General features: G+C 39.4%; 3 protein-coding genes and 2 long non-coding RNA genes across 17 annotated transcripts; 2 read left to right on the top strand and 3 right to left on the bottom strand.

The window, feature by feature from the left end:
* Positions 1-354: 354 nt before the first annotated feature.
* LOC138845255 (uncharacterized) lies at positions 355-3,951 on the top strand. Its single transcript, XR_011382144.2, has 2 exons — positions 355-468; positions 3,581-3,951. It is a non-coding gene; the product is annotated as an uncharacterized LOC138845255 (long non-coding RNA).
* Positions 3,952-18,849: 14,898 nt separating this feature from the next.
* Positions 18,850-22,462, bottom strand: LOC149122373 (uncharacterized). The gene is made up of 2 exons (XR_016220168.1): positions 22,341-22,462; positions 18,850-19,228 (listed from the first exon to the last, which is right to left on the bottom strand). It is a non-coding gene; the product is annotated as an uncharacterized LOC149122373 (long non-coding RNA).
* A 28,450-nt stretch (positions 22,463-50,912) lies between these two features.
* On the top strand, positions 50,913-60,650 carry SELENOP (selenoprotein P). The gene is made up of 5 exons (NM_001199846.1): positions 50,913-50,965; positions 54,313-54,530; positions 55,210-55,422; positions 58,088-58,205; positions 59,176-60,650. Exons 2-5 carry the CDS (start codon positions 54,328-54,330, stop codon positions 59,791-59,793), a joined length of 1,152 nt encoding a protein of 383 aa, NP_001186775.1. The 5' UTR covers positions 50,913-50,965; positions 54,313-54,327; the 3' UTR covers positions 59,794-60,650.
* An 88-nt stretch (positions 60,651-60,738) lies between these two features.
* CCDC152 (coiled-coil domain containing 152) lies at positions 60,739-114,649 on the bottom strand. 2 transcript variants are annotated; one of them, XM_051853508.3, is made up of 9 exons: positions 114,555-114,598; positions 112,010-112,098; positions 108,408-108,513; positions 100,241-100,309; positions 94,595-94,659; positions 78,653-78,755; positions 63,695-63,822; positions 61,514-61,597; positions 60,739-60,878 (listed from the first exon to the last, which is right to left on the bottom strand). In XM_051853508.3, exons 2-9 carry the CDS (start codon positions 112,094-112,096, stop codon positions 60,756-60,758), a joined length of 765 nt encoding a protein of 254 aa, XP_051709468.1. In that variant the 5' UTR covers positions 112,097-112,098; positions 114,555-114,598; the 3' UTR covers positions 60,739-60,755. The 2 variants fall into 2 exon arrangements, with proteins under 2 accessions (XP_051709468.1, XP_051709470.2); XM_051853510.3 differs by lacking the exon at positions 60,739-60,878 and having other exon boundaries at positions 61,288-61,597; positions 114,586-114,649.
* Positions 114,650-138,679: 24,030 nt separating this feature from the next.
* GHR (growth hormone receptor) lies at positions 138,680-442,043 on the bottom strand. Of its 12 annotated transcripts, XM_089312523.1 has the most exons (13): positions 441,516-441,735; positions 420,134-420,186; positions 410,650-410,735; positions 337,359-337,503; positions 317,564-317,644; positions 224,861-224,926; positions 170,723-170,852; positions 164,194-164,366; positions 161,327-161,505; positions 155,774-155,939; positions 152,771-152,861; positions 141,957-142,026; positions 138,680-141,616 (listed from the first exon to the last, which is right to left on the bottom strand). In XM_089312523.1, exons 5-13 carry the CDS (start codon positions 317,631-317,633, stop codon positions 140,645-140,647), a joined length of 1,917 nt encoding a protein of 638 aa, XP_089168649.1. In that variant the 5' UTR covers positions 317,634-317,644; positions 337,359-337,503; positions 410,650-410,735; positions 420,134-420,186; positions 441,516-441,735; the 3' UTR covers positions 138,680-140,644.
* Positions 442,044-576,716: the final 134,673 nt, after the last annotated feature.

Raw genomic sequence — 576,716 nt, 5'->3', positions numbered from 1 at the left:
TTATAGCCTCAAAGCAAAAAAACACACAGTCTTGCAGAGAGTCAGGGATAGAGAGACAATCTATCTTTATAACTGCTATAAACCATGACTGTTAGTATGTAAGCAAACTATTATCACTTTATGGAAATTGCTCGACTGAAAATGATACCCACAGACTGATAAGGGTCAGGAGAGGACTGGAAAGAATGCTGAGAAGACTTTCAGAGAAATCTAAGTGGCAACCACAGAGTAGAACATGTAAGTCTCTGTGGCTGCTGAGACAGCTTTTCATTGCAAATGACCTCTCAGTCTGCTTCACGTGCTCCAAGTTCAGATGCTTTGCTTGGGCATATACTTGCAGAAACAGAAAGAAGCTTATTAGCTACTTCTGCTTCTGCAGGGGGCCACAACCCACTCAGGCAAAATCAAGCTTCCCAGCCTGGCTTCTTTATTTCGTGGAAGTTCAGTGACTGTGCCACATACGATCAGGTAAAGCTCTGCAACCAGAAGCACCATAAATTTACTCTTCTTTTAAAAAAATTAATTGTAAAACAGTTCAAAAAATGTAGAAAATGACTAGATACCTACATTTTTTGAATTAATAATATATAATAATTAATTATAATAATATATAATATATAATATATATTATAGATTATATATAATATATATTATATTATATTATTATATATATTATATTATAATATATATAATATATAATATAATATATAATTAATTATAATAATAAATAATTGAATTAATAATATATAATAATAATAACCGTTTATTTAATGAGTATAAATTTCATAAGTACAGCTTTGGGAATATAGTGATAATAAATATTAACATTTTCCACATTTCCTTTGGATTTCTGTTTTTCTCTGTAGAAATAAATTACACTTGGGGCCTGCATTGTGGCATAACTGGTTAAGCCACCACCTGCAATCCCAGCATCCCATATGGGTGCTGGTTCGAGTCCTGGCTGTTCCACTTCTGATCCAGATCTCTGTTAATGTGCCTGGGAAAGTAGCAGAGGATGGTCCAGGTCCTTGGGTCCCTGCACCCACACGGGAGACTTGGATGAAGCTCCTGGCTCCTGGCTTCGGCCTGGTCCAGACCTGGCCATTGCAACCATTTGCGGAGTGAACCAGAGGATGGAAGATTTTTCTTTCTTTCTCTCTCTCTCCCCCTCTCTTTCTGTAACTCTGTCTTTCAAATAAATAATAAATCTTTTTAAAAAAAGGGAAATTAACGAAATGAATTATACTTACAGTTTAAGTGATACCTATCCCTATATCCATTCCTCTCCACACCAAAAATGTGACGTTGGTAATGGTTTGTGTTATTCCCTTGATTGTTTTTTACACTTCTACATATATTTGTGTCTCCTAAATAATGTATATTATTGTTTTGTGTTACTTCCTGTGAATCAGATCCAAACCAGGTACTAAATCCCCTGAGGCCACTGGATTTCAGGCCAGCTGTAGGGGACAGTTCTGTGAACTCTGCAAGGTTCCCCTCAAGAAATTCCCAGTGACTCCCTGCTTGTCTACATGAGCACTTTTCCTGATCCTGGGAATTCCATGGCTGCCCAGGCACAGGTTGCATGTGTAGAGGAATAGTGCCAAGGGCCACCCTCAGTCACTGAGCAGCAGTCAAGGAGTAAATTTTCCAGACTCTTGTTCTTCTGAGGGAAACTGATGAGGCACAGTCCATGGAATTCCTCAGAGGGTACTAGTACCACAGGGGCCCACAAATGTAAACAGCTCCATAACACACCCTATATTTGCTTTGTTTACTTCCTTGCCTCACTTCCTTTGTCTTCTTGCTCTGGGATCACTTTCTAAACATAATAATAATAATAATAATAAAAACAGCGCATATGCCATTCCATTGCTGACTTCTCTGATCAGTTCAAAATTGTTTGGATACAAATAATTTTGGAGTTAAATTTTTTAGATTTATTCTTATTTTATTTGAAAGGTAGAGAGATGAGGGAGAAGGTGAGGAAATGGGGGGTGGGGAGAGAGAGAAAATGAATCTTTCTTTCACTGTTTCACTTCCCAAATGCCTACGACAGCCAGGATTGGGTCAGGCCAAAGCCAGGAGCCCAGAACTCAACTCAGACCTTTCACGTGGGTGGCTTAAACTCAACTACTTGGTCCACCAGCTGCTTCCTGCAGGATGTGCACTAGCAGGGAGCTGGAATCAAAGGTAGAACCTGGACTGGAACCTTGGCACTTCATTATGGTTTGAGGGCCTCCCAAGCAGTACTTAACTACTGTACCAAATGCCTGCTCCAACAGCTTGGATTTTATAACACGTGGTCCAAAAATGTGGTCTGATTGTTATTAATGCTTTCCATTTGTCAAGACTAGTTTTGTGGTCTGGAACATGGTTAGCTTTTGCAAAATGTTTGAAGTTTGTTTGAAAATAACTTGTATTCCATGATTGTTGAGTGCTGACTTTTATATTAGGCCACTTAGAGAAGTTTATTAATTTTATGTTTGAAATCTTCTATCTAATTATTAGGTTTTCATTTTCATGGATTTTTTAATAGACACGATCTAAGATTATTATCTCATTTTAAATCTACCTGTTTTACTTTATATATTTTGAAATTATGTTTTTTAGTTGATATAGCTTCAATATTAGTATATCTGTATCTCAAATAATTAATGTCTTTATCTTTTACTAATAAAGTTCATTTGGTTTATTTTTTGAGGGGGTTAGTATTTTCCTAATCTATTTTTTCATGTCTCTAGTGATCAACACAAAATTCTATTTTGTTTGTTTTGTCCACTTTAAGAATTATTGTGTTTAACTGGCAAGCTTGATGAAGTTACATTGACTATAATCATACATATATTAAAAATATGTCATTTTATTGTGTTTCTATTTAACAGCACCCCCTCCCCATGCCTTTTTGCTACTTTTCTTTGTGGGGGTCAGAAAACTATTTTATATAAAATAATTTTGTTGGAAAACAGCTGCACTTTCTTGGCTGTGCTTTGTGTATGGTTCCCTTTATGCTACAATGGTATAGTTGCCTTGTTGTCACAGAGGCTCAATGGCCCATCAAGCCTGAGATACTTACTACATGGCTCCTTAGTGTAAGGTTCTGTCCCTGTTTTGTTCACCTTAAATATTCTTTCTCTCTCTCCCTTTGAAATTAGAGATTCCAATTTCTAATTCTAATTTTACAAAGCAAGTAACATATATAACAGGTTAATGCCCAGTGAGGTAAATATTCAATTAAATGGAATAATTACAAACAATTGCCATTATTATCAACTGCTTAAGACAAATTCTCTCACCATGTTTCAATATCTATCTCCTGAAATTTGCAATATTATCTTTATCTTTAGAATATTCAGCTTCTTTACCACTATAAGATCCTATCTCATAGACTATAAAAATATTCAGGCTTTTCTTTGCTTAAAATACAAATTCTGTTTTTACTCTAAAGTCTCCCCTCAGCTACCCCTTTTCTATTTTATTTTCCTTTATCAGCCAAATTCTTTTTTTAAATTTCTACTACATTCTGAAAATTATTGCTCTCGAATCAATTAATCTTTTTTAATTTAATCTTTTTTCACAGGCATGGTGGGCTGTAAAATTCTATAATTGGGGCCCACACTATGGTGTAGCAGGTAAAGCTGCCGCCTGCAGTGCTGGCATCCCACATGGGTGCTGGTTCAAGTCCCAGCTGCTGCACTTACGACCCAGCTCTCTGCTATGGCTTGGGAAAGCAGTGGAAGATGACCCAAGTCCTTGGGCCCCTTTACCCATGTGGGAGACCCAGAGGAAGCTTCTGACTCCTGGCTTCAGATCGGATCAGCCCAGCTCTGGCTATTGTGACCATTTGGGGAGTGAACCAGCGGGTGGAAGACTTTCTCACTCTCTCTCTCTCTCTCCATCTCTCTCTGTAACTCTGCCTTTCAAATAAATAAAATAAATATATTTTAAAAATTCTATAATTAAAAGATTATCATTGGACATAGACATAGTTGATCACTTTATCAAAAATGTGGATAATAATTGCTATTTTGTGCCCTTTTAAATGCTAGGGAACAGACTAAGTACTCTATTACTATCGTCCCAGTTGATCTTCGTAACAACACAATGAGGTAGGAACTATTATTCCTCACATTTTACTCTTGTTGGATTTAAGAACTGAAGAGGCTGAACAATTTCTCCAGGCACATTGCTAGTAATTGCAGGAGTTGGGACTTCCAGCTGAGGATCTTGGAAACCAGTTTATAGTCAGTACAAGTAGCCAGCTGTGAGGTCTCCTTTGCTTTCAGGATTCTAGATCTATCACAAATGAAAGTCCCAGTATTTAAGCGAGTTTGAGTCAGCTTCTCTATTATTTTTATCCTATAGTGTTCTGTGGTTGATCTCAGTTACAGTGCTGTAAACCCCTTAAGGGCTGGGATCCTGACTTGTCAGTCGCATGATGACAGGAACATAGTAAATATTCAATTATGTGTACAGCTGTTACTGTATTGCCACTAAACTAGGGTCTTTAGCTTTTTATTTGTTAAACTTATTTGGTGAAGTAGAAAGTCTTTTACTGTAATATGAATTTAAACTATGTTATCTCAGAAACTTGAAAAAATAAAGGGAGAAAGGAGGAAGATGGGAGGGAGAGAGGGGGAGAGAGGGGGAGGGAGGAAGGGAATATCATTATGTTCTCAGAATTTTATCTACAGATCGCATTGAATCTGATAAATATAAAGTAAAATTAAAATGAAAAATTAAAAAATAAATTTATTTTGAATGAGAGGAGAAAGTTTTTCTTTTTAAAATCATTGTTGCTTCCTAGTTTCCCCTTCCACCCACTTGAGCATTTACTCTAATGATTCTCAGTTGAGGAAAGAGCTGGGCGAGTCATTCTGTAGATGAGGAGCACATGTCTGCCTCATCTCACCCCTGCCAGCATTTTGATACTCGCCCCTCAAGGGCAAGTCAGGTGGACTGACCCTGCCACTGTAGCTGAGGGCAAGGTCCAGGAGGGCAGTAACTCAAGAACCCCGGAAAACCAGGTATTGTGTATTTCTGTTTAAATTTATGGGTGCACAAACTTTGTTACTTCAGATGTATTTTAGGAACTTAGCAAGAGTCCTTTTTTTCATCATGGAGCACACTGAACTCACAGAAAGTGAGCGCTAGAAGGGACTTAGTAGTAGCTGATTCATTTTGTACTTCACTGATGAGGAAGCTGAGGCCTTGAGAACTGTATCAATGTGTCCACGGCTGGACCCTTTGCAATGCCTAGCAAAGTGTTAGACACACGTAGCCGGCGCTGTGGCTCTATAGGCTAATCCTCCACCTTGCGGCGCCGGCACACCGGGTTCTAGTCCCGGTCGGGGCGCCGGATTCTGTCCCGGTTGCCCCTCTTCCAGGCCAGCTCTCTGCTATGGCCAGGGAGTGCAGCGGAGGATGGCCCAGGTGCTTGGGCCCTGCACCCCATGGGAGACCAGGAGAAGCACCTGGCTCCTGGCTCCTGCCATCGGATCAGCGCGGTGCACCGGCTGCAGCGGCGGCCATTGGAGGGTGAACCAACGGCAAAGGAAGACCTTTCTCTCTGTCTCTCTCTCTCACTGTCCACTCTGCCTGTCAAAAAAAAAAAGTGTTAGACACACGAACAGGTGCTCAGTAAATCCTGATGGAATAATTGGACATAAAAATCAGACACCAAGGCTGTTTTGCCTTTCCATTATGCATCAGGGGTCAAACTGTTCAGAACTAACCACCTCCAAGCACAAACCCCAAGTCAGAAACAGTCACTGGGCCAGGCCTATCTCTGATGATGCCTCTCATCTTTGAGTTTTTGTGGGATTTTAGGATTTGCTGCATGACCTAGTGCTTTCTGGTTTATATTCTCTTGAACATAATGTCTTTCTGCATTTCATGCTTCTCCATACTGAATTCTCTGAGAGAACCTTGGCATGTATTGCTTTGCCTCCCTCCACCACACCCAGCCCTGGAACAGTGTTTTGATCCTAATAATGGTGAGCTAAATTCTTCCATTGATTCCTGAAGGATTAGTAGATGCCTAACTCCAGAGAAAATTAGTTGCTGAACAGGTGACATTTATCTTTGACTTGAATATCATCAGGTCATATAGTTTAAAAGCAAACCAATGAATGAAAGTTACACTCTTTTTTAGTGTAATCTAACAAACAATACATTGTGCTGAGTTGTTCTTACAGACTTTAAAGTACAAATTGTGAGCATAGCTTCCTGTTATTTAGAAGCATGTGAATTTAGTCTGCAAACATTAGCAGATTTGAGGCTGTGGTGTTATTTATTTATTGCACAATCACAAATACACAGCCTTGTGAATGTTAGTATTTTCTGGGTATGACAACAGAGTTTGGAAAAGATAAAAGCTGCAAAAATAGTCAGCATTTATCCACAGTTTTGGAACCTGCACAGGAAAAGGCCAAGATTAGGGGTCTAGGGTTGTAACAAATTAGCCTGAGTCAGGAGATTGGAATTCTTGATCTGGCCCTGGTTCTAGCCACTTATGAGACCTTGAATAAGTCTAAAATCTTACTGGGCCTCTTGCTCCTCAAATTTAAAACTGCAAACTTGAATTTCTGAGGATTTATAACATCTATTCTTGTTTATGATTCTATAATTTATTTAAGTTAACAACCACCATGGCAGAAAGAATATGTAATGACAATGGAAAGTATTTTTTAGCACTGGAAAAATGGGCAGTAGAATGGAGGAGCATAAATTAGTGGTCTTTTAATAGAGGAACCACACAAATACTTTAACCTAAAACCTTACATTTCATAGCATCTGTCCTGAATATTATGTGATTATTTCACTGCTTAAAAAGATTTTGAAGGTCATAGAAATGTCCATCCAAATATGAGGTGAGACCAAATTGTAAGTAGATTAATTTCATAGAACTACCAACTCTTCCACAATTTTCAAGTATTCATGAGGATGAAATATTGAAGATTTTCATGACAAAAATTTCCATGAATAATTTCAGATGTATTCTATTGAAGAATTTGTCTTTGGACTTTCTAAACTTTCTAAAGTCAAAAGTAAAAATGTTATGTTAGTTAACAGAAAACTGTTGTGATTTATAAAATAAAAGAATTGAAAGCATTATGTCCAAATAGATTATGCCTCATACAAATGTGGCCAAATATGAGTCCAACATTTGTATGATGAACCCCTCTCATGATCTTGAACTTTGCTTTACATTTGTTTCAATAGTTTTGAAACAAATGCACACCAAGAAATGACATGCAATGGCAGTTGGATTATTATGGTTAACCTGAACACACTGGAAACCAAGGATAGTCTGAATGCAAACAGCCCATGATTTGGAGTGAATGGTAGAATGAGGCTGAACTATGCATTTCAAAATAGGCAGTAAAGTTTGGGCAGAAGAGTAGCCAACAATTTCCAAATATCTAGTAGCTGGTTGGTAGTTCAAACCTGTAGCAACCAAAAACCCATATTTCTCTCTCCCAGAGTTTGAGTTTCAGGGCAGGGGGAAATTGTTCAATTGAAGAATCAATTGAAGAATTTGACTGATGGGGTTAAATTACTCAAGCAATCCAACCTGTCAATCTTTCCTGCACAGGTGCAATCTGGAATGGAAGGCAGCATATTGCTGGGAATGATGGCTGTGGCTTTGTGAAGCCCAGTGTGGGTTATTGACTCAAGCTCCCCTTTTTCTCCTGTTTGAGGCTGCTAGTGGTTGTTCTTTCTCTTCTTATATCGGGGTACTCCCAGATCAGTATTAGGTGAAGAATATCATTTTTTGATTTTTTTTTTAGTTCAAAGGGATAAAAGGTCTAGCTGAGGGATTGGTATTTATCAAGAGGAGAAAATGATTGAGATTTATAAAGAGGATGAAAGTGGCCTAAAGGCACAAGAAAATTAAAAAAAAAAAAAAAAAAAACAAGAAAAAACTTGGGTGATAAGAGTCAGGGCAAGGATGGGCACCCTGTTTGGGAAGCAGAGCTGACAGAGCTCTTAAAGCTGAGTTATCACCGGCGCCGCGGCTCACTAGGCTAATCCTCTGCCTTGCGGCGCCGGCACACCAGGTTCTAGTCCTGGTCGGGGCACCGGATTCTTCCCGGTTGCCCCTCTTCCAGGCCAGCTCTCTGCTGTGGCCAGGGAGTGCAGTGGAGGATGGCCCAAGTGCTTGGGCCCTGTACCCCATGGGAGACCAGGAGAAGTACCTGGCTCCTGCCATCAGATCAGCGCAGTGCACTGGCCGCAGCACGCCAGCCACGGCGGCCATTGGAGGGTGAACTAACGGCTAAAGGAAGACCTTTCTCTCTGTCTCTCTCTCCCACTGTCCACTCTGCCTGTCAAAAAAATAAAAAATAAAATAAAAGCTGAGTTATCGTGTTGAATCTTCTTCCCTGGAGTCTTTTTCTTCCCTGGAGCATTGTCGTTGATGATATTCAGCCATGCTCTTAGCTTTACTTCTCTTTGTGTCTGGTTACTTCTCTCAGGAACAAATGCCTGAAGCTCTCTACAGCTCCCAAGTCAAATCCCCGAGACAGAATTTATCAGTCCATCTGATAATTGCCATCTCTGTTTTGGGAATGTGCAGAAAAGAGCCAACATAGCAGGTTTGTGGTTGTTATCTTTAGAAAAGTCCTGTTTGGGGGCTGGTGCTGTGGCGTAGCAGGTAAAGCCAACACCTGCATTGCTGGCATCCCATATGGAGACCGGTTCAAGACCCAGCTGCTCCACTTCTGATCCAGCTCTCTGCTGTGGCCTGGGAAAGCAGTAGAAGATGGCCCAAGTCCTTGGCCTCTGCATCTGTGTGGGGGACTGGAAGAAGCTTCTGCTCCTGACTTTGGATTGGTGCAGCTTTGGCTGTTGCCAATTGGGGAGTGAACCAGTGGATGGAAGATCTCTCTCTCTTTCTGCCTCTCCTTCTCTCTCTGTGTAACTCTTTCAAATAAATTTTTAGAAAAAAAAAAAGAAAAAAAAAAGAAGAGGTCTGTTTGTAAGACTTGGACCTCTGCTGATGTTGTGGTGTTCCTAACCTTCCCAATACTGATAAGGGTGGTTCACAGTGTCTAGGCTGTTTGTGCAAACAATGTGATTTATGTTGAACAACTGCTTTCTTTCTGGAAGTCAGGAGTTTTGGCACATGCTAGGCGGAGTGGATGTGACCAGCCCCTCTAGAATGTTGACTGCTGGTGGGAATTTCCAGGTAGAAACACTGCACATATGTTACTGCATTTTTTAATAGAGAAAGTATCACACTCAAGTGTAGCCCTCACAGAAGAGAAAGCACAGGGATCTTGTGCATGGATCCTGTCTGTTTTTTTTTTTCCCAGTTTGCCCTGAGTGGATATCTTTACTGTTACATCATTGTAATAAATCTTAATTATGAATCCAATTATATTCTGAGTCCTATAAGTCCTTAGCCATGAGTCCAATATATGCTGAGTCCTGCAAGTCAACCTAGCATATCTCTGAATATGAGGATGGTCTTTTAGATTATGGCACAGGCCACCTTGATTAATTAAAATAATTAACTGTATATGGGGAAAGGAGAGTGACATTGTATACCTGGCCACTTTAGCTTATGGAATGTTCTAGAACAGTGGTTCTCAACTCAGTCTGCAAAACAGAATCTTCTGTGATGCCTTTAAAAATTGGACCCCATCAAGATTTGTTAGATTCTCTGGGTGGTGGGGCCTAGAGAGTGATGTACTTTTAAGTTCTGCTGTGATCATCATGTGCAGTCAGAGCTGGGGTCAATGGTCTGGATTGATTTTCTTCCAGGGCACTGCCTGGAAGTCCCCTTTGGAAGGAGACAGTAGACTTGGAGAGCATGGTGACCTATCTGGTCAGATTAATGCACATTTTCCAAATGAAGAACCTATGTCTCCAGGTATGGTATATTGAAGAGAATCACTGGATTTCTTTGTTGTGAGCAATACTCTGGAGATTGTGCCATTTTAAAAGTTCTACCCTCACAGCACAAAGTTTATATATAAAGACAATGTTCTTTGTCTGCAAACTGATAGAAAAGACGAGCAGGGGGAGTATAGCTCGGTGGTAGAGCATTTGACTTCAGAGAAGACAAGCGGGAAAAAACAACATCAAAATGTGTGTAGCAACTGCCCCAATAGTTTGCGATTGGCTCAGCTTCTGGAACATATTGTTCCACGACATCTATCTCTTATGAAATAAACACTCACATCTGTTTCTTAGGGTTATTCAAAGAGCCATGCTAAATTGTTTATCCTGATCAGAGAGACTTGTATTTTTTTTTTTTTTTAAGAAAAATCTGGTTGCAGGAAAACCCTACTAGGCTGGCTTGTTGGGGTCATGTGCTCCTTCCCTTTGGGTATGGGCAGAGGGTCCCTCTGCAGGTCTTCCTGTCATTGTCATCTTACAGCCCCCAGTACCAAAGCTCTCTGGTAGCTGTTGCACAAAAGAAACTCCTACCTGCCTGCGTCACTTCCATTTGGCAGATGTACCTTAAAGCCAAGCCCTGCCTACAATCGATGCCTGACAAGTATTTGTTGAGTTCCATTATGTGATAATGGAACTCCTCGAAGAAAGTATTGCTGCTCACAGGCAGGAGCTCACCATTCTTGTGTCTCACAAGACCTATGTGGTGTCTTTTGTAGATCGCAATGCTGCTCCATAAAGTGCCACAGATAAAAGCAAATGTTTTCTATATCAAGAAAGCCCTACTCTTCATATACTCAGGAGTTATCCTGATGCCCCTTTAGGATGTAGCTTTCCTCATGATTTGTGGTTATGGAGTATTTGTAAGTGACCGTCACTGGCTGTCATATTACTATATACCCCAGTGCAGCTTCTATTGGCCCTTGCTCAGCTGGGGTAAATACGACTTAACTGTGGGGGTTTAAGGGGTCAGTCTCCAGCCTTCATTTTCTTTGCCTTGCCACTTTGGGGTTGCTGTCTCTATCCACAGGTGTCATGCATTTTCTTTTTCTTTTTTAAAAATATTTATTTATTTGAAAGAGTTACACAGAGAGAGAAGGAGAGGGAGAGAGAGAGTCTTCCATCCGCTGGTTCACTCCTCAATTAGCTGCAACAGCTGGAGCTGGGCCGATCTGAAGCCAGGAGCCAGGAGCTTCCTCTAGGTCTTCCCATGTGGATGCAGGGGACCAAAGACTTGGGACATCTTCCACTGCTTTCCCAAGCCATAGCAGAGAGCCGGATCAGAAGTGGAGTAGCCAGGAATTGAACCAGCACCCATATGGAATGCCGGCACTGCAGGTGGCGGCTTTACGTGCTACTCCACAGCGCCGGCCCCCATGCATTTTCTTAAGCTGTTCCCTGCCTCCCATCAATTTTCCTTTGGGAAAGGACTAAAACTGCATGCTAAAATCTACAGGTTTAAACTCTTTTCAGAATTTTGCATTTTAGGAAATCTCAATGAACAAAACTTAAGGTGAAGGAGTTTGATTTTTCCTCATTTTATTTAAAAAGGAGAAGAAGGAGAAAGAGAGAGAGAGAGAGAGAGAGAGAGAGAGACTGAGACTGTTATCTGCTGGTTCATTTCTCAAATACCTGCAACAGCCAGGGCTAGGTTGAAACCAGGGGCCTGGGACTCCATCCGGGTCTCCAGCGTGCGTGACAGGGACCATGTAGTTGAGCCGTCGTTTGTTGTCCCGGGATGTTCATAAGGAAGAAGCTGGATCAGAAGCAGAGGCAGGACTTGATCCCAGACACTCCAACATGAGATGTGGATTCCCAAGTGATGGCTCAAGCTGCTGCTTCAAAGGCCTATCCTGGTATTGCTTTTTTGACTACAGTGGTGGTATAGGGGGCTTCACTGTGGGGACTTTTTGGTGTCTGACTAGAGTTCCCTCCTATTGGTTTCCAGCAACAGCCTGCCTCTGGTTCAGACTTGGGAGATTGGGGTTTATGTGACCCTTAGAATTTTAATTAAAAGTTAACCAAGGAGAAACCTCAATTCTGGCACTATAATTTGTGGTCTCTAAAGAACTTCATTTCCCAACTCCCTTGTGCTTCCCTTTCAACCAAGGCATCTGGCAGCTGTGGTGCTGAGCCAGCAAGAGCAGTTCTGTTTTCCCAGTATCTTAAGTCTTAGCACTTCTCAACCCCATCTGTGCTTTTGGAAATTTTCCCAAACAAGAGGCTGCTAAAAGACCAAAAGTATTAAAACTACAGGAAATTCTACAGCAAGAGACTTGGATAAAAGCCCACCCACGTGACCTCATTTTACCTTACTTCTGTAAAACGCTATTGCCAAATAGAGTCACATTCTGAGATATGAGGGCTTGAGACTTCAACATATGAATTTTTTAGGAGGATACAATTGAGCCCATAACAATTTCCATTCTGCAAATGTCTGGCTTAAACAACTCCCCACATTAGAAATTGATAATCAGTGGCCAGCGCCATGGCTCACTTGGTTAATCCTCCGCCTGTGGTGCTGGCATCCCATATGGGCGCCGGGTTCTATTCCTGGCTGCTCCTCTTCCAGTCTGGCTCTCTGCTGTGGCCTGGGAGGGCAGTGGAGGATGGCCCAAGTGCTTGGGCCCTGCACCCGCTTGGGAGACCAGGAAGAAGTACCTGGCTCCTGGCTTCAGATTGGCATAGTTCTGGCCTTGGCGGCCATTTGGGGGATGAACCAATGGAAGGAAGACCTTTCTGTCTCTCTCTCTCTCTCACTGTCGAACTCTATCTGTCAAATAAATAATAAAAAAAATTGATAATCAGTGATGAAAACAGCATTAATAAAAATTGGAGGATATCCTAGAGCTTCTCTTCAAATGAAATAAAGAATATTTTCAGGGGCCGGCGCCGTGGCTCAATAGGCTAATCCTCCACCTTGCGGCGCCGGCACACCGGGTTCTAGTCCCGGTCGGGGCGCCGGATTCTGTCCCGGTTGCCCCTCTTCCAGGCCAGCTCTCTGCTATGGCCAGGGAGTGCAGTGGAGGATGGCCCAGGTGCTTGGGCCCTGCACCCCATGGGAGACCAGGAAAAGCACCTGGCTCCTGGCTCCTGCCATCGGATCAGCGCGGTGCGCCGGCTGCAGCGGCGGCCATTGGAGGGTGAACCAACGGCAAAGGAAGACCTTTCTCTCTCTGTCTCTCTCTCTCACTGTCCACTCTGCCTGTCAAAAAAAAAAAAAAAAAAAGAATATTTTCAGAACAAATATAAGACTTTTCCAAAGACTCCAAAAAGAGCCAGGGGAAAGTATGATGCTAACAATATACATGTGCAATTGTGTTATAAAAGGAACTTACAAACCCTAAAGCCATTATCATTCTGTCATGTTCACCAGTGGTGTTTTGCATTTGTGGTTAAAAAATTTCTCTCTTCTGACATTTCATGAGCCATTTCCAACATCATAGTTAAATTTCTAGAGTCCGAATGATAGCTATAAGCCCTAGTATGCTGCTTCCTAAACTACTATTGCTTTGTTTTGTTTAGTCCCCCTGCCCCACCCTTTTTCTTGCAATGAATGATTTACTCAAGCTTAGGATCAAAAATATAGTATAAAATAACCTCGGAAATGATTGAAGAACTGAATGGAAAAATTCCTCCCCGAATCTTTGAGATTAACAAGTTCTATACACAGTGTTAGGGCCATGCAAACAATAGACTCTTTTTAAAATTTTTTATTTAGTTTTATTTATGACAGAGAGAGAGACAGAGAGAGAAGGAGAAGGAGGTATAGAGAGTGACATTTCCCATATGATGATTCATTTTCAAAATACCCACAATAGCTGGGGCTGGACCATGCCAAATCTAGAAGCCCAGAACTCAATCTAGGTCTCCCATGTGGGTGGCAGAGGCTCAGGTTCTTGAACTATACCTGATGTCTCACAGGGTACATATTAATGGAGGCTCAAAGTGGGACCTGAACCCAGGCATACTGATATGGGATACAGGCACTCCAAGTGGCATCTTAATGGCTGTGTCAACCACCTGTCCTTGGCTTCTTTCTCAGCAGAATCCCTGATACTGGTGAGTGGCCAGAAAGGAAACCCTAAATGAACCTTGCATCTCTTCTCTTGTGGTTTTAACACATTCCTTTCTCACCTACTTGTAGACTGTCAGAGATCTGCTTCCCAACTGCCACCATCCTTTTCACCTCCCCATTGTTCTGCCTTTGTTTTGGCCTGCCTGTTGAATACTGTCTATTCCACAAGGTCTGATCAAGAATTCACTTTAGGCGTGAGTGTTGAGGCAGTGGGTTAAGCTCCTGCTTGGGATGCCCACATCCCATATTGAAGTGTCTTGTTCATGTCTCTTCTACTCTGCTTCTTATCAAGCTTCCTGTTAATGTGCATCCTAGAAGGCAACAGAAGATGGCTCAAGTAATTGAATCCTTGCCAATCATGTAGGAGAATTGGATCACGGTCCAACTTCCTGGGTTTTGACAGGCCCAGGCCCAGATGTTGTGGGTATTTGGGGAGTGAACCAGCAAATGGAAGATGCGACTCTCTCTTTGCCTTTCAAAATCGAAATAAACATTTTTTTTTAAAAAGAATTCAGTTTACTTTCTCTGGAATGCCTACCTTGATTGGACTTAATTATTTTTGTCTTTTCTAGATGTTTGTAGACTTGTCTAGAATGGCTCCTAGAAGATAAGGAATACTTATCATCCTTGGGATGCTTTTATCTTACTAATGTTCAGGAAATAAGAGCTAAATGAATGAATAAGTAAACAAGTCTCAGATAATACAGTCCTCACTTTTGGCACAGTTTACTGTTATTGATCGCTACTTAACAAATTACCCCAGAACATAATTGCTTAAAAAAAAGGGAGTGTTAATTTGCCACTTGGACACCCACATCCTATATCAGAGTGCCTGGTTTGAGTCCTGGCTCCTTCACTTCCATTCAAGCTTCCTGCTAAAGCACACCTTGCGAAGAAGTGGGTGATGGCTCAAGTGATCGCACCCTGCCACACACGTGGGAGATCTGGATTGAGTTCTGGGCTCCTGGCTTTGGCCTGGTCCAATCCTAGCTATTGTGGCCAATTGGGGAGTGCATCAGTGGGTGGATGATCTCTCTCTCCTTTCAAAATAAGATGAAAAATAAACAAATAAAATGCAAAAAATATATACCCAACAAGCATTTATTATCTAACAGCTTTTGTGGGCAGGAGTCCGGGAACAGCTTAGCTGAGGTGCATCTGCTTCAGTATCCTTCACAGGCTGGGATCACAATGGCAACTGGGACTGCAGTCTCACCTGAAGATTAGACTTGGGGAAGATCTGGCTCAAATTACCTCATGCGGTTGTTGGTTAAATTCATTTCTTTGCTGGTTATCACTGTCAGTTCTGTGTCACACAGATTTCTCCATAGGGAAGCTGATAGTGTAACAAGGCTTCCTTTATAGTTAATAAGGAAGTGGAAGAAGGAAGAAGGGAGGGAATCTGGGTCTTCAAAGTGATATTCTATTACTGTAGCACATATTTTCCTATAGAGTGAGTCACTATGTCCTCATTACACTCCATGAGGAGTGATTACACCTGGACATGGGTACAGGAGGAAGGGGTGATTGGGGGTCCTTCCTAGAATCTGTCTTCCATTGCTTCCCTCTAAATCTGTTCTTATTCTTTCTGAAATTGGTACTTTTTCCTCCAGGAATTTAGCTATAAACCCATGGAATAAGGTTCCTTGGGCCACAACTCTGGGCTGGATATAAATCCAAATGTATTTGAGTGCATACTTGTTGCTTTAGCTTAAAAAGTTCTCACAGAGGTTCAAACATTTTCTCCTGCTGCTCAGTCATCTTCATTCCATTGATTGGGTTTCCATTTTTGTTTTGAGTGATGGCACTGTATTTCAGCTTACTTTATTCTGTAGACCAAACTATAATTCTAGGGTTCTTATTGATCTGCTACTCTCAAATAGAATTCCTCCCATCATGTCACTACAAAGACCATTCTGGTTTCAAATTAACCAAACTCTTTAAGTGCATCTAGAAAAAAAGGAGACAACTTTATTTTGAAGGATATTACTGTCTGATATTGATTTAGGTTGAGCAAATTTTTAGAATTGGGATAAGAAATGCTTATCATTGAAATATCAAATTTCTGGACTCCAAGATGGCAGATTAAGGAGCAACATGCTGCACTAGGCTAAGAATAAATGGTGAAGACCAAAGTGTAGGAAGTGTATGTTCAGGGGAGGATTGGAGAGAAACTTCCACTGGAAGTCCTATGAGAAGAGCAGGAACTCCGTGGATCTGTGTGGAGCGTGCAGACGTGCAGCCTCAGTATGAGCCCAGTTGCATCAGCCAAAAGCCAGAGCAGGCGGCAGTTTGGAGAGGGAGGTGAGACCACACTGCAGCAACTCATGGGGATATAGCCAGAGGATATAGCCATGGGCCCAGATAGGAGCCTTGGGGGCTGGCAGTTGCTAGCAGTTGCTGGCAAAGATGGGTGCTTTGTAATGATTAAGGGATCAATTCAACAGGAAGATGTGACTATAATAAATGTATACACACCCAATTACAGGATGCCTGGCTATCTAAAAGAAATGTTAATGGATCTAAAGGGAGACACAGACTCCAATATAATAGAAATAGGGGACTTCAATACCCACTTTCAGCAATGCACAGATCAACCAGACAGAAAATCAACAAGGAAACAACAGAGTTAATTGACACTATAGACCAAATGGACCTAACGAATTTCTACAGAACTTTTCATCCCACGGTGGTAGAATACATATTCTTCTCATCAGTGCATGGAACTTTCTCTAGGGTAGATCACATGCTAGGCTATGAAGCAAGTCTCAGCAAATTCCAAAAAAATTGAAATCATACCATGCATCTTCTCTGACCAAATTGGAATGAAACGAAATAAACAACTCAAGATCTCTAGAACACAAGCAAACATATGGATACTGAACAACATAGTCTTAAATGAACAGTGGGTTATAAAAGAAATCAAAACAGAAATAAAAAAAAATTCTGGAAACAAGTGAAGATGACAATATGTCATATCAAAACTTAAGGGATACAGCAAAAACAGTGTTAAGAGGGAGTTTTTTAGTAATTGGTGCCTACATGAAGGAATTGGAAGGGACCAAATAAATGAGCTATCAGTGCATCTCAAAGAACTATAAAAACAACAATGAGCCAAAGAAATAATTAAAATTAGAGAAGAAGTAGACAAAGTGGAAACAATATAAAAAATCATGAAATGAAGGGCTGATTTTTATTTTATTTTATTTATTTATTTATTTTTGACAGGCAGAGTGGACAGTGAGAGAGAGACAGAGAGAAAGGTCTTCCTTTGCCGTTGGTTCACCCTCCAATGGCCGCCGCTGCAGCCGGTGCACCGCGCTGATCCGATGGCAGGAGCCAGGAGCCAGGTGCTTCTCCTGGTCTCCCATGGGGTGCAGGGCCCAAGCACCTGGGCCATCCTCCGCTGCACTCCCTGGCCATAGCAGAGAGCTGGCCTGGAAGAGGGGCAACCGGGACAGAATCCGGCGCCCCGACCGGGACTAGAACCCGGTGTGCCGGCGCCGCAAGGTGGAGGATTAGCCTATAGAGCCACAGCGCCGGCTACGTGTGTCTAACACTTTGCTAGGCATTGCAAAGGGTCCAGCCGTGGACACATTGATACAGTTCTCAAGGCCTCAGCTTCCTCATCAGTGAAGTACAAAATGAATCAGCTACTACTAAGTCCCTTCTAGCGCTCACTTTCTGTGAGTTCAGTGTGCTCCATGATGAAAAAAAGGACTCTTGCTAAGTTCCTAAAATACATCTGAAGTAACAAAGTTTGTGCACCCATAAATTTAAACAGAAATACACAATACCTGGTTTTCCGGGGTTCTTGAGTTACTGCCCTCCTGGACCTTGCCCTCAGCTACAGTGGCAGGGTCAGTCCACCTGACTTGCCCTTGAGGGGCGAGTATCAAAATGCTGGCAGGGGTGAGATGAGGCAGACATGTGCTCCTCATCTACAGAATGACTCGCCCAGCTCTTTCCTCAACTGAGAATCATTAGAGTAAATGCTCAAGTGGGTGGAAGGGGAAACTAGGAAGCAACAATGATTTTAAAAAGAAAAACTTTCTCCTCTCATTCAAAATAAATTTATTTTTTAATTTTTCATTTTAATTTTACTTTATATTTATCAGATTCAATGCGATCTGTAGATAAAATTCTGAGAACATAATGATATTCCCTTCCTCCCTCCCCCTCTCTCCCCCTCTCTCCCTCCCATCTTCCTCCTTTCTCCCTTTATTTTTTCAAGTTTCTGAGATAACATAGTTTAAATTCATATTACAGTAAAAGACTTTCTACTTCACCAAATAAGTTTAACAAATAAAAAGCTAAAGACCCTAGTTTAGTGGCAATACAGTAACAGCTGTACACATAATTGAATATTTACTATGTTCCTGTCATCATGCGACTGACAAGTCAGGATCCCAGCCCTTAAGGGGTTTACAGCACTGTAACTGAGATCAACCACAGAACACTATAGGATAAAAATAATAGAGAAGCTGACTCAAACTCGCTTAAATACTGGGACTTTCATTTGTGATAGATCTAGAATCCTGAAAGCAAAGGAGACCTCACAGCTGGCTACTTGTACTGACTATAAACTGGTTTCCAAGATCCTCAGCTGGAAGTCCCAACTCCTGCAATTACTAGCAATGTGCCTGGAGAAATTGTTCAGCCTCTTCAGTTCTTAAATCCAACAAGAGTAAAATGTGAGGAATAATAGTTCCTACCTCATTGTGTTGTTACGAAGATCAACTGGGACGATAGTAATAGAGTACTTAGTCTGTTCCCTAGCATTTAAAAGGGCACAAAATAGCAATTATTATCCACATTTTTGATAAAGTGATCAACTATGTCTATGTCCAATGATAATCTTTTAATTATAGAATTTTTAAAATATATTTATTTTATTTATTTGAAAGGCAGAGTTACAGAGAGAGATGGAGAGAGAGAGAGAGAGTGAGAAAGTCTTCCACCCGCTGGTTCACTCCCCAAATGGTCACAATAGCCAGAGCTGGGCTGATCCGATCTGAAGCCAGGAGTCAGAAGCTTCCTCTGGGTCTCCCACATGGGTAAAGGGGCCCAAGGACTTGGGTCATCTTCCACTGCTTTCCCAAGCCATAGCAGAGAGCTGGGTCGTAAGTGCAGCAGCTGGGACTTGAACCAGCACCCATGTGGGATGCCAGCACTGCAGGCGGCAGCTTTACCTGCTACACCATAGTGTGGGCCCCAATTATAGAATTTTACAGCCCACCATGCCTGTGAAAAAAGATTAAATTAAAAAAGATTAATTGATTCGAGAGCAATAATTTTCAGAATGTAGTAGAAATTTAAAAAAAGAATTTGGCTGATAAAGGAAAATAAAATAGAAAAGGGGTAGCTGAGGGGAGACTTTAGAGTAAAAACAGAATTTGTATTTTAAGCAAAGAAAAGCCTGAATATTTTTATAGTCTATGAGATAGGATCTTATAGTGGTAAAGAAGCTGAATATTCTAAAGATAAAGATAATATTGCAAATTTCAGGAGATAGATATTGAAACATGGTGAGAGAATTTGTCTTAAGCAGTTGATAATAATGGCAATTGTTTGTAATTATTCCATTTAATTGAATATTTACCTCACTGGGCATTAACCTGTTATATATGTTACTTGCTTTGTAAAATTAGAATTAGAAATTGGAATCTCTAATTTCAAAGGGAGAGAGAGAAAGAATATTTAAGGTGAACAAAACAGGGACAGAACCTTACACTAAGGAGCCATGTAGTAAGTATCTCAGGCTTGATGGGCCATTGAGCCTCTGTGACAACAAGGCAACTATACCATTGTAGCATAAAGGGAACCATACACAAAGCACAGCCAAGAAAGTGCAGCTGTTTTCCAACAAAATTATTTTATATAAAATAGTTTTCTGACCCCCACAAAGAAAAGTAGCAAAAAGGCATGGGGAGGGGGTGCTGTTAAATAGAAACACAATAAAATGACATATTTTTAATATATGTATGATTATAGTCAATGTAACTTCATCAAGCTTGCCAGTTAAACACAATAATTCTTAAAGTGGACAAAACAAACAAAATAGAATTTTGTGTTGATCACTAGAGACATGAAAAAATAGATTAGGAAAATACTAACCCCCTCAAAAAATAAACCAAATGAACTTTATTAGTAAAAGATAAAGACATTAATTATTTGAGATACAGATATACTAATATTGAAGCTATATCAACTAAAAAACATAATTTCAAAATATATAAAGTAAAACAGGTAGATTTAAAATGAGATAATAATCTTAGATCGTGTCTATTAAAAAATCCATGAAAATGAAAACCTAATAATTAGATAGAAGATTTCAAACATAAAATTAATAAACTTCTCTAAGTGGCCTAATATAAAAGTCAGCACTCAACAATCATGGAATACAAGTTATTTTCAAACAAACTTCAAACATTTTGCAAAAGCTAACCATGTTCCAGACCACAAAACTAGTCTTGACAAATGGAAAGCATTAATAACAATCAGACCACATTTTTGGACCACGTGTTATAAAATCCAAGCTGTTGGAGCAGGCATTTGGTACAGTAGTTAAGTACTGCTTGGGAGGCCCTCAAACCATAATGAAGTGCCAAGGTTCCAGTCCAGGTTCTACCTTTGATTCCAGCTCCCTGCTAGTGCACATCCTGCAGGAAGCAGCTGGTGGACCAAGTAGTTGAGTTTAAGCCACCCACGTGAAAGGTCTGAGTTGAGTTCTGGGCTCCTGGCTTTGGCCTGACCCAATCCTGGCTGTCGTAGGCATTTGGGAAGTGAAACAGTGAAAGAAAGATTCATTTTCTCTCTCTCCCCACCCCCCATTTCCTCACCTTCTCCCTCATCTCTCTACCTTTCAAATAAAATAAGAATAAATCTAAAAAATTTAACTCCAAAATTATTTGTATCCAAACAATTTTGAACTGATCAGAGAAGTCAGCAATGGAATGGCATATGCGCTGTTTTTATTATTATTATTATTATTATGTTTAGAAAGTGATCCCAGAGCAAGAAGACAAAGGAAGTGAGGCAAGGAAGTAAACAAAGCAAATATAGGGTGTGTTATGGAGCTGTTTACATTTGTGGGCCCCTGTGGTACTAGTACCCTCTGAGGAATTCCATGGACTGTGCCTCATCAGTTTCCCTCAGAAGAACAAGAGTCTGGAAAATTTACTCCTTGACTGCTGCTCAGTGACTGAGGGTGGCCCTTGGCACTATTCCTCTACACATGCAACCTGTGCCTGGGCAGCCATGGAATTCCCAGGATCAGGAAAAGTGCTCATGTAGACAAGCAGGGAGTCACTGGGAATTTCTTGAGGGGAACCTTGCAGAGTTCACAGAACTGTCCCCTACAGCTGGCCTGAAATCCAGTGGCCTCAGGGGATTTAGTACCTGGTTTGGATCTGATTCACAGGAAGTAACACAAAACAATAATATACATTATTTAGGAGACACAAATATATGTAGAAGTGTAAAAAACAATCAAGGGAATAACACAAACCATTACCAACGTCACATTTTTGGTGTGGAGAGGAATGGATATAGGGATAGGTATCACTTAAACTGTAAGTATAATTCATTTCGTTAATTTCCCTTTTTTTAAAAAGATTTATTATTTATTTGAAAGACAGAGTTACAGAAAGAGAGGGGGAGAGAGAGAGAAAGAAAGAAAAATCTTCCATCCTCTGGTTCACTCCGCAAATGGTTGCAATGGCCAGGTCTGGACCAGGCCGAAGCCAGGAGCCAGGAGCTTCATCCAAGTCTCCCGTGTGGGTGCAGGGACCCAAGGACCTGGACCATCCTCTGCTACTTTCCCAGGCACATTAACAGAGATCTGGATCAGAAGTGGAACAGCCAGGACTCGAACCAGCACCCATATGGGATGCTGGGATTGCAGGTGGTGGCTTAACCAGTTATGCCACAATGCAGGCCCCAAGTGTAATTTATTTCTACAGAGAAAAACAGAAATCCAAAGGAAATGTGGAAAATGTTAATATTTATTATCACTATATTCCCAAAGCTGTACTTATGAAATTTATACTCATTAAATAAACGGTTATTATTATTATATATTATTAATTCAATTATTTATTATTATAATTAATTATATATTATATTATATATTATATATATTATAATATAATATATATAATAATATAATATAATATATATTATATATAATCTATAATATATATTATATATTATATATTATTATAATTAATTATTATATATTATTAATTCAAAAAATGTAGGTATCTAGTCATTTTCTACATTTTTTGAACTGTTTTACAATTAATTTTTTTAAAAGAAGAGTAAATTTATGGTGCTTCTGGTTGCAGAGCTTTACCTGATCGTATGTGGCACAGTCACTGAACTTCCACGAAATAAAGAAGCCAGGCTGGGAAGCTTGATTTTGCCTGAGTGGGTTGTGGCCCCCTGCAGAAGCAGAAGTAGCTAATAAGCTTCTTTCTGTTTCTGCAAGTATATGCCCAAGCAAAGCATCTGAACTTGGAGCACGTGAAGCAGACTGAGAGGTCATTTGCAATGAAAAGCTGTCTCAGCAGCCACAGAGACTTACATGTTCTACTCTGTGGTTGCCACTTAGATTTCTCTGAAAGTCTTCTCAGCATTCTTTCCAGTCCTCTCCTGACCCTTATCAGTCTGTGGGTATCATTTTCAGTCGAGCAATTTCCATAAAGTGATAATAGTTTGCTTACATACTAACAGTCATGGTTTATAGCAGTTATAAAGATAGATTGTCTCTCTATCCCTGACTCTCTGCAAGACTGTGTGTTTTTTTGCTTTGAGGCTATAATAACAGTCCTTACATATATGTCTAATCTCTTTTCAATTCACAGAAAATGAAGCCCAGAAAAAATCAGATTCCTCTACTTAAAACTAGAAGTGACAAAGCTAAAAGTCACATTTTTGGATACGTCATTACCTCCATTCTTCCAGGTAACACCTACATTCCTGATATGTTACACAATGAAATGTGTTATCTGTGAAGATTGTAGAAAGCATTGATCATGAAGACGTCATGGTTTATAGACACCAGGCTTAATCCATGTGTCTGTGTCATAGCATCTGTTACTAGAAGTTATGGCCCAGCCGGTGCCGCGGCTCACTAGGCTAATCCTCTGCCTTGCGGCGCCGGCACACCGGGTGCTAGTCCCGGTCGGGGTGCCGGATTCTGTCCCGGTTGCCCCTCTTCCAGGCCAGCTCTCTGCTGTGGCCAGGGAGTGCAGTGGAGGATGGCCCAAGTCCTTGGGCCCTGCACCCCATGGGAGACCAGGAGAAGCACCTGGCTCCTGCCATGGGATCAGCGTGGTGCGCCGGCCGCGGTGGCCATTGGAGGGTGAACCAATGGCAAAGGAAGACCTTTCTCTCTGTCTCTCTCTCTCTCACTGTCCACTCTGCCTGTTTAAAAAAAAAAAAAAAGAAAAAAAAAAAAAAGAAGTTATGGTCCTGGGCAATATTCCTGTCCTCAATGTGCCTGTCGGGTGATGCCATGCTCTTGGGCTCTCCAAAGGCCGCATGACCCGAACAGTCTAAGGCTGCCGGTGTTTGTTGACATCAGCCTTCGCAGCCTAGCAGCCTCAGCGTTACTAACATAGCTAGGCACACCCCATTGGAATCATCAAAACTCCGCAGGCCATCTGCTGTCAGGCTGAAGAACCACTGGCCTGGAGAAGACTGAGAAGACACAAAGGACTCCCGGACCTAATAGCTGAGGAGAGTTCAAAAAGTTAATGCAAAAATGCAGTTAAAAGGAAAGTTTATTTTTGTGTACAATTTTTTTAATTCATGAGTAAGGGGGTCTTACAAAAGTTCATTAAAATTCATATTATAAAAAACTATACGTGAGTTTCAATTTCTACATTAAAATAGCATCTTTTAATCCCATTTTCTATTAACTTTTTGAAGCACCCTCATAATGCTTCTCAAACTTTAGTGTGTACATGAATCATACAGAGATCTTGTAACATGTAGGTTCCAAGCCAAGTGTCTCTAACAATAATAAATAGAATTACAAAGGAGAAAATGATCCAACATGGAAAGCAGGCCACACAGCAGACTCAGAATGACAAATGCCCTAAACAGCTCTCTGGCTTCAGAATCAGCCCTTAACACATTCAGATCTGACTAAAAACCCCAGGAGAGCATTTCAGGCATGGAAATCCAAGACACTGTGGCAAAAAATGCCCTACATGAAAGATCTCTGTGAGTGAGATCTCAGTAGAAAGAACAGGCCATCAAAGAAGGAGGTACCTTTCTCTGAAGGGAGGAGAGAACTTCCACTTTGATTATGGCCTTGTCTAAATAAGGTCGGAGTTTGCAGACTCAGGAGGCTTCCATAGCCTTGGAAGCTCATGACAAGAGCCTCGGGTGATCACTGACATCATAAATAGAAGTGTCAATTGTTGAATCAACAACAGGAGTCACTGTGCACTTGCTCCCCATGTAGGATCTCTGTCCTTAATGTGTTTGTACTATGAGAATCAACGGCAAAACTAGTCTTCAAACAGTACTTTATTTTTTGTGTGTCTGTGTGGGTACAAACTTGAAATTTTTACTTACTATAGATTTGATCTTCCGTATATAAAGATAATTGAAAATGAATCTTAATGAAGAATGGGATGGGAGAGGGAGTAGGAGGTGGGATGGTTTGCGGGTGGGAGAGCAGGTATAATCGCTATAATATATAACCACCATAATCCAAAAGTTGTATCTATGAAATTTATATTTATTGAATAAAAGCTTTCTATAAAAAATATGTTCTAAGTAGATTTGGGGGTGTGGCCTGAAATTCTTCATTTCTTTTTTTTAAAAACAGAGTTATATTTAAAAGTCAGAGTTATAGAAAGAGAGGTAGAGACAGGAGAAAGAGAATCTTCCATCCACTGATTTACTCCCCAGATGGCCACAACAGCCAGTGCTGGGCCAGGCTGAAGCCAGGGGCTTAGTCCTACATGGGTCTCCTACATGGGTGTCAAGGGCTCAAACACTTGGGCTTTTCCCAGGCCATTAGCTAGGACCTAGATCACAAGTGGGGCAGCTAGGACACAAATCTGTGCCCATATGGAATACTAGCATTGCAAGTGGCAGCTTTACCCGCTGCACCACAAAGCCAGCCCCTGAAATTCTTCATTTCCATCAAACTTTTAGTTAATACCAATACTGATCATCCAAGGACCAGCCTTCAAGAAGTAATGCTTTTCCACATGTTTAAAAATCTCCCAGGGTCAACTGTGGTACAACAGTTAAGCTGCTGCCTACAACACGAGCATCACATATGTGTGCCAGTTGGAGTCCTGGCTGCTCCACTCCTAATCCTCCTTCCTGATAATGCTCCTAGAAAAGCAACAGAAGATGGCCCAAGTGCCTGGGTCACTGCACCCACATGGGACACCCAGAAGAGGCACCTGGCTCCTTGCTTTGGCCTGGCTTAGCTCCGGCCATTGCTGCCATTTGGGAAGTGAACCAGCCGATGGACAATCTGCCTCTCTTTTTATCTCCTTCTCTGTCGCTCCCCCTCTTCGTGGAGGAACGACACAGGACCCTGCGCTGTTCTTTTGTCTGCTCGGCCCTCCCCGGGTTTGCTGCTGGTTCTTCCCGGGTTGGCTACCGACCCTTCCACCTCTGTGGAAGGGCGGTTCCCCCTGCCACTTTCCCCACTTCCGCGGGGGAGCGGCACACCGCCGGCCGGCTCTCTCAGGGGCTGCACAGGTGTTCCTTCAGATAGATGTTCCTGGTGCATGTTGTCTCTCTCCTCCTTTATAGTCCTCTTCCGCCAATCCCAACTCTGCTACCCACACGCCGAGTACGCTGCTCTCCTCCAATCAGGAGCAGGTCCTACAGTTTATCGGTTGAACTGGAGGCAGCTGTGTAGAAGCTGTTACTCCCTTCTCAGCGCCATATTGTGGGAGAGCAGATGCATAGAATAAGTCTTAATTCCAGTAACTTAGTCTAGTCCGAGTTACTCCCCACACTTCTCTTTCTCTGTATCTCTGCCTTTCAAATAAATACATAAATTTAAAAAAAAAAAAATGCCCCAAGGTCTAAGAGGATGAAGCTCTGCTTCTTTAAGGCAAGACTTTGGTGACCAGGATGTTGGAGGTAGCACTCACAAGCAAGGAACACGCTGTCTACTTTCTTGTTTGCTAGTCAAAAACAACAACTCTTTGGCAGTGCCAGAGTGCTTAACTCTGAGGTTTTCTATGGACCTTGTATACACTCAAAGCACTTCTAGCAATTAGGCAAGCAGCAAATCCTTCTACTCTTTAACTTAGAATGTTTCAACAGCCACGAACCTATGAGGGCTGGGGCGATGGAACTTACAGTGAGAGGCTTCAGTATTGGTAACAAAGTTTTAAGCTCCTGCTCACCCATTTACTTCCTGTGTCACCTTGGGTAAGTTATTTAAAGTCTGAGATTCAATTCATAACTTTAAAGGAAGAACAATATTAATAATAAATCTGTTGGAACAACTTTGTATGTTGAACAGATAATAATTTGAAAATAATGATTTGAGAGATCCAAGACTGCTGAATAGGGAAAAGAAGTTCTAATTCTGACCTCAAGAATATAACAAGAAAAGCAGAGTAACTGCATTCCCAGGGAAGAGTTGGAGAGAAGCCTGCCATGGGAATTCTACAGTAAGAGAGACCCTGGAGCACCGTGGACAGTACAAACACACAGCAGCAAGCGGGGACAGTACCAGCAACTCCAGCAGCTGGGGGCTGCATACGGCACTATCTTCTTGGAGCCAGGAGTCTGTGACAGCCCACGTCACTGGTTATATTGCCTGAGGGAGAACCTGGTGGACCACACCGGCCCTGAGTCTGGCCTGGAGCATTGGCAGGGCGCATGGTGCCCACCTAGCCCCATTAATGGAGAGTTCATTGCCTTCTTCCCATCCTCCCTGCAAGGGCATCTGGTGACTAGCAGGGACAAGCCCCATCTTGGTAAGGTGAGCAGAGGCTGCTGCTGCAGTTCTCATGCCTGCATGACTAGGAGATTTTATTGGAGGGATAAACCCATGGTTCCCACTGACTTTGAGGCTAGCCTGGAGAGTTGGCAGGGGATGGGGCACCCACTTGGGCCTGGCCTATGAATCAGTCCCCTCCCCTCACTCTAAAAAGGACACTCAGACTCAAACTGCCAAAGCAGACCACTGACAGGCAGCTGTCTCTGGGAATGCCTTGGCTCTCTCCGTGGACGACCAACAGAATGGGAGAAAATATTTGCAAACTTTGCAACTGGTAAAGGATTAATATCCAAGATCTATAACGAGCTCAAGAAACTCAGCAACAACAAAACAAATCATCCAGTTAAGAAATAGACAAAGGACATGAACAGGCATTTTTCAAAAGATGAAATTCAAATGGCCAACACACACACATAATGAAATCCTCAGGATAACAAGCCATCAGGGAAATGCAAATTAAAAATCACAAAAAGATTTCACCTCATCCTGGTTAAAATGGCTATCATCCAAAAATCAAAAAACAATAAATACTGGTGAGGATGTGGGGAAAATCTATCCTAATACTCTGTTGGTGGAAATGTAAACTAGTACAAACATTATGGATGACAGTATGGAGATTCCTCAGAAATCTGAAAATAAATCTACCCTATCATCCAGCCATCCAACCCCTAGGAATTTATCCAAAAGAAATGAAATCATCATATGAAAGTGTTATATGTACCCCTATGTTTATAGCAGCTAAATTCACAATAGCTAATACATGGAATCAACCCAGATGTCCATCAACTTTTGACTGGATCAATTAATTGTGGTGTATATATATATACACACTATGGAATACTACTCAGCCATAAAAAAGAATAAAATCCTGTCTTTTGCAACAAAATGAAGGCAATGTGAAACAATTATGCTTAGTGAAATAAGCCACACACAAAAAGAAAAATATTTTTTCTGATATGTGACAGTTAATATGGAATGCAAAAAAAGTGTAGGAATAAAATCTTGTGATATGATGGTTGTTTTTAGCCCTTGTTTATACTCCTGTGGAACTGTGGTCTTGCTACTTTTTATTTGTTGGATATCGTGGTTAGTGGTGAATTAAGCATGTGATTACAGAGTGGATTGAAAGTATTTCTTTGCAAAAATTAAAGAAAATAAGGAAGGAGGGAAACTGAAGGAGAGCAGGAGGGACAGAAGTATCATTATCTTCTTAGAACTGTACCTAAGAAATATATGAAATCTATTCTGTTTATATCAATAAAATTTACAAAAAGAAAATGATGATTTTAACAGATGATGATTTGGAAAGTGCTTTTGTAAATTAAATAAATGCTCTGGTATGATAATTTTATTTAAAAGATAAAAGTTTAGGGGCCAGAGCCGTGGCGTAGCAGGTAAAGCCACTGCCTGCGTGCTGGCATCCCATATGGGTGCCCATTCAAGTCCGGCTGCTCCACTTCCAATCCAGCTCCCTGCTATGGCCTGGGAAATCAATAGAAGGTGGACCAAGTCCTCGGGCCCCTGCACCCACGTGGGAAGACCCAGAGGAAGCTTCTGGCTCCTGGCTTCAGATTGGCGCAGCTCTAGCCATTGCGGCCAATTGGGGAGTGAACCAGTGGATAGAAGACCTGTCCATCTCCTTCTCTCTGTGTAACTCTGACTTTCAAATAAATAGATAAATCTTTAAAAAAAAAACAAAAAAGAACATAATGGTATTTCTTTCTTCCTTCCCTCCATCCCTCTGTTTCCCTCTCACCCTCCTTTCTTCTCGCTTTTTTCTTTTTTTCTCTTTTTTAGTTTAGAGATAACATTTTAAATTTACATTAGAGTAAAAAAGGGTTAATAGTTCACCAAATAAGAAGTTTAAAAAGTAAAATGCAAATCAAAGAAGGAGGTACCTTTCTCTGAACGGAGGAGTGAACCTCCACTTTGACTATGACCTTGTCTAAATAAGATTGAAGTTGGCGAACTCAAAAGGCTTCCATAGCCTTGGCAACTCATGACAAGAGCCTAGGGAGATTACTGATGCCATAAACAAGAGTGTCAATTTGTTAAGTCAACAACAGGAGTCCCTGTGCACTTACTCCTCATGTAGGATCTCTGTCCTTAATGTGTTGTTCAATGTGAATTAATGTTATAACTAGTACTCAAACGGTATTTTACACTTTATGTTCTGTGTGGGTGCAACTATTGAAATCTTTACTTAATATATACTAAATTTATCTTCTGTATATAAAGATAACTGAAAATGAATCTTGGCCAGCGCTGCGGCTCAATAGGCTAATCCTCCGCCTCTGGCGCTGGCACATCGGGTTCTAGTCCTGGCCGGGGCGCCAGATTCTGTCCCGGTTGCCCCTCTTCCAGGCCAACTCTCTGCTATGGCCCAGGAGTGCAGTGGAGGATGGCCCAAGTGCTTGGGCCCTGCACCCGCATGGGAGACCAGGAGAAGCACCTGACTCCTGGCTTCGGATCAGCACAGTGCACTGACCGCAGCACGCCAGCCGCAGCGGCCATTGGAGGGTGAACTAACGGCTAAAGGAAGACCTTTCTCTCTGTCTCTCTCTCTCTCACTGTCCACTCTGCCTGTCAAAAAAACAAAAAAATGAATCTTGATGTGAATGGAATGGGCAAGGGAGTGGGAGTTGGGAGGGTTGCGGGCGGGAGGGAAGTTATAGGGGGAAAAGCCATTGTAATCCATAAGCTGTACTTTGGAAATTTATATTTGCTAAATAAAAGTTAAAAAAATGAAAAAAGACCCTAGTTTAATGGGATTATAGACAATGGTTATAAACAATAATTGAATGGAAAAATGACCATTTCACCCATATATGATAAATTTTAAAGTAATCACAAATCATTAAAATTAAAGTAGTATAAAATTCATTAAAACTATTTATTAGTATAACATTTTTTTTAAGATTTATTTTAAAGGCAGAGTCACAAAGAGGCAGAGGCACAGAGAGAGTGAGTGAGAGAAGTCCTCCATCTGCCATCCCACTACCCAGATGGCCACAATGGCTGGAGCTGGGTCATTCCCAAGCCAGGAACCAGGAGCCAGGAGCTTCCTCTGGGTCTCCCACATGGGTGCAGAGGCCCAGGGACCTGGGCCATAGTGGAGAGAGACATTTGTTCTTTTTATTGTTTGTTTTTTAAATTTTAGTTCCCACATATAAGGGAGAGCATGTGGTATTTGTCTTTCTGGGGCCAGCTTATTTTACTCAACTTGGCATCCTCTGGTCGCATACATTTTGCTTGCCCTTTCTTCTTGAGTTCACACAGAGGAGCGAGCCTAACAGATTTTTTTAAAAAGCAATTTTAACAGATTTTTTTTAGCAATAAAGTATTTTAAATTAATACAGGCACTTTATTTTTCTAGATATTATGCTATTGCACACTAATAGACAACAATAATGTAAGCAGATTTTTTTTATATATGCACTGGGACACCAAAATTTTGTGTGATTTGCTTCACTGTAATACTTGCTTTATACAGTTGTATGAACAGGGCCTGCTCTGCCTCCAAAGTATGCCTGTATTGAACTAAACTGCAGTCTTTGCATGAGAACAAAATGGCCAGTGTGCATCTTCCAAGGCTCAAGTATGACAGAGAAACTGATTGTAAGGCTGGACCTTTCCCTAAGAAACAAAACAAAACAAAAAACCCACCATAATGCCATTTCCTATCTAAAGGCATGAATTTCTTCTCAGATTCACCAGAAAATCTTATCCTAGACGAAGAGCAACAAAAGAAAACTCTAGGCTTTTCTCAGAGCAAATACACGTAAGATTTTGAGACTGACGTCTTTAGCTTTGAGGAATGCTGTGTTACTTTCATCGAACTACAGGCTGAGCACTGCTGGTGGAAATCAGGAAAACAGAGCCTGCTGACAACCGGCTCTCTCCAGGCTGACTCAGGGATTTCCTCCCTTCAGCTTCCTTCCCCAATATAAACACAGCCATCCTAAGACTCTGAGTTTTTCATGTATCAGTTACTTCTTAGTGTCCACAGTGACTGAATTGCTTTACATCAGGGGAAAAAAGTGGCTCCCTTTTCTCAGGATAGCAAAGCAAGTAAAATATTCAATTAAGGTCACTGAGATGGCAAGGCATGGATTTTTAGTCTTCTGTGAAAGTTAGGAGGATAAATACGAATTGAGCAGTGACCTCAGCAGAAGGATGTTAATTGAGTTTGACCCTAAACTGTTCTGACCAAGTACATAAACGGTCCCCCCAGTTTCCCCATAGAAATAGCCCTGGAGTTCCTGTAAGATGGGAGCTTATGGTTGAAAAAGCGAAGATTATCTTGGAGAAATAGTCTAGACTATCCATGATACATCTACTATTCCCATTAAATCTGTTCCTGATGGCTCACCAAAGTACTCTCCTAGGACACAGAACTGACCAGTTGCTCCTGTGGGCTCCACGGGGCCTGGTGTGCCGAGGCTGCTGTGCACATGTCTGTTTCATCACTACCTTTTGTCTCATCTGCACAGACTTCGTTCAGTTCCTTCAACCTGCCCTGCTCCCTTCCACTGTGACCCTGGGCGTGGACTCTCTGCCGTGCTCCCTTCCACTGTGACCCTGGGCGTGGACTCTCTGCCATGCTCCCTTCCACTGTGACCCTGGGCGTGGACTCTCTGCCGTGCTCCCTTCCACTGTGACCCTGGGTGTGGACTCTCTGCCCTGCTCCCTTCCACTGTGACCCTGGGCGTGGACTCTCTGCCCTTTTTTTTTTTTTTTTTTTTTTTTACTTCATCTGGTTAACTCTTACAGTTCATTCCTGTTGCAGCTAGTTGTTACCTTCTCACAAAAGTCTTGATCAACTTCAAGAGCTGAGTGATTTTGCTATTTTTCTACTTTATTCTACTTACCACTTGTTGACATTTGCTTTAGACTGTGAAGGTAGGAGTATGTTTTCATTTACTTAAAATTATTTATTTACTTATTTGAAAGGTAGAAATACAAAAAGAGAGACACAAAGATAGAGAGATCTTCTCTTTTTTCTTTTTTTTTTTAACTTTTATTTAGTAAATATAAATTTCCAAAGTACAGCTTATGGATTACAATGGCTTCCCCCACCCCCATAACTTCCCTCCCACTTGCATCCCTCCCATCTCCCGCTCCCTCTCCCCTTCCATTCACATCAAGATTCATTTTTCTTTTTTTGACAGGCAGAGTGGACAGTGAGAGAGAGAGAGAGACAGAGAGAAAGGTCTTCCTTTGCTGTTGGTTCACCCTCAATGGCCGCCGTGGCCAGCGCACTGTGCTGATCCAAAACCAGGAGCCAGGTGCTTCTCCCATGGGGTGCAGGGCCCAAGCACTTGGGCCATCCTCCACTGCACTCCCAGGCCATAGCAGAGAGTTAGCCTGGAAGAGGGGCAACCAGGACAGAATCCAGCGCCCTGACCTGGACTAGAACCTGGTGTGCCAGCGCTGCTAGGCAGAGGATTAGCCTATTGAGCTGCGGCGCCGGCCAAGATTCATTTTCAATTATTATATACAGAAGATCGATTTAGTATATATTAAGTAAAGATTTCATCAGTTTGTACCCACACAGAACATAAAGTGTAAAATACTGTTTCAGTACTAGTTATAGTATTAATTCACATTGGACAACACATTAAGGACAGAGATCCCACATGAGGAGTAAGTACACAGTGACTCCTGTTGTTGACTTAACAAATTGACACTCTTGTTTATGGTGTCAGTAATCATCCTAGGCTCTAGTCATGAGTTCACTCCCCAAATACCCACACCAGCTGGGACTTGGTCAGACCCAAGTCAGGAGGCTGGAACTCAACCTGGATCTCCCACATGGATGGCAGGGTACCAACTATTTTAACCATCACTTGCTGACACCCAGGGTATGTATTAGAGGAAGTTGGAATTGGGAGAGAGCCTGGATGCAAACATGAGCACTCCCATACATAAAGCAGAGGTCCCAGGAAGTGTCTTGACTGCTACTACCAAATGTTCACTCCTTCTTTAACTTTCTTGTTTGTTTGCTCTCATATATCTAGTGCTTAGGCCACTGTTGGTACTCAGATCTCACAGGATTGGAGGAAAGCAAGCTTTGGTGCTACTGGGATTTGGAGATTTGAAATAACAATGATAGCTAACATTCTTGTGAGCACTTATTATCCCAGACATCACACTAGGAATTAATGTGTATTTTCTTATTTAATCCTCACAACAAGCTACAAAGCTGTTCATAACACCAGCCTAACCACAGCTGCGCCATCAGGAGAGGCTTACCTTTCCTCATGTTTTAAGAAGTCCACGAGTAGGCAGCCTGGGGCTGATATAAATGCTTAAGAAACCATTAACAAGATTCCAGCTCCTTCTAGCTTTCTGCTTCACAATGCTCAGTGTGTGGATTTTAGCCTCATGGTTAGAAAATGGCTGCTCCAGTTAAGGCATTGCACAGGTATCCCAGCAGAAAGACAACAAAAGCAAGAAGTGCTAATAAAGAGAAAGAAAAACTAAGAATTTCTCTTGCAGACTTCAACTTCTACTGCATCCCATTAGTTAGAAATGCATTATATAGATACCCCAGAGGCTGGATGAGAAATAGAGGCCTTTTATAGTTTGCTTTCCTATTTTTCTCTGAGCACATAATTGCAAATGCAATTGTGTAATGAGGAAGAAGGAAGGAAAGGGATATTGGACAGGCAGTTAGCAGTGCTTTCTCAGACAGGTTCTCCTGTAATTCTCACTTTGTGTAGGAGGAAACCCAAACATTGAGAATTAAGTAACTTGCCTAAGGTCATATAGTTAATGAGTATAAAAGCAGAACACAAACACAAGCAATCTGATTTACAGGGCTTGAACTTTTAGACTCATGCTGAGATCTACGTTGGAAAGTAGAGGAAATAGCACTCTGGAATGGGGCGGGGGGTGTTAATGAGGATGTAGAGGGGGCAATGATCATGTGCAAGGGAGACCCTGTGGCTGCAAGAGGGGAGTCACACTGAGAAGTGATGGGAAGTAAGGTGGAAAAGATGGTTTGGGTCATGCCATCTGTCTGGTTAAGCCTTCAGGATCAAAGAATTGTCACTCCTAAGATTGATATAAAGAGGACATAAATAGACAAATGTTGGCAAGAAGTAAGAGCCTTGATCAGGAGGAAAAAGCCAAGTCAGGGAATGTGACCATAGTCAGTGCAAATATGAGCAGAGCTGGAACACAGAGTACACAGCAGATCAAAAGTTGAAGCTGGAACACCCTAAGAAACAGCAGCCAAGATTGGGTTCAGTGTGTTCCGAAGGTGGAGCTATGTATAGGACTTTTAGGAATAAAGGGGTTTGAGGCTAGGGTTTGATGATCTAGTGTCAGATAGTTGAGGAGCTGGAATCCTGGAATATTACATTTCAAAGGCCTTGTATATATTTATATTTATACCTCCTAAGCACCTTTGACACATAACTAGCACTTTAAGAGGACATGATGACCCTAAACAATCAAAACACCAATGAAACAGAGAAGTGTTTTCCACTGGAACGTATTACTTTCAAATACTATCATTAACTTTCTTCAAACACAGAGTAACTGGAGTGGAAACAGAAAAGAATAGTAGAATTAACAAGAAGGAGTTTTAAGAAGTTTTATTTATTTGAAAGGCAGAGTTAGAGAGAGAGAGAGAACTTCCAACTCTTATTTCTCTTCCCAAATGGCTATCATGTCTGGGGCTTGTCCAGAGCAAAGCCAGGAGCCTGGAACTCCATTTCAGTCTTCCACATGGGCGGCAGGAGCCCAAATCCTCGGGCCATCTTCTGTAGTTTTCCAGGTGCTCCATCAAGGACCTGGATCAGAAGTGGAGCAGCAGGGACTCAAACCAGTACTCATATGGGATGCTGGCTTGACAGGCAGCAGCTTAGCCTGCTGTGCCAAAACACCAGCCCCAATAAGGAGAGATGTGAATAAAGTGGCGAATCATATCAGTTTCAGATTTTGTTCTATTCCCTGCCATTTCTGAGTGTAGAACTTACACCATAAGATGTCAAGAGACACAATATGAGAAGCTCATCAGGAGAAACATGGCACCATTCTGAGCGGTGTACCTTTATTCCTGACATTATTTGTTTTATTAAAAAACTTAGTTATGTATTTATTTGAAGGAAAAGAGAGAGAGAGAGAGAATGTTTGCTTCTGCTGTTTCATTCCCTAAGTGCCTGCAATGGTTAAGGTTGGGATGGACTGAAGCCTGGAGATAGGAATGAATGCAGCACAGGTCTCCCAAGTGGATGACAAGGAACTAACCACTTTAACCATCACCTGCTGCCTCCCAGGGTAATTAGCAGGAAGCTGGAATTGGAAGTGTAGCTGGTAATCAAACCCAAGTACTTTTTTTGATATTTAAAAAGACTTATTAAAGTGAAATCCGGTCATTTGCAACAAAATGGAGGAATCTGGAAAAGATCATGCTGAGTGAAATAAGCCAGTCCCAAAGGGACAAATATCATATGTTCTCCCTGATCTGTGACAATTATCTGAGCACCTAAAAGGAAACCTTTTGAAGTGAAACTGACACTATGAGAAGCAATGACTTGATCAGCCCTTGTCCTGACTGTTGAGGAACAGCTTACTATTTTATTCTTTTTAGTATTTTCTAGTTCTACTTAATACAATTGGTTGAACTCTTTACTTAACACAGAATTATTCTTAGGTGTTTAAATCAAATTGAAAATTGATCCCTGTTAAAAAATAAGAGTGAGAATAAGAGAGGGAGGAGATGTACTGCTCACTTGGACTTTACCCCTAAAGTTAAAGCTAAAAACTTGCCATGGGACTCCAAATCCCATCAAGGTGACATGTACAAATGCCATCTTACTAGTTAAAGTGATCAGCTTAAGTTCACAACTCATAATAAAGATAGGGTGAAGTGTCAAAGGGATCACATAAATAAGACCATATGTCTGCTAATAATTGACATAATTATAAAGGAGAGAAAGATCCAGCATGGAAAGTGGGCCACACAGCAGACTCGGAATGACAAATGTCCTAAACAGCACTTTGGCCTCAGAATCAGCCCTTAAGGCATTCAGATCTGGCTAAAAAGCCCATGAGAGTTTCTCAAGCATCGAAAGCCAAGACACTGTGGCAAAAAAAAAAAAAAAAAAAAAAAAAAAATGACCCAAATGAAAGATCTCTGTGAGTGAGATCCCAGCAGAAAGAACAGGCCATCAAAGAAGAAGGTACTTTTCTCTGAAGGTAGGAGAGAACTTCCACATTGACTATGAACTTGTCTAAATAATGTTGGAGTTTGTGGACTCAAGAGGCTTCCATAGCCTTGGCAATTCATGACAAGAGCCTTGGGTGATCACTGACATCATAAGTAAGAGTCTCAATTGTTAAATCAACAACAGGAGTCACTGTGCACTTGCTCCCCATGTAGGACCTCTGTCCTTAATATGTTGAACTATGAGAATTAATGGCAAAACTAGTCTTCAAACAGTACTCTATTCTTTGTGTGTCTGTGTGGGTGCAAAATATTAAAATCTTTACTTAGTATAAAGTTGATCTTCCGTATTTAAAGATAATTGAAAATGAATCTTAAGGAATAATGGGATGGGAGAGGGAGTAGGAAATGGGATGGTTTGGGGGTTGGAGGGTGGGTATTGTGGGAAGAACTGCTAGAATCCAAAAGTTATATTTATGAAATTTATATTTATTAAATACAAGCTTTCTATAAAAAAAGAGATTTATTGGAGTCAAAGACCTCCAGCCAGAGTGACATGGAGGGAGGCTTTCCAACAGAGGAAATAACACAAAGGGCCCCATGGCACTGGAGTTTTTAAGTACAATTTTGAAGGAAAAAACACTTGACAATCAGATTGGCATTCAGCTCCAGGCAGAGACAAAAAAAAAAAAATCGAAAGACCTGTATTACAATTCTTTATCCTATCTGAAATCCAAGTACTTTGGTATAAGATATGTATCTTAACTGCTAGGCCCATGCCTGCCCCTCAACATAATTTTATACCAAAATAAACTTATAAATCAAAATTTCAATAAATTCTTAAAAGCTTTTGTGTATGTATATGAATATATACCCACATTTATGAAGAAAATAAATTCATGCTTATTGTGGCAATTCTTATCTTGGACTCTAGAACTGCTGAGTTTGAATCCAGGTTCTTCTTTTTAGCTCTGAAACTCTGAAACTGGGTCAGATTTCTCTTCTATACAACACAGGTAATAACTATTGTGAGGGAAGAAGTACTGTTGCCTATAAAAGGCAGTATAGTGATTGGCACATAGCAAGTCCTCAATAAATACTAGCTATTATTATTTTAGACCTTCCATGAAAAAAAGTGACATAAGCACAAAGAAGAACTAAAACTCATCTTCAAACTTGAGGAGAACCACTGTGACTTACAAACGTACTTTCCCAGATTTTCTTCACATGCATGTCTTCTGTTTATCCCCACTATGGAGTCATGCTCCAATGTCTAGTGTCTCAGTGCACGTTGTGTGCACATGCACACACACATGTGCCCACACACATGAAAACACACACACACATTTTTATGCTTCTTATAAAGGTCAGAATATGTGCTTCAATTATTGGATAAGTTTCCACAATCATGATTAAGCTATGCACAAAAACATCAAAACATCTTTTAATATATATCACATAATACTTTAACAAACTGAAGAACAAAAACATAATTATCTCAATAGATGCAGAGAAAACATTTGATAAAATACAACAACGTTTCATGATGAAAACTAAACAGATTGGGTATAAGACGGACATTCCTCAACACAATCAAGGCAATTTATGACAAAATCATGGCCAGCATTCTATGGAATGGGAAAAAATGGGAAGAATCATTGCCATGAAGATCCAGAAACAGACCAGAATGCCCCCTTTCACCTTTGCTATCCAATATAGTCCTGAAAGTTTTAGCCAGAGCCATGAAGCAAGAAAAAGTAAACAAAAGGATACAAATTGGGAAGGAGGAAGTCAAACTATCCCTATTTGCAGATGACATGATTTATATATATATATATATATATATATATATATATATATATATGGATCCAAAAGACTCCAGTGAGAGACTATTGGAACCCATAAAAGAGTTTGGTAAACTGGCAGGATATAAAACCAACAGACAAAAATCAATAGCTTTTGTATGCACAGACAATGCTACGGATGAGAAAGAACTTCTAAGATCAATATCATTCACAATAGCTGCAGAAAAATTAAATACCTTGGAATAAATGTAACCAAAGATATCAAAGATCTCTACAATGAGAATTAAAAAAAAACATTTAAGAAAGAAATAGAATAAGACACAAAAAAGTGGAAAAATCTTTTATATTCATGCATTGGAAGAATCAATATCATCAAAATGTCTGTACTACTGAAAGTAATTTACAAATTCAACACAATACCAATCAAAATACTAATGACATTCTGTGCAGATCTAGAAAAAAATGATGCTGAAATTCATATGAAAACATGGGAGACCTTGAATAGCTAAAGCAACCTTATACAAACAAAACAAAGCCAGAGGCATCACAATATCAGATTTCAAGACATACTACAGGGCAGTTATAATCAAAACAGCCAGCTACTGATACAAAAACAGATGGATAGACCAATGGAACAGAATAGAAATGACAGAAATCAACCCACACATCCACAGTCAACTTATCATTGACAAAGGAGCTAAAATCAATCCCTGGAGCAAGGACAGTCTCTTTAATAAATGGTGCTGGGAAAACTGGATCTCCACATGCTGAAGTATGAAGCAAGACCCCTACTTTACACCTTACACAAAAATCCACCCAAGATGTATTAAAGACCTAAATCTATGACCCAATACCACCAAATTATTAGAAAACATTGGGGGAATCCCTGCAAGATATTGTCATAGGCAAAGAGTTCTTGGAAAAGACCCCAATCGAAGCCAAATTGACAAATGGGATTACATCAAATTGAGAAGCTTGTGCACTGCAAAAAAAAACACTCAGTAAAGTGAAGAGGCAACTGACAGAATGGGAGAAATTATTTGCAAAGTATGCAACTGATAAGTGATTTTTATCCAGAACATATGAAAAGCTCAAGAAACTGAACAACAACAAAATAAACAACCCAATTAAGAAATGGGTAAAGGACTTAAACAGGTATTTTTCCAAAGAGGAAATCCAAATGGCCAATAGACACATGAAAAAATACTCAGAATCACTAGTAATCAGGGAAATACAAATCAAAACTACAATTTGGTTTCACCTCATGCCCATTAGAATGGCTTTCAGACAGAAATCAACAAACCACAAATGCTGGTGAGGATGTGGGGAAAAAGGTACTCTAATCCACTGTTGGTGGGATTGTAAACTGGTACAGCCAACCCTAGGGAAATGAAATCAGTGTATGGTGGGAAGAATCACCATGTTCCTAATGTTTTAATTATGAAGTGTATGAAATTTGTAACTATAAAGCTGTATAGTTCTGAGTACATTCATATGGACTTACTTCTTAGGGTACAGTTTAAAAACTTGCCAGGTGGCTCCAAATCCCCTTAAGTTGGGTGATAAAAATAGCATTTTAAGTGTTGTAGTGGTCATATGGATATGATTAAGTATTAAAGTGATCAGATAGATAGGATTAAGTGTATGGTAATAATAATAAAATTAAAAAGAGTGAATGCTCCAACATGGGAAGCAGTCTATACAGCACACTCATGTAATGACAATCACTTTATTTTTTTTTAATATTTATTTATTTATTTGAAATTCAGAGGTGTGCAGAGAGAGAAGGAGAGGCAGATAGAGACAGAGAGGTTTTCCATCTGTTGGTTCACTCTCCAGATGGCTGCAATGGCTGGAGCTGTGCCAATCTGAAGGCAGGAGCCAGGAGCTTCCTCTGGGTCTCCCATGCAGGTGCAGAGGCCCAAGGACTACTGCCTTCCCAGGCCACAGCAGAGATCTGGATTGGAAGTGGAGCACCCAGGACTCGAACTGGTGCCCATATGGGGTGCTGGCACTGCAGGCGGTGGCTTTACCCACTATGCCACTGTGCTGGCCTTGACAATCACTTTAAGTAGCACTCTGACCTCAGAATCAGCCCTTAAGGCATTCTGGTCTAGCTGAAAAGCCCACAAGACCATTTCAGGCATGGAAAGCCAAGACACTGTGGCAAAAAATGTTCTACAAAAGGACTTCTGTGGGTGAGACCCCAGTGGAAAGAAGCGGTCATCAAAGAGGGATGTACTTTTCTCTGAAGGGAGGAGAGAACTTCCACTTTGCTTAGGGCCTTGTCTAAATACTGATGAAGTTTGTGGATTCAGTAGGCTTCCATTGCCTAGGCAGCTCATGACAAGAGCCTCGGGTTGTTACTGACAACATCCATAAGTGTGTTAATTGTTAAATTAACAACAGGAGTCACTGAAACTTCCCATGCAGAACCATTGTCCTCAAAGAATTGTATTATGAGAGTTACAGTAAAACTTTAAAAAAAAAGATTTATTTTTTATTTATTTGAAAGACAGAGTTACAGAGAGAGGTAGAGACAGAGAGAGAGGTCTTCCATCCATTGGTTCACTCCCCAGGTGGCCACAACTGCTGGAGCTGAGCCGATCTGAAGCCAGGAGATTCTTCCGGGTCTCCCATGTGGGTACAGGGGCCCAAAGACTTGGGTCATCCTCTACTGCTTTCCCAGGCCACAACAGGGAGCTGAATTGGAAGAGGAGCAGCCAGAAATAGAAATGGCGCCCATATGGGATGCCAGTGCTTCAGGCCAGGACTTTAACCCACTGCGCCACAGCTCTGGCCCCATAAAACTTGTTCTTCAAGATTTATTTCATTTTAGTGTATTAAGTGGAGGGTATTCTTAAGTCTCATAAGTTTTAATTATGTTTAAGTGTCCAACTCCATTGCTCGTTTTCTTAGGTGCTTCCTTAATTAGTGATAAAACTTGTTCTCAAGGACTAATTTTCTTTTAATGTGTTAAATGGAGGATACTCTTATATCTCATAAGTTATAGTTATGTCTATAGTTATAGTGTTGCAAAAGATGTATCATTCTTGGTTGCTTCTTTAAAGTTAATTAAGTTTAAAAAAAGAAATGAAATCAACTTCGAGATTTGTTTATTTATTTATTTTAGAGTCAGAGTTGCACAGAGAGAGGAGTGGCAGAGAGAGAGAGAGAGAGAGAGAGAGAGAGGTCTTCCATCTGCTGGTTCACTCCCCAGATGGCCGCAACAGCTGGAGCTGCACAGATGTGAAGCCAGGTACGAGGAGCTTCTTCTGGGTCTTGGGTGCAGGGGCCCAAGGCTTGGGCCATCTTCCACTGCTTTCCCAGGCCATAGCAGAGACCTGGATTGGAAGTGGAGCAGCCGGGGCTTGAACAGGCTCCCACATAGGATGCCGGCGCTTTAGGCCAGGGCGTTAACCTGCTGCACCACAGCGCCAGCCCCAAGATGCAATGACTTTGAACAGCCCTGGTCTTGACTGTTGAGGAACAGGTTTTTTATTTTGTGCAAATTGTTGAACTTTTTACTTAGTATAGAGTTGGTCTTCTTGTACAAAGTTAATCGAAAATGGATCTTAGTGGAGAATGGGACTGGGACTGGGAGAAGGAGGAGTAGGAGTGTTGGTGGGAAGCTGGGTATGGTGGGAAGAATCACTATATTCCCAAAGTTGTACTTATGAAATGCATGAGGTCTGTATTCTTAAATAAAAGCTTCTTTCAGAAAAAAAAAATAAAATGAATGAGGTGATTCTATATACTCTGACATACAAAGATGTCTATGGGGGCTGGCATTGTGATGCAGAGATTAAGCTCTTGCTTTGGACACTGGCATCCTATATTGGAGCACTGGTTGGAGTCCTGGCTGCTCTGCTTCCAATCTAGCTCCTTGCTAATCTGCCTGGGAAAGCAGCAGAAAATGTTGCAAGTACTTGGGGACACCGCCACCTATGTGGGAACCCCAGATGGTGTTCCTGGCTCCTGGCTTCAGCTTGGTCCAGCTCAGGGCGATGCTGCCATTTGCGGAGTGAATCTGTGGATAGAAAATTTATTTGTTTCTCTGCCTCTCCCTTGCTCTGTTACTCACTATGTCTTTAAAAGAAATAAAACAAAATTTTTTTTTTAAAGAAAGATATATATGACTTGGAAAGATGGCTATGATATATTGTTAAATTAAAAATAGTTTTCAAATATTACGTAGAAAATGATTTTGATAATTTATACACAGTATATTCTTTTCCACCAATTTAATATACAAATGAACACAATATTACCTCTTTTGAAAGGTTAGAATTTTAAAAAAATATTTATTTAATTTACTGACAGGAGCAAGAGGATAGAGAGAAGCTGACACAGAGAACACCTATCTCTGGTTTACTTCTCAAATGCCTGCAACTTCTGGGACTGGGTTAGGCCAAAGCTGGAAGCTGGGAACACAGTTCCTGCCTCTCATACGGTGCTGGGGACCTAAGTGCTTGAGCAATTGTCTACTGCCTCCCACTGTGCACACTTGCAGAAAATCACTATGCTACCTGCCACCTCCAAAAAGTCAAATTGATTTTAACGGATATTATTTAAAGCCACTTGATATAAAATTATGTATTACATTACTGGTTATTCTAACAGAAAATTCTTAAGATTTACAAGATTTTACCAAAAAGCCCTTAGGACTTGAGAAATCATCATCAATACAAGTTCTAGAATACTCATAGGTTGTGCATTCACATGAAAAAATGAAGTGGTAAATAAAGACTCCTAGAAAATTAATGTAATGATCTTGAAATATCCATTTACTGGAGGTGAGAGGACTGATTTAGAAAAAAAATTTCAACCATATAAACAGTACTTCATTGCAAACTGGATAGCATGTTAGAAACACAACAGAAAGCTCTCTGTACTTTAAGGAAAATGGACAAAATGGTTTTTAGCATTGGCCTGAGCAATGGCCTAAAGTATTAGCTTTTTTTTTTTTTTTTTGAACATTTGTTTATTTATTTGAAAGGCAGAGTTACAGAAACAGAGAGAGAGAGACAGAGAGACAGAGAAATCCATCTTCCATCTTCTGGTTCACTTCCCAAAAAGCCAGAATGCTTGGGTCTGGGGCAGGCTGAAGCCAAGAACCATCTGAGTGTTCCATGTGGCAGAGGCCAAAGCACTTGGGATATCTTCTGCTGCTTTTTTTTTTTAAAAGGAAATGGGAAGTAGATGGGAAGTAGAGCAGGTGGCACTGGAACCAGTACTCATATGGGATGTCAGTGTTGAAGGTGATGGCTTAAACCACCGTGCCACAACATTGGCTTCAGCATTATTAGTTTTGGGAATCAATGCATCAGAGAGACTTGTTTATCGTTTAGATGATACATGAGGAAATGAATACTCACTTGAACTTCACTGGGAATAAAGCAGCTCTATTGGAAAAGTTCAAGGTACAAAAAATTCCAAGACAGAGACTAGTAAAGAATCACTAGGTTTGGCTCATTCTTTGGGTTACAAGAAATTCCTTTGGCAATCTCAAGGAAATTTTAAAACTTAGAATGAAGACTTCTCAGTTCTTATGTATCACAGAAGAGTTCATCATTTATTTACCCATTCCTTCACTGAATATTTATTGAGTCAATTGTTTGTATCAGGGTGCTCAATAATCTCCATTGTTGTGTTTCATGTGACAATGGCCTTGAGAGCAACTTTGTCATGTTCCCAGCGTTTGTCCAGGGACCCTGTCTTTCTTTTTAAAAAAGATTTATTTACTTGTTTGAAAGGAAGAGTTAGAGAGAGAGATGGGGACAGAGATATATAAATATATATATTTAAAGATTTATTTATTTATTGGAAATAGTTACACAGAGAGAGAGAGAGAGAGAAGAGAGGTCTTCCATCCGATGGTTCACTCTCCAATTGGCCACAACGGCCAGAGCTGTGCCAATCCAAAGCCAGGAGCCAGGAGCCAGGAGCTTCTTCCAGGCCTCCCATGTGGGTGCAGGGGCCCAAGGACTTGGGCCATTTTCTACTGCTTTCCCAGGCCATAGCAGAGAGCTGGATCAGAAATGGAGCAGCCGGGACTAGAACTGGCACCCATATGGGATGCCAGTGCTTTAGGCCAGGGCATTAACCCGCTGTGCCACAGTGCTGGCCTGAGAGAGAGAGAGAGAGAGATAAATCTTACATCTGCTTGTTCACTCCCCAAATGGCTGCAACCATCAGAGCTGGGCCAGGCCAAAGCAAGAAGCCAGGAGCTTCTTCTAGGTCTCCTACATGGGTGCCAGGACCCAAGGACATGGGCCATCCTCCACTGCTTTCCCAGTAGTATTAGCAAGGGACTGGATCAGAAGTGGAGCTGCTGTGACTTGAACTAGAGCCCATATGGGATGCTGGTGCTGCAAGCTGTGGCTTTAACCTACTGTTGCTGGTCTTTTTCACTGTTCCCTGCTGAACAGTAAGAGCAGCTGCTGTCAACAATGCCTGTCCAGCTGTTTGACCAGGCAGATCTTCCATATTGTTCTTTTCATCCCCAATTCTGTAATTTTCTCTCTCCATTCTTTTTTTCCAATCTCATTCTTGGATTTTTGGACCCTGCCAGTGGTCCCCCTTGGACTTTAAGAATTTTCAGTTTCTGATTCAGATTTTAGTTGTATAAGCTCCTTGGATTTCAGTGTTTACCAAAGCTTACAGAGACAATTCATAGTCACCTCACCTCAAGAGCCCTTGCCTCCTGGACTAGCCAATTCAGATGTACCAGAAAAGTGAATGACTGAGGGGCATGTATTAGATAAAGCAAGATCATGAACCAGACTTACACCGCATTGTTGACTTCGAGAAAACCAGATAGGACACTTGGGAAGAAATTCCATAAAATCCGATCTAAATACCAGTTTGAACAATGGGATAGATAGATCGATACTGTTATAATGAAAAATGAATTCCAGGTATTCCAGAAATATTGTTTAATGAGAAGTTTTCCAGAAATAATTACATCTATGGAATGAGTCCTTGATCAAAGCCAGACATTGATGTGGAGCCCTAGGGTTAACTATAATATCTGTTTTTTTCTTCTATGAGAACTATGGACCTAGCTTCCTTGTGTACCAGGGCAGATGGTATGAGTTATTTTTCTCACATGATCTATGTCTGATGTGGACTGCAGTGTATTCAAACATTTCCTTAGCCCCTCTCAAAGCACAACAGTTGTGTGTGTTATAGCCTGAGTGCAGCTACAAACTGTTAGGTTTGCTCTAGTACACACGAGAAACATCCTTCAAGGCTTAAAAAAGTACAAGTAACTCTTTTACTGTTATTATAAAACATAATCTAAAAAGTAAGTTAATAGAGATTAACTTTTTTGGGGGGAATATGTGATTCTTACATATTGTGTTAAAATCAGTAATAAATACTTCTAAAATAGTTGAAATATTTTATGTTTCTTATTTTTTCAAGCAATGAAAGTTCTAATATCATTAACATTAGCCTCATTATTCAAGAGAACTAACAACTTGTTGGTTCACTTCCCAAATGCCCACAATCAATGAAGGCTAGTCAAAGCCAGAAGCCAGGAATTCTACCTACATGTTCCAACTTGAGTAACAGTGACCCAACTACTAGAGTCATCACCTGCTGCCTCCCAGGGCATGCATTATCAGAAAGCTATAATCACAATTACAGACAGGATGCAAACCCAGACACTCCAATACAGAATTGAACATTCCAAGTGGCATCCGTGCCGCATGCCCACCTCAACACCCTCTTCCCTTCCCTCCCTTCCCTTCCCTTCCCTTCCCTTCCCTTCCCTTCCCTTCCCTTCCCTTCCCTTCCCTTCCCCTCCCCTCCCTTCCCCTCCCTTCTTTTCCCTTCCCTTCTCTTTTCTACTCCTCCTCTTCCTTCACCTCCTCCTCCTCCTTCTCTCTCTTTCTCTCTCTCTCACTCCCTTTCCCTCCCTCCCACCCGCCCTCCCTTAGAGTTATTTATTTGAAAGACAGAGTGACAGAGAGAAGGACACAGAGATAATTGTCTCCTATCTGCTAGTTCACTCCCCAAATGCCTGAAAGGACCAGGTCTGAGTCAGCCTGAAGCCCAGAGGCAGAAACTCCATCCCGTTCTCCCATGGTACTTGGACTATCATTATCATCTGCTGCCTCCCAGGTGTATTAGCAGGAAGCTGGGTCAGAAGCAGGGAGTACCAGGGACATGCACCGTGTACTCAGAAATGAGATGCAGGTGTCCCAAGCAGAAGCTTAACCCACTGTGCCTCAATGCCCATCTCTATGCTCTCTTTAACTGTCAAATTTCTCATACAGATTGTGTGTGGGCATGGAGGCAAATTGTTGAACTCTATGATTAGCATAGAGATGGTCCTCTATACATAAAATCATACTAAAAATGATCCATAATGAAGAAGGAGATGGGAGAGGGAACGGGAAGTGGGAAGGGAGTGGGGTGGGGGGCATAAGGGAAAGAATCACTGTATTCCTAAAGTTGTATCTATGTAAAAATGCATTCATTAAATAAAAAAAGAAAAAAACAGTTAAAAATTTCTCATACCAATTAGCAAATGTCTTAAAATAGTTATATAGTCACCTGGTTTTGTTGAAGGCCAAAGCACAAATGGCAGATTCTATAATATATTTCACTAATTCAAGGGATTAATGCTGTTTGGATTCCATTTGATACCCTACGTGCTTCTTACATGTTGATGTTGGCACTGTCTCACAAAGATCTGAAGGCACTGGCTCTGGTTTTAACAAGCTACCCTCCCTCCTTCTTAATAACATTCTTTTCAAGGAAAAATTCTTCTAATGTTTGTTATTCTCTGAGTGCATTCAGTCCCATTTGAAATTTGGCACTGTGTGTAGTTATCCCCCAACTGCATTTTTGTTTGAGATATCAAACAGTTCTCAGAGCTGTAAACTCTATGAGCTTCAAGGACAGCTCCCTTCAAAGCATACTTCCATTTTGGAAAAGTCTCAAAGGATCAAGTTAGCTCTTATCTGATACAAACTGCTGTTCCCATGACTTTCTTTGGCTATTGTTCTAATTTATCTTGTTCACTTTAAAAACACCTTGCTTTCTTCTAGTATTCTTTTATGTATTCAGGGGCTAACTAATCTTTCAACAAGACTGTCCAAAAGAGTTTGCAATTAGTGTAATTCTTAGGATAACATCTAGTGTGCCTTTTTATATGCACAAGGGGAGAAAAGATAATTTAGGTGAAAAGGCTAGTGAACAAAAATATTGAGAAGGCCTCCATTTCCCATTGTATGTAAAGCACCACTTAACAAATAAACCAAAGCAGCTAATATTTTACACAGGCACCTCATATAGTAACAATACTTTCCCTTTCGATATTTTGAGATATCAGTGTATTATAAGTATTAATGAATGCATCCATGCTATAATATCATCTTAGTTATAAACTGATTAAAAATTGTAATTCATAGCTCTTCCTTCTTTTAAGTATACCATGGACTAAGAGATTCTCAGGATTCTATTTTTCATGGAAATCACCTGCTACTCATAAAAAGTGAGAATTATTATTAGAAACATGGATCAGGCCAGCGCCGCGGCTCACTAGGCTAATCCCCCGCCTTGTGGCGCTGGCACACCAGGTTCTAGTCCCAGTCGGGGTGCCGGATTCTGTCCAGGTTGCCCCTCTTCCAGGCCAGCTCTCTGCTGTGGCCAGGGAGTGCAGTGGAGGATGGCCCAAGTGCTTGGGCCCTGCACCCCATGGGAGACCAGGATAAGTACCTGGCTCCTGCCATCAGATCAGCGCGCTGCGCCAGCCGCAGCATGCTGGCCGCAGCGGCCATTGGAGGGTGAACCAATGGCAAAAGGAAGACCTTTCTCTCTGTCTCTCTCTCTCACTGTCCACTCTGCCTGTCAAAAAAAAAAAAAAAAAAAAAAAAAAAAAAAAAAAAAGAAAGAAACATGGATCAAATATATGCATAAGCATTCCAGGGACAAATGATTAAGCTTGTTGAAGAATCAGACAGTTTGAAGGCTCTAGGTTGTGGCTCCAGGGTTGGAAGTTCTAGAAGATGAGATCATTAGGATAAAGTTAAACTTGACAATTAGTTGCTCCTAGTAATTTTAGTATTTGTATGGTAGTGGCTGGAACAAACTGTCAGGAGATGTTATTTATAAAAATCGAAACAAATCAAAATCACTAGCTAGGCAGTGCTATGGTTTGGTTTGCTGGGTGTTGTTCAAGTAGAGGCTAAAACCCAAGAGAAAGTGCCGGTTCACTTGATCGAAGTGTGCCAAGTTTACCATGCTGACCCTGTCTCCAGACTGGGTTCAATGATCCTTTTTTCATTTCCAAATTTCCAACAGAACCTTATGCTTACAGCCATCCTAGGCATGATCACATTTTATAGTCTCTTTTTTCTGCTTACTTATCTGTTTATTAGATTTTGAGGCCCTTGAAAATAAGAAACACAGAGATTTAAAAAAAATTTAATTTCTATAATCCAAAATTTAGCATTATGCCTAATAGAAGCAGTAAATAAGCTTCGCTTGATTTGTTTGATGTAACGTAATTTGATTTAGCACCCAATTCCTATTTGCTCAAAAAATTCCTCATTATTAAAACGCTGACTGCTCCCAGATTGTCCAGCACAGAAGACACTACTGAGAATGGATTCATCTGCAAATGGGGGTGCCTGGGTTTGGATTCTGGTTCAGCCCTCCATTCCAGCTTCCTGCTAATGGGCACCCCGGGAGGCAACAGGTGATGGCTCAAGTACTTGGCTTCCTGCCACCCACCTGGGAGACCAGGTTTGAGTTCTTAGCTCCTGGCTGTGACCTTGCTCAGTCCTGCCTGTTGTGGGCATTTGGGGAGAGAGCTGGCATTTGGGGAGTGAGCCAGCAGATAAAGATCTCTCCCCTGATGCTCCAAAAATTGTACAAGTTCCTCATTTTCTCCTTTTGCCACCTGGATATTTTAGACATTCACTGGCCTGGATAGTCACAATCTTAGCTACTTTCTTTGGAGCCAGAAGCATACTTGGAGGGAATCTTTTTGGGGTAGGAGGCATCCGCTAAGCCACATGCAAAAGAAGGAGGAGACAGTGAAATACTTGCTTTCCTACTGCAGCCAGACTAATGTGATTATTTGAATTTGTCAAGGAAATTAACTACTGGGGACTTGCTGTTTTGAACAGAGATTTTGTATGAGATTCTTTGCAAAAATTAAAGGTACAAAGAAAGGAAGGAAAGAAGTGGATTGAGGGAGGGAGAAATGAAGGGAGGGAGGTATGGTTATCTTTTCAGAACTGTATCTATGAACTACATGAAATCTGTTCTCTTTGTATTAATAAAAATAAATAAGGAGAAAATATATGTCATGCATATTTTTTTCTGTGGAGAAAACTGGATTTTCAAAGGGACCTGAGGCCCAAAGAGGCTGATATCTACTGCTTAGTGCAAGTAAACAGAATTTGATTTTCAAACATGAACCTTCTAATTTGATGTGAAATTTCTTTAATGGAAGGACAATATCTGAGCCTCTTTGTATTTCTTGTATCTTGTACAATGGATCCAGCGCTTAGCAATCAATAGGTGTTTGTTTGAATAAAATGCTTTGATACTAAGAGCAAAGCTTACTTGAAAATCATCACTATCCAAGAATGACATCATTTATCATTGTGTTTTGTTCTAAGAATTGTGGCAGGAGTCACCCCTACAGCAGTGGCAGGATAGCCCCCACAAAGGACTGCCCCAAACCATCCTGAGATGAGGCAAAGAAAGAGGCACTTAAATGCCAGATCGCGTAGTACAGAGCATTGATTAGGATGTTGCAGTGTATCCTAGGGATAGACTGCAGGAGAAACGACATGTTCCTGGCTAAGTTTGCAATAACGGTGTAAGGGCAGGGAATTTATAAGAAGGTGTAAGGAATGTTGGCTCAGGGCCAGGACCAGTTTCTTTCAACAAGCCAAACACCTTTGTCAGTGCCTGGGAATGTCCAAGGCCCAGCTTGGGCTCAAGCCTTCTAGAAAAAACCTGCAGCTGATGTGGTCACAGAGCAGTTAAAGCATTCTTTGATTTTTCCATCAGGACAAAGAATGAGAGCTGGTAAAGGCCAAGAGTTGAGGGAGACTGAGGAGCCCTACATGTTGCTCCTCACCCCACTTAATGTAGGTATGCTGACTTGCAAGGTTTACTGGGAGGAATTTACCTCTTTCTGAAGTAGCAAGCATTTTTGACTTTATTTGTGTATTTAAAAATTTGTACCCTTTCTATGTTCAAAAACCACCACTAACTTTTATTTGTAGGGATACTTAATATTTGTAAAAATTTTACATTAAATCTTATGACCCTCTGGAATACATAGGTCTTCCAGGGAGTAGAACATTGGTGACATAAAAATTAAGCCTGGTTTCCCTTAGACAGGAGGCCTATTGTCTTATTTCCTTTCCTTAAACAGAAAAGAGCAGTGGTTCTGTGAGATTCCATTCCACACAGTTCTGTAACAGCAGGAAACCAGAACAATTTGAAACAGCAGGTGACTTTCCTAAAAGTTCAGGCAGCTGGGTTAGGCTACCACTTCCTCACCCCAAAGCAAAAACAGAAAAAGAAAAACCCACAATCCCCCCCCTCCCCCCCAAAGCAGTAGCGAAATCGCTGGCTCAGTAAATGTTTCTCTGTTATGGTTTAGAAAAGAACATGACTTGGAGGCCCTCTTTTCTCTCAGCTCTTCCTCCCGCCCCGGACTGTACCATTAAATCTTGGATACTGGGGTGACTGAAAAGGACAAGGAAATAAACGAGTAATTGTCAAACTTTCCCTTCCACTTCATGCATAGTGGCACTTGCCTCTTTAAGTTCAAAATAATCATAATCAGTTCAGGGCTTGCTCTGCGTGCAAGGTCACTGCAAGAGTGAACACTGAACTTTGGACTCCAACTGAGGGGTGAGTAAACAACAGGACTATAAATACCAGAGCCTCTTGTGGCTTTGTGGAGCTGCCCAAGCCAAGCAGAGAGAAAGGAAGCAGGCCTGGGAAGGGATTGTGTAAGTAGGAGACCTGTGTTTTGCAATACTTGATTTCTTTAAGATTGGGTAAATATTTTGAATCTGGTTATTTATCTCACATAGATTATATTTAGAAAAGTGAGTAAAGGAAAAAAATTAACAATATGAAGAACAAAATAATAATAATAATAATAAAAGAGGAACAAAAATGCCTGACCGCGGGTGTGGTGGGTAAAGTTCTCTCTGGCCACAGCTGAGTTCCTACTTGATTTCTCCCCTGCCTTCTGCACACCGAGCAAGGGGAGCTAGGGAAATCTAGCACTTTTATTTTCCAAAAATCCTGTGCTATTATACAGACACTATTACATGCTCAAATTTAAATATGTTCTCCTGAGATGCAGAGTGGGAGCAGCCAGGGGAAAAAATAGGATTTGAAAAGCAGAGACTGAAAAGTGCTATTGAAATGTCCAGGGATATGGTGAGTGGTTTCAAAGTAAACATGACAATAGGTCTGCTCTGATTTCATCATCATTTAAAAAAAAATCATCTATTATTTTCACTTTATGTTTCTGTGTGGGAGCAAACTGTTGAAATCCATACTTAATGTATACTAAGCTGATCTTCTGTATATTAAGATAATCGAAAATGAATCTTGATGTGAATGGAAGGGTAGAGGGAGTGGGAAAGGGGAGGGTTGTGGGTGGGAGGGACGGTATGGGGGGGAAGCCATTGTAATCCATAAATCGTACTTTGGAAATTTATATTCATTAAATAAAAGTTTAAAAAAAAAAACAAAAAAAAAAAAAAGAAAGAAACATAAAAGAGTCAAGTGGGAGAGAGCAAGTTCATCCCACACTGCAGAAATGGTCATTTTTAAAGAAGTTAGAATCCTTGTCACAATCAGGTGCTCTGTGATTAAATGCAGAGTGGAGAATGGAAGCTTTCTGGTGACTGAGGGACTTTAAGATGCTGGTCTGAAGTTAGGTGGAACAGAAGGAAAAAGTTTCTGTATGTTCTATCTTTTAATGGGAACTTTTAAACAAATGTAGCTCTGTAGGTGGACAACAAATCTAGATTTTGTAATTTAAATGCGGAAAACAAATTTATTACTGAGATGTAAATTTTAATTTCTGGTTTTTATTGTATCAGCTTATAGTAAATTCAATTTTACTATTTATTCTCATTATTTTTATTTATCTGATAGCCATAATGAAATTATTGTGTAAAATGATTTTAAGAAAATGAAAATGAATAGCCTATTATTTATAATGACAGGAAAAATCAGGAAGTGTGAAATGTTTAATGTAATGCCCTCTGCTGATGGCTTACTTTTTCATCAAAAACCAAATGAGGGAAATAGTCTTATCTTTATATTCCCCACTGAGCTATTTTAAACTGTGTGCTCGATGACATGAGACTACCCAGTGGTGATTTTATGCTGAAAGCTCTCTAACTAATGAATTTATGGTTAAAAATAAAACAGGGAAAAATATAGTCATACTATTAAGAAAAGAGAACAGCTTGAGTTTTGTTGTTCTCTTTATCATCTTAGAGCATAATAAAAAGAAACATGGCTGCTATAATTATTCCAAGATGATTTAACTAAAAACTATCAATATACTGCAGAAGCTAAAGGGTCATGTATTAGATTTGAGAGAACTGGTTTGAATCCAGTCTCTCTTGTGACTTACTTCCGATGCAATCATAGATAAAATGCCTAACTCTCTTTTAGCCATAATTTTTTCAACTGCAAAAGGAGTAGTATTCACATAGTATTTTTAAGAACTGACATGACACATAAATGTGCATGGTGCCACCTGCATATGGTTCTATAAATGCTCAATAAGTGATAACTATAATAAGTACAATTATCAATATTAATCTTATTCCAAAGAAATTTCCTAGATTTAGTCCATGTCTTCCCTTGTTAAATATTATAGTTTTAATGAATTAATAGTTGGAATGACCTCAACAGTAATTTAATTTATCCTCTCTCTCCCTCTTTCTTTAGTTTGTATCTTACTAAGATATCCCATCTGAACTGGGATTTTGAGGTTTTAAATAAAAAAGGATAATGAGGTTTAAAAAAATTCTATCTGTATCTGTGCATTAGAGAGTAGATCAGTTAATTTCTTGCTGTTCTGCTTGCTTTTAAATACTTGGCTCACTGTAGCTAACTTATCATTAACTGTCCTCCCATCCAAAAATGCTTTAACTTTTTGTTTTTCTCAAATCTCACATTAGTGCTGAAAATGTACTAACTTCCCTTCCCAGTTTTGGAATTTTCTTCTGATTTCTCTATATCAAAATGGGCTTGAATTACCTGTGTGGATTTTGTTTTGCTCATTTCTGCTGGGTGTGTCCTTTTTTTCACCTCCCTACAATTTACTTCTCTCTCTCTCTCTCTCTCTCTCTCTCTCTGTGTGTGTGTGTGTGTGCGTGTATTTCTCTGTTGAGAGAGCTAGCTCTTAACATTTTAACTGACCTACAGAGAAGGCTTATCTTTCTATCCAAGAATGTGCTGTTTAGTTCCAGAAACTTTCTGAAAGTAATGGCAGCCAATAAGTAGACTGAGTGAGTGTAGATTTCAGTGAATCTTAGATGGCGCAAAGGGCAATGGCTTGTGCTATTTCTCCTTCATCAGGTTTTCCCATCCTTTGTCATATTTATTTCGGGGGTAGTAGTAATATCTGGCAGGCTGTTTTGTATCTGTTGAGATTCAAATCCTTTGATAATTTGATAGCTAGACTTTGAGGCATAAAAGAAACAAAACCCAAGACATTTATAAATATAGAAGGTTTGAACCTGAAGAGCTAAGGGCCCAACCTGAGCCACATTCACACTGATAAACTGTCCTCATTGCTCCCTCCATTCTTCCTGAGTTCTTTCTATTCCGGCATTTTTGATTTCAGTGCAAAATCCCCTACTTTCTCTCTCCTTTTTTGGATCAGTAGAAGATAGAAAGAAGCAGTCAGAACTTGTTGCATCACAAACAAAAATCAGATTGTGTGTGCAAAATGGTACTTGGCTATAAAAGTTATGGTCTGAGCACTTTTCAATACATGTGTTTCTAAGGAAGAGCCTGGCTGCCTGATCAGGCAGATTTCCATAGCATGCTTAACTAAGAATATCTTGCCAAACCAGATAGTTGAGCTGCTTTGACAATTCACTTGCTTCAAGCTGATACTGTCCCCTTTATAGGATGATTTAGTGCAGACAGGCTTATCACAATGGGAAATGAGTCCAACAAAATAGATGAGCTTAAGACAGAACCAGTGGGCTAGGTATTTACAGGAAAAAGAATTATATTTGATGGATTTATAGCAATTCATAGTTATGACTATGAAGTCAATGATGAAGAAGACTACAGATTTTCTCTTTCACAGGACACAATCCCAGCAATGTGGAAAAGCCTGGGGCTTGCCCTGGCTCTCTGTCTTCTCCCCTGGGGAGGAACAGAGAGCCATATCCCAAGCTCAATATGTAAGCAACCACCATCTTGGAGCATAGCAGAACAAGATCCAATGCTGAATTCCTTTGGTTCAGTAACTGTGGTTGCTCTTCTTCAAGCTAGCTGATACCTGTGCATTCTGCAGGCATCCAGGTAAGATAATCTTGTTGTGGTTTAGGATATATTTAGGGTAAAGTCATTAAATGCATTACATAAATAGTTAAATAAGATAAAAACAGAAACAGTGCACTTCTTAAATTGCATTTTTGAAAAAAATTGTGTTTGCATAGGATATATTAAAAGGAGAAGAGTAGGAGGATATGCATTAAAATGTTTACAATGACTTTCTTTGGGTTATTGAAAGTTTTTGTTTGTGGACCTGTATTATAATGCCCTACTAAATATATATACTTTTGTAATGAAAATGCCCTTCAATATAATGAGAAGAGTAGAATGAACACTAGACTGACTATAAAATGTACTGGGTCATTTAACAAATATGTACATTTATAAAACATGTCAGGTTCTTCGCCAACTATTCATTGAGTAAAATTCTGTGTATAAGATGAATTTTAAAAACTCATATACTTTATATGGTTTATTGGAAGACTAAGTGAGCCAGTTTGTGCAAGCATTTAGCATAAGGTTTTAACTAAGCACACATTATAAGAAATTGGGTCAGTCAAAAATAAGGAGAGTTTCATGTAGAAAACAACAGAATGAGAAAGAAGAGAGAAGAAACCACTAATGAAATAATTAATTTTATGTATTTTTATATTATATATTTATTTAATAAATATTAATTTTATGTATTTTCCCCCAAATATTTTAGATTGGAAGAGCTACGAGTAAAACTGGAAAAAGAAGGCTATTCTAATATTTCGTATGTTGTCATTAATCATCAAGGAATCGATTCTCAATTAAAATACATACATCTTAAAAATAAGGTTTCTCACCATATTCTTGTCTATCAACAAGAAGAAAATCAAACAGATGTCTGGACTCTCTTAAAAGGATCCAAAGATGACTTTCTCATATATGACAGGTGTGTATACACACATACACACACACACACTCCAAATAGCAATCTTCTTTAAAATTAAATACAATGCCATATTTTGGTCCTCATCTCATATAACCTATTTAACATTTAGAAGTGAAAACTACTTGTTTTTGAAACCCTCTCATGCTCTACTGCTTTCCCCCATATCTCTCCTCCTCCACCTCTTTATCCTTTCCATCCACCTCTTCTTTCTTGTTCTTCTTACATTTTCTTTGGCTTATTCTGTACATGGTTGTGTTATTCAGGACTACTTGGGTTTCCTTCTTTTCACACTCTGTACATTCTGCCCATATAATCTCATCTATTCCTTGACTACAATTACAACCTATATTCTGAGGATCCCAAACATATATACAAAGTTCAAACACAGTGGCTGAATTCCACTTCATTATGTCTACTTCACAGACACTTTCACCAACATCTCAAATTCAGTTATTCAAATCTGGACCGATGTAGCTTTTTCTAAAAGTTGCTTCTATTTAACCTTTGTGTAAATTATATAAAGCAAACTTCTTAGAAGTAGATGTAGCCACCCACTGGGGCAATTAATTCAAAATCTTCATCACCCTGTGCCAGTCATCATCTAATATCAATAGGATATCACAAACACCATCAAGTGTGGTAGGCTTGCTGAAATTAACTCATTATAAAATTGTGTGGCAGTGAAGTACTACTTATTTTTATCACAAATTCCAGTTTGCATCAATCAAACTTTGGATTCTAGATCTTCATAGTACTTATCTTGTCTTCACAATCACCTTTTTTTTTTTTTTTTTAAGATTTGTTTATTTGAATGTGTGAGTTACAGAGAGGCAGAAGCAGAGAGAGAGAGAGAGAGAAAGAGAGAGAGAGAGAGAGACAAAGAGACAGAGAGACTCGGTCTTCCATCTGCTGGTTCATTCCCTAAATGGCCACGACAGCTGGAGCTGGGCTGATCTGAAGCCAGGAGCCAGGAGCTTCTTCTGGGTCTCCCATGTGGGTGCAAGGGCCCAAGGACTTGGGCCATCTTTTACTGCTTTCCCAGGTGATAGTAGAGAGCTGGATCAGAAGAGGAGCAGCTGGAACTCGAACTGGCATCCATATGGGATGCTGGTACTGCAGGTGGTGGCTTTATCTGCTATGCCACAGTTCCAGCCTCCATGATCACTATTTCAAGTTACTTCCCCGTTACCACTCCTAGAGATTTTTGCATCCTCACTTGATTCCTTATTGCTTTGCATTTAAGAGCAAGTGATTTAAAATAAGACATTTACTCTTATTTTATTATCAATTACTCATTTTCAAAATAAGCCCATTAGAGTGTTTGGTTTTAATATTTTTGAAATGACTTTCTTGAAAGCAAGGCCTGCTATTCCAGTAAGGAAATAAGGAAAATAGCTGAAACATTTTTTCCCTATAAATTGGCATTCTGGCTAAATAAAAAGAAGAATCAATTTGTATAGTATATTCAATTTTAACTATTTTTTCATATAAATAACCATGGTTTGCAGACCATGCTTGTTTTTTTCCTAATTAATTAGTAACTTAAAGGTTATGCACCTGGATTTTTTTGGTAGATATTTATTTATTTATTTATTTATCCATTCATTCATTCATTCACTCATTTGAAAGTCAGAGTTATGGAGAGAGAGAGAGAGGGAAAGGCAGAAAGAAAAAAGTTATCTTTCTTCTGCTGGTTCACTCCCCAGATGGCTGCAATGGCCAGGGCTGTGCCAGGTTGAAGGCAGAAGCCAGGAGCTTCATCTGGGTCTCTCACTTGGGTGGCAGGGGCCCAAACACTTGGGCCATCTTCTGCTGCTTTTACCAGGCCATTGGCAATGAGCTAGATCAGAAGTGGAGGACCCAGGACAAGAAATGGCAGCACCTATATGGGATGCCAGTATCACAGGCAATGGCTTTACCAAATGTGCCAAAATGCTGGCCCTTATATCTGGATTAAAAAAAATCATTTATTTACTTAATTGAAAGGCTGAGTGACAGAGAGAGAGGAAAATACACAGATTGTCCATTCACTGGTTCACCCCCAGATGACACAGACAGCTGGGGCTGAGCCAGACAGAAGCAGGAGCCCAGATCTCCATTTGGGTCTCCCATGTGAATGGCAGGGAGATAAATACGTGGGCCACGTTCCACTGCCTTCCCAGATGCATTACTAGGGAGCTGGACTGTAGGTAAAGCAGCCAGCACTGGAATTGGCCCTCTGATATGGAATGCTGGCATCACATGTGGAGGCTTAAACCACTGTGCCAAAATGCCATCCCCATGTCTGGATTTCTGTACCTTAAACTATGTTAATCATTTAAGTATAATCTGCATGAAACTGATTTTGATCCCATGAACAAATAAAACATTCATATTTTGAGAGAAAATACAATGTATACAAATGCATACATTATCTGCTGTTATAAACATTCTTAATTGGTACTTTGTTATTTCCTGCCTTCGGATCGGCCATTGGAGGGTGAACCAATGGCAAAAGGAAGACCTTTCTCTCTGTCTCTCTCTCTCACTATCCACTCTGCCTGTCAAAAAAAAAAAAAAAAAAAAAAAAGACCATTATACCTATAATGCCTATCTCAAACCATGCATGAGTAGGATAATAATATGGAACATAATGTAATAATATTGTATTTTTCCTTTTTGTTAGATGTGGCCGTCTTGTATACCATCTTGCTTTGCCTTATTCCTTTCTAACTTTCCCATATGTAGAAGAAGCTATTAAGATTGCTTACTGTGAAGAAACATGTGGAAACTGCTCTCTCATGGTACTTTTCTTAATTATTTTTAGTGGGGGAAAAAAGGGACATATTTAAGAGCTATCTAAATAAGTTCATTTTATGATCAATTAGCTAATGAATTTCTTGATGATGTTCTAAAGAGAAAAAAACAATAATTTTATAGTTATGTAAATTTTGTTATATAATACACTTTGCAACAAAATGCATGCAACTGGAGACCATTATACTTGGTATAGTAAGCCAATACCAAAAATCATGTTTTTTCTGATATGTGGTATACAAAAAATGTATAAGAATGAAACTGACATCTTATGATTTGGTTATTGTTTTTAATCCTTGTCTATACTCCCATAGAACAGTGGTCTTTCTATGTTTTACTTGTTGAACATTATGGTTATAGTGCATTAAGCTTGTGATTATAAAGTAAATTGAAATTAGGTTATTGGAAAAATTAAAGAAAAAAGAAAGGAAGGGGGTTTAAGAGAGGGAGGGAGAGGAGTATGGTTATCTTCTTATAATTGTGTCTATGAAACACATGAAATCTGTTCTCCTTACATTAAAAAATAAGAAAAACACAATTTTAAAAGGTGTATATTCCTGCATTTATCTAGCAGGGCTTTAGAAAGTAAAAATCAATATAAACAATATATTTTCATTACCACCAAGAGATGTGAAAGGTTCCATGTAGTCAAGTGATTTTTAGGATCTGATATTGGGTGACTTCACTGTGATCTAAGTTCTTTTAGCCAATTTACCTACTTTTGTTTCTGCAGGTATAAATACAATAGTCTGACTTTCTCCTTAAGTATTTAATGAAAGGTGTAGATGTTGAGACTAAAACTTCATTTCTCTTCCATTAACATGATGCTAGAAAAGCAAAGTCAACTTTGTCCAATTTAATTAGCAGAAGTTTCTTACATGTGACCTTTACAAATTATCTTTCTTACATTCCCGCTAAATGTATAAACTTAATAAATGAACTATAAATTTCTTCCAGACTCCAGAAGATGAAAGCTTTTGTAAAAATGTGTCTCTGGCTACTGTGGAAAAAGTAAGTGAGGCTCTGCGGCCACATCACCATCACACGCATCATCACAAGCACGGGCACCAGCATCTTGACAGCAGTGAACTTTCAGAGAAGCAGCACCCAGGAACACCAGATGCTCCTCTTCATCTCCCTCCTTCAGGCCTTCATCACCATCATAAGCACAGGGACCAACATAGGCAGGGGAACCAGGAGAGCTGAGATATGCCCGAAAGTGAAAGTTTGCAGCTTTCACTTGTACGAAAGAAGCTCTGACAGAGGGGATGTTTAAATCAGTTACGGTGTAAGATGCTCAAAAAGTCAGAGCTAGCTCCAAGTAGCTGTTGCTGCCATTGTCGACATCTGATATTTGAAAACACAGGGTCTGCAGTCACCTGACGGTGTAGAGAAAACCTCCCATCATTATGTAGCTGACAGGGACTTCTGGCAGAGGAGAACGTCATTGAATCTTGTCAGTGACGTTTGCCTCCTGCTGCCTGACAGACAAGTCAGCAGCTCAAGCCCACAGAAGCCAGCACTAATTGAAGCTGAAATAATTTGGCAAAAAAGTGAAAATGACCTTCAAACTAAATATTTAAAATAAGATATTGGAGTTCTCTCTAAAGTCAGTCTCGATGCAATTTCATTTCCAGAATTTTTACAAGCTACCTAATTAGTGAAACAAAACTAGAATTGGATTCGTGCAAACATGGAGAAATGGAATAGATTGGCTTCCAAACATTGAATTACACATTACAGAAATTTTGAACCAAAAATATTTTTATAATGGGGCAACTGAAAGGTGATTGCAGCTTTTGGTTAATATGTCTTTCTTTTTCTTTTTCCAGCATTCTACTTGCATTAATGATAACAGAAACGTAAACTATGACCTAGGGGTTTCTGTTGGATAATTAGTAATTTAGAATGGAGAAGGAACAACAAAGACATGTTTTCCATTTTTTCTTTACTTATCTCTCAAAAACATTATCTTTGTAATCTTACAGTTTAGCTGATTAAGTCTTTAAGGAAAGAAATAGATTCTGTTTTTTTTTTAAGACTCAGAAACACTTAACATATGAATATTCTTCTAAAAAGCATATGTCTCTACATTTTAAATATGCATTTATCTCTTTATAGCTAAGACTCATATCTTGATTTTTACTTTCCCATATGAATAAAGCCTTTGTATCTTCCTCTTTATCTAACATTGCATCACACTCTTCTGAATTTTTAGTGTCTGTCTTGAAAGATATAAGGGGAGAGAGAAAAGAATGTTGTCTATCTTTAGGCTGCTCAGAGTATCTCCATATTAATGATGGTTTAACAGGTAAACTAAACCCTATGAACCTGAATTTCTTTATGGATAATACTACTAAGTGAGAATGCAGTTCACATTTGGATACCATACAGGTTTGTCTTAATAAACTCAATAAAAAAGTTTAAAGCTGTCTCTTATTTATTATTTAGGCAGTATGCTTACAACTAAAATATACGTGACTTTTTCAATTGTTTTTAAAGAACTTAAATAGCAACTAATGAATTTGCTGCTATACTCAAAATCGTCTACGCTTAAGGTGAGAATCTTTGCCAACAGAAAGGCGTTGCTCTAAATCACGAATGGTGTTACGAAGACCTGCAATCTCTTTGTTTTTTTCATCTTGAAGATGTTGAAGCTTCTAAATGAAGCAGAAAAAGTGTGTTATTGCAATTCAGAAATAATGAGGTCAAGTAAAAATACCAACAAAACAACAATAAAAATATACTCTGGTTAAGCTTGTTTTTAAAAATATACCTTTGAAAGATCTATAATTTCAGCTTTGTGTTACTTATTGTGGGAGAGGGGTAAAGCTGGTATAAGGATACAAAAAACACCGTGAAATATGTTGTTAATAAATATTAGATAATTTTTTTTGACAGGCAGAGTGGATAGTGAGAGAGACAGAGAGAAAGGTCTTCATTTTGCCGTTGGTTCACCCTCCAGTGACCGCCATGGCTGGTGTGCTGCGGCCGGCCCACTGCGCTGATCCGAAGGCAGGAGCCAGGTGTTTCTCCTGGTCTCCCATGGGGTGCAGGGCCCAAGCACTTGGGCCATCCTCCACTGCACTCCGGGGCCACAGCAGAGAGCTGGCCTGGAAGAGGGGCAACCGGGACAGAATCCGGTGCCCCGACCAGGACTAGAACCCGGTGTGCCGGCACCGCTAGGTGGAGGATTAGCCTATTGAGCCGCGGCGCCAGCCTAGATAATTTTTTATAGAAACATATTAAGAAAATTATTTTCTTAAGCAACAGTCATGGAAGAAAACTCACATACCCTTCTGTAGATACTCTGTGGCAAAACAGTAGCATCTGGATATGATTTTGATTTAGTCTGAACTTTTGCTAGTTTGGCATTGAACTGAAACAAGTTTAAAAAAGTTATTAAGAACATTCTAGTAAAACAATTAGAAACAAGCATGTCCATAAAATAAATATAATTCATGATATCCAACATATAATCTGTAATTTACATACATTGTCTATACAACATTATGAAAAAATATTTCATTAAGAAACAATTTTAAAAAGCAAAAAATATTCCAACAAATTTGACTCTGTTGGATATTAAAATTATCTGGGGAACTTTTTAAAAAAGTACCAAGTGCTTGGGCACCACTTCAGATTCTAGGGTACGGCTAGCACCATCTTTTACCTAAAACATCAGATGACCCCATCAGCCTGCCAGGGTTGAGAATCTAGTTTAGCTTAAAGATGAATAAAAATATTTTTACATTATCTTCAGCATACTTCTGCAAAGAAAATACAGTTCCATTAACAATTATTGGAAAAAAATTCATATATACTTTTGTAGAAACATTGAGACTTAGTGATAGAGTTGGATATGATTTTGTTGATTTAGTTTAAATTCTTGCTGGTTCAAATTTAGCTGAATCAGTATTAAAATTTCTGAATTTCTTCTAAAATTTCTTTTGTGCAGCATTTTATTATACTTCTCTTTAGATTTGTTTTATTGAGTCTCTTTGATAAACAATAACAACAAACTCTCAGTGACACTGTGTTTTGGTTTGGGGCGAGAAATGTGTAGTTATGATGAAGACAACCAACAGAATTTTGAATACCAATCAAATAACAGGCTTGGGATAGTCTAGTGACAGAGACCAGATGGCAAAGAAAATACAAATTCCCAGCTAGTGGATTGGAAATTGGTGGTAGATCAGAAATAAGACCTATCATATTTCAGCCTTGTCAGTAGTTTGTGGGTATACTTGGTCAGAAGTAAGCAACAGTAGCAGTAACAGCAAAGAGCCTCTAAAGCTAACATAAATTTCCTTTCTACCTAATGATTACACATGGTTTCTCACCAAACACTCCAGAGGTATCAGAGTTTTGAGAAAATGAATAGTAAGTAACTAACTTAAGACTCGCAAATTTATACAACAGAAATTAAGGTGGGAGTTTAAGTTTGGGGAAACAATGCGAAGAAGTATGGAAAGGAAGATGGGTAGAATATAGAAAAAAATTTAAGGACAGTTTTCTTGTCAAAATATCAATATCTCTGAGAGTCTGACGTCAACTGAAATAACTAAAAATGCTTTAGAGCAGAGTGGAGTTTTGGCCTGCAAGATACCTTATTTGAAGTTCCTTTAAGATACCCTATTCAAAATTCTTTTAAAATGTTATTTTAGGAATCTGGTGTGCTTGCCTCTACAATTTTTTATGATGATTTATTTATTTACTTGAAAGGCAAAGTTACAGAGAAAGAAGTAGAGACAGACAGACACAGAGAGTGAGAGAGATCTTCCATCTATTGGTTCACTCCCCAAAGGGCTGCAATGGCCGGGGTTGGGCCAGGCTGAAGCCAGGATCCAGGAGCTTCTTCTGGATTTCCATATGGGTGCAGGGTCTCAAGGATTTGTGCCATCCTCTGTTACTTTCCCAGGCATATTAGTAGGAAGTTGGATTAGAAGTGGAGCACCTGGGACTTGAACTTGTGCCTATATGGCATGCTTGTGGCACTGCAGGCCATGGCTTTAACCTGCTGTGCCTCAGTGTTGGCTCCTACAATATATATATATTTTCCCCTAGGAATTTATTAGGGAGAAATTTGTCTTTTTTATCCCAAACAAAACAGGAGGAATTTCTAGTTGGCTTTCCAAGTTTCTACAATTTCTCCTGGAATGGTAGTCTTAAGAAGCCTGCAGGGAATGGCTGTAAGAAGCAGGTAACCCCTCAGTTATCTGTCCCCTTGTCCAGAAGCAGCAACATCGCTGGAAAGCAAGACCTTTTGAGCAAGTGAAGAGTCCCACCTTCAGGTTAAGTGCTGAAAGGCAGCGTAGCTGGTGGATGGTGCTTGAGCATGGTATTTGATAGAGAATGAGCTTGTGTAAAGAACTGTTTCTAGTCCTGAAATGTGTCTAATTGTGATAAAAATACTTGAAGTATGTTTTATAATAAGGAATGATTCCTTAAGTTTAGCAGATTCTTAAACACCTACCTCCAGGTGTAGTTTGATTATTTCATTTTGTTTTCTCTTTTCTTGAGTTTCTAATTTTACTTTTAACTCTGAAATTTCCATCTCCTTTTTCTTTATTAGTTCATTGTACTTTTCTTCATTTAATTCAACTAAATAAAACAAAAATAGAATTCAGTTAACATTTTACAAATATTATACACCTGTAGTTTTAGTATTTTAAAATTTACAAGAAAGTAAATTTTTAAAATAAAATATATTTTAGAATTTATTTATGGTTAGGGTAGCTTTTATGTATTTTTGACAATACTCTGAATAATGGTTGAAACACAGTGGTCACTTACCAAGTACTTTTGTATGAATTAACTAGATTTTACTCTAAAATAGCCAAGACCTAGAAAATAAGAAGATTAAGTGTTTTAAGAGTGACACAAGCCTGGGTTTCTAGGCACACAGGGCCTTGACTACTATTAACACCAGAGTAAAATAATGCTCCTGTTGTACACTTTTATGTCATCAGACCTCTCTCATATCCATGTCATATTTTTATGCTTCATCCAATTTTCTCTAATCTTCTTTATTTCTGTTAAAGACATCATGCCATATAGGATGGGAGGACAAGGACATCTTTGATTTTTAAAGAGAAGAGTCAATTAGTCCACAAATCCCATGCACAACTATTCTACTACTTACTTAGTTTCAGGCCTCATTTTTCCTCACTTGGACTCTATGGCCAGTCTCTATCACCAGTCTGTACTCTGTCCCACTATTGCCAGGTCATTATTCCTAAATCATGCTTCTAAATATGGTCATCACTTTTTCAAAAACCTTTAGTCACTTCTTAATTCTTTAGTCTTACAACTAAAGAAGTCACAGAATCTAGCCCTAGTCATAGTGTCTGGCATTTATTTGTTGAATCTTTTTGCAACAAAAAGATAGGAAATGAATTTGCATGGTATGTTCCTCTTCATCTTTTGCTTTAAGTATTTCATTATCTTTATATTTTAGGGATGTCTTCTGAAAGCAGCATATTAGAAGATTTTAATTTTTTATCAAATATGACAATGTTTGTCTTTTAATTGGAACATGTAATCAAGTTTTATCTAATGCATTTACTGATTTGTTTTGGTTTATATCTACAAGATTATTATTTTTTGCTGGCTTTGTGTCATGTTCCTTTCTCATTTGCTTTCCTTTGGATTGAATATTACCATTCCTCATTTTTCTCTCCTTATGCCCTGTTTATCCTTAGTTTGACATATGTTATTTTCCTCTTCCTTTAGTGTTTATCCTAGTGATCATGAATATTTAATTTATTAGAATCTGATAAACTTAGTAATTTTATGACTGTTACAGACATTATAAAAATCTTCAGTGCTTTAACACTGTTTACTACTCCTCTATCATTGGTGTTTTTGTACAATCTTAACCAAATTAGAAATATGTTTCTCTCAGCATTCCCTTGATATTCAAAAGATGTGGGATGTAAAGTAAAGTAGACACTAATTTTTTCTGAAGGTCAGTGTAGGATGCCAGGCCATGCTGCAGTTGACAAATGGTGTTGCTGATCTTCTGGTTTGCCAAATTAGCAGCTATTAGCTTCTAAAGGTCAATGTACAGCTCCAGGCAATACTGCAATTCATGTAAGTTGTCACTGGTCACTGGATTCCCTTACTACTATGAAGAAGCATTCCATTTCAAAGCTTCTAAAACTCTAACCAAATTTCATCTTCTATGAGTCTTAGGATATAAGTACTTGAAGCCCCATGGGAAAGGGTATTAATTATCTCTTCCTGTCAGTTGCCATATCACCAAAGTTGATAGAGGTTCAAGAAAGATGAAGGTTCCAGACTGTCCTTTCTCTTTTCCATTTCATTTCTAGTTTTTCTTTCTCAATGTAAATCTTTTTGACTACAGCAACTTCAAGCCTTCACTACATGAAGAAACAACTGTCTTTCACAGATGTCACTATCATTATCTAAGTCTCATATGATCTTTACATTTTTTCCTTTTTAAATTTATTTTTAAAGGAATTTTTGTTAGTACATTAGATTCTCAGGGTCAAATCAAATGATTGGTAATTACCACAACACAATTCTCATCAATTTTCATGTAATACAAACAGAATAGATTTAATGTAGTTCATAGATACAATTCTTATTTTTTTAAGATTTATTTATTTTTCTGAAAGGCAGAGATACAGAGACAGAGGCAGAGATAGGGAGAGAGGTCCTCCATACGCTGGCTCACTCTCCAGATTGCTGCAATGGCTAGAGCTGCGCCAATCCAAGACAGGAGTCAGGAGCTTCTTCCGGTCTCTTATGTGGGTGGAGGGGCCCAAGGACTTGGGCTATCTTCTGCCACTTTCCCAGGCCATAGCAGAGAGTTGGATCAGAAGTGGAGCAGCCAGACTCAAACTGGTGCTCATATGGGATGTCAACACTGCAGGTGGTGGCTTTCACCTGCCATGCCACAGCGCCAACCCCTATAGATACAATTCTAAGGATATCATGACACTTTCATTTCTGCCTCCCTCCCTCTCTACTTATCCCTTTCTTTCATTTCCTTATTTCTTTCTGTCTTCCCTCCCTCCCTCCTGCCCTCCCTCGTTCCTTCCTTCCTTCTCATCCTCCTTCTTCTCATCCTCCCTACCTCCCTCACACCCTCCCTTCCTTTCTTCTTTTTTGAGACAACATATTATTAATTTATATTATAGTCAAAGGCTTAATGTGTCACTAAATAAAGAGTTCAACAAGTGAAAAGTAAAAAGACCATAGGTCACTGGGAATATAGCCAAATACTGTAACAGTAGTCAAATGAAAAATGTACATTTGACTCATATACAGTAAATTTTAAAATAATCACAGATTATTAAAACTATAGTAGTATATCATTAGTTTGACAAAGATACAAAAAAAAGTGATAAAACTGTGTTTGTAGCAATACTGACACACACAGACATTTCTTTTTCTTTTTTAAGTTTAGCTCCCACATATAAGGGAAAGAACATGGGGCATTTGAATTTGTTTTTCTGTGTCTGGACTATTTTACTCAGTGATGCCCCCCAGCTACATCCATTTTGATGCAACTGGTAGAATTTCATTTTTATAACTCAGTAATATTCCATTTTCTTTATCCATTCATCTGATGATGTTTAACAACTTGGTTGATTCCAGGTATTGGCTATTGTGAACAGTGCTGCTGCAAACATGGTGGTGCAAGTATCTCTTCGATACAATGTGTTCATGTCTTTTGGGTATATACCCAGTTACTGAGATTGCTGGATCATATGGTAAATATATTTCTAGTTTTTAAAGAAATCTCCATCCTCTTTTCCACTGTGGCTGCACTAATTTACATTCCCATCACATTATTGAAAGCATTTGTTACTCTCTGTCTTTTGGATTTTAGCCATTCTGACAGAAGTGAGGTAAAATCTTACTGTGCTTTGGATCTGCATTTCCCTGATGGGTAGTGATGTTGAGCATTTTTTCATGTTTGTTGGCCATTTGTATTTCTTCTTCTTTAAGATTTATTTATTTGAAAAGTAGAGTTGGAGAGAGAGAGAGAGAGAGAGAGAGAGAGAGAATCTTCCATCCTTGAGTTTACTACCAGGTGGCTGCAATGACCAGAGCTAGACCGGCCCAAGTCAGGAACCAGGAGCTTCTTCTGCATCTCCTACTTGGGTGCAGGTCCCCAGGCACCTGGGTCACCCTCTGCTGTTTTCCCAGGAGCAAAAGCAGTGAGCTAGATCAGAAGTGGAGCAGTCAGGAATCGAACCACTGCTCATATGGGATGCCAGTGTTGCAGGTTCAGCTTTACCCACCATGTCACAATGCTGTCCCTGTATTTAATCTTTTGAGAAGTGTCTTATTGAGGTCTGTTGCCCATATCTTAACTGGATTTTGTTGTTGTTGAGTTTTTTTTTTTAAATTGCTGATACATTCTGGATATTATAATCCTTTGTTAAATAGGTAGCACAAATGTTTTCCCCCATTCTGTTGGATGTCTCTTCATTCTATTGATTGCTTCCTTTGCTGTTCGGAAGCTTCAGAGTTTTGTATAATCTCCTTTGTCTAGTTTTGCTTTTGTTGCTGGTGCTTTGGAGGTCTTGTCCAAGAAGTTGTCCCTCATCTCAGTGTCTTGGAGTGTTTTGCTTAAATTTTCTTCTAGCAATTTCTTAGTCTCAGGTCTTAAATTTAGGTCTTTGATCCCTCTTGATTTGACTTTTGTATATGGTGAGAAGTATAGATCTAATTTCATTCTTTTACACATATACATCCAGTTTCTTCAGCACCACTTGTTGAAGAGATTATTCTTATTCCAATGTATGGTCTGAGCAGTTTTGTCAAAAATTAATTGGCTGTAAGTGCTTGGATTAATTTCTGGGCTTCCTGTTCTGTTCAATTGATTTATATAGGGCTTTTTTTCTTTGACAGTACCATGCTCTTTAAATTACTATAGGTTTTTAGTATGCTTTGAAGTCAGGTATTGCGGTGTGTTCAGCTTGATTTTTCTTGCTCAGGATTGCCTTGGCTATTCTGGGTCTTTTGTGATTCCATATGAATTTTAGAATTGCTTTTTCTAATATAGTAAAGAATGTCATTGGTATTTTGTTAGGGATTGCTTTGAATCTGTAGATTGCTTCAGATATTTCAGACACTTTAATGATATTGATTCTTCCTATCCATAAGAAAGAAAAATCTTTCCCTTTTTTTGTGTGTGTGTGTCCCAGATAACTTCTTTCATCAGTAATAATTTTCATTGTAGAAATATTTTACTTCTTTGGTTAAATTTATTCCTAAATAGTTGCTGTTGTTGTTGTGGCTATCATGAATGGGATTTCTCTTTCAGTGAGTTCATTACTGAAGTATAAAAACACTACTGTTTTTTGTGTGTTTACTTTGTAATCTGTAGCTTTACTGAACTGGTTTATCAATTCTAACAGCTTTTTGGTGGAGTGTTTAGGTTTTTCTATGTACAATATCATGTAGACTGCAAGCATGGATAATTTAATTTTCTCTTTTTCAACTTTGGTGCCCTTGTCTTGCTCCAGATCTGAGGGGAAATGCTTTCAGCTTTTCCCCATTCAGTATGATATTATGATATTGGGTGTTGGTTTGTCATACATATACAGCCTTTATAATTTTGAGATCTGTTACTTCTATCTCTAATTTGTGGAGGGTTTTTATCATGAAGGGGTGTTGAATCTTATCAAATTATTTCTCTGCATTTGTTTTGATGACCACATGGTTGTTGTCCTTCATTCTATTTATGTGATTTATGGTGTTAATTCACAAATGTTGAATCGCCCTCACAATCCAGTTGATCATAATTAATGATCTTTTTTGATGTGGTTTTGGATTTGATTTCCTAATGTTTTGTTGAGAATCTTTGCATCCATGTTCATTAAGGATATAGATCTATAGATTTTGTGTCTTGTCTTTGTCCAGTGTTGGATAAAGTGATGCTGGTCTCATAAAAAGAGTTTGGCAGAGTACCATATCACTCAATATTTTGCAATAGTTTGAGAAGTATTAGAGTTGCTTTGTCTTTGAATGTTTTGTAGAACTGTAGTAAAGCCATCAGGTCCTGGAGTTTTCCTTGATGGAAAACTTGATTACTGCTTCAATCTTGTCACTTGTTATGGTCTGTTTATCTTGTCTATATCTTATTGATTTAATCATGGTAGGTTATATGTATGCAGGAACTTATCCATTTCTTTGAGTTTTACCAGTTTATTAGCATATAGTTCTTCATAGTAATTTCTTATGATACTCTATATTTCAGTGGTGTCAGTTGTAATGTCTTCTTTTCTTTTTTTAAAGATTTATTTACTCATTTGAAAGGCAGAGTTACAGAGAGGCAGAGAGGAGGAGGGAGGAAGGGAGTGAGGGACAGAGGTAGGGAGTAGGGGGGTAGAGAGAGTGAGAAAGAGAGAGAGAAAGAGAGAGAGAGAGAGAGAGGTCTCTCCAACTGGCTGCAATGACTGGAGCTGGGCTGATCCAAAAACAGAAGTCAGGAACTTCTTCTGGGTCTTCAGTATGGCTGCAGGGGCCCAAAGGCCTGGCTATCTTCTACATTCCTAGGCCTCAGCAGAGAGCTGGACTGGAAGTGGAGCAGCTGGGACTCGAACTACTGTCCATATGGGATGCCAACACTGTAGGTGGTGGCCCCACCCGCTGAGCCACAGGAACAGCCCCATAATGTCTCTTTTCATCTCTAATTTTATTTGAGTTTTCTCTCTTTTTTCCTTTGTTAGTCTGGCTAGAGGCTTATCTATTTTATTTATCTTTTTTTTTTTTAAATAAACCCAGCCTTTTATTTTGTTGCTCTTTTGTTTATCAACTTCAATTTCATTTGTTTCTATGCTGATCTTTACTATTTCTCACCTCTTGCTGATTTTGGGTTTGGTTTGTTTTTGTTTTTTAAGTCATCAAGATGCATCATTAGATTTTTGAGACATTTTTAATGTAAGTACTTAAAGCTATAAACTTCCATCTTAATACTGATTTTGCTGTATCTCACAGGTTTTCAGATTTTTTGTTTTCATTTTCATTTTATTTCAGGAAAGATTTTAATTTCCTTTTTAATTTCTTCAATGACCCATTGATCATTCAGTAGTATGTTGTTTAATTCTTAAGTATTTATGAGTGTTCTATTGTTACTCTTATTGTTGATTTCTATTTTTATTCCTCTATGGTCTGAGAAAATACATGTTATGATTTCAATCTTTTTAAATTTACTGAGACTTGACTTGTGAACCAATATACGGTCTAGAAAATGTTTCATGTGCTGATGAGAAGGTGTATTCTGTAAGCAGTTGGGTGAAATGGCCCACATTAATGTCTGTTAGGTTCATTTTTTCCAGAGTGTGTTTCAACTCTGATGTATCTTTATAGATTTTCTGTCTGGATGATCTGTCCATTGATGAGAGTAGGGTATTGAAGGCACCCAATATCATTGTATTGTAATCTATCTCTCCCTTTAGGTGTAATAGTATTTGCTGTATATACCTGGATGGTCTTATGTTGGGTACATATATATTTATGATTGTTGTGTCTTCTTGATGAATCAAACCTTTTATCAAAATGTAATGTCTCTCTTTATCTCTTTTTATAGTTTTTTATTTAAAGTCTGTTTTACCTGGTAACAGGATAGCTATTCCTGCTTGTTTTTGGTTTCCAGTTGCCTGGTTTATCTTTTTCTAGCCTTTCACTTTCAGACTGTGTATATCTTTGTTTGTAAAGTGAGTTTCTTAAAGGAAGCATATATATATGTATATTATATATATATTATATATGTATTTAATAATTTCAGTCAACCTAAGTCTTTTGGCTGGGGAACTGAATTATTTACATTCATGATTAGTATTGATAGATAAGCACTTACATCTGCATTTTGTTGATTGGATACTGATTGTACCTGCTCTGTTAATGAATTTGTTGGTATCATGTGCTTTAATGATGTTTACTTCTAATGCAAGACCCCTTCACGATTTCCTGTAAGGTTGGTCTGGTGATGGGGCTTCTCTAAGAGTTTTTTTTAAATTACCTTTTGTTTACTTGTTTGTAAGGTAGAGTTGCAGACGGAGGGAGAGACAGAGAGAAAGGTCTTCCATCTGCTGGTTTACTCCCCAAATGGCCACAAAGGTCACAGCTTAGACAATCCAAAATTAGGACTCAGGAGCTTCTTCTGGGTCTTCCACGAGAGTGCAGAGTCCCAAGCTTTTGGGCTATGTTCCACTGCTTTCCTAGGCCATAAGCAGAGAGCTGTTGGGACATGAACTGGTACCCAGATGGGATGCTGGGGTACTGCAGGGGGAGGCTTAGCCTACTATGCCACAGCACCAGCCTCTCAGCTCTTTTCTTATCTGGAAAATATTTTATTTCTCCTTCACTTTTAAAGGATACCTTCATTGGATATACCATCCTCCATTTGTAATTTTTTTTTCCTTTTAAGACTTTCAATATATCATTCTATTGTCATGGTCTGTAGCATTTCTGCTGAGAAGTCTGTTGTTAATCCAGTTGGTTTTCCTTTATATGCAACTTAATGCCTTTTTCTTATTGTTTTTAGGATTCTCTCCTTATCCTTAACTCTTGGAAATTTGTCTACAATATGCCTTAGAGAAGATCTTTTTTGGCTGAATCCCTTTGGGGTCCTTAAGCTTCCTGTATCTGATGTCCATGTCTCTTTCAAGACCTGGGAAATTTTCAACTATTATTTCACTTAGCAGGTTCTCAATATCATTTTCCTTCTCTTTTGTTTCAGCATCATTATGGTATGGATATTGGATTGCTTAATGACATCAAATTTTTCACACAGACTTTCTTCATTCTTTCAAAAATCTTTTCTCTTCATTTTTGTCTGATTTTGTTATTTCAAAGGTCTTGGCCTCCTGCTCAAAAATTCTTTCCTCTTCTGATGCTAGAGCTCTCAATCATATTTTTTATTTCATTGATTGAAGATTTCATCTCCAAAATTTCTATTTAGTTCTTTTCAATGATTTTTATCTCCTTCGTGAGTTTTTCATTCACATCACTTTTTTTATGTACAGAACTATACAGCTTTACAGTTACAAACTTCATACAGTTCATAATTACAACTTTTAAGAACATGGTGATTCTTCCTACCATGCCCATCATCCCACCCACACTCCCATACCTCTTCCTCCTCCCTCACTTATTCCTACTTTTTTTTACTAAGATCTATTTTCAATTAAATTTATACACATATGATTAACTCTATGTTAAGCAAAGAGTTAAACAAATAGAATGAAAACAACAACAACAACTGTTACTCAACAGTCAAGACAAGGGCTGTTCAAAACATTGCTTCTCAAAGTGTCAATTACACAACTACAGATTGCCTTTTAGTTGCTCTGCTAGTTATCACAGGTCAGAAAGAACATGTGATATTTATCCCTTTAGGACTGGCTTATTTCACTCAGTATGATGTTTTCCAATTTCATCCATTTTGTTGCAAATGACAAGATTCCTTTTTTTTAACTGCTGTGTAGTATTCCATGGTGTATGTGTCCCATAATTTCTTTATCCAGTCTTTAGTTGATGAACATTTGGGTTGATACCATGTCTTAGCTATTGTGAATTGAGCAGCAATAAAAAGGTACAGATAACTCTTTCATATGTTGATTTCATTTCCCTTGGGTAAATTCCCAGAAGTGGGATGGTGGGTCATATGGTAGATCTATATTCAGATTTCTCAAGTTTCTACATACTGTCTTCCATAGTGTCTTTACCAGTTTACATTCCCACCAACAGTGGATTAGGGTACCTTTTTCCCCACATCCTTGCCAGCATTTGTTGTTTGTTGGTTTCTGCATGAAAGTCATTCTAATGCAGATAGGGTGAAACCTCACTGTGGTTTTAATTTGCATTTCCCTGATGGCTAGTGATACTGAGCATTTTTCATGTGTTTGTTGACTATTTGGATTTCTTCTTTTGAAAAATGTCATTTAAGTCCTTTGCCCATTTCTAAAATGGGTTGTTTTGTTGTTGTTGAGTTTCTTGAACTCTTTCTATATTCTGGATATTTATCTTAAATCAGTTGTATAGATTGCAAATAATTTCTCCCATTAAATTGGTTACTTCTTAACTTTGCTAAGTGTTTCTTTTGCAGTGCAGAAAATTATCAATTTGATGTAATCCCATTTGTCAATTTTGGCTTTGATTGCCTGTGCCCCTGGGGACTTTTCCAAGAACTCTTTGCCTATGCCAATGTCTTCCAGCGTTTCCCCAATGTTCTCTAATAATTTGATGGTATTGGGTTGTAGATTTAGGTATTTAATTCATTTTGAGTGGATTTTTGCGTAAGGTAGGAGTCCTGCTTCATAATACTGCATGTGGAGATCAAATTTTCCCAGCACCTTTTGTTGAATAGACTGTCATTGCTCTAGGGATTGATTTTAGCTCCTTTGTCAAAGGTAAGTTTGTTGTTAATGCATGGATTGTTTTCTGGCATTTATATTCTGTTCCTTTGGTCTACCCTTCTGTTTCTGTACCAGTACCAGGCTATTTTGATTATAACTGCCCTGTAGTATTTCTTGAAATCTGGTATTGTGATGCCTCCAGCTTTTTGTTGTATAAAATTGCTTTAGCTATTTGAGGTCTCCTATATTTCCATATGAACTTTAGCATTATTTTTTCTAGATCTGAGAAGAATGTCCTTGGAATCTCAATTAGTATCACATTGAATCTGTAAACTGCTTTTGAAAGCATGGAAATTTTGATGATATTGATTCCTCCAGTCCACAAACATGGAAGATTTTTCCATTTTTTTGTATCTTCTATTTCTTTCTTTAATGCTTCATAATTCTCATTGTAGAGATCTTTGACATCCTTGGTTAAATTTATTCCAAAGTATTTGATCTTTTTTGTTAGCTATTGTGAATGGGATTGATCTTAGAAGTCCTTTCTCAGCCGTGTCATTGTCTGTGTACATTAAGGCTGTTGATTTTTGTGTGTTGATTTTATATCCTGGTACTTTACCAAACTCTTCTATGAGTTCCAATAGACTTTTAGTGAAGTCTTTTGGATCCCATATATATAGAATGAAGTCATCTTCAAATAGGGATAGTTTGATTTCCTCCTTCCCAGTTGTATCCTTTTCATTTCTTTTTCTTGTCTAATGGCTCTGGCTAAAATTTCCAGGACAATATTGAATAGCAATGTTGAGAGTGGAAATTCTTATCCGATTCCAGATCTCAGTGGGAATGCTTCCGACATTTACCCATTCAATAGGATGCTGGGCATGGATTTTTCATAAATTGTGTTGATTATTTTGAAAATGTACCTTCTATACCCAATTTGCTTAGAGTTTTCATAGAGAAATGGTATTGTATTTTATCAACTGCTTTCTTTGCATCTATTGAGATAATCATATGGTTTTTGTTTCAATTTGTTATTGTGATGTGTTACATTGATTGATTTGTGAATGTTGAATCATGCCTGCATACCAAGGATAAATCCCACATGGTCCTGGTGAATGATCTTCCTGGTGTGTTTTTGGATTCAATTGGCGACTATTCTGTTGAGGAGTTTTATATCTGTATTCATCAGGAAAATTGGTCTGTAGTTGTCTTTCTCTATTGTATCTTTTTCAGGTTTAGGAATTAAAGTGATGATTGCATCATAAAAGAATTTGGGATGATCCCCTTCCTTTCAATTGTTTTGAATAGCTTGGGAAGAATTGGTGTTAGTTCTTTAAATGTCTGGTAGAATTCAGGATGAAGCTATCCGGTTCTTGGCTTCTCTTTGTTGCAAGGGACTTTATTACTGATTCAGTTTCTCTGTTGCTTATGGGTCTGCTTAGGTTTTCTATGTCTTCATGACTCAATTTAGGTAGGTTGTATGTTCCAATAATCTTTCAATTTCTTCTAGATTTCCTGGTTTGTTGGCTCTTTGTAGTACTTTCTGATGACTCTTAATTTCTGTGATGTCTATTGTTACATTTCCTTTTTTCATCTCTAATTTTATTAGTTTGTGTATGCTCCCTCCTATTTTTGGTTAGTTGGCCAATCGTGTGTCAATTTTGTTTATTTTCATCGACCTGTCTTTTCATTTTCTTCACAGCATTAAAGAACAAAAATCAATAATTTTGTGGTAATAAGAATGGGAAAATATATTTGCAAACTATGCAACAGATAAAGGGTTGATAACTAGAATCTACAAAGAAATCAAGAAACTCCACAACATCAAAACAAACAACCCACTTAAGAGATGGGCCAAGGACCTCAATAGATATTTTTCAAAAGAGGAAATCCAAATGGCCAACGGACACATGAAAAAATGTTCAAGATCACTAGCAATCAGGGAAATGCAAATCAAAACCACAATGAGGTTCCACCTCACCCCAGTTAGAATGGCTCACATTCAGAAATCTACCAACAATAGATTCTGGAGAGGATGTGGGGAAAAAGGGACACTAACCCACTGTTGGTGGGAATGCAAACTTGTTAAGCCACTATGGAAGTCAGTCTGGAGATTCCTCAGAAACCTGAATATAACCCTACCATTCAACCCAGCCATCCCACTCCTTGGAATTTACCCAAAGGAAATTAAATTGGCAAACAAAAAAGCTGTCTGCACATTAATGTTTATTGCAGCTCAATTCACAATAGCTAAGACCTGGAACCAACCCAAATGCCCATCAACAGTAGACTGGATAAAGAAATTATGGGACATGTACTCTATTGAATACTATACAGCAGTCAAAAACAATGAAACCCAGTCATTTGCAACAAGATGGAGGAATTTGGAAAACATCATGCTGAGTGAATTAAGCCAGTCCCAAAGGGACAAATAACATATGTTCTCCCTGATTGGCGACAACTAACTGAGCACCAAAGGGGAAACTTGTTGAAGTGAAATGGATACTGTGAGAAACAGTGACTTGATCAGCTCTTGTCCTGACGGTTGATGTACAATGTAATACTTTATCCATTTTAGTATTTTTTTTTTGTTCTAGTACCATTGGTTGAACTCTGTAATTAACACACAATTCTTCTTAGGTGTTTAAATTTTAACTGAAAAGTGATCCCTGTTAGGAATTTGGAAAACATTATGTTGAGTGAAATAAGCCAATCCCAAAGGGACAAATACCACTTGTTCTCCTTGATAGGTGACAACTAACTGAGCACCAAAAAGGAAACCTGTTAAAGTGAAATGAACACTATGAGAAACAGTGACTTGATCAGCCCTCACCCTGACTGTTGATGAGCAGCTTAATATGTTATCCCTCTTAGTATTTTTTTGTTTGTTCTACTTAATACTTTTGGTTGAATACTGTAATCAATACACAATTCTTCTTAAGTGTTGAAACTTGACTGAAAAGTGATTGCTGTTAAATATAAGAGTGGTAATAAGAGGGGGAAGAGATGTGCAATTCGGGACATGCTCAAGCTGACTTGCCTCAAACGGTGGAGTGGTGGAGTTAGAAACATACCAGGGGATTCGAATTCAATCCCATCGAGGTGGCATGTACCAATGCCATCTCACTAGTCCCAGTGATCAATTTCTGTTCACAATTGATCGTAATGATAGGACTAAGAACCAAAGGGATCACATAAACAAGACTAGTGTCTGCAAATACTAGCTGATAGAATCAAAAAGGGAGAGACTGATCCAACATGGGAAGTGAGATACACAGCAGACCCACAGAATGGCAAATGTCCTAAACAGCGCTCTGGCCTCAGAATCAGCCCTTAAGGCATGCGGATCCGGCTGAAAAGCCCATGAGAGTATTTCAGGCATGGAAAGCCAAGACACTCTGGGGGAAAAAAAAAACCTAAATGAAAGATCTCCGTGAGTGAGATCCCACGGAAAGAATGGGTCATCAAAGAAGGAGGTACCTTTCTCTGAAGGGAGGAGAGAACTTCTACCTTTTTTTTTTTTTTTTTTGACAGGCAGAGTGGACAGTGAGAGAGAGAGACAGAGAGAAAGGTCTTCCTTTGCCGTTGGTTCACCCTTCAATGGCCGCCGCGGCCGGCGCGCTGCGGCCGGCGCACCGCGCTGATCCGATGGCAGGAGCCAGGAGCCAGGTGCTTTTCCTGGTCTCCCATGGGGTGCAGGGCCCAAGTACCTGGGCCATCCTCCACTGCACTCCCTGGCCACAGCAGAGGGCTGGCCTGGAAGAGGGGCAACTGGGACAGAATCCCGCGCCCCGACTGGGACTAGAACCCGGTGTGCTGGCACCACTAGGCAGAGGATTAGCCTAGTGAGCCGCAGTGCCGGCCGAGAACTTCCACTTTGACCATGGCCTTGTCTAAATATGATCAGAGTCAGTGAACTCAGGGGGCTTCCATAGCCTTGGCAGCTCATGACAAGAGCCTAGGGTGATTACTGATGCCATAAAAAAGAGTGTCAATTTGTTAAATCAACAACAGGAGTCACTGTGCACTTACTCCTCATGTAGGATCTTTGTCCTTAGTGTGCTGTACATTGAGATTTAATGCTATAACTAGTACTCAAACTGTATTTTTCACTTTATGTTTCTGTGTGGGAGCAAACTGTTGAAATATTTACTTAATGTATGCTAAACTGATCTTCTGTATATAAAGAGAATTGAAAATGAATCTTGATGTGAATGGAAGGGAAGAGGGAGTGGATAAGGGAGGGTTGCGGGTTGGAGGGACGTTATAGGGGGGAAGCCATTGTAATCCATATTCTGTACTTTGGAAATTTATATTCATTAAATAAAAGTTTAAAAAAAAAGAAAAAAAATTTGTGGTAATATATTATTTTTCCTTTATTATTTGAGTTTTTTGTTTCATTTGAAGAAGCTTTGCCAAACTCAAGGTTGCAAAAGTAATCACTCATGCTTTCTTCCAGAAGTTTTGTAGTTTTAAGTTTCACAGTTAGACCTATCATCCATTAAGTTAACTTTTGGGTATGGTATGTATAAAGTGAGATCCCGAGGTGGGTCGGGGCGTGCAGCCATGGTGCCGCCCTCCAGGCTCATCGTCGCGGCCCTCAGCGCCCGGCCGCCAGCCCCGCCACCAGTGCCCGGCCAGGCCCTGTGCGCCCCGGGCACGGTAAAAAAAAAAAAAAAAAGAAAAAAGATGAGATCCTTAGGAAGGTTACTAATAACCATATGAAACCAATTAATCCTAAACGCAATTGTGTGAGATCTAATTTATCGAAGAAAAATTTCATTAGTCGTTATATTCAATATGCTTTATATATAAATACAAAAATTTCATTGTACTATATAAAATTTGTAGTTGTTTTATAAGTACTTTAACACTACAGAACATTAAATGCAAAAGGTGTGAATCAGATTCAGAACTGTTATTATTACCTAACATAAATATGGGGAAATATTTTTAAAAACTCTAACTGAAAAAGAATCAAGGTAGCATTTATTCAAGAATACTGGCTATTGCAGAAAAAATGAGCCTGCACATTAAAATTATTTTATAATATCTTAGAATTCAGTAGATTTAAAATAAAAAAATCTTACCTTTTTTCTGCATGTCCTGATAAACACTGCTTATTTCTATCTTATGTTCATCCTCTTTGATTTTCATTTCATTTACAAGTTTGGTAATATTATTTTTATATTCCTAGATATAAAATATATATATATATTATTTTTTCTAATTTAAATGTGTATAAAACTGATTAATTAAAAAGGTAAAATTAGCAGTTTATATAATTTTTGATATGTAATTATATCTAGAAGAAAAAAGCATTTATTGTTTGATTAATGAGCGTAGAGAAAAAACAATTTCTTTTTTGTATGTATGTAGTGAATATATTTAAATATTTAAATGGGGCTGGAGTTGTGGTGCAGTGGGTTAATGCCCTGGCCTGAAGCACTGGCATCCCATATAGGTGGTGGTTCTAGTCCCGGCTGCTCCACTTCTGATTCAGCTCTCTGCTATGGCCTGAGAAGGCAGTAGAGGAAGGCCTAAGTCCTTGGGCCCCTGAACCCATGTGGGAGACCCAGAGGAAGCTCCTGGGTCCTGGCTTCAGATGGGCATAGCTCCGGCCATTGCAGCCAATTGGGAAGTGAACCAGCAGATGGAAGACCTCTTTCTCTCTGCCTCTCCTCTCTCTGTGTAACTCTGACTTTCAAATAAAATAAATAAATCTTTAAAAAAATAAATATTTAAATTATTTTAGCTCTTCAGTTGACAAAATTTTTACCTTTAAAGTGTACAGCCTGATGTTTTTGGTATGTAAGTTCAGATGGAATGACTAAATCAAGCTAATTAAAAAATATATATATATATGTATATATATATATATTGACACATTTATATGTGTGTGTGTGGTAAAACCACTTAAAATCTACTTTCTTAGCAATTTTCAAGTCTATAATTATTATTAATTATAATTATCATGCTGTATAACAGAGCTCTTGAGTCTATTACTCCTATCCAATTGATTTTTTTTGCATTATTTGGCCAACATCTTCCCAGTTATGTCCCCAACCCATGAAAGCCCGTGTTAAGATACCACTCCACACTTATATATATGACTTACATAAGAAAGATCAATTTTTGATCCATTCAGATCTAGAGCATACAGAAAATATGTCTTTTTATCTTTGCTACCTGATACTCAACACCAGTGTTTAGTATGGACACACAAAATATTTGGCTTAATGATATGAGTAAATGTCACTAAAGCATTAAAGCATGTATATGTTAAATATAAGGCAAAGCTATACTTATTATTATTTACTTTTTAAAACAATTCAGATGCAACAATTTTTGAGTTTTTGTAAAAGACTTATTTACTTATTTGAAAGACAGAGTGACAAGGAGGGAGGGAGGTAGAGATATTTTCTATCCACTGGTTCACTCCCTATATGTCTACAACAGCCAAGGATAGGCCAGGTATAAGCTAGGAGTCAGCAACTCCCTTTTGTAGTCTCCCTGGGTGGCAGGGGCAGAAGTATTTGGACCATTATCTGCTTTTTCCCAGGTGTGTTAGTACAGACCTGAATTGGAAGAGCTAATTAGCCAGGATTTGAACAGATAATCCCATATGGGATGTGGGCATCCCAAGCAGCGGCTTAACACATGGCATCATGATGCTTTTCCCTTCTTTAGAGCCAACAAAGGCATTGTCTGATAGCTAGCAAGTTTTACTCATGTAGGAAAAGCATTCTGAATGTGGGGAGAACTTTGGTTTTGAAAATTATACAGATCATTCTAATTCTGATGGACATCAAACACTATCCATGGCAAGGGTTAGCATTATGAGGAAGCATCTAAAGATGGATCTAATTTGAGAAGTCCTTAACAACTGCCTAAATTAACTTCTTAGGTTGCTAAAGCATATAAATGATTTATTACACTAAAAGTTGACAGTAGTATTGAGAATGGTACAGAAATAGAAAACCCCAATGTTTTACAGTTTTTCCAGAAGAGCTATATTACATAAAGATTATGTAGACAAGAGAAAAGGAAAACAGGAAGAATGAAAGTTAAATAGGACTGTAGGAGAAATGCATTTTTAAAGGCAAGATGTCCTAAAAAGGCTCTAAATATCATAAATGCTGAGACCCATGCATTATATTCCCAACTTCTTAAATATTTATCTTGTTTTATATTTATTGAATTAATGTCAATAAGAATTCTTCAAGTTGGGGTCAGTGTTGTAGTTGCAATGTCAATTCCCATATGGGCCCTTGTTTGAGTCCCAGCTGCTCCACTTCTGAACCAGCTCTCTGCTAATGCACCGTAGAAAACAGCAGACAATAGGTCAAGTGCTTGGACCCTTACAACCTGTGGGAGACCCAGATGAAGCTTCTGGTTCCTGGCTTTGGCATGGCCCAGCCCTGGCCATTACAGCTATTTGAGGAATGAACCAACAGGTAGAAGAGCTCTCTTTCTCTGTCTATCCCTCTCTCTGTGTAACTCTGCCTTTAAAGTAAAACCTTAAAAAACAAAGAATTTTTGAAGGCAGAGCCTTCGGGCCAGCGCCGCGGCTCAATAGGCTAATCCTTGGCCTTGTGGTGCCGGCACATTGGGTTCTAGTCCCGGTCGGGGTGCCGGATTCTGTCCCGGTTGCCCCTCTTCCAGGCCAGCTCTCTGCTGTGGCCAGGGAGTGCAGTGGAGGATGGCCCAAGTGCTTGGGCCCTGCACCCCATAGGAGACCAGGAGAAGCACCTGGCTCCTGCCTTCGGATCAGCGCGATGCGCCGGCCGCAGTGCACCAGCCGCGGCGGCCATTGGAAGGTGAACCAACGGCAAAAGGAAGACCTTTCTCTCTGTCTCTCTCTCTCACTGTCCACTCTGCCTGTCAAAAAAAAAAAAAAAAAAAAGAAGAAGAAGAAGAAGAAGAAGAAGAAGAAGAAGAAGAAGAAGAAGGCAGAGCCTTCAAAATGAATGGGCTTTTGAGGGAAAACCAACTTCCTGAAATTTATGCAAAATTATGTTTGTGTGCATACATACATGCATACATGCCTTTGAGCATTTTTCCCCAAAGAAGTTGCATAGCTTTTACTGCTTAGATATTCAACGGTATTGAAGAGTTTAAAAAAAAAATCAAGGTACACTGGCTTACATGTCTATAATTAAAAATAGTCAAACATTCTACCAGATTACTTCAGTTCAAAGGTGATCAGGGCTCCCATTTGTGCTAATTATCCTGCAATGCAACTTGCAGAGAATAGCCAAACCTATCCAACCTCTTGGCTCTGATTAAGGCTTGGCAGGCAAATACAGGGGTGGATATCACAAATCACCATTTTCCATATGCATGTATTTAGGTTTCTAGATGGGTAACACTAAAGTGGCTTTCATAACAAGTCCTGATTCAACCGTGTGCACTAAGTGATTGCTGCCCTGAGAAATCACAAGTCAAATCTATGTAACTTTCCATTACCCACTGATTTTGGCATCTGAAGATGCCACCATTAGAATGGAATGTTTCCATTAATTTGGTAAGAACCAGAATTTTCACTCTAGCCTCCAGGCATGAAGTGTCTCTAAGGTCTGGGCTGAGGCAGGCTATATCTCACTAACTTCCTTTCCTCCATTTTAGCCTATGCCAACCTTAAATAACTTAACCATTTCTTTTTCTCTAAGGGTATCATACTCTAATAAATTATAGTTGATTGCCTTCTTCTTACTTGCTTTCTAGAAACTTTTAAGTTCTGAGAGATAGCTGACTATAATGGAGATGACTGCTCAACTCCTTCTCCACAAAAAGGAATAAAACAACAAATGAAGAGTTGTATTTTGAGATGAGTTGCTGAAGGAGAGCAAGGGATAGACAGGAACCATGTAGGATATGGAGACTTGGGATGGAAACAAAGAGAAAAGAATAAAGTCCACTGGCAACCTCAACCTTAGCTTTCTGGCTAAAAGGACTCCTCATTTCAGGTTAAAGGGTGAATGTGAGTCCTTGCAGACCAAATCAACACAGAGCTGGCAGTGCTAGCAAAGCAGAGTTGAGTTCTACAGTTGTTACAGACTTGGAGACCAATTAGGGGAGCTTCCTGGAATCTTTATATCACTTTGCTTCAGAGAAAGAACTCACACTATCTCCCTCCCCCCAAAACCCCCCAACTCCCAGAGCCCAGGCAGCTCTATAGAGTTTGGTGCCAAAAATATTGGCCTAGGGGACAGAAGTCTCTGTATATTCTATCCCTGGTATCCTATAAACATGGTGCCGCACTAGAACATAAGGCTAATTATCCAATTAGACTCTGCAGTGAAACTTTGACCATAGCACCCAGTTGCACAGTGCTTTGCACTACACAAGTCAGATAGTTCAGCGTTTTTGCTTCTCAAGACCAGAGAAGCAAAGGTGCTTGCTCCCTGGGACCTGGGGCCCATCTTCTTCCACTTCCCCACAGTTTATGCACTGCTATCAGCAACTGTACTATCACTAGACCTTAGAGTATTTGCTCCATGCACTTGTTAATTCTGCACTTGTCAGAGGTCTCTGATAATAGCAATAATGTACCTCAGCAGTACCTGAAATGCTCCCTGTGGTCCAAGGCCTCTGTGCCATTACTGTCATTCATGGAATGGCCACAGAGTGAGTTTCCTGAGTCACCAATGTACTCCTACTCCTCTCAACACCTCAGAAATAGATGGACTTTCTACATGTACTGCATCCAAAACCATGGATGATAGCCAAAGAAGCTCTAGGAAGAACACACTGCTGTGTCCAAATGGAACCAAAGCCAACCAAATATAGCCCTAGGCAAATCTTCATGAGAAATTCTTTTACAAAGACCATCTAAAAGAGTTGTAGAGATAACTGTTCTGTCAGATGCACAAACATTAACATAGGTACAAAAGAAGTAGGAAAAAACAAGGTAGCATGACCTCTCCAATAACTCTCTAGCTTCCAACCCAAAATAAAAGAATATTGATAAAATACCTGAAAAAGTATTCAAAAGAACAATCCTAAGGAAATTAAGTGAGAGTCAATAGAATATAAACAAACAGTTCAACATAATTAGGGAAAACAATTCATGATATGAATTGAGAAATTAAGCCAATATATAAAGATCAGGATAAAGAACCAAACAGAAGGACTCAATATGTGAAATAAAAAAATACAGTCAAGAGTGCAAAGACTAGATCAAGTAGAAGAAAGAATTTCTGAACTTCAAGATAAGCTTCTTGAAATATCCTAGTCAGACAAAGAAAAAATAAAAATAGATTAAAGAAATCTATGAGATTTATACAACACCAATAAATAAAAAAATCTTCAAACTGTGGGAATACTAGGAGGAAAATGGGAGGGAAAAGGCATAGAAAACCTCAAGGAAACAACAGTTGAAAACTTACCTAATTCTGGGAAAGATACAGACATCCAGGTCCAGGAGACCCAAAGGAACCTAAACAGATTTGACTATAAAAGTCCTCATTTAGGCATATTAGATCAAACTGCCAAATGTCCAAGACAGAAAAAGAATTCTAAACACAGAAAGAGAAAAGTGACCAATCACATTTAAGAGAACATTATTAGAGTAACATCATATTTCTCAGCAAAACTCTTTTAGTCCAGGAGAAATGGAATGACATATTCAAAATTCTGAAAGAAAAAAATTGCCAACCAGAATGTTACACTCAGCAAAGGTATCATTCAGAAATGAAGGGGAAATAAGCACTTTTCAAAACAAACAAAAACTGATGAAATTCATCATCCTTAGATTGGCCTTGGAGGAAATGCCTAAATAAGTCCTACATTTGCAAGTTAAAGGATGATAATTACCTTCATGAAAATATGCAAAGGATAAAACTCATTGGTAAGGCAGATATACAAATGAAAAAGAGAAAGGACCCAAGTCCTATCTCCACAGTAATTGCCATATCACAAAAATGAAGAGATGAAAGGAACAAAGAATATACAAAACACTCAGAAGCAATAACATGGAGTGGGCATTTGTTACAACAGTTTTTACACCACTTGGGATGCCCATATCCCATATCAGAGTGCCTGATTTTCAGTCCTTGTTGTATTTCCAATTCTAGCTTTTTGAAAGTGTGCATCCCAGGAGGCAGCAAATGATGGTTTGAGTACTAGGGTCCCTGCCACCCATGTGGGAAATGCAGATTGAGTTCTGAGCTCCTGGCTTTGGCCTAGCCCTGTACCTACCTTGCCTGTTGTGTGAATTTGGAGAATGAACCAGCAAATGGACAATCTCTCTGTCTCTCTACCTTTCGAATAAATAAAAATACATTTTTTTAAGCACTAGAATGTAGACTTTTAAAGAAGAAAAAATAGAGAACCAGAGGAGGTGAGGCAAGATGGCAGAATAGGAAGGGAGCACACTGATAGTCTGGGAAGAGACAGTTTAATAAAAGTGGAGATACTGCAGGTTCAAGGAAGAGTAAGGGAAGAAACAGCAGAGGAAACTCTTCTGGAACTAGTGATTCACGGTGGACCTGCGTGGAGGGCATGGGAGCCCACGGCTCCGGACACCAGCGGCAGAATCAACACACCAGTGCTGGAACATGAGGTGAGCCGAATCTCAATAGCCTGAGACACTGGTGGGAAAGTGGAAAGATGAGACTGGAGGGAACGAGACTTGAAACCCCATGGGGAAAAGTTCACCTGGCTAACTAGAAGAGAGAGGGAAAAAAAAGTGACCAGTACGGACACGAGTTTCTCTCCGCTCACCTCTCAAAGGTGAGCAAGACAAAGAGCAGGCACCATTTTGGACATATGTCATAAGTGGCGTGTCCCCAGAACTGCACCTGCCCTCAGCCAAGCAGAAAAACCTGACTCTGGGGTGGGGGGGTGAAATAACAGGAGATTAGGACCTAGTGAATGTGTGGTGCTAATGAACTGAGACTGTGAAAAAAGAGATGGTGGGGGAGAGAACTCACGGAATTCACGTGAGTACTCTCCAGAGATGCTACAATTTGGCAACCTTGGCAACCCAGTGGGAGACTGCAGGAGAATTTGAGCCCACACTGAGGGCAGAACAGATTCCCTGTGTGGTCCTTGGGAAAGAGCTTCTGATCTATGGCTCCTGTGGGTATATCATTCACCTGCTAACTACCTTCAATTCCACTCAGCTGTATGGAATTACTTCCCTTCTGAATCAAAAAAAAAAAAAAAAAAGAGAGAGAGAGAGATTTACCACGCCTAATCTGGGAGTGTTACCTTTGGCACACCCTTAACCCTGAGGAACCAAACAGAGCTCTCAGGCCACACCCATCTCAAGCCTCTAAGGCTCCATCAAAAGCAGACAGTCCACTTAATACAGTCATAGTATAACAAGAAAAAAACACCACAGCAAGGGAAGAAGAATCCAAAGAATATCTGCACAATGCCCAGCAACAAATGCAGAAACCGAGGAAACAAGAATAAGAAAGACATTATGGCACCCCCAAATGAACAAGACACCCCAAGCCAAGATTATGAAGACGATGAGATGGAAGAAATGCAAGATACGGATTTCAAAATATTTATGATAAGAACAATTAGAAGTTTTCAAAAAACAAATGCTTGAGCTACGGAATTTCTTACTGGACAGGATAGAAAATCTCATTTGAGAAAATGAAATCTTAAGGAGGAACCAAAATGAAATGCAGAAACTAGTAGAACAGGAAAGTGTGATAGTGAAGAGAAATCAAAATGAAATGAAGAACTCGAAAGATCAAATGACAAACACATTAGAGAGCCTTAAAGACAGAGTCAGTGAAACAGAAGAGAGAATATCGGACTTAGAAGACAGAGAACAGGAAAGTATATAGTCAAACCAAAGAAAAGAAGAGGAAATTAGAAATCCAAAAAATATTGTTGGGAATCTACAGGATACTATTAAAAAACCCAACATTCGGGTTCTAGGAGTTCCTGAAGGCATGGAGAGAGAGAAAGGATTAGATGGCCTTTTTAGTGAGATACTTGCAGAGAACTTCCTGGGTCTGGAGAAGAACAGAGAAATCCTAGCACAGGAAGCTCATAGAACCCCTAATAAACATGACCAAAAGAGATCCTCACCACGACACGTTGTAATTAAACTCACCACAGTGAAACAGAACGAAAAGATCCTAAAACATGCAAGAGAGAAACGTCAGATTACTCTCAGAAGATCTCCAATTAGACTCACAGCCAACTTCTCATCAGAAACCCTACAGGCTAGAAGGGAATGGCAAGACACAGCCCAGGTAATAAGGGAGAAAAACTGGCAGCCCAGAATATTATATCCTGCAAAGCTCTCATTTATGAATGAAGGTGAAATAAAGACCTTTCACAGCAAACAGAAATTGAAAGAATTTGTCACCACTCATCCAGCCCTACAAAAGATGCTTAAAGATGTGTTACACACAGAAACACAGAAACACGGTCATCAATATGAAAGAAGGTAAATGAAGGAAACCTCACAGCAAAAGATCACAGGAAGTTCAAAACATATATTAGAAAATATCTTTGGGAAATGGCAGGGCAAAGTTACTACTTATCAATAGTCACATTGAATGTTAATGGCCTGAACTGTCCAGTTAAAAGACACCGATTGGCTGATTGGGTTAAGGAACAAAACCCATCTATTTTCTGCTTACAAGAAACACATCTTTCCAACAAAGATCCATACAGACTGAAAGTGAAAGGCTGGAAAAAGATATACCATGCCAACAGAAATGAAAAAAGAGCAGGCGTAGCCATCTTAACATCACACAAAATAAACTTTAACACAAAAACTGTTAAGAGAGACAAAGAGGGGCACTATATAATGATTAAGGGATCAATACAACAGGAAGATATAATGATTATGAATGTATATGCACCTAATTACAGGGCATCGGTTTATTTAAAAGATTTGTTAAGGGACTTAAAGGGAGACTTAGACCCCAATACAATAGTACTGGGGGACTTCAATACTCCACTTTCAGAAATAGACAGATCAACAGGACAGAAGATCAACAAGGATACATTAAATTTAAACGACACTATAGCCCAAATGGATCTAACAGATATCTACAGAACTTTTCATCCTACACATAAAGAATTTACATTCTTCTCAGCAGTACATGGAACCTTCTCTAGGATTGACCACATACTGGGCCATAAAGCAAGTCTCAGCAAATTCAAAAGAATTAGAATCATACGATGCAGCTTCTCAGACCATAAAGGAATGAAGTTGGAAATTAGCAACTCAGGAAACCCCAGAAAGTATGCAAACACATGGAGACTGAACAACAGGCTCCTAAATGAACAATGGGTCATAGAAGAAATCAAAAGAGAAATCAAAAATTTTCTGGAAGTCAATGAGGATAATAGCACAACATGCTAAAACTTATGGGATACAGCAAAAGCAGTGTTAAGAGGAAAGTTTATATCAATAGGTGCCTACATCAAGAAATTGGAAAGGCACCAAATAGATGAGCTTTCACTGCATCTCAAGGATCTAGAAAATCTGCAGCAAACCAGATCCAAATCTAGTAGGAGAAGAGAAATAATTAAAATCGGAGAAGAAATCAACAGGATTGAATCCCAAAAAAAATTACAAAAAAATCAGCGAAACGAGGAGCTGGTTTTTTGAAAAAATAAACAAAATTGACACCCATTGGCCCAACTAACTAAAAAAAGAAAAGACCCAAATCAACAAAATCAGAGATGAAAAAGGAAACGTAACAACAGACACCACAGAAATAAAAAGAATCATCAGAAATTACCACAAGGACTTGTATGCCAGCAAATAGGGAAATCTATCAGAAATGGATAGATTCCTGGACACATGCAATCTGCCTAAATCGAACCATGAAGACATAGAAAACCTAAATAGACCCATAACTGAAACAGAAATTGAAACAGTAATAAAGGCCCTCCCAACAAAGAAAAGCCCAGGACCAGATGGATTCACTGCTGAATTCTACCAGACATTTGAAGAAGAACTAATCCCATTTCTTCTCAAACTATTCAGAACAATTGAAAAACAGGGAATCCTCCCAAACTCTTTTTATGAAGCCAGCATCACCTTAATTCCTAAGCCGGAAAAAGATGCAGCATTGAAAGAAAATTACAGACCAATATCCCTGATGAACATAGATGCAAAAATCCTCAATAAAATTCTGACCAATAGAATGCAACAACACATCAGAAAGATCATCCACCTGGACCAAGTGGGATTTATCCCTGGTATGCAGGGATGGTTCAACATTCGCAAAACAATCAACGTGATACACCACATTAACAGACTGCAGAAGAAAAACCATATGATTATCTCAATGGACACAGAGAAAGCATTTGATAAAATACAACACCCTTTCATGATGAAAACTCTAAGCAAACTTGGTATGGAAGGAACATTCCTCAATACAATCAAAGCAATCTATGAAAAACCCATGGCCAGCATCCTATTGAATGGGGAAAAGTTGGAAGCATTTCCACTGAGATCTGGTACCAGACAGGGATTCCCACTCTCACTACTGCTATTCAATATAGTTCTGGAAGTTTTAGCCAGAGCTATTAGGCAAGAAAAAGAAATTAAAGGGACATAAATTGGGAAGGAAGAACTCAAACTATCCCTCTTTGCAGATGATGTGATTCTTTATTTAGGGGACCCAAAGAACTCTACTAATAGACTATTGGAACTCATAGAAGAGTTTGGCAAAGTAGCAGGATATAAAATCAATGCACAAAAATCAACAGCCTTTGTACACACAGGCAATGCCACGGCTGAGGAAGAACTTCTAAGATCAATCCCATTCATAATAGCTACAAAAACAATCAAATACCTTGGAATAAACTTAACCAAGGACGTTAAAGATCTCTACGATGGAAATTACAAAACCTTAAAGAAAGAAATAGAAGAGGATACCAAGAAATGGAAAAATCTTCCATGCTCATGGATTGGAAGAATCAATATCATCAAAATGTCCATTCTCCCAAAAGCAATTTATAAATTCAATGCAATACCAATCAAAGTACCAAAGACATTCTTCTCAGACCTGGAAATAATGATGCTGAAATTCATATGGAGACACAGGAGACCTTGAATAGCTAAAGCAATCTTGTACAACAAAAACAAAGCTGGAGGTATCACAATTCCAGATTTCAGGACATACTACAGGCAGTTGTTATCAATACAGCATGGTGGGCCGGCGCCATGGCTCACTAGGCTAATCCTCTGCCTTGCGGCGCTGGTACACTGGGTTCTAGTCCTGGTTGGGGTGCCGGATTCTGTCCCGGTTGCCCCTCTTCCAGGCCAGCTCTCTGCTGTGGCCAGGGAGTGCAGTGGAGGATAGCCCAAGTCCTTGGGCCCTGCACCCCATAGGAGACCAGGAGAAGCACCTGGCTCCTGGCTTCGGGTCAGTGCGGTGCGCAGGCCGCAGCGTGCTGGCCACAGCGGCCACTGGAGGGTGAACCAATGGCAAAAGGAAGACCTTTCTCTCTCTCTCTCTCTCTCTCACTGTCCACTCTGCCTGTAAAAAAAAAAAATACCGCTTGGTATTGGTACAGAAACAGATGGATAGACCAATGGAACAGAATAGAAACACCAGAAATCAATCCAAACATCTACAGCCAACTTATATTTGATCAAGGATCCAAAACCAACCCCTGGAGTAAGGACAGTCTATTCAATAAATGGTGCTGGGAAAATTGGATTTCCACGTGCAGAATCATGAAGCAAGACCCCTACCTTTCACCTTGCACAAAAATCCACTCAACATGGATTAAAGACTTAAATCTATGTTCCAAAACCATCAAATTATTAGAGAGCATTGTAGAAACCCTGCATGATATAGGTACCAGCAAAGACTTCTTGGAAAAGACCCCAGAGGCAAAGGCAGTCAAAGCCAAAATTAACATTGGGATTGCATCAAATTAGAACTTTCTGTACTTCACAAGAAACGGTCAGGAGAGTGAAGAGGCTACCGACAGAATGGGAAAAAATATTTGCAAACTATGCAACAGATAAAGGGTTGATAACCAGAATCTACAAAGAGATCAAGAAACTCCACAACATCAAAACAAACAACCCACTTAAGAGATGGGCCAAGGACCTCAATAGACATTTTTCAAAAGAGGAAATCCAAATGGCCAACAGACACATGAAAAAATGTTCAAGATCACTAGCAATCAGGGAAATGCAAATCAAAACCACAATGAGGTTTCACCTCACCCCGGTTAGAATGGATCACATTCAGAAATCTACCAACAATAGATGCTGGAGAGGATGTGGGGAAAAAGGGACACTAACCCACTGTTGGTGGGAATGCAAACTTGTTAAGCCACTATGGAAGTCAGTCTGGAGATTCCTCAGAAACCTGAATATAATCCTACCATATAACCCAGCCAAGACATTTTTGAAAAACAAAAAACAAAAAACAAAAAAACCCTAAATGAAAGATCTCTGCAAGTGAGATCCCAGTGGAAAGAACAGGCTATCAAAGAAGGAGGTACTTTTCTTTGAAGGGAGGAGAGAACTTCCACTTTGACTATGACCCTTTCGGAATAAGATCGAAGTTGGCAAACTCAAAAGGCTTCCATAGCCTTGGCAACTCATGACTAGAGCCTAGGGAGATTACTGACGCCATAAACAAGAGTGTCAAATTGTTAAATCAACAACAGGAGTCACTGTGTACTTACTCCTCATGTACAGTCTGTCCTTAATGTGTTGTCCAATGTGAAGTAATGCTATAACTAGTACTGAAACAGTATTTTACACCTTGTGTTTCTGTGTGGGTGCAAACTAATGAAATCTTTACTTAATATATACTAAATCGATCTTCTGTATATAAAGAGAATTGAAAATGAATCTTGATGTGAATGGAATGGGACAGGGAGCAGGAGATGGGATGGGTGTAAGTGGGAGGGAAATTATGGGGGGGAAAGCCAATGTAATCCATAAACTGTACTTTGGAAATTTATATTTACTAAATAAAAAAAAGAAAAAAGAAGGGGCTGGCGCTGTGGTACAATGGGTTAAAGCCCTGGCCTACAGTGCCAGCATCCCATACAGGCGGCAGTTCTAGTCCCAGCTGCTCCTCTTCTAATCCAGCTCTCTTCCATGGCCTGGGAAAGCAGTGTAGGATGGCACAAATCCTTGGGCCCCTGCACCCACATGGGAGACCTAGAAGAGGCTCCTGGCTCCAGGCTTCGGATCAGCATAGCTCCAGCCATTGTGGCCATTTGGGGAGTGAACCAACGGATGGAAGACCTTTCTCTCTGTCTCTCTCTCTCACTGTCTGTAAATCTACCTGTCAAATAAATAAATAATAAAAAATAATAATATTGAATGTTATAAATAATATTGAATAGAAAAAATTTCCCAATCCATGGATATAGAGTAGCTGAATGAAATTCACTTCACCATAAAGACAAACAGACTAAAAGTGAATGGTTGGACAAAGATATTCTATGTAAATACCAACAGGTAGCAGGACTAGCTATATTTAGATAAAATGGACTTTAAGATGAAAATTTTAAGACATTGAAAATAAAGAAATAAGAATTATAAATAAATATGCAACCAACACTGGAACACCCAATTTTATAAAGCAAACATGATTAGATCTAAGGGGAGAAACAGTTGGGGACTTCAACACCTATCTTTTTTTTTTAAGGATTATTTATTGGAGAGGCAGAGTTGACACACATGCAGAGGGAGAGACAGAGAGTGAGGTTTTGCATTCGCTTGTTTACTCCCCAAATGGCCGCAATGGCTAGAGCTGGGCCTATCAAAGCCAGGAACCAGGAGCTTCTTCTGGGTCACCCATGCACTTGGGCCATCTTTCACTGCTTCCCCAGGCCATAAGCAAAGAGCTGGATCAGAAAAGGAGCAGCAGAGACACAAACTGGCACCCATAAGGGATGCGGGCACAGCAGGTGGAGGCTTAGCTTACTACTCACAGCGCTGGCTGGCCCAACACCCCACTTTTATCAATGGGCAGATCATCCAGATAAAAAAAAATCAATAAAGAAACAAAGGAATTAAATTATATTATAGACCAAATGACTTAACAAACATCAGAGCATTACACACAATAGCTTTAGAATTCACACTCTTCTCATTAGCACCTGGAACATTCTCCAGGATAGAACATATATTAGTGCAGAAGACCATCCTTAATAAACTTTCAAAAATCAAAATCACATATATTATCTTTATTATATTTCAATTAAAAAATAAAAAAATTCCAAAGGATAGCCTCTGGTTGTATAAAACTCGAGTATTCTCTATACACATGTTATAAAAATCCTCCCTGCCTTGCAAATATTTCCATTAAGTACTTCCTGAATTTGTTCTTCACAAGTTTGGGATGTGCTTGGCAAATTTTGTACTAATGAATTCTCTTGGACAAAGGTCATTTTTTAGTTTGCCTTCATTAGCAGTTAATTAAGAAATTCAGAATGTTAGGTTGTGATGTTTCCTCCTTAATTTCCAGTCCTCTGAAATTTCCTTTTGAATTCCAGACAAAGCAGTATTCTGGGACTTAAAGCTTTAGAAGGGATATAAGGTAAAAATTTCTCCCTCTGTCTTCCTACTCCAACTAAAACCTGAACTTGCCATCTACTGTTGAACTCTAGATTCAATACACAGGAGGAATGGAGAAAGGATAAAGGAAAAAGAAAAGAGTAGGATGAATTCCAGAGGTACTTACATTACCTTAAAATTGGTGGTTAACAGTTAATTTTTACAAAGCACAGCTAGAATACTTTTTATTACTGCTGAGTATTACCCAGAAGTTCTGAAGATGTTTCTAGAAACAGCTTGTGTTCTTTTCATATGCTCCTTAAATGAGAAACCAGACAGAATTTAGAGAAGGGTTTTCATATTGAAGCCTGTTTTAGATCCAGCTTGAGTTTTGGAGTTCTTAGATCTGCCATAATTTGACATTTTGGCTCTTTGGAAATGAAAAAATTAGCATAATAAATCCCAAAGTCTTTTAGGATCCCAAAGGGCAGAAACATGTGAACTGCTATTTATTAAGCACTTTCTATGACTTTTTTTAGACACTGTACTATAAGAGGATACTTAGAAAAGTTCTTGGAAAATGGAATTAAAATAAAATTAATGCTTTGTGTAAAACATTCTGAAATCTACACATTCAGCAGATCCTCAGAAAGTTCACAGAAAATGTGAATTATGAACAGTTTCAAATATTTTTGCACCAAAATAAGCTTATCTTTTAGTTCTATTTCCATGAGCTTTTTGAAGTACTCTCATTTGTTCTAAAACTGCTATCACTATATTCCTATAGGTATGGTTGTCCTGTAAAGGCATTTAATTTGTGATCCATGTAAAATACTCCCTTCATTTAGATGGTGAAGTGATTACCCAAATCAGAAAAGTACACATACATTTTTATACATATATTTTTATACATTTATACTTTATTATAAAAGTTTCAAAATAGCTAATCAAACATTATTTTAAGGTAAAAACTCTACTGTTCCAATAGGTATGATTGCCCTTTAAAGAGATTTAATTTGTGATCCATGTAAAATACTCCCTTCATTTATTGGTGCAATGATTACCCAAATCATAAATAGTATGCATATATTACATTATTATAAAAATTCAAAATAATAATCAATAGATTACTTTATGGTAAAGACTATTAACACAAATGAAAATATATAGCAAAATAACTGCAGCTCTTTGTGGTAGAAGCAAAAAATAATGTACATGATATATTAAGTAGATTACATTTTATAGAGACATTAGACTTCTCAAAATTTGTATTGCTCTTAAAAATAAATGTTCATTTTTTAAAGATTATGTATTTACACACAAAGTTTGTGGGAAATGGAATTAAAAGATAAGTTTATTTTAGTGCAAAATAAATCTGAACTTCAGACATAGTTTTTCCATAATGTGTGTTTTCCATGAACTTTTTGAAGATTCTTTGTATGCACTTTTGTGTATAAACAAAAATATTTGGCTGTGCTTATTAATCATCTCTTTTTTTTAATTTGTAAAGATAATGCTTTACAGATACTTGCTCAAGTATAATGATACATAAATTCACCTGTTCATGAGATTTTAACTTTTCTTTTATAAGATCAGCAGTTCTTTTCAGTTGTTCATTTTCACCTGCATAAAATAAAAAAAGAACATTGTAATACATGTCACTTTTCAATTAATATATGATCATTTTAACATTTTAGCTTCAACTCAGGTATGTATTCAACAAATATTTATCTTCTGCTGTGTTAGATCCTAGGAATGTAGAAGCAGTTATTGCTCTTCAAAGATAGACATAGATGTATAAGTAGTTGCATGTGTTGAGAATGATGGCAATGTATCTGAAATACTGTGGGAATCTGTGGAAAGAAAGACTAGGTCAGCTTGAAGTCAGGAAAGGATTTCAAGAAAAGAAAATTCCTGTATCAGGGGAAGGCATTTCAGACACACAAAACTGCAAAAAAGAACTTAGGCTTGCGTGAATACAGCACTTTTGGAAAAACTAAAATTCAAGCACAACTGCTGGAAAATAAAATGTGAGAAGGGGACACTATTCTATCACTCAAGTGGACATATTCTAAATGAAATACTCCGGGGCCAGCACTGTTGCTCAGCGGGTTAACGCCCTGGCCTGAACCACCGGCATCCCATATTCCCAGCTGCTCCACTTTCAATCCAGCTCTCTGCTGTGGCCTGGGAAAGCAGTACAAGATGGCCCAAGTCCTTGGGTCCCTGTACCCACATTGGGGACCCAGAGGAAGCTCCTGGCTCCTGGCTTTGGATCGGCACAGCTCCGGCTGTTGCAGCCAATAGGGGAGTGAACCAGTGGATGGAAGACCTCTCACTCTCTCTTTGCCTCTCCTCTCTCTGTGTTAACTCTTTCAAATAAATAAATAAATCTTTTAAAAAAATGAAATACTGGATTCTTTTTAAATATGTGATTTTATTTTTTACACAGAAACCTTGTATTTAGGGAATAAAAACTTGGTGCATTTCAGAAATACAAATTTAGGAACATAGTAATTCTTCCCACTGTACCCCACTCCCAACCCCCACCTCCACCCCTCTTCCTCCTTCCACTCCTATTCTTATTTGTATTATTTTTTACTAAGACTTAGTTTCAATTAAATTTATAATATATTCAATTAACTCTATACTAAGTAAGGAGTTCAATAAATAGCATGAAAAAAACTGTTCCTGTTGAGACAAGGGCTGTTCAAAGTCACTGCATTTCAAAATGTCAATTCCACTTGCGTAGCTTACTTTTTAGGTGCTCTATTAGTTATCACAGATCAGAAATAACATATGGTATTTATCCTTTTTAGACTGGCTTATTTCACTGAGTATGATGTTTTCCAATTTCATTCATTTTATCGCAAATGACAAGATTTCATTTTTATTTTACCACTATGTAGTTTTCCATGGTGTATGTATCCCATAATTTCTTTATCCAGTCTTCAGTTGATGGGTATTTGGGTTGATTCCATTCTTAGCTATTGTGAATTGAGCTGGGGAACAAATACATTGGGGTACAAATAACTCTTTCATATGCTGATTTTTAATTGCCTTGGGTAAATTCCCAGGAGAGGGATGGCTGGTTCACATAGTAGATCTATATTCAGCTTTCTGAGGTATCGCCATACTGTCGTCCACAGAGTTTACATTTCCACCAACAGTGGATTAGGGTATCTTTGTCCCCACATGTTTGCCAGCATTTTTCGTTTGTTGATTTCTGTATAAAAGCCATTCTAATGGGGGTGAGGTGGAACCTCATTGTGGTTTTGATTTGCATTTCCCTGATGGCTAGTGTTTCTGAACATTTTTTATGTGTCTGTGGCCATTTGGATTTCTTCTTTTGAAAAATGTTTAAGTCCTTTGACCACTTCTTAACTGGGTTGTTTGTTTTGTTGCTGTTGAGTTTCTTGATCTCTTTATATATTCTGGTTATTGATCCTTTATTGGTTGCATGTTTTACAAATAATTTCTCCTGAAATTTAACTGAAAAGTGATCCCTGTTAAATATAAGAGTGGGAATAAGAGAGGGAGGAGATGTACAATTTGGGACATGCTCAAGCTGACTTGCCTCAAACGGTGGAGTTAGAAACGTGCCAGGGGATTCCAATTCAGTCCCATGAAGGTGGCATGTACCAATGCCATCTCACTAGTCCACACGATCAATTTCTGTTCACAATTGATCATAATGATAGCACTAAGAACCAAAGGGATCACATAAAAAAGACTAGTGTCTGCGAATACTAACTGATAGAATCAAAAAGGGAGAGAATGATCCAACATGGGAAGCGGGATACACAGCAGACTCATAGAATGGCAGATGTCCTAAACAGCACTCTGGCCTCAGAATCAGCCCTAAAGGCATTCGGATCTGGCTGAAGAGCCCATGGGAGTATTTCAGGCCTGGAAAGTCAAGACACTCTGGCAAAAAACAAACAAACAAACAGACAACCTATATGAAAGATCTCTGTGAGTGAGATCCCAGTGAAAAGAACAGGTCATCAAAGAAGGAGGTACCTTTCTCTGAAGGGAGGAGAGAACTTCCATTTTGACTATGACCCTGTCTAAATATGATCAGAGTTGGTGAACTCAAAAGGCCTCCATAGCCTTGGAAACTCATGACAAGAGCCTAGGGAGATTACTGATGCCATAAACAAGAGTGTCAAATTGTTAAGTCAACAACAGGAGTCACTGTGCACTTACTCCTCATGTAGGATCTCTGTCCTAAATGTGCTGTATATTGTGATTTAATGCTATAACTAGTACTGAAACAGTATTTTACACTTCTTGTTCTGTGTAGGTGCAAACTGTTGAAACCTTACTTAATATCTGCTAAACTGATCTTCTGTATATAAAGATAATTGAAAATGAATCTTGATGTGAATGGAATGGGACAGGGAGCGGGAGAAGGGAGGGGTGCAGGTGGGAGGGAAGTTATGGGGGGGGAAAAGAGATTGTAATCCATAAGCTGTACTTTGGAAATTTATATTAATTAAATAAAAGTTAAAAAAAAAACAGATTCAGAAAAAAAAATTTCTCCCATTCTGTCAGTTGCCTCTTAACTTTACTAAGTGTTTCTTTTGCAGTGCAGGAGCTTCTCAATTTGATGTAATCCCATTTGTTAATTTTGACTTTGATTGCCTGTGCTTCTGAGGATTTTTCTAAGAACTCTTTGCCTATATTAATGTCTTGTAGGATTTTCCCCATTGTTATTTAGTAATTTGATGATGTTGAGGCATTGATTATGTTCTTAAATCCATTTTGAGGGGAGTTTTGTGTAAGGTGTAATATAGAGGTCTTGCATCATATGTCTGCAAATGGAGATTCATTGTTCCCAGCACCATTTGTTAAAGAGACTGTCCTTGCTCCAGGAATTGGTTTCAGCTCTTTTGTCAAAGCTATGTTGATTGTAGTTTCATGGGTGATTTATAGCAATTCTATTCTGTTCCATTGTTCTATCCATTTATTTTTGTACCAGTACCAGATTGTTTTAATTATAATTGCTCTGTAGTATGTCTTTAAATCGGTATTGTCATGCCTTTGGCTTTGTTTTTGTTGTATAAGATAGCTGTAGGTATTCAAGGTCTCCTGTTTTTCCATGTGAATTTCAGCATCATTTTTTCTATATATCAGAATGTCTTTAGTATTTTAATTGGTATCCCATTCAACCTGTAAATTGCTTTGGGTAGTATGGACATTTTGATGACATTGATTCTTCCAATCGATAAACATGGAAGATTCTTCCATTATTTCTTGTGTCTTCTATTTTTTTCTTTAAAGTTTTATAATTCTCATTGCAGAGATCTTTGACATCCTTGGTTAAATTTATTCCAAGGTATTTGATCTTTTTTTGTTGCTATTTTGAATGGGATTGATCTTAGAAATTCTTTCTCAGTAGTAGCATTGTTTGTATATAGAAGAGCTATTGATTTTTCTGTGTTGATTTTTATATCCTTCCACTTTACCAAACTCTTATGTGAGTTCCAATAGTCTCTCAGTGGAGTCTTTTGGGTCCCATATATATATATATATAAAATCATTTCATCTGCTAATAGGGATAGTTTGACTTCCTCCGTCCCAATTTGTATCTTTTTGATTTCTTTTTCTTGCTTCATGGCTCTGGCTAAAACTTCCAGGACTATATTGAATAGCAGTGTTGAGAGTGGGCATCCTTCTCTGGTTCTGGATCTCAGTGGGAATGCTTCCAATTTTTCCCCATTCAATAGGATGCTATCCATGGGTTTGTCATAAATTGCCTTGATTGTGTTGAAGAATGTTCCTTCTATACCCAATTTTCTTAAAGTCTTTGGATTTTTTAATAGGCTACCGGGAGTCATCAATGAATTTTGAACAATGAATATACGAATATGGAGTTATATACTAAAAAGAGTATCTGGGAATGTGGATAATGATCAATATTCTATCTCACTTATTTATATACAGTACTTTCTTATATGATAAAGGTAGAGGCTAAAGCAAGTGTTGTGGCACAGAGGGTTAAGGCATCACTTGGGATGCTAGCATTCCATATTGGAGTACCTGGGTACAAGTCCAAATTTGGCTTCTGATCCAGCTTCCTGGAAGGCAGCAGAAATTGGCTCATTTACTTTGCGCTCTGCTATTATGGAAGGCCTGGATGGAGTTCCTGTCTCCTGGATTAAGCATAGCCCAATCCTTATAAGTATTTGGGGAGGGAACTGGAGGATGGAACAATACTCTTTCTATTGCTCTGCCTTTCAAATAAGTAAAAATAAATAATATTTTTAAAAGCAGAGGCTTAAGATGATAAACGCTTATTTCAAAGGAGTTTTATGTTGGAAAGGACCTTTAAGAGCATTTAGTTTAATAATCTCTAATAAACTCAAAGAAAATTTCACAGTCTTCCCACAGCTGAATCAGAATATTTAGTTGCTCTGTTTCCTGAATGGCAGGCCTCTTAAAAGTAGGATAATGGTAGGCATTTAGCCTGTTAGTTAAGATGCTCAGATCCCATATAGGAGTATCTGGGTTTGATTTACAGTTCTAGTTCCTGGCTCCAACATTCTGCTAATGACGACCCTGGGAAGGCAGTGGTGATGGTTCAAGTACTTGGTTTTTCCATCACCCATGAAATTTGGTTCCCAACTTCCAGCTTTGGCTTAGGTTTAGCCTAGCTCAAGTTGTTGCAGGCATTTTAAGGAGTGACCAGTAGATGGGAGTATCACGTGTTCTGTCTCTCTCTCTCTCTCTTCCTCTCTGTCCCTAGGTGTCTGTCTCTCAAAATGATTTTTTTAAAAAATGAAAAAGAATGTCAATAAAGATATACTGAATATGTTGGCTTCACTGTTAATGTAGTCTTAGTCTAAGACAAAAAATTAAATGATAATTTATCACTGAGTTTTGAACAGTTTAGTCATGGTTTAAGTAGTAAATACCCACTTTTCAAAACTGAAGTTTTTAAAAATCATTGCTACTGAAAATAAATATACTAAAGAATTGGTTTGAATTACTGTAAAACATCTCTTGAAATTTCTATAAGAGAACGTTACCAAATTGTTCTATTCAGTACAGCATTTATTTCATAATCATATTGGAACTATAGTACTAATAAGAGTCTTTCCTTTAGATAATAAATTGAATAAGATCAAATTAAAATGGACTTATTGTTAATGACACAAAAAATTCCCTAGAGGTGCTCAAGTAAATCATGTTACTTTACCTTTCAAATTGTGTTGATATTCAATGGTCTGTTGTAACCCTTTTATCATATTATGAAGAGTAGTACATTCTAAAACAAAAAGAAAAACTTATTTGTAAATGCTTTCATTTTGGAATAATTCTCTCAGTTGAAATAATTAAAATAATATTTACTTGATAATTAAGAAATCTTAAAAGCAATTAGGCATCTCAAAATAAATTATATAATGATTTTAAAGTTTGATTTATTTATTTGCTTTATTTGAAAGACAGACTGACAGGGATATAAAGAGAGAAATACAGAGCTTTCATCTGCTGGTTCATTCTCCAAATGCCCGCAACAGCTGGTGCTTGATCAGGTTGGAGCCAGGAGCCCCAAGCTCTATCTGAGTCTCTCATATGGGTGGCAGGGATGCAGTTCTTGAGCCATCACCTGCTGCTTCCCAGGATGCACATTAGCAGGAAGCTGAATTAGAAGCAGAATGAGGACTCAAATTCAGGCACTACAATATGTGATGCTGGCATCACAAGTAATGCTTTAACCATTGTGTCAAATGCCCACCACATATATAGTAAAATTGTAATGAAGCTTTCAAATCAAATGAATTTCAAGATTTAGTAATGAGTTTTCTAAAGCATGATAGAGTAGGGATGCTCCCATGTACCTTAGCAATTTCTGCCCTATAAATGTCATACCTGAACATATGTGGGAGGCTATGAAGGGTGCATAAATACAAATTTTCCATGAAACTATACTCTAAGGAAAGAAATTATGTAAACTTTTGTGCAAAACAAAAGACGGCCAGAGTTGGTAAGAATGTGTTGGACAATGTTTTCCTTACTGTCCTTCAACTTTTCCTCTTGATACTCATGCCTGAGTCTTTCTTTCAATGATTTACTTATTTACTTATTTGAAATGCAGAGTTATAGGGGTAGGTAAGGAGCGAGGAAGGGAGGAAAGGAAAGCGGGGAGGGAGAGAGAGAGAGAGAGATCTCTTCCATGCACTGGTTAATTTCCCAAATGGCCACAATGGCCAGGGCTGGTCTGGGCCAAAGTCAGGAGTCTGGAACTCTGTTCAGGTCTCCCATGTGAGTGGCAGGGGCCCACACAATTGGGCCATCTTTTACTAGATTGGAAACAGAACAGACAGGGCTCAAATGAGAGCTCAAATATGGGATGCTGGCTTCCTAGGTGGTGACTTAAATTGCTGTGTCACAGTGTAGTCCCCAACAGCCACATCTTTGAGGGGGAAAAATAGTGGTGGAAATTTGTATGGCTTTAGAAGTCCATTTGGCTATTAAGTACACAACAGAAGACTATTTTTTGTCTTGTCCACTATTTCACACTAGTATTTATTTATTTATTTTTAGAGATGTACTTATTCACTTGAAAGACAGAGTTACAGAGAGGCAGAGGCAGAGAGAGAGAGAGATCTTCAATCCACTGGTTCACTCCCCAAATGGTCACAACAACCTGAGCAGGGCCAATTCAAAGCCAGAAGCCAGGAGCTTCTTCTGGGTCTCCTATAAGGGTGCATGTACCCAAGGACTTCAGCCATTTTCTGTTTTCCCAGGTCACAGCAGAGAGCTAGATCAGAAGTGGAGCAGTCGGGACTTGAACTGGGGCATAGATGGGATGCTGGCATTGCAGGCAGTGGCTTTACCTGCTACAACACGGCGCTGGCCCCTCATGCTAGTATTTAAAACAGCTGTGGTACACAGTAGGAAATCTACAAATATTTGTTGAATGACTGGTGGATATATAGGTGATATCACAGTAAGCTAGAACAGGGGAGGAATAAATGGAGAATCTGTGGCCCAAAAATAAAGTTTATTTTATTGACTGAATGAAAGAACCAATATTGTAATAGGGCAATGAAAAAATTCTCATCTTTCAATGAAAGTGTCTGTCCTAAGTCACCATATGCTTTATTCAACTATGCTTATATAAAACAAAGTATTTTGCAGAAATTAAGTTTTCTGCAGATACAAGATCTTACTATTGTTGTCTTTTACTTCTTTCTACCCTCATACTGTCATCACTACCAATAGGGCAAAGCTCAAACTAGCCTTTGTTGTCTCTATTTTCCCATTTGGAATGGTGATTAAATTACATATGGCCATTTGCTGCTTTGTGTATAGTGCTTTGCTAATTGCTATAATTTAAAAATTATAAATGTATAATCAATGTCATCACTTGTCTTTTTGTCTTTTAGAGTAATTAATCCAGCAATTCATCAGTTACAGTAGCTGTAGTTGAAACTATGTCACCAATCAGCAAATTGAAAACAGAGCCCTATAACTGAAAGTATAGATGCTTTAAAAATGTGAGATTTGGGAGCAGTACCTAGATGGCAGAATAGGGAGGTAGCTTACTGCTCTAGTCTAGGGCAAGATAGTTAAAAAATAGTGGAGAGAATACAATCTCATGCAAAAAGTTAGGGAGAAAATGACAGAGAAAACTCCACACAAATTAGAGGGACATTGTGGATTTACATGGAGGGTATGGATGCGCAAACTCAGGACCCTAGCAGCCGAGAGCCTCAGCACGAACATTGGAGAGTGAGGTGAGAGCAGACTGCAGCAGCCCAAGCCACTGGTGATAAAGGTGCAGGAAGAGCCTGGGGTGAATCTGGCTTAGAGCCCTGTGGTGGATGGTGTATCTGCCAACCTAGAGGAAAAAAAAAAGATGGCACGTTTCTCTTTCTCTGGCCACCAAGCACCAGTGTCCTCTAACTAGCCAAGAGCAGGCAGGTGTGATTTGTAACTGCTGGACATTGAATTAAAAAATTGATCGTAAGATTACATAAAAGTAATCAGATGCAAATGCACGAACTACTGAAATCCATACAGGACCTGAAAGAAAATTTCTCCCATGAACCTGAGATCTTAAAGAGAAAGAAATGAAATGAAGAACTCAATAGAGCAAATATAAAATATGCAGTAGAGAGCCTTAATGACAGAATTGGTGAAGCAGAAGAATGAATATTGGACTTAGAAGAGAAAGCACAGGAAATGATACAGTCAAACCAAAGACAAAAAGAGGAAATTAGAAAACTAAAAAACACTGTTGGGAATCTATAGGATTCTATAAAATGACCCAACATATGGGTTCTAGGAGTTTCTGAAGGTGTGGAAAGAGAGAAAGGATTCAAAGGACTTTTTAGTGAAATAATAACAGAAAACTTCCCTAATTTTGAGAAAAAAATTTTTCTCATGAAACTGAAATTTTAAAGAGAAGTCACAATGAAATATTGGAAGTGAAGAAATCAATAGAACAAATAAAAAATGCAATGGAAAGCCATAACAGAATCAGTGAGACAAAAGGAAGAATATCTGAATTGGAAGACAAAAAAGACAAATCTCTGAACATTTTACAGTCAGACCAAAAAAAAAAAAAAAAAAGAAGAAGAAGAAGAAGTAGAAGAAGAAGAAATTAGAAAACTAAAAAACAGTGTTGGAGTTCTATGTGATACTATCAAATAACCCAATATAAGGGTCTTATGAGTTTCTGAAGGCGTGGAAAGAGAGAATGGATTAGAACACCTTGAAATAATTACAGAAAACTTCCCTAATTTGGAGAAAGAAAGGGATGTCCAAGTTCAGAAAGCACACAGAACTCCTAATAGACATGACCAGAAAAGATCTTCACCACAACATATTGTAGTCAAACTCTCCACAACAAAATATGAAGAAAATATTCTAAAACTTGTATGAGAGAATTGCCAGATTACTTTCAGAGGATCTCCAATTAGACTCACAGCTGACTTCTCATCAGAAACTCTACAGTCTAGGAGAGCATGTGAGATATATTCTAAGTCTAAAGAGAAAAAACTGTCAACCCAGAATATTGTACCCTGCAAAGCTCTCATTTATGAATGAAGGTGAAATAAAGACTTTCCATAACAAGCAGAAGTTGCAAGAATTTCTCACCACTCATTCAGCCTTATGAAGGATGCTTAAGGATATGCTACAGAAACACAGAAACATGGTCATCACTACAAAAGAATGTGAAGGCAGAAAATCTCCCAGTAAAAGTACAAAGGAAATTCAAAGTAAAAGATAAGAATATTTATCAAAAAATGACATGGCAAAGTTGTTACTTATCAGTAGTCAACCTTGAATGTAAATGGACTCAACTATTCAATTAAAAGATACAGACTGGCTGCATGGATTAAAAACTAAGACCCATCTATTTGCTGCCTACAAGAAACACATCTCACCAACAAAGATACAGACTGAAAGTGAAAGGATGGAAAAAGATACTTCAGGCTAATGGAAACCAAAAAAGAGCTGGTGTAGCCATTTAAAATCAGACAAAATAGACTTTAACACAAATACTGTTGAAAGAGACAAAGAAGGGCACTGTGTAATGATTAAGGGATCAATTCAACAGGAAGTGACATAATAAAAGTATACACACCCAATTACAAGGTGCCTGGTTATCTAAATGGAGACTTAGACTACAATATAATAGTATTGGGGGACTTCAATACTTCACTTTCAGCAATGGACAGATCAACCTGACAAAATAGAGTTAATTGACACTATATACCAAATGGACCTAATGGATATCTACAGAACTTTTCATCCTACAGTTGCAGAACACATATTCTTCTCACCAGTGCATGGAACTTTCTCTAGGATAGACCACATGCTAGGTCATAAAGTAAGTCTCAGCAAATTAAAATAAGGTCAGGATCATACCATGCGTCTTCTCTGACCACAATGGAATGAAGCTAGAAATCAACAACTCAAGAATCTCCATGGTATGTAAACCCATGGAGACTGAACAACATGCTCCTGAATGAACAGTGGGTAATAGAAGAAATCAAAAGAGAAACTGTTCCTCAACACTTTTTTTTTGTACTATTTGTTGAATACTTAGTATGGAGTTAATCTTATGTGTATAAAGTTAATTGAAAATAGATCTTATTAGTAAAAAATAATGAGAATAAGGAGAGGGAGGAGGAAGAATGGTGGAGTGTGAGTAGAAGGGTGGGTACGGTAGGAACAATTACTATGTTTCTAAAGTTGTATTTATGAAATGCATGAAGCTTTTATTCTCTAAATAAAAGGTCTCTTGGGGAAAAAGTCATTCTAATCAAAGTCTTATGAAGAAAAATGAAACCTACATATGATACTACAACTTTCAATGTGATCCCAAATTACTTTGAAATAAAGAATACTAAGCACAGTGGAAAAAAAAATTTTTAAATGTGCATTTTCTAAATTTGAACACAAGGTGGCTCTCCCACCATATTTTTTAATGCAATGGATACTGACTTGATATGGAATTTGTCATAAGGCAGGATAACATTCACTAACTTAGAATAATAGTTTTTAATTCTCTTTGATACCTTAATACATATTACGTTTTCCATTGGACTTTACTATGCAGTTTTAAAAACACTATCCAGAAATCAGAGTTGCTATTTCTTATGCTACATAATTTAGTAGATCAGTGATCATGTTGAACATAAATATAGGCTTTTACATTAACCAGAAATTTGGGAATTAATATATACTTTGTAGAACAATTGGAACTGTTAAACAAAACTATGTATTTAGTGTGGTGGTGTTGTGGCATAGCTTGTAGAGCTGCTGCTTGTGATGCCAGAATCTCATATGTTCCGCTTCTGATCCAACTCTCTGCTACTGGCCTGGAAAAAGCACTGAAAAATGGACCAGGTGTGTGGATCCCTGCCACCTATGTGGGATACCTAGATGGGGCTACTGGCTTTGGCCTGGCTCAGTGTTGGCTGTTGCATCCGTCTGGGGAGTGAACCAATGCATGGAAGATCTGTTTCTCTATCTCTCCCTCTCTGTAACTCTGACTTTTAAATTAAATAAATAATGTATGTAAAGGAGTTTCTACAGTACTTAGTTACAGTGCCATCTATAGTATAAATAATACTGCCACTTTGAACTAGTAAAGAAATTCCTCATCTAGCATTAAATGTAGAACTTAAATATCCAGATATAATTTTCTTTGTTGAATAAATCCAATTATGTGTAGTTTGTTCTTCCTTTCTAAGTGAATTATTATACACTATGAGAATTAACTATAAAACTTGTTCTCTCTTTTTTTTTTTTTTGACAGGCAGAGTTAGTGTGAGAGAGAGAGAGAGAGAGAGAGAGGGACAGAGAGAAAGGTCTTTCTTTTTCCATTGGTTCACCCCCCAGTGGCTGCAATGGCCAGCGTGTTGCGGCCGGTGCACTGCGCTGATCCAAAGCCAGGAGCCAGGTGCTTCCTGCTGGTTTCCCATGCAGGTGCAGGGCCCAAGGACCTGGGACATCCTCCACTGCACTCCCGGGCCACAGCAGAGAGCTGGACTGGAAGAGGAGCAACCAGGACAGAACTGGTGCCCCAACCAGGACTAGAACCCGGGGTGCTGGAGCCATAGGTAGAGGATTAGCCTAGTGAGCCACGGCACCAGCTAAAACTTGTCTTCAAACAGTGCTTTATACTTTGTGTGTCTGTGTGGTGCAAATTCTGGAATTTCTTACTTTGTATAGAGTTAGTCTTCTGTATCTAAAGTTAATTAAAAACTAATCTTAATGAAGAATGGGATGGGAGAAGGAGTAGGAGGTGGGACGGTAGTGGGGGTGGGAGGGCGGGTATGAGGGGAAGAACTGCTTTATTCCTAAAGCTGTACCTATGAAATCTGTGTTTATTAAAGAAAAGCTTTCTTGAAAAAATAGATCTTAGGGTCTGGCGCTGTGGTTCAGTAGGCTAAGCCCTGGCCTGTGGTGCCAGAATCCTATATGGGTGCCAGTTCAAGTCCTGGCTGCTCTTGTTTGAATCCCGCTCTCTGCTATGGCCTAGGAAATCAGTTGAAGATGGCCCAAGTGCTTGAGCACCTGCACCCACATGGGAGTCCCGGAAGAAGCTCCTGGCTCCTAGCTTTGATTGGCTTCACTCTGGCCATTGAGGCCACTGGGAAGTGAACCAGTGGATGGAAGACCTTTCTCTCTCTCTCTTCTTTGTTTGTAACTTTACATATCAAATAAATAAATAAAATCTTTTAAAAATAGATCTTAGTAAAAATTAAGAATGGGAATAGGAGAGGGAGGAGGAGGAGGTGTGGGAGGGCAGGTAAAGTGGGAAGAATCACTATGTTCCTAAAGCTGTATTTATGAAAAGCATGAAGTTTGTATTCCTGAAATAAAAGGCTTCTGGGGGGAAAAAAGTTTACCTAGAAGCATAATGGGTTCTAGGGGCATGTGAATTTTCAGTTTTGGTAGATATTGTTAAACTATATTCTGCAGAGAATTTATCCCCTAATTAGCAATATATAAGAATGACTGTTTCTCTACATACTTACAAATTAGAATATTAAACATTCTTACCACTGTCAATCTGTTACAAAAATGATAATATAAAATTTATAAATTATGAGAGCTCATATTTTCATTTATTTATGAATCATTTGCTTTTCTTTTTCTGTGGTCCAAAGCACCATGTCCTTTCCTATTGTGCTATTATTACTGGCCTCTCATTAACTTGTCTGTGATATGAGTTGCATACCTGTTGTCATTTGTCTTTCTTTTTCAATCTTTAAAATTAATTTATCTTCTATGAAGAATTTTTCCATTGTTAAATGTCAATTATACTTAGAAATGAAACGAAAAACCATAAGCTGGGTGAAAACCTCTCTAAAACATGTCAGAGAATGGGTTGTTATCCAAAATACGCATAGAACTCTCAGAACTCAACACAGGATAACAATTCAATTAAAAATGAGCTAAAGATGTGAACTGATGCTTCACCAAAGAAGATATACAGATGGCAGGCAAGCACATGACAAAATGTTTAACATCATTTGTCACTAGAAAACTGAAAATTAAAACAATGAGATATTAATACACACCAATTAGAATGGCCAAAATTTAAAAGACTGACAAGGATGTAAAACACATTCATTGCAGATGGGAATTCAAATTGGTACAGCCTCTTTGGAAAATAGTTTGGCAATCTCTTACACGGCTTAAAAGCTTAAGAAGTCTTATAATCTGATCCCCTTGCCCTTGAGGTCATTTGGGGAGTAAACCAATAGATGGAAAATCTCTCTTTCTCTCTCTCTCCATCTCTGTTACTGTGCCTTTCAAACAGCAAGTAAATCTTAAAGAAAAATGGTGCAGCCATTAAAAAAAAACTAGTATTGTCCATGTAACAAAGAACCAACCTTCTTTAATTGCAACCTCCTTTGTTTGCAATAATTTTAACAAACACTTAGTCTTTTCCAACTTCATTTCCAATATATTATTCTTTCCACTGGTTTCTATCATTTTCTGTAGAAGAAATAGAATATATGTTATTACCAAATAAATGTTGCTCTTTTGATTCTTTTACTGTAGATATGAAGACTAATGAAAATATAAACTGCTTAATAACTGTTAAGTCTAACAGTTAAATCTGGTATATATTTTTAAATAAGTCAACTCCCTGATTTATGTTTAATTTTTTTTTGACAGGCAGAATGGACAGTGAGAGAGAGAGACAGAGAGAAAGGTCTTCCTTTACCGTTGGTTCACCCTCCAATGGCCGCGGCGGCCAGCGCGCTGCTGCCGGCGCACTGCGCTGATCCCATGGCAGGAGCCAGATGCTTATCTTGGTCTCCCATGGGGTGCAGGGCCCAAGGACTTGGGCCATCCTCCACTGCACTCCCGGGCCACAGCAGAGGGCTGGCCTGGAAGAGGGGCAACCGGGACAGAATCCGGCGTCCCGACTGGGACTAGAACCCGGTGTGCCTGCGCCGCAAGGCGGAGGACTAGCCTATTGAGCCACGGTACCACCTGATTTATGTTTAATTTTAAAAGTAACATGGTAGCCGGCGCCGCGGCTCACTAGGCTAATCCTCCGCCTAGCGGCGCCGGCACACCGGGTTCTAGTCCCGGTCGGGGCGCCGGATTCTGTCCCGGTTGCCCCTCTTCCAGGCCAGCCCTCTGCTGTGGCCAGGGAGTGCAGTGGAGGATGGCCCAGGTGCTTGGGCCCTGCACCCCATGGGAGACCAGGAAAAGCACCTGGCTCCTGGCTCCTGCCATCGGATCAGCGCGGTGCGCCGGCCGCAGCGCGCCGGCCGCGGCGGCCATTGGAGGGTGAACCAACGGCAAAGGAAGACCTTTCTCTCTGTCTCTCTCTCTCACTGTCCACTCTGCCTGTCAAAAAAATAAAAAATAAAAAAAATAAATAAATAAATAAAAAGTAACATGGTAAAATTTTATATAGGTAAAACATCACCTAACTTGAAGGCTTTTCTTTCTGACTATTCAACTCACAGTCCTATGGTTGACAATTCCTTGTATATGTTTCCTAAATATGTTATGACTATCAACTATAAAAAGGATCATATTACATTTTATCCTATTTCTTGGCTATTCCACTTAGCCCTATTAACTGGAGATGATGTTATATAAGTATGTGTATGTCCACCTCAATCCTTTCAGCAGCTGCACTGAGTTTCATTTTTGAATATGCTATAATTTAACTATACTATTGAGGAGAATTTGTGGTTTTTTTCTAAACTTTGTTTTGCTATTACAGACAAAAAACATTTTTGAACTTATATCTTTGGTATTTTATGAACACAATAAGCCTCCACTTATTCATCAAACAGCTTCAAAAATCATCAATTCATGACCTGCCTTGTGTTATCAATACCTCTATCCACAGTCCCAGTCTTATCACTTCAAAATTTATCTCTAAGCAATTTCCTGACATATTATTTCATGTGTAAATGCCATCATATATATTTATTACTAAGTGCTAAGACTTTTAAAATGTGACATAAATACCATTTTAATATAAAAACAATTATTTCCTACTTAGAATGTTTAAGAATATAACATATATTTCCAAAGTAATCTCTGAACTTTGTTGTAATTTCTCTCATATAAACAAAACTTATTTCTTTCTCTTTTCTCTCTTAGTATGCTAAGAATCACTTGGCTAAGCAAATTCAAGTTCATTGTTTAAGAAGAATTCATAACATTACTTTAAAATCCCATCATAATGAATTTTTTTTTAAATTTTTTGACAGGCAGCAGAGTGGACAGTGACAGAGAGAGAGACAGAGAGAAAGGTCTTCCTTTACCGTTGGTTCACCCTCCAATGGCCGCCGCAGCCAGCGCGCTGCGGCCGGCGGACCATGCTGATCCAATGGCAGGAACCAGGTGCTTCTCCTGGTTTCCCATGGGGTGCAGGGCCCAAGGACTTGGGCCATCCTCCACTGCACTCCCGGGCCATAGCAGAGAGTTGGCCTGGAAGAGGGGCAACTGGGACAGAATCCGGCGCCCCGACCAGGACTAGAACCTGGTGTGCCAGCGCCGCAAGGCAGAGGATTAGCCTATTGAGCCACGGCGCCGGCCAATTTTTTTTCTTTATGGCACTGTATGTGTGTGTGAGCAGGTGCACTCACATGTGCAGAGTAAAAAAGGAACAGAGAAGAATGAAAAAGGAAAACTGAGATAGGTCTTATACTCAGTCCTACTCTTGCTTCACAAATTCTCTGTTTAATTTATGCACCTAAATGTTGTTTCAACATCATTTCAACTCTTCTGCCTAGCAGAGGAAGGGAAAAAAACCAATATTAATTTATATTTATGGGTTTGGTTGACTGTGTACAGAGAAGGGGGAAAGGGACTTCAATTTTTAAATTAACTTTTTATTTATTTCTTTTCATTTCTTTGATAGGGAGAGAGAAGAAGGAAAAGAGAGGCAGCAAGAAATACACATAAACACACACACAAATTATCTTCTATCCACAGGCTCACTTCCCAAGTGCCCACAACAGCTGAAGCTATGAGCTTGGAATTCGATTTCACATGGTGGCAAGGAAATAAGTACTTGAGGCATCATCTATTGTTTCCCTAATTGTGCCCAATTAGGAGGAAATGGATTGGAGGCAGAGCCTGGACTTGAACTAATCACTTCACTATGGGATGTGATTAGTTCAAAATGCATCTTAACTGCTGTACCAAACGCCCACTCCCCAGTTTGGTTTTAAGCAAAATAGAAAGAAAAGAGAACATAGAGAACAGAAGAAAACTCTAAAACAAAATTACAGTTACTGGGGTCGGCGCCGTGGCACAATAAGTTAATCTTCCGCCTGTGGTGCTAGCATCCCATATGGGCGCCCCGGTTCTAGTCCCGGTTGCCCCTCTTCCAGTCTAGCTGTCTGCTGTGGCATGGGAGGGCAGTGGAGGATGGCCCAGGTGCCTGGGCCCCTGCACCCGCATGGGAGACCAGAAAGAAGCTCCTGGCTCCTGGTTTTGGATGGGCGCAGCGCTGGCTGTGGTGGCCCTTTGGGGAGTGAACCAGTGGAAGGAAGACCTTTCTCTCTGTCTCTCCCTCTCACTATAACTCTATTTGTCAGATAAATAAATAAAATCTTTAAAAAAAATTACAGTTACTTTTAACTATAGAATTTTGAAAGATTAGTCTAATTTTTTCTAAAACTATTCCTGAGTTTATGGACATCCTGGACATTTAAGGATGCAGCTTCTCTTTAACTTTACATCAATTATTTGTTCCTTGCTTAAGAAACATTTTAATCTATTAGTACAAATGAATAAAAATCTTAAATACAGAATTAAATATTATTATTAAATATTAAATATTATTAATATTAAAAATTTAAAAGAGAGAGAAAGGTCTTAGCAAAATAATTTGCATTATCTTTACCTTCCTCATTTTTGGGTGCATTTTTCTTTCTTCTCAACTTCATCTATTGGCAAAATCTATTTAATTTTTCCTTATATAATGCAACTGTTTGCTACCCTTACATACCTTTTCCATCTGTGAGAAGTCATTTATAAGCTTGTCAAGATTCACACTGCTGATCTTTTTCATACATCCTTCACTGTCTCGATCCATGCCTGAGCAAATAAAAGGTAGACAGTGTGAAAAACAAATAATAAAAATCTAAAGCAAATAAAAAATGGTCATAATTCAAATATTGAAAGTTTCTGTACTCACAGAGTAACTACTTTGAGCTCCATTTCACTTAAGAGAATTTATATTATTCTCAATGTTAATAATGGTCAAATGTGTTTTCTTCACTCCTTACCACCCCAGCAGAGTTTTCTCTAAACAAATTTAAAATGAGTGCAATTATATGTGCATGCATAGGAAATATTTGTGCCAGTAAACCAAAACGAACTAGTAATTCCATTGTCTTGTACTCATTACTTTGTCATTAGTATAGCTGGACTTAAAATGTAATGCACTGTTACATACAAGTTATGACTTTTAAGTGTAAGTATTCTCTACTTAAGATGCTGCACCTATTTGTTATCATGTCATAAACATTTTCTGATAGTGTCCTTATTTTTCATATTTTGCTCAGTAACCTATTTGGAAAATAAAGAAATTTAAAGTTAATGTGCTCAAAGCAAATTTTTGTTCTTTTTGTTCTTTTATTATTTTGTATAATAGCCAACTAACTGATGAAGGGAAAAATAAGAGTTTCAGTCTTAGTCTTATGGAACCCGTTGTAAGAAATTATTCAGAATCCCAGAGATAAACTGCTTCAATGAAGATGGAGAGATCAATTGTTGCAAAGTATTCAGCATTCACATTTGGTGATTGATTGGTGTCTACAGGAAATAAAAAATAAGACAAACTGAAAGTATGAGACCCTTGTCTTTAGACAAAGAGAGGAGAGAAATACAAACTTGGAATTCAAGTATTTTACGTTGAAGAAAGAACATGATACATCGTTTTGGTTTAAGAAAACAAAAACTAGTCCAAAGTAAAGGGAAGGTAAAATTCCTGAAGTAATTACTAAAATAACTTGGGAGAGCATATTTTTTTAAAAGAAGTACAACCAAAAAATTTGCATGCAATATATTGCTTTAAGAAATCCCAAGTCCTTCTTCATTGTTATATTATTTTACATTAGCAATTTTTAATGGCTTTTAAATGAGAATTTTAGCATGAAATTTGATTTTATTGAATTATCTTTTGTATCACAAATATGAGTGAAACACTATATAAATCCTTTAAGTAGTTAAAACTTTCTCGACATTGCAAAAAAAATTATTGTATTAGCATTCCATGACGAATACAGGAAAACTCCTCTTGTGTGACAATGAAAAACCAGTTATTTGGTGTTACTGCTACACTTTAATAGAACTATAGGGTAACTAGAAGAAGTAAGTGCAAAACCTTTTTATTCCAATCTTGGCACTTTAGTCATTAACATTTTAAATAAAAAGGTTTTACTCGGGTTTTGTCTCAGAGCCTGGCTCTACAACTAAATGCACTTTAATCTGAGCTTGATACTCTCCCAAGTCCTTCATCCTCCTAAGACAGTTGGAGTGTTTTTCCTAATAAAACCATCTCTAATATCCCGTCTACTATCATTGCTGGTGAGCCAGTCAATTCATTTCGTCATGGCTCCAGTTTGAGCTACAGCCTTTCAGTGGATAGTCTTCTTGCCGGGTGAAATTAGATGACAACCTCACGATTCAGAGGTTGTCAAATGCTTTTTTTCTCTTCCTTTCTCCTTCTCTCCCTCCCCCTCCCTTCCATTCCCTTTCCTCCCTCCCTCTCTTTTCTTTCTTTCATTTATTTACTTGAAATGCAGAGTGACACAGAGGGGGAAAGGAAAGATTTTCCATCCGCTGGTTCCCTCCCCAAATGGCTGCAGTGGCAGGGCTGGGACAGGAGGAAGCCAGGAGCCAGAACTCCATCAGGGTCTCCCATGAGGGAGGCAGGGCCCCAAGCACTAGGGCCATCTTTCAGGGCTTTCCCAGGAGCATTAGCAGGGCGCTGGACCCCAAGCGGAGCAGCTGTAACTCCAACCTCTGCTTTCTCCAGATGCCCTGTAGTGGGCGGAGGCTTAACCCGCAGCGCCACAACGCCAGGCCCAGCGCGTGTCAAATTATTTTGTGAGCAGCAGAGATTGACTTGATATCCAAAGCCCAGCGTCAGCCATCCCCGCAGGTGAATGACAGCCCCTTTTTTGTCCCTGGCCTCCTGCCCGCTTGCTGGAGTCCCTGGGCTCCCCAGAGTTCGGTGGGGTCCTGGCTGCCGCTAGCCGGCGCAGGAAGCACAGGCTCGGTCCATCGCTCCCCTCCTCGTGGCCCTCGGTTACTTCACTTAGTTCTGAAGCCTTGGCCGCATCTGCATCCTGGCTGTCTCCATCTCATCTGGGTCTCCTTAAGGGGCCCAACGGAACCGTAGCGCGCAGGCCGAGGACGCCCGTGTGTGACAGGAGTGACAGGGACAAAACCGAATATGGACACAGGGCACTGAGAGGGTGTGAAGGAAAGAGTCCCTACGTGAAAAGTGGAAATTTCGAATCTTCAATAAAGAATTTGGAGCGAACCTGGTGGTCCCAGTCTCAAACTCCGCCTCACCTGCCCTGTGCCGGTCTGCCCCTCACTACTGTCCTCCCCTGGGAATCAGATTCCCTCAACAATGAGTCCGGCCTTCTCCTGGTCCCGCTGGTGCCCTGTCCTAGAGTTCCCACCCGCACCCGCTGCGTTCTTACCAGCTTGGTCCTAACTCCACTTTGGCCTCCCCTCCCCTCCCCTCCCCTCCCCTCCCCTCCCCTCTCCTCTCCTCTCCTCTCCTCTCCTCCCCTCCCCTCCCCTCCCCTCCCCTCCCCTCCCTTCTCCTCTCCCCTCCCCTTCTCTCTTTCTCTCTCTCTCCTTCTCTCTCTCTCTCTCTGTTTCTAGACCATGAATTAAAACCCACTGACTTCCAGATGAATAACTGTTTTCTCTTCACCAAAGAATAAATCACACTGCTTTAAGTTCTCATTTATGAGTCTGTGCCATTGATTAAACAATAGTCCACATTTATTCTTCTAGTTTGTAACAGAGGCTTGTAGAGTCTGTTAGTTGATAGGGCTTCCAATCTACACAATTTTGTCCTGATAGTTTGGTGTGGATTCACATCCCACATCTTCTATTTACCAATGGGCAATCATGGGCAAGTTCTTAATTACATGTGCCTTACCTTCTTTATCTGTATCATACAGAGTGATAATAGTGTGTACCACATACAGTGTTGTGATAAGTAATGAAATGATGCATTTAGAGAATAATTAACGGAGTTCCTTGCTTAAAGCAAGTCTTCAAAAATAGTTCTAATAATTTTAAAATGTTATTAAATGACATTTTGTAACTATATTCACTGCCAACTTGGCCCCATCTGTCTGGGTATTTTTTTTTTTTGAGATGAGGGATTTGATTTTATTAATTAAATTTTCTATATGATGTAAAATTTGGCAAGCAGAAAAATAAAAAAAATGCGGTATGATAATAAGATAACCAACACTGTATTACTTGAAAGCTGGTATAGCACTGTGACAAGAGAAGTTAATTAAAGTAAGAAATGTGGAGTGTTGGCCTCACTCTGCTGCTCTGCTGTTCAAGTAAATCTTTTTCCACATTAGCAATAATGCATGGCGATATTGAAAGTAAATGGCAAGCCAGCGCCGCGGCTCACTAGGCTAATCCTCCACCTAGCGGCGCCGGCACACTGGGTTCTAGTCCCGGTCGGGGCGCCAGATTCTGTCCCGGTTGCCCCTCTTCCAGGCCAGCTCTCTTCTGTGGCCAGGGAGTGCAGTGGAGGATGGCCCAAGTGCTTGGGCCCTGCACCCCGTGGGAGACCAGGAGAAGCACTTGGCTCCTGCCTTCGGATCAGCGCGATGTGCCGGCCGCAGTGCGCCAGCCGTGGCGGCCATTGGAGGGTGAACCAACGGCAAAAGGAAGACCTTTCTCTCTGTCTCTCTCTCTCACTTTCCACTCTGCCTGTCAAAAAAAAAAAAAAAATAGATGGCTCCCTTACTTGTGGATTCTGTCAAATTAACAAATATAAAATGTCATACGGAAATATGACTCATGTCATATTCATTTTTGAAGCAAATCTCTTTTATGACCCATCTAAAATGCTGCCTTCTTCATGATGCATTCACAGACCATATCAATCAGCAGTGGCCTACTTTTTTTTTTTTTTTTTTTCCCTATGCAATATGCCAGGCTCTTTGTGGCATTGTTAGAGCTATTTGAACTGATGTTTTATCTCTCAGGCTGTGGTTTTTATTGGCTTCTGTCAGGGAAGAAACTCTACTTTCCTTTACTTGTATATTTCTCCATAATTCCCAGCATAGGCAGAAAAAATAAAAAAAGGACAGCACAATAGAAACAAATAAGGAAAAGTTATTAGATTTTTCTAGTTTGGAATGAGTCACAAATTTCTCTTCCAGTTTATAAATGTAAGCACTTTTTAAAAAAATTTCAAAGAATCATAGTGAGTTCAAAATGTGTCTGTCAATGAGAAAGTACATGATTCTTATTTTTTTAAAGATTTATTTATTTGAAAGGCAGAGTTACAGAGAGGCATAGGCAGAGAAAGAGAGAGAGAGAGCGAGCTTCTGTCTGTTGGTTCACTCCCCCAAGTGGCAGCAACAGCTGGAGCTGCGCTGACCAGAAACCAGGAGCCAGGAGCTTCTTCTGGGTCCCCCACATGGGTGCAGGGGTCCAAGGACTTGAGCCATCTTCTACTGCTTTCCCAGGTCATTGCAGAGAGCTGGACCAGAAGTGGAGAAGCTGGGTCTCAAACCAGTGCCCATATGGGATGCCAGCACTGCAGATGGTGGTTTACCCACTTCAACACAGCGCCAGCCCCATGATTTCATCTTTTAAAAGGGAATGATTTTCATAGTTGAATTCAGTTTTATTAATCACTATCTGAGAAAAATTCATTGAATATTTGCTCAGATAGTATTCATTTTCTGATTGATTAACGATTCATTGACTATTCAGGAACTGCCTGAAAAACCATAAAAGAGAAACAAACTGCATTGCTATGTCATACCAAAACAGAAGGTAGTGTTGGAATCCCTTGAAAACATCCTGATTTAGTACGGAAACACATATGCACATTGGCAATTGAAATTAATAGCAACAGATCATTTATATAATAATCTCAAGATGAGTGATATATTTTTTAGGTTACAAACAACTTCATTTACTATTTAAATATTTAAAAGTACTTGCAAGTTATCATCTACTGCAGGTCTAGGCACTAAAGAGAACAAGATGAATAGGATACTCTCTTTTTGCCAAGGATATACTTCTAGGGGATTGAAATCTGATTTATGCTATTGGCAATGTTATTTTGGCATTAGACTCAGCTCATTATTTTTATAACAACAGAACATAATGATGTTCCTTCCATATCATGTCAAGTGTTTAAAAGTGGCTTAGCTAAGCTAGTGAATCCTCTGTTCCAACTATATTAGTCAACTCAGTTCTCTGAATATTCTTACCTCTGTTGAGGGCTTTTTTGTTGTTATTGTTCTGACTTATGAAATTTGCCAGTGACTGATATTCCAGCTTAATATTCCCATGAGTATTTGTTTGTAAAGTGCTGTAATTGGGGGCAGGGGACTACACAAAGTGAAATGTAAGTTAAAAATGAAAGTAAAGCAGAGAAATGAAAAACGAATATGTTCGTCTATAGATGTATAAGGTTGTAGTGTTTCTGTCACAAATTTGGCTTTGAATTCCTATTGTCCAGAATAAAATACGATATGGTTGCAATTACTTAGTTTTCCTTGGGAAAGAGGACAATACACACATTTCACAGAAGGAACAGAGTGTTTCCTGACTTAACCTCTTATCACATCAGGATTCATATAGAAAGCCATGGCTAACTTAACAGGCATATCTCTTAATATTAACCTTAGAGAAAGAAATGAGCTCTCTATGATGGTTTCATAAAAGTATCTCTATTGAAAAGGCCGGTGTAAACTGGCGATGGTAATCATAATGAATTGTGGTATAATGATTCAAAGGGTGACCTTTGGACCGGCAACCTCAGCATCACCTGAGACTGCAAAAATGCAGAATTTCAGATTTAGTAGATCAGGCTCTGCATGTTTATCAAGATTCCCAAGTGAATTATGCTTACAATAATGTTTGAAATGCATTGGTCTTCTAAGAAGAAAGCTTTTAGAGTTTTTCATTTCATTCCTTTCCCTTTTTAAATACTAGCAGCACTTATCTATTTATTTATTCAAGAAATACTTGCTGAGTTCCAAGCATGTTCTGAGATTTGTGAGAACAGTGTAAATAAAGTAGACATGGTCCTTGACCCCAGAGAGCTTACAGTTTAATAGGGGAACTAGATTAATAAAAATGAGTAAATAACCTATAAATTACAATTGTAATTAGTTGTATGAAAAAACATACATTTTGACATAGTAGTTCCTTCTCATCCATTGTTTCACTGTCTGGGGTTTAAGTTACTTCTGGTCAACTGTGGTTCAAAAATATTCATTGGAGCATTCCACAAATAAACAGTTTGTAACTTAAAGTTCACACTGTTCTGAGAAGTATGATGAAACAATCACACTATTCTACCTCATCCAACTCAGTAGAATCATCTCTTGGTCCAACATATGTACACTCTGTACACTACACATCTATCAGTCACTTTCTAGCTCTCTTGGATAGCAGATCAGTTGTCACTGTATCAAAGTGCTTGTGTTCAAGTAACTCTTATTTTACTTAACAATGGACTATTGTTTTATTAATACTTTTTCTATTATTAACTATTTTGCCTAATCTATTACTGTGCCTAATTTATAAATTAGACTTTACTCTAGATATGTATGTAAAGGAAAAACAACAGTGTATATAGAGTTCAATATTTTTCATAATTTCAGGCATCTATCAGGAGTCTTGGATTGTATCTCTTGCCAATAATGGTGTATTGATCTAAAAAGTGAATGAAAGTTGGTTTGGATGTAGCTGCCTAGGAAAATCTGTCAGTGGATTCGATGAAAGTGAGACTTGAAGGGTACACTAAAAGCCAACAAATAAATGCCAAGATTGGCCTTTGTAGTACCAGCTGGTTTTCTTGACACAATGCTCCTTGCTCTTATCTGTATATCTGGTTCTAATATTTCACTCTCATATTGGGTTTGATTACAACTTCAGAGCCCAGTTCTTCAGCTTCCTGGCTCCTAGCACAACTTGTAATAATAAGTAAAGGAAGTTGTAGGCAGCATTGCCATGAGGATCTACAGAATGGATTCAAATAAAAAGAGAACACAGATAAGCAAAAAATCAACAAGCTGAATCTAGAAATGTGAATAAGCAGTATAGGACATATTCTATTTAATGACATCTCATAGTATATCAAATATATTGTTTCAAGTTGCTTAAACATGGCCAAATTATGAGCATTATATTAAAATTTTCTATATTCTAAACATTACTTTGGCAACACATGATTTTATAAAACTTCAATAAGATCAAATGTAACATCAATGAAATAACCATAGTTACACTAAAAAAGAGATAAAATTATTTTTAAAGAGAATAAACAGTGTTAAATGCTGTGTAGTTATAGATGTTTAGATGAGAAAGCTGAATCAAACCTGCATATGACCCTGGACTCTTCACAGTGAACCCTCCTTCCCTGAAAACCTGATTATCTAGTGGATCTCCTGATCCTCTTGCACTTCTTTCTGGGAATAGCAGGGGCAAAGAAACCACATGAAGAAAGCTAGAGATTTTTTTGAAGCTTGATGTTTTATTTAATGTTGGAGCTGTGTTTGGATTGTATATGCCTAATAACTCATACTCATAATATATAAGATTCCTTCCCTTCCTCCCTCCCATTCATAAAGTATGATGGTTAAGCACAGGATAGTTTTGACACAGCCCTTTTGAGAAAAACACATTTTCTTGCTACAGAGACTGAGTTTATCATTAAATAAATGACTCTCATTGAATAGTTACATATGACATATGCTGTATGCCACATAGGAGAACCACATGGCCCTAAGTGAGCATCTAATAAGGAATTTTATATAAAAAGGTGTGAGGGGAATCAAACAAGTCTTCTACAAGAAAGTTACACCAAAATTGAGAACTAAGGCATGAGTATAAGCTCTCAAGACACAGGACATCTCAAGGAGTTAGAAAGACAGAATGTTTGGGGGGTGGAAATCATGCCTTGCAAAGTATAAGTGGAAGCAGGAGGAAAGAGACATTCCATCAGTTAGGGACTTCTTTAGTGTATTAGAACTTGGAATTTGTATCAACAATTACAAGGCACTGTGTTTTTAAGAAGAGTGGCCTGACCAGACTTGTATTTTAAAGTGATTGCTCTGGCTCCACTGAACTGGGGATGCAAGAGGTGGAAGCAATGACATGTGCATCTACTGTAGCAGTGATAATGACAACAGTTCAGGTTAGAGATTATGGTGAGTCAGATTTGAGTGACAGGAATATTTTGGGGCCTGAGGATACATTTTATATATAGGGGAAAGGATTAACAACATTCTGTGATTTATTGGATATGATGTGAAGGAAGAGTCAGGATGATTTCCTGGTTTCTGGCTTGGGTCACTGTGTAGATGACATGATACTTCACCACAATAGGGACTCTTGACAGAAAAACAGGAAGAAATACACATTTATTTTTGGGTATGTTGAATTTGGATCTATGAAGTAGCCAAGTGGCTCATTTAAGTAGTAATTGTATTGTACCAAATACGTAATTAGGTAGTTTGAATAAGGGTCTGAGATTCATAAGATAGGTCTGGCATTGAGATAATAGAAATGAATGGATCCTTAGAAACAATTCTGTTTAACTCTGTTATTTTATAGATGAGGGAACTTATTTCTAGGGCTCATGTGTTTTTAGTGTACTTCATTGTTTACATACCACTGTATATAATTTCATTTACTATGAACATGTGGTTTTCGAAAACTTTATGGAAAATGTATATTGTAAAAGAATTTATGCATGGATTTAAAAAAAATTTTGTGCTGGAACAAATATATGCTAACTTATCATAATGTATCTGAACATGATCTAGTTTGAGGCACTAAGGAGGATGATTTGCAAACAGCTACTATTAGAGCACCATGAATTCTGCTAAAATTAAAGCCATAACAGATATCAAAATTATGGTGACGCTTGGGTGGAAGAATGGTGAAATTACTGATGATTTATAAAACGTTGATGATGAAGCCCATAGCAGCACATTCATCCATATCAATTCGGGAGGAAAAAATTAATATTGTTCATGTCTTGATTGATGAAGACTGATGATTAACAGCAGAAACAATAACCAACACTGTAGACATCTCAACTGACTCAGCTTACACAATTCTGACTGAAAAATCAATGTGCAGCAAACATTCTGTTCAACGAGTCCCCAAATTGCTGCACTCAGATGAACTGCAAATAAGAGTAGAGCTTTCAGAGGAATTTTGAAAATCCATATCAATTAAAACTCTGTTCTCATCAGTTCTTGTCCATTGTAGCTTTATTCTTCTCCCAGCCTTCTGAGATGACCCTTCATTGTCAGAGCTGCCAACACTGTTTCTTATGTTTCTCAAGGGAGATAATATGACTAGATTTCAAAAAGTTGTGAGGTAGAATTTAAAGATTAGTGCAATAAACTGAAATCCATGCATAGTTTTTCATAATATGTATTTTCTGCAAGCTTTTTAAAAACTCCCCCTGCCCCAGTATGCCCTTGAGATGGAAATTCTTTCTTTAGAAAGAATGCTTCCAGTGCACATGAGTTATGTTTTCATACACTTTGGGGATTTTCTTTCACCTCTATTTTTAAGTAGTAAATTCCCTCCCCTACTCATTTTCTGCAAAGTTGCATTAAATATTCTTTATGCATATCAGGTAGAATTTGAACTTTTAGTGGAAGCTTTTGAATTTAACTTTCACGTTGTACATTTCAGACTGTAAAGATGCTTGCCAGCTTAAAAACTTTTCATTTGAACTATAAGTGCTTCAATCACTTGATTTTCTTTACATAATAGTAAAAAATCTTGTTTTTCTCACTCCAGCCATCTAAAGGAAGACCTTAATTTAACGATTTTCTGCCCAAATCAACTCTGACTGATAGTCTAGATGATCACCCTCTGATTCTGAAGAAAACAGGTAATCTTATCTTTAGCAAGACTCTAGTCAGAGTTCTTAACTGGCTTTGTTATTTACAATCTGTCCTATCAAAATGTTAGAATTGTCAAACATTTTTTTCCTGTTCCATTGGTTCCTACACTGATTTTCTCCACAATACAGCTTCTTGGAAAAGCAGTTTTAGATTTTCCTGAAGATGAGTATTTTTACTCAAACAACTTATTATTTTCTTATAAATTTGGTGTCCCTTTCTGAGATGCCTTTAAGATGTTTTTATGTCAGTCACTTGGACTTGCAGAGATTTTTTTAAACTTTTATTTAATTAATATAGATTTTCAAAGTACGGCTTATGGACTACATTGCCCCCCCCATGACTTCCCTCCCACCCGCAACCCTCCCCTTTCCCGATCTCTCTCCCCTTCCATTCATATCAAGATCCATTTTCAATTTTCTATATATACAGAAGATCAGTTTAGTATACATTAAGTAAAGATTTCAACAGTTTGCACCCACATAGAAACACAAAGTGAAAAATACTGTTTGAATACTCGTTATAGAATTAAATCTCAATGTACAGCACATTAAGGACAGAGATCCTACATGAGGAGTAAGTGCACAGTGACTCCTGTTGTTGACTTTACAAATTGACACTACTGTTTATGGCATCAGTAATCTCCCTATGCTCCAGTCATGAGTTTCCAAGGCTATGGAAGCCTTTTGAGTTCTCCGACTCTTATCTTATTTAGACAAGGTCATAGTCAAAATGGAAGTTCTCTCCTCCCTTCAGAGAAAGGTACCTCCTTCTTTGATGACCTGTTCTTTCCACTGGGATCTCACTCACAGAGATCTTTCATTTAGGGTTGTTTTTTTTTTTTTTTTTTTTTTGCCAGAGTGTCTTGGCTTTCCATGCCTGAAATACTCTCATGGGCTTTTCAGCTGGATCTGAATGCCTTTAGGGCTGATTCTGAGGCCAGAGTGCTATTTAGGACATCTGCCATTCTATGAGTCTGCTGTGTATCTCAGTTCCCATGTTGGATCACTCTCCCCTTTATTTATTCTATCAGTTAGTATTAGCAGGCACTAGACTTGTTAATGTGATCCCATTGACTCTTAGTCCTTTCATTATGATCAATTGTAAACTGAAATCGATCACTTGGACTAGTGAGATGGCATTGGTACATGCCACCTTGATGCATTTGAATTGGAATCCCCTGGTATGTTTCTAACTCTACCATTTGGGGTAAGTCAGCTTGAGCACGTCTTAAATTATACATCTCTTCCCTCTCTTATTCCCACTCTTATATTTAACAGGGATCACATTTCAGTTAAATTTTAACACTTAAGAATAACTGTGTATTAATTACAGAATTAAACCAGTAGTATTAAGTAGAACAGACAAAAAATACTAAGAGGGATAATGTATTAAGTTGTTCATTAACAGGGCTATGCTGATCAAGTTCAAGTACCACTACAGTAAATTCTTTCCATCAGTACTGAAGTGAATCAACTTAAGCCTGTAGGTGCAATTGCCAGTTTATAGGAAACAGGGATAGAGGAACATTTTAAGAACATGATATGCTCATCAAGTCACCGTTTCCCATAGTGTCCATTTCACTTCAACAGGTCTCCTTTTTGGTGTTCAGTCAGTTGTCACCGATCAGGGAGAACATATGGTATTTGTCCCTTTGGGATTGGCTTATTTCACTCAGCATGATGTGTTCCAGATTCCTCCATTTTCTTGCAAATGACTGGATTTCGTTGTTTCTTACTGCGGTATAGTATTCTAAAGAGTACATATCCCATAATTTCTTTATCCAGTCTACCGTTGATGGGCATTTAGGTTGGTTCCAGGTCTCAGCTATTGTGAATTGAGCTGCAATAAACATTAGGGTGCAGACTGCTTTTTTGTTTGCCAATTTAAATTCCTTTGGGTAAATTCCAAGGAGTGGGATGGCTGGATCGAACGGTAGGGTTATCTTCAGGTTTCTGAGGAATCTCCAGACTAACTTCCATAGTGGCTTGACCAGTTTGCATTCCCACCAACAGTGGGCTAGTGTCCCTTTTTCCCCACATCCTCACCAGCATCTGTTATTGGTAGATTTCTGAATGTGATCCATTCTAACCGGGGTGAGGTGAAACCTCATTGTGGTTTTGATTTGCATTTCCCTGATTGCTAGTGATCTTGAACATTTTTTCATGTGCCTGTTGGCCATTTGGATTTCCTCTTTTGAAAAATGTCTATTGAGGTCCTTGGCCCATCTCTTAAGTGGGTTGTTTGTTTTGATGTTGTGGAGTTTCTTGATCTCTTTGTAGATTCTGGTTATTAACCCTTTATCTTTTGCATAGTTTGCAAATATTTTTTCCCCTTCTGTCGGTAGCCTCTTCACTCTCCTGACTGTTTCTTTTGCAGTACAGAAACTTCTCAATTTAATGCAATCCCAATAGTTGATTTTGGCTTTGACTACCTGTGCCTCCCAGGTCTTTTCCAGAAACTCTTTGCCTGTGCCAATATCTTGAAGGGTTTCTCCAATGTTCTCTAGTAACTTGATGGTGTCGGGTCGTAGATTTAGGTCTTTAATCCATGTTGAGTGGATTTTTGTGTAAGGTATAAGGTAAGGGTCTTGCTTCATGCTTCTGCACGTGGAAATCCAGTTTTCCCAGCACCATTTATTGAATAGACTGTCCTTGCTCTGACTTGGAGAGATTTTTAATGCATCTTCGTATGACCACATCTATCTTTGAAGGAGGGAGCTCTATTTTATGTTATTTGTTTGAGAAGGTTTACTGTATCCTTGAATAAAGCGATTCACATGTTAGTAAGTACTACTGAGCTTCGAGTTTGTAACGTTAGATGACTTGCCTACCCTGGAAGAAACTTAAAGGCTCACAATTTTGTGTAACCAGCTTAGCATTCTCAATTGACTACATTATTTTTTAGCTAGGGCAGAAAATACTTTGGTTAGCTTTCCCTCCTTAAAATACTTCAAAAAGTGTATGGAAAAATTGAATTAAAAGATGTTTATTTTGTTGAAATAAATTTGAAATTTATGCATACTTTTTTTTATAATACTTATTTCTATAAACTTTTTGAAGACCCCCTCATTTGTTGTTTTACCATTGAAGGGGGTCATAGCACATACCAGAATCTCCCAGGCAAACCCAAAGAGATGTGAATGCCATCTCAAGAACTCAGAAAACCATAACAGTGCTGCATGCTCAAAAACATTTTAAATATCAAATATGATTTCATTTAACTCTATTGAATTGGAATAAATTAGGCTTTAACCAGCCCTTGTGCTGTACTTGAATAAGTGTGGCCCAAAGCTTCCACCATACATAGTAAACTGTAACCAAGCTTGATATGTAAACAAATCATAACCAAAGATTATGTACCTTTGTAACTGAAGAATATACCTTTGTAATCAAGCAATAGGGCCTTAGCCAATCATAGGAGTTGAGCCTCTAGCCAGTTCCCAAAACAACGATATAAAGCAAATGTTCACAGCTGCCAATCAGATTGTTTCTGTATGTGACTTCCTTTGCTCTGGCTATCAATACACCTTGTATATGTGGTGGGGTGGAATATTCTTAACCATTTTTAGTTTGGAGTGCTACCTAATTAGAGAAACTTTTTCCTGCTCAAGTACATTTTGTAAAATTTGACTGGTCTTGGGATTTTTGTTAACAAATCCCAAGAACAATCTCAAAGAAAGAGTCGTTATCATACACATTTCTTAAATGAGGAAACTGAGATTTAGGTAGCTAAGGGATTTCCTCATAGGTTTAGCACTGCTGAATCATAATTTTTCTTCATTTCTAATTGAAGTGCATTTCCCAAGGCTTAATTTTGAGTCACTGAAACTATTTGTAACAAAATGTGCTTCAACATATGTTGTTAAGCAGAATGGTGTCCATTTGCTAATCACTGTGATGGATAACCAACATTTAAGTTGTGTGAAAATTTTTTTCTGCTACTGAATCCTTATCTCCATAAAATATCAGATTACTATCAAAACCACAGCTACAGGAAAAGACAACAAATCAAATGGCAAAAGTGTTAGTATTTTAAACACAGTTTCTCCTTTTTGAGAAAAAGGGAACATTGATTTTAGTCAAAGGCCCAATTGATACTTACACAGTCTGGGACAGGCTAACAATTTAGGGTATACTGAAAAATATTCATATATATTCATTTTTAAATTCAGGTGAGGTGTTGTACAATGGGCACGGAAAGAGCTAGGAAGATTGATTTTTCTGAAAGAGCAATTCTAGATGGTTTTCCTTCTTTCTTTTTTAAAAGATTTATTTTATTATTTATTCAAAAGACGGAGTTATGGAGAGAGGTAGAGAGAGAGAGAAAGAGAGAGAGAGCTTCTACCTGCTGGTTCATTCCCCAAATGACTGCATTGATCAGAGCTGAGCTGATCTGAAGCCAGGAGCCAGGAGTTTCTTCCGAGTCTCCCACGTGGGTGCAAGGGCCCAAGCACTTGGGCCATCTTCTGATTTTCCAGGCACATGAGTAGGGAGCTGGATCAGAAGTGGAGCAGCCGGCGCTCAAACGGGTACCCAGATGGGATGCCGGTGCTTCAGGCTGAAGCCTTAACCCACTGCACCACAGAGTGGGCCTCTGGATGGTTTTCTTTTCTTTTCTTTTTATTTTTTAGACAGGTAGAGTTATAGACAGTGAGAGAGAGAGACAGAGAGAAAGGTCTTCCTTCCAATTGTTCACCCCCCAAATGGCTGCCATGGCTGGCGCGCTGCACCAATCCGAAGCCAGGAGCCAGGTGCCTCCTCCTGGTCTCCCATGCAGGTGCAGGGCCCAAGCTCCTGGGCCATCCTCCACTGCCTTCCCTGGCCACAGCAGAGAGCTGGACTGGAAGAGGGCAACCAGGACAGAATCCGGCGCCCATATGAGATGCCGGCGCTGCAGGCAGAGGATTAACCAAGTGAGCCACGGCGCTGGCCCCTGGATGTTTTTTTTATCCTGCTACATTTCCTGGTAGTTGGCACTCAAGCATTGCCTGATTCTGATTCAACAGCAATGCTCGTTGGGGATGAGGGTGGGTAGAGGAGCTCTCGCTATTCTTCTGTTTCTTCCTTTGGCTGTCATTTTCCAAATTATTATATAAAGTTATGGTTTTTTCTTTGTTCTTGTTGAAATTTTTGGCTGTTTTAATCTAGACTTTGTTTTGCTGGTTAGTTTAAAGGTAATAAACTATGTGATATGATTATTATCTTCTATTTTTACCATGAAGCATGAACAACAATTTAATGGTAAAGAAATTGGAAGTATATAGGTTGAAAGAGATTTAAAGAGAAAAATAATACCTTAATATCACATATGGCTAATAGCAACAATTTATCCATTGACCTTGATGGCATCAGGAGATTGCTTGTCTCCTCAGCTGTGTGGCATGCTTCATAGAGACTTCATTTCCACTTTTCAATTAATGCTGCTGCAGAAGGGTAATGTCCAGTTCCATTTAAGTCCCTGTAATAATTCATGCAGAGCTCACATAGGCTTTAAAGAGACAATCTGGGTCAAATAGAAAGAAATGACAACATATCCTCTTGAGAACATCATTTCCTCCTCTGGAATCCACTGAGTGATTTCACCTTGCAAACAGCAGAATATCAGAGGCTGTATTGTTTATTTGCCAAAAGAAAGAGTTGCATCCTCTCAAAGCCTTGTTCAAGGAAACAGCGTGGAATTAAATACTATTGAAAATCAACAACACTCATTTCTACTTAAGTAAACTGAATTACCACAGAAACCTGTGTTTCCATGGCTATGTAGACTCCGCTGAGAGGTTCTGCTGGGCTGACAGTACCAATGTTGGATTCTCTACCTAATCTTCAGGACAAAACACACACCCACTTTCCTGCAATGAAGCCTACCCAATCATGCTTGTTGGAAAATTGCATTTACTACAAAAAGAAGAATTTGAAAATAAGCACAAGGGAAACAGAAGGAAGAGGTTCAATTTCACATGGATTATTTTTGTTCACTGGAGGCTCTGGGCAGAAAATGCAGCAAGTGGGAAAATAACAGAAACACTGAAAAAATGATTTATAAGTGATTTTATTGGAAAATGGATTAAAAGATTTTATGGCTGGGGCAGGATGGTTAGAAGAAGTTCAGGAAAATGTAATGTCAAACCCTTTGTTATAGCATTGTAAACGTGTGCCAGGCTCCAAACTCTGTGGCCAGACTGGCTATATAATTTGTGGGTCTTCATGCAAAATAAAAATGCAGAACCCCTGTTCAAAATTTAAGAATATCAAGTTGGAATAGCAGAGCACAAAGTAAAGTGTGGGCCTCTGCGGTGGTTTTCCAAGTTCATATGTTGAAACTAATCTCTACAGTATTTGAAGGTGGGGTCTTTGAAACGTCATTAAGTCATGAGGGTGGTGCCCTCACAAATGGGATTCATGTCTGTATAAAAGCACTAAAGAGAGAGGTGTCTTTACACCAAGTGAGGACACAGCTTAAAGGCAAGATCTATGCAGAAAAAACAGAGCCCTCATCAGACATCAAATCTGTAAGTGACTTGGTCTGGGACTTTCCAGCCTTCCAAACTGTGAAAAGTAAGTTTATGTTGTTTAAAAGCTACAGTTTGTGGTATTTTGTTACAGCAGCTGTTACAGACTTGGTCTTTCTGTATCTGGGATCTCATACTAATACACACCCATGACACTGGCCCTTTTTCTTGCTCTTCTCTCACCTCAACACTTTTTTTTTTTAAATCTCTTACCTCCCCCTTGTTGTTGTTTTTTTATTTTTTTTTTAAGATTTATTTTATTTATTTGAAAGACAGAGATACAGAGAGAGGTAGAGACAGAGAGAGAGGTCTTCCATTCGCTGGTTCACTCCCCAGATGGCTGCAATGGCAGGAGCTGTGCCAATCCAAAGCCAGGATCCAGGAGCTTCTTCCAGGTTTCCCACCTGGGTACAGGGGCCCAAGGACTTGGGCCATCTTCTACTGCTTTCCCAGTCCATAGCAGAGAGCTGGATCAAAAGAGGAGCAGCCAATACTAGAACTGGCACCTATATGGGATGCTGGTGCTTCAGGCCAGGGCTTTAATCTGCTGTGCCACAGCGACAGCCCCTCTCCCTTTGTGTTTATTTGTGTGGCTTGGAGGTTTGGGGCTTCAGTCTGTGTGATGGATGTAGAAAAGGGGGAGCAGGAGGATCCTTCTCAAGAAACATACATGCATCATGAAAATAGTCAAATGGTCCTCTAGACTCGCTGCCTCTCAGGAATTGGTTGTTAACCATTTACTAGCATGCCACTGGGTTATCAGAAACACAACATTTATTTGGGGAAGGTGGCTTTTTGGATCCATGGGTGTTATAAAATTGTTGATTTTCCATTTTCTCTGTTGATTTTCCATTTTCTCTATACTGTGAATAGGATCAGAAACTGACCCCCCCTCCCCGCCACAAAGTAATAATATAGCCTGTATTGTTTCTAGCACTCTGTACTACTCAGAGGTTCCAATTTTCACCCTGGTTCCACCACTTATTAGTTTCTATTTTTTAATTTTTTAAATTTTATTTATTTTTGACAGGCAGAGTTAGACAGTGAGAGAGAGAGAGACAGAGAGAAAGGTCTTCCTTTTTCCATTGGTTCATCCCCCAAATGGTTGTCACGGCCAGCGCACTGCACCGATCTGAAGCCAGGAGCCAGGTACTTCTTCCTGGTCTCCCATGTGGGTGCAGGGCCCAAGGACCTAGGCCATCCTCCACTGCCTTCCTGGGCCACAGCAGAGAGCTGTACTGGAAGAGGAGCAACCAGGACAGAATCCGGCACCCCAACCGAACTAGAACCTGGGGTGCCGGCGCCACAGGCGGAAGATTAGCCTAGTGAGCCGTGGTGCTGGCCTTATTAGTTTCTTAACTTTGAGGAAACCTAGATTTTTCTGAGGGTCGAGGAAGACCTTTCTCTCTGTCTCTCTCTCTCTCACTGTCCACTCTGCCTGTCAAAAAAATAAATTAAAAAAATAATTTCTGAATTATTTTCAATGCAGATTTGTTAAATTTAGGAGATACTTAAAAATTTCATGGAAAATAGAATTAAAAGAATATGCTTATTTTGGTGCAAAGATTGTCAAATCCATTAATATAAAATCCATACTATAAGACTTCAGAAAGTCTTCAAAAATTCATATTATGAACAAATTATGCATGGATTTCAAAAAATTTGAATCAAAATTTAATTTCACCTATTCATGAACTCTTTGAAGTAGTATTGTACATATGCAAGTGCTTTATAAAATCAGAACTCTATGCAAATTATTTTTATTATATGGTATCACCTAAATGGAAAACTAATAATGAAAATCTTTCTATTTTTCACTTTTGAATACAGTACCACAGGGAAAGCCAAAGCAAATACAATTTCCTGACATACTATTTCATCCTTATAGAAAATGCTACTAACATCTTTTAATGCCCACAGAGCAATCACATAGAGACAAGAAAAATCAATAGAAAATTGCTTCCTACGTATTCCCACAAAGACTGCTTCCTAGGACTACCGTGTAGAAATCTGTTATGTGTGAAGTTCTGTCCGGGTGAATTTTTTTGTTTTTCTCTTCTTTCTTTCTTTTTTTTTTTAGACTTACCAAGCAACATTAAGGAGTGAATCACTTATGTTCATGTAATAACAGAAAAATGATTTTCTATAGCTCTATCCACAGCAAAATATGTTCCTCCTCATGAAGAGTGAGAGAAGCATTTCTTGGCACAAGAAGCTTCAGGCTTCAGAGACAACTCAAGTTGTCTCTGTATCTCAAGTAAAGACGAAAAAATTATTAATGTTGATAAATCCCATGTGTTAGTCATTTTCTCCAAGTCTTTGGGTAAAAAGTTAGGCAACTCTGTTTGGTATGCTGATAAGGTTACTGTCACAGAGAAGATAACGAATGTTCTAAGACTGTTAAGCACTTAGAAAAACATCATTCCATATGTGAAAAAAGGTAACGTAACCTAATTGATATGAGAAAAATCTGTGAGTTCTTCCTTTATCATGTGAAGATTTTGCCTTTTATTTTTAAGAAAACTTTACTGAGAGAGTAAATTTTAATCAAGTCACTTGAAGATTCTTTATTGAAGTTCACATTCATCTGAAATTTATTATAACATTTTTGTGTGTATCAGGCATGCTGATCTTCTTGGAGCACCTTTTCCCAAGTGTTAATAGAAATAAATATACGTATTTTTCATCAATGTTTCTCATTGCCCAATTAGGAAATACAATGTTAACTTTAAACAGATTTTTTAAAAAAAGTTATCTGAAAGGCAGGAGTGGGGAGGAGAAAGAGAAATATATATCTCACATCTGTTGATTCACTCCCCAAAGGCCAACAAGAGCCAGGGCTGAGCCAGGTCAAAGCCAGGAACTGGGAGCTTAACCAAGGTCTCCCACATGGATGACAGGGGCCCAAGTACTTGAGCCATCACCTGCTTCCTTTCAGGGTATGCATTAGCAGGAAGCTGGAATCAAGGGTGGAACTGGGACTCAACACAGGCACTCTGATAGGAGATGCAGGCATCCTACATGGCATCCTAACCATTATAGATTTATTTATTATAATATGCAATAAGACTCATTCTGAGGGGAACATAGTGTAGGTGTTTACCAGACTTGTTAGACTATTGAATCACCCATTTAAGAACATTTCGGGTATCAGGTATTCTCCAGGATACATATAGGTAAACCCATCCCTGGTTATTATGTAACTGAGAGTGGAGGACCTAGGCAAAAGGGGGCATTGGGACATGGGATGAGAATTGGTAACAGTTTGAAAGTAATATTATCATGAGCTCATTTTTAGGACATATTCTAGAACAGATTATCTTGCAACATTGTACTCAGAGGAAATCAGAGCACCATTAAATAAGAAAGGTTAAAGTTGAAAGCAACAGTTTTTTGGGTCAAGTGTTTGAATATATGATGGTTGAAGACGCCTCTTGCTTGAACACACTTTCTACATGCTAGGCACACCACCACCCCTTGCTATAAAAGCACTCGCACTGTGCTTCTCAGGAAGGCAATTTCTTTTCTGAAATTGTGTTACAACTGTGTCCTTGACTTACTGCAAGAAAATAAAACTTTCCTCTGGGAAATACATGCTTGAGGCTCATTGTTTGATGGCATCCCATGTAAAGGACTTATTTCCATTGATGGTTATTAGGCAAACTAACAAGCAGAGATAAACCCATTAAAAGTGATTCAGAGGATGGAATGATGAGTAAAGGCTGGGGTCAACCAGAGGAGCCTTCATGAAGGAGGAATTAGAACTAGGGAGTGAAGGATGAGGTGAATTTCAGTAGAGAGGATTGGTAAGTGGGAGATTTTCAGGCAGAGGAAGAGGCATGAGCCAAAACATGGAGATGGGAAATTGCAAACTTTGTTTAAGCTGTGGCAAATGTCACCTGCTGTATTTGCATGGGGGATCTTAGGCTCACTCAAATACTCACAAGATAATTACAGACCATACTTGGTCCTACTCAGCATAGAAGTATACAAGAAAGGGTAGATGTAGGGCAGGGTAACATCAGGCTATGTAGTGACAACAGTCCATACAGCAGTCTACAAAACTACCCAGTAGCTATATATTTTTTTCACTCCTTCCCCACAGAGCACTCAGGTATAAGGTAAAGGCACTCATACTGAGTAGGCGATGGAGTTTCCTGGGCTTAGAATCCCTATGTCCCACTGCAGCTAATTTCTGGTGTCTCCATAGAAGACTTGCTCAATTACAAGTCATCATACTCACATCCAAAGTGTGATTTTTTTCTAGGTGTTTATAGCAAGGTTGTCTATGAAACACAGTTGACTTAATATCCTTATTAGATTTCCAAGGAAACAGAACTTGAATGTGAACAAAAGCTCAAATTTTTATTTAGATGCTGTGTTCTTTACATTCAGCTCTTTATCTATTGAGTTCAAGATTGGAGAAAATTACCTAGAATCTTGAATTCCAAACTAAAGAGTCTGTATTTCAGTAACTTAGTTTTTCCACTTCCTATTTTTCCCCTAAACAAAGCATATGAAAAGATATGTGTTGGTGTAAAAGTCCATAAGTAAATTGGTAGGTATATAACACTTGAACAGAGTTCAATGTTAATATGTTTTAGTGATATAGGCAAGGAGGTAGTTAAGGCAAACAGTAGGAACTGAGGTCACCAGTCCCTTCTTACAATCCTGCCCACTCCTCCCAAACTTTTCCCCCATTTTCTGCGCTATGGAAGACCAATTTCTACAAGGCTGCTGCCAAGAACCAGTGATGCCTGAAAATAACCAACATGGCTGCTGATTGTGTTCCCATGGAAACCCACAACCTATTATAATATCATTATCATAAAATTACCATGGCTGCCACTCCCACTCCTATCATGCAGCTGATGCTATGACACTTTCAAGAGTTCCAAAAATAGCAAGAAAATGGGCATTACTCAAACCCCATCTCCAAATATCACTCACTATGAATATTCAATTAAAACCACCTCAGATATCATGTACATGTCTCCCAGTTTAATAACAGGGTAACCCAGAATTTCACTGGATGAAGGTCACTCTTGAGCATGCCACATTCCTTTTCAAGTGTTACTTTTGTTTTGCAAATAAATCTTCTTCCTCTGCTGTTCCTTGATTGTGTCTCATCTTTGAATTCTTTCTTGCATCAGAGACAGGAAACTTGACCCAACCATCCCATGATATGTGCAGTGAACTATTCATGAGGTGAAAGCCCATCCAGAAATTGGCTGGTGAGTCATTCATTCTCTCAACTCATCTTGTTTGCATTTGAGAGCTTTGGTTTCATTCTTTCTTTCCTTCTTCACTCCATCTAGCCTGTTACAGACTAAATCATCTTAAGCCAACAGTGTCTGCCTCTCCAGTGACTTTTGGGAGTGGAAAGGCTGAGGTTGACTCCATGTAGATAGGGCATGTTGAGAAGGTGGGGCACTTTGTGAAGAAGATACGTAAGAGTGGTTGGGGCTTGCTCCCAGGCCACGTAGTGACCAGAGGGTATCCTTGTTTCTATTGCCATCCAGTCATGGATGTTCTACATTGCCTATTCTCTCTTTTGCTTATCGTGTCTGAACCTCCAGCATTTTGCTCCTTCAAGATGAGTGCCTCATCACATATTTTAACATCCTTACCAATGAGGTGTTTTGTCCCCATGCGGAAAGTCTCTCCTATATAGGGCAAATCAATTCTGTCATCCTCTAATCCCTGGGAACCTTTTCTATCTCTGTGGAAAACACTTTGGCATATACCACCCTCATGCTCCTGGCTCCAACACTTTCAAGACCCCATTCCACTTAATTGGGAGTTTTGTTTTTTCTGCCACATGTTACAATGTTGTCATCTCCCATATCCATGGCAATGCCCCCAGTGGGGAGGGGGTGTGGAAGCAATCTGGATGTAACTGACAGGTGCTCCAAGGAATACTCCATTTAAGAGCTTCTCTGTGTTCTTTGAAAGATGGCCCCTCTTCCCTCCCTCCAACTAAGAACTTTCAAGATTATTTTAACAGTAATATTGAACTGTTAAAAGCTAGAACTGAAGCACTGCAGGTTACCCCTTGCTAAAATGCTAAAAATGAGGGTTAAGATCTGATCAATCCTATACAATCTCCCTTCCCATCCTCACAGAAATCCCCAGGGGTTGTGCGTGTCTAGGAAGAACATGATCCTCCCCCTTTCCCTCAATCCCTGCTTCTCTTTCACTTCCTAATAACCCACTTACCCTACCCTGCATCTGGATCTGTTCCTGTTTATTAGAGGACAGCTCTGTTGGAACTACTGCCATCAGGGCCTCCTACTATTTAGGTACAAATAAGTATTGACTGCTGAGAAGTGTCTAATGGAGATGCTGGGACAATCAAAGCCCAGGTTTCTTTTTCCACAACTGACTTAAATCAATGTAAACAACAGGTAGGGAGGTTTTCAGAAGACTTTACCAAATTTACTGAGGAATTTCAGGCTCTAACATTGGCCTTTAACTTGACCTGGGTGAACTAAACATTTTCTTGTCTGCTATGTTGCACCCCAAGATAAACATCAGTTCTGGGCCAAGGCCCAGGCCCATGCTGACTCCCCGAAGGGCCAGAAGCCTAATCAGTATGATGTGGGAGCCATGGCAGTCCCACAAACAGATCCTAACTTAGTGACCAAAAGTCATAAAATTTGAGGTGCTGAGGTCAGATGATGATCTGTCTAGTGGCTAGAATGAAAATAATGTATTGTTAAACTGATAAATTATGGCAAAATCAGGAAAGTAACTCAACATAAGGAAGATTCCAGCCTCATTCCAAGGATGACTGGTAGAATCTTTAAAAGATATACAGATCCTAGCTTCCCTGAAGGACAGGTCTTATTCAGTACCCATTAATCAGTCAACCCCAGATATCTGACTAGAAATGGGGAATGGGACCCCAAAATCTCAAGAAACAAAACTGAGGGGGAAATGGACTTCAACTTGGGAAGCAACAGTCCAGACAACAGGCTTGTATGACAGCAGTCACAGTAGCCAGTATCCTGTGACTTCAGGGACAACCCAGGGAGGGATTTCCAACCATGAGGGGACAAGTTCAGTAGAGAATGTTCTGGGTGTGGAAAGCTGGGATATGACAGAAGGAATGACCTCTCCCAAAAAGTCTGCCTAGTCCCTGCCCTCACCGTTAAGAGGGACAGTAGAAATTCCTTTGAAGGGAGGGGAGGCTCCTAGTTCCCTCATGTCCTTATTCAAAGCTGAAGGGGCCTGTGAAAAGTGGTTCCCACTGCCCATATGACCATCACAATCCTAGAGCCCTAATGATCCTGGATGTCAAAGTGAAGAATATAATTGTCTAACTGACTTGGGAGTCACTTACTGTGTTCTGAATTCCCATGTAGGATGCCACCCTTAAAAGTTGTGTTGTCATGGGAGTTTGTGGTAAGTTCTACTCCTGACAAATTTACTTTGCCTCTGGTTTGCCTGGTAGAAGATGCCCTTGTTTCCCACCAGATTTTGATGATGCTGTAAATCAGACTCCTTTGCTCAGTAGGGATATGCTCTGTTCTCTGGGCACTTCTCTTGGGTTAATCACCCCTAAATCTAAATCTTTATTATGCCAATGATGAGTACTGCCTCAAGATTGAATTTGGAAAATCTTGTTGAAATTCAAAATAGAGTGGATTCTTGAATCTTTTTGTACTGATAGACAAGGAATAGCCTTGAGTATATTCACCCAAAAAATGAATCCACTTCCATGACCAATGGCTTACTTTCCTGAATAGCTGGACTCAGTGGCCACAGGATGACCTAAATGCTTAGGGGAAGCTACTGCTATTGAACTTTTGGTACAGTAATCACCAATCCACTTTAGGAAGCCTCTTGAAGTTCAAACTTCACACCAAGTACAAGAGGTCTTAGAGATTAAAGGACACAGATGGCTAAAAGGAGGAAGCCTTAATAAATATTGATATCTCCTTTTTGGTTCATGGAAGTAACAAAGTATGCTAAGTCCTCCGTCCAGCTACTATTTTGCCATCTGAAGATATTGAAAAGCTGGCTCATTCTTTGTGTAGAGACCACTTAGCAGGTGTACTCCAGTAGATCTTACCCACGTCATGGACCTAAGCATTCAACACGTCAGCTCCAAAGGCTAAACTTAACACCTGGGCTAGAGTCTTAAAACTGAGGATAGACCAGAGAGTTGATATTTATACAAATTCTATATATGCTTTCTAATGTTACAAACATGTGGGATAACTTGGAGAGAAAGAGGTCTATTGACTGTAAAAAAAACTTCTCTAGGTCATTAGTACTCTCAAACAGGCAGTTTTCAGGCCTTTGGAGGTAGCTGTTCATTGCAGGGGACACCAAAAGTAGAATAGTTATAATGTCAGAGGAAAGGCACTGGTAGATAGGGCAGAAAAGGTGACTGCCACTCAGGATGTTCCAGTATTTCTAATACTCCAGCCTCTAAAGACATCTGGAAGTCCCTACTGTATCATTCCTGATATAGAATGGGGACAGCAATGAAGTTGCACTAAAGATGCTAATGGGTTGAAGAATATAGATCATAAAAATACTCTCAATGGCAGCTCAGAGGAAAATTATCAAGAACATACATGACTCTATCCATCTTCAAACACCACTCCTTATGAATATTCAATTAACCCCCACTCTCAGACACCACTCTTATGTCTCCTAGTCATACAAAGGGATGACCCATCAAATCTTGTTGGGTGTAGTTCACTGTCAAGCATGCCTGCACTTCCTCGAGTGTTTACTTTTACTTTTAAGTAAGTCTTATTCATCCACTCTACTTGCTTGTGTCTTGTTCTTGAATTCATTGCTGCATCCCAGACAAGAACCTTGACCCACATACCCCATGACTTTGATAGAACCATTTATATTTAAAAAACAGAAACACATGTTTAGCCATCTTCAATTTGATATTATACTCTTAAATGGAAAAGATTATGTTCTTTTAGTGCATGGCAATAAGCAGGACTTCTTTTCCCTTTGCTCCCCATACTTTGAAACATTTCGTATGAATGATAAGCATGTTGTGTTAGAAGGCTGACTCATACATTATATGTAAGAAATAAATATATGATGTTCACAAAGATGATCTTTTATTTTTCTGTAAATGTTAAGGCAGTGTATTTTCCAATATCTGAGTGAAAGAAGGGGCAAAGTTTTTCAAACCATATTTCCAAATAAGGGAGCCTTGAGGTTTTACTCTAAGCCTCTCTCAGTGGATAGTTGCTCAAATGGCAGAAGGCAGCAGGTGCCTAGAAAATATTGTTGGTATTGAGTGTAGCCCTGAAATATGAGAAGTTGTGGCAATTTGCATACAAGTAGCTGAAGCAGTAAGTAGCTGTTCAGTGGGCTTATCAGTGCTATCCCTAGCCTCCCACATCTGAGGACCCAGTGCCTGTACAATAGCTTGTGTGATTCAGCAGCTACTGTACCTGGAGCCTGCCTCTTGTAGTAGGAACATCTACTTCATGGCTTCATCACTGTCTCAAGCTCCTATTTGGCTTACTGGCCTCCTTCCCATTCTAGTTTATAATCAGCTTCTCATGATGAAAGAAGTTGGCCTGAGAAACTGGCTTGTTCCAGTGTGTGAATGGTAGAGGAAACTCTACTTTCTTCCTTCCAGGCTACATGCTCAAGCTAGACATGCAGCTTACAGACAATGCTGAAGCACCATTCTTCTCCTTTTCTCACCCCAACACCCATGCCATTCACTTCTATGACATATCCCTTCCGCCCATGGGGAGTCACAATCTTAGGAGTATGCATGGTCCAGACAAGTCAGTGGGATATTTTTGAGCTGGGCGTTTGTATCCTCAAAAATGAGAGGAAGGGAGCTGCCTCTTCTTCCTCTATGTATCCCAGCCCAGAACAAAATTCTCCATACTACCAGTTTTGCTAAGCTCTCCTTACAATGAGAAGAACTCACCATAAGTAGTCTGGTCTAGGATGCATTTCATATTGGTGTTTGACAATCACATCACACTATCAGGGATCCAAGAAAATAAATTTATTAAACTTTGAAGGAAAAAAATCCACAGACATAAAGAAAGTTAAATATAAACTGCAGGACACAACTAGTCATACTAGTGAATAATGGCTTGTGTGGCCAGCAAAGTACCAAAATGACATTCTGAGACTGATTGAGGTATTTAGCTATTTTTGGCTATAGAAATGTTGTTAGCCTATTGTGAAATGGTAAGATAGTTCTTCCAAACACATAGTTTTAAGTTGAATTAGGTTCTACTGTGATGATATTGTATATGAAACTAAATTATGTAGCTCTTGGAGAAGACCATAGCAGCAAGGTAGCAGAAAATCTATTAAACATCTACTACAAAGTATCACGGTAAACTTTAAACACCCAGGTCTAGCTTTCCACCATCTTTCTTGAATGAGAGAAGGAATTAAAACTTACCAATCATAAAGCTTGCTTTCTAAAGGGGTCTGAGCTAAATGGCAAATACTATTTAAGTGAATGCTAACTTTAAAAAGAATATAAAAAATTCTTAAAATGGTTAAGTATTCTCATTTTCATAATCCTTTTGGGAACTATCCCTATGCTTCTAAAAATGATACTTAGGTTATTAAGGAATTGGAAAATCTACAAATTACTCAAGTCCCCTTTCTTTTTTTCTGACTACCTGCTTTGAGGCTGGACTACTTGGAGGGAAAATAAAAAATGATGAAACATCTTCTTTTACTGTTTAACTAAATCTTATAAAAATTTTGGTGAGAAAGTTTCTGCTCCTAGTTTAAGTAACTCTGAGTTATCTGTGGGGATTGAAAACCTTGTTTCTTTTATTTCTTGTTGCCATGAATACTGACTATGTATGTGTCTGGGTAAAGGCTGTGAAACAAAACCTATTTCTGTTCCTTTACCCAGTTAGCTTCATTTGACCTGCTTCAACTTCCTCTCTTCGGTAAATATGAAATAAAATCGAGTTATATTTGAAGAGATTTTACTGCAGAGGTTATAGAGCTTACCTCTCATGGTCTGCATGCACTAAATCAGTCCACATGCCACTGTAGAACTTAAGTCTTGTGGTCAACGTGAACCAGCAATGATTTCTACTTCTCTTCGCATGCAGCTGTCTGGCACGAACCAAGATTTGGTAAAGAAAAGTTTTGTGTTGTTTGGTTTTTGATTTATGTAAGTTTATTTGTGCAAATATTTAAAAATTTTCTAAATTTAACAAATATTTGATTAGAAATTCAGATAAAATAAGTATGTTCCGATATGCAAATTTTTACAATCATTTTAGAATCAATGAGTTTTGGAAGGTACAAAAAGGACCTTGTAAAAAAACACTTGTGTGTGTTTTCTTTAGGTGCACTGATGAAAAGCATCAAACCAGCTTGAGACTGTAGTTGCTACATTCTGTAGATGAATCTTCTTGAACTACAGTACACAGTGTATAGGGTGATATAAAATAGCCATGCTTGAAATTTAACTTCTTAAAAATATCTTTATCAAGTTTATGTCAAAATAAGTGTTTTAGATATCCAAACTATTTTTGCCTTCTTACCTATAGTGTTAGCTCCCAATTAATTAAGAAGAAAAAAATTAGTCTGTGCTATGATTTTCATTCAGTTCTCCTGAACTGCAGAAGCCACCTGATTTTTCGCTTTTTCAAAAAGCATGATTCTACTATACATTAAAAACATAGCCATTCAATGTTTAGTATCACAAAATTAACACCCACAAGAAGACAATTACTGCCACTAAACAGTATTTGAGACAATTCTTTAAAATATTTACAGTTCACAACAGGAATATCTATCTGATTAAGCATTCCTCTTAGTTTTTTCTTTTTAATATCCTGTTTCAAATTTCAGAGAAGGCATTTAGAATCCACAACCTACTCTTCCATTCCCCTTACACTGGTTTGGTTTAAGCATTCATGCCACAGCCAATTCTTTGCCATTAGATACAAAGCTCTTGGACATCAAAGAAAGGCTATGGCAAGATTTTGTTCAGTTGGTCTGTGCTCACGTAGCCACACGATGAGAGAAACTCTTTGTCAGGCAAGGGCAAGGTGGCTGCATTGAGTACAAGGCCTTGTGGAGATTGTACTAAATGAATGGAGGTATAGTCTGGGACAGGCATCTCAGAACCTGGGGCGTCTTCTGCTGTCCCAGACCTCTCGGCAGTAGTGGTAAGGCTTTCTGTGGTGATGTAAATGTCCTCCTGGTTAAAGCTTGGCTCGACACGTGATTCGACGTCGACATGAGGGGCCACAGCGATACACTTTTTGGCATCTGCTTCACAGAAGTAGGCGTTGTCCATGATGAAGTTTGTCTGGCAGAGTGAGACGACTTCTGGATGCGCATCACACTGAGAATTCCCTGCCTTGTTCTTCTGGCCTGGGGAAAGGACCACACTCCCTGCCGGCGTAATGTCACTAACCTGGGCGTAAAAGTCGATGTTTGCCAGTGAATTTGGATTGCTGAGCTGAGAAGGTGCAGCCTGAAGAGTGGATTCAATCTCACCAGTAAGAAGTGGTCGCGGTTTGTCTTCCTCTGCTAGGACGACCTCAGGCTGCTGAGCAGCAGGAGAAACATCATGGTAAGGTGAGTTATTTTGATTCTTCTGGTCAAGGCACAAGAGATCTGCTTCCCCTTTTAACCTTTGAGGCTGAGCAACCTCCGAGTTCCCGTCGCACCCGTCACTGGCATTGAAATCATTCTCCAGGATGTCAGGTTCGTAACAGCTGGTTCGTCCAGAGTCGTCATCCTTTGCTGCAAGGACGCTAAGTGATTTCTGATGGCTGTTGCTTAGAAGTCGGTCTGTGTCTGATCCCTCAGTCTTTTCATCAGGGTCATCGATGTCTAGCTCGATGAATTCAACCCAAGAGTCATCATTGTAGAATTCAGGCTTATAGCTATCTTGAATGGCTAAGATTGTGTTCACCTCCTCTAACTTTCCTTCCTAGGAAACAGAAAGAAAAGGATCTATGAAGAGAAAGCCTCTGGTTAAATAGTTTGGCAAATACTATTCAGAGACCAATTATGGTTACAATAAGAATAATTGAAAGAAAAACATAATAACAAACATAAGTCAGTGCAGACTTTTAAATATGTATGAAATTTCCATAATCTTAAGAGATGAAATGTTCATATTTTTTTCCTCTAGGAGATGAGATAGAAAAAATTTAAATGTGATACATGTAGTTGACAAAAAATACCATAAAAACCAGTCTCAACAACATGACAGATTTGTTCATCTGTCAATTAGTGCTATCTACAATTTAGACAGATTTATTAATTACCTTGAGGAGATCTGGATCGATTCCTTTAATCTTTGGAACTGGAACTGGGGGCAGAATCAGCATCTTAATCCTTGAAAACAAAATTTTGGTTTGATATACCTTAAAGGTTATATATTGTGTTATTTCAAAACATAGAAATAAAACATTGGGAGCACTATTACTTATTACAAATAGCCTGGTATTTTATATAAATGGAATATGAGAAAGGGAAGGCAAATATTAAGCAGTAAATGATCAAAACAGTAAAGGGTAGAAAAGGAACAACAACAAAAAGCCTGATCTGCAGTCCATTTAAATAAAACTTTTTTTTTTAACAATCTTTTCTTTTTCCTCACAGTGCTTTTTATTGACAGCAAACTTTAGTATTTGGAAGTGAGAAATTTAATTTCATATGAAGCTAACCAATTTTCATGTCAATTATAAGGAAGGCAATTTTAAGGTACATTTAATCAGTAATTTGCAAAGAAAATACACAAAGAAAAAGAGCCAAACCACATGAAGCCAAAATTACTTGTGGCCTTTAAAAAGGGCTTTCTTGGATAAGTTAGCACTGCATAGTTAACATTAATTATAAAGTCACCTAAGATTTTCTCATTAACTTGCATGTTACTGCAGGGTTCATTTCTGGTGGAACAAACTAAATATGATCCATCATTAGTATGGATTCATATGAACAACTCTGTGATAAACTCATATTTTCTGTTTTAAATATTTAAATATTTTTATATCATAATTCATTTCAACGTTTCTCCTGCCTGCCTAGTGTCTTGAAATATCCCCAGCACTTAACACAATTGTTGGAACAAGGAAAGTGCTTTATAAATAATTTCAATAAATTTGAGAAGATCATTTATCTATGCTGCTAATTGTGGACACCAGAATTTGCATCTTTAAATCAACCTTATAGCCTTGGAAAAAATCTCAGAGATTATTCATTTTCATTTTGTTTTAATAAACTTCCCAAAGTGTTCACAGATGTTACTGTAGGGAAGGGATGGTAGCCTGGTTTTGGGATATCAGTTGCTATTCTGCCCAGCGGGAATGAATGGTCTAGACTGCTTAATAAGGAAGATCATCTCTTAATAGTTCCACCCACTTACCCATTCAAGGAAACTGACAAGTTTCACTTTATAAGTTGCTCCGAGTGACCTCTACTTGACTTATTCAGAGGGGCAAGCATTAACAAATTATGACCAATGAATGGCAGATACATAATAAATAAAAAATTACTATATATGCTTTTGTTTGAATATGTCTGATAAACCATATACTGTGAGATATACTTTGCACTAAATTGAGGTTGGTAAATTATGGCCTGTGGGCCTACTCCTACATGCCATTTATTGTTAGATAGTTTTACTGCCCTACAACAATGCTCATTCTTTTACCTACTGTCTATGGCTGCTTTTATGACACAGTGGCACAGCAAAGTAGGTGTGACCAAAACAGCATTAAGATTCACTATCTTACTCTTTATTGACCTCCTACACTAAGCATTTCATTTAATCCTTGCAATCACCAAGGTGGCAAATGATATTATCTATACAAAGACTTGGAAAATTAAAGATTTTTATTCAAACTATGCACTAATAGTCGGCACAGGTAGGGATCAATACCTGACTTTAAAGCCCAGACTGTTTGTCCTCTGTCATGTTACTGTGTTGTTTGATTCTATATTTCTAAATGCATTTTTCAAATTTTCAAAAAACTCAGAAAGATATAACTAATTATAGGAGGCAAATTGTTAATGCTTGATTTTGTGGTGTGAGCGTCTCCTTTTGAAGAGGATGATGCATTTTGGCATGTTAGTGGTTTTCCAGAGTTACAATGGCCTTAGGCCCATTGCAGATCCTGAAACCTAAAGGGCCCAAGCAGGTCATGCAAATGAATGCAGCAGGCCAGTTGCAATGTCATTAGGAAGGATGGAGAGTACACACCTTTCTCAAAGGAAACATCTGGTTCTCTAGTTCAGCACATCCTACCATACAGGACTATCAGTCTGCTTTCACTAGGTCTTTCAGTTTGTAAGATAATCTCAGTGACCTATCATGTATTTTATGGGCAAGTAAAGGAGAAGAGCTCTGGGTCCCCAATCACAAAGCAATGTCAAGGGAGGAAAATGCTGATTACTCTGATTTGATCAGGACATACTAAATACAGGTATGGAAATGTCACACTGTAAACCATAAATAGGCACAAGCACTGTAAATTAAAAGTTTTAAAAAGTAATAAAAGCAAAAAGGAAACAAAAGAGATAATGCAGGAATCTGGACTTTAAGGTAAGAATTCTCCATTTTATAAATAATTTGTAGCAAAATATTTACTCCAAAATCAAAACAAAATAATAAAACACGGATATTCAGCAAAAACTTCTGAAGTTTTTGCTGACACACTTTTTATCTTTCTTCAGTTAATAATAGGTCAGGGATGATTGTATGGCAGGGATAACTAAAGACAATCTGTGTAGAAACTACATTTGTGATTTTGCTATTCTTTATTCAAACACAATTTATAGCATACACTTTTTCTAAAGATTTATTTATTATTTATTTGAAAGTCAGAGTTATACAGAGAGAGGAGAGGCAGAGAGAGAGAGAGAGATTTTCCCTCCGCTGGTTCACTGTCCAGATGGCCGCAACTGCTGGAGCTGTGCTGAGCTAAAGCCAAGGGCCAGGAGCTTTGTCCAGGAATCTCATGCAGGTGCAGGGGGCCAAGCACTTGGGCCATCTTCCACTGCTTTCCTAGGCCATAGCAGAGAGCTGGATCGGAAGTGGAGCAGCTGGGACTTGAACTGGCGCCCATATGGGATGCTGGCACTGTAGGCAGAGGCTTTACCCGCTATGCCAAGGTAAAGGCCCCTACAGTACACATTTTTCTAGAGTTGACTGTTAATTATGTGGATTAAGTCAGTATGAAGTAGCTTGGATAATGAATTCTGGATTCAAAATTTCAAAGACATGTAGGAACTGAACCCCTCTATAATCCTGGGTTTCTGGGGAAGACTGGCATAAGCATCTCATCCTTTGGAACATCATTTTATTTCTTGGAACTACATGTTCTTTTTGCTACCAAATATTTTATATCATTTCCTACTTACATTAGAACTTGCAAATTTAGAGAATTACAAAGTTTGTATAGGAAGATTTTAAAAAATGAATTCTTGCCTACAAAAAAGTCAATTTAGAATGAGAAATTTGGAAGTAGAATAAAGGTTTCAAATCAATCTTTTTTTTTTTTTTTTTTTTTTTTGGACAGGCAGAGTGGACAGTGAGAGAGAGAGAGACAGAGAGAAAGGTCTTCCTTTTGCCGTTGGTTCACCCTCCAATGGCCGCTGCGGCTGGCATGCTGCGGCCGGCGCAATGCGCTGGTACGAAGGCAGGAGCTAGGTGCTTCTCCTGGTCTCCCATGGGGTGCAAGGCCCAAGGACTTGGGCCATCCTGCACTGCCTTCCCGGGCCACAGCAGAGAGCTGGCCTGGAAGAGGGGCAACCGGGACAGAATCCAGCGCCCCGACTGGGACTAGAACCCGCTGTGCTGGCGCCGCAAGGCAGAGGATTAGCCTAGTGAGCCGCAGTGCCGGCTCAAATCAATCTTACATTTTGGTGATTTTAATCAAGTGTCATAGTTTAGGACAACAATTTTCAGAGAAAATAGTCTTTTAGACAAACATTAATACATTTTATTTAAAATCCTATCTTTTAGGGGATGGTTTTTTCTTCTAAATATTGTTAGCTAATATAATTAAGCATCATAGCAAATTTATTTGGTAACTCAAAATAAGAATGTTGAGAAAAATGATTAAAAATAGTGAGTTTATCAATATCTATTATAAATCAGTTACGTACATAGAAGTCAGCCCACCTACTGTACAGATCATAATCAACAGAATAGTTTGGATTTTTGTTGTTGGGATTACTTAAATACATACTCTGACTTTTATTTTTTTTTTTTTACCCAGAAACCTTTTAAGGTATACAACTTCATGCATTTCATAAATATAACTTTAGCAACGCAGTGATTTTTCCCATCCTACCTGTCCTGCCACCCACATTCCCGCACTTATTTCTTCTCCTTCTCCTATTCCATTTCTTAATTTATACTAAGATTTATTTTCAATTAACTGTTCCTCACAGTCAAGACAAGGGATGTTCAAGGTCATTGCATCTCAAAGTGACAATTTCACTTCTATAGATTAAGTATTAAGTGCTCTATTAGTTTTCACAGATTTGGGAGAACATATGGTATTTTTCCTTATGGGGCTGCTTTATTTCACTAAGCATAATGTTTGTCAGTTGGATCCATTTTGTTGCAATTATAGGATTTTATTTTATTTTTCAGTCCTGTGTAGTATTCTACGGTGTACATATTCCATCATTTCTTTATCCAGTCTTCAGTTGATGGGCATTGGGTTGATTCCATATCTTAGCTATTGTGAATTGAGCTGCAATAAACATGGGGGTACAGATAACTCTTTCTTATGCTGATTTCATTTCCTTTGGGTAAATTCCCAGGAGTGAGATGACTGGGTCATATGGTAGATCTATATTCAGATTTCTGAGGTATCTCCATACTGTCTTCCACAGTGGTTGTACAAGTTTACATTCCAACCAACAGTGAATTAGGGCACTTTTATCCTATAATCTTGCCAGCATTTGTTGTTTGTTGATTTCTGTATGAAAGCCATTCTAACAGGGGTGAAGTGGAAGTTCATTGTGGATTTGATTTGCATTTCCTGATGGCTAGTGATCCTGAGCATTTTTTCATGTATCTGTTGGCCATTTGGATTTCTTCTTTTGAAAAATGTCTGTTTAAGTCCTTTGCATATTTCTTTAACTGGGTTGTTTATTTTGTTGTTGTGGAGTTTCTTGATCTCTTTATATATTGTGGATATTAATCTTTTATCAGTTGCATAATTTGCAAATCATTTCTCCCATTCTGTCAGTTGCCTCTTCACTTTGCCTAGTGTTTCTTTTTCAGTGCAGAAGCTTTTCAATTTGATGTAATCCCATATGTTAATTTTGGTTTTGATTGCCTGTGCCTCTGGGGTCTTTTCTAAGAACTCTTTGCCTATGCCAATGTCTTTCAGGGTTTCCCCAAAGTAATCTAATAATTAGACCGTATTAGATCATAGATTTAGGTCTCTGATCTATTGTTAGTGGATTTTTGTGTAAGATGTATGGTAGGGGTCTTATGTATGTGGAGATCCAGTTTTCCCAGCACCATCTGTTGAAGAAACTGTCCTTGCACAGGGATTGGTTTTAGCTCCTTTGTCAAAGATAATTGGTTATAGATGCATGGGTTGATTTCTGGAGTTTCTATTCTGTTCCATTGCTCTTTCTATTTGTTTTTGTGCTAGTATCAGGCTGCTTTGATTATAATTGCCCTGCAGTATGTCTTGAAATCTGATATTGTGATGTCTACAGCTTTGATTTTGTTGTATAAGATTGCTTTAGCTATTCAGGGTCCCAGGTTTCCATATGAATTTCAGCATCATTTTTTCTATATCTGAGAAGAATGACCTTGGTATTTTGAATGGTATTGCATTGACTCCACAAATTCCTTTCAGTGGTATGGACATTTTGATGATATTGATTCTTGAAGTCCATGAACATGGAAGATTTTTCCATTTTTTGTGTTTTCTTCTATTTCTTTCTTTATGATTTTAATTCTCATCATAGAGATCTTTGATGTCCTTTTTTTCTTCAGCTATTGTGAATGGGATTGGTCTCTGAAATTCTTTCTCAACTGCGGCATTGTCTGTGTATACAAAGGCTATTGCTTGTTGTGTGTTGACTTCATATCCTGCCACTTCACCAAACTCATGAGTTCCGGTAGCTTCTTAACGGAGTCTTAGAATCATGTCATCTGCAAATAGAGAGAGTTTGACATCCTCCTTCCCAATTTGTATCCCTTGATTTCTTTTTCTTGCCTAATGGCTCTGGGTTAAAACTTCCAGGACTATATTGAATAGCAATGGTGAGAGTGGGCATCCTTGTCTAGTTCCAGATCTTATTGGGAATGATGCTTCCAACTTTTCTCTATTAAATAAGTTTGTCATAAATTGCCTTGATTGTGTTGAGGAATGTTCCTTCAGTAACACAATTTTTTTAAAGTTTTTATCATGAAAAGATGTTATATTTTCTTGAATGCTTTCTTTGCATCTATTGAGATAATTCTATGGTTTTTGTTCTTCAGTTTGTTAATGTGATGTATCACATTGATTTGGGAATGTTGAACCATCTCTGCATACCAGAGATTAAAATCCCACTTGGTCCAGGTGAATGATCTTTCAGATGTGTGGTTGGATTTGGTTGGCTAGAATTTTTTTAGGATTTTTACATCTATGTTCATCAGGGAAATTGGTCTATAATTCCATTTCTCTGCTGTAACTTTTTCAGGTTTAGGAATTAAAGTGATGCTGGCTTCATAGAAGGAGTTTGGGAGGATTCCCTCCCTTTCAATTGTTTTGAACAGCTTGAGAATAATTTGAGTTAGTCCTTTTTAAAGGTCTGGTAGAATTCAGAGTGAAGTCATCCAGTCCTTGGCTTTTCTTTGTTGGGAGGGTGTTTATTACTGGTTTAGCTTCCATCACGGTTATTGGTCTCTTTAGGTTTTCTACATTTTCCTGGCTCAATTGACGTAGGTTCTATGTGTTCAGGAATCAATCTATTTCTTCTAGGTTTCCTGATTTCTTATATACAGCTCTTTGTAGTAATTTCTGATGATTCTTTTTATTTATGTGGTCTCTCTTTTTACATTTCTTTTTTCATCTCTGATTTTTTTTTATTTGGGTCTTCTCCCTCTTTTTTTTTTTTTTTTGGGTTAATTGGGCCAATGGTGTGTCAATTTTGTTTATTTTCTCAAAAAAAAAAAAAACCCAGCTCTTCCTTTCACTTATTTTTTGTATTTATCTGGTTTCAATTTGATTATTTCTTTTCTAATTTTAATTATTTCTTTTCTCCTACTAATTTTTGGTTTGATTTACTATGTTTTTCTTGGTCCTTGAAATGCATCAATAGTTCATTTTTTGGTGTCTTTCCAATTGCTTGCTGTTGGCACCAACTGCTATGAAGTTTCTTCTTAACACTGCTTTTGCTGTTTCCCATAAGTTTTGATATACTGTATTGTCATCTTCATTCATTTACAGGAATTTTTAAATGTCTCTTTTGATTTCCTCAATGATCCATGGTTCATTTAGGAGTATGTTTTTCAGTTTCCATGTGTTTACATATGTTCTAGAGATTCTTGAATTTTTGAAATCCAACTTCATTCCATTGTGGTCACAGAAGATGCATGGTATGATTTAGATTTTTTTGCATCTGCTGAGACTTGCTTTATGGCCTAGCATGTGATCAATCCTAGAGAAAGTTCCATGAACTGGTGAGAAGAATGTGTATTCTGAAAGTGTAGGATCAAAAGTTCTGCAGATATCCGTTTCTTCCACTTGGACTACAGTGTCGATTAATTGTTTCCTTGCTGATATTCTGTGTGGTTGATCTGTCCATTGCTGAAAATGGGGTATTGAAGTCCTCCGTTACTATTGTAAGAGGGTCTATGTCTTCTTTTAGATCCATTAACATTTGTTTTAATAGCCAGGTGCCCTGTAATTAGGTGCATATATGTTTATTATAGTCATATCTTGGAATATATCTCACCATTCTCTCCTAGCTTATAGGGTTTCTGATGAGGAACCTGCTGTGGGTCTAGTTGGAGATCCTCTGAAACTAATCTGGTGTTTCTCATGTGTACATTTTAGAATCTTTTCTTTATGTTTTACTGTGGAGAGTTTGACTACAATGTGTTATAGTGAAGATCTTTTTTGGTCATGTCTATTAGGAGTTCTGTGTGCTTCCTATACTTAAGTGGACATCCCTTTCTTTCTCCAAATTAGGGAAGTCTTCTGTAATTATTTCACTAAAAAATGCCTTCTAATCCATTCTATCTTTCTATGCCTTCAGGAATTCCTAAGACTCATATATTGGATCATTTGATGGTATCCCATGAATCTCAAACAGTTTTTCAGTTTTGTAACTTTTGTTTTTTTGGTCTGACTGTAAAATTTCTAGAGATTGTCTTCTAACTTGAATATTATTTCTTAGGCCTCACCAAATCTGTTGTTAAGGCTTTCCACTACATTTTTTATTTGATTTATTGAATTCTTTATTTCTAATATTTCATTTTGTTTCTTGTTAAAATCTCGATTTCATGAGAAAAATTTTTATTAATGTCATGTATGGATTTCTTTAATTCATGAATTTGCTTTTGATTACTTCTAAGTAATCCTACAATCTAGTTTTTGAGTTCCTTTTCCAGCATTTCTTCAATCTTCATCTTCACATCCCAATATTGAAGTATTGTTGTATTCCTTTGGGGGCATCATGTTGTCTTCCTTATCTTATTTCTTGAATGGCTGTGTTTATTTTTAGGCATTGTTGGATATTTTTCCCCTGTGATGCTTTTTACCTTTGACTTTGCCTCTGTGGTTAAGTGAAGTATCTGTTCTTTCAGTAAATACCCAGAGGTACGTGCTGGGTGTGGCCTAGGAGCCCTGGTCAGCACTCCAGGGTGAGGGGAGTATCCAGGGTGACACCCACTTTGGTTGTGGTAAATCTCTCTCTCTTTTTATCAGAGGGGAGGGTTTGATCAGCTCTGCTGGTATAGTCTCATGCACATGTCCTCTGCTTCAAGGAGACCAATAACTGGATGATAGCCACAGTGGGTATAATATTTATCTGCACTTGCCACAAAAACCACACAAAGGATCTATGCAGTCCTCAGTGTGAGCACAGATAATGCAGCAATGACTCTCACCAGGTAGTCAGGGAGCCCTGAGCACGTGGAGCTATCCACAATGACTGCTAAGAGACTCAGCTACACCTTGTGCCCTCCCTTGCAGCCACAGTGTTTTCACAGCCTCATCCCAGCACACAAGGCTCCCGCAGTCATGAGTGCCCAGCTCTGTCAAGTAGCTAGACTCATGTATTTCCTCTTGGCTGGTTGCTGGGCACATGGACACAAGCTGGCTCGGCTGTTAGCATGCTCAACATGGCACCTGCTATCTCTCTGCCAGTTACAGGACACTGGTGCCCGGTGGCCTAGGAGAGAGAAATGTAACCACCCCTCTATTTCCCCTCTAGATTTTCAGGTACACTGTCCCCCACTGGGCTCCAGTAGGACTCATGCAAGGCTCTTCCCATATCTTTACTGCCAGTGGCTTGGACTGCCACAATCTGGTCTCATCTCACTCTTCAAAGCTGCTGCCAAGGCCCTCGGCTGCTGAAATCCCAAATTGTGCATGTCCACACCCTCCTTGTATATCTACAGTGTCCCTCTAATTAGCATGGAGTTTCCTCTGCAGTTTTCTCTCTAACTCTTCCCTGAGATTGCACTCTTTCAACTTTTTTTTTTTTTAAGACTATGTACCCTTAGACTGGAGCAGTAAGCTCTCTCCCTATTCTGCCATTTTATAATCTCCCCATACTCTGATTTTTAACATTTGTTTTTGAAAACTGAAATGCTGTTATAAAACCAAATGTAAAATGAAATTCTACAGGGAATTTTGGTTTCCTTTTGTTTCACGTTATATCATTTGTGGCTGAAAGCACCAACAATAACTCTTTCTGTATCAAACTGTAGACTTTTTAGCATGTTTGACATTCTAGAACACTAGCATTGCAAGAATCCTTCTTTCTAATAGTATTTATTTTGAAGTTTACTATGCCAGGCTACCTCAAAAAACAAATTAAATGCTTTTACAGTATATTCACATAGATCTCACTTTGTAGATTGTTCTTGACTACTGCAGGAGAACTTATTTTCAATTTTATGTAGGATGACCAACCAAACTGGTTGGCTGGAATTGAGGGAGTTCCCAGGACCTAGGACTTATAGTGCTAAAACCAGGCAAACCCCAGGCAACCTTAGTAGTGTTAGTCACTCTAGCTCTAGTAGAAGGAGCAGCATTAACCCACAAGGCTTAGTATCTTAAATGTAAGAAACTGGCAATCTACATGAACCATTTTTTCCTTTGTATTTTCTATAAAAAGTATCTTACAGTGTGTATAAAGCTTCAGGAAGAAAAATAGAATGATAGCATCTCAAAGCTCAGGGCAAATTGAAAGGTCATAGGACCCTATGCTTTCATATTGCTCACTAGAATATGGAAATCCAGTGAGGTGAAGGGATTCAAACAAAATTAAATAATAGTGGCAGAATAATAACTAGAACTCAAATCTTATAATTTGACAGTGCAGAAATAACTCTTTTCAAATTTAGAATTTTAGCTTGTTTATACATATAGATTAAACACAAAATCATAAATATCCAAATGATTTAAATAAAACCCAAATTCACTTGAAATCCCCATCATATGAAGTCTAAAAATGTTTGATTAGATTTAAATCTAAATGGCCTTTGTTTGCTACTTGAAATTTGCCTGTACATAAGAAGTGTGTCAGACTCAGCCAAAGACTCAGCAACATCCTGGGGTATTGGAACAAGTAAACTTAGTGAGGCATTGAGGGGGGGAGGTAGCTCTTAGACAAGGAGGTGCATATCGCAAAGTATGCATGTCAGGTGCCTAAGCTTTTAATGTCCTGTAAAACACCCCAGAGAGAATCTAAACTTGTCAGTTTTCTATGATGGACACAACAAATTGAGTTTTATATAAACAGAATCAGTATAACTTTTGGAAATTGTAGGTTAATTTAAAGTTCCAGTCATAATTTATAAAAGACAATATCAAGTAACAAATAGAAATACACATGGAAATCTAAATTGGCAATAACATACTAAAGAAGACTATTTCACTCATACCTTTGCTGTTTAGAAAATATGAATACGAATAGCATCACTGTTAGTCCAAATATTCCAAAGATAATAATTAAGAACCATGGAAACCGGAAATCTGAAACACACAAGAATATGTCACTCACAGAGTTGTGAACTGTTGAAGTGAAGCTTACATCTCACTGGCCTTTTTCATATAAAAATATTTGCAATTTGTATTCATCTGGTAAATCAATGATTCACTCAATAATCACTGAAACAAAGTACATTGACTTAACCAGTTTTTTTTCCCCTCAGGAAACACCTCCATTCGCTTTTCAAATCCTTTTACATTAAAAAAAAAAGCCCTCAGATATACCCGGGAATACTACTCAGCCATAAAGAAGAATGATATCCTGTCTTTTGCAACAAAATGGATGCAACTAGACACCATCATGCTTACTGAAATCAATCAGTCTCAAAAAGACAAAATATCATGTTTTCTCTGAAATATGGCAGTTAATATAGAATACCAAAAAATGTATAGGAATGCAATGATCATTTGGGATAGGATTGTTATTTTTAGCCCTTGCTTATACTCTTGTGGAACTGTGGTCTTCCTACTTTTAACTTGTGAACTATTATTATGAGTGGCTAATTAAGCCTGTAAATACAGAGTGGATTAAAATTATGGCTTTGCAAAAACTGATGGAGAGTGTGGGAGCAGGGAAATGAGAGAAGTATGGTTTTCTTGGAACTGAAGCTATAAAATGTGTAAAATCTGCTCTATTTATATTAATAAAAAAGAAAATAAAAAAGAAACTTCAAAATAAAGAGCATACAGTTCAAACTCAATGCTTTAATTTTTTTTAAAGCAAACTGCTTTATGCATCTTTTCTGTCCAGGGAATATCATTAAAGGCTTCAGTTCGAGGAAGAAAATGCTAATTGATAAATGTAAGACCTGTGGCCATTGCTGTGGCTCACTTGGGTAATCATCCGCCTGCGGCGCCAGCACCCCATATGGGCTCAGGTTATAGTCCTGATTGCTCCTCTTCCAGTCCAGCTCTCTGCTGTGGCCCGGGAGGGCAGTAGAGGATGGCCCAAGTGCTAGGGTGCCTGCACCAACATGGGAGACCAGGAGAAAGCTCCTGGCGCCTGGCTTTGGACTGGCATAGCTCCGGCCGTAGTGGCCATTTTGGGGGGTGAACCAACAGAAGGAAGACCTTTCTGTCTCTCTCTCTCACTGTCTATCTATCAAAATAAATTAAAAAAAGATAAACATAAGACTCCAATATTGTCCACTGTTTCTTAAAAGTACAATGATACTTTTAGCCTTCAGATAGAGAATTTATCAAAAAGATGAGGGCAGAGTTTATATTTATGAATCATGACAGAAATTCCTTAGGCATACAGAACATACAACTTACAACTTCATATCTTCGAAAACTTCACAGAAAGTGTAAATTATGAAAAAATTATGTATGGGAGTTGAAAAATATTTTGCACCAAAATAAATTTACCTTTTAATTTCACTTTTCCACAAACTGTTTGAAGTTCTTTTCTGAGTGTGTGTGTGTGTGTGTGTGTGTATGTGTAAAACACACCAATCTACTTTGACATAAAAATCATGATTGAGACCCCCATATTCAGGTTTTAGCACACTTTGTATCAGACTTGGGGGAACTCTGTTCCTCAAACTTTTATTTTATTCCTTGAGGAAGAATTCCTTCCAGCTACCTTGTTGTTGGTTCTTAGTATTCTTACCACAGGGGCAAAGGCTACTTACTCTTTAATAAAGATAGGATTTAGCTTCATGTTGCTTTATTAAAATTAGGTCTATATGCTGTAATATTCTTTTCTTATATACTAAGTATTAATATTCTTTTCTTATATACTAAGTTATTAATGTTATGGGTATTTTAAATAATTGATGGGAGAGAAAAAACTATTTTGTATTTGTGTATATGATTTTATATTAATGATAAATTCAAGAATGAACTATATAGCTAGAGCTTCATTTTTTGAACATAGAAGGAAAATCAATTTTTTAAAAAAATTATGCTGAGTGAATTAAATGCCACTTCACCAAGCTTAATGGATATGCGGCAATTGCATTTTTAAAACTAGGATTACATAATATCAAATATTATTTGAAAACAAGAACCATTTAAATGTAACTTAGAAAAAATGGTGCTACAGCAATTTTCATCTCAACTTTTTTTAGTGAGATTCTACTTGAACAGTAAATGAAGATATTAAAGTTAAATTTTTATGTAGCTTGTATTGTTTCATTAACAAACCTCAATCCCAAATATGGCTCTGAAAACCGCCCTTTTTTAACAGTGCTGGGATATAGCCAATTTCTACTTAAGAGTGAAAACATCATACACTTACTGCTCATTATTATCAGCCTTCTTTATGTTAATATCTAAGATTTTTTAATTCTTTTATTCTGAATTCCTAGGTCTTATTTTTAAAAATTTTAATCATCTCTATGGTACTCACATGTAGGCTCTTCAAAGGTTGCACGTGTCCTTTGGGCATGACCAGCACACTAGTGGGTAAAAAGCCACACCTCCACTTTTCAAAACCGATAAACACCTCTCAATGACTATCTATGTTGACTCAACATTAGTCCCTCTCTTCAATGCCACATATACAGCCATTTATATAGATACAGACCTTCTTTCCTAGACATTAGAAGAACATTTTTTTCTGATTATGAAGTTAAAACAAACTCGTTTTAGAAACTTCAAAAATAACTAGACATATGAAATTGTACTATCCAGAGACAACCACAGTATTCCTTTTTCTAAACATTCACCACAGGTCTGGTCCTGATTTAAATAATTTGGACACTAAATTCTCCTTCTGAGTCTGCAATGGTTATTTTTTTCTACAGATAGTGGGCTTGAGGTCTCTCACCCTGATGTTTGATATTAATATATTGTGATCTGGACAATTCACCAACACTGAAGGCACGTATAAATTGCTATATGCCAAAAGCTATGTTAGCTACTGTTTTAATATTTTATTTCATTTGTTTTACCTTCTTCACATGTGAATGGGCTCATTTGAGGAAGGGTTACATAGAGCACCTCACTGAACTCGCCATATTTTTCAGAGCTTCGCTGTCTGGATCTCACACGCACTTCATATTCTTTGTCCAGTCTTAACGAGTACACAGGAACTGATGTCGACAATACAGGGTCCATCTTTTAAGACAAAACATAAAAGCTTATTGGCTCAAGAGTCAACAACTGAATGCAGAGTATTCTGTCGGTGTTCTGGCTTTTGTATTCAACACTGATTCCTATAAGTGGGTGATATTTTAAAATTCAAGTGGGGGGCCGGCGCCGCAGCTCAATAGCCTAATCCTCCACCTGCAGTACCAGCACACCGGGTTCTAGTCCCGATCGTGGTGCCGGTTCTGTCCCGGTTGCCCCTCTTCTAGGCCAGCTCTCTGCTGTGGCCCAGGAGTGTAGTGGAGGATGGCCCAAGTGCTTGGGCCCTGCACCCGCATGGGAGACCAGGAGAAGCACCTGGCTCCTGCCATCGGATCAGCGCGGTGCGCTGGCCACAGTGGCCATTGGAGGGTGAACCAATGGCAAAGAAAGACCTTTCTGTCTCTCTAACTGTCCACTCTGCCTGTCAAAAAAAAAAAAAAATCAAGGGGGTAGTTTGCTATTTAAAGGAAGAATGAGACAAATAATGATGAAAAGAATCATTTTCTTAAATGGATAATAGTCCTTGAATTTATCTTCAGGTAAATCTACAACAGACTTGCTTAAAGAAATGCAGCCACATCTTTGCATTGGGCTGTCAAATGTTATACCAAGATTAAAGCATAATTAAATTATTATGTAAAATGATGGAAATATAAATAAGGCTACAGCTATCTTTCCCACTTATCTGAGACACTGCAGTTATGTATGGCAGAAAATAAAACAATAGAAATATAAACATATTTCCACATATAGCAAGTGATTTCTGTGATTTTTTTTGGAAATCTTTGGTATTATTTATATAATTTCTGAATTGTAAAAGGAGTTAGAAAAGTCATCATTGTCCTTACTGGACTTTCAAATAACTGTATTAGAAGCAACTACTTACCTAGCCTATTTGTTTCACAAGTAGTTTAGTATTCAAAATATGCAAAGAAAACCCACTGGAGTCGTTTGATAATAAACATCAAGGTCTCCCAATCCTCAGTGCCAGGAGATTCCTTTCCCTCCCCAGAGAAGGGCAGAGCGAGACTATTAGACTTTTAAGACAAATTACCATCAAAGAGTTTGATCCTACTAGTGGTGATGTTTTTCCCCTCTTCAAGTCAAAGCAGATATTCAGTGTGATTTGCATATATTTAGGAATTGCAATATTTTGGAATGTTCACTTTTTCAACAACATGGAATTTCACATAAATAAAATCCCATAATTTGTTTTATTAAATCAGAAGCTGGGTCTTTAGCCTTTAAAACAAATTTTTCTTTCATCCCAGTTAGTTTCTCCTAACAAAGCATACATGGCATGGTTACTTGTATCTTCTATTGTAGCTACAGAATATATAGAATATTTGTACATCTAAAATTCCATCTTTAGGGCAGAATTTTAATATTAATGTTTCTTATTTTTCTTAAAATACCTTTGTAAGCTTAGGTTTCAATACTAGAAGCCCCAATTTCTCTGTTATTGTCAGCATCACTATTTACAACTTCATTAACAACAGAACCAAAGAGCTGACATATGATCCTTACCTATTTTCTTTCAATCCCCCATACCAGCCATACCAAATTCAAATTTTCTCATATGGTTCCTAGTGATACCCATTCCTTGTCTAATATCACTACAATACTCAGTCTTTCTTGACACTTTTCCCCACTACACTGTGAGATAATGCACTTCTATTGTTATATTTTATCACTGAAATTTAATTATATAACATTTCTCTATACAATACATTATAATTTTCCTGAGGGAACACATTTTTCAAACTATGAAACTGATAAAGGATTAGTATCCAAAATCTATAAAGAACTTTAAAATATCTTAAACATTTTACATTATACATTAGAGATTTATTTTATTTATTTGAAAGGTAGAGTTACAGAGAGAGAGAGAGACAGCGACAGAGACAGAGAGAGAAAGAGGGAGAGGAGGGACTTTCATCCATTGTTTCACTCCTCAATTGCTGCAATGACCTGGGCTGGGCCAGGCTGAAGCCAGGAGCCAGGAGCTTCTTCCAGGTCTCCGATATGGGTGCAGGGCCCCAAGCACTTGGGCCATCCTCTGCTGGTTTCTCAGGCACATTAGCAGGGAGTTGGATTGGGAGTGGAGGAGCTGGGACTTGAACTGGTGCCCATATCAAATGCTGTTGCTATAGTCTGGGCCTTTAACTCACTGTGCCACAGCACCAGCCGCAGTAAAGAAGAAGAAAAAGTAGAAAAACTAAGCCCAAAGTTGGTAGAAGGAAATAATAAGATGAAGGTAGAAATAAATGAGATACTACAAAGCAACATAAAATATCAAGAGAATTTGAGTTGATTTTTTTTTAAAAAAAGAAAAACATCTACACATCTTTAGCTAAACTAAGAAGAGACAAGATTCAAATAAGTAAAATAAGAAATGAAAGATGAGACAGTACAACTAACACCAGAGGAATATAAAGTCTATTAAGAGATGCTATGAATAATCATAGACCAGCAAATTGGATGACCTACAATAAATGGATAAATTCCTAGACATATACAATGTATCATGACTGAATCATGGAGAAATAGAAAATTTGAATAGAACAATGAGTAAGGAGACTAAATCAGTAATACTAAGTAATACCAAGCTTCCTATAAAACATAAGTTCAGGATCTGATGGCTTCACTGCTGAATTCTACTATACATTTAAAGAAATAACACTGATCCTTCTCAAACTCTTCCAAAAAACTCAAGAGAAGATTTCCTCATTCTGAGGCCGCTATTACCCTATACCAAATCAGACAAAGACAAGGAAAGAAAATCATAGGCCAGTATCTTTAATGAACACCGATGCATAAATTCCATACAAAATATTAGTAAACCAAATTCAATAGACAAAATATTAGTAAACCAAATTCAATGACTCTCATTAAGAGAGTCATTCACCAAGATCAAGTGGGATTTATCGTTTGGATGCATGGATCATTTCACATACACAAATTTATAAAAGTAACACACTATATTAATAGAATGAAGGGAAAAAAACCCTCATGGTCATCTCAATACATGTCAAAAAAAGCGATTGAGAAAATTAAGCATTCTTTCATTATAAAAACTTTGAACAAAATAGGTCTAGAAAATGTGTACCTCAACACAATAAAAAACAGATTCACAAATCCACAGCTGACATCATATGCAACAATGAAAACTTAAATGATTTTTCTCTAAGATTAGGAACAAGATAAGGATGCCCATTCTGGCCACCTCTACTCAAACTAATCCTGGAAATCCTAGCCAGAGTAATTAGGCAAGAGAATGAAATAAAAGGCAACCAAATTGGAGAGGAAGAATTTAAATTTCTGTTGTTTGCAAAGAACAAGATCTCATATATAGAAACTCTAAATATTCTACTAAGATTATTCTACCAAAAAACCTGTTAGACTAAACAAATTCAGTACATTTGCATGCTACAGAATCAATATACAAAAATAAGTAGTGTTTCTACACATTAATAGTGAACTATGCCAAAAGAGAAATGGAAGAAAACAATTTTACTTATAATAGTACAAAAACACTTGGGAATAAATTTAACCAAGGAGGGAAAGATTTATATACTGAACACTATAAACCTCTGTGAAAGAAATTGAAGAAGAAACAAATGGGAAGATAGTGCATGGATTTGAAGGACGAATATTGTTATTATATCCCCTTTCTTATCCCCTGCTATCCTTGAAGGGATAATTTTCCCATGTGTGATTTTGATTACATCATGCATTACTCATTTGCAAACCATTGGTTCACTGATTCAGGTTTTCTAAATGTCCGCATGTTTTATTACATAACTAAAAAAAAAAAAAACTCTTTCACCAATATCATCATGAATCTCATCAAGAAAGCCCTCAAACATTGGAAATCTATCAAGCTCCTGGATACAGATACAAGTTTTCCAAAATTCTAATTTTCCTTTGAAAGCTCAAATTTTTTCACTGGCAACAAACCGCGCCAGTTGTTTTCCTTGAAATGACAAGCTTACTTCATTCTTTCTATTCTACTCAAATAACAAGCGATAGATAGTGCTCCACATACACAGGCAGCTAGCTCAGCCAGCAGCTCCATCATTTCAGTGCTTTTCCTCAAGACAACTACCAGTACCTCAGTGGGCAATGTACATGCTTTATGTGTGCTTCCCACGTGTCTCACAGAATATTAGACTGTATGTATTCAAAGGCTTAGATTTAATAAAGTCCATTTTTTACAGTGCCATTAAACAAATTAAGTGAAAATATCTCTCCCCTTTCTTAACTGGGAGCACATGGAGGTGATCAAATAGTGACTATGGGTAAAGTTTGTTATTACTGTGTTGGTTTATGCTAAGGTGCCAGTTTTCCCACAACTGTTGTTGTACCACCAGTGTAAATGCCAAAACAGTGAACAAATAAAATAACATTTTATATATTGTGGAAATAAAATATTGTGGATTACCTGGAAGGCCCTTAGGGATCCTCAAGGGTCCACAGTTCACATTTTGAGAATGGCTGTTTGATTGTGATATGGATTGAGAAAGTCCTGCTTGACTTAGCATACAACCATGCTTTTTCTCACCAAGTTACAGAGCAGATATCTAAATTAAAATGATTCAGCAAACAAAACCTCAAAGCCCAACTTTGTAACTTCAAAGGTGTTTCCAAATTCTGGGAGTGAGCTATGCCATGCTGCTGCACATAACCTAGTGACTGGCCAGAAACTGCCTGGCCAGGTCAGGGCTGTTGCTGAGGTTAGACTAATTCAGAATTGGTTACATTGGGAGCAGCACCATAATCCTAGTTTTCTTTCTGTTGTGTGTGCCATGTGGAATTTATCTAAGTGAAAAGTTTCCGTATACATGGCAAAGAAGTGAGGGGTTCAGAGGCCAATCATTACCATGCTCTCTACTTAATAACCTCTTAGTGTGGTTCCCCTTAGAGGTACACAACAATACATCTCTCTGAAATCTCAGAGGAATGAGGTCCTTCCCTCTGTCTTCTGATTAACAATTGATTTTAATGGGGGGTCTTGTATGTAGTAGAAACTATAATAATCAGATAATATTTGTCCATAACGCACTGTGGATCTTAATCACAACTTAGGCTCATCTCCAAAGACAGAGATTCTGTACTAAAGTTAAACTGAACACTCACAGAATTAGGTTTCTTTTTCTCTCAAATGCTACCAGATACATAAGTTCCATACAAGAATCTGATGTTTTACAGAATTCAAGATGATATTTTACTGGTTAAATCAGTTTTCCTCAAATAAGAAATTATGGATCATGTTGCTGGCGTGGGGTATTAGGTCAAAAAGAGATCTAGTTATAAATAAGAGGGGTTGCTGAAGTAGAAGAAAAGTCTAAGCGTAAGAGGTAGTGACGTCTTACCATTTTCCATTGAGTTTCATTGACTTCTTTGTATTGAAGTTCATACTCCAAGACTATCCATCCCTTCTGAACATCTGCATTGGGTGGTGGTTCCCATCGCACTTGAATATCTGCATGAATCCCGGTTAAGCTAACATTCAGTAAAGTCCAGTTGAGGCCAATGGGTGGATCTGGTTGCACTGTGCAATTCAATAGAAAATTAGTATACAAGGGAAATATCATACTTGATATTAATGGAGCATTTTCTCCTAAATAAACCTAATGATTTTATACTTTTGGATCACTCATACTCTTAATTATTGAAATATTACTATTATAGCTCTCACTTTACAGGAGAGTACGTTTTACCACTTTTAGCTCTGATAGCATTAGTTCTTGGCAAAGGAATCTATAAATTTTTAACACTGAAGGAACAGAAAGTCAGAAAGATCCACAATGTTTAAAACTGGGGTTATTCTGCATCTAGAGGTAGACAAATCTTTTTTTTTTCTTTCAAGATGTGTATGACTCAGGGACAAGGGACTTGGTCTTATTCATCTCTACATTGCCACTAATACAATCCTTCTGAACATGCTGCAAGTGTTCCTTAAGCCTTATTATCTTCTTGGCCATATGTGATCATTCTTCAGACATAGGAAGCAGAACAATATACTGCTTTTAAATAGTGACATTTGCATATTTTCTTTCACTTAGCTGCCACGTGAACAATTTGAAGTATATATCTCTAGTAAGGGTTTTGAAAACCACTTGTACCACTTGACAACATGACAGATGGTATTGTAGAGCCTCGCGATTCTGGGAACCATTATACTTAGTGAAATAAGCCAGTCCCCCAAAGACAAATACCATGTGTTTTCCCTGACTCATGGTAAATAATAGAGTACCTAAAATGCAATGTATTGGAGTGAAATGGACATTTTGAAGTTCTTTGATTGTTTTCTGTTGAGGAACAGTTTTTTTTTTTTTTTTTTAATGTTCATACTATTTGAGTTGAACTCTTTTACTTAGGATAGGGTTAACTTTATGATCATTAAGTAAGTTGAAAGTGGGTCTCTGTAAAAATTAAGAGTGGAAATGGGAGAGGGAGGAGGAAGAAGAGTTGGCACATGAGCAGGAGGGAGGTAATACTATGTTCCTAAATCTGTATATATGAAATTCATGAAACTTGTATAACTTAAATAAAATTTTAAAAAAACACAAAAAAGAGCATGCCCATGGATGTATGTCACCTGGGTTTAAATGCCAGCTCTACCCACTAGTTGTTTGAATTTGAACTAATCATTTAAGTGTTTTGAGCCTTGGCTTTCCCATCTGTAAAATGGGGTTTAAAATACATTCTATGTCACATGACTGTTACACATGACACATGGTAAGTCCTTTGTAAGTGTTATTTATTATTGTATTCAATCATTCTTGCTTGAACCACACAAATGTACCTCATGGCAATATGATAAAAAATCCAAATTCTTTTGTGGGGCACATAAGATTACTGATGACTCCTCCAGCTGACCATTAGGCCTACCTGACACCATTCTGTGCTGTTTGTTAGTTTTGAACTTAATAGTTGCTGGAAGGCTTAGTTTACCATTATACCTAGCATCACTCACTGATGCTTCAAGAGGTAACTGAACTGCCATCATCCCTGTGCAATTTTTCTGGTCTGGTCAATAATCCATGTTTAGGGTCACTACCTCAGTAACTATGCATTCCCATACCTCAAGTGGAGAGCTCACCATGTTAAACTGCATTTACTCATGAACATTCCTCTTTCCCTTACTTTGACCATATCTGTAACCACAATATTTAATGAGTATCTGACAGATGGCAAATGCTCAAAGTCAGTGGTTAATTGGTGGGGATAGCTATTGGCAAGGGTAGGGTTAGAACACAAGTTTTATTTAACATAATACTGTCTCATTTAGCTTCAACTTAACAGCTACACTCACTGATGTCAGGACATAATATTAGTCTCTCCAAACTAGGCTACTGGGTTGTCTTTTCTGCTTAGTAGAATTTTCTCAATCTTCCCCCTCAAAATCAGGCTATCAGATTTGACTTGATCCTTCTTGCAGTTTTAGCTACCTTCTTCCACTCCTTTTCAGATTGATGATGCCTAGGAAACCACAAATAATCAGGGAGAAGTGACAAGGAATCACTACAAGCAATAAATGAGATTTTCTGGATGGATTTTGAGGCATCAAGGCCAGTTACTTAAAATGTTTCTTTGATTCTTTCTGTTTTGCTGTTTATACTATAATAGCATAAACAGAAATATTGCAGTATTTGTTTGGTTTCATTTTGTTTCCTCATTATGTACACATGATGGAAAAGGGAACACTTGTTTGGATATTTCACTTAGTTCATTGAGCTGATTATCTCCAATGTTTGTTTTGAGATCTTATAAACATGTCTTTAAACTGATTGTGGATGTTGTGTGATTGTAAAGTCCCAGAATTATGAGGCATTGAGATAAAGAAAATCTAGGCTCTGATTATAGCAATGACATCAGTTAAAAGCCCATATACTTAAGTAGATTTGTATATAGCAATCATATCTAATGATTAGGAAAGAAGGAATCTTGAGAATACAGTGAGTTTTCACCTTGCCGTGACACAAAAAGGCAATCCAGCTTTAACAAGACTCCCATTCTTTTCTTCACAACATTTACTTCCATGCTGTTTTATTTCAGAGCCAACTTAAGTTCCCCCTACCCTTTGCTTTTTGGTCACCAGCTGATGCCATCTCATGTGAAAGAATCTCCATGTGCCCATAGAGCCCGATTACAGTCTTCCTACTTTGCAAGTTGTAACCTTCCCCACTTATTCAGTCTAAAGCTTTGCCAAATGTAACACAAACCTGTGATTTACCTATTTCCTCAACAGAGAAACACTTTTGATCCACCATACCACCATTGTTAGTTAGCTTGATACAGTAGGGGATCCAAATGGAGGTATAGGATGAATTAAAGTAACAGCTGTTCTCCCCAGCAGAAACATAGTCAGGGCATTCTTTCCATTCTTGAGTCCATTCTTGAGTGTTCCTGGAATGGAGGGTAAAAATTATGGCCCAGGTTAAGTCCAGGTGAGGTGCTTGTCAGTCAGATTCCATAAATTGGAACATAAATACTTTGTGAGGAAGTATTTCAGCAACCATCCCCAAAAGCTGTCACATCTGTAATAATACCATCAGTGTCTGGAGGCTGTTGGGAGGTCATTTGGCATTTCTGCCCAGAGTAAAGGCATTTCTTTATTGAGTGCATGTGTTCTGCCAGATCCTACATCAAGTGATTTCTATGGTAGGTATTCTATTATTTATATTCTATGGATAAAGAAAGCTCAAGGAGATTTCAAAAATGTTCATTATTAAAATAGTAGAGGTAGTCTACCCTCTACCAATGTAGATTCCCAGAGAGCAAAGAACCTTTGGACCTGAGTATTTCTTCAACTCCTGGCAGATAAATAAGATTTGGTCACTAACTTCAGGATAGAAAATGATTCAGAAATTATGAACTGAGTACTTCTTTGGTCTTTTGCATTCATTCCATTGATATTCAATTAGAAATAATGATGTATGAAATACTTTGCTGGATGCTACTGGAAATTCATAGGTTTCTAAGAAATTATTCCAGCTGCAGGAGGAAAGACTAAAACACTGTATTCCGTAGCAGTGTAAGTGCTCACAGCAGTGTACATTAGAGTCCCTGTGAGTTCAGAAACAGGAATAACTACTTTGACTGTTCATGGAAGGCTTCAAGGTTGAAGTGGTATTTTCAGCGATGTTGAAGGATGAGCAAAAGTCTAATAGATGCCAATAGGGAAGGCAAATGAGGGAACAGAGTGGCCAAAGGCACTGAGGTAAGAAAATACTGGCATGAGTGTGCTGAAGAGAGTGAGATACAACACAATGTTAGGAATGAATTTTCTTTTTTAAAATGTTGATTTTTATATGAAAGGCAGAGTGATCTACATGGACACACACACACACACACAGGTGTCATCTTTTATTTCACCCTATTTTTTTTCTTTATAAAATTTATTTACTTATTTGGAAGTCTAGTTACAGCGAGAGAAAAAGAGACAGAGAGGAAAGAGATCTTCCATCTGCTGGTTCACTCCTCAAGCAACCGTAAAGACAGAGCTGGGGCAGGCAAAACCTAGGAGCCAGGATCTTCAGCCGGGTCTCCCACATGGATACAGGGGCCCAAGCACTGGGACTAGCTGGCCAGACTGTGGAGATCGGGGACCATCACTCTCTGGAAGAGGGTTGGGCAGCAGTGGGCAATAAGAGCCCTGTGAGGAAGGCAGGGCCTGGAAGGAAAGGATGAGAAACTGGGAAGACACATGTGTTTCCTCCCTTACAGCTGTTTCTCAGGCTGATCTGTTTGGCATAAGGAAGAAACTTGTGTAGTATCAGAGGTTCCTTGAGACAGCTGCTCATCAGCTGTTGAAATGAACTTGGCATTAAAATGGCAGAAACTCCAAGGTCTAAGAAAATGAAATGTTGCTTAAATTCTGGTTAACATAATAAAAATTTCATACCCTTGGATGAGAGGGAATTCATCCCTGATGGGAAAAGCAAGTAGGGAAAAAGCAGAAGAAAGGAAAAAGTGTGTTTGTCTATTTAGAGTAGTAGGAAATATATATATATATATATATATTTATCTATAAAGATTTTATTGACAGTCTTAGTGATTTAGTTACTAGATGTGAGTTGTTTTAGAAGCCTTTAATATTTTTTAAAAATTATTTTATTTTGTTTAAAGAATACAGCTTCATGCATTTGATATATACAGATTTGGGAACATAATGCTTCTTCCTCCTCTACCTCTTCCCAACCATGCTGCTGACTTTCTTCCTCCTCCCTATTCCTTACCCCTTCTAATTTTTTACAGAAATTATTTTTTTGTTAATTTTAATACTTATAAAATTAACCCTACATTAAGTAGAGAGTTCACTGATCATTTCATAATTAGGGATAAGTGGGTCAATGAATTGTATGGTTTGTTTGATCTTGACATTCAAACAAGAGTACCTTAAAGAAAAGGTTTAACAAGACTGCTCAAGTAATGATGCTTTCTTATAAGCTTAGAAGGGATATCAAAAGTGTTTAATGTAGTTTAAAGTATAAAAGTTAGAAAAATCAAAGCTTTAAGATGTTCTAAAGATGTAGGATTGTGCTTGGCAGGTCGGGATTTATAATAAGGAGAATAGCTCTGCTGTGTTCACATAATTTTAAAACTTTGGCAACGTCAGCACTCTGGTCCCCATTAGGACTGTGCAAAAGAACCTGTTTAGATTATCCCAAATCCATCAGCTCCACAAGAGAAACAACTTAAAGCACTTATCTTAAGTATGATGGATCAAGAATAGCTAGTTCAAAACACAAACTATTTTTAAACTCTATGTTCATTAACTAAAGTCGAGTTTAATTTTAAATAAATATTTATAACATACTCAAACTATTAAACCTATACAAAAACTAAATGGACTCATAAAACATTTATGTTGTCACCTGCGTGGAATTTCTACACAATTTCTGGGAGCTCATCTCTCCTTCTCTCACTCTCAATAGTTAAGTGCTTTAGGTTTGTTCCAGTTTTGTGAAATAGAATGAGAACCATTGAAACACTATAATTATAAATCAGAATAAAGAGAAGAAACATTTTTTCATCTAAAGGTAACCAATTGGAAAAGAAATAAAAATAACATATCACTCATGTCTTAAGGGTAACTAGTTTCATTACATACAGCTCATGCATGTTCAGCTTAAAATTTAACCCTTTTCTTAAGAAAACAATGACAATGTCCTTTCTTTCATCCAATATTTCCCTCAATCTTGCATGAAAACAAAATTTCTTTGAAAAGGCTGGGGGAATTTTCTGAGAGGTCTAATATAGAGGCTGGGAGAGGTAGGGGTCCTTATATTCCCTTAAGGTCCAAGTGTTCACCTGTGCACTTTCTTCTAAGATAAGGCATTTATATATGAGCAGCTGTGAGCATAGCAGCTCCGCCCTGACTTCCACATTGGCTATGCCTGCAATCTGCAATCATGCTGAGCCCTCCAAGCTCAGAGGCCGATTTGGTACCATCTCAACTCAGAGACCTTTCTGAATCAGCTGCTTTAACATGCTGAGGTTGCTACTTTTGCCAGTTTACCTGGCAAGGAACAGAGCAAGCTAAATGAGAGTTTGCCTGTGGGCCTGCACTTTCACTGGCCTTCTGACAATCTGATGTGCTTAGATTCCATTATGCTTTAGGGATCAAGGCCAGGCTTGTGATCTGAAAGCCCCTTCTTTGCTCCCTCTGCCTTCACTGACTCTGGTAAGGATTACATCATGTCACAGATTTGTTACAGTATCAGATACGGGAAGCATGATTCTATAGTTTCAGGAGTTGCTTGGGAACTGTATTCTAAGAAACAATGACAAGAATGTAAAGTGCATTTTATCGTGCTTTGTGTAGATGAGTAATGAGGAGTCTCCTAAATCTGTAAACCATCAGTGTAGTCTGGCCCTGATACTCTAATCCCTCAATCTGGCCCTTCCTAGATAATCTGGGCCAACTAGCTATGCTAGTTTGGCTAAAGGATTCAAAATCATTATATTTTTTATATAGAAAACCCAAAATATTGATGTTGCAAGTTTGAGTTTGTGCTTATTTAGCTTGTATTTGAGGTGTTTAAGGATGTGATATTTCACCCCTGGGATTTCAAACTCCTTTCAGTAAAAACCAAGAGAACCTTCTGAAAATTTCTGAGATTTTCCCCGCCTCTGGGTCACACTTTCAGCAGTAGCCTTGGTTGTGCAGAACTTGGGTTTAGGCTTGGGTGTGTGGAAGAGGCCGTTAGACAGAACTGTGTGGCCCTGGTACATGAAGGTAAGGGACAAACAGAGTGGTAAACACTCCACATTTTTGGATTTATCTCTTTGCTCACACTCAAATATGGTAAGTATTACAGTAGTCAAAAACTATTTTCATCAAGTGAGTCCATTTCAAGAGGTTATTCTATTTCTCGAATCAGTTTGCTTAACTGTGCCTGAACAAATAACTTATTTGATTGAACTAGTTCTTTGAGTTGCTGAAGTAAAGCATGAAAATTATACTTACTAAATCTCTCTGTCTTTATTTATTAATAATATGATCAACTCCATATATATTCAAAAGTGTCACCAAACATATTAGCTTCCTGTATGAATGTATTTATGTCAGATTTGTTTATGGACACCTAGCTCACTGTGGTGTTAGTCTCCAGGAAAAAAATGGTGTATTTGATATCTAATCACCTAACTTTTGTGTGCTCTTTGATGTACATCCAAGAGGGTCTCTCACATAGAAGTTTGTTATCTGCAAATTAAGTACCCAGCTCTACATCAAAAATGGTCTTCTATCATTTACAATATTCACAAAGAATCCAAAAATCTTTTTTCTAACTCAGGAAGGAATTAGAATCCTACATCATTATTGTTTAAAATGATTATATTACCAGTATTGAGAGAAATAGCTACCTTTTAGTGAATACTTGATACGGGTGAAGCTCTGTGCCAGGTGTTTTTCATGTATTCGAAATGAAATAGCTCCAAGAAGCTATGAGGCAAGCCTATTGAGGAGGAGGTTGATTTGGGCACAGTCTGATCATTTGCAGAGTGTGACTTGGTGAAAAAGTGAGGGAGCCAGGCTGAAATGCAGGATTGTTGTCCCTGAACACATGTCCTTAAGTATTTGCAGCATGATCCTTCCCGTTCCCAGCTCCTCTGTGGAGCAGACAACATTACCCTTGAGGTGATAACCAAGAGGCTGGGAAAAAGGGTCATCACTAATCCTGCTGCTTGGCTTGGGTCTTCTCTGGGAATTGGGTGTAAGAGATAATGAAGTGTTTCAGACGAAAGTTTAAAAAGGTCCCATGTAAGAGAAAACAGAAAGGGAAATAATGCCAGCGAAGGTTAGAAAGAAACTTTTTTTAATAATTTTTTTTTTTAATTTGACAGATAGAGTTATAGACAGAGAGAGAGAGAGACAGAGAGAAAGGTTTTCCTTCTGTTGGTTCACTCCCCAAATGACCACTATGGCCGGTGCTGCGCTGCACTGATCCGAAGCTAGGAGCCAGGTGCTTCCCCTCACCCCAGCCTCCCATGTGGGTGCAGGGCCCAAGCACTTGGGCCATCCTCCACTGCCTTCCTGGGCCACAGTAGAGAGCTGGACTGGAAGAGGAGCAGCTGGGACTAGAACTTGGTGCCCATATAGGATGCCGGCACCACAGGCGGAGGATTAACAAAGTGAGCCATGGTGCCGTGACTATATCAAGAGAACTTTGTTTCACTCTTCACATTATTTTATAGGACTATTGGTAAAAATGGAGGAGAAAAGTATTAGAACCACTTATTGAGGATAACTAATTTAAAAGGAACATAATCTATTCTCCACATAGATACCAAGCTGAGTCTTCTAAAAGGTGCATTGCCTCAAAAAAACACCTATGGCTTTTTAAACACAAATAAAGTATAATTCAAAGCCGTCCCTTGGCAAATCTGTTCCTAAGCAACTCTCTGATCTCTTTCCCTACTTCTCTTTCCATGTTCAATCCTGTGTCATCTGTGCTGGCCTTCTGCCTTCCTCAAACAAGCCAAGACTGCTTCAGGGCCTTTGCACTTGCAGTTCTTCTGCCTGGACAGCCTTTTCCCTAAGTATTCAGGCGGCCTCTCTCACTTCATTCATGTCTCTGCTCTGATCAACCGCTTCTGACAGGTCTCCTATGACCTTCCCATTTTAAATATCACTCAGCACCTCTACACACACATTCCTACATTCACATATGCACACATTCATGCACATCCACAAATACTCTCACGCGCATCCAAACATACTCTCACCTTCACACACGCACATACTCATGTACAGCCACGTGCATTCCACACACATCACACATGTGCACACTCACACTCATCCATACACGCTCTCACCCACATTCACACATGCTGTTATCCACACTCACACATGAACTCACTCTTGCCCATCCACACTCTCACCCACATTCATACATGCAAATCCATAACACTCCCATTGTGCGGGCACTCTTTATGCTCTTTCTGGCTTTATTTTTCTTAATAACCAATATTAACAGCTGATATATTGTCAGTCTCCCCGCACTGGAAAGGAATCTCTATGAGACCAGGGATTTTGTCTTTTGTGTAATGACTGCTGTATCTCTAGTGTTTAAAGCAATACATAGCACTCAATTAACAGCTTAATTAAAATTTTTAAAATAAGTGAATGAATGAATAAACTTAAGTCATTAAAATAAATCACTTCCATTCCTAAACTGCATGCGACTCAGTATACTTCAATCTCACATACTGACAAATCTGTGGAGAGAAAAATCAGAGAGGCATAAAGGCTGTACCTCCTAATATAGAACAGCTGCACAGATCCTGGGCTCTTTAAACCATGATGAACCCCATCTGTCCAGTGGCATGAAAAAGTCTCTAGTTCAGGTGAACGGCACTTGGTGAATTTGGGCTTCCCAGAAGAATCTGTAGAATAAAAAGAAAAGGCAAAGATGGAATTAGGAGGGTCCTAGTGAAACAGGTATCTACACTGTGCATGGAACACCATGACGTCTGTATCTAGGAGGTGACACCAATGTTTTCCAGAAAAGCTGTTTTCCTGCATCACAGTTGCAGAGCTTACTGCTTGCTGATGTCAGCTGTTGATTCTAAAGACAGCATTTTGCCTTTATTTCAAGCATTATTCTTTAGGGCCTGTTTAAGAAACCAGAGATAGAGATAAGGACTTGGATTCAGGTAGTTCATTTGGAAGGTGGCCCCAGGAGCAGATATGAGGGGTTGGGGGTAGTGGAAGGGAAGGGAAAACTGCTAATAATTTGTGTGATTGAACTGGTTCCTGCTCTGGCCAGTTACAGACCAACTTCACTGAGGCCTCTCTGAAACACTGTAAAATATGCCTCACCATTGTTCTAAAGAAGGTTGAGAATTTGTGACATTTATCTATCAGCTCACCAGAACTCACTGGTTGAGAGTTGCCTTGGAGACATTGACCCCCATGAACTTCTTGTACATGCACTCTGGCTGAGGGAGGGTCTTTGCCTAGGCAGGCACCTAAGTATGCAGCAATGTTCATGGTGACAACTGTCCATTGCAAAGGGCTGAGCTGACATCAAGTGGAGCCAGGAGATGCGGCACAGAGTCCACAACATCTGCCACAGAGCCATTTTCTCAGAGATTAAAAATATTTATTTATATATTCAATAGGCAGAGTAACAGAGGGAAGGGGGGATATATATATGTATGTATATATATATATATATATATATATATAGAGAGAGAGAGAGAGAGAGAGAGAGAGAATGAATCTTCCATCGGGCAGTTCAGTCTCCAAATACCTTCAACAGTTGGGGATGGGCCAGGTTGAAGACAGGAACCAAGAACTACACCTGAGTTTCCCCACGGGGTGTGGAGTGGCAGGAACCCAAAAACCTGGGCAATCAACCTCTGCTTCCCAGGAGCATTAGCAGGAAGCTCTATTTGAAGTGTGGAAGATCTGGGATTTAAACTATGTACTCTGTTATGGGATGTGGGTGTCCCAAGTGGCAGCTTAACCCATTGTGTCAGAACATCTGCCCCTTTTTGATAAAGAGTCACTTACATTTGTATTCTTGTGAGATTCAACTAGTAAATTCAGAAATGCAACTCCAACCAACCCAAGGATACATGTGTATCAATTCTAATTTGGGAGGTCGAGAATGCTAACTATATTTTAGGATACACTCTTCCAAAATTCCTCTGTACTTATGAAATCTGCAGTTACAGATGTGTAACAGGCAAGTTTGAAGCAAAACTAATTTTTATATAACAATTCTCCATGTTCTGACAATCTTGGCCATTTTGGTGGTGGTCAAGTTTATTTTTCTAATTTTTTTTTTGGCTGCTTAAAACAATGATTAGTTTTCAATCTGATTCTAAATTTAATATAAAATGATCATTCTTGGGCATTAGAGTGCTCTCAATCTTAAAGTGCCTATATGAATACTGTTAAAACATGTTTTAAAAATAAATAATATGTAATATATAAAAATTCCCGATTCCAAATACCAGAAATATATCTTGTGTCCTGAATCAAATCATGCCTCTTTTTTCCTTTGGCAACAAAATCATGAGGGATGGCAAATTATCAGTCTTTTAAAGAAATCCAGCAGTCACCTATTCATTCAGTTATTGAACATCAGTTATGTTCCAGGTCATTTTCTAGGGATAGTACAATGAGCAAAACTGCTAAAGTTCTGGTCTTATACAGTTTCCATTCTAATGGGGGCTGGTGGATATAAGGAAAAACAAGAAAAATAAGCAGGGAAGAAGAGATGATAAGGTTGGGAAATAGAGGCTTCTCCCTCTTAAACTAATATTCTTGTAAGTGTAGTGCAGAAGCTCACCCCTGGGTAAAATGTCCTTGATTATACCTGTGCCCCTGGATGGTCAGGCCACAAGCAAGCAACTCTTCAGGAAATCCTGAGTTGCAGATTTGTCTTTAGCCCTGGATCACGTGATGATGTCAGTATGAATATTTTCATAATAAAATTCCATGGTTATACTGTTGTAAAATATACTCATTCTCCTGCAAGAACTGGCAAACAAAGGTTTTGGGGCATGAATAGCATCTGCGTGGCACCAAGGACAGAGGGTCAGCCCTCTCTGCAATTAGTGTATACTAACTCCTTGAGTGTGCTGAAATACAGGAGCTTGAGTAATCTTGTACACATGGATATTATAATATCCATGTGTGTTTTGTTAGTCAATCACTTATTATACTGTAAAGAAGAGCTCCTGTTTCCTATTACCTGAAGTATGAAAAACAGTATTTTAGGTCCTTCTAGGAAATTAGCAATGATTAAAACATATTTGTTTTTTTTTTTTATTTATTTTTTTTTTTATTTATTTATTTTTTTTTGACAGGCAGAGTGGACAGTGAGAGAGAGAGACAGAGAGAGAAAGGTCTTCCTTTGCCGTTGGTTCACCCTCCAATGGCCGCCGCTGCAGCCGGCGCACCGCGCTGATCCTGGCAGGAGCCAGGAGCCAGGTGCTTTTCCTGGTCTCCCATGGGGTGCAGGGCCCAAGCACCTGGGCCATCCTCCACTGCACTCCCTGGCCATAGCAGAGAGCTGGCCTGGAAGAGGGGCAACCGGGACAGAATCCGGCGCCCCAACCGGGACTAGAACCCGGTGTGCCGGCGCCGCAAGGTGGAGGATTAGCCTATTGAGCCACGGCGCCGGCTCTGATTAAAACATATTTGAACAATAACTATTTAAATGCTTGCACATTTGAAAAGAACATTTCACATTCTAACTGTTCATTTGCACAGTAGATAAGAAAATATACTAGATTAGAAATGAGAGATGTGCATTCTAACCCTAGCTGAGACACTATTTACCTTTGATCTTCCCAAGCCATTTTGGACTTAATTTCCTAAATGGACTGAAGTAGATGAGTTACAACATACTTTACAAATTCACTGGCACATATTCAACCATTAATAATATACAATATACTAAATCAGAACATAATTTTGGCATTTGATCTGAAACAATCAGAGAACACCAAATGCAAACGTTATTCACGTTCCTATACTCCCTGTGCAATAGGCTTGCCATACAATGGCAAGAATAATAAACTCAACCCCCTAAACTTGGAACAGAAAGAAAACAAAAACTTTGGTAACTGAAGAAAAAAAACTTCAAAAGAGAACTAATGGGAAACATATTTTACTTGCTTAAACTTAGTACTCTTATGCCTATTCTGTTTCCTGTTAATTCCAGATGTATAGAAAGTCCATATTATATCTTCATTTGAAATAAGAAACAGGAAATTCATGGTTGTGTGCTAATGCGATGATGTGTGTGTGTGCCTACACAAGGAATCCTGACATAGACGAAGGGCAGCAAAGCTAACTTTTTCCCTCTTTGTTTTAATGTCTATTTCCCCCTCCCTTCCCCATAACGCCCCTGAGTACCCCACATTCCAAAGTACCCTGAAATCTTGACAGTAGACTCAGAATTCATTTTCATTTCCTTTTTGGAGCTTTCATTTTGAAAATCAGAATTTCAACTTGTTGCATCTTTATTTTAGTTCTATCAGTATGCTACATCATATTACATATTATATCATATTGATTATTTTACAGATATTATCTCATTTAATACTGACAATGACTCTAGGAGGTGAGTGTTATTTCAATCCAGAAATGGGTGAAGCTGGAATTTAGATAAGTGAATTTTCCAAATTTATTTTCCTGTAGGTAGCAGAGTCTTAGCACTGGAAAAAAAGTGTTTTCTTTTTTTGTTGTTGTTGTTAGAAAATCTCTCTTGTTTTCAAAAAAATTCCCAGGAGGGAAAAATGACAAGTTCAGATGTTCTCATAATGCAACTTTTGGAAATCAGTAACCTGGCAAGTCCTAGGAGCAGCAATTCCCAATCGTGACTGCACGTTGGAAACTAGGGAGCTTCAAAAATACTTACGCTTGGGCCTATTCTCAGAGAATACAATCAAATAGTCTGGGGGTGCAGCCAGCATATTGTGAGTCTTAAATGTTCCCCAGGTGCGTGGAATATGCAGAAAACCAGGATTGCAGAGAAAGAAAGTTATAAAAGTTGGCCTTCTACTTTGTTAAATTCTGCATTCAGTCCCAGCAGAGCTCTGGCTCAAGAGTGAACGTGTGGTGTCAAGTCCTGGGAGCCTTATTCAGGATGGTGTGGACAGGACACAGATGTCATTGCCTTGGAAGAGTACAATAATACTTCCTGGTAAACATTTGGAAAACTAAGAGATACTCGAGATGTATGAGCAAAATGGTGCAACTGAATGAAAATCCTGCCTAAACTTTGGATGGACTATAAATAGCAATAAAGATAATTAATAATTGAAATAGTATTCCTACTCAATTGTTGTTTGGAAAGTTTGGAGAGAGTTTTACTAAATTCAAATTTTTAAAAGTTGATCAAGTTTGATATCATGTCCATACTTTTGACAATGCAGAGACAGTTTAAGAGGGAGCTGGGGGGTATTATTATTGTAACATCATCTTGATAGTTCTATGATTGATTTTTCATGTCAGGTTGTCTGGGAAGGTTGAAGTCAGCTTCCTTCCTTGCTAACCCAGTGGCTCTCCCCTTGGAGCAAGATGACCTTCTCAAACAGGGCTAGGACATCAAACAGCTGTTCGGTGTTAACTTGTGTTTTGACCCTCTGCTCTACGATAAGAGACACTTTTCTGTCCTCAACCCACAACAAACAGAAGGAAAACAGCAAACAAAACCACATACCAGTTCCCAAAGTCTGTATGGGGTATGGAGTTAGGGGAGATGGAAGAAAAAGAGCAGTTGAAGTGGGAAGAGAAGGTTAGGGGGAAATAAGTTTCTGGAGGAGAAAGGACAATGTCCTTTAGAGAGCTCCACATTGTGGAGTAGAAGGCACTCAGTGGCCATCTGTCAGTAAATAAGATTATTCAGTGCACCTTGTCATGCAGACCATCAGCTGTCAACAACTCCAGACACTTGTGATGACCCCTGAACAAATGGTCAGGGACTTAGATATTTTTCAGGAGGCTTAAGGGGAAAACCCACCCTCTAACCAAAGTGTGATTAAATACAACCGGTTGACAACTTTCCATTGAGTTGGATGGCAGTAGATAAACAATACAAAAATGCAACAAAACATTCACCCTTAATATGATTAAGAAAACACACTGACTTAAATTTGTACAAAAACATACTAAACAAAATGATTTTATGGAGAACATAAATGTCTTCAAACATGATTTTAATTCTAAATAGCCAAAGCAAGTATAGGATCAAAGGAGAATATGTGGTTATATGTGCATGAAAAATGAGAAGGGACATACTGTAAAAAAATAAAGGCATATGTGACCAAATAACTTTTAGTCCAACATGATGGATTTAGGGTCTGATAAGAAATCTGCACTTCCAGTCAATCAAAGGTCAGTTTTCGAAGAGAACAGTCACAACATGTTCAGCCACTCTGATTTGGATAAAGAATGGTTACTGCTGAATGTAAGCCAAAGTGAGGAAACACTCATTGTCAAGTGGAATAACTTTCATATGTTCTGGGGATTGCATAAGCACACTGGTCCAGGCCAAGTGTGGTGAAACTGTTCCTTCCACAAATAACAAACAAGGGATGGTTGTTCTAGCAGTTAGTCCACTGCCTAGACTTAGGGTAAAATGTTAAGGTGACTGATGAGCCTACATGTGATAGTGAGTTAAAAACATATTTGTATTTAGTTTTTTATTGGGGAAAGGCATATCATAGGATAGAACACGTATGATCTTCAAAGGTTTTGGAATGAAGACAGGAAGATCTAATTTTGTCATGATGGGAAGAAATTAGTATGTTCGATGTTATGGGTTTTTGAAGTCTCCTCAGGTAGGAACAGGATGAAGTGGGGAATGACAATATCATGGCACCTAAGACTTCTTAGGGGTCACCACTTGGCCTGTCACTGTTCTGCTTATTAAATAATTAACTTTTTAAAGTGTTCACAATCAGAGAATGAAGTAGCTACCATTGTTCTCAACATTGAAAGGTGTGGAAATTGAAGCACAGAGAAGTAAATAATTAGCCTAAGGGCGTTTGGCTACTAAGTGGCACAGTGTTGATTCTAACTGGGCAGTCACACTTTAGAGTTTGTATTCTTAATCACTACACTGTGGCTTTCAAAGTTTTTGCAAATGATTGTCGGAAGAAATGTATTTTTTATCTCATGACCCAGAATGTATGCATATTGATTTACATGGTACACACACACACGTACACACACATAAAATGTCTCAAAAATACCCTTACTACCTACAATTAATTTGTTCTATTTTTTTTTTTTGACAGGCAGAGTGGACAGTGAGAGAGAGAGAGAGAGAGAAAGGTCTTCCTTTGCCGTTGGTTCACACTCCAATGGCCGCCGTGGCCGGCGCGCTGAGGCTAGCGCATTGCGCTGATCCGATGGCAGGAGCCAGGTGCTTATCCTGGTCTTCCATGGGGTGCAGGGCCCAAGCACTTGGGCCATCCTCCACTGCACTCCCTGGCCACAGCAGAGAGCTGGCCTGAAAGAGGGGCAACCGGGACAGAATCTGGCGCCCCGACCGGGACTAGAACCAGGTGTGCCAGCACTGCAAGGCGGGGGATAGCCTAGTGAGCCGCAGCACCGGCCTCTATTTTATTTTATAAACAATGCTGCTTATGATTTCCTAATAGACCAACACTTACAGTTTGAGAAACATTGCACATGAAGCTAATTTTGCCTCTAGGAACACTGAAAATTATGAATGTTGGTCTGTAATTCCCTCAAACCAAGGCAATATTATTAAATGAATAACAGAGTGGTATTTTATTGATAGTTAAAACTTCCTTCTGGAATTCTTCTTCTTTTTTTTTAATTTGAAGTTGTTTTTCTTAAAATATATTTTCAGATTTTCTAAATCATTAACAAAGTTCGTCAATATCATTTGACCATTTTTATGACTCTGCACAGGGTCAGGGATTATCATATTGATTTATGGTGTAACTCTGTAGGGCTGCTAGGGAGACAAGCCTCTTGCTGCTACACGAAGTAGCCTCACCACTATCGTGGATGTATCCAAAAATCTCACTTCAGCTTTGAATAATTCACACAAAATCCTTCCCTGGAATGAAGTAATGTGTGGCACTTCTTTATCTCAGGATGCTATCAGGAAATAAGTTTTGATAATACTAGGTAGAGATTAACAGCAGAGATTTTGATGCCAGATCCTTGAGCTCTTCCATTACTTACAATCTGTGTAATTTTGGGCAAATTGCTTGACCTCTTTAGTTTCTTCTACTGTAAAATGAGTAACATACATAAACTCCTAGAACAGTGGCTGATACAGGGTAAGCACCCTACTTTCCAGTATCACAGTAAGTTATGATTTTTAAAAATGTATTTATTTGCAAAAGAGAGAGAGCAAGAGCCAGCTCTCACCTACTGGCTCACTCTTCCAATTCCTTATGGTTGGGGCACTGAAGTCAGGAGCAGGGAACTCAATTCAGGTCTCCTATGAGGGCAGCACAGATTTAACTACTTAACCCATCACTGCTGCCTTCCAAGGACCACATTAGTAAGAAGGTGGAGTCTCAGCCAGCACCTGGAATTGCTATAGTTTCACTGTTTTAAAAAGATACATTTTGAATATCATGGTTTTGAGACATCAAAAGATAATGACACTAAATAATTACACAAAAACAATTAGTGCTAAATTCAGTAGAATTTATCTTCCAGTTGGTTAGGGTAAGGCACATTCTAGATAATACAAATAAATAATTAAACTATGCAGCGAGAGGATGTAGAGTAATTGGAACCCTCAAATACCTCTTCTAGAAATGTCATTGTGGAAAACAGTTTGGTAGTTTCTCAAAAAGTTGAACACAGATTTTACCATATGACCCAGCAATTTTGCTCCTAGTTACAAATCCAAAAGAAGTGAAACATTAGTTCACACAAAAATATGTATCAGATGGCATTGGTACATGCAACCTTGATGGTATTGTATTGGAATCCCCTGGCACGTTTCTAACTCCACCATTTGGGGCAAGTCCAATTGAGCATGTCTCAAATTGTACATGTCCTCCCTCTCTTATTCCCACTCTTATATTTAACAGGGATCACTTTTCAGTTAAATTTAAACACCTAAGAATAATTGTGTGTTAATTACAGAGTTCAACCAATAGTACTAGTACAAAAAAAAATCCCATCAAGGTTGCATGTACCAATGCCATCTCACTAGTCCAAGTGATCAATTTCAGTTCACAACTGATCACACTGATAGGTCTAAGAGTCAAAGGGATCACACCAACAAGACTAGTGTCTGCTAATACTAACTGACAGAATAAAAAAGGGAGAGAACGATCACATGGGAAGCGGGATACACAGCAGACTCATAGAATGGCAGATGTCCTAAATAGCACTCTGGCCTCAGAATCAGCCCTTAAGGCATTCGGATCTGGCTGAAGAGCCCATGAGAGTATTTTAGGCATGGAAAGCCAAGGCACTTTGGCAAACAAACAAACAAACAAAACTGCAATTCGGGACATGCTCAAGCTGACTTACCTCAAACGGTAGAGTTAGAAACATACCAGGGGATTCGAATTCAATCCCATCAAGGTGGCATGTACCAATGCCATCTCACTAGTCCCAGTGATCAATTTCTGTTCACAATTGATCGTAATGATAGGACTAAGAACCAAAGGGATCACATAAACAAGAATAGTGTCTGCAAATACTAGCTGATAGAATCAAAAAGGGAGAGAACGATCCAACATGGGAAGTGAGATACACAGCAGACCCATAGAATGGCAGATGTCCTAAGCAGCACTCTGGCCTCAGAATCAGCCCTTAAGGCATGCGGATCTGGCTGAAGAGCCCATGAGAGTATTTCAGGCATGGAAAGCCAAGACACTCTGGCAAAAAAAAAAAAACAAAACAAAACAAAAAAAAACAAAAACCAACAACCTACATGAAAGATCCCCACCAGTGAGATCCCAGTGGAAAGAACGGGTCATCAAAGAAGGAGGTACCTTTCTCTGAAAGGAGGAGAGAACTTCCACTTTGACCATGGCCTTGTCTAAATATGATCAGAGTCAGTGAACTCAGGGGGCTTCCATAGCCTTGGCAGCTCATGAGAAGAGCCTAGGTTGATTACTGATACCATAAACAAGAGTGTCAGTTTGTTAAGTCAACAACAGGAGTCACTGTGCACTTACTCCTCATGTAGGATCTTTGTCCTTAGTGTGCTGTACATTGAGATTTAATGCTATAACTAGTACTCAAACAGTATTTTTCACTTTATGTTTCTGTGTGGGAGCAAACTGTTGAAATCTTTACTTAATGTATGCTAAATTGATCTTCTGTATATAAAGAGAATCGAAAATGAATCTTGATGTGAATGGAAGGGGAGAGGGAGTGGAAAAGGGGAGGGTTGCGGGTGGGAGGGACGTTATGGGGGGGAAGCCATTGTAGTCCATAAGCTGTACTTTGGAAATTTATCTTCATTAAATAAAAGTTAAAAAAAAACCCTAAATGAAAGATCTCTGCAAAGTGAGAAAGAGAGATAAAAATAGAAAGGGATAAAAAGAGAGAGAAAGAGAATGAATCTTTCATCCTCTATATCATTCCTCCAATAGCTGTCATATCCTGGGCTGGGCCAGGCTGAAGCCAGGAGCCAGGAACTCCATTGGGGTCTCCCATACACATGGCAGGGCCTCAAGCCCTTGGGCCATTGTCCCCTGGTCTCCCAGGTACATTAGCAGGGAGCTAGAATGGAAGCTGAACAGCTGGGACTTGAACAGGTGCTCTGACATGAGATACTGGTGTTGCAAGTGGTAGCTTAACCTGCTTCACCACAATGCTGGTCTCTGAAAATATTTACATGAAAATTAACTGAAGTGATTGTGAATGAGGTTTGTCAGGTTCTTTTTAAAGAAACCATCGAAATTCCTAAAAATTAGTAGCTGGTACAAAGGCTACAGTCTACATGGTGGAATCACTCAGGGAATTTTTCAAAATTCCTTTGAGATTCTATTTATTAAAATTATTATTTAATTTTTATTATTTGTGAAACAGAGACACATACACAGAGTGCACAATCTCTCCTCCACTGGTCCACCTCTTAAATGCCTGCAATAACCAGTGCCCAGGCTGGGCCAGGTTGAAGCTGGGAGCTGGGAAGGGAAATCAGTCCAGGTCTCATATGTGGCTGGTAGGAATCCAACCATTTGAGCCATCACTTTCTGCTTCCCAGGGTACACATCAGGAAACCGGAATCAAGAGCCAAGGCAGGACTTGAACTCAGGCACCCTGATATGGGATGCAGGCATCTTAATAGCTACATCAAATGCCCACCCTCAGATTCTATTTTAGTTGACAATTAATGGAATCAGCAATTTAATTGTATCAGCATTGGATTCTTAAAGGCTCCCAGTGATTTTAATGTGTAACATTGAATGATTAATTTGAGAACAATTGACTTTGTCATCTTTTCCTTTCTGAACTCAGAAGATATCCTGTTTGCTACCACTGGAGTCTCTTGTCTACTTCTCACATATCAAATTCTTAGCCAGGAATAGTAGGAAAAAGTAAATGTGGGGATATTCCAATGCAAGCCTGCAGTATGGCAATGCTTTGCCAATGTCAAGTCTGTCACTAGAAAATATGAACCTAATGAAGGCTCAGGGCAGCCTTCCTATTTTCGGAAGAAACCAATTGAGAAATGAGACTTTATGTTTCCCATCTTGTGGAAGGCATTTACTTTTAATTGATGATGATATACACTTTTATGTAGTTTTATTTCTAAAGCTTGAAGTTTCAAAAGCCTATAAAACAGGGTCTTCTTATGTAGTAAGCACACTGAAAGTTTTTAGTTTTAGGGTTTCAAGCTACATTCAACATTCATTCATTTGTTCATTTATTCAACAATCATTGATACCTGCATATGTGCAGTCTTAGGCTTACCGTTATCACTTGCTGACACAGCAATTCACCCCACAGATTATGATACCATAGATAGAGTATTTCATGTAAGGTGCCAGGCCAATTCTCCAAGAAGGAGAGTTAGTTTAGTCACTGTTTATTTTTTAAATGTTTGTTTATTAATTTTAATTTTTCATCTTCTTGGAAATGGGGGGGTGGGGTTGGGAGAGGGAGAGGGAGAGGGAGAGAGAGAGAGAGAGAGAGAGAGAGAGAGAATGTCTAGAGAATGTCTTCCAATCACTGGAACTCCATCCTGGTCTCCAACCTCGGTGACAAGGGCCCAAGCATTGAATTCATATCTGTTGCCTCCCAGGTGCACTAACAAGAACTGGATTGGAAGCTGAGTAGTCAATACTTAAATTGGCACTTCAATATGAGATGTGGGCCTCCCAAGTGGTGGTTTAACTCAGTGTACCATAACGCATCCTCTAGTCATTATTTCTTAATCACTTTTACTCTGTGTAATTCTCTTGTTTGGTGTAATTACTTCCACTACATGTTTGAATTCCTAAGTTTATATCCTTATATTAGATTGTTTCTATGAACTACACTGAATCTGTTCTCTTTGTATTAATATTACATTAATATGAGAATTGTGTTGAATAATTATCATTCATTTGCTGTGACCCTGAGAATCTAATATATTAACAAATTTCTGAAAATAATTCATGGATATGCTTTATTTTAATTTTATTAAAATGTTCCATATAACAAATACAGAGCTAAATATATATATATATTTAGGCATGGCCTCTCAAATGCAGGAACAGAGATAATTTTCTGTTAATACTTATAAGCATCCATGTTTCTCAGAACATAACCTGCCATCCTCTTATGTGTGTGTGTTCATTTTTACTTAAAACTATGCATATCTATATTGATGCAGTAAGTCACCTGTGTCACATTTCATTTTTCTAAACCAGAGGTTCTCAATTAGGAATGAGTTTTCCTCCCAGGAGACATTTTGCAATGGCTGGGCTATTTTTTTGGACAAAACCAGAGGAGGTGGTGATATTAGCATTCAGTGGCTAGAGGCAAGAGCTGCTAGGAACACCTTATAATGTATAGGACAGTTCTCACTACAAAGAATGATCTGGTTCAAATGGCACTAGTGTCCTGTTCCATATAAATAAAGTCACTAAATTACAAAATAATTCTCCAAAATTTAAATATGTCCTCAATTAAGCTAACATAAATTTGAAAGCTCCAATCTCTCCTACTCCCTTGACTATCTAACTTTTTCTATTCAATGAAAAACATCTTGGCTTTCTAAGTTTTTTTGGAGTTTTTAAAAATTCACATCAGATATTTAATGTTTCAATTAATCAGCAAATATTTATGCAGTATTTATTGTGCTTAAGCCACTATTTAGTTGCTGTAAGAATGAAGGCAGAGTCTAGTACAGGAAGATTCTAGTAGAGGAAGCAACACCGATGCACATGTAGAAATAGCTAATCAAAAAGGTAGTCAGAGATAATTTAAGGTGTTGGAGAAAATAATCACCCCCAAGGGTCAGAGAGATAGAAGGTTTAAAAGAGGAGTAAGCACAGGGTGAACAACACGCTGCTGCTGATCACCAACAAAATACCACCAAGGACACATCTGTATTTGCACAAGGTCCTTGGCTGTGCATATGCACACTGAAGACTGATAAGCATTGACCTGGGCTCCTAACCACCAGATGACGGCTTTTTATAATTGGACCAACTCTGGCTGCACTTTACAATAATCTGTTGATCTTTAACAAAATATTTTTCAAAAGGTTCATTTAATTAGATTGGGGAGATGCCTGGGCATTGGTGTTGCCCCAGGTGATTCTAATGCGCAACAAGGGTTGAGAACCACTGAATTAGAACAATGAACTTCTATGTTAGACTAGTACAATGAATTCCTTAAGTGAATATATCGAAAGGCCCTTCAAATACGGAGACCTGTGAAAAACAACCCAAATAAGTATTAGCAAGGTGAAGGAGCATACATTGAATCCCTGGGTGAAATGGACCAACTCCCATGTAATGGGTCAGCTCTAGGGAATGGTGGTGTAGCAGACAGCAGAGACCCTCCTGTGGGTGATCTTACTGGGGTCTCACAGGAAGCTTTGGCCTTAAATCCCACTTGTGTGCTTACAGCTGTGTTTCAAAGGTTCTAAAGTTGAAGTTTCAAATATGACAGTGGGAGTGCAGTTGCCTTAATTTGGTAGTCGTGGAAGTTACTATAATATTCTTTGGCATTGATCCTGTGAGCAGAGCCAACTCCAGGCTCTAGGACAGCCCTGTGTCAGTCCAAACAGAATAGCCATGTTTGCATTTGTGTGAAAACTACTTTCACAGAGCACATTATTAATACAAACCCTGGCACCACTCTTCTGGAGCCAATTTCCTTAGTCTTCCCAGTTATTCATTTGTGTTTCTTTCGGGGACTTTTTGTTGGAGAGATTTGTAGTTTAGAGAGATGATTCCTAAACTTTAATGTACAGACATTGCCTGGGAATCCTGTTAAAACGTGGATTCAGTAGGTGAGGCCCTCAATTTTGCTCCTTGGACAAGTTCCCAGATACTGACAATGCTGACCTGGAGATGCTATTTGGAGTAACAAGAGTTTACATTTTGTGTGCTCAATGTAGTGGCCACTAGCCTTGTCTGGCTATTGAGCACTTGAAATGTGGCTAGTGTGACTTTGGAACTGAATTTTAATTTCATTAGATTTTAAGTAGCTTACATTAAAATTTAAATGGAAAGAGGTACAAATATTGTCCCTAAGTACAATTATGTTTCACTCTGTTGAAAATTAAGCATCTCAATTTCTATGTAATATAAAGTTAAAATATTCACCAGAGTTTGAAGATTTTCTATGAAAAAATAATGCAATATATCTTATTAGTAGTGCTTTTATTAAACTTACTATGTGTTCCAAAGAGAACATTTTGGTTACATTGAGTTAAATAAGATACATTAAATTAACTTCATCTGTTTCTTTTGGTTTTCCCATGAGGCTACTAGAAAATTTAGAATTTCATATGTAGCTTACATCCTATTTCTATTTGGAAGTGATGGTTTAGATGGCAGAACTTATCTAAAGGGAAAACATATGTATTTGAAAGGAAGAATTCATAAAATATATTATGTCAAGTTTTAAAGTAAATGGTTTCCTTACATATCTAGAACAAGGGAAATCTCTTCATTACCAACCAAAATGGAAGCTACTTTCTCATTGATGCATCCAGTCACTCTTAAATATAAAAGAAATTTAAGTAAGAAGTATGGGCACCCTAGGTTTCATGGTATGGTTTATCAGCTTCCACACTATTAATATTTTAGGCCCATTAATTCTTTGTTGCAGAGTGTTGTCTTATGCATTGTATTATAGGATATTTATCATCATTTCTAGTTTCCACCTAGTAGATACCAGTAGCACTTGCTTCTCTCTCAGTTGTGAGAAAAAAATGTGTATAGACATTGCAAAAAGTCTCTTGGGGGATCAAATCACCCCTTTTGAGAACCACTACTATATGGGAATGTACCAATCACTTTCTAATGCCTCAGTTATAGATGCTTTAATTACATTTAAATTATATAACTGCATCTAATTAAAAAATTATTTTTAAATACCATTGGTTGAGCTCCTACTCCATGCTAAACTCTTACCATGTGTTTTCTCATTTCACCTTACAGCTCTTCGGTGTGGAATGTTGTATGATAGTGTTACAATCCTCACGTTACAGATAGGAAAATTCAGTTTCAGAAAGGTTAGACAATTTTTAGACAAAACACAAAGCTAATAAGTAGCAATGCTGGGATATTGGTCCAGACTTTTCTCAATTCAAAACTTTTGTACCCATATACTGTGCTGCCTCTTTCAACTTTATGTGACTTTTCTCTCTAAGGTGAGGTATATTTTTTGCCATTGGGCTCAAATACTTATCAGCTTCTATGAGCTGTTAGATACTTTGTAGAGATTAAAGCTTAGAGATTAACTATTCTGTTCTTTTGTTTGTTTGTTTTTTAAACTTTTATTTAATGCATATAAATTTCCAAAGTACGACTTATGGATTACAATGGCTTCCCCCCCATACCGTCCCTCCCACCCACAACCCTCCCCTTTCCCACTCCCTCTCCCCTTCCATTCACATCAAGATTCATTTTCGATTATCTTAATACACAGAAGATCAGCTTAGTATACATCAAGTATGGATTTTAACAGTTTGCTCCCACACAGAAACATAAAGTGAAAAATAATAGATGATTTTTTTTAAATGATGATGAAATCAGAGCAGACCTATTGTCATGTTTAATCCCAGTGAGAGTCAAGTTGGGAATTGATAATTTCTTTTTTTTTTTTTTTTTTTTTTTTTTTTTTTTTACAGAGGATCAGTTTAGTATGCATTAAGTAAAGATTTCAACAGTTTGCACCCCCATAGAAACACAAAGTGAAATATATTGTTTGAGTACTCATTATAGCATTAAATCTCAATGTGCAGCACATTAAGGATAGAGATCCTACATGAGGAGTAAGTGCACAGTGACTCCTGTTGTTGACTTTACCAATTGACACTCCTGTCTATGGCATCAGTAATCTCCCTATGCTCCAGTCATGAGTTTCCAAGGCTATGGAAGCCCTCTGAGTTCTCCGACTCTTATCTTGTTTAGACAAGGTCATAGTCAAAGTGGAGGTTCTCTCCTCCCTTCAGAGAAAGGTACCTCCTTCTTCGATGACCTGTTCTTTCCACTGGGATCTCACTCGCAGAGATCTTTTGCCAGAGTGTCTTGGCTTTCCATGCCTGAAATACTCTCATGAGCTTTTCAGCCAGCTCCGAATGCCTTTAGGGCTGATTCTGAGGCCAGAGTGCTATTTAGGACATCTGCCATTCTATGAGTCTGCTGAGTATCTCACTTCCCATGTTGGATCACTCTCCCCTTTATTTACTCCATCGGTTAGCGTTAGCAGGTACTAGACTTGTCTATGTGCTCCCTTTGACTCCCAGTCCCTCCACCATGACCAACTGTGAACTGAAACTGATCACCTGGAACAGTGAGATGGCATTGGTACATGCCACCTCGATGGGATTGAATTGGAATCCCCTGGTATGCTTCCAACTCCACCACTTGGGGCAAGTCAGCCTGAGCATGTCCCAAATTATACATCTCTTCCCTCTCCCATTCCCACCACCATGTTCAACAGGGATCACATTTCAGTTAATTTTCAACACTTAAGAATAACTGTGCATCAATTACAGATCTAAACCAGTCATATTAAGTAGAACAGATAAAAAAACTACCAAGAGGGATAATGTATTAAGTTGTTCATTAACAGTCAGGGCTATGCTGATCAAGCCACCGTTTCCCATAGTGTTCTTGATTTGAGAAAGTCCTGCACTTCATCTTTTACTCTCATTTATATGAAGTAAATAGGAGAAGCTTCTTTTATTATCAGAACCATACCCATTCCCTAAATAACAGTGCCAGATTGCTACAAATGAGAAATTAGACAATCCTTTGTCTCAGAACTTTTCAGTCTGGTTGGAAAAATAAAATATAAACATATGAAATCATCTCAAAATGAAATATTGCAAATACTAGAGTAGTTACATAGAAGGGCATAAAGAAAGTGAAAGACCAATATAAGTTACAATAAACATTAAAGGCTTCTCAGAGGAGTTCTGGTAGGAAACAGACAAAAAATGGGGGTGGAGTCTAAGATATTGATTATTTACAACAGGCATTATGCTTCCCAATTTCTACTGTGAGTGGAGAGAAAAGGTTACATGCATATTGCTGAGTATCTATTCATCCTTTGGTAGGTATCATTCCATTGGTGAACTCTCAAGAACAGAGTAAAATCACAGTCCCCATGTGCCTCTCTCTCTTGCAAATCAGTGTTTCTCCTTACTTCTAATCATAAGAAAAGGACAAATGGACCACAGAAGAGGTAGAGAAGCACCACTCATTGTAGACATTAAAGAAGATTCTGTGAACAGGACTTTGGTAGAGAAGATAGTTTATATATAGCCACAGACTCTCAGAGTTGCGAGAGACCTTGACAGACATCCAGATCCATCATTAATCCAAATGAAGAAAATGATGCCCCAAAAGAAATATCAATTGACCAAGGCCACACAGCTAGTAAAAATCTTGACTGTGCATTTCATTGCTTCTTTGAAATGAAAACCAGAGTCACAGACTTGTTGATTGTACCTATTATACAGATATTTACTTCATAGCCACCAACTGCTAAACTCATGCCCAATTTCAAACTCTCATATTTATAGTGAGGAACCCAAACTTGATCCTGAGACCTAAAATCTATGACACAATACTAAGACTATGTTCAGGGTCACAGTGTAAGGTGCCTGGTGAGGCATTATGAAAGCTTGTAAGAAACAACAAATGAATCATTTTGAATGTTGATATTCAACTATGTAATGGGTTCAAAATTCCAGGTATAATCAGAGTATTTTTTTACTATGGATGGCAGCAAATAGGTATTTAGGTACATAGTCATTTAAGTAGGAAATTTAAAATAAAATGAAGCATTCAGAGTGAGTCAAAATTTGCCTGAATAAACTAAAAGTTTCCATGAGCATCAGGTTCTTCCATGCTCTCAAACATAGTTAGAGAAATCATGGTTCTTGTATGTATTTTTTTAATTTTTAAAATTTGTGATTAATGTGAAATAATTATATATATTTATGTGGTACAGTGTGATATTTCAAAGTATTTATACAGTGTGTACTCAAATAACGGTAACTAACATTTCTATTTTCTTTTTATTTCTTTTTGTTTGAAGCCTTTGAGCTTCTCTGTTCTGTCTTTATAAATTATAAATTATAAAGTATATATTCCCAGCTATTCACTCCACTGTGCTTTGGAACTTTATAACTTATTCCTTCTACTTAGCTGTGTTTTCATACATGTTCTCAAACCTCCCTTTATTTTCTGTTCACATCTTCCCACCCTCTAGTAATCACTATTCTACATGAAGACATATATGTTGTGTGTGGGGATTTTTTTGCTTTTAAAAATTTTAATAAAGAAATTTATTAATATGTTAGATTACCAGAGTTACAATAAATGCATGATAATTACTCTAATTCTCATGAATTCTCATGTTAATGTGATATTAATACAAAGCAAACAGATTCAATGTAGTTCCTAAGTACAATTCTAAGAATATTATGATACTTCCCATCCTGCCTCCCTCCTATCTTTCTTCCTACATTCCTTCCTTTTTAAAAAATATTTTGAGATATCATATTTTTAATTTACATTACAGTCAAAAGCTTAATACTCTGTTGTTGTTTTTAAAAGCAATGTGATTCCTCCTTACATATAGTATTGTGCTAAGAATTATTAATGGTGAATTGTTACAACTTTAAACTGTACAATTGTTGACTCCTGGGCAGGCAGGGAGAAAGAATATGCATTTCCAGAATTTTGTTCCTGTCCATCATAGGTAGAGGAATAATCAGAAGATAGGCAATACACATGGATGAAAAGACAGGTTTAGGAGGGGATGTTTCAGGATGGGACATCAGGATTCACAAGACTGACAAGAACATTAACAACAGCTCACTGTGAGGATGTATAATGAAAGTTTTTGGAAGGAAGTAAAATTAGGGGCTGTATAATTGTCTAAAGGACTCCAAAGATTATCTAGTTTACTGTCTTCAAAATGGATCTTGTAAGATTGATACACTGGGGAATGAGAAGAAAATATTAAAAATTTTATTTATATGTGTTGTCTATGTACAATAGGAAAGAAATAAGGATTCCCTAATAGTGAACACATAGAATCACATGGAGCCTTCATCCAGCCCATGTCTGAGTCACATGTTCTCCTCTGCTATGATAGGAATTGTGCAGGAGAGTGGCTGGGCTGTGATTCAGAAGGGTTGAGAGAAATAGAATCTGCTTATCTCATAGCCTTAGAGTACGTCTTACAGGTTTGACACGGCTGATTTAGTGTATAAACAGATTTTAACATTATGCTTTTTTTTTTTTTTTTTTTTTTTTTTTTTTGACAGGCAGAGTGGACAGTGAGAAACAGAGAGAAAGGTCTTCCTTTTCCGTTGGCTCACCTCAGTGGCCACTGTGGCTGGTGCACTGTGGCGAGCACACCGCACTGATCCAAAGCCAGGAGCCAGGTGCTTCTCCTGGTCTCCCATGTAGGTGCAGGGCCCAAGCACTTGGGCCATCCTCCACTGCACTCCCTGGCCACAGCAGAGAGCTGGACTGGAAGAGGAGCAACCAGGACAGAATCCGATGCCCCAACCAGGACTAGAACCCGGCAGGCAGAGGATTAGCCTATTGAGCGGCAGCGCCGGCCTTAATATTATGTTGATTTAACTAATCATAAAACAAGCGGTTTAAAAGATTCATGTAAAGAAACTTCATTTAATGTTAAAACTAATAATACAAGCCCAAGTCAACAATAAGAAGATGACTGAGCTGATACTTTTCTTTCTGCTAGAATAAGCCCTGCTCTAACCAAATCTGGAAAGAAATTGACTTCCAAAATAGGAATTGTATCAGAGACTAGCTAAAGCTTACTTCTACTTTATTAAGAATGAACCTGTAACTTGGTGTATATTGTGCCCTTCCTAAATATGTCAGTCAGCTACAGTCTATAATTGAAATAAATGAAACATAGACCCTACCCTTCAAACTGCTATTTCATAAACTGTTAACTGAAGATTCCCCCCTCTCAAAGAAGCAAATTTGTTAAGCACATTTCAGCAAGCATTTTGTTCTAATAAACATTAAAATTATTTAAAATTATTGCTTGTCTCAACTTTGCCAAGACTTTAAAATTTGCATTTTTAATTGTTTTATAATGAACAAAATACATTAGAACATTTTGCATATAATTTACAAACATATAAATATGTATATTGCCAGTATGTGTTCAAAAATTATTTTATTAATGGAACATAGGATGTATATTTTAATGATTTATGACTGAGTAAAATCCCTTTCAGTTACATGAGTAAAACAAGGCTAGAGGCTCAAAGATTGTCAGTGTCAGTATAAGGCATAGACCTGCAAATTGTTATTCAAACACTTTCTGTTTCATTGTACTCTGCTTCCATACCTCCCTCAGGGTTAACTTAACAGAATGCACATTGAGGTACAAAGACCCAAGGCATAGACTTGAGTTCCTTATTTTCTTATAACTCTCCAAGTGCTTGCATCCTTAAAGGATTGCTGTTAGAGAACAAAGGTACAGAAATGTTAATGAAAAGACATCTGCCTATCAGATAAAATATAACTACATACTAATAAAAGACCTAGATATTGGAGTAGAAAACGCTATAGGATAAGTTAAGCGCTTAAAATGAAATCTTTTCAGATGAACATCCATAAAGGAAGAGAAGTTCTAAAAATGTATTTACAATTTTAGACTATACAAAAGAATGAGGAATGCCTTAAAAATAAATGTTTGGGGCCCGCACTGTGGTGCAGTGGGTTAACGCCCTGGCCTGAAGTGCCAGCATCCCTCCTGGGTGCCGGTTTGAAACCTGGATACTCCACTTCTGATCCAGCTCTCTGCTGTGGCCTGGGAAAGCAGTAGAAGATGGCCCAAGTGCTTGGGCCCCTGCACCCACGTGGGAGACCCAGAAGAAGCTCCTGGCTCCTGGCTTCGAATTGGCGCGGCTCCGGCCGTTGCGACCAACTGGGGCGTGAACCATTAGATAAAAGATCTCTCTCTCTCTTTCTCTCTCTCCCTCTGCCTCTCCTTTCTCTGTGTAACTCTGATTTTCAAATAAATAAATATTTTAAAAAATAAATAAAAGTTTGATTTGGGTATGGTGAAAATAATCTGGCCTTCTGGGGAACACATAAGGGAATTCTGTTCTTAACCACGTTTCCATGACCCTGATGATCTAACCTTTTGGCTCTTTGTAAGACCTTTGCTGCAATTAACAGTCTGTACAAACTTCGCCAAGAAAAGTATATTCCCTTTCTGTAGGCCGGTGATTGGAAAATGGACTGGCTGGTTCACTTGCTCCAGGAAAGATGAGAGGGCTCATTAAACATCAGGTTTCTGGGCTCCATCCAAGAGTCCAATTCTCTAGGAGGGGCTTGGGAATCTCCATTCTGATTACCATAGTTGGCTTGTATGTTTTGTTGTCTCAACTGTAGGCAGAAAGTACTCTTTGGTAACTGGAAAAGGAGAAAAGCAAGTTCCAAAGCTCCCCTCCTGTCCTGAGGTCATTAAAGGCTCATAATTGAAGACATATTTTATCCATATCATAAGCTTTAGTAGGAATGAAGGAATTTCTGGCTCACAAAGGATAATCAGTACTTACTATATATAACTAAGTTACATAAACACAGACATTTACTGCTGAAGACAACCATAGAAGGTAGTTAGTATTATCCCTGTTTTGTAAGTGGGAAATGTAAAACTCTGAGAGGTTAAGCATCTTATAGTCATTCAGCTAGTAAGAGATAGAAGTGAGATTGAACCAGATCTGTGCAATTCAAAGCCAGTGCATTTTCAACCTCCTTCTCTCCACTCCCACCTCCTATTAGCAGTATGGTTCTGAAATTCAGGGCACCATTGACTAATAGATGAGGGTTATGGTAAAAGTATAGAGGGAATAGGAAGATAGGAGGGAGGCTAGAGTGTCTAGCAAGAAGAAAATATGCAGGCATTTCTTTGACCATTTAATGAAACTACAGTAACTTTCAACAGAACCTCTCTAAACTGATGAGTTAGTAGCATGAAAGCTGTAGGTCAACAAACAGGAAGTAGTCACTCCATTTGGAATAGAACACAGAGTTCCTGTCTTAGGAGAAAATTTACAGGATCATCAACAGCAACAAGTGGACAGGTCAGCTGTTGGATTTCACGTCTTCCATGGACAGAGAAGATTTAATATCTCCCCGGAGCAATAGCCAGCACTGATTCAACAAATGATATCTTTCAATTAGGAGCACAGCTGCCACTTCCTATAGCAACCAAGATTTCCTGGGTGGTCTTTCGCCTTGCTGTAATTATTAATTTAACTTTATTTATAGCCTCAGACAGGTCTTACTAAAGAGGTTAAGTGTGGTTATTATTCACTGAATACAGCTGCATTACATTTGTTAGCATGCCAATAATGCAATCTCACAAACTTAACATTACTTTTTCTCCTCTGACTTGTACTGGACTTCTTGGTAAACAAAAGGGGAGTAACTGAACAAACCTGGGGTTTAAAAATAAGACAGTGATGGAGGAAAGAGCTGAGGCTTTGGGGCTAGGATGCCCTGAGTTTTAATTCTAGCTTATTTGATTTTAGGAAGCCACTCTCTTCTTTTGTAGTCTGAGCTTCAGAGTCAGTGAAATGTGGATGGTTAGAGTTTTCTTACTGAATTATTGTGGGATAAACTTTAAAAAGTACTTGTTTAACAAAGGCATATCCTCTCTCATCCAGGAAATTTAGTATACATACTAAAGCTGATGTTAACATTTTTATTATGATAACAAGAGCTAATGTTTATTGGGTACTGTCATCTGTCAGACTCTATTATGACACCTCTTGGTGTACTGTTCAATCCTCTTAACCAAAGTGTGGGGTGGAGGCTGATGGTAATTCCTTAGTCAAGATGAGAAAACTGGGCCCAGAGACAAGAAGCTCCATGTTGCAGAAGTCCTGCTTCAAATTCACACTCTCAATCTCTTCATCACACTGCCTCCTATTATTCTAGGAGATTTCTATACTAAGAATATGTAAAGCGGCACTGTAGACAGTGGTTCAGAGCAATGATGCTGGAGTCGATGCCTGGATTTGAATCACAGCTCCATAACCCCTAACCCTTTGTGCTTTGGACAAGTTACTTCTCTTTCCTGTGTCTCAGTCTCCTCAACTGTTAAGTATGGTTAACAGTACCTACTTCATAGGCTTGATACGAAGACTAGATGATTTAAAATATGTAAAATACTTAAAATAGCACACAATAAGCACTACCAAAATACTATTATGATAATAAAATAATTTCAGGTGTCAAGTCTGAAGATGAATGTCTCAGTACTGGAACTGTGACAACAATCTATTTTTTCTTGCTCCTTTCAATAATTATAAAACTTCCTTTCACTGCTGCATAAGATAATAATTCTGCTAATGTTTTGCAAAATAAAAAATTGCAGTTTCTTTTTAATGCAGTAACCCATTTTAGCCGTGATGTGAACAACACTTAAAGCCATTTTAGGTCAATAGAATCATAGAGTATGAAAAAAAAAAAGAAATAAAAAAGCTTTTATTATTAGGCATACATCAGACCAGAGACTTCATCTGACTTCCAGCCATGTCCCACCAAATGCAGACCGTAACTTTAAAAATTCATGCTGTAGCAATTTTATCAGTTTTATTTTTCAAGGCCAAAAAATCCTCAAGTCCAGCATATGAAAGTTTGAAAGTTCAGAATTCTTGTAGCTGGCACATCTACTTGTTATGCAAAACCTAGTACTTTCATTCCATCTATTTGATAGGAGTAAAATGTTTGCAGTATTTTCTTTATTCTCGAAGCAGAAAATTTATCAGGTTCTCATGCTGAATTTTCCTTTGGCCCACAAATTTTACAGTCTAGATATATACAGTATAGATGCAACAGTATAGAGTTATGATAAAATAACACCTACATGTTCCCTTTGTTTGTAATGATATTAAATAAAAATAAACACAATTGAATCATGCCCTCAAATATTTTAAGAAATAGCTCACTTACATAATTTTAAATAGCACTTTTTTCTCTTGTACTGTTTTGGTTTTATTTTTTAATTCAGGAATTTAATTTAAGAGTGAGGCAAATAACTATCAATTTCAGGACCACATTATAAAAAATACTTGTACTGATGCGTAACACTGAATTTGAGGTAATGCAGAAGTCTCATCAAATGAATCAGCCTTCTCTCTTAATAAAGTACCATTCACCTTCTATATTGATAATATTAGCCTTGAAAAAACAGTTGAAGAAAGCAAGTTCCTGGATATATGAGATAGAGAGAATAAGTAGAAATGGAGAAGCATAGAGAGGAGAGTGAAAACAGTTCAGCATGTCTCTTTTTAAAGTACATCCTCTCTCATTTCTCATTGTTCCAGCAGACACTCTGGGTTGGACCCAGAGGATAGTGTGTCTCTTGGCCCAAGTGTATCTACTCACCTGGCACCCCTGGCATAGCACACACCCAAGTTTCTGTTTCTTTCTCAACAAATGTTAAAATTTTTAAATTTAGCCCAGCCTTGAGAACTTGGAGATACCTTAACTATGTTGGGATTTGCAAGAAGTTGAGAAGGCAATGCAAAGGTTAGAGATGCGGTTGGGTGGGGTTTGAAGGGAATGTAGGACCAGACAATTACAAAATAAGTAGAACCACTGCCCTTCAGATGAGAACCAGGGAGACCGCAAGGGAACATAAGTATAGTGTGGCTTCTTTAACCCAGTCATAGAAGTTCAAGCCTTGTCAGCATTCCTGAAAGTCTCCAAGAATCATCCTAGTGATCCTTAATACCCAAGTAGGAATGACTCTTTGTTCTAGGATGGAGAAATCAGGCAAATCCATTATCATTATCCATCTATTCATCAACCCTACTTTCTTCCCAGCAAAGTCCCCAAGGATTTAGATGGTAAGACACTTTATCTTAAGTATGATCTACCTCATTTAGACCTCAAAATCACCTTGTTTATAGTTATAAGTCAACAGCAGCAATTGGCATTCATGAATTTACAATACTTGGAAATGTACTCGAGATAAATGCTGTGTTACACAATGTTTGGGGAATACAGCAAAGGATATGAAAAATCAACAACAATCAAAGTCATCAAATGCTACAATTGTCTTGCTTCACAGATAAAGATATTCATATGCTATATATTGTCATGCTATTCAGTAATTCCAGATTTCAATTATCAATACTACTTGATATGACTGTAAAGCAATGAAATAATTTTAACCAATATCTAGTACTAATATATTTAAATATATTATCTGTAAAAGTGAGAGCCTTGAAAAGTTTTATTTGTTTAGGTTTAAATTTTTATTTGTTTAACAAGCAATGAAAGAGAGGGAAAGAAGGAGAGCAAGAGAGTAAGAGAGCATTCCCATCCATTGAATCCTTCCCAAATATCCAGAAGGGCTGGGATTGAGTCAATCAAAAGGTAAGAGCTGGGAACTCAATCCAAAGTCTCCTGCCTGGGTGGTGGGAGCCCAATTACTTGAGCCATCACTTCTAACTCACAGGGTCTGCATTACTAGGAAACTGGAGTCAGAAACTAGAGCTGGGTATCAAACTCAGATACTTTGATATGGGATGTGGTCATGTTAATTGCTAGGCCAAATGTCTGCCCTGAGAAGTTTCAAATAAATTGAAATGATGTTATTACTACTCAAAGGACTTTTAAAAAAAGTCTTGCAAACTATCTTTAAATTAATTCATAGACCACATAAGAAAACATGTGTTACTACTTTCCAGTACCAATCAATATAACTTAATCATATAGGGAAAATTGTTGGAGCAAATAAATTTATTACGTGCAACTGGCCAGTACTGGCATCTGTCTATCCTTACTTGCAAATGTCTCAGGCAACTGCAGATAACTGTAGTAATGAGTAAAATAAAAGAAAAAACTTTCAGTGTTACTGCTGCTTTCTATAATATTATTCAGGAAATTTATGTATCTTCTTATGTGATGTTGAATAAAGTCACAATCTAAGGAAAATGGGGACAAGAGCACTTGAAAGACTTGAAGAACTTCAGATCCAGGGGTCATATATTCTTTTGTTTCCATCTTCTCTCTGCCTCCCCTCCACTCTCTAGTTCTCTTAAATAATGTTATCCTTATAACAGGTGCTCAATTAAATAATTCCAATTCACTAGTAGGTAAAAGACTGAAATCTACTTCTATTTTTTTCTTCCACCTAAAATTTTACATTTCTTTCTTTCTTTTTTTTTTTTTTTGACAGGCAGAGTGGACAGTGAGTGAGAGAGAGAGAGACAGAGAGAAAGGTCTTCCTTTTCTGTTGGTTCACCCCACAATGGCCACTGCGGCCGGCGCGCTGCGGCGAGCGTACCCCGCTGATCCGAAGCCAGGAGCCAGGTGCCTTTCCTGGTCTCCCATAAGGGTGCAGGGATCAAGTACTTGGGCCATCCTCCACTACCTTCCCGGGACACAGCAGAGACCTGGACTGGAAGAGGAGCAGCCGGGACAGAATCCGACGCCCCTACTGGGACTAGAACCTGGGGTGCCGGCGCTGCAGGCGGAGGATTAGCCTATTGAGCCGCGGAGCCAGAAAATTTTACATTTCTTGAACAAAGGAACTCTTGCTTCTCCTCTAGACGGCTGGCTCTACCAAAAGTAAACATAAGTTTTAGAATATTTTCATTTTTCTCAACCTGTTACATCACTTTATAGCAGTCAAACCAGGTCTGAAGATTGGGCTACCTTATTTTCAAAAATGTTGCAGAAATCACCATCTTTCATGTCTAAGATCATGCTTTTCACATTTAACTATTTAAGTGGTTCTTTTAAGTCATTTCAGCTTCTTCTTGATTATTCTGGCTGTGCTTCTGTGCTTACCCAGAAGGGAGATAAAGCCCAGGGAAGAGATGACAATTTCTCATGTCTGTTGCCAAGAGCCCTTCACAAGGAACCAGTCTTTTGGCTTTGTTCCTCCTAAGTGGAACTTTATGGCTTCTGTATTAACTGCAAATATCAAATGCTTTGCACCATCATGCATCATTTACTGTTGTTTTGGTCAATGATGGAGCGTATATATGACTAGAGGCCTATAAGTTTATATTGCCCAGTGAAATCATCACCATCCTAATTTGTGTAGGCACACTCTATGATGTTCACACAATGATGAAGTCATCTACAAATGACATATTTTGCAGAAAATATTCCTGTTGTTAAGTGATGCAGGACTGTACCTGATTACTTGGAAAATATCCCTTTTGTTGAATATTTATCTTTAAATATTAGCTTTTTTTCCCAGAATATGATATTTTGTTTATTTTAAATTAATCATTTTACAACTAGAACCTTTTGAGAATATTCTAGAGGATCTCAGATCTTGGATTTTGCTATATTGACATACTTTCCCCCTGTGTTAATGAACATTTAGTGATTTATAGCACACATTTTCAAAGCAGGAGAGAAAAAGGAAAGAAACTAACTAAACGGCTCAGTGGAAATTTTTATTCAAGTTATAAAGTAGGCAGGATTTATCTTTGTTTACAGATGAGCAGCTAAAGACACAGAAGTTAAGTGACTTGTCCAAAACGCCGTAGTCAGTAAGCAGCAGTGAGAGAACTGAAGCCACGTCTGTCTATAGAGTCTGGGTGCTCTAGCTGAGATTCTGAGAGGACTCCTCCCTTGGTTTCAATTTTCAAACACTCCTTTCATTTGAGGGAAATGTTAGGAAAATCTGGTGTGCTCTTTGAATCCAGAAATGAATATTGGTCAGGTTTAGAACACAGGGTCTTAAGAGCTGAAGGTATTGTAGATTCACATAGTTTGTTGGGGATACTATAAAGGAGACAAAGTCAGAAACAACGCAAGCCTGTAAGCGAGGTCATACAAGCCAGGTGTAGACAACCTTCCTATTTCTATTTCAATTTTTCCTTGTCATCCTTTTAATACTACTACTACTTACTAATGTTATTCTATGCTTAGAAAAGAACAAGGGATAGGGCAAGATAAGGGGAGGTGGAATCCAAGCTTTCTGCTAATAACAAATGAGGGCGAGGGGTCTCAGATTTGAAGCTTGGGGTAGAAGAATGGAGATAAAGTCAGGAATATAAATTATTTTCCCTTTCGTCCTCCCAAACATACAACAACACATACACATGTACATACACTCCTTGAACTGCTGCTATGTCTTCATTCACCCTAGAAAATAAACTAAAAGACTGGCTATAGGCCAGAGATGCCTGCTAAAATGTTTAACCATTTGAAGAAACCTATAACTTCTTCTTTGGGAGTAAACCTCAGAACCCTATGATTTACACATTTCTAGAACACTTGTGAGGAAATTGAACATTTTTGCCATGCTGATCTTTACAATGTGATGGTAAAAGTACAAGCAGTGATATTTCTATGCTAACAACAAAGAAAACAGGCATCAGGAGGTACATGATTATCCAACGGTGCAGCAGGTACTATTCCAGGTTCTTTGACTTTGATTTTATTTTACTTCTTTATATTTCTTGTTGCTGGAAATCTCTAGTCTTTTAAAAAATTCCTAAAATTTAGTTAATAGAAACTTTACACACAATGAAAAGTACAATTTAAAGTTTGTAGTTCAACAGTTTGACAAATACATAGTGTTACCAACACCCCTAATCAAGATATAGAACAATGTCATCTTTAATTTTTGATAGCATAAAATCTAGATTCACTGGACAAGTTTGTAAAAGAGGAAAGCAAGCCATGGGCAGGGAAATAAAACTTCAAAGTAGGCCACTTGATGTATGAGAGGGTTTTCCAAAAGTTCATGTAGGGTATGAAAAAAGGTTTCAGGGACTGGCGCTCTGGTGTAGTGGGTAAAGCCTCCACTTGAGGCTACGCCTGCAAGAACAGTAGAAGATGGTCCAAGTGCCTGGACCCCTACACGCATGTGGGAGACCCAGAAGAAGCTCCTGACTCATGGCTTTGGATAGGCTCAGCTCTGGCTGTTGTGGCCATTTAGGAAGTGGACCAGCAGGTGGAAGACCTTTCTGTCTATAACTCTACCTCTAAAATACATTAATACATAAATGAACAAATAAATCTTTAAAACAGAAAAAAAACTACTCAGTGATTTCAAAATTTTTTTCACTAAATTAAAATTTTAATTTCATTTCATAAATTTTTTTGAAATTAATTAAAGAAGCATCCAAGAATGATACATCTTTTGTGAGCACTTAGACATAATTATAATACAACTCTTTGAGAACAGAGGTCCTACATGGGAAGTTAGTGCACAGTGACTTGTTAATTTAACAATTAATATTCTTACGTATGATGTCAGTGATCACCCAAGGCTCTTGCTATGAGCTTCTTAGGCTATGGAAGCCTACTGAATCAACAAACTCTGTCAGTATTTAGTTAAGGCCAAAAGCAAAGTGGAAGTTCTCTCCTCCCTTCAGAGAAAAGTACCTTCTTTGATGGTTGCCCAGCAGACATGAGTTAGCACAGCTGTTACATATGTCCAAAATGGCACCTGTTCTCTAAAGGCTTGTTACAGGATGCCATTGCAGGGTGACTGGGGAGAGAGAAACGTGCCCCCCTCCCTTTCTCCTCTAGTTTGGCAGGTACACCATCACCCACAGGGCTCCAAGTCAGATTCCCTCCAGGCTTTTCCTGTAGTTTTATCACTAGTGGCTTGGGCTGCTGCAGACTGGTCTCACCTCACTCTCCAAAGCTGGTGCAGAGGCTCTTGGCCTTTGGGTCCTGAGTTGTGCATGTCCACACCCTCCACGTAGGTCCACTGTGTCCTCTAATTTGCATGCAGTTTCTTCGTGTACCTCTAATGTGTGTGGAGTTTCCTCTGCCATTTTCTCCCTAACTCTTCCCTGAGACTGCATTCTCTCCACTCTTTTAAAACCATCTTCTCCTGGACTACAGTGGTAAGCTCCTCATTTCCCCTAATTTTTTTGAAGTCCTCTTGTACTTATGCAAGATTGTTTACTAGCAGGGAAGAAGGAAAAAGCTAGTGTTGATTTTTCTATGCTAGCTTTTCATTTGATTTCATTTGTGGTGGTGAGCTTTTTTACTTTGCTTTAGACTTTTTTAGATAAGACTCCTAGCATCACATAAATATTAAACAAAAGATTTCTGATTTTTTCCTTACTTTTTTTTTGGCTCTTGTTTTTCTTATAGTATTTATCACATTACAAAATTCTCAGTTGCATTTGGCTAATCAGTCTTACTCATACTGAAAGCAGACTGTAATCCAACCTTAAATTTCCCACAGTGTAGCTCAGTGTTTTCTATTCAGATGGTTCTCAACTATAATGTTATAATTATACCACTTTCTCAGCAGCATCACCCACATACTGTAATCATTGTCAAAGCTCAGGCATTGTTTATAGTGTACTAAAGCGGATGGAATTGTTTCATTTTAAATGATTCATTTATACCCCCTCTGTTGGTAACAGAAATACATGGTAATGGGAGAGTCATTAATGTGTTTCTCTGAACAATTTCAGATACTAAGAAGCCAAAAAAGAATACAAAACCTCAAAATTCCAATATGAAAAAGTAAGCAAAACTGATTCCCAGTCTGGTACCACAATGACACCTCATTTAAAAATTGAGGCTGTGCAAGCGACTGGAGTCCAACATTATGGTGAGCACTGTAGAGTGCCAGGATGCCCTCACTTGGTCTGTCTTCCTGCAGGACCTCACCAAGCCCCCCCAGGCACCTTGAAGGACTAATATCGTGGTGATATTTTCTATCTAGGTTCAGAGCCTATAGGATTACCACTCATTAAAGCACAGAGAACGCCTATTCTGTACAGCATTCATTTCTCTGAGACTTTTAAAATTTGTACCCACTATGGGCCAGGCACCTTTCTAGGTGCCAATTATACAGCAAGGAACAAAGCAGAAAGTTCTGTTCTCATGGAACTTAACACTTTTGTGTATTTACCTGGGCAAATAAAACTTTAGCTTTTATTATGGGTGATGCAGTCTCACCCATAATAGCTTGCATGCTGAAACCCACAATTTTCTTGGTATGTGGGTGTGGACCCCACATGAAAAACAAGAATAGAGAAGGACTGCAACATGCTGGAGTTACATTTGCTGTGCTCATTGGTACTCGGCTATGAGACCACCTGTCAGGCCTCTGACACTTCATTTCCAGCACACTTCTTTGCTTTCCCAAAGCTGGTCTAAAATGCTTAATATAACCTCAGTATTCTTTGATTTGCCCTACTCCATGGAACCTTAGGTGAAGGAGGAACAAAAGATAACATTGTTGGAAACCATGAAGTACAATTTGGTGGGAGGTAAGCCATGTCTAGGCACATGTCTCTTGGTTGTATTTTAGGAATTATTTTTTAATGTATGGTTTTCTTTTTCTTGTCAGTTTATTGGCCAAGGTATGAACAAATATCAACAAGTGGATGCTTTTGGTGCAAATGATTACTCTCTCTGGTTCTGATACAACCAAAAACTGAGTGTAGGGCACTAGGAATCAGCAACACAAAGAGAACTAGATAGTCTTTAAAACAAAATTCTGTCTTTTTGGGTTATCATTTGGATTTTATCTTATTTATGTGAGCTTGGGTGACTATGCCACCTGTAGTGATCTCAGCCTTTAGGTTCCTGACATGGGACTCAGGGTAAGGGTGAGTCGGGGAGAAAGTAGGCAGAGTGGCATGGACATGGGCAGGGTGGCCATATTTCAAATGTTCTCTCAGGCCTATAAATGCAAGCTTTAACGTTATAGCTTCAAGAGCAAGAAGTTAGAAGGCAGAAACAAACAAAAGCCTACATTTAAAAAACTGCAACAGCTGGGCTGATTTTTCTCTTCCCTTTCCTTCTCTTGTTGTCTTTTCTTCCTCTTTTCCTGTCCTCTGCCCTCCCCACATGCCGGGACCCACTTACTGTGTGACTAAAGCAGAAGCCTATTGATTTTCTTTCCTTTATTTTCTTTTTGTTTGTTCAGGAGAAATGACAGGCTAATCCAAAGGGGCAAAATATAAATGTTCCTCAATCATAAAGTCATGAAATCTCTATTGGGACACAATGGTGTCTGCTATTGGTTTCAATTCTAAAATATTGTTCATATCAACAAAGCCAGGGTGCAACCTAAGACTAGCATTGGATAACAGTAACAATGAAATCTTCAGCATGAGTTCAAGGGTAACCTACAGTCATAGCTATAAGTTCCAGGTGAGTCCATTGTTTTTCTTTGCCATTTGAAAACAAGTATTCCATTCAACAGCAATTCTTCAGGACTTTGTGCTATAGCACAGCTCATTTAATATTTAGTTATCTGAAGCTCAAACATTTTCCAAGTTTCCCACAGTACTTTCCTAAATTAATGTGTTCAGACAAGGCCTTTACCACTTTTCTGAGGTAGAACTCTGGTCACTAGCAAGGCTAATTTTATGAAAATGTGCTGGGGTTGAGACTTATCTATTATTGAGGGATTATTCTTTTTTTGTGGAGTTTTCAAATAAAAAATAGACAGTATAATGAGCTACTATATGTTGATGGCCTCGCTTTAACACCTACCTACATTTTGCCAATCATGTTTTGTGAACTTTCTCTATTTTTTTTTTTACATCATATTCATTTACTCCTAACTATTTAGGTATGTACATCTAAAAGATAATAACCTTATGGTTTTCAAAATAATATCAGTATCATACTTAACAAATTAGTAATGATTTCTGAATACCATCTCATATTTGGTTTGTGTTAAAATTTCCAAAATATTCCACAAAATATCTTTTGATGGTGCATTTGTTTTAATAAAGATGCAAAGTCCACACAGTGTTTCCTAAGTTTAAATCCATAATGCCTACTCTCTCTCTTCATTGTATTACATCATGTTTTGTTGTTGTCCAGGAACCCAGATAACTTCCTTTAGCATATCATGTTCTTAAAATGTTCCTCTATCCCTGTTTCCTATAAACTGGCAATTGAACCTACAGGCTTAAGTTGATTCACTTCAGTACTGATGGAAAGAATCTACTGTAGTGGTACTTGAACTTCTCTATCATGATCTCATGCGATAAGACTGAATTGAGTTCCAGATTTGTCAGGTAACTCATCTAGAAGAGAGGAATACCTACATATTTTATCATTCATTGACCATCTTGTCTAAATGCATTATGTCATTTGGGGTTGTAACATGATGATTCTTCTAATCCTACCATTTCTTTTGCATTTATTAACTAGAACACATGTATTTTTTTTAAAGCCAACATTTTACCACCAGCTATTCAATTACTGGGAATGGCAATTCATGCAAAAAATTAAGATAATTGCTTATTTCCCTTTATGTATCAGTTTTTAGAATAATGAGTTGATTCTCAGATTGTGGGAGTGGAACTGTGGAAATGGAAACGATGAATTCATTCCTGCTTTTAGCTACTCCAGGCTGTTTTCAAGGAAACATTTTGCATTATCATGGCCATCTTTCCCATTTTTTTCCCCTATTTTCTTCACTCTATCACACTAATATTTAGCAGACTTCCTCTACAGAAATGGCTGAAGGCAAGATTGGACACTAGATAACATCTGAAAATACACGCACATATGCAAGTCTTCTAGGGAAATGACTTTTGCTATAATGGTGGTTATGCCCATACTCAGGAAAGGATCAGTATAGGCATTCACACTCTAAATGTATGGACACTGGTGCTATGCCTACACCACACCACTAACCATACTTGTAGTAAGTGTCACATTCACTAGCTCCTTTGAACACTACTATCCACTGAGGTAGTAATAGGTAATCCTTTGAAAAGAAGTTCCTTGGTCACCTATATCTAGGAAGAATTGTGGTTCTTTCTTTCTCTTGAATACTAAGAATGCACACAAACAGACTAGAGCCACTGAGAGGTTCTACAACAAACATGTTTAGCTTTGCATTTCCTATGCACTGGAGAATGGTGGGCTAAATGTGTTCAGGGCATAATTCTCAGGAGTATGTGCAGGATAATTTGTGGATGGGATTTCCTCTGTTTCTGTCTTCCCTCCCTCTGAATATATATTATGCGGCACGTATTGCTGCCCTGGTGGGAAACTATATCCACCAAAGGTATGTTCACACCCTAAAGCTTGGTAGTTGTGAATCTGTCTTTGGTTGGAACAAGGGTCTTTTCAGGTATAATTAAGGTAAGATCTTACAATGAGATCATCCTGGATTAAGATAGACTCTAGCCTGAACAACAGCTATTCTTCTACGAGACAGAAAATGAGAACACACACAGGGAGATGGACAAGTAAAGACACAGCAAACCCCAACCACCCAAGATGATTGGTAGTCATCAGAACCCAGGAGAGAGGCATGGGGCAGACTCTTCCTCCTACTCTTCAGCAGGAACCAATGCTAGTAGTGACACTAGATCTGGACTTCTCACCTCCAGAACTGAGAGAGAATAATTAATAAATCTTTGTTGTTCAACCACCACATTTGGGGTCATTCATTGGTTTATTAGGAAGCAAGTACAATATATTTAAGCTCCATTAATGGAGATGGAATGTACAACTAGGATAGAGCCATGGCATTAGTACTTACTGAAATTATACACAGATGATTCTGATAAAAATACTCACCAAGAACCACTACTTTGAGATCTGGGGGTTCACGGTTGGCTGCCTGTCTATTTTGACAAACCAGTAGGATTTTAAGCTCTTGCTGTTACTCTGGACTCAACAACAGAAACCACTGACCTTTATCTCTAGGTCACTTTTGCTTCTGAGCAAGCAGTCCCAAAGAAAATATTTTGGGTCATTCCCTTGAGAGATTCAAAGAAACTGGTGATTAAAGGTAGTGATGATGGCCAAGACCATGCAAGTAGAAGGAGGTAATTATGGGATCAAAGAGGAGAAGCAAAGAAAAAAAATCAGCATTTGTCAAATTAATCATACAGATCTTCCTGGAAGGTAATTTTCATTTTGCCATCTGAATAATACAAAGCTTCCTTTGTTTTGGTAATGTAGGAAATCCTGGTTTTCTATGATTTTCCTTTTTCTAATTCATGGTTAATTCCTCTGGACTCAGTTCTCTTCTTTCCTTTGGTTGCTTGAGAAAGCTGCTTCCTTCATTCCCAGATTCTACTCACCCAAAAAGAGCACCATTTCTTTTCCCAGTTGTTCTCTTTTTAGTTTGGCTCGCCTCCCAGGGTGTCTTCTGATGTACTTCTTTTGGTTTCTCTGGTTGAAGGCAGAGATCTCTCTCCAGTCCTGTCAGTAACTAATGACTGATAAACAAGGCACCTGCTCTTAAAAATGCCCCAGAAAGCAGAGGTCTGCAGGGCAGGAAGGAGTGGGTGGGTTTTACTCTGGTTTTTGCTTTTGACAGCTTCTCATATTGAGGCTGACTATACCCTAGATTATTCATTCATGTTTAAGCAAGATTACTGAATCAAAAACTACAATTTTGGGACAGTAACAAAGACAAATTTTACTCAATTCATTTTTTCCTCCAGTTGGCCTTTCAATCAGGAAAGGAAGGGTATGTGGACCATAAGGGTAATGACAATAAGGGTGAATGAAATGGTATAGAAAATATTCCTTCCCCACAAGGAACCCAGAGCTCCTGCTCTAAGTCTCCAGCTAGCCTCAGCTCACCTGCAGCATAAGCCAGCAGGCAGCCATCGGTGAGCGTGGGCACCTAGCCACTGAGCATCTCCTTATAGCTAAACTTGTAAAGCAAAAACGTTAAGCTAGAGACTCTGTGGGATTATCAATATACACATGCAAACAAATCTCACTAACATTATGTGATTATTGACAATGCCTCATCCAGGCAGTATACGTTCTAAAAGCTGAGAATGGAGCTCTGGACTGTTGTATAGTAAAGGATGAAATTGCCATTTGGAAAAGTAGAAAAAAAAATTTAAATAGCATAGCTTCTGACTATCTGTATGCCCTCATCTCTTTTATACTTGGGGACAGTGTTTATCTAGGGAAGGAGGAAGGGCAGGAAAGAACATTCTGTCAGTGCCTCCCGTGTGATAAGCACTTCTCCCTAATCTTGCTTATGGGCAGCCCTGAGCGATGACTTGGATGGGATTAAGCCAGCCTCCAGGCCACCCCTTTGTTTGGGTGCCTGTCTTTGCTGGCTTGGTGCCCAGGCCTCATGCCCTGGCTATCTGCAGCTTGGCAGCCTCACAGGCCTCCTGTTTGGAGGCTCCCTGCTTCTCCACTTGTAAAGGGACAACCTAACCTATCAGGCATATTGAGGTGTCAACAGGAAAACATGAAGGCAGGGCTTTTCAAATGGAAACTTTTGTGCTACAAAACTTTTGCATTTTTTTGTAGAAATAAATCGTATTTGAAAGACATCCCAAACACTAAAGTGGATTTTCCTAAACTGGGTTATATAGCCAGTTTCTGGATTCTCTCAGAGTTTTAAAAAATTTCATACACACACACACACACACACACAAACATACATTTGAAAGGAAGCTAGGGCTGGGCCAAGCTGAAGCCAAGAACCTGGAACTCAATCTGAGTCTCCCATATGGGTGGCAGGCAACCAAGTCCTTGAGTTTCTAAGGTGTGCAGCAGCAGGAAGCTGGAATTAGATGTGGAACTGGGGCACAAGCCAAGGCATTTCAATGTGGGGTGAGACTATCCCAAGTGGTTTCTTTTTTATTTATGATTTATTTATTTGAAAGTCAGAGTTGAGAGAGAGAGAGAGAGAAAGAGAGAGAGAGAGAAAGAGTGTTTTCCATTCACTGGTTGATTCTCCAAATGACTACAACAGGGCTGGCCAAAGCCAGGAGCCTAGAACTCCATCTGGGTCTCCCACATGGGTAGCAGGGGCCCCAGGACTTAGGGCCATCTTACACTATTTTCCTAGGCACATGAGTAGGGAACTGGACTGGAAGTAGAGCAGCCAGGACTTAAACTGATGCCCACACGGGGTGCTAACATTGCAGGCAGTGGCTTAGCCCTCCTTGCCACAATGCAGGCCCCCTAAGTAGTGTTTTAACCACTGCTCCAAATGCCAGCTCTTTTGAGGGTTTTATTTTCTTGAAATATATAACACTTAAATATGAGATATACTATACTAGATGCAGGGTGTTTCCTTCCATAAAATAAAACTGAACTTAGATAGAAGATAAACTGGTGAGTGGAGGTAAAGAGTAGGTAGGGTGCTTCTAGTCACCCAGGCAGCTACTGCTGTTTCAGATGCAGTAGTAGTAATGTTGTAGGCAGGGTATAGAATAAAATTGATCAGGTTTGTGAGCTGGAAGGCCATGCCGTCACCACACCCCTGTGTGACCTCATGCCCCTACCTGCCCACACCTGAGTGCCCACTGGCCAATCAGGCTAATTAACCACTCCTCTTTGGAAGTGGATTAAAAGCCTGGGACACAGTGGGCTCTCTCTCTTTTGGCTTTTTCGCCTTTTGCCAGTGTGGACCTGTGCTGGCTTGTACCTTGGGCTATCCACCCCGTGCTTCCTGGCCTAGATGCTCCTCCACGTGGCTGACTTCTGGTGATTGGTATGAATCTAGATTTCCCTCTCTCCTTTTATATAGGGCCCTCACTCTCCTATGCATTTCTCTCACTGAATAAAAGCTTGAAACATATCATGCTGCCTTGTTCATTTATGCCGGTACTCAGAATTCTTCTCTGAATGTTAGGCAAGAACCCACACAGGCTTATTAATACTGGGAATTTATTAATAAGCACACAGTGATATTGTATGGCACCCCATAGTCCGATATCATATGACACCCCAGATGGGATTTTTGGGGGATTTTTAGGGGGCCATATTCTGATATCATATTTTAGGGTCATATTCTGATATCTGTAATAATAGTACAGGTTGAAAATCTCTAACCTGGAAATTCAAACCAAAACTTTTTAAGCGCTGATGTGATGCTCAGGAAGTTTCAGGTTCTAGGGCATTTACAAGTTTCTCAAATTTTTCTGCTAGGAATAATCAGTTGGTAAAGTGCATGCAAATACTACAAAACTCAAAAAACTATGAAACCTGAAAACACTTCTAGTTCCACTTCTGTTGACAAGGGCTACTCAGCATGGTAGAAATAATAAAAACCTGCCCTTTACTCCATATGTGCTTGGTGCATGAAACTTTCCTATGTCCCCACCTGCTATTCACAGTGCCCTTATAGATAGATGTTGACACTTCCACTCATAGATGGGCAAATTGAAGCACATGCCTATTAGCATGCTGAGTGCATATATAGGACACAACTCATGGTCCCCATGTCCCCAAACCCCTAGGTCCTCATCACAGTCTGTGGGGCCCACTGAAACCAATTACAGAGCTTGCTACAATCACTACTGTCGGATAAAAACAGAGACCTGAAAGACTTCCATAGGATCTTCTTGTTTACTTTTCCCCAACAGAAAGAAAAATGGCAGAAGAGGAAATACATTTGTTGTTCTCAGATTTGAGAAAACAGCAAGGCTGTTTTTCTGTTAGTCTTAGTGTTGGGGGGGGGGAAATGCCAAATTCAAAAACCAGGAAATGTAGGCAAACTCCTCTCCTTCCACTTCCTTTCTCCATTTGCTCAGAAAAATCCTAGAAGTCAGAATAATAGTCTCTTGACAAATAGGATCGGGCTTCCATTGTGTACAAGGCACTGGCTAAATCATGAGGAGCAAAGCATTTTAGATTGAGAACAAAGTCCAAATCCTCCGAGTTCTTGAATCTAGAAAGGAATATGCTGTGTGTGAACCAGCCACTGTGGTTCACCGCCAAAGGTGCATAATTTCCAAAGTGTTTGGAATTCACAGAAAGAAGAATCTCCATCCTCTGAGGACTTGTGTAAGTGTCGCCTGGCAGGGCTTCATGGTGGCAGGTGCAGAGCCACATGTGCACATTCACACAGCACAGATGGCCTTGCTACAAATATTTGCCTTCATAATAATTCAAATTTGGGGTCTTAAAATTGTATTTGTTAAAAAGCATTAGGAGAGAAGAAAGATTACCTAAAGGCTGTTTCTCCATAATGCATGAAAAATCAAAAGCTAATTTACCAGAGCGAAGACAGAAATGACAATTGGGAATACTTCAAGGAGTCATTAATGGGTCTCTGGAAATATATCAATAGTGATGCTGTGAGGTTTCAGGTTTATGAGTCTTTCATTGTACAGTTTGCAAAAAGGAGAGCTATTTGTCTTTATTCTTAACCATAAATTCAGTGGTAGCAGCCAGTTTATAATCTATGAACCCCAGAGTCAGGTTTGCTCTCAAGCTGGAGCTATGTGTTATACTGACTCTTTATGAGATAAATATGACACATCTCAGTCAGTGGACAATAATTTCCCTCTATATCGATAACCAAATATTTATAGATACTCAGTTTTCACTCTCTAGAGTATCTTAGGTAATAATAAATGTAGTTGTCCACACTGATTAGCAGTTACAGTTAATCCCTCACTTAACAATCCAGTTCATTTCTAAAGGGTTGAATAGTAAGTAAACTTGTAAAGTGAATCTTGTATGTTCTCTAATGTCAGTTACTAAGTTGAAAATGATTTTCTATAAGAGACTAAAAGATAGCAATCAGTACTTGTTGACTTGCTCCATAAAGTATCATATTACATAAATACTCACTTTTTATGTTTAGAATAGGGGTTGGAACTCTTTCTATGAAAAGCCCTGATACTAAATATTGTATGCTTGTAGACCTACAATCTGTGTTTCCACCATTCATTTCTGTCATTGTACCCCTAAAGCAGCCACATACAAATAGGCAATGCTATATTACAATAAAAATTTATTTACAAAATATGCATCTGGTCTGAGGGCCAGTTTGCCAACCTCTAGTTTAAATAATTTTGATGCCAGGAAAAAAATGACAGAAGTTACTTATTTTGCACCGCATATTATGAATTATATGCAAATAAATTTCCTATAAATCATACATTCTTATAAGCTCTTCGAAAGTTGTATTTTGTAATTGGTTAAGTTCTTTATTTAGTAAATAATAGTTCTGAATTATTTTTAGTTTTAAGTATATATTATTTCATATTGCACATATTTACCAAGACGTATAATATTAGTTGAGTTACTATGTAACACTATCTGTTTGAGCTATTTGTTAAACCCACAAATCTTTTTCTGTAAATGTCATGTATGGTGTGTCTTCTCTGCATTCAGATTAATTTGTATTAAAATCAGGGCAAACTGATGTAATAAATGCAAGATTTTTCTTCAGTGCATGACTGTACATTATCTGAAAAGCTGCTCGTCACAAGAAGGAGCAGAGTGGACAAAGAGCCTTTCCGGAGTGGCTGATTCAGACATCCTCTCCTGGTGGGAGGCTCCTATATGCAAAGGCTGACCTGAGGTCAGTGACTGCAGAGTTGGTTTTGAAGCTGTGGGACTAAGCAGAAAACCAGTGGGTTGTAGGCTAGGGTAGAAGATTTCAAAGGCAACCAACTCTGCGATGCTTTAACTTTCTAGAGTCACAAAAAAGTATTCACCACCCACTAGGGTCACCCAGGGTGAAAGAATGTTTGTCTTGGATTTCATCCTTGAAAAATGTGTGTGATTCTTTGGCAGAGAAACCTTACTAAGAATGGATATGTAGGGAATACACAGCATACTAGAATTTTTAGGGAGATGCTTAATTATCCTTCTCAGACTTTTAAAAAAATTTACCCACTACTAAGATCAAGGTTTTAGATGCCTATGCCCATAAACAGATTTCTAACTATTTTCTTATTGCTCAGTTTCCAAAAGAAATAGAAGATCTTAATATATGTTCACCAGTAGAAAGGACTTCCATTCCAGAGATTTCACCCATAGTGGCCTAAGCACACGAACAGAAAGAGAGAGGAATAGGTCTCTTGGAAATTAAATGGTAACTACATGCCTAGTGCTGATTCTGGCTCAGCAAATTATTGGGGTTTGAAGGAGAATAAAGAAATAGTTAAGACCTAACATTTACTTTACAAAGAATCCTTACCTTCCAACAATTGCATGTAAAAACAAGGTATTGTATAATAAAGCACTAAATGTATAAAACCTATGGTGGTCGTATCTGAGTATTTCAGGCTGGAAAAATGTCACTACCGAGTCTGTATTTTGAGATAAATGAACATTGCCATTTCAATTACCACTATCTATACATTATCCACCCTTGGCTTTGCTTGCAAAGCACTGCACTTACAATATCTTCTTTACTCTCTTGTTGGTTTGTTAAGAGACTCAGGTAAGCGGTCTTGTTTGTACTTCCACTTATCTTTGTATAAAGTGCATAATTTTATCTGCTTTCCTCTGATTTCAGAAGAAGCAAGGAATGGAGATAAATAATATCCCTCAGATGCTTGGCATTATCTGGAGATTAGTGCTCTATGTGAGTCATTAAAGATTCACCACTAGCTTGGGTACAAGAGACAGCCAATATAAACACTATTCCTTTAAAAGAGATCACAAGAATCTGTGTTTACTTACTGAATCATTTACTGAATTGTTTATAAACAGCCTGTCAAGAATCCAATGTCAGCGTCAGTGTCAGCCCAATGCCAGTGCTCTCTCTTATGTATGTCTGAAGCTCAAATTCTTTGTGACAAATAAATGCTACACATTCACTCTAAGATGCCATTCCTTCAAGGACACTCTTATGATGTGCTTTTGCTGGCAGTATTGTCAGCTAATGTGCACTTAAGGTTGGAAACATCTGATGAAAAAGGAGGTTGAAAACTGAGAGGGTCATTCAGATCTTTTAGGCATAGTGATAGGTCACAGGCAGGAGTTGGGTTACTTAGTATTCCCTTGGCAGCTAAAGTGCCAACAAGATATGTCAGTTACACCATCAGATGTCCTACATTGTAGGACATTGTCCTACAATATCCTACTTACATGACCTGAAGTTACGTCCCTTGGAAGGGTTTAGGGAAAGATTGTAAGCATTTATACTCAGTAATGGACAAAAGACATTTCTATCCTGTAAATCTTTATTTCTCTCCTTTAATAAATAATTGCTGAAAGGCATGGAGGAAGCACTGTGGTACATATGAAGGTTCTATTCTCCTGAATAGATTAATGCCATTATTATGGAAGTGGGTTCTTGATAAAAGGATGAGTTTAGCTCCTTGCACGCTTCATCTTCCCCCATGGTGATGTGGGATAAGTAGGTAGGAAGTTAAAGTTTAGGTGAGCTGGAACTATTGTATTCCTGCAAAATGTTGTTGTCTCTTTAACTGTTAGTTGATACACTCACCTTCCCAGGATGTACCTGTTACATCCAGGACCAGTGCACATACCAAGACCACACACTATTTGCATATCCAATTGTGGTATCACCCCCTTCCTTTCCAAAAAGAGGTGGAATGGGATGAAAGCTCTCTTTCTGCCATAGACCTCAGAGGTACTACTCCCATTTTCTCTCTTTCCACCCAGGACACTCTCAGAGGTACCGTTCTCATGTGTACACTTCTACTATGGAGCTTGCATGGACTTCTCTTAACATCTGGGAGATCTTCTTAATTACAGGCACCATTTTTTGTTTTTCATTCTCTCTAATTTAAGGGCAATTCTTTGGCTCACTCATGTTGGATATTTCTCAGTGTGAGGTGGCCACACTTGTACATTTATTCCCTCACTGCCAAATAAACTCTTCCTATTTGCTCATGATACCAGTCTCCACTTAGTATTTGTATCTCTGCAGGAGGAAAGATCCTGGATCAAGATTTACAACATTCATTCCCACATCAGTGGGATGACATAGCAAAGAGTACTTTATTAAATAGTACTTAAGATATTGGGAAGAACTCAGCTTCTTTTTCCTTTGCAATTTTTTGTGCATGTGCAAAATTCAGCAATTCATTTAAGTCAACATATGCCAGGTACTCTGGGATACACAGATCTATAAAATAGAGTCTCTAACATTAAGGATATTACAGTTTAAGAGAATATCTACATTAGGTTGAACCATGTTGATTCTATGATCCAAAATACAGTTGACTATGGGAAGTTTCATAGTTAAATCTAATATTCACTGACCTAAAATAAAATAAGAGTCACAAGAGAATAAATACTGTGCAAGCTTACAATGGGGTCATATGCTATTCTAATTAAATATAATAACATTAACATGTCTCAGAACATTCTTAGGGGGGATGTAGTATTAGCATCTCTACCTTGAGATTACGAAAAATTGGCACAGAAAAGTTATGAAATTTAAGTAAGCTCATGAAGGAGGTCAGTAGTAGAACTGAGACAAAATTTAAAGTTGTCTACTCCAGAGGCTGAGGTTATAACTGTTATGCTATAGCATCTCTTCTTGAGAGTAAGGAAGAAAGGCCTACAGAGATTCTAACACAGAAGAATTTGTCCTTTTGGGGAAATTGTGAAAAGCTTTGTGGTTAAAGTTGTGCTTGAAACATGCCATAAAAGACTGCCTCAGATTGGGAGGGAAAAAGGTAGGGATTTCTGGTGAAGGGGTAAGCAGGAACAGACATAATGAATATATAATAGATATACCCTTGTGAAGGAGACATATATATGGTGGTGTGTAAGGCACTGGAAGATACACCAGAGTAGGACAGCAGATCTACGTTGCAGAATTTCCTGAATTCCTGGGAGATGAGTTTGTTTTTTAGAAAACAGTGGGAAAATATTGGAAATGACTGTCTTGCTGGATCAGAAGTAGGTAGAAGAATCACTCTGGAATCAGGGAGTACGATGGCTTGGGATAGGAAAAAAGTAGGAGGTAGTACTTAAAATCAGGAAGATAAGGGCAGGTAATATTGTATAAGGACCTGAATAAATGAAATGAAGTTTACTATATTAAATTTTTTGACTCAAAAACATTTTCATGGAGAAGTGAAAGTAACTTACAATTCTGAAGAAAATTGTTATTGTACTTCTAAAAATGTAAGGAATTCATATTCTGTGCCCAAATAGTATGATAATATGTTGGAATCCTTGCAAAATTTAACTCTGACCTCAGTCATTAATGTTTATGTTTAGAATGCCTGGTTTCATAAATCCTGAGGCTGGCTTATGCTCCAAAGGGCAATTAATGAAACTTCAACATTTTGTTCCAATTGAATATAGATTTTATTTTGAGGTAGAAATGCCATTGATCACAAAATTTACACTTGTACAGTAATATGTTAAAAGTTCAGTAGAAAAGGAATGACTTTAAAATAAGAGGGAATATCCTCTTCAGAAAGATGTGTAGTTATCTTAAAGTTTCTCTCTGTATGTTTAATAAATTTCTATATTTAGTCCAAATCTTCATCAAACAGATAAATAAATCATTGGAAATATACAAAGAATTTAAAACGACACTCTCTCAGAGCCATCTTGCAGATTTGGAAATACTGAATATTTTTTTGCTTTTCACTAGAAGAATTCTAACCACTTGGAGCGTCCTTATCACTCCAAGAGAGGAAGGCAAATTTGTAGCATTGCTTCTTTACAATGAGATAGAGTTGTCTGCATATGCATGTAAACTGTAAACTTCTAATCTTTTTTTTTTTTGAAGATTTATTTATTTGTTTGAAAGGCAGAGTTACAGAGAGGAGAGACAGAGAAGACAGAGAGAAGGAGAAGTCTTCCATCCGTTAGTTCACTCCCCAGTTGGCTGCAATGGCCGGAGCTGCACCGATCCGAAACCAGGAGCCAGGAGCTGCTTCTGGGCCTCCCATGCGGGTCCATGGGCTCAAGGACTTGGGCCACCTTCTACTGCCTTCCCAGGCCATAGCAGAGAGCTGGGTCAGAAATAGAGCAGCCAGGACTTGAACCGGCAGCTTTACCTGCTATGCCACAGCACTGGCCCCTACTAATATTAAGTGTGTGTTTGCTCAGGGATACTCTGGGCTGGCCTTCACACAATGGAGTATGCCTCTACCCAAGTGCATGAACTGACAGGTCTACATGGGGCTACTTACCAGAAATAACCCTTTCTTCTCAGAAAATATTTCTTAAGAAGCTACTTTGTACAAGGTATGTTAGCATGCACTCATTAGCACAAAAACATCTGTTCACATGGATTACACCCATTTTCCAGCAGAAAGAAAAACCCTGAAGATTTGTAGAATGGGACAGATTTGAGAGTGGCCTTCTGACTTAGCAGTTAAGGTGCCTGAGTCCCACACGGGAGTACCTGCTGTGATTCCCTGCTCTGGCTTCCTGCTAAGGCAGACTCTGGAGGGGCGGAGTGATGATGGCTCAAATAATTGGGTTCCTGCCACCTTTGTAGGAGACTAGGATTATGTTCCTGGCTACTGGCTTGCCCTTCCCTGACTGTTGTGGACATTTGGGAAGTGAAACAGTGGATAGGAATACTCATCTGTCTCTGGACCTCTCAAATTAATAAATAAAAATTTAAAAGGAACATCTAAAAAAGAAAGAAAATGGGACAGATTTTTGATAAGCAACAGAAGAAGAGATTATAGCAAGGGGGTGATTCTTTCAGTTGTGTATAGCATGGGTTAATCTTAGCTAATATGGTTTTACTACAATGCTTCTCTCCAGAACTAATGATACTTTATTACGTAGAAGAAAATTTATTAAGTAGAAGAAAATTCTGAGGTCATGCATCTGGATGTTGTCTCAGGACAGAATGTATCAGCCTGTTAGTGTTGTTCATTGTGACTGGACTTATGACTCATGAACAATTTTGGTTTACCTTGGAGGCTGGAGGTGTGACAGCTATGGCTAGCAACATAGCTAGACTGAATCTATATGACCAACTTACTATCAGAGACCTCACAATGGGCAGCTTCTTAGATTACCTGGTACCAATGTGGTTGGCAGGCTGATGGGCTGCAGTGCCATTTCTGGAGAGAGTGTTTTGTGTGATCACAGTGGGAGGACAGTAAACCCTGTCCTTGAGATATCAACCCCCTGGTCAACACGTACGAACCTTGTGCTATATCCTTTGTCTGTACTGAAGCTTTCCTATTACTAGAAACCACTTCATATTCCTATAAGTCTTTTCAACAATGGAACACTTAGGAAAATAATGTGTAATTAACACAGGTAGGGAGATCTGATCCTCTATGCATGGCCTCAGGCAGCCAGGAGGCTCTGTGATAACAAAGGGTGCTGGTGGAAATTGCTAAGTATGAAGAAGAGTGGATAATGAGAAAGCTATTAATAACTCTTCCATTTACTCCATTTATTTGCAATATATTTATTACTTACAATATTCGTTTTAGGTACTGAAAATTACACACACCTCTGAATAAAACACATCTCTTCCTAATCCAGATCGAGAGAGAAGAGATATATGCAAATAAATGGAGTCCACAGAACATTTACTATATTTGCTAAGAATGATGTTATGGGCTGAATTTTATTGTATCCAAAATTCATATGTTGAAATTCTAAACACCAGCACCTTAGAATGTGACTATTTAGAGAGAGTCTTTAAATAGGTCATTAAATAAAAGAAGAAGATTAGAACACAGACACACAGAGGGAAGCCCATGGGAAGACATGGGAAGAAGACAGACATATACAAGCCAAGGAGAGAGAGAGAGAGAGCTCAGAAGAAATCTATGTTGTCAACACCTTCGTCTCACACTCTAGCTTCCAGACCTTTGAGAAAATACATTTCTACTATTTTAGGTAACCAGTATATGGTTCTGTGTTGTGGCTGGCAGACCAAACTAACACAAATGGTACTACATAGCAGGACTTCTCTCATAGGAAAGTATGGAGAAGGGAGAGGTTATTTCAAGTCTAGAACCTTAAAGCATGGGTAGGGTTTGTATTTACAGAATACATGGTCGGGTGGAGGGAGAACAGTTCCAGAAGATGGGATGACATGAGCAGTGTCCTGGAGGAGGGAAAGCACAGCGTGTCTGGGGAGTCCCAAGTAGTCCAGATTTGAAGGCCAAGGTCAGACTATGGGTAGTGATTTTTAGTGCCTCAGGAAGGGTTTGCAACATTAAAAAAGATTTATGGATTTATGTATGTTTGTATGTATGTATTTATTCATTTGAAAAGAGTGAGAGCGAGAGAGAGATCTTCCATCCAGTGCCTCACTCCCTAAACACCCTCAAAGCCAGGACCAGTCCAGACGAAGTTCCAGGAGTCTGGAACTCTATCCAGATCTCCCATGTGGGTGACAGGGGCCCATGCACTAGAGTCATCCTCCTCTGCCTTCCCAAGAACATTAGTGAAGATCTGGACTGGAAGCAGAACAGCCAGGATTTGAGCTGGCAGTCTGTCCCAAGCGTTGGCTTGTTTAACCTGCTGTGCCACAATGCCGACCCCAGAGTTTGTGACTTAAGTTACATATTGAGGATGGCAATAATGATATGCTGTTACTTAGAGCATGAAAAAATTATAATAGGCAGAGAAAGATGGATCCAAGGAAGGAGAGATAGGGAAGGAGAGAAGAGTTACAAAAGAGTTTGCAGGGCTGGCGCCGCGGCTCACTAGGCTAATCCTCTGCCTAGCGGCGCCGGCACACCGGGTTCTAGTCCCGGTCGGGGCGCCGGATTCTGTCCCGGTTGCCCCTCTTACAGGCCAGCTCTCTGCTGTGGCCAGGGAGTGCAGTGGAGGATGGCCCAAGTGCTTGGGCCCTGCACCCTATGGGAGACCAGGATAAGTACCTGGCTCCTGCCATCGGATCAGCGCGGTGCGCCTGCCGCAGCATGCTGGCCGCAGCGGCCATTGGAGGGTAAACCAACGGCAAAGGAAGACCTTCCTCTCTGTCTCTCTCTCTCACTGTCCACTCTGCCTGTCAAAAAAAAAAAAAGAGTTTGCAGCTATCCAAGTATCATGTAATGGCAGTTTGGACAAAAGTAATGGCATTTATCTCATTTATGTTTGATCAATTTTGTCTGAGATTTCTATTTCACATATCCTCCAATTGTGTGTTTTTTTTTTTTTTTTTTTTTTTTTGACAGGCAGAGTGGACAGTGAGAGAGAGAGACAGAGAGAAAGGTCTTCCTTTGCCGTTGGTTCACCCTCCAATGGCCGCCGCTGCAGCCGGCGCACCGCGCTGATCCTGGCAGGAGCCAGGATCCAGGTGCTTTTCCTGGTCTCCCATGGGGTGCAGGGCCCAAGCACCTGGGCCATCCTCCACTGCACTCCCTGGCCATAGCAGAGAGCTGGCCTGGAAGAGGGGCAACCGGGACAGAATCCGGCGCCCCAACCGGGACTAGAACCCGGTGTGCCGGCGCCGCAAGGTGGAGGATTAGCCTATTGAGCCACGGCGCCGGCTTCCAATTGTGTTTTGCTTTGGGTCTGAGAATTTACCAAAGTGCACACAGGAAACATATAAATTGTAATTATGTATCCTCAGGACATTTTATTTTGAACACATGTGCACAGTTGACTCCTTAGGGAGAGTGAATTCCTTTGATGTCAAGACGTCATAGTCTGTCTTTCCTTTTTTTTCTTTTAAAATCTTTAAAATAATACAGAAAACTATAAAGAAGAGGTCAATGAGCATACATAGACATAACAATTTTTAACCTTATTCTTTCACCCTAAGCATGCAGCGCTAAGTTCTGGATGTGCAACAGAGAGTTAACTATCTGTAATACAGTGGCAATGTTCATAGTGACACAGTGAGGCAATGTGGATACTTGAGTATTTGTCACATCCAGAATTCAAAAACATGCCCTATGGCAGGTGCCCACTGATACAGACACATTCTTGACTTAAGTACTTTATCCAGTCCTTCCTGAAGCAGAAGTAATTTTTGAAAATGAGACACTGGAAAGATAGAGTCCTCATGTGGGGAGGCCAGTTGCTATATGACTTTCCATATATGAATGCTAATTAGCTAGCTGTCTTAACACAGACAGGAAGTCAACATATGTCTGATGAGTGGAAGGAAACTGTTTGGTACATCCACCCTGCCTAGAGGCTTTATTTGCACAAGGCACAATGGTTAGGCTCCTCAGATCCTGACAAAGGAAATGGTTTGGAGAAATCAGGCTGCCACAGTAGGAGCAAACAGAGGGCAATGTATTAAGATTATATGTGGAGGATGGTTCCAAAGTTAAACATGCACTAGTAATAAGACATTCTTAACTGATTCTCATTTCCTTGCAGAAAGTAACAACAGGTTACGCCATCTTTCAATGAAGGTTTTGGAATATGCTGGCTAGAAAACCAAAACATGACCAAACGTCCACTCCCTTTTTCAACACCTGGTGTTAATTAGGGAACAGATTATCATGTCAAATGTTTCTAAAACAGGAGGGTTGTAAAGTGTTTGTGGTCTGGCACAACTGACAAGTGGATGACATTGCTTTAAAACAGTACCAGCCCTCCCTTTGGGTCATCTCCAAGGAAATGACGTTTAAATCTCACTTAGTAATTTTTTCTGCTTTTTAGTCATAAAATCCAAATTATAGCTCTATGACACCAGAATCATAAAATAAAACAGTGATAGCTTAAACCCAATAAGGTACACTGTCTTCCTTTTATTGCATAATGCAGATTCTAATATATACTTAAACTGATGCAAAACACACCACCTACGTGACTAGGTTTCTTTAGGTGATGTGAGAGGTTTAGAAGCATAAAACATGGGTTTTTCATTTCAAGTTCACTACAATTAATTCATTAATTCATTCATGAAGTACACACAATCCAGTGAGTTCTATGCACAGTTCTAACATATTCAAGAATACTTCCAAAAGTTTTTGGGGCTGCTATTGTGACACAGTGGGTTAAGCCAATGTTGGCATCCAATATTGAGTTCCAGCTGCTCAACTTCTGATCCAGCTCCTTGCTACTGTGCCTGGGAAGACAGCAGAAGGTGGTCCACGTACTCAGGCTCCTGCCACCCATGGGGGAGACCAGAATGGAATTCCTGGTTTCTGTCTTTCACTTGGCCCAGCCCCAGCTATTCAAGTCATTTAGGGAGTAAGCAAAGGGATGAGAGGTCTGTCTATCTCTGTCTCTCCCTTTCTCTGTCATTCTTTCATATAAATAAATAGATAAGCCATTAAAATATGACATAATGGGACTGGCATTTTGGCACAGAGGGTTGCAACATTGCACAGAGGGCTGCAACAACTGCTTGCAACATTCACATTCCATTTGAGCACTGGTTCAAGTTCTGGCTGCTCCACTTCCCATTTAGCTACCAGCTGGTATGCCTAGAAAATAGTGGAAAATGGTCTAAGTACTTGGATATCTGTCACCCACATGGGAGGCCCATATGGGATTCTGGGATCCTACTTTTGGCCTGGCCTACCCCTAGCCATCGCGGTCATTTGGGGAGTAAACCAGCAGATGGACAATGTCTCTCCATCTTTCTCTACCTCTTGCACTGTAACTCTTCCTTTCAAATAAATAATAAGCTAAATCTTAAAGAGATACATTTAGGGGGAAGAGTTAGGGAGGGAACAGAAGAAGAAACTCTACTGAAATTGGAGGAACACAGTGGACCTATGTGGAAGGTGAAAAGACACACAACTTGGGACCCCACCAGCCAAGAGCCTCCACACCAGCATTACAGAGCAAGGTGAGACCAGACTGCAGTAGCACAAGCCATTGGTGAAAAAGGTGCAGGAAGAGCCTAGAGGGAATCCGGCTTGGATTCCTGTTGGGGATGGTGTACCTGCCAAACTAGAGCAGAAAAAATAAAACAAGGAGGGGGGCATGTTTTTTCTCTCCCTGCTCATTCTGCAAAGGCATCCTGTAATAAGTTGACAGGGAGCAGGCACTATTTTGGATATATACAAGAGCTGCACCAGCTCATGTCCACACCTAGCAATCAGGAAAGCGGAGACTCCTGAGTCTGGTGGGGAGAATAGACAGGGGTGCCAGGACTGTGAAAACACTGAGGCTGTGTGGGAAGAATCAGCATGTGGCTGGGACTTTGGGCAGTCATTATGAAATTCTCCACACCATCAGGGCTTCGTGATTACATGTTGGAAGAGACACTGCTGTGGAATCTGAACTTATACTGAGGACTGCACAGATCCTTTGTGTGGTCCTTGTGGTAGAGTGGATGAATAATATACTCATTGGGGCTCGCACCTAGGCACTGGTCTCCTTTGAGGAGAGATCAGCTGAGTCTAAACCAACAGACAAGAAGAAACTACCTTCTGCTAAAAAAAATAAATAAAAGGAGATTTACCACTCTAACCACGGTATATCACCTCAGACGTGTCCTTCACACTGGAGTACTGAACAGAACTCCCTGGCCATTCCAACCACAAGCCCCTTGGTATTTCCTCAAAGCAGACACTCCACTAATCCAATCAGACATAGTCCAAAGATAAAAGCTACTACAGCAAAAAATAAAAGAAGAAACCAATGAGTAACCCACAAATGCAGAATAACAAACGCACCAATCCAAGAAATAAGAACAAGGAAGAAAACGTGACACCTCCAAAAGAACATAATACCTCAATACTAGATTGTGAAGATGATGAGACTGAAGAAATGTCAGAAATGGAATTCAAAAAATTGATCATAGGATTACTTAGAAGTAATCTGAAGCAAATGCATAAAATAATGAATTCCACCCCCTATGAAATTGAGATCTTAAAGAGAAATTGGCTGGCGCCGGCAGCTCACTTGGCTAATCCTCCGTCTGCAGCGCTGGCACCCAGGGTTCTCTAGTCCTGGTCTGGGCACTGGATTCTGTCCCAGTTGCTCCTCTTCCATTCGAGCTCTCTGCTGTGGCCCAGGAAGGCAGTGGAGGACGGCCCAAGTGCTTGGGCCCTGTGCCTGCATGGGAGACCAGGAGGAAGCACCTGGCTCCTGGCTTTGGATTGGCACAGCGCACTGGCCGTAGCGGTCACTTGGGGGGTGAACCAATGAAAAAAAGGAAGACCTTTCTCTCTGTCTCTCTCTCTCACTGTCTAACTCTGCCTGTCCAAAAAAAAAAAAAAAAAAAAAAAAAAAAAAAAAAAAAAGAGAGAGAGAGAGAGAGAGAGAAATTAAAATGAAATCTTGGAAATTAAGAATGAAATAGAACAAATAAAAAATGCAGTGGGAAGCCTTAACAATAGAATTGGTGAAGCAGAAGAAAGAATATACAATTTAGAAGAAAAAGCACAGGAAATTACACAGCCAGACCAAACACAAGAAGAAGAAATTAGAAAACTAAAAAACACTGTTGGGAATCTACAGGACACTATCAAGTGACCCAACATAGGGGTTCTTGTAAGACATTGGCACAAAGAGTTCTTGGAAATACCCCAAAGTCACAGGCAATCAAAGTCAAAATCAACAAGTGGGATGAAATCTAATTGAGATGCTTCTGTACTGCCAAAGAAGCACTCAACAAAGTGTAGAGGCAACAGACAGAATGCGAGACTTTATTTGAAAACATTGCAACTAATAAAGAATTAATAACCAGAATTTATAAAGAGATCAAGAAACTACAACAACAAAACAAACAACCCAGTTAAGAAATGGGCCAAGGACTTAAGCAGACATTTTTCAAAAGAGGAAATCCAAATGGCCAACAAACATATGAGAAAATGCTCAGGATCACTAGCCATCAGGTAAATGCAAATCAAAACCACAATGAGGTGTTACCTTACCCCAGTTAGAATGGCTTCCATACAGAAATCAACAAACAACAGATGCTGTTGAGGATGTGGGGAAAAAGGTACCCTAATACACTGTTGGTGGGAATGTAAATTGGTAAAACCACTATGGAAATCAGTTTGGAGATACCTCTTTAATCTGAATATAGACCTACCATATGACCCAGCCATCCCACTCCCCGAAATTTACCCAAGGTAAATAACATCAGCAAATAAAAAAGTTATCTGCAGCCCCAAGTCTATTGCAGTTCAATTCATAATAGCTAAGGCATGGAATCAACCTAAAAGACTGTCAACTGAAGACTGAATAAAGAATTTATGGGATATGTATACTATGGAATATTACACAGCTGCAAAAAATGGAATCCAATCATTTGCAACAAAAAATATGGAAAACATCATATTTAGTGAAATAAGCCATTCTCAAAGGGACAAATACCATATGTTCTCCCTGACCTGTGATAACTAATAGAGCACCTAAAAGAAAATCTGTAGAAGGAAAATTGACACTTTGAGAAGTAGTGACTTGAACAGCCCTTGTCTTGACTGAAAAGGAACAGTCTTTTTTTTTTTTCCTTAATGGAGAATTGGACGGGGAATAGGAGAGGGAGGAGCTGGGGTGGGAGCGGGGGCGGGAGGGTAGGTATGATGGGAAGAAGCACTATATTCCTAAAGTTGTACTTATGAAATTTGTGCTCATTAAATAAATGGTTTCTTTGGAAAAAAATATATTTTGGTGCAAAAATTTTTGAAATGTATACATAGTTTTGGGGCTGGTGCTGTGGCATAGTGGGTAAAAGCTGCTGCCTGCAGTGTTGGCATCCCTATGGGTGCCAATTCACGTCCCAGTTGCTCCACTTCTGATCCAGCTCTCTGCTATGACCTGGGAAAGCAGAAGATGGCCCAAGCCCTTGGGCACCTGCACCAGGGTGGGAGACCTGGAAGAAGCTCCTGGCTCCTAGCTTCGGATCTGCGCAGCTCTGGCCCTTGCAGCCACCTGTGGAGTGAACTAGAGGATGGAAGACTTCTCTCTCTCTCTCTCTCTCTCTCTCTCTCTGTCTCTCTCTCTCTCTGCCTCTGCCTCTCTGAAACTCTGCCTCTCAAATAAATAAGTAAATCTTTAAAAAATATATGCCTAGTTTTTTTCATACAAATTTCCACGAACTTTTTGAAGACCCTTCATATGCATGGATTTCAAAAGTTTTTGCCACAAAATCTTTTTTTAAAAACATACATTTGTACACTAAAATATCAGGAGGTAAGGGAAGCACAGAAGGCAGGAAGACTGTTGGGTTAGAGGGTTTGGATAGGTTTCCCCAAGAGCTGGTATTTGAACTGAAGTTTGAAGAAGAGACTGCTATAAGATGGGGGTGAGGGGAATCCATAGGATCATTTTAAGGAGAAGAGTTAGCTTACATGAAGGCAGAATTGTGAAGCATAAGGAAACTTGGTTGGAGGCGCAAGTTTAACTTTTTGCTGGTGTAATCACTAAGTAAATAATTCAAAATAACAATAACTTAAAAAGAATTTGTTAAAAGAGGTAATTTCTTAAATTGAATAAATGTAAATTCATGATAAATCATGTCTTGTTTTTTCTCCATTAATTTGGCCTAGCTTAGCCTTTAGGAATAAGAAGAATAGAAAGATAAAGAAGCAGCCTTACAAAGAAGCTAAAAAGCAAATCTTGAAAAAATATATTTTTGCTTGTCTGTAAAATTTCAGTTCAACCACTCTTTCAGTTACCAATATTCGAAATTAAAAAGAGTCGGTATAGTGGTATGAATTACACTAAAGCATGGAAAATGTCACTGAAGGTAGCAAATAGATTGGAATTCTTACTTGTCCCCAGGCCTGGATGAACTCTTTGCAGACTCTCGGATGCTCTGCCAAGGGTAGCTGGTGTGGCTGGAACAGATAGAGAAGAAAACCATTAGTCACCTCTAAAAGTGATCTATTGTGACCCTGTTTTAGGCAACACTTTCAAATTATAATACATGACCTGTACCCACACAATACCACTTACAATTTGCAATTGCGTCTACCCACTAAAAAAAAATCATGATAATGAGAGCACGCTTCACCTCTGGTCCCATGCCTGGACTTGGTGGAGAAAAATGACAAAAATATTTTCCTCTATTGTTTGAGTCCAAACTTGAATCTTCCTATGAAAATGAGGAACATAAATTCTTTTAAAGAACTTTTATTCATTTATTTTCATCTTCTTATTTGGAGGTAAACACAAACACACACACACACACACACACACACAGACACACAAACAGAAACAGATCATCTATCCGCTGGCTCACTCTTCAAGTATCCACAACAGCCAGGAATGGACGAGGTTAAATTCAGGAGTCCAGAACTCATGTGGATGGTAGGGACCCCAGTACCTGAGCCATAATTTGCTGCCCCCCAGGAGAGTATTAGCAAGAAGCTGTACGGGAAGCAAAGGAGCAGGCCTCAAATCAGGCTCTCTAATATGGCATGTGGGCATCCCAAATGGAAACAAAAGCTGCTCACCCAAATGCCTGCACCATGAATTATTTATATATCAGCATGTTCAGTCAAAAAGTTTATTAAAAAAATGAAAGAAAAGAATGTCCATGGGTCAGTTTTGCTTCAAATACAGTGTTTTGAAAAAGTTTGTTTTAAATATTTGTCAAACAAATTGGTAAGAATTATATACTACTGTAGTTTTAATGATTTGTCACTATTTTAAAATTTACTTTATATGAGTGAAGCTGAACATTTTTTCATCAGATTACTGTTTATAGCCCATGCCTATTTTCCTGCTTGATGATGATCTTTTCACTTTTTATATGTTGTACTGTTTATTTAGTAGAGCCATTAAGTTTTTAACTATATAATAATTTTAAAAATATGTTATCTCAAAAATTAAATAAAACACCAACTTGAAATGAAGGAAAAAAGTTTAATTTTGGAAATAAACATGTGAGCAATCCTGGGAGCGAGTAAAGAATGAGGGGAAGTGGAAAGTTGGACAAGATATAAAGTGAAAAACTTGAAAAGGTTAGAATTTGATTGATACTAGCAACATCTTGCATCAAAAACAGAAAAAAAGGCAAGTAATCAAAATAGCTGCCATTCTACTTTTAACTATTATACTGGGTTGCTTTGTAAGGATTTCAGCCAGAAGAGTGTGCAACTGTTGTCTGGCCTGTGGAGATAAATGTTTTCTCCAGGATCCCTCTTCACCTATCAGATTCTGCTACCACTAGCTTACTCTTAGAGGGGCAATGTAACACAGGTCTACAACAAACACTGAGATTTACCTCAAAGGCAGTGAAGCTACTTATGATTTTGTGAAATACATATTTGGTTTTCATTCCTATTTCCTGACCTATGTCTTTTCTTTTCAACTTTCATTTAATAAATTATTTAAATATTTTATAATTATTTATATATTTAAATAAATTTTTAAAATATTTAAAATGTTTAAAATTTAAATAATAAATTATTTAATAAATATAAATTTCCAAAGTACAACTTTTGGATTATAGTGGCTTTTCCCCCCATAACCTCCCTCCCACCTACAACCATCTCATCTCCTACACCCTCTCCTATCTCATTCTTAATCAAGATTCATTTTTAATTATCTTTACATACATAAGATCAGTTTAGTATATACTAAATGAAGATTCCAACAGTTTGCAGCCATGCAGATACACAAAGTATAAAGTACTGTTTGAGTAGTAGTTTTACCAATAATTCTCATAGTGCAACACATTAAGGACAGAGTAGGGGAGTAGGTGCACAGTGACTCCTATTGTTGATTTAACAATTGACACTCTCATTTATGACGTCAGTAATCACCTGAGGCTCTTGTCATGAGCTGCCAAGGCTATGGAAGCCTCTTGAGTTCACCAACTCTGATCTTATTTAGACAAGGCCATAGTCAAAGTGGAAGTTCTCTCCTCCCTTCAGAGAAAGGTACTTCCTTCTCTGATGGCCTGTTCTTTCCGCTGGGATCTCACTCACAGAGATCTTTCATTTAGGTAATTTTTTTTTTTTTTCCACCACAATGTCTTGGCTTTCCAGGCCTATGAAACTCTCATGAGCTTATTAGCCGGATCCAAATGCCTTAAGGGCTGATTCTGAGGCCAGATTGCTGTTTAGGACATCTGCCATTCTATGAATTTGCTGTGTATACCGCTTTCCATGTTGGATCGTTCTCTCCTTTTTAATTCTATCAGTTATTATTAACAGACACTAGTCTTGTTTATGTGATCCCTTTGACACTGAATCCTATCATTATGATCAACTATAAACTTAAACTGATCACTTTGACTAGTAAGATGGTCTTGGTATATGCCACTTTGATGGGATTGAATTGGAATCCCCTGGCGCATTTATTAGTCTACCATTAGGGGTAAGTCCAAGTGAGCATGTGCCAAACTGTACATCTATATCTTTTCCTATATTAATGAACTGACTGATGGCTGGGGGCTGCTCTAAGTAATGACCAAGGCATGACTGGGGGTTGGGGGTTTTCAGCCCCACCCCATAACCTCAGGGAGGGGTGAGAGGCTGAAGGCTAATTTAATTATCAATGGTCACTGATTAGATCATGAATATCTGCATAATTAAGCATCCATAGAAACATAGGGTCAGAGAGCTTCCAGAAAGCTGAACACACAGAGATTCAGGAACAGTGTAAGAACTAGTGCACGGAAGCCCATACCTTCTCCCATATCTCACCCAATCTGTCCCTTTGCTTTTATTCTTTGTAATATCCTTTATAATAAGCCAGCAAATGTACATGTTTCTTTGAGTTCTCTGAGTTAGCATAGCAAATTAATCAAACATATGGAGGGGGTCATGGGAATCCCAAATTATAGAGAAGTGGTGATTGGTGTCTAAAGTGGGGGGCACTCTTGTGGGTTGAGTCCTCAATTTGTGAGATTTGACACATATCCAGATAGATAGCATCAGAACTAAATAAAACTAGAGGATATCTAGCTGGTTTCTTTTCCACCAGAGAACTGATTGCTGGTGGGAGAAATCCCCACACACAATTTGGTGACCAGAAGTCACAGTGGTATTCTTGTTGCAGGAGAAACTGAGTTTGTTTTTCTTTGTCTTCTGAGACTACTGATACTTTCATTTTAGTCTTTAATAAAATCCCATGGTTAACAATGATAAAAAAAAATCTGTCTGTGGTACAAGACAAGGAAGAGGAGGAAAATGAAGATTACACAGGTATTGTATTGAGTCTTTTTCATCTTGCTGAATTTGAGCTGGGTCAGTCCAGGACACCCGTCCATGTGCCACTTCTCAATGAATGTTTTCATTAGCTCCACACAGTTAGATAACCAGCAGGAAGTAGTCGTTGGGCCTGTTGTTTGCAATAGAAAACCCAACAGGGGCCAACATTAAGGTAAATCATATTAAGCTACTGCCTACAATGATGACATACCACATCAAGATTCTGCTTTGAGTCCCTGCTGCTCTGCTTCCAATCCAGATCCCGATAATGTATGTGAGAAGGCAGCAGAGGATGGCCCAATTACTTGGGACCCCTGAAACCAATGTGGGAGTCCAGGATCGAGTTCCTGCCTCTTGGCTTCAGCCTGACCCAAACCTGGCTATTGTGACAATTAAGGCGAGTAAACCAGCAGATGGAAGACCTCTTACTCTGTCTCTGCCTCGCTCTCTATAGCGCTGCCTTTCAAATAAATAAATATTAAAAAAAAAAACAAAACAAGAAAACCTAATAGAGGAGAAAAAACTGACAATGCTAAACTGGTAGGGTTTTATACTCTAGGCATGTTACTCAAAGTGTTTTTGAAGTAAAGCCAGGCTTTGGTGAATCAGTGATTTTTTAAAAAAGATTTAGGTATTTATTTGAAAGGAAGAATTACAGAGAGAGGAGGAGAGAATGTGAGGGGGGGGAGAGAGAGAGAGAGAGAGAGAGAGAGAGAGAGAGAGAAAGACAGAGAGAGATTGATTTTCTTTCTACAGATTCATTCCCCAAATGGCCACAATCGGGAATGGAACTGGTGCTCATATGGGATGCCTGTGTTGCACATGGTGGCTTAACTCACTGCACAACACCACCTGTCCAAGTGAATCAGTATTTTAAACAGGCATATATTATTTTAAATAGTTGTGATTATCAATTTTGAAAATATTTATTTTTATTCCCTCTTTAAATTCTGTTATTATTCATCTATAGATACTTATTTACTCTCAAATGCAATAAAGAATTATGACAAAAGCAAACAGTACACATTTTTTTCTAGAGTAATATATTACATGTTGATTTTTATGGTGACCAGAGAGCAAAATTGCATTTTGTGATAATCTCTTCAGGTCTGCTTGCCACCTCCATACACAGTTTTTATCAGTGCCCACAACCATCACCAATTCCTTGAACACTATTTCATTATTTCTTGCCCTAAGCCAAGCAATAAAGCATCACCTTTGGTCAAGGTTCAGAGATTTTTATACAATTTCCAACTGTGAATGTCTTCTTTCATTTGTAACAACTAAGTTCTGATAGCTCAAAGGAAGAAGAAAATTAAGTTAATCCAAAATAATACATAGCGAATGGAAGGAACTTGTGGAGGTGATGGACAGGTTTATGGAACAGATTGTGCCGATGATTTCACAGATGTCTACTCATCTACAGGCTCATGCGGTTGTACACACTAAACATATACAACTTTTTGTATGCCAGTCATTCCTCAATTAAGTGGTTCAAAAGTAAGTTAATCATGGGCTGGTACACAAACACACATATTATTTTGGCCAAAATGATCTATCAAGTGTGTCTCAATTTTAAGTTGAATCTGAGAAAACTAATGGACTTAGCATTCAGGTCTCAGGTCAGCAGTAAAATTAATGAGCTTTTCCAGAACGATGACTGAAATGGAATGTGGGGGGGGGGGGTCAGACACTCAAGGAGAGTACAGAGCCAAACCTCAGGCCTGGAAATGCTTGGGGAGACCTGCCTTTCCCCCCACTCTTCATAAACCATAATTTTGCTTTCCTTGCAAACAGACATCTGGTGCTTTCCTCTTTATGGTGCGTTTGGTGACATTTTAATGAAGCAAAAAGCCTTATTCAGCTAACACTCTCCACAATATGTGATGAATCAAGACATAAAAGGAACCAATGTCATCCTTGTGGAAGGACTGCAGATTTATGCCAGGGCCAAGAGAATGCCTGGCTATGAAAGTAAAGCACAGTGAAGAAAACTGTGCTGTCTTAGCAAAGGGAGGTGTCATATTCATTCACTGACTTTAATTAGTGTCAAAGCTATGTATCTAATGTCTAAGAAGTGCTAAGCCATGAGGGAGAAACAAATAAAGGAAGGGCATAAGCAGAGACACACTCCAATAGTACCAAAACTAATGAAGACATCACAATCACAAAATGTGGTCTCAGTTATGATCTACAGGAATCCCATTTATGAAAGATTCTCAACATTTCAATAAGTACTTCAGTAGGAGCTTTTAAATGCTGCAGTCACAAACATGGCCAAGCTGCAGCTCTGGCCTCAGTGAGCCCACTGTCTTCTAGGATGGGATCTGTTGGTCAAACTCTGGAGGAGCAATGGGAAGACCTCAAGAAACCTGGACAAGCTTCATAGGGAAGGTGATTTCTTGATATACACGTGCTGAATTTGAAAGAAACAGCAAGGAGAGAGGAAGAGAACCAGCAGCTAGGGCCAGGGAAACCACTGCATAAAGGTGCTGAGGTAAGACATAGTCTAAGATTTGTTGGGATTGAATGGGGGCACACCTGAGCTGGGAATGGTTTGGTTGGAGGAGAAGTCAGGGCTACATTGGGAAAAATCTTCCCTAACAACTTAATTTTGATCCTGCAGATGCTGGGACCTACTGATCTAAACTGCTGATTTGTACATTCTGAGATGTAGCTCCTCATGGTAAACTTACTCAACAGCATCCCAAGACCAGAAACTAACTGCAATCTAATCTTTCCTACTTATATTCAACCTTGCAATCAACCTCCCACCTGAAGTACATATCTGGACCTCAGTTTCTGACTATACCATGGAGACAGTCAAAGTGCCTACACATATAAGCTGTAAGTCAGAATGTATAAATTACTTAGCGTATAATATAAGGGATCAGTACATCTTAGGCATCCTTATTGTTAGTATTATTGTTATTGTTATTATTGCTAACTACTATCTTGACAGTAAGGGAATGGCTTTTCTTGGAAGCAAATTTGATAATGCTTTTACATTAGAATTTGTGTGCTTAGGGCTTTGCACATACAAGAGTAGGATGCTGGCATAAATTCTGCAAGAATCCCACTGGTTAGGCCCTCCCAGTGCAGGCTGTACATAGGCAGTGTGTTCTGTATCTCCAAGGAACTCTGGGGAAGTGGTATCAGTAGAACAGCGGATAGAAATCTATAACAATGATTCAGCCTGATATAAAATGCAGCCAATTCTAGCTCTCTACTGTATTATTACAGGTATGAGAGTGTGAGAATCAATATTCTGTACTGTACATAATTCACACTTGTGAAGCAATGGCATTTAGAATCAGATCTGAATTGACAGTGCACACACAAGTAAGTGAAACACGGGACTGCATATGGCAGCCATTCTATACAATGACAGGAGATAATGCACATCCAGGGCCTCCCATAGCATCTGCATAAAATAAACACTTGGTAATGTTAGCTATTATTATTACTGTTACCTTATGGATGTTATAATGATAATGATAATGTTGTAATTGTCATGGAATTTATTCTAAGACTTTTTCTGAGAGGTTGTGTTTTCTTCCCCAGGCAATTTAATTGCCCTCCACTCAGCAGTTCCGGTTCCACTCTTCCTCCCCTTGCTGTCATCACTTATTTGCTTGTGCCCAGTGGTACACATTGAGTTCCTGCTTTCCTCCTTATCAATTTTGTTATGAGTACAGGGTATGGTACCAAGTAAGAAAATAAAGTTTACTCAATAAATGAGGCAGTTAAAGATGAATTACAAATGCTTTAAAGTTTGCCTTTTGGGCTAAAAGGCACTCAAATAAACATAACTTACTCTCAACAAATAATGTCTTCCTTGGAAATCTCAAGTTTGCCTTACTACTTTTCCTGTCTTTTTGAAGTCTGTTTATCCTTAACTGCATTCCAGAAATTTTCTCTGCTCAAATCTCAACCTCTAAAGTTCTTTCCAGATCCACCTCTGCTTTCCTGCCCTTGCTTTCTGTCAAACTATGATCACCATCATCTGACTATTAAGTTTAAAGTCCTTATCTCCTTCCCATCTGCCCTTAAAATAATGCTCAAGTTCAACCTCATTGTCTCATACACTGAAGCCATATCCCAGACCATCCTGTCGCCTCTGAAAGGCCTAGTTTATGGGAAAGTAAAAAAAAAATATATATGCATGTGACATTTATACTTTGCATTCGCTATGTACTTAAAATCACCAGGCACCGTCCTAAGAACATTTTCTGAATTTCCCTGCTTTACTCTCACAACAACCCTCTGAAGTAGGCATTTCTGTCATCAGCTCAGAGTTCGGTAACTTGGTAGAACCTAAATATGAACTGGAGCCAGATTCTGAGTCCATTCCACACCACTGTTTCCCAAACTTGCCTGACCATCAGGATCTCTGCAGCATTTATTAAATAGAGTCCAGGGCCCTGACTCAGATCTATAGAACCTGACTCCCCAGAGCCTTGGTCAATCTGTACATAGGTGAAGTCCTGGGAGTCTGCATGTTTACCTTGCCTGCTGCTTCCCCTCCCTATTCGGTGGTACTCATGATAAGACACATTTGGGAAATTCTTCCCTATACTTTCTTGCTGTGGTCAATGTGACTGTGTCCTCTTCAAGGTTTCACTTCCAGGGGTTATCCACTGTGTGCCCTCAGCTGGTGCTCTTTAGGAGGCACTTGCTAAAGCTATTTCAATTCTGCAGACATTCTGGAAAGTTACATTGATGGGGAGTAAGGTAGCTGTGACTTTGGGCAGAAATATCCTCCTTGGTTCAATTCACAAGGAAGCAACTAAGCTATGACACCTGATATTACCCAATAGGCCCTTAGATTGCGGCCATCTTCTTTATCCAGGCTTCCCTTTTGCACATGGAGTCCACCGGGCTCAAGTGCAATGACAGTTCTAAGTTGGAATTTCCTTCTTTTGTGGCTCACTGGAATAATTGAATTTCCATCCACAGTTTCTCTTGTTATGAGTCTTGGCAGCTCTAAAGAAACCTGTGTAATCTGAACAGGAAATCTTTGAGTCTTTGAAATGGACAGTGCCTTCCCACATCTCTATGAGGGAGTACATTTCTTCTATACTGGAATGGTAAATCATAGCGCACATTACATGAAAGAGAGAATTTAAACAACAAAAAAGAAAGTATGAAGTGATGCTGATGATTTCAAATGCTTTTTAATGTGAAAAAATCTGCTTTGCAGTCAAATAATATATAACAAATTTGGAGGAGAAGCCAGTGTCATGAAGAGAAGCACATTGCTTAACTACATCTGCAGAACTTATATTTTGCTGTGTATGTAATTTAGACTAGCTAGGCCTCAAGATAACAAGAACCAGGGTACAGTGAGAGATCATAACCTTCTTTTCTCACAGGTCCTATCACTGCGTAAAGGGAAAAGTGTGGATGTTTCCTAGTTAATTCAAACTTCATATAATCCTTTCCTGTCTGGCAGTGGTCTGTTTGGGAGATTTTTTACCAACATCCTCCTAAGCCAATATTATGCATGAATTGAGGACATCTGCTTTTCCTTTCTTTTTGTTTTTCTTTTTAAAGCTTTATTTATTTATTTGAAAGTCAAAGTTACAGAGAGAGACGGAAAGACAGAGATAGAGATTTTTCTATCTGCTGTTCACTTCCCAGATGGCTGCAACAGCCAGAGCTGAGCGAGGCTGAGCCAGGAACTTCATCCAGGTCACTCACGTGGGTACAGAGTCTCAATTACTTGGGTCATCCTCTGCTGCTTTTCCCAGGTCATTAGCAGGGAGCTGGATTGAAAGTAGAGCAGCCAGATAAGCCAGCATTGCAGGTGGTAGTTTCACCCACTTAACACCAGCCCCTACTTTTTCAACTGCAGGCCTTCGCATAGTAAGGCCACTTAAAGCTGCAGTGACTTTTGAGATCAAATTGGTGGTGATATTTTTACAAGGAGTGCTGAGAGGAGCAGTTAATATGACTGTGGAATCTCAGCTGGCCTGCACCTTCTTTCTGCAAAGCTTCCCAGAAATTCCTCAGGCTTTCCTTTCCTATTGCTACAAAGCAATCAAACATCCTGCCAGCTGCACCCCACACCAAAAACTACTTTCCATTATGGACAGCAGCAGGGGAGTCAACACCAGGCAATGGGCAGCAAGGGAACCCTTTATGCCAAGTGATAACAGGAAGCTAGATTACTCACAGCAGTGCTACATGGAACAAACAGAATCACTGGTTGGTACTGGGCTAAGATCAATTCAGGTAGGCTGGTCAGGGACACGCCACTGAGGTCGAGACTGAGAGAACATCAGGTCAGATTGCGGTGCGTGAAGGACACACACTTAAAATGTTTTCTTAGACAGCTTTAATATCTCTAAATTTAATAATTAAAGCTGTGGAGGGGATCTTCAAAAAGTTCATGGGCAATGCACATTATGACACAACTATGTGTATATTTTGAACCAAAATAACTTATTTTTGAGTGCCATTTTACCAGAAACTTTAAAAAATATGTATTTATTTGAAAGAAAGAGAGAGAGAGAGAGAGAGAGAGAGAGAGAGACTGAGACTGATCATCCATTTGCTGGTTCACTCCCCAAATGGTTGAAATGGCAGTGGCTGGGCCAGGCCAAAGCCAAGAGCCTGGAACTCCATTCTTGTGTCCTGCATGGGTGGCAGGAATCCAAGCACTTGGGGCATTATTTTCTGTTTTCCCAGGTAAATCAGCAGGAAGATGGATCAGAAGTAGAGTAGCTGGGCTCAAAGTGGCACTCCAATATGGGTTGCTGGCATTGTAAGCAGCACTTAACCTGGCACCACAATGCCAGCCCCTGCCACAAACTTTTGGAGTATTTTCAAAGAGTCAGACTGATTAAGTTTAGAGTTCAAAGGGTGATTCATAGATGGTGTGCTTGATCAGTGCTATCACATAACTTGAAATCAGTCATAGCAGGGATGTTTGCATCACATAAATTGGCAAATGGTGTAAGTCAAGGCTCTTTACCACCAAATTTTATGGTAACCAAAGTTTTATGATAACCAAAGTTATCAAGTTCACCCTGAAAGAAATTTGTACCATTAAGCGCCTTTTGTTTCTCCCAGATACAATCCATTTCCATTCTTTGCACTTCTATAACACTTAAAAAATTAACCAGACTGTGGGACTTATTATTCCTTGTCTGGCATCTTAATTATTGGATTTGTCCATTGAATGACAAACTCAAAGTTGAAGTCATTCTTCTTTTGATTCACAAAGAGGTGGGGAACCTTGTTTCTGTCAAGGGCAGTTTGGAAATTTAAAACATCATTTGCAGGCCATACAAAATTATCAACTTAAAAATCAACCTGCTATGGATTTATTGAAACTTGAGTCCTGTCTGAGGTTGCCTTGGCAAGTCTAGTCAAAGGATTTTGGGAAACTTAGATGGCCCACAGGCCAGATGTTCTTCCTATCCCTGCTAGAAATAGCAGAATTCCTTAAATATAGTAAATGCTCAATGCATATTTGTGAAATTACTGAATACCTCACTTTCAATAAAACTTGTTTTTAAATTTATATTAAATTTATATTTAAATTTATATTTTGTGGTCTCTGAAGTCTCAATTTGTACCAAAGAAGATTGTAAAGTACATCATCAGATCCTGTGACAAGTATCCTACTAGGACTCCAAATACTCAAATTCAAGGCAAATGGCATATTTTAACTAGTTTTCATGGTATTTAATCCCTTCCTTGAGGGAAATAATGAAAATAGATTGCTTAATTTCTCTTGTCTCTTTCTGTTATGTGGATGGATATACTTGCCTAGTTTTGCACACAACAGTGAGCTCATCTTTCGATACTAAAATATATGGTACTTGTTCCTAGTTCCCTAGGCCAAGACTGGTTGGTAGTGACTCTTTAGTCATGGAATTTGGTTGTTTTGGAAAATACATGGATCTTCTTGTTTAGACCACATGAAAATTCAGAAGTACAGCATGTCAAGGGTGTCCTAAGAAAAGCATATACTTTGGCAGAGGTTTGAAGGTATGTTTTTCTCCCCTCTAGGAAAAAAATATCTTTCACAAACAGGTTGGTCTCAGCTCCTACCGTTCTTCCTCTCCTGTCCAAGCTCGACTTGCCAATTTCCATGCAATCTTTCTTCAACAAATTCCTATTGCCTTAACAAGTAGATATTTGAGAGATGGAGCAAGTGATCCAGAGTTAGAATTGTTGTGTGTGAGTACTGATAACATGCCAGGCACTGTCTCAGATGCTGGGGGTATGAGAGTGAGGAAACTAGATGGAATTCTGCCTTTCTGACCCATGCTTTCATGTGTGTGTGTGTGTGTGCGCGCACATGTTTGTGTGCACCTGTGCACATGCATATGTGTACAAGAGAGAGAGAGCAGTAAGGTAGAGAGGTAGGGATAAGCAGTGCATAGATAAGCAAACAGATACATATTCCACAAATCAAGATAGAGATTAAGATGTGGGGAGAGGGACTGGCGCCGCGGCTCAATAGGCTAATCCTCCACCTTGCGGCGCCGGCACACCAGGTTCTAGTCCCGGTCCGGGCGCCAGATTCTGTCCCAGTTGCCCCTCTTCCAGGCCAGCCCTCTGCTATGGCCCGGGAGTGCAATGGAGGATGGCCCAAGTGCTTGGGCCCTGCGCCTGAATGGGAGACCAGGAGAAGCACCTGGCTCCTGGCTTTGGATCAGCACAATGCGCCAGCCGCAGCGGCCATTGGAGGGTGAACCAACGGCAAAGGAAGACCTTTCTGTCTCTCTCTCTCACTGTCCACTCTGCCTGTCAAAAAAAAAAAAAAAAAAAAAGATGTGGGGAGAGTGGCTCTTACAGAGATGAAAGTAGTATGGTAATGATCTATACAGATATTTTGTGGGAGGACACTGCAGCACATAGAAGCCAGTTTATATGTCCTGAGATGGGTTTGAGAAGTAGTGAGGAAGTGTGAATGGCAGAGTATAAGGAATAAGGGGAGAGTAGAAGGACTGGAGTTTGCAGAATTACATCACGTCAGATCTTTGCCATGGGGAGGACTTGTGGACTGCTCACCAGGCAGATTTCATAAAACAGACTTGAATGAGCTGGAGCTATTTTGCTGTCAGAGCTTGTTGTATATCCTCCCTCCCACTTTAATCCTTTACTCTAGTAATTGGGAATTGGGAGGTGCTAGCCAGTTTCCAACATTAATTTCTTTATATTCCCTTTAAATATATTTCTTTTTTTGGACAGGCAGAGTTAGAGAGAGAGACAGAGAGAAAGGTCTTCCTTTTCTGTTGGTTCACCCCCCAAATGGCCGGTACAGCTGGCCCGCTGCACTGATTCTAAGCCAGGAGCCAGGTACTTCTCCTGGTCTCCCATGCGGGTGCAGGGCCCAAGGACTTGGGCCATCCTCCACTGCCTCCCGGGCCACAGCAGAGAGCTGGACTGGAAGAGGAGCAACTGGGACAGAATCCGGTGCCTGGACTGGGATTAGAACCCGGTGTGCCGGCGCCGCAGGTGGAGGATTAGCCTAGTGAGCCACAGCACCGGCCTAAATGTATTCTTAACTCTAGATGAATGTGTGTCTGCTCACCATCTGGCACATTCCTGATTTTAGGTCCTTAATCATCTTGTACCATTCTCATTGCTGTCTCTAAAATAGGAAGAAGGAAAGAGAGAATTCCCATCTAGAGCACAGGGGAAATAACTCAGGAAATGCGATAATGCATATGAAGTGCTTAGCAGAATGTCTGGCACATAGTAAGTGCTTCAGATTCCGATCATCCATGAATTAATGGGAATTAACGGCATTTATTATATATGCTAATCTTATGACACTTAAGCGCTATGCTATATCTTGAAATATTTACTCTATATGAGTTTATTATGTTCTTGTCTTCTCAATTAGATGACAAGTCTGTTAAAAAGAGGAATCACATTTTATACTTTCTAAGACTATACACAGCAGGTCCTCAATAAACATCTGTAGTATGATGACTGTCTATCCTTTTAGCCCAATAAGTTTTCTATTCAACTAATATCAACCAGATATTTTTGGTAACTAAAATTAGTTTACAGAATTCCAGTAGAAAGGTGTGTACATTTCAGATACATTTGTAATTTTTTTTTTGTTGTAAAGGAAATAAAAAGCTTTGTCAGAGTGTCTCTCAAATACTTGTCTTGAACATTTTAAATGCATTTTTTGAAGACCATTTTGGAAAGGAGTTGTAGCAACTCTGCTTTGTAGCTAACTGCTTCCAAAAACTATTTTGTGGTAGAAAATGGAAGCTCTAACAAAAAATGGATGGAGATGGATAAGGTGACAGTCCACCATAGACATGTGCCTTGGCACTAAGAATCTGATACTCATGTTTTGAACTTTGCCCTTTTTGTTGTACCTTTGTAGTTCATAGCTCTAGTGAGAAGCATAGCTTGTAGGTGTATAACTTAAATCTAAATCTAACTTTAGAGTTTTCAAAATGAACAATGAAATTTGGAGTCAAAATAGTCAATTGAATCACACAACATCATTTAAAATAGAAAATAACGCTGGGTGTGAATAAAAGTGTTATGCCACTTTTCTAGAAGGAATATATTTAAACTGAGAAGTAGCTATATCTCTTCATAGCTACAGGTCAGGCAAAGCCGTAAGGTTTAGAATATACAGTGTGCTTCTTTGCTTGAATTATGTTCAATGTGATGATGATATGATATAAACACTCAAAAGCCTTATTGATAATCCCTACGCGGCCACTGCTCTGGACTTAGATGCCTTGCACAGTGTGCCTTTGTGTCAGCCTGAAGGGGCATCCTGCCCATAGGCTTTTTGGCAAGACAGGGACACTGTATGGATTTAAGTGTTCCTTGATCGAATGTGGGAAAAAAAGCAGTTAGCCAAGATCTGAACAGAGTTTCTATTGTGCAGAGGCCAGGAGGTGAGGGAGGCTGGGGAGGACTACCATACAACTTCTGCTCTGCTCTACTTTCTAGTGGATGTAAGTTAAAAAGACTGACAAAGACACCTTTGGGTAGATGAGGCAAAGACTGGTAACAAGCTATTTCGGTATATAAAATTGTGTGTCCGTGTATACATATATAAGTGGTCTTCAAAAAGGTCACAGAAAACACATATGAAGAAAAAAAAACTATTCATGGATTTCAATGTCTTTTCACCAAAATAAACTTACCTCATAGTTATATTTTCCATAAACTTAAATGAATGTGTATGTGTTTAAAATGAACTTCCTAGCAGCAGCTAATACAAGTGAAGAGTGACCAAAATAATATTATGAACATTTAGATTACAATCAAGTCTTGAATGCTTTTAGTCTCTTGCCCTAAATTGCAAAGTCTGAATTGCTTAGTTTCTTTTTAAGAGAATGAGCAAGTAGAGAAAATGTATCTATAGAAGGCAGAAACAGCTGGATCACTAACATCATTTCAAGTGAAAACCATAACAGGATGTTTCTCTTCATAAAGAACAACACACACAAACACACACAAACTAAAATAAATCATTGGGAAAGTATACTCCACCTTGGGCTTCTTAGGAATTGTGCACCTAAAAACTTCTTCCCTATTCCTGGATCTTTTAAGTCCTTCTCTGAATGGCTGTCTACATGTCCTAAGTTGTCCATCTCTTTTGAATCCACTTAACTTGTGTTGTACTTCTCCACTAACCCTGTTCTTGTGATATCTAATAGTCCCTTCTCATTCTCATATTACTTAACTTTTATATTCAATTGACCCAGTAGTTCACTGCCTTTTAAAACATGCTCTGCACTTATCTTCCATGATGTCCACTTGGCTTGGTTTCTTTGTAACTCACTGCTACATAGTGTGGATATCAGTTGGGGTATCCCCCAAAGGCCTATCAATTAAAGGTTTGGTCTCCAAACTCTCATGTAAATGTTAATTGGTTAGTATTAATGGTTAATGAATTGAGGGTGGAGCTTAATCCAACAATATTGTTTGAATGTAGGGCCTTTCTGCTTGCATTTTTGTCTTCCTTCTGATAACTGACTAGATTGGACTAGCTTGTTGGGATGGAGCTCCCATTATCCAATCATGTGGCTTTAGGAGAGACGACATACAGTTGACTAGTGGGCTCCATTTGTTTACTTCCTGGCTTGCCATGTGATCATTCCTCTGCACATGTTCCATCATTGCCAGTTTCCAGACTTGCCAGAGGGCTGAAATGATGACACTTGCCTGATCTTGGACTGTGAACCTACAAAGCCATTTGGCAAAATAAACCTCTATCATGGGGTATCTGTTATAGCAAGTATAAAGCTAACACACTTATCAATTGCTCATTCTTGGTCTCTTATTGATTTCTTTTCCTTTGCCTGACCTCTAAATATTTCACTGACACAGAACTCTTTTCTATGCTCCACACATTTTTTTTCCCTGCAAAGGGAATTTTACGAAATCCTATGGTTCAAATACTATCTATATATTGATAGTTACAAACTTCTATTTTCCATCTGAGCCTTTCCATTGAATTTCAGACTCCAATCAGCTTATTCAACATCTTCACTCAATGTCTAATACATGTCTCTATCCAAACACAGAACTCTTGAGTAATCACTGACAAAATACATTCCTTCTTAACTCTTCACTATCACTGTAAATTGTTATACCATCAACTCAGAGAGTTAAGCCAAAAACCTATGTGTCATCTTTGTTTACTTTCCCTAACTCCTGTCCCCTCATTTATCCCAAGTTCTGACAGCTCCATCTCATTCCATTCACTTTGCTCCATTTCCTTTGCTATTATACCCCCAAGCTCCCAGAATCTCTGGCCTGAATTATGAAATAGATTTTTGTCTTTGCACATCCACTTTTGTCTCACTTTAATTAACTGACTTAAAGTATAAATCAGAACAAAACGTTAAGCTGGCTTAAAGTATAATATAAATCAGATCTTGTTACTTCACTACATAAAATTCTCCACTAGCTTCCCATGTAATCAAACTCTTGAATATGGCCATCAAGATACCTTGTGTTGTGATCATGGGTGGCTGTCTAGCCAGATTTCCTTTCCCCATCCCCGTCCCTAACAGAATCCTGATTTTGTTCAGGTCCGTCCCTCCCACAAGCAATTCGTGAGCTTGAGGAAAGCTGAACCAACCCACAGCTCCAAGTGTAGGTACGATTGGATGGAGGCTACTCCTACCCTCCTCTGAAGTGACTAATTCAAGAAGAGGATGTGACTCAAAGGGAATCTTGCTTGGGGCTTCTAGAAAATTTAAGAAAATGAAAGCTACAGAATGGCATTTTCTCCTTCCTTTATCTATTTCATCCCAGTCATGAAGATGAAGATGATGATATACCTAAGAGGACAAAGACAAGAAACCTTTGCCGAAATGAATATAGAGCCCCAGACTTAGTCCATCCTAAAGCCAGTCCTTCCTCTCGTTTTCTAAGAATGAGTTTGTTTCCTTATTACTTAAGTCATTTTAAGTTAGGCTTCCTGTTATTGTCCTTGTTCCTAACTGATGCATTACATGAATAGTCCTTGCTTACCTATTTTTCTTCTTGAGCCAAAGTCTTACGATTAAACCTCAGCCTTTAAACATGCCAATCCAGCCTCAGATTGTTGCTATTACTACCTGAATGATATTTGTGTGACTGGTTTAAATGGAATCTTCTGGACAATACTTTCTCTGACAAAGCAATCTGAAAGAGGCATCCGAATCCATTCTAGAACATTGCTAAGTTTTATTTATGTTATAGTTTTTATCCTTGTGTTGAGTTCTTTTATTGCTTATGTATATTTATGTCTGTTTTTCTATCTCCTTTCCACTAGAATATAAGATCTGGTAGAGCAAAAACTTATTTTCCTGGCATAAGTCAGGTATTCATAAATATTCGTTGAATGAGTAAATGTATGAATGAAGCCCTTGGTCCTGTGATAACGGGGCCCTTATCTACTTTCTGTGGTTACCTAAAACAGATTAAACAGCTGAAGGCTATGTGCTCTAAAGAAGTAATTACTTTCCTGGAAACTCGATAATAAATCTGTAAAATTAGCACCAAATGATTGGTTGCCAATTTGCTCCGCTAGGCATAAAAGGCTGTTAAAACAAGCAGTATCTACGAAAACAAAGAGCTGTCAATCTAAAAAAAAAAAGTAGTTAATAACTTTTCCCTATCCCCAGCACTGGTACAATCACGATTTTCTTTCCTTTTAAAATTTTTATGTATTTATTTTAATTTTATTTGAAAGACAGAGAGATAGGGACATACAGGGAGACATACATAGAGAGGTTTCCAACCTGCTGATTCTTTTCCCAAATGCCTGCATCTGCCAGGTCTGGGCCAGGCCAAAGCCAGGAATCCAGAACTCAATCACATGGGTGGCAGGGACCCAAGTACCTGAGTCAACATTTGCTGCCTCTCAGGATGGGCATTAGCAGGAAGCTGGACTGAAGAGGAAGAGCTGGGGCTCTAACCAGGCAGTTAGCCAGGTAGTCAAGCGTACCGTGATAAATGCTTGTCACCATCACTGCTCTCTTCAACTCCAAGACTTAAATTCTGGATTATGACTTTTTCCTTTTCCTAGTAGTTGTTAGAACAGGTAATTATCTCTTTCTTTGCTTCTTAATGTTTCTTAGACTCCTCTCTTCCTCTCTTTCCCAATCAAACTTCCCTAAGGAGTTTTGCTTCTTCACCCATGCCTTTTTCCAAAACCTTCTGTTTTTGATCCTGTGTAGGGATTCTAGACCACTATTTGTAATCCTGCTGTACTGATCTTCCTAAAATACCATTTTCATTCTGCCACACCTCTGCTATGGACTCAATGTCACCCTTCACCTGCTGCATGAAGTCCAAATTCTTTATTCAAAGTCCTTCTGCAGAAGTGCATGACTTATCCTCCAACTTCTTTCCTAGCACTTGCTAATACAGGCACATGCTTCAAACAACAAAACATCCTTAACAATGTGGGCCTGTGTTCTCTCTGCTGTCTCTTAAGCTTCTGATCGTCATCCCTCCTCTTGGTTTGAAACAGTCCAATCATCCCTTCCCAAGCAAAATCTACAACTCCTTGGATAACACCTTTCCTTCATAAAACCTTCCCTGACATTGGCTCATTCTGACTATTTCTGAGATGTCACTACTACTGTTGAAATGGACACTCATGTTCTCCATCAGTGATTTTTTTCAGATAGACGGTAAGGAGGAATATGGAATGAAAATTATTTTCATACAGTTACTACCATTAGGGTAATCTCTCCAAACAGGAAATGTGATCATGTGTACATTGTAAATTAGTAGCCTAATGGTGTCAGAGGTCACTATGACTTCAAAAAATGTTATAGGGGGTCACATTACAATGTGGATTATTTGTCATATATTTCTCCAATAATTAGAATTTTGCTAAAGCTTCTAGGAAATAAATAAATTCTGCTTTTCAACTTTGGGCATTTTCTCCCAATATTGGCACCCTTAGCTATAGATTAGAACTACTAAAACTTATAGTCATGTAATTGTCTTTAGTGAAAACTTACTAAATATGTTTATTTTTATAAAAATTTATATAGTGGGGTGTAGCCTTACAAGTTAATCTCTCCTATTTCTTGGGCTTAACCATAGTATTACCTGTTACTATTCAACATCAGAGTCACCTATAATTGTAAGTAGATGATATATCTATGTTGTTTGAAAAATGTCTTCTTTAAATACATTTTTTTTTTTGACAGGCAGAGTGGACAGTGAGAGAGAGAGAGAGAGAGAGAGAAAGGTCTTCCTTTGCCGTTGGTTCACCCTCCAATGGCCGCCGCTGCAGCCGGCGCACCGCGCTGATCCGATGGCAGGAGCCAGGATCCAGGTGCTTTTCCTGGTCTCCCATGGGGTGCAGGGCCCAAGCACCTGGGCCATCCTCCACTGCACTCCCTGGCCATAGCAGAGAGCTGGCCTGGAAGGGGGGCAACCGGGACAGAATCCGGCGCCCCGACCGGGACTAGAACCCGGTGTGCCGGCGCCGCAAGGTGGAGGATTAGTCTATTGAGCCACGGCGCCGGCCTAAATACATTTTTGATAATGAAAAGTATTGTGATGATAAGTTGTCTCTAATTATTTCAGTCAAAACATTTATAGTAAGCATTTTCAAAATGCTTAGCTCTTTCCTAGGTTAGGGCTAAGGACATGTAAGGAAGACACGATTCCTGGGCTTAGAAGTTATTCTAGTCAGGGGGCAAAACGAATAGAGCAGATCCCACTAGAGGTTCTGAAGGGCTAAATACTGAGAACTAGCTTCCGCAAGAGTTCTGGAAGTGGAAAAGGGTACATTTCTGCTGACAGTTTCTATAATTAGCAACATGAAAACAAACTTTCTGTAATTAGTAACATGAAAACACATGGAAGTATAAAGTTCACCAGTAAAGCTGTGGAAAATACTTTCTCTTCAGTATTTTTCAGTATTTTTTTTTTTTTTTTTTTTGCTGTGGAGTTTAAAAACCTTTAGGGGCGCATGCTTGTAAACAGTTCATACTTAAATTGCATGCAAAGCAGGTATGCATTTTCTGCATGTCACTAGATTGTCAAGAAAATATTACATTGTTCTATTTCTCTAAATTTGAGGTCTGACTCTGAGCTTTCTCAACTGTTACATGTTGGAGGGATTTTCAATTTCAGGTACCACTTTAGTTCTGTTTCCTGCTCCTGGGTCAAGGCAGGGTCTTTGGAGATTGTACAGTGAGATAAACATTCCCAAAACAAACAAATGAACTCGAGAGTTTTTCTTTTCCTTAGGTCCCAACTCCCCTTAACTCCAAAGATACTCCCCCTCCTCTCATTATGTATAAGCAAACCTAGGAAGAAAAGTCCTGGTGTAGACCTGCAAACACCCAAGCCTAGAGAATAAAAAGATTTGTCAAGAACAAAGCACAAATGAATGCATCAATAAATACTCTTGTCACATCTGAACTGTAAATGACTAGTGTTCACTTTCCATTCAAATTGAATGCTTCAGAATGGCTGAGAGCATATTTTCATGATTATTTTCTTGGAATTGTAACCTGGAGTAGAAAAATAATTTGTGCTGTATGCAAAATTTGTTTCCTATGTCCTACAGAGCTTGCTGCTCAAAATAGTGTGGTCAATGGACCAGCAGTATAAGCCTGTTGGGAACAGACTCTTAGGCCCTACCCTGGACCTTTAGAACCAAAATTTGGGTTGTAACATATTCCCCACATGATTCACATGTACTTTTACATCTGAAAAACACTCCTCATGGTGTTTTTCTCTGCTTTCTTTTCCACCTCTCGAACACAAGGCATCATCCTAGCATTTCTTATAGATCCTATTAAAAAAAAAAAAAAACCTTCCAAGTTAATTACAAAAGAGGTTTCTTTTTGTTCTGCAACATTTGGATGAAAACTGTGTCACATCTGGGATTAAGTAATAAATAGACTTCCAATGAGAAGAAAGTTCACAATTGACTTTTGCAGAGAACAAAACATAGCTACGCTGTGGTTCTAAATTTATACTGCTAATTTTACTAAATTGGGGATGGAGGGACTTCTGAGCTGGGACCACTAAGCTGTAATTTGAGAAATGAAAGGCCAGCATTTGGTCCAGGTCCCAAACACAGCTTACGGATGGCTTACTCCAGACAGCAAGAAGCTGTCCTTTGAGCCAGGATACAAGTAGCCTTCAAAAGTCATTAGACTTGTGAAACCTCTATTTGGTCTATAAAATTTGCACTTGGCTCAACTGTTCACATTTTACAATGCCAGTTTATTTTCTAACCAGATATTCTTTTCCCCTAAAGTCCCTAACTTTAGTAGGCTGTGTAACAGGAATATTTCCCTATTGCCAATACCCTAATTTTTCCCCACCTTCTACCCTAGTAGGGATTGATCAAAGAATAAAAACAGATTCAGTTAACATTTTATATCATTTCTACATTTCATGGCATTGAGATGTACCAATCATTCCTTTTGTCTACTTTTGTGTAGCTAAAGTAACAGTTCTTAAGGCAATGCCAGTCAAATCACTGAAATAATTTACAAGTTATTTTCTCCTGTCTTTTGAAGTTAAACTCTCCAACTTATGCAGCATCTCATAGTGGTGACTGAGATAGAGCATTAACTATCCAAGGGAATATTTTGTTTGTTCATTTCATATAAACATGTATCAGGTGGTTGTTATGTGTTTAATCAGTCATCATAGATTAAGAATACAAGAGAAAGGTGTATAAGAAGCATAAGGCAAGCCCTTTCCTCAACAAATTACAGCTTAATTGGAGAGGCCAGATGGAGCAGAGAGTTTAACACTGTGCAACAACAATAAGGATCCATCTGAATTAACAAGTACTACTAAAGGAGCTTCCCAAAACATTTCCCAGTGAGTTACTAACTAGGTGAGTGACGTAGTAATGCTAAAACGGTACAGTCAGAAGTATTATCATACATTTATATTGACCCTGAAACAGCTCTATCTAAATAACTGAAAGGAAATAATTTCTCCTATGGAAGAGCAATTTAGAAATGATTCCCTGCATTTTGTGAATAAACGAGGCTTAATTTGCAGGCTTATGTAGACAGTAGTGGAGATTTACTGGTCTACATTGCATGCTGGGTAGGCTGAGAGTATCTGACCGGGGTTATTACAGACAACAGTGTTTGTGAAGGGCAGAGCCCGGGAGTCAGATGGAAATCGCCTCTAAAAGGTAAGGTTCTCACTCTGAGGGAAAGCACAGTCCTATACCCAATCCAGGAGACACAAAGGTCTTCCTACAACTTAATTAAATCAAACGGCTTGAACTGGAATTACTTTAAATATTTAACAGTTTTACAATAATATTAATCTAAAATAAACAACAAATCCTTGCAAGATAACATAAGAATATATGAGTAAAAATTATATGACCTCGGTGATGTCCTGATTTGGAAATCAGAACTCAGCAGTTAGTAAACACTGTCCTTAGTAGGGTCTTCCCATTATCGTTCCTTATCATTAATGTTGCCTGGTAGAATCATCATCTGATTTTGCACTATTAAGTCAAAAACATTCTACAGTTTCGGCCTCCATCCAAGGAAGGTTTTCAAATTTTTTTTTAAAAAAATCGAAATACCAGAAAAGAATTTTATCTTTGCCCATGGGTCTGAATTTGTGAAGGAAGTAAACATTTCTAAAGAGTTTCCAATATTAATCCTCCATGTTTGGAAAATCTCCTATTATTTGTGAAAGTTACTAACATTATAACAAAACTAGATGGCTTTCCCAACATCCTTACTGGCAGAACATTTCTGAGAAATAGGATGTCTGTAACTTTAGGTCAAATCAATGACACAGCTCATCCTCTAAGAGACTTATATTGAGTTCCTACTTTTTTTGTTTCCATAAATCATAACACTATGGAAAGGTCATACCGACATCTGCCTAAAACTGCTTTTGGAACGGAACCAAGAGGCATTTGTCCAGTAATGAGACTGAGGCTAATTCTCTGTGCTGATGCCCATATTTGAAAATTTTCAGTCAGCCCACCTTAAAGGAAGCAGATAATGTAGTGTTTCTCTAGCAATCCATAGTCATTTTAAAATCAACATACCAAAAATTTATGGACTAGTCCTAATATCTGTGGCCCTTAACAGAAACATTTATGTTTCCTTTTCATGATTTCCCATTCCTGTTGCCTCCTTTACTATTCTTATCTTATCTCTAGCTCTTTTGTGCTTCATCCATCATTCCAGATAATAATTTATCACAACATTTAAGCATATTTCCTTCTCCAACTAAATAATAAAATGACACGAATCAATTTGTTCCTTACTGTATCACCTCATTTTTATCACCTCACTTGGACATTTAAACAATTTTAATATTCAGCAGGCAGAAGGGGAATATTATGTGACTTCACTCTGGACAATTCCATGGGTACACAGATACTTAATTTGAACAATAATATCAGTTGACATTCAACAATCATTTTTCATGGGTTAAGTGTCATATTTTAAAATCATTATAAAGATGATCTCATTCAACTGATGAATTAAAACTGTAATGTGAGTACTTTTTAAAAAATTAAATGATAAGTTTATTGTGGGACAAGAAAAGTTTTGAAACCCATGTAGTTATTTCATAATATGTATTTTCTATGATATTTTCAAAAACCCCTTGTATTTACAAAGATTGAGACAATGGGTAGAAAGCAGTTGAAGAATAAGTAAATAAAACAGTACTGATATATCACTCAGCCAGATTTTCTCCTAAAACTTGTGAAAATATGAAAAAATATATATGCATATAGCATAACAGATATATTATAAAATATAACAATAGATATATAATGCTACATTAATTGTTGAATGCATATTAATAGATTTTCAAATATATGATAAATGAATGAGGTCTTATCCTGAAGGAATCTACAGTTAATTCCAACAAGATAAATGATCTTATCTACTTATTTGCTTCAAGTTGTGGCTCAGAAATCTATGGCTATGAAATTGATACTTTCCAACTGTTACACGAAATCTCCATTTTCTTCTATAATTCTGGAAAGTGTCAAAAAGGTGAACTTGCACTGAGTGGCACACTGTTCATTCATTCAAGAAGTATTTGGAGGATGCTAACAGGAAGTGTTATGCTAGATTCTGAGATAAAGAAGAAATGACTTAACCTTCCAAAATCTTACAGTCTGCTAGTAGGCAAACACATAGGCACCATAGTCTACAACACATTATGTGATACAGAAGATAAGACAACAAAGGGCTAAGGATGATCATGAGTTCAACAAAGAGAGTCAAGAAAGACTGAGTGAAAATCATGGTGATGTCTTGAAGATGATGGAATTTGTACCTGCAGGGCTAAACTCTATGGAACTCTATTCTCTTCATCATTCAAGTTCCAGCTGAAATGTCATTTCTTCCTTGAAAACTCATCTGTTTATAAAACTCTTATCCAGTTTTTCAAAACATCCTGTTCTTTTGAGACTCTTACATGGTTTGTAAGCATGCCTTAAAATCTCTTAGTTGTCTGTTCCCCTCCTAGTTTAAAAGCTCTAAGAAGTCAGAAAGCACATTTTCTTTGTCCACTAACACATACTCAGTTCCTCCACCATGGGCAGGACTCAGTAAATATATGCTACTAAATGAATTTTGGTTGAATAGCAGAGTATAAGCAAGTGAGAGCAATTTAGGAAAAAGCAAATCATCGAAATGAGTTAACTATATATTGTAACATGCAGCGGTAATTAAGATCAGAAAGAAATGTTGGAGGGGGCTAATGCTGTGGCATAGTGGGTAAAGCTGCTGCTCGTAATGTTGGCATCCTATCTGGGTTCTGGTTCATGTCTCAGCTGCTCCACTTCTGATCTAGCTCCCTGCTAATGGCCTAGAAAAAGCAACAGAAGATGGCTCAAGCTATTGTGCTCCCACCATCCATGTTGAGACCTGGATGAGGCTGATGGCTCCTAACTTCGGCCTGGCCCAGCCCAGGAAGTTGAGGCCACTTGGAGAGTGAACCAGCAGACAGAAGTTCTCTCTCTCTCTCCTTCTCTCTCTGTAACTCTTTCAAATAAATAAATAAATCCTTTTTTTTTAAAGGTGGGTCTAGATTGTTCAGGACTCTGAACTTTAGGCTAAGGTAATTTGGACATTTTAAAAAAGCTATATTTATTTTTCTCAAAGGCATATTTACCTAGGAGGCAGAATGACAGAGAGTGGGTAATAAACACAGAAAAGCATCCTCCATTTGCTGGTTCACCCTCCAAATGCCCACAATAGCCATGGGTAGGCTAGACCAAAGCCAGGAGCCAGGAACTCCATCTGAGTCTCCCACTTGGGTACAGGAACTCAAGTACTTGGGCCATTGGCTGCCTCCCAGCACATTACAAGGAAAGCTGGATGGGAAATGGAGAAGCCAAGACCTGGACCAGGCCATCTGTGGATATGGGATGCAAGTATCCCAAGAAGTAGCTTAATTTGTTGCACAATAATGTCCATCACTAAAACTTCTAGTTTTTAAAGCCAGTCTTCATTTTATTTTTCTAGGGATGTATTTTTAAAGGAATTTATTAATATGTAAGATTCTCAGGGTCACAGCAAATGCAAGACAATTATTATACAATTCGCATCAATTGCCATGTTAATATTCTATTAATACAAAGAGAATAGATTCAATGTAGCTAATAGAAACATTCTAGAATATAATGAAACTTCTCTCCCTCCATTATTCTCCCCTCTATTTCTCTCCCTCCTTCTTCCTTTCTTTCTCTCTTTCTTTCTTTCTTTCATTTAGTTTTTGATATAAAATATTTTTAATTTACATTATAGTCAAAGGCCGTGGCTCCCTTGGTTAATCCTCCGCCTGTGATGCCTGCATCCCATATGGGCTCAGGGTTCTAGTCCCAGTTGCTCCTCTTTCAGCTCTCCGCTGTGGCCCGGGAGGGCAGTGGAGGATGGCCCAGGTACTTGGGCTCCGGCACCCATATGGGAAACCAGGAAGAAGCACCTGGTTCCTGGCTTCAGATCGGTGCAGCGCTGGCCGTAGCAGCCATTTGGGGGGTGAACCAATGGAAGGAAGACCTTTCTCTCTGTCTCTCCCTCTCACTGTCCACTCTGCCTGTCAAATAAATAAAAAAAATTACATTATAGTCAAAGGCTTTGTGTCCTACTAAGTAAAAAGTTCAACAAGAGAAAAGTAAAAAGACCTTATTCAACAGGAATATAGGCAAGTTCTATAAAGAATAATCCAATGAAAAGATGGACTTTTTAAAATTTAAATGCAGTAGTCCTATTTTTTCCAACCATAAATTCAGATACACTGTGTATACACATGGGCCAGTGGGACTATCTCTAAAAGGACTGTCTCAACAAGCCTGATGTACAGGATCACCTGTATAATGGCAAGTAGAAACACTAAAAATTCCTTGAGAGGAAATCATGAAATAGTTGAGATATAGAAAACAACATGAATGTTATACTATATAAAAGGCCTTTGTTAACCCATTCTTCATCTGGAAAATAACACAGCATTTCCATATTTTGCCAGCACAAGCCACTGCCTCCAAAATGTTCAGTGGCAACTGTGGCAGCCATGAAAACACAACCGTCAGATATCCTATGGAATGGAGAGTAATTGCTTTATGCCCTTAACTGCTATGCTCTCAAATAAACCCAGACAACAATTTAGCATGGCAAGGACAGAAAAGGATGTCTATTCCTAGGAGACTGGGGATTCCTCAGTCAAAATGAGTTGGGTTTGGAAACTTCCCACCAGCTGTAGCACTGCTCTGCTAAGGCTTTTCCTCTTTCATTTCTATCTTTCTTTTCTCTTGCCCTCCTTCCCTTCCTCTTCTCCACAGGGGCCAGGTCTGCATTGCAGTCTGACAACTCTTGTAGCTTCCTCCAGCTTCCTCCCTATTCTCTCTCACAGGCATTTCCTCTAATAATTCTCTTGCATGTTTGATTTTCCAGTAAATGTCTCCCAAGTCTGAATCTCAGAAACCCAGGCTAACATAGTAACCAAACCACACTCTCCCCGAATCCCAGTATCTTGAGAAAACAAAATGATTTCCATTAGTCAGTCACTAGCTAGCTGGCTGCTAAAGAGATCTGAGAACAGTGGATAATAAAATTATGGAGCACTTAACTTTGTTTTCTAGGTGTGGAGTGCACATACAGGGTAAAGAGGCTGGCAGGCTTTGCAATAAAATGAGACTCTCGAGGACTTAGAGGGGTTCACACTCAGGCTGGCTTCATTGCCAAGGTGCTGCTTGCTCGGAAGGTGCCAGAGGCTGGAAGAATATGGCTGGCCCTGCCATACCAAACTCTGGCTTTTCATGTGCTTTTTATTATACACTCCTTACATTTCCTCAATATACTTGTGTTTTGGGGCTGATTTTCTTCATTCAGACTTTCCTTTCTGCTCTATGACAAATGAATGAAAAAAGAAGAGTAATTCCTATTGCACACTTATAAAGTTCTGCTTCTTGCCATTCAAAGGCCTTCCTGAAAGGCTTGACTGTCAAGAGCCTTTAATACTTCCCAAATTACAATTTAAAACTGTGTTTGCATCTTAGTGGCAATCACTGAGGCCCTTTGATCTTTCAAGGTTTTCATAGTCACTGGACAATTTTTTTCCTGCTCTTGAGCATTGTACCCAATGACAGAGAACACAAAGTTATAGTTGTCTTTGAATATAAAAAAAAAAAGTTGAAATTTTAAATTATATATTTTCCAGTGTTAGTTTTAAGAAAGTAAAAATGACTGTGTTCATAATAAAATGGAAATGAATCAGACTAATTTGATGTCCTTATGCTTTATGAATTTATTTCCTTTTTTTGAATCTTTTATCTAGAATCTGCCGTGCTTATGAAACAGTCAGGATAGCCTGTCCCTTTTCTTTAGCTTTTCCAAGAAGTTCTTTTGGGCAAATGCCATTAGGTTTGCTACCCAGCAGCCAGAAACCAAAGTGCCCGACCCTAAGCTAGCCCAGGATTAGGTAACACAGCTAAGGTATCTCCATTACCCTTCTATATGCTCACCTTCCAACATGGATTGCAACAGGAGGTGCATGTGACCACGTTCTGACTAAAGAAACTTAAGTGAAAGTTGGGTGAGGAGTTCAGAAAAACTTTTAGAAAGCTTACAAAATGAACACTTGCAGAATAGCTCACTAATAACTACCTCTTTGAACTTGATACCTTGAACATATATGTGGTGCCCCCAGTTTCAGCTGCCATTTAGCCATCATAGATTAACAATCACAAATCCAAACAAGCCAATACACTAGAGGGTGACAGAAATCCAGAAAGAACTGGAGATCTTGATGACATCCTTAAACTGCTAACTAAATCTGAGACCACTTATTTCTAACTTTATTTTTAAGTGAGCAGTAAGTGTCCATATGGCTAAGTCACTGCTTAGTGGGTTATTTTATTGCCTGCACAAAAAAAAAAAAGAGTTCTAATTGATATGGATTCCTTTCCTCATTGCTGCATTTTGAGTCCTCCTTCCCTGACTTTCCCTAGAACTCTTCTCTAGCAACTATTTTTCTAATCAGTTTTATCCTTTGCTGGGTCAAAACATCCTTGCTTTTGTTAACAGGGGCTTGTTCAGCTTCAACTAGCAGATAACATCTACACTCACAATCATCTTTTAGAAAATCTATTGTCTTGGTTTATGAACATTTCTCCAGAACAATTTCTTGATGAGAAACATGCCTGTAAGTGAATGCCAGATAATGCATTGTTGTGTTTAAAGTTGGGTGCTTAATAATTTGCTTTTCATTATAGTTTTTGTTCTGCTGTTCCAGAGTCTGCTACTTGAGACATCAAAAACAAGAGACTGTTTACTGAGCTGTTCTTGTTCAAAGACACCACCAGGACACTTCATATCTGTAGTTAAGATCAATCTCATCATCTGAGTTTAAGACATACTTAGCAATGTGAATATATCAACACTTCACAATGTGAGCTCCAAACAAACAGAAACAAATGAACAAAATGCCACCCCAAGGATCATACATTTCTAAACAAAAATGTAGTCTTCTATACTTGTGGGTTAGTTTCAATTTGTAGATTCTCGAGAAATATTGGTGGCCCTTAGTTTCTAAGAGAGGTAGAATTTCCATGGAGAAAATTTTCATCTCAAAATGTTTTATATAATTGTATGCTATCCTTCTTAAACATTGGTTTGACAAAGATACAAAACAAAGCTTGATAAAAATATATGTATTTTAGTTTTTTCCCAGAAACTGCTATTTAAGGAATACAAACTTAATGCTTTTCATAAATACAACTTTAGGAATATAGTGATTCTTCTGCATACCCGCCCTCCAATCCACACTCTCACCCCTCTTCTTCCTCTCTTTTCTATTCTCACTCTTATTTTTTACTAAGATCTATTTTCAATCAACTTTATACACATATGATTAACTCTATATAGTTCAACAAATTGTATGGAAAAAAAAAACCCTTAACAGTCAAGGCAAGGGCTGTTCAAAGTCATTGCATCTTGAAGCGCTAATTTCATTTCTATAGATTGCCTTCTAGATGCTCTTAGTTATCACAGATAAGGGAGAACATATGGTATTTGTCTCTTGGGACTGGATTATTTATTTATTTATTTTTATAATTGGGTAAAGGTTTATTGGACTTCTGTTATTTTTTTAAACTATTATTTAATGAATATAAATTTCCAAAGTACAGCTTATGGATTACAATGGTTTCCCCCCCATACCGTCCCTCCCACCCACAACCCTACCCTCTCCCACTCCCTCTCCCCTTCCATTCACATCAAGATTCATTTTCGATTCTCTTTATATACAGAAGATCAGTTTAGCATACATTAAGTAAAGATTTCAACAGTTTGCTCCCACACAGAAACATAAAGTGAAACATACTGTTTGAATACTAGTTATAGCATTAAATCTCAATGTACAGCACACTAAGGACAAAGATCCTACATGAGGAGTAAGTGCACAGTGACTCCTGTTGTTGACTTTACCAATTGACACTCTTGTTTATGGCATCAGTAATCACCCTAGGCTCTTGTCATGAGCTGCCAAGGCTATGGAAGCCCCCTGAGTTCACCGACTCTGATCATATTTAGAAAAGGCCATGGTCAAAGTGGAAGTTTTCTCCTCCCTTCAGAGAAAGGTACCTCCTTCTTTGATGACCCGTTCTTTCCACTGGGATCTCACTGGTGGAGATCTTTCATGTAGGTTTTTTTTTTCCCCCAGAGTGTCTTGGCTTTCAACCCCTGAAATACTCTCATGGGCTTTTCAGCCAGATCCGCATGCCTTAAGGGCTGATTCTGAGGCCAGAGTGCTGTTTAGGACATCTGCCATTCTATGGGTCTGCTGTGTATCTCACTTCCCATGTTGGATTGTTCTCTCCCTTTTTGATTCTATCAGCTAGTATTTGCAGACACTGTTCTTGTTTATGTGATCCCTTTGGTTCTTAGTCCTATCATTATGATCAATTGTGAACAGAAATTGATCACTGGGACTAGTGAGATGGCATTGGTACATGCCACCTTGATGGGATTGAATTGGAATCCCCTGGTATGTTTCTAACTCTACCGTTTGAGGTAAGGCAGCTTGAGCATGTCCTGAATTGCACATCTCTTCCCTCTCTTATTCCCACTCTTATATTTAACAGCAATCACTTTTCAGTTAAGTTTCAGCACTTAAGAAGAATTGTGTATTGATTACAGTATTCAACCAAAAGTATTAAGTAGAACAAACAAAAAAAATACTAAGAGGGATAACATATCAAGTTGCTCATCAACAGTCAGGGTGAGGGCTGATGAAGGCACCGTTTCTCATAGTGTTCTCATAGTGTTCATTTCACTTTAAAAGGGACTGGATTATTTAACTAAGCATGACATTCTCCAGTTTCATCCATTTTGTTGCAAATGACAGGATTTCATTTTTTGTTTACCACTGTGTAGTATTCCATGGTGTAATTTCTTTATCCAGTCTTCAGTTGACAGGCATTTAGGTTGATTCTGTAACATAGCTATTGTGAATTGAGCTGCAATAAACATGGGGGTACAGATAATTTTTCATATGCTGATTTCATTTCTCTTGGGTAAATTCCAAGGAGTGGGATGGCTGGGCCATATGGTAGGACAACATTCAGATTTTTGAAGTATCTCAAAACTGTCTCCCATAATGGTTTGCCAGCTTAAAATCCCACCAACAGTGGATTAGAATACCTTTTTTTGCACATCCTAATCAGTATCTGTTGTTTGCTGATTTCTGTATGAAAGTCATTCTAACGGGAGTGAGGTGAAACCAAATTGTGGTTTTGATTTGCATTTCCCTGACAGCTAGTGATCCTGAGCATTCCTTCATGTGTCTGTTGGCCATTTGGATTTCCAGTTTTGAAAAATGCCTGTTCAAATCCTTTGCACATTTCTTAACTGGGTTGTTTGTTTTGTTGTTGTGGAGTTTCTTGATCTCTTTATAAATTATGGTTATTAATCCTTTATGAGTTGTATTGTTTGCAAATAATTTCTCCCCTTCTGTCAGTTGCCTCTTCACTTTGCTGAGTGTTTCCTTTGCAGTACAGAATTTCAATTTGATGTAATCCCATTTGTCAATTTGGCTTTGATTGCCTGTGCCACTGGGTCTTTTCCAAGAACTCTGTGACTATACCAATGTCTTGCAGGGGTTTCCTAATGTTCTCTAATAATTTGATGCTATCAGGTCATAGATTTAGATCTTGGATTCTTCTGGAGTGGATTTATGTATAAGGGGTAAGCTAGGGGTCTTGCTTCATATTTCTGCACATGGAGATCCAGTTTTCCAAGCATCATTTGTTGAAGAGACTGTCCTTGCTCCAGGGATTGATTTTAGCTTCTTTGTCAAAGACAAGTTGGCTGTAGATGTGTGATTGATTTCTGGCATTTCTATTCTGTTCCATTGGACTATCCATCTGTTTTTGTACCCGTACCTGGCTGTTTTGATTATAACTGTCCTGTAGTATGTCTAGAAATCTGATATTTTGATGCCTCTGACTCTTTTTATTGTATAAGGTTGTTTTATCTACTTGGAGTCTCCTGTGTTTCCATATGAATTTCAGGGTCATTTTTTTCTGTATCTGAGAAGAATGTTCTCGGTATATGGTTGCATGCACTGGTGAGAAGAATGTGTATTCTGTATCTGCAGGATGAAAAGTTCTGTAGATTTCTGTTAGGTACATTTAGTCTATAGAATTGATTAACTCTGTTGTTTCCATGCTGATTTTCTGTCTGGTTGATCCCTCCATTTGCTAAAATGAAGTATTATAGTCCCACATTACTATTGTATTGGAGTCTATGTTTCCCTCTAGATCTACAATCTTTTTACTCCCTACTTGTAATCCCAAGATCAATACTTGCAGCACTTTTATGGTCATGTTGGACATGCGCAGAGTGGTGGAAAATTTGAAGCATCTTATGTACATGATCCTACTGAATTTGAACAAAGCCACACTCCTTGCCTTCTTGCTTCAGTGGTCATCCTGTAAACAAATATCTCTTTTGCTGTATATTTTGTGCCACATTTTTCATATTTTTGTCCATTTGTTGATATCACTTCTTAAATATATATTTTATTTAAGTATACAAGTTTCATATATTTCTTTTATACCATTATAGGAACATAGTGGCACTTCCCCCACCCTCCCTCCCACCCATGCTCCAACCTTTCCTCCCCCTCCCTCTTGTATTCCCACTCTAATGTTTACAATGATCTTTTTATTGTACACTTAATGCTCTTATAGTTAACATTATCCTAAGTAAGAGTTCAGCAAATAATATGAAGAGAAGACTAAACAAATCAAAACAAAATAATCTTCCTCAATAAAAGAGGTAAGGGCTATAAACCATCATTGATTCTCAAAATGTCTATTTCATTTCAACACATTACATTTCTGGTACTCTATTCATCACTTCTGATCAGGGAGTGGCTCCCAAGAATAGTGCTGTAGTGTTGTAAAGTGGAAGAAGCCTATGACATGCCTTACTGAGAAGACGTGTTAGGGTAAGCTTGGTTTTGGCATGAGTTACAGTGCCGTTGGCCATAAATTTAATGTAGACCAATCAACAAAATACCTTAAACATGTCTCTAAACAGAAACAGACATAAAACAAAGTTATATAATGATTAGTCAACCTAATTGTGACTGGAGATTCAAAGGAATTCCCTGTATTTCCCCAAGGAGTAATGGTTCAAGATTTGATAATTCAACATTCATAGTGACTTTAGAGACCATAACTATCATGGGTAATAAAAATGCATCATATGTCACTGTGCACTTACTCCTCATGTAGGATCTTTGTCCTTAGTGTGCTGTACATTGAGATTTAATGCTATAACTAGTACTCAAACAGTATGTTTCACTTTATGTTTCTGTGTGGGAGCAAACTGTTGAAATCTTTACTTAATGTATGCTAAACTGATCTTCTGTATATAAAGAGAATCGAAAATGAATCTTGATGTGAATGGAAGGGGAGAGGGAGTGGGAAAGGGGAGGGTTGCGGGTGGGAGGGACATTATGGGGGGGAAGCTATTGTAATCCATAAGCTGTACTTTGGAAATTTATATTCATTAAATAAAAGTTAAAAAATGCATCATATGTGTTTCTTATGCTTTTCAATTTGAGAATTATAATGCACAATATAAGAAGAAATAAAGATTAAAATATAAAAAACAAAACCCTAATCTGTAGTTCTAGCTGTTTTCTCACCCATTTTCTAAATCATTTGACAAGTTACATAATTTTCTCTGCCCTTCTCTCTGAATACAATGCAGAGTATGTTAATAAGCCAAATTAAGTAAAGGAGAGTGCTTCAACAGTTATATAACAGAGGGAGGAGACTGGATTTGCATTGAAGAGCTATTTGTCACTATTTGACATGAAACATGATAAATCATATAATAGGTGGATGGATACTCCACAGTTGCTGTCTCAGATCCATTTTCTATTCTCTTCTCCCCTTTCCGCACTTCAGGAGATTGACTTGTATGGATGGCATCACCCAGGCTTCAGGCCCTCTGCCTTCAACTGAATTCAACCATAGGAAGCCAATGGCAACTGCTCCCTCCATGTCTTTTTTCCATTTCCCAATGAGATTGTGTTTCATTGTGATGGCTCCAGTTGCGTGGGTCCTCTCCCACCATTCAGAGTCCCATCTGGAATCTAGAACACTGTGGCCTTTTAGGCCTAGGGGCAATAAATCTCTCAGCTATCACTGGTTCTGGGTTCTTCACCACACTTAATTGTTTTCCTTAACTCTATAGGCCCTCTTGTAAACAGACATAACACCATGCACTTCCCAGTTAAACCTTTGGATATGTCATCTCTTTCCTTCCTAGACTACTGATTTCTTCAAAAATTTTATTTTATTTTTTTGACTGTATAACACTAATTGATAGTTTCCAAAAAGAACAAACTTTAAAATTGCTAGAAAAAGTAGGATAGGATATGGTGAGTTTTTGTTTTAAGATTCATTTTATTTTGAAAAGTAGAATTCGAGAGGTGGAGTTAGAGAGAGGGAGAGGGAGAGGGAGAGAGAGAGAGAGGTCTTCTACCTGCTGGTTCACTCCCTAGATGGCCACAATGGCCAGGGCTTGGCCAGACCCAAGTCAGGAGCGAGGAGTTTCTTCTAGGTCTCCCACATCGGTGCAGGAGCCCAAGCATTTGGGCCATCCTCCACTGGTTTGTCAGGTACATTAGCAGGGAGCTGGGTCAGAAGTGGAGCAGCTAGGATTAGAATTGGCGCCCATGTGGGATGCAGATGCTATAGGCAGCAGCTTAACCCACTATGCCACAACCACAACCCCCCTATGATATTTTCTTAGGTATGTAGATTTTGATACTTGGATAGTAGTAGTAAATACAGAATTTTAACAATAGACATAAGAAAAAACTTTTATCTGAAATTTATCTTTTTGATTTTTTAACACGAATGTTGAGAAAATGATAAAAGTGTTTTACACTTGCTACTCTATATTATTTTTCAGCATCTTTCAATCTTCTTTAACAATTATACACAAGAAATGTATTTTGCATTTTAACAATATATGCATTGTTTATATCTCTGTTTAGTATATCATTAAATAAGACTTACTACAAATGATATAATCGTCCATACTATAGAGCACAACACATATCCTATGTTTCTGTTCTATGCTATTTCATTAAGAAAATACTAGTTAGAAGTTACTAAATAAATTTTATGGCAATGGTTGCTACCTGAATGTAAAAAACATTGCTGAACAATTAACATTTTACTAGGAAATAATCTAAAACCATGACATAAAAATGGATTCTGCATTTTTTATTTTAAAATTATTTATATAAGTGTGGTCTAGTGGACAATATAACAAAAATAGTAATTAAAATTTGCATTGTTTCATAATTTAGAAATAATTTTTACATTTATTAGCATAATTTATTAGTCTCAATAACTTTCTAGAACAGATGACTGCACTTTCCATTGGTACATGAAAAAACCAGCATTGAAGGAGATTAAATGATTTTCTCATGTTTTCACTACCAGAAAATGCAGAGATTTCTATCTTCTGATAGAAGTCTTAACTCTTTTGACTCTTCTAGGTTAGCAGCGAATAAATTAGAATCAGACCAAATCATAGCTAAGGAAGTCAAAATTTTAACTCTGAAACAATACAAATATTTGCCTTCCTCACTTTACCAGGAAATCTTCAAAGTAGATTGAGTTGCCAGATGTTTTTGACACTGAAAATTCTTAGAAGAATGCTATTAGCAAGCTTTTACCAATACCAACTTTCTACTCCTGTCACACTTACACTTGCTCTGTGCCTCCACTGTTCTTACCATACTGGAATGATCCACTTCTTCCTTTCATCTAAATCCCAGTCCTTTCTTCTATATGCACATTAAGTTCCTCTCATCCATGCAGTCTTTCTGAGCACTCCCTTCTACCCAGACTATTTCAATTTTGGAATTCTATCTTCATTTACATTTACCGTAAACACTTAGTAGCTGATTACATCACCTTATTCATTTACTCTTTTTTAAAAATATGTGTCCATGGTTTTATTGTGTGTGTGTAAGTGATTAGACTATAAACATTCTCAGAATAAGGATAGCAAAAACTTTTATGGCTCTCCCAACCATAGTACATAATACCTAGTTGATGTTTAATAAATTGATTAATTTATGCCACAAACCCCTCCCTGGGTACAGAACCTTAAGGCAGGGAGGGAATACCCAACTATCAGCTTCTCCCTGAACAGTGAAGAATTTGAACCAGAGTCAGCCCTCAACTTTTTTTTTTTTTTTTTTTTTTTTTTTGACAGGCAGAGTGGACAGTGAGAGAGAGAGACAGAGAGAAAGGTCTTCCTTTTGCCGTTGGTTCACCCTCCAATGGCCGCCGTGGCCAGCGCACCGTGCTGATCCGATGGCAGGAGCCAGGTACTTATCCTGGTCTCCCATGGGGTGCAGGGCCCAAGCACTTGGGCCATCCTCCACTGCCTTCCCTGGCCACAGCAGAGAGCTGGCCTGGAAGAGGGGCAACCGGGACAGAATCTGGCCCCTGACCGGGACTAGAACCCGGTGTGCCGGCGCCGCAAGACAAAGGATTAGCCTAGTGAGCCATGGTGCCAGCCAGCCCTCAACTTTTGTAACTCTTACCTACAGGTCTGGCTCCCAACACCTAGCTCTGGGAGTTGATACCACTCAGCATTTGTGAGTAACCCTGAAGCACAGAAGAAAATCGAGGCAATTTTAAACAGGCATGCAAGCACTCCTGCTGCAAAACTTTCAACCCTATACCTCGCAGTACCAAGCAAACAGGTGAAAAGCCTACTCTACAGTTTCCTCCTTGGAGCAGTTTACTGTGCTTTTCCCAGATCAGTGGGACTTGTACTTAGCAACACCTCTGAAAGCCTGAAAGGGCATGTGGTCACTCTTTGTGCCTCCTTCCCTTGGTGCACTCCAGTGACCATACCAAATCCCTAGATTCTTCCTGGATGGAGTTTGCCACGCATTGAGCTTACAGTTTCCACCCAAGGGACTGGCTCCCAAATCACCCAGATGTGGCAGCTGATGGGGCTTGGCATTCATGGGTACCCCAGGACCACAGAGAACAAAGGGAACATTTTAAATGGGCACAGAACACTGCCATGATTTCCCTTAGCGCAGAGCAGAGTGAATAGGCGAAAACACCCAGCTCCTGCTTTCTCCCTGGAAGGGACTTGACTGCACACTTAATATCCTGACTTCCCCATCTACTTTCTCTGGGTCAGGCTTTTCATTAGTCTGCATCCAAATGCTGAAGAAGCAGACACTTGGTCATTATCTGGGGGCCTAAACTAGCAAGTATGAATGTCTTGCAGCTCCTCTTGTTGACTTGCTGCAGATAGAAAACCAAGAATCCACCCAACCGCCCCTTGTATCTGACAACTGAAAGGACCTGCCCTTTGCTAGGGACCTGTCAATTTCCAGGTTCTAGGGGATAACAAAGAGTGAAGTAATGGGTATAAAGAGTGTGTGGTCTGAAAGAATACAAGTATTTGCCACTGATCCTTTCCTTGGCTTAATTTTGTTAATAAAAATCAACAAAACACAAAAGAAGGGAGCAAAAGAGAAAGAGAAGGACAAAAGAAATATAAGACTAACAGAAAGCAGCTAACAAGTTCTGATTGTAAATCTCTGTCAGTAGCTACTCAAAATGTGAAAGGACTAAAATTACCAATAAAAGATAGAGACTCCATGGTGAAAAGCCAAGATCCAGCTATATGCTATCTATGAGAAATTCACTTTAGATCTGAGCATACACATACACACAGATAGAAAGCGAAGGGATAGGTAAAAAAAGATATTTCAAGAAAATGGTAAACAAAGGATTACAGGAGTGGCTATACTTACATCAGAAAAATAGACCTTACTTTAGCAGCTGTCTCTAGAGGCAAAGAAGGTCCTTCCACAATAATATAAGGGTCAGTTCAATAGGAATATATAAGAATTGTAAATATAGATGTGCCCAACATCTGAGCACCTAAGTATATAAAATAAATACCGACAGATTGTGAAAGGGGAAAACAATAGCAAAGCAATATTAGAAGATGTTAATACTTCACTTTCAATAATGGGTGGGAGAACTGTTAACTACCAGACAGAAAATTTTCAGTAAATAGTAGACTTGAACAGCACTATATAGATCAAGCACAACTGACAAAAACACAGAACTTTCCATTCAACAGTAGAAGAATACACATTTTTCTCAAATGCGCATGAAACATTTTCTAGCATAGATCATATGTTAGGTCACAAAACAAAATTTTTAAATTAATATAGAGAGAACAGATTTTGTGCATTCCATAGGTATAGTTCCAAGAAGACAACCACACTTTCTTCACTCTCCTGCTTCCCCTCAATCTCCCTTCCTCTCTCTCCTTTCTTCATCAGTTTTTGCAGACATAATTTTAATCCACTCTATATTCAAGCCTTAATTTTCCACTAATCATAATATTCAACAAGTAAAAATAGGAAGACCACAGTTAAACAGGAGTATAAACCAGGATGAAAAAGTGACAATCATATCCCAATATGACCATTTCATTCCTATACATTTTGGGGGGTTCTATATTAACTGCCACATACCAGAAAAAATATATGATTTTTGTCTTTTTGATACTGACTTATTTCACTAAGCATAATGGTTTCCAATTGTATCCATTTTGTTGCAAAATGCAGGATTTCAAACATATATGAATATATGTCTTTTCTGGTCACAATAGACTGAAACTAGACCAGCACTAACACCATGAAATGGAGAAAATTCATAAATATTTGTAAATCAAAATTAATCTACTATTTTAAAATTTTTATTTATTTATTTTCACTTTGTTTGAAAGGCATACAGACACACCCAGACACAGAGAGAGAGAGGGAGAGAGACAGATCTTCCATCCACTGGTTCACTTTCCAAATTCCCGCAACTGTTGGGGCTGGGCAAAACTAAAGCCAAGAAACTGGAACTCATCCAGGTCTCCAGTATAGGTAGAAGGGAACTAAGTCCTTAAGCCATCATCTGTTTCTTCCTAGAGGGCACATACGCAGGAAGCTATAATTGGATGCAAAGTTGGGCCTTGAACTCAAGCACTCTGATTTAGAATGTTGACATCCCCAGTAGCATCTTAACCACTGCACCAAATGCCTACTCCAGTAATACATTCTTTTTTTTTAACTTTTATTTAATGAATATAAATTTCCAAAGTACAGCTTATGGACTACAATGGCTCCCCCCCACCACATAACTTCCCTCCCACCCGCAACCCCCCCCTTTCCCGCTCCCTCTCCCCTTCCATTCACATCAAGATTCATTTTCAATTCTCTTTATATACAGAAGATAAGTTTAGCATATATTAAGTAAAGATTTCAACAGTTTGCACCCACATAGAAACACAAAGTGAACAATACTGTTTGAGTACTAGTTATAGCATTAAATCACAATGTACAGCACATTAAGGACAGAGATCCTACATGAGGAGTAAGTGCACAGTGACTCCTGTTGTTGACTTAACAAATTGACACTCTTGTTTATGGCATCAGTAATCACCCTAGGCTCTTGTCATGAGTTGACAGGGCTATGGAAGAAATGATGCTGAAATTCATATGGAGACACAGGAGACCTCGAATAGCTAAAGCAATCTTGTACAACAAAAACAAAGCCGGAGGCATCACAATACCAGACTTCAGGACATACTACAGGGCAGTTGTTATCAAAACAGCATGGTACTGGTACAGAAACAGATGGATAGACCAGTGGAACAGAATAGAAACACCAGAAATCAATCCAAACATCTACAGCCAACTTATATTTGATCAAGGATCCGAAACCAATCCCTGGAGTAAGGACAGTCTATTCAATAAATGGTGCTGGGAAAATTGGATTTCCACGTGCAGAAGCATGAAGCAAGACCCCTACCTTTCACCTTACACAAAAATTCACTCAACATGGATTAAAGACTTAAATCTAGGACCTGACACCATCAAATTATTAGAGAGCATTGGAGAAACTCTGCAAGATATAGGCACTAACAATAATACATTCTTAAACAACCACTAACTAAAAGAAGAAATCAACAGAGAATACACTAAGTATTTTGAGGCAAACACACATGAAAAAGAAAACATACCTTACCAAAACTTATGAGTTGCATCAAAGGCAATCTTTTTTTTTTCTTTTTTTTCTTTTCTTTTTTTTTTTTTTTTTGATAGGCAGAGTGGACAGAGAGAGACAGAGAGAAAGGTCCTCCTTTTGCCATTGGTTCACCCTCCAATGGCCGCTGCGGCCGACGTGCTGCGGCTGGCGCATCACACTGATCCCAAGCCAGGAGTCAGGTGCTTATCCTGGTCTCTCATGGGGTGCAGGGCCCAAGCACTTGGGCCATCCTCCACTGCACTCCTGGGCCATAGCAGAGAGCTGGCCTGGAAGAGGGGCAACCGGGATAGAATCTGGCGCCCGGACTGGGACTAGAACCCGGTGTGCAGGCGCCGCAAGGCGGCCTATTGAGCTATGGTGCTGGCCAACATCAAAGGCAATCTTAAAAGGCAGTTCCATAGTTTTAAATCCCCACATTCAAAAAGAGGAACGTAGAGAACATTTGGTCAATCAGTTAAAACTCTGGTTAGGATGCATACATCCCATATGGAAGTACTTGTGTTCAATCCCTGAAGACATTCCATTGTTTATGGACTGGAAGAACTAATATTGCTAAAGTGTCCATATAGCCCATGTCAACACACAGATTCAATGAAATTCCTATCAAAATTATGTTGGCATTTTCCACAGAAATAGAAAAACCGATTTTAAATTTCTTATGCAACCACAAAATATCCCAAATAACCAATGCAATCCTGAGAAATGAATGAAGTTGGAGTCATCATACTTCCTGGTTTCAAGTTCAATTATAAAGCCACAGTTAGCCAAACAGTATGATAATGGCATAAAAACAGATATATGAAAAGCTGCTCAGTATTAATAATCATAAGGGAAGTGAAAATCAAAACCACAGTGACTTGTGTCTGTCCTTAATGAGTTGTACTAAGGGAATTAACTGCAAAACTTGTTCTCAAACAGTTCTTTATATGTTGTGTGTGTGTGCGGGGGGATGCAAATTGTGGAAATCTTTACTTAGTATAGTATTGGTCTTCTGTATATAAAGTTAATTAAAAATGAATATTGGCCGGCGCCGCGGCTCACTAGGCTAATCCTCCATCTGCAGCGCCGGCACACCAGGTTCTAGTCCCAGTCGGGGTGCCGGATTCTGTCCCAGTTGCTCCTCTTCCAGGCCAGCTCTCTGCTGTGGCCCGGGAGTGCAGTGGAGGATGGCCCAGGTGCTTGGGCCCTGCACCCAATTGGGAGACCAGGAGAAGCACAGTGCACCAGCTGCAGTGGCCATTGGGAGTGAACCAACGGTAAAAGGAAGACCTTTCTCTCTGTCTCTCTCTCTCACTGTCCACTCTGCTTGTCAAAAACAAACAAACAAAACAAAACAAAAACAAAAACAAAAACAAAAACTAAAAAACAGAAGACTACTTCCCTGACACTGCTCCATTTCCCTCATCTATCTCCCTAAAAAAAATAAGGAAAAAAAAGAATCTTAATGAAGAATGGGATGGGAGAGGGAGTAGGAAGTGGGTCAAAAGTTGGGGTGGGGAGGTGATTATGGAGGGAAGAACCACAATATTCCTAAAGCTGTACCTATGAAATTTGCATTCATTAAATAAAAGCTTTAAAAAAACACAGTGAGATGTTAGACAACAGAGAAGAATAGAGAATCTAGAAATATATCGAAGAAATACAGTCAATTGATTTTTGACAAGGAGACAAAGGTGACACAATAGCAAAGGATAGTCTTTTTAATAAATGATGCTATAAAAACCAAATATCCACATGCAAAAGAATGGAATCGGACCCTTATCTCACAAAAATTATTATACAAAAAACTGATTAGAGATGACTTAAACTTAAGATTGGAAACCATAAAATTCCTGGAAGGGAACACAAGGCAAAAAAGATCACATATATAAGCTCAGGCAACAAAGGCAAAAATAAGCACATGGACTACAACAAACTAAAAAGTTTCTGCATAGAAAAGGAAACAATCAACAAAATGAAAAAGCAGCCTGTGGAGTGGAAGATATTTGTAAGGCATATATCTGACAAGGGATTAATGCAAAAAATATATAAATATCTCATACTTGTACAAGTAAATAGAAAAAACAAAAATCCCTGATTTTAAAAATGGCTAAAGGATGTAAACAGAATTAATATCAACAAATACAGAAAAAATGGCCAACAGATATATGAAAATCTGCTCAGCTTCAATAATTATGAGGGAAATTGAAATTAAAACCACAGTCACCTCACAACTGTTCAGATGGCTACTATAAAATAGACAAGAGATGGTTGTTGCTAAGAGTATAGAGAAAGGGAACTTCTGTACTATGCTGGTGGGGATACAAATTGCACAGCCATTATGGAAAAGAGTATGGAGGTACCTTAAAAATTAAAAATAGAACTGTGATATGGGCTAGCAATTAATCCCTCTTTTGTGGATATATCCATAGAAAATGAAATCAGTACCTCATGGAGGTATCTGCAGTCCCATGTTTACTGCAGCATTATCCACAACACCCAAGATAAGGAAACAGCTTGAGTGTCCATCAATGCCATATTATTCAGGCTTACAATTACAGAATACTATTCAGCTTTAAAAACAAGAGATCCTGACATTCAAAGGAACATGGATTAAGCTGGAGGACATTTTGTTAAGCAAAATAAGGCAGACACAGAAAAAAAAGTTACCATATGATCTCACTCATATGTGGAACCTATAAGAAGTAGAATACATAGAAACAGTGCAATGATAGTGACCAGGGCTTGGGCAATGGAGAGATGTAGGTTAAATGGTACAAAGTTGCAATTATGTAGGATGAATAAATACAGGGATCTAATGCTCAGCATGAGGACTACCCTTAATAATATTGTATTGTATACTGGAAATTTGCTAATGGATTTTTAACCCTTACCCTGCTCCTGCGCAAAAGGTAAGTAACTATGTGAGGATGGATTTGTCAATTTGCTTGATTCCACAATTACTTCACTATATACATATATACACACATCTATATAAAATATTGTTGTATGCTTTAAATATATACAATAAAGCAATAAGAAAATAAATTCTTAATAGAAATAAAAGACTTTGTTGTTAATAAATGCCAGATTTATTTTTTATAACCTCTGTTGGTATCCTTCCCTGTTTCTTTTCACATTTTTAAAATTCCAAGACTACAGAAAAAATTTTGTGACATGGGTCTTATTAAAAACAACCTTGGAAATAAAATATCTTTTCATTAAATATTTATTAGATGAATGAAAAATTGAATGAAAGATATGATTGATAAGAAATAGCACAACTAAAATAGTAGCAAGTTCTTTAGTATTTGATATTTAAGAGCCATTCCATTTATATCTTTAATGTAACACATGATTTTAGTGATTCAGATTAGGTGCTTGCACTTAATGATTTTTTTCTGTCAGAAATGAGAGAAACCTAAATCTGTGTATATGAAATACATGAAACTTGTATAACTGAAATACAATCAAAACAAAAAATGATTAAAAAAAGAAATGAGAGAAACCAGGGGAGTAGTAGGGAAATTCTATTTGTATTAATTTTTCAGATTTTTTTAAACTTTTATTTAGTAAATATAAATTTCCAAAGTACAGTTTATGGACCACAATGGCCTCCCCGCCCCCAATAATTTCCCTCCCACTCGTACCCCTCCCATCTCCCGCTCCCTCTCCCATTCCATTCACATTGATTCATTTTCAATTATCTTTATATACAGGAGATCGATTTAGTATATATTAAGTAAAGATTTCATCTGTTTGCACCCACACAGAAACACAAAGTGTAAAATACTGTTTCAGTACTAGCTATAGCATTACTTCAGATTTTTAAAAATAACAAACCTATGATGTATTTTGAGCTGAAATTTCTTATTTTAGGGCAATTTCTTCAGAATCACTTATAAAAATGCATCTATTATTGGGTCAAGATCCCTACAATCCCTTTGGAAGCATTATCCCTAAAATAATGGCATGTTTTAAAACACCTAGGTACACATAATTGTGAATACATGTAAATAAATACATGAAAGTAAAACATTACATAGCAATTATAAAAACCACAGCTTAAGAAATCTGATTTTTTTTTTTTGTGGTAAACACAACAGTTATAGGTTTGAGAGAGAGCAAGAGATAGAGAAGATTTCTAGTCTTTCTAAAAAAAGGCATTACTCTCTGAGGTTACAAAGTAAAGTAAGAATGGATTCTTACTTCTGGACACAGAGTGGTAACAATGAGGCAACCTAAAACTATGTGAAGATGCAAATAATTTCTATAGTGGATGAATGACAAATCAGCCAAGGTTGAGGTAGAGGGTAGCATAGAATCACCTGCTCTCTTTAGGTCTACAACTCATTTATTTTGACTCAGTTCAAAGAGTTTAGGCACATCCTTGGATATCCTGCAGTACAGGGGTTATACAGAAAAGCTGACTTTCATCTATTGGCACTGTCATAGCTGCTGGGCACTACGGCCACTGTGATGAAGACCACTTTTGATGAAGGATTTGTTGCTCCCAATGCTAGAGGTGCTCCAGGGCAACCGTCTTCATTTCTCATTCCTTCAAGGGACTGCCTCAGTGGCAGAAGACTGCCTCACTCAAGAGAGAGATCCTTCCTATACTCACTGAATGATAACTATTATGACAGAATGGTCTGGCCATGGTGAACCCATGAGAAATAATTTTATGCAGGGAAGTTCCACTCCAGGGATCTTTATGAGGTCAGTTTAAGCTCAGATCAGTGCTCATGGGATACTCGTAATTTGGTCCTTTAAGTATGACCTCAGCCTATAGAAGCCAAGTGGGTAGCCAAAACAAAACAAAACAACAAACAAACAAACAAACAAAAAACCCCAGCTGACTGAAACAGCTCCCTGATAATGCACCTAGGAAAGCAGTGGAAGATGGCCCAAGTCCTTGGGCCCCTGCACCCATGTGGGAGACCAGGATGAAGCTCCTGATTCCTGGCTTTGGCCTGGCCCAAACTCAGCCAAGGTTGTGACCAAGGACATCTTTCTTTCTGTACATTTTTTTACCCATTCCTGAGCTATAATTATACCACATCATTTATGAACATTGCTTTAATAACAAGTAAGTGACAAGCCCTAAAAGACCACAGTGTTGAAATAGGAGGCAAGGTTAGAGCCTTAGGTAATATTCAGACACTCGTGCTTTAGGACATTTCATTCATGATCCCAGGTAATAGAGTTGTGTCTAGAGTGCTTTTCTAATTCATTCAAAAACACAAACCCCTGTTTATTCTAAGGTCTTTCTATTACTGAAAGGGAATATTTGAAACTTTTCAGCATGACATAGAATGTTCTCAATAGCCTAGACCTGACAGATCTTCTCTTCCACCTTTAACCCTAGTTATTCTCTTTCCACTATACAGGTAGGTACTCAGTCACCTAGACCATGGTTAAATATTTTATGCTCTTTCACATTCCTGTAGATTGTCTAATTTTCTTCCTCTGCCAGGAATACCCATTCTCACCCTTCCTCTTCCATCTCATTGCTGCCTGATTAGTCTTCTGTCCATCTCTAAAGATTCAGCTCAAGTGGGCCTTCTTTTCTGCAGTTTATTTTGACCCATTTCTGAACTATATTTATTTCTCCTTCATTTCTGCATATTGACTATCTTGCATTTGATTACTTCCAAAATGAATGTCAGACAAGTTGTCTTGAATTTCTTGGTGAATATGTCATTGGATATCCCACTTCATGCTGGACTAGTAGGGAAGAGCCATTTCAGTACCTTCTGACAATTGCACTCTGTTCTCAGTGCCTCCCAGCTTCCTGGCGAACAGCATAGGGCTGAGCCACTCAGTGCCTACAAATGATGCTATCTGTAAACCATGGATAATAGAACCTGATGCTAAGCAAATCATTCAGGAAAAATCAACCTTGTTTAGTGTGACAGTTTCCCTGACCATTTGAAAAGATTTAGGAGCAATGCTGTAGGACCAAGTCTTTTCCCAGCTGTAGCACTAGAAGCATGGAGGCCAGTCTTAGTACATTTCATTGAAGGGGGAAAAAACACTTCTCAGGTCTTCTAGCCTTATGGAGTATATTAATATAAAGAATGGATTTCATGCATTTCATAGGTGCAATTCTAAGTTGGAGCCAGCTCTTATCAGCTCACCAGCACTGGTTGTTGAATTTTCAGGACTTGTGTGAGCTAGTTGTTAAACATAGCCTTCATTAAAAATTAAATTGTACTAAAATGCGATAAATACGTAAAAGCTACAACTTCATTGTCATTTTATTATATTTAATTTTATCTATATTCTTGAGGTTACTTATATTTCTTTATCTGTATGTCAGAAATGCCATTTAATGATGGACTACAGTGTCTCAGTTTCCAAATCCACTTTCAGTCACATTAATGGGCTGAAATTGGAGATGGTAGGAGTATTGATACCATGGAAACCAGAAATACTATAATTCAGTGGTCCCCTCCTTACCTCTACACCACCTACAGTCCAGAGCAGTCATTAAACATTTACTAGCATATTGCATAGAGTCCTCATCAATTAGCCTTGATTACTCAACCTGTACTCTGAGTGGTTCCCTCACTATTCTTAACCATTTTGTAGTGTGACCTACATTGATGTCATGGGAAGTCTCACGGGTTTGACAGGTTGAAATTAAACAGGTTCCTAACAGTAGAATGTGATGCTTCAGGACAACCTGTCAATTAGCCTAGTGGGCTAAGGACTAATTTGCTCAAGAATAACCTCCATACATGGTTGAATACAAGAAAAAGATCTGGTCTCCTATAAAGTGCCATGGAAGAGTTTTAGTTCAATGCTTAAGGCAATTAATTTTGTTTAACCTGAAGTCTTAGACACCAGTCTTTTAATCATGCCATAAGAGGAACTGATGCTAATGACAACTAGGAAGACTAAACTGGCAGGATTAGACTGGAGTCAGAGTTCCAACATATTTTTCTATTGTATCCTGGCCCCTGGTCACAGTTGAGTAGGGGACTCTTCCTGAGATCAGATAGTTTTATTTTTATTTTTTGAAGATTTGTTCATTAATTTGAAGGTCAGAGTTACAGAGAGAGGGAGCAACAGAGACATCCTCTATCCTCTAGTTCACTCCCCAGATGGCTGCAATGGATTAAGCCAGGAGCCTGAAGCTTCATTTGGTCTCCCAAATGGATGGTAGGGGCCCAAGCAGCTGGGCCATCTTCTGCTGCCTTCTCAGGCCATTAGAAGGAGTTGAATTGGAAGTGGAGCAGCTGAGACATGAACCAAAACCCATATTGGATGCTGGCATTGCAGCCGGTAGATTTACCTGCAATGCCACAATGCTGCCTCCCTGGTCGGATGTTTTGAAAATCTCAGACTTCAAAAGTCCTGATCCTGTAGCCACTATGATTGCTCCATAATGGGAAAAGACAAAGAGGTTGCACATTTGCTTCTTCCCATTGCCATGGGTTTCCCTGACTGCTGCTCCAGCCATTCTATTGTAAATGCTGTTTGGCTATTTTTCTTGTTTGTAAAATACTCTCAATGTTACTAATACACATTTCATTTCATTTTTTCATTTACTTACCTGTATGTTTCTCTTTATTTCCTTTGGGGCACATTTTTTCACTCAACATATTCTTAAGTATCTACTCTGCACCACATGCTGTGGTGGGCTTTGTACACAGTGATGAATAAAACAAACTTGTTGTGCAGCCAATAAATACACGTTATAGGGAATCAAATTTAACTTGAACCAATCACAAAAAAATGACATCAATTAACTGAATCCTCTTCATATTGTCCCTTTATGTTGATAGATTTATTTCTATGTACATCATTAGAAGAATGTTCTAGTTGGCCATTTGGACTTTAAATTTTATTCCTTTTAATTTATCTTAGATACTGAAGTGGGAATCCTTTCTTAACAGGAAGCTATGCCTCTGCTTTTCCAGAGCTTCTAGTCTCAACTGCCTCTTCCGTCAAACAAAACATAATGAGGCAATCGGCTCCAGTACCACACTCTGACAGATCTTCTTACTGGGATCAGGATATCACTCACTCAGTCCACAACTGTGTCTTTGTTACAGCCAGCCTCTCACATGAAGCACCCTGTGTCTCCAGCAACTCATTTCCTTTCCATCCTAATCTCCACTTGAGATCCATTTCATTAATGAAACCTTATACAGCTCCCCTACTTGGTCTGCCTCTGCCAGGTTCTCCAGCAATCCTTCTCAATGGATCACATGGCGATCTTTCTCACTTATTCATTCACTCAGTCCAATTGGAGATTCAACACACAACAAAACATATTAAAGAAATATACAAAGCTACTTCAAAAAGTTCATGGAAAATGGAATGTAAAGCTGTTTATTTTGGTGCAAAAAACTTGAAATCCATGCATATGAAGGGTCTTCTAAAAATTCAAAGGAAAATGTGTACTGTGCATGAACTTCAAAAATTTTTTACGCTAAAGTAAACCTACCTTTTAATTTCTTTTTTTTTTTTTTAAATTTTTTGATAGGCAGAGTGGACAGTGAGAGAGAGAGAGAGAGAAAGGTCTTCCTTTGCCATTGGTTCACCCTCCAATGGCCGCGGCCGGCACGCTGCGGCCAGCGCACCACGCTGATCCGATAGCAGGAGCCAGGTGCTTCTCCTGGTCTCCCATGGGGTGCAGGGCCCAAGTACTTGGGCCATCCTCCACTGCACTCCCTGGCCACAGCAGAGAGCTGGCCTGGAAGAGGGGCAACCGGGACAGAATCCAGCGCCCCGACCGGGACTAGAACCCGGTGTGCTGGCGCCGCAAGGTGGAGGATTAGCCTAGTAATTTCATTTTTAAAAAGATTTATTTTATTTATTTGAAGTAGTTACAGAAAGAGGTAGAGACAGAAAGTGAGAGGTCTTCCATCTACTGGTTCACTCCCCAAGTGGCCACTATGGCCAGAGCTGAGTCTATCTGAAGCCAGAAGCCAGGAGCTTCTTCTGGGTCTCCCACGTGGGTTCAGGGGCCTAAGAACTTGGGCCATCCTCCGCTGCTTCCCCAGGTACAATAGCAGGGAGCTTGATCAGAAGTGGAGCAGCTGGGACTTGAACCGGCACCCATATGGGATGCTGGCACTGCAGGCTGGGGCCTTTAACTTGCTGTGCCACAGCACCAGCCCCTTAATTCCATTTTATATGAGCTTTTGGAGGACCCTTGTATCTACTAAGACATATTAAGAAAAAAATCAGAATATATGAAAAATAAGACCCAAGCAATAAGAAAATGTCAGGAAAAATTTTATTTAGAAATAATGCTACCATATCCTGAATAATAAATAAGTATAAGTTAAATTTTCAGCTCTTATCTTTATGGTGGCCAAGGGAGACCAGAAAGCACAGTTACAAGTTTTACAGTGGTCATAAAATAAAAATATACCAGATACTAAGAAGAAGTAGGGTTTTCTCTTTAGCGTTAAACAACTCTTGCAGAGATCATTATATCATTTTGCTCATGGCTTATTATAAAAAGGTAATATCATTACTAAGATTATGGTAAAAATTCCATAAGGCTGCTTGTTATAGGATGCAAATTGGCACAAGCAATTCTCCAGGGTAATTAGTAACTGGGCAAAATCACATAACTAATGAACAGAATACATCTTGTATCCTGGCATCCACATAAATCTATATATTTTTAGTATTACTGCAGGAAGTATTGTGAAGCTTGGATTTACTCTCAGATATTACTATTTATTTTGGGCCTTAAATTTTAAGTTTCAAGATGTTTAGGTATATTTCATGAATGTTTTATATTGGTGGGCTCACCAAATCAAAAATTTTACTATAATAATATTAAACTCTTATTTTTCTCTATCACTTTCATTGTTTCAAGAGTGTACCATGAAGTTTTCCAAATGATCCATGGTATGGGATGATGTCATCACTCTGACAACCAATGAGATGTGTTGTTTAAAAATTTCTCAGGCTTGATTTTTAACATAATAAGTATAAATAACTAAAATCCACCTAAACAAAAGCTCTCTGGTATCTTCAACAATTTGTAAGACTATATAAAGTGACCTCAAGACAGAAAATGTCTAGGAACTGCTATTTTGTGTAGATTGCCAACTAAGTATTGAAAAGTGCTTTAAAAGTTACAGTGTGTGTTCTGGGACCTACTACTACCAAGTGATCATTCTAAACAGAGTTCACAGTTGACACTGCTGTATCAGTGGCCAGGGGTAGAAAGTCAGCTTTAAACACAGCACTAGTAATATTACTTTAATAATATGCCAGTGTAGTGTAATTGTTTAAGGAAGATTAAAGAAAAGCATGTAAGAAAAGAGCTCCAAAAATTGATGGGGAGGTTTGGAGTTATTTGAGACCAAATGGAGTTCCGCAGACGGACTGCACCAACTTGTGTGGCAATGAGGGATCAAGGAGGGTGTACTGACTGGGGTCCAAGAATCACTGTCACCTCCAAGTACTGTCTGATACACTTTATAAGTAAATGTACAACAGGGAGTTAGGAGAGCAGTAGTAGTTGATGCTAAAAGGGCTCACAGTTCAGTGGAAGATGGCCCAAGTCCTTAGGCCCTCCCACCCTTGTGGGAGACCTGAAAGAAGCTCCTGGCGTTGGATCTGCCCAGCTTTGGCCATTGCAGCCATTTGGGGAGTGAACCAGCAAATGGAAGACCTCTCTCTCTCTCTCTTTCTCTCTGCCTCTGTTTCTCTGTAACTCTGCCTTTCAAATAAATAAATAATAAAAAATAAAAATTAAAAAAAAAAGGCTCACAGTTGAAGTTTGGGAATTTCTGTTCTAGAAGTTGAGAAAACCAAAGTGACAGAATACACATACCTAGGAGATAGTTTTATGACATAAATACTGACAAAATATTGACAATATTCAGAAAAAACCATTTAGATGAGACATATAGAATTTTTTTTTTTCCAATGAAAAGGGTTTCCAAATACAAAAAAGTAGTTTGGGGACTACAAAGGATTTCTTCCGTATTCTAAAGATGATTCAGGTACAGTGCTATGTGGAGCTGCGTAGGAGGAAAGCTGGACTAGATAAACAACCCCTCACGCTAAGCATCTGTTTATTGCCCATTTCCCTTTCCATCTTTCACTTTCAAAACTCTGCTTCAGAAACCAGCAGTTGAATTCCCAATTAGGAAGATCTGTCACTACTTCAGAGCCTCAAGAATAGCTATTAGCCTACTCAGTTCAAAAGGGTTTGGATCAAGTATCTGAAATCAGCGTCTATTTCCAGCTAAGGGAATTCCCCCACAAGTGGAAAATGTTTATGATCTCTTAGGGACTCACTCTAAATTCCGGTGCCCAGTTTTTACATTCCAGGACACTGCCTTCAGAAATCCCCTCTGGGGAGCCACTAATTTTTTGGCCGTTTAAGTACAGATGGGCCTCTGTGGGAGGTGGCTCTACCACTAAGGCCTAGAATCCAATTAGGGGTGTCACTTCTCCAGCTGCCCAGAGGTCAGCACAGGGCTTTGAGTATAGATGGTGCTCTGGAAACATGCATCAGATAAGTTGAATGTGTTTGTTTAAGCAGAAATAGTGACTTTGACATCAATATTTATATAGAAGAGCTTCTAAGAGGCAGTTTTCCTTGTCCTAATAACTTACATCAAAAGGAAAAACACAGAAAGTAAAATTAAAACAACATGCCGGCTCATCCTGGCATGCCCGCACCGTCGGCACTGGAGACAAATTTCAGTGAACAGTCCGCTTTATTAATGACCATGCACACCTTTTAAAGGGCAAGCAGAAGAGGCGTAACTAATTCAAGGCAACACAAATTCTATAGGATAGAGCCTATACCGGTGCCACTATGCTGCTCTAAATCAGCTTGAAGGACATGTAGGCTGCGGTAGCTTTCCTGATGGGCCTGGGCCACACTGGAAGCAGTTTACCTGATTGGCAGAAGGCAGGGGTGGGGGAAATGTGCCTGGGGCTCCTGCCACCTGCAAGCAACCAGGCTGTGGGGTCCCACCTGGGAGGCAAGGCACACTATGCCCTCTCAACCTCCTGCCTGGGCAGGGTAGTCAGACTCTCGCCAGGTACAGATCACCCACAACAACACTACAATACACTCATTAAATTAGTTTTTACTAATATGCTACTTCATACAGAGCACTTTGTCAGATGTGAGGGAGATTTATGAAACATGGAAGCTGCTGCCAGGAATTTACATCCAAGGAAATGGTAATATGGAATCATACTGCTGAAAATTTAAGTCCAACATTGATTGCTATAATTTTATAGTATCTACTATTCAGTAACAATATGCAATGCTTGCATAATTAGCTAGTATTTTAAAAGAATAATGTCTCCACCGCTTATTGCTTCTAAATTTCAAAATTATAGTATAACTTTGAGGGTATTGCCAGGTTTTCCACCTGGAAATTTCTCAGCCTTCATGGAGAATCTTAGAAATCATTTTCCTTTGATTATTGGCTTCTAGAGGGCGACTGATGCCCTTTCCTAATGAACCAGAACTAAACAATTTCTCTTTCTCAATGTATCCACCTGACATTATTTCATATTATTTGGCGAACAGAAATTTTCTGGAGTTTCAAAAATCTGTAGATGTCAAAAGACATGTTCAGTTCAACTGGTACCTTGGTTTAACAACCTGAAAGAAACTGGCAGCCACTGGCAGCCACTGTGGCATAGAGTTAGGCTGCTGCTTCTGATGCTGCACTCCACCTCGGAGTGTTCGGGATCAAACCTTGTTCCAGCTTCCCATCCAGCTTCATGGCAATACACACCCTAGGAGACAGCAGATGGTGGCCCAAGTGCTTGGGTATCTGCCACAATGTGGAAGTCCCAGATAAAGATCCTGGCTCCTCTATTCAGCCTGGCCCAGTCCTAGCGTTTTAAGCATTTGGGCAATGGGCCTGTGGATGGAAGCTATCTTTCTCTTCTCTCTGTTATTCTGCCTTTCAAATAAATAAACTTCCAAATAGCCTGACAATAAAATGCCTCACTTTTTATTTTCACTGATTTTAATGCATTTTTGACAAAGGTATATTTTCTAAGACATGATAACTAAATTCTACATCTTTAAAAAGAAAATCTGTGGAACTAGATTAGGAGTTCATCCATAGGGAAAGACCTGAGGGGCTCTGTCCACATGAGCTGCAGGAGAAAAGAAATTTTACCATTAGCGATGAATTTATTTGGATGAATCATGGTCTTCTATTAAAATGCACATACACCAGAGATTGAGAGGTGTCACATTCAGAATATCCAGTCGTAAGTCAATGCACCTGATTCCTCCCAGAGCCCATCAGTTTAAGACAGAACTGGGTTTTGGGAAGGAAGGAAGAGGCCAAAATCTTGCCTTCTTTTAAGGAAGGCAAGGATGGTGAGGAGGGCACTAGGAGGGGACTGAGCTGGGCAGGCATGGGGACGGCCTGGAGACAGAGCAGAAGTATCCAACAGAACACCGTGAAGGCCCTTAGATGCTGAAAAGCTCCTTGCCAAGGCCGGCTTCTCTCTAGGTAGCACACCTCAGGCACAGAGGAGTCATCTGTGACACGATTCCCTCCTCTGCAGCACAGCGGAAGAGCAGCTCTTGATTCCTCACCATTCATCCCTTCCAGTGGCAGCTCTCAGAACATGTTAACTGGTAACGAAAGTGAAACAGTTAAAGGTCAAATATCCTCTGGTTCTGAATGGGAAAACCCCTCTGAGGAATGACAGAACAAAGTCCCTGACAGACAATTGCCTTGTAGGGGGTCAAAAGTTCAGTTCAGGAACTTAGCCACTGCCACTCCTTTGTCTGAAGGCAGAAAGCATCAGCCCCACTTCTGGGCATTCTCAGTGCTGTCAGCAGCCTGTGCAGCTCCTCCAGACAACACTTAACAACGTGACAGCTGTTTTCTCACCCGCCCGCCAATGCTGCTTAAACTTGTTGAGTTCCTTGCGTTCTTTTCAATCACAGCTGGAAGCTAGAGCTAATGGTAAATGATTCGGTTCTAGTGTTTTTCATTTTGATTGCAGAAAATGTACACTTGCCTAATGTGGAACCTGCTACACAGAGTTCCCCTTTAGAGACTGTGAGGTGGGTGGCCAACAGGGAGTTCTCTTCTGCTCAGATTTTACTGCGTTTAACTGGAAAACAAGTTGTGAGGCTTACATCAGGGAAATCAACTCTAGTCCCTGCAAACACACATACACACATACAAATCCACACACACACACATGCACAGAACTATATGAAGAATTCCAAAAGCAAGGGCAAAGAATCAATTTACTCCTGCATGCCTGTGCACAGCTAAGCTAGTTCTGGGTACATGTACTATGTTTCTGAGCCTACAGATATATCAGGGTCACCTGTTAGAATGTCAAAAAGCATGCATTTATTGTTACTGTTTCTTACTATCAAAATCGTCTCTTTTTATGGGTGGTTGACCATCACATTTCTCACAGTAAAGATTAACAAGCAAAATCCTGGGGATAATTATCTGTAATTGAACACTTTTTAGCAGTCTGCAGTTGCTTTGCAATCTGAATATGTGATAAAAGCTGATGATCCTTGATTGCTTTGAGAGACCAGTGGCTCTTAAATATTGAATGGTGTTTCCATTCACATCTCTATCCTCTCGCCAACACAACGGTCCTCCCACTGGAAAGTCAGAAAGCAATGGAAGGAGACTCAAAAACCATAGCTAGTAGCTAGTGAGTAGAAAACATTAGTTTTTTTTTTTTAATTCATTCATTTATTTGAAAGTCAGAGTTACACAAAGAGAGCAGAGGCAGAGAGAGAGAGAGAGAGAGAGAGAGAGAGAGAGAGTCTTCCATCTGCTGGCTCACTCCCCAATTGGCCGCAACAACCGAAGCTGTGCCAATCTGAAACCAGGAGCCAGGAGCTTCCTCCTGGTCTCCCAGTCGGTGCAGGGGCCCAAGGACTTGGGCCATCCTCCACTGCCCTCTCAGGCCACACAGACAGCTGGATCGGAAATGGAGCAGCCGGGTCTCAAACCAGCACCCATATAGGATGCTGGAGCCTCAGGCCAGGCTGTTAACCTGCTGCGCCATAGCACTGGCCCCAGAAAACACTAGTTTTTAAAAGTTCCCATATAGAACTCTCCCTCCAGAAACACTCTCCTTCCTTTCCACTTTTAATCTTAAGTCTAATTGATTACTGTTCTGGAATCTTTCTTTTTATTATTTTGAGACATTAAGTAGAAGGTAGAAGTCATCTATAGTGTACTAATTATACTAACTGCTTTGTGTGTTTTCAGGACAGAAGAATTAATGCTTATACCAGCTGCCACAGCTTAATTCAGGATGCAGAGCAATCATTTCTCACGTATTCTCACCTTCTCAGGTTGTGTCTCCCTCATCCAGTGATACCAAGATGTAGCCAGACATGCAACTCCAAGTAAACATTTATGAGGGAATGAGTGAAACAATTAGTTTATGTTGCCTTCCTCCTGTTCAGTTTCTTAATGACCTCTGGCTGACTCCCGGGTCTCAGAGTCATTCGCAAGTATTCTAACCCCCTTAGATCTGAAATTCTCACTATTATCTCTCTGTCATAGAATTTAATCATCTAGGTTCCATTTGGTCTTGCCAATTAAAAGTAACAAGTCTGATTATTTGCTACGTCTGGCTTGTGATTTTAAGACTCTTTACTTAGTCCACTCATATTGACTTAAAAGAACCACTTCACCTGTTTAATCTCATACCAGTTGTCTCTGAGTCTTCTTCCATGTTGCACAAACGACCGTTTAAAAATTCAGCATATATGGAGATACTCAATTAATCATGGAGAAAAAAATGAGTACCCAACTACCTATATGCATTTTACACTTTTTTTTGAAGTCAAAATAGCTCAGAGCTTTTTCATTTAAAAGGTAAAGATGTCGTTTAAAAATTCAGCATATATGGAGATACTCAATTAATCATGGAGAAAAAAATGAGTACCCAACTACCTATATGCATTTTACACTTTTTTTTGAAGTCAAAATAGCTCAGAGCTTTTTCATTTAAAAGGTAAAGATGTAAGCTGAGTTAATCTTTGTCTCCTCTCACAAAACCCTAACACTGTGAAAACAACAAAAAAGATGATTTAACACAAAGAAAGACAAAGCAAAGGGAAGCTTATAGAATTTTGTATTTAGCCAAGGGTAACAGCAGAAGACTGAAGAGTGTAGAATAAACGTAGTAACTATACTTTTCATCTGAATTCCAAGCAGTATCTTAGAATGAATTATGAGGTTGTTTCTATGAATCTAGAAAGGAAACAATGGGTCATTGGAGCCATTGTGTAGTACAGGTCTACTAAGAGCAGATTATTACAGGAAATGCACTTCCTGTCCTTTCCTGAAAAGGTTAGAGGACATCTAATGTTTCTTGAGTCCAGTGAAGCAAGTGACAGCCTCTCATGATGTGTTCTGAGTAAAATATATTCCTGTGGCCTTAATAATCATAAAGGTAAGTGAATTCACGGGTTGTTAAACAAAAGACCCGATAAGCAAATTACAGAATCCTACATAGCTTGTGGCATTATCTTCAAGGACAGATTACAAAGTTTTGTTATTTGGTTTTGAAATAAAGGCTGTAGTAAAAGACCAAAAAGAAAAATAATGGAGGTGGGGGAGCATGCTAATCACATCTAAGGATGAAACAGAACTGGTGAATCTCTCATGAAGGGAAAACCAGCGGAGTTTCCAATCTAAAGATCTCATTTGGCTCAACCAGTGGACTAGGTGAACAAAACATAATTTGGAGAAAATACAAAATCACAAGTTTGGATTAAAATCCTCCTGCAAAAGTACAGGGCCCTTCTGACCACCATCTACCAGTGCCTGACCCATAGCTGCCAGCGCCATCGCATACGTTTTCCTGATTCTGCAGAAGCTGCGTCAGCATGATTTGACTCAGGGGAACCTTTTCCTTTCAAAAACGAGATTCAAAGCAGAAAACAGATTATGACCATTTTAAACAATACACACTTTAACACTGAAAATCCTAGTCTTCCAGATTCAGCCCTCTGAGATAAAGACAGATGCATGGCATGGAAAAAAGACAAGTTCAGCCGGCGCCGCGGCTCACTAGGCTAATCCTCCGCCTTGCGGCGCCGGCACACCGGGTTCTAGTCCCGGTTGGGGCGCCGGATTCTGTCCCGGTTGCCCCTCTTCCAGGCCAGCTCTCTGCTGTGGCCAGGGAGTGCAGTGGAGGATGGCCCAGGTGCTTGGGCCCTGCACCCCATGGGAGACCAGGATAAGCACCTGGCTCCTGCCATCGGATCAGCGCGGTGCGCCAGCTGCGGCAGCCAGTGGAGGGTGAACCAATGGCAAAGGAAGACCTTTCTCTCTGTCTCTCTCTCTGTCAACTCTGCCTGTCAAAAAAAAAAAAAAAAAAAAAAGACAAGTTCATTCACAATCAGAAGGCAGACCCTTAGCCAATGGGCTCCGCTTCCTGGGTATTTCACAGTAAGGGGTAGATGTGTGACCACAAAGTATGGTGGAGGCTGGGTGGGATGGGAACAAGAGGCAATGGTGACTAGGTAATGTAGTCTGGCTCCAGGGGAAGGCACAAGGTCCCCTAAGCGTCTCATCTTCTTTGGTTTGTCTAAGGTCTTCCAGAGTCAGGGAAACTGTTTGTGAGAATAAGTTAAGTCTCTATTTCTTAAAAACAAAAACAAAACAAAAGAGCCAACTATATTCCCCTAAATTCATATTCCCAAATGAAGAAGAAGAGAGCAGAACCTTTGCCATTAAACCAAAAGATCAGGCAGATGTGTTTGCACAGTGTTCCCAGGAAGAAAGGGGGAGGAGCTTAGTGCGCAGATAAGATCATAGCTTCAGTGTCTGGCTGGTTTCCCCTGACCCTCTGGTCTTGGGAGCTCTGGACCAGAATTCAGATCCCTTCTGGCTTTGATGAGGGAAAAATAAAACAAAACCCAAGAGAGAAAGGGAGAAAAAAGAGATAATTTTCCTAGGTTATTGATATCATTTTTAAATTTATAACAACTGTGTTCAGATTCTTCATTTCTTGGTGATGGGCATTTTGTTGAGAGAAGAAAATCATTTCAATAAGATCCACAAACACTCCAATTTCTGCAGCATTTTAGCCTTAGATCATCCTCAGAAAGGAATAAAGTCTTAATGGGTTTTATTTCTTGCTTTTTTTTCTTATCTGTTTGTCCTTAAATATAGACACATGTTTTTCAACTTACCATATTCCAAAGAAAGAGATTCTGTTTAGAAATGTTTACTGCTAAACTCACAAATATCAAAGAAAAAACAAGCACAGGTGGAGAAGTTAGTTTTACGCAGGGAGCCCACTTTTTAATGACCTTTGGGTTCAGCATTAGAAATGGTGAGATTGACCTCCTGTATCCTCCTGTATCCGACGACTCAATATTTTGACCCTAGACCCCCTTCCCTTTCCATGTTATTTATAAACTATTTTTCCAACAAACATCTGCTCTCCTCAGTGCCACGTGTTTGGGCTTTTTTTAGTCATACATTCTGCACCTTCATCAGCTTTGGCTGTGGTCCCAGCCCTCTGGCTCAGATATGTTTCATGGCCTGGCAAGAAGGGCCCTTTGAGGTCACTGGGGCCCTGGGAGGAGGGATGAAGGCTGGAAAGACATCCCAAAGACATCTCTCACTCAGCCCTGATAGATCACTTTTTTCTTTGGATTGTGACGTCCATGAAACTTTCATGTTTCACCTGGATAAAACTGAACAACTAAGCCCAAATACTGGTGAAGTAAAAGAAGAGAATTGGGCAGATTGAACTTCTCTTCTGATAGCCCATGTGACACCCCCATTTCTGAGTTCCACAACACTGATTCTGGTTTTTTTCTTTAGTTTTTATAATAGTTTACACTCAGAGAGCATTTATGTGCAGGTAGTTTCGAAAGTTTTTTAACACATGTTAACTTATTCAATCCTCATGTACCAGGCATTATAATTGTACCCTTTTGTATGTGAGGAAACTGAAGTACAGAGACACAAAGTGGTTTCCCTGTGTTTGCACAATTAATTATGATAGAGCCAGGATTCAGTATGGCCTGTTCTCTTAACCATGTTCTGTTTTCTTATCCCCATGCTACACAGGCACCTGCGATACTAGCCAGCTTAGCACTGCTACACTACATATTCTTCTTTCTCAGTCTTACTTATGTTTGTTAAAAGAAGTACCTTGGTATATTTCTTAGTATTTATTCATCAAAAAAGAAAAATACAGTTTTTCTTTGGTATCCTGAAACTTTAAAGGCATTAACATTTGAGAGATAATGTTTTTTCAATTTTGATTTACTACCAGGAAATTATAGCAAACTAAAAAAAAAAACTGTACAGCACAAGATGTGAGGCTATACTTCTTACAGCCTGCAGGCTTGTTGGTACTTGGGTGTCAGAAAGGAGCACAGGAAGTTACATGGAACATTCCAGGCATCGGGTGTGGGTAAAGCCCGACTGCCTGGAGCTGTACCTTCGGCCATTCAATGGCATATGTCACACACCAGAAAAATGTGAACTCACACACCATGAATAAAATAGCATCATTTACATAAGTATATTTGGTTTACAAAATGTTTAACCTAGGGTCCATTTAACTATGACAATTTAGGGTTTGGATATAGAATATTTGTGAATTAGAAAAACCACAAGAGAGAACACCAGACTGAAGGAATCTGAACAGTGTCCAAATCAGAAAGGAAGACAAAGCACCATTCATGCAAGCAGTAGAATAACAGATCCCATTGATAGCTGTTTACTTTTAATTCACACTGTTCATTTAAAATATTCAGGGGCTTCAACTGTCATACAAATCGAGGGATAGCTCAGAGAATTGGAAAGATCTTCCAGGAACCCTTCGGATAAGCCTGTTCAACTGAGGCACACACCTAGTAGTATCCTGGTTTTACATGCACTATTGAGGCCTACAGGTTGCTGTTTACTTGGCCAAGGTAACAAAGTTTAAAAAAGGCAGGACAGGGAACTGGAATTTAGATCTTATTTTTTACTTTTTCCTCACTATATCAGTGACACTGAGGGTTAAAGTGGGTGTGAGACACAGAGCACCCTCTCCTATATACGTGGAGTCATTATTTTCTACCATCACAGGGAAAGAAGGCAGTTACAGGTGAGTGTGCATATGCATGCACTAGCATCCATGTATGTGCATATGTGTGTATGCATGTGTGCACATGCATGTTTGCATTCTAGTTAAACTGAATATGTTGCATGACAGAATTCCAATAAAAATCAAGATGAAACAATGGTAATAATAAAAACCAGCCAAATTAAATCCCACATTGTTTATACTTCCTAAGGGAAAATATGTTAACAAAAATTATTTACAGGGATATTAACAATCTTGGACTACAACTTCTGCTCTGCTGGTTAACATAATTAGTTCACCTAAAGCTTGCAGAAGTATGTGGCATCCACATTGTGAAATCCAGTCTCAATTTCCCATAAGGTGTGTGTTTTCTGCTGTCTTTACCTCCTACCCAAACATAACCTTGCCAAGCTCCTCTGCTAAAAAAACTGGAAACAAGAATATTAAAATAAGTAATTGGGGATTGTGCATAGACACACTGATTATTAAAAATTCACTAAAAGAAAAACTGAATGATTTTACTATGAATATAATGTCATTTACCTGGAAGTTATTATTTATTTCCTACTACTATTTCCTAAGTACAAGACAAACAACTAATAAACACAAAGTAAACTCTAAAGAAAGACATGAGGGCTTTCCACCAGCCAGACCTGATCTCTAATTCTAGATTTTTGACTTATTGTATAACATAACACAGTGCTCTGAAACTCAACTTCAGTGACTCCTGTGTAAAAGTCCACTGCATCACTTCAAAGATCTTGGATAGATACAGGAACAGCACATCACCGAAGGACAACATTCAGAAATTTGTGTGGCTCTTTCACCTGGTGACTGGAAGTAAGTAACCTGTAAGATTTTTATTTTAATTTTTAATATTGCAAGATTTGGAAAATCCAAAGCTTGCAGGAGGTAGAGAAGAACTGCATTCTTTGGCATCAAGTAGCATTTGGGAAAATGATAGAAGAAAGAAATGAAGGACAAGGAAGTAAAAATATCCCAAGGTATTTTTTCCAGGTAGATTGCTGAACCCTGGGAAAAGCCCATGAATAGGTGCCACGGCTTTTATAAAGCTCTGCTCTCACTGTAACTTGTGTGCTAACAGTGCTTAACAGCTTGAGACTACCCTAATGATTTCTGGCATAGCTGTGTTCCGTGGACATCCTGGTGGAGACCTGCTTTGACCTTTGTGAGCCAGCCAACTCACCCTGGCAACTCCCCAGGTGCCCTAGTGAAATATTTTGCTGCTTGTCAGCACTCCCACTAGAGGGCAGCAGGTGGAAAGGAGAGATGTCAGCAGGATTAATGTTGATGCTTGGCAGTAGCAGTTGTCAAGTGTGGTGCGAAGTAATGGGGGACTTAGGGGCAAGCTGCTCGAGTGGAAAAGGTGAGAGCTTGAGCCATTTGTGGGTTTCCATTTCTAAGTAAAGCTGCAAATAATGCGGAGGAGTTCAGCAGCAGCAGGAAGTTGGAGCAAGGTATCCCAAAACAGCTAATCTTCAGACTCCGGTTTAGAGCTCTCCTAAAACTAACTGATGGGGCAACCAACCATAAAATTGACTGAGAGAGCAACCAACCAGCCAGTCAATCCAACTCACTCATAAACTCCCTCCAGGATGTCTGTCCAGATCCTCTGCATAAGCACCTCTAAGTATGGGGTTTGGAAATCTGTATTTTTCAAAAACCTCCCAGTTCATTCTAAGGAACAGCCAAGGTTGTTTCCATAAGGACCTCTTAGGTCCCTTCCAACTCTCAGAATATTAACTTTAATTAATATTAACTAAAATAATGAATGCAAGCAACCTCTAAAATAATTTGTCTATTCCTTTAGCAACTTGTTTTGAGAGAAGGAAGAGGCAGAAGCAACTGATGTTGCTGCGGTATGCACTGCAAATTAGTTTTCAGAATGCAGTGACAGGCATAATCTCTTACCCTTCCAATATTAACAACAAGTTTGATAAATAGGAAGATTTTAAAATCACACTGACAACGGGGGAAACCAGGCTGCTGCAAGACTGTCTACAGTGGGAGGTCCAGAAGCCATGACTTGGATGTCAATTTACTACTCTCCATCACAGTGTGCAATGCTTTTTCAATTCTGTTCTTACTCTGGATTTATACAAAACATTTTCATCACATAATTTAGTGGAAAGAATAATGGCCAAATCCAAATTATGGGAGGAACAGGGATGGAGACAGGGAAGCCAATGAGCCCATCATAATCTAGTCTTCCAGTGCTCCAGGAAGAGGGAAATACTCCTTGGTAATTTGTGAGTGAGGAAAACGAATAGGGTGCATGAGTTAGGTACTAACTCTGTCACATGAGAGGGCAGAGTGATTTCATAAGGGTCTTATCAACCTCATTCATAGACCTCTGCTAACAACCACACTGCAGTGAAGGCAAAAGCAGACATTTCCTGGTTTTCAATGTTCCAAAACAGATTTTTTCCATCGATTCAGTCAACGTTGCTGTTTGCTGACAAAGGCTAATCTATGGAGGAAAACATACCATAGCAGGAGCCTGCACCTTGTTCCTGGTCCTATCAGTAACCACTTCAATTCCTAGGTAAATTCATGTAATCCTCAACCCTCTAGGCCTGGGCTTCCTCAGTAAATGGATACAGTTGGTCCTGAAGCTTTTGGTCAGAAAGGACACAAAGATACTTGGTTTAGTTTCAAATTATTTTTCATAGGTTTCTAACACTTAAAACCTGTCAGATTTGATAAAATATTCAAGATCAACATGTGGGTACACTCAGATAAGGAATGAATAAAACAGTCTTCCATAGCCCTTTCCACCTTGAAAATACTAGGTCTTTATTTCTTTTGTAGCCAATTGTCTGTCTCACCTGTGCGCCCTCTCCACTCCTCCCACTAAAAACAATTTCATGACAGCAGTTTTTGTCCCTCTTGTTCACTGAGTCATTGCATGAACTTAGAATAGTACCTGACATACATCAGGTGCTCAACAAATATTTTTGAATAAATTAATTTCTCATAATGTTATGAATAGTTCCAAGTGAAGAAATCTTAAGACGCCCGCTCAATGCAGAGATAAGACATGACTGAGTTCCTGCTATAAAATTAGTTCCTGCTTTATAAATCATAAAACAGATTTGATAGTTGCCACATTATGCAATTGACATATATGTGGTGCTTTATGTGCTATGCTTGTTTCTTATATTGTATAATAAGGCTGAAACTAGTGTAATGTTGGGAAATTTTTCACAAGAACCAACAATGTACCAAGAGATCCACCTGTCAGCTGTTTGTATCACTTGTAATGCTTAAGAAAACAGCATGGCCTGGTTATTTTAAAGGCATGTGATAGTTCAGTATGTGGAATGTTCATATTGATGTAACCTTAAATACAACAGATTGATTCCTCTGGTAGGAAAAACTAGATCTTAAGATTAATGAAATTTAATCTCATATCAATTACTCTAATTTCAACAGCTGGATTTTCACTTATCACACTCTCCCATGTTTCTTTTATTAAGTGCTTATGGATGTATCCTATTTGCTCTGTCAGCAATTAATTCTCTAGGCTGTTGAGGGAGAAATGACAGGAAGCATTTGTTGTAAGCACTCAAATGTGACTGCATTCATGGGGATTTGTTAACTGATGTTTAAGTTGTTGAATTCCTGATAAACAAGCATGAGTGACAGGCTTTAAGGGTGATCTTCCAAAACAAATGTGACTCATAACCATCAGAGCAGTACATGCTAAAGCTAACAACTCTGAGAGCCTCTGGAACATGGAACGGATCAAATTGCAGGGGCAGTTTAAAGCAGAAAATAAGGCAGGCAGCCATTAAAGTCAATGTGGCTCAATCAGACACATCAGCTTTTATGTGGGATTTGTGAATAAATACTTAATCATGAAGTTTGCAGAGTCTGGTACTTTAGTGATGGTCAATCAAACTTCCTTGGAAATTACATAAGCAGAATTATCTCTTCTCTATATTCAATGTCAGATTTATTGCTTAAAACAGGTGTACACGATGCTCTTTTTCTTTCTGAATCAACAGAACTGAAACAGACTTAATTCTTCTACTTGAAGGATCTACTTAGGACTGCTCTACTTAAGGAAGTCCAGGTCAGACTTGTTTTTATTATTTTTGTTCAACTGTTTGCTGTTACTGGAGCAGGTATGAAAATAGTCAGGGCAAACTAATGGTGGTCTATGACAACTTCACTTCAGTTCCTCATTCACTTTTTTTTTATTAAGATTTTAGTAATTTGAGAGAGAGAGAGAGAGAGAGAGAGAGAGTAACATACGGTCTTTATCCCCTGGCTCACTCCTCAAATGGCTTCAACAGCTGGAGCTGGGCCAATCTGAAGCTAGGAGCCAGGAACTTCCTCCAGGTCTCCCACATGGGTGCAAGGGCCCAAGTGTTTGGGCCATCCTCTACTGTCTTCCCAGGCCATAGCAGAGAGCTGATCGGAAGAGGAGCAGCTGGGACTAGAACTGGCACCCATATGGGATGCCAATGCCACAGGCAAAGGATTAACCTACTGCGCCACAGCACTGGCCACCCTCCCCCCCCCATTCACAGTTGACAGCACATTAAGAGTGCTCCCAAGAAACAATAAATCTAAGGCTGTGCTCTATACTATTAGCATGCATCTGAAATATTTTTGCCAAAATGGCAGGAATATATAGCACTGAAGGAAAGGGCATTAGTAATGATTAGTCAGTTGGTAGCTCCTATTAAAGAGCTTCACTTGTATGATCTAACTGGATCAGAAACAGCCTTTCCTTTCTCAGGATTCCCACAACAATTTTGTATGCTATATACATACATTCATTATGTCTCACATATGCTTTCTTTTTCTTATAATCTCTTTACCCGGAAATCTTTGTACCTCCCAAGGTTAATTTATTTATGGGTTGCTAGCACCTGGCTCAAAAAAACAAAAACAAAAACAAAAAACAACCTAACATGAATGACTGAACAAGTGAACCAGTGAAAAGAAATGTACCATAAGTATATGTTTTACTTAATAAAAAATTTATTTGTTTACACTTTAGTTGAAAGGCAGAGAGACAGAAACAGATATATAGAGAGATCCTCCATGCACTGGCTCACTCCCCTAAAGGACCACAGAAGTCAAGGCTGGGCCAGGCCAAAGCCAGGTGCCTGGAACTCCACCCAGGTGTCCCATGTGAGTTTCAGGGACCCACGCAGGGATTCATCATATGCTCCCTTGGAGGATATGCACCAACTGGAAGCTGGAGCAGAAGCACAGTAGCCAAGACCTAAGTCAGGCACTCTGATATGGGATACAGACTTGCCCAGTGCAGACTCAAGCCACTGTGCTAAACACTCAGCCTTGAATTGCTTTTAGAAACTCCTAACCATGTTTTTTCTAACTTAATCCCCACAACAATCCTGGGCACTGTGAGATCAATATGCAATCACTGAATGTAGATCAGTGGTCCGCAGTGCAGTACTTAGCAGTGTCTGCAGACACTTGGGGTGTTACAGCGGAGGAGGGGGTACTACTGGTGGCTATTAGGTAGAGGTCATGGGTGCTACTGAACATGCTATAATATACAGGACATCTCCCACCACAGAAAAATGACCTGGTTTAAAATATCAACATTGTCAGAGTTGAGAAATCCTTATCTGGACCCTCTACCTCTGAAAACTACTATAAACATAAGTTCTGTGAGCTCCTTTCCAAAAATAGTTTTCTGATTATGTATATCTTGAAAGAAATTACCTAGTGAACCATGAAGCTACTCCTTGTATTGAGTCATCTTTTCTAAAGACATACAAGCAAACTAACCAAAAAGTATGAGTAGCAAGTTCATGGTTTAATTCTTAATCACTGACCCAGGGTGAATGTTTGGTTTGCCAATCCTGTTTCTTTAGAAAAGGCACTTGGGTGCAGCTAGCACCTGGGTACTTACTTCCATGCATTTCAAGAAGAAAGAATTCATTGTTAGAAAATTTACAAGTTCAGCTGTTTCTTATGATTAATGCTCCTAGGAGACCAGCTAGAGAGGATGAGACAGATTTAAATATCAGCTGTTTAAAAGAAACCCCAGAGTCAAAATATTGGTCAGTTAATTCTATCTTTTGCCAGGGACATGGGTGGAATAAGCATAAATTGATAGCTGTATAGCCATGTAAAGAACAATAAAAAGGTAGCAGAAATCTCTTTTGTTTGTTACAACTGAACATCTTTCTATGACTTACTAACATAATTCCCTGAGAATGTATAGTGGAGCAACATATTTAGATAATTTTATTATTCATTTGCTAGCAGTAGCTTGTATATCCCAGTGAATATCAGTTCTAAGAATAGACAAGTCCACATATACCAAGGAGAAGAAAGGGACCTCAAGGATCATCTTGCCTGTTGTTTTTTTCTTTTAAAAAAATTGCTGAGTTATTTGTTCAAATAAAATTGCATGTGGAAATTCATTGGGTAAATAAAAAAATTATCATATGAAATTGCATGGTCATAGGTGAGACACAAGATTACCTAAGTCCGGCGCCACGGCTCAATAGGCTAATCCTCCACCTAGCGGCACCGGCACACTGGGTTCTAGTCCTGGTCGGGGCGCTGGATTCTTTCCCGGTTGCCCCTCTTCTAGGCCAGCTCTCTGCTATGGCCCGGGAAGGTAGTGGAGGATGGCCCAAGTGCTTGGGCCCTGCACCCCATGGGAGACCAGGAGAAGCACCTGGCTCCTGGCTTCGGATCAGCGCGGTGCGCTGGCCGCAGCACGCCAACTGTGGCGGCCATGGGAGGGTGAACCAACGGCAAAAGAAAGACCTTTCTCTCTGTCTCTCTCTCACTATCCACTCTGTCTGTCAAAAAAAACAAAACAAACAAACAAAAAAGTACCTAAGCAGGTAACCTCTGCTCACCACACCTGAACCTTAGCTCTGTCTGATCTGGTGACTCATTTTACTGTTGGATCATTGATCATTGAAACTGGCATAAAGTATTTTCTCAAAACAGCAACGAAATTTCCCTTGTTTCTCCTCTCTTGAAGAGAAGGTACATAAAGTGATTAGCCTTTATTGACAACCCAACTCAACTAATACCTGTACTTTGTATTTTACATGCTATCAAGATTCTCATGGATGACTTTGTGAACAAGGATGAATGGGAAATGAGCTATATATGCACAATGGAATACTGCTTGGTTTTAGAAAACAAAGGAAAACTTATCACTTGCAATATGCATGAATCTGGAGTATATTATGCTACATAAATAAGCCAGATACAAAAAGACAAATACTGCATTATCTCACTTATATGAGAAATATGAAAAAGTCAAATTCATAGAACTGAGGTTAGAATGGTGATTACCCAGGAAGGAAAAGGGGGAGACACGGATATCTATCAATTTTCTGGCTTGCTCCCCAAATGCCACAACAGCAGGGACTAGACCAAGTGAAAGCCAAGAGCCAAGAACTCAGTTTGAGTGCACATGTGGGTGGCAGGGACCCAATCACTTGAGCCATCACCTACTGCTTCCCAGGATGTGCATTAGCAGGAAGCTGGGACTGGGATCAGAGTTAGGACTTGGACATAGGTAGTACAATAAGGTATGTGGACGTCTCAAGCAGTGTTTTAAATGTTCTCACCATAAATAAAAAAAAATAAGTACATCAGCTGACGGTATGTTAATCAGGCTGATTTAACCATCCCAAAATGCATACATATCACATTTTACACAATGAATATATACAATTTTAGTCATTTATAAAAAGATAGGAATATAAGAAGTTAAACAATTTTCTGTCACAGAATTGAAACTGATAAAACTAAAATTTATACCTACATTTTTTAAAAGTTTTTTATTTACTGGAAAGGCAGAGTTACAGAGAGAGGAGAGGAGAGGAGAGGGGAGGGGAGGGGAGGAGATCCTCCATCTACTTGTTCACTCCAAAAATGGTCAGAAGGATGGGGCTGAGTCAGTTCAAAACCAGGAGGCTGGAACTCTATCCAGGTCTCCCACATGTGTCGCAGGGACCCAAGAAATTGGGCCATTTCCTCTGCTTTCCCAAGTATATTAACAGGGAGCTGGACTGGAAGCGGAACAGCCAGGACCCAAACCAGCGCCCATATGGGATGCTGGCATAGAAGGCCGTGGCTTAACGCACTGTGTTATAATGTCGGCCTCTATACCTATAGTTTTTCATTCCCAAGGCTACATTTTGTTTCTCATACTATTTTACCATGCTACTGAAACAGAATTGGCCTTCTTCAATATGATGGATTTTTTTAAAGAGAATTATTTATTTATTTGAAAGTCAGATTTACAGAGAGAGGGAGGGAGAGACAGAGAGAGGGAGAGCTTCCATCTGCTGGTTCGCTCACCAGATGGCCTCAAGGCCAGGGCTGAGCCAAGCCAAGGCCAGGAGCCAGAAACTTTATGCAGGTCTCCAGTGAGGGTGGTAGGGGGTCCAAGTACTTGGGCCATCTTCTGCTGCTTTTTCCCAGGCCTTTAGCAGGGAGTTAGTTTGGAAGTGGAGCAGCATGGACACACACTTGAGCCCATATTGGGTACTGGCATTGCAGGCAGTGATATAAACTGCCATATCACCCCAATATGACTGATTTTTAAAACTGGCATCGCACCATGGCTCCTTCAGACTGAATATCTCCTGTCCCTTCACATGATTTCCCTAAGGGTCTTTACCACTAGCACTCTTTGTTTTTGCTTGTGCCCCTTTAATCATGATGTGCAGAACTCACCACACTTCTAGAAATTTGGCCAAGGCAGTCCAGAGGACTGGCATTTTCCTTGCTCTAGGCTCTCTACCTCTATTAACTCAGTCTGCACTAGCTTGCTTTGGCAGGACACCGTAGCAGGTCAGCTGTATTACACTTGCATTGAAAACACCTTTAAGTCTCACTGAGTACATGTTGTGCCAGGACCGCTATTTCTTTCCTTTGTGAAGTTGATGTTCTTAAACCTAGATACAGGAGTTTATATTTATCCTTATCAAACTTTCTGTTAGTTTTCATCCACTACAGTAGGCTGTCAGGATATGCTGATTCCTATGGCTGCCATTTAAGCACGTTGGCTATCCTTATCTTTGCACACCCTGCAGACCTGGTGAGCAGCACTTCCTTGTCATCATACTGTCCACAGACTAAAACCAACATGCCCAGGAGAAAGTCTATCCCAGTGGCCTGCAGACGGCCTGACGTGAGGAAATCCCTTCCCAGGCATCACATCTGAATCTAAGAAATGACAATTAGTAATAATTTTGAAGATGAAAGGGATAGATTAGAATGGTTTCTTCAAAAATTTTTATTTGTAGTTGAGTTAGTGAGCTCAGAGAAATTAAGAGCTTTTCCTCACAACCACAGAGTTGATTGCTGACAGGACCGGGTTCACAGCACACAGCTATTGTGATTGGTTAATATTTTTCCATCACATCATGAAACAGATCACTAAGAGCAAAGAAGACATCCTAACTTTATTTTAAAACAAATTCTTGATATAATCTATTTTTCTGACAATGTTCTTTTTCTAAGCTATTAATAAGAGAATAAATTCCAGTGAACTGAAGATTCTAGTTCTCATAAGCTTGCCTCCACTGTCGTTAATTTGTGAGGATAAATCCTAACAGAAAGATGGCACGAGAACAATGTTATATCTGATACACGTCCTATATACAAATGAGGAATGCTAATCCTACAAGGATTGGAAGTTTTTGTAAGAAGGCATATATTTAGAAACAGGTTTTAAAAGTGCCTGAGGTAGTGCATATATGTGATAGAAACCTATAGAAATGTTAGAGAGGCGAGGGGGCTCCCTTTTGCTTTGAAGCCTCTGCATTTATGAAAAACTCATGAACAATACAGAAGAGAACACCCAGGGTTGATTTCCCACAAGAATCTTTCCACCTTCCTAGAATTGTGGGGGGAAAGCCCTTGTGGACAACAGGGCTGGACATTGCCAGAGGGTGTGGTCAGTGGCCCAGAAGATTTCTAAATTTTCTTCAAAGGTGTACAAGTGGTATTGCCTCTATAAATGCTGGCTACTGATTTAGCCTCTGGAAGAAATGCCAACTGTCCAAAGTGATTACCTGTTCCTCACTAAAAGTTATTTTAAAAAATAGAGTCAGCCCTTCAAAACCACAGATTCTGTATCTTTGGATTCAACCCACCACAGATGAAAAATATTTTTTAAATTACTTATGTATTGAAAAGTTGTAGTTTTTTTCTTGTAACTATTCCCTAAACAATATATTCTACCTATTTGTATAGAAACTACAATGTATCATAGTATATGTAAGATGATTTATAGGAAGGATGTGGGTAGGTTATTGCAAATACTACACCATTTTATATAACAGCCTTGAGAACCAATGGAATTTGGTATCCATAGGGGTCTACAGATAGCAAGGAATGGCTATATAATACCTATTTCATATAATATAAATAGAATATTTATTTTAACATTAATAGTAAATGATATTTACACATATATAAAATAATGAGATATAACATTAAAGTCTAAACACCATACTAAACATCAAGAATCTCTGTCTCTCTCTCACTGTCTAACTCTGCCTGTCAAAAAAAAAAAAAAGAATCTGAACCTTGGAGTATTTACAGCTTATGGTATCACCTCCTGTCATTTGCATGTAACTCTTTAGCTAGACTGATGAGGTAAGCCAAATGTAACTTCTAGGAATCAGTTTAAGTTCCTATAGCAGTGAATAATTAGTTAGCTATCATGAGAATCCTAGGATTTCCATTTCAGTAAAAGTTTGGTTTTAAAGCAACAAAATTTATTATCACTAGTATCTGTTACAACATAATTATTTCAGGGCAAAAGTTTAATCCAGAGTCCCCAGATATCAAAATCCAAGTTCTCCTGACTATCTCTTGGGAAATGACGATCCATGTTTACATGTTGGTCTAATAACTGGCCACAGTTCTGACTGGCCACCATCCCAACCAAGCTCCTTACATAAGAAGCCTAATCTGAGTTAGCTCCCTGGCTTCAGTTCTTCCCTGGCCCACTCAGCTTTAACTCTGGCACACACAGTACTCATCACAGCACACTACATGAGAAGCAGTATAGTGTGCACTCTGAGACTGCCTAGGTTGGACTTTCACTTTTTAACTTTTCTTGAAAAAAAGATTTACTGTTTATTTGAAAGGCAAAGTGGCACACACACACACCCACAGAGTGTGGGGAGCAACTGGGAGCAACTCGGACTAGACTAAATTACTGGAATTAAGACTTATTCTATGCATCTGCTCTCCCACAATATGGCGCTGAGAAGGGAGAAACAGCTTCTACACAGCTGCCTCCAGTTCAACCAATAAACAGCAGGACCTGCTCCTGATTGGAGGAGAGCAGCGTACTCAGCATGTGGGTAGCAGAGTTGGGATTGGTGGAAGAGGACTATAAAGGAGGAGAGAGACAACATGCACCAGGAACATCTAAGGGGAACATCTGAGGGAACACCTGTGCAGCCCCCGAGAGAGCCGGCTGGCGGTGTGCCGCTCCCCCGCGGAAGTGGGGAAGGTGGCAGGGGGAACCGCCCTTCCACGGAGGTGGAAGGGTTGGTAGCCAACCCGGGAAGAACCAGCAGCAAACCCGGGGAGGGCCGAGCAGACAAAAGAACAGCGCAGGGTCCTGTGTCGTTCCTCCACGAAGACGGGGAGCGACATAATGGTGCCGTGACTCGGATATGAAGCCTAGGCAGGGTTTAGTGTCGTTCCTCCATGAAAAGGGGGAGCGACATAATGGTGCCGTGACTCGGATAGGAAACCTAGGAGGGAAGAAACGGGAAGAAGTGGGAAAATACCGGAGAGAGAGACTAGCAAAGAGCCTAGGGGAAAGCCGGACGAAAAAGGTGCCGGAAGAAGCTATTGAAAGTCTAGGCATAGACTCGGATACGGACTACGGGGGGAAGCTGGGAGAAATCTCTAAGGCTGAAAGCGAAAGTGAAAGCTAGAACAGACTTGGATACGGACTGTGGGGAGAAGCCAGGAGAAATGAGGGAGGAATATTGTTGGAAGAAAACTTAGGGAAACATACCGGGTAGAGAAAAATGTTAGGGAGGATGAAGCCGCGAGTGCAGGCCGAGGCGGAAACGTAAGCCAGCTTGGAATTCTTTAAGTCAGCCCGGGGGGCAAAAGGCAAAAATCTGGAACCAGAGGCAGAGACGTGGGCCGCCAGGTTGGAATCCGTCAGATTAGCCTGGGGAGCAAAGGACGGGAAGCCAAGCCGAAGGGCGCAGACGTGAGCTGGGTTGAATTCGCCAGGTTAGCCCGGGGAACTTAGATTGAATACCAGTGGTGGCGGAAACGTAAGCTACGCTGTGTGACTCGCGGAAGCCGCCGCGTGCAGAGAGAGCACGGGGCGTGAATAGATAGGGAACGTGGGGCTAGTGCGAGGCCGTGGTGTGGACGCGAAGGGCGTGGAGACCGCGGAGCGCGCAAAGCCAAGCCGCGCAAAGCCGGGAAGCCGCGCAGATGAGAGAAGTGTGGGCTGAAGCGGCTCAGAGCCGGGAAGTCACCGCCACGGGGCGAGGCGCCAAGAAGCAGCCTCGGGGCGGGCGCCGGGAAGCCGCAGGGATAAGAGAAACAGAAGTTTAGAAGTAAAATGAGAGAAATAGGAATGCTGGTAGATAGAAGTAAAATAGGAGAGATAGGAATGCCCGGAGATAGAGAAATAGAGAAAAATAAAGCCTCCCCTCAACATGGCAATGAGAGAGCTTGGATTCAGTCTGCCTGATTAGGGAGGTGGTGAGCACCTGCGGGCGGTTAGCAGTTTATGCGCCGCAGGTCACCGAAGACAGGCACGAATTAACATCAATAAGTCTCCCCACAATACCGCAATGAGAAGGCTTGGATTTGGTCTGCCTGATTAGTGAGGCGGTAAGCACCAGCAGGCAGCTCGACCAGAGTATGAGCTGCAGGTCACCGAAGATAGGCACGAATCAACACCAATAAGTCTCCCCACAATACGGCAATGAGAAGGCTTGGATTCGGTTTGCCTGATTGTTAGGGCTTGTAAGTACCTGCAGGCAGTTCTGGCAGAGCATGCGCTGCAGGGCACCGAACTCAGGCACGCACCAGCGCCTAAAAACCTCCTCACAACATGGCGAAGAGAGGACCCGGATTCGGTTTGCCTGATTGATAGGACTTGTAAGAACCTGTGGGCAACTCTAGCAAGCAGAGCAGAGTGTGTGCCGCGGGGCACTGAAGACAGGCGCGTATCAACGCCAAAAAATAAAAAGAAAGGGGGATCTGTGGGGAGCAACTGGGAGCAACTCGGACTAGACTAAGTTACTGGAATTAAGACTTATTCTATGCATCTGCTCTCCCACAATATGGCGCTGAGAAGGGAGAAACAGCTTCTACGCAGCTGCCTCCAGTTCAACCAATAAACAGCAGGACCTGCTCCTGATTGGAGGAGGGCAGCGTACTCAGCGTGTGGGTAGCAGAGTTGGGATTGGTGGAAGAGGACTATAAAGGAGGAGAGAGACAACATGCACCAGGAACATCTAAGGGGAACATCTGAGGGAACACCTGTGCAGCCCCCGAGAGAGCCGGCCGGCGGTGTGCCGCTCCCCCGCGGAAGTGGGGAAGGTGGCAGGGAGAACCGCCCTTCCACAGAGGTGGAAGGGTTGGTAGCCAACCCGGGAAGAACCAGCAGCAAACCCGGGGAGGGCCGAGCAGACAAAAGAACAGCGCAGGGTCCTGTGTCGTTCCTCCACGAAGACGGGGAGCGACAACAGAGAACTTCTATACACTGGCTCACTCTCCAAATGGTCTCACCGGCCAGAACTTGGCCAGACCAAAGCCAGGTGCCAGGAACTCCATCTGGGTGGCAGGGATCCAAATACTTGAGTCATCCATATGCTGCTTTCACAGCTGCATTAGCAGGGAGCTGAATTGGAAACAGAGCAAAGGGGACTTGATCAAGCACTCTAACGGGATGCTGGTACTTTAAGTGGTGACTTAAAAAACTGTGCCACGATGCCACTCCTAAACTTGCAATTTCAGTGTTCACTTTGGGGTGGCACTGTGTCCTTATCTAAAACAAGGCAATAACTGAATCTTCCTCTTAGTTTTGTTGTGTAGATGAACTTAGGAAGTGCATTTAAAGTACTTAGGACTGGACCCAGAATATTAACATGGAATTAGAACTCAAATGCAAATTTGCTATTATTAAAATTAGGCGTTGTGTGCATGCCTGCACATGTATGTGCGCGTGTGCGCGTGCACACACACACACACACAGAGGGAGGGAGGGAGGGAGAGGGAAAGAGAGAGAGAGAGAGAGAGTTGTTTTACCCCCCAAATGCCTGCAATGGCTGGGGCTAGGTGCAATCCAAGTCTCTTATTTAGGAGGATGGAATACAGTTACTTGAACCTTCATAGTTGCTTCCCAGGCTCTGCACTGGCAGGAAGCTAGAGTCAGGAGTGGAGCCTGGAATTGAACTCAGGCACCCTGATATGGGGCTCAATTGTCTTAACCACTAGGTTAAATGCCAGGTGCCCACACTTCTCAGAATCCTGTCTGCTATATCATGAATGGTCGCTGAGTTGAACTGACTTAACCAGTATCACTCTCAGCATCAGAGTCAATTCAAATTTAATTTTATTATAAGCACAACAACTAGAGCATCAAAGTTTCATCAAACCAGTTCTTTAAACATTCATTATTAAAATTTTAAATGTAAAGTAGTATTTTGTCTTATATAAGGTTATGTTATCAAGTCTTAGTTACACTGTTGCCATCTTCAGCATTATAAACAACTTTAAGACAGTTTTCTGTAGTCATTATTAACATTTGTTTCCAAAACTTGTGCTATTGCACTGTACCTTTTAGGCATATACTGTTATAAATGACATTTTATATGTCTATTTAGTTTGTATGTTTATTTAGGTTTCATGGTTTGTAGCAAATCAACTTGAGGCCAATCATAGTTCTCAGTTATTGGCTACTTAAATCCTTTTCCTATTTAACCTAGCAGTTCTTTACTTCTCTTATCCCCTTGAAGATTTTAAACTAGCTATTTTCTTCTCATTTAACAAATAAGAAAACTGAGTAGGTGTGTGAACAGGTTTAGTCTGCTCCAGAAATTGTGTTTCTAGTTGTCCACACGGGCCCTTAGTTGGTGATTAAGGGCTGACCTAGGAGGATATAAATTCCTAGACACCATCAGCACTCCAACTGCAGGTAAAGCTGAGGGTAGCTCACACAGACATAGCTGCTGGGTGTTGAGCAAAAAAACATACGGAACATCACACTAGGAAGGAGCTACAGTTCGGCATTTCATATCCACAACAGCCATATACACAATAGTTTAACAGGTAAATATGGCCAGTGTATGCACAGAAGTTAATCTATCTCCTTATAGTCCTCTATAGGAGCCTCTATGGAAGGCATTCAGGCTTAGTGATAGCTACATGGGGAGGGAGAGACAATCAACTGTGCTTACTAAGTTCAGCGCAAACATCCAGAGCCTATGGTACTAGCATGACACCACATGCCAAGCACTGTGCCGTACCAGTTTGCAAACCTAGCCAGGGCTATTTGAGCATGGCACCTCAGGTACTTTGCTGCATTCTGCTCCTAGCAGGCCAATCTGGTATCCTAACACAAGACAGACCCCTTTTATTGAGTTTTTCTCCAATTTCCTTGTTCTTTGGCTCTCATTATAGCACATTCTTTCACCATTAGCTACTGTTTAGAAAAGGATGGTTCATTCTACTCCAAAGAAGCAGTAGATGAGTGGTATGATGGACAAGGAGGAATAGGTCTTATATGCTAGGCAACCACAAAATTTTTCTCTCCTAAAAGGAAAGTTTGGGGAAAGCCAAAGTGCCCCAAAATATAGCATGGTAAACACCATTCACTAAGATGATTTACTAAGATGAATCTGTTCATATTGACACATAGCACATGGCTATCCAGAAGTCAAATATTCTAAATATTATTTCCCCTTCCATAAATTTGCAAGGCTTTGCTGAAAAAAAATTAAAGGATGTACAAAATATCTTTGTTTAATATTTAGAGATCAATGAATTAAGGATTTTAAAAACATAACCTTGACTTTTGACCTTGAGCATTTCACACTTCAGGATGGGCTCTTAGTGGAAGATTGGCAAGACCTGGTATTTAAGGGCTGGAGCTGAGAAATGAATCCAGCTTTCCAGAGGATCCCAATCAGGGTCTTTTGTAATCTAAGGTTCAATGTCCAAAGGGACAGAGACAACTTGGATTTGGGATCTGCAGGCCTCATTATATCTCTCTATGTCAATATTTGAGGTGATTTAATTGGGTAGGTGGGGCACAGATAAAGGTGGTGTCAGAGGGATAGGGCTGGGTAGTTCATTCAATGCAGGTCACTGGCCAGGGGCTGGTACATAGGGCATAGAGCTTAGTCCCCTAGAAAGGGGCTGGAAAGAATTAGGAAGGGCATCAGGCTCCCAGGACAGCATTTAGGACAGAATTCTGATTCTGATGGAATCTGGAGTACACAGCAAAACACATTACCCTATCCCAAGGGATAGTCCATAAATCCCAGCTACTGCAGTTGTACAGCTATTTACAAACCATTCCCAGCATATGGGGTTTCTAATTCAGTCCCTACCATCCCACACTGATGCCCTACAGAGCATCAGTGACAAATGGTGAGATAGCAGCAGGGAAGTCCCTGGTCAGGATTTAGATGCTGATTTGCTTATGTGTTCAACAAATGCAGATTCTCACCAGAATGCTAGAGGATGGGGATTAAAGGATGAGTAAAACATCTTTCATGAATTTTAGGGTCCCATGAATTTTGAATCCACAACACTTTATTCCACAGGATATGCAATGGTCATTTTGTCAGTCATCTGAATCCATATTTACATATATGTTATGTATATATTTACATATTTGTAATCCAAATTACATACATGTTACATATATATTATCTCAAGCTCTATCCAGAGACTTGTCAACTACTTGTAACACAGTCATTTCAACTTTGTTTAGGAGAGGGACACACAACAAATGCTACTCCTCCCTCCACTCTCCACCTCCTGTGTTTATAAAAACATTCTGAAAGATTTCCCTGTAGTTGGGACATGATCCACCCTGCTCTAATTCCTGCAATCATGCCATGAAAATGCAACATATTCATCACTGAGGTTAAGGCTTAAGGCCAGCAAGTTCTTACATAAACAGTGATTGCTGGTACTTGTGCCTGATGAAATACTATGGATTCATCTAGAACAGATTTGGGAAATAGAGACCAGAGAAGACTTTGATTTGCAGCTGAGGCTGAAAAAGTGTTCCAAGCTGGGCCTGCTTAGTGGTTGCCAGATAGCACCCAGGAATATTCTATATGATCAACTGTGTGTTTATGTGATACATTATCATAGCCTTTATGCTGCTAACTACAGATGAGGAGGAAGATTCATTTTGGGTTTTCAGATGATACAGCTGATGGCATTGTTCAAACACACATGCAACTACTGATGAAACATCTGAAATCAGACTGCCATGCCTAATACTCACGAAAGACAAGGGTGGTTTTTGGGTTTGTGGCTGCTGGACTTTGCCTGATGATAAGTTGGGTACACAGTCGTGTGGATAAGCAGGCAGTTACAAGGAGCTGGGACTAAGCCTAAAAAGATGTCTTTGTTAATGGCTCTGAAATTTCTAAAATTCTTTATCATGTAGACTTTAAGTCTATGTTTAAACTGAATGAGCTTTGGGAAAATAACCTGTTAATGTCAATGCTCAGATGAGAAAGCCAACAATCCCAGATGCTTCTTGAGGTTTTCCTAGAGAAAGGTGCTGGGTGATTGAGGGGCCCTGGGCCCCTTGTTGTGGAGGATGATCTCAGGCAGCGCTGGCTGAGCTAGTCTAAACTGGACTTCTGTAGTTGAACCTGGGTTAGCCTTTAGCCAAAGGCAGACAAGCAGGTGCTTTCATGAACACGTGCCCTTTGCCAGCACCACCCACCAAATACATTGCGTCAAACTTAGTGCTGTCTACCTCCTAACAGGAGCCCTGGTTTGGAATACTGAACTGGAGTGGTGGGAAGATATTTTGCACCTAAGGACTGGCTGTTGTCCTGAAAGAGTTGGAATCTCAGGTGAAAGACCAGAAATACCCTCTATCGTCGTCATGTGTGAATTGAATATAGGAAGATCAGACTTCCTATGATCCAGTCCTTGTTTTTGTTTTTTTTTTTTTTTTTAACTTATTTGACAGGCAGAGTTAGACAGTGAGAGAGAGACAGAGACAGAGAGAAAGGTCTTCTTTCCGATGGTTTACCCCCAAATGGCCACTACGGCCGGCGCTGTACCAATCCGAAGCCAGGAGCCAGGTGCTTCCTCCTGGTCTCCCATGCGGGTGCAGGCACCCAATCACTTGGGCCATCCTCCACTGCCTTCCCAGGCCACAGCAGAGAGCTGGACTGGAAGAGGGGCAACCTGGACTAGAACCTGGTGCCCATATGGGATTCCGGTGCCACAGGCGGAGGATTAGCCAAGTGAGCCACGGCACTGGCCTGTTCCAGTCTTTTGATTAGCTAATTAGTGAGAAAAACATAATCGCTCACACCACTAGATTCTCTGTAGGAAGCTTATCTATGTTTGCCCATCCAGTTTCCCAGATTCTGCCCTGAGTGTAGTTTTGCAGTCTTCAACTCATCCTGCATGTATTTCATTGCCTTCCATAGGTGACAACATACTGAAGCAATGATAAAATATCTGGGGGCTTTTCAAGGTTTCAGGATATAGTCATGAATGTCTAGAGTTCACGACCCTGCTTTAGATACTACCTGCATAGTAGTCTAAGCTATAGTGCAACCACCTTGCAAAGGTGGGCTGAAAGCCTTGGAACCTGGGCTGGACACAAATAGAGGGGTTCTGAGAAATGGCCCAAAAAATGGTGGCTGGGGTACCCTGCTGTTACACAGCCTAGTACACTCCTCCCCACAGAGCTACTCCATGCAAGTACTGCCACTTCACTGCTAATACGATAAGATAAGCAGTGTTTTAGGACTTCACAGTGTTAAAAGTGAGTCACTGCTGATGCTGATAAATGGCCATTGTGGCCATTTGGGGAATGAATAAGTGGATAGATGGTCTTTCTCTCTCCCTCTCATTTGTCTCTGCCTCTCTCTCTCTGAAACTCTGCCTTTCAAGCAAATAAACTAAATCTATAAAAAAATCCATTTAAGAAGTGGGGAAAGCACATGAACAGGAATTTTTCATAGCATGAAATTCAAATGGACAGCAGATACATGAAAAAGTGCTCAGAATCACTAGCCATCAGGGAAATAAATGCAAGTAAAAACCACGATGAGGTTTCACCTCATGCCAATTAGAATGGCTCTCATGCAAAAATCAAAAAACAATAAATGCTGGTGTGGACATGGGGAAAAAAGTACCCTAATATGCTTTTGATGAGAATGTAAATTAGTACAACCATTATGGAGGATAGTATGGAGATTCCTCAGAAATCTGAAAATAGATCTACCATATGACCCTGCCATCCCATGCCTGAGAATTTACCCAAATGAAATGAAATAAGCATATGAAAGGGTTATCTGTACTCCCATGTTTATTGTAGCTCCAATCACAGTAGATAAGATGTGGAATCACCCAAGATGTCCACCAACTGATGACTGGATAAAGTAAATGTATAAATACACCACTATTCAGCCATATAAAAGAATGAAATCCCATCTTTTGAAACTAGAAACTATTATGCCTAGTGAAATAAGCCTGTCTCAAAAAGACAAATATCATGTTTTCTCTCATCTGAGACAGTTAACATAGAATAAAAAAAATTATAGGAATGAAATGGACACCTTATGATAGGACTGTCATTTTTAGCTCTTGCTCATACCCCTGTGGAACATCAGTCTTCCTAATTTTTACTTGATTATTATGGTTAGTGGTGAATTAAGCCTTTGATTATAAAGGGGATTATAGAATGAATTACCTTTGAAAAAAAATTTCACTGTTATACCATTACTAGTTTTATTTCTTTTTTTTTTCCAGAAACCTTTCATTTAAGGAATACAAACTTCAGGCATTTCATAAACACAATGTTAGAATATAGTGATTTTTCCCACCGTACCCACCCTCCCACCCATACTCCCAGCCCTCTTCCTTCTCCCTCTCCTCTTCCCATTATTATTCTTCACTGAGATCTATGTCAATTAACTTTATACACGTGATTAACTTTTTACTAAGTAAAGAGTTCAACAAATTGTATGAAAAAAATGTTCTACAACAGTTGCGATAAAGGCTGTGCAAAGTCATTGCATCTCAAAGTGTTAATTTCACTTCTATAGATTTCCTTTTAGGGGCTCTATTAGTTATCACAGATCAAGGAGAACATATGGTATTTGTTCTCTTGGTACTGACTTATTTCACTAAGTATGATGTTTTCCAGCTTCATCCATTTTGTTGTAAATGACAGGACTTCATTTTTACTGCTGTGTACTATTCCATGGTGGTGTACATATCCCATAATTTCTTTACCCAGTCTTCAGTTGACTGACATTTGGTTTGATTGAATATCTTAGCCATTGCGAATTGATCTATAATAAACATGGGGGTAGAGATAACTCTTTCAGATGCTGATTTCATTTCCCTTGGATAAATTCCCAGGAGTGGAATGGAAGGTCATATGGTAGGTATATATTCAGATTTCTTAAGTATCTACATACTGTCTTCTATAGGGGCTTTACCAGTTTACATACCCGCCAACAGTGGATTAGGGTATGTTTTTCCCCACATCCTTGCCAGCATAGGTTGTTGATTTTTGTATGAAAGCCATTATAACAGGAGTGAGGTGAAACCTTATTGTGGTTTCGATTTGCATTTCCCTGACAGAGAATTATATGCAATTATTTTGAACAGCTTTAGAAGAATTGGAGTTAGGCTTTCTTTAAAGGATGATAGAATTCAGCAGAAAAACCATCTGGTGCTAGGCTTTTCTTTGCTGGAAGGGTCTTTACTGCTGATTTAATTTCCATTTTGGTTATGGGTCCATTTAGGTTTTCTATGTCTTCATAGATCAATTTAGGTACAGAATAAGTGTCCAGGAATCATGCCATTTCTTCTAGGATTCCTGGTTTGTTGACATACAGCTCTTTGTAGTAATTTCTGATGATTATTTTTATTTCTGTGATGTTTGTTGTTAAATTTCCTTTTTTCATCTCTGATTTTATTGAGTTGAGTCTTCTCCCTCTTTTTTTTGGTTAGTGGGCCAATGATGTAACAATTTTATTTTTTCCAAAACTAGCTTCCTTTCACTGATCTTTTGTATTTGTTTGTTTCAATTTTGTTTATTTATTCTCTAGGTTCTTTGATCTGTTTCACTGAGTTTGTTCTTAAGGCTTTCCAATGTATTTTTTATTTGTTCTATTGAATTCTTCATTTCCAATATTTCATTTTGATTCCTCTTTAAAATCTCAATTTGTGGGAAAAATTTTAATTCATGATATGTATGGATTTCTTTAGTTCATGAATTTGCTTCTGATTACTTCTAAGTAATCCTATGATCAATTTTTGGAATTCCATTTCCACCATTTCTTCAATCTCTTTGTCTTCATATTCTAGTATTGAAGTGTTGTATTCTTTTGGGAACATCATGTTTTCTTCCTTATTCTTGCTTCTTAAATTGCTACATTTATTATTAGGCATTTGTTGTATATTTGTTGGTTTTTGTTTTTCCTCCTGTAATGGCTTTTTTCATTGGACTATCCCTCTGTGGCTTATTGGAGTGTCTGCTCTATCAGTGAATACCCAGAGGTATGTGCTGGGTATGGCCCTCGAGCTCTGTTTAACACTCCAGAGTGAAGGGAATGTCCAAGATGAAAGGACACGTCAGGCATTGTAAAGCTCCCTTTTTGTTTGTTTGTTTGTTTGTTTTAATCAGATGGGAGGTTTTTCTGCTCTGATGCCTGTTCTCATGCTCACCTTTTCTTTTTTCTTTTCTTTTCTTTTCTTTTTTTTCTTTTTTTTTTTTTTTTGGACAGGCAGAGTGGACAGTGAAAGAGAGACAGAGAGAAAGGTCTTCCTTTTTGCCGTTGGTTCACCCTCCAATGGCCGCTGCAGCCAGTGTGCTGTGGCCGGCGTACCACACTGATCCGAAGCCAGGAGCCAGGTGCTTCTCTTGGTCTCCCATGCGGGTGCAGGGCCCAAGGACTTGGGCCATCTTCTACTGCACTTCCGGGCCATAGCCGAGAGCTGGACTGGAAGAGGGCAACCGGGACAGAATCCGGTGCCCAGACCAGGACTAGAACCCGGTGTGCTGGCGCCGCAGGCAGAGGATTAGCCTATTGAGCTGCGGCGCTGGCCCATGCTCACCTTTTCTACTCAGCTAGCCCCAGTAGGTACGATTTTTATCCACACTGCCACAAGAACCGCACAAAGGATCTGTGCTATCCTTGGTGTGAATATGGATCCTGCAGCAATGACCCTCATCAGTGAATCAGGTTGCAGAAGACCAGGTTAATGTAGATGTGGAGCTGCCCACAGTGACTGCCCAAAGTCCCAGATACACCCTGTGCCCTCCCACACAGCCACAGTGTTTTCACAGTTCCAGCACACAAGGCTCCCATAGGCATGAGCACTCATCCCTCTGTCAACTCTCCCATTCAGACTCAGGCATCTCCTCTTGACTCATTGTTGGGTGTGCAGACAGGAGCTGGCACAGCTGTTACATATGTCCAAAAATGGCACCTGCCCTCCCTCAGCTAGCTACAGGATGCTGGTGTCACATGGTCAGTGTGAGAGAAATCTGCCACCCCTTTTTTCCCCCTCTAGGTTGGCAGGTATACTGTCCCCCACAGGGATCCAAGCCGGACTCCCACCAGGCTCTTCTTGCAGCTTTATCACCACTGGCTTGAGCTGCTGCAGTCTGGTCTCACCTCACTCTCCTATGCTGGTGCTGAGGCTCTCGGCTGCTGGGTCCAAACCTGCGCATGTCCACTCCCTGCAAGTAGGTCCACAGTGCCACCCCAATTTGTATTGAATTTTCTCTTCCATTTTCTCCCTATACCTCCCCTGAAATTGCACTCTCCACTTTTTTTTTTAAACTATCCTTCCCTAGACTAGAGCAGTAAGCTCCCTCCCTATTCTGCATCTTAATCTATCTAGTTGTATTTCTTTTTTTCTTTTTGATAGGCAGAGTTAGACAGTGAGAGAGAGAGACAGAGAGAAAGGTCTCCCTTTTCCATTGGTTCACCCCCCCCCAAATGGCCGCTATGGCCGGCGCACTGCGGTCAGCATGCTGCGCCGATCTGAAGCCAGAAGCCAGGAGCCAGGAGCCAGGAGCCAGGTGCTTCCTCCTGGTCTCCCATGCGGGTGCAGGGCCCAAGCACCTGGACCATCCTCCACTGCCTTCCCGGGCCACAGCAGAGAGCTGGACTGGAAGAGGAGCAAGCGGGACAGAACCAGCGCCCCAACCAGGACTAGAACCTGGAGTGCAAGCATCGCAGGTAGAGGATTACCCTAGTGAGCCGTGGCGCCAGCCTATCTAGTTTTATTTCTAAAGGTAAAATCTAACAGTATTATTACCCAGCTTTTTTTTTTAACTTTTATTTAATGAATATAAATTTCCAAAGTACAGCTTATGGACTACAATGGCTTCCCCCCCCATAATGTCCCTCCCACCTGCAACCCTCCCCTTTCCCACTCCCTCTCCCCTTCCATTCACATGAGGATTCATTTTCAATTCTCTTTATATACAGAAGATCAGTTTAGCATACATTAAGTAAAGATTTCAACAGTTTGCTCCCACACAGAAACATAAAGTGAAAAATAATAGATGTATGTTTATGTTTTTGTCTTCTCTTTTATAAACTGTGAGCTTCTTCAAAGCAGGAACACACATTGAGAAGTCCTCCTTAGGGCTGGTGAGTTAGATACTTGGCTGCTGCACTTCTAATCTGGCTCCCTGCTAGTGCATCTGGGAAAGCAGCAGAGGATAGCCCAAGGGCTTAGGCCCCTGGCTTCAACATGGCACAGACCCAACTACTGTGGCCATTTGAGGAGTAAACCAGCTGATAGAAGATCTCTCTTTCTCCCTTTCAGTCTCTCCATCTCTATGTAACTTTGCTTTTCAAATAAATAAAAATTTTAAAAAAATAAAATAAAAATAGATTGCAGAAGAATTGAATCCTCCACCAAAAAATAAAAAAAATACTCTTTCTTGAACCACTAAATTAGAAAAAAAATGCTTAAAGACTGTTTTGAATTATTACGTGTGAAGATCTTTTTCACCATCTTTTTTTTCACCACCTACATTAACTTGGCCTTCTGCAACCTCCTGAATCTCAAAGTCAAAGTCAGTGGATGATACAAAGGAGACAACCTGACCTGGGATTGCTGTTGTACATGCACCCAGGCCAAGAAACTAGACTGTATGATTTCTTCCTGCCCCTGGACAATGGTCAGGACCACAACAATCTAAAACTCTGAAACTTTCCCCTTTGCTTCTAGTGAGTGAAGTGAATGGAAAGCCTTGAATTGTTCATTTTTGAAAATGTTTATTAGGCACACCTTTTACTGTTTATCAAGCAACCATGACTCTAATACTTGTTTGAAATATATCAAATAGGTGTCAGCAAATTCCCAGGCTCTATGGTTCTCCAACCTTAGTGAGGTAGGGTTCCTTAAAAAGAATATATCTTCCATTATTTTGTATTTGTTAGCAGTGAGAACAGAGGTATCTTTTCTTCCAAATAAGTGTTCTGTCAATTTGCATTAGCTTATGAAAAATGCCTTAAGATATAGGGAGGACATTATTTGGGGGATGCTGGTTCCTTTACAGAGGTTGGGAAGTTTCGGCCTGTGTGTTCTATAACAACCGTGAAATTATTTGGTCTTTGCCCTGCCAAGGCAACTGCAAGTATGACATGAAATTCAATAAATCTATAGCAGGCTAATTTTTAAGTTGCTAATTTTGTATGACCCACAAATGATGCTATAAACATGGCCCTTGGCAGACACAAGCTTCCTTATCCCTTCTTTAGGATATGGTATTACACTCAATGTAAATGCCTTATCTTGATTGATATAAAATGATACAACATATTTTGCAGAGTTAATCTTCAGAATAAAAGATGCCAATTATGAACTTCAAAGCAATGACTAACTGGAATTCATATATATGTGCATGTATATATACATATCTATATACATACACATATTAGACAAGGTGACATAGGATTGCTATTACACATGGTCTATATAGATGCAAATAGTGTGTGTACATATGTATACATACATAGAAATATATATTTCATAAATACTATACATAACATCATATATGCTATATATAAATATCATACACAAAAACAAATCATGTTCCATTATGTAGTCAGCACTTTTTTCCTGGCTTTCCTACAACTTTGAGAAACTCACTTGCTGGATATGGGCTAAGCTTCATCTCATTTTCTTCCTCTCCTACTACTCCCCATTCTGCAAAGCCCAGGAAGTCAGAATTTCTCCAAAACCCTTTGCCATTCACTCACCTTCAATCATTTGACTCAAATCTACTGACCCAAAAATACTCCAAAAGGGGGATAATTAGGAGTACAGTGCCCATGTTCCAGGTACTCTGGCCAAATTAATACTATGCCTTCCACAAAGTAAGGGTTTCATAAATATTTGTTGACTAATAAACACACAAAGTATGAGGGAATGTCAAAAAATTCATGGAAAATGGAATTAAAAGACACGTTTATTTTGGTACAAAAGTTTTTTAAATCCACACATTTTTTCATATATGCATTTTTCAGGAACTTTTTGAAGAGCCCACATAGAGTCACGCATGGCCTGGCACTGTGCCCTATACAATATGCATGAATGAACCACTTTCCATGTACACCTTAGATCTCTAACTATGAATTTCAGTTTATGCTATTCATCACATCAGCTATTTCTCTAATAGCCTCCTATTCTTCTCAGCCTTTACAAATCTTAACCCAATATCCCAGTCCTCACTGAATTAATGCCAACCTCCTTCATAAAGTCTTTCTCATCCACCAGAGCTAATTTTCTTTTTTTTTTTTTTGACAGGCAGAGTGGAGAGAGGAAGAGAAAGAGGAAGAGGGAGAGGGAGAGGGAGAGGGAGAGAGAGAGAGAGAGAGAGAGAGAGAGAGAGAGAGAGAAAGGTCTTCCTTTGACGTTGGTTCACCCCCCAATGGCCGCTGCGGCGAGCAGACTGCGGCCAGCTTACCGCGCTGATCCGAAGCCAGGAGCCAGGTGCTTTTCCTGGTCTCCCATGGGGTGCAGGGCCCAAGCACCTGGGCCATCCTCCACTGCACTCCCGGGCCACAGCAGAGAGCTGGACTGAAGAGGAGCAACTGGCACAGAATTTGGCGCCCCAACCGGGACTAGAACTCTGTGTGCCGGCGCCGCTAGGTGGAGGATTAGCCTATTGAGCCGCGGCGCCGGCCCACCAGCGCTAAATTGATTCTTCTCTCATCACTACTCCTATACAACAAAATTCTGCTCATTTTTGCCATTTACATACACTATCTGATATTGTAGTTCTTATAAATCTTGTCATATAACTCACAATACATTCCTTGAAGGAAGAATAATTATATTCCTTATAGTCCTAAGTTCAAGCTTTAAAAGTAGGAAGCTCAGCACTTTGAGAACTGATTACTGCATACAGCCATTCTCTCTACTGTTGAGGAAGTGTTTTATTTTTTTTTCTTCTTACTATTTGTTGAATTCTTTACTTAGTGTAGGGTTAATCTTATGATCATAAAATAAGCTGAAAGTATGTCATCATGAAAATTAAAAGAAAGAATAAGAAAGGAAGGAGGAGGGGAGTGGGAGTGTGTGGGGGAGGGAGGATAGGGTAGCAAGCATCACTATGCCCCTAAATCTGAATATATGAAATACATGAAATCTGATCACCTTATATAGATAAATTTAAAAAGTAACTTTGTCTCTCTCTCTCTCTCTCTCTCTCTCTTTTTTTTCCCACAGGCAGAGTGGACAGTGAGAGAGAGAGAGAGAGAAAGGTCTTCCTTTGCCATTGGTTCACCCTCCATTAGCCACCGTGGCTGGCGCGCTACGGCCGGCGCACTGCGCTGATCCGATAGCAGGAGCCAGGTACTTATCCTGGTCTCCCATGGGGTGCAGGGCCCAAGGACTTGGGCATCCTCCACTGCACTCCCTGGCCACAGCAGAGAGCTGGCCTGGAAGAGGGGCAACCAGGACAGAATCCGGCGCCCCGACCGGGACTAGAACTCGGTATGCCGGCGCCTCAAGGCGGAGGATTAGCCTAGTGAGCAGCGGCACTGGTCAAAAGTAACTTTGAAAACAAACAAACAAACAAACAAACAAAAAACAAAAAACCAGGAAGCTCTACAAAAATAGATTTATCTATTTATTTGAAAGGCCGAGTTTCAGAGAGAGAGGGAGAGACAGAGAAAGATATTCTACCTGCTGGTTCACTCCCCAAGTGGGTGCAACAGTTGGGGCTGGGTTGGGCTGCAGCCATGATCCTGGAACTCCACCCAGGTTTCCCACATGGGTGGCACTGGCCCAAGCACTGAGACCCTCTTATGCTTCTTTGCTAGGCACATTAGCAGGGAGCTAGATCAGAAGTGGAGCAGCTTGGACTTAAACCAGTGCTCATATGGGATTCTGGCATTGCAAACAGCAGCTCAACACTCTGTGCCACAATGCTGGCACCAATAAGAAGTTCTTAAGAAATATGTACGTTGAATTCATTGAGTTAACTATTCTAGTCTGCCTTGATTTTTTTATTAAGAGCATCTTGACTATTTTTCTTCACCAATCTAGATGTTCGAACCCTCATTCATTTCTGGAAGTTTCTCAAATCCTAGGTAGACTGCAGGACAGAAGCTTGCCTACTTGCACATTAGATTTCTGAGGTCAGAGGGAATGAACAGTTGTGAACTGACTGACATAGTAAAAATAAATGACCTAATTTGTAGCAGGCACTCTAGCAGAATGTTTATATCCATCAGATCTTTATGCACATTTCTCATAGGCAATGTTGCTCCAGAAACAGCCATTATGATACAACCATTTATAGGTCATGCTAATACAGCCTTCTGAAAATGAAGCATTGTCAGTCATGTTTTTAAAGATCTACTTACTTATTTGAATGGCAGAGCTACAGAGAGCAGAGGCAGAGAGAGAGAGAGAGAGAGAGAGAATGAGAGAGAGGTCTTTCATCCCCAAATGGCTGCAATGGCTAGAGTTGGGCTGATCTGAAGCCAGGAGCCAGGAGCTTCTTATGGGTCTCCCATGTGGGTGCAGGGACCCAAGGACCTGGACCTTCTTTTACTGCTTCCCAAGTGCATTAGCAGGGAGCTGGATCAGAAGTGGGGCAGCCGGGACTCAAATCGGTGCCCATATTGGGTGCTGGCACTGCATGTAGTGGCTTTACCTGCTTTACTACAGTGCTGGAGACCCTGTCAGTCATTCTTGATTTTGGAATAAGGAATTCTCCCTGAGACTATCCAATTTGCTTTCAGGAACACACACAGAACCTCATATTAAAGATGAGAGACAGGGAGAACATCTATTACAATACTCTCGCTAATACCTTGAGAGGATTGTTTAGTGTTTACGTCTCATTAAATTCCCCACGGGGCAATTAAATTTAATAAAATAATACTCTCAGGGCTAGTATATAGCTAATTGTTTATCTTTCCCCTCAAGAAAAATCCCGGCTGAAGGCTTCCCAGATCTTTCCCTAGGTCTACATATCTGTCACCTTTTTCCACTCCTGGGTAACTCTGAGAGCACTTACTTAGCAAGGCTACATCTTCTGCTGGCCAATCTGAATTAAAATAAATGCCTGTGAATCTACACTCATGTCTGTATTTTTTTTTCAAAAATTCGTTACCTATATTTTTAGTGTGCCATATACAATGGAAGAGAAAATAAAAATAAACTGATTTAATCTAAATCTGGCAGAAAGAGAAACACAATGTCAAGTGAGATCATGATGCATGTCTACAGGTGCTACCTTTGTTTGAACCCATAAGTGGTCAAACTGGCAAACACACACACACATACACACATACACACAATAGCATGCACACACATGCCTGACCATGCTCACCTATACTTTCTTATGTAAGCATCATACTTCATCCTTAATCCCCAGACATTTTATGGAAGCATATGGAGTATTCATATATTCCAAAGGAATTTTGGGTAGTCTAACATGAAAAAAAAGAAGAAAAAACAATCTAATTTTGTTAAATTACTTTCTGTATGTAAGTACTGACAGGAATATATGATTTGTATTTATTATAAATCATTGCATTTTCTTATGCTCTGCTCTTTCTAAACACACCAATAAAAGAAATAAGCATCACTTCTCAGCCTTTTGGCTAAGATCAAGTGTATTAAAGGAAGTAAGCAAAACATTGCAAAGCAAATCAGGAAGCAAATATTAAAACCAGATAAAAGGGGGATAGACATTATGTTAAAAGCAATAGGTTTAGTTGCAGCTTGCACAGTCCAAATCCCATGACCCAGTGTCCATTTGAATTCTGGTTACTCTGCTTCCAATTCAGCTTCTTGCTAATGCATCCTGGGAGGCAGCAGACGATGGCTCAAGTGCTTGGCTCATGCCACACATGTAGGACACCCAGACGGAGTTCCTGGGATCAGACCTCAGCTTGATCCAGTTGTGACTTTTTGCAGTCATTTGGGGAGTAAACTAGCAGATGAAAGATCTCACTCTTTCTGTCTCTCCCTCTTTCTGTCACTCTGCCTTTCAAATAAATAAAACTAAAACAAAAGAGAACAGCTATATGAAGGAAATTTAACCACTATCTCATAGGTATACTCATATCTATGTTCCCATATTTATTTACAAATTTGTTCATTTTTTTATTTGAAAGGCAGAAGAAGGGAGAGAGGGAAAGGAACAGAGAGAGAGAGAGAGAGAGAGATATTCCACCAACTGATTTGTTCCCCAAATGTCCTGAATTGCTAGACTGGATCAAGCCAGAGCAAGGAATCAGTAATTTCATCTGGGTCTCTCTTGTGGGTGGCAAGGACTCAAGTGCTTGGGCCATCATAGATGCCTCCCAGGTGCATTAGCAGGAAACTGGACTGGAAGCAAAGGAGAGACTTGGTCTTGGGCATCATAAGGTATGGCTTAACTTGCTGTGCCATAATTCCTACCCCATGGACTCCCATGTTTATTACATAATCGTTCACAATAGTCAAGATAAATGGAAAAACCTTGGCGCCCATCAATGGGTAAATGGATAAGAGTAAAAATGTGGTGTATATAAACATATTACACAAGGGATTATAATTCTGCCCTAAAAAAGGAGGAAATCCTTTCATTTGGCATAACAGGAGGACCTGGAGGTCAAATTGGTATTTCATGATGTCACTTATATGTGGAATATTTAAGAAGGCCAAATAATATATAAGCAGGAAATAAATAGTGGCTGCCAGCGTCAGTGTAAGGAAGAAAATGAGAAAGATAAATGTCATAGGTCACCAAGCAGCAAACATGTGGGATGAACAGGTTGAAACATCTAACAATATACAACACAACGAATACAGTTAATCATCAAGTATTGGTTTCAGGATTTTTGCTAAATGAACAGATTATAGCTGATATTGCCATGAAGCAGGGAGAATGGAAACTACCTGAGATGGTAGATATGTTACTTTGTTCCAGTATGGTAACCACTGCCTCATAAATATATCTTATAATATCACAATGTAAGCCTTAAATATATATGACAATGTTGTTTTTTAAAAGCCCAATAATGGTGTTTTATTTCTCCAGTCTCTTTATGAAGTCAAAACTTTACTAAAAAGTAGCTGAAGGAGATGCTGCTTGCAAGAGCTCTAATCTCTCAGTAGATGCATTTTTAAATTCCTTTAGCTATTCCCATACCATAATTTTTATTTCACAGGTTTTTCTTTTTTTTAATTCCTCAAGTCTTGTTCAGGGAAGTGAAAGTCACCTTAATGAAGAAAGGAGAGATTTAACTGCCATGGCTTTGGAACAGCAGAGGATCTCAGCTTTAATTCTTTGGCTCCAAACCAGAGTCTAAAACCAGCCATGGGAAAACTGCTGAAATGGAGCCTGCACTTCTCTCCACACTGACTTGCATAATGTTGACATTAAAACACCAGAGAAACATACACATATTTCAAACAATTATGACTCCTTTTCTATAAATATTTTCAAATTGTTTTAGGAGATAAAATAACATATTTTACCCTTCTTGTTTCTAAGTTACTCTGGTCACCCTGAGCAACTCACTACTATGGATTTATTTTTGGCTGAAGGGTCAGGGAGGATATCTTCAGGTGCTAGTTTGCCGTTAAATTGTGCTTTCCATCATGAGTTGTGTAGAGAGTAGAAGAGTCAACGACCCTTAAAGCACAACTGAATTCCATGTCATAGCATGGGGGAAAATATACTATTTCTTTCTCTGTGGAAGCCCAGGAAAGAAAAACAATCAAATACTCAGGGTGCTCTTTTAAAAATTCTCCAGAGGCAGATGCTATGGCACGGTACAGTGGGTTATACTGCCATTTGGGATGCCAACATCCCATGTAGAAGTGCTGCTTCAAGTCCTGGGTACTCTGCTTCTCATTCAGCCTCCAGCTAATGTACCTGTGAGGTAGTAGGTGATGGCTCAAGAGTACCTGCCACCTACATGGGAGAGCTGGGTACAGTTTCAGGCTTTTGGCTTCAGCCTGGCTCAGCCCTGACATATGGGGGCCTTTGGGGAGTGAACAATCAAATAGAAGATTCTCTCTCTCCTTTCTCTTCTGCTTTTAAATGAATAAATAATCATATAAAAGAAAATAAAAACTCTTCCTCCCCTTAATAAGCACAACTTGCCCTCTGGATAGAAAAAAAAATCCTGCTTGCCTTAGCCTTTTATTACTCTTGCTTGTTTCAGTTATTTTTGCTCTGAAATCTAAGTCGGAATACAAGAGAATCTCAAAAAGTTCATGGAAAAATGGAATGGAAAGATAAGTTTGGTTTCATGTAAAAATGTTAAATCCATGCATATCTGTAAATTGACACATCTCTATTAGGAGAAAGATATGAAAAAGTGAGAATTACAAAGACTGCCAGAGAAGCTCACACTTCTAGGTGCATCGTTCAACCATTTCAGGTGTCTGCTCCCTCAAACGTAGCTAGATGGCAATCACCCAGAGAGGGAGAGGTGAAATTCATCTGAAACCTGCAATTTCCTCTGTCACAGAATATGATTAAGGGGACTGAATTCCGCTCTGGAAATAGACTATGGTATCTTTCGTCACAGATGAGCCAAGTGATCAGTAGGTTAGTAACCCTCCAGGGCAATTTCAATATCTTTCCCAGAGCCTGGGCACCAGAGACCTGGCTTGTCTTCAACATAAATGCCCTCCACATGATTTGTAGCATTTATTTTTGATGTAAAAACACCGGATCCCAAAGCTGACTACTGTATTTCTCCTAAAACAACCACAGAAAAAGACCTCTGCATTTGTGATTTTAAAGCTAAGACATGTTTCTTGTTTGCTGCTACTTAAAAACTTGGATCTTTTAATCAAATCATTCAAAGAGCTTGGACTTAACAACTAAGATTCAGTGTTGTTTCAAAATGCTGGGGGTGGAAAAAGGAAAACAAACTCACCCTCACTCCCAGAAAAAGCATCACTTGACCCTGCTAGTGCCACGGTCAACAGCAGCTGCCAGAGATCCATACCTGTAGGACCTGCAATCACAAATGGATTACAATGAATACAGCAATTATAAGCAAACCACTATCATGAAATACTGTTTAAAGAAAGCTTAAACCATGACCATGACTGAGCTGACAAGCCAGGTCAAGAACAGCCTCATATGGTCGTATTTTTCATGCACAAACAGCAGGATACAATAAGTTCTATTTCCTGTGAGTGTTCTCAGGAAATAGCAAGGACACTTAGATTTTCACCTCCTGGCTGATGGCCACAGAACCACCTCACAGCAAATGACCCCCAATCACTGCTTCAATAACAAGGCGGGTTCACTTTAATTCAATCTGGAAATAGAAAAACTGGCCAGCAGTATCCCCAAGCATGGGGCCTTGGGCAGGACATACCACATAAAGGAAAACAATTCACTGAAGAAGGATCTTTTCTTCAGTGCATTTTCTAGTCATCAAAAAAGCCCAATTAACACACAAAAACACTGTGCTAATGAGGTCTTCCAAGGAGGGGTAACTAGAAGGGGAGCAGGAGGGGGCTGGGAAGCAAAAGAAAGCAGCAGCTCTGTGCTTGCTTGGTGGCCTCCCTGGGACACGGCATTCTTTCCTGTTTTCAATTTTATGAAGAATGTGGCCTCTGAAAGGACCAGGCACGGAACACCTCAGACACCAAGAGGGATGGATTTGTGGCCATTTGGAATCCCAAGTGGCCCATTTGGAATCCCACAGACTGGGCCCTTCCTTCAGGGAGCAGATCAACACAGCTTGGATGGTGCACACCTTTATCTGGAGAAAACAAGCTTCTCTGGAAAAAGAATATGCATACCCACATGCAGAAGCTCTAAGACAGGCTTAGGCGGGTTCAAAGTCAATCCAGAACGCTGTCTTTTGTAGAGCTGTGGCTGCATCTGACGAGTGCGCTTTAAAGCTGAATGGTGAGTCTTCCATAAAGCTGAACTACTCACAGCTGACTCCATACCTGACCGACACACCAGGGCCTCTAAGGGTTTCAGTTTTATCACTATGCTAACTTGACCGTAATGAAATAGCCCTTCTTGCTATCGCAAATAAGGTTGAAAGGATGAGCAATGTTTGTATTCATGGGTCTACACATAGGATCCTCCTGATGTAGGCAAGCATATAGGATAGAATTGATTTGGTTTGTGAGCTGGAAGACCACGCCTTCACCACGTCCCTGTGTGATCTCATGCCCCTAACTGACCACACCTGTATTCCCACCTGCCAATCAGGCTACCTACCTGACCAGTCCCCTTTGGAAGTGGATAAAAGACCTGACACATGTTGGCCCCGCCCACTTTTGTTTTTGCTGCCCTTTTTTGCCATTATGGACCTTTGTTGCCATTGCTGCTCTGTGCCATCAGGGCCCGTGGCCTTTGGGCCACCTGCGCTCTCTGCCTTGTCTTTGCTGCCTGCCTTAAGCTGCTAACAGCTGCTCAAAACCACATGCTTGTTGCAGGTGGCTCTAGGCCTGCTCTCTGCTTGGTATGGCCCCAACTTAATTTGCAGACTTTCCTTTCTCCTTTAAAGCCCTCACTCTCCTATACATTCCTCTCACTGAATAAAAAGCTTAAGAACTTACCATGCTGCCTGATTTATTTGAGCCAGTATTCAGATCTCTTCTCTGAATTCATGGCAAGAATCCACAAGGCTTATTAATTTGGGGAAATATTAATCAGCAAATCGGCATCACTCCAACCATGGCAAAGTAATTTTGAAAGGGCGTAAAATTTCTGATGTCCTCTACTTTCATTTCTTGATAGTGAGAGACCCAATTTTTTTTGTCCAATAAATTTTTATGTTCTTAAAAACTTCTTATTTAAGAAAATACATCTCTTCATGGACTCAATATCTTCCTGCATCTGAATACTCATGTGCACACCCGCACGCATGATGAATCACCCTTCCCCTCATGCACAGCTCCTGGAGTCAGGACAGAATCAGTGTGAAAGTGCAGATGAACACAATTTGTCAGCTGTGAGATTTCAAAAAATGTTGAGTTGCAGTTATTACAACATCTATGTTTTTAATTCCTAACCTGGAAGGCACTGGGCTGGTGGTCTTGCGTCAACCTTGTCAACTTTGCAAATGTGAACTCTGAGCATCTGTCCCTATGTTTTCACTCCTAGAAGAATAGGCTATGTAATTCTATTTTGTAGCCTCCAGCAGAAATATATTATTAAAAAGGCTGAAAACAAACATATCATAGGTTGAAAATGCCATCCAGTTGTTACTGAGTATTTCCCTATAATTTGATTTTTTCATAAAGTAGAAAAAGCCTTGAGGAACTGGACTCTGCATACGGTGTTAATTTTTACTAATAGAATTTTCCCACACTCAAGTGTCAGGGAAAGTAGACTCCACAGGGACAGGCTATGTTTGTGTCAGGTAGTAATAATGAATCTCCAGGGGCCAGCGCTGTGAAGTAGTGGGTAAAGCTGCTGCCTGCAGTGCCGGCATCCCATATGGGTGCCAGTTTAAGTCCCAGCTGCTCCATTTCCGATCCAGCTCTCTGCTATGACCTGGGAAAGCAGTAGAAGATGGCCCAAGTCCTTTGTCCCCTGCACCCATGTGGGAGATCTGGAGGAAGCTTTGGACTGGCACGGCTCCGGCCATTGTGGCCAACTGAGGAGTGAACCAGCGGATGGAAGACCACCTCTCTCTCTCTCTCTCTCTCTCTCTCTCTCTCTTTCTCTGCTTCTTCTTCTCTCCTGTGTAACTCTGACTTTCAAATAAATGAATGAATAAGTAAATCTTTAAAAAAAAAAAAGAATGGATCTCCAACCCCAGGGAAGCCATGTTTGCTTCCTCAATGCAAGGTTTTGCATTTCTCCAAATGGTGCATTTTCTACTGTAGAGGTCACCTCTTCTATACTTCAAAGAGACCTTGCAAATGCCAGAAACAAGTGACTTTTGCTTCAGATGAACAGCAGATAGCACACCACCACCACTACCACCACCAAATCCACAAATTTTTGAAAACTTCTGTTTCCAAGTGAACTCCCCTCCCCTCAAATAAAAAATTGGAATTGTCACAATTTTTTTACAAGCCATACTTCCATAGAACATGTTCTGTCTCACAAAACAAAGAAAAACAAACCAGAATCTCCAAAGAAAATTAAGCAGCAATCAGTGCACACCCTCTAGAGCATACAAGTTTAAAAAACTGCGATTCTCCCAGAGGATAAGTTTACCACCACCTGGAGCACTGAATAGGGACCTAACTGTAACACTTCACATGTAGCCAGGTAAGAGTAAAGAAACTTCGGATTAGATAGCAGGTAACTGCCTTATTAGAATTCAATGTCCCCTTCCTTTCCAATGACATTGGCTCAGTAAGACTAACTCCAAGAGTAGCCCCCTTTGCATTTCCCTGGAGAATACACTTAATGCCATCCTATGGTACTGGGTAACAGACATCCCACTAGATTTGATTGTACACTACCTGCATCCAGCTTTGCAGAGCTTCATGTGGCAGCTTCTACATGAGAGGATCCTTTATTAGGCTCTAGCTGAGATAAAATATCCCTAGGAGAGGGCACCGTGCCAACACACACAGTCTGGAACCTTACTCAATGATGTGCCAGATGTGAGCAAGAGGAATATTCCAGTATTCCCTTTTCCCAAGTCTATTTTGCCCAGGTACCCAAACTTACCACATACAACCATTAGGTCATAAAGTACAAGAGTCCAAGCAGGGGTGGGGAACATGTAGCTCATGGGCTGTATAAGGCCTGCAGGATCGTTTGGTCTGGCCCAGCCAAGGTAACCACAGATGGTACCCAAAATTCAATAAATCTATAGCAGGCTAATTTTTAAGCTGATAATTTTGTATGGCTCTTGAATGATGTTATAAATATCCAAATAGCCATTGGCAGAAAAAGGGGTCCTCATGCCTGAAAATGTTAGCATAACAGACTCTACTTACCAATTTAAGTAGAGGTCAGCATTCTTCACATGAATCTACAAAATTGCACACTCGCATGTTGAGATTTCAATGCTTGCAATAGAGTCCTATGGAAAATCCTCTAAATCTCTCATGACATGAATTTACGCATTCCTTGGCTATAGCTGCTTGGCAGAATTTTCTGTAAGACAGGCAAGATGGGCTTCTATTCTTGCAAAATGGAACTCACACCATTAGGCCTGAGCCTTTTGTCTGCATTTGTTCACTATCCTCAAAGTTACCCAGCTGAAAACCAGTGAGATCCAGCTATAGACTGCCCAGCAAAGCAGGCCTCCAAACTACACAATTAGGCCTATGATACTAACTTTCATTCTTTAGCTAAGCACTTGAGGAGAGACAGGGGCTAGCTATGACATTTTCCCTGCATGTTATAACCAAATCCAGGCAAAGCAATTGATTCAATTATGTTTAATTTAAAATTAGCAAGTATTTGTTGAACTACTAGTGTCTAATAACCTCATATAAGGAGACTTTAAAAAGTCTGCAGAAAAGTAAAATTAAGAGACAAGTTTATTTTCGTATAAAATATTTTGAAATCCATGTACTTTTTTTGATGCATTTTCCATGAACTTTTTGAAGATCCCTTGTATGCAATGCACTAATGTTATTAATATAAAACCCATCAAAATCATGGTTTTTTTTTATCAAAATCATGGGTTTTGACTTCAAGAATAAGACACATGAGGCTATGAAAAGGAGCATAACTAAAAATGGAATGCTAGAATGGGGAAAAATCAATTACTGAACTGAGGGGATTAAATTAGAAATAAATGACAGATAGCAGTTGACAATGTGGTGTAGCTGGTTAGGCTACTGCTTGTGTCACTGGCATCCCATATCATGGTATTAAAATCTGAGCCCTGGCTGCTCCACTTTTGATCCAGCTACCTGATAAGCACCTGGGAAAGCAGAAGATTATGGCCTGAGTGCTTGGACTCCTGTTACCCACATGGGAAACCCAGATGGAATACTAAGCTTCTGATTCTGGCATGGCCCAGTCTCTGTCATTGTGCATTTCAAATAAATAAGTCTTTTAAAAAATTAAATGACAGATAAGATTTTTGGGGGGCAAGGAAAAGTGAAAGGGGCTGTGGTGACCTTGCAGGGGTAGAAGTTCAGTGTGAATGTTCTGGCTATGGGCTGAATTCTGAGCACATTTATGGTAATATTCTGAGGAAGCTAGTAAAGCAGAAAACAAATCACTATTACAAGGGTGACAAAATTGGATTGACAAGGTAGGACCAGACTCAATCATCACTTTCAACTCATACTAATCAGAAAATGAATAGAGATTTTGGTATACATAATATATGCAAAAGTCAATTTTCCTTGGAATAAAGTCTGCTCCTCATACCATCTTAAAGTAATATTGAAAAATATTGACAAGATTTGGTGATGACTTGGCATGGGAGATGACCAAAAGGCAGGTCTATCACAAAAGACTGAAGATATGCATAAGGTGAAACTGTAGACAGGAATCAGGACATTGGGATCCGGGTCTAGGAAGAGGAGAAGTTCACATGATGTTTTGGGATACTTGGGTGATAAAGGAAATTACAAGACTACAGGAAATATCAGACATGTCTAGTGGGACACTGAAAGTAAGAGACCCAAGACTGAAGAGAAGAGAGGTCATTACTGGACGAGAGAGAGCTACGTAAGAGATGGTGAGAGTGTGAGTGGTGTAGTGGGTAAAGCCGCTGCCTGCAATGCCAACATCCCATATGGGCAGTGGTTTGAGCCCTGGCTGCTCCACACCGATTCCAGTCCATGCTGATGTGCTTGGGAAAGCAGCAGAGGATGCCCCAGGTGCTTGGGCCCCTGCACCCATGTGGGAGACCCGAAAGGGGTTCCTGAATCCTAGCTTCAGCTTGGCCCAGCCCTGGCTATTGTAGCCATTTGTGGAGTGAACAAGCAGATGGAAAAACTCTCTCTCTCTCTTTCAAATAAGTAACTAAAAATCCTAAAGAGAGAGAGAGAGAGAGAGAGAGAGAGAGAGAGAGAGAGAGATGATAACTAACAGGTGAATTTAATGTAAAGGTTATATCTATCTGGTAAAATATTTTATCTATTTGGTAAAATGATTTCCAAATCATCTTTATCAAAAGTAATAGTAAAGTACATATTAAGTCATGCATGTGAAAATGTGCTTATATGTGGTTTTTAATTTTGCAGAAACAAAATGAATCACTAACCAAACCACCCTCTGATTTGTGTCAAGTATTTAAAGGGAAAATGGTCAGAGCTGTCCTTAGAAATGTGATGTTAGCATGATAGTATATGATGGAAGTAAAACAATAGATTTAGGAATCCAGAGTTCTGTTGAGGCAATGCAGGAAGAACACCAAAATAGCAGCTGAATTAATCAGAAATAATAAGTTTCTACAAACTGTTTTACTGATCTAGCAATTCTGATAGTGGAAAAGCAAGAGCTGATTTTAAAAATTCCATTAGAAACAGAATTGTTTATATTGCAAAACCAAGGCTCCAGGTAGATAACCTAATAAATGTGGACTTTCTGATTCTGGTGCCAATTACTAATGAAATATTGCAAAATTGCATTAGTTGATTTCCTGGTGGAGCTTTTCTAAGAACTCAGCACAGAAAAAGGGAAGAGGCTAATCCAAAAAGATATTTGAAATTACCCAATCAGCACCAGACATTTATTCGAACAGTTTGCATTTCAGAGTTCATGTTATTATCTCCTTTTCATGTTGGTGAGCATGTGAAAATTGGTCTGACCTAAAATACCTTAGATCAATTTGTTGCCTGTCCATTAGTAAGGAAGGAAAAATTTATAAATATTTTCTATTAAACTATGTAGCATCATTTAGACTTCTCTCCTCTCAGGGATTTACTGAGGAAATCAAATGAGAATTTTAGGTGTGTAAGGTGTAAGAGGACAAAGAAAGCTTTGGGAAGTAGTATATATAGGACTCCATTTCATAAGACAAATATGTATATATGGATTGTATCTGTGCTGACCAATCTGGTTTACTATCAGTCACATATGACTAATGAGTACTTGAAATGTGGTTAACTCAATGGAGGAATTGAATAGGAATTTTATTAAATTTCAATTAAATAAATTAGCATTTAATTAATATATTTAAAATAGGTTAGGTATATGAGTCTACTTTTTAGCTGCAATTTTATGCATTCAGATCAAGTGTTTCTGATGAACATTTAGTATCTAAATTGCATGTGCTCTAAGTGTAAAGTACACATATATTTTGAAGAGTTGGTATCGGCCGGCGCCGCGGCTCACTAGGCTAATCCTCCGCCTTGCGGTGCCAGCACACCGGGTTCTAGTCCCGGTCAGGGCGCCGGATTCTGTCCCGGTTGCCCCTCTTCCAGGCCAGCTCTCTGCTGTGGCCAGGGAGTGCAGTGGAGGATGGCCCAAGTGCTTGGGCCCTGCACCCCATGGGAGACCAGGATAAGTACCTGGCTCCTGCCATCGGATCAGCGCGGTACGCCGGCCGCAGCGCGCTGGCCGCAGCGGCCATTGGAGGGTGGACCAACGGCAAAGGAAGACCTGTCTCTCTGTCTCTCTCTCTCACTGTCCACTCTGCCTGTCAAAAAATAAAAAAATAAATAAATAAAAAGTTGGTATCAAAAAATGATGGAAAAATCTCTCAACAATGTTTATGTTGGCTACCTATTGAAATCATATTTCAGACTAATGACAAAATATATAATCAAAATTTGTATTCACTGTTTCTTATTTTTTTAAATGTGATTAGTTGAAGAATTTAATTACACGAGGCTTGTACTATGTATTTGACAATATTTATGTATGCATTTTATGGTTTATATGTTACTTGCAATAAAAAAAGATTAATGTGTGGTCATATTTGCTTTTGGAATCAAAATAGCAAACAATATAAAATGTTTTATTTCTAATAATGTATAAAATCACTATGGTTTTGTTATCCTTTAAGAGGTCGTCACAAATGTGGAATGATGGGGACAGAAGATTCACTGAAAACTTAGATACTGAGGTGATTTAGGGATGATTATATTTGTAGAAGGTGATTGCTGTTTGTTCTTTTAGTGTATGCATGTGAATTTGTTAATCTCTAGGGGTGTGGCCATTCACACAATACCTCTCCTTGAGCTATAGACAGTGCTACACTGGTAAGTATTTAACATCTGACTCCCTGATATTGAAAAAAATGTCATGATATGTAGCATTTGCCAATTTCAGTGACATGAGTACCTGCATCAGGGCCGATTTTAAGCTACCACGGTGAAGGCACTGAATGCAGATCCACAAGCTGGTATGAGCTGGACCCAGAGCAACCCTGGCCAGGCAAGTGAAAGATGCTATCTGGGTTCCATGTGAGGTAACAGGTACAAAGATTAAACAATCTGCTGACACAGATACAAAATGTAAGAGACAGTGGTACTCAGCGAACTCTGGACACTTGATTTCATTTGATGACATCTGATCCACTATCAGTGGATCACACTGTGTTAATAATCATTGATATATCCTTTTGCAGGTGTATGGACACTAGCATCAGCCTGTACCACAGACGCTGTCCTTGTTTTTTATTTACAAAGAGGGTGAGTTTAGGGTTCAGTGAATATGCTCTGGAGTCAGAAAAGGTTATTGGCTTTATCAATCTTTGGTTTACTCATCTCTTATATGACAATGATAATATTTTCTTTCTTTCAAATAGATTATGTTTTATAATGTTCCTCATGGGGCAGATTGGGACTGGGGCTCTCATGAAATGGAAGTCTAGCCAGGTAGAAAGCAATCAGCAGTTGGGTTCTTGGGCACACTGTATTAACACTCTATTTCTTTTTTTTTTTTTTTTTGGCTTTCAAAAATAACTTTTTATTCATATACTTTAACTTTTATTTAATAAATATAAATTTCCAAAGTACAGCTTTTGGATTACAGTGGCTTTTTCCCCGCATAACCTCCCTCCCACCCACAAACATCCTATCTCCTGCTCCCTCTCCCACCCCATTCACATCAAGATTCATTTTCAATTATCTTTATATACAGAAGATCAATTTAGTATATACTAAGTAAAGATTTCAACAAACTGAACCCACGTAGATACACAAAGTTTAAAGTACTGTTTTAGTACTAGTTATACCGTTAATTCGCATAGTACAACACATTAAGGACAGAGATCCTACATGGGGAGTAAGTGCACAGTGACTCCTGTTGTTGATTTAACAATTGACACTCTTGTTTATGGCACCAGTAATCACCTGAGGCTCTTGTCATGTGTTGCCAAGGCTATGGAAGCCTTTTGAGTTGGCCAACTCCAATCTTATTTAGACAAGGTCATAGTCAAAGTGGAAGTTATCTCCTCCCTTCAGAGAAAGGCACCTCCTTCGTTGATGGCCCATTCTTTCCACTGGGATCTCACTCACAGAGATCTTTCATTTAGCATTTAGGAGTTTTTGTGTGTGTGTGTGTGTTTTTTTGTTTTTGTTTTTTGTTTTTGTTTTTGTTTTTTTTTTTTTTTTGTTTTGTTTTTTTGCCACAGTGTCTTGGCTTTCCATGCCTGAAATACTCTCATGGGCTTTTTAGCTGGGTCCGCATGCCTTAAGGGCTGATTCTGAGGCCAGTAACACTATTTCTAAATGAACTACTTCATCACGAGGGTCCAGGGAAGGGGAAGGAATATCATGATATTGATAATTGATAATGCGTGCACCTTCTAGAATAAGGCAGAAATGAAGCCCATTTGTACTTAGGTGAACAGGCAATTACCTGCCTTCCAAAAGGAAGCCCAATTGTATGGAAAATATTTTAGGAGCTGATTACCCCACCCTTACCACCCAATCACTACTTCATATTCTGTACAAAAATGCTATGCTGTTGATACTCAGTTTAATTCATTTGTTCCATGAACCACAGTTTTATAGAAAAATACTTTTTTACTTTCTGAAAAATTGAGTAGGTTATTTCCAATGATAAGTGGTATGGCTTGAAGCTGTAACTCTTTTTGGGATCACTCAGAGAAGGCAGCTTGGTTATAAAAACCTGGGTCTCTACCTCTTCCTTTACAGAGAAATGAGGGAAGAAAAGGCACTTCAGTAGCTAAATGCTTGGTGCTGCTCCTAGATGGCATGCATTGTTGTTCTGTACAGAATGAAACTCTCTCCATGTATGGCGCATTCTGGTCAAGTTCAATGTGACCCACATAGCAATATGTTGCCACAACTATCTCTGTGGGTGATCACCAACCCATTCAGCCTGATGCACTTAGTGCATTCATGGACTCATGATACAAGTATGATTTTTACATGAAAGAGAAAAATCAACTGCATGGGTACTTAGATGAGAAATGTGTTCCTTCTGTTCCTCCTTAATATCTTACTTTATATCATTTCACCTACCAAGTCATTTTTTCCAAAACAATTTGACAAAGGAAATTTGCTGGTCTTCTGCTTTCTTTTCTTTTGGAAGTGGCTCGTTCTGGAATCTGATTTTATTATTACTATGATAGATAACATAAAATTCACTTTAAAATTTGTTTACAGTATGATAGATCATATAGAACATGGAGAATGTTCTTTAAGCAAATTTTAAGATGTTGAAATTGTTTCAAACTCTGAGATGGAAGTTTTGTTTCACCTAATTTAGGGCATAAATTAGCTATTGGAGACAAGTTCTCATAGAACAGTGTCTTCAAACAAAAAGTCATTTTCTTGATAATAATCACAGTGATTAATATAACAAGTCAAAGTGTATTAAAATGTTCTGTGTCTGAAAGGAATTTATGTCTGTCTGCCTTCTTTGGAGTAAACTAACAGAAGTTCAAATTTCCAAAGACAGAGTTACTAGCATACCCTGATAACACATGGAGCAAGACTTGGGAGAAACACTTCTTTCCTTTTAACTCTTCCCTCTTTTCCTTTTCCTTAGGTCTAACAGGATAAAGTTGTTTTTTTAAGGTAAACAAGGTGGAACACAAGAGTAAGGTAATATAATATCCTGGGAAAAGCACTACTGCCAGTAGCATCAGCAATGACGTGCCCTGGCACCAGTCCACCATGGCCTTCCTTGGGGACTCTGGCAGTTATGTAATCATTGTGGGCCTCAATTTCCTCACTTTAACATCATCCCATGATTTTGTGATAAGCAGAGTCCCCTGTTGTGCAGTATAATTACAGCTGTCAATCATTGGGGCTACTCACATCCTGGAGCTACGAGGCTCTTGTCTCTCTCTTCTTTGAGCTATGAGCAAATCAGGGGGCAATAGCTATGTTTCATTTACTGCTGTACTCACAATAACTAGCTTTAGACTTGCTTCAGAGTACATGCCCACCAAAAATATCTGCCCAATGATGAAGTGTTCCAGGCACGTTATTCTTTCATTCAAATTTCACATACACCCTACCAGGGAAAGCTTCATGTCACAAATGAGAAAATGGAGGATTAGAGGAGCTTCACAAGGTTAAGCAGACTTCTCAAGCTCACAAAGATAGGATATTTCTGATTAAGGTTTGGAACTGTACTTCGATGTCTCCAAGGCCAGCTTTTGGTCGTCATGTTTCCTAAATGGTAAAACATGATTAGGGTACTGGTAAATGATGAAAAACTTCAAAGAGTAAGGAAAATAGAAAGGAAAATTTGGATTTCAGTTATAGAGGGAGACAGACACCTTATCACATCTCCCGTTCTTAGGGCCTATGAAGGGCAGTGGTAATGCATGAATGCTGACATGGCAGTTTCTTCGAGAGCTGCACTATATCCCTCTCTATGTCTCTGAGCCTCCAAGAGCACCTGGTCCACTTTCCAGTGCATTACTTAAGAGCTATGCAGTCTACTCTCTCCCATGACACAGGAGTCTTACCCTGCCTCCGTTAAGCCTATACATAAAAATAGAAAGACGTCTATTCGGCTAGACTGACTGTCAGATAGATGCCATACACAGGGCAGATCAATGTCATGTCTCATCTCCAAGAAGTTTACAATATACCACTCACTCTTCAGGATCACAGGAAAGTGTAATAGTTTAGTCTTGGACCAATGACTGTTACTAGTTTCAGTAGAAAATGTTCTGTAGAATAGGGCTATCTAACAAAAATATAATTTGAGCCACAAATGCCAGCCATATACATGAGTTTTTAAATTTTATATCAATCACATTAAAAAAAGTAAAGAAATGGATAAAATTAAATTTAATAATATACCTTACTTAACTCAATATATAATGTCTTTCATCATGTAGTCAATATAAAAAGTGTTAATGATAATTTTAAACTCTTTGTTTTCATACTGATACCTTGAATCTGGTGCATACACCACAGAACATTTTGTTTGGGATTAGCTTTATTGCCAGTGTTCAAAAGCAACATGTAGGCCGGTGCCGCGGCTCACTAGGCTAATCCTCTGCCTGTGGCGCTGGCACACCGGGTTCTAGTCCCAGTCAGGGCGCCAGATTCTGTCCCAGTTGCTCCTCTTCCAGTCCAGCTCTCTGTTGTGGCCCAGGAGTGCAGTGAGGATGGCCCAAGTCCTTGGGCCCTGCACCCACATGGGAAACCAGGTGAAGCACCTGGCTCCTGGTTTCGGATCAGCACAGTATGCCGGCCGCAGCTGCCATTGGGGGGTGAACCAACGGAAAAAGGAAGACCTTTCTCCCTGCCTTTCTCCCTCTCTCTCTCTCTCTCTCTCTCACTGTCCACTCTGCCTGTCCAAAAAAAAAAAAAAAAAAAAAGCAGCATGTAGCTAATGACTTACTGTTTAGGAACTGGCAGCTCTGGTAGTGAGAATATACCTGTTTATTATCACTCATGTCATAGGCCAAACTGCTGAGAAGAGACATTTGAACAGTGATTGGTAAGGCTTGATGATTTCCTAGTCCTAAAAAGAGTCTTGCTGAAGTAAGAAGCAGAGTGTTCGAGATCTTCACAGTGCTTATTTTGTATAAAATTACAAAGCACTGAATTTTAAATACAATTAATCCCCATACTTTTTGCTTGTAGCACAGAACTTTGAATTTTACCATCATATCTGTTGCTAGTTATGAGTCATTTTTCATTCTAGACCTCAGCTTCTTTATCTCCACAGTAGAATGTCTAAAGTATATCAGTAGTTCTTAGGCTTAGCTGCATATTAGAATCACCTAGTGAACTTAAAAAAAAAAATTTTCCTGGCTTTACCATAGACAAATCAGAATCTGGGGTGCTGTATGGGTCTTTATACTGTAAATTTTTTGCTTATGTGATTCTAAAGTGCAGCCACGATTAAGAATCCTTTACCTGGTATAAACATGATGTGATATGATTTTTTATAAAAATTCATTTATGTATTTGAGAGTCAGAGACAAGGAAAGACAAAGTCAGTGACAAGGAGGGAGACAGAGACAGAGACAGAATTGCTATCCCCTAGATCATTTCCCAAATGCCTTTAACAGTCGGGGCTGGGCCAGGCTGAATGTAGGAGTATTAAGTATATTAATATTATATATTTATATAATATATTATATATAAATATAATATATTATTATATAAATACATATTATATATTATTGTATTTATATCTATTATATATTTATTTATACTTATATATACTTATATATATTATACTTATAATTTATAATATATAATATACATATGTATTATATATTTATATATTATATATATTTATTTATAGTTATATATATATAAGTATACTTATATTAAGTATATAAGAAACTTAATGCAAGCCTCCCAGATGAGGGCAGAAACACAATCATTGAAGCCATCAATGCTGCCTCCCAGCATCTGCATTCACAGGAAACTGAAGTCAAAAGCCAGAGTTGGGACTGAAATCCAGGCATTCTGACAGAGGATATGGGCATACCAATCAGTGTCTTAACTGCCAGGCCAAACACTTGCCCCTGCTATGATTTGAAAGTTTGTGACAATACAGCACAATTGCTCTCAATAGTCTTTCTCAGTTAAGTAGAGGCAGAGACAGGAAATGTCAATCTCTCCCATTTAGTCACCAATAAATAAACATTTTGCAACAGAGACATATCTATATCATGTGGTTGAAATACTGAAATATGATTCAAAAATAGTATCCTATGAAAAATCATAATAAAAACACATACGAAATCAGCCAGCCACAGATACCATCATTCAAGCAATTACATGGTTTCAAAGTGTTGCCGATAAGCCCAGGCAGGCAAAATGCTAAAGAGGTCCTCCCAAGATTACTATTCCTGGTTACTCAATCAAACACTAGTTTAGGTACCCTAGTGAAGATACTTTGCATATGTAATTATGATGACTAAACAAATCGATTTTTTTTTATTTGATAGGTAGAGTTACAGACAGTGAGAGAGAGAGACAGAGAGAAAGGTCTTCCTTCTGTTGGTTCACCCCCCAAATGGTGGCCACGGTCTAAACTACACCAGTCCGAAGCCAGGAGCCAGGTGCTTCTTCCTGGTCTCCCATGTGCTTGCAGGGGCCCAAGCACCTGGGCCATCCTCCACTGCCCTCTAGTGCCACAGCAGAGAGCTGGACTGGAAGAGGAGCAACAGGACTAGAACCAGCACCCATGTGGGATGCTGGCGCCGCAGGTGGAGGATTAACCAAGTGAGTCACAGCATCGGCCCCACAAATCGATTTTTAAATAGGGAGACTAACCCGGATTACCTGTGTGAGCAATGTGATCACATGAGCCTGTAATAACAGAAGAGGACCTCAGTCAATGAGATGAGATAGAAGTGGAAGTCAAAGGGATTAGAAACTTGAGAGGCACATGATCTGCCATGGCTGGAGGGTACCACAAAGAAAGCATGGGTACAATGTAGGCAGTCACTCTGAACAGACACTGGTTCCTGGCTGCCAGCCAGCAAGGAAACGGGGAACACAATGCCACAATGACAAGAAACTGAGCTTAGCCAATAACTCTAAGGACTTGGAAGTGAATTAATCCCCAAACCCTCATGAAGGGCATGCAGCCCTATTGACACGTTAATTTCAGCCTTGTGAACACTAAGCAGAGAACCAAGTAGAGGCAGGCTTTCCCCGGACTTCTCCCCTACTGGACTGTGAAATAATAAATAATGTTGTTTCAGACCACTAAACTTGTGATATGTTGTTGAGGATGCAAGAGAACATGAATATAGACTCTAAGAGTCCAGTACAGAGCTCAAAGTTGAGTTCCTAAATATCAGTCAGAAGATAATAATCCAATCAGCAGTGAAATTTGTCCATATGGAGACGAGCTTTTTGGCAGTGCATAGAAATTTGGACACAGAAGGGACTTTAGAAATAATCTAGTACAATCAATGATAATTGATATCTTGCTGGAATAATTAGTAACTAATTTATGGCTTTTTTCTTCTCCAACTACCTGGGGTAAGGGCACTACTTAACTGGCCAATAAGAATGTCCCAATACAGAGACAGTTACAATAATCTCTCATAGCTTGATGAGGCTCTTCTATTCTAACGTGATAACTGTCAGATGACCTTCTAATTCTTATCTTGTTTTCTGAGTCTGATCTCTTTCTAGAGACTAGAAATATGGAGAATAAACTAATGTATAGGCATTCTGGAGTATTGGTCCATCACTTGAGTATGGCTAGTATAAATCAGGCCCCTAAAAAAGTTTGATCACCTCTATCTATGTATCTATATATCTATTGTATCTATGTCAAATGATACAATTTTCTTCTTGCAGGTATAAATCTATGAGATTATCCCATGGAAACTAATACCTGGATGATCCCGTCTCCATCAGTTTTCTGGCCTTGGTTTTCACATACACCTTAGGTCAACCAAGGAAATCACAAAAGCAGCAAAGTGCCAATGGCAAGGCAAATCAAAACCAACGTTGAAATCCATAATAGATAAAGGTAGGCAAAGATAAGGAAAAAGGAGAGCATGTGTTTATGGCCAGTCTATCTTTGTAGCATGTCCTTGTAAATCTTGGCTCCATAAAGCTTGTTTGCAATCCTCCTGAACTAAATGTCCAATTTCCAGGAGGCCTATGTTTACTCTCCTATGGGACCACCACAGTTTAACTCAGGAAACTGTAATTCAATGACCTGGCCAGGATTCTTCTAAACAAATTGGCTGGAGGAGGATCAGAACCAGGAGGCTGAGCCAAATGCTGATCTACTATTGATTCCACCTACCAGGAAGTCAAAGGAACAGTTACTTACAATCAGTCTGAATGAAATCTGTTATTTCACATCTCATAGAACAATGATAAAACAATCGTATTTCCCTCAATTTGAAAAGATTTTAAATGAATTTTTCTTTTTCCATCCACTTGTGGTCATATTACCAGTTAACATTTCACTTTCAAATGAGGAAGAAAAGCTATGAGGAATCCCCAGAGAGTTATTTACACACAGCATCATTTAAATGCTGAAGATCCAAAAGGTAGATGGTTCAGACACAGAAAATAATGTACCTGGATGCTCAAATGACTTCTACCCAAAAGGGACTCAGCATAGCTCTCCTATCTTCCTCCAGTTCCTCCCCAGTGAACAAGTGCATTCTTCTAATCTATTTCCCATCCTGCTTATCGAAATCAGGCTCACCCATTTACCTGAGCCAGATACCTGGTTACTCCATCTCCTCTCTCATTTAACTTGTCACCATAACAGATGAGGCTCTGGAATATAGTGTCTCCTTCTCCAACCCTAGTCCACTGCCTATGCTCTTCTCTAGACATGCAGCCATCTCCCTTATCACTTATCTCACTTTACTGTCAAGCCTGCTACCAAACGAGAAATCCACCTACCCTTCCAAATCACTTTGAAACATACTCACCTCCAGAAGCTGTCTATACTCCCCTGAGATTTAATTTCATTATTCTATACCTACGTTGGTTTTTAAACCTCTACAATAACCTACCACTGTGTCAAAGTCTCCAAGATGTTAGCGGAATAGATGAGCTCTTAATTCCTATGTGGCTGGTTGTACAAGTCCTCAGAACAAGATACATTTACTTATTATTATCTCCACTATGCTCTGACCATCAAAGTGAGAGTGAGCAGACATGTGTTACACGTATGAGTGTGTGTGGAGGGGGAGTTGGAGGATTGTCAGTGAGTAAAAACATAGATCAGAGCCCCTAGAAGTCCTTACCTCCTCCCAGGAATAGCCAAGTCTTCATTTACCTGTAGTTTTTGGATCTCTAGGAGCAGTTAGTTTAGAAAAAAGAGAACAGAGGCTAATTTGGGGATTAGAAGATTGGCCTTGGGCTGAGCGTTGAGCAGCCAGAACCTGAGGGTGTACATAGGTGCAAGAGAATTTCAGAAAGGTAAGAAGGGTCACAGTTGTGTCAAAACTCAGCCTAGGATTCACCAGAAAGACTGCTTATGCATCCGGGCTGCACTGCCCCTTCATCAGGAAGCAGCACTCAGCTCCCCACCTTCCAGCCTTCCCCATCAGTACCCTGGCCTCAGTCAGACTCCACTCAGGATCCCCATCCAATTTCCACTCTTCTTCTGCAGCAGGGACAGGCAGAAGGACTCAGAGGAGAGCAAGGAAAAAAAGCAGAGGAATTGAGGACTTGAAAAGATGTGTGCGAGTGACTTTCTGCTTCCCTTCTGCCATCAGCAAGAACAGATTATGAATCACAATTTTTTCCTTTGAAAATTATTTTCCACGCTTACTAAATTAGATTCCTTAAGACACAATTGGTTTGAAGATAAATGGCCTTATTAATTTCTCTATTAATCAGAATGCAAGGAAGTGCAGAGTTAGTGACAATAATGGGACAGTGGGTCAAGTGGAAAGGCAGAATGATAATCACAGAATCCAGGGGCTAGATGGGGTGCTATATATCATTTTAGTTCAAAGGTCACATTTTACATATAAGGAAAGTAAATTCAGAGAGGTGACGTGATGTGTCTAAGACCCCACAGCTTATTTCCAGCAAACTAGAAGTGCAGCCAGATCTCCTGTCCCAGTGTAATGGACTTTTCCACTATGCCACATTGTTTTCCTCTTGCTACCTTGAATACTTGCAAAGAATTTCAAGAAGCCAAGAGGCAGGCCAGTTGTGTTGCAGTGGCTTAAGCCAATCTGTGCTCCAGTGCTTGGGCCCCTGCAATCCACTTGGGAGACCCAGATGCAGTTCCTGGCTCCTGGCTTCAGACTGGCCCAACACCAGGCATTGCAACCATTTGGGGGAATGAACTAGTAGAGATGATCTCTTTGTTTGTCTGTCTCTCCCTCTTTTTTTTCTGTCAATCTGTCTTTTCAAGTAAATAAAATTAATTATGTGAAAAAAAAGAAGCAAGAAGCTTCATTCCCCTCCAGGCTCATATACACCATCGCACACAACATCATGTACCATTAGGGATTCAGGACAAATTCATAATAAGTACAGGCACAAAGCAACCTGGCTCAGCTGGCCTGCTCCTGCTGACCAATCACCACCCTCCCTTAATGGGGCCAGGGTTCCCCTCACCACCTTCACTAAAGTAGGACAAGATTTACTGGAATAATCCAGTAAAGGAGTTTACACACAACCAACCTTATGTTTGGACCAAGATGGGCCTACATTGGGCCTACATTTTCTAAAACAGTACTGCTTAGAACCTTGCAAAATTCTGTTTTCCACACGGACACCCGAGATTTTCTTAAATCGCAGATGTGTACCTTCTGTTTCAACACCCCCACCCCTGACTGATACAAACGGTAAACTCTCATCCAGCCTCTTTCTATCATTCCATTCCCATTTCCCTCACACCTCCACTTTTCTCCGTCCACAGAAGAATCTTCTCAGGTTCTGGGATCTGTACACCTCTGGCCCTTCTGCTCCTGTCCTCTTCCCTCTTCATCTGGGCTACTCATTTCTCCAAACCTCAGCTCAAGATCACTTGAACTCAGAATCATCAGAGCAGCAACTGCTTCTCCTCTCTTCTTCCATATCTCTACTATGGATATGTCTACTTGATCTGTGTCTACTATGGCACTGTAAGAAGTCAATGACTTTCTCATCTGTCTCCCTTCCCTACCAAGCACTCCAAGATTTAAACACATTTTTGGTGGAATGAAGAGACCCCTGTATTCAGTTTTTAAAAAGGTATTAGCAGGGGGTGTGAGCAGGTGCTCCTGCAAGTTCATCTGAATGCTTCACGGTAAGGGAGAAGTCGTGTTTGCCACTACATCACGCACAGTGGCATGGTTTTAATCAGGCCTGCAGTATGTAACCAGAGTCAATCAGCAAAAAGGTATGACTAGGAGCATAAAAAGAAAAAGTCTTATTTCCCTTTCTTCAAAGTTCTGATCATCCCTCAGACTTTAAAAAACCTGGAACATGATGCGAAAACATGCAATTTTGATGTCACTGTCACTTCTTTTAGATATTTTCTAAATGTAAACTGCTTCAATGAAAAACACAGAGCAGAATTAAAATCCTGAAGTTTCCTGAGTGCAAATTATAATCTCAAATGGCTTTCTCGAAATGTACCAGATCCTTAAGTGCACAGACAACTAACTCTTCCTGTAGAGAACTTTGGAAATCCAGATTATATTAAATTGGTGACTACACCAGGAAGAAGGCAGTCAAAGGCTTTGCCTAATGAGAATATTATATAAACTCCAGCACAAGGAAAAGTTTTGCTTAGTGTCAAATGGAAAAGGGCAGAGAAATAGAGGAAAGAGAGAACAAAAAGAAACTAAGCTGGAAGAGGGCAGAAGAGGGTGAGAGGAAAAAGTCTGGCCTAAGCCATATCGGAGACTTCTTAAAATGGCAAAAGCAAGTAGAAAAAAGACACAATTTAAGCCTTTTAATCAAAGTTAACAACAAAGGAATACTGACCAATAGTCCAGCAGATGTTCCTGATATAGAAGTTGGATTTTTGAACGTGTAGCTCCCTCCAGGCTTTGTATCAAGAAACTCTTCAATTTTCTTTTCACTTAGCCATATATGCAACCAGATAACATTATACTAATTTGCTGAAAATCTGGAAGACAGGATAGGGTTGAAGGTGGATTTTAATGGAAGTTTCTTGGTCACTGTTTGATGTTTTTTAATCTCTAATTTCTAGGTCTTGCTACTGTGATATAAAAGCCTTTGCAAAATCCCTTCAAATCTCTCACTCTCTCTCTCTCTCTCTCACACACACACACATACACACACACACCCACACCTGGTTACCAGAAGAATAGTGTCAATCTATTGCCTCATCAAAGAAATTCCTGGCTTTGGGCCAGTGCCGCGGCTCACTAGGCTAATCCTCTGCCTTGCGGCGCTGGCACACCGGGTTCTAGTCCCGGTTGGGGCACCGGATTCTGTCCCGGTTGCTCCTCTTCCAGGCCAGCTCTCTGCTGTGGCCCGGGAAGGCAGTGGAGGATGGCCCAAGTGCTTGGGCCCTGCACCCCATGGGAGACCAGGAGAAGCACCTGGCTCCTGCCTTTGGATCAGGGCGGTGCGCTGGCCGCAGGGCGCCAGCCATGGTGGCCACTGGAGGGTGAACCAATGGCAAAGGAAGACTTTCTCTCTGTCTCTCTCACTGTCCACTCTGACAGTCAAAAAAAAAAAAAAAAATCCCCAGCTTTGCCCAGAACTTTTTTGGGTGCTGTGAGATGAAGTGAAGGCCAGACATGGCCTGGAATCTCCTGAGGCCCCGCAACAACTGAAGCCTCCAAATGAGCCGAGAAGTGGGCTAAGTGCTCAGACTCAACCAGGGCTCCTCTCTGGCTGGGCTGAGGACAGACAAGGGTATCTGAAGGCAATCCCATTGCTTCTCAAAGGAGAGCAAGAACACAAACCAGAACTGTCTTCTGTGTTTACTGGTATCTCACTGAAGTAGCCGCACTTTGAATGTTTTCTGAGTGAAAGAACAGAAAAACCACTGTTCCTCAAGAGTATAGACAAGGGCTATAAACAACAATAAAATCTCAAGGTTAAAAGAAAATAAGAAAGGAAGAAGAAGGGAGGGTGGGAGACAATGTAGGGTGGAAAGTAACATTAAAACTGTATATATAAAATACACAAAATTTATTCATCCTATATAAACAAAAATTTAAAAAGGAAAGAATAAATTCTAAAATGTTGGTGCTCACTAAAATTCTTAGCATCCTTAATTTTAATTCCACATTTGAACATAAGATCAGTAGTATAAAACAGTGGACGAGGAAACCCTTAGTATCTCCCACATATTGGCTCCCAACATATGCAAGTTCTAACTAATTAAGGATATTTTTCTCAACTGAGCAGAAAGGCACAGTATTTAGATAATGTGGGTTTCATCTATAAAAAAAAAAAATCTTGTAATTAAAGAAAGTAGGTCCCAGGAAAAAGATCACAAGTCAACTACAAGGGGAAAATTACTGAACATTTAGTGAATTACACATACAAGCAATCCTACCCCCCGCCCCCCCCAAAAAAAAAAAAACCAGAAGGCTTGTTTTCTAACTCAGCATTTTGCCATAGTTCCTGTAGCTATTCACATGCTGCAACCATCATGACGATCCCCATCACTGAGCTGTCATACATGCCAGGCTGTGTGACTAATACTCCTGTGTGTGACTAACAGCCCTGTCCACACTATCAACACAAAAGGCTGTTGATGATTTATATAACTGCTGTCAGAATTATCAGGGCCTTTGGCTGGTTACAAGACTCCTTCTGCTGGCTCAGCGTTCTTGGGTTTCTATGCAATCAACCATTCCGTGACATGTTACATATACAAACTCTTTTAAGATAAGAAACCATCGGGGGAAAATTAATTTAAATAGTTAAAAATGACTGTATTGAGAAATGCACTGAGAATGGCTGGTTAATTTGTTTGGAAATCATATTTCAGATGTGTAGAACCACCTGTCTGCTGGATGTCTCAAAGCACATTTCCAAAACTAAATTCAGGGTCCATAGAACTTACCTGGATAATTTCTCAATCTCTGCTGTCCTACTTCACCTCTAATGTCACCTCTTCAGCATATTTTGAAAACATCTGGGTCTCTTGTCATATCTACTGCTATTGCCCAAGTCCATTTCCCAAATGGATCAAATGGATTGAGAAAAGACATCTTAATATCTAGTTCGGTTCTTTACAATCCATTTCTCTCTCTCTCTCTCTCTCTCTCTCACACACACACACACACACACACACACACTTAGAAACACACTTATTGACTGGAAGGTGGCTCACTAGGTTAATCCTCCGCCTATGGCGCCGGCACCCCTGGTTCTAGTCCCGGTTGGGGCACCAGATTCTGTCCCGGTTGCTCCTCTTCCACTTCCAGTCCAGCTCTGCTGTGGCCTGGGAAGGCAGTGGAGGATGGCCCAAGTGCTTGGGCCCTGCACCTGCATGGGAGACCAGGAGAAGCACCTGGCTCCTGCTATCGGATCTGTGCAGTGCGCCAGCCGTAGCGGCCCTTTGGGGGGTGAACCAACGGAAGGAAGACCTTTCTCTCTCTCTCTCTCTCTCTCTCTCTGTCTATAACTCTCTCTCTCTGTCTCTCTCTCTCACTGTCTAACTCTGCCTGGCCAAAAAAAAAAAAAAAAAAGCACTTATCATCATGATATTTCTCTAAGTAAAACATATAAATGACTTTCCTTGCTCACAGGATTGATACCACAATCCATAATATGGTCTAATTAATATTTATTATTTGCTACCAATACTCACTGTCTTCAGTTTCAGTTAGTAATAGATCGCAGTGAAAGACAACATTTCACAGCCAACCTTGTGCCTAACTGTGGTCATTCAACTAAGTCCTGGCTAGCAGGACATGGATGGGAGTGACATTTGCATCTCTCAGGGAAATGAACACCTCCTCTACTGCCCGTTTGTCACTCGTGATGGCTTGGATGTTGATGGACTAGATCACCAAGCACATGGGTGAAGTTAACTGGACTTGTGGAACACTTCTGAGACTAAGCATGAGATTGGACAGAAACAGACGTGAAACATAGGACAAAGGACCCACTAGCCAGTGTTTTTTTATTTTTTATTTTAATTAATTAATTATTTTTTTATTTTTTTGACAGGCAGAGTGGACAGTGAGAAAGGCAGAGAGAGAGAGAGAAAGGTCTTCCTTTTAGCACTGGTTCACCCTCCAATGGCTGCCATGGCCGGCACGCTGCAGCTGCCACACTGTGCTGATCCGAAGCCAGGAGCCAGGTGCTTCTCCTGGTCTCCCGTGCAGGTGCAGGGCCCAAGCACTTGGGCCATCCTCCACTGCACTCCTGGGCCACAGCAGAAAGCTGGACTGGAAGAGGAGCAACCGGGATAGAATCTGGCGCCCCAACCGGGACTAGAACCTGGGGTGCCAGCACCGCAGGCGGAGGATTAGCCTATTAAGCCGCGGCACCAGCCTAGCCAGTGTTTTTATAACCAGCCAGTTTATATCTTTCTAGTTTATCCTTGAAAGAGAAAGATCTGTTTTCACCTCATTGTTCAGTCTTAATGAAAAAGGTTATGGGAAAGAGTAATCATATAGACTTGTATTAAATCATAAGCTGAAACTACCATTGATACCTATAAAGACAGTAAGTGAACCTGAGCACATGACACATTCTAAAATGGCATTTTATGACTCTTAATAGATAACTTTTCCTCTTCCAAGACAGCTATGAATTATACTTGGGTGATGAAACCTTAAGTATTTGAAACTGTTTGAATTTAAGAATAATTTGAGGAATTATCATTCTCACAGAAAATGAACACCATTGTCACATAGCAATATTATTTTAGTCTGATAATAAATAGGTAACATTCTGCATAACTTATCCCAAATCAACTTTCCAAGCCTCAATTTATTAGGGGTTTTATCAAACAAAAATAATGGTTATGGTAAAAAGTAGGAAAAGAAGCTTCGACCATGTCTTTCAAGGTTTTTGTACCCACCTCCCCACAAACCAATTTTATACTAAGCAATGTAGTACTATGAAATGGTATTAGGAGAACACGAATGAGACTTTCTGCTTCAAACAGAATTCTAATCACAGACAATTAATGTTTATATTAAGAAGATGAACTAATTCAAGGGTAGGTATGTATCACACTTATGTGCAAAATGATCATTTTCCATGGAGCCAATTTTGACATTTTCTTCTGATTATAAATGCATCATAATGCTTGTTAAATTTTTTTTTAATTCATTTGACAGGCAGAGTTAGACAGTGAGAGAGAGAGAGACAGAGAGAAAGGTCTTCCTTCTGTTGGTTCACCCCCAAATGGCCGCTATTGCTGGAGCTACGCCAATCTGAAGACAGGAGCCAGGTGCTTCCTCCTGGTCTCCCAATCAGGTGCAGGGGCCCAAGCACTTGGGCCATCCTCCACTGCCTTCCCGGGCCACAGCAGAGAGCTGGACTGGAAGAGGAGCAACTGGGACTAGAACCTGGCGTTGCAGGCAGAGACTTAACCAAGTGAGCCATGGCGCCGTCCATAATGCTTGTTGATGTAGAAATTTGATAAATATATATAGGATTGAACTTCAAAAAGTTCATGGGAAAATTGAATTAAATAATAACTTTATTTTGGTGCAAAAATAAGTTGAAACCCATGCATTATTAAGATATTAAGTATTTTACATGAACTCTTTGAAGACTCCTTGTATAGTGTAAAAAGAAATTTTGGATTTTCTTTCTGAAAAAATTCCTAAAGAAAATGGAAAACACACAACATATAAAAATTGTCTTTTTTTCTTTATTTCTTTCTCTTATAACATTAGAGTATTATAAGTACCTGCCAATTATATGGCTACCTTTTCTAGGAAAAGTACCTTTCAGCAATTTGTTGATTCAAATGAAATTAACCTGACTTAGCTAATATTAACTGATTAGATTGAGAATGAAGTCTTCATGCTGAATTTAACAAATAGAAAATGCTTGAAATCAAAATCATATGTTGGGTAATCCTAACAGTTTCTATCAGCTTGGAATATTGCCAGAGGAAGTCGACCTTGAGCCATGATGTATTCAGAGATGTATGAGAGTGGTTGGGCATAATAGCAGAGATTTAATACCATTATAGCCAAGCCCCATTATATGGAATATTCTGGAAACATTGTCTTCCTTGCTGACTGAAGGAGAATTACTCATCTCCTCCAACCCAAAACGAAAAAAAATTAAGAACTGTGAACATAAGTTTTATGGCTGTATTAACCTGTTCTTAGGATATAGGATCAATTTAGTGGGTCAAGCTCAGTTTTGCTTGCGGGCTTGTTTAAATGAATGGAAAGGAATGAATAGTTTCTTTAGATAAACCTTTTTGATGCATGTGTACCTGTTAGGTAACTATGTCAATCCAGTTTTTTCTTACTATAATATGGCAGTCAAAAATTTTGTAGATCACTTTTATAGACTGTTTCTCATTTTTCAATATTATACATAACGTTACAATAAAGCCCTGTTAGGAATTTGGAAAACATTATGCTGAGCGAAATAAGCCAATCCCAAAGGGACAAATACCATAGGTTCTCCCTGATAGGTGACAACTAACTAAGCAACAAAAAGGAAACCTGTTCAAGTGAAATGAACACTATGAGAAATGGTGACTTGATCAGCCCTCACCCTGACTGTTGATGAGCAACTTAATATGTTATCCCTCTTAGTATTTTTTTTTGTTTGTTCTACTTAATACTTTTGGTTGAATACTATAATCAATACACAATTCTTCTTAAGTGCTGAAACTTAACTGAAAAGTGATCACTGTTAAATATAAAAGTGGGAATAAGAGAGGGAAGAGATGTGCAATTCGGGACATGCTCAAGCTGACTTACCTCAAACGGTAGAGTTAGAAACATACCAGGGGATTCCAATTCAATCCCATCAAAAGTGGCATGTACCAATGCCATCTCACTAGTCCCAGTGATCAATTTCTGTTCACAATTGATCATAATGATAGGACTAAGAACCAAAGGGATCATATAAACAAGAATAGTGTCTGCAAATACTAGCTGATAGAATAAAAAAGAGAGAGAATGATCCAACATGGGAAGTGAGACACACAGCAGGCCCATAGAATGGCAGATGTCCTAAATAGCACTCTAGCCTCAGAATTAGCCCTTAAGGCATGCAGATCCGGCTGAAAAGCCCATGAGAGTATTTCAGGCATGGAAAGCAAAGACACTCTGGGTGGGGGGGGGAACCTAAATGAAAGAAGATCTCCACGAGTGAGATCCCAGTGGAAAGAACGGGTCATCAAAGAAGGAGGTACCTTTCTCTGAAGGGAGGAGAAAACTTCCACTTTGACCATGGCCTTGTCTAAATATGATCAGAGTCGGTGAACTCAGGGGGTTTCCATAGCCTTGGCAGCTCATGACAAGAGCCTAGGGTGATTACTGATGCCATAAACAAGAGTGTCAATTTGTTAAGTCAACAACAGGAGTCACTGTGCACTTACTCCTCATGTAGGATCTCTGTCCTTAGTGTGCTGTACATTGTGATTTAATGCTATAACTAGTACTCAAACAGTATTTTTCACTTTATATTTCTGTGTGGGAGCAAACTGTTGAAACCTTTACTTAATGTATGCTAAACTGATCTTCTGTATATAAAGAGAATAAAAAATGAATCTTGATGTGAATGGAAGGGGAGAGGGAGTGGGAAAGGGGAGGGTTGCGGGTGGGAGGGACGTTATGGGGGGGAAGCCATTGTAATCCATAAGCTGTACTTTGGAAATTTATATTCATTAAATAAAAGTTAAAAAAAAATAAAGATCTGTAGAGGGTGATGACATTTGAGCTGTATTTACATTTACTATGTAATGGTTGATTCTCAGAAATAATGTTGATGCATCAAGGTGTAGAACATCTATGAGATATTTTATAGATTATCAGGCAATTTCTTTCAAATTGTTCTAATTTAGACTAAGACCAGACCTGCACAGAACATCAAGAACAGTCTTACAATTCTTAGCAAAGATTTTCTTTTCCTTCCATTATTGCCAACTGAAGGGATAAAAATGATCTGCCATTGTTTTAATTTACATTTATTTGAAAATTGGGCTGAATATTCTTGAAATATTTATCATGAATAACCTAGTTATTTCCTCTAAGTTTTTGCTGTAATTCTTATCTTTTTCCTTCTTGCTCTTTTACACATGCCTTTTTAAGAAGCAGGTCCTCATTACTATCTAGAGAGAAGGATATAGCAGAAAGAAGAGTATATTTTAATCAGTTTGATTTTGCCAGCCTTATTCTAGATTACCTTCAGGCTTTTATCTTTTACTTGATGTTGAGACCAACTAACTGATAAGGTAAAAATAGCCATTGCCAGAACTGCTGGCCAACGTGGCATGGTAAGTATATACTTTGAACTTCTTTCTTTCTGCCAAACACTGCAATAATAGGTTTATCTTTAAAAATTAAGATAGCAGTATTGAAACATTTGAAAAATCAAACATGAGTCACGAGGGGAAGATTGTGAAGTCCTAATATACATATGATGGGAGTTCCAGGAGAAGATTTAATTCAGCCACAAATAAGCAGTTTTAGAAAAGGTTACAATAGTTATTTTACAAAATTAAATAATGGATTCATTTTTCAAATTAAAATCCTAAAATAATCACTGAAGGATATAAATAAAAAGTAAATATAGGGCATTAAGATTCAGAAAAAAATTTAAGTACTATAAATAAGAGGCAGATTACCTATTAAGGAAGACCAATGGAAGGTATGCTATAAGATTTTTCTTCAATAACAAAAAATGGAACAATGCAAATGAAAACATTTACAGTGTTAGAACAACAACCATCAACTCAGAATTCAATACCCAACTAAACTATCATCAAAGACTGTGTGTATGTGTGTGTGTGCATGTGTGTGTTCACACACACATGCCCCAAAACTAAGTTTACTTAAGACATTAAAATAATGACTAAAGGACTCATTTTTGTAAGAAGACAAAATTAATATCAAAATTCTCTCATTAAAAAAAACACCCCAAGTATTCCAGTGTTGCCTCTTAAATTGTTGACCCACTTTTAAGCTTTCCTCTAATCAAAAGTTTTCAAAGAAATTGTTTTATATTTCTGTATCCAATTCTTCTTTGCTTATTTTCTTAAACCAACAAAATTACCTTTTAACTCCCACCACCCCACCCTGGTGAAGCAACTTTTACCTTGGTCAACAATGATTTCCAATAAATCTAGTGGTTAATACTTAACCTATCAACAACATTTGCTACAGTAAATTACTTCCCCCCTCTCTGAAATACTATCTTAATTTTGTATCTTATACACCTATCTCCATAGATTCTCCCACCTCATTGGTCACTTCATTCTATTACTTGATTGTGTCCTTTTTTTTCTCCAACCACTTACTATTGAAATACTCTTTCAAATTTTCCACTTCTCTTCTCTCTCACTTACTGCTTGGATGATCTCATTCAGTATTATGACATCAATATAAAATATATGATGTTGTTGTCTAAATCAAAACTTCCATGTAGATATCTTCCTGAACTACAGGCTCACATATCCAAAATAATTTCCTTGGATGTTGACAGGCATCTCAAACTTACAAGTCAATAATCAAAGTTCTGATTTTACTACCTAACCTGCCAGTTCCATAGTCTTGGCCATTTCAGTAAGCATTAACTTCATCCTTTCAGATATTCAGCCTTATCTGCATCCTTTCACTCACATCCTGTAACTAATACTCCATCAACAAATCCTCTCAGCAGGTGCTGCGGCTCCCTGGGCTAATCCTCCACCTGCGGCGCCAGCACACCAGGTTCTAGTCCTGGTCAGGGCGCCAGATCCTGTCCCGGTTGCCCCTCTTCCAGACCAGCTCTCTGCTGTGGCCAGGGAGTGCAGTGGAGGATGGCCCAAGTGCTTGGGCCCTGCACCCCATGGGAGACCAGGATAAGTACCTGGCTCCTGCCATCGGATCAGCACGGTGCGCCGGCCGCAGCGCGCCAGCCGTGGCAGCCATTGGAGGGTGAACCAACGGCAAAAAGGAAGACCTTTCTCTCTGTCTCTCTCTCTCACTGTCCACTCTGCCTGTCAAAAAATAAAAAAAAAAATCCTCTCAAATTATATCCAGAATATAATCACTTTTCACCATTTATATCTTTATATCCTTCATCCAAATCATAAACATTTCTTATATGGATTAGTATAATAGTTTTTAGCTATCTTATTTGTCTATTCTTATAACTCCTTATTTCCAATACTCAAAGTGATCTCACTGAAAAGACCATGCCACTTCTTTGTTTAGAACTCTGCTGTGGCAACCCATCTCATTTGGAGTGCACTGGTATGAAAGTCTTACCTGATTTCCCCTCCCTACTAACTTGGTCTCAATCTACCACCACACTCTTCTTGCTCATTGTACTCTGAGCTCCAACAACACCAGCCTCTTCGATAGTCCTTAGACATCAAATAGCAAGTTTTTTTTCCTCTTTTTGCTAAGACTTCTTTTAAGTATTCATTCAAATGTCACATCTGTGAACGCCTTTTGGACAACTGAGAAAAAAAAAAAAAAACCCTTATGCCACTTTATTATGTTCCTTCCCAGAATTTACCTTGGATAGCTGAAGGAACCTAAAAATATTGATGAAAAATGGAATTAAAGGATTAGCTTGCTGTAAAAAACATGTGAAATCCATGTATATGAGTATTATATTTTGTTACTCTTTTTTACTCTTTCCTCTGACTGAATTTCAATCACATGGATTTTATGGAACTGTATCTATTTTTTTTCAATTCTCTATTTCCAAATACCTACAATCCATAGAAGAAAAAAACAGAAAACATGGAATAGAATACATTAGATGAATAAACAAATGGTGGTGGGTAAAACAAGAGGAAATTCAACTAAATATTGCTTGTGAAAACAGTTTGGAGTATGTTTCCTGTTGCTCAGAAAAGCATAAAAGTAAATTTGAGGCAACCAAATTAGGGAAAATACTAGATGATCTTTTAAAGAACATTAACTGCTAGATTTTCTACTTTGTGTGAGAGAAAGACAAGGGGTGTGAAGTGGGAACATTAATGCTGCATGAGGGAGCACCAGACAGCCTGCCTGGGGGGTACATGACAATACTCTGACACTGAGTGAACACTGAGAGTGTAACTGCTGTACCTTTTGCTGCCTTAAGAAATACCTGGGATTGGAGATGTGGCATAGCAAGTTAAACCACGGCTTACAATGCTGGCATCCCATCTCTGAGTGCCAGTTCTAGTCCTGGCTGCTTCACTTCCCATCCAGCTTCCTGTTAATGCTCCTTGGAAGGAGGCAGAAGACAGCTCACATACTTGATCTCTCTCGCTCTTGCTCTCTCTCTCTCTCTCTGTTTCTGTCTCTCTTGCTCCCTCTCTCTTCATGTGTGTGTCCTTCTGTCTCTGTCAGTTGGCCTTTTAAGTAAATATATAAATCTTTTAAAAAATACGTCATTCAAAATATGTCATAACAGCAAACAAATATAAACTCTGAAGCATTCTCATTATTATGCAGAAAATAAAAATGCTTTATCTATGATATTTACACAGTGCGGCACATTGTTAGAAAAGGAAAGTTGAGATAAACAGAAGGAAAAAAGAAAGCTTAGCAAAAACAAAAGCATATATGGGATCTCAGAATATAACAAAGGAGACATTACAAACAATGGAGAAAGCATTAGATATGCAGTAAATGGTGTTGAGACCAGTTTATCAAGCTTTATACCATAAATATAATTAAACCCCAGATGAATTAACTGTCTACATACTTAACATAAAAATTTTCAAACTATATAAAATAATTTAAAGAAGAAATTTATATATAATATGACCATGGAGGCAAGAGTGATTTCTTAAGCATTTCATAAAAAGTAGAACAATAACAAAATTTAACTATCTCAAACTAAAAATTTTCTTCATTAAAATATCACAAAATTAAAATGAAATCAGCAGATGTGGAGGCAAATGTTTTAACAAATGTAACAAAGCATTAATAGCCTAAGAAATAAAATATCATATATATGTATATTAGTGTCACTCAAACACATGTCTAGAAATCAATAAAGAATGGGGGTGAGTGCTTGATGTAGTGATTAATGTCCACGTCCAATATCAGAGGGCCTGGGTTATTGTTATATTGTAAATTATTAGGCTAGTCACCTGCCCCCAAATGGTGGTTTTACTATGTAGAAAATTCCCTGTGGGGAAGCAGGTGATGCTACAAGTGGTTTGGTACATGCCAATCACATGGGAGACCTGGATTGAGTTCCTGGCTCCTAGATTCAGCATGTACAACACAGGCATTTTGTGGTTGTTTAGGAACTGAATCAGTGAAGGGAGATATCCCCCCCACCCTCTCCTTTTGCCTTTCAAATATATAAATAATAATAATGATAAAAACACAACACAGAAGAAAAGAAAAAGCATAGAAATAGACAATTAAGGAAATTAAGGCCCTATAAAAATTATGTTCCATTTATCAATGATCAGAGTAATAAAAATCAAAAGCAATGAAATAGTGATTCACATTCATCAACCAGCAAACAATTAGATCTGAAAATAATCAAGTGTTGGCATTTACTGGGGGAATGAAGTTTTCATACATGGCTGGTAGTAGCAGAAGTTGGTGTGAGCACTGTGGAGGGCAATGTCGCATTATCTACTAGAAATGGAAATGTACTACTCTGTACACAGCAAGTACACTGGTATACACAGCAGAAAAAAAACTCCATCATATGTGGACTAAGGGAAATCTATAAGGTTATTTACTTCAGTATCATTTATTAGTTAAAAAAGTGTTTCAGGGCCTGGTGGTGTGGTGCAGCACCTGCTGCTGCCTGCAACTCATATAAGCAGCTTCAAGTCAACTGCTCCACTTCCAATCTAGCTTCCTGCTAATGTGCCTGAGAAAGTAGTAGAATGGCCCAAACCTTGGGGTCCTGACAACCAGAAGGGAGACTAGGATGGAGTTGCTGGCTCTTGGCTTTGAACTGGCCCAGTCCTGGCTGTTGTAGCCACTTGGGGAATAGACCAAAGGATGAAAAATTCTTTCTCCCTCCCTCCCTCCCTCCCTCCCTCCCTCCCTCCCTCCCTCCCTCTCTGTCTCCCCCTCCCCCTCCCTTTCTCTATCTCTCTCTATCTCTTTCTCTCTGTAATTCTTTCAAATAAATACATAAATAAATCTTCAAAAATGTTTCAAGTTCTAATCAATATGATAGCAAATACATAAATTGAGGAACTTAAGAAAGCTTTAAAAAATGACCTAGGGACACATAACAATAAGCAAAATGGTAGTAAAAATAGCAATTTCTAAAATACTACATTCTATACTTTTAGAAAAATATATGAACATTTAATGTCTAAAAATAACTTATGCCTTGTGTATATAATGGGGATTTTCATGTATGTAGTAAAAGCAAAAAAGAATAAAATAGATCTGTATACCAATGCATGACAGTTGTTTTCTCTGAGGTTTCAAAGAGCAGAGACAGACCTGGGACACTAAAAAGGAGGTACACAGGGGCACTAAAAATTTACCTGTATAATTTGTTTCTTTACAAATAGCAGATATGTAATACATATGGGAAAATATTTACATTTATTAGATTAATTTGAGTGGCATATACAATACTATTTATGTATTATCCTTTGTGCATTATACAAAACAAACAAACAAACAGAACAGGGTATTTGGTACAGTGCCTAAGTCACCACTAGGAACAACATCAGCCCGTGTGAAGTTCCTAGTTCATGTTCCAGCTTCTCTACTTGGGAACCAGTATCCTGCTGATGTATATCCTGGTAAGCAGCAGGTGATGGCTCAAGTATGTGGGTCCCTACTACCCACATGGGAGATATAGATTGAGTTCTGGTCTCCTAGCTTCAGCTTGGCTCAATCCTGGCTGTTGTGGCCATTTGGGAAGTAAACCATAAAGTAGAAGATGTCTTTCTATCTCCGTTTCTCTGCCTTTTAAATACAATGAAAATAAACAAAAAGCTTAATATATATAGAGAGAGGTTCTGATGACTTTCTACATGTAGGGCATATATCCCTGTGGACAAACTTGAAGAGGACAGGGCCAGAATGGTTACTCAGGTTAGTTGCAGTCATGGAATCCATGATTCCCAAGTCCTATATCCACCTCACTCACCCTCATGGTTAAAGAATGGTCTCTCATAAGACTTAGAGTGTACAGTCAAAAAGTAGAGTTTTCTCAATCCCAGTTCTTAGTTCAAGAAACTACTTTCCTCCCTACCTCTGTATGTTTGTTCAATCATTTCTTCCTTCTTCCCTCCCTTCCTTCCTTCTCTTTAAAAAAAAAAATTATTTATATATTTGAAAGGCAGAGTGACACAGAGAGGGGAAAACAGGGAGAGAGGTCTTCCATCTGCTGGTTCACTCCATAAAATGGCTGCAACAGCTAGGACTGGACCAAGTAGCCTGGAATTCCACCTGGGTCTCCCATATGGGTGGCAGAGGTCCAAGCACTTGGGTCATCTTTCACTGATTGTCCAAGCACATTGGCAGGGAGCTGGATCAGAAGTGGAGCAGCCGGGACTCAAACTAGTACTCTGATATGGGCTGCTGGTGTCAAAAATGGCTGTATAGCCTGCCACCCCACAATGCTGACCCCAGATGAGGTACACTTCCTTCACGGGTTTCAGAGACATGCCACAGTGGGGACCTTCCACGAAGAGAAGCAAATCATATATGGATTTGCTGAATCCTCTCACAAGGGTTACTAGAGGACTTCTCATGCCAGCAGAATCTAAATAATGCAAAAACAAAAACAAAACCTTTTTTTTTCTCACTAACCTAAAGAACATGCTAATTTAAGTGCCCAAGTACACCACTAAAAACCTCTAATTTAGGGACACAATGATTAACAAATGGTTCTCAATCTCTCCCCTGGAAGTCACAAATAGACCAACAGGACTTGAGTGAGATGGACCTGGGAGTTATGTTTAGTCACCATGAATTGCATCAAATAGCTATGAAAGGAGAATTTCATTTTACTCAAGGGGAAGCATTGTGAAACCTGCTAGCAAATACCCACGAAAACAAGAACAAAAACACAGTTCACATACTACAATGTGACTCAGATGGTTGAGAAACATCAAAATAATAATATAGTAAACAAGATCTTTGCAAGAACTCTGTAAAGGACAGAGAAATCCAGGGTGAACTTCACCCATATGTGGTCATCTGAGGTCTTAACATGAAAAAGAGCCAGAGGGTCACAGTCTTTGTCTCAATGATCACAGAGGCTATCTTGAGAAAAGCCGTAAGTAGTTTTCATTTTTCCTACTCATGTATGGTAACCATTGAGAAGCCCCTGATGTGAACTCCTTAGAAACCAGAATCAGTGACTTAAAAAGTAAAATTGCTTTTAAGAAATAACGTTTTCTTCAAAAAGGCATCCATTTATAATGTGATGATGTTTGCAAGAACATTTCACTGATATATTAATGCTGCATGTCATACAGTAATATTCTTCACAAAAATTTTCCAAAGAGTTGAGCAGAGCAACTCCACCTGCTTATCTATAAAAATTCTTTTTAGCTCTTCTTCTCAGAAAGTTGTGTGTTGGGGGTGGAAATCAAAGAGAATAGGTGCCTTAGTTGGTGCCAATAATTTATCTCTGAACATAGGAACTTTGTGCAAAACTGGCACACCTTGAGTGTCAGGGATTCTGCAGTAGTAGTCATTGCCACAGCCCCAATCACATCAATATCTAGGAATTTGTAAAAGTCCTGGTATATTTTTCCTTTGAAAGGATAAAGCCTCTATTGTTTGTATCTTGATGTGGTCCCCATTTCACAGCAAAACAGCAAAGTAATCAGTAGATGGGATAAGAGTCCTACAGCAGCCACTCTGAGTTACAATCAGGGCTCATTTTGCTCCTTAAACAGAACTGGCAACATGAATTATTACATAAGGCGGTGCGGATATTTTATTCCATGACAACAATTTGATATGAAAGTGCCCCATTCATTCATCAATATTTGACCATCAGGGTCTTCTTCATGAGGATTAGACATTGAGGTTTAATGTTTCTAAAACTGAGGAGATACTAAGATAATTTTTCTTTTTCCATGAGAATTTTAATTATGTTGTAGCCAGTGCTCAAAAGTGATATAACTCACACGAGCAGCATGCACAGACACACACACACACACACACACACAAATGGTAACTATGTGATGAAGCATGTGTTAATAATTTGACTAGCAATCATCACACAAGGTACACATATGTCACCTCATCACATTGTATAGCATAAATATGTACAATTTTTATTTGCTAATTATATATCAAAAAAATTGGAAAAAATAAAGTTTTGCAAAAGCAAAAACAAGTGATTTGCCTCTATGAAAGTATTTCAAAAATATAATTAAAATAATTTTATTTTGGTATAAGGAATTTTGAAATTCATATTTAGTTCTCACATACAACTCCCTTTCACTTCCTAATCCCATTTCATAACAAGTTCACTCTTTTTGTCTTTGGTGCCAATTCTACATTTCACTTACTTCAGGTGAACAAGAGTGGCCAGTGTAGGAGACATGGAAGAATGACAGAGAATCATGGAATGCTGATGACCATAGATTGTGCATTTTAGTGTTACAAATGATGACGAGAGTCAACATGCTTCATAAACATGCTTTAGACAAACAGAAAATTTCCACTGTACATGCGAAGGTTCCTGGAGCCTAATCCAAGCAGACCAAATGACCCACCTAAGAGCCATGCCTGTCTGTGACTGCGAGCTTCAGTTATGCATGGTGGCTAGCATCCCCTCTCATGCAGGCTGTTGTGCTCAGAACTAACCAACAGATTCAACTTCAGGACTCGGACATACATGCAGCTGTACAGCAGTGGGAAACGAGCCAAGGAAACTTGCATCTTCAATGTGTGAGATAATGAGATGGTCAGGATTTGAACAAGTAAAGGAGTATTTATATTGAAATAAAAATTGATTATATGACTTACTTGTATTTATCAGACTGTGAAATGCAACATTTTTAGAAATGTTCCTAATTCCATAGCTGGACCATACAACGAATCTCACTGCAATGAAACTCCACTAGGTTGTTCCACTTCATTCGCTTCCCAAACAACTAGTATTGTGTTGAAAAACACTAATCTGTGAAAAGGTTTTGTTACAACATAAATAAGAGTGGATTTATGTCGTTTATTTTAGGGACTATTGCCACACACTCCTCATTGGTCATCTTGTTTTTCATCTGAAAAGCTCTGCCTTCTCATTCCTGAGTCCCCAAAGGGAAACAGATATGAGACTTCCCAAGCAAGATCACATGTTTGCCTCTTCTATTATCTTGCATAATGCCTGGAAAATTATAGGCCCTGATAAAATAGTGCTTTCCCCCCTCCAGTAAAAGGCCTTTGTTGGATAGAAGCATAGCCACCTACCTCACCACAAGGTATACAATCTTTAGGCTTGAGACTCTTTCTTAAAACAAGAGAAATAAACTCGGTAGTGTGAAAACTTGCTCAACTGGCAACCACAATAGGAAGAAATTTTAGCTGCAGAGTACAGTGAGGTCTGGACCCTGATATCTTTTTCAGGGTGAGTTGAGAGTGGTGGTTGGGGTGTTTTGATCTATCCTCTCAATATCAGAATAGTATTTATCTTTGCATTTAAACAAGAATGTTTACAATTTGAAGATAAAAAGAATTTATCAGTTTTTCAACTAAATATAAGTTGATCACCATAGTTAACATCGTTGGCAGAAAGAGCCAAGTGGTAAAATGGTAGGAAGATCAATCCATTAAAACTGAATTTGTCTGTATTTACTTGGTCCCTTTTACCCTTCCAGTAGAAAAAAAATTTTTGATTAAGGCAGAATTTCAACAGATTGCTAAAAATGGAAAATGTCTGTGACATTTCTTTTGGTATGTACTAACATGCATAAATTTCTTACATAATGGATAAGAAAAAATTTTGATATATGAATGTTTTTCCTTGTGGTGACAGAAATTTGGCAATCAACATGTACCACCCTTTACACACAGAGTGGCTCAATGAAATAGTGGCCTTTTCTTACAGATCTGGTAATCTGCGTCCCTGTAATAGAATAATGACAGGGATGTTTTCCTATGTGCAATACAAAACTATGGAACAATGGGGTGTTTGTGTTGGCCCAGGGACATTGTACAAAGTCCCATCTATGCTCTCCCATCATAAAATCCTGCTTACAAATTAATAGCAGCAAAAGTCAAACTGAAAAAAAATCATGGCTTTAGCCTTTCCTTTTAGCCAAAATTTTTAATTTGGGGAATGTAAATAAGCTGCTCAGAACTACTTAATAAGAGATAAGAAAATGTATAAGTATGTCAAGGGCTTTTCATCCCAAACTCTTTCCAAAGGTTGACGTTTGGGAGCCAGTGCTGTGGTACAGTGAATAAAGTCACCACCTGCAGTGTTGGCATCCCATATTGACAGCGGTTCATTTCCCGACTTCTCCATTTCCAATCCAGCTCTCTGCAATGCCCTGGGAAAGCAGTAGAAGATTGCCCAAGTTCTTGGGCCCCTGCACCCACATTGGAGACCCAGAAGAAGCTCCTCGTTCCTGGCTTCAGATCTGTGCAGCTCTGGCCGTTGCGGCCAATGGGGGAGTGAACCAGCAGATGGAAGATCTCTCTCTTTATCTGCTTCTCCTTCTCTCTCTGTGTAACTCTGAATTTCAAATAAATAAAAAATAAATCTTTACAAAAAGAAAAAGATTGTTTGCTCTATTGCTAATATATTTGTGAAATCAATAAATAGTTAATATAACTCTCAACCTTAGTAACAATCTCACTTCTTAAATGAGGAGTTCATTTTTTTCTCTTTCATCATAAATAGATTTCCCATGCCAGGCAAAAATATAATAATAATCATAAAATTAAAACAAATTATCCTAAGAAATATGAAAAATATGTGCCAAGAGTATCTTTGGTGTTCTGCTTTTTAATTAGTTAAGTTCTCTTGCAGATGAAAATCTTTAGCAAGAGAAATTATAAAGCTTTCAAAAATGTGACAAAAACATTTCACAGAATATCTGTGGCATAAATAGCTTTGCAAACCTGAAACCAAATTTTAAATTACACCCGGAAGCCAGTGCATGAAATGTCCAAGAGGCTATGAATTGAATCCTGAAAATATACTGCCTGTGGCTGTCATTGTGGTATAGCAGGTAAGTTCACTGCCTGTGATGTCAGTGTGCCATATGGGTGCTGGTTTGTGTCTCAGCTGCTCCGTTTCCAATCCAGCTCCCTGCTAATGTGCCTGGGAGAGCACCAGAGGATGTCCCAAGTTCTTTGTCCCCTACAGGGAGACTTGGAAGAAGCTCTTGGCTCCTGGCTTCAGCCTTGCCTGGCCCCGCCCCAACCATTGCAGCCATTTGGGGAGTGAACCAGTGGATGGAAGCTGTCTCTCTTTGTATCTTTTTCTCTATATGAAACTGTCTTCCAAATAAATAAATAAATTTTTTAAAAAAGATAATGCCCTTAGCTATTGCAGCTTCACTGTACAGATTAAAGAGAGCCTCCTCCTGAGACTTTGTCTTTTAATCTGAAAAGTAAGGATGCACATGTTCCCAGTGCCACTGCTGCACAGAGCAGAAAATCCTCACATAAAACAAGGCAAAGACACCTTCCAGGACAGCTGATGACTCTTGCAAGAGGTTTTCTTCAGGCAAGGAGCTTAAGACGACTCCTGAGAGGTCCCCCTCATCCTCCTGGAGTGTGCCATGCATGTATTCAGTTATCTGTATGTACCTCTGAGCTCCTATCATTCACCATGTAGTTTCCAGAACATGTAGGATTACAGCAAATGGTTTCATGTTTCATGGAACTTAAATCCAGTGAGAGAAAATGGATAATAAAAAGTTAAAAGAAGAAAGAAAAAGGAAAGAAACAGAAAAGGAAACTATCAGATGGGGGTGATGCTATGGAGCAAGCAAAGTTGGGTGCTGTGATAGAGTGAGACCATCTTGGGGTGACTCATGACACTGGAGACCAGAAAAATCCTTTCAGCTGAGATGAGATCTGAATGACAAGAAGAAGCCACCTATGGCAGACTCTTCAGGTGAAGCATTCTATACAAGGAGACAGTTTGGTGGGTTGGGGAACAGAAGAAAGTCAGTGTGGCTGCAGCTCAGCAAGCCGACTCCTCACTGCAGTCACCTTTGATTGCACACACCTGTGTCACTGAAAGATATTTTTGAAATTTGAGATGGAACAAGGACATCTATGGACAAAAAAATTCCCATGCTTGTAAAAGCATAAAGAGGTATTGTAATCTTAAGGGCACAGTAATGACCCCAATGCCTGTGATATCAAAAGCATAAGCTTTCTTCCACTTCTTTTGCCAGTACTTAGAGATTTGATCAGTTTCTCAAAGTTGAAGGCACAGACTACATAGCAAATTGGGTGAAGGAGCGGAAGATGTGGCTATGAAAGGTCTAGCAACTAATTGCCTATCTTCATGGGACCTCTTACCGTGGAGGTAATGCCAAAAAGCTTTTCCTGATTCTTTACAAGATGTGCACAGAATCACAGTGTATCATGTGATAATATACCAATGGTGTTCTTAATTCCCACCTCATTTTTTATTATGTTCTACTTGGTATCACAGATATTTTAAGATTTGTCTTCTTACTATTGTTAACCCATAAATGACTTCCAGGAAGACACTGAGTCTCAGTAATCATTCTCAGTACCTAACACAGCACCAGGCACATATGAGATGCTCAAAGACAAGTTCCCTGAGATTGGCTTTGGCTTTACTAGCCACTTCAATGGCAGGTATTGAAATGCTACTCAAATAATATGATTATTTTAACTATTTTTTAAGATTCATTTATTTATTTGAGAGGCAGCATTACAGAAAGAGAGAAGGAAAGCCAGAGAGAAAGGTCTTCCACTTGCTGGTTCGCTCCCCAAATGGCTGCAAAGGCCAGAGCTGGGCCAATCCAAAGCTGGAAGCCAGGAGCTTCTTCCAGGTCTCCCACACAAGTACAGGGGACAAGGCACTTGGGCCATCTTCCAATGCTTCCCCAGGCAATTATCAGAGAGCTGGATAGAAAGAGAAGCCAGGACATGAACCGGCGTTCACATGGGATGCTGGTGCCGCAGGTGGAGACTTAACCTACTATGCCACAGCGCTGGCCCCATGATTGTTTTATTTTGACATGTCAGTAATAAATCCTAAAGAACTTCTGTACTATCTGCCAAAGCAAAGATAGATTCCCAACATTCCTGCCTATGCTTGGCATAAAGGAGATGCTTTTTATGCTTTTTTATGCTTTTTATGCTTGGAATAAAGGAGGCATAATGATGCTTCTTGACCATATATATGCATGTCTAGGTGTACAGATCTATGGACAATTTTCAACAAGAACAATTTTGTGTGGTATTTATTGTATTGTGTTCAACAAGCTCTTACTATGCTTGGTGCTAAGTTAAATGTTGCAGATAGAATGGTGAATAAAATATACACTTTGGTCCCACCATGAAGTTTTCAGTCACCTGAGCCAGCAGTTGTGACTGAATTTATCACATATTTGTATAATTAGGTTAAAAGTTCTTTGAAAGGACACATGATTTACCATGAGCCTCAGAGAAGGCTCCTTTGAAGGCCACCAGTAAGAAATGGTCAGTTGTATTCAAAATGCAGACAAGGGATCAATGCCAAAATATAATCATGATATCTTTTTAAGAAGCAGGCTAACAGACACACAACAGGCGATCCTGAAAAACAGCAATTAGTGGTAGCTGCAGTTGCTTTTTGGTAACTGGGGAAGGGCTACTGAGAGAATATATGGAATCTTCCTCTTTGGCTATCTTTACAACTAGGCAAGATTTTTATTTGTGTCCTGATTGTGTGTGGTCTTGTTTAAAGACAGAAAAATATACTCAGAGATCTAAATTCATCTTCTGCCAGCATTCTTTACCACCCCATAATTATTTTACTAGACCTAAATAATTTAAATGTAGCAGTTAAGCTATTTTTCTGAGGTATACCAGGAAAAACTGAAATTTACTTTATGAGCTGAAAAACAATGCAATGCTCTTATTCTCCCCTAACTCAGGAAAAACAGCGAACTGAAATTTTGGTCAACTTTCCAAAAAGTTTTGGGCTGAAGACAAGCATGGAAAAATTCAAGGCCAAAGGAGAACTTTCCAGAAATTTAGAAGCAAGTAAAAACAGGAGGTTATAACAGCTCAGTATTTGCTGCCAGGAACAAAGTATATACGATATTATTTATTGCTGAAAGCTTTTCAGAGAGGCAGCATCTGGTTTCAGTGAGGTCTTGCTTTCATCCTATCCAGCAGCTGGACCAAGCACTACAGCACAGGGAGATCAACCAATTTGCCAAGGTGACACAGTGAGTTAGTGACTCTTTCCAGATTAGACCACAAGAGCCTCCTGGCTCCTGAGTGCCAAGAATAAGTCACATGATCAATAGAGTTTAATGCTTCTTTTTGACTTCAAGTGGATTCTTCAGCTTTTTTATTTGTGTTTACGTTTTCAGAATCCCAAAGAGTCATTCTCTCTGACTTTGCCACCTCTCTCCAGTGGGCAGATCAGATGTCAACTTGGTTCCTGCGAATGCCAAAATTCCCTGCCCCCCTCAGCTAAGATTTATTCATCTAGGCTGAGCATACTCATGGCAGGCGCAGTCAGGAGTGGTCATGCAATGTTCCACACTAAGGCAGAGGGAGATGGCGATCCAAAGGTTAGCTAACTCTGACCAGAGAAGTTGGGCACTCAACTTCGGCCACTCCAAAAGGGCCTCTCAGAGGCAAGGGAAAAGAGGATGAAGATGAGGTTAACCGTGCCCTGAAAAAGCACCATAAGCTTTTGCTACTCAGTCTTTTTCTTTAGCAATTCTTTTTTTTTTTTTAGATGTATTTATTTATTTGAAAGGAAGAAATACTGAGAGATAGAGAAAGAAAGAGAGAGGTCTTCCATCTGCCGGGTCATAGTCCAGATGGCTGCAACAGCCGAGGTTGGGCCAGCCCAAAGCCGGGAGCCAGGAGCCAGGGGCTTCTTCTGGGTCTCCCATGTGTGTGCAGGGGTCCAAGGACTTGGGCCATCTTCTGCTGTTCTCCTGGGAACTTTAGCAGGGAATTGGGTCAGAAGTGGAGCAGCTGAGATGCGAACTGGCAACCATATGAGATTGCTGGCATTGCAGGCAGAGGGTTAATCTTCTACACCACAGCATCAGGGCCAGCAATTCTATTTCTTATAGAGCCTGACTGGAGAAATGAGTTCCTTCCTTCCTTTTTTTTTTTTTTTTTTTTTTTTTTGCATATGTCTTCCATACAAACAGGTGAAAATGAATGCTTCTTTAAGTGTATGTTTTCCTTACAACCTAAGACAATGTTATTTGAGTTGCAAAAGGAGCAAAGAATCAAAGACAACACATACACAAAAACTCTTTTATACAAAATTGTGGCATTAACATAAGCCAGACAAATTGTCCACCAATCCATCTCTTGCTTCCTCTGTATATGTGTGTCTATACACACAGTACTTATGATTAATAACTAGTACTATTAATAATTATTAAAATGTATCACAGTATGTAATAATATCAAATCATCAATTATTAATAAAATGAATTCAGGAGGCTAATCTTTCAAAAAGAAGGGGAAGAGAAGTAAGTAAAGGAAGAGGATGATAATTAAATCTTTTCTATGACTAAATTTCAGATGGGTGCATAACAATCAAACATGAGAAAACCAGAGAACTGAGACAACTGAGCCAGTTGTGTGAATGGATATGGTATACTCTAAAACGGGCAAAAGAATATCAGGAAGGAAATCAGTCTTCACTGAATCCTTAAATCCTGTAATGGCAGTCAACAGTGCACAAGATAAAGCACAAAAGCTTTTGGAGCACACGACAATGTCCGGAAGGCACAGGGTTTTAATAATGTAAAACATACCATCACTATGAGTGACAGCAACTGAACTTCACTTTAGGTCTGAATTAATAAAACTACCTAAAAACACATGCCAACTTCAGTACAATAGGACTTAGGACATTTTTGTTTTAAACTTCTTGCAGATGTCAAAATACAACATGAATATGGAAGGCTTCACTTCGCTTCTTTTATATAGCAATTTTATTCTTTAATTGAAACAGAAGAAATAGGTCCTGACCATAAAAAAGTGATGACATTTCAAATTTGTAGATGTTTTCATTTTACATATGCAACCCTCTGACTTGTTACTCCAAGGCACAGGCATGTTAATTTAAATATGAGTACTACATTTGATAATTCAGCATTTACTGCATGCTTACTTGGGGCTGCATACTGATTTAGCCTAAAGGTTATGGTCATAAATAACACAGACATATCCCTGCACTCTTAGAGTTTCTAACCCAGTTGTTTATTTTAAAATTCAATTAATGTTTTGACAAAGCTCAGTTCCTGTTTTAAAAAAGAAAACCCGCATCCCAGAAAAAGTCTGAAGTTATTATTGTTTTTCCAAAACTTATTTTCTCAACCTTCCAATTAAACCATTGATATCATACTCAGTTATTGTCATTCTTAAAGGAAAGAGCTATGGCATGATAAAGTGTTCTTTTTTGCTTTGAAGTAGTAGGTTTCTAAATAATAAATGCCTAATGTGTTAACCAGTAGATTTGGTTGCTCCATGCCAAACTAAGTGCTGTAACAAATGCTAGAGCAGTGAGACTGAAAAAAGTGCCTCCAAATATTACTTTGAATTCTTTGCTGTATCCAAATGTTAACTGACATCCTTAGCAAACTCCAGTAAATAATTACACACTCCGGTAATCAAGTGCAAACAATCAGGTTTCAAAGTTTGCCCCAAACAGCTGTCCATAAAATCCTTTGACTGAGCCAGCAGGGATCAATCTGACCACAGGGGACATCAGGCCATCAGCCAAGGCCTAGGTCACATAGTCTAAACCCCTGTTTCAATATATTCCTATTTTCCTGCTGTTGAGCTCCAAAGTTTTTCAAAGTCATATGAGCACGTACACATGTCTCTTCTCAGGAAAAACTAAAAATTGACCATTTGCATTTGGGATTCTTCCATTTTCTTCTTGGACTTCCTCCAATTCCCTCCCCCAGCTTTGGGTTCTTCTTTCTTCCATTGTCTCTCCCCACATTCCCTTCAGGGTCAGACACTGCTCCAAGCTCTCCTCAGGTATTATCTCTCTTGAACCACACAATTCTAGGAAAAGGTTCTGGAATCATATCATATTGCCATAGGAGACCCTGAAGCCCAAGGTCATCCAGCCCATCTCAGTCCAGAATCCTCAACCATGGTGCCATACTGCTCCTTAAAGTGACTTTTGACTTAAATATATAAGATAAATAGGATAAGTTTATGATAAATATGAACTGTTTTTAAGTGTTGTGTAGGAAAGTAGTGATGATACCTATGACATTAATCCTAATCTTTGTTATGCTTGAGAAAGTAACAACCTCACATTTTATTAAACTGACTTAAAGGTGGTAATGAAAGCAGTTAATTAATGATGTAATTTGTTAACTTTTTAGCTGTCAACTGCACTGACTATAAGATTTTACCTGTCTCATACGAGAAACTTTTGTTTCATTGACAGAAGTTACTCAATAGACATTTTCAAAAGAGGAAATCCAAATGGCCAACAGGCACATGAAAAAATGTTCAAGGTCATTAGCAATCAGGGAAATGCAAATCAAAACCACAATGAGGTTCCACCTCACCCCGGTTAGAATGGCTCACATTCAGAAATCTACCAACAACAGATGCTGGCGAGGATGTGGGGAAAAAGGGACACTAACCCACTGTTGGTGGGAATGCAAACTGGTCAAGCCACTATGGAAGTCAGTCTGGAGATTCCTCAGAAACCTGAAGATAACCCTACCATTCGACCCAGCCATCCCACTCCTTGGAATTTACCCAAAGGAATTTAAATTGGCAAACAAAAAAGAGGTCTGCACCCTAATGTTTATTGCAGCTCAATTCACAATAGCTAAGACCTGGAACCAACCTAAATGCCCATCAACGATAGACTGGATAAAGAAATTATGGGATATGTACTCTTTAGAATACTATACCGCAGTAAGAAACAACGAAATCCAGTCATTTGCAACAAAATGGAGGAATCTGGAACACATCATGCTGAGTGAAATAAGCCAGTCCCAAAGGGACAAATACCATATGTTCTCCCTGATCGGTGATGACTGACTGAACACCAAGAGGGAAAACTGTTGGAGTGAGGTGGACACTATGGGAAACGGTGGCTTGATCAGCATAGCCCTGACTGTTAATGAACAACTTAATACATTATCCCTCTTAGTAGTTTTTTTATCTGTTCTACTTAATATGACTGGTTTAGATCTGTAATTGATGCACAGTTATTCTTAAGTGTTGAAAATTAACTGAAATGTGATCCCTGTTGAACATGGTGGTGGGAATGGGAGAGGGAAGAGATGTATAATTTGGGACATGCTCAGGCTGACTTGCCCCAAGTGGTGGAGTTGGAAGCATACCAGGGGATTCCAATTCAATCCCATCGAGGTGGCATGTACCAATGCCATCTCACTGTTCCAGGTGATCAGTTTCAGTTCACAGTTGGTCATGGTGAAGGGACTGGGAGTCAAAGGGAGCACATAGACAAGTCTAGTACCTGCTAACGCTAACCGATGGAGTAAATAAAGGGGAGAGTGATCCAACATGGGAAGTGAGATACTCAGCAGACTCATAGAATGGCAGATGTCCTAAATAGCACTCTGGCCTCAGAATCAGCCCTAAAGGCATTCGGAGCTGGCTGAAAAGCTCATGAGAGTATTTCAGGCATGGAAAGCCAAGACACTCTGGCAAAAGATCTCTGCGAGTGAGATCCCAGTGGAAAGAACAGGTCATCAAAGAAGGAGGTACCTTTCTCTGAAGGGAGGAGAGAACCTCCACTTTGACTATGACCTTGTCTAAACAAGATAAGAGTCGGAGAACTCAGAGGGCTTCCATAGCCTTGGAAACTCATGACTGGAGCATAGGGAGATTACTGATGCCATAGACAGGAGTGTCAATTGGTAAAGTCAACAACAGGAGTCACTGTGCACTTACTCCTCATGTAGGATCTCTATCCTTAATGTGCTGTACATTGAGATTTAATGCTATAACGAGCACTCAAACAATATATTTCACTTTGTGTTTCTATGGGGGTGCAAACTGTTGAAATCCTTACTTAATGCATACTAAACTGATCCTCTGTAAAAAAAAAAAAAAGAAAGAAAGAAATTATCAATTCCCAACTTGACTCTCACTGGCATTAAACATGACAATAGGTCTGCTCTGATTTCATCATCATTTAAAAAAAATCATCTATTATTTTTCACTTTATGTTTCTGTGTGGGAGCAAACTGTTGAAATCCATACTTGATGTATACTAAGCTGATCTTCTGTATATTAAGATAATCAAAAATGAATCTTGATGTGAATGGAAGGGGAGAGGGAGTGGGAAAGGGGAGGGTTGTGGGTGGGAGGGACGGTATGGGGGGGAAGCCATTGTAATCCGTAAGTCGTACTTGGGAAATTTATATGCATTAAATAAAAGTTTAAAAAAAAAAAAAGAAGTTACTAATAGCAAGCAATTAAAGACTACTATGACCCAGAACAAATGAAAATCAGACTTACGATGTCACTGTTACTCTTTATGCTCCCTCCAAAAGTAAATCAAGCTAAGTCTTTGTTTCTGTTAATATTTATTATTGTAATTTCTTTCATGGATCAGGAAGACCTTTTAGTGGGTTTCCTTCTTAAACTAAACAAGTTTATGGAAGTGAATGTTAAAATATTAGCTCAAACAATATCAGAATACCTAAAGGCCCTATTTATAGGCTGTGATAAAATCAAAGAAAAATAATGATTGCTACTGCCCTCCTTTCACCAAAGCCTTTACTAGTCTGCTCTTACTGGTTATGAAGGTTGGACCACCCACTAAATTTTCTCCAGCTAAATAAACAGCTACAGTTGACAGAGGTGCACACTTCTTGGCTTTTTATTTTTCTATTCACCTAATGTTAATTCAAGACTGAGTTCTAGCAGGTTTCAGACTCAATCCAACAGAATCAAACTGGTATCTCAATCAAGGCTTTCTGTTCAATGCATGACATCACCAGGTTGCTCCTTACTCTTTCCTCTAATACATAAAAATCAACACTATTTAGATGACATGGACCATAACAACATTGATCACATCCCATGGTAAAACAAAATACAGCAGCTTGTAAAGCTGATTTTTTTTCGTGTAAACTGACAGATTTTAACAACAGGAAGAGAACAAACCGGAAAATGGAGAAGAAAAACATGATAAGAACAGTTGTAATCAGAAGCTGACTGCATGAAAAAGACAATAGCCCAAGCCAAAATAAACCACAAGGATAAGAAAGCTCTGTGCTAACAGTAAGGCAAAACTAACTTCTGGATTTGCAATCATTTTTCTTTTAGGGTCCCTTCTTTGATTTTCTGGGTAGGACCAGGTCCAAAGTCTCTATGAAAATCTCACGTGACTAAGGAAAAAGTAGTACCTGAGGTATATTTAGCAAGCACATACTGAGTGTCTCTTGTGTATAAGATAATACATTTAGTGGAGTGTACACCATGCTTTAGAATCTGTGGCCTTAAGGACCCTTTGCAATTTCAGTGTCTGTTCTTGATTAAAGGTGACTGCCCTCTCCTGGTTACCTCTCAGAAGACTGTTAAAGATCTCAGTTGTCAGGCCAGCGCCATGGCTCACTTGACTAATCCTCCCTCTGCGGCGCCAGGTTCTAGTCCCGGTTGCTCCTCTTCCACTCCAGCTCTCTTCTATGGCCCGGGAGGGCAGCGGAGGATGGCCCAAGTGCTTGGGCCCTGCACTCGCATAGGAGACCGGGAAGAAGCACCTGGCTCCTGGCTTCGGATCAGTTCAGCACCGGCTGTAGCGGCCATTTGGGGAGTGAACCAATAGAAGGAAGACCTTTCTCTCTGTCTCTCTCTCACTGTCTATGACTCTACCTGTCAAATAAATAAATAAATGAAGATCTCAGTTGTCATCCTCACCTGTCCCTCATCTCTCATTTGAGATGTCACAAACTTCCAACGAAATGCAGTACCTGATCAATCCCTGGAGGTCTAATTATCTGTCAAATATTAGAGATTAAACATAAGAATCCTTGCATAGTTTCTTTATCAAAAGGAACTGGGATCACAATCTTTGTTTTCCATCCAACCCTCCCATTCTGCATTGTTCACAGACCTTCATCCATGTCCCCACCAATGCAGAGTTCCAGGGATAGGCCTAGGCATTGTGTCATTCTCTGATGAGGCCAATCACTGTCCTGGCCTCCCCTCCTACTTAGGCCCTATCTCAATATTCCACTTCTATTTGTCAAACCAGTACCTGGTTCTGCTGGAATCTCCACTTATATTGGTCTTAGAATATGCTTATATCTTTGAATTGTTTCTTTTTTCCTAAATCAAGAACCACTTTCATCTAAGGCCATGCATTGCTGGGAGTTTGAATAAACAGATAAAACTTGCTCTTTGAGGCTCAACTTTTATTTCTTTATTTGAGAGGTAGGGAAAAAGGGAGGAAGGGAGGGAAGGAGGAAGAGAGGAGGAGGAGAAAGAGAAGAAGGAGAGAGAGAGAAGGAAGAGAAACTCCCATTTGTTGCTTTACAGTGGCTATAGGCTTGAGCTGAAGCAGAGAACTCAGTACAGGTCTCCCACATGGATGGCAGGAATACAATCACTTAAATGATCACTGTTCCTCCCAAGGTCTGCATTAACATGAAGTAGTCAGGCACGAATAGGGATCATAACTATTAAGCTAAACGCCTGCCCTTAGGCTCATAAATTATAATGGGAGGGAAGCTGAGGCCTTAGCTGGAGACATCATCTCGTAATAGAATGTGATTAAATCTTTCCATTGTGGATGCCCTGGGTTTGCCAATCCAAAGAGGTGATGCCGCTCACGGGAGACTGGAGAACAAATCTGGTCTGAGGACATGCACCCAGAAGCCACTCTGTAGGCAGCACATGCAGAATCAAAACTAGAGGAATGTGATGCACATATTGACTTCTGCAAATACCTTACTTTACTTTTAGCTATCTGTCTTTAAGACCAGTCCCAGTCAAAGAAATTGTCATATGGATTCGGAAAAGCAAGTTCTAGGTAAAGTAAGTTTTATTTCATTTCTGTTTCCTAATAAATGATAACATTTTTTAAATGATAGTAAAGGATAGTAAAGAATTTTTACATTGATCTATCACTGTTTGCAGCCAACTCATGCTTAATCCCTAGAAATAGAGAAGGGAAAGGGAAGAAGGTAACACACATGACCTAAAGTCACAGATAATCCCCAAGTCTCTTTAATCAAGTTTTAACCTCATCCTGCTAAGTCTTTTATCAGAGCTGCTAAGAAATAACCAATGTGACATATTTAAGCTCCTTCTAATCTATTTCCTCTCCCTAGCCCCTGGCTGGGCTGCTAATGAGCTGTGAAGCATCCAAAGATGACTGGCCTCAATATGGAAGAGAGAATAGGAGGGGCTGGATAACCCACAAAATCATTGGAATTGCAAGAAGCTACATATTTCTATGGCCTTAGTAATTACAAGTTAAAAGGGCACTTTTCTTCCATATAGCTGCACCTACACAATGAAATCTCACCAAAGAGATGTTTCTGTAAGTTAAAGCAGCATGGCTCTAGTAGTCATTGACTACAAAACTCTGCTACATTCATCCAGAAAGGTGAGGTAAATGGCCAATGACATACAACCCTCAATGGTAATAAAGGAGACTTTGTATTATTTTCATATACAATACTTGGGTATTGTTTTCATCATAAACTTCACTAAGACCCTGTGTAATTGATATTTACTTCCCTGATAATTTTAAGACAATTTTCTCTGAGAGCCATGAATTTGGGATAACAAAGAAAGAATATGTGTTCAAAAATGTTTGGGGAGCAAAGGTGGTGATACGATCAAAAGTTGAGAGAGAGAGATACGTGTTTTACTCAGTAGTTAAGCCACTGCTTATGACACAGACCTTCCATATCACAGTGCCTGGGTTCATGTCCTGATTCCAGTTTCCTGATAATGCACACCTTGGGAGGCAGCAGGTGATGGTGAAGAATTAGGGTCCCAGTTACCCACATGGGAAACCAGGACTGAGTTTCCAGCTTCTAGCTTCAGCCTAACCTTGGCCCAGCTGCTTTGGGCATTTGGAGGGTAAACAAGTGGATGGAAGATATCTCTCTATTTTTTTTATATGCCTTTTCTTTCAAATGCTTCTCAAATAAAATCAATCAACAAATTTTTTAAATCATAACTGTTAGAAGGAACATAAGAACCCAGAAAGAAAATGGATCAAAACTTTTCAATTCAAGTCAGGAAATGTTACTGTCTACCATGCTATTACTTTAATCAATTAATAGTTTGTAATGCTGGTCTCCAATTAATGGCCTGTTGGTCAAGAATTTGGATACAAGGTAAGTTTTACAAAAAATGAATATTGACAGCTCATTCATATACGTGGAATTGATTTTTCTATGGATGCGAGGTACTAAGTACTGGTTACAGGGACATGCTATCTGGCCACATAGATTTGCAATGCCAATTTTGAGAAGCCAGATTGACTGAGAGTGGCAGGGACTAGAAGAACCAGTCTGGTCATATCATCAAAAGTCTCTGATAGCTCCATAGTGAGTTCAACTCCAAACTCTTCAAGAATATGTATCTACTTTTCTCCTCAGCCTACCCTACACTGAATTTTCTCCTACACCCAACCCCTACCTATGCCTACTGAGTTACCATTTCCTGAAAACACCGGGAATCTGTTTCATTCAGTGCCTTTACATATGTGGATTCTTGGATCCTACAACTATTGTCTACCTTGAACACCTCTGAGCCCACTGTGCTACACCACTGTCATTACTGTCCTCATGAAGTCTTATCTGGCACCAGGGAAAGTTCATCATCATTTGCTCTTTATAACATCGGCACAGACCAACACTGTGACCATCACTGTGGAGTACTGGGATAAACTTTTTTTTAAAATAAACTATATACAGAGACAGGGTAAAGAAGCAATATATCCAAATTTCCATCAAACACTTTTTAAAAAACTAGTTGAGAGGCAGAGAGACACACAGATAGAGCTCCACAACACCTGAAGCCCAGCCAGGCTAAAGCCAAGAACCTAAAACTCATCCTAGGTCTCCTACATGGCTGGCGAGGGACCCAACTACCTGAGCCATCAGTGCTGCCTCCCAAGGTCTGTAGGGGCAAGAAGCTGGAATCAGGAGCAGTCAGGACTAAACTCAGGGACTCTGATGTAGAATTCCAAGTGTTAACCACTAGTTCAAATGCCCACTCTCTCATCAAATATTGATTTTCTAGCAATTTCTATCAGCTAGAACATAGGACATATCTGCAAAACATGTGGACTTGTTAGCATAAAGGTTTTGCTACAGTTTTAATATGTCTCCCAAAGTTCATGGTGTTGGAAATTTAATCCCAATGTAACAATGTGGGGAGGTAGGGACTAATAAAAGATGATTAGGTCCTGGAAGTTTTGCCCTTGTGAATAAATTAAGGTCGTTATTGCAGGAGTGTGTTAGCTATTGCAAGACTAGATTTGTTACAAAAGTAAAATTGTCCGCCTCTCTTCTTGCTCTCATGCTCTCTTGCCCTCTGGCTTCCACCATGGGATGACCAGCACAAGGAACTTTCATAGATATGCTCTTGGACTTCCCGAGCTTCAGAACCATAAGCCAGATAAATTTCTGTTCTTTATAAATTCCACAGCCTGGGGTATTCTGTTACACCAGCATAAAGGGACCAAGACAAGCTTGAAGTCCCAGAATGGACTTCACTAGTATGGAGTGCTGTGATGATAAAGGAGTACAGAAAAATATATATTCGACATGTATCACAATTTTTTCCAGGATAGCCCCTTATATTATTGAATTATCAAAGTATTAAATTTATGACCATCCCAGGGACACTGGCAAGTATGAAGCAGCATGAATATCTGATGCATATCGAGGATAATATAAAACTAGGTTTGATAAAAGCTACTCTCCCTCTCTTCCTCTCAACCTCTGTCTCTCCATTTCACTTTCCCTCTCCCCTCACTCCCTCTCTCTCTTATACACACACACAAAGCAGCACAAAAGTCAGAAAAAAAGTTAAAGGAAGATGAAATATTCTCTAGATAAGAAGGAAATTTTAATTTCATTTATTCAGTGCCTTGCACGCATTGGGCCTTGTTCCAGGCACCTAAGATAGAGAAAAACAAAAGAAAACAAACAAAAACTCCACAGTCCTAGCCTTCACAGAGCTCCCATATTCATGGATGCAGGTTAGTCAATAAATGAGTAATATTAGTATATAAAATATCAGATGCTGATAAGTACTATGGAGAAAAATAAACAATGATGTGAAATTGGCAAGGTTTTGCTTGGGAGTGAGGGTGTTGTTCTTTTAAACAGGCTGCTTAGAGAAGCTGACACCCTGAAGGCAATTTATGAGTAGAGATCTGAAGAAGATGAAGTTCATGAGGGTCTCTGGAGGGAGAATGCTCCAGAGAGAAAGCAGGAAGAGCAAAAGTCTCAAGGTGGGTGCTTGCCTGACACATGAGAAATGGCCAAATGACAGGGAGTAGGAACACAGTCTGTCCTATTACAACATACATTTCCGTAACAGAGATTAGCTCACTTGGTATGGTAAATAGTGGGACACAGTTGGTATAACATGGAAACACAATTCTTCTTAGGTAAGAGGAGCCAAAATAGCAAGAGTAGGATGATAACCTTATCAGGAAAGGAAAAAGCCCCCAGGTGGGCTGCTTTACATGCTGGAGTGATTTCAGTACTGAGAGAATTAAAAATAAGCACCTGTACCCAAAGTCCCAGATGTGTTTCCCTTGATTTAGCACAGCTCTCTGCTTAGAAAAGATAGCACTTACTCTTTTTTTTTTAGGATTTTATTTATTTATTTGAAAGGCAGAGCTACAAAGAAGCAGAAGCAGAGGCAGATGTCGCTCCCCCTCTTCGTGGAGGAACGACACAGGACCCTGCGCTGTTCTTTTGTCTGCTCGGCCCTCCCCGGGTTTGCTGCTGGTTCTTCCCGGGTTGGCTACTATCCCTTCCACCTCCGTGGAAGGGCAGTTCCCCCTGGCCACATTCCCCACTTCCGCAGGGGAGCGGCACACCGCCGGCCGGCTCTCTCGGGGGCTGCCCAGGTGTTCCTTCAGGTAGATGTTCCCCTTAGATGTTCCTGGTGCATGCCGTCTCTCTCCTCCTTTATAGTCCTCCTCTGCCAATCTCAACTCGGCTGCCCACACGCCAAGTACGCTGCTCTCCTCCAATCAGGAGCAAGTCCTACAGTTTATTGGCTGAACTGGAGGCAGCTGTGTAGAAACTGTTTTCTTCTCTCCCAGCGCCATATTGTGGGAGAGCAGATGCATAGAATAAGTCTTAATTCCAGTAACTTAGTCTAGTCCGAGTTGCTCCCCACAGGCAGAGAGAGAGGTCTTCCATCCATTAGTCCACTCCCCAAATGACTACAATGACCAGAGCCAGGAGCCAGGAGACTCCCCCAGGTTTCCTACGTGGGTGCAGGGGCCCAAGGAGTTAGACCATCCTCTACTGCTTTCCCAGGCCACAGCAGAGAGTTGGATCAGAAGTAGAGCAGCCAGGACTTTAACCAGCGTCCACATGAGATGCTGTCACTGCAGGTGGCAGCTCTACCCACCACACCACAATGTTGGCCCTTGCATTTTCTCTTAAGATGGCCTCAGTGGCAGCCCACTGGCTCAGTTCCCCAACCATCATCTCCATGCTACTTACTGTTTGTACATTTTTAATATCCCTCACATAGTCTCCTAAGTTATCTGCCCTAAGTTATCTCCCAAGTATCCAATTTTGCTTGGTTAGTGCTACAATTGTTTAATTTGCAGAAGATATGAATGGTGTACTCCAATGTTAATTTTCCCATAAGCTCTATTATTTTTTCATGTACATTTTGCAGAACACAAAGGTTTTCAGGATCTCTCTCTCTCTCTATATATATATATATATATTTGTATATATATATATATATATATATATATTTGTAGGAATGTCTGCCCAAGTGAAATCAGAGATTCCAGGGAATCAGATCACAAATGACCTTATAGTCCACTGGAAAAAGTTAAGGGACTGGAAACTTTTGGGGGTTGTAGAGAACGAGCAAATGCAGAAGCAGATAGAATACTTAGGGGTCTTTGCCATAACCCAAATGAAAATGAGGATGGGGGTCTTGGACCAGGATGGTAGGAACCATTAGAGTTTATCCATGGGGGTAAACACAATGTGTTAAGCCACTGCCTGAAATGCTAGCATCCCATTTGGGCAAAGGTTTGAGTCCCATCTCTGTCTCTCCATCTGACCTTCCCTCTCCCCCTACTCCCTCTCTCTCTTATACACACACACAAAGCAACACACAAAGCTGCAGTCTAGCTGCTCTGGTTCCAATCCAGCTCCTTGCTAATGTGTCCAGGAAAGCAGCAGAAGAAAGCCCAAGTACTTGGGTCCCTGCACCCATGTGGGAGACCCGGATGAAAGTTACTGGCTTCAGCCCTGGCTATTGTGGACATTTGGGGAGAGAACCACCATATGGAAGATCTCTCTCTCTCTCTTTCTCTCCCTCCCTACCTCCCTCCGTCCCTGTCTCTCCCTCTTTGTAACTCTGCCTTTCAAATAATTAAATAAACCTAAAAAAATCACTCATGATTTACTCTGGAGAATCAGAGAAAGAAAGGAGTGATGATTGATTTTGAACTTGATGGACTGTCACATCTGAGAAACTGATGACTGAAGCATAAGCCAGTCTGGAGGATGATCAATTCAGTTTGGGAAAGGTCAAGTCTGAGGACCTACAAGTTCTTCCAATATAAACATCAAATAAGTAACTGAATAGACATATGTATAGTTCAAGGGAGATATATGTGGTCATTTTCAGTGTGGAGATATTATTTAAAGCCTCAACAGTAAATCTACTCAAATTCCAAATAAATATTGATTTTCCAGAAACCTAGTAGCAATTAGAACCTGGGTTAATACTTAGAAAGCTTGTGGCTTCATTTTCAAGTGTTAAATTGTTAATTTAAATTGTGAGCATGAGAGCTTGGATTCCTGGAACAGGAGCATGGAATGCTTATGATGGCAAAAGGGTACAAACAAAACAGGAAAGACATGGCCTAAGGCCTTGGGTTCCTGAGTCTTTCTAACAGTTAGAAATTGGGCTGATGAGCAAAAAGAGCAGAGAGCTTATAGGACGTATGAGGAATGCCAGGAGAGATTAGTTTCCTGGAGACCACATAAAGAAAGATGAGTCAAAAAAATAAGGACTGACGATTTGCTACTGGATTTATCAACTGCGATTTAGTGAGAAATTGCCACAATGGGCAAGCACTATTTTCATCTGTTGTCCCACCAAAATCAATGGAGTACAGACAATTCTCCCTTGCAGTTTTGCTGAAAATAAAGAATAAAAAAAATAGGGCAGTGGATAAAGGAAGACATGGGATCAATTATGTTTATTTTTTAGAAGACTGGAAATATTACAGCATGTTTTCCTGGTGATTGGGAGGACTGAAACCATCATAGGTTTTTTTTTTTTTTTTTTTTTTTTTTACAGGTAGAGTTACAGACAGTGAGAGGGAGAGACAGAAAGGTCTTCCTTCTGTTGGTTCATCCCCTAAATGGCTGCTATGGCCGGAGCTATGCCGATCCAAAGCCAGGAGCCAGGTGCTTCTTCCTGGTCTCTCACGTGAGTACAGGCACCCAAGCACTTGGGCCATCCTCCACTGCACTCCTGGGCCACAGCAGAGAGCTGGACTGGAAAAGGAGCAACCAGGACCAGAACCCGGCACACATGTGGGATGCCAGTGCCGAAAGCAGAGGATTAGCCAAGTGAGCCACAGCACTGGCCCCCATCATAGGCTTTAATTAATTGCCATGTAGCCAATGACAATCCAGAAACACAATTTTCAATGCACTGCAAGAGTTTTCTTCTTCTTTTAAAAATATTTTTTTCTCTTTCAAGTTGGTTAAACAGTAACATTAAATACAAATGTCCTGTTGGGTGGGTAAGATGTATAATATCTCCATTTATATGAAAGTAAACATCACTTGGGACTCACTATTCATAATAAACTCTATCCCAACCCTGCTCTCAAGTGAAGGCTCCAGAGGATGGTAGGGATTGGAAAAAGAGTTGGCAAGACAGGACATTACCATACAGCTGTGAAAACATTTGCAAATCATTTTCATGCACCTGCCTCCTCCAGGTTTCCTTACCACTATTATCCAGCTCCTAATCATTGTTCTTTCTGGAGAGATTCCCAGTGACTCTACCACCCTTACACCTACCTTTCGGCCATTCCCCCATCAGTGAGCCATGAGACTAGCCCTCTCAGCCCCCAAACCACAAATAGACCAGGGTGGTGAGGCTGGAACAGGCTAAACTGACTAGTCATTCTCCTGGTTGCTGTCAGAAGGTTACAGGGTACTTAGAAAAAAGTACCAGAAAGTGGACACTAATTCAAGCTCAATAGGTCAGAGCCTGAAATATACCATTGTCTCTTTCTCTTTCCTTTTTTTTTTTTTTTTTTTTTTTACAGTATGTGAGCTCTACGACAGCATTTCTCAACTTTAGTTATTATGTTAGGCTCTCCTCCTCCAACGCATCCATTTTAGGTCTTCCTCTGCCCTGTTCCATACTCAAAAGGCTGACCAATAGAGGCTGAGTCTCTAGTATTCCTTGGTGGTTTACTTCCTACTAGGTTTGAACAATGGAGACTAGAAGGTTGAAGGAAAGGTCAGGGATGTCTCCCCACACCCTTGCTCTCTGGCAGAACTTAGGTCTCTCTAGGACTTAAGCTTCTGCCATATGGGCTTTCCTTCATGGTTCCTGCTTTACCAGAACTAGAGCAACACCATCTCCTCCCACTATAGCTCCAGGCCCAAGGGTGATCATTTCCCAATGTAGGAAATGTCTGTGTGTCTCAACATTCCATGCTGGTGACTATGATTCTGTTCACACTTTACATCTCCTGGCATTAAAGTCTCTTGAACCTTCTGAGTTAAAGTCTTATAGGACCCTGATCAATACAACATTTCAATTTCCACCACGAATAATTTTACAACTGTGCTTCAGTACCGAGGCTGCTGGATCCAAAGAACGACAGAAGAAGGAAGGACGATTGCCAAGAACATGTAATATGCTCATTCATTTGCTGTGGTTGAATATGCCAATATTTGTGTTTTGTTAAAAGAAGATATAAGACCTTCTGTTTTTAAAGGCTTCAGAAAGATGGAGCAGGGAATCAGGTCTGAAAAAGCTTTGTTGGATAAACCTTTTATTTCCCAAATCAAGGGATAGTTGTGAAGACTAGCGGTTACCTTCATTGAAATCCTTTTCTAATAAATGTGACCCTGAAACTGTCATCATTCTATGGCAGCACTGATTCGATATCATAGACAGTTTCTCAACTAGTCATTAGATTGTTTGGGATGTTCTCCAGGCCTAGCAAAGGCCCTAAGATTTTGTGTCAGAGAAATAAATACACAGAAATTTAGAAGTATTTTTAAGATACTTGGTGACTTTCTACCAGTAACAACTGGTCTGTCTGATAGCTAATTTGTGCTAAATGTCAATAGATTATGTGACTAATCTTATATTTACCCAAGATTAGCAGTTTGACTATAAAGATTCAGGTCAAAGAATACTGCTGTTAATTTTCAATGAATTTGCTTAATAATCAACTGTTAATGACTACATCACTGTTTCTTGTAAGCACCCAGACTTTCATGATCTTGAAAGTCTAGAGAAAAAATTGTTGTTACTCATGTGTATTTAGGTCAAGGTGATATTGCTACAGGAATTCTACGAGTTCAATAGGTTCTTATCTAGAGGATAAGATTGGCCAATGTCACCAGTGATGTCAACCTCAAACAGATGTCAACATTAAATTGAAGCTATTATATATCTTCATGTAGTCTATGAAGTCTGGCTCAAAGGATGAAAAATAAATCCCTGTTAAAAACTAATATTTAAGTGAGCTACAGTTCTTAATATTTTGCTATGGAAAATTAAAGGAACAAAAGACAATATGTTAGAGAAAACTTGTAATTTTTTACTCCCAAGGAGCATGGAAAAGCAAGCGATTGTGAAATGAGACAAAATTCAATTTAAGTTCTGGATTTGCCTTTGTTAGTTCACTAATCTTGGGCATATAATCTATCTATGCCTCAATTATATATAAACTACAGGAAAAATATTCACTGCCCTTGCTTCAAAGATAGGAATAATTTTAGGATACACTATTTCACTTATTAATGACTATTTAGGAAAGGAATGAAAAAATTCCAAACTAAATATACTTATTAATTATATAATGGATTCTAGTTTCAAAAATATTACACTGGATAAAATTCATGGCTGAAGTTATATGACTTAGAATCTAGGGAGTAAGACAAACTTATTCATCTCACTGAGCATAGCACATGGAGGAAGTAACAAAGAATGTCAAAAGCACACCATGGAGTTGACTCCAAAGCAAGTCCTCAATAAATGTTGATGTATTCCTGTTAGTGTTAATATTAGTTTGAAGCAGCAGCAGCATTTTACTCAAGATATTTTGGTTCAAATACTATGGAGCTTTTGAGGTAAAAAAAAAATTGTTGAGTATTTGCCCCCTTCACTTTCATAGGTGATTTCTGTGAGTGGTGTGATAAAGTTAAGTGGCTTATTGAAGATAAATAATTACAAAATCAAAAGTAAAACCCATGGGCCAGCATTGTAGCATAGCGGGTAAAGCCTCCACCTTCAACGCCAGCATCCTAAATGGGCGCTAGTTAGAGACCAGGCTGCTCCGTTTCCAATGCAGCTCTCTGATGATGTGCTTGGGAAGGCAGTGGAGTATGGTCCAAGTCCTTGGATTCCTGTACCCATGTGGGATTTCTGGAAGAGGCTCTTGACTCTTGGCTTCAGCCTGGCCCAGCCTTAGCTGTTGGGGACATTTTGGTAGCGAATCAGTGGATGGAAGATCATTCTCTCTCTCTATCTTCCTCTCTCAGTGTAATTCTGACTTTCAAATAAATAAATAAATCTTTTTTTTTAAATACGAGACCCAGATCTACTAAGTATTTGTCAGATTAATAGCAATTATTATAAATTAAGTGCTAACAATGTGCCAGGCATTATACTAGGTGCTTTATATTAATGAGACATCAGAGCAATCAAATGTGGCAGTGTAACATATGCTACTATCCCATTTTACAGAAAAGGAAGCTAAAGCCCACACAGGATAAGTAATACTCCCAAAGGCAAGCTCTTGGGTTGAGTCAGAACTCTGATTCAAATGCAACTTTACCTCATTCCAAAGCCTGGACTCTCCATCCAGCTAAAGTCTGCTCCTTGCTCCAAGTTTCTCACTGGCTCTTGTTTTACTGCTGATGACTTATCTTTTTAACAAAACTATTAAGTTCATACATGCTTTCCCAAAGCTCACCATTTCCATTCATCTGGCCTCCTTTCATTCTAAACACTCATCAGCTTGCTGTTCTGAATCCTAAAAGTTTCTTGTTGGAAAACTGTAACAGTTTCTGTATCTTCTTTCATACTATTTCCCTTGATTCTCTGAGAAAATGTCACCTTACTAGAGAGACTAGCATCCCCTGACTATCCTATCTAAAATGCCAACTCCTGAGTCCAGTCCTGCTCCACCTATCTCTTTAACTCATTTTGTTTTCCCCCAGGACTCTTATCTCTAAATGACATCAAATAGACATGTAAATTGACTATCTTCCTTACACATATACATGTAAACTGACTATCTCCCACCTTCACAAAATGTAAGTAAGCACTTTGTTTTGTTCATTGTGGAATCTCTACTATCTGTAACAGTGACTAGTTCAGGATGGATTCTCAATAAATATTTGTTGAATGCATATTTGGTCTGGTTGGCAAAGGGATTCTTCATTTTACATCGTTGCCAAAAAGGGACAAAATAGTCTATCATATTTTAAGGAAAAAAAAAAGTCACAGATCAGGAGTGGACACTTAGCTTAGTTGTTTAGACACCTCTGGACTCCAGATTCTTATCAATGAAGATTTTGGAGCACAGCCTTGATTGGCTGAATAATTGGGCTCTTTCCTCCCATAGAGGACATCTAGATTGATTTCTTGGCTTCAGCTTTGCCCTTAGCCATTATGGGTATTTGGGGAGTGAACCAGTATGGATAAGAGCTCACTCTATCTCTCCTCCCCTTCTCTGTCTCCCAAATAATTGTTTTTAATACTTTGTAAACACCAAATCTTTTTCAATCACTTAACACTTTAAAATCTAGAATGGGCTGAAGCCCCAACCCCAAATGAGTGTTTTGATTTTTTAAGAGCTAATCATGTACTTATTTTATTAGCACATTACCTTATTTTGGCACTTTTTCATTTCTGGATGAGATCATCCTCTAACTCCAAACAAGGTCAGAGGCATTTCCTGAAGATTTTCAATAAACTTTATACTATGCCACAGTGGCAGCATTCTTTGAAATTGCTCAGAAGTTGGGCACAGGTAGAAGTTTGGAACATGAAAGAAAAAAGTTAACTCCATATCTGACCCCAGAGAATTCTGTCCCAGAGACCCTGGTAATCACAGAAGAAAGTTATACAGCTTGAAGCACCACACCAGGCAGCAAGAGTACACATTGTAATCAAAACTTGTATACACCAGTAGAACATGTTGTACCTTTCTTTTGGTGATGTTCTCATCTCCTACTTGAACACTGTCTGAACTTGATCATTTTCCTCCCTTATTCTTTCTCTTTTAGATTAAGAAGTAACCACATGGAGAAAACATGAGAAGGAGAGAAGGAGAGGCAGATATATATATATACACATATATATATATAAATTATATATAATTTTTATCCATCTTAAGCTTAAAATGTTTCCCCCAATTAGTGAAAGACATTTGGACACAAGAATGGGTGTCCTGTATCACTGGGATTAACTTAGTAAATCATCTTAATTTTCCATTATAAACCAAGTGCTCCTGGAAGTAAGAAGAGAATATTTCTCAGATTTAAAGGCAAGTCAATTATAAACCATTATTCCTTGCAAGTTCCAACCATAATTTTTTCAGTAGGCATAATTTATAAAGTGATTATGCAAATTAAGGTAAACCTATCATTCACAATTGGCATGTGTTACAAAGACCAAATAAATACAAATTTCTGGATCCTAAAATGGAAAGTGCATTGACACTATCCTTAGTTTTTGAGGCTTCAATTTGAAAAACACTTTTTATTTTATCTATTCTTTGTTTTACTTATTCCTAAAAAATTTAAAGTTGCCATACAAGTATAGTTTTAAACATATTAACATATTAATAATACTTACATGTTCTGTGTCTATATTGTTGAAAAACCCAGTCTGATCGCTGATCATAGAAATTTTTAAAAGATTTTTTATTTATTTTCATTTTATGTGAAGGGAAGAAAGACATAGAGAGATAGGAAAAGATCATTTATCTTCTGGTTCACTACCCAGATATATGTAATAGCCAGGGCTACGCTAGGCCAGGCCAAAGCCAGGAGCCTGGAACTCAACCTAGATCTTCCACATGGGTGGCAGGGACCCAAGTATTTCAGTCATAACCCCCTGCCTCCCAGAGTGCAATATAGCTTAGCAGGAGGCTGTATTGGAAACAAAGCTCAGACTTGAACAAGACTCTGATAAAGGATGCAGGCATCCCAAGTGGTAACTTAACAGCGATAGCAAACGCCCATCCCAAAACATAACAATCTGTGCTACAAACTGTATTCTCTGGGCATCAGTGTCTTCCTTTAAAACAAGAGAGAGGAGCAGACATGCAGATCTCGGAACACTTTGTCTAACTCATGACTCCCCAGCTCACCACACTGGGTTTTTGTACATGAGTGCCAAAGGACAAGCAATACCTTGGAAGAAGTGTGCCCAAATACTTTAAAGGGTAGATAAGGCTGAGCTGAGTCAAGACCCATCCTCCTAAACTGGTTTCTCTGATAGCATTTAATGCAACACATGGACAAGCTAATGTGAGGATTAGCAAAACACTCATTTGCCAAATAAGGTGATTAGGGTATCTTTCTTTAAGCATTTTCACAGTATAATTTGTGGATAAGCTGATTTTAGAACTTTTCCATCTTTAAGGTACTTTTTGCCTCTGGATAAAGAAATGCAAAACTTCTGTTTACAAATTTGGTCATTTTGGGGCAGTTTTGTGGTACAGCTAGTTGAGCCACTTACTTGGGGTGACTGCATTCCATAATGGAATACTGGTGGTTCAAGTCTAGTTCCTCCAGTTCCAACCCAGCTTCTTGCTAATGCACCTTAAAGTAGCAGATGATGGCCCCGTTACTTGTAATGTGCTTACTTACATTTTGTAACAGTCCCAGCTGTTGTGGGCACTTAGTGAGTGAACCAGTAGATGAAAGAAGAAAAGAAAGGAAAGAAAGAACAAGAAAGACAGAAAAGAAGGAAGGAAAGAAAGGAGAGAGGGAGGGAGGGAAGAAGAGAGAGAGAAAGAAGGAAAGAAAGAAAGATAGATAATCTCACTCTGCCTTTCAAATAAATAAATATTTAAACTTCTTTGGGTTACTTTTCCTTAGTCAGAGCAGAGGTTCTCAATCAGGAAGATTTGCACCCCAGGTGGTATCTGGCAATGTCTAGGAACATTTTTAGTTGCCACAGGTTGTGGAGGATGTTACTGGCATCTAGTGGGCAGAGACCAGAGATGTTGCTAAACACCCTACAATGCACAGGAGTGGCTCCTGGAACAAAAAGTTATCTGACCCAAAATGTCAATAATGCCAAGAATAAGAAACCTTGGTCTGGAAAGAGAAGCTTTAGATTAATAGTAGCCTAACCAAGGCTATGCTTAGCAAATAAGAATAGAAATTGGGGGGGAGGGGCAGCATTGTGGCTTAGCAGGTTGAACTGCCACCTCTGATACTGGCATCCCATATCACAGGGCCAGTTCAAGTCCCGGCTGCTCCACTTCTTATCTAGCTCCCTGCTATTGCTCCTGGGAAAGCAGCAAAAGATTATCCAAATATTCCCCTGCCACCAGTGTAGGAAACCTAGATGGAATTCCTGGATCCTTGCTTGGTGCTAAATCAGCTCCAGCTGTTGTAGCCATTTGTGGAGTGAACTAGTAGATAGAAAATGATCTATATCTCTCTCTACCCCTCTCTCTCTCAATCTCCCTTTCCCTCTGTCTCTTCCCTCTCAATCTCTTACAAATAAAACAAATCTTATAGAGACAAGGACCAGAAAGCTGGGGGACAACCCTTGTCTTCTCAAATCTCCTAGACATTCTGTGTTCATCTATGGATTAATGAGTATTTATGAAAACTTACACATAAATGAAGTGAGAATAAATCTAATATAAACAAAGGTGGGTAAAACTAAATGTTTCAAGGACAGCCTTGTACAAGTATACTGAAAGTATGGGCTCACTTGGTTAATCCTCCACCTGTGGCGCAGGTATCCCATATGGGCGCCGGGTTCTAGTCCCAGTTGTTCCTCTTCCAGTCCAGCTCTCTGCTGTGGCCTGGGAAGGCAGTGGAGGATGGCCCAAGTGATTGGGCCCCCGCACCCGCATGGAAGACCAGGAGGAAGCACCTGGCTTCTGGCTGTGGACCGGCGTAGCTCCGGACCAAGCAGCCATTTGGGGAATGAACCAACGGAAGGAAGACCTTTCTCTCTGTCTCTCTCTCTCTTACTAACTCTATCTGTCAAATAAAAAAACAAAAACAAAAACAAAAACAAAAAACAAGTATACTAAAAGTAAGTCTGACAGGTTGCCCCTTCTTTTTTTTCTCCCCCTCTTCTTTTTAAATATCAAATACTTAGATGTGACTGGACCTACCAGAGCAACAGTGTTGGGTTTTATCTCATTTCAATCTGAATTTTGCAGCCAATTACAGATTTCTCAATGGTCAGCGAGTACTGAGTTAACGCCTTCCTTCTACTACAGTCTCAGCACTGGAACTCATCATTTATGCAGAACCTCAAACATCTGGGATGCAAACTGCAACAGTATTTAGAGATGGTATCTGCTATGGTGTCCCCTCCTCAAACACAAGGGAGCGGACCAGTTTAGAAAATGCAAAGAAATAACTGAGTAGGTGGCACTTTAAACTCCAACCCTTCAGTTATTTTCCCTTTAAATTATTTTAAAATGTCCCCCACACATCTTCTTTTACCAACGTAAGATACTAAACAATAATTTCTTAATGGTTTGAGGATATCATTCTTATGGCGGTCAGCTGTCAACCTGTGCAAATGCTTGATGTGAGACAGAGAAACAGTGGTGCAAGCGAAGTGTTTACCTCACTAGGAAGCCATCTGGTAAGCAGTGCTTGCTGTCTTGGGCTCCCTGTCTTGACAAAGCCACCAGCGACAGAAGCACAAAGCTGAGAAGCAGAAAGCTGTCATGAAGGTGTGACATACACTCTCTGGTTGATATCCTCTCCTGTGTGCCCTTCAAGAAAATTTGACTTGTGGAGAACAGCTGAAGAGTTGCTAAATCAATTTTTCACAAGACTTTGATTTTATCTAGCATTAATTAAGTGCTGATAATGCGCTACACTCTGAATGGTTATTTTTTGTTCATTCTTTACTTCCACCGTCATTATAACTCTATGAGGTACATTCAAGTATTATCCCCATTTTACAGACAGAATAGAAATACTGAGGCAGAGAAATACTGAGTCGTTTGCCTAAATAGAAGAACAGATTTAAAACCTGATCCCAGAGCTTTATTTTAACTACAACCACAGAAACCGAAGAATGGGAACCTATGTGCTGAGTATAGCCCACAGCTAAGTTTTAGTTGGCTCAATAATACCAATAACTTCTGAGGCTACTGACTATAGTTGGACAGCTTATACCTAGAACTAAGACTCAGCTGAGGGGTGAATGAGGCCAAAAAGCTAGCTTTCATTTGCCCTGTACAGCTATAGGACCAGCATGGAGGAAGATGCACTATTTCCTAATTTGGACAAAGGGGCCAGGTACGCTAGTGGTCACCGACAAACCAGGTTACTCATATAAAATTCCAAAGCTCTGGTTTCTGTGGGATGGGAAAGGGTATGGGCAGGAAGGAGTTTAAAATTGGTATTTCTCTGTGGCAACAGTTCCTCTAGATGGAGCATGTGTTTGCCCAAGTGCAACTAGCTGGGCTCACACATTTATGTGACTTGTCAAGATACTATAGGCTTACCAAGTTTGTGACCTCTGTACCACATCATCCATATGACAACTCATTTTAAAATCCATTCCCTTCCCCTCTTCAAAAAAAGGGTCAAGTGATGGACCTTTCAACTGAATGTCGGTCCCCTTTGCAGAGCGACAGAAAGCAAGTCCAGCTCCCATTAAGTGATTGATTCTTCTAGGTGACAACGCAGTGTAGGCTCTGTTTTCCTTTGCAGGCTGAAAGACCTTGCTGTTAGGACAGACAGTTCTCTTGAGGCTCTATTTCTGGCACCAAAAATAAACAAAAAACAACTTTTCTATGTGTAGCCAGGTATGGGCAAAGGTGCAGCCATCTCATAACCATTCCAGTAAGAGCATTTCCTTATCAACGTGAAAACTGCACAGTTGAGTGCTTGTATTTTGGATCACTGTTTGTATCACTGTTAGCTTCCCCTCATCCCATGGTAGGCATCATCCAGGACAGGAAATCACGCACAATCAATGAAGAGCTGCAGGGAGTGGTGGCTGGCAGTTAACCAGCAGGTGGGGAGATTCCTTCCTATTCGGCTAGTATAGGCCACATTTGTCTCTGCCAAGCTGATGGGATTCCATAGTTCTACCTGGCCTCCCCATGCCCTTATAAAAGACATTGCGGTCTGGTCTATGGAGACACCAGTTGTCCAAGCACAGTGAGCAAATAGGAGCATCATCATCCTTCCCTACACCTGGCTGAGGACTTTTGGCGGTTGCTGCTCTTCATGGGTATGCACTTTGTTTCACCATGGAAGCCAGAAGGAAATCATTCCATCTGTTGGTTCTGCCTCATACCCAGGAGATTAGAGAGGAACAATAGCCTTTAGTCTATCGAGTGTATCTGAAATGATGACAACAAAGATACTTAAAAGTAGAGGGCCAGAGATTTTCAATCCTCCCAGGTACTAAAATGCTATCTTGAAACAGACACTATAAATTGTCAATTTCAAAATAAATCTATTCCACTTTTGTACCTATAGATCACATCTCTATGAGAGTGGCAATGAACCCAGCTTAAAGCAAACAAAATAACCACATTTGCCTTTCAGGAAAAGATGATTGTATGACACTGGTGAAAGACTGTAAGTTGAAGTCACCAAGCAGGACATCTAGGAAAGGCAACAGACTCGGCTAGTTTATCTATTTACCTTTTGCCCTTTAAATGATACCTTTTTCATTTCTTGAAACATGATGCCTGGATCTCCTGCTGACATTTGAGGATCTATACCATAAAGACTAGAGAGTAGAAAGCTAGAAGAAGCTCATCACATGTACTTAAGACTAACACTTCTAGTGGGGATTGTGCAATCTGCTTTGTGGGGAGCAACTCGGACTAGACTAAGTTACTGGAATTAAGACTTATTCTATGCATCTGCTCTCCCACAATATGGCGCTGGGAGAGAAGAAAACAGCTTCTACACAGCTGCCTCCTGTTCAGCCAATAAACTGTAGGACTTGCTCCTGATTGGAGGAGAGCAGCGTACTTGGCGTGTGGGCAGCCGAGTTGGGATTGGCAGAGGAGGACTATAAAGGAGGAGAGAGACGGCATGCACCAGGAACATCTAAGGGGAACATCTAAGGGGAACATCTAAGGGGAACACCTGTGCAGCCCCCGAGAGAGCCGGCCAGCGGTGTGCCGCTCCCCTGCGGAAGTGGGGAAAGTGGCCAGGGGGAACCGCCCTTCCACGGAGGTGGAAGGGACGGTAGCCAACCCGGGAAGAACCAGCAGCAAACCCGGGGAGGGCCGAGCAGACGAAAGAACAGCGCAGGGTCTTGTGTCGTTCCTCCACGAAGAGGGGGAGCGACATGCTTAATTTCTCCCAGTTTCTCAAAGCATGGCATTATTTACCTTGCAGAGATTTATAGGGATTCAAATGAGATATGAGCAAAATTGGCTCAAAATGACTGATCTAAAGCATTCAAGACAATAAATAAATCATCCCTTCCTCTTTTCCAGTCATTTCTCTGGATTCAAGAGGAAAATAAGCTTGGCTTCTTTGCTACTAGCTAGCTCATTCCAAGCTGGTTCAGACCTGTACTGAGGAAACAAGGCCCTAGGCATATGAAAGAAATTCCCTTCAAGGTGAGCACCAGAAACCAAAGTAAGTAGCAGGCAGAGTCATGCAGGACTGAGGCAGAGGAAGGTGTAGCCTTGCTGGGTACAGAACCGAACAGTATCTGAGATCAAGTAATCATTAGGAGATACGTGAATCTTCTTAATGGCCCCAAACATCACCCTTCCCAGGGAAATTATGGCAAAATGGAAAAGCAAAGAGGAAAACATTCCATTGTGTGACTTGCAGACCAGGAGACACTGACACAGCAAAAAGGCCTGATTTGTCTTCCCCAATCTACAAGCACACACACTATTTTGATACACACATGTGTGCATGTCTCCTATGACTCTTTTTCCAATATTTTCTACTTTTAAAAAAATAATAAAATTCTACATTTTCTCTCTTTTAGCCAGTTCTGTGGCACTCCATGAGTTTGATAACTTTCTTCTCTTTAATGCCATGATCATCAAACTTTCTGAAAACAGTTTAAAGTAAATATTTTAGGCTTTGTAGTCCATGGGTCTCTGTTGCAAGTAACTACTCTGTGAAGAGAAAGCAGCCACAGACAATGCATAAATAAACGTGTTCCAGTTAAATCACATTTACAAATGGCCTGCAGTTTGGCAGTTCTTGTTTAAAGGGCATTGGAAATATGCAAAACCAAACAAGAAATATTTCTCTTTCACCAATAGTCCTTATCATGAAACAAACTAGTGTGCTTGAGATTAAAATGGTCAGAAAAATGAAACGGAATGGAAAGAGAGGCATTCCTACAATATTGGAAACAGTGCCTATCATGTACAGTCAAAGCATGAAATGTTCAAAGATGAATGCACACTGTGTTATAAGCAAAGGAAGGCACAGAATGCAAACTGACTTCATAAATAGGTTTAGATACATAAGCTCAAGTGAATAAAACACTCTGTGGACCACAGCATGGGGGTTCCATGTGAAGGCCAAGGTAACTATTAGGACTGAATCGGAAACACTGATAAAAATTTCAGTGTTTGACTCTTTTTAAGAGCAAAAGTCGGACAAAAGACAAATCTGAGGTTAGGTGTTGGGGCAGTAGCAGAACAGAAGCCGAAGCCTAAAACTAATGCCCTTGGAACATCTGAAATCCCCAAGCCTGGTCCCAAGGTGACTGGGCATTGGAGTCACTGTTTTTCTGTCTTCTCTTATTCATGGGAAGGGTTCATCTGTTGCCAATAACTTATATAGGTTGGGACTTGGGGAGAGAGTAGGCAAATGAAGAAGAAACACAATGGGAACAGTGCAGCTCTCTAGAAGGTAGGACTTTTGGTTATTCTGTGGCCATGCTGCTGTCTGCCACAAATATGCCTTTGTTTCTACTATTCTTACTTTGGACTCCTCTCTGACTTTTCTTGCATGATTAACAGCCACAGCCAACACTTACAAAGGACCCACATTGTGCCAGAATTCTAAGCATATTATATTCATACATGTCAATCTATTTGATCCTCAGAACTCTGTGAGTGAGGAGGGACTATGAGTGCTCCCACTGAACAAATGAAACATCTGAAGCACAGATAGCTTAAGTAATTTTCCCAGGACTACACAGCTAATGAGTGAGAGGACAGGGATTGAACACAAACATTCTGGCCCCAGGGTCCATGTTCTCAATCCCCACAGTATCCTGAGTTCACACAGTCTTCTTCTACATCCAGAAAGTCAGCCCTGACCAAGCTCCTCAGACCAACAGCTCCAACCCACCCTCTGGTGTAGATCAGTCTGCACTGCGTCATTTTCTTGAGAGAATGATTCAGGTTTCATATACAATTACCAATTCATAATGACTATGGAAAACAGTTAATGTGTTACAGTATACTATGGGAAACAAACTGCAAAATTCAAACTATATTCTCCAGCATAAACAACTCACTTTATTCAACTAATAAGTTGCAGAGTGGGATGTGAGGAGGCTGAGAGGGAGAAAGAGGGAGATATTTTTGAACCTATAGATGAAAAGGAATTAAAAAGACTTATAACCAAGTGCAATATCTAGACATTATTTTTAGTCAACTATATAAAAACAATTATGAAATTTATGGGGCAATTATAATTTGAATACTGCCTGGGTATTTAATGATTTAAAAAATTACTGATAATTTTTACCATAGCAATATTTTCTTACCTTGTAGCTCATCTTATAGAGAATTATCCTACAATATAATAAATGAAATAAAGTGCTTCTGGGAAGACAGAATTGGGTGGGGTAAAGGTAATACAAGTTCAACTAGGAGGGGGTAACTACTGAACCTGGGTAATAGTATGTGAGGGTTCATTATACTATTCTGCCTTCTTTGTATATCTTCAATATTTTATATAACAAAAGCCTCATAAAAGTTTAGATGGAGAAATTGTATCAAAAAACCTATGTTTCAGTTCTAGCAAAATAATTGATAAGCTGAACAACGTTAAATGGTTACTTGAAGACTGTGGACTGTCATATCAATACATTGAGATTTGGATTAAAATTCCTAGGAATATCCATAATCTAATTAATAAAACTAAATATTTATGCTCTTAAAAATCAGCCAGATAATGCTAAACCCAATAGATTGCCCAGTTCCAGCTTAATAAAAGATTCTTTGTACCCCTATGTTCTTTGCAGCTCAATTCACAATAGCTAAGATATGGTATCAACCCAGATTTCTATCAACTGATGACTGGATAAGGAAATTATTATATATACACACAATGAATTACTACTCAGAATTAAAAAAAATGAAATCCTGCCTTTTACAACAAAATGAGTGAAATTGGAAACCATTATACTTAGTGAAATAAGCCAGTCCGAAAATGACAAAAACCATCTATTTTCCCTGATCTGTGATAACTAATACAGTACCTAAAATATAATGTATAGGAGTGAAATTGACATTTTGAGATTTGATGATCATTTACAGACCTTGTCTCTACTGCTGAGACACTGTTTTTTTCTTCATACTATTTGTTAAACTCTTTACTTAATGTAGGGTTAATCTTATGAATATAAAATAAAGTAAAAATAGATCTTTGAAAAAATTAAGAGTGGAAATAAGATTGGAAGGCAAAAAGGGTAGGAGCGTGGGTGGCTGGTGGGTAGGGAGGGAAGTATCACTATGTTCCTAAATTTGTATATATGAAATGCATGAAACTTGTGTACTTTAAATAAAATTAAAGAAACAAAAGAAACTACGTCAGGTCTCAGATGCTTGTGTTTATAGCAACACACAGAAATGAGGTGAAGTTGGTGAAGCCAAGAAGAAATAATGGTGATAAAAATAGAATGCTGAAAGTGACATGCCATACACTGGGATCAGTGATTCAATTAAGGAAATAAATTGCAAATAAGAGCAAATGGGTTTCTGTTAGGACATTTCTTACCCTGGATATTCAACCATCCATGGATGCCAACTGTCCAGAATGCAATCTGCCCTTTAACAGCTGTAGTAAGTATTCTGTTGGACAAGGCATATCTGACACAAATTTTATAGGTCAAACAATGTTGCCAGATTACAGAAATCAGGCTTCACAAAGCAATTCATGAATTTCCCTTTGACATTGATCCCAAGATAAAGCCCAGCCCCAGATCCATATCTCAATAGAGAGGCATGCAAGATATTAGACCTTGGGGCCAGCACTGTGGCTTTGCAGGTAAAGCCACCACCTGCAACACTGGCACCTCATATGGGCACCATTTTGTGTCCCAGTTGCTCCATCTCTAATCCAGCCCCCTGTTAATGGCCTCAGAGAAGCAGTGGCAGATGGCCCAAGTGTTTGGACCCCTGTCACCCATGTGGGAGACTGTGATGAAGCTCCTGGCTTCCGTCTCCTAGCTTTGGCCTGGCCCAGCACTGGCTGATGCGTCCATCTGGGGATTGAACCAGTAGATAGAAGATCTCTGTCTGTCTCTCCCTCTCTCTTTCTAAAATTCTTTCAAAATAAATAAATAAATCTTTAAAAAAAATATTGGGCCTTAATTTTTTCATGTTTTATCACTATCTCTGTCATGAGATTTTAGAAAAATAATTGTCCAATTTGCTCAATGACCTTCAAAGAAAGAAGCTGTCATGGGAAATGATGAAGCAGCCTGGTATAGTGAATTAGTTGACTATACTTTTAACCTTAAATTGCAGTGATTATTCACTAATCAAGAAGAGCTAATTCTCTCTGCTTGCAAAGTCTAAGTCTAACTGTGCCAAGCTTCCCCTTCTGACATAAAGTGCCTCTTCACAAACTAGGGAGGTGTCCAACTGTGTTGCCTGAACTGGTCTTGACAAGAGAAAAGATGAATCACAGGAGCAGCCTGGCACCATTTCAATTTGTAATACTCCTCACCAAGGGCTAAGTCACAGCCAACCACATTCAGGGAGCTCTTGCTTTTCTTCTTCCTTCTTTTTTTCAAACAAAGAGAAGGTTGTTCACAAAGTTTCAGTCCTACTTGACAGAATGAGTAGAATTAACTGGTGACTTAGCCAGACAGTTGTTGTCAAGGATGACTCTGTGTACAAGGGAGAGCACAGTCAGGCTTAACTTAATCTGCAGAGGAGTTTTTGCTGACGGCATCAGAACTAATCTGTAGCAAGAGACAAAATATTCAATAAAAACTCCTGCATAAGATGACAGATAGAGCCAAATGCCCCTGAGATGGTTGAGCTGCACCTCCATTAGATTACTACAAGCTGAGACTTTCATATTTCCTCTACTGTAAGCATTTCTTCTTGAAGTCTGAAGATATGTATGCAATTGACACAAACAGCTCTGTACTCAGCCAGAATAAACCTCCCATTTCATATGTCTAAGGTAGGCTGATTTTTAGTCTCATACACTTATTTTTCTGATCACACAATAATAAGGCAGTGATGCCAAGTCAACCAAAAGCAGACAAAGAGACGGTGAATAGAGGTGGAATGAACCACTACAGGATGAATAACACACAAAAGAAAAATAAGTAAATAAATAGATTAGCCAGTTAATAATCTACCAAGCTGGCTTGTAACAAGTGAAATAATTGTGATTATGGTAGAAAAAAATGGCTAATAAATAATTCATAAATCTATGAGGGGTGGAGAAGACAATGTGTGCATGCTCCCAGTCCATGTGCAGTGCCTGGGAAACTGTTAGTACTTAGTAGATAAATAAAGTGACCTGAATATAGTGTAGAAAGGCCTTCCTTCTGTCTTTTATTTGCTATTCTCTTGCTTGCCTGCCAACAAAAGCAAAAAGGAGGGCAGACATCATGGTGCAGCAGGTTAAGCCAGCAATGCCAGCATCCCATATGAGTGTGATTAGGATTCCGGCTGATGCACTTCTAATCAAACTTCCAGCTAATGCACCTGCAAAAGCAGCACAGTATGGCCACCCACATGGGAGATATCCAGATGAAGCTCTAGGCCCAGCCCTGGTCATGGCAGCCATCTGAGGAGTGAACCACAGCATGAAAGATCTCCATCTCCATCTCTCTCTCCCTTTAATGCTGCCTCTCAAATAAATAAGTAAATAATTTTTTTGAAAAAAAGCAACAAGAACCCTCAAGCAATATCTAAACTTTCTAAAGGCAATCCTACTCCCACAAAAGGTGGGGTGGGAGGAATTGGCAGATACATCAGTTCCATCACCTGTGAAATAATAAGATGCTAGCATATTACTGCCATAAGATGGAGATATTTAAAAACAAATAAGATGTGGGGGCTTTGTCAACTATCAAAAGGGAGAGCTATATTGGAAACTTAATTCCAAACACTTAAATCTATGTCTCAGATAGCAAATACTTTAACAGAAAGAATTAATGCATCTTTCTAGTGTCAGTGAGTATTTTCATCATGGTTCATTCATCCATAAAGGACAGCGAGCAGAAATAAAAATTGTTATTTAAAGAGGATTATCTACTGCTTTAAATTCAGAGTGAGGATGTCATCAACTTGGTTAAGGATCAATTTGCTACACAGATGCTATATGCAAGGCTGTATACTTTCTTCTGTTCCTATTTGTGACAATTTCTGCTTGAAGGTATAGAGAGAAGTCTGGGGCCATCTCATAGCAAATCTCCCAAAGAAAGAATGCAGAGTAAATGCAGAGGATTGTATCTGGTTTTACTCCTAGGGTTAGACAGATGGCATGTCTCCTAGATACTGCCACTCTCATATCTACCTATGGTTGATGATACTTGAGGAGTTTTAGAAGGGGATACAGGGAGATTTTTTTTTTTTTCAACATGTTTTGGATACGAGAGTTGGTTTTTGAATGGAACTCCATTACTTCTTGAGCAATGTTCCTAATAACCAGGAAAAGGGATAATGGAGGAGCAAAAAACTCATGACCTCCTCATTACCCTGAAAATGATGACCTCACCCCCTCCCCATCAGCCAATTGTTCTAACAGGAAGAGAAATGTTAGGTTAGCCAGTGAGCCTCAGGCTACAATCTTGGTGTTGGTGTTTCCTTCAGTTCATTTTGAACTCCTAAAATAGAGGTTGGCCATACTGTCCTCTCTCAAGCATTTCATGAACAGCCACGAGAGCACAAATTCTCTGTTGCAGTGAAGGATACTCCCAAGAAACTCTAAGATTCATTTTCTGCCCTCCAATAACTTAATGTCAGAATTGTGAAATGACTTCCAGACATGGATCCTGTAAAACCATGTTAGTTGGCCTCCAGACAGCTAGACTTACCTCAGCCAAGAGGTCTTGATGCAGGGTTTACACCATGACTACATTGTAGGAAAGATCCAATCAGGGAAGGATATTAATGCTACATTCTGTCGTGGCAAATGAGAGCTGGAAGGAATATTTCAAGCCTAATGCATGCAAAAAGTAATGTATCCAACTGGCAATTGGTACTTTAGAAATATTCCTTTTGCTCTAAATGATAAGCATTAACAGACCCTAAAAGTTTACTTTCCTTTCTGCTATCACATGTATGGATCCCATTAACAAGAAACAGATGATGTATGATCTTTTCAATTATATGTTTGATTATATATTTGATTGTTACACAAAGTTGTGTATTACTGGTTCCTCACGGAAACCAGAAAACGCCCCAATCACTCATCCACTAAGAGGCCTAGCCCCTTGAATACACTGTTTACCGTTTTATCTTAAGTGTACCAACTAATGGAGTTTCTGCACAATAATCTGAATTTTTCCTGAAAGCACAGATTCCAATTTCCTGTTACACAGTTACACATTCCATTACTATATTTGTGGTGATATAAATGATTTCTTACATGCTTTCATGCCTCCAGCTTTTAAATATTTGTAGGCTTATCTGTGTTTGCAGTCAATTTTGGCCTATTATTTGTGAAATTCTCTGTTAGCTCTAAAATCTTTACCCAGGCAACAAAGTTTCTGGTTCGCTTAACTTGAAATTAAATGCACATAAAATGTGCATTTTCAGGTTTTCCTAAAGCTTTCTCTTAGGAATACCCTTAAACTGTGATACTAAAATATACTCCCCCAAATAAGATTTAACTTCCTCAAATATATTTCCCCAAAGATTTTTTAAAATCAGCATCAAAAAAGGAATCTGAGTTATAATCAATATTTGCAGGTGCTATTTGATAATCTAAGATTAGTTATGGTTTTTTATTAAAGGAATTTTTTAATACATTAGATTATCAAGATCACAGCAAATGCATGATAATTACAACATAATTCACATTAATTCCAATGTTAATTGGATATTAATACAAAGAGAATAGATTCCATGTAGTTCATAGATATGTTAAGAATATAATTATACTGTTTCTCTAGAAATAAACACAACCTTACACAAGGTAGAATTACAGCCCTATTTACCATATCACCTGCATGAGTTTATCTCATGTACTTCTGCCTACAGGATAACTCTCAGTTGCCTACAGAAAATACCCATCATCATCGTCATTAACATGCATTCCTCTTTTCAGAGGGACTGACGATGGGGCTGGCGCTATGACGTAGAGTGTAAAGCTGCCGTCTGTGGTGCCAGTATCCCATATGGCCGCCAGTTTGAGTCCTGACTGCTCCACTTCCGATCCAGCCCCCTCCTTATGTGCCTAGGAAAGCAGTGGAGGGTCCTACACACACATAGGCGACCCAGAAGAAGCTCCTGGCTTTGGACCAGCACAGCTCCAATCACTGTGGCCATGTGGGGAGTGAACAAGTCGATGGAAGATATCTACCTCTTTCTCTCTTTCTCTCTCTCCCCACCCTCGACTCTCTATAACCCTTTCAAATAAATTAACAAATTTAAAAAAAAAATAAAGAGTACTGACAATGGAGACTGACTCTAGTCTGGTTGTAAGTATCCCTATCAGACAGATCCTTTGTGTCATTCATCAATATTATTTCCATAAGATTTTAATTTGAATCATGTTTCTCTTTGCTTTTTCTTTATATCACTGTATTTTACTCTATCAGAATTCCCCCTTTCTTCAATATTAGTTACTATTTTTCCCCACCACTATCCACTCTGCGGATTTGCTGGTGTTATAAACTCAATCAGCGTTTTGCTTGATCACTACAGGATCATCATCTAGTAGTTTGAAGAGGAAAATGACAGCCTTCTCAGTGACTGTACAAATGCAGACTTAAAAATAATCCCTTTCTGTCTCCATAAACTTGCTTATACAAACAGTACAAAGAGAAGCCAAAACAGTCTTAACATGATGAGGGCAAGATGGGGGAGGGGGTGGAGGGAGGCCTGGTGCTTTTGCCAGCCAGCAGTCCCTCTTCCACTAATTCCTCAGTCTGCCTGCTGTTCAGTCTCCATTTCCAGCCTTATCTAAAACATCCTCATCTTTTGCCCTGAAAAATGCCACACACATTCCTGTCTTCATGCCTTGGCAAGACACACACCTGCTCCTGGAATGCCTCTTCCTCTGCCTGGTCAGTGAAGTCCCACCCACAGTCTTGTCTTGGTTTCAACTCCTTGCATGGATGGCAAACCTCATCCAGGCCACCTTCCTCTTTGAAGGCCTGGGGAATTCTCTGGCTGAACGCTTCATGTAGCACTTATCATATTTTGCCTCTAGAACATGTCTGTTCTAGCAAAATAGCTTCCATGAAGCAGTTTTAAGCATCATATAAACATTTCTCATTCTCAAAAGACTTCTGTGACATCGTATTGGTATACATATTTTAGGGAAAAGGAAAATGAGTCTGAGAAAATTTAAGTGATAGACATAAGAACACACTTCAGTAGCTCCAGGGTTTGAATCCATGTCCACTCATCTAGGAACTCAGGTTTGCTTCATTACACTTTGTTGCCTATATTTCTATAGTGAAGTGAACTCTAAAATCAGGTCTGTGTCTTACATCCCTTTGTGCCCTTGGGTTGTATTCTAGGAGCATTTAATGAATATTCAAGGTAAATCTTATTTTCAAATGAGATTATATTTTCTGAATACATAGCTACAGAGCAAGAGGATCAAGAGGCAAAATAAAGCAAATTCTAGATTAAAATTTCCGTAGATTATTCACAAGTAACGCACATGCATGATAATCCAGTGTTAACTAGATATCCAATTCTGCAGAGGTCTCCTGTCTAATTTCACAATGTGAGAGAGTTAAGCACCAGTATTTACTTCTATACATACAATCAACTTGCTAGGCCTGCAATTAATCCTTAGTGAATGTCAGAAATTTTGTAACAGCTGGCAACTGTCATTTGCAGTGTCCTAAATGAAATTTCCATTTTTTTTTCTCCAAGTAAGATTTATGTTTCTCCTCAAATGCCAGACTTACTTCATATTAAAATCTTCACTTTCCTTTTACTAGCTGATTGACCAGTGGAATAACTAGCAAAATGACATTTACTAGAAAAATGATTTTGTAACATCAAAATAGCCTTCCTGTTATAGGCTGTAACATACCCATATTCTGTATTGCAGAGTTGGATTCCAGCAAATATGCTTGTGTCAGTGTGTAGTTATAAGGTGTGATAAAATGCATGCACCCATATCATTTTTAGTAGGAGTTAGGAGGCAAAGGAACATTTTATATGCTGATACTTTTAAAGTAATAAATCTATTATAGGGTCTTCTATCCAGAAAGACCAGGCAGGACATTAGAAATCAGGTAATTCTCATAGTACAACTCATAAAGTTGGTCCTCTGTGTATAAAATTAAACTAAAAATGAACTATAATGAAGAAGGGGATGGGAGAGGGAGTAGGAGGTGGGACAGGAGTTGGGGTGGGAGGGTGGGTATGGGGAAAGAACCACTATATTCCTAAAGTTGTACCTATGAAAAATTCATTCATTAAATAAAAGCTTAAAAATAAAAATAAATAAAAAATTAAAAAAAAGAAATCATGTAAAGGCCAGGCAGCTATGTGCAGGTGTCTGTGGGGCACAGATCCCCTGATGATCTAGTACTCATCCTTTTGCATTCAAAGCCCTGATGACAATGAAGGCCAGTACAACTGTCACAAATACAATCAGTGGGCAACTATAAGACATAGTTTTGTGAAGATAGTTCAGATTTCTATCAGGGCTAGAATCATAATTTGTACAATTTGGGATAGTATGGAGATCCTTCTTTGCATTATATTGTGTACCAAAATGCAATGATCTCATTACTGACAGCCTGTAAAATGTTGGGCACTACACAACCTCATCCTTCTGGAAGAAATATGGTAGAAGCAACAGGAGTCTGAACCATTCCATTATTTCAATCAATACATCTCTGAAAAGCTGGATAATCAAAAGCTATCCACATATTTTAGAAGAAAAAACTTCATTTTATGCTTCTTTCACAAGTTTACTGGTTGGATGCAAAAAATTTTCCCAATTTTTATAGCTATCTCTGTAAGGCTATTCTCTTTTTTTATTTTATTTTTTAAGATTTATTTATTTATTTGAAAGGCAGAGTTACATGGAGAGCGGAGAGGCAGAGAGAGAGAGGTCTTCCATTCAATGCTTCACTCCCCAACTGGCTGCAATGGCTGGAGCTGCGCTGATCCCAACCAGGAGCCAGGAGCCCCCTCTGGGCTTCCCACGTGGGTGCAGGGGCCCAAGGACTTGGGGGGCCATTTTTGCCTGCTTTCCCAGGCCATAGCAGAGAGTTGGCTTGGAAGAGGAGCAGCCAGGACTTGAACAAGCACCCATATGGGATGCCGGCACTTCAGGCCAGGGCATTAACCCACAGCACTGCAGTGCTGTCCCCTGTAAGGCTATTCTTACCAAAATTTTCTTGATTTATTTTCCTTCAGAATCTTGTTATTGATTTCTTGTCTTCTTTAGAAGAAAAAAAAGTATTTAAATGAGATGTGGAGTTCAAAATCAAATAGGGAAGTTTATTCACTTGGATGTATACAGCATTGCTCTCAAATATTTATTGCTTTCCCCAATTTTTAAAGGCTTGTGTATGAAGACAAATGGTTGCAACTTCTGAATGAAGAGAGACTAGCAAACTGCCCAAGCCCAGACTCCCCAACTAATGAAACTCCAATGTTAATTCAAGTCAATACATAACGGCCTCCAAAGCAATGCTCTACAAAACAGAGGAAATGAAAGGAGGCAAAATGATGAGTCTATCAATGCCTTTTTATGATAATAACTAAAAAATATTTTGAAATTGTTGTTGCATTGCCAAAAATATACTGCTCAGTAAATGGCAATGAATGCATAAAATGATCATGTGTGTGTGTGTGTGTGTGTGTATGTGTGTGTGTGTTTACTTTAAACTAGAAGAAATAAGTGTTCTATTTTGCTGCTTAGAAATTGTGGAGACTTGGGGCCAGTGCTGTGTCTCAGCGGGTTAAAGCCCTGGTCTGAAGCTCCAACATCCCATATGGGCTCCTCTTCCGATCCAGCTCTCTGCTATGGCCTGGGAAAGCAGTAGAAGATGGCCCAAGGACTTGGGCCCCTGCACCCACGTGGGAGACCTGGAAGAAGCTCCTGGCTCCTGGTTTCGGACTGGCACAGCTCCAGTTGTTGCAGCCATCTGGGGAGTGAACCAGCGGATGCAAGACCTCTCTTTGTGTCTCTACCTCTCTCTGTAACTCTGACTTTCAAATAAATAAATCTTTAAAAAAAAAAAAAACACAAAAAAAGAAATTATGGAGACCAAAACATTACATTTCCTCATGATTCATGTTTCTAACAGAAAAAAAAGTAAAAATCCTTCTCTATTTCAATTCTATATTCTATTTCCTTCCACTTAGCACAGTATAATTTTGACATAGTTATGATCGGACATTGCCAAGAGAATTAGAGAGTAGATTATCAATCTTGAATCTGTTTTTTAAAGAATGATGTGTAAGGGTTAAATTAAAAATATGAAAAGAGGAGTAGGAAAATGAGGTGAGAGGCAATGGGAGGTAGGCTAAGACAGAATGAGAGTAAAGTTGATAAAGGGAGGTGAAGGCAGAAAGGAATGAAGGTGAGAACAGGCATGGATAGGTTAGGCAGTGAGAATCCGAGTATAAAGAGACAAGGAGGACAGATGGTGAGGAATGGGAGGGACAGGAAGTAGGTGGGACTCTAGATGCCATGGAGGAACATGAGGTACTTAGACATGTGGACTGATTGGTGTTGGGGTGACTCAAGCTCTACCATGTAGGAACTTAATGAACTTGGGGAAGATTCTTATTCTTCGCGATAACTACAGCATGCTTTATAGGGTGATTATGAAGAGGCAATGCAGCAATCCTTGCAAATATTTAGTACACAAGCAGCATTACCCAAGTGTTAGCAGTGGAGATAAGGCACTGATGACTACAATGGACTAAACACACATGTGCTTAACTCAAGAGGGGGTCCCTAAATGAGCAACTTTTAGTTTCTGTCCTAAATACACTTAGGAAGATTAGAAAGGAAAATAAAACACATAGGCCTAAAGCCCTATAATACAAAATGAGAGATATTTGGTGGGTCTTCTATATTAATATATGTGATAATGGACTCAGAACAATAATACATAGAAACTCTTCTAAGTTAGAAAATGAAAATAAAGAACAAATTAAATGGAAATGGGGTGTGACATTCTGGTTAGAGAGAAAACAGAAATTTAGCAATTTCATGCATAGTTGTTTCTAAGATGTATGTTAAAATTAAACAGACCTGGGTTCAAACCCAAGCTAAGCTTTTACTAACAAAATGAATTCAATCATGTTATTTATTCCTGGACCTCAGCTTTTCCATCTGAAAAAGAAAAATAAAACTTCTGCCTCACAAAATGTAAGATTAAATGAGGAACTATAAATAAATTTACTATACTATTTTGATAACTGTGATGTTATTACTACTTTATTAGAATTCACTACTATAAGGATTCATAAAAGTTTTAGAAAATACTTTGTATGAGGAGAGAAAATAAAAAGCCAGGATAACTAAGCTGAAGAGAAGGCAGGGACCAGAGCATAGGCACAGCAAGAAGACTAGAGAGTAGATTGGGTGTTCACACCTCATGCTGGGCAGTGGGAAACAGAAGTGAAAAACATGTGAAGAGTTGCATGGAAGAAGGTAAGCAGCTATCTCAGTTTCCACCGTGGCCAAGGTGGGCCAGAAAGAGTTTTAACTTAAATGTTGACGGAAGGGTTTCATGACATGCAAGTATTCAGAACCACTGACAAATACCAGTAATAGTATAAGCTTTATTGGATGGTTTTAAAGTTATATAGGCAGTGTTCTTTATAAGTAATGTAGATACATTTCTGTCTATACGATGATGGTTGGAATAAATAACTCTCTCAGAAGAGTCTACCATCACCAAAGAACAAATGATATTTGTTTCTTATTTGAAATGTAGTCTTGGAGGCATCTCAGAGGAAACACTAAGGAACAAATAAGGTACACTGTAGAGAAACCACACCTAGGAATCTGACACAATGGCATGATGTATTGTTAGGCAGTGACTTCCACCACCTGGTTCATTAGCATGGTCTTTTTAGGTGTTGTTTTATAATCTCTATTCATTTTACTCCTACTAATGAACCATATAGTGAAATGTGGGCATAATCTTTATAAGCAAATTTGCAAACTGAAGCATAAGGGGGCTAAATTTAATGCAAAAATAACCAGAGGACAGAGTTCTTCTCTGCCAAAACCTGCTTGCCAAGACTTAGAAGTAAAATAGTCAATTGCCAACGTGTTATCAGATATAGAGAATACCATTAAGAATACAGGCAGAAATGTGTCACAGGTAAATATTATTATATAACATTATGAGTCATTAAAAGTAATCATGATTAATCAAGTGACAAGAACAGAAATGAAAAGAGTAAGTAATCATTCTAAGGACAAACATCTGTATGCAGCAAAGTCCTCAAGCCATGAGAACCATCACTGGAATGCAAAGCGGTTCTTTGTGGAATGTTTTAAAGCACACCAGGCATCCCTGTGCTCACTTCAGACTGCTTCACTACAAAAGGCTGGAGTGCCTTTGCCTGAGATGCCAACACTGCAGTGTCTCCCAGGGAACAAAATCAGGCCAGTGAACCAGGTGTGCCACTAAAATATCTAGGAGGAACCATCTTTTATCAACATAGAGAAATGCACAAAGTAACACTTTTGTGGTGTCATTAGGCTTCTCCATTGCTTCCCATGAAAAACATTCAACTTGACTTCTCAAATTGGCTATCTACAGACCAATTCCCAAATTACAGGAGCTCACTTTTCAACCAACAGAGCTGAAACTGAAATTGAAGTATTTTTATAGAAAATAGTTTTGATTATAAACATGAAAAGTATTTTAAGCAATGCACCTGAGAAAGGTGCTGTTTTGGTAGTCAGGCTGGAAAGAAAGAATCAAATGTGAGAGAGAGAGTAGGTGATGTGAAATATGTAATGAGACAAGCAAGCTAAATGCTGAAGCAAGGAACTGAAACAGACAAAGTGAGATAGAATAGAAACACCGTGAAAGAGCCCAGGACCAGTGTTGTAGTACTGTGTCAAACACTGCTTGTGAGCCTGGCATTTCAATACATGAGCATGCAGGTTCAAGTCCCAGGTACTGCTTCTGATCCAGCCCCTTACTAATGTGCCTGAGAAAGCAGAAGATGGTCTAAGTATCTGGGCCCCTGTCACCCAAGTAGAAAACCCAAATGGTGGTCCAAGCTCATAACTTTGGCCTGGACCAGCCCCAGACTTAGCCCCAACAACTGTGGCCATTTGAGAAGTGAGCCAATAAACAGAAGTGCTCGCGCTCGCGCTTGCTCGCTCTCTCTCTCTCATCTCTCCATATTTGTCACTCTACCTTTGAAATAAAAATAAAATCTTTAAAGAGTTTGGCCTGCAAAGCAAACAATCCTTGGACTCTGCCTCACAGGAGAAGAGGAAAAAGCATGTAAGAGGTTCTGTGGTGGTGAAGACATCCTATCACACTGGATAGCCTAAATCAGTGATCAGTGGTTCTTAAAGTGTGAGCTTCAGCTAGGCCGACCTGGAATTACCTGTGAGCTTGGCAACAAACAAATTCATGAGGCCCTCTGATGGGCTGAGTCAGAATCCTTGCCAGAGGCCCCAGGAAACTATGAATATGTTACAAGGTGCTTTCCATATGATCATAATGCATACTCAAGTGGGAGAGCTAAATCAGTTAAAGCTGTAACTCCGTTAAAGCTGTAAACCAAGTCACCTGCTGAGAACAAGAGGGTGGGATCTGAACTTCAGTGGTGGAGACTTAGAACAGCTGCAGGGAGGAATGTGGAATGGAGGTGAGAAATTAATGAACTGCCTGGTACTCAGGTTCCATTAACATATCTTTCCAAATTAAAAGTCTCTTCATGAGCTGGCTGCTAAGTTCTGTGTACACTCGAGTCTATGTAAAACAGCATTCTGTTGCTGTCTATTACCTGGAATGACAGATCAATTATAATTTTGGAATTGGGGCTGGTGCTGTGGTACAGTAGGTTAACCCTCTGCCTGTAACGCTGGCATCCCATATAGGTGTTGGTTCTAGTCCTGGCTGCTCCCCTTTCAATCCAGCTCTCTGCTATGGCCTGGGAAAGCAGTAAAAGATGGCCCAAGGACTTGGGCCCCTGCACCCACGTGGGAGACCCAGAAGAAGCTCCTGGCTCCTGACTTCCAATCGGCGCAGCTCCCGCCATTTAGGAGTGAACCAGCAGATGGAAGACCTTTCTCTCTGTCTTTCCCTCTCTATAACTTTACCTCTCAAATAAATAAATAAAATCTTTTTAAAAAATTTAGGAACTGCTTGTGTATAGAATAAGTCAACTTAAGAGAAAAGAAAGAAGAAAAAGTTTCTATTAAGGTTCAAGGAGAAAATAGACTATGAAGGGGGACAATTTCCAATTAATTCTCAATAAAGAAAATAAGAAAGTCTTCATAACTGAAGACTCAATAGAGCTAGGCCAGTAAAGGTGAGAGAAAATTAAAAAGATGGAAAACAATTCAGGTAGAGGGTAAGAAAATGCAGAGCAAACTTGGAAAATGGAAATTGCCCAGTGTGCATTTATAACAGCAAGATGGTGTTGATGCACAAAGTCTCCTGTAGCTCTAAGACAGGTTTTTCAAACAGCCTGAAAATAATGGGCAAATTCTATACTATAATTTTAACAGCCAGTGCTGGGATACTTTTTTTATTTTTCGATAGTCTATAAATATTGAAGTTTGGGGAAATGCTCTCTCAGAATTCTCCCTGGCTAGCTGTAAACAAATACTCGGTGTAATTTCTGCAAGGAGTGTTCATTCCTAACACTTCCCATGCTCCTGACATACAGAGCCTGGGTATTTCTGAGGCCACTTGGCAGAAGTGTTGTCTGCCACTTTGAACAACATTGTGTTAGTCAGAAGCCAGAATTTAAATGGATTCCATCATAGGAAAGGAAGAACACACCACAGTGAATTTTTTATTAACCTTTTAAAAGCAGGTCAAATTTTCATCTCATTGTAAAATTCATATATTGAATCTCTGGCACAGAGCCCCAGCTGAGCACCCTTTCCTGTCTCGGGTCATGCCTCAGAGGACCTGAGCAGCAGAAAGCAGTGGCTCTCTTGAAGTGAAAAGCAATTCTGGGCTCCTCCTCAGGGTAGCATGGATGGTTACACTTAAGACCGAAGAGCGGAGGGCTCTGTGTTTCTGGAAGAGAATGCAAAGGAAGTCTTTTGATCGTATTTGACTTCCCCAGGACTAAGCAGCAAATTGATCAATTACAATATCATACCTGCCACTTCTGGAAAATGTGTGTTTATGATCTGTCACTCTTTTCAATGTCTGAAAACCTTCTGAACTACCAGACTTAAAGAGCACCCTGGGCTGGCGCCATGGCTCATTAGGCTAATCCTCCACCTTGCAGCACCAGCACACCGGGATCTAGTCCCGGTCGGGGTGCCGGATTCTGTCCCGGTTGCCCCTCTTCCAGGCCAGCTCTCTGCTGTGGCCAGGGAGTGCAGTGGAGGATGGCCCAAATGCTTGGGCCCTGCAGGAGAAGCACCAGGCTCCTGCCTTCGGATCAGTGCAGTGCGCTGGCCACAGCACGCCAGCCGCGCTGGCCACTGGAGGGTGAAACAACAGCAAAGGAAGACCTTTCTCTCTCTCTCTCTCTCTCTCTCTCTCTCACTGTCCACTCTGCCTGTCAAAAATAAATAAATAAATAAATAAATAAAAAAGAGCACCCTGGTGGTTGGCACCTGTGATCCAATTTAAGGCAAAGTGGGAATCATATTATTAATTAATGAACTGTACCCCATGCAAATGAACCTTAAAGTCCAAAGAACCTTAAAAGTTAGTCCAATAAACTGTTTGTTCTAAGTTCACAAGCAATGAATCACATGCCTGTTCATAAAATTGTTTTTTCGTGACTTTTTAAGGATGCCCATACTCTGAGAACTCCACAGAAGAAACAATATCCACTAAGCAAAGTGTTTAATTTGTTCTTAACAACATGATCTGTATCTGTCTTTTGAGTCCAAACACAAAGTAAAAATCGAAAAGCCTACCCTTGGAACAGAGCCCAGCATGTCACAACTGTAGGGTTTTTTTTAAAACAGATTTTTTTAATTTATTTGAAAGGTAGAGTTGAGAGGAAAAGAGAGAGAAAGAGAGATATTCTATCAGCCAGTTCATTCCCCAAATGGCTGTAACAGCCAGGGCTGGTCCATGCTGAAGCCAACACCTAGGAGCTTTCCCCTGGTCTCTCATGTCATTGCAGGGGACCAGGCATCTTCTGCTGCTTTCCCAGGCACATCACCAGGGAGCTGGTTTGAAAGTGGAGTAGCCAGAACTTGAAACAGCAGCCAGGTCTGGAATCAGTACCCATATAGGATGCTGACATCACAGGAAAATGCTTAACCTGCTACGCCATAATACCGGCCCCCAACAGGAGGTTTTTAAACTTAGTGCAGGTTCTCTTTTCTACACATTTTGTTTGGACAAAATGACAGTATTTGATCTTTGAAAGTTCATATCTGGATGCACTAATCACATAGCTGCCCTTTCCCTGTCTTTATCTTAGTGATGATGTTATGGAAATATACTAAGATTTCCCGTTATAAGCTTTTTGCAGCTCTTGCTACATCACTTGGCCTTATCAGGTAGGCATCACTTTTAGATTTGATTCCCTCACCTAAAGTGGTAACTGAGGTTCATCTGGGAAATGGTTGTAATCATGCATGATTTTCCCCTTTTGTCAATTAATTATTAATACCAATAAAATATTTCTTTTGGATGCTATGATATTTTGTGCTGTGCTTTGTTTCGTTGCTACGTCCAAATAAAATGCATGTTTAAGGTCTCAGACAATCATGGGGCTGAAGGTAACCTTTAGTCCCCAAGTGTAGGCCCCTAGGCACATTTCTCATCTGTGTGCTGTGCATACTGACGATTAAACAGAGAGTAGTGTGAGTGCCAACAGAAGCCAAAAGTGTATGTAAGAAGAGTGGGGAGCGGCAACAGAGAAAGCAGATCACTCTCTGTCAGGATTCACTGATAGAGTTTCACTCTGAAACACTTTTAATTGCAGGAGTTTCAGAGGCCTCCAATATACCCGCAGTCATTCTGTTGGCCCCATGTCTTTCATAGAAGGAAAAGTTAGGAAGAGGCTTTAACATCATACAAAGTAGCAAAGGAAAAGAATACAATATTCAAAACATTATCTTCTTCACTTAGCAATTTTGCACTATTATTTTGACAATTTATTCAATACCAATTTGCACTAAAGAATTTATCATCTTAAAAATTATTTAATCAGGTGTATTAATCTCAATACTACCATGCAAAGGGCATTCTTGTTTAAAATAGACCCTAAAGCATGAGGAGTCCCATTTTCCCACTGTCAAACACTGCCAGGAATACACAGATAAGTTCACCATCGCTCACCCAACTCCATCATTTTGCTCTGAGACTCCGAAATATCCACAGAAGTGGTTTCTGATTCACTACCCACTCCAATCCAAAAGCTAGAGGAAAATCCATGTTATATGGCTGAGAACATGTAACTCTGGAGGGAGGGGTGTGTGTATCCTTTTTAAGAAAAAAATACAATTACAAATATAAAATTCTGATGATCACTTTCATGCCACCTACCATAAGAGCACTAAGAATTGGCAAATTGAATAAGAAGGTGACAATGATACTATCCAAGTACAGCTGAAATACATTATGTCTTGCAATTTAAAAGAAAACAATAATTTAGACCCTTTTGTGTTGCTATTTCAGAATACCTGATGCTGGGTAATGTACATTGAAATCAGATTTATTTATGCTTCTGGTGGCTGGAAAGTCCACACAATATGGCATGGTGCCTCATGGGGTCCATGGTTGCATCACAATGTGATAGACAAGCGAGAACATGTGGAAGAAGCACACGCTGTACAAGAAAACACAGAAGCAAGAGACCGGAGTGGTGCAAGTCTTGCTTTTCTAAAACAACCTGCTCTTACAGTAACCAAACCAGTCCTCTTAAAACATTTCATTTCACTTAGCCTTGAAGTCATTCATAGATATTGTCTGACTATGAACCTTAGTGTGATATACTTCCACCACTGAGTCAACTTTTGGGAGCAACTGGGCCAAATGTTTGGCTCAGATTAAGTTACGGCCAACTGCAATACAAAGCAGAACACGGTCCGCGTCAGATTCTCTAAGCAAAATCTACAACATGTCTTCAGAAGTAGGTAAGATATCTTAAAATGATCACCTTTCAGGAAATATTTAAAGGATGGAATCCCATAATAAGAATGCCCTGTCCTCCCCCAGCTCTCTGCCATGACCTGCTGCAGTCTGTCAACCTAAGGTTAGCATGTTCATCTTCATCTCCAAATTCTGCCCAATGTCTACCTGATGCCACACTGATAAAACAAAATCATCATGTACTTTAAGACTATAGGGTCCTTCAGTGAAGTGGCCGTCAGCCCTTAAAAAAGACATCTAGTCAAGGCAGGTTTTTAGACTGAGGATTGAGGTGCCTGTGTCCCTTTACCTGGGTTCAGTTCCCAGCTCCAGCTTCCAGATCTGGCTTCCTGCTAATGCAAATCTGAGAGGCCGCAGTGGCAGTTCAAGTAGCTGGGTTCCTACCACATACATGAGAGACCTGGTTTGAGTTCCTGGCCTCTATCTTCAGCTGAGCTGTCTGTATTTGGGGAGTGAACCAACAGACTGGAGCAGATCCTGTCTAAACCAGGTAAAATAAATGTTCTATAAATTTCTTTTATATGGTTATCATGATCTCCACAATGGTACTATAGTGCCAAAGTCTATAGTAGATATTAAATAGTTACTAAGCCATCGGATAAATGAATGATTCCCACTCTCCATCCTCCCTTTAATAATGCTGATTGTCTCTTACCCATACATTTCATTCCCCACATCACCCTGAAGAGCTATACCTCTCTGTTAGGGTCCTGAGCACTGATAATATTGTTGCCTCTGTCATAAACTGACTCTGACACTGTAGAAAGACTCATAAGCCTCTGAAGACTCTTGTTTCTCCACAACAATTCTAACATTTCATACATTATTTAAACAAAGACATGCAGCATGTTACCAATGATGCATAGAGTCAGGCACTTAACAGAAGAATTTATTTAATCATCAAGAAAACCAGCCTGAGTCACAAGAAGGTTCACTAATGCGCCCAGGTTCAAACAGCCAGGAAGTGATGGGAGCTGGGATTTGAACCAGGCAGTCTGGCTTTGTACATGTGCTTAAGCACTGTGCCATGTTAACTGTGGTCCACATGTTCTGGCAGCATATCGTCTGAGTAGGAAGGAAGATCATCGTTCACATTCATTACATGATAAATTAATCTCTTAGTATGTTTATTAAAAAACTGCCTGATTTTCCATTAGTTGCTCAAACAGGAGCTTCTCCTTCTGAGTATTTTTATTTAAGATACAATTGGTAGAACAATCACTCAAAATAAGCACCTTAGATATAGCGTGGATGCAAATACCTTGAACTGATTTGGGTTGATTCCAAGCACAACTGTTGGAGGATTTACCTGAAATGTTAAGGACCATGAGATCCAGTTGACCTATTGCCAGATGAACAGCAAATAAAAAAGTGCTACAACAGGCATCAGGAATCCAAGGAAAAAGGAAAAATGCATTTCCTGAGAAAAACATTGAAGAACAGGCTAATCTACAGCAAAGCACTGACCCAGTTGAAAGGAGGAACAGAAAGGTATTCAGAAGTTGCAGGTAGTTCACAAGAGTGTCAACAGGGACTTTTACCCTCACAGAATAAATTCTGAGGACTGAGTACCTAGCTCCTGGCCTCTACACACACGCATACACACACACACACACACACACACACACGCATGCACGCACTGCTGCAGTTCATATATCCTCAATGCTCAATATTCTCTTTGCACTTTTTCTGAAAGGTCCAGTGCAATGAATTGCTTTCAAAACAATTACAGTCAGCTCACAAAAGCTATAGACAAACTCCTTAAGAAAAGAAGGCTGAAAGGAAAGTAGTCACAGTGTGGGATGTTTTACTCCAGGGTTGGATTCAAGTTGAATTCAGAATTCCTTCAGCTCAACAACAAATACATAAGCACTGCCCGAGCTGAAGTCCTAAGGGACCATTTCTCAAATCGGACTCAAGAAGATGAGATCTTTCAGTCTAGGGCTTCAGACTATGCAAACTGGCCTCGAAGATCAGAATTTTACTCTGGGAAAATTATTTCTGAAAGGAATACATGATGATTAACACTAATCAGCATAAAGGCAGTGGTGGCCTTTTAAATGATTAAAAGATTTTATTTGCGATCAAACATCTGAATTCAACAAATGTTATATATGGCATGATCCCCTAAGATTTCAGAAGAAATCTGCTAGAAATACAAACTGAGTTTTGATTCTCGTTCTTGGCTCATTCAAAAAGTCTTCTGGTATATTAGATAAAGGGAAGGACAAAATGAAGTTATTAATTGTAACACATGATTCTAATCTAATAATATTATATATATATACATATAAAATATACACACATATACAGTTACTCTCCACCTTCAGCCCCTTTTAGGAGATGAGACTCTCAGTTTTATTGTAACAGCCTAACTCTTGCCACTTTTCTGAAAGACAAAATCAATAGCTGTCCCCATTGAGTGTCTTGGAAATTTCCAGAAAGAAACTCATACATTGTAAAAATATGTTAACACTTAGGAAATGAATCAATGGTCCAAGTGAGGTCCAAACAAGAACTTAAGCATATCTAATGCTTCTATTCTGCTACCAATAGCTCCATTTTCCAGTCACCTATATGATGCAGATATTAGGGGAGTCACATCGAGGAATGCTGCAGGTTCCTGAGTCTGTCTGAGAAGTCCTTTCTCCCCTCAGCACTGCCTCAGGCCTTCCAGTCTGGCTGATCCTGCTGGAAGGTGTATCAGAGTCCTGGGAGTATACCTGAATACTGACCAGAGGAGACGGTCCCATGGAGCTCTTGGTTTTGGACATTTGGGGTAAAGGTGCGCAGGAGCAACAGCTGGGCAGATGAGGCCCTTCTCACACCTGCATGGGACCCTTCCTCCCCCTCTCTGCTGTCATCTCCTCCAGTATAGGCTGACACCAACAATGGATTGGTCTCTCGAAGTGCAATAAGCCAGATAGGAAAAGATCTAAGCTCGGATCGCTTCATCAGTAGAGAAGTAAAAATTGGAGTATTTTTTCCATATCAAGAATTTGCCAGGAAAACTCCAATCCTTATGGACCACCCTACCACTATACTTGCTAATTAGCTATTTTTTTATAGAAAATACAAATATAAGAATGTGTTCTCCTTTATTCAATTCTTATGCTTAAATTCCCTGGGCTTTCCTTTCCCAGTGAAGAGTGAGAAAAGATGGGCTGTTGGCCAAAGTAATAAAACAGACAACACCTGTCTTGTCTCAGTTCCCAAACTGTCTCTCTTTCCCAGAACAAGAGAAGTATCTTTTTAGAATTAAGTTACCTAGAACTAGATAGAATTAACTATCTAGAACTTTTAATTTTTCACAACCATAATTAAATACAATCATATTTTAAGGACTTAAATGTTCATTTTGAAATTTACCTTGCCTGACATTTATAGATATATTTTTTAAAGATCTGCGGCCAGGAATTTGGAGCAGTGTCTTAAGTTGTCACTTGGGATGCCTGCATCCCGTATCAGAGTGCCAGTTTGAGTCCCACCTCCTCTGCTTCCAATGTAGTTTCCTGGTAATAGTGTTCTAGGTGGCAGCAGATGACAGCTGAAGTACTTGGGTCCCTGCCACCCACACAGGATACCTAGATTGAATTCCAGGATCCTGGCTTTGGCCTGGTCTATCCCTGGTTGTTGTGGGCATTCAGAAACTGAAAAACAGGATGGAAGATCTCTCTCTCTCTCTCTCTCTCTCTCTCTCCCTCCCTCCCTCCCTCTCACCTTTAAAACACAGAAACACGGCCATCAATATGAAAGAAGGTAAAGGAAGAAAACCTACCAGTAAAAGAACATGGGAAACTCAAAGCATATACTAGAAAATATCTTTGGGAAAATGGCAGGGCAAAGTCACTACTTATCAATAGTGACATTGAACGTTAATGGATTCAACTCTACAGTTAAAAGGCACAGACTGGCTGAATGGATGAAGGAACAAAACCCATCTATTTGCTGTCTACAAGAAACACATCTTTCCAACAAAGATGCATGTAGACTGAAAGTGAAAGGTTGGAAAAAGATATTCCATGCCAACTGAAATGAAAAAAAGCAGGTGTAGCCATATTAATATCAGACAAAATAAACTTTAACACAAAAACTGTTAAGAGAAACGAAGAGGGACACTATATAATGATTAAGGGTTCAATTCAACAGGAAGATGTAACTATTATAAATGTATATGCACCTAATTACAGGGCACCAGTTTATTTAAAAGGTATGTTAAGGGACTTAAAGGGAGGCTTAGATTCCAATACAATAGTACTGGGGGACTTCAATACTCCACTCTCAGAAATAGACACATCAACCGGACAGAAGATCAACAAGGAAACAGCAGATTTAATCGACACTATTGCCCAAATGGATCTAACAGATATCTACAGAACTTTCAATCCTACATTTAAAGATTTTACCTTCTTCTCAGCAGTGCATGGAACCTTCTCTAGGACTGACCACATACTAGGCCATAAAGCAAGTCTCAGCAAATTCAAAAGAATTAGAATCATACCATGCAGCTTCTCAGACCACAGTGGAATGAAGGTGGAAATTAGCAACTCAGGAATCCTTAGAGAGTATGCAAACATATGGAGACTGAACAACACGCTCCTGAATGAACATTGGGTCATAGAAGAAATCAAAAGAGAAATCAAAAACTTTCTGGAATTAAATGAGGATAACAACACAACATATCAAACTTATCATATCATACTTATGGGATACATAAACATATCATACTTATGGGATATGGCAAAAGCAGTGTTGAGAGGAAAGTTTATAGCAATAGGTGCCTACATCAAGAAATTGGAAAGGCACCAAGTAAATTAGCTTTCAATGCATCTCAAGGATCTAGAAAATCTGCAGCAAACCAGACCCAAATCTAGTAGGAGAAGAGAAATAATTAAAATCAGAGAAGAAATCAACAGGATTGAATCAAAAAAAATTACAAAAGATCAGCCAAGCGAAGACCTGTTTTCTTGAAAATCAATAAAAATTTAAAAATATGTTTTTCAGAATAATCACATTTATTTTCTATACAAATATGCCACTCTGGCTTTGTACTGTTGTTCTTGATTAACAGGCTGCCTACTCACCAGCACACCCCATTGCTTTTTATCCTATATGTGATTTGGGCTACAAGAGACTGCTAAGCCCTACTGGGTCAGGAACCCTGGCACTTTCTACAGAAAGGCCATTCTCTATTTGCAAGATGTTCACAGAGCAGCTCATTTGGCAACAGAAAACATGTTAGTCCTTGAAAAGGGGTTTCTTTCTACTTCTTTTTTTTAAAAATAAATATTTTTCAGTGTAGAATTTCAATCTACTTCATAGCTTACTATGGCCTAGTCATTTCTAATGCAGAAAGAAGTTAGGATTCTCTTTCTTTATCTCTAGTAGAGAAGACAGAAGATACGCATAATGACAGGCATTATTAAGGGTAATCTATGTGTGTGTTAAGAGAGAGAGACAGAGAGTCATTCATTCATAATTGAGCATATTATCTCTGCCAAGGACTCTAGGGATGGCCTAGTTCAACACTCTTTGATCCCTACTCATACACTTAATAAAAATTGAGAATGACTAAGATGTTCCTGGTTCTTTTCCTGCTTCCAGCCCATTAGCACACAACTGCAAAATGGATCTGTGATTCTCCTCTTCTCCCTCTGTTCCACACTAGCCTCCTTCTTCTTTCTTTTCTCTTGACTAGGTCCACTGTCTTCCCAGGCTGCAATACCACCTACCAGAGATCTCATTCACATGGTTCATTTGCATCTCACTCATCTCCATTCATGGAAGTGTCTCTGATGGCATGCAATCCACCAATTCTCTAAAAATTCAAAAGTAAAAATAAATTTACAACTCTGTGCTGTGGATAAAGCAAAAGGACACTTTTCAGAGAAAAGCCACGTTTTGAGACAGAAAGTAAGCTTTCATTCACCAGTACATCCTTAACATTGAGACCAGAGCCTGCACACAGTGGATGTTCAACAAACACACCCACATGAAGATCACTGAAGGTCCCTGAGGGCCAGTCAGCAGCAGGTCGATAATAAAGGCAAACTAAATTAGAAATCAGAAGACCTGGCATCTAGTATAGGTTGAGAATCCTTGAGCTAAAATGCTTGGGAACAGAAATATTTCTTATTCGGAAATATTTACATATACATAATAAATTATCTTGTGGCTAGCACTCACGTCTAAACATAAAATTCATTTATGCTTCATGCATACCTTGTGCACAGCCTTTCATACCTTATTTTTAATAAGTTTATTCGTAAAGCAGTTTCATGGTGTGGAATTTTCCACTGTGACAACATGTTGGCATTCAGAAAGTTTCAGATTTTGAAGCAATTTGGATGTCATGATTGGATTATCGATGCTCAACCTGTACTACCTCTGAGTGAATTAATTTATGATGCTGTGAGCATAATTTTTCCTTTGGTAAAAAAATCAATGAGGTAGCAATTTATATCTAAGGCGTTTTTTATTTGAGAAATTCTATGAAGATAAAACAGATGAATTATAGCTAAGGATTTAAAAAAGAGGCTTGTGATCTAGCCACATACCTCTCTTCTTTATTTTGTATATCCAGAAAGATGGCAATATATCCTGCATGGAAATTTTCCAGGAAAACATATGATTTTTCCTATTTTCATCCACACAAAGATGTTTGTAAAATAAAAATCACTCTCAGATGTTATCGAAAATCCACATCTATGTTTATATTGCTGCTAATCAGGTTAGGATATAAATATCCAATTATAAAATTCCACAGTCCTCATAATCTGGGGATGTAATTTCATTTCCAATGGAAGTATTAAAAGGTACAGCCAGTAAGGCATAAAAACATGTTCACTGATGTTGTATCATTGACTAAATCATTAAGCTTGACTATTCTGCTTCTTTCTCAATATACATTTGTAGCAGGAGTTGATTAGTTTTCTACTAAGAAATACCTACTTATTAAATTACATCTCATTCACCAAGACTCCTTATTTATCTTAGTACCTTTTAATGGAAAAGTAAATGAAACATTATTGCATAAATGCTTAGAGAGATGACAGTAATCCTATTCTAAATTAAATAAAGGGAAGGTTAAATAAATATTATAATCTTTCAGAAACTACAGTGTGAGCCTTAAAATTATAAATCTCCCACATACTTTTTAAGTTATGAAAGATTTAGTAGTGTAATCTTTTCTGCTGTTTTGTTTTTTAAAAGTTAGTATGTTGTCATTCAGATCTTAATATCACATTAATTTTTAACATAGCCTAATTTTCTATTTCAATAATGCATTTTTAAAATATGTATTTGAAAGAGCTAGAGAGAGAGAGAGGGAGGGATCTTCCATCTACTGTTTCACTCCCCCAAGTGGCCACAAAGGCCAGCGCTGAGCCGAGCCAAACCAGGAGTTTCATCTGGGTCTCACACTTGGGTGGCAGAGGCCCACATATTTGAGCCATCTTCTGCTGCTTTTCTCAGGCCATTAGCAGGGAACTGGATCAGAAGTGAAGCATCCATGACACACACCAGTGCCCACAGGAGATGAAAACCTCACAGGCAGAGGCTTTGCCCACTATATCACATAGGAAGTGATACTGTTTCAATTTTATGTTGTAATTTGAGGGTCTTCACACATTTGCACTCACACATTTCTTTTGCTTGGTGAGAAAGTTAAAAAATCCCAAACAAGTAGTAGTAAACTTCGCTTAGCCACATTTCAATGAGCTCCATTGTTCCCATGGTTATGCCAAAAAAATTAAACTTATCTCTGACTCATAGACAAGCTGAGAAACATGATATCTGATCTAATGATTGAAACAGAGCTATGTGTACCTGATGAGCAAGAGAAAACCAATGATTCAAATAAACTCTAAACAGTTAAACTTGGAGCTTGTATTTGTGTTAGAAATATGAATGTTAGATTTGATCTTCATTTTAAAAACTCTGCTTCCCAAATCTGATGTTGATCATTTCTGCAAGATAAGTGGCAGCTTTGGACCCTGGATACCATGACTCAAATAGGACAGGAGACTCAGGTAGTAGACAAAACACAACCTCACCCTCCTGGGAAACTGTGACGTGGAGGCGATCTGCCACCAGCAGAATTTTAGAGAAGGAAATGCTCATTCCCTAGGCCTCTTCATTCCTCTCAGTTAGCTTCTGCCAGTCTCTCCTGCCAGCATCTGGCTTCGCTGAGGTTAGATGCTTAGGCCTTGATCTCCCTGGATGAATCTCCATGCCTTGCTTTTGCTCTTTTCGTGTCCCCTTCCAAAATACCAAAAACCTATACAGCTGGAGGTAGCAAAACCACATCATCCCATTCTCATGGAGCTGACAGATAATCGTGAGGAAGACAAATACTAATAAAACAATTATACAGATAAACACAGACTCCTCCTAGGGCTAATGGTCTCCAAGGAGACATTCATGGTGCCAAGAGAGCATGTAAAACTCAGTAACAAGTGGTCAGTGGAGGCCATCCTAGAAAAAATGATAAGTGGGCTGAGAGTCATGATGTAAGGGATCACAATGGGAAGCAAAGGTTGAGTTGCGGATCTGAAAACTGTTAAATGTGTCTACTGCCAAAAAGAAGCATTGTGAACCGATGCTGGAAAATGGAGACATGGCTAGACCTGTGGTTTGGGGACGGGGGAAATAAAGATTTATTCCAAGAACACTGCAAGTAATGAATGAAATAGTGAGGTCTGAGTTTATGAAAAATTCACTCTGGTCAAATGTGGTCAACAGAGAGGGTGGGGGAGGACAAAATCTAGCCAGCCTGCTTATGTAGCACAGCTTGCTTATCTCAGCCCCCAACCCCCTACTGCCAGGGACACTGCTGTGTCCCCAGTGAGGCCAGCCTTTCACTCAATAGGCTGCTCTTAGCAATCTCCTCTGCCCCTTCGTTTTCTTTACTGGTGAAGATGGAAAGTGCCCATCCTTGGAATGGAAGCATATCTAAGATTTTAAGAGACTCAAAGAATCTTGAATGTCTCAGTCACAAGACATAATTTACAGTGGGATGTCAGTCCATTTAGAACCTTAAGATATATTTGGGAACATGGAAGCCTTTTTTGTGCCTTTAAAATTAAATTAGGTAAGCGTCTAGAAGGCCATTTGAAGAAAACACACCAAAGCCCTAAAAACGCCCATTGGTCTTCATTGAATAATATTGAGATAGCTATTGTCTTACTGATAGGAATTCAAATAATAATCAGTAATAACACACATAACCTTCATTACTAAATATCTGGTTTCATTCTAAAATTCCCCATTAATTCATTTACTATTAACTTTTAAAAACAGTCATCATTGCTTTTGGGTTGATCAATGATGTTTACGGATTTACCACCATGTAGATAAAAATGTAAATCTATCATACAGACTTGTTTAAATCAGTCATAGGTCTATGTAAATAGGAGGTACAGCCTTTGCCATGTTGAACAAGCACTCCTAAAGGTAAACCATGTGCATAATTAAGGTCCATTCCATGCCTATGATGGCTCTACACTATGAGAAGCAAGGTACATAACCAATTACACTAAAAATTCACATGAAAAGCCTTTTTTGAGTTAGAGTAATATGCTTACTTGGTTGGTAAAGGTAAAACCAAGATTTGACATTTTAAATCATTTACATATCTAGAAAATTTAATATCCTACTTAACTCCATATATTAGTAGCATGGGCTGTCATAACAAAATATCATATACTGGGTGAAATAAAGAAAAACATTTATTTCTCATAGTTCTGGAGGCTGGGAAATCCAAGATGCTGGCAGACTCAGTTCCTGGTGAGGGCTCTCCTCTAGGTTTGCAGGAGGCCACATCTCATTGTGGCATCACATGGTAGACAGAGAGAACTCCAGTGTCTTTTTTCCTCTTATAAGATTACCAGCCCTATAGGATTAGTTCTCCATCCCTATAACCTAATTTAATCTTAATCACTTTCTGACATGCTCTAATTCCAAATATAATCACATTAGCAGTTAGGGTTTCAATATATGAATTGGGGCAGAGACACAAACATTCAGTCTAGAACACATGGCTAGAAAATGATGAGCCAAGATTTAAAACATGACCTCAAAATCCCAGGCTGGGTCTATTTCTCACAAGGTCCTTCTCAAAGTGGGAGTGTAGTTTGAACTTCACAAGCTAGAACATCAGCATTAGTGGGTTAAGTCAATGGGACTTATTTATTAAATCTCTAACTCAGCTACCAAATACAAAGAAATAGTCATTTGTTACACTGTGTTACCACCATGCTCTTTGATCCTTCCACTTATTGTTAACCACCTTTGCCCTGCTTATAGACTCTTAATATAGGAAACTGGTTGAAATTTTTCATAACTGCACTACAAATTTCCATTTTCTATTTCATGCTAGGGTATAAGTTTAATAAAAACAGGTAACTGAAGCACAAGTAATAACTGAAATTTAGCTTTTGAAACTGGGACAAGCAGATGATTCATGACTACGCTGCATATAGTAAAAAGACTAATTCTGTTACTGCCAGAAAACAGGTACTTGGTGGTGTAACTTCAATAGCTTCTGAGTTTAACACCATTTCCTTTCAAGTTAGACTCTACCGAAGAGGCTGAAAGTAAAGCCCTCTCCTTTTAGCAGAAATTTTCATTCACTTAGTCTGAACAAATAAGAGTTGAAACTTGTATTAAAATATAAAATCCTTAAAATTATCCTGAAACCAACATAAAACTTCAAAGCAAATTTTAAAAATATAAATGTACTTTATATTTATAATACTATGTAAGTATATGGAAATTAATTTCAAAAATAAAAATTTCTAAATTCACTTTTGTAAATCTTTGAGTAGAAGAGATTATAAATCTCACATTTATCCTTCACTATCTTCAGAAAAGTACGTGAAGAGTTGACAAACTCAAAGAGCTGCTTTGAGTTTAAATATATTGGTTTTAAATGTGATACAGAGCTCCATGAGAAAGTTGTTTTAAAATAAATGCTTATATTTTTCCACAATATGAAAGACAAATATATTTTGGGTCAGCTAAAGCATTTAGTGGGGAAGATTACATTTCCTAGCATCTTTGTTACTGTTGTCACTGCTGAATTTTTTACATGGATTATATGTAGCATTAGTTGCAGTAAGTATTCCTATATACCACAAATTTATATTTAAATATACAGATATAGAAGTATAAATTTGTGTATACACAAATATATTCATACGTGTATACATAATCACACAGGACCTAGGACCTGAGAAAAGCATGTGCTTTTATTTTAAATTTTTTTAATTTTTTAACCTTTATTCAGTAAATATAAATTTCCAAAGTACAGTTTATGGATTACAACGGCTCCCCCCACCATAACTTCCCTCCCACCAGCACCCCTCCCATCTCCCGCTCCCTCTCCCATTCCATTCACATCAAGATTCATTTTCAATTATCTTTATATACAGAAGATCGATTTAGTATATATTAAGTAGAGATTTCATCAGTTTTACCCACACAGAAACACAAAGTGTAAAATTTTTAAAATTTTTACTTTTTAAATTTTATTTTTTAAAAGATTTATTTATTTATTTGGAAGACGATGACAGAGAGACAGGGGATTGTAAGCAGAGAGCGAGAGAGAAACAGAATCTTCCATCTGCTGGTTCATTCCCCAAATTCCCACAAAGGCCAGGGCTCGTCCAGGAGCCTGGAACTCCATCTGGGTATCCTGTGGGGTGTTAGGGGCCAAAGCACTTGGGCCATATTCTGCTGCCTTCACTGGCTTATTAGCAGGGAGCTGGATCCGGACTCAAACCAACACTCTGGTGTGGGACGCTGTCATCAAAAGCAGAGGATTAGCTGACTGCACCACAACACCAATCCCTTTACTTTTGCTAAAGGCAACTGTTTTTGACAACAATCAACAGATAATCATGTATGACAAGCTTGCAGTCACACATAAAGCAACGAATGAAAGGCTCAACTCATCATTGAAATTACTGGGCAGATGAGATATTGTCCCTCCACTTCCCTCCTGTGCCCAGCAAATCTTTTACTGACAAGTTAGCATGAGCTGTACAAATGGAGATTCACTTCATGGGCCAACCTATTGAAGAGGCTGAGCACAGATCTAAGTAATCTTTCGGCAATAAAGAGTAGAAATGCCTTCCACAAGAGAAATTATTCCCACAACTCTATCCATTTGCCCTGAAAAAAGCTTGGTAGCAGTTAACTCTAAGAAGCATGGAAGGGGATTTTCCTAGAACAAGCAGGAGAATGAAATAAACTTTTAGCCTATGTTTCCAAGACAGACAGATAATAAATAAATAAAAAATGGTTTCATTGTCTAATCAATTTCAAAACTGCTAATGACATTAAATCTCCAAACCAGAAAAACACTCATGGCTAGTTGTTTCTAAGCAGAACATCTACTTTATACCCTGCACCACAATAAATACATTAGATCTAGCACACCTAAGACACAAAATGGGTATCTTTTAGAGAAAAATGGCTGTTTCTTTGTGTTTGCTAGCTGGGCTAGAGGTTTGACTTAGCTCACAAATGTTGAAATACATTTTCCTTTGTTATCACATTTGATCCTGGAAATATCCCCGTGGAATAAGGTTAGATATTTATGTATTACAATCACCGCTTTTGCAATAAGAAACTAAGGCAGAGAGATCCAGGATCACACACTAGTAAGTAGTTTGCTTGAATTACCAATGCCATCTTTGGTGTCTTTGGTGAATTTTTGTTCTTAAGCTTTATGTATTTATTTCTTTGAATAGCAGAGTGACAGTGAGGGTGAACACACCCACACACATCCCCCAACACACACACACAGAGAAAGAGAGAGAGAGAGCATGCACACTCAATAGAGAGGTATTTTCCACCTGCTTGTTCAATACCCAACTGGATCAGGTGGAAGCCAGAAGCCAAGAACTCCACGCAGGTCTCCACATGGGGAGCAAGAGCTCAAGTTACTTGGGCCATCATCTGCTGCCTCCCAGGTGCATCCAGCAGGATGCTGGATACGAAAAAGAGGCAGGAGTCTATTCTAGACCCTTCACTATGGGATGCATGTGTCCCAAGAGGCGATTTAACCTGCTGTGCCATGATACCTGCCCCACCGTTTTGTTTTTTAAGTTAAGGGAAGAAGAAATAGAGGCAATAAGCTTAGAAAAAAAATGCAAGATTTTTGATGTTACATGGATTTCAGTATTTTACCAGGTATAGAAAATATCAAAAGATAACAACAATATATCCAATAGGTAAATAGAAACACTAAGAAAAATAAAACTATATTTAATATAGAAGTAGTGTGCTTTGTCTTCATGAAAGTAAATATACATCTGAATAGCCAGCAATGGCTAACAGAGGTCTGATTATACTGGCTAATGTCGCTCCTCCGCGACCGGAGGAGAGGCACCGGACCGGACGCTGTTATTCCCTTGCTATCGGTTTTTTCTACAGTAAAGCAAGCACAAGTAAAGAGAAGAACGAAATAACGAGCTCCCCAGCGAACTCTCCACCAACTCTCCACCCCCGAACTTTCCACCAGCCCTGAGACAGTAGTTGTCCCAGAGAGTGCAGTTGAGTCCCCTTTTATAGTCTTCTCCCACCAATCCGTGCTCCGCTGCCCGCGTGCTGAGCACGCCGCTTTCTTCCAATCAGACGTTGGGTCAGCTCCTGCAGCTCATTAGTCAAATTGATGAAGCAGCCGAAGCTGCTGTGTAGAACTTGTTTACTCCCTCTCAGCGCCATGTTGTGGGAGCCGGGCCCTGCTTCCCACAGGTTAATGCATCCCACTTCCCCAGACTTTGAAACATGGGAAGTCAAATAACTGCTTTGAACCTCAGTGTTCCTCCTATAAAACTAGAATAGTAACACCTAGTTCACAGGACAGTAGTGATGAATAAATTATTTATGTAAATCACCTGAAACACTACTGGTACATAAAGTTTTAAATAAACATTATTTTTAATCATTGCTATCATGTGTAACATAATTTTTAATAGGGCAAGACACAAAGGATGATTCAACTTGAGTAAGAAATCCTACACAGTTTGGTACATATTTTCAAGCTCTAAAAAACAAAATCCTTTTACCACGCAACTGCCTATAAACCACACACACATCTGTCCTCACCACCCAGAGACAGGTTCTGAGGCAGGGAAAGCAAAGAGGCACTAGGTTGAGAGCCACAGGGAAGCTGAAGGAGAACAAGATTATCACAGCCTTCCTGCAGCTATCACCGAACAAATGAGCAAAGCCGCTGATGACTGCCTTTCTGCTCCCCGGGGAGAGCAGTCACATCGCAACTAATGATCCAGTTCCCAAATAGGAAAGAATGAAAAGGAGGGAAATCTTTATTAAAAATCCCTGGAACATAAATTAAATACTCTCCCACCTCTTTCCCTCTTAAACCCCCAGCAGGTGTCCTTTACACAGTGGCCCGTGCAGTTCTGCTGTTAACAAGATGCAACTCTCCCTCCCTGGACCCTGGGATTTTTCCATCTGCAAGGATTAAGTTGCCTTTGATTTCATGCAATATCTATCTTATAGACAGACATGTAGTTTGTTTACCACTGACTTTGGAAATAAGCAACTCCAATAATTTGAGACTTTAAAGACCATCTGACATAGTTTTGCAAAAGACAATACCTTTAAAGGACCAAAGAGGTAAGAGGAATGAATAAAGTGTTCAGGTGGAACCTAGTTTACTTTGTTGCTTTTTTTTTTTTTTTTTTTTTTTTGACAGGCAGAGTGGACAGTGAGAGAGAGAGAGAGACAGAGAGAAAGGTCTTCCTTTGCCGTTGGTTCACCCTCCAATGACCGCCATGGCTGGGGCACTGCGGCCAGTGCACCATGCTGATCTGAAGGCAGGAGCCAGGTGCTTCTCCTGGTCTCCCATGAAGGTGCAGGGCCCAAGCACTTGGGCCATCCTCCACTGCACTCCCGGGCCACAGCAGAGATCTAGACTGCAAGAGGGGCAACCGTGACAGAATCAAGCGCCCGGACCGGGACTAGAACCTGGGGTGCCGGCGCTGCAGGTGGAGGATTAGCCTATTGAGCCATGGCGCCGGCCTTTTTTTTTTTTTTTTTTTTAGCATTTTTAATCACTCAAAATGTTAGATCAACTGTTGCCTGAACTTTCCATTATTCAACAGAAGCTCGAAATACTTTCTTAATTCAAGTTGGCAATGAGTTTTTTAAAAAATTAAGCACCATACCCATATGCAAACTTACCTATGAATTTTCAGGTGGAAGCTCTGATCTCATCCAGTGATTTTAAACTCTGCCTTAAAGAAAAAAAAATAAAGAACACTTGAGAGCTTTAAAAATAGCTCTGCCTTCTTCCTCCTCCAATGGAAACTCTGATTTAATTGGTCAAGGGTAAGATGATTCTAATATGCAACCAGAACTGAAGATCAATAATCCGATCTTATTTATTAATTCTAAAAGTGAGGGAACTGTGGTCCACAGAGTAAAGCATCATGCAGCTATCAGGAGAAAACAAAACAGACTCACATTGCTTGACTTCTTAAACTAACAGACTGTCAGCAAAACTCTAGTATCAATGTTATTCTTTTACAATATATTAGAGTTTTGGATTATATATGCATAAATATCTAATATATATATAAACTATATAATATGTGTATATATATATTCATTCCCTGGCACAAGTCATAAATGTTCTTTTTTTTATGCTAGCATCCTTTTTCCCTAAATGACCATCAGGAACCATTTATCATTTACATTGGATTGTACATTCCATGAAGCCCAAGGACTTGTACCTCAGTAAATACTTGGTCAATGAATGACTTTGTGAACTTTTCAGAGTTCTATTCCCATATAAATTGGGAATAAAGCAGCAGAAAAGTTCAAGCATCAACCTCAGTGAATATAGCCAATTTAGAAGAAACAAATAATGATGTCTCAGCTATCCAAGGGGAAGAATCCATTAGATCTCTGTTGAGTAAGAGGTATGAATAATAACTGATGAAGCAGTAGACCTGCGGTCACAAAGACTCACCTCACAAGATTTTAAGTTTTCTTTCCCTTGTCACAGCACAGAAAGAAAAGACAATTCTATTCGTGTCAGTCTCACTGCCACATGAACTCAGTGGATTTATTTTCCCTGGCTCTGAATCCTTGCCAATACAAATAGACATAGCTGAAATATCCTGTCTGATTTCTTGACTGCACGGGACAGAGAATTGCTGGTTTAACTTGTCTGTGTGCACTTGAAAAGTTCCTCTTCCCACACTGTAGGGATGGCTGTCCTCAAAAATGGAATATAGCATTACAAGTGTTACATTTACATCTCAAAAGATCTGATGACTAATAGTAGCTTCCTTTCATCCTGTAAAAATATTGGCAAGATCCTGCCCATTGCATCAGAATAAGACAAGTTATTGATCATTTGGTTTATTATATAAAAAAAGAACTTTGCTCTAACAACCAATGCAATCCAAGCATCTCTTTCCTTCAAAATATATTTGTAAAATAATAAATCTAGTCATATCAATCATGAACATAAAAAATTCTGAAACTATCTGGTCTCAGAAAAAGTACAAGATTCCTGATATGATCTATGAACTCTGCCTACTTGTCCAGCCTCATTTCCCTTCACCTGTCCGCAAACATCCTCTGGTCCAGCTCCTTCAGACCACTTCCTGATTTTCTAACATACCATCATCTCTTGCATCTTCATGTTTATGGGCTATCCCGTTCCCTTTTTCTCTGTACTCCGGCCCCTTGCAGAACTTCCAAGAATCAGCTCAATTGTGTATCTAATGGGAAGGCCTCCATGACTCCTTCAGACAGTCTCTGCTGCTTCTACCTCTCCTGCCTCCCGTTGGATTACATTATGAAAACAGGTGCTTCTAAAATGTGTGCTCCCAAATCCGAGGTCTGCTCTTTAAATCACTTCCCCAGAGCACTCGATATGGAACACAGATTTGCTGAGATCAAATAACTGCTTCTACTGCTCCCTTACCACTTCTGTTTATATATATGCATTTTACATATATATATATATATGCAAATATGGCTTTCCTAGGCAGTTCTGCCTACTGAAGCAACCATGGTTTCTACCCACAATGAGCCTATTAGTGTTTCTAGCTGTTTTGCTACAAATGTCTGGCTATTGGGAAAGTGAATCTATGAGACCTCTATAAGAAAAGAACTATCACCAGAAACAATATCAAAATACATTAAAAGCAAGCCAACAAATGCAAACTTGCTTCCTTCTCCAAAGCAAATTGAGCTCCAGGCAGACTTTCCTTATTCAGCAGAGTGCAAGACACAAAAGCAAATGTTGATTGAATGGAAGTACATTTTTCAAGTCAAAAGATGCTGCTATAGGCAGTCTCCCTTGATATCTGCAATCTATGATTTAAATGAAAAATCAAGAATATCTTCAGAAAATTTATCAACAGAGACAGATATAATAGAAAAGTGTAGTCATACCAAGTTTTGAAATTTAAAAAATCAAACAAAACAATGATTACTGGCACTTTTCCTAGCAGAAACACATACTCATACTGTTCTTATGTTGTATAAAGCTAGCTGCAGATGCCCTTAGAATGATGCTGTTAGAGCAGCATATTTTCTCGTAACATCATTGCTAGTACTTTAGAGCTTGACGGTGGCACAACTCCATCAATCTGACCCCTGATTGATTCATTTTTCTATTTGTTGCACATTAAAAGATATTATAGCTCTTTCATAAGGTACATTAGCAATGATGCTGCTTTCTGAAACTTGTATCATCAAGCCAACTCTCTTTCATTCTGAAAGCATGCAAGAAATGTTATCAAAAATAAATATATCAATTACTAATTAGTAAATGTCCACTATAAATCCATTGTCCAGCACATGGCTAAATACTATAAAGAACTGAAAAAAGTTCAACATGGAGCTTTTTGATGAAATTTTTATGTGAGGCTTTGTACATTAGGTTCTTTCTGATTTGAAAATTATACTTTGATTTTCTCAAGAAGTGCTCTTGGAGGGCTCACCATCTGCAAGATACCGTAGGTAGGAGGCTTAGGTGACTGTAGGTATAGATCCTGAATTCAGGCCACATACAGTAAAACAATACATGAGAAACATAAGCAAGAAAGTGTGAGAATCTTAAAAAAATATGCCAGTGAAGTGCTGTGGGAAAGAAAAGGGTAAGGGTCAGAGCAAACACTGTGAAGTTTGATACTGCAGCCTCCAGAGGTAAGTAGCACAAGAAAAGTTAAACAGGAGAGAGAAAAGTCACAGTAGAGGGAGCAACATGAACAAAGTTGTTCTATGGAACACATGGAATATGGTGAGAGCAAAGGGGTAGTTGAGTTTAAAGATCAATAAACAATAGAAATGAAAAGATAGGTTAGGCTATGTCACAGGCTTTGAAGGAATCTAAAAATTAATCCCTCGGCAATAAAATGATTTTTGAGACAGTGTTCAGAAGGATGATTATTTAAGATTAAGTTGGCAATAGTGAGATAGAACTAAAAGGAGATAAATAAAGGCTCCTGGGGCTGTTGCTTATGCTCTAACCCAGGTAGATGAGCTGGAAAGAGTACAGAGCCCTCTGGTTAATATTTACAGCCACTGTCAGGTAGAAATCTATTAACTGCTTGTGGTTTCTTAATACACAAAGCTTTGCCTCAAATACATCATTATGAAGTCTCTGATTCCTGGCACTAGGCATTCTTCATGCCTTGCATATGCACATAACTATTCTATATGTTACAAGATAGCACCAGAGTATGTGTGTGTATGTGTGTGTGTGTATGTGCCACTTCCAAAGAACACCAGCTTGTAGTATAGTTTCTATATTCTGTGCAGCACCTGACATACATGAAGCATTCAACAAAATCAGATTTGTGATTTTTTTAAAAAAATTAAGTTTTAAAAATTTATTTGAAAGCCAGCACACATACACATACAGAGAGAGAGAGAGATCAATCTTCCATGTATTGCTTTACTTCCAAAATGCCCTCAATGGCCACGCAGAAGCTATGAGTCTAGCACTCAATCTAGTTGTCCAACATGGATAGGAGAGGCCCAACTATTAAAGCTATACCTGTCACCTACTAGGATGTGTATTAGCAAGAAGCTTGAATTGGAAGCACAGCCAGGACTCCAACCCAAACACAACCCAGGCACACTGTCACGAGATGTGGGTGTCCCAAGCGTGTCTTAACACCCCCCTGGATTTGGTACTTTTGTTGCTATTTAACCCAGAGAAGACACCTTCATTGGTGTGATGATTAATTTTATGGGCTGATGTGGCTAGGCCATGGTGCCTAGATATATGGTCATATATAAATCTGGATGTGTTGGTGAGTGTTTTAGGCTAACACCATGTTCTTTCTTACATTTTGAATTCTGTTTTCGATTCTCAATACAGTGTCTCAAATTCACACCGACTTTTTTAGTTCACATTGACTTTTTCAGTCTCCAAAGTACTGTGTATCATCCTGGATCCCATTTCCTATGTATGGGATGCTCTTCCATCTTTCCCTCATTTCTACTACTTTAATGCTCAAATGTCCCTTCTTCTGAAACACTTCCCTAATCAGTAAACCCTAACCAAGGCCAGGTTCCCCTGAACTTTTAATTCACGTTATACACAACATCCCTTAATTAAACTTGGTTGGTGCCCTGCTCCATCCTTGACCATGAAATCCAATAGGGCAGAGGTATTTCTGGATTGCTTAGCATAATACTTCAGTAACTAGTCTACTGCTCTGCTGAGTAGAATGTAAATGCTCAAGAAACATCCATTAAATTAGTGAGTATGCTTGTGAGTTAGTGAACAAATTAATAAATTTATGAATTATAATGATGTCAATAATGAATCTTTACACTAAGGCTACCAATATTCATCTTTGTCTTCCTATGTAGCAAAATCCCATGAATCAAGGTGACGGATATATTACTGTCAAGCCAAGTTCAATACAAAAAGTACTGTTGAGAGTTCAGGTTTCAAGCTGCTGTAAGGAGAAAAAACAAAAAAACAAACAAACAAAAAAAACACTGAAGGGGAAGGACCAGGCAGGCTTCATTGTGTTCACCAATTTCAGGAAGGAAAATCACCATTTCTACTTTATAGTTATTCTGAACAATAAGCAAGAACTAACCATATCCATTTCACGAATGAATTCCTCAGCTCACTTAAATAACTTTGTAAATACATAAGAAAAAAATATTTTAACATATGTACAAAGAAGCAAATCATCAAAGACCTTCTCTAAAGACTTAAAATGCTCCAAATTCATATATACTCAAACCAACACTAATAAACTTGCATCTCTTCCCATATTTTGGAGTCTGTCTTTAGATAAGTTTACAGTACTATATCCCAATTCTTATACAAACTCTTGGGCTTAAGCTCTAAAGATATTAATCAAAGTCCAAGTCATTTATTAAACTGCAAATGGCCATAAAGCAGAGTTAATGCAATTTGTAAGGCAAAGCAAACCAAGCAACAACCTGACCTATGAGCTTTCAAGACCCCTTTGAAATGTTGAGTAAAATCACCAGGGAAAAGGTTAAAATTCAACTTTACATTATGTCCCTCTTTAAATCCTGGAAAGTACAAGCATGTCCTTGACAATTTAAGATTATGAGTGATAACTTACCATACAGAATACATCCTGAGTTTTCTCATGAGGATTTTTTTAAAGTTCAAAATGCTATCTTCAGTAATTTGATTATTAATACTATACTTCCTTTTGAAATTATGGGTTTTTAAAAGCAGTTGTTCTTTGATGTACAAAATCCCCAACTAGTATATTAATTGGGCATATTTTACTACTTAAATTTGGAGTCTTTTTCTTATGGAAAGTTTCTCCTTGCTGCATCCATGCTTTAAAACTTAATCTTTAGTGATATTAAGAGTTTATTTTTTAATACTTCTCCAAAGCAGTGTTAGGTTGCATTAGTTATATTTTGCCACATAAGAAATTAACCCAAACTTAGCAGTTTAGAATAACAGATATTTATTATGCTGCAGTCTAGGGGCAGGGTTCTAGAAGCAGCTAGATGTATAGTGTACAGTGTATATTAATGTAAAGTGGAAAAGACCAGTTAGTTTTACTTAGTGGGCTCAAATAAAAGTAAAAGCATAATATCCAAAAATAGTAGAATTAAATGCAGTGTAGCTGGGTGGTTCTGGCTCATGGGCTTTCATCAGGTTGCAGTAAAGCTGTTGGTGGAGGCTTGACTGGGGCTGATGGCTGCACCTCCACCTCCAAGCTTGCTCTCATAGTGACTGTTATCAAGAGGCTTCAATTTTCACATGGGTTGTTGGACTGAGGACCTGATCTCCTCTCTCAACACTGGCTGTTGGAACTCCTTCAGTTTCTTTGCATGTGGACTGCTCCATTGGGCAGATCAAAAAATGGCTACTGGTTTCCCCAAGATCGAATGATTTAATAGGATAAGAGATAGAGTATCCAAAACAGAAGCTCACTGCCTCTGGGTGGCTTAATCTCCACAGTGGCACCTCTTCACTTCTGTTTCATTCCAGTTTTTAGAACTAAGTCACACAAGGTCAGTCCATACTCAAAGGGACAGAAATTAGACTCCACCTCCTGAATGAAGGAACATCAAAGACTCACCACATAGGCAGTGGTTAGAAGCCTGGGAGTTAGATGCATTTGGAATTAGAAAGATCTGGGTTTGAATCTTGACTTTACTACATATCAGTTGTGGGTACTTGCAGAAATTATTTAGTCTCTCTATATCATAGTTTCACCAAATGTATAATTAGTAGGATCATGGGGTTCTACATTTGATCAAACAATATGGCAAAAGGACTTGTCAGCACAGATCATTGTAAACATTCATTAACGTTGTCTACAGAGCAGTAATTGGTTAAGAAAACTATTTATTGAGTACCCTTTATTCATAGCATACACAATCCCTTGCCCTCTAAGTGCTTACACTAGTAGTTATAAAAGTTTAAAAATTAGATATAGAAATGTGAATGGGACTTTTCCTCTAGAAATCAGAGGAAGTATGAGAGAGGCAATCAGAAAAACAGTCTATACAACATAAGGAAATATATACCAGATTTCAACAGTTTTGATAGCTTCCTTTTTTTAAATTAATGAAGCTGTTTCTTCAGCTTTAATTATCTCAGAAGCACTTTATGTAAAATTGATTAAAGTACAGGTTTTTGCTAGCCTACAGGCACGCAAAATAGCCAGTCCAGTTCTGTCCTCTGGACACCTCATGGCCCCAGAAGGGGCTTGGTATAAGAAAGTTTGCAAATCTGCATTCACAGATTGTACCCGTAATTACAATAGAAAGGACCAAAGGTCGTGGTCTAAAGCTATGCCAACATAATGTAGCCATATAGTAAAGAAAATGGTTTCATATAAATTTTCTGAAAGGTAAACATTTTTCTTCTTTAAAAATGCGCCATGCTCTAAATATTATAACCTAAAGAAATAAACCTTCAGCCAATTCCCACTAATACCTTATAAGATAAAAAGCCCATTTTATATGATGGCCCCTTTGTATCTTAGAAATTAGATCTCATTCTGAGGCAGTAATTTGTGTTTTATATAAATTGTGTTATTAAATGCTAACTCTAGGCTTCCATCATCTTGTAAACGACAACAACAACAAAAAATCCTGAAAGCCTATTATTTTCTGAATGTGGAATTAGAGGTTAGAATTTCAGCACTGACTAGGTATCAATGTTGTTTATCTTCCCAGAGTCAAACTCAAGCAATTTATAGGAACTTCTGCTTCTGAACTTCAAGCCCAGAGTTCCAAGGCAACCACAGGTAATTTCAGTTAGGCTAAATACAAAGATTAGTCAACAGTGTCATTGAATAGTCCATATTCTTCATTAACACCTAAAACAGAAACTATGGAAAGACTGGGAAATGGAGGTCAACTATCCAAAACTCAAATACACCATAAACTAATAAAATACTTAGAATCATTACATGTCAACGTCATGCTCTTTGGAGATCACTTGCCCCTTGCCTTCACTGGCCTTGTATCAAACCTTTATTCATTACTAGAGTATGGATGACTTTCTGAAGAGCTAGCTAGATTTCATTTTAAAAGATGGTAGACTTTACAAATATTAGGTAAGATTTGAAATTAATTCACAAACTTAAGGTTGACATAACCCGGTTTACTAAGAAACAGATCATGCCTCCAGGGGATTTGCAGTTTGATAATACATAATCTTCCTATTTAAAAAAAAGTTTGTTTATTTATTTGAAAAAGAGAGAGAATTTTTCATCTGCTGGTTTACACCCCAAATGGCTGCAACGGCTGGAGCTGGGCTGATCTGAAGCCAGCAGTCAGGAGCTTCTTCCAGGTCTCCCACATGGGTACAGGGGCCCAAGGATTTGGGCTCTCTTCTGCTGCTTTCCCAGGCATATTAGCAGGAAGCTGGATTGGAAGTGGAGCAGCTGGCACTTGAACTGGTATCTATATAAGATGCCTGCACTACCCACTATGCCACAGCACCAGCCCCCAGAATCTTCAAATATTGCATCCTTAGAAAAAACAGGTTGGCTCAGTGGAGAGGGATAGAGTAACCAAGTATAGAATTAAGAGTGTAATCACTGAATCCAGAAAAGCATATTTTAATCCTGACTTTGTTTTTTACCAGCTGTGAATCTCAGCAAGTGCTTTAACTTCCCTGAGTCTCAATCCCTCAACTTTATGAGTTATTCCAGGCTAAACCTCAGTTAACCAGGAGTGAGTGTGCATATATTCTTTGTTTTGCTACTGCAATGAACTATCACAGACAAGCTATTTATTAATTAAAAAGAGGTTCATTTAGCTCAGTTTTATAGGCTGCAAGACCCAATGGACAGGTTTTAGCTTTTGCAAGTGGTCATGGTAGGAGGCAGAGAACACAGAGGAAAGGATCGCATGATAATCTCATAAACAAAGAAAGCCCACAGGCCCAAATTCAAGCTTTTAACAACCCTCTCATAAGATGAGATCACAGGAGAACCACCTTCCTCGGGCACACCCCCAGTGATCTAAGGATGTCCCACATGGCCTCCCCACCACTTCCCAATACCACCACCATGGGAACCAAGACTTTAACACATGGGCCTTTGGTGAACATTCAACATCCAAACCATAGCAGTATGAAATACCAGGGACTTCAAAAAGTCATGGAATTAAAAGATGTTTATTTTGGTGAAAAAAATTTTGAAATCTATGCATAGTTTTTTCATTACACACATTTCTGTGAACCTTTTTAGAGAGCCTTCATACCCAAACAGCATTGTAGACATTCAGTTTATATTTAAATCGGGGTATCCTCCTTCACATTTGATGTTCAGGGCACATGTTCACAATCAGACTTCTTCCAAGTCATTACACTGTTAGGAACCTCTCAGCTAATGATGGAGTCTCTGCTACCCATACTCATATGCCTACCAAGTTCATTCTCATTCTTTTTCTTGATCTTGGTTTGATTTATTTATTTTGAGAACATATCCTGATCCGGCATGATGTTGGAGTACATATCACTGTATTTTCTTCATAGAACTTAATGTATAGTGGCAAAGACCAGTTAGTTTAACATTAGTGGGCTCAAATAAAAGTAAAAGCATAATATCCAAAAATAGTAGAATTAAATGCAATGTAGTATTCTAGATTGAATCTTGGAACAAAACAAAAGGACATTAGGGGAGGGGCCAACTGGGGGACACAGTGAGTTAAGCCCCATCTTCCAACATCAGCATCCCATATCTGAGTGGCAGTTAAAGCACTGGCTGCTCTGCTTCCTTTTCAGCTCCCTGCTCATGCACCTGAGAAAGAAGTGGATGGTGGTCCCAGTTCTTGGCCCTCTCCTTCATGGGAGACCTGGATAGAGTTCCAGCATCCTGGCTTCTTTTGGCCCAACTCCAATCACAGAGGTCATTTGGAGAGTAAATCAGCAAACACGAAATTCTCTCTCTTCTCTCTCTCTTCCCAACTCCAGTCATAGTGGTCATTTGGGGAATAAACCAGCAAACATGAAATATTCTCTCTCTCTCTCTCACTCTCTCGCTCGCTCTCTCTCTCCCTTTCTGTCTCATGTAAATACTGGAGAAATATAAATGAAGCATAAAGTCTGCAGTTTAGTTAACAGTATTGTACTAATATTGGTTTCCTAGTTTTGATGAATATACTATGATTATGAATGTTAACATTAGGAGAAACTAGGTGAGAGATATATGGGATCTCTGTACAACCTTTTCAGTCTTTCTACAAATCTGAAATTAGTGGACTTCTTCTAAGTAACAAGTTTATTTAGAAAACCACATTGTATTATGCAAACATTCCTTCCCAACCATACCCCGGCACCTACACGTCACAATCATATCCCCACTACTGCACACACACAAATTTTCCAACTTCCAGCGTGCACATGTCTTTATTTGAAGGTTCACTGTCACCTGGAGCCTGCTTTGCTCTGCCCAGAACTATTGCCCAGGAATTAAAGATTGAAGGGCATTGGTGAAGAAATGTTCAAAATCTTTCAGCTCAAGAGGAGATTACCCCCAAAATGTGTGCTTGCCCCAGTTCCCAAAGTCTCTACAGAAACATTAGATTTCAGTTGCCAATGGTGGTAACTTGCTTCATTTATGTCCTTTATTTGCTCCTATGTCTTTAATCCACTTTCAAATAAACTCCTCTTTCCTTAATCCTTGTGTCTTGTGGTTTGCTTCTGGGGGAAATCCAAACTAAGGCATTACTCTTATCTCCATCTTTGCTAAGAGAGTTAAGTGGCTAGTAGATATCATAGTTGCACTGTATTATCTTGCATCCCTGAAAAGCACTCTTCACTCCACACTATCAGGAATCCTCACCAAATTATAAAATCATTGGAACCTGACAAATGAAAGCCATAGTTTTTGGAAATGTGGAAAGAAAATAAATGTTTGGAAAGAATGCTAACAAAAAGTCCTGTAACCACTAAAATACATACATTCAATCAAAATTTACTGAGCATTTTCTTTCTAAATTAGTGTCATGCAGATGAACAAAAAACAAGAATACTAATAAGTAAAATAATTTTTGATAGTGATAAGTACTGTCAAGAAAACAAAACAGTGTCATGTAGTAGCATGACACAGTTTGAGGAAAGTTACTCTTGTGAGAGGTCAAGATCTTTCTGAGAGGTTACATTTAAGCTGGGGCGTGGGTGACAAGAGACAATTCTGTTACTATCTATACACTCCTATACTGATGTTACTTTGCTAAAATCCCCCTCTCCATCATAACATATATACTTTCTGTAAACAAAATTAGGCTGACTGGGAGAATACTTTCTTACAGAGTTATTATCTGTATTCCCATGAAATTTAGATCATATGGTTATTTAAAAACAAGGGGCTTATTTGCACACTAAAGTATTTATATTTACAAATTAAAAGACAAGATGGCTGAGGATTTGCTTCAAAATCTTTCAAGTGATGAAACAAGATTAGAAAAATATTGTTGACTATTAAAACTGAGTAATAGGTACCTGGGGGCTCAAAATACTGTTTTCTTTATTTAATGTTAATTTAATGCTTAAATTTCCATAATCAAAAGATTTAAAAGTACAGTATATATCAAGGATGGGAAATTCCCAGGGTTATAGGAATTCCATCTCACCAAATTTTCATCAGGAAATGATTAGTTCAAACAACAACAATGACCAATGGAATCATGAAGATTTAAGAACAACCAAAGACTGAAATGAATAAAGGGATTACTAGATATCCTTAAAATGGAATTCTGAGGCCTTCAGGGATGAGCTGATCCTAGAAGGGTCAGTGTCTTTGTCTAGGTTATTTTACAGCACTGAAGACTTACAACTTAACTTATAAAAATGAGCCATAAATAATTTTATCCATATAAGTGCAAATTAGTCATGTCCAGTGGAATGTAATTGATCATTGCTATAAGGACAAACCAGTCTTTGTAAATTCTTTTCAACATTCTTTTCCTGTTCATAATTTGTGGTTCTTTGATTACTCCTTTGAAAAAGTTACAACATGTTTTCGTGTTCCCTCACTAGTTAATATTTGCTTTATTATACATGTGTTCCTTTCATATTACAGGAGAATCATAACTTCTCTTCTATAAAGAATTGTCATTTAACAATAATTAGCAATTTTATGGGGCTCTAATAATGGGAAGCATGTACTATGTGTCAACGTCTGCGTATTTTCAAAGATTAAAATGTGATTAGGCCTTATGTGGGTACAGATGAATATTGTAGGATGTTCATCATCCATAAAAGTTTTTACCTCAACCTCCAGAACTCCACTAGCCAGCTTTTGATTATCCATCAACTTGCCAAAAATGCTACCTTGTCTAAGGAGGATTTCCCATCACTAGCAGATAGAAAGCTCTTTGAGAAACACCTACATCTAGGAATGGCTTTTAGTGTTGTTTTTAAAATCAAAATTTCATAAGCCTACCATAAACATCTGGATATATTTTCTTTCATCTTTGCTCTATGGCAAAATCTAGGCACACTGACAGAGAAGTCTATAAGAAACTAAGTTATGGCGAGCAATGCTCCTCTGAAGGAGGAAAATTTCAAAAGTTCAAGTGAAATCAATACGTGATGGACTCATTAAAGCCATAACTTGGTTGATTAGAGAAAAATAGGAAGAAAAAAAGCAGCAATTGGTATCAAGTGGGTATTTTGTGAATGAAGGTTTTACGTCTATAAGGGCTCCTCAAAAAGTTGTAGGAAATTATTTCTCTCTGTAGTGCCCAGTATGTGCTAGGTCCTGTTTCAAGGAATTTAAACTACAACAACCTTGTGAAGAATCACTATCTTCATTTTGCAGATAAAGCTCAGAGAGTTTAATTAACTTTCTAACGGTCATAAAGATAGCAAAGATAGGCAGAGCTGGATTCCAATCCATTCAGGTAGCCAGATTGGTTTTATTCCAAAGCCTATGCTATGACCTTTCCAGAATGCCAACCTACCCTGAGGCTTTCACAGAGGTTGCTATCTCAACAGGCATCTGCCAAGCATAATTTATAGGCAAATCTGTGTGTATTCTCAGTGAAAAAAACTTGCCAATCAAGTGTCAGTTGTGTCAATTCACAATCCACTCAACTCACTGAATTAACAAAGCTAACTCTCACCCTCACCTATAAATGGCAGAAATAAACAACATACTATTCCCTATTTATAGTCCATGTTAATAGGAGATGGCATAGTATAGCAGAGGAGCCCTTGGGGCGGAGGGAGGGACTAGAAGAACTTAATTATAAATCTATCACTCCTACAGGGAAGTTTAATCCTAGAAGGATGTCTTGTCACTACTCAAGGACTCTCATTTCCTCTCCGAAGAATCAAGTAAGCATTTGGAACTCAAAAATTTTCAACAGAGGTCTACTAGCATTTGGTGAGGCTTAATTCTTCCTTGTATAGGATTGCTCCTAGTAGTAGAGAAATTTAGTAACCTTGAGTCTGGGCATTTACAGCCTATAACTCTTTCCAGCTCTTGTAACAGTTATATTACCAGTTGTCCGTAAGTACTACCTAGCAGTCAGTGAGAATCACTAGTGAATGACAGCAAGTTCTGTGAAGCCTTATGGCTCTCAGTGTCAGCTTGTGGCAATGAACTTGGAGGGAGGAGAGAGTCTCAGGCCAACTCTACCATTCACGATCATATTCTGGAAGGTAAATCACACTGTTCTCACCTTTAATAAGCCTCTGGGAAAACTGATAGAGATTTTAAATTTACATAATTCTCAGAAAACAGAAGTATGCAGAAGCAGCCTGCAGCAGCCACCACCCTCCAGCAAGTGCTAGGCTCAGGTGAGCATCCCAATACCCCTTCTAAAGGGAGGGAGCTATATGCAGCATCCATTAGAAGCAACAGGAAGAGCTTACATTGAATAACAACTAGAAGTTCCAGGTACACCTTCTAGTCCTCAGTTTTCAACTCTTTTGCAATCTCTTGCAATTCCTTCCACCTATCAAACAAATTTACCATGTAGTAAGTCCTGAACCAGGATCCACTTTCTCCTTTAAGGCCTCTAACCTAAATCCTTCCCTCCAAATAAATATAACATTTAAAGTCTTTAATAGAACTCTTTATTAAATTGCTCAGCCATCAAATGCTCCATAATCACACCACATATAGGAATAGTGTTATCTTCCTAGTTTGAATGCTGGATCCCAAAATTAAGCATCACATCTTATAGTACTTTTATATTCCTCAGTGGCTAGCACATTCCTGGGAACACAGAACACATGCTCTTTGATTTTTCACAATACCAAAAATACCATGAGCTTAACCAAACTGACATATGGTAGGCTAATTGGAAAAACTGATATATTCAGCACCTTTTCTCAAGTACTCTTCAAGATCATTTTCAAAAAATAAAATTAATTCTCACATACCCAATAGTCACCAAAAGGAATAAATACAAATACTTGACTTTTTGGACAAAGGCAAAGAGGATTAAAGCTTCCAGCTCCATGATGAGGTTTATACCAAGATGTGGAAAGAGGGTATGTCCTCTAGGTCCTACTCAGTTTTACATAAAATCCATTTTGCTTCAACCATTAAAACCTCCTAGGTGTTTCAAAGGCTATGAACAGAATTCACCTTGGAAAGCTGGCAATTAAGTCCGATGCCATCATTAATCTAAGGAGAAAAAATACCTAATTTGTATTCAGCTTAGATCCCAGCAACTACCTAATTCTATCTGCATCCATTTGCCTCCAAACTACCTACACACTGCTTGCGAACACTTCAATTTCTGTTTTAAATACATACTCACGTGATCAATGAAATATTTTTGAATACTTGTGTTATGACCAGCAAAGTATAGCTCTGCCAGTACTTCTAAAGGAAATAAGATACTACAATGCTAATATAAGTCATTCCTCTCGTGCTTCCCCCTCTTTAATCTTTCATGTTTGCTAGGCATATAATTGGTGCTTATTCTTCATCCATCATTATCTTTCTCAGAGATTCTGGTATCTTTTCTACCACTAGGTAGAGGTTCTATCTTCAGGGCTTTTATAGATGATTATTCACATATGTTTTGCCAGATTATTATTCACTTTCCCTTGTCAAATTGAGGCTTTCGAGGATCACAATCACATAGCTTGAAGGAGTTCAAAGAAGCTGAGCTAGGATCTTACATCATCATACTGATCACGGGCAGAGGCTGTTTTCCTGGCCAATGGCAATCAGCACTCAAAGTCTGACTGAGCTTCTCACCAGCCAATTTCAAACTCCTGAGGAGCATCACAAATCACATTTGATGTTTTATTTCAATAAGCACAAGAGAGAACTATCTAAGACTGTGTTTTGTGATGGTTATATCACACTTTTCTTTTAAGTTTTATTTATTTAGTTTTGAGAGGGGAAGAAAGAAAGAGACAGCAGACAGACTGACTCCCATCAGCTGGTTCACTCTCCCTACCCCTAGGGTCAAGCCAGGCCAAAGGCAGGAACTGAGAACTCAGTCTAAGTGCTCCCATATGGATGAGCCATCACCTTACTTGAGCCATCACCTTCTACCTTCCAATATCTGCTTTAGCTGGAAGCTGGAGTCAGTAGTCAGAGCTAGGACTGAAGCCAAGGGACTCCAAACGGGATGCAGGTGTATTAACTGGCATCTTACATGATAAGCCAAATGCCTACCCCTCTACTTTTTTCCTTTGATATATCAATTCAAATGTAAAAAGATGGATCTAATGGTTAAAATAATAAAATATGCTTTTATTTTTTTAATATATGCTTTAAAAATTGTTAGGTGCATTTTTAAAGCAAAAAAAAAAAAAGAGTGAGGATTTTTCTTTGGAACAATTACTAATATTTGTCCAACATACAATACAGGAACAGAAGAGATGCTTCTTTTAAGAGTTTTTAAAGCCCGGGTTAATTTAAATATTTTACTAACAACTGAGGAAACAAAGAGTTATTAGAGTAAATGTCTAACACAGCAGGTTGCCCAAAGAAAAATACATACATGTACCTGTTTAACATGCAAAATCTTCATGTGTTCTAATGTGAAACAAGACCTTTACCAGGGTATTCTCCACCTGTGTTAAAGTCTTGCAAAGTGAGCTTCTTCCTCTGGACACACTTTTTACACATAGAAGCCCAGCCAGATGGAGGCAGACTTGTTTATGTTTCAACTAATTCACAATCTAAGAAGTCTAATTCTTTGGGATTTTAATGACATTAGTCTAAAGAAAACTGGTTGAAGTCTAATCCATAACAAAAGAATCAAGTCCTAACCCAATCAGTAAACACATCTGGAAGTTTTAAGGATACTGTAGGAGAAATGATCTGCTAATTTGGGGATGGAATATTTGAAGGTAAGTTTAGATAATAATTAAAAACACACAGCCCAGCAATTTCTGACAAAAGCACTGCCTCTTTGAGTATTAATAAGTAAAATTAGTGCCTGATCTAAGGCTTCATCTACCACTATTAAAAGGTAGGGAGAAACACCGAAGGCAGAAATTGAGGCTAAGCAACGATTCTCTCTCTCATTTTCTTGAGAATCTGGAGCACACTGTGAATTTTTTTGACCTCCAAGGAAAGTCAACAGCAAAAGAAAACTTCAGAAAGACTTTCTGCATCAGATTGTATAGAGTTGTGTTGCTTTAGAATGGAAGCTAGAAGCAGTCATGATAACATTTTGCATAGGTTTCATTTAACTGATTTTAAAAAATTAACGGAAAGCACTTCTTGAAGTTTATATTAAATTTGTATAGGGTTAAATAAGTGATATGAATTATAGATCCACTGTGTAGGCATTGCACATGAATTCAACTAACACTCTTCCCACACCTGCTGTGTTGACAGCATTCTGCAGAGCAGAAAAATTTTCTTTCTGTTCCTAGGAACTTACGGCCCAGAAAGGAAAATAGATATGTAAAAGGTATTATGAAACTAAAAATGAATGAAAGAGGTTTACTAGAGAGGTTCAAGCAAAGTGTCCAAGGAAATGAGAGAAAAGAGAAATTCAACAACTAAATTCAAACCATAGACCTGCAAAAACTCCTAAGGGATCCTCTCATTTACTCTTCTTTGTTTTTAACATATAAGAAATATGAAGATCAGGAAGATTAAAAAGTTTGCAAACATTGCAAAGCCTTTTAAAAGCAGAGCTTAGAAGGGACCCAGGTTTTCTAACACCAGCTTTACTTGGATCCCATTTTATGTCATCCTAACTTAGATGCTTCCTAAGTAGAACTTCACTTTTGAAAACGGCATGTCCAAGTGCTAATCAATGGACCTGCTATAATTGGGCATGGGGAGTTGGAAAGAAGAGTGAAATAAATCTTTGAACCTTAAAACATGTATTTTATCATTGATCACTTCTTCTATTTTTATGAGAACAGAATAAAGAGGAGAAGCAAGTGTATATGAATGGACATCACAAGACAAGGGGATGAAATGAGGAATTTCACTGTGAACACACTCATATGCACACACACACACACACACACAAAGAGGCAGACAGTGTGCACAATTACACCTAACAACACAAGACTATCACTGGCCCCATATTCTGACGGAAAGTTTGCCTATAATCTAATAAGCCCAGATGTCGTTTTATTGGTTTTTCTCTCCCTCTCTCTGTCAAGAAAAGTGGTCAGAGTTGCTAAAAAAGTAAAATTGGTATTATCATCCACCATAAATTTTTCTTGCAGGATGAGATACATGTGGCAGATTTCAGCAGGAACGGCAGGGACTCAAGCTAGGTGGAAAGCACCAGACAGACACACCGAAGAGAAACCAATCACACCAGGTGGGTGTCTACCATACATTAAAGAGCTCGTGTGGGAACACCCCAGTTCTGGAGGGTGGGCATTCTAATTTTCACAGAGGAGAAAACTGAATCTCTGAGAAACTGATTTGCCTGTGGGTGATAATGCCCAGAATTAAAAGGCCAGGCCATGGGGGTGCTGAAGTGCTTGCCTTTGAATGGCACCCTTTTCCCAGTGTAAGTCAGCTTTGCTGTCTTTCCACAAAGTGGCTTAGACTTGATAAATCAAGAATAATATAGCCTGTCTGGGGATGAAACAGAACATGGGGAACTCATTTCACATTGATATTGTAATATATCTGCTTGACATATTTGCTCATGGGTTGTGAGCACCTGAGGCATCCAGGCATTAGCAAGTCATTTACCACCTGAGAAAAAGTAGATTGTTGACTTAGTCATGTCCTGTATGTACATCTTAAATCCCAGTTGCCTGAGAAAATATTTCTGTCTGATGTACTTTTACCTCATTTGAGGCCAGATGGCACATTCTCTGGGACTTGGGCAAAACAAGCCGTCAATAAATCCCTGATTGCTAGCACTGACTCATGCTCATGGAAGCAGACACAACGAAGTCTCTGAAAAGAATATATCCTAGTCCCTCTCTGTTGTAATATGCAACTTTTACTTGCTTATCTCCAGAACATTCTATAACCAGTCCTTTTGTTTTTGGTTGGTATTTATTATAGGGAGACATTAAGTCAATACCTGCATGACACACAGAATGCTATTTACCTGCACAGAAATCTGCTTTTCATAGATTTATAGTAAGCTCATGCATGAAAAAAATGTTTTAGAGCTATTTTCATAATGCTTTGGCTATGGATAAATGATAGAGAACAGCTGTTATCTTGTTTACAGGTTTGAAATTAGTTAACAGTGTAATGAAATGGTTAAAAATGCTTATGAATATTAAACATGTATATATATATATATACATATATCTGTATCTGTACCCATTTTCAAGAATATTGAAGTAGATATTCATACACCCAATAGTTGCTCTTTAATTCAGTTATCATCCTAAACTACCATTTTATTGGGCATTTAATTTACATTATATCTGTTCCAGGTTGAGAAAAAAAAAATTTGCCAAGAAGACATCCATATTGTCCTGTTTGACACATGTGGCTGAGAGATGACTTCTGTCTTACCAAATTTCAGTGATTATCAAGCTTCAGAAATGATTAGGTGATTTGAGTGCCCTCATTACTTAAATAGTATAATGCAGAAATTATAGAATTTTTTAAAAGAAGAAATAACATAGGATTGTCAAAAGATATGTGAACATATTAAGAAAAAGAAAGTATTTTCATCATTGATATGCAATATTTTTAAAAATCTATCCTTAAAAGCAAATCTCACCCCCATAATTGTGTAATGTATCAGTGTAATGACCAAGAAAGGTAATCTTTAAGTTAGCATATTTGAAAAACATGACCCATGCCTTTTTTCTAAGTTAAACAATTTTCTGCCCCACATTCTCTCTCTATCAGTCAGATTTATCTTTACATTAACAATGCTTACCAGCAGATAGCCAAAAAGGCTGGCCAAGTTGGAAAAATGTCAAGATCTGTTTCCACGCTAGGGTGTTTCATGTACTTGGCAGAAGCAGGCTAAGACTGTGGCTCCATTTATTACATTATGCTATAAACATCATGTCTCGAGTTAACAAGATATTCAACATGACAATCCCATAGGTTACCAAGCACCATAAACATCTGTTAACACAGGCGCCAGAGACAGTGTAGAGAAGGCCTCTAGTATCCAGTTTAAAGTGGTTTATGATGTGGAGTCTGCTGTTTAAAAACTAATAATCTAAGACACAGCCTCAAACTCCAGCTAGAACAAATATTTGCAAGACAAAGTTATGCTCGGTTTGGAAAAAAAATGCACTCATGTCGTCCCTTTGTCATTGCGTTTATAGACTCTCATTTCACACCTTTGCCCATTATGCATGGGTTTTCCATGGCATTCAGGACACCAGACTATAATTTCACTGTGACATATTTACAAAAAAACAAAAACAAAAACAAAAACAAAAACAAAAAAACACTGAATATTGACTCACGAACTTTCTCAGGTTAATGCAAAGCAAAAAAGCAAAAAGTTTATAAAAAGTTTATATAAGGATAGCAGATGAGGGGTGGGACAAAGTTTTTAAGCTACACTTGATGTTTTCCAAGGATCTCTAGGCTAAAAACACACCCTACTAGCTTCACCAAAGGCCTATCTGAAGGGAACTAAATAATAGGAAACCCCTTGACATCTAATCTGGGAGCACGGAGTTTTGCTTTCCACAAAAGGAAACAGAACTCAAAGCTACAGCCTACACAAAACCAACCACCCTGTCTGCTAAATCGTCTTACTTCGTTTCTATACAGTATTTAATTTCTGGAAATGTTTCAACAGTTATCACCCCCAAGATGTAGGGGGCACCCCAGAAAGGGGGACCTCCACGGTGATCCAGGTGGAAACCCAGTAGCTCATGGGATGGAGTCCCAGCCCTCACAGCATCACAGGTCATCAGGGCACACACTTGCCAGAGCGTCCTAAGGTAAACGCCCTGGAGACCACCCAGTCTCTGCACAGTGGACAGCAGCTCCCAGAGAATCTCAGAGTCGCAGCTTCCACTGCTCGCTGTCTGAGGATCTGCACTTACACATATACACACCTAGAACCTTCACACATGCAGTTCCCCCCAGAGCCCCACTTCCAGCCCTCAATCCCTTTGAAGGCAACAGGTTCGGTTATTTTAAAGTCCCTGGTACGTAAGCCAATGCAGGAACTTCTGTGACTTCCCAACCCTCTGGCCTCCTGTTACCTTTCTGTGTCCCTTCCAAGGTCTCCTGGCATAAACAGGCGGGCGGCACCCCTAGGGCTGCCTCCTCCCCCCTGCACACCCTACTGGCTCAGACGCCAACACGCCTCCCCAGGCACACACGCTCGCGCACACGCACACCCCACGCCAGCCCACGGCCCCTGCAGCCCGGTCCCAGTGGGCGTCCCTAAGGACTATATATAAAGCCCCAAAATAGACGCCCCCACACACCCGCAAGGTGATGACCTTACCCTGCACCACCTGCCTGACACCAGCACCCTTTTCCTGGACACTCAGCTGCACCGCAGCCCTCGAGCCTCGGGAAGCTGTGTCAAAACTTTGAGTCTGGTTGATTTCATACACACGAGTGTGTCCAGGGCTATGGGGCTAGGGGAGCTGGGCTCGTCACAATTTCCACCCACCCGAGTTAACGGGGACTGTTTACCATAACTCTACTGACCCCAGCTCTGTTGGTGCCAGTGCGGGGCTGCAGCCGTGCGCTTTGCCGAGCAGCGCAAGGTGTGGACGCTCACAGCCCGGCCTCCGCTGACCCTCGGGTCGCATCGCCAGGACCTCTCTGAGCAGCAGCTGCAGCAGCAAGCAGCCTGTGCAGTTCCCGCCCCAGACTGGCTGATGTCAAACACAAACACACTCGCAAAACTTTTACGACTCTAACACAAGCTTCCTCTGCGGAGACCTTCTGCGTGCACCACTGTGGAATAGTTCTCCAGTCGCCCCCAACTCCCCGCGACCCCCCACCAACTTCCAGCAGCGGGCGCACACACGTCCGCGGCGTGGATCGGGTTACAATGACCCACGAGCAGAAAACAACTTCTCCGCGAGGAGGGGAGTCAAGCCAACCCCCAAGTCATCCGGAAATAACTACCCGGCTACATAGATAAGCCCGAGCCCCGTTTTAACAAACAACTGGCTCCCCAGGGTCCATTCCCCGGGGCCCCTGGCACAACAGGGCGTGGGGGAAGAGCCCGACTCCCGGAACCCCTCCTCCAGTACCTCAGAGTCTCGCCTCGGCAGACACAGCGCGGGTTCGCGTCCGCGCCGGGGCCTATGGCGCGGGGGCTTCCGGCCCGCGTGGCCCCAGCCGGGGGTCCCGGCCGCCGCCCGGGCTCAGCAGCAGCCGCCGCCGCCGCCACCGCTGCTGTAGCAGCCGCCGCCGCCGCCGCCGCCGCTCCCCAGACCGCCTCCTCTTCCCATGGCTGCGCCCTGCTTGGCAGCTCGCTGGCTGTCAGACTCGGGGAGGAGGCAGGGGGCGGGGTGAAACGGGAAGGGAGGATGGGAGGGGAGGGGTGGGAAAAGGCGGCCGCCGTTCACCAGGGGTCACGCCGGGCCGGGCCCAAAGTCCCCGGGATCCTGGCTGCCGAGGTGAGGGGAAGCGGGAATTCAGGGCGGCCGGTTCGAGACCGGCTGCGGAGAGGCCGAGCGCCGCCCCGGCCACGCATTCCGAGGAGCTGGGATGAAGCCCTCCCGGCGAGCGAGGAGTTGGAGTTGGTGCGTGTCACTCTCTTCTGGGCTGCGCGGCTCCTCCTAGAGGAAAATATTGGTAGTTGCGGGACACTTCCTTCCTCTCAGCCCGCCCCCGGTTCCCAAAAAGAAGGCTGGACCCAGAAGAGTGTTAAGTGCAGTGTATGAATTCAAAGGAACGCAGGAATGGGGAGAAATCACAGCCAGTAATTAGCTAACCAAATGAGACCTCTCCACCTGCCACCGATTTCCAGACTCCTGCTCACGGGGGCACGGTGAAAACTAGGAAGGACCTTATTTTAGAGGTTAGAAAACGGAGACAGAGGGATTAAGAAGTTTGTAAGGACACGGGGCGTGTTGGCAGAAAGGGACGTCCAGGAGCAGGGCACAGGGCTGCAGGAAGAGCAGACAGAGGCCCCAGCCGGAGGCTTGCCCTTGTCTGTGACCTAGGGGAGGGTTTAACTGCCTCTTGCTGCACATAATTCATCTGTCATATACCGGCCCTGCCTACCTCATTCCCTTACTGGGAAAAAAGAGCAAGACAAGTCGTTGTCAAAGCAGTCCCAGCAGTTGAAAGCTGTGCACAACTGTGTTGTTTTCACAAAGCATCCAACTCCGGTGCACCACATGCCTTCCATGCAGAGGACAAAAGTCCAGCTCCAGGTTGTCTTGGATCTGAAGGAGCAGCCAGTCATGCAATCGTTTCACTATTTACTTTTTACTGACAGCTGATTGTAATGTCACTTACCTGTAAGCTTCTAACAGCTTCTGCTTACTAAAAGACATTTTTTTTACAGAGCTCTCAGACACAAAGCTAAGTTTACACCTACAGAGCAATATTAAACAGTAAGTTAAAGAAAGTAAGCTTCTTTCCTTAGAATAAAAAGTCCCAAGGCATTGACATAGCTGTGGGGACCAAGAGTTGGGAAGGAACAACAAACATCCCATAAAACACCCCTGTTTTCAAATGAACCTAACAGAAAACCCTGTTTCTCACAGTCCTTTCTGAAGCTCAGCTGTAGCTTGCACCCTGGCTATTCCAGACAGACTTGGAAGGATTCCAGACCAGCACTCCCCCCAGGCAGTAGGGTGTGGAGTAGTTATTGACCTTGACCTGGTCCTGTTCTGTCCCTCCTCAGAAGGCTTGTCCCTCCAGGAGGCTGTTCTCAAACCCCTTGATTTCTGGGACTCCACACTTTGTTGGAGAAGTAATGGTGCTTACTGGGGTTAGGAGCTTTTACAAAGGCAACTTGAGAAACTTGGGGAAGGGAAGGGTTGGGGGACAGCCAGGCAAAACTCCTGCTGGGTGGTCTGTACATGCCAAGCTGACTGAAAGGGCAGGGGCTGGCAAAAGTGGAGGCCAGGCCATCCTCAAATGCTGACTCCACCCCTGTCTGAGACGACCTTCCAAGTTGGCTCTTCAATTCTGGCACCGTCAACCTCTCTCTCTTTATATCTTCTTGGTGCCTTCTCAGCCTCTGCCCTTCCCCCAGCCCTCCCTGAGCCCAGAGAATCCCAATCTAGTCCCAGAAGGGCCAGGTAAACTCAATGAAAGATTTTCTAAGTTCTGTTTCAGCTGTGAGTTGGTTTTGGGGCCAAAAAGAAGGATTAATTTCTTTTATCTCTGAGTTCAGCTGGTACCTCCATCCTTTAAGACATAAGTACCCTTCTCTGGCTATTGCTGTTTCTTCAATAAGAGGCCGTCTTTCACAGCATTGGAATAGACACACTGGCTAGTAGAAAATCATATGGAACCAGATATAAGCTTGCAATGTAAATGAAGGGCAGCCTTTATTTTTAAGGCCCTTGGAATAGGTTCTTTGAAATCACATATGTCCATGCATACAGGTCTACAGTTGTGTGTGCCTCTTTGTATTTTCCAAATCATAAGGGAATTTTATCAGATATTGAGTTTGGTTTGTTACAAGTTAAGGCATGTGAAAACACATTACACTGCATTTATTCATCCTTCTGCTCTGCCTGGAATATCCTATCTTACCCACTCAGAGAAAGCTTTCTCACCTTTCAAGTTCCAGATCAACTGTTTACTTCTTCTCTGAAGCTTTTCTTGACTCTTCCCCAAAGTGGAATGAACGAATTCTCCTTGCACCTGCACCTTATGGACCTTTATACCTGCTTTTATTAAATATCGCGGTTTTATTGCTTTGTCTGCTTTCCCCCAGTTGCTCAGGTCTCAAGTCTTTGCTGTTATCCTCACCTCTTCTCCCTCATGATCCATGTTCAGAATGTGTCTGCTTCTTGAAGAAGTCAAGAGGTACCCGATGGGAGCTACCCAAACCTGTCACTAGGATCACTACAGTGAACTCACAACTAACTGGCCTCCGTAACTCAGCCACCCCACCACCAATAACAACCCAAAGTCTAATCTAAATTTAGTTGTTGGAGGGATTCTTTTTAAAACTAGGTCATATCACATCATCCCTCTGCTCAAGGCTCCCCAGTGGTCTCCCATTTAAATCAGTGAAATTCAAAATAGTCCATGCAACCCTACCTGAACTTTATATTTCTGTCCTCCACTGTATCTCCTGCTACTCTTCCCATCATTCAGTCACCCATTCTGCTCCAGCACACTGGCCTCCTTGCTGTTTCATAAGCAAACCAGACACATGCCTAATTTACTGGCTCTTCTCTATGCCTTAAATATTCCTCCCCAGATATCCATTTGCTTCCTCCCTTGCTTCCTTGAAGTCCTTCCTCAGATATTACCTTGTCAACATATCTAATTCTGACCAATGTCTAGCCCTTGGTAGAAGCTGCCCTTCCCCACCCACCCTGCTACACATGTCCACTATAGCTTGGCTAAAAGAATGGGCTGAATTTTATTTTATTGTTATTATTTGGGAGATATACACATACACTGATATACACTCACACACACACACACACACAGAGAGAGAGAGAGAGCGCTCTCATACGCTAATTGACTCTCCAAATTGCCACAGTGGCCCCTGGACTGGGGCAAAAGCTGAGAGCTAGGAACTCAATCCACGTTTCCCACATGGATGCTAAGAGCGCAATTACTTAAGCCATCACTACTGGTTCCCTGACTTCCATGGTCTGCATATGCAGAAAGCTGGAGTCTGGAGTGGAGCCATGTATTGAATCCAGGCACAGTGATATGGGACACAGGCATCTTAAACTGTTAGGCCAAATGTTTGCTCCATAAACTGCATTTTAAAGGCAAGTTTCTTCAAGTGCAGGTATCTAGGTTAGATTGTTATCTCCTCAAACTACATAACCCCACAATATATAGTCTTTAAATCTATAGTTATCTGTGATGAGCGCATTGTTTTGGGCACTCTGTTATACTATAAAGTACTGAAGCTTTTCCTCAAAGCAAGATAAAGAGACCAAAACACTTGGAGCAGCACTGTGTAGGTGATCCATTTTATAGCATTTGTGATTGAGGGAGGTAGGACTGTGAGTCAGGAGCCTGAGGCTTCTGTGTGGGTCATCTGTGACTTCAGATGAGCTGGATTTTAATCTTGCATGGACTTGATTTCTTGCCCTATAGAATGAAAGTGTTGCTCTCTGAGATTATTTCAATTATAAAACAAATTGGTAGATTCATACCTGGGTGGTTAATTTTACACATCCCCTTTGCTAAGGCCATGGTACCAAGACACTTGGTCAGATATTACTGTAAGGGTGGGCATTTATTCCAATGGTTAAGATGCCTTTGTCCCATAATGGAGCACCAGGGTTTCATGCCTGCCTCTGACTCCTGAATCTGGTTTCCTGCTAATGCAGCTACTAGGAGGCAAAGGTGGTGGCCTAAGCAGTTGGGCTCATATCACCCACATGGGAGCCCTGGACTGAGACCCTGGCTCTTGGGTTCAGCTGGGGCAGTCCCAGCTGTTGTGAGCATTTGGAGAGTGAATCAGCAGATGGGAACTCTTTCTCCCTCTATCTATATTTGCTCCTCTCAAATAAATGTCTCTAAAATTTTTGTAGATGTCTTGGGAAAGGCATTTTGAAGATGACATTAGCATTTAAACAGTACACAAAGCAGACTTCCGTATATAAAGTGTGTGGGCCTCATTCAATCAGTTGAACACCATAATAGAAAAAGACTGACTGAGGGAGTTCTGTTAGCAGTCATAGAGCTGTCTCACATGTATCATATATGTGTGTATCAATTAGTATAATATATATCAGTAAAATCACTGAGTCTAAAAATAAAACACACTTTAAAGGACTTTTCCAAAAACCAACACTGAAATCCCATCCACTGTGTTCTTTCATTCCCACAGTCAATGTTAGGGAACCTACACAATTGCAAACATTGTTCTGAGAAATTAGGACACCCCTTATGTGTCTGCATTGTAGTTGGGAGAAGCAAAGAACATTTAGCATATGAAGTAAGTTGCTCAAGTATTGGTTAAAGAAAACTAGAGAATTGGGGGTACCTGGTAACAGGAATGTGAGGTAACAGGTATAAGAAGGCTGGGATTCGCCGGCGCCGGCTCAATAGGCTAATCCTCCACCTAGCAGCGCCAGCACACCGGGTTCTAGTCCCAGTCAGGGCGCCGGATTCTATCCCGGTTGCCCCTCTTCCAGGCCAGCTCTCTGCTGTGGACAGGGAAGACAGTGGAGGATGGCCCAAGTGCTTGAGTCCTGCACCCCATGGGAGACCAGGAGAAGTACCTGGCTCCTGCCATCAGATCAGCGCGGTGTGCTGGTCGCAGCACGCCAGCCTGGCGGCCATTGGAGGGTGAACCAATGGCAAAAGGAAGACCTTTCTCTCTCTCTCTCTCTCTCTCACTATCCACTCTGCCTGTTTAAAAAAAAAAAAAAAAAAGAAGAAGAAGGCTAGGATTCCTTTCTTGCCTGGGAGATCATAGAATTGAGGATGTGATGGTTGTGAACACATCCCAAGTGTTCCTTGATTGGGGTAACCTCTCCAACCTTGTTCCCCAGCTCAGCCCACGATGGCCTTTGTTGAGAGGATGGCAAGAGAATTATGAATGAAAGAAAAACATAGGAAAGAATTTACTTTATTCCCCATATGGTAAGGTTCTGGGGAAATACTGTTTCATGATCTTGGACTTCTCAGCCAAGATTTAGGAGCTCCCAGAGTTACATTAGAGATGCAAATCACCACTTAGTTTATGAATTTAAAAAATATACATATTTTAATCCACAACTTATCCACACTATAAAGAACAAATAAAACTGACTTCCTTAAGTCCCTTTGTTGGATTCAGAGCCACTCACAGGAAAGTTCCAAGCCTGGGAAAGGCCAGACTATGTACAAAAAGGGACTTTTAATTTAACTGTAGAGACTTTAAAACATTCTTTTAAGATTAGTTTCTACCTTCTCACACAAAATGCAAAAACCTATTTAAAAAGCACATCTGATAATCACCTGGTTTCTGTCTGAGTAATTGCACTGATGAGTAAGCCACTCACTTCCTCACGGGGAATTTGTTTTACTTTGTGATTGCACTTTTTGTTAAAAAAGTACTTTTGCCAGAATCTGCTATTCTGCTGTTTATACCTAGCTGTATTTCTAGAGATCATAAGAAAAAAAACTAGTAATATAAATGTATATTTTTGTAAGACATACTGCCAGTCATCTCTTCTCCAGGCCCACAACATGGGTTGTACACCTTCACCATCCTGGTCCACTATCGTATCAAACTCAGTTTGTCAAACTCCTTCATAGTTGCTATTCCCGGTATCAAATTCAATCCCATTGTTGTCACTACAAGGAAGAGGAATACTGAGCTTCCAGCTATGTGCTGTGAAACAATGAATATGGTATAAATCCTGGAGTCTGGTAAGTGTGGTGGAAACCCCAGCTCAAAGCAACTTGTACCCCTCACTCAGCATCCAATCCAGAAATTTGAAATCAGGAGCCTCACTCTGATAAAGAGATTTCTTCCTTTCTTTCCTTATCCACTTATTTTCTTTTCTATTTTTCCTTTTTAAAGATTTATTTATTTGAGAGGCAGAATTACAGAGACTCAGAGGCAGAGAGAGAGAGAGAGAGAGAGAGAGAGAGAGAGAGAATCTTCTAGCCTTTGGATCACTCCCCAAATGGCCACAAGGCCCAAAGCTGAATGGATCTGAAGCCAGGAGCCAGGAGCTTCTTCCAGGTCTCCTATGTTGGTGCAGGAGGCCAAGGATCTGGGCCATCTTTCACTGTTTTCCCAGGCCACAGCAGAGAGCTGGATCAGAAATGGAGTAGCTGGGACCTGAAGCCACTACGCCACAATGCCAGGCCCCTCCTTATCCATTTCTAATCCTTTCCTGCTTCCCGTCTTTATGATTATTTTATCCTTTGCCTCTATTGTCTTCACATTTAGAGGAGGTGGAAGTTAAATGCAAAAGGATATAAATAAGAATGATCTGGCCAGGTATGACAAAGTTTTTAAAAGCAACTTTTTATTTACAGAGATGAGGCACACAGACTATTTCTAATTACTAAATAAACTTTCAATGAAGTTTGCCAATCAACTTGCCTGAAGTCATCTTGACATCCATGAACAACACCGACCCGTTTGAGCAGGAAGGGAATAGCTCTGTCGCCTTGTGTCCACCCAGAAAAGTCAGGAACATCAAATAAGGGGCTAGCAACAATCCTTAGGTGGTGAAAGGAGTACATTGATCAAAGAGGAGGTCTAGCAGAACTAGCAGAATAGCAATCCTTTACTCAAGGCCACTGTGCCTCTATATCCCTTTCTGGACCAGGTGGAAGGTGGAAGGTGGAAACACACAAAACCATGATGCCTTTAATAAAATAATTTTAGAACTAATCAAAATAGGTTTCCACTATTGTGAGGAAAAAAAAAATCAGGGGCTGGCACTGTGGCACAGTGGGTTAAAGCCCTGGCCTGGAGCGCTGGCATCCCATATGGGTGCCAGTTCTAGTCCTGGCTGCTCCTCTTCCAATCCAGCTCTCTGCTATGGCCTGGGAAAGCAGAAGATGGCCAAAGTGCTTGGGCCCCTGCACCCGCATGGAGATCCGGAAGAAGCTCCTAGCTCCTGGCTTCGGATAGGTTCAGTTCTGGCCATTGCAGCCAGTTGGGGAGTGAACCATTGGATGGAAGACAACTCTCTCTCTCTCTTACTCTCTGCCACTCCTCTCTCTGTGTAACTCTGACTTTCAAATAAATAAATAAATCTTTAAAAAATCAAATTATCTGTTTAAATTAAATTGCTTTGTAAAATTTGTTCATCATATATTTTTCTAGTACACATGCTATTCCAAGCACAATCACATAGCTTGTGAAGAATGCATGATTATCTTCTCTTTATGGCTAAGTAAGCTGGCCTAGAGAAACTGGGCAACTAGACCAAGTTACACAATCATTATAAGGGTTTCATGAGAACCTGAGACTTCTGTGTAATGTCCATTCTTTGGAGCCCTCCACCCTCTCTAGATATCCACGTCCTTGTGTCCATGACTTTGATTCTATGTCCTGTTTCTAAGCCATTTGCCTACCAGCATCTCACTGTGGAAAACATGTTAAAATCATCCTCCACTGAATGGAACCAACTAAGGAAAGACTATTGTATTTTAATACCATTATATGCAAGTCCATCTCTAACATTTTTGGTGTCCAGAGTCAGAGAACAAATACAGCACATATACTAGAAGTTTTAAGGCTGATGTTAGTCAAGCTAACCAACTGTTGAATACTCTGAGAAATACAGGACCTGGAAGAACAGGTTTGCATACAAACTTCTCAGATCTGTCATGATGTGGTGATGCAGGGATATCAGGTCCTTGTTCCTTCTGTCCCCTTTCCTGGCTCTCCTTGCACAGAGCAAGGGTCTCTCTTCATGGATATGGGACTCCCAGCTCACAAGACCAAGCTCTAACCAACCTCCTGCTACCACTCCTGGGACTCCAGGACATTTAGGCTGGGAACTTGAAAGCTTGAGATACCCAGAGGGTGATCTAAGGAAGGATTATCCATGGGTGCACATGGCCCATTTATCCAAATGTTCCTTGTCTGATGGATGCGGGTATGGCTGAAAGAAAGCCAGTTTGGGGCCTCTCAGGCAAAAATCTGAGGGAGTGGTTTATTGTGTGATCTCATTTAAACCTAAGTGCATTTCCTTAATGGGGGACAGGATTGGAAGGAAGGCACTGGTCTAAGGGCACCTTGTCAACAAATGTCCATGGTGTGTTTTCCTTTTTTAAATTTTATTTATTCATTTTTATACAAAGTTTTTATTTAATAAATATAAATTTCATAAGTACAACTTTTGGATTATAGCAGTTTTTCCCCCCATACCCACCCTCCCACCCCCAGACTATCCTGCCCCCTACTCCCTCGCCCATCCATTCTTCATTAAGATTCATTTTTAATTATCTTTATGTACTATACAGAGGATCAACTTTATACTAAGTAAAGATTTCAACAGTTTGCAGTCACACAGACACACAAAGTACTGATTAAATACTAGTTTTACCATTAATTCTCATAATACAACACATTAAGGACAGAAATCCTACATGGGGAGCAAGTGCACAGTGACTCCTGTTGTTGATTTAACAATTGAGACTCTTATTTATGTCGTCAGTAACCACTCGAGGCTCTTGTCATGAACTGCCAAGACTATGGAAACCTCCTGAATTCTATTTAGACAAGGCCATAATCAAAGTGGAAGTTCTCTCCTCCCTTCAGAGAAAGGCACCTCCTTCTTTGATGGCCCATTCTTTCCACTGGGATTTCGCTCCCAGAGATCTTTCATTTAGGTCATTTTTTGCCACAGTGTCTTGGCTTTCCATGCCTGAAATTCTCTCATGGACTTTTTAGCCAAATCCAAGTGTGTTAAGGGCTGATTCTGAGGCCAGAGTGCTGTTTAGGGCATTTGTCATTCTTTGAGTTTGCTGTGTGGCCCATTTCCCATGATGAATCATTCTCTCCTTTTTAATTCTGTCTATTATTAGCAAACACTTGGTCTTATTTATGTGATCCCTTTGCATAATGTGGTTTCAACTGGGGAGTCCAGGGTAGAATTCATTACACATTAAGTATTTAGCAAATGCATGTTTAAAAGAGTTTAATTTCATTTTCACTACTGAAAATAAAACAAAAGTAAATGCAATATATGGTGAAACATATTTGAAATATATATCCGGGCTACTACTGTCTATGGACATTTATGTAGACTTCAGGTTTTTTTTTTTTTTTTTTTTTGACAGGCAGAGTGGACAGTGAGAGGTGAGAGAGAGAGAGAGAGAGAGAGAGAGAGGTCTTCCTTTGCCGTTGGTTCACCCTCCAATGGCCGGCACATCGTGCTGATCCGAAGCCAGGAGCCAGGTGCTTCTCCTGGTTTCCCATGGGGTGCAGGGCCCAAGCACTTGGGCCATCCTCCACTGTCTTCCCTGGCCACAGCAGAGAGCTGGCCTGGAAGAGGGGCAACCGGGACAGAATCCGGCACCCCGACCGGGACTAGAACCCGGTGTGCTGGCACCGCAAGGTGGAGGATTAGCCTAGTGAGCCTCAGCGCCGGCCCAGTTTTTGTTTTTTATAAATAATTCTGCTGTGGACATTCTGGTAACATATTTTTGGTGACCATTAGGTCACATTTTTATTGGGTAGGTATAGCCAAACAAGGTGCAAAAGTGGTTGTATGGAATTACACTTAACACCAGCAGTATAACAGGGTTCAGTTTGCTCAAACTGCTACCAACATTGGGTATTTTTCCTTATTTGTTTTAGCCTTATGGTACCTGTGGAGTAATACTACAGTGCAGTTTTAATTGGTGTTGCCTTCATATTTAAAAGGAACTTGGGTGCCTTTTCCTGTTTATCGGTCATTTGTTTCTACTCTTTTGTTCAACTATATGGGCCATTTAATATACATTTACATATTATGCATATATATATGAATATTTTTTAGAATATTTGGAAAAGTACATTAAGTTATTAACTGATTAAATCTAGGAAGTAAACATTTTGGGAAAGTAGGTCTGCCCCCTCCAGTTTGTATGCACAGTACAGTGAATTCAACTGGATTAAGCTTAATGGAATCAAAGTACATTACAGTCAAAGAAATATCCTTGCTAACAAATTATAATTCCCTGAGTGGCCAACAATTATCAGTTTTATATAATTTGAAGTTCTCAGAACACATAGGGTTAGGGTCAGGGTCAGGGTTTAGGGTTTAGGGTCAGGGTTTAGGGTCAGGGTCAGGGTTTAGGGTCAGGGTCAGGGTTTAGGGGTAGGGTTAGGGTCAGGGTCAGGTCAGGGTCGGGGACTTCTAATTTTCTTTCTCTAGCTTTAAGTCAGGAAACATAAGTTGTGATTCTATACAACAAAAACTTAATCTATATCAAAAATTGAATATTAATAGGACATTAAAATTAATTAATATAACATTAAGTTATTAATTAAATTATTAATTGATGATATTTAAAACTAGATCACCAGAAATTGAATATTAACATGATATTAAAATTCTGTGTTTTATAAAGTGCTTGAATGACGAGTTTCTCTACTAGGTTAAAAATATAATCCACCATACAATAACTTGATCCACAAGCAACATTCTAATCCTCAATTCTTACAGAAAATGGGATGATGTACCATATCTAAGTAATTTATTCTTGGTATTTATATAATTGAAAAAGCATGGATAAAATAATGTGGTTGATGTGTAATCATAACTATATTTCTGTTGGCTTTGATCATTTTTTAAATCAACATAAGATGTCAGAGTTTTTAATTTGTCTATATCCTTATCAATTTTATTACTTATTTACCTATCTGCTTCATATTTTTTGTCATTTTTATTTCACAGAGGATTTTGAGGTGGCTTCTGGAGATATATACTGGCCAAAAAGACAAGGAAAGAGAAATGAAAGGAAAATAAGAGAGAAAACTAAGATAGCAGGCATGGAGAGTTAGCTCTTGAAATGTGTAACAACCTGATTAATTGCTAGAAGTAGGCAATTAGTTTGGCTCTGGGTTTTCTGGTGACTACAACAAATAATAAAATATGAGCCTCTGCAAGCTGTATACTGCCCATCGTGACAACGAAGCAGTTGTTTGGAAGTGCGTGTTCTTCTGGAACTTGTAGATACATGAAATTGTTCCCAGAGTTCATCACACAGGAGCTTCATATGGTCAACGGGGTGATGCAGCATCAATGTTGTATAAGTGAGACTGATGAGTAGGTGTTTGGCACGTGGTTAAGATAGCACTTGGGAGCTGTGCGTCTAACATTGGAGTGCCTGGGTTAGATTCCAGCTCCCCTTCCTTTCCTGCTTCCTGTTAATGCACACCCTTGGAGGCAGCAGGTGATGGCTCAAGTACTTGGGATTCTGCAACCCATGTGGGAGACCCTGACTGAGGCCCCAGCTCCCTTCTTCAGCCTAGCCCAACTTCGGCTATTGCAGGTATTCGGGGCATAAACCCGCAGATAAACTATATTTCTCTGCCTGCCCCTTCTTTCTCTCTGTCTTTCTGCCTTTCAAATACAATGAAAAAACATTTTAAAGAAGATGAGTCTAAGTGACCCTCTCTGCTCTAAAAATTCTCATGGAGATTCCTGAACGGAAAACTGCAGACAAAACTTGACAAAAATCATAGGCCATCTTATATTCACCTTTACCTCTTTTTTTAACTCAAAGCCACCAACGACATTTAATTTTAAGAAATATAAAGGGTCATGTTGATCACAAAAGTTTTGGTTCAGAAATTATTTCATACAGTTTTCAATTGAAGAATACATTTGAGAATTTTGTATTAAACTATTTAATGGAATTCACAATTCATGAAAAACTTAAATAGTCTGTGGAACTATGGGTTTCAGGAATTGAGCAAAATGAATCCAGATAAACAAAAACCAAAATGAACAACCTATCTAAGATTTACTTACAATCCTCAGCTTTCCTGGGAATACTTGAAGGAAAAGATTGACTTATCTGGGGGCTTACTAGGTTAACTACAAATTTGTCAACTGTTTCACTCATGTTTATGACTCACAAGAGAGTTAGTAAACAGATTAAACCATACTTGCATGCCTTATATGTGATGAATGTTGATTCCAAAGGAAACTAGCAAAACACAACTTGGAGCTTTTTTTTATGCTTCAGAACACTCCCTGAAAATACATTTACTGGAAAAATAGCATTCGTAAATTTAAGCTATGGAAAGTGACCTTAATAGGTCTAGTGGAATAAGCAATCATTTTTTTGTGTGTGTGGTATGAATCAGGGTCATCAAAGTTCACTGATAAAATGTACCACAGTTCCTTCATGCTAGTGTTTCTTTTGGTTTGTAGAATGGCCTTGTCAAAATTCAAATATGTTTTTGAGATGAGCAATAAATTAATTTATGCAAACCTGTTTAGGCTGGGCATTGTGGTGCAGCAGGAGTTGAGCCATCTACTGGTGTGTGGTTCAGGTGTTGCAACTCCACTTCTGATCCAGCTTCCTGTCGCTGCATCCTGGAAGGCACCAGATGATGGCTTACATGCTTGGGCCCCTGGCACTTGGCAGGTGAGACCTATTTGATGGAATTCTGGCCTCCTGGCTTTGGCATGGTCTAGCCAGGGAAACATTCACAGGGAAAAAATAAGTGGTTCTACATTTTTTAAAAGCAAAATAATTGTTTCTTTTTTTATTTCTTCAAGAATTCTGTATTTTTAAAGAGAATGTGCAAAATACTGAGTTCATTTATGTTCCTATTTTTATAACTCTGTCTACATAATTACAGATTTGTGCTGCTGATCACTATGCAATAATATTCATATGGCTTCATTAAAATGGGGAGGAGTTCAGATTTTTATGTTTCCCTACATGTCTTTAATATGGGAAATGTAAACTTTGCTTTCCAAGACAGTAATTATAAAGAGAGATATGACAACACTTCAAAACACTTGTTGAAAAATGGAATTAAAAGGTAAGTATGTTTTAGTACAAAAATTTTTGAAACTCAGACACAGTTTTTTTCATATATATTTGAATGAATTTTTTGAAGACCCTTCATATATCACAATATTTGTTTACATATTCTAGAATTTTATTTTTTTAACTTTTATTTAATAAATATAAATTTCCAAAGTACAGCTTTTGGATTACAGTGGCTTTCCCCCTCCATAACTTCCCTCCCACCTGCAACCCTCCCATCTCCCGCTCCCTCTCCCATTCCATTCACATCAAGATTCATTTTCAATTATCTTTATATACAGAAGATCAATTTAGTATATATTAAGTAAAGATTTCAACAGTTTGCACCCACACAGAAACACAAAGTGAAAAATACTGTTTGAGTACTAGTTATAGCATTAGTTCACATTGGACAGCACACTAAGGACAGAGATCCTACATGGGGAGTAAGTGCACAGTGACTCCTGTTGTTGATTTAACAACTGACACTCTTGTTTATGGCGTCAGTAATCACCCGAGGCTCTTGTCATGTGTTGCCAAGGCTATGGAAGCCTCTTGAGTTCAGCAACTCTGATCTTATTTAGACAAGGTCATAGTCAAAGTGGAAGCTCTCTCCTCCCTTCAGAGAAAGGCACCTCCTTCTTTGATGGCCCGTTCTTTCCACTGGGATTTCACTCACATAGATCTTTCATTTAGGATTTTTTTTTTTGCCAGAGTTTCTTGGCTTTCCATGCCTGAAATACCCTCATGGGCTTTTTAGCCAGATCTGAATGCCTTAAGGGCTGATTCTGAGGCCAGAGTGCTGTTTAGGACATCTGCCATTCTATGAGTCTGCTGTGTATCCAGCTTCACATATTGGATCATTCTCTCCTTTTTAATTCTATCAGTTATTATTAGCAGACCTAGTCTTGTTTATGTGATCCCTTTAACTCTTAATCCTATCATTATGATCAATTGTGAACAGAAATTGATCACTTGGACTAGTGAGATGGCATTGGTACATGCCACCTTGATGGGATTGAATTGGAATCCCCTGGCACGTTTCTAATTCCACCATTTGGGGCCAGTCAGCTTGAGCATGTCCAAAATTGTACATCTCCTCCCTCTCTTATTCCCGCTCATATTGAACAGAGATCACTTTTCAGTTAAATTTCAAAACCTAAGAATAATTGTGTGTTAATTACAGAGTTCAACCAATAGTATTAAGTAGAACAAAAAAAAATACAAAAAGGATGAAGTATTAAGTTGTTCATCAACAGTCAGGGCGAGGGCTAATCATGTCACTGTTTCTCATATTGTCCATTTCTCTTCAACAGGTTTCCTTTTTGGTGCTCGGTTAGTTGTCACTGATCAGGGAGAACATATGATATTTGTGCCTCTGGGACTGGCTTATTTCACTCAGCATGATGTGTTCCAGATTCCTCCATTTTGTTGCAAATGACCGGATTTCATTGTTTTTGACTGCTGTATAGTATTCTATAGAGTACATGTCCCATAATTTCTTTATCCAGTCTACTGTTGATGGGCATTTGGGTTGATTCCAGGTCTTAGCTATTGTGAATTGAGCTGCAATAAACATTAAGGTGCAGACAGCTTTTTTGTTTGCCAATTTCATTTCCTTTGGGTAAATTCCAAGGAGTGGGATGGCTGGGTTGTATGGTAGGGTTATCTTCAGGTTTCTGAGGAATCTCCAGACTGACTTCCATAGTGGCTTGACCAGTTTGCATTCCCACCAACAGTGGGTTAGTGTCCCTCGCCAGCATCTGTTGTTGGTAGATTTCTGAATGTGAGCCATTCTCACCAGGGTGTGGTGAAACCTCATTGTGGTTTTGATTTGCATTTCCCTGATTGCTAGTGACCTTGAACATTTTTTCATGTGTCTGTTGGCCATTTGGATTTCCTCTTTTGAAAAATGTCTATTGAGGTCCATGGCCCATCTCTTAAGTGGGTTATTTGTTTTGTTCTTGTGGAGTTTCTTGATCTCTTTGTAGATTCTGATTGTTAATCCCTTATCTGTTGCATAGTTTGCAAATATTTTTTCCCATTCTGTCGGTTGCCTCTTCACTTTCCTGATTGTTTCTTTTGCAGTACAGAAACTTCTCAATTTGATGCAACCCCAATAGTTAGTTTTGGCTTTGACTGCCTGTGCCTCCAGGGTCTTTTCTAGGAAGTCTTTGCCTGTGCCTATATCTTGCAGGATTTCTCCAATGTTCTCTAATAATTTGATGGTGTCAGGTCATAGATTTAGATCTTTAATCCATGTTGAGTGGATTTTTGTGTAAGGAGTAAGGTAGGGGTCTTGCTTCATGCTTCTGCATGTGGAAATCCAATTTTCCCAGCACCATTTATTGAATAGACTGTCTTTACTACAGGGATTGGTTTTGGATCCTTGATCAAATATGAGCTGGCTGTAGATGTTTGGATTGATTTCTGGTGTTTCTATTCTTTTCCATTGGTCTTTCCATCTGTTTCTGTACCAGTACCATGCTGTTTTGATTACAACTGCCCTGTAGTATGTCCTGAAATCTGGTATTGTGATGCCTCCGGCTTTGTTTTTTGTTGTACAAGATTGCTTTAGCTATTCGAGGTCTCCTATGCCTCCATATGAATTTCAGCATCATTTTTTCCAGATCTAAGAAGAATGTCTTTGGTATTTTGATTGGTATCACATTGAATCTATAAATTGCTTTTGGGAGAATGGACATTTTGATGATATTGATTCTTCCAATCCATGAGCGTGGAAGATTTTTCCATTTTTTGGAGAATTTTCTGTTAATTTTAAACACAGTATATCTCCATGATGTTAAAAAACACAAATAATTAACAATTTTTGCAATAGCTAACCCAGAAGAATGTAATTAACTTACAATGAAATTTTAAAAACTGAACTTATAAAAAAGACAAATAATTAAAAGTAGACATTTCAAAATAATTTAGAACAGAAAATTCACAGAAATCTAAAAACAAATTAGTATGAGCATATCAAGGTTCTCGAATTAATTCCCTGCTAAAGAAATGTAAATTAAAATGATAAGAAACCTATTTCTAACTCTATTAGTCTTGAAACAAAGTGTTTGTTAACAGTATGCATTAAAAGGGCTAATGGACAGATTTTTCTTCAATGTCAATTGAGAATGTAAATACACAAAGTCTATTTTCAGGACATTTTGACATATCTATAAACTTATGAATGCATATATCTTTTTTGCTAGAAATTTTAGTTTTAGAAGCGCAGATTGCAGCTAGCATTTGATGCAGCAGTTTCATTACTCCTTGAGATGCCATCCCATATCAGAGTGCTTGAGTTCAAGTTCCTTCATGGCTTCCAGTCCAGCTTCCTGCTAATGCACGTGCTGCAGCATATCAGATGGTGGCTCAAGTAGTTGGCTCCCTGCCACCTACCTGGGAGAGCTGGATTGAGTTCTGGGCTCCTGGATTCAGTTTGACCCTTCTCTGGCTTATGCAGGCATTTGCTGAATAAACCAGTAGATGGAAGTTGTCTCTCTATTTCTCTCTATGTTTCTCTCTCTACCTTTCAAATAAATAAATTTAAAAAGAAGTGTATAATTATAGACAAACTGACAAAATTTTGCTAAATTATATGAGTGAAAGAAAAAATGATTACACATTTATTATTTGTCTTCTGACTTGTTAAAATGGTATTTGAAGGGGCTTCAAAATATTCATAGAAAATTAAACATTATTTTCCATTAATATTCTGGAGTCCTTTATACCGTTTTTGAGCAAAAAATGCTTTCTTTTCATATGGTCATATTTATCCAATTGTTCATGCTAGCTGTTTACACAGTTTACTGTGAAGTAGGACAAAGCACCACCACTCTTCATCTGGAAACGAAGGCTAGAGTTCCCCTACTAAGAACAAGAGCAGGGGTAGGACCTAGCAATTTAGATGCCAGCAGTCGTACTGGCGTACCTGGCTTCAAGTCCCATCTCCACTCCCAATTCCATCTTCCTGCTGATGCGCATCTTGGGAGGCAGCAGGTGATGACTCAAATATTTTTGGGTCACTACCACCCACACGGGAGGCCAGGATTGAGTTCCTGCCTCTTGGCTTCAGCCTGGCACAGCCCTGGCTATTTATTGTAGGCATGTGGGAAGTAACCCAACAGATGGGAAATTTCTGTGGATCTTCCTCTTAAGTAAATTAGAAATAAATAAAATTTTAAAAGAAGCAAAGATTTGATTCCAGTTCGGACTTCAAGCTTTTTCTGTTTTCACCTCATCGAACTGAATCTTGAAGTGGAAAAAGGGCAGGAGCTTTGAAATTAGCTTGGGGAACACCATCACTAAGTGTTTGAGTTCCTCCCAGCATGGGGAACACCAGATAAAATGAAACTACTCCTAACCGATGATGCATAGTTCTACTTAGAGGAGTCAGGTTTTCTACCGCTTAATTTCTGGTATGTATAATACACATAAAAGTCTTTTTGAACCTTAGATTGTTGGAACAATGTCTCTGATAGTATGGCTGTTTTCAGAGATTTCTCAGTGGGAAACTTAACAACCAGTAATTTCAAGTATATGGGGAAAAAAGGAGACTCCCCTGTAATGACGGTGAATGTATGGTTAATATTTCCTGGTTACCCTTAGGGTACAGAAATGGGGGAAGAGGCAAGTAGGAAAGAATGAATGTTCCAGGCCGGTGCCGTGGCTCAATAGGCTAATCCTCCACCTGCGGTGCTGGCACACCAGATTCTGTCCCGGTTGCCCCTTTTCCAGTCCAGCTCTCTGCTGTGGCCAGAGAGTGCAATGGAGGATGGCCCAAGTCCTTGGGCCCTGCACCCGCATGGCAGACCAGGAGAGGCACCTGGTTCCTGGCTTCAGGTCAGTGCAGCGCGCTGGCCGCAGCGGCCATTGGAGGGCGAATCAACGGCAAAGGAAGACCTTTCTCCCTGTCTTTCTCACTGTCCACTCTGCCTGTAAAAAATAATAATAATAATAAAAGAATGAATGTTCCTACTTTATTTTATGTAGCTTTATGTACTATTTTTTTTTCTAATTGGTATGTGAAAGTATAAATTCACTCTTTAGATAGCTTGATTTATTAGATTTATTAGAATTTTTCATTAATAGCCCTTTGTGTACTGATTTAAAAAGCTGTTATTTTTATGAAGATGAGGCATTAATATATCTATTTAGGTTTAAAAAGTAGACAACTGAAGGGGCTGGTGCTGTGGTTGTGATACTGGTTGCTTATTAATAAATTCACAATATTAATAACCTTTGTGGTTTCTTGCCACGAATTCAGAGAAGAATTCTGAATACTGGCATAAATGAATGGGACAGCATAAGTTTTAACCTTTTTTTCAGTAAGAGAAATGCATAGGAGAGTGAGGGCCCTATCTAAGAGAGAAAGGGAAATCTGGATTCATACCAAGCACCAGGAGCCAGTCACGTGGAGGAGCGTGCAGGCCAGGAGGCATGGGACCGGTGGCCCAAAGGCCATGTGCCTGAAGCGCGGGGCAGCAAGGGCTCACAATGGAGAAGGAGGCAAAAGGACACAAAAGGGCCTGGCCCACCTTGTCCCAGGCTTTTAATCCACTTGCAAAGGGAGTGGTTAATTAGCCTGATTGGCAGGTGGGCACACAGGTGTGGCCAGGTTGGGACAAGCAGTCACAAAGGGGCATGAGGCGTGGTCTTCCAGCTCACAAACCTTATCAATTTTGTACTATATGTCCGCCTACAAGAGTTGTAGAAGTTTAAGCCTCTGCCTGCAGTGATGGTAATCCATATGGCTGCCAGTTGGAATCCTGGCTATTATACTTCCAATTCAACTCCTTGCTAATGCATCTGGGAAAGCAGCAGAAGATGGTCCAAGTACTTGGACCCCAGCTTCCTCGTGGGAGATCTTGAAGAAGCTCCTGACTCCTGGCTTCGGAAGAGCCCAGATCCAGCTATTGTGGCCATTTGGCAAGTGAATCAGCAGATGGAAGATCTCTCTCTCTCTCTCTTTTCTAACTCTGATTTTCAAATAAATAAATCTTTAAAACAAAATAACAACAAAGAAGAAATAGGTAACTGAAAGTATTGAAAAAGAAAAAAAATAATAAGCAACTGGCAGTCTGCTTTGGACAGTATTTTCCCTGCTTCTTCACATAAAGAACTATGCCCAAGCTAAGAAGTCGAAGATCTAGGATAAACCCTTGAGCAATCTGAAGCTGAAAGATAACTTTCATTAACACACAAAGAAAAAGATTAAAGATCCCTTGTTTCAATAAGAATTGTTTACATTAAAATTTGGCATCATTATTAATCTTTCTTGAGATGTCTCAATACAATTAAAGCAAACATGAGTCAGAAAGAATGATATCAATGTTAAATCCCCAAAAGTCATCTTTTGGATTAATATAGACCCAACTGATTCATTATACTTTGGGGAAAGGAAGAGTTCAAAATGGAATAAGACTCGTCACTATTCCAGCTCCCACAGTTCATCAGTTTCTCTATTTCTTACAAGTGCTGGCACCCTATCTTTGTACCTGGCAGAGTATTGCTTTGGAGTAAATCCGGGAGGAGTCATGTAACCAAGTACATTCTTTCCTGTGGAGGAGTTATTAGAATTCTTGGCACATTCCAGGATATGGTTGGATTATGCCATCATGGTAAAAAGTGTGGTTCAGGAGGCAACTTGTGTTTCGTTCATTCATCTGGGCACAGGATTTACCAAAGAAGAAAACTACGTTTTTTCCTCCCTGGTGAACTTCAAAGACATAATACCTTTTCTTCTTAAAAGCTCGGAGTATGAATTACTTCATTATCTTAAAGTTTCCACCCAAATGAAAGGTTCTAGTTCGAAGCTTGAGGAGTTTCTTTTAAAAATAAAAGTTCTAGGCCGGCGCTGCAGCTCACTAGGCTAATCCTCTGCCTTGCGGCGCCGGCACACCGGGTTCTAGTCCCGGTCGGGGCGCCGGATTCTGTCCCAGTTGCCCCTCTTCCAGGCCAGCTCTCTGCTGTGGCCAGGGAGTGCAGTGGAGGATGGCCCAAGTGCTTGGGCCCTGCACCCCATGGGAGACCAGGAGAAACACCTGGCTCCGGCCATTGGATCAGCGCGGTGCGCCGGCCACAGCGCGCGGGCCGCGGGGGCCATTGGAGGGTGAACCAACGGCAAAGGAAGACCTTTCTCTCTGTCTCTCTCTCTCACTGTCCACTCTGCCTGTCAAAAAATAAAATAAAATAAAAGTTCTTGAGATGCCAGACAGGAGGCTGGGCTGTCTGGAAAGTCTGGGAATGCAGCTGGTATAGTTTACACTTCGCAATTACGAAAAGATCACAGTACCTTTGGGCTGTTCCCACGACAGATTTAGCAGCAGCTTACAGCAGTGTCATGGACTACAATGCAGTTTGTTTCTTCTCAGACTGAATCTTGAAAAGTACTTTTGCTTCCCAGGAATAGGAACATAAAACCCTCCCCATCTACTCATCACCCCACCTTCTCTGTAGGACAGACAGCCCAGAAACAGTAGAACTTCATAGATCATCTATGAGAAGTCATCATTCCCACAAAGTGATGATGACCAAGGGAAGAAGAGGGTCATCTTTAATTGATAAGGGGACAGTATTCATGAAATAGGAACTGTCTACAGTTGAGACTAAGAGTTTTTATAGTATTATTAGTAGTAAGGTCAATTATTTGATGGAAAATCTATTTCAGCCTAGAACTGCATGAAACAAACAAAGGCAATGAGAGACACCTGGCCACAAATAGAAGAAGTTATGAAAAAGTTCATACAAAATACATATTATGAAAAACCTATGCATATTTCTCATTTTTTTCCACTGAAATAAACTTAACTTTTATTTTCATTTTCTATGAAAGTTTTGAAGAAAATCTGTACTGTACCAAAACAGAAGCAAGGATTTAAGTCACACTGCCCCAAAGGTTTTACAGTTCATTTTATGGGAACTAAAAATTTCTGAGCCCTAGCTGTTGGCTATAATTCATTGCATGTAATACAATCTAAAGTAAGCTGCATATTACCGTTGTTTGAATTATTTTTAAATAACACTCGCCTTTTTAAGAAGCCCAACTAGAAACACTTTGTGGGAATTATTTTAGGAAGGCATCTCCTAAAAAAACGGGGGCAACCATGAAGGTGCACTGCTCTGATCCAGAGAACTTTCTGCAAATACTCGGGTTGGCTAACAGGTGCCAGTGGCCACCTCTTTGGATCTGCTGTAACATTTTTTTTTTTGACAGGTAGACTTATAGACAGTGAGAGAGAGAGAGGTCCTCCCTCCGTTGGTTCACCCCCAAAATGGCCTCTACGGCCGGAGCTGCACCCATCCAAAGCCAGGAGCTTCCTCCTGGTCTCCCACACGGGTGCAGGTGCCCAAGCACTTGGGCCATCCTCCACTGCCTTCCCAGGCCACAGCAGAGAGCTGGACTGGAAGAGGAGCAACCGGGACTAAAACCCGGCACCCATATGGGATGCTGGCACCAGGATTAACCAAGTGAGCCACGGTGCCGGCCCCTGCTGTAACATTCTTGGTAGGGCTACCTTTCTGTAGGTTGTACCCAGCCCATGACTAGCTACAAAAGCTGGGCCATTTCTGTCTGAAGCCAGGTTCTTCAAAAGGGCAATCTTAGCTTGAGGGCGCTTATTGTTTTCATTGAGATACACAGGTGCATTACAGTCTGAGGCTCTTCCAATACAATCAATCATCATTCCTTCCTTCTCACCATATAGAGGTGTTAAGCCTCATCCTAGTCACAGCTCTCCTTGTCTGCCCCTCCCTCTCCCCTGTATCTTTCACAGGTAGTTTCTCTGATAAATCCTGTAACATCAAATTCTACATTGGCATATGCTTCTCAGAGGACTTAAAATGGCAGAGCATTTGAATTAAGTGTATCCCAACTCGCAAAAAGGTAAAAGTTTTTTTAAGTCCTTTCTTTAAGATTTTTTAAAGGATTTATTTATTTATTTGAAAGACAGTTACAGAGAGAAGTCTTCTATCTGCTGGTTCACTCCCCAAATAGCCACAGCAGCTGGAGCCTGGTCTATCCAAAGCCACGAGTCAGGAGCTTCCTCTGGGTCTCCCACACGGGTGCAGGGGTCCATCCCCCAAGACTTGGGCCATCTTCTACTGCTTTCCCAGGCCATAGTAGAGAGCTGGATTGGAAGTGGAGCAGCTGGAACCTAAACTGGCACCCATATGGGATGCTGGCACTGCAGGCATCGGCTTTATCCTCAATGCCACAACCCCAGACCCTCTTAAAAATTTTTAAAGCAGATTTAAAACATGATGCAGCAAGAGCCATTGCTGTCTGGGTGTGTTTTAGATTATTTATTTATGAGCAGGCCTTGAGTAAGGGGACCCTTATGTGAACAATGGAACAATTTATTATTTAGAATGCTATGAGAGAATCATCATGCTTTGGCTTTCTCTTTCATCCAAGTAAAATTTGTCTCCTTGCCAAAAAGAGTTTATTTCATTGCCACTTGGCTATATCTGTTGCTTGGCATCTTGTTGGGTGTACTTGGCTAAAGTATGTTTGATGATCAGGTTCAGAGTTCTTACATGCAGAAATCAAACAACTGGGCCAACAAATTCTAAATAATAAGAGTTCAACATAGAATTCTTCTTGTATTTTATCTGTGCTTCAGATGAGACCTATTGAGGATGCTGAAATCTAGTACATTATTATTATTATTATTATTGACAGGCAGAGTTAGACAGTGAGAGAGAAAGACAGAGAGAAAGGTCTTCCTTCCATTGGTTCACCCCCCAAATGGCCGCTACCGCCGGCACACGGCACCAATCTGAAGCCAGGAGCCAGGTGCTTCCTCCTGGTCTCCCACGCAGGTACAGAGCCCAAGCACTTGGGCCATCCTCCACTGCCTTCCCGGGCCACAGCAGAGAGCTGGACAGGAAGAGGAGCAACTGGGACAGAACTGGCGCCCCAACCGGGATTAGAACCCGGGATACTGGTGCCGCAGGCGGAGGATTAGCCTAGTGAGCCATGGCGCCAGCCACAGTACATTATTTTAATATGGCAAGATTTGGAGTCAATTACAAAGGATAAATGAAGATAGCTGGTTTACTTCAATTTTTTTGCTCAGATATGTGTTTATTTATATTGTGCTCATTGTCCTGAAGATACATGTCCAGTCACTTTTTCACTTACACAGAGCTCCTTCAAAGTGGTTTGATTCTGCATAGGTGCTTTGGTTGCATGAGCGCCTGGTAGTCAATACTAAACCTAGTGCAGCTGAGACGGGGAGCCCACCAGAGCAGTTAACTCACCTGAGGTAGTTCTTTTTATCTCAAGGCCTACATGCTATGAGGTTGGTTCCTCTTACTCTGAAGATAAACAGGCTCCTGCCTGGACCAGGTTCATACCTTTGTAGGGGGTCAAGGCTGACTTAGATTAACCTGGAGCTTATTATACACTCATTACATTAACACATACATATTAGCATGCTAAAGAACACATACACCAGCCGCCATGACAGCAAATAGACATATAAATACAATTCAAAGACAGGGCTACTCCCCTCTGAGTGAGCTCACACTCTATGTACTGCACACTTTGGCTTTCTCAATGAAATGTTTGCTGCTTGCTATTCACTATTTTCTAACTTGCTCCTGAATTCTTTCTTGAAACAAAGTCAAAAACCTGGATGCTGAGCTGTGCTTGCCATTTAGCACCAAGAGTAATGAGAGCCATGAATACACTTAAGCAGAATTTCTTGATAAAACCCCATTAAATTTTAATTTTTAGACTATTTATAGCAGAATATTTTCATTATATACTAGATTTGTACATTTCCTGTGTTATTTCATTATGTGTTTTTGTGTCCTATGACCTTTTACATAGATTATCTTGTATAATTCTCATTATAGCCCTATCTGCTATGCTACTAATTACCTCTGTCTTAAGTTACATAGCCTGGGTATTGGAGATATTGAGTCTTGCTCAAAGTTACATAGCTATGAGTTTATCTGAGATTTTAATACAGACAGGTTTGACCTTGAGCCTGTGCTCATATATTCATTTGATATATCTTTTTCAAGTTTCCTACGTGACAGAAGACAGAGGCCATTCTACACATTAATGAAATATTAGAAATGTTCCTTAACTTTTCCAAAATAATTTCCTTAATCATAAAATAACTAAGTTGGGTTAGCCTAGAGATGTAGATCCCCACTAGGGTTCCTCCCTGTTCTGACATTCTTTTACTCTATTATTGATCTGGGCAAGCTCCCCCTAAAATAAAATTTTAGAAATTACATGCAATATTAGGTGCTGATTGGGTGTTCCAAATCTTCTGACACTTTCTTACACTTCTATCTTCCCTCTACCTTACTGTGAAGTATGGATGGCCAGAAAAGAGAAATGTAAAGATTTGATGAATGAGTGTCCTATGTTCCTGTTGAGGACTATGTTTAATGTCACAAATCTCAAAACAGACAACATCATCTAAGATTAATGAGTCGCTTTAAATTTTATATACACAGATTTATGCCACGGAATTCACCCAAAGATTTTTTTGAAAGTCATATATTCAACAAAGTACTAATTAATTTTTCTTATAAATTCAAATTCAAACAATAGTATCTGGGGCTATGGGTCCCTGGTTCATGCATTTATTCACTTGTACTCATCCTAAACACTCTAGTCTTGATAACACTAGCTAGTTATATTATCTGAGTTAAAGTCTATTTATATCTGTCAGAACTGTCCAAAAGGCAATGAATGATGCAAGTGGATAGTGTCCTATTTATGGTATGATGTAAATTGCTTTTCCTCTTTGAGGGATTGACATCTCAAGTTTATGTTGCTCTTGAAGAGATGTAATTTTCATATAAAATGTAGTCAATTTCATGTTTTAATTTGCAAGTGAATGTGGGCCGAGTATGAATTTTAGGTCAGGGGGGCATTGAGACACAATCCTTATCATCTCCTCTCCAAAGTTCACTTTAGTTTTACTCACATTTTCCCATGGGTATAGACAATAGGACACCTTGAATGGGTTATATGGCCTTTTTGATTGTATTAGTTTGCCATTGAATAACCTGTTCATCCTCTTTTGTTATCATTAGACAAATAATAGAGATATTGGAAATTAAAATCAATATTGAACTAGTCAGCCTACTGAGAGATTTAAAAAACACCTAACCTGAGATTTAGCTTATATAATTATTGTTCTTGTCGTGTTTTGTTTCTCCATCTCTTACTGCTATTTAATTATAAGCTTCAAGTTCAATACAAAACATTTGCCCAATGGACCTGTCATTACATTTTATTGTTTCTCTTAGTATCTTATTGAAAACATATTGAATGATTAAAATGAAATAAATCTGTGAAGTTCAGGATGTCTTCTTATTTTTTGTTCTAGCAGCTGGGACAAATGTCCTTTTGTGTTCTTCGGGGTGGGGGGGATATTATTCTCTTCTTGTGTATGTTTTAAGACAGACCTGAAAATGTAATTTTCTTTTGTTTTCTCCACAAAGTTAGATAACAGATTTTATGCTGGCAATTGTGCCTGTAAAATAACACTGTATCACTCATGAGCTGTCTCAGTGGATGTGGATGGCTCCTTGAAATCCACTGTCACCGAAAGAAAGCGCATAGGTCTAGACTGTCCTTTCTAGTTCTCTTTGTAGTTTATTTGTTTCTAGAAACAAGATAAAGTTTTTTTCCTCTCTTGTTAGAAACACACCTATTCACCCCTTCCTTAGAAGTGCTGCACAGCATATATGGATCTTGTTAAACAGTAACTAGTAGCAAAATGTTAGAAATCTAAAAGGAAACTGACTTTAGTTTTAAAAATCCAATGTTGGAGCCAGCGCCTTGGCGCACTCTGCCTGAGGCACTGGAATCCCATATGGGTGCCTGGTTCTAGTCCTGGTTGTTCCTCTTCCAGTCCAACTCTCTGCTGTGGCCTGGGAAAGCAGTGGAGGATGGCCCAAGTACTTGGGCCCTTGAACCCACATGGGAGACCAGGAAGAGGCTCCTGGCTCCTGGCTTTGGATTGGTGCAGCTCCGGCTGTTGCAGCCATTTGGGGAGTGAACCAGCGGATGGAGGACCTTTCTCTCTCTCTCTCTCTCTCTCTCTCTCTCTCTCTCTGTGAGTCTACCACTCAAATAAATAAAATATTTTTAAAAATCCAATGTGAAATGTGGTAATGAAAGGCGAAGACGTTGTAACTCAAAATCTTGGTGTTAAGTCAAGGAAGATCAGTGTTAGGATTTGGTCCGTGGGAAAGCATTGAGTTCTGTCATGTCTGTATTTTGTCTGAGTGAATAATGTCGAAGTTTGTAGCTGTTAAATTTTTTGATAGCTGGCGCCGCGGCTCACTAGGCTAATCCTCCACCTAGTGGCGCCGGCACACTGGGTTCTAGTCCCAGTCGGGGTGCCGGATTCTGTCCTGGTTGCCCCTCTTCCAGGCCAGCTCTCTGCTGTGGCCAGGGAGTGCAGTGGAGGATGGCCCAAGTCCTTGGGCCCTGCACCCCATGGGAGACCAGGATAAGTACCTGGCTCCTGCCATTGGATCAGCGCGGTGTGCCGGCCACAGCGGCCATTGGAGGGTGAACCAACGGCAAAGGAAGACCTTTCTGTCTGTCTCTCTCTTCACTGTCCACTCTGCCTGTCAAAAAATAAAAAAAAAATTTTGACAAATGCTACCATACAGTCTGAGTCCACTGATGATGATTTACCCATTATATACAAAAGCATAGAGTTTCACATGATTATTTTATAACTCTCACCTCCTGTCAGACATTCAACAACCCCTCTTTCTTTTCACTTTCGGCTGTGACCTTGCTTCTTGTTCTCTGGTAAAACTGAATAATCAGAGGAGAGCTTCCATAGATCCATGCTCCACCATTATCATCAAAACATTGAATCTCACCTTACAGCATCGACTACATGTAATATGTCTTCATACCTCTTTCCTGCCTGTAGTGAAGCCAGACTCCCTTCTCGTACACAAAATCCCATGTTCTCTCATTCAGCACATTCCTATATTCCTTTTCTCAGTTTTTCTTTACTCTTAATCATTCTTGTAAGTGAGCATATTGTCATTTTTTTATATTAAGAACAATTGTTCTTGATCTTGTCATGTTGTCATATCTTGCAAGTGAGCATATTGTCTTTTTTTATATTAAGAAGAACAGCTGTTCTTGATCTTGTTTTCCCTGTCTGTTATATCATCAATTTGTTTTCTCTGCCATTGGCAACAAAACTCCTTTCAAGAATTCCTTGTACTCATTATTTCCAGTTCTTCTTGCTCTTAATTTCATTCCATTTAGGCATTTCTTCTAGCACTCCATAAAACTGGCTTTGCCTACATCAACCATGACCTCCCCATTGCCAAATCCAATGGACAAATTTCAGTACTCATCTACTTAACCCATCAGCAACATTTGAAATAACTGATCACTCTTAACTCCTTGATGTTTCATCATTAGACCAGGGAAGACATCTAGATAGTTCTGGGGCTCATTTATTCCCTTGCTGTAGGTTATTTTGGCTCAGTGGTAGATCATCTGTTAAGCTCCAGAGCTGACTTTCTAAGACATTCATTTCCTCAAGGAGAATGCTTCCAGTGTTACACAGTAATCTAAATATGCCTACTTATTCTTATTCACACTAGAGCATTATAGGAGTGGTGTCCTCTTCCTGGAGTCCTTTCTTGGAGATGAGAGCTCAGGGAATCATGCATGTTCTGCTACTTCTCAGTCTGTGAGATTTTCCTCAGTGTCAACCTATTCTGTCCCTAAAAGGTACTCACAAGTGGTGTGTGTTTGGGAGCTATTATCTGGCTCCCAGAACTCCCCACTCAAATATTTCTTTCTCCTATTGTTGCAGATACTCTCTTGATGATTGTATCCATTGTAGAGTTTCCATCTCTGGGCTGTACATCTCTTATGACTGTAGAAGGCACTGGTGAATGTACTAGGATGCTGAGAACGTTCTAAAGTCAGATCTGGGAGATGGCTAAATGGATCTCTATGAACTCATTCAATTGTACACTTACTATTTGTTCATGTTTCTGTGTGTATGTTGTCTTTCAACAGAATTTATCCCAAAAAGTCATGCTGGATATTTTGCCTTATTAAAATGGAAGGAATACTTTATGGGGACGCAGTTTTTTAAAAGAGACAAATGGGTGAATGTGTATAAGGAAATGATTAGGTTTAATTTTACTTTCTTATCCTTCTTCCTTCCAAGGTACTATTTTACTCATTTTTCTATAAGCAAATTTTTCTCATGTATTTAAGAACTAGTGGGTCTTACGGAGGCTACTTTTCATGGACTGAAATGTTGAATCACCATGAAAACATGAGTTAGCCATCACCTGCTACCTCTCAGAGTACACATTAGCAGAAAGCTGGAATCAAGAATAAAGCCAACACTCAAACACAGGGACTCCAATGTGGGGATGCAGGCATCCCAAACAATGTCTTGAGTGCTGTGTGAAATTCCTGCCCAATTAGCAGTAGTTTCAAATGTGAACTATTAATGTTGATCATCTGCTAGAGTCATTTTTTAAGAGGCAAAGAGGTAGGGGGACAGGAGAGAGAGCTAGAGAGAGAGAGAGAACAAGAGAGAGAGAGAAAGCTCTCATCTGCTGACTTACACCCCAAATGCTGTCAATGGCCATGGCTTAGCCAGGCTGAAGTCAGGAGCTGAGAACTCAATTCTTATGGGTGATGGAGACCCAACTACTTGAGCCATGATCGCTCCCTCAAAGGGTGCACATTAGCAAGAATCTGAAATCAGGAATGGAGAGGGGACTTAAAACTATGTATTTCAATATGGGATAAAGGCATTCTAATGGTTTAATGGGGAAGCCAAATACCCACACCCATCTGCTGGAATCTTAAAGAGACAAATAGATCTATAGGGAATGAATAATTTAAGCATAGCAGAGAAAACCTCCTGTTTTTCTCACACCTACTCCTTAATATACTTGACACGCATTTCATGCCTGAAGGCATTCTTTTAAATCCATGGTTTTTGTCTCATTAGTAGCTGTGCAATCAGTTTAAGATGGTCCTGGTCAGATTAATAATAGAACATCAGAGGTGTGTGCTTAGCTTAGCAATTAAGATACCCGTGTCTCCCATCATAGTGACTGGGTTCTATGCCCAGCTCTGGCTCCTAACCAGCTTCCTGCCAGGTCAGCTAGGCAGTGATGATGGTTCCAGTGATTGTGTTCTTGGTACACATATGGGAGATCTGGATGGCGTTCTCTGCTCCTGCCCTCAGCCTGGCTTTGCCCTGACCATTGAGAGCTTTTGGGGAAGGTGGAGAGAGGAAAGGATTACCAAGAAGCAAGAGGAAACTTTTTTGTTTATAATGTATTTTAATTCTTAATTTTGTTGGTAACTTTTTGGGTGCATACAATGCCAAAGTTTCTCATTTTAAACATGTGAAGTTTATTTTTTATAAATTACAAAGCTTTAAAATTGAAAACATCAGAGTATATCACATAGTAAACTTAAACTTAATTCCCAAAAAAGTTTGTTTTAGTATTATGTGTAGAAGTTACACTTACATATATCCATTCCTTCTTTTTCTTCTTTATTTTTAAAGCCTATTTTCTATTCTGTTTTTGTTTTTCCAGTTTTGCATAGCCAAGTTTGTCTTCCCTGCTATTTTTCTTCCTTCCCCTACACTCTAGAATTAAGTGCATAATTCATTACTTCCTTTCTCTTGCTATCAAGAATAAAATAAGGCTATAAATTTGCCATCATTTGAACTTCGAGTAATCTCATACATTGTTTTATCATAGTATTTTCAATGTTACTAGTTTGTTTTGATTTTCTTTTTTGGTTTCTTTCTTTTTTTTTTTTTTTTTTTTTTTTTTGACAGGCAGAGTGGACAGTGAGAGAGAGAGACAGACAGAAAGGTCTTCCTTTTGCCGTTGGTTCACCCTCCAATGGCCGCCGCGGCCGGCGCGCTGTGGCTGGCACACCGCGCTGATCCGATGGCAGGAGCCAGGTACTTATCCTGGTCTCCCATGGGGTGCAGGGCCCAAGCACTTGGGCCATCCTCCACTGCACTCCCTGGCCACAGCAGAGAGCTGGCCTGGAAGAGGGGCAATCCGGACAGAATCCGGCGCCCCAACCGGGACTAGAACCCAGTGTGCCGGCGCCGCAAGGCGGAGGATTAGCCTAGTGAGCTGCAGCGCTGGCCCTTTTTTGGTTTCAACACAGGTTAATAGAATTTTTTAAAAACTTTCCCTTATTGAAATTCTTTTTAAAGATTTATTTTATTTTATTTGAAAGACAGAGTTACAGAGAGAGGTAGAGACAGAGAGAGAGGTCTTCCATCCGCTGGTTCACTACCCAATTGGCCACAAAAGCCGGAGCTGTGCCAATCCGAAGGCAGGAGCCAGGAGCTTCTTCTGGGTCTTCCATGTGGGTGCAGGAGCCCAAGGACTTGGGCCATCTTCTACTGCTATCCCAGGCCATAGCAGAGAGCTGGATCGGAAGCAGAGCAGCCGGGACTAGAACTGGTGATCATATGGGATGCTGGCGTTTCAGGCCAGGACTGTAACCTGCTGTGCACAGCACCGGCCCTGACCCTTATTGAAATTTAATTCTAATTTCAGTGCATTTGGAAATTACTTATTTATATGTTTGAATGTCCTGCTGTTTCTTCTACAAGGTTCATTATGGTAACATCCTCTTGGGGATTCCAACTTAAATCTATATAAAATAATAACATTTTTGCTGGAATTTTACATTTTTTTTTTTGACAGGCAGAGTGGACAGTGAGAGAGAGAGACAGACAGAAAGGTCTTCCTTTGCCGTTGGTTCACCCTCCAATGGCCCCCGCGGCCCGCGCGCTGCGGCTGGCACACCGTGCTGATCCGATGGCAGGAGCCAGGAGCCAGGTGCTTTTCCTGGTCTCCCATGGGGTGCAGGGCCCAAGCACTTGGGCCATCCTCTACTGCACTCCCTGGCCACAGCAGAGAGCTGGCCTGGAAGAGGGGCAACCGGGACAGAATCCGGTGCCCTGACCGGGACTAGAACCCGGTGTGCCGGCACCGCTAGTGAGCCGCGGCGCCGGCCCACATTGTTTTTAATAATAAAATAATTACCCTATTTGTTAATTTTCACTTTCTTAAAAAATATCTTTTTAAAAATCTTTATAAGTTACACTTTAAAGTCTATCTTACTAAAGACCAGGGTGATAGAATTTGACAAATGTATTAGTCTTAACTTTTTAATATAGAATTTTGCTTATTATTATGTTTATGTGTTAATATTTCTTAGGTAGTATTTCTAAGCACTCTGATATTTAATTATGTTTTCTTTTTATCCATTTGATTTTTTATCATTTTTATAAGACAAATTATATCTCTTTATGTTAGTATGAATTATTGATACCTTTGTAAAATAATTGTACTCTTTTATTCTTTCAATTTCCCAGTTTTACAAACTTTATATATGATGGAAATTGAGAATCTACTTTAAAAGATTCTCTGATTTTACAATTTATTGTTAATATTTGCATTGGATTTTCTAAACATTTAAAAATCATGAATTAAAATTTTGAGAGTATCCAGTTTTCTAGTTTCATTACTTATTTATTTCCAGTTCATTTATTTTCATCATTTCCAAGTATTTCATTTAGTTTCACCTCTTGGAGAGTTTTTTTTTTTTTTTAAATCTTTGAGTCATGTTTTAATGGATGGAATCTACATAGAGCATTTTCAAGCCCTTGCATTTATTTTACATTTTTTTTTTGACAGGCACAGTGGTCAGTGAGAGAGAGAGAGACAGAGAGAAAGAGAGAGAGACAGAGAGAAAGGTCTTCCTTTTCTGTTAGTTCACCCCCCCAATGGCTGCTGCGGCCAGCACACCATGCTGATCCAAAGCCAGCAGCCAGGTGCTTTTCCTGGTCCCCCATGAGAGTGCAGGGCCCAAGCACTTGGGCCATCCTCCATTGTCTTCCCTGGCCACAGCAGAGAGCTGGACAGGAAGCGGAGCAACCGGGACAGAATCTGGCGCCCTGACTGGGACTAGAACCTGGTGTGCCAGCACCACAGGCAGAGGATTATCCTATTGAGCTGCGGCACTGGCCTATTTTACATATTTTTAAAAAGACTTGTGGGCCGTTGCCATGGCTCACTTGGCTAAATCCTCCACCTGCGGCGCCAGTACCCTGGGTTCTAGTCCCAGTCGGGGTGCCGGATTCTGTCCCAGTTGCTCCTCTTCCTGTCCAGCTCTCTGCTGTGGTCCGGGAAGGCAGTGGAGAATGGCCCAAGTCCTTGGGCTCTGCACCCGCATGGGAGGCCAGGAGGAAACACCTGGCTCCTGGCTTCAGTAGCAGCCATTTGGGGGGTGAACCAACGGAAGGAAGACCTTTCTCTCTGTCTCTCTCTCTTTCACTGTCTAACTCTGCCTGTCAAAAAAAAAAAAAAAAAAAAAAGGACTTGTGCATTTATTTGAAAGGCAAAGTTACAGAGAGAGAGATCTTCCTTGTGTCATTCACTCCCCAAATGGCTGCAACAGTCTAGGCTGGGCCACCCCAAAGCTAGGAGCCTGGAACTCCAACCACCTCTCTCCTATGTTGGTGGTAGGGGCCCAAGCACATATTCCATTGTTTTTCCAGGCTCATTAGCAGGGAGCTGGGTCAGAAGTGGTGCAGCCAGGTCTTGAACAGGTATACGTGGTGTCGCTCCCCCTCTTCATGGAGGAACGACACAGGACCCTGCGCTGTTCTTTCGTCTGCTCGGCCCTCCCCGGGTTTGCTGCTGGTTCTTCCCGGGTAGGCTACCGTCCCTTCCACCTCCGTGGAAGGGCGGTTCCCCCTGCCACATTCCCCACTTCCGCGGGGGAGCGGCACACCGCCGGCCGGCTCTCTCGGGGGCTGCACAGGTGTTCCCCTTAGATGTTCCCCTTAGATGTTCCCGGTGCATGCCGTCTCTCTCCTCCTTTATAGTCCTCTTCCAGCAATCCCAACTCTGCTACCCACACGCCGAGTACGCTGCTCTCCTCCAATCAGGAGCACAGTTTATTGGCTGAACTGGAGGCAGCTGTGTAGAAGCTGTTTTCTTCTCTCCCAGCGCCATATTGTGGGAGAGCAGATGCATAGAATAAGTCTTAATTCCAGTAACTTAGTCTAGTCCGGGTTGCTCCCCACACGTGGGATGCAGATGGTGCCAGTGGCAGCTTTACCCGCTGTACCACAATGCTGATCCCCCTTCTATTTCTGCACTATAAAGGGTGTTTTTGACTAGTGGGCTGAAATCTTTCTTCATTTAGAGACAGACTATTTTCCCACTCTTTCTGTTTGTAACCTTTCCACAGCATGCTCTATACTGTCTTCAAATTCCCATTACAATCATTCTGTGATCTATCTACGAGCTTTATGATTGGTAGTCTCCGTTTGCTTCTCAGATCCACTTTCAGCCCTTCTCTGTCCTACTGTGTTTCTTCAGTGCTGATGCGGATAGTCTGTATTGCTCAGCTTTTGTTCTCTGGTTCAAGTTTTCAAAAGAAAGCACAAAGAGATAAGAGAGACTGGGAAGCGAAGTTGAGGAATTAATTCACTCTGCTCTTTTCCCATGAGGCTTCTTTTGGGATAGAAAGGGCATAACTACCAAATATCACAGCTCCTTTTGGGTATACTGCTCCCATGGTTAATGGGAAAAAATACTAAATGATTCAATACAAGCAATATGAATGAAGTAATTGCAATTTATAAAATAATTGCAGTAGAGAATACCCTCTGGAGACTACTTGCAGAGTATAAGGAAGAAAACCTCTCTGGAGATGATACTAAAGCTAAATATTGAGTGAGAACCAGCCATATGAATAGGAAAGAATGTTCCAAGGAAGGCAACTGCAAAGCCAAGAGCTTTGGGTGTTCCATGGTTGAAAAAGAAGCCCAGTGTAGCTGGAGCACAGTGAGAGAGCGCAGGCATGGCATAAGATATGGATGGAAAGGACAGGATTGAAAGTACAATGGAAAACTATTTGGAAAGTTGTAAGCAGGGAAAGATACTTGTTTGTAGAGGGTAATTTTGAGTGCTCTATGGAGGGTAAATGGATTGTATAAAGGCAAAAGAGAAGATGAGAAGTCCAGTTGGTTATAGTAGATATCCACGTGGGAAATGTGCTTTAGACTCGGTGGGGAGCAGATTGTTCTTGATAAAATTTGCTAATTTATTCAACGTGAAAGTAAAGAAACAAATGATTCCACTATTTCTTGCTTGAGCAAAAGGAATGAAATAAGCCAGTAAGTTACTGGAGATGCTAAGAAGTTTTTCTAATACAGGACAGAGTTTCAGAGAAGTTGTGGAAGTGGAACTTCATCACCATTAGTTCATACATGATGTTCAAATAAGAGATAGGAATAAAGCATACAGATAGAGAAGAAGAAATGACTCAAGTTCATTCCACAAAGATCTTGAACACCAAGAAGTCTGATAAAAGAATTAATAATGATGGACCCGGTTGCCCCTCTTCCAGGCCAGCTCTCTGCTGTGTCCCCGGAGTGCAGTGGAGGATGGCCCGAGTACTTGGGCCCTGCACCCCATGGGAGACCAGGATAAGTACCTGGCTCCTGCCATCGGATCAGCGCGGTGTGCCGGCCACAGCGCGCTGGCTGCGGGGGCCATTGGAGGGTGAACCAACGGCAAAAGGAAGACCTTTCTCTCTGTCTCTCTCTCTCTCTCACTGTCCACTCTGCCTGTCAAAAAATAATAATAATGATGGAGATGGAGGACAAAATAGTCAGTAGGACAAGAAAAAAAATCAGGAGAGTATACTTTAAAAAAACTGATGAAGAAAGATTTTATAAAGCAGGGAGTGACTGACTATAAGGGGGAAGATGACATTATACATTGAGTTTTGCAATATGTATGTAGATCATTGATTTTAAGAAAAACTATGTTGGTGAGACAGAAGCCAGTTTAGACAGGCAGAAACATGAAATTTGCAAGGAATTGGAGAAAAATCAGTGTAAGCAACTTTTGGGACGTTTTGCTATGAAAATTTAAAAAATGGTATGGAAACTGTGCTAGGAAGTAAGGGAAGCCTCTTATTAAGAATTTTTTAATCATAGGAGATAGAGTATGTTTAGGCTTAAGGGAATTATTCAGAAGAAAAAGAAAGCTACTGATGAAGGGAAGGAAAAAATTGTAGAAGATAAGTCCTTGATTTGACTAGAGGGAGAGTAGGAAGAGTACAGGTGGACAGGTTAAGTGATTGATCTTTAACAAGAGTAGGGACACATCTTCCTCTCTAAAATGAAAGAAGAAAGTAAGATTGATAAGACTGCATGAAATTTTTTATGTTTAATGATGAGAATATGAGGCAGTTTACAAATCGATACTGTAATTGTTGTTAATAAGCATGACTTGAGATTACTCACTAAAGAGGCAATAGAGGATTTTTAACAAAAATCATATTTTAACTTAAAAATTTAATTTAAAAATCATATTTTATTTCATTATTTAAAGTGAAATATCCACAAATTCTTACTGATAATATGTGTGTACAACCCCTCAAAGTTTGAGCTCAGATGCTACCCTTCATGTTCTGCATGGGAGTGAAGTGTAAGTGTAAGTGAAGCTGTCAAATGATTAACTTCAACTTTTCTACATTAACTTGGAAAATTGTGCTTGGATTGTTATGAAATATTGGGTGCTCAAGTGAAGTTTTCAATCACCAATTTAAAATGTGCACTTGCACAATTTTATCTTCCTTCGTTGCTTGAGTGATGATTCAGAAAAAATAATATGTTGACCCAAATCTGGGATTTGGAATCCATAGCATCCTGTCCAATCTCCATGTCATTATCTCTGCTGAAATCTTAAATTCATGAAATGATTTGGAGATGAAATGGAGAATGTGCTATACTTCCCTCCCTTGAAAAGCAAGTTTATTTTATAGGAAGTGGTGACCATCTCCCTATTCATCAGGGAGAAAAACCCTCACCTCTCTATTTGTCCAGGAGTAGATGTTTGTCCAAGTGGCTAATCCATTGCTTAGGACACCTGCATCTCATAATGGAGTGTCTGGATTTGATACCTGGCTCTGACTCCTAACTCCAGCTAACTTCCTGCTAATGCATCCCAGCAGGGCACTAGTGATGGCTCAAGTAGTTGAGCTAAATAAAGAGTTCTACAAGTAAATAGTAGAAATACCACTCTTTAGCAAGAATATATACAATGGTTATGAAAAATAGTCAAATCCCAAGATGTCAATTTCATTCATATACATTAAAATTTTTATACTCTCTATATTAGCTATCACAAATCAGAAAACATGATATTTATAATTTGAGGCCTGGCTTATTTCACTAAACATAATAGTCTCCAGTTGTATCCATTTTGTTGCAAAAGACAGGATTTAATTCTTTTTTATGATTGAGTAGTATTCCATTGTGCATATATATTATTTTCTTTATCCATTCATCAGCTGATGGACATCTGTGTTGATTCTACATCTTAGCTAAGAGACTATTGGAATTCATAAGAGAGTTTGGCAATGTTACAGGATATAAAATCATCACACAAAAACTACTAGCATTCATATATAATAGCAATGCTATGGCTGAGAAAGAACTTGTAAGATCAATCACACTCACAATAGCTACAAAATTTAAATACCTTGGGGGTAAATTTAACCAATGAGGTGAAATATCTCTACTGTGAAAATTCTAAAACATTAAGGAAAGAAACAGAAGATATAAAAAAGGAAAATCTTCCATGTTTGTAAATTGCAAGAATTAATATCATCAAAATGCCCATGACACCTAAAGCAACGTACAGATTCAATGTGATCCCAACAAAAATCTTAGATCTATAAAATTCTTCTTAGATTTATAAAATAAAATCCTGAAATTCATATGGAAACACAAGAAACCCTGAGTAGCCCAAACGATATTAAACAATAAAAACAAAGGCAGAGGTATTATAATGCCTGATTTCAAGACCTACTACAGTGCTGTTGTAATCAAAATGCATAGGTATTGGTATAAAAATAGGCATGTGGACCCATGAAACAGAATAGAAAGTCCAGAAAATTAATTCACGCATCTACAATCAACTACTCTTTGAGAATAAGCAAAATCACTCCCTGGAGAAAGGACAGTCTTTTCAACAAATGTTGTTTGGAAAATTGGATCTCAGTATGTGGAAATATGAAAATTTGAGATGATTGTAGCTAAATCCACTAGTTTAGAAATCCAGCAAAGTGAAGAAAGTAGGGAGACAGGGACAGAACAAAATGAAGTAGTGCCAGGAACCATTGTCTGACTAGGAAAATTCTTCCTCTATACCACAGCTGTAATGTCCAGAGGTCAAACCAAAGCATTTTTTGCCTGAAAATCTCCTTTATCAGGAACTCAGTGCAGTTGTGTCCACAGTCCTTATCAGTCATGGTGTCCCAAAGGGAGCATCAATCAGCCCATAAGCATTATGCATATCTCACTTCCTGTGGTTCTGGAACATTCTACACTTTTTGAAACAATGACAGGGTCCTTCTGGGCTAACTCCCTGTTTCCCCATCACCCCTTACTCTTTAATGTAGAGGGGGATAGCAGGTTGCTAATATTCTCTTTCCAACCAAGCTGTTGTGTGGATTCTTTCAATCTTTACATCCACATACAAATATTCTGGCTTGAGAATATTGCAGCTCACCAATTTCCAGCGTTAAGTGAACATTTTGTGTGAGATGGTTATTTGTATGGGAATCTAGGTTTAGAGTTCACAGTGAACATGTTGTTGTAGGGGTTCTGCACCCAATCACCTTTTTGTTCTGGTTATAAACCACCTTCTTTTTGAGAGCAAATCCTTACAAATCTCAGTCCATGAGTCTCAGGACCAATGAGTGGACAAATCAAAGCTTCACCCTCTGGGAAGAGATACTGTCTCTTTCCCATGGCTTCTGCACCTGAGAGGATGCAGTTCTAGACCTGTATCAGTGTTGCTTACAGTTGTGAGGGAAGGGGCTATCTAAAAGGGGACTTGACACAGTCAATGGCAAAACCTGGGAATGCTGAAAGTCTACTCAAAGATTTTTAGACATTTAAGTAGGGGTTCCTTTCATTGCAACTGATAAATACAGATATAGGACGCCCAGCTCAAGATTTCATTTTATCTCTGCACTTTGGTTTTGTTTGTACAAACTGGCTTTACATTTTGAACAAATCCCATTTGACTTAGTGTAGCACTGTACATTGATATAAATTCTAAGACAACTGATTTTAAATCCAATGAATGTAATTTTGAATTTCAATTTTATAAATCAGATTGAAAAGTATAACAGCTGGTACTGTTCATTGTATTAAATTGTTAGCCAAGCATTTTTTTTTTTTGACAGGCAGAGTGGAAAGTGTGAGAGAGAGAGAGAGAGACAGAGAGAAAGGTCTTCCTTTGCCGTTGGTTCAACCTCCAATGACCGCCGCAGCTGGCGCGCTGTGGTTGGTGCACTGCACTGTTCCGAAAGCAGGAGCCAGGTGCTTCTCCTGGTCTTCCATGGGGTGCAGGGCCCAAGCACTTGGGCCATCCTCCACTGCACTCCCTGGCCATAGCAGAGAGCTGGCCTGGAAGAGGGGCAACCGGGACAGAATCTGGTGCCCTGACCGGGACTAGAACCTGGTGTGCTGGCGCCGCAAGGCAGAGGATTAGCCTATTGAGCCACGGCACCGGCCCCAAGCATTGTTTAAAATTCAGAAGAGAGGGAGCAAGAGGGAGCTACCATTTGGGGCTCACTCCACCAGATGCTTGCAATGACCAACACTGGGACAGGCTAAAGCAAGGAGCTAGTAACTCAATACATGTGGATGGTAAACTCCCAAGTGCTTGAACCATAACCTGCTTCCTCCCAGGATCTGCGCAGGCAGGAAGCCAGAATTGGGAACTGGAGCTGGGAATCAAATCCAGGCATTCTGATATGGGATATGGGGATCTCAATAAGTGTCTTAATCACTGGGCTAAACACCTGTTCCCACAAGTCACTTTAAAAGTCGTTTTGATAAAAATATCTTTTAAATAATTTTTATTTTTTATTTATATTTATTTGAAAGGCAGAGAGAAACACAGAGACACACAGACAGACAGAGACAGAAAGAGAGAGAGCTCCCATCTGCTGGTTCACCTCCTAAATGACAGCAGCCAGTTCTGTGCCAAGTCAAATCCTGGAGGCCAGAACTCAATCCAGGTGTCCCAACTAGGTGGCAGAGATTCAGTCCTTGAGCCATCATCTTTGCCTCCCAGGGTGCGCATTAAGAGGAAACTGAAATTGGAACTGGTGTCAGGACTCAAATCTAGTCATTATGATATGAGATATAAGAGTCTCAAGTGGCAGCTTAACCAGTAAGCCCAACACCTGTCCCAATAAATACTCTCTAAAGCCCACTTACACGTTTCTTTACAAACTCAAAAATTACCATATATTTGAGGAGTCCCCAAATGAAGCAAAATACATTTGAAATATTCCCACCCATACTTTCTCTTACACTGTTCATGTGGTACAATTGTTGTAAGAAATGGGTCATTAAAAGAGTACCCATTTAAAAATCTAGAAACTGCCAAAAAATAACTATGTAACCTTAGATACATCAAAGGACAAAATCATATTTCTACCTCCCAACATAAATAAAAAATAAAAACAAATTTCGCTTAGTCAAAAAGAAGTAAGTATTGAAATCAGGATTTTGTCTGCCTTGGAAGAGATTGGGGGGCCTCATTAGTAAGTAACAAAAAAGCCCATAACTGATGATATGTCTGACACAGTCAGGCAGTTGGTTGGTAGAGTTGTGTAGCTCCAGAGATGTTTGAAAACTCATCCAAAGCAGAATTCTTACAATAAAACCTGGGAGTGTGAAATATTGGGTGAGGACCTCGGGGTAGATACCCCTGAGGATGCTGGTTTTACAGACTCCTCCTAACTTCTACAGCTGGCTGAGCTGGCCATACTTCACACAGGAGAGATGGCACTTGTCTTCAATAGTAGGACACTGCAGAGGCTGTCTCCCACAAGTCATCAGGTGCTCACTGCTAGGAGTTGCTACCATCTCCTCCCCTGGCTACTAGGTCAATCACTAACAAGGCCAGGCTGGCAAAGTGCTAATTCCGACAGGGGAGGGAAAAGATTATACACAGTAAGAACTGCAAGAATCAGCAAGAGCCATCAGAGTAACTCTGGATTTTGAGAGTGCACAATCAAGAATATCAGAATGTAAGAGCTGATACCTAAGAATGTATTGACTTGAGTCAATTTCTTAAGATAGAGGATACAGTAGCCTGGCAAGGTCTGAGGATGTATAGCAAACTCACTACTAGGGTGCCTCTTGAAGATCTGGAAGACACGGTGGTCAATGTCAGGAAAAATGGAAGTAAATTGAAATGCTCTGGCAGATAATAGAAGGAATGAATAAGTTATGGAAGTGGCCATACTAGAATGGATATATTATGTGAGGCCAGGAAAAACAACAGAGGATTATGTTTTATAAGGGTTCAGTGGACATACCATTAACCATGACTGTCAAGAATGGTGAGAAGCACACCAGGAAATATCACAAAAACAAATAAAAGCCACGATGGCAGGTTTCCTTTACAAGGCAGGGTTGTTAGTAGGGGAGCTGTTACTGAACTATTTTCATCACTAGGAGAGGGATATGACACCTGAAGTAATAAAGCCAGTTGATGACTCTGGGATGATAGGAGTCTGGTAGCTGAAATTACCATAGTGATGGACAAGGTCATAGAGACACCAGTGAGGAGCTCATTGGCATGGAGCTGCAGAAACCATAGGAGCAGAATATGTTACCATCAGAGGCACGTTAGAGGGACACCAACAGCTGGGCTGTCAACATGTTCAACAACAATAACAAAATGGAATTCTGAAACTCTGGTCAAAGAACGTCCAGTTCCTACTGGGTCCATTATGATGATCTCCCTAGTTACTGAATATGTAATAATAACTATTATATTTGGCATTGCAGTTACACTCTTCTCCTCTAAGCTCCCACTCTTACCCCCAAGTTAGTCCTTGACTTGGTATGCAGTAAGAGCACAGTGGGGAAGGCCAAGTGGAAAACGCTAAAACTGCTCCTCACTCTGGTTAAAAGAGTAAATCAAAAGCAATGTGCTTGGATGAGATAGCAGAGATAGTGCCTCCATTAAGAATGTGAAGGATGCAGGGGTGTTGCCCCTATCCTGTTTACATACAGTTTTCCAGTCTGGCCTCAGTGGAAACTGGTTGGATGCTGGAGAGTAACTGGAGGCACAACAGCATAACCAGTAGCCCCGTGTAGCCACACTGTGTGGTTGGTGAAGGCACTGCTGCTGGAACACATTAGTAGGGCCTCAGGTATGGGCTTTGCAGTCACTCAGGTGGAGGCTGCATTGTTTTATATCTGAATCAGGAGGAGAATCAAAAACTGTTTGCATTCATGCGGAACTGATAGCAATTTTCGTTTACAGTTTTGCCTCAGGGCTCTGTTAACGCTTCTGCTCTCTGTCATATATGGTCTCAAGTGATCTGGACAGCCTTGTCACAACAGAAAATGTCAGACCCATTCTGTCAATCACAATATGCTGATTGGGCAAGACAAACAAAAGGTGACTAAATTGCTGGGAGCCTTGGAAAGAACCGACTGGTGCGGAGGGTGGAAGATAAGCCTTATGAAGATTTGGGTATCTGCTATTCAGTGAAGATCTTGGGGATCCATGGTTAGGGGCATGCTGTGATATTGCACACAAGATAAAAATTGAATTGCTGCATCTTTCCTTCCTCACCGCAAAGAAGGAAGCATGGCACTTTTATGTGATATAAGATTGATAATTTTATCAATTAATTCTGGGATCCCCATTAACTGGATGTCTATTACCAGGAATTCCTTGCCGGATAATTGTTGCATGCTGAAGTCATTAGTTTAGCTAAGAGAAGCAGGGTGAACAGCACCACTTTGAGGGGAGAGAGTGATTTGGAGCTGTGCTGCAAATAATACCCAAGTTCAAATCAGAAATGGCCCCAAGTTGCAGAGGGGCTATTCCTGTGAAGACAGAGGCCCTGTCTATGTATGGAAGAGTTGGAGAGGTAGGAAGTCCAAAGATCGTTCTTCTAGTATGACATTTCTTACTTAGTTTAGAAGATTTTATAGACATTCATGTAAACATTGCTTATTTGTTTTATGTTTTAACTAACCTCCATCAAATGACATTTTTATGACATTTTAGACATGTAGTTTTTTCAAAGAGTAGGTATTGTTTATTCATGGAGATCAGATAAATTTTTGAAAACTTTTGCATTAAGAACAGTTGGTTTTGGTGAATTAGAAAGGATGGAACCACAATAGGAAATGCCTATGTAGAAATCCAGATATAATCAAATGGCAGTATGTTGAAACTACTGAAAACCATTTTACATCATGTATGTAATTTATTTCTATGATGTGAAGATCAAACCTGCTCAGTTTTAAAGTTCTGAAAGGGCCTCTTATAAACAACAGGAGGCAGGAAAGACAAGGAAGACTTTTACTGTGGACTCTTAAGTGCTTCTGGGATTTTGAACTTTTTGTATGTATCCTCAGTTTTAAGTAAATAAACATTTATAAAAATGATAAACAGTTTTATTCACAAAATTCTCTCAAATTAAAACACACATAGAATAAAATTTAGCAATAAAAGAATAGGGTTCTTACAAGGAAAGTTGTAAAACATACTTTTAAAAAACATAAATAAGACCAGAAAAAGGAGGTAAATCTTTTGTCCCTGGGTGAAAAGTTTAACATCACAAAATATTAATTTTTGAAATATAATATTTAATGTATTTCCAATGAGAGCAGACATTTTTTAAAGTACATGGAAGCATAATTGCCTAAAAACAACCAAAATAGTTTAGAATAAGGTATTGGTGAAAGGGCCTAGTGTTGTCAGATATTAAAAGCTATCATAAGAGTGTGATGGTATGCCATTTTATTTAATAAATCATAGCATTCTTATTATGTATAGACTCTGTTCTAAATGCGTTCCAAATATAAACTTATTTAACTTTAAACACCACTATGAGAGAGATACAGATATTATTTCCACCTCACAGGTGGAGAAATGAGTCCAGAAAAGCTTGCCCAATGTCAGAGAGTCAATATATAGTACAGCCTGGATTCAACATACCTTTAATCTGTATGTTATGTAGCCTCTCAAAAGCAAATAAATTAGTGGTACAGAATAGAGTCTAGAAATAGATCTATGAGTAAACGAGATCTAAGATGAAAAGATTAGTGTTTCTATTTATTAGAATGTTACTCTGATTCTGGTATGACTGGTTCTTCAAAAAATTAACTTACAGCTGGACTTGTGATGCAATAGTTTAAGCTACCACTGCCTGCAACACAGGTATCCCATATGGGTGCCGATTTGAGTCCTAGATACTCCACTTTCAATCCAGCCCCCTGATTTTGTGCCTGGTAAAGCACCAGAGGATGGCTCAATACTTGGGCTTCCTGAACCCATTTAGGAGACCCAGGCGAAGTTCCTGCCTCCTGGCTTTAGCCTGGTCTAGTCCAGCTGTTTCAGCCATTTGGGAAGATAACCAGTGGATAAAGATTCTCTCTCTATCCTTCTTCTCTCTCTAACTCTGCCTTCCAAATAAATAATTAAATTTTAAATAAATAAACAAAACCATAATTTGATTAGAATTCTGTACATATGGCCAGGATTGGGGAACACTTGAGTCTTCCTCACTAATAGAATTGAAAAGTAAATTACAATGCATTCATGTTATAAAAAGAATGTAACTATTAAAAAATTCATATCAGCATCTATTAACTTTACAGGATGACTATAGTTTTTTGAAAGATTTACTTATTTATTTGTAAGTCAGAGTTACAGAGAGATACAAGAGGGAGAGACACATAGAGAAAGATATTTTCTATCTGCTGGTTCACTCCCCAAATGGCTGTAATGGCCAGGGTTGAGCCAGGCTGAAGCCAGGAGCCTTAAACTCCATCCAGGTTTTTCACATGGGTACAGTGGCCCAAAAACTTGGGCCATATTCCACTGTTTTCCCAGGCACATTAGGTGGGAGCTGGGTTAGAAGTGGAGTAGCCAGAATTGAGCTGGTGGCCAGATGGGATGCTAGCATTGCTGTCAGTGGATTAACCTGCTGCACCACCACAGCAGCCCTGGATAGCTATATTTTTAGACAAAGCCAAAGCAAGTTGAATAACACTGTGTGTGCATGTGTATGTGTGTGTGTGTGTGTATTCACATTGTGTTGAAGAAATGTGTGCAAGGATATACACCATGATGCTTTCATTGGTTTCAGTAGGAAATAGCAAGTGAAGGAATGCTGCTGATAGAGGGACTTTTAATTATTTCCTGATTTATCTGTTCATCACTTTTAATAATTTACACTTTTGAACAATATCTAAGATACATTTCTACTTTATAAAAGCAATATTTAAATTTACTGTATATAGCTCATTTTTCATTTGATTATTGTTTATAACATTTATCAATATTCCCAATGATCATGGGTCCTTTTATTTTTACATGTTGAACATTTTGTTTAGTGGTACGTTAAGGCCGTGACTATAGTATAAAGATTATACAAATAATTAAAATTTTCATTTTATCCTAAAAAATTTTATTATAAAATCAAAATTTTCATGTATGAGGTTGATTAGAAAATATGTTTATTCTTTAAAATCAACATATTTGTGAAGAATAATATGCCAATATCATACTTCTCAAAGGTTTCAACAGAACCTAAGTTTGTGTATGTGCAATAAAAAGTTTTGGTTAGGTCTTTGGGGGATTTTAAAGTAAGGGATTCATTAATAGAGGCAATTCAGATAGGGTGGGATTGTTATCTTTCTCCAGAGTAATTTCTGTGGTTATCACCAGAGCCAACATGCATTCTTCTCTAGCATGCACTCAGCCTAGGAAGCTGACCTATATAAAGTGCACCACTCAGGTTTTCTTGTCCTCTGGTTCCAATTGGATTCTCTCATTGGGAGACACTGGTAAGAAACTGGATGCCGGAAGAAGCCAATGTGTAGATGTTTTTTCCCTAGTTTCTTCTGGTGGCCTGATAGTGGCTGTCTCTCCTTGCCTTCTGGACAATAATCCCTCTCCCAAAATTTCAGTTCTTTTCTTTGTTTTTGGAGGCGGAGAGGGGTATGGTCACTCCAAACCTCCCCTACCCTCTTGCTTGCTCCTTGGGACACTTTAGCAAAATTGTTTCTTATGCTTTTTCCTTAACTGTCTATTTTTGTAAATAGTTTCTTCAGTCACTCTTTCAAATGTGCCCTCTGATCCCTGTTAGTACCATCCCTGATATTTCATCCCTTACATGCGGGAGTAATCTCTAATTCAGTCATCACTCATTATTTTTTCTGCACTTTTTTTTCTGGTAAGATGATCCCTTTCTAAAACTTTCCATCACATTTCTCCTGAACCCTGTACTTTACTGAAGAAAGAAGGCAGATTCAAGCTATATACAAGCAGATACACATGGAGATTCCCATGAAAACCAAATTAAACCGAGAAGACCACGCTTATCCATTTTGCTGGAGATTGACAAAAGGGATTCCGGTTGGATTCTGGAAGCTTCCAAACTTACCCAATTATGAAGCTCTGCCATGAACTCAGCTCTTATTCTTGACTTCTGCTAGCTTTCATCCATTGTTTCTTACACTTCTGCAAAGCTCTGCCCATTAGTTACTGTGGATACACTAGCTTCAGATGATCCATGTCCCACTTCGTAGTTCTTACAAATCACTCTCAGGATGCAATGCTCCCAAGTTTTTGACACATTTACTCTCCTTTTTTCAGCTATAACAGTTTTACCCTGATGCTTTGTATTCTAACCCATAATTCAAACAACTAAAAATACATTGAAAACATTCAATGAGTACCCTTTATTGTAGGGGCACTTTCTTAGCAATTTAACTTTTAAAGTTTGTGCTTGCCTCAACTACAGTCCCAGATTTGGTTCTATTATTTTTTTAAACCGCAATTTGTTTTTTTTTTTAACTTTTATTTAATGAATATAAATTTCCAAAGTACGGCTTATGGATTACAATGGCTCCCCCCCCATATCGTCTCTCCCACCTTCATCCCTCCCCTTTCCCACTCCCTCTCCCCTTCCATTCACATCAAGATTCATTTTTGATTCTCTTTATATACAGAAGATCAGTTTAGCATACATTAAGTAAAGATTTCAACAGTTTGCTCCCACACAAACATAAAGTGAAAAATAATAGATGATTTTTTAAATGATGATGAAATCAGATCAGACCTATTGTCATGTTTAATCCCAGTGAGAGTCAAGTTGGGAATTGATAATTTCTTCTTTTTTTTTTTTTTACAGAAGATCAGTTTAGTATACATTAAGTAAAGATTTCAACAGTTTGCACCCCCATAGAAACACAAAGCGAAATATACTGTTTGAGTACTCATTATAGAATTAAGTCTCAATGTACAGCACATTAAGGACAGAGATCCTACATGAGGAGTAAGTGCACAGTGACTCCTGTTGTTGACTTTACAAATTGACACTCCTGTTTATGGCATCAGCAATCTCCCTATGCACCAGTCATGAGTTTCCAAGGCTATGGAAGCCTTTTGAGTTCACCGACTCTTATCTTGTTTAGACAAGGTCATAGTCAAAGTGGAGGTTCTCTCCTCCCTTCAGAGAAAGGTACCTCCTTCTTTGAAGACCTGTTCTTTCCACTGGGATCTCACTCACAGAGATCTTTCATTTAGGGTGTTTTTTTTTTTTTTTTTTTTTTTTTTTTTTTTTTTTTTGCCAGAGTGTCTTGGCTTTCCATGCCTGGGACTGCCTCCCGAGTCTGCTTCCTGTTTTCTAGCAAAGTGCACTATGGTTGCTCAGGCCATAGTTCAAGCTAGCCCAGCCGTGGCTTATGTTGTTTTAAGAGGAGCAAGTAGCAGATGTTGGTGTCCATTTGGTGCTAATTCTTCAGGCATGTAGAATGCAAGAGTTACGGGGCCACAGTAACTTCCACTGATATTTTTAAGGAAGGCCTGCAGGCCAAGCAGATGCCTGTGTTAGGAGCAGAGCTAGCACATAGAGCCCTCACTGGGACAATATCTAATGAGCGCATGGGAGCAGGGATACCACTGAGACTTCAGAAATGTAGAACTACCAATACACAAACACCAGCCTAGAAGAATCGAAGTCATGAGATTGATGAAGCTGGAGCTTGCACTGAGCCTAGCACAGCCTTCATATCAGGGCTATTCAAGGCCCAACCTGTGTTCTAGTGTGTACATGGTGCCAATCAGAGGGCTTTAAGACTTTATATGTGGAGGCTGTGGTGTAGCAGGTAAAGCTGCTGCCTGCAGTGCTGTCATCCTATATAGTTCGAGTCCTGGCTGCTCCACTTCCAGTCCAGCTCTCTGCTATGACTTGGGAAAGCAGCAGAAGATGGTCCAGGACTTTGGACCCATGTACCTATGAGAAAGACCTGGAAGAAGCTCCTGGCTCTTGGCTGTGGATAGGCCCAGCCCCTGCCATTGTGGCCATTTGTGAAATGAACCAGCCAATGAAAGACCTTTCTCTCTGCCTCTTTCTCTCTGTAACTGTGCCTTTCAAGTAAATGGATAAATCATTTTTCTTCAAAAAGAAAATATTTTAGCATGTGCCCCGATGGATTTAGTCTTGCTTAGGGCCAGATACTTCTTTCTGTTTGAATTGTCTTTCCTTTTGGAATGAATATGTATAGCTTATACCAATCCCACCATTGTTTACTGGAAATAGATAACTTGTTTGGACTTTACACCTTCACAGGTAGAGGGAATTTGTCTTGAGTCTCAGATGAGATTTCGGACATTTGAATTAATGCTGGAGCAAATTAAGGCTTTAGAATTATCTGGATGGAATGGTTGCATGTCGTATGTGAGAAGAACATGAGATTCAAGGGGCTGTGGAGGGGGGATGTTATAGTGTGAACCTGGTTCATCCCTTCTGAAACTCAAATTGGAATTTAACCCTTATTATGAGGTGTTAGGAGGGTGAAGACTTAATCCAACTGTAGTGTTTAGAGATAAGGCATTTTGGAAGTGACTAGGATTAGATAAAGTCAACAAGGTGGAGAGCCCATGATTGAATATTTGTGGTCTTAGAAGAGAGAGAGAGAACAGAGAATATTTCTTTCATACCCTTCAAAGTGCAGGGGTAGGCCCAGAGTTATTCATAGTCCTGATGCCAGGTGAGTGAGCAATTGAGTGGACAGGTTGGAGTTCTGAATTCAAAGCTCCACACAGCAAATTTTAACAATGACTGTCTTTATCCTAAGTCAGCCTTGGTGTTCCACAGTTTCTTGTAATTGTTTTAAACCTGTGTCAAGGTTGGTAGAAAACTAAACCCTCCTACCTCTTTGGCTGTGCCACAAGGCTAGGCACTGTACTTGGGGTCATGGCAAACCTGTTGTCTTCTGTAAGGGAATTTGTTCTTAATTTCATCCTGGAAGCATCTCAATTCTAGGAAGTTTGAAAAGAATCTCCCAGTGCTTTGTATATATTTTCCATAGGAATTGAGACTTAAACAAACTTACAGTGAGCCCCATCTATCCAAGTGTATACCATACAAAGTACGTATAATAAAATTTGTCATGGTCCTGGTTTATGTTAACAAAAGCTAGTTTTACTTCTCATATCCAATACCTAAATGAAGAAAATCTAGGCCAGGAAAAAATTATAAGCCACATAAATATCAGAAAGAAGCTCTTGAAAGACCTATAAAGTGACCCAAAAGGGAATTGCTATTCAAGGGAAGATGGAAGCCGAGTGGGAGGTCAGTTAAGGCCTCCCAGAATTTGTTTGCGTGGAAGTGTCTGAGTCAGTTCCAACAGAAGTAATGTGGTTTAAGCAACTGCCTCAGTAGTCAAAAGAGCTGAGCTACTGGTTTGTCTGTGCTAGAGTGAGGTCATTTTGATAGTCTAGCATCAGGTTGAAGAAATTTAAAAATCTGAAGATTAACCTGAGCATCAGAATAACCTAATATCAAGTTCATACGGTTATTAGCCCTAAGTGTTTCGACGGGATGATAGGATATACAGGAATTCTGTCTTTGGAGGCCATATACCCTAGAGGGTAGGTACTATGACTTGCTTTTAACCAACAGAATACAACAAACTAAAGGGGATAGAAGAAAATGAGATGACCCAAGTAACTTGGTAACAATGCTTTGACTGGGCACCATAAAAAAGCTAAAGATAAAATAACAGTAATTAAATAATGTGCTATAGTTCACAGTTTTATTCCTTATAGGGGTTTGAGTTAAAAATTGTGAAGCTACTTTATTTTTATATCATAGCTTATAAATACATAAGAATGCCTCAATAGATTCATTCATAGATTGACTTAAAAGACATGTTGGTGTAAATAAATTGAAATCCATGCATACAAGGAATCTTCAAAAAGTTCCCAGAAAACGCATATTATGGCAAATTTGTGCATGGGTTTAAAAACTTTTGCACTAAGGAGCTGGCACTGTGGCACTGCAGGTTAGGCTGCCATCTGAAGTGCTGGCATCCCATATGGGCACTGGTTTGAATCTCGGCTGCTACAATCCAGCTCCCAGCTAGTGGGCCTGGGAGGACAGCAGAGGATGACCCAAGTCCTTGGGCTCAGTAACCCACATGGAGACCTGGGAGAGGCTCCTGGCTCCTGCCTTTGGATCAGCCCAGCTCCAGCTGTTGCAGTCATTTGGCAAGTGAACCAGGGGATGGAAGATCTCACTCTGTCTCTCCTCTCTTCTCCTCTCCTCTCCTCTCCTCTCCTCTCCTCTCCTCTCCTCTCCTCTCCTCTCCTCTCCTCTCTTTCTCTCTTACCCCCACTCTCTATGTAGCTCTGACTTTCAAATAAATAAATAAATAAATCTTAAAATACAATTAAAAATTTTGTGCTACACTAAATTTATCTTTTAGTTCTATTTTTGTTCACAACCCTTTGAAATACCCTCTTAAATACTGTAGGTAGAAAGAACCAGGGTTTTTGCTGTCAGAAAAATGTTACAAATAGGAAAGGAGAAAAGTAGAGTGAAACTTGTAAATGTGGATTCATATCAGAGGTATCAGTATGGACTCATGGTTTCACAAAATATAATACAGATAAATAAACTAAAAAACTTACTTTATTAAGTTTATCCACTGAGAATGACTAGAATAGTGACCCCTGAACCACAATGAGTACGTTTAGCACTAAGGTCTTGTTTTCTAAATACCATTCACCAGTAAAAAGAATGAGGGCTACTTGGAAAATTAGTTTACTCCAGAACAATGTCGGAGAAAACACAAAATTAACATCTTTGGTGTCTTGTGGCATATTAAAAGGGCAGACCAACCAATCTAAAAAAAATTCCCAGTGATCATGTTTGTAACATGGTAAGCAAGAAAACAATTATGATAGCTGAGAATTATAACTGAAAGAATAAATAAATATCTATAAGTGCATACTGACATACTGACATAAATAAATGAATGGTTTAGAAGTGACAACTCTTTCTTATAGGACAATTTCAATTACTAAGTGTAGAAGAAATGAAGGAAATAGAAAATTGCCAATAGCACATTGTAGTTATAGATACTTAAATTCATTGGCTAAGGTTTACTCAACACAGAATATTTTCATTATTTCAAGGTATCCCTGCTAAGATATCTAGTAATAGCTATGAGAGAAAGCGTGTAGAAACTCATATTATTTATCAGCCCTTTTAAGTCAAGTTTGAAACAAACAGGAAGATTTTCTGGTAGAATTTTAACCAGAAGGATTACAGAAACCAAGGGAAGACATGTTCCAGAATGTGCAGTTGGTCAGCAGGGTCCAAGAGCAAGCTAGAGAGATCAGAGAAATGGATTTGGCAACCAGGAGGCTGTTCTGACCTTATTGGGAATAGCTTTAAAGCTGTGCTGCAGGCAGATGCCAGAAAGCAGTGGCTAAGGAGTGGGTGGCAGGTGGTCAAGTGGAGGGAAAGCAGTGATTTTAGCTTTGCTTTCAAGTAGTTTGGTGGTGAATGGAGAAAAGAGATTTTGTCCCATTTGGTTTTGTTTTTCTTTGGGTGAGAGGATATAGAGCCACTGCAAATCATCTTGTGGAAATGGAGGGGCTGGGGGACTGAGCAGACCAAGTCTCCTAATCACGGTGGTGGTCACTTCAGGAGACACATGTTCTGAATGGGGCAAGGGTTCTCTTATGAGTGGAGTGAAGCAAAGTCAGTGCTGTCAGTCAAGCTAATCTCTCAAATTTAATGTTTGGCTCATAAACATGTGCTCTGAAGAACGCATCCATTTTTTTTTCTAAGACTTATTTATTTATTTGAAAGTCAGAGTTGCAGAGAAAGAGTGGGATGGGAGGAAGGGAAAGAGAAAGAGAGAGAGAGAGAGAGAGAGAGAGATTTTGTATCTGCTGGTTCACTCCCCAGATGGCTGCAACAGCCAGGGCTAGGCCAAGCCAAAGCCATGAGCCAGGAGCCAGGAGCCAGGCACTTCTTCCAGGTCTCCTACATGGGTGGCAGGGGCAGCTTCCACTGTTTTCCACAGGCCTTTAGCAGGGAGCTGGATCTGGAAGTTGAGCAGCTGGGACACAAACCAGAGCCCATATGGGATGCCTGTGTCACAGGTGGTAGCTTTAACTGCTATACCACAACAATGGCCCCATTTATTTGTTTTGTTTTGTGTTCTATTACTTTTTACTTTTTCCTCTACAGTTTTCTTCTAAAAATTTAACTTAGCTGAACTCAGAAAATAAATCTTTTCACACTTTAGATAGGTTAATAAACAATTAGGGGAAGAATGTGGTGTGTGTGTGTGTGTGTGTGGGTGGGTGAGGGGGAGCATGAGTGATGATTTAAATGGTCCGGGGCAGATGGGGAGGATAGAGATAGGAAACCTAGAGGGAAAAGAGGTACAGCTGCAGACACTGGCCCTTTCATACTTGTGTAGTTGCTTGTGTTACATTATAGAACGTAGATCAGTTGACTGTAACACTTTTGGAGAGCTGAGAACCTTATTCAAACTTCAGATATGTTCAGACGTCTGGGGTACCTTTGCATGTATGCAACTCAATGGCTACATGTATGTAAGGTTGCCACAAAGCACACCAACACTGGAGTAAGAAAAAGGAAACCTGAGAGACTGGAGGGTAGGGGAAAAGAAGGAAAAAGAGAACACGGGTCTGGGAGGCAGGTCCTAATATACCTTTGTTGGGGGTGGGGGAGATGAGTAGGGAAGAAGAAGTAGTGAATCCCATTAGGGTGGGGGTAGAGCTGACACCAGTGGTTGGACCATGAGGTTTAGGACCCAAACCTACTGTGCAATGTAGCAACAGAGGCCAGGGCCTAAGATGGCATCTGGGGCATAGCAGGTGCCACAGATAAGACAGCACCATTTTCCTAACAGCAGATCCTGCTCTCTACTCTGTGTGCCCTCACCACATCCAGATCAGTACTTAGTGTGTTCTCTCTGGCTCAAAGCTATGAAAAAGTTTCACTGCAGCTTTAGACTTCATGAATTTTGAATCGTCCAGATATGGCCTGAAGCATCTTAAATACATGAAAGACTAAACAGGCATGACACTAATTCTGTATCTAATATGAGCCCTCTTAAATAAATGCTCAGGGTCTGGAACTTGGGTTTCTCTTGCCCAGGGCCTAGCTAATTACTTCAGTATGAAGGCTGTCAATGGGAGCTGCTTGGAAAAGGAAGCCCCTGAATACTGGTTTACTTTTCTAAATTGCTACTTAATTTTCTTTTTATTTGAAAGGCAGAAAGACAGAGAGAGACAAAGAGAGAATCTTGCATCCACTGGTTCACACACTAAATGCCTGCAACAGCCATGGCTGACCAAGCTGAAGCCAGGTGCCTGGAATTCAACACAGATCTCCCACCTGGATGACAGTAACCCAAACACATAAGCTATCATGGCTTCCCTCCTCCTCCAGGGGTGCACTAGCAGCAAGCTGTATCAGAATCAGAGGAATCTGGACTGGAATCAGGCACTCCCATATGGGATACAGGCCTCCCGAGGGTTATATTAACCACTGTGCCCAATGACTGCTCCTGAAAACAGATTTTTGGAAAGCTAAATTAACTCGGGGAAATGTCATAATCAGACCAGAAACAGCTTTTTGGCCCCTAGTACTTACTATGGCATGGGCATTTGCACGTTTGTCATCAAAGGATAAATAACAAAATAGTCCCTGTTATCAAAGAGCTCTACCCTAGTAGAATGTGCGAGATGGTGGCCATGACACAGAAAAAACTCATTTCTCAAATGTGAAGAGGAACGATGCCTCATAGGAACAGATGCAATAATGAAGATGTAGATCCCTAGGGAGGGTGGCCATGTGTGGCGCCACAGCTACATGGTGGCAGGTATTGACAGCTGTTGGGGCATTGCTGTCAGCGTCAAGCAGATAGCAAGGGAGACTCAGGAATGGCAAGATTCTTCCACCAGGCTGCTCTGGCTGCCTTGCAAGATGCTAGCAGGGCCCTGAATGCGCAGGGACAATTGTGTCAGAATAAAGTAGCATTACAAGATTTGAGCAGTGGCCAGAAAGGAAGCAGAAAAACTTACAAAAACTGTATCTTGAAGGTGTAGTGATGAAAGCAACAGAGAAGCTGTGAGATACTGAGGAGGAAAGAGAATTAGAATCTGCTGCTATTTCTGTTCCTTCACTTCTCTTTTGTGCCAACTGCCTGCTGGTTTTCACTTCATGTGTAGAGTCTGGCTCATACGGATTCTTTGATTTGTTATTTGACTCCTTTCTCCTGTACTGATGACTGAAGCTTTTACTGACCTGACTATACATCTTCCTTGGATTCCTATTATTTGACTATGCCTGAGATCTGGCAAATAAGGGCATTATTCTTATGTTACTGCTTGAAGTAGATTTCACTGAGTTCTGTGTGGTAACAGTGTTTTATTACTGACAACAGTCTACTACTGAGCAGCCAAGATAAGGTGGTAGCACAGGGTAATGGGCAACTAGGAAAGGCAACCGGCTTTTGGCAAAAAGCTGGGGGCTTCAATCAAGAAACCTCATTATATCACTTCTTCAAAGTGGCTGATCTATACCAGTACCATGCTGTTTTAATTACAACTGCCCTGTAGTATGTCCTGAAATCTGGTATTGTGATGCCTCCAGCTTTGTTTTTGTTGTACAAGATTGCTTTAGCTATTCGAGGTCTCTTGTGCCTCCATATAAATTTCAGCACCATTTTTTCCAGATCTGAGAAGAAGGTCTTCGGTATCTTGATTGGTATTGCATTGAATCTGTAAATTGCTTTTGGGAGAATGGACATTTTGATGATATTGATTCTTCCAATCCATGAGCATGGAAGATTTTTCCATTTCTTGGTATCCTCTTCTATTTCTTTCTTTAAGGTTTTGTAATTTCCATCGTAGAGATCTTTAACGTCCTTGGTTAAGTTTATTCCAAGGTATTTGATTGTTTTTGTAGCTATTGTGAATGGGATTGATCTTAGAAGTTCTTCCTCAGCCGTGGCATTGTCTGTGTATACAAAGGCTGTTGATTTTTGTGCATTGATTTTATACCCTGCTACTTTGCCAAACTCTTCTATGAGTTCCAATAGTCTCTTAGTAGAGTTCTTTGGGTCCCCTAAATACAGAATCATGTCATCTGCAAAGAGGGATAGTTTGAGTTCTTCCTTCCCAATTTGTATCCCTTTAATTTCTTTTTCTTGCCTAATAGCTCTGGCTAGAACCTCCAGAACTATATTGAATAGCAGTGGTGAGAGTGGGCATCCCTGTCTGGTTCCAGATCTCAGTGGAAATGCTTCCAACTTTTCCCCATTCAATAGGATGTTGGCTGTGGGTTTTTCATAGATTGCTTTGATTGTATTGAGGAATGTTCCTTCCAAACCCAGTTTGCTTAGAGTTTTCATCATGAACGGGTGTTGTATTTTATCAAATGCTTTCTCGGCATCTATTGAGATAATCATATGGTTTTTCTTCTGCAGTCTGTTAATGTGGTGTATCACATTGATTGTCTTGCGCACATTAAACCATCCCTGCATACCAGGGATAAATCCCACTTGGTCTGGGTGGATGATCTTTCTGATGTGTTGTTGCATTCTATTGGCGAGAATTTTATTGAGGATTTTTGCATCTATCTTCATCAGGGATATTGGTCTGTAATTCTCTTTCAGTGCTGCATCTTTTTCTGGCTTAGGAATTAAGGTGATGCTGGCTTCATAGAAAGAATTTGGGAGGACTCCCTCTTCTTCGATTGTTCTGAATAGTTTGAGAAGAATTGGAGTTAGTTCTTCTTTAAACGTCTGGTAGAATTCAGCAGTGAATCCATCTGGTCCTGGGCTTTTCTTTGTTGGGAGGGCCTTTATTACTGTTTCAATTTCTGTCTCAGTTATGGGTCTATTTAGGTTTTCGATGTCTTCCTGGTTCAATTTAGGTAGATTGCATGTGTCCAGGAATCTATCCATTTCTGATAGGTTTCCCTGTTTGCTGGCATACAAGTCCTTGTAGTAATTTCTGATGATTCTTTTTATTTCTGTGGTGTCTGTTGTTACATTTCCTTTTTCATCTCTGATTTTATTGATTTGGGTCTTTTCTCTTCTTTTTTTAGTTAGTTGGGCCAATGGGGTGTCAATTTTGTTTATTTTTTCAAAAAACCAGCTCTTCGTTTGGCTGATTTTTTGTAATGTTTTTCTTGATTCAATGGTACTGGTACAGAAACAGATGGATAGACCAATGGAACAGAATTGAAACACCAGAAATCAACCCAAACATCTACAGCCAACTTATATTTGATCAAGGATCTAAAACTAATTCCTGGAGCAAGGACAGTCTATTCAATAAATGGTGCTGGGAAAATTGGATTTCCACGTGCAGAATCATGAAGCAAGACCCCTACCTTACACCTTACACAAAAATCCACTCAACATGGATTAAAGACCTAAATCTATGACCTGACACCATCAAGTTACTAGAGAACATTGGAGAAACCCTTCAAGATATTGGCACAGGCAAAGAATTTCTGGAAAAGACCCGGGAGGCACAGGCAGTCAAAGCCAAAATCAACTATTGGGATTGCATCAAATTGAGAAGTTTCTGTACTGCAAAAGAAACAGTCAGGAGAGTGAAGAGACAACCGACAGAATGGGAAAAATTATTTGCAAACTATGCAACGGACAAAGGGTTAATAACCAGAATCTACAAAGAGATCAAGAAACTCCACAAAAACAAAACCAACAACCCACTTAAGAGATGGGCCAAGGACCTCAATAGACATTTTTCAAAAGAGGAAATCCAAATGGCCAACAGGCACATGAAAAAATGTTCAAGGTCATTAGCAATCAGGGAAATGCAAATCAAAACCACAATGAGGTTTCACCTCACCCCGGTCAGAATGGCTCACATGCAGAAATCTACCAACAACAGATGCTGGCGAGGATGTGGGGAAAAAGGGACACTAACCCACTGTTGGTGGGAATGCAAACTGGTCAAGCCACTATGGAAGTCAGTCTGGAGATTCCTCAGAAACCTGAAGATAACCCTACCGTTCGACCCAGCCATCCCACTCCTTGGAATTTACCCAAAGGAATTTAAATTGGCAAACAAAAAAGAGGTCTGCACCCTAATGTTTATTGCAGCTCAATTCACAATAGCTAAGACCTGGAACCAACCTAAATGCCCATCAACGATAGAGTGGATAAAGAAATTATGGGATATGTACTCTTTAGAATACTATACCGCAGTAAGAAACAACGAAATCCAGTCATTTGCAACAAAATGGAGGAATCTGGAACACATCATGCTGAGTGAAATAAGCCAGTCCCAAAGGGACAAATACCATATGTTCTCCCTGATCAGTGATGACTGACTGAACACCAAGAGGGAAACCTGTTGGAGTGAGGTGGACACTATGGGAAATGGTGGCTTGATCAGCATAGCCCTGACTGTTAATGAACAACTTAATACATTATCCCTCTTAGTAGTTTTTTTATCTGTTCTACTTAATATGACTGGTTTAGATCTGTAATTGATGCACAGTTATTCTTAAGTGTTGAAAATTAACTGAAATGTGATCCCTGTTGAACATGGTGGTGGGAATGGGAGAGGGAAGAGATGTATAATTTGGGACATGCTCAGGCTGACTTGCCCCAAGTGGTGGAGCTGGAAGCCTACCAGGGGATTCCAATTCAATCCCATCGAGGTGGCATGTACCAATGCCATCTCACTGTTCCAGGTGATCAGTTTCAGTTCACAGTTGGTCATGGTGAAGGGACTGGGAGTCAAAGGGAGCACATAGACAAGTCTAGTACCTGCTAACGCTAACTGATGGAGTAAATAAAGGGGAGAGTGATCCAACATGGGAAGTGAGATACTCAGCAGACTCATAGAATGGCAGATGTCCTAAATAGCACTCTGGCCTCAGAATCAGCCCTAAAGGCATTCGGAGCTGGCTGAAAAGCTCATGAGAGTATTTCAGGCATGGAAAGCCAAGACACTCTGGCAAAAGATCTCTGCGAGTGAGATCCCAGTGGAAAGAACAGGTCTTCAAAGAAGGAGGTACCTTTCTCTGAAGGGAGGAGAGAACCTCCACTTTGACTATGACCTTGTCTAAACAAGATAAGAGTCGGAGAACTCAGAGGGCTTCCATAGCCTTGGAAACTCATGACTGGAGCATAGGGAGATTACTGATGCCATAGACAGGAGTGTCAATTGGTAAAGTCAACAACAGGAGTCACTGTGCACTTACTCCTCATGTAGGATCTCTATCCTTAATGTGCTGTACATTGAGATTTAATGCTATAACGAGTACTCAAACAATATATTTCACTTTGTGTTTCTATGGGGGTGCAAACTGTTGAAATCCTTACTTAATGCATACTAAACTGATCCTCTGTAAAAAAAAAAAAAAAGAAATTATCAATTCCCAACTTGACTCTCACTGGGATTAAACATAACAATAGGTCTGCTCTGATTTCATCATCATTTAAAAAAATCATCTATTATTTTTCACTTTATGTTTCTGTGTGGGAGCAAACTGTTGAAATCCATACTTAATGTATACTAAGCTGATCTTCTGTATATTAAGATAATCGAAAATGAATCTTGATGTGAATGGAAGGGGAGAGAGAGTGGGAAAGGGGAGGGTTGTGGGTGGGAGGGACGGTATGAGGGGAAGCCATTGTAATCCATAAGTTGTACTTTGGAAATTTATATGCATTAAATAAAAGTTTAAAAAAAAATTGAAAAAAAAAAGTGGCTGATCTATGAGGCCCACATAACACACATCATGTATTGATGCAAATTTCAGAATCAAACTAAGTGTTACATGTTTTTAGCATTCCCTGGGAAACACTACCCTCTTCAAACTGAAACCAAATTCTAAACCAGAGTTTCTCATTTCTTTTAACCCCTGGTTTGTACATGTGCATGCATGTGCTTGTGTGTGTGTGTGTGTGTGTGTGTGTGTAATTTTTCTTTTTCTTGACAGCCAGATTACTTAAGTCTTTACTCTGTGATCAGGATACTCAGACAATCTCTTTCTAGCACTCATTTGTGTTGACCTGTGGGATCTCAACTTTTACTCTGTCACCCTGAAACTACTTTCTGATTTCAAGCTTAGATTTTCATCCAGCAACTGAATTTCTAGCATTGCCTATCATTCAGTTTGTTCAGTTTCCATTAAACAATCATGTTTGCAATGCAATGGTTCTTATTTGTAGATCCTTTCAAGTGTTTTGTTACATTTTCCTGCATTATTTGAAATAAATAAGAGGGAAATGGGAAATTATAATGCCAGTATTAGCAGTGATCAGTGATACCATTAAGACCAAGATGACGTAGACTAAAGGAGGTGCCTCTTGGATCTGGTTTGGATATATGTTGTAAGGAAACTGATTGATTATATATTCAATTCAGAAGGAAGAAATAACAATTTAAAAAATAATGAATTATTGGTAATGTACTATTGAAGACTACATATACAAAGGACAGAGAGAATAGATGAAATGAAGAGATCTTAAAAATATGCAGAGATTCCATATCATTAAAATATTCCATTGATACCCTACAGCATTTCATAGACTTTCCTGTTACCTGATGCACATTCTTTTGCTTCTTAATTCTTAATCAAGAGAATTAGAATGCCAACATAGCCTTTCTCCTGTCCACTTAAAAATAATTTATAAAACACTATCAAAGTCAGTATCATAATCTCCTTTCATCCTTTGCAAATACCACCAGCAGGTCCAATTTTCCTTATTAAAATGCATTTTTTCTGTTTATTAAATATGAAGACAATTACACTAGAACTGTAATTGGAAGTAACAGATACATCAAGTTAAATTTCATGGTATATTATTAATGGTTATTTTTGTTTTGTTTTGTATTGTTTAAAAGCTGATATATTCTTTCTATACACAAAGAATCTTAGAGTTATACTTTGAGAATTATTTTTTCTCCCTTCCCTAGATAATCTACTTTCAATAGCACTCTCAGGGGGTGGGGACAGTCTGAGTGAAAGTAGCAAACTCTACCAAATGAAACAAATGTTCTACACCTTCAAAAATCTTGACCTTAAACTGTGTTTGCAATTCCCACCCTAAGAGTCACATCTTTGGTTTAGAGCTTTTATAGCAATGTGAACAACAGAAATGAAAATCATTAGATTTCAAACCTAAAACAAAAATGTTAACTTTTCTGATGATGATTTTTCTAAACTGTGTTGCTAATGTTGTTCTGTTTTGAGAATATACAGAACATGATGATGCGAGTTAATAATTATATATATTATACCTAATAGCTCTGGCTAAAACTTCCAGAACTATGTTGAATAGTAGTGGTGAGAGTGGGCATCCCTGTCTGGTTCCAGATCTCAGTGGAAATGCTTCCAACTTTTCCCCATTCAATAGGATGTTGGCCATGGGTTTTTCATAAATTGCTTTGATTGTATTGAGGAATGTTCCTTCCATACCCAGTTTGCTTAGAGTTTTCATCATGAAAGGGTGTTGAATTTTATCAAATGCTTTCTCTGCATCTATTGAGATAATCATATGGTTTTTCTTCTGCAATCTGTTAATGTGGTATATCACATTGATTGATTTGCGAACATTGAACCATCCCTGCATACCAGGGATAAATCCCACTTGGTCTGGGTAGATGATCTTTCTGATGTGTTGTTGTATTCTATTGGCGAGAATTTTATTGAGGATTTTTGCATCTATCTTCATCAGGGATATTGGTCTGTAAATTTCTTTCAATGCTGCATCTTTCTCTGGCTTAGGGATTAAGGTGATGCTGGCTTCATAGAAAGAATTTGGGAGGATTCCCTCTTCTTCGATTGTTCTGAATAGTTTGAGAAGAATTGGAGTTAGTTCTTCTTTAAATGTCTGGTAGAATTCAGCAGTGAATCCATCTGGTCCTGGGCTTTTCTTTGTTGGGAGGGCCTTTATTACTGTTTCAATTTCTGTCTCAGTTATGGGTCTGTTTAGGTTTTCTATGTCCTCATGGTTCGATTTAGGCAGATTGCATGTGTCCAGGAATCTATCCATTTCTGAAAGATTTCCGTTTGCTGGCATACATTCCTTGTAGTAATTTCTGATGATTCTTTTTATTTCTGTGGTGTCTGTTGTTACATTTCCTTTTTCATCTCTGATTTTATTGATTTGGGTCTTTTCTTTTTTTTTATTTAGTTGGGCCAATGGTGTGTCAACTGTATTCATTTTTTCAAAAAACCAGGTCTTCGCTCGGCTGATCTTTTGTAATGTTTTTTTTTTGGAATCAATCCTGTTGATTTCTTCTCTGATTTTAATTATTTCTCTTCTCCTACTAGATTTGGGTTTGGTTTGCTGCAGTTTTTCTAGATCCTTGAGATGTGTTGAAAGCTAATTTACTTGGTGCCCTTCCAATTTCTTGGTGTAGGCACCTATTGCTATAAACTTTCCTCTCAACACTGCTTTTGCTGTATCCCATAAGTTTTGATATGTTGTGTTGTTATCCTCATTTACTTCCAGAAAGTTTTTGATTTCTTCTATGACCCATTGTTCATTCAGGAGCATGTTGTTCAATCTCCATGTGTTTGCATACTCTCTAGGAATTCCTTAGTTGCTAATTTCCACCTTCATTCCACTGCAGTCTGAGAAGCTGCATGGTATGATTCTAATTCTTTTAAATTTGCTGAGACTTGCTTTATGGCCTAGTATGTGGTCAATCCTAGAGAAGGTTCCATGTACTGCTGAGAAGAATGTAAAATCTTTAAATGTAGGATTGAAAGTTCTGTAGATATCTGCTAGATCCATTTGGGCAATAGTGTCAATTAAATCTGCTGTTTCCTTGTTGAGCTTCTGTCCAGTTGATCTATTTCTGAAGGTGGAGTATTGAAGTCCCCCAGTACTATTGTATTGGAATCTAAGTCTCCCTTTAAGTCCCTTAACATACCTTTTAAATAAACCAGTGCCCTGTAATTAGGTGCATATACATTGATAATAGTTATATCTTCCTGTTGAATTGAACCCTTAATCATTATATAGTGCCCCTCTTTATCTCTCTTAACAGCTTTTGTGTTAAAGTTTATTTTGTGTGATATTAATATGGCTACACCTGCTTTTTTTTTTTTTGGTTTCTGTTGGCATGGTATATCTTTTTCCAGCCTTTCACTTTCAGTCTGTATGCATCTTTGTTGGAAAGATGTGTTTCTTGTAGGCAGCAAATAGATGGGTTTTGTTCCTTAATCCACTCAGCCAGTCTGTGCCTTTTAACTGTAGAGTTGAGTCCATTAATGTTCAATGTGACTATTGATAAGTAAAAACTTTGCCCTGTCATTTTCCCAGATATATTTTCTAGTATATGCTTTGACCTTCCTATGCTCTTTTACTGGTAGGTTTTCTTCCTTTACCTTCTTTCATATCGATGGCCATGTTTCTGTGTTTCTGTGTGTAGTACATCTTTTTTTTTAACTTTTATTTAATGAATATAAATTTCCAAAGTACGACTTATGGATTACAATGGCTTCCCCCCCATACTGTCCCTCCCACCCGCAACCCTCCCCTTTCCCACTCCCTCTCCCCTTCCATTCACATCAAGATTCATTTTCGATTCTCTTAATATACATGTAGTATATCTTTAAGCATTTTTTGCAGGGTTTGACGAGTGGCGACAATTTCTTTCAATTTCTGTTTGCTATGGAAGGTCTTTATTTCACCTTCATTCACAAATGAGAGCTTTGCAGGATATAATATTCTGGGCTGGAAGTTTTTTTCTCTTAGTGCCTGTGCTATATCTTGCCATTCCCTCCTAGCCTGTAGGGTTTCTGATGAGAAGTCAGCTGTGAGTCTGATTGGAGATCCTCAGAGAGTAATCTGACATTTCTCTCTTTCACATTTTAGGATCTTTTCTTTCTGTTTCACTGTGGTGGGTTTAATTAATTTGTGTCATGGTGGGGATCTCTTTTGGTTATGTTTATTAGGGGTTCTATGAGCTTCCTGTACTAGGATGTCTCTGTCCTTCTCCAAACCTGGGAAATTTTCTGCTAGTATCTCACTAAAAAGGCCTTCTAATCCTTTCTCTTTCTCCATGCCTTCAGGAACTCCTAGAACCAAATTGTTGCGTTTATTAATAATATCCTGTAGATTCCCAACAGTATTTTTTAGATTTCTAATTCCTCTTCTTTTCTTTGGTTTGACTATATACTTTCCTGTTCTCTGTCTTCTAAGTCTGATATTCTCTCTTCTGCTGCTTCACCCATTCTCTTTTTAAGGCTCTCTAATGTGTTCGTCATTTGATCTATTGAATTCTTCATTTCATTTTGATTTCTCTTCACTGTCACAGTTTCATGTTCTACTAGTTGCTTCATTTCATTTTGATTCCTCCTTAATATTTCATTTTCATGAGAGAGATTTTTTATTCTGTCCAGTAAGGATTTCTGTAGTTCAAGAATTTGTTTTTGAGAACTTCTTAATGTTTTATCATTTTTTTGAGATCCGTTTCTTGCATTTCTTCTATCTCGTCATCTTCATAATCTTGAATTGGGGTGTCTTGTTCATTTGGGGGCATCATAGTGTCTTCCTTGTTCTTGTTTCCTCAGTTTCTGCATTTGTTGTTTGGCATTGTGGAGATATTCTTTGGTTTCTTTGCTGTAGTGGTTTTTCTCATTATAATACAACTCTAAATTAAGTGGACTGTCTGCTTTTGATGGGTCCTTAGAGGCTGTGATGGGTGTGGCCAGAGAGCTCTGTTTAGTTCTTCAGTGTTAAGGGTGTGTCAAAGGTGACTCACCCAGTTTGTTCTCTCTCTCTCTCTCTCTCTCTCTCTCTCTCTCTCTCTCTTTTGACTCAGAAGGGAAGTAATTCCACACAGCTGAGAGGAATTGAGGGTAGTCCATGTATAAAATCCGGCCTCTGTGGGTATTTGTCCGCTCTACCCCAAGGACCACACAAAGGGTCTATGCAGCCCTTAGTGTGGTTTCAAATTTCTCTGCAGTCTCCCACTGGGTTGCCAAGTTTACCGAGTTTGTGTACTCTGTGAGTTCTCTCACCCACCATCAGATTTTCTTGCCCAGATGTAACTAATTACCTGAAATCAGTGAGTATTCATACTTCATGTATATAATACATCTTTTGTGTTTACATTTTATGTAAATAATGTCATATTTTGTATAGCGTTTTTCAATTTCTTATTCAAAATTACTTAAGACTTCTCTGTATGATATATGCCAAGGGCTGAATGCTGGTGTTCCCTCAAAATTTGTGTGTTGCTAACTAATCCCCAGTGAGGAAGTTTTGTAATTTGATTAGGATCTGGCTCCCACACTGTGAAATGTAAAAATGTAAAATTCCCAAAGTCCTATGCTAATAGTACCAAGAGTGTAGAAATTGAATCCAATCACATGTTTAAAAAGTGGTATTCAGCAGGAGGTCCTTAGGTCATTGTGTCCAACCTCTAGGAAAGCAGTTCACCTTTGAGCTATTGTGCTGTCATGAGAGGGTTGATGTGAACCTGAGTTTGGGCACACCCACCCTCTCTAGCTCCCCCTGTGATTTTTTTCCTCTGCATATAGCCCACCATGGCCGCTCATCAGAGGCTAAACCAATGTGCCCACCTGATACTGGGTTGAACCTCCAAAAATGTGAGTTAAATAAACATTAGAAAGTTGGTTGACTCAGGTTTTAATTGTAGTAAGAAAAAACTAATACAAATATTGTAACAGGTAAGACCTTTAGGAGGTGGTTAATTCCTGAAGGCTCATCCTGCGTGAATGGGAATAGTCCTTCATAAAAGAAGCTTAAGGGAGTTTTTTTTTTTTATCTTTCTTTTATGGAAAGGATGAAGTAAGAAGGCACAATATTTGAAGCAGAAAACATGCTCTTATCAGACACCAAATCTGCTGGACTGACCTTGGACATCCCATTCTCTAGACCTGTGAGAAATAAGTTTCTATTGTTTATAAATTACTCAGTCTAAGGTATTCTGTTATAGAAGCCTGGATGGAACTAAGACAATATATGTTTTTGATTCTATTTCTTAATTTTAAGCACTGAAATATTCCATTTCATGACTTTAACACAATTTACATGAAATTTACTCTTTTTTTTTTTTTTTGCAAAAAAGATTTGTTCATTTATTTAGAGGCAGAGTTACAGAGAGAGGGAGAGACAGACAGAAAGGTCTTCCATCCATTGGTTTACTCCCTAAATGGCCGCAATGGCCGGAGCTGTGCCAATCCGAAGCCAGGAGCCAAGAACTTCTTCCCGTTTTTCCACATGGGTGCAGGAGCCCAAGCACTTGGGCCATCTTCTACTGCCTTCCCAGGCCATAGCAGAGAGCTGGATCAGAAGAGGGGACTCGAACTGGCACCCGTATGGGATGCTGCCCAACATCTTATGTCACAGTTGTAGCCCCGAAATGGTGCTTTTTCTATAAATACTCCTGTACATATCTCATTTGGCATGTATGTCATATTATGTATTTAGGAGTTTTTTTCTAAAGTACATGGCAGATATTGGTATAGCTAGGTTATAGAATATATACATTGTCACACTCTCTAGGTATGACAAAAGACTTGCAAAATGGTGTGGATTTCTAGTACCACCAGCAATGCCTGGCCAGTCAGATTTTTTATTTCTTACTAACTTACATTTGTCTGATTTTGCCAGACAAAAATTTTTTGTCAACCTGATGATGTGTTATAGTTTGTTGTTTTAATTTGTATTAGGGAAGCAGAGGCTTTTTTCTGTTGTTTAGTGGCCATTCAAGTTTCTGTAAATTTCATATTCATATCCTTGCACATTATATTTTTTCATATTCACTTATAGATGGATACATATGTACATATATGTGTGTGTGTGTGTATATATATATGTTATCCTTACCATGTCAGTTTGTATTGCAATTATCTTCTCCCCATTAGTGGTTTACTTAAAAAATTTATTTATGACATCATTTGCTTCCTGTAAAATGTTGTTTTTTTTTTTAAAGGGACTGAACATATTAATCTTTTCCATCTTGAATCATACTTTTTGTTTCTTAATGGAATAATTTTCTACCCCAATGTCATAGATATATTTTTCCATCTGCTATTTATTTATATCACATAGTTATTTAATTTTGTTTTTTTCATACAGAGAATTCATTTTATACTTTTTGGGAGTGCATAAACAATTTTTGGATGTTGAATTTTACTCATAGTTTTCATTAATATTGACTTATTCATGTGTTAGATACTGGTATAGTTATATTTCATCTTCTGCCTTAGTAGGTAGGTTACTTGGATAAAGTGACCTGTTATTTTTCACACTCAACTACCATTGTTGATAATATTGTTATTATTATTATGAGCAATGCACCAAGCTCTGTGCTCTCTTGTGTGGGGAGCAACCCGGACTAGACTGTTACTGGAATTAAGACTTATTCTATGCATCTGCTCTCCCACAATATGGCGCTGGGAGAGAAGAAAACAGCTTCTACGCAGCTGCCTCCAGTTCAACCAATAAACTGTAGGACCTACTCCTGATTGGAGGAGAGCAGCGTACTCGGCGTGTGGGCAGCCGAGTTAGGATTGGCGGAGGAGGACTATAAAGGAGGAGAGAGACGGCATGCACCAGGAACATCTAAGGGGAACATCTAGCTGAAGGAACACCTGTGCAGCCCGCGAGAGAGGCGGCCGGCGGTGTGCCGCTCCCCTGCGGAAGTGGGGAATGTGGCCAGGGGGAACCGCCCTTCCACGGAGGTGGAAGGGACAGCAGCCAACCCGGGAAGGACCAGCAGCCAACCCGGGGAGGGCCGAGCAGACAGAAGAACAGCGCAGGGTCCTGTGTCGTTCCTCCACGAAGACGGGGAGCGACATCTTGGAATGTGGTACAGTCATCACTTATGCATAGAATCCTATCTTTGTGCTACAGCAATGACTACTTCATGAAGCAAATTACAGAGCTACAGCTAATAGTGATGATTAGTTATAAAAGTCAGCAATCATACTTAACATCTATGTGAATTAGGTAATTTAACTGTCACACATATTCTTTGGTATAAGTTCTGTAATTATCCCTGTTTTTCACAGGATACAGAAAAAGTTTAAAAGAACTCTCAGTGGTGTTCAGTTTTGATTGTGATCAAAAACCACATCAAAGAACAGAATATGGTCAAAAATTCTAATAGCCTATTTGTTCCAATATCTTGTTACTTACAGAAGTGCTTATTGAGAAACCAGTATGAAATGGAAGTTTCTGCCCAAATCATTTTTTGTAGTGATTGTGTCTGTAACCACCCATGGATTATTAAGTTGTTTCAAACACACATTTCTATTTGTTCTTTATAAAAAATATTTATTTCTCAAAGTAACAAATCATATTTAGTCCAACTATTGGCAGTAAAATGTAATTGTTAGACGGGAATTGAAAGTTTTTTTTTAATCATAAGTGGGGATGAAATATATATAAAGGGAATCACAGCAGGTATTTTGTCTTGTGTGGAGTACTCTAAGAATAGAGCAGGGAGGAAGGAGACACTAGTGTTGGCCTTAAATCACCTAGAATATAAAGAAACCTAATGCCACATGATATGTTAATTTATATTTCTTTATCTGCATTTGTCCACGTGTTCTTATTTATTTAATTGATTTGAAAAGGGAGGGTGAATGAGAGAGTGAAAGAGAGGGAAAGGGAGAGAGGAAAAGAGGGAGAGAGGGAGAAAGGGAGAGAGGGAGAGAGGGGGAGAGGGGGAGAGGTGGAGAGAGGGAGAGGGGGAGAGAAGGAGAGAGAATGAATCTTCCATCCACTGATTTACTCTTTAAATGATGGCCACAGGTGGGGATGGATCAGGCTGAAGCCAAGAGAGAGGAAATTAATCTGCATCATCCTGGTGTGTTATAGGAACCCAAGTACTTGAGCCATTAACTACTGCCTCCCAGTGTGCATGTTAACAAAAACCTGGGATCAGTAGTAGAGCTAGACTGAAACTCAAGCACCCTGCTATGGGACATGAACATCCCAAGCAATGTGTTAACCACTATACCAAATGCCTTCCTCTGTCGAACTATCAACTGACATTATTCTATTGCTCATTAGTGAAGAAACATATTGAATTTTCAGCATACTATAAAAAAGTTATAAGCTAAATAAAAGTTTTTAAATATGCTATATAGGACAATTGCCACTTTCAAATTTTTCCAACGGTGTGTAATAGCACAGATGAAACCTTCTATAAAGCACATCTCTAAATTGTTGATTTAGAGAAGAAAGGGTAGGTAAGACATTTTCCATGGTAAGCATTAAAATATCTTTGTAAGTTAGTTTTGTGTCATTTCAACAAGTATGTCTTGAGGGCTTGCTTTAACTCTCTTAATGTACTAATCAAGGATACCAAGATTAAAAGCTTATTCACCCTCATCCTTGAAAAATTTGTGGTCTTCATTAATGACCTATTTCTAGCTGGCACTCAGCTATGTTCTGAGAGAGTAGGATAGAGATCAAATTAAGTTTTGATAGTAGATTGAAAATGGTTTAAAATTTTCTACTCTTCTCTTTAATGATGTCTTTTGCTATGTGACCTCATAGCTCCTCCCATTAAGAGACGGTGTCTGGCCTTGTTACTTGTTAATGAAATGTGGCAGAAATAAAAATGTGCTAGTCCCAAGTCCATGTCTCAAGAGACTTTGCTTGCTTCAGCTGTATTATCCAACCCTTCCACACTCATGGATGCCAGCCTAGACTGACCAGCCCCAGCAGATTGGCTTGTTGACTACAGAATTACCAGTGGACCTTGTTGAGATCAGCTGGTATCATTCCAGGTCAACACGCCCAGCACAGCCATAGTTCATGAGATATAATAGCTGATGATTGTTTTAGGCCTTAAAATTTGAGCCATTAGGTTTCAGAATGATTTGTTAGATAGCAGTAGCTGACTAATTGAAATATGGAATATATATATATATTTTTAGATTTGTGTATTTATTTGAAAGTCAGAGTTACACAGACAGAGGAGAGACAGAGAGAGAGAGAGGTCTTCCATCTGCTTGTTCACTCTCCAATTGGCTGCAACAGCTGGAGCTGTGCCGATCTGAAGCCAGGAGCCAGGAGCTTCTTCCAGGTTTTCCACGTGGGTGCAGGGGCCCAAGGGCTTGGACCATCTTATACTGTTTTCCCAGGCCATGGCAGAGAGCTGGATGAGAAGTGGAGCAGCTGGGACTAGAACCGGCGCCCATATGGGATGCTGACATTTCAGGCCAGGGCATTAACCCACATGCCATTTATGGGCATGAATATGGCTCTGAAAATTCTTCAAGACATGTAGGCAGTCAACCCTTGAGGATGTTCATGGGCAGGCAATTGGTGGAAAAGTACTGAAATGAGGATAGTTGAGAGTCAAACTTGGTCATCTTCACAAGCTTTTATAGAGCAGGTCTTTCAGCAGGAGTTGCCAGGCATCTAAACATCCTTAATTATATGTGTGACAATCATGTTTTGGCTAAAATCTTTATATCTAAAGATGATTGAAGAGCGAACACTGTAGCACAGTGAATTAAACTTCATTATGTATCACAGTGCCCAGTTCCAAGTCCCACCTCTGTTTCTAATCCAACTTCTTGCTAATGCGCACCTGAGAGGCATCATGGCGATGGCTCAAATACTTGGGTCCTTGATGCTTACAGGATAGACTTGGATGGAATTCCTGGGACCTGGTTGTAGCAGGCATTTTGGGAGTGAACCCATAGATGGAAGATCTCTTTCCTTTTCCTCTCCTTTCTTCTCCCTCCCTACCCCATACTCTGACTCTCAGATAAATAAAAACAAAGAAGCATTATTAAATATCATCATATATTAGATATTTCATATCTTAATTTTGTAAATGAATAAGAAGAAATAGGGATCCATCAGTGATCAATAACCTGTCCTAAATCACACAAATCACTCTTGTTCCTCTTGTTTGCCTCTCAGGTCCATTAGATAAATGTTATCTTGAATCTTGTCAAAGTGTCCTCATACTTATCTGTCCTTCTTCCTTTCTGTACCTTCCACAGTTCAGAGCCTTCCTCTCTTGGGACCTGATTTATTGCCATGGTCTATTTCTTGATATTTCTTCTTCTCCAATATTTTGTAATAAGGGTTCCACTGACATTTTAAATATGAAAATCCATCATTGGTGAGACTCTTCTACATTGCTGAACATTTTGTCACCTTGACTCCAAGTCATAGAATTTTTTTTCATTGCTTATTGATTCCACTCCCTTCTCAGACCTCACATTAATGAAGATTAAAAAATATAACCCCTCCATTCTCTCAAAATGATATTGAAAACTCACATTCTAAGCAGCATTTTTCTTTACAATATTCAAAAATTGGAAGTAACTCAAGTGTCCATTGATGTGTGAATGGATATAAAAAATGTGATATGTGCATACAATGGACTCAGTTTGCTTTGGAAAGGAAGAAAATTCTGACTTGCTACAGCGTGGGTGAAACTCAAGGACATTATGATAAGTGAAATAAGCCAGTCACAAAAGGATAAATATCATATGATTCCACTCATATGAGGTACCTAAAATGATCAAATTCATAGAGACATAATGTAAAAAGGTTGTTGCCAGAGGATAGAGGAGGAAGTAATGGGCAGTTATTGCTTAACGGATACATAATGTTAGTTTGCCAGATGGAAGTAGTTCAAAAGATGAACGCTGTTGATGATTGTACAACCATTTGAATGTACTTAATGCCATTGACCTTTACACTTAGACATGGCTAATGTCGCTATCTTAGTCAATTTGAGCGGCTAGGACAGAATACTACAGCCTAAGTCATTTATACAAAATATATCCTCACAGTGATATTTTTCACTGTTCTGGGGGCTGGGAAGTCCAAGATCAAGATGTTGTCAGAAATGGCACCTGCTGAAACTTGCTTCCTGGTTTGCAGATAGCTATCTTTGTATTCTCACAAAGAGGAAATCAGAGAGAAGAAGCAAGCCCTCTACTCTCATTCTTATAAGGGTACTGCCTCCCCAAGGCTCAAGTCCAAATTCCACGACATTGTGAATTTGGCATTCATTCTGTGAATTTTGGAGAACACAAATATTTAGTTGAAAGAAATGGTAAATTTCATGTTATGTGCATTTTACCATACTTAAAAATAATTTTAAGAAAACCTACCATGAAATTCTAATTGCACCCCTCTCCCACTGATACTGTGGAGAATGTTCTGAGCTAATGTACTCACTTTCCAAAATTATTCCCATTAAAGTTTTGCTTAGTAAACCAGCCTGTTTTAGTCTTTGAATTTACTGTCTCTAGCAATAAATGACATTTTTAAAGTGTATTCTCCTAACTTCGAATTACTGGTAGCACAAAATCTGTTGCCATATTATTCGCATTTTGGTTTTGTAAGTGGATCCTGTGGGCAAGCCCTGTGTTTTGAATTAGTCTTTGAACTCCTTGGGCTTTTGTCTTACAGTTCCACTTTCAGTACTAGGTATGTAGTTTATATTCCATAAATGTCTGTTCCTAAGCCAACTGATTGTTGAATATTTCACCAGAGAGCAATGCACAGTGGAATCACCACAGCTTTGAATTTCCACATGTTGCATTCTGCACTTTGTTTAGCTCTTCAGTGAGTTTTCTACCTTCCTACAAAATTGTGAGTTGTTGTCATCCTATAGACTACAAATATAACCTATCCTGTCTTGCTGCATATTTATTACTGAAAATTCTAAACTCCTGTTTAAGCCCAGCTTTTCTTCATCTGTGCAACATGCAGGTATGCTTTACAATAAAAAAAAAATTGGCAGTTCCTTCTGGAGAAAGCCACATTTCCGTTATTACACTTGCTAATATCAAACCTTTCCCACCTAGTCTATTAGCCCTTCTATTGACTATATTTTGGAAGCATTTCAAGTTTATTTTCCATCATTTAGCATCATACATTTTTTTTGTTTTCTTCCCTCTTTCACATTCTTTCCCCTTCAAACAGTCAACTCTCTTCTGCCATCTAACATCCAAATTCGACACTTACTGTAAGATAGTTACGAGGTTCTCAGGCATGTCCCTGCATCAGCTATTCATCTCGAGGATCATAATGCATTTCATCTCTAAATTTCACTGACCTTCTTGAGCTTTCAGGTAGAACATGGAGCACAGTTTGTTCAGAGTTTGGAGTAGAGCATGAAAATGTTCATTTGCATATCAGTACAAGGAAATGGAACTCTAAAAATCTATTTGAGTCACAATCATCATCTAACAATTGTTCAAACTCCTGATGAAACAAATTAATACCACTCCAAAGGATACCTTTGGACACCTTTTTAATAGTTTCTGCACAAGAGAAACATTCATTTCATGCTGATATTTCTTCTTCGTTTTTTTTTTTTTATTCAATGGTAACAACTGACACAAGAGCAATAACTTTCCTCTCTAATTTCTGCCCTTCACAAAAAAAGTGTTATTCAGAAGCCATAAGCCTTGCAAGTTATTAACCATGGTCATAACTGATTTATTTAGTATAACTTCATGTGGGCTCCATGATGCTCACACTGAAGATGAATCACACAAGTCTTATGTACAACAGGAAGTTGTGATTTTTCTGTTTTAACCTGAAAATTTGTTGATTTCCAAGATACTCATCTGCCCAGAAGGCAAGTAGTTCATGCTTGGAAAATTCACATTGGATGGTCATAGAATCCTTAGGATCCTTAAGGAAGTTTTATGTAAATAGATGATCTTTCATACTCTGAGCTTATCATTTTTGACCTGTTGATTTTTGGGAAGAGCTGATAGGAAATATATTCCTTCTTTTAGCCACAGGAAAGAGGCTAAGACTGGTGACAGAGGACTTCATTTGTACCTCACTGGGCATTTCTAAGGCAAAGTTCTAGGATCATAGATCTTCCTCTTTGAACACAAATACGGCAAACACATTTTCAAAGCTAAATAAGTGGCATCCAAAATCATTTTCATTAGTACACCTGGGTGCATTTTGATAAGCATTTCATATGTATTTGATATCTATTTTGATATGCATTTTAAGAGGTTATGGCATGACATGCTCCACTATGAAAAGATTGCTGCAAGCATGATGGAGTGAATGAAGCAGGCATGTTTGGCACATCTCATTCTGTGTTTTCTAATGTGTTTGGTGCATGTGGTCTGAACAAGTAAATGACGAGGAGGGTATAGAACATTCCACGTCTCTTGAACTTCTAACAAGTTGTGCTATGTGTCCCAGAGTGAACAAGGATGTAAAACTGCTCAAAGGATGATGAGTGTTATCATGGCTACTTTGTCAATATGTTAATTATTAGTTGCTTGTACTCACTTATTCAACAAAAATGGTAAAACCATATATATATATATATATATATATATATATATATATATATCTCCAAATCTTAAATGGATTAATGTTATGAATTATTCTATCCACTGAGTCTCTGTAATGTTAATGTTGCTATTTTAAAATTATAAATGCATATTCTTTCTTTTCTAAATATTTGCTGTCATAAAAAGTTTCATAAAATTATTTGAAACAAGCCTGCATCTGTTTCATATGCATTGTGAGCTAACCCTTTACTCAGTGTTTTTGAGTTCCATAGGATTATGACACAGCTCAAAAATGCATATGCTCTAAAATCACCTGTGTTATTACCAAACTATAAATCATTTTCTGAAAGTTGTACAATCCCTGGATGGATGGAGACTACAACTACGTGTTTGAACCCTCCTTTTTTCCTGGTAATTAGATTCAAAGTGCCACCTGGAAAGTCAGAAAGGCTCTTGTTGGATAAGAAAGTGATGATTATTCTTTCAGGGTAAAGGGGGGAACTTGAACTCCACTGTGGAAAGCCCGGAAGAAGAGACATGGCTCAGTGTGTTTGAAGGTCATGACATTTCAGCCATAGCTGGTCCACCTTTACATTGTGTACATAATAGGATCATGTGTATGCTTTTATTTCAATTACAATTCAATGGAAAAATGTCCAAAAATCTACTTTTGAGCCTGTTCTAGCTGTTAACATTAACTATTAATGCCATATATGCCCTCTACTCTCTTTGAAAATTTTTATTAATATAACAAGAAGAGATTTCATGTACTTCATAGATGCAATTCCAAGAAGATAATATTTCCCTCCTTACTTCTGTACCTCCCTCAATCCCACTCCCTCCTTCATCTCTTTTTTCTTTAATTTTTTCAAAAACATAATTTCAACCCACTCTGTAATCACAGGTGTAATGTACCACTAACCATAATATTCAACAAGTAAAAAAAGAGAAAGACCACAGTTCCACAGGAGTATAAACAAAGTCTGAAAACAACAATCAAATCACAAGATGTCTGTTTCATTCCTTTACATTTTTATATTCTATATTAGCTACTACATGTAAGAGAAAACAAGATATTTGTCTTTTGGCACTGGCTTATTCTGGTAAGTATAAGAGTTTCCAGTTGCACCCATTCTGTTGCAAAAAACAAGATTTTATTCCATTTTTATGGCAGAGTAGTATTCCAAACAGTATATGTTAGGGAACCATTCATGGAGAAAGTAGCTGTAGTGCCGTTTGAAAGAAAGTGCGAAGTAGCGCAGCTTGAAAGAAAAGTAGAAAGGTAACCATGCTAGCTGGTAAGATTTGAAAAGAGGCCAGCACCGCGGCTCACTAGGCTAATCCTCCACCTTGCGGCGCCGGCACACCGGGTTCTCATCCTGGTCGGGGTGCCGGATTCTGTCCCAGTTGCCCCTCTTCCAGGCCAGCTCTCTGCTGTGGCCAGGGAGTACAGTGGAGGATGGCCCAAGTGCTTGGGCCCTGCACCCCATGGGAGACCAAGATAAGCACCTGGCTCCTGGCTTCAGATCAGCACGATGTGCCAGCAACAGCACACCGGCCGCGGCGGCCATTGGAGGGTGAACCAACGGCAAAGGAAGACTTTTTTCTCTCTCTCTCTCTCTCTCACTGTCCACTCTACCTGTCAAAAAATTAAAAAAAAAAAAAAAAGATTTGAAAAGGGCAGCCTAACCACAAACCACAAACTGTCATTGCCATGACTATGGGACCCTGGGAGGTTGGGAATGTGGGCGGGGCTAGCCTCTAGAAACTGTATATAAGGGGACCCTTAGATGCTGTAAACCAGATGTTGCTCAGCCTCTCTCCCCAGTTCATAGTGCCTAGTGCCTGCAGGGAGAAGCTCCTGGTCTGTAGCGCCTAGTGCCTGCAGGAGTAGGCTTGAGCGATCTCTCCTCCTAGTCGCCTAAAGTATCAATAAAGTGTGCTTAGCTTGACCTTCCTCAGTCTCCTTGACTCTTCCTTCATGGCAACCTGGCCAGTTCCTGGAGGGGGAGATCCTGACAGTATATATTCTACATTTTATTTATTCAGTTATCAGTTGATGGATATATGTGTTGATTCTACATCTTAGATATTGTGAATTGAGCCTCAATAAACATGGGGTACAAATACATTTACTGATTTCACTTCATTTGAGTAAATTCTCAGGAGTGACATGGCTGGATCATATGGTAGATCTGTTTTCAGATTTCTGAGGAATCTCCATACTGTCTTCCATAATTGTTGTAGTACTTTGCATTCCCACCAACAGTGGATTAGGGTCCCTTTATCCCCACGTCCTCACCAGCATTTATTATTTTTTGATTCTTAGATGATAACTAGGGCAAGGTGAAAACCTCATTGTGTTTTTTATTTGCATTTTCCTTATGGATAGTGATTGTATTTTTTCATGTGTCTGTTGGCCATTTGAATTTAATCCTTTGAAAAATGCTTGTTTGTGTCCTTTGCCCAGTTCTTAACTGGATTGCTTGTTTAGCTGTTGTTTTCTTGAGCTCTTTATAGATCCTGACTATTAATCCTTTATCAGTTGAGTAGTTTGCAAATATTTTCTTTCTCTGTCAGTTACCGCTTGACTTTGTTATGTGTTTCCTTTGCAGTACATAAGCTTCCTAGAATTGATGTAATTCCATTTGCCAATTTCGGTTTTTATTGCCTGTGCTTATGGAGTATTTTCTAAGAAGTCTTTACCTATGCTAATGTCTTGCAGAGATTTCCTGATGTTTTTCTCTGGTAATTTGATGGTATCACATCATAGATATAGATTCTTGATCAATTTTGAGGTTTTTTTTTTGTATAAGGAGTAAGGTGGGGTCTTGTCTCATACTTCTGCATGCACAACTTCAATTTTCCAACACCATTTGTTGAAGAGATTGTCTTTTCTCCAGGAATTGCTTTAACTTCGTTTGTCAAAAATTAATTGGCTGTAGCTTCATGGATTAATTTCTGGGGTTTATATTCTGTTCCAACAGTCCACATGTATATTTTTATGCAAGTACCAGGCTGTTTTGATTGTAACTACCCTTGTAGAATCCCTTGAAATTTGGTATTGTGAAGCCTCCATCTTTGTTTTTATTGTTTAAGATTACTTTAGCTACTTGTGGTCTTTTGTATTTCCATATGAATTGTAGCATTTCTATCTCTATATCTAAGAATGTCCTTGATGTTTTGATTGGGATCACATTGAGTCTGTTAATTTTTGGGTAGTATGGACATTTTGATGATATTAATTCTTCCATTCCATGAACATTGATGATTCTTCCATTTTTTGTGTCTTCTCTTTCTTTCTAAATGTTTTATAATTTTCATTGTAGAGATCTTTCATCTTTTTGGTTAATTTTATTCCAAACTATTTAAAAAATTTGTAACTATTGTGAATGGCACTATTCTGTGCCTATAAGAAGGAGACCTTACCAGGAGAAATATACACAAACTAAAAGTGAAAGGATAGAAATAGATACTCTACACTAATGGAGAGCAAAATTGAGCAGAAGTAGTCATCCTAATATCAGATGAAATAGGCTTTAATACAAAAACTGTTAAAAGAGACAAAGAAGGGCATTATGTAATGATTAAGGGCTCAATTCAATCATAAGATGTGACTATATTAACTGTATATGTGCCCAATACCAGGATGCCTGGTTATTTAAAACAAATGTTAATGAATCTAAAAGAAAATGTAGGCTCCAATACAATAGTAATGAGGACTTCAATCGATTTTATCACTTTATCATGGACAGATCAACTAAACAAAAATCAACAAACAACAGAGCTAAAATGCACTATTGACCAAATGGCCTTATTGATATCGACAGAACAATTCATTCCACAGCTACAGAACACACATTATTTTCATCAGTGTTTGGAACTTTCTCTAGGATAGACCATATTCTAGGCCATAAAGCAAATCTTAGCAAATTTTAAAATTTAAAATAATACCATGTATTTTTTCTGACCACAATGGAGTGAAGCTGGAAATCAACAACTTAAGAAACTCTAGAAAATATATGCAAGCACATGGAAACTGAACATCATGCTCCTGAATGAACAGTGTGATACAGAAGAAATCAGACTGTAAATTAAAATCTTGCTAGAGACGAATGGAGATGAAAATGCAGCATATCAGAACTTATGGGCTACAGCAAAAGCAATAGTAAAATGGAATTTTATAGCAATTAGTGCCTACATCAAGAAATTGGATAAGCCTCAAATAAATAATTTAACAATGTATCTTAAGGACATAGAAAAATAAGAACAAACCAAATCTCAAATTAATAGGAGGAAAGAAATAATTAAAATTAACACCAAGAGGGAAACCTGTTGGAGTGAGGTGGACACTATGGGAAACGGTGGCTTGATCAGCATAGCCCTGACTGTTAATGAACAACTTAATACATTATCCCTCTTAGTAGTTTTTTTTATCTGTTCTACTTAATATGACTGGTTTAGATCTGTAATTGATGCACAGTTATTCTTAAGTGTTGAAAATTAACTGAAATGTGATCCCTGTTGAACATGGTGGTGGGAATGGGAGAGGGAAGAGATGTATAATTTGGGACATGCTCAGGCTGACTTGCCCCAAGTGGTGGAGTTGGAAGCCTACCAGGGGATTCCAATTCAATCCCATCGAGGTGGCATGTACCAATGCCATCTCACTGTTCCAGGTGATCAGTTTCAGTTCGCAGTTGGTCATGGTGGAGGGACTGGGAGTCAAAGGGAGCACATAGACAAGTCTAGTACCTGCTAACGCTAACCGATGGAGTAAATAAAGGGGAGAGTGATCCAACATGGGAAGTGAGATACTCAGCAGACTCATAGAATGGCAGATGTCCTAAATAGCACTCTGGCCTCAGAATCAGCCCTAAAGGCATTCGGAGCTGGCTGAAAAGCTCATGAGAGTATTTCAGGCATGGAAAGCCAAGACACTCTGGCAAAAGATCTCTGCGAGTGAGATCCCAGTGGAAAGAACAGGTCATCAAAGAAGGAGGTACCTTTCTCTGAAGGGAGGAGAGAACCTCCACTTTGACTATGACCTTGTCTAAACAAGATAAGAGTCGGAGAACTCAGAGGGCTTCCATAGCCTTGGAAACTCATGACTGGAGCATAGGGAGATTACTGATGCCATAGACAGGAGTGTCAATTGGTAAAGTCAACAACAGGAGTCACTGTGCACTTACTCCTCATGTAGGATCTCTGTCCTTAATGTGCTGTGCATTGAGATTTAATGCTATAACGAGTACTCAAACAATATATTTCACTTTGTGTTTCTATGGGGGTGCAAACTGTTGAAATCCTTACTTAATGCATACTAAACTGATCCTCTGAAAAAAAAAAAATTATCAATTCCCAACTTGACTCTCACTGGGATTAAACATGACAATAGGTCTGCTCTGATTTCATCATCATTTAAAAAAAATCATCTATTATTTTTCACTTTATGTTTCTGTGTGGGAGCAAACTGTTGAAATCCATACTTGATGTATACTAAGCTGATCTTCTGTATATTAAGATAATCAAAAATGAATTTTGATGTGAATGGAAGGGGAGAGGGAGTGGGAAAGGGGAGGGTTGTGGGTGGGAGGGACGGTATGGGGGGGAAGCCATTGTAATCCATAAGTCGTACTTTGGAAATTTATATGCATTAAATAAAAGTTAAAAAAAAAAACTAACAAGGAATAATAGCAAATGCAAATGAGGTATATGGGAGTAGTCTGATGACTGTCTATATCTGGCTATCTCCTACAGTTCCTAATGATGAAATACTGCAAATAAACTACACATTTTTTTTCCTTTAAAAAAAATTATATAAGAAATAATCAAAATTGAAACCAAAAACTCTATACAAAAGTTCGGTGAAATGAAGTGCTGTTTTTTTGAAAAAATAAACAAAATTGATACACTATTGGCTCAACTAATCAAATACAAGTAGATACCCAAATTAATAAAATTAGAGATGAAAAAGGAAATGTTAGAATGGATAATGTGGCAATAAAAAAAATCATCGGGAATTACTATAAACAGCTATAAACCAACAATGAAAATCTGGAAGAAATGGATAGATTTGTGGACATACACAATCTACCAAAATTGAGTAATGAAGACATAGAATATCTCTATACTCTTTTTATATCCTCTATTCTTATGGTCTTGATATCCACTCCAATCAATCAATTAATTACCAAAGCTTCTATGGCCTCCTTTCAAAATCCTATTTTGTGGTAGGAATAGGGGTAATGGCACCATCTATGGCTCAGAACTCATTTCGCAAGGCCTCACTCACTATTTCATAATCTCTTTTTTTCCACCTTTCGCACTTTGGTGTCTGTTACCCCATTATGATGCTGTCATTCTAAAACTCTCCCTCTTTCCTCCTTCTTATCCCTATGCCATCCTTTCCTTTGTACCCTCCTCTTCTCCCTCTTCTCCACTGCATCCCAAGTTGCACAGCAAAATACAGTGAATCGGAGACCAGGAGTCAGAGATAGAAAAATCACATGTATATGGTGTATAGCCACAGCTATTTTCCTTTTTTTGGGGTATTAATTTGTTTGCCATTTATGGGTCTTTGCTCCTTCTGGTAAAAATATACACTATGTACATGGAAGTCTTCACAGCAAAGCAAGCACAGTCATCTGCCTGCAGATGACCTATTTTTCTGACAAACATCCCGTCTGATGCCCTCTCCTAAGACATCACCTCCTCTTTCCCTGATGACTTCTGTCTTCTGCTGCAGGCATGCCCCCATGTGGCTGTAGATCACTGGGCAAAGGTGAATGGATATGGAGGAGGGGTTGGCAACGTTTTCCCATATTAGGCCAGATAGTAAATATTTTAAACTTTGCAGAACATACACAGTGTCAGTTGCAACTACTCAACTCTGTAGTTGTAGGACAATAAGCAGACATGAAAAACACATAAACAATTGGGCATGGCGAGTTCCAATTAAACCATGTTCTGGTACAGTGAAATATAAATTTTGAATATTTTTTCTCATATCATAAAATCACAAAATATTTTCTTTTGATTTTTCCTAACCACTTAAAACTATAAAAATAATTCTTAATTGGTATTCTGCAAGACAAACAAAAAACTCAAATGCTTTAGGTAGTAAGCCAGATTTAGCTTGAGGGCAATGGTTTGCAAAGCCCCTAACACGAATAATAAACTCTTTTGGATGACAGATTCTAAGTGAATGGCATGGAGTTTAATTCACTTTCATGAGAGCATTTCAAGAATTTCAAGAAAATATAATTAAAACTTAAGTTTATTTGGGTGAAAAATTTTCAAAGATCATGTATGTAAGTATTTTACCATGAATTGTGCAATCAGGAAGATCTCTTTAAATATGACATTTCTGAAGGCTCCCTTATGGCATTGAATTATCCAAAATTGTAAGTAAGGAGAGAAAGGTATTGCATCTTAAAAGCACTGAAAATGACTGGAAAAAGTCAGCTTTACAGAAAATTATGATATACATATGCAACATTTTATATCATGGCACTGACCCAAGGTGGTTTCTATTTGCAATTATTTCCAGCTGAGAAGGAGCCTGGAATAGGCTGCTACATAAATGACGTCACTCTCCTCCAAGCATGATACCAGCAGGATGAAGAGAAATCTGGTGAGGGAAGAGAAGAGTTTTACATCCTGCTGGGGGTTTTCCATAGCTAGGATCAATGAAAGCAATAACCCAAAGCTAAAATGGGCTGGGATGTTCAAAATTTGATGCTAGTGACCTCTAGCATTATTTATACAATGTCCTCCTTCTTCTCTCCAGTCCCAGAGCAGGGCCTTCATGACACTCATGACAACACTCTAAATTCAATACAAGTGGCTTTGATCACGTTGAAAGTATGAAGGACCCAACAAAAGACTCTGAGAAGGAACTGGCTTCCTGTGAGCTTTTCACCCGCTTTGTTGTTTCCAGAGCTGGAGTCCACCTAGCCATATCCAAGCAACAAAATGACTACATCATTTGAACAGCAGAAAATTGAGTGGGAAAATTGAATTCTGAAGCTGAAGGACAAAGTACAAAATCAAAGACCTCTGCTTATAGACGACTTCCATTCAACCTTGATTTCTCATCTATCCTCTTTTTGTTCTCAGATTACTTTTCCAACTAGATGTCCATATTGGGAAGTTTTACTTGAAGGTAATTTGGTATCTAGGGGGAAAAACAATTTGAAGAAGTGTTGGGTTTTCAGAGAAATTAAAAGAACTATTTGTTGCAATGACTTTTCAAAATCCTGTCACAAGGACATTGTCTCAGTACAAACAGTCCCCAAAGTATAAATGGATTTTGGGCCAAAAGTTTGTATTTCAATCATCTGTTTGTAGCTTGGAAAGCATTCACCCATAGGAATAGAGTTGTAGGTGGTACTAGACACCAGGGCTTTGTCATGATGCCTTGTGTAATCCAGTGTCCTAGGTTTGAAGCAGAAAGGCAACACTGTTAGAATTTCTCATGCTGAACTACACAGGAGTATGCCAACAAACACTTCAAGCTACGGAATGAACATGGTGCATCTTCCCAGCGTATTAACTGAATTAAAGAATTTGGAGAAATATTCTTTCTGAATTAAAATCAATAGTCATAATTTACTGATTAAAACATAAAACCCCTAGAAATGTTAAAAAATAAGCCACGAGCATTGACAATTATCTTTAATTTAAGGCTAGAAATCTACAGACTGACTTAATTTCTGAAGTGTATGAGAAAAACTTGGTGAGGAGTTATGAGAAGCAAAGCAATCCAGCCTTCTAGATCCATGGTGACCTGCAGCAAGCAGTTTCTTGGAGGAGACTCCACTAACTCCAGTCAGGCTAAGTCTATTAATGAAAGTTAGCTTCACGTAAAGTATAAAGTAGATTGTTGGGATAGAGAGAAAGAATGCAAGGGTGTTTGGAAATTGGAAGAGATGAAGGAGACTCGATAAAGACATGCAACACGAGATGCTGTAAGAAGAAATAATCCATAATGGGAAAAAATGGGAAGTTTCATAGGGGCTGTAGATAAGTAACAATGTAGATACAGAGATGAAAAGTGAGGAAGCCAGAAGCCCAAGCCCAAAATTAAACTATTAAAATTCTGTATATGCATCTCTATCTTAGTCTTTGTCTTCAGACTTATATTAATTAATGTTACTGTTGATTAATTAATGTTACCATTTCCATACGTACAATCTCTAAAGACCAATAGTGGGAGCAAGGCTGGAAGCATTAGGGACTAGTATGAAAGGGCTTTCTTCGGGTATTTCCATATCTGATTGAGACAGTTCACAGGGGCAGCTTTCACTATTCCACTGGGTCTGAGAGGTTCAAGGTAGGAATGGTTGTTTTTGTAAGGAGGCTTCTTCATGAACTAAGTTAGCGATCTTGTTCCATGGTAGTCAACTTGAAATCCCTGTCCCCACAGTAATGGATTACCTGCATATCAGCATTTGCTGCTCAGTGGGATCAATAATGTAAGGTTTAGGTCTATTTTTGTCATAATGTGCAATTTTCCAAGCCTTTAAAATATCCTGTTGTCCATGAATAAAAGAGAATATGTGAGAGAAATAATTTTTTAACTTTTATTTAATAAATATAAATTTCCAAAGTACAGCTTATGGTTTACAATGCCTCCCCTTCAATAACTTCCCTCCCACCCACAACCCTTCCGTCTCCTGCTCACTCTCCCATTGCATTTGCATCAAGATTCATTTTCAATTATCTTTATATACAGAAGATCAAGTTAGTATATACTAAGTAGAGATTTCAACAGTTTGCACCCACACAGAAACACGAAGTGTAAAATACTGTTTCAGTACTAGTTATAGTATTACTTCACATTGGACAATGCATTAAGGACAGAGATTCTACATGAGGAGCAAGTGCACAGTGACTCCTGTTGTTGACTTAACAAATTGACACTCTTGTTTATGGCGTCAGTAATCACCCTAGGCTCTTGTCATGAGCTGCCAAGGCTATGGAAGCCCCCTGAGTTTACCGACTCTGATCATATTTAGACAAGGCCATGGTCAAAATGGAAGTTCTCTCCTCCCTTCAGAGAAAGGTACCTCCTTCTTTGATGACTCATTCTTTCCACTGGGATCTCACTCAGAGATCTTTCATTTAGGTCTTTTTTTTTCCAGAGTGTCTTGGCTTTCCATGCCTGAAATACTCTCATGGGCTCTTCAGCCAGATCCGAATGCCTTAGGGGCTGATTCTGAGGCCAGAGTGCTGTTTAGGGCATATGCCATTCTATGAGTCTGCCTCGTATCCCACTTCCCATGTTGGATCATTCTCTCCCTTTTTAATTCTATCAGTTAGTATTAGCAGACACTAGTCTTGCTTATATGATCCCTTTGACTCTTAGACCTATCATTATGGTCAATTGTGAACTGAAATTGATCACTTGGACTAGTGAGATGGTGTTGGTACTTGCAACCTTGATGGGATTGAATTGGAATCCCCTGGCACGTTTCTAACTCCACCATTTGGGGCCGGTCAGCTTGAGCATGTCCCAAATTGTACATCTCCTCCCTCTCTTATTAAGTATAATCAATATTGTTGAATCTCTTTTTGCTTTATCAGGGATGCATAAGAAAAAGGAGGGAGAGATAGACATGTACAATGGTAGGCAGATGAGAGTGATGCTGCCTAGTGGACAGGGTGGGAGCCTATCACAGCAGACACAAAGTTACTTTTCTGAGTTCAGGGTTGCTGGGAGTCAGAAGACTTTCCTAAACTACAGCCACATGCGTACATGTGCTCATGATGAACGGGATTTTTCTGACTGAATTTTTCTTTACTTTCACATCAGAGTTCAGAGTCTAGGGAGTGTTGTTCAGGGCACAATATTTATGGACGGCAGAGTAGTAGAGAGCTGCTCAAAATGAAAGAGAAGTCTGTGGCTTGCAAAGTCTGAAGCCTTGAATGTTTCCTCTAGTTTGGAGTTATGTCTAAAACCAACTCCTGTTGTCTCCAACTATTAGGAAACTAATACTCCAAGAGGTATTTGAAGTGATCTAAACCATGTCTAGAGAATAAAAGAAACATTTTCAAAGCTTTACTATTCTACTGCTGGACCTGAGAGTTATTCAAGACATAGTGAGACTTTGGGATTTCCAAGAAAAATGCCTTCTTCTTTGCAGCAAATCTGCTCTGTCCCAATATCGCCTAATCTAGTTATTCAAAAGGTTAGATGTTTGCAAGCATTATTCGCTTATGTGTTGAAGAAAAGACTTTTTAAGATTTCCCTAGTTTTCTGATGTATGTCCTTTTGTTATTTAAGGATTGAATTCAGGTCCTACGTTACATCTAATTTTCACATCCCCTCAGTCTCTTTCCATCTTAGATCATCTCAGTCTTTCCTTGTCTTTCATGATTTTGACAACTTTGAGAAGTACTGGTACATATTTTTGTAGACTTTCCTTCTTTGAAGTGATGTGTTTTGTGCAAGAATACAAGACAAATGAGGTTTCTTCTCAGTACATCAAATTAGAAGTACATGATATCAATGTTTTACTTGTTTATGTCACTACAAACTCATGTTTTTCGTTTCCATCCTGCAGGTTATAATAAATATACATGATACATTCATTTGTGTTTTAAAAAAGTTCTTACCTCTTGCATCTTGAATCCCTAAAGGGCAAAAATAATACAAAGAAGAAAAAAGATCCCCTCACCTATTTCAAAATTTTAACTTTTGAATTCATTTTTCAGAGATTACTGAAGAAAGGCTAGAAGATTCTTTATAGAAAATATTTGGTACATTTTGATAATAAGAAATGCAAAATTCTGGAGCCTTCTCTCAAGCAAGCAATTCAAAAATACCCTTATGACTTGAGGTAACTTGTTGAAAAACAAGGAAAAGAGATTCATCCAGTTAAGAATGCAGATTCTAAGGTGAAATCCAAGGACTTTCAAAGTTCAGATTTTGTGGAGGACCTATAGACACAGATTTTTTGCTTCTAGTAAATCCTTCCTCCCAACTTCCAGCTTACTGGAGAAAAGGGAAAGCGCACTAATCCTCAAGTATTTCATGTAGACGAGGAAATTCCTCCTGTGTACTATTTCAGAAACACTTTTCTGAGAAAAGCTAAAAACAAACAGTTGTAAAATTTCCTAAACATCGAAAAAACTTTCCCATGGGTGAGTTGTTCTTTGAGGCTGGAAATCATCTCCTGTTCCCTGGACTCTCGGGTGCCTTGTTGGTGTTTTTCTTGAAGTGTTACCTCATTGAGTCTGTGTTGTAACTGTATGCATGGGTCTAAACATCCTCACCTCCCCTGCTCAACAATAAGCTGCCTTACTTGATTATATTAATGAGTTATTTTGCCATAAAAACTGATTAAATATTATGGATTTATTGTTTAAGAGTTCTTGCATTTTTGAGATATATGCTAAAATATTTGTGGATTTTTTGCCATGGCTTCAAAATCATCACAGATTTGAGGAGGGCGGTGGAGAGGAATGTTGAGTGAGTTGGAGAATATCATCATTCCCTTAAATACAAATGAATTTTTAAAATTGTGTGTATTGAAGATAAATAACATATTGACTTGATATACATATACATGCTGAAATGATTACTACAGTGAAGCAGGTTAACATATTCAGTGTATTACAGTTACCTATCTGTTTTGGGGAAGAAGGAATACCTAAAATATGCTCTCTTTGCAAATTTCTAATATATAATAGACTAATATTAACTATAGTCTTCATGTGCTATATTAGATCTCTACACTTGTTTTTCTACATAACTGTAATTTTGCACCCTTTGACTTCTGTCTTCCCATTCTGCTATCTCAACCCAGCCTTCTACCCTGTTTCTACAGCTTTGAGCTTTTTGTTTAAGATTCCCAATGTAAATAAGATCATGCAATATGTGTCTTTCTGTGCTTGACTTATTTAATTTAGCACAGTTCCCTCCATATTGTTGCAAATGAAAGGAACTCCTTTTGTAAGTATTAATAACATTCATACATATGTACACAACACAACTTCTCTATCCATTCACCTACTCATTGATAGACAGTTTGGTTCTTCCCAGTTTTGGATATTGTTAATAATGCCTCAGTGAACAAGGGGGTATGGATAGATTTATATACATTTCCTATGTGTATATACCCAGAACAGAAATTGCTGTATGAGTATCTCATGACTCAGAACATATGTTATTGCACATATATCCCAAATAAATTCTCATACTGTCCTCCTGCAGGATTGTTTATCATAGAATTACTATTTAAGGTGGGGAATAATTCTTTCAAATAGTATTATAGCCAAGAGCAGATATCCAAGGAACAGATATTTCATTTAAATAAGATGGCTACAGAGAATAGAAAAGAAAATGTTCTCTCTACAAATTTTATGAAGCTGAGGTGTCAGCAGTAGATAAGTGGTTCTTACTTGTACAACTTTGCCTCACATTAAAATTACTTGGGTATATTTGTAGTATTTTTCCAACTTCCATTTGCTTTTACATTTTTTGAGACTTCATATTTAAAGCAGTTTTAAATTCACAGTAAAATTGAGAGAGAGGCACATCTACCCACCATTACCATCTACCCCACCCCAAACATCCAGAGCTTCCTCCCAAACCAACATCTTCACCAGAGTGGTATGTTTGTTGCAACCAATAAACCACACTCTATAATTTACTTTAGAGTTCACTCTTAGTAATTTCTGTGGGTTTAGACAAATAGGTAACGACATATACTCATTACTGTCGCATCCAACAGAGTGGTTTCACTGTTCCTTTGTGCTCAACCTGTTTATCTTATGTATCCTCCAACCCCAATCATCCCGGTACTTTTGCATTGCTGATCTTTTCACTCTCTGTACAGTTTTATCTTTTCCAGAATATCAAATAGGCAGGGAATTCAGTAGGCAGTCTTTTCACATTAGTTCATTTCACTTAGTAATATGCATTTTAATGTTCCTCCATCTTATTTCATGTATTGATAGCTTGTTCCCTTTTAATACTGAATGATGTTTCATCCTCTAAATATACCACAGTTTATTTATCCATGACTTACAGAAAGGCATCTTGGTTGCTCTGACTTTGGATATTATAAGTAAAGCTATAGAAATGTCTATGTGCAGGCTTCTCTTGTGTGGACATGAACTTTAAAATCATTTCAGTAATAGGAAGATGACTACTGAATCATACACTGAGTATGTTAGATCTTGTAAGAGAGACCCAACCTGTCTTCCAAAGTGGTTATATCCTTTTGCATTCCTAATAGCAATGAAAAAGTTCCTGTTCCATATGCTCATGAGATTTTGACCATTCTGATAATATAGTATAGTTGCACGTCACTGTTGTGTTAATGTGCATCTACTTGATGACATATAATGTCATTACTCTTTTTGTAGCCTTATTTAGCATCTATAGGTCTCCTTTGGTGAGATATCTGTTATAGTCTTCAGCCCATTTTTGTTATTGCTGTATTGTTTTTCTTATTACTGAGTTTTGAGAATTCTTTGGGTTATAATCCTCTAGATGTGTTGCTTGCAAATATTTCCTCTTGTCTGTGGCTTATCTTCTAAATATCTTAGCTATGTCTTTCACAGGCAGATATTTTAAATTTATAATTATATACAGCTTATTGATTATTTATTTCATGGCTTATGACTTTGGCTTTTTATGTGTATCTAAAATGTCATAAGCATATCTAAGGCTATCTGTTTTCTCAAAGTTACCATCTATAAGCTTGTACTTTTTTCATAATTATGCATTTTATAATTACTTTTATGATCCATTTGAATCAATTTTTGTGAAATGTGTAAGGTCTGTGTTTGGATTACTTTGCTTTGTTTTGCATGGAATGTCCAATTGCTCAGTCCTTTTCATTGAAAATACTATCTTTTCTCCATTACATTGCCTTTGCTTCTTGTTGAAGATCACTTAACTATATTTATGTTAATTTATTTCTGGACTTCTCATTCTGTCTCACCCATTTTCTTTTCTTTCATTGATATAACATTTTTCTGATTACTGTAGCTTTAAAGTAATTTTTGAAGTCAGGTAGTTGCAATCACCAACTTTGTTCTCCAATATCGCATTGGCTATTCTGTATTTTGCCTTTCCATATAAATGTTAGTATAAAGTTATTGATATCCACAAGATAACTTGCAGAGACATTGCATAGGTTTACACTGAATGTATATGTATATATATATTTGTATATATATATATATATATACACACACATACATACACAAAGAAACCAAGTAGAAAAAAACTGAAATCTTGATAATAGTGAGTCTTTCTATCCATGAACATGGAATTCATCACCATTAACATTTTTATTTCATTATTTATTTTTATTTGCCTGAAAGGGAGTGAGCAAAAGATGGAAATCTATCTTCCTTCTGCTGGAACACTCTCCAAATGCCTGCAACAATCAGAGCTGGGACTGGCTGAAACGAGTAATCATTTTTTTATGAAGTTTTTATTTAATGAATGCAAATTTCATAGGTACAACTTTTGGAATATAGTTGCTCTTCCCCCCATACCCACCTCCCAAGTAATCATGATCTCAATCCTGGTATCATACATGGATAGCAAAGACTCCGGTACCAGCCGCCTTTCAGGGCATGCACAAGCAGGAAGCTGGAATCACAAGCAGAGTCAAGACTCAAACCCAGGCAATATGATATGAGATGAAGACATCCTAATTTGAGGTTTAACCATGGGGCCAAATATGCACTTCTATTTCTGCATTTATTTAGTTCTTCAATTTCTTTCATCAGTTTTGTAGTTTTCATTGTATAGGCCTTGCACATATTCTGCTATATTTATACTTAACTATTTCAGTTGTTGGAATGCTGTTGTGCTTTTTAAAGACTTATTTATTTATTTGAAAGGCAGATTTACAGAGAGGCAGAGAAAGAGAGAGAGAGAGGTCTTCTACATGCTGGTTCACTCCCCAGATGGCCACAATAGCCAGAGCTGCGCCTATCCAAAGTCAGGAGCCAGGAGATTTTTCCAGGTCTCCCACGTGGGTGCAGGGGCCCAAGGACTTGGGCCATCTTCTACTGCTTTCCCAGGCCATAATGGAGAGTTGGATCAGAAGTGGAGCAGCTAGGACTTGAATTGGTGCCCATATGGGATACCAGCACCGCAGGTGGAGGCTTTACCCACTATGCCACAGTGCCAGCGCTGCTGTTGTATTTTTAAGTTCAAATTTCAGGAGCAGAAGTTTGGTTTAGCCGTTAAGATGCCATTTGTGATAACCACATTTGGCTTAAGAGTGCCTGAGTTCAAGTTCTAACTCTGATCCTGATTTAAGCTTCTAGCTAATGCACACTCTGGAAAGCAGAAAATGATGACTCAAGTAATTGAGTCCCTTCCACTCACATGGGAGACCTGGACTGAATTCCTAACTCGTAGGCATTTGTAGGAAGAAGCAGCAGATGAGAGATCTGTCTCTCCCTCTATATTCCTGCCATTCAAATAGCATAAATAAACAAATAAAATTTATAAAGAAGAAAGGAGGGTGGGAAAGAGGAAGGAAGGGAGGGAATATCATTATGTTCTTAGAATTGTATCTATGGATCACATAGATCTGAATCTGTTAAAAACTGATTAAAAGAGGCTAGCACAGCTGGCACCATGGCTCACTAGGCTAATCCTCCGCCTTGAGGCACACCGGGTTCTAGTCCAGGTCGGGGTACCGGATTCTGTCCTGGTTGCCCCTCTTCCAGGCCAGCTCTCTGCTGTGGCCAGGGAAGACAGTGGAGGATGGCCCAAGTACTTGGGCCCTGCACCCCATGGATGACCAGGAGAAGTACCTGGCTCCTGCCATCGGATCAGCACGGTGCGCCGGCCGCAGCGTGCTGGCCACAGCGGCCATTGGAGGGTGAACCAATGGCAAAGGAAGACTTTTCTGTCTCTCTCTCTCACTGTCCACTCTGCCTGTCAAAAAATAATAAAAAAAAAAAAGAGTCTAGCACAGTGGCATAACAGGTAAAGTTTCTGCCTGTAGCTTGGGCATCCCACATGGTGCTGGTTCAACTCCCAGCTGTTCCTCTTCTGATCCAGCTCTCCTCTAAAGCCTGGAAAAGCAGTGCAAGATGGCCCAGGTGCTGGGTCTCTGCACCCATGTGGGAGACTCAGAAGAAGCTCCTGGATACTGGTTTCAGATACGGCCGTTGTGGCCATATAGGGACTGAACCAAAGGATGGAAGACATTCTCACTCTCTCTCTCTCTCTCTCTCTCCCTCCCCCTCTCTGTAACTCTGCCTTTCAAATAAAATAAGTAAAACTTTTTAAAAAACTGATTAGAATTTAAACAAAATATCAAATAAAATTCTGTTTTCCACAAAAAAGAATATAAATAAAATAACATTTAAACATTCAAATTCCAAATGTTCACTCCTAGAATGTAGGAATGTGATCTACAACTATATTAACCTAATATTCTGCAGCTGCACTATAATTTCTTATTAGTTTCAAGAATTTTTTAAAAATTTTGTTTAAGGAATACAACTTGATTCATTTAATATATACAAATTTAGAAATATGATGCTTCTTTCCGCACTACCTCCCTCCCACCCGTACTTCTACTTTTCTTCCTCCTCTCTCTTCCTTTCTCATTCTTATTTTTCACAGAGATCAATTTTCAGTTAATTTTTATATGCATAGGATTAACCCTTGGCCAGCGCCACAGCTCCATAGGCTAATCCTCCACCTTGTGGCGCCGGCACACCAGGTTCTAGTCCCGGTCGGGGCGCCGGATTCTGTCCCGGTTGCCCCTCTTCCAGGCCAGCTCTCTGCTGTGGCCAGGGAAGGCAGTGGAGGATGGCCCAAGTGCTTGGGCCCTGCACTCTATGGGAGACCAGGAGAAGCACCTGGCTCCTGCTTTCGGATCAGCACGGTGCACCGGCCGCAGTGCGCCAGCCGTGGCGGCCATTGGAGTGTGAACAAACGGCAAAAGGAAGACCTTTCTCTCTGTCTCTCTCTCTCACTGTCCACTCTGCCTGTCAAAAAAAAAAAAAAAAAAAAAAAAAAAAAGATTAACCCTACACTAAGTAGAGAGTTCACCAATTTGTGTGAAGAAAAAAAAAGAAGCACAAAAACAAACAAGAAAAATATTGTTCCCCGACAAAGCAAGGACTGTTCAAAATTGCCACATCTCAAAGTGTTAGTTTCATTCCTATAGATTACATTTTATGTACTCTATATATTCCATTGGCCTAGATGTACTCATTTTATGTATGAATGGTTTATTTCACTAAGTATAATGTTTTCCAGTTGCATCCATTTTGTTGCAAATGACAGGATTTCATTATTTTACTGCTGTGTAGTACTCCGTGGTGTATTTATTCCATAATTTCTTTATCCAGTCTTCAGTTAATGGATATCTGGGTTGATTACAAATCCTAGCTATTCTTTTTTTTTTCTTTTTTTTTTTTGACAGGCAGAGTGGACAGTGAGAGAGACAGAGACAGAGAAAGGTCTTCCTTTTGCCGTTGGTTCACCCTCCAATGGCCGCCGCGGCCAGCGAGCTGCGGCCAGCGCATCGCGCTGATCCGAAGCCAGGAGCCGGGTGCTTCTCCTGGTCTCCCATGGGGTGCAGGGCCCAAGGACTTGGGCCATCCTCCACTGCACTCCCGGGCCATAGCAGAGAGCTGGCCTGGAAGAGGGGCAACCGGGACAGAATCTGGCGCCCTGACTGGGACTAGAACTCGGTGTGCCGGCGCCGCAAGGTGGAGGATTAGCCTATTGAGCCATGGCGCCAGCCTACAAATCCTAGCTATTCTAAATTAATCCAAAATGAACATGGGCTACAGATAACTCTTTCAGATGCTGATTTCATTTCCTTTAGGTAAATTCCCAGGACTGGGATGGCTGAGTCATATGGTAGGTCTATATTTAGCCTTCTGCGATATCTCCATAATGTTTTCCAGAGTGGCTGTACCAGTTTACATCCCCAACAACAGTGGATTAAGGTTCTCTTCTCCCCACATCCTCACCAGGATTTGTTGTTTGTTGATTTCTGTATGAGAGCCATTCTAATGGCTGTGAGGTGAAACCTCATTGTGGTTTTGATTTGCAATACCCTGATGGCTAGTGATCCTGAGCATTTTTTCATGTGTCTATTGGCTATTTTAATTTTTTCTCTTGAAAAATGTCTTTTCAGGTGCTTTGCCCATTTATTAATTGGATTGTTTTATTGTTGAGTTTCTTGAGCTCTTTATAGATTCTGGAAGTGAATCCTTTATCAGTCGCATTGTTCGCAAATATTTTCTCCCATTCTTTTGATTGGTTGCCTCCTCAATTTGCTGAGTGTTTCTTTTGAACTGCAGAAGCTTCTCAGTTTTTTTTTTTTTTAATTTATTTATTTTTTTCACTTGAGAGTCAGAGTTACACAGAGAGAGGAGAGTCAGAGAGAGAGAGAGAGAGAGAGAGAGAGTGAGGTCTTTCTTCTGATGATTCACGCCCCAATTGGCTGCAACAGCTGGAACTGTGCCAATCTGAAGCCAGGAGCCAGGAACTTCATCTGGGTCTCCCATGTGGGTGCAGGGACCAAGGACTTGGGGCATCTGCTACTGCTACCCCAGGCCATAGCAGAGAGCTTGATTGGAAGTGGAGCAGCCGGGACTAGAACCGGCACCCATATGGGATACTGGTTCTTCAGGCCAGGGCATTAAGCTGCTGTGCCACAGTGCCAGCCCCAGCTTCTCAGTTTGATGTCATCTCTCTTGTCAATTTTGGCTTTGATTCCCTGTGCTTCTGGGATCTTTTCCAAGAAGTCTTTCCTTATGCCACTGTCTTATAGAGTTTCCCCAATGTTCTCTTGTAATTTCGTGGTATCACATTGTAGATTTAGGTCTCTGATCCATTTTGAGTGGATTATTGTGTAAGGTGTGCAGTGGGGGTCTTGCTTCATACTCTTGCATGTGGAGATCCAGTTTTCCCAGCACCATGTGTTGAAGAGACTGTCTTGGCTCCAGGAGTTGATTTTTGCTCCTTTGTCAAAGAAAAGTTAGTTGTAGGCACATGGATTGATTTCCGAAGTTTCTATTCTATTCCATTGGCCTACATGTCTGTTTTTGTGCCATAACCAGGCTGTTTTGGATATAATTGCCCTGTATTATGTCTTGACGTCTGGAATTATGATGCCTTCAGCTTTGTTTTGTTAAGATTAGCTATTCGAAGTCTCTTGTGTTTCCATGTGAATTTTAGCATCATTTTTCTAGTTCTGAGAAGAATGTTGTTGGTATTTTGATTGGTACTGTATTGAATCTATAAACTACTTTTGGTAGTATGAAAATTTTGAAGATGTTGATTCTTCCAATCCATGAACATGGAAGCTTTTTTGACTTTTTATGTCTTCTTCTATTTCTTTCTTTAATGTTTTGTAATTTCTATCATGGAGATCTTTGACTTCCTTGATTAAATTTATTCCAAGATATTCAAGCTTTTTTTATAGCTATTGTGAATGGGATTGATTTTGGAAATTCTTAGCTATGGCATTGTCCATGTGTATAAAGGCTATTGATTTTTTTGTGTTGATTTTATATGCTGCCACTTTACCAAATTCTTTTATGAGTGTCAATAGTCCATTTGTGTAGTCTTTTGGGTTCCCTATATATAGAACCATGTCATCAGTAAATGGGGATAGTTTGACTTCTTCTTTCCCTATTTGTATCGTTAGATTTCCTTTTCTTGCCTGATGGCATGGACTAAAACTTCCAGGACTGTATGAAATAGCAGTGATGAGAGTGGGCATACTTGTCTGGTTCTGGATCCTAGTCAGAATGACTACTATTTTCCCCATTCAGTAAAACACTGGCTGTGGGTTTGTTATAAATTGTTGAAGGTTTTCACCATAAAAGGGTGTTAAATTTTGTCAAATGCTTCCTTGGCATCTAATGAGATATTCATTTTTTTTTAATCTTTAAATTGTTAAAGTGGTTAATCACATTTATTGATTTTGTGATGTTGAACCATTCCTGCACACAAAGAATAAATCCCACACGTAGGCCAGGCAATGATCTTTCCAATGTGTTGTTGGTTTCAATTGGCTAGTATTTTATTGAGGATTTTTGCATCTATGTTCATCAGAAATATTGGTCTATAGTTCTCTTTCTCTGTTGTATCTTTTTCTGGCTTAGGAATTAAGGTGATGCAGGCTTCATAGAAGGAGTTTGGGAGGATTCCCTCTCTTTCAATTATTTTGAGTAGCCTAAGAATTGGAGTTAGTTCTTCCTTAAATGTATGGTATAATTTAGTGGTGAATCCATTGTGACCTGGGCTTTTCTTTGTTGGAAGGGTCTTTATTACTGATTCAATCTCTGTCCTGGTTATTGGTTTGTTTAGGTGTTCTATGTTTTCATGACTCAATTTAAGTAGGTTGTGTGTGTCCAGGAACCTATCCATTTCTCCTGTGTTTCCTGAATTGTTGGAATACAGCTCTTTGTAGTAATTCCTGATGATTCTTTTTATTTTTGTGTTATCTATTGCTACATTTCATTTTTCAACTCTGATTTGCTGATTTTGGTTTTCTCCCTTTTTTTAGTTAGTTGGGCTAATGGTGTGTCTATTTTGTTTATTATTTCAAAAAAAACCATCTCTTTATTTCAATGATCTTTTGAATTGTTTCAATTTTATTTCTCCCTTAATTTTAATTATTTCTTTCCTCCTACTAATTGGCATTTGGTTAGCTGTTATTTTTCTAGATCCTTGAGATGCATTGAAAAATCATTTATTTGGTTACTTTCCAGGTTCTTGATGTGGGCACCAATTGCCATAAAATTCTCTCTTAACACTGCTTTTGCTGTATCCCATAAGATTTTATATGATGTATTGTTATCTTCATTCATTTCCAGAAATTTTTTATTTCTCTCTCTTTTTTTTTTTTTTTGACAGGCAGAGTGGACAGTGAGAGAGAGAGAGACAGAGAGACAGGTCTTCCTTTTTGCCGTTGGTTCACCCTCCAATGGCCGCCACGGCTGGCGTGCTGCGGCCAGCGCACCGCGCTGATCCGATGGCAGGAGCCATGTGCTTCTCCTGGTCTCCCATGTGGGTGCAGGGACCAAGGACTTGGGCCATACTCCACTGCCTTCCCAGGGCACAGCAGAGAGCTGGCCTGGAAGAGGGGCAACCGGGACAGAATCCAGCGCCCTGACCGGGACTAGAACTTGGTGTGCTGGGGCCGCAAGGTGGAGGATTAGCCTATTGAGCCACAGCGCCGGCCAATTTCTCTTTTGAATTCTTTTATGACCCACTGTTCATTTAATGCACATTGTTCAGTCTCCATGTGTTTGCATATGATCTTGATATTTTGAGTTGTAGGTTACAAGCTTCAATCCATTGTGTTTGGTGAAGGCTCATGGTATGACTGATTTTTTTTGAAAATGCAGAGACTTGCTTTATGGCCTAGTATATGGTCTACCTGAAGAAAGTTCCATGGACTGCTGAGGAGGATGTGTGTTCTTCAACTGTGGGGTAAAAAGTTCTGTGATATTAGTTAGGTCCATTTAGTCCACTGTTGATTAGCTCTCCTACTTCTTTGTTGATAATCTGTCTTCTTGATCTATCCATTGATGAAAGTGGGATGTTGAAATCCTCCATTACTATTGTATTGGAGTATATATCTCCCTTTAGGTCTGTTAACAGATCATTTAAATAGCCAGGTGCCTTGTAATTGGATGCATATACATTTATTGTAGTCACATCTTCCTGTTATATTGCTCTCTTAATCATTACATAGTGTCCTTTGTTTCCTTTAACAGTTTTTGTGGTAAAATGTATTTTGCCTGATATTAGGATTCCTACATCTGCCTTTTTTTTCTGTTCCCGTGGAATATCTTTTTCCATTCTTTTACTTTAAGTCTACATATATGTTTGCTGGTGAGGTGTCTTTCTTGTAGGCAGCAAATAGATGGGTCTTTTTTTTAAGATTTATTTATTTGAAGGACAGAGTTACAGAGAGAGGTAGAGAAAGAGAGAGAGGTCTTCCATTCTGCTGGTTCACTCCCCAGATGGCTGCAATGGCAGGAGCTGCGCCAATCTGAAGCCAGGAGCCAGGAGCTTCTTCCAGGTCTCCATGCGGGTGCAGGGGCCCAAGGACTTGGGCCATCTTCCACTGTTATCCCAGGCCACAGCAGAGAGCTGGATCAGCAGAGGAGCAGCCAGGACTAGAACTGTGGTCATATGGGATGCTGGTGCTTCAGGCCAGGGCTTTAACCCACTGCACCAAACACCAGCCCCAAGGTCTTCTTTTTAATCTATTCAGTCAGACTGTGTCTTTTAACTGGAGAGTTGAGGCCATTTCCATTCAAGGTAACAATTGATAAGTAATTACTTGACCCTACCATTTTTCTGTGAATATTCCTGTTTTTTACTTTGTATTTATTTTGTACTTTTACTGGGGATTTCTGTCTTCACTTTCTTCCATTATGGTGGTTTTCTTTCTGTGTATTTTTACAGCACATCCTTGAGCATCTTTTGTAAGGCTGGACATGTGGTGACAAATTCTTTTAATTTCAGTTTGTTATTGAAGGTCTTTATTTCACCTTCATTCATAAACGAGAGCTTTGCAGGATACAATATTCTGGGTTGATTTTTTTTTTTTATCTTAAGATTTGGACTATATCTTGCCGCTGTCTTCTAACCTTTAGGGTTTTTGTTGAGAAGTCAGCTGTGAGTCTAACTGGAGATCTTCTGAAGATAATCTGGTGTTTCTCATGCACATTTTAAATCTTTTCTTTATGCTTTACTGTGGAAAATTTGAGTGCAATGTGTCATGGTGAAGGTATTTTCTGTTCATATTTGTTAAGAGTTCTATGTGCCCCCTGTACTTGGACCTTCCTTTCTTTCTCCAATTTAGGGATCCTTTTCTGTAATTATTTCACTAAGTAGGTCTTCTATTCTCTTTTCTTTTTCCACTCTTTCGGACACTCCTAAGACCCATATGTTGAGTCATTTGATAGTATCCCATATATTTCTAACACTGTTTTTAAGTTTTCTAATGTCTTCTTCTTATTTTCGGTCTGACTGTAAATTTTCCAGAGATTTGTTTTCTTGCTTGGATGCACTTTCTTCTGCCTCACCAAGTCTGTTGTTAAGGTTTTCCACTGCATTTTCAATTGATCTATTGAATTATTCATATCTAATATTTCATTTTGATCTCTCTTTAAAATCTCAATTTTATGGGAAAAATTTTCATTCATATCATATATGGCTTTCTTTAGCTCATCATTTGTTTCTGATTACTTTTGAGTAATCCTATGATTAGTTTTTTAATATTTATTTATTTATTTATTTGAGAGGCAGAGTTACAGAGAGGCAGAGGTAAGAGAGAGAGATCTTCCATCCACTGGTTCACTCCCCAAATGGCTGCAATGGTTGGAGCTGCGCCCATCTGAAGCTAGGAGCTTCTTCTGGATTTCACACAGGGGTACAGGGACCTAAGCATCTGGGCCATCTTCTGCTTCTTTCCCAGGCCATAACAGAGAGCTGGATCACAGTGGAATAGCCAAGACTCTAACCAGCACCCACATCTATTGCTGGCACTGCAGTGGCGGCTTTACCCGCTAAGCCACAGCACCATTTCTGGCATTTTCTCAGTCTCTTCAACTTCATATTCTAATATTGAAATGTTGTTGTACTACTTTGGGGAGGTCATAGTATCTTCTTTATTCTTGTTTTTTGAATTTTTGCATTTATTTTTAGGCATTTATAGATTGTTTATATTTTTACTCTGATGGATTTTTATCTTTGAGCTATGCCTCTGTGGCTCTGTGGTGTGTCTACACTTTCAATGAGTACCAAGAGGTGTGTGGTGTGTGTGGCCAGGGAGTTGTAGTCAGTGCTCCAGGATGGGGTGAGTATCTGGGGTAATATCCAAGCTGGGTGTGATAGCTTTCCTCTGTTTAACTGGATGGAGAGGAATGGTCACTTCTGTTGGTGCAACCACTCCTTTTCCAAGTTGAGGAATGCCCAGATGTTAGCACTTAGTGTGTTCAATACTAATCTGCTCTGCTATGTGAACTGCACAAATGATCTGCACAGCTCCTCCTGTGAGGACCCTTCCCTCTGCCATGAGCTGCTCTAGGCAACCAAGGAGTTCTGAGAGTGTGCCGCAGCACTCTGTGGTTGCCCAGAATCCAGCTACACCATGTCTAAACTCACACAATCATTGTGTTTTCTCAGTCTCAGTACCCAAGGCTCTCAAGGTCAAGGAGTGCAAGTGGAGCCACTCACCCCCACTAGCCTGTCCTAACCACAGGGGGACTGAGGCACTGCCAGGGCACCTATCCGCTTGTGTTGTAGTCTGCTGGATCGAGTCGTGTCCTCCCAACCAGATTCAATACCAGAGGGGTGGTACAAGTTTTTCTCTCTGTTAAGATCTCTGGATCACAGACACACATAATACCCAGCAGTCGCAGGCCTGCTCACTTCACAATTGTGCAGGGTGCATAGGTGGGTCCCACAGGCAGCACTTCTCTTTTGTAAGGATGGCTCCCCCTTTTTCCATTGCCAGGTAGGTGCAGCTGGTGCAGTGGAGACCATCTCGGTCAGTTGCTCTTCCACCGCTGTGGGCGCCCCCACCGACTGAGTGGAGGGCAACTCCAACAAAGCCACTACGTGCCTATGTCCAAAAATGGCACCAGCCTTCCCAACACTGGCTGCAGTTCACTATTGTAGGAGGAGGGGAGGAAGAGAGAGAGAGAGAGAGAGAGAGAGAGAGAGAGAGAGAAAGAGAGAGAGAGAGAGATGCACTACTCCTCTACTCAACTCTCCCCTCCCCGTGACCAGTCACCAAGCTTTCCGGAGGCATCCTGGCCAGACTCAAAAAGGCGAAGTTCACTAAGCCCTCCCTCCCACTGTGTCAACAGCTGTGCAGGCCCCTGGAATCTGAGCTCACCTGGTTTGCCAGGGTGGGCATTTTCTTCTTCCTATCAAAGCTGCAAGCGGCTAGGTCGTTTGTTGTCTCGTTGCTCGTTGCTGCGTGTCTGCACTTTCTGCACAGGTCTGAGCCAATTTGCTGCTTTCGCGGGATCTTCCACTGCAGTTTCCCCTACACCTTCATCCTCTACTTTTACCTCTCTACTTTTTCCTATGTTAATTTTGCCCACATAAATCAAGCTGTCCTGTTGTTATTCTGCCATCTTGGAAATTCCAAGAAACTGTTTTGACAATTATTTTTGTATTCTTTACATAAATTATCATGTCACCTGAAAATTAAGACTATTTTGTTTATTCCCTTCTAATCTATATATCTTTCACTTCCTTCTTCCATTTTATTGCTTAAGCTAGATTTCCTAGTACAATGCTGAAAAGAAGTGGTTTGAGATGACATCTTTATCTTGTATTCAATCTTAGATAAAAATTCTGTTTGTCATGATTAAGTAGTGATGGTGAGTAATTAAGTAGGTTTTATAAACATGCTTCATCAATTTGAGGAAGTTTCCTTCTGCTGCTGATTCAATAAGTGTTTGTCTCATGACTGGGTTTTGTCAAATGTCCTTTCTCTTCATCTTTTAATATGATCAGTGATTCTCTTTTTTTTTTTTTAGCATATTGATGTAGTACATTAACTAATGTTTAAACACCGAACCAGCCTTGTATACCTGGAATAAATACCATTGAGTCATGTCTTATTATTCTTTTTATATATTATTAGATTTGTTCTGCTACTAGCTAATATATTGTAGAAGTTTTCTGCATCTGTGTTTGTGAGGGATATCAGTTGGTAGATTTCTTTTCTTGTAATGGATTCCTTGGATTTGGGTATTGGGACAGTATTTTCTTTTTAGGATGAATAGGGAAATATTCCCTGTGCTTTTGCTTCTAAGTGAGATAGTAGAGAATTGTATAATTTCTTCCTTAATGTTTGGCATAATTTACTAGTAAACCTACCTAGGTTTGCAGTTTTCTGTTCTGTTAAATTTAATTTGAAAGAGCAGCAGGTAAAGAGGGAGAGATGGAAAGAGAGAGAGAGAAAAAGAAATATCTCCCATCCACTGGTTCACTTCCCCAGATGGCTGCAACAGCCAGGTATTGGTTAAAGCTAGTAGTAGGCCAAAGATATTATCCAGAAATCCCATCCTGGTCTCCCTTCTGGGTGGCAGGATCCCAAGTACTTGGAACATCAGCTGCTACTTTCCTAGGTGTATTAGCAGGAAGCTGCATTTTAATGCAGCTTTTAAGCAAAGCAGCCAGAACTCGAACCAGTGTTCTGTATGGGGTACCCACATCTCAAACTGCAGCTTAACACATGTGCTACAATGCCGGCCTGTGCTGCTACTTGGGAAAATTATTAATTATTGATTCATTTTCTTTAATAGAGATAGGGATACTTAGAATGTCTAGTTTTTTCCTGTGTGAATAATAGGATATTTTGTCTTTCAAATAATTATCCCCATACATCCAGGTTGTCAAGTGTGCAGGCATAGAGCCCTTCATAATGTTCCCTCGTTATTATTTGAATGTTCATGGCATCATAGTGATATTCCTTTATTTATTTCTGATATTTTTAGTTTATCTTCTCTCTTTTCCTTAGCGTGGTTAGCAGCTTTTCAATTTTATTTATCTTTTCAAAGAACCAACTTCCAGTTTTATTGATATTACTCTACAGATTTCCAATATTCAATTTCATTGATTTCGATTGTGATTTATATATTTATTTTCTTCCACTTATGCTGAACTTAATTTTCTCTTATTTTTCTAGTCTCTGCAATTGAAAGTTTAATTTCAATCATTCTTCGCTCTAATGTATGTATTCAATGTTATAAATTTCCCTCTAAGCACTACTTTTTTTGCATCCCACACATTTTGATAAGAAGCATGTTCATCTTCATTTAGTTCAAAATGCTTTTAATTTTTTTGAGATATCTACTTTTATTATATGTTAATAAATATTGTATTTTTTCTACACATGCATTTTGCAGTTCCTAGCTATCTTTCAGTTATTGATATCTAGTTTAATTCTATTGTTAACTGGAAGCAGATAATGTTTGATTTATAGTCTGTTAAGTTTGTTAAGGAGGGGCTGGCATTGTGGCTGCATATAATGCTGGCATTCCATATCAGAGTAAAGATAGGATTCCCAGCTACCTACTTCCTGCGAATGCCTCTGAAAAGGCAGTAGATGATGTCCCAAGTACTTAAGCCTGTGCCACCCCTGTGGGAGAACACATTGGAGTTTCTGGCTCCAGGCTTTGACCTGGCCCAGATTTGGCTGTTATGTTGTGGCCACTTGGGGTGTGAACTGGTAGATGAAAGATTGATCCCTCTGTCTGTCTCTCTTTCTCCTTCTCTCTGACTCTGCTTTAGAACAGAAGGAAGGAGAAAAGGAGGGAAAGAGAGAGAGAGAGAGAGAGAGTAAGAGTGAGAGTGAATGAGAGAGGAAAAGATCTCAATATTTTGTTAAGGTGCTTTTTAATGGTCCAGAATGGATGTTACATGTGAGCTTGAGAAGAATGTGTACTCTGCTGACCTCGACTGAAGTGGTGTGTAAATATCAGTTATGAACAGTTGACTGTTGGTGCTGTTGAGTTCAGTTGTGTGCTTACTGATCTTTTCCTTGCATTTGTGATGGAGGCTTCTTGGACTCTTTAATTTGATAGTGGATTAATCTATCCTCACAGTTTATTGGTTTTTGCCATGTCTTTTGGGAAAATTGACCCCTTTATCAGTAAGTATTGCCCTTATGTATCCCTGATAACTCTCCTCTCTGAAACCGTTTCTGTCTGAAATTAATCTACGCCTGCTTTCTTTTTTTCTAATTTATTATTTTTTTTGACAGGCAGAGTGGACAGTGAGAGAGAGAGAGAGAGAGAGAGAGAGAAAGGTCTTCCTTTTTGCCGTTGGTTCACCCTCCAGTGGCTGCCGTGGCCGGCGCACTGCGGCCGGCACACTGCGCTGACCCGATGGCAGGAGCCAGGTACTTATCCTGGTCTCCCATGGAGTGCAGGGCCCAAGCGCTTGGGCCATCCTCCACTGCACTCCCTGGCCACAGCAGAGAGCTGGCCTGGAAGAGGGGCAACCGGGACAGGATCCGGCGACCAGACTGGGACTAGAACCCGGTGTGCCAGTGCTGCAAGGCAGAGGATTAGCCTAGTGAGCGCGCGCCGGCAGAAGAGGTTTTTAATTCTGGCTTCTTTCAGGTCATTTATTTTGCTTGGCATTCTCCGAGCTTCCTGGATCTGTGAGTTAGTGTCTGACACTAACTTGGGAGAAATTCTAAGTCAGTGTTGCTTTAAATATTTCTTCTGTGTTTCTCTCTGTGTTCTGGTACTCCCATTCCATGTGTGTTATGCCTTGTGTAGTTATCCCATATCAATGAATATTTTTCCCCTCATTTTTTATTCTCTGCTTTTCGTTTTTTGAGATTTCTAAGCTATTCTCAAGCTTAGAGTTCTTTTCGCAGCTGTGTCCACAGTCTACTAAGGAGCCATCAAAGCCATTTTTTACTCCTATTATAGGGTTTTGATCACTAGCATTTCTTTTGGTTCTTTCTAAGGATTTCTTTCTGCTTACGTTATCTATCTGTTCTTGCATGCTATCTACATTATGTAATAGATTGATTAACATACTAATCATACTTATGTCAAATTCCCAGGCTGATACAATATTCCTGCCCTGTCTGGTTTTCTATCCATTTCTTCTAGATTTTCCAGTTTCTTGGCATAAAACTGTTTGCAGTATTTCCTGATAATTCTTTTTCTTTCTTCTGTAGCAACTGTTGTGACATCTCCTTTTCATCTCTGTTTTATTAATTTGGGTCTCCCCTACTTTTTTGGTTAGTTGAACCAATGGTGTATGAATTTGTTTATTTCTTTAAAGAAACAGCTCTTCATTTCATTGGTCATTTGTATCTTTTCAGGGAATGGCATCAATTTTGTTTATTTCTTCTCTAATTTTCATTATTTCTCACTTCCTAATAATTTTGGGTTTTGTTCTTGTTTTTTAGGTCCTTGAGATGTACTATTAGATCATTTATTTTATGTCTTTCCAATTTCTTGATGTAGGCACTAACTGCTATAAACTTCCCTCTTTACTGATAGAGAGAAGATTTCTCTCTCTCTCTCTCTCTCCTGTCAATTTGCCTTTCGAATAAATAAATAAATATGGGTGCAAATCTGAAACACATAACTTGATTTCATGTCACTGTGGGAAGGATTAGACATGATCATGTGTAATGGAAAAACTCCAAATTGCACAAGTTTCAAAAATATTGGTGTTTATTTCTTTCTCAAAACAAGATCTGGAGATGGGCAGTCCCATTCTGATGTGACACCAATGCTCCATGAAATTTGTTAAATTTGGGCTCTTTTCAGCACAGTCTTGCACCATCTCTCATGTGGTCTTCAGCCTCACAGGGCAAGACAGCAATTGGTGCTTCAGCCATTACATCTGCCTCTACAAAGAAAAGGACAAGAGTAACATTTCTTTTATTTTAAACATGTTTTAAAATTAATTTTAATGAAATATTATATACACTATATATAGAAAATCTCCACACTATAAATGTTTTTGAAGTGAGCACACAGGTCAAGAAATAGAATATTAATGACATTTCATAAGCAGCCAGGGCATCATTTATTGTGACAATCTTTCCCCTCCCCTTGGTCGTAACTGCTGTCTATGACTTATGTCATTTGCCTATGACATAGTAAACATTTCTCTCCTTTTATTTATGTATCCTAAACATGAGAGTTTAGTTTTGTCAGTCTATGGATTTTATATTAACAGAATCATGTTATACACATTTTTATGACTTGCTAGTTTTTTAAAACTTGCTGATGATATTTACATTTTTGTGGATCTCTATATTTTATTCATTTTTAGTGTTGCACAGTATGTCATTTTAGGAATACAATACAATTTGTTCATTCTACTGTTCAGGGTATATTGATTGCTTTCAGTTTCTGTTTTGTTTGGTTTGGTTTTTGTGATTTTGAAGATGGATACTACAAGCATTTTTGTGAATGCCTCCTGGTTCATATGTTCACTTCTTGCTAGGCTTTACGTAGGAGTGGGAATGCTTCTATTATAGAATAAAGATATCTTCCATTTACTACACTGTATCACAAAGTTCACAGTCCCATTAGTAGTGTATAATGGATTCTGACATTTTATGTCTTTGCCAACATTTGATCTTGTCTAGCTTTTAAACTTTGGCAACATTGTTGGTATGTAGTGTTATTTCACTGTGGTATTAATTTTCATTTTTTCTTCAGCATTCTTAATGATGTTAGGCATTTTAAAATTGTTGTTGACCATTTTCATATTTTCTTGCATGAAATTTTATTCTAGTCTTTTTCTCTAGTATATGTGTTTTTCTGTCTTTTGTGATATATTTATCTTTATATCTTTGCAATGTATTAGTGGTTCTTTGTTGGTTATATTGCTGCAAATATTTTATTTATGTATTATCTTCTCACTATTTTAAAAATGTTATTTGATGAAATGAAGTCTTCATTTTTTTGTGGAAGAACTTAATAATGTCTTCCTTTATGGTTGGTGCTTTTGTGTTTTATTTGTAAAATTCACCTACACTACACGATCATGAAGAGATTTTCTTACATTCTTTTCTAAAAGTATACTTCTGTCTTATATATTTAAGCCTTTAATTAATCTGTTATTGATTTTTTATTTTGTGTGAGGCAAGGATTGAATTGAATTTTTAAAGTTCTGCTTTGCTCATTTTTAAAAAGTATTTATTTTGTTTATTTGAAAGGCAGAGTTAAGAGAGAGAGGGAGAGACAGAGAGAGAGGTCTTCCATCTGCTGGTTCACTCCTCAAATGGTTGCAATGGCCAGGGCTGAGCCAGGCCAAAGAGCTTCTTCAGGGTCTCCTTCATGGTGCTGGGGCCCAAGGACTTGAGCCATCCTCCCCTTCTTTCCCAAGTGCACTAGCAGAGAGCTGGATCTGAAGTGGGGCAGACGGGACTCGACCCTCAAACTGGTGCCCATGTGGGATGCCCGCATTGCAGGTGGTAGCTTAACCCACTACACCACAGTGCTGGCCCCTGAATTGAATTTTTTTAATTACAAATTTGAATTGTCTTGAGAGCATTTATTTAAAAATTTATCATTCAGTAAAAATGCCATTGGTTACCAGCAGTTGGAGGTGAAGAAAAAAAGATGGACAGAGTACAGGGGATATTTTAAGAAAATGAAACTGTTCTCTTTTTTTTTTTTTAAGATTAATTTTCTTAATTGAAAGGCAGAGTTACAGAGAGGCAAAAGCAGAAAGGGAGAGAGAGAGAAAAAGAGAGAGAGAGGTTTGTATCTGCTGGTTCATTCCCCAAATGGCTGCAATGGCTGGATCTGAGCCCATATGAAGCCAGGAGTCAGGAGCTTCTTCCAGGTCTCCCACATGAATGCGAGAGTCCAAGGACTTGGGCTATCTTCTACTGCTTTCCCAGGCCATAGCAGAGAGGTGGATTGGAAGTGGATCAGCTGAGACTCAAACTTGCAGATGGTGGCTTTACCTGCTACACCAAAATGCCAGTCCTGCAACTATTCTGTATAATACAATAATGATGGACACATGTTTTCATACATTTGTCAAAACACATAAAATGCATAATAAGAAGACTAAGCCAGGAAGAAGACTGTGAACTTAAACTAAAAATAATCTATTCAAATTATAATTTTAAGATGTAAATAATAGGAGAATCCTAGGGTAGAATGAAGTACTATTCAGGAAATTTAGGTACTTTCTACTCAATTTTTCTGTAAACTTGAAACTGCTAAAAAGGAAAAGTCTATTAATTTCTCTTCAATTCTTTTTGTTACTACTCTGAAGCCCCACTTCTGTCATAAATGATATATACATAAGGCTGTTTCTGCATATTTATTCTGTTCTGTTAATCTTTTGATCCATTCTTGTCAATAAATATTTTCTCGATTATTTTAGCTTTGTCATGTACTCAGCTGTTTGGTACTGAAAGTTTTTGTATTTATTTTGAAGAGTGTTTTGGTTAGTTTTGACCTTTTTATGTTCATATATATTTTTGGAAACACCTGAATCCACACACAAAGACGCATTCAGGTACGAATGGACACAAATGGTTCGGATTGGGATTCAGATTGCAATTGAACTTATAAAAAATTGGAGAGAATTTATAAATATAATATGTTCTATCTTCCTACTAATGAACAAAGTATATCTTTCCATTTATTTAAGTCTCTTATTTTTTTTCAATAAGGCTTTGTAATTTTCCCATAGATGTTTTATGTATCTTTTGTTGGGTTTCTTTTAAAAGCTTTATATTTGTTGATATACTTACAAATGGTATTGCTTTTAAGGTTTAGTTTTGTTTGGTTCTGTTGTATAAGCATAAAACTTATTTTGCATACCAACTTTCTGTTTGGGGAATATATTCAATTCTATTATTAACTGTTGTAGTTTAACTGAGATTTCTTTTGGGTTTTCTAAAAACCTCCTTATATCATCTATAAATAATGGCAATTGTGTTCCTTTTTATTTCCCAATCCATTTCCCTTTAAAATATTTTTATTGCTTTGCCTTTAAGTACGCTCAAGGGGCTTCCATAACCTTGGAAACTCATAACTGGTGCATAGGGAGATTACTGATGCCATAAACAGGAGTGTCAATTGGTAAAGTCAACAACAGGAGTCACTGTGCACTTACTCCTCATGTAGGATCTCTGTCCTTAACGTGCTGTACACTGAGGCTTAATGCTATAACGAGTACTCAAACAGTATATTTCACTTTGTGTTTCTATGGGGGTGCAAACGACTGAAATCTTTACTTAATGTACACTAAACTGATCTTCTGTAAAAAAAAAAAAAAAGAAAGAAAGAAATTATCAATTCCCAACTTGACTCTCACTGGGATTAAACATGACAATAGGTCAGATCTGATTTCATCATCATTTAAAAAAAATCATCTATTATTTTTCACTTTATGTTTCTGTGTGGGAGCAAACTGTTGAAATACTTACTTAAGGTATACTAAGCTGATCTTCTGTATATTAAGATAATCGAAAATGAATCTTGATGTGAATGGAAGGGGAGAGGGAGTGGGAAAGGGGAGGGTTGTGGGTGGGAGGGACGGTATTGGGGGGGGAAGCCATTGTAACACATGAGTCGTACTTTGGAAATTTATATTCATTAAATAAAAGATAAAAAAGGCAAAAAAAATAATAAATATTAATGTGAATATAAAAAAAAAAAAGTATGCAGTAGGCCTTTCAATGCAATGTTGAGTACAAGTGGTGATAAACTGCATTTTTTTCTTTTCTGATCTGAAGGATGAAGATGAAAAATGTTTACCATTAAAGGGCAAGTGTTTAGCCTAGCTGTTAAAATGGCAGTTAAGACTCCTGTGTCCCACATGAGAACCCTGGATTTGACTCTCAGATCTAGCTCCTGATTCAAGCTTCCTCCTAAAGCAAACCCTGGGAGGCAGTGAGGATGGCTCAAGTAATAGAGTTCCTGCCAACTGTGTGGGACCTCGGATAGTGTTCCCGGCTCTTAGGCTTTAGCCAGCATGGGCATTTGGGGAATAAACCAGCAGTAATTTTCTAAGGAACAGAACAAATGTATTGCATTCTATGGGTCCCAAATTCTGAGATCTGGAGCTCCCTGATGATCTTGTTCTCAAATCCAGAGACCTATTTCAGAGAAGGTGGTGCCTGAGCTGCAGAATCCCTTTAATCCTGGACAGTGGTATCTTGGAAAGCAGGAAGCTCTTCTTCCTCGGGCTCTCTTCTTCCTTGCTCTGACTCTCATGTGTCTAGACCTCTCTTGTATTTTTAACTGAATTTGAATGTCATAGCTTAGCCATTTTTGTGTTCCTGTGTTACTCAGAAAAAAAGACATTTTTCAATAAATGGCTAATGGAATTGAATTTTAATAAAGGTAGTTACAGTTTAAATTTTAATAAAGGTAACTGCAGTGCCTCTCTTAAAAGCTAAGTGCTTATTCTCTTTTGGCCCTTTGCCCTTCAATGTTAGTAAAACAGAATCACTGGGTTTTGAAAAAAAAATCTTGAACTTAGAATCGGGAAATGATGCAGCCTGTGCCAAGGGCAGAGACAAACTATCTGGCTTCAGAGGCCTTGGAACCTTTAGATTTGGCTTTTTATCACAGGCCTCATGTCACCTGAGCTTACCTGGACTGAGCAGGTGCATTAGTGCATGATGATCTATCTTTATAGAAAATGACATTGAAACAAAATTTCTAAATATTTCATGAAATTAAGAAGTAGAAATGGATCCACAGGCCCAGAGTCAAAGCAACTGTTAATGAAACTTTTCTTTATCTCACTTATAATACTGTGCCTTAGTTTTAATGATTTAAGAAAAAAAAAGAACACATTTTTATGTATTTGTGAATTAGAGGTCTTCACATTTTACCTCTGAAACTGTTCCTTCCCTAGCTAAACTGTCTTTTGTTCATGTTTGCACCTGTGATAATTTTTTGTATGGTGTTTGTAGATCCATTGGCAGATATTTTCATGTGTGTGTGTGTGTATGAATGTTTGTGTATTGTTTTATCCTGGATTGTTTAGTTTTTGTGTAAACTGCCAAGCAGGTTCTACATCAATGTACTGTTTTTCCACTCATTGCTAAGAAAACCTGAACTGATTATTATTTTCCTTGTCTTGTGGATTCCAAAGCCAACATCGATTTTATTTTCTATGATTTAGGTATTCATGCAGTCAACAAGCCAATGCAGGTCCACCTGTGCATGCACCAGTGAATAGGAGATTCTTTAGGGCAGGCCTCTGAACTCTTAAGACCTTTCTTCTGAGTCTGTAGCCAGTGAGCTTGGGATATTCACGCAGATGGGAGTAGGAGACTATCTTATATCATATACATTGACTTCAAGCATCTTTAGAATTCAGGTATATTTTCTTTCAACAGCTCACTATTAACTTTGTACCTTACATGTGTCTTCTTTCTAATAATACAATTAAATCTTACTTTTTTTTCTATCAGATACTACTTTGATATTTATAACATCATTTACAGGCCATACAAAATGATCAACTTATAAATTAGTCTGCTAGAGATTTATTGAATTTCCTTTTTTAAAATACAAGGATTTATTTACTTCTATTTGAAAAGAAGAGTTACAGAGAGAGAGAGGAAGAAAGAGAGAGAGAGAGATCTTCCATCCTCTGGTTCACTCCCCAAATGGCTGCAACATCTGGGGCTGGTCTGACAAAGCCAGGAGCCAGGAACTCCATCCATGTCCTTCACGTGGGTGGCAGGGGAATAAATATTGGGACCATTTTCTGCTGTTTTCCTAGATACTTTGGCAGGGAGCTGGACTGGAAGTGGAGCAGCCAGAACTAAAACTGGTACTTATATGGGATGCCAACATTGAAAACAGTAGCTTAACCTGCTGCACCACAATGCCAGCCCTAGATTTACTGAGTTTTTACTTCTACCTGCTGTCTCTTGGCAGGGACAGACAAAATGATTACACAGGCCTTGTACAGCCTGTGGGCTGGATGCTTCCCACACTTATACCCATGAACTCTGGTCATCTTCTAAATGCCTGGCATGACGCTGGATCCTTCATATAAAATGGTCAATAGAATAAATAATAAATGGAACAATAGAGCCTCTGTCCTTGCTGAAATTATCATCTTTATTAGTTTAGATTACCATAAATTATTTTGCTTATGAGAGCCTCTGCAGAAAAAAGTTTAATTTGTTACATTTATAAAGGGAAATCAATATATTTGAAATGTATGATTAGTAGCCTTGAAAGACTCTTATGTTAAGATGAAATCAGTTAAGCTATAGTCCCATGATGAAATTCATACTCCTGGAAGGAGCATACAAGGTATCTCGGGCTGCTCACTTCAGGCGTGGCCAAGCCCCAGGAGCATTGTTCTTTGCAGTATTTCCTTCAATAATGAAGATGTCAAGAAAACAGTGAATAAAAAAGGAAAGGAGGCATAGAAATAAAGATAAATTATACAAAGCATTAGAAATAGACAAAAGGGAAGGAAAAAGACAAGTTAGAAGAAAAGAGGAGAGGGAAAGAAAGGAAGAAAAGAGAGAAAGAGGGAGGCGTTTGGGAATAAAAAAGAATTCAGAATGGTCAGTGGTTTCTGAGACACAAGGAGGAAAATAGCCACAAAAATAGTTTTTTTCTAAAAGTGAAACAAACCACACAGCCACCCCCTGCTCTTTCCCCAACCTTATTTGTTCAGGGCATTTTCCAAGGCTGCAGAGGTTGCATTGCCCAGGCAACTTGCCTGTCTTTTCTCCAGAGAATCTTACTGTAGGCTTCTACCCTTCACGTTACCAAACTCTAGGAATTCTGAATATGAATTTCATGAGAAATGTAGTTCTGAACTAGTTCTGAAGTAAATCTAGTTAGTTACAATAAAACTGCCTTTTAAATCATGGTTTAATTAAAATCATCTGCTTATTTATTTAAATAGTTGTTCTCCAAACTCCTTCTACGAGGTGAGATACAACAAGGAAAGGCACAAAGAAAGACTAAACACATTTTAATGAATTCTTCTATGTTAGTCATTAGAATTACTGGAGTCCTTACACTGAAATCCTGAATGTGATCTCTAAGGACATTGTTGTATGTGCCTTACATGAGGCCCGATGTCTTCGTGTTTTGTTTCTGAGTGATTTGTGATCAGAAACGCATTGGATGAAGAAAATGTGTCATGCATGGCCCCCAAAAGTGACCCATTCTTGTTGCACGTGGTGTATTCCTCCCACAGAAATTGGGTATGATCAGCCTTTATCCTGACTGTTGATGTACAATTTAATACTTTATCCCTTTTAGTGTTTTTTTTTTGTTCTACTTAGTACTATTGGTTGAATTCTGTAATTAACACACAATTATTCTTAGGTGTTTAAATTTAACTGAAAAGTGATCTCTGTTCAATATAAGAGTGGGAATAAGAGAGGGAGTAGATGTACAATTTGGGACATGCTCAATCGGACTTGACCCAAATGGTGGAGTTAGAAATGTGGCAGGAGATTACAATAAAATCCCATCAAGGTTGCATATACCAATGCCATCTCACTAGTCCAAGTGATCAACTTCAGTTCACAATTGATCACACTGATAGGTCTAAGAGTCAAAGGGATCACACAAACAAGGCTAGTGCCTGCTAATACTAACTGATAGAATCAAAAAGGGAGAGAACGATCCAACATGGGAAGCAGGATACACAGCAGACTCATAGAATGGCAGATGTCCTAAACAGCACTCTGGCCTCAGAATCAGCCCTTAAGGCATTCAGATCTGGCTGAAAAGCCCATGAGAGTATTTTAGGCATGGAAAGCCAAGACACTCTGGAAAAACAAACAAACAAACAAACACACACACCTAAATGAAAGATCTCTGCAAGTGAGATCCCAGTAGAAAGAACAGGCCATCAAAGAAGGAGGTACCTTTCTCTGAAGGGAGGAGAGAACTTCCACTTTGACTATGACCTTGTCAAAATAAGATCAGAGTTGCCGAACTCAAAAGGCTTCCATAGCCTTGGCAACTCGACTAGAGCCTAGGGGGATTACTGACGCCTTAAACAATAGTGTCAATTTGTTAAGTCAACAACAGGAGTCACTGTGCACTTACTCCCCATGTAGGATCTCTGTCCTTAATGTGTTGTACAATGTGAATTACTGCTATAACTAGTACTCAAACAGTATTTTACACTTTATGTTCTATGTGGGTGCAAACTGATGAAATCTTTACTTAGTATATACTAAATTGATCTTCTGTATATAAAGATAATTGGAAATGAATCTTGATGTGAATCAGATGGGAAAGGGAGCAAGAGATGGGAGGGTTACGGGTGGGAGGGAAGTTATGAGGGGGGAAGCCATTGTAATCCATAAACTGTAGCCTGGAAATTTATATTTACTAAATAAAAGTTAAAAAAAAAAAGGAATAGGGTATGGTGTATAATGTCCGTCACATTACTCAATGTCTTTCATATATAAAATGGAAAGACTAACATTTACCTTTTGGGGTCATCAGGATGAGAGAAACCACATACAAAATGCTTGTTCTATGGAATGCAGGAGACAAATGCCAGACTTTTGTTAGGATGATTTTCCTGTGTGCTTCTGTTTCTTGACCTTCTCATTCTGGCTTTTCTGTTTCTGTTGAGCTGCTGTGGCCTTGAAATTATATCAGCAAGTGTATTGGACAAATATACTAAAGAGGCATGCTAGCTGAGAGGCTGTCGTAATGGTAAATTGCATAAGCTTTACTTGGACTGCTGTTTCTCCTGATACCCAACTGAGTACAGCAACCTGTAAGTGATCTGTGCCTCAGTAACACAGTGTAATACCTTCAGTAAACCACTAGGAAGGTTTCAGACTCAAGTGTGAGTCATCTTGCTTTGGTGCGAATATGCTGAAATCTTCCACACTGGGCAATCATCCATTTTCCTATCTGAATAAAGCATTGTTGAAGAGAGATGATGTCTCCCTCAAGAGTAACTTGCTTCCACTTGAATAACAGTTTTAGGCTGAACTGAAGCTTAGACCCTCTCATGTCTCTTTTTCAAAAAGAGATTATTTATTTATTTGAAAGTCAGAGTTACAGAGAGAAAGACAGAGAGAGATTGATTTTCCATTAGATCTGGGTTCTGATCGGCCAGGCTGAAGCCAGAAGCCAGAATCCAGCTCCATCTAGGTTTTCCATGTGAGTTCAGGGGCCCCAGCACTTTGGCCATCTTCTGCTGTTTTCCCAGGCTATTTGCAGAGAGCTGGATTGGAAATGGAGCCACTGGGATGGGTGCCCATATGGGATGCCGGCATCACAAGTTGCAGCTTTACCCTCTGCTCCACAGTGCTGGCCCCCTCTCATGTCTCTTAAGTGAACATTTTCACAAAATGTCAATTGTATTTTGCAGGGAGATGGGTGACCTTTGATTTGGATCCTGGCTGCCACTAACCTATCTATTTCAAACAATGTGGGTAAATAAATACAGATATTATTTACTATAAATAGTATTTATTCAATTTTATATGGATTATTTTATGATTTCTTTCTTTTTCAGCAGAGAATAAAATGGGGATACCAAATTCACATATAAAACATGTACAAAACACTGAATTCCATTCTCTCTGCATTTGTGCTGGGGCTTCCTAGACTCTCCTAAAATCCGAGCATCTCTGAGACCCATCCTTCTGGAATCATCCATGCGTGGCACCTCTCTGGCTTATTATTCCCAGCGTGACTCTTAATTCACAACTTTTCTATACATCTTTCACATCAAAATTTACTTGCATTGTATCCCTTTTTATGTTTATAATCTTGAAGATGGAAAGGGTAACTGCCCAACAAAATTAGGTGTTCCTAATATAATAGTAGTTCTCACTCTTGGTTTCACTCATCCTTTCTATCCACTGTTAAAAACTACAAATAACTTTTGTTTAAATGTATTAAAGTTAACAATAGTCACTTTATTAGAAATTAAAACCTAGTCCTATTGCATGTTAAGATAAATAACACTTTTAGGAGAAATAACTGTTTTCCAAAAATTTGAAGAGATGTGACACTGGAATGTCCTGTTAATAAAAGACAGCTGGATGCTCATATCTGCTTCTGCATTCAAGCTGTTGTAATATTGCATTCAAATAGTCCCCTGGAAAACCCCACTGACACTCATCACTCTTGAGGGAAAGCAAAGCCAAATTATTAACAATATTTGTTTTAGTTTTTTTTTTTTTTTTTTTTTTTTTTTTTTTTTTTTTTTGCTGTTTCTTTAACAGATCACCACAAACCTTGTGGCTTAAAACAAAACAAGTTTATAATCCTTTCTTTAGACACCCAACCTCCTGTAAAATATTTCAGAAAATTTTGGGTTCCCCAGACCCCACTTTCAGAACTACTGTTATATCCTTCATAGATAGCAGGTGTTTGACAAGGTTTTTCAAAAGTCAGCCTTTTTTTAGGAAAACAAAAAGTGGGTGGATTGGGGTATGCATGGAGCGATTAAAACACCTACTACCTGAGTTTGAGTCCTGGCTCTGGATCCTGATTCCAGCTTCCTGCTAATGCAGGAACTCGGAGCAACAGGTGATGGTTCAAGTAATCAGGTTTCTGTCACCCAGGTGGGAGACAAAGATGAAGTTCCTGGTCCCCAGATTTGTCCCTGGCCATGCCTTGGACATTGTAGGCATTTGGAGAATGAAATAGCAGATGGGATCTGTCTCTCTCTGCCTCTTAAATAAATTTGAAAAACAAGAAAATACCCTATTTTTAAAAAGTGGATATAATTTAAAAGTTCCTTTTGTATTCTGTCTTCCTAGAACTCCCACCCAGTTTCTTTCTTCCTTTCGTTGGAGCTATAAAGCATAGATGTAATTCTCTTATAATGTTAGCAGCTGTTTACCTATGTAAAAAGTTCTATCATGCTCCGCATGGCTTTTCTCTTCTCCACATTAAATGTGGACATATTCTTAGGAGAAAAGTTATGATGATGGTAGTGGCATCAGTAATGATTGACCAAACTCTACCTACGCTTCATGGCACTGCCTGAAAGTCTAATCATTCACAGACCTCTTCAGGGGACTCTGATGGGAAATTATCCTTGTATCCTCTGATCTCCCATTGCACCTCATTAGAAAAGTCATTTATGGGTCCTTCAGTAAGATAAGATCAAATATTTCTTGACAGCAAGGTCTTTCACTTATTATCTCATAGCGAGGAAACCCACTAAATGGGTTAAAGAATAACAGAATTGGAGTACGTGTCCCAGCTGGCACCCACGTTCACTCTTGGCCTCAGGAGCACAGGGCTTGTTTGGAGATTTGATTCATGATGCCTGAGATCAGAGGTTTCTACCTGCAGGGAACTCACCCCAAGAGAAGGCAGAATAGGGACACAGCTTGATGTGAGAAGTACATTGCAAGTAGGGCGAAATACTGAGCACCACATGATGTCTGGCACTGGAAGAACTGGATATGGAAGCAGAAGTCCATGTAAGAATAGGGACTAGTGCAGTCCCACACTGGGGTCCATTTTCTAGCAAGTACCTCCATGATGGTGAGATTCTTCCTTCTGTGGAGAACAGTGCACAGCTTCTCTAAGGAAATAGCAGTTACTCCATCACATTAGAACCTGCTTGAGGCTTCTGCTCAGTTGGAGTTTAGCTCTCACTGCTGCGCAATGGTGGCTTTAGTAGGGACAGGTGGCCAACTCTTTTCTTCAAGAACGAATGCAGTTTTAAAAAAATAATGTGAATGAGAAAGAGGAGAGAAACAGAGCAGCAGTAGATTCCTAACTCTCATATGGAAGAGGTCTCCTCGTGAACTAAGATGGGAGGCAGGAGCTGAGGTGGCCAAAACAGAAGCCTAAAACTCGGCAAAGCACCTCTGTTCAAAAGAGGAGGATAGAGGACACTTAGCAGGTTCTGAGTAACAGGTCAGGGACTATCTTTTATCTGGGAAAACAAAGTCTGAACAGAAAGACTGGAGCTTCGAATGAGATATGGAGGCACCAGAATGATGGCTACAGCAGAGCCAAGGGAAGAGAAGTTCTGTCTTAGCTCTGTTTTTTAGCCCCCAGGATGATGTGGCCCAAAAATGTTTCAGCAACAATTGGGCATCTGAACTTGACTTCCTCATAGTCCTGCTTCCCAGAGAGAGATCACTGCCCTCCGACCTCCCACTCATGTTCGCTGCCATAGCAGTTTCTGGAATGTCAGGATCCTCCCCAGCTCATGAAATCTAGCATTTTGCATTGGGCTAATACTTAACTTCTGAAAACACTGGAGTCAGCTTACTGGAATCAGTGCTTTTTTTCTTGAAATCAAATCTTTTTACTGTTAACAACTTATGTTCAATTTAGAAATATTAGCTTCAAACTAATTAGAAACATACATAGTGTGAAAAAGCAAATAAATACTGTATCTCATACCTTGTTCATTAATGAAATCAAATGAGCTTGCTAATCTTAGTATTCTGATGGTTTAAGTGAATATTTAGGTACTTTAAAAAGTTCCTGGAGAATGGAATTGCAAAAATAATTTGTTTTGGTACAGATCATTTTTGAATATCATATTTACTTTTTTCATACCACATAACATTTACCATTAATTTTCTGAAGACCCCTCATATAAGGCAACAATTGTCACAGGGTCACAAAAGTTACGTAATCAAATTTCCACCCAAAAATTATATAAAACTCATTTTGATCCAGGGTTAGAAAAACCATAAAAACACAAATGCTTCTCTGCACCAAATGAGAACAACTTTGGTCGAGCTTTCCTACCTTCCGTATTTCGACATTGGTGACCTTGAGTCTCTGCCACTTACTGTGTGCTTACTGTGGCTAGTACTGAGGTGCCCTTGTCCACACTGCCCTTTGCTCTGGTATAGCTCCAGATGGCCTCTGTATTTGACTGTGGTCACAGGGTCATTTACTGTCCTACTCATTCTGACACCAGAATCCTGTGGGTCTCTGACTCATTTCCTGCCAGTCTTTTGGTTGCTTGACCACACTGCAGTAGGTCAATCTGCTAACACTTCTTTCTCCACCATTGGTACTCTACCACCCAGGTGCTATAATGGACTTGAGGCTCTACTCCAAGGCTTGCACTCTCCCAGACTCGAAACAAATCAAAAGTTCTCTCCACTATGAGCTTTACTATAATCCCATCTAGGTATCTGTGATGGTCATGAAAGCGTGCCTGCCACATCTCTGACTGTGGGGTGTGTACTGACTGATATCCCCAGCTTCCCTGTTCAGAAATGGATCCCTGTGCTTGAGTGAGGCCACACTTGCCAGGAACTTCTCCCAGTCCATGCAGGAATATTAAGGTCAGGGAACAACTATATCGGAGACACAAGGACCATCTGATGGTGGCTTTGGATCAAGGACTCCCTATAAACTTTGCCAAAATCTTCTTAGTATAGTTACTGTGGTTTGTATTTTCTTTCCTCCCTCCTTTTCACCTCTGCATCTCTCTCCTCCCCCTTCCCCTCCTTCTCCCCCTCCCCTCCCCCTCTCCCCTTTCCTTCCCATCCCAGGATTCAGAGGTTCTTCATTGTCTGACAGCTCTTCCAGCTTCCTTCCCATTTTCCCTTACCAGTGTTACCCCCAGTTAATCTTTTTCACATTCAAATCCACCTTGGGATCTGTTTCCTAGAAGATGTAGACCAAGACAGTTTAGAAAAACTAAAAATTTAATCCTCCCTTCTAATTTCTTGAGGAAACCCAAATCTTATCCACATCTCTTACAATTCCTCATTCATGTTTTTTAGTTGAACTTCCCTTTTGGGGAGACAATGGCTAACATAATCATTGTATAAACACAATTTTATTGTTTATTTCTGAAATTCTATAATCTTACTTTTAGCATTCTTCTTGCTTTGAAAAGTCAGGTTTTTTGAATTCCTAAAAGCAAAAATCCCAAACCAAACACATCAAGCCAAAAAAAAAAAAAAAAAAAAAAAAAAACAACCAACCAAACAAACAAAAAAACAACCTCTTCTTCCCACAAAGTCTGGTTCTTAACTTTTATTTCCATACCAAGTGTACCAAGTGTTCCACAACAGTCCATTCAGAAATTCAGACTGTCCTTTGTTTTCAGATGTATTTACCCTCTATTTGTGGGTAGTGCAAAGAAAAGTTAGTGATAATTAAATGGTTGGAGAATATGAAATCATTGTGAGAGAAGAACAGAACTTGTAAGCAGTAGAAAACAACATGTCATTTAGAATAAAATCACTAAAGTGCCGTTAAGTATCATGTGGCATGAAAAGATTCTTATTTTCATCTTGAATCCTCCCTTTCCCATAGTTTAGTACCCATTGAGTAGGGTGGTTAGAGTTCTGTCCTAGGTATAACTCACTTACAGGACAAGATTGCATCTATTTCTCCACTTCACATCTACTTCTTTTGGAACATCAGTGAGTATTTTAAAGCTTCTGATGCACCATGAACTACCACAATCCCTACACAAGATTGGAACAAGTCAGCTTGAGGCCAAGACTTTAATCCTGGGAGACAAATGGTGTGTGCATACAGAGAGGGGCCACATTTTTTTGGAAGAGTGGATTTATTAATATTTAGCTACAGACCTTTCTCTCTGTCTCTCTCTCTCACTATCCACTCTGCCTGTCAAAAAAAAAAAAAAAAAAAAAAAAAAAAAGGGCCGGCGGCACGGCTCAATAGGTTAATCCTCCACCTAGTGGCGCCGGCGCACCAGGTTCTAGTCCCAGTCGGGGTGCCAGATTCTGTCCCGGTTGCCCCTCTTCCAGGCCAGCTCTCTGCTGTGGCCCGGGAAGGCAGTGGAGGATGGCCCAAGTGCTTGGGCCCTGCACCCCATGGGAGACCAGGAGAAGCACCTGGCTTCTGCCTTCGGATCAGCGCGGTGCACTGGCTGCAGTGCGCCAGCCGTGGCGGCCATTGGAGGGTGAACCAACGGCAAAAGGAAGACCTTTCTCTCTGTCTCTCTCACTATCCACTCTGCCTGTCCAAAAAAAAATATTTAGCTACAGAGTGTACTGCAGCATGCAGTATACAGAGCTGGAGGCCACAGAGTTTACAGCATAAACTATATAAAGCCTGGGAAAAGTTCTTGATTAAAAGACTATTTACTGATGACAGGAGGTGATGGTTTCCATCTGAGTTGGGAGAAGGAATTTATCAGGGAAAACAATGGAGTTCTCTAAGTGCCAGTGTCAGTTTCTTTTCCCTGCTCCTATTTTCTCTAGGGGTTGACATACAGGTGTGTTAGTGGAGGGGGACAGGGCAGGAGGGCTGGGTGGATGGAGTTAATGTAGAAATCTCTGGATGTTTGAATCTCTAAAAAGCTGATGTGTGGCTGGCGCCGCGGCTCACTAGGCTAATCCTCCGCCTTGCGGCGCCGGCACACCGGTTCTAGTCCCAGTCTGGGTACCAGATTCTGTCCCGGTTGCCCCTCTTCCAGACCAGCTCTCTGCTGTGGCCAGGGAGTGCAGTGGAGGATGGCCCAAGTCCTTGGGCCCTGCACCCCATGGGAGACCAGGATAAGTACCTGACTCCTGCCATTGGGAGGGTGAACCAACGGCAAAGGAAGACCTTTCTCTCTGCCTCTCTCTCTCACTGTCCACTCTGCCTGTCAAAAAATTTAAAAAAAAAAAAGCTGATGTGTCTTGTGTCCTATTTAATATATGAAATTGTAGCAGATAAAGTTATTTTCTTAAGCATGTCCCTCTCTGTGTCCTATTTAAAAAAATGAAGAAACTCTGAAAAGAGTTAAAGGTAACATCACTAATATATGCAAATAAGACAAGTTTTTGTTGTGGGATCCTTCCTGAGCCCTGTGGCATTGTTGGGTGTTTAGTAGCCTCCTTGGTCTCTATGAGATGCCAGTAGAACATCTCCCCCAAGCTGTGACAAGCAAACATGTCTCCAGATATTGTCGAATGTCCTCTGGGGTGGTGAAATCATCCCAGGTAAGTACCACTGCCCTTATAGAAAATAGAGTTGGTTAGATAACCTCCTTAAGTGCTACGGTGACCAATGTATCACAAAAAGAGAACACACTGAGAATATAGAATCGCACTGACGGGTATGCTATGCTGAGGAGGTGGGTACACATCAAGCTCCTCCACCATCATTTTGCTGCAGGCTGAGACTTTACTCAGTATTAATTTTTATCAGGATTTCTAGAAACAAGATATTAAATCTAAGGAATGACTTCACCTCCTGAGGAGCCCATCCAAATTATAGAAAGGAGAATTTTTCCCAAATAAGAGAATATTGATACAGCAGCACACGAGTCTAGTGGCCCAGATGGATCAGGTTTTGGAGAAGGCAGTGAGAAAACAGGTTTCACTTGTGTGCTCATTAGTGGGCTGGAGGCTGAAAAACACTGTAATAGTCCCACAGCAAAACCTGCAGCCAGATTAGCGAGCAGCTGAGCCCTAGACACACACAAAAGTGCATGAGACAGAACATAATACATTGAAATTTATTTGGCAAAATCTTACCTAATGCATTTGAAAAAATACATCCTACAGATATTCTGATGAGAAAATAGACCTGGTGAGTAATATAGCTAAAAAACTCACAAGCATGCACACATAATGAATTCTGCAATCTGAAAACAAATTAAAAAGGCAAAAACATCTTGAATTGTGGGAGTCCTGAAAAAAGCAATATCTTCATTTGCTGTGCTCCCAAGACTCTGGGTGGTAAATACATCCAGGTGAGGTCATACCTGGGTTTTTTTTTTTGTTTACTTTGGCTTATTCCAAGTCCAGATAGCTGTAAATTATTTGGCAAGCATACGAGAGTGAGCAATGCTGAAGGTGGGAGAGGGGGTGGTTGAAGAAGCAAGAAGGAAGAGAGAACATTATCAGCATGTTTCCCAAGTGCCAAGAATGAACATCATACCCATTGTTAGAGATTGATTTATGGTGGAATCATTAAAAGTGACTCATGCTGTAGCAAGTGGGGTGGCCCTTAGCAATGCACTACAATAATCTACAACAGATCTACTCTGAAAGTACTCTTATTAACACAACTTTGTAAGAGATGCTGCTTATCTTATTTTATCTATTTTATATATTAACCAGAATTAATCATAATAGATTGGGTTCAAACATCTCCAACTTTGCATGTGTGTATACATATGTATCATGTGTGTGTGTGTGTGTGTGTGTGTGTAAGTATGTTTTGATGATACTATTTTTTTTGTGGAAATACAACTAGAAATTTTCTAACACCTCTAAATTTTCCTTGACAAAATTAGACTCATTATACATGGTTTTGTTTTTCTGGTCATCCTTTCAAAAATATGTATGTTTTCTATAATTGAGGGTTATTGCTATAAACTGAAATGATTCAATTACACTAACCTTTGGTATTTGCTTATCACTCTGACATTGTCAAAGTAATTTAAAAACTTAATTATGTGAGTCGCCATTAAATACTCACTTCGATGGCAAATAATTAGGTAAGAGTTTGGGAAACCTAAGTTACTTCCTACTTCAACACTGATTTGGGAGCGTGTTGTGGCAAATTAAGCTACTGTTTACAATGTTGGTACCCTATATCAGAGTGTCAATTCAAGTTTTAGGTGCTCCACGTCTGATCTAGCTTTCACCTAACGCACCTGGGAATGCAGTAGAAGATGGCCCAAATACCTGGGCCCCTGCACCTACATTAGAAGTCAGGATAGAGTTCCTTGCTTTGGCTTGGTCCAGACCTGGTTGTTGTGGCCATTTGGGGGAGTGAACAAGCAGATGAAAGATTCTCTCTCTCTTTCTCTCTTTCTCCCCCTTCCTCCCTCCTTCCCTCTCTCTTCGCATCATCACTGTCACTCCACCTTTCAAGTAAGTGAATCTTCAAAATTTATTAAAAAAACAAACTTTATTTGACCTGATAATTATCATCCTAAGCAGCTCTCTGGAGGGCTCCCACGTGAGTTGTGAAGAAAAAAAGAATCCAATAAAATTCCGGGGAGCTACCTCCTCTTCAGGTTCTGACTCCAGCCCCTGCCTTCTTCCCCTCAAATCCTCTTGTTCATTTCCCCACTTTCTGCACTATTGTCCATTCTAAAAATGACTAACATAATTTAATGTTAACTATTAACATAACCTACTACAGTATTTCTAATCAATCTACAGATAATATTCTTGGTTTGTTATTAAAATAGTATGTAGTCATTTTTATTGTAACTACACTGTTGGCCTAGAAATAAACTAAGAGTTAATTCTTAAGATGATTCATAAATTGGTTAATTGGGGACAAAGCATATTTAAGAGAGGGAGTAGATTGATCTATCAGCGAATGAGCTGAAACTAAGTATTCTTTCTGCATGGCAAGGCTACCTGTGTTTTTTACTGCTTGAAAATAGGCTGGTATGTTGTAGGTATCAAGGATATTTTTGAGGAGAGAACACCGAACGTGATCCAAAGAATTGTTAGGGAAGTCAAAAGATTACTCCAGAATGTGTCTGGTTGAAGGTTCTAGTAAGATATTGCTCAGGCATTAGCATTTTTGGTATTGTTTTTGTTATTGTTAATGTTTTCTGTCTGTTGACATGTGTTCAAGAACATGGAAATCACACAAAGAATGCCTGGAGATGGGACTTCTTAATTTTCTATAGGTATTTTAGTCCCTTGGGTAAATCTGCAGCCACCTCCTTTCTAGCAAGATCAACAGTGATGAATACAGTAGGAAATTAGAAGGTAGAATTATCTCTGATTAGGGACACTAGGAGAGTTTCCTGCTTCGTCTGAATGTCTATTTAAATTGCCTTTTATTTTTTAAAGACTTATTTACTTATTTGAAAGGCAGAGATACAGAGAGAGAAGGAGAGAGAGAGAGATATCTTTCAACTGCTGGCTCACTCCCCAGATGGCCACAATGGCTGGAGCTGGGCCAGCTCAAAGCCAGAAGCTTCTTCTGGATCTCCCCCGGGGTTGCAGGGGCACTTGGGTCATCTTCCACTGCCTTCCCAGGCACACTAACAAGGAGCTGGTCTGGAAATGGAGCAGCTGGGACTCGAACAAGTGCCCACATGGGATGCCTACACTTGCAGGCAGAGGCTTTATCCTTCTAAGCCACAGCACTGGCCCTGTTGCCTTTTATATCTACAGGTTTCCTACTAATCTCTGATCATCCTATCATTTTCAATCCAACAAATGTACTCTAGCTCAATGCTACAGCTTTGGTTGTGTTTCTGAATCTGTAGTTCCTGACAATTAATGGTGCATTAGTGGAAGACTTTTGGAAAGCAAAATTTGGAAAGAAAAGTTTCCAAGGGCAGAGCAGAACAATTCCATAAGTATGAGAGACCTAGGAATTATTTATTCCAGCATCTTCATTTTACATAAAAAAGACTTATAAGAATGAAAAACTTGTGTATCACACCACTAGCTGCCTCTAAAACCTGCGTTCCTTTATTCTGAGTCTAAAATTGGTCAGCAGTATCATGGTTCTGCCAGGTATAGGGCTGCTGTCACTGCCTACCATTGCCAGGTGCGCTGAGAGCTGAGGAAGGGGCCTCAGTGGAGGTGGTGCAGCTTAGTATGTATGAGTTTGGACCCTGGGCTGAGTCGGTTCTGGTTAGAACCTGGCTCTACTGACTGTGATCTGATGCAATTAGCTTAGCACCTTCCAGCCTCAGGTTCTTCATCTATAAAATGGAGGTTACAGTGTCATCAAATTTCTGGGTCACTATAAAGGTCAAATGAAGCCCTTACACATATTGTGAACTAAGTTTCTGGATAAGTACCCTAACCCTGGTTTTGATAACCATGAGTAGAATTTAGTAATTTTAGCATCAAGAGCTTATCTCGGCCGGCGCCGCGGCTCACTAGGCTAATCCTCTGCCTTGTGGCGCCAGCACACCGGGTTCTAGTCCCGGTTGGGCACCGGATTCTGTCCCAGTTGCCCCTCTTCCAGGCCAGCTCTCTGCTGTGGCCAGGGAGTGCAGTGGAGGATGGCCCAAGTGCTTGGGTCCTGCACCCCATGGGAGACAAGGATAAGTACCTGGCTCCTGCCATTGGATCAGCGCGGTGCGCTGGCCACAGCACGCTGGCCGCGGCGGCCATTGGAGGGTGAACCAACGGCAAAAGGAAGACCTTTCTCTCTGTCTCTCACTGTCCACTCTGCCTGTCAAAAAAAATAATAATAAAATAAAAAAAAGCTTATCTCTTTATTTTCGGTCAAAAAATTAATAAACAAAGGCTATGAAGATCCAAATGCATTCTGACTAGCAGACCGCTTCTATTTGCTGATTTGACTGATACAGCTGGACTGTATAAATTGGAAATCTGGGCCTTTTCCTGGAGATTCAGGTCACATTTATTACAGCCACTTCAAGTAGCAATGCATCTTGACTTCTGACATTCCGGGGACAGGACTTTTTAATACCCTATTTTTAGCCTTCAATGGCTACCTTTTTATTTAACCTCAATGACGAAATACCAAGAGTAGAAGAGAGTCAAACTTGAATTTACTGACTGCTTTTCACAATATGTAAAAAATTTTTTAAGTCATGTTTTAGGGTGTCTTAGGGTGGGTTATCCAGAAACAGAGGCTGAGACAAAGATTGTGAGCAAAATAACTTATTTGGCTTATTTGGAAGGTGATCTCAAAGGGCATCAATAGGGGAGGAGAAAAGGCGACAAGGGAGGGAAGGAAGTACTTTATCAGCTATATTATTGTTGTGAGCAACTGGTGTTCAACCTATCTATGTGGGTGCAGAAATGCGACAGGTATTGCAGTACAATGCTTTAGACATGTGAAGGAAATAAGAGTGATGCCTTCTACTGTAGCATAAGTTACAAAACAATAACCAACTAGCCCTAGCATGTGAGTCATGAAACTTAAGAATCAGATATATTTGTCTAATGAAATATCCTTGAAAAATAGCCATAGATCATTTTATATCCCCAGAAAAAGCAAGGGAAGGTGGAACACAGGTCTTGATTTGTACATGAGGATGTATGTGCTCAAGTTCCTATCATGTTAATCCCATATCTGTTACCCGTTTTGCTTTTGTTTTGTGAAATATGGTCTATAAGAAATCATTCAAAAGCAGTGGCTGGCATTGTGGCATAGTGGATAAAGCCACTGTCTGTGACTCTGGCATCCCATATGGGTGCCAGTTAGAGACCCAGTTGCTCCACTTCTGATCCAGCTCCCTGCTAATGTGCCTAAGGAAGCAGCAGAAGATGACCCAAATGAAAGAAAAGAATGAAAGAAATCATGCACAAATAAACAATAGCCATTGTCTTTATGGTGCCCACTTTCCACTCAGCACCAGTGATGAGATATTTATCCAGTTGGTAAAAGTTAAACAATCTAAGTCTTGGCTCTCATTTAAGCATTGTATTCTGCAAAAAATCAGTTTAAGATTAATTGTAAGTGGGCACAGAGTATACTATACATAGTACTGCAAGAATAACAATAAAAGGAACATTATCATGGATCTAACTCAAAGTTCAGAATAAGTTCAAGCTGTTACTCTGTCATATGCTTTCACTTGGGATGGGAGTGAAGGGTGGGAAATTTTTAAATTATCCAACATGTTTTTTTATTGTACTTGGAAAGATGTCTTGTGTTTTTTCTTTTTCCATTTATGAAATGAGCCCAATTACTAGTGTTTCTGGGATGCATACACAGCCAAGAATTAAGCATTATTTGGGACCTTTCTCCTTTACTTAACTTACAAATTAGGAAAAGATAGTAATTGTATGTACTGGATGTGTGTGCATATTATTTTCTGCTTTAACTGCAATGTAATCCATTACCATTTTCAGTCAAAGTTTTAGAGAGGGCCTTGTTACAGATTTTTTTCAATAACTTTTGGTAACAGTATTGATATCCTACTGTGATATTATAAAATAAGCACTTGATTTTCTTACTACTCCTGACATACAACTCTAGAAAACCTTGAGCTCTCCAGTTGTAAGAGCCATTTTGTAAAAAAATATATATATTTATTTATTTGAAGGGCAGAGTTAGAGGGAGGCAGAGGCAGAGAGAGAGAGAAAGAAAAAGAGAGAGAGAGGTCATCTATCTGCTGGTTCACTCCCCAGATGGCTGCAACGACTGGAACTGGGCCGATCCAAAGCCAGGAGCCAGGAGCTTCTTCCAGGTCTCCCTCGTGGGTTCAGGGGACCAAGGACTTGGACCATCTTCTGCTCTTTCCGAGGCCATAGCAGAGAGCTGGATCAGAAGTGGAGCAGCTGGGACACAAACTGGCGTCCTTATGGGATGTCAGCGCCACAGGCGGCTTTGTCTGCTATGCCACAGTGGTGCTTGGTATTCCCTTGGTATGTCAGGATGAGGGCTGATTTAGGAAAGTTCAAGGCAAGATTAGAAGGTTGGGACTTTCAGCACCATCTACCAACCTTCGGGGGAGAAAGGTTGAAGGTTTAAGTGATCACCACTGGTCAATGTTCTCATCTATCATACTACAGCATGAAAACCTAAAAGCTTTGGTTTTAGAGGGGCTCCAGGTAGCTGAGTGCATGGTATTTCCTAGCAATTGGTACACTCAGAGGTCATGGAAGCCCTGCGGCTCCCTTATCCTTCACTCCATCCAACTCTTTAACTGCATCCTTTGTCATATCTGTATAATAAGCCAATCAAGGGAGGTCAGTGCTTCCCTGAGTTCTGTGACCCACTCCAGAAAACCAACTGAACTAAGGAAGAAGGTCGTAGGAACCTCAATTTATAGCCAGGCTAGTCAGAAATTCAGTGGGCTGGGACTTGTGACTGGCATTTGAAGCGGGGGAAGTCATGGAAACTGAGACCTCAACCTGTAGGATATGGTGCTGTCCCTAGGTAGACAATGTCAGAATTGAAGTGCAGGACAGCCGGCTGATCTGCGTTGCAGAGCTTATTGCTGGAAGGGAGAAATCCCCACACACATTTGGGTAACTAGAGGCACAGAAGCGATTTGTGTAGTGAGATTATAACAGGAGAAACAGAGGCTATTTTTTATTTGACTATGAGGATTTGTAGAAAAATGGAACTTAAATAAGATTATTTTGTTGCAAATGTTTTTAAGTCTACACATATGAGGAGTCTTCTAAAAGTTTATAGAAATGCATGTTACAAAAATTATTCATGGATTTCAAAATTGTTTTGCATCAAAATAAGATTATCTATTAGTGGTATTTCCCATGAACTTTTTAAAGTACCTCCACACTCTGTAGAAGCAGTTTCTGGGTAAGAATTATGTATAACAGCAGTGGTTAATATACAATTGCAATGATCCTTGTTAGAACCACAGCTATGGAGGTAAATTCATCTCTTTTTTGATGTGCATTCTTCTACAGTAGAAGTGGTAAACCCAAACTATTTAAAAGTGTCTATGAATGCAGAACACTGCTTCTATTATGTGTTAAGGAGGAGAGAACTATGCATAAAGGTTCACCTGGTAAATGTTATGCAATGGTTGATTGTTTACAGCAAAGCCCAACAGGGACATTAGAAATGCTATGCTTACTTGCTTTTGAATATTGCTATCAGTTAATTGATTATTGGAGGACTAGCTGTTAGATATATGATTAATTACTAAAATCAATTAAAAATAAATATCTCACTTTAGTTTTTTTAAATGGAGGTTTTATAAAGCAGGGATTGGCAAAATTTGGCTCATGAGCCAAATCTATCCCACCATCTCATTCTATAAGCAAAGCTTTTTTGAAACTTTAGCCATGTGCCTTTACATATATATTACTTATGGATGTTTTTGCAATACATTAGCAGAGCTGAACGATTGTGACAGACCAACAGTCCCCTAAGCCAAAAACATTTACTACCAGCTTTATTTCACAGGAGAAATTTACTCACTGCTAGTATAGACATGTAATTCAATTGATCATGATGAGGATGATGATGATGATGATTTTGTTTGGCACAAAGTCTGCTTGATGCTGGTCTAAAAAGATCAAGGACATGTGCATGTCTCCTTTTGATGCCAATTCTATTTCTCCCTCTTGGAAATAAATGCTATCAGTTACAAAAAATATTGGAGTACAAATTAGTAGAAAACCAAAGAGATCATACTGTGGATGTTCTGATTTTATAGATAAGGTAATGAGGTTAAGTGGTGTGTCCAAGATTACAGAGGGCACAATTTCTCCTAAAGAAAAACCCTTTGAAGGGGCTTTTGATGTAAGGCCCTTCCAATGAAAGGCAAGGCACGCTTGTTCTGTGAAGAACCATCCTCCATTCTATGCAGAAAAGTCATTTATCTAATGCAGTTGCTTTCAAACTTCAGTGTACATCAGAATTACATAGAGAGCTTCATAAAATGAAGATTTGTAGTTTAATCTTCGTTCCCCAATGTTGCTGAGGGAGCGAGTCTAGGAATTGGCTCAAAAATTTCCTTTTCTACTAGGTTTTCCAGGTGTCACTGATGCTGCTGGTCCATATACCACCCTTTAAAATCCATGGATTAGTACACTGGGACTGATTGTTTTCTGTCACTCAAATGTGTCAGCACTTCCCTCAAAAGCTAAAGCAACCATTCCCTGCTCCTGACTTATTACCATTCTAATACGAACAAAGAACAGCCACAGTCTCCTTCCACGTGATTGTTTCACACATTCACAATTACAGTAAAAAGAAAGAGCAAGAATAAGGAGATTAATCAAGTCTTAGTTATAAAACTATATATTAGGAAGCAAAGACTGGTGTAAAAGAAAGATAATGGAATGTAAGACATTTTCACTTCATGGGCATGTTGTAATTGACAATGGATGGAAAGAGTGTTTGTGATTGTAGGAAAGCAAGAATGAGGAGAGAATGCAGGAAAGCAATATGATGGGTATTCAAAAAAATTAATGGAAAATATATCTTATGAAAAAAGCTATGGATGGATATAAAAAATGTTGCACCAAAATAAGCCTAACTTTTAATTCCATTTTCAAAGAAATCTAAAAAATTATTTATTTATTTTTATTTGAAAAGCAGAGACACACACAGAGGGGGAAAGGGAAAGAGAGACAATGAGAAAGAGAGAGGGAGAGATCTTCCAGCTGGTGGCTCACTCCCCAAATACTCTCCACAGCTAGTGCTAGGCCAAGCCATACCAGGAGCCCAGAACTCTAGTTGGGTGTCTCACACAGGTGATGGGGACCCATCTGCTGCCTCCCAGCATGCACATTAGTAGGAAACTGGAATTAGAAGTGGAACCGGGAAGTAGAGTTGAAACTTCAACTGAAGCACTTGGATTTGGGATAACAGACATCCTAAGCAGTGACTTAACCATTGTGCCAAATACCTACCTTCCAAGAACTTTTTGAAAGATACCCTTGTTTTTGCTCTCAGTTTTTATATTTGCACAATTCATTAGGCAGTGAATCACAGAATTTTTGTTGTAAGATATCAAATTGTACTATCTTCTCCCCCTTACACAAATTTAAATTAATTTAAGGTGTACATGTATGGAATCACATATTTACTTCATAAAAACTTTGTTAAAGAGCTCAGTTGTTCTTTGATTATAAAGTTTAAAAATAGCTTTATGGTAATAGGCTCTTTTTACAATTAAAAATAATAATAAAAATTACATTAATCACACAACTGATCAGTAATAAGACAACAACAATGTTAACTTCCCTTGATTCTTAGTACCAGATATTCATGGAAATGAACAAGGAACAGAGTTTTATTTTTCTTGGATGCTTTGTAATTTAAGTTGTTTTGCCTTTCCTTGAGGGAAGAAGAAGGGGGTGGGAATATTTAATCTCAAAAGATTAAATATGAACTGGGCAGTGATGAGCAAATATAATTCACACTCCACTCCCTCACCAATCAGCAGTAAACACAACTGAAGTGGCTTCTTGCAAGAAAAAGCTCTGAAAATTCCAACTGGGAAAATTTAAACCTGATGTTTCTCACTTCCTTCCAGCTTGTCTGTTGCAACACTTGACTTTTTCTCTGCATCTGTGCCCATGGATTACCAGACTGCTGGCACTGTGGTCTCCCTGGCTGTGAGATTCAGGATTTAGAGGACCAAGCTGGGCATGTCTGAAGCTGAGTTTGTCCTTCCCTCCCCTATTTTGCCCCCAGTTGCTCCCTCTCTGAATTTCCTTACTTGTGTGTAAGTCACACAAGCCAAAAACCTCAGAGCAAAGCTTGCCAACCCCTTTTTCTCTCTTTCAAATCCAGCCTGTTCCCAGTCTCTCCATTCCTCTTCTGTAATGTCTTTTACATCTGTCTCCTCCTCAGTGCATAGTGGCTATGCTGCCAGTTCCAGTGCCTGCTGGTTGAAGGACTTCCATCTCCAAGTGCTGAACCTCAGTTCCACCATTTCATTTCTAAAATGAGAATAGTTATCCTTAGCCATAAATTGTATGAGGAGAAAAATAACATACACAAAATGCTTAGTACAGTGTCTGATACCATGGTAAGTACTCTCATGTAGACTGAGTATATAAGTTATCTAAGAGTAAGATTTTACTATGTGGTTTTGAGTTTCATTTGTATACTGTATACATTATTTTCTTGTATAGAAATATGCCTTGTTTTGAGAGAGAGAGAGAGAGAGAGAGTACTTCCATCTAATGATTCACTTCCCAAATGCCCACAATGGCTTGCACTGAGCCAGGCAGCAGTTAGGAGCTAGATTTTCAATCTGGATCTCCAACACAGGTGGCAGGAACCCAACTACATTAGCCATGCCATCACCTGCTGCCTCCCAGTATGCGCATCAGTAAGGATCTGGGGTTGGGAGTAGAGCTGAGACCAATACCCTGGCACTTATGTTTGGACAAGAGTTTCAACCAGCTGCTCAACTACTAGGCCAAATGCTTGTGTCTATTTTTGCACATAATTTTGTACTCAAAACCTGTTTCATTTTCTAAAATGACATTCCTCAAATGATATAATCTTAAACTTCCACAAAATGTGGATCACCCCTGTTTTTGAGAATGAAGGAGATGATATTAATTATATGTAGGGACAGGCACTGGGCATAGCAGTTAAGTTGCTGCTTAGGATGCCTGCATCCTATATCAGAGTGCCTGGTTCAGGCTACTCTGATTCCAAGACAAGCTTCCTACAAATGCATACCCTGGGATATAGCAGGTGATGGCTCATGTAGTTGGGTTCCTGATACCCAAATAGGAAACCTAGATGGAGTTCCTGGCTTCTGGTGAACTCTTGGCTTCAGTATGAACCAGCCTGTGCTTTTGCAGGCATTTGGCAAGTGAATCATTGGATGGAAGTATCTCTGTGTTTCTCTCTGTCTCTCTGACTTTCAAATAAATTAAGATATTTTCAAAATATATTTAAAAACAAAAAACACTAAGAACAAAGCATCCCAATTATGCATGGAGAACAGAGATGATACTTAAGGATTGCATGTCACAGATTGGGGGGTATTATTTCAGTAGAGATGTAATTTACCCTGAGTCCTGAAGGTCCCTCCCCATTCTTGCTAGGTATACAAGGACTTCAAGGCTCTGACCACTTCCCATCTGACCATTCTGCAGAGCTGTGCTTGCAGCCACAACTTTGAGGCAAGAGGTAGTAACTCCTTTCAGGACAAAGATTAATTTGCCTACTCTTTGCTATAGCACTGGTTGGTCCTCGAGCCCCTTTTCCCCCCTTTTCCCTTTTTTTTCCACCAGGAAAGCCTGTTTTTGCTTTTACTAGAGGCTCAAGTGGCATATGACAGTTTGTAGAATGGCTTCTTAGGTAGGTGGTTGAGGGAAACAAAAAATAACCTGGGGTGGGAAAGAAAAACAAACCTGGAAAAGGTAAGAGCTGGCTGGTTTCTTCTCAGCCTGAGTTTGGAGAGGGAGTCACTGCCTATCAGGATAAGGATGGATCCCTTCCTTCAGCCCTTGGTAAGGTAGAGGGGAAGAAAGCAAAACGCTGTTGCTTTGGGTCTCCTGAGTCTCAAGAAAAAGGGGAAAAGCTGATACTTTGACGTCATGAATTATGGGAAAGGGGGCAGGGGTGAAGGGTAGGGCACAAGTCAGTTGTAAAACCTGGCAGATAGCAGATGGTGGCTGGGTGTCCTTTGTTGGAATCACTCCAGTATGGGGGTGGGGGAATCGCCACTGCTGATGGTAGCTGAGGTCTAGAGAGACTAGCAGTGGCCAACTGAGACTGTCCTGTTCTTTACAGCCCCCAACATCAACCTTCTCATTCCTCCCCCAACCGGATCCCCTGATTCACATCCACAAGCTGGTGGTGACTTCAGAGAAGTCTCTGGGGCTCTGAGCTGCTAGGGGCTAGGGCCGGCTGCTGACACACAGGAAGTAGGCGCGGCTTCGTGGGCGCTGGAGCTCAGGCCAGGAGCTGTCAGTGGGGCCTTGGCTGGGCTTGGTCTCACCATCCCCACCGTCTATGCTAGGCTGAAGGGCTTGCAATATCTGGGCTGGAATCTGGGTGGGTGGGACCTGCTCATCTCCTGTTGTTCCCCCTCCAAAGGGGCTGTGTCTTTGGGTTCCACTCCATCAGTGCCCTCTATCGGTGGCTGCTGCTTGTAGGGCCAAGGGCATCACACAAACCATAGTGGGTAGAGGAAGGGTGGTGAGAGTCGCTGTCCAGTCTTCAGCCCATTCCTCCCCACTGCAGGTTCTCTCCCACCTCCTCACTGCAGATTCTTTCCCACCTGAGGGCAACTCTGTGGGATGAATCAGGGGAACCTGAATCCTTTGGGGTCATAGTGTAGTGGCTACCTTCCAGCAGCTCTCCCAGCCCCCGACCCCTGCCATCCCCAGGACCCAGTGTTCCTCAGTGGTGACACAAAACCTCTGAATCATATGGGTCCCATGAGATGTAAGACAAGAACTAAGAAATATGCTGATGTCCATGCAGTTTGCTGTGCTGAAATAAAGTCCTTTTCTATGACAAACAAGTCTTGTGACTTCTGCCAGATTAATAAACAGTAACATATTTATTTCTTCATCTCTGCTAGTTCCTACCACCTAAAGTACACTTCTGTTAGGAAACAGTTCTTCCTTTCTTTGTAAACAGGGGAAATACTGGAGAGGGAGATATCAAATCTATGGCTGCAGGTAAAGCATTGATAAATTTCCTACATGAATACATTTTGTGTCAGTCCTTTGCATAACCAGAAACCAGTTCTACCTATCTCAAAGATAAGGAACTTAAAATGCTTTTGGAAAATGGGATTAAAAGTAAATTTACTTTGGTGTGAATTTTTTTTACTTTTTATTTTTATTTATTTATTTGAAATAGTTGCAGAGAGAGGAGAGAGAGAGAGAGAGAGAGAGAGAGAGAGAGAGAGAGAGAGAGAGAATCCTTTCAAATGCTGGTTCACTCCCCAGATGGCTGCAAAGGTTGGAGCTGGGCTATTCCAAAGCCAGGAGTCAGGAGCTTCTTCCTGGTTTCTCATGTGGACTTGGACCATCTTCCACTGCTTCCCCAGGCACATTAGCAGGTAGCTAGATTAGAAGTAGAGCAGCCAGGACTTAACACCCATATGGGATGCTGGCATGGCAGGCAGGACCTTCAACCCACTGCACCACTTAACTTCGGGGCACATAACTTATCAGCACATGAGTTTCAGTTATGTGGCGCCTCCTTCCCTGGCTCACATCAAGAGGAGTGGGAAGTTGGATGGGAAGATGAGTCTTGGAGTAACTTTTGGGAAGCCTGAACGTGTAAGAGTGTAAGCTACCATTTGCCCAGTGCTGAAAGTCTGTGTTGCTCTCTTGCTCCCAAGCCAGTAAAGGGTGAATGAGGGCTGAATGCTCCTACCCCAGCCAGCCAGCTCTGGATGACTTTCATTTTGCAGAATTGTCTACACTAGCATTAATTTTTCAGTGCAATGGATTCACACAGTCAACCAACACCCTCTCTGCTGTGCCTAATCTACAGCATGGAATAAACTGAAACTGCACTTTTAATGAAACTGTCTACTCACAGTTTCACACCAGTAGGCACAGAAATGTGCCTGCTATACTCTACTTTTGGGGCTTTTCCCCTCTGCTTATGAATTTTAAACTGTTTAATGAATGAATAAACTGACTGGAAGATTAAGTGGGATTTTTATTTTAATTACAAGACAAACCCCTTCCAAGTTTGCCTTCTGAAAATCATCCAGTTCTTCTCTCTTGAGAGCTACTTTTGGTATCTTCAAAATGAGGCAAGGGCACCCTGGCTTAGTTCAGGAAACAGATCATCTCCTAAGTAACAGTGGAACCAGTCAATGGATGAGTGCTCTCAGAATCTTTTGTCAGAATGTGCTACACTCAATTGCAAGGGAGTATGTAGCAACATGTTTGCTACAAACTGTGCAAAATTACTTCTGTTGTAGGAAAATAAAAGGTGTAATCATCCCTCCTTTCAAATGTTCATTCAGGTCTAGACAAACAAGGGTGTACCTTAAAAGCCACGAAGGGTTGGGCATCTGGCATGGTGGCTTAAGTTGCTTCGTGTCATGCCCACATCCTACATAGGGAGTGCCTGGTGTGAATTCTGGTTTTTCCAATTCCAGTCCAGCTTTATGCCAATGGACACCATGAGAGGTAGCAGATGATGGTTCAAGTACTTTAGTCCCTGTTACCTATGTGGAAGACCCTGACAGAGTTTCAGGCCCCTGGTTTTGATCCAGCCCAACCATGGCTTTGCAGAAAATTTGGGGTGTGAGCCATTGGATGGAGAATCTCTCTCTTTCTCTCTCTCTCTCTCTCTCATTCTCTCTCTTTCTCCCCCTTCTCTCTCTCTTATTTCAAATAAAAAAATGAAAATAAATAAATAAAAATTTTATAACCCACTGTTTCTGTCATAGGATTGCCAGATAGAAAACTAGAAACCCAGTTAAATTTGAGTTTCAATTAAAGACCAATTTTGTTGCAAGTATTTACCAAATGCTGCAAAAGATGTGTGTGTATATATATATATACATATATACACACAGAGAAAAAATAACATCTTTTGTTCATTTGAAATTCAAATTTAACTGAATGTCTGATAATTGTGTTTGCTAAACCTGGGAATCCTTTTCTGTCAAAGAAGAGATTTTTCTTTTATTTGTTTTAAAGATTTATTTATTTATTTGAAATTCAGAGTTACACACAGAGAGAAGGAAAGGCAGAGAGAGAAAGAGGTCTTCCATCCTCTAGCTCACTCCCCAGAAGGCCGTAACGTCCAGAGCTGCGCCAATCTGAAGCCAGGAGCCTAGAGCTACCTCTGGTTCTTCCCACATGAGTGCAAGGGCCCAAGGTCTTGAGCCATCTTCTACTGCTTTCCCAGGCCATAGCAGAGAGAAGGATTGGAAGTGGAGCAGCCAGGACTAGACCAGCACCCATATGGGATGCCGACACTGCAGGTGGCATCTTTAGCCACTACACCACAGCGCCGGCCCCAGAAGAGCTTTTTCTATCTTTATTTCTCTATTCCTAAATCAGATCCATGTTGCTTGGTTCCTTTTGTTGTTCTAAGCAAAGAAGTACTTTGAGTGTGTCCTAGAACAATATTTTTCAAAATGTTCTGCTTCATCACTAAATGACATCATTTGGAGTCTGATTAAAATGCAACTCACATTCTCGTCTATGTCATGTTTAATAATCAAATTCTCAAACATCTCAGGAGAGCCTTTTGAGTACAAGAAGAAATGACATCTAGGATTTGGACCTCAGTAAACTCTGATGTGAGTGTTATTTCTCACTGCAAAATATGGTGTTCTGAGCACTGGTGTTCTTAACCA

Source organism: Oryctolagus cuniculus, chromosome 14 (assembly GCF_051225735.1).
Source record: "Oryctolagus cuniculus isolate XC-2025 breed Fujian yellow rabbit chromosome 14, ASM5122573v1, whole genome shotgun sequence".
NCBI classification, from domain to species: Eukaryota; Metazoa; Chordata; class Mammalia; order Lagomorpha; family Leporidae; genus Oryctolagus; species Oryctolagus cuniculus.
The sequence above is the reverse complement of the archived record's forward strand: the minus strand, read 5'-3'. Positions and strand labels throughout refer to the sequence as shown.

Bases quoted from the DNA above. Each gene is read 5' to 3' on its own strand.
- CCDC152 (XM_051853508.3), bottom strand. From the start codon at position 112,096: ATGGATCGAGACAGTGAAGGATGTATGAAAAAGATCAGCAGTGTGAAT. The intron at 94,660-100,240 runs GTAAAGTAACAT...TATTTTATGCAG, and splicing joins ATATCAACACAATTTGAAAG to GTGAAAATGAACAACTGAAA. The intron at 61,598-63,694 runs GTAGGTGTTTAA...AACTTGTTTCAG, and splicing joins TAATCAAACTACACCTGGAG to TTCAATGCCAAACTAGCAAA.
- GHR (XM_089312521.1), bottom strand. From the start codon at position 318,525: ATGCAGCCACAGCTCTACAAAAGACAGCGTTCTGGATTGACTTTGAAC. The intron at 170,853-224,860 runs GTAAGAATTCCA...TTTATTCTACAG, and splicing joins TCATCCAGGCCTGGGGACAA to ATTCTTCTGGGAAGCCCAAA. The intron at 142,027-152,770 runs GTATGAGTGAAA...TTTGTTTTCAAG, and splicing joins ATATTTTCTAAACAGCAAAG to GATTAAGATGCTGATTCTGC.